The 489,345-nt window shown below is 40.4% G+C and overlaps 1 protein-coding gene and 5 long non-coding RNA genes across 10 annotated transcripts; 1 reads left to right on the top strand and 5 right to left on the bottom strand.

The window, feature by feature from the left end:
* Positions 1-36,954: 36,954 nt before the first annotated feature.
* On the bottom strand, positions 36,955-356,927 carry FRMD4B (FERM domain containing 4B). 5 transcript variants are annotated; one of them, XM_077858098.1, is made up of 24 exons: positions 356,790-356,927; positions 257,191-257,317; positions 156,030-156,095; positions 154,148-154,242; positions 146,051-146,143; positions 134,799-134,883; positions 102,817-102,873; positions 101,997-102,019; positions 77,496-77,579; positions 75,857-75,922; positions 73,360-73,417; positions 71,999-72,085; positions 61,043-61,119; positions 59,231-59,369; positions 58,612-58,753; positions 57,612-57,745; positions 57,396-57,515; positions 55,879-56,107; positions 53,290-53,346; positions 51,167-51,314; positions 48,447-48,566; positions 46,727-47,538; positions 43,167-43,299; positions 36,955-38,951 (listed from the first exon to the last, which is right to left on the bottom strand). In XM_077858098.1, exons 3-24 carry the CDS (start codon positions 156,093-156,095, stop codon positions 38,831-38,833), a joined length of 2,946 nt encoding a protein of 981 aa, XP_077714224.1. In that variant the 5' UTR covers positions 257,191-257,317; positions 356,790-356,927; the 3' UTR covers positions 36,955-38,830. The 5 variants fall into 5 exon arrangements, with proteins under 5 accessions (XP_077714224.1, XP_077714222.1, XP_077714223.1 ...); XM_077858096.1 differs by lacking the exons at positions 257,191-257,317; positions 356,790-356,927 and adding an exon at positions 209,242-209,498; XM_077858097.1 differs by lacking the exons at positions 257,191-257,317; positions 356,790-356,927 and adding an exon at positions 184,066-184,191.
* Positions 180,164-182,616, bottom strand: LOC144291213 (uncharacterized). The gene is made up of 3 exons (XR_013358538.1): positions 182,312-182,616; positions 182,094-182,148; positions 180,164-181,672 (listed from the first exon to the last, which is right to left on the bottom strand). It is a non-coding gene; the product is annotated as an uncharacterized LOC144291213 (long non-coding RNA).
* Positions 356,928-369,679: 12,752 nt separating the features above from the next.
* On the bottom strand, positions 369,680-403,349 carry LOC144291211 (uncharacterized). Its single transcript, XR_013358536.1, has 6 exons — positions 403,179-403,349; positions 393,178-393,292; positions 391,605-391,780; positions 381,310-381,437; positions 374,855-374,982; positions 369,680-370,094 (listed from the first exon to the last, which is right to left on the bottom strand). It is a non-coding gene; the product is annotated as an uncharacterized LOC144291211 (long non-coding RNA).
* LOC144291212 (uncharacterized) lies at positions 392,711-422,659 on the top strand. The gene is made up of 3 exons (XR_013358537.1): positions 392,711-392,758; positions 420,902-420,972; positions 422,408-422,659. It is a non-coding gene; the product is annotated as an uncharacterized LOC144291212 (long non-coding RNA).
* LOC144291210 (uncharacterized) lies at positions 403,994-410,310 on the bottom strand. The gene is made up of 3 exons (XR_013358535.1): positions 410,195-410,310; positions 405,346-405,407; positions 403,994-404,158 (listed from the first exon to the last, which is right to left on the bottom strand). It is a non-coding gene; the product is annotated as an uncharacterized LOC144291210 (long non-coding RNA).
* Positions 422,660-453,360: 30,701 nt separating the features above from the next.
* Positions 453,361-484,555, bottom strand: LOC144291209 (uncharacterized). Its single transcript, XR_013358534.1, has 3 exons — positions 484,315-484,555; positions 454,655-454,810; positions 453,361-453,741 (listed from the first exon to the last, which is right to left on the bottom strand). It is a non-coding gene; the product is annotated as an uncharacterized LOC144291209 (long non-coding RNA).
* Positions 484,556-489,345: the final 4,790 nt, after the last annotated feature.

Below are 489,345 nucleotides of genomic sequence, written 5' to 3'. Positions count from 1 at the left end.
CCCTCCCCTTGCTCTCTCTCTTTCTCAAATAAATAAATAAAATCTTTTAAAAAATTGTAGAGTCACACCACTAATATTTTTTGAGCGCTTAACATCACTAAGTCTGGGAGAAGTGCTTTATAGCTGATATGCCAATCTCTATACACAATGCTCTTAGAAGACGGATACTTTTATAAACTCATTTTACAAACAGGCATAGGCATTTGAGCTAAGGACGAATTGCCTCTAAAGTCAGGGCTCTCAAATGGTGTCCTGTTACTTCCTTCCAGTCCAGCAGGAAGGGCATCTCAAGTCCTTAGCGGACTTCAATTAGCACAGAAAGCAATTGCTCTGCTTGTTGGTACAAATAAAAAAATGGTGAACACCGGTAGACCGTAACTCATATAATTGTCCATAGCAGTAGTATCATCATCAAACGTGTATTCAGAATGTTGACTTTGTGAGGATTCCTGGATCAAATTGGTCTGGAGATGGCTGGAGAGCTAGAGAGATTTCTTTGTGCCAAAGTTGAGAACATCCCAATGAGAACAGTGAATTTCTTTTTTCTTAATTAGTATACTAGCATTTTAGTGAAAAGGAAAGCACCCAAGTGATTTGAGGAAACACGAGAATAATCCAATCTTAAATCACAGATCAGTGAGGTTGAGCCTCCTAGATTTTTGGTAAACGTTAAGGATAATTGTGAACATCTAAATTGAGAAAATAGTCCTTTTTTAAACTGAAGACCACAAAAACCTTTTGTTTTTGTAATGTTCCTGGGGCACCCGAGTGGCTCAGTCTGTTAAGCGACCAACTCTTGGTTTCAGCTCAGGTCATGATCTCAGGATCGTGAGATCGAGCCCCATGGTGGGCCCCATGCTCAGTACAGAGTTGGCTTGAGATCCTTCCTCTTCCTCTGCCCCTCCCCCATTCCCACATAAGCTAAGTAAATAAATAAAATCTTAAAAAAAAAAAAGCTGGAAAGAAATACACTAAAATGTTACAAGTTCAAGTGGAGGCCTTACTGATGCTTTTATTTTGTTTCATTTTTTGGGTCCAGCCTTCTCTACATTTCCAGAATAGCAAAGACATGCTGCTTTTACATTTTAAAACACAGAAAATAACTGCAGATAATCTTTAAGTTAATTTCAGAATAATTGCCTTAATCTTCTACTTTGGGCTATGAATATTCTGCTAAAACAGGTAGAAAATGAACGCAGGTCTGATCAGACACGCAGAACAAAATACTTTAACCCTTAAATCATCAGCATCTTTTAAAACAACCCATCCATATTTTTCTCTGGCATTTGTAAATGCAGCAGGCAACGTCAGGATTTTCTTTTTGGATACCTCATTACTCTGATGTTCCCCAATTACTTTGATACAAATTCACATTCTCGAAGGCAGAGATATTTTAAAGACTTAAAAACTGAGAGCAAGCCTAAGATTTCCTGATGACTGTCTACAACACACTTTGCCATAAGGAGATTTTCTTCAATCAAGCTGAGATTTGCACTCTTTCAAAACAAAGGGTGATCATACAACATTGTGACTATACTTAATGCCACTGAACTGTATACTTAAAATTGGCTAATCTGGTAAATTTTATGTTATGTACAATTTACCACAATAACAAAACAAAGGGTAGTGAAATTCAGAAAAACATAGTGATATAGGAAACATATTTTATTTTGAAAGATCCTTACAACTTTCAATACCTAAAGGTGTGTTCACAGAAGTGCCCGGGTGGCTCAGATGGTTGAGCCTCTGCCTTCAGCTCAGGTTATGATTTAGGTGTCCTGGGATTGAGTCCCATAACAAGCTCCCTGCTCAGCGGAGAGTCTGCTTCTCCCTCTCTCCCTTCCTTCCACCCATGCTATCTCTCTCAAATAAAATCTTAAAAAATAAATAAATAAATCTTTAAAAAAATAAGTGTGTTTACTGTGACCTGTAAACAACCTAAATACCCAACAGTGAGGGACTAATCAAATTATATCCTATTCCTACAATCTAATACCACAAAACTAGTCTAAAACTAGTATGCTAATTAAGAAAGGGGTGCCTGGGTGGTTCAGTCAGTTAAGCATCTGCCGTTGGCTCAGGTCATGATCTTGTCCTGGGATTGAGCTTCCCTTCTGCCCCTTCACCCTGCTTGAGCTCTCTCTCAATCTCTCTCTATATATATCAAATAAATAAATAAAATCTTTAAAAAAGTTAAAAATTAAAAAAAATTGACAGTTGTTTTATGATGGAATCTTATCTATATGGAGTGAAAAATGCCTATTATTTGATGGCATAATTTGTTAAATTAAAAAACTTATAAATGTAATCCACCTATATTTATTTTATATATAAACGGAAAAAGTCTAGTAGGATCTATATCAAATGAAACAGGTACCCTTGTTTTCTTCTTTAAACATTTCCAAATTATTTGAATGTTTTGCAAGTGTATATGCACTTTTATGATTAGAAAAAAGACTAAACCATATTTCATTTTATTTATTTATTTTTAATGTTTAAAAAATATTTTATTTATTCATGGGAGACACAGAGAGAGAGAGGCAGAGACACAGGCAGAGGGAGAAACAGGCTCCATGCAGGGAGCCCGATGCGGGACTTGATCCCAGGTTTCAGGATCACATCCTGGGCTGAAGGCAGCACTAAACCGCTGAGCCACCGGGCTGCCCTAAACCATATTTTAAGTGTGTATAGGTAATCTCCTTATTGGGGTCATTTTTTATCATTAAAATGTAGGCCATTCTGTATTGACATTATAAGGAGGGGTTAGCATCTCCCCTGTTTTACTATGTTTAAGTGAAAATTTAAGAATGGGTTATACCTGAAACTAAAATAATATTGTAGATTAATTATACTTAAATAAAAAATAAAATGAAAAAAAGAATGGGGATACTTTTTCTAAGGGAAAGACAAAACGTAAGGAGATAAATATGTGAGGGGGGGGAACCCAGCAAAATCAGTATTTTGAACATATGTTTACTGTAGATTACATTCATCTATAGATTTTGATAGAGTTTTAAAATAATCCTATTTAAGATGTTCAGAGAAATAAAATATAATTTGTCTTTCAACATAATTAGAAATTATCAAATAAGAAAATGAAAAAAATTAAAATCTTGGAAATCAATAATGTAGTTATGAGAATAAGCCATAAAATTAATAGGATAAACTCCAGTTGGACACAGAGTGCATTTCTGAAAGGGAACATAGAACTGTGATGTTCAGAATATGCCATGATTCTAGGGCTCCTATACATGCTTACCAGAAATTCCAGAATGAGAGTTGGGGAGAACAACGAAGAAGCAGAATGTGAAGAGAAATTACTGCTAATTTTCCAGAACTGAAGCAAGATTTATTTCCTCTAAGTGGAAGTGTTTTCTGAATACTGAGCAAGATAGGTTTTGAAGCATTTAAAACCATTTGCAATTTTAAAACATTTGCACTTGGCCATACTTAGACAACTTGTAGTAAAACTAAAGGAGTCCAAGGGCACCACAGTCTTGTATTGGGGTGCCTGGGTGGCTCAGTGGTTGAGCATCTGCCTTTGGCTCAGGTCATGATCCCAGGGTCGTGAGATCAAGTCCCACATCGGGCTCCCCGCAGGGATCCTGCTTTTCCCTCTGCCTGTGTCTCTGCCTCTCTCTGTGTGTCTCTCATAAATAAATAAATAAAATCTTTAAAAACAACAAGAACAACAACAAAAAACTAAAGGAGTCCAGAGAAACTACCAGGGACAAAAGACATTATCTGCAGAATAACAGAAACTCAGAGTGGCAGCAGACATCTCATTCATAGTAATGGGTGTAAACAGTCAATAGAGCAATATCAAAATATGCACTGGCAAGAGGAGCACCAAATTCAGGGAAGTGGCTCTCTCTGGGCAGAGAGAGAGAGAGAGGAGTGAAAGGAATGGGTAACCTAGGACCTCAACACTAATGATGATATTTGACTCACTCAAAAAATATTTGAAGCACTGTTGATGGGCATGTGAAATGCCATACTGTTTTCCAGGCATTCTGGAAAAACAGTATGGCAGTTTCCTAAAACATTAAAACTCTTAGATATATATCCAGAAGAATTGAAAGCAGTTTATGACAGCAGATTCACAATAGCTGAGAGGTGGCTCTTGAGCCAACCACACTGTCCATCAACAGATCAATGGATAAGCAAAATGTGGTATTTACACCTAATGGAAAATTATTCAGCCATAAGGCATAAGGAGATACTGTCACATACTGCAACATGGATAAAACTTCAGGACATTGTGCTAAGTGAAAAAAGCCAATCACAAAAAACCCAAATACTGATGCTGTCTGATTCCACTTTTATGAGACATCTACAGTAGTCATATTTATAGAGTCAGAAGTAAAATGGTCATTACCAGAAACTGGGAAAGCAGGAAATGGGGAGCTATTCGGTGGACACGGAGTTCCAGTTTTGTAAGGTGAGAAATTCTGGAGATGATTGCACAAGAGTGCTAATATACTTAACACTGTTGAATTACATACTTTGAATATGATAAAAAATGATTGAGATCATAAGTTTTATATTACAGGTTTATTAGTACAGTTTAAAAATATCTGAAAACATCTTGAATGAAAAACATTTAAAGCAAATAATTAGATGATCAAGATGTGCCCACTAATATTTATTTACTGATATTTGCAAATGATACATCTGATCATTGCAAATGATATAGTATCCAAAATATATAAAGAACTGATAAAATTCAACACCCCAGAAAACAAATAATTCAATTAAAAGGTGGGCAGATGACATGAATAGATATTTTTCCATAGATGGCCAACACACATATGAAAAGATGTTCAACATCACTGATCATCTAGGAAATGCAAGTCAAAACTACAATGAGATGTCACCTCACACCTGTCAGAGTGGCTAAAATCAACAACACAAGAAATAATAGGTGTTGGCAAGGATATGGGGAAGGGAAACCCTTTTGCACTATTGGTGGGAATGCAAACTGGTACAGCCACTCTGGAAAACAATATGCAGTTTCCTCAAAAAGTTAAAAATAGAACTACCCTATGATCCAGCAATTGCACTACTAGGTATTTACCAAAAGAATACAAAAATACTAATTCAAAGGGATACATGCACCCCAATGTTTATAATATCATCGTTTATAATAGCCAAATTATGGAAACAGCCCAAATGTCCATCAAATGATGAATGGAAAAAGAAGATGTGTATATATATATATATATAATGGAATATTACTTAGCCATAAAAAAGAATGAAATCTTGCCACTTGCAGTGAAAATTGTCACTTGTCAATAGAACTAGAGAGTATTATACTAAGTAAAATAAGTTAGAGGAAGACAAATACCATGTGATTTCATTCACAGGTGGAATTTAAGAAACAAACAAATGAGCAAAGATAAACAGAAGAGAAAGAGAGGCAAACCAAGAAACAGATTCTTGGTATAGAGAAAAAACTAATGGTTACCAGAGGGGACGTAGGTGGAGAGGGATGGGGGAAATAGGTGATGGGGATTAAGGAGGGCAATTGTGATGAACACTGGGTGTGGTGTGGAAGTGTGCAATCACTATATTGTACACCTGAAACTAATATACACTGTATGTTAATATTATATGTTAACTGGAATTATAACAATATTATATGTTAACTGGAATTTAAATAAAACTTAAAAAATGAAGTTCAGGGCAGCTCTGGTGGCGCAGCGGTTTAGTGCCGCCTGCAGCCCAGGGCATGATCCTGGAGACCCGGGATCGAGTCCCACGTCGGGCTCCCTGCATGGAGCCTGCTTCTCCCCCTGCCTGTGTCTCTGCCTCTCTCTCTCTCTTTCTCTCTCAGTCTGTGTCTCTGTGAATGGATAAATAAAATCTTTTTAAAAAAATGAATGAAGTTCAGTTGGCATCTCAAATAAACATATCCAATACAGGAAAAAATATGATCCTATTCATTTTTTTCTGAACTATCTTACAAAATAAAAAGCCACTTTCTTAAAAAAGTTGAGGGTATTATGTCTACCAACAGAAGAATGGATAAACAAATTGTAGTGTAGGGAAGACCACATAACAATAAAAATGAACTGCCGATATACACAGCAGATTGACCAAATTGCAAGAGCCTTAGGTGAGTGAAAGAAGCCAGACACCAAAGAATACATGAGTTAGATTCCATTTGTAAAAAGATCAAAAACAAGTAAAGCAAAACCTTGGAGATAGCAATCATAAGAGCCGTGGCTGATGAAGAGTGGGGATTGACTGGAAAGCTGGCACTAAGGGAACTTGTGGGGAAACAGCTCTATCTTGATTGGAGTGTTGGTTACATGAGGGAATCCATTTGTCACCATCATCTATTTGTACATCTAAGATCTAGGCATTTTACTTAATGTTTATTTCACCTCAATATAGAAATAAAAATTTAAACAAAAGATGGGGCTAAAAAAAAATAGGTCATGCACATGTGGCAAAAAAGAACCACAATATTGGTGGCACCAAATGCCTGAGGATATGAGGTAAAGGGCACTTCAGTTGATTGAAATGCAAGGAGAAATTTAGATATCACAGTTCAGTTACTCAAGAAGCACTCATGACATTGGAGAAAAGGCCAGAGCTTCAAGAAACTGTAGAAGCATAACCTGAAACCACATTCAGTGTCTCAAGAATTTTATCAAATCTTACTAAGTATAAACAAGCCTCCTCTTTGGTGTCTTTCCAAAGAACTAAAAAATATGGTTAGCGGAAATAAGTTAATTTTTTTCTTTACATTCACTTGATTTTAATTATATAAATCATACAAGTTTATTATAGCAAAAAATGGAACTATAGATCAGCGGAAATTAAAAAATGAAATGACTAGTTAACAGATAACAGCTCAACATGTGGTATGTGTGTGTTTGAAATGCTGTAATGCTTCTTTTAAGATTAAGATCTTTTTGGTCATTAGGTGAGATTCTGCAAATCTCACTTTGCAAAAACCTGTAGCTGTCTATTGAGGAGGATCCAACAGATCAAGTAATTTATCATATTTGTCCCTGTAACTCACTGTGTGATCTTTTTTTTTTTTTAATTTTTATTTATTTATGATAGTCACACAGAGAGAGAGAGAGAGGCAGAGACACAGGCAGAGGGAGAAGCAGGCTCCATGCACCGGGAGCCCGACGTGGGATTCGATCCTGGGTCTCCAGGATCCCGCCCTGGGCCAAAGGCAGGCGCCAAACCTCTGCGCCACCCAGGGACCCCTCACTGTGTGATCTTAAAATGTTTTCCTCAGTTTCTCTCTTTTAAAAGATGAGTCTAGGGACAACTGGGTGGCTCAGGGGTTAAGCATCTGCCTTCAGCCCAGGGCGTGATCCTGGAGATCCGGGATTGAGTCCCACATCAGGCTCCTTGCATGGAGTCTGCTTCTGCCTGTGTCTCTGCCTCTCTCTCTTTCTCTCTCTCTCTCTCTCTGCCTCTCATGAATAAATAAATAAAATCTTAAATAAATTAAAAAAAAATAAAAGATGGGTCTAGGGAAGCCTGGGTGGTTCAGTAGTTGAGCATCTGCTTTCGGCTTGGGTCGTGATTCCAGGATCCTGGGATTGAGTCCCACATTGGGCTCCCCACAGGAAGTCTGCTTCTCTCTCTGCCTATGTCTCTGCCTTTCTCTGTGTGTCTCTCATGAATAAATAAATAAAATCTTTAAAGAAATAAAGATAGATCTATTGTCATCTAAAAGAAATTAAGTTTGTCTTTCCAATGTTACCATTAATGACTTGGAATGTATGCTATTCTTTTAAGGTAGTAGTATTTTCCATGATTTCTTCTTGCAAATATAAAAGTGCCATTACCTACACTTGTGTATGGAGTATGACTACAAATGGCTATGAAACATGATTTTAAAAAGGAACACACTTGAGTTTACAAATCCAAATGAGCATTTTCCTATGGGTAGTCTTTTTGGTAGGATGTATACTTATTTAAATGGTTCTGCCATTGATTAAAGCACTTCTGCAGCATCTCTTTGAGAGCAACCATTAGCCTACGGTGGCCTTTGTTAAATATTCTCAATCGACTATTTTCTTTTTTTTTTTTTAAGATTTTATTTATTTGCTCATGAGAGACACAGAGAGAGACAGAGACAGAGACACAGGCAGAGGGAGAAGCAGGCTCCATGCAAGGAGCCCGATGTGGGACTCGATCCTGGATCTCCAGGATCATACCCCAGGCTGCAGGCGGCGCTAAACCGCTGCGCCACCGGGGCTGCCCATCAATCGACTATTTTCTATTAGAATACAAGCAATGTAGGGGCACCCGGGTGGCTAAGTTAGTTAAGCATATGACCCTTGATTTTGACTTAGGTCATAGTCTCAGGGTCTGGGATGGAGCCCCACATTGGGCTCCATGCTCAACAGGGAGTCTGTTTGAGATTCTCTCTCTCCCTCTGCCTCTGCCCCTCTCTTACCCCCTGCTCTTGCTCTCTCCAAAATACATAGATAAATCTTAAAAAAAAAAAAAAAAAAGGACACAAGCCCTGTAAAATCAGGGACTGTGTCTATCTCCTCTGTTTTGTTGTCCCCACTGCCTAGAAGACATAAACAGGGCCTCAAAACTGATGTGTTGAACGAATGGGTAACAAATTTCCACTGACTGGGAGTCATTTGATTGCTGAAATAATTTATAGTCTCCTAAGATGACTCTTTGCCTCCTCCTCTCTCTTTTTCCAGGGTGGTTGGAGGTCAATGAGTAAGGTTACAAGTGATAGGAAGTGGGTCTGGGGAGGTAGGCAGGGGTCAGATAGCATCTAGATGGTGAGGGGTTCACATGTTATTCTCAACGCAATTGGAAGCCACTGCAAGAAAATTGCAAAGGAATAAGATGATTTGTGTCTTTAAAAGTTTCCTCTGAATACACAAGGGGAGTAGATTTCATCGGGGGCAAAAGTAGAAGTGAGGGGATGCTGAAGAAGCTGCTGTAGAAATCCAGAAGGGACAAGATGGCAGTGTGAGCCAGAGAGGTCCTGCTGTCGGTGGTGATAAGTGCATTGTTTCTGAATGTATGTTGGTAGTAGAACAGACAGGGTTGTAGGCATCCAGTGAGCAGGAATAAGCAGCAGTGTCTTTCACATGCCTTATGGAGATGAATACATCCCTACTATCCATTCAGCCTTCAGATTTCTCAGTTTAAGATGAAAATTCCAGAGAATGGGCACGTGATTATCTTAGCTTTGATGCCCTAGGGAGGGTAGGGCACCTTGACTTGGCAGTCCACAAATATTCCTATCCAGTAAGGAAAAGGATGGTGTCCCAAGAATTGCTGCAGTGCTATTATTTGAAGAAATAGGAATAGTCACTGGATTAGCAAAAATACAATAGATATCCCCTACATGTTGTGCTAACTTTATAACCACGTTGATTCTTTACTGAAAAAAAGTCATAGCATATTATTGAACACGTTAATGCTAGTTAATAAAGGAAGTATTACTGTAAGACACAAGTAAAACAGCACTGTAAAAGAATTATGATATTGATCCCTAATGCTTTGTCCCACACAGACGCTGCTTCCAAAATCAAGTTTAAATTGGCAAGATTTTGGGCAGCCTGGGTGGCTCAGCAGTTTAGTGCCTGCCTTTGGCCCACGGCCTGATCCTGGAGACCTGGGATTGAGTCCCACGTCAGGCTCCATGCATGGAGCCTGCTTCTCCCTCTGCCTGTGTCTCCACCTCTCTCTCTCTCTCTCTCTGTGTCTCTCATAAATAAATAAAATATTTTTAAAAAAATAAATTGGCAAGATTTTGCTGATTTTTTTAAAATTTTGAGTGACTTCTGTTGCATTTAAAAGAATTCTACTAGGCTTTCCAGAAGTCGGATGAAAACTCCAGGTTCAGTGATAAAATCATGTTTTCTTTACAGCACACCAGGAGCTCCTTCTCCACCTCATTCATTTTCTTCACTACTCACATGGCCAGCATAATACGTGGCGCTTTGTATTATGCCAGCTAACACAAAATAGAGACAGCTGTAAAGTAGTAGAAAAACCACTTCAGGGCAGCCCGGGTGGCTCAGCAATTCAGCGCCGCCTTCAGCCCAGGGCGTGATCCTGGAGACCCAGGATCGAGTCCCACATCAGGCTTCCTGCGTGTAGCCTGCTTTTCCCTTTGCCTACGTCTCTGCCTCTCTCTCTCTCTGTGTATTCTCATGAATAATAAATAAATAACATCTTAAAAAAAAAAAAAAGAAAAACCACTTCATTGGGCTGCAGAAGGCCGGAGCCTGTCTCTGACAAGCTATTTCCCACGGGCAAATCCCTGACCTTCTCCAAGTAAAGTTTCTTTATCTGTGAAATGTTATCAAATGTGTACAACTAACAGGTAGCAGGTGGAATTGACCTAGAATGTCTGTGAAGGCATTTAGAAAACTGTGAAGAACTATACAAATGGGAATTAATGCACACTATTTCAAAATCAGGAATCCTGGTGTCTTTGTATATCCTATCAAGTTCTCTGTCTCATTTGCCCTTGTTTGTCCATTTGACGTGTAATATCTTCTTTGCCCTATTTTCTAGCTGCCCCCAATCTAAAATTCAAGAACAAACAAACCAACAAAACACCAAACAAAACCAGCTTAAATATCACCTCTTCCAAGAGCCTGATCTGTTTTTCCTGTCTGTGTAGGACTCATCCTCTTCGGATCCTCAGCCACATGTGTTACCTCTCCTAGAACACATATCACACTGTACTGTTTCAGGGATGCAAGGCTCTCTATTCTTAATTCCACTTCCCTGTGCATTAATTCTTCCATTTCATGACTTTGTCTTCCTCTCATGTTAGTTGTCTCATCTGTTTGGTGTTTTGTGTGTGTGGGTGCCCTCATCTTTATCTTTGAGATACCCTGTTACCTCTCATGAATGCTAGTCTCTGCCATTGCAGCCTGACTACACTGATTATGAATAAGGGCTGGGCATGCTGCTGGACAGGATATGCCAGTAGTTAGTTCTCCAAATGGTAATGTTTTCAACTAACATATTTTCACCCTTTCTTTACCACGTACAAGGGAGGAGAAATGACATTCTCCTATTAGATAAAAATATAACAGATAAAAGATAACTATTAATAAAATGATATAAAATTTACTTGGTTAATGTAACAATTTTGTATAGTGATAGAGGGTAACTAGACCTCTCAAGGTGATCATTTCATGTTGTTTAAAAATATCAAATCACTACGTTGTACCCATGAAACCAATATAATACGGCATGCCAATTATAATTCAATTTATTATTTTTTTCAATTTATTTTTCTAAAGATTTTATTTATTTATTCATGAGAGACATAGAGAGAGAGAGATAGAGGCAGAGACACAGGCAGAGGGAGAAGCAGGTTCCAGGCAGGGAGCCCAATGTGGGACTCGATCCCAGGTCTCCAGGATCAGGCCCTGGCCTGAAGGCAGCGCTAAACCGCTGAGCCACCCAGGCTGCCCCTATAATTCAATTTAAAAAGGCAAAAATAATCAAGTTTGGTTATTCTTTGCACTCTTTATAACAAAAGATATGCCAATGGCCCATGTATCAGAAAGCTTTGGTAAATGCTCTTAAGTCTTCTCATGGTTAGTACACCCAAAAAGCTACCAAGTATTCTGGTTGAGTGAATGAATGAGCCATGTAGGTAGTTGGGGAGAAAAGGAAGAGATGTGTGGTACTTATCAAAAGTGCTTATCAAAAACAACTTGTAAATTTACAAGGTCAATGGATACACAAAGAAAGCCACAACTCATATGTCCCTTTCTGCCTTGCCATTTGGATCGGGCCTTTCCTTCAGAGTCTCTGGTGTGCAACAAAGCTTACACAAGGGAATTTTGCCTCCCACACTATCAGGACACAGATATCATCACCTTGCAATTGTATGCAGCCTGGAGAGCAATAAGAGTGTCAGCTTGCAAAGCGAGACTGTTGGAGGTTGTGTGACAACTTTTAAAACACTTGAACCAAAAATAACATATCATAGTCCAAAATAGCCAACTATACTGTACCTGGTCTTCAAGTTGTAACTGAAAGTCACAATCGATTCTCCGTGTGAGCTCTTATTATTCTAGATAAAAGCGTGGAATTAGAGGTGAGTGTGTCATTGTTTCTCCAGTTTTTAAGGCACAGCCAATATGCAGACTTATTTCAGAGCTTTCTGGTTTCACTGGTTCATATTACATTGCTCAGTAAACCACTTCACTGGGCCATGAAATCTTGTTAGCAATACAGTTTTTACTATCTTCAGAATTCAATGTTTGAAAACACATGTTTTCTTCCAAGAGTTCGGAAATGCAACCCATCCACGAAGGAGAAACAACCACAAAAATATTAGGAGAATTAGAACGACATGGATTTGTGGTCTCCCCACCATCACCATTGTTTTTATTCACAGTGAGGTTGTCTCACTAATCCTACAGCCCACAGGGTTCCTTATGTACTTCCCATACTTCCTGGGATCTATTTTTAAATTAATGATAGTGTCCCATGCTAAATGCTTTAAAACAAATTTCACATGATTGGCTTCAATTTTTCCCCTGATAAACAACACAATGATTGATTTAACCACTGCTCACTGTCCTTGGTTGCCAGGCATTCCCTGACTTTGCCCAGCAAATGTTTCCATGTAACACAAACTAGCATCACTTTAGAAAATACTTGTAGGTATGATGGAGGCTTCTAAAATTGAAAAAAAATATTTGTCTGCCTCTGCCCAACTGCAATCCACTGAAATGCAATCTGGGGATTATAGAGGGTCAGATGGTGCCTTTACAATAACAACCACCCAGCAACTAGAGGAATAGAAGTACAAGGTTCTGGGACATAGGCAAGGCTATGAGGACATGGTATTTGAATGTTTAATGTTAATGTTGGCATTAATTTGGGGGGAACAACCATCCTGCTGCAGTTTTCACTAAAATAATTTTGAGGCTTTTTATATGTCAGGGCATGTATAATTTCTATTAACATGATTTTTCCTTTTTTCAAAATAAATGTTTCAAGCAGAAGAGAAATAATATTCTCAAGTTTCATGAAAAAATAAGACTAAAGTAATCACCAGCATTTTTTGATCTAAAGTAAATTTATTTCTTGTATTTTTCCAAATAGATTTTTCACCTTTCTTGGCATCAGACTATATTTTAAAAGCTTAAACACCTCGTGAGACCTCAATTATGTGTACATAATATGCTCGTTAATCAGTTACTTAAATTACAAGTTTAATTAGCGCAAAGTTAGTTTAGTAAACAGTGAAACTCCCCAACTGCTACCGAGACATCTGGATAGCCTGCCAAGGCCATGTCAGGGCATGACCCAGCAGAAAATGACAACTACTACCACTGGCTGAGGCTTATATTACAGATCAGGATGACGAATACATGGCACTTGTATTGCCACTCCCCTGTCGTGTCCAGGGTGGACATTGCTAACTGATCATGACACAGTCTCCAAGCCCAGAAGCAACCTCGGAGACCTTCACAGCCCCACACCAGGCGGCCACTATCAATCAGCTTCATATGTGAGATGAAATTGCTATTCAGCCCCTAATTAAAACCATTTATTGAGCAAGATAGCTGAATAAGGTGTCCCTTATTTGTGTCCCCACTTGAACAGGAATATTTTGTCATCCATCCATGAATGAAAATGTTTTTGTAGAAACTTTGGGATCCAGGTAAGAGATCCTGAGCTCCCCCAAACACGCATGCGCATACACCAAAGCAAGTTCCCATCTGGCTGACTCTCAGACCATGCTCTCAGCTAGAGACTCAGAAATAGCTCCATAACCCTGAGAACTTAGCCACAATCCCATTTGGCTGTTGTTGGCTGCCACCATATGCCAAGGGACCCAGAAGAATTAATGCCCACCTGTATATCAAATAATAGGCATACAAACCTTGGTCCCAAGTGTGGACTCTGAAATAAGCCATGAACTGGCTCTATCCTTTTTCAGCCCCTGGAGGGCTGGGAGCCCCTGGAGGTAAGCCTACCAAACTCACTTAGACTGTAGATTCTGAAAAGGCCCTGAAAGTGGGCTCCAGCCTGTCCCACCTGTCTCATTTGTCCCAGCCACAGTCCATAAGCAGGCCTGCTGGCACAGGGACCCAGCAGGAGACGCTCCTTTCTGTGCCACTAGAGGTCTTGAAAGGGCCCTCCACTTGGCTCCAGCCTCCTCACAGCCACAGTTTGCCAACAAAGTGAATTATAAGAGGGGCACCTGAGTGGTTCAGTCGATTAAGTATCTGACTCTTGATCTCAGCTCAGGTCTTGATCTCTCAGATCATCCAGTATGGAACCTATTTAAAAAAAAAAAAGAATTATAAACAAAGACAGGTGACAAATGAGGTGACTATAGTGATAAAGGCATTGATTGATTAAGAGGATATAACAATTGCAAATTGGAGCACCTAAGTATTTAAAGCAAATATTAAGAGAAATGAAGGAAGAGGGGGTGCCTGGGTGGCTCAATCAGTTAAGCGTCTGCCTTTGGCTTCAGTCATGATCCCAGGGTCCTGGGGTTGAGCCCTGTATTAGGTTCTCTGCTCTGCAGGGAGCCTGTTTCTCCCTCTCTCTGCCACTCTCCTTGCTTGTGCTTGTACTCTGTCAAATGAATAAATAAAATCTTTTTTAAAAATGAAGGGAAAAATAGACAGCAATACAATGATAGCAGAGGATTTCAATGCCCCACTTTCAATATTGGAAAGATCATCCAAAGAGTAAATTAATAAGGAAATGGCAAACTTCAGGAACACTATATACCAAATGGATCAAATAGACATGTATAGAACATGCAACAACACCAGAATACATATTTTTCTCAAGTACCCATGGAACATTCTACAGGACATATCATATGTTGGGTTGCAAAGCAAGTCTTAACAAATTTAAGAAAATTGAAATCATATCAAATATCTTTTCTGACCACAATGGTGTGAAATCAGAAATTAGTAACACAAGGGAAAACTGAAAAATTCACAGATACATATAAATTACACAACACAATCCAGAATAACCAATGGGTAGAAAGAGAAATCAAAGAGAAATCAGAAATTATCTTGAGACAAATGAAAATGAAAACACGGGATGGAGCGCCTGGCTGGTTCAGTCAGAAGAGCATGTGACACCTGATCTCAAGGTCATAAGTTCAAGCCCCATGATGGGTGTAAAGCTTACCTGAAGGAAGGAAAAGAGAAAAAAAGAAAAAAGAAAAGCACAATATATAAAAACTTATGGGATGCAGCAAAATCAGTCCTAAGAGGAAAATTGATAACAATAAATGTCCACATTAAGGAAAAGGGAAGCCGTCAAACAACTTTACATCTCATCCAATTAGAAAGAGAACACACTAAGCCCAAAGTTTGCAGAAGGATGGAAATTATAAAGATAAGAGCAGAAATAAATGAAATAGAGACTAGAAAGACAAAAAAAAAAAAAAAGAAACTAAGAATTCGATTTTTTTGAAAGGTAAACAATGTTGACAAATCTTTAGTAAGTCTAACCACGAAAAAAAAAGACGACTCAAATAAATGAAATTATAAATAAAAAAGGAAAGGTAACAATTGATACCACAGAAATACAAAGTATCCTAAGAGACTATTATGAATAATTATAAGCCAAAAAATTGGATAACACTCCAGAAATGGATACATCCCTAGAAGCAAACAAACTGCCAAGACTGAATCATGAAGAAATAGAAAATCTGAACAGATCAAAAAGGACTAGAGATATTGAAGCAGTAATCAAAAACTTCCAAACAAAGAAAAGTCCAAGATCAGAAGTTTCCAGTGGTGAATTCCACCAAATATTTTAGGTATTCTAATCCTTCTCAAACTCTCTCAAAAAATAAAAATAAATAAAAAAAACAAAGGAAAAGAAGGAACTCCCAAACTTATTCTGTGAGGCCTGTGTTACCCTGATACCAAAATCAAATAAGGGCACTGTAAGAAGACTATAGGACACTGAATCACTATGTTGCATACCTGAAACTAATGTATAGTGTGTCAACTATACTCAAATTTTAAAAAATTAAAAAAAAAAAAACTATGGGCCAGTATCCCTGAAGAATATGGATGCCAAAATTCTCAACCAAATTTTAGCAAACTTAATTTAAAAGCACATTAAAAGGATTAAATGGGATTTACATGATTAAATGGGATTACCCCTAGGATGCAAGAATGGTTCATCATACACAAATTGATAAATGTGGTATATCATATTAATAGAACAAAGGATAAAAATCCTATGATCTTTTCAATTGATGCAGAAAATGGGCCAAAATTCAACACCCTTTCACAATAAAAGCTCTCAACAAATTGCACAAAGAAGGATCAACATAATAAAGGCTCAACATAATAAAGGCTATATCTATAACAAACCACAGCTTACTCAGTGGTGAAAAGCTCAAAGCTTTTCGTCTAAAATCAGTAACAAGACAAGGGTGCCTACTCTCACCACTCCTCTTCAACATAGTATTGAAAAGCCTAGCCAGAAAAAAAAAATTACAAAAACAGAAAGTCCTAGCCAGAACAGTTAGGCAAGAAAAAGAAATAAAAGGCATATAAATTGAAAAAGAAGTAAAATTATCTGACTGCAGATGGTCTAATCTTATATATAGAAAATCCTAAAAATTCCATCAAAATAGTCACATAAAATTAACATATATAAATCAGTTATGTTTCTATACACAAACAACGAAATAGCTGAAAAAAAGAAAATTTCATTTATGTACAGCATATAAAACAATAAAATTCTTAGAAATAAACTTAACCAAGGAAGTAAAAAATCTAGTCACTGATAGCTGTAATGCACTGACAAAAGAAATTGAAAAACGTAAATAGAAAGATACCTCTTGTCTGTGGATCAGAAAAATACTGTTAAAATGTTCATACCATCCAAAGCTATTGATAGGTTCAATGCAATCCCTATCAAAATCCCAAAGACATTTTTTACAGATACAGAAAAAGATAATCCTGAAATTCATATGGAACTCTAGGAGACCTTGAATAGGCAAAGCCATCTTGAGAAAGAAAAAAGCTAGAGTTAACATAATTCTTAATTTCAAACTATATAGAATGGTAATCGAAACAGTTTTTACTGGCATAAAAATAAACACATAGGAGGATGCCTGGGTGGCTCAGCTGGTTAAGTGACCAACTCTTGATTTCAGCTCAGTTCATAGTCTCAGGACTGTGAGATCGTGCCCTGCACTGGGCTCCGCTCAGTGCAGAGTCTTCTTGAGATTCTCTCTCTCCCTCTGTCCCTCCCCTATTCATGTTCTCTCTCTAAATGATTAAATGAAAAATCTTTAAAACACACACATAGACAAATCAGTATGTTACTGGCATGAAAATAAACACATAAACCAATGGAACAGAATTGACAGTCCAGAAAAAAAAAACCCATCCACATATGGTCAACTAATACTTGGAGATTAATGTTCAATGGGGGAAAAGATAGTCTCCTCAATAAATGGTGCAGGGAAAAATAGATATTCCCAAGAAAAGAATTAAAGTGGACTCCAATCTTACACCATTAAAAAAAAAATTAACTTGAAATGGATTGAAGAGAGTTAAATGTAAGTCCTGAAACTGTAAAGGTTCTAGAAGAAAATACAAAGGGGAAGCTCCTTGACATATGGTCTTGGTATCAATTTTTTGGATATGACACTAAAAGTATAAGTAACAAAAGTAAAAACAAAGAAGTAGGACTATGTCAAACTAAAAAGCCCCTACACAACAAAAGTAGTAACAAACAAAATAGAGAGACAAACTACAAAGTGGGAGAAAACATTTCCAACCTCTTACCAGGTAAAAGGTTGATATCCAAAATATGTAAGGAACACATACAACTCATTAGAAAGAAAACCACAAATAATCCAATAAAAAATGTGTGAAAGACCTAAATAAGCATTTTCCCAAAGAAGACATACATATGGCCAATAGGTACATGAAAAGATACTCGACATCACTGATTACCAGGGAAATGCAAATCAAAACCTCCTGTTAGGATGGCTATTACAAAAAAGTCAAGAGATAAAAAATACTGGCAAGAATGTGGTAAAAAGGAACCCCTGTGCACTGTTGATGGGAATGTAAACATTCCCATAAACATATGCAGAACAATATGGAGGTTCTTCAAAAAATTAAAAATAGGGGACAACTTGCTGGCTCAGTCGTTGGAGTGTGCAACTCTTCATCTCGGAGTTGTAGGTTTGAGCCCCATATTGATTATAGAGGTCACTTAAAATCTTTAAAAATATATTAAAATTAGAACTACTATATGATTCAGCCACCGCGCTTCTGGGTATATATCTAAAAGAATTTTAAGTATTTAAACCAGGACCTCAAAGAGATATTGTTACTCTCTGCATCATTATTTGCAATAGCCAAAACATGGAAACAACCTAAGTGACTCATTATGGATGAATAGACAAAGAAAATATGGTATATACATACAATGGAATATTATTCAGCCATAAAAAGAAGGAAATCCTGCCATTTGTGACAATATAGATGGACTTTGAGGACATTATGTTGTAAAGTCAAAGAAAGACAAATACCGTATGATCTCACTTATTTTTGAAACAAAGAAACAAGAGACAAACTCATAGAAACAGAGAGCAGGATGGTGGTTTCCAGGGGCAGGAGAAACAGGGAGATGTTGATCAAAGGGTACAAAATTCCAGTGATAAGATAAATAAATTCTGGGAATTGAACGTATAGCATGGTGACTATAGCTAACAGTACTGTATCATACACCTGAAAACTACTGACAGTAGATCTTAAATGTTCTCCCTTGAACCAAAAAAAAAAGATAATTATGTGAAGTGACGGATGTCTTAACTAACCTTATTGTGGCAATTGTCTCACAATATCTATGTGTATTAAATTATCACACTGTACACCTTCAATTTATAAAATGTCACATTTCAATTATATTCCAATAAAGCTTAAAAAAACTCCATTTCTGCAAAAGTTAGATTTTGTTCCTTGCCAACTTCTGTTAGGAATTTGAGGTACTATTTACTCATTTTCCCTTTCAATGTTCTGATCCATGGAGTATATACCTATCAACTTCAAAAAGAAAAGTACAAGATTGTACAGTGCTTGCTAAGAGTACCACACTCTAAAGCAAAGCCCTGGACCTAGCTCAGGTTCAAGGATGAAGTGAAACTCCTTCTTTTTCTCTCACAGAATTTTGGGACCTGCATATTTGGGACCTATCTAAAGTGTGAGGGTGTAGGAAAGAGGGGAAGAGGAGTGTCAAAGAGAAGAAAAGAAAGAAAAGAGCAGATCAAGCTCTGAGGGGCCCTGAATATACCAAAGACATTTTTATTTTTAGTAAATGGGACATGCTTTTATTTATTTTTATTTTTTTATTTTTAAGTATTTTTAATTTATTTATTCATGAGAGACAGAGAGAGAAAGAGAGAGAGGGGCAGACGGAGAGGGAGAAGCAGGCTCCATGCAGGGAGCCTGACGTGGGACTCGATCCCGGGTCTCCAGAATCACGCCCTGGGCTGAAGGCAGGTGCTAAACCACTGAGCCACCGGGGCTGCCCTGGGACATGGTTTTACAAGAAAAATCTGTCATTTACCTAAAATTAAAATCCAACTGAACATCCTATATTTTTATTTGCCAGATCTAACAATCCTAACTTGGACACATTGCAGCCCAGACAAAACTGTGGGTTTTAGTATAGAAGAAGGGCAACACAAATATTGAACATGGGAGGAGCTGCATCTGCCACGGATAAGTATTATCATTATGTTCGTTTTACAGATCAGAAGCTGAGGCTTAGAGAAAGGAAGGAATAAAGTTAAATACCCAGTGAGTGCCAAAGCTGGATTTGATTCCAGTGTCTGCGAACCCAGTTTCATTTAGCCATCACATTATTGGCTTCTGTGACTTAAGAAGCTTCGGAAAGCAAGAGAGAGGTCAGGTGAAGAGCTGTTGAACAGTGATCACCCCACCAGTGAAATGTGGCCCAATGGAGGTAACACTGTCACCAATCAGATTAGCAACTCCTCCTCTTAGAGCAGTGCTTCTCTAGGAGGGATTGTGTCTCTGCAAAGGACATTTGGCAATGTTTAGAGACATTTTTGGTGGCTACACTGGGGAGGAGATGCTACTGGCTTCTAGAGTGTAGAAGAGAGCAATATTGCTGAATGTTCTATATTGTACAGGACAGCCCCTGCACCCCTGCAACAGAAGTATCTGGCCCAAGAAGTCAACAGTGCAAGGGCTAGCAAATTCTGTTCTAGAAGAAAGGGGGAGTAGAGAAGTGTGAGAACACCTGCTAACACATGCCCCCTAAATACACAGAAGGAATTTGGACTAAGACCCTAGTGTGAGAGACATCCCCTAACATCTGGGTCTTAGAGTAGAACCAATAACATGCTGTTTTTCTTCCTAGATTTGCACATTTAACTTCTTCTACAACACAGAGTAAAAGTGAAGAACATGCCAGGAGGAGATGTCCTATAACCAGAGAGAACAGGGTCCTACAAAGGAATTTTAGAATTTAGAGATTAGGAGAACCATTATTGGCACCATTACAGTACAATTTGTTTAAAACAAATTGCAGTATGTACCCAAGCAACTTAACATCATTTGATTCTTTACTTAAGCCAAGTATAAGTAGAAATAAATCTGCTACTTAAAATCATATTAATAAAACCAAATACTCTATTTAGGTTCTTTGTTTTTTGTGTTATTTTAAAAAATTTACTGATTCATTTGAAAGAGAGAGAGCACAGGAGACAGAGTGTAGGTTGGGGGAGAGGCAGATTCCCCTGTTAGCAGGGAGCCTGATTCAGGCTTGGATCCCTACACTGTGGGATAATGACCTGAGCTGAAGGCAGGTGCTTAATTGACTGAGCCACCCATGAGCCCCTGCTTTTTGTTTTTTTAAAAACATATTTTATTTATTTATTTGAGAGAGAGAGAGAGAGCATGAGCAGTGGGGAGGGTCAGTGGAAGAGGGACAAGCAGACTCCTCCCTGAGTGTGCAACGGGAATGTCACTTGGGCCTCAAAGGAGGGCCTGGGCTTCATGAGAGGCTCCATCCCAGGACCCCAAAATCATGACCTGAGCCAAAGTGAGATGCTTAACTGATTGAGCCACCCAGGAGTCCCTCTATTTAGGTTCTTTGGATCCCCTGTACTATTGCTGTCTTCTATACAGGGACTAAATAGAGAGGATTAGGGTGCACACAAATTTGATCTCCCCAGACTGGCTTTTTGATTTAAGTACAGCCTATGTCAAGGAATGGTTACTGATGTGTTGATTCATAAATTGCTCTACATCAATATATGTACCCTTTTCAGGATTATCTTCAAAGAAGGCTTACAGTTGCCTTATTGATGTAGCTAATGGATACTGAGAGTAGAGAGTGGATTTGGACTACTTTTCTACTTGTTAAAAATATATAGTCGATCAGAATCTAGGCAGTGTGAGTTTGGAACTACTTTCTTTTTCTTTTAGGGTTTATCTGATAACCTAGCTAGTCCTATAGCATGGTAACTTTTGATACTGCCCTAACAGAGACACCAGGCTAAGAAGGTCTATATCCCTTGAGGTTCTTGGTAGATTTCCAGCCCAAATCTTCTTGCTCTATTGAGATCTTGCCAGATCTACAGTATCTATCAAGCCAACAGCCTTTGAAGGCTAGATCAGACCTTCATTGTTAGTCTAGCATTATTTATGCATCAGATCTACACATTACTGTTTGATTATGGAAGTGCTTATGCTAGCCGGAGCCAGAATTTTAAACTTTATTAAAGACATGAGTGAAATAAGTCAATTGGAGAAAGACAATTATCATGTGGTTTCATTCATATGTGAAATATAAGAAATAGTGAAAGGGACCATAAGGGAAGGGGGAAACTGAGTGGGGAAAAATTAGAGAGGAAGACAAACCATGAGAGACTTCTAAGTCTGGGAAACAAAGTTTTGCAGGAGAGGTGAGTGGGGGGATGGGGTAACTGGGTGATGGGCATTAAGGCACATGAGATGAGCATTGGGTGTTACGCTATATGTTGGCAAATTGAATTTAAATAAAATTTATAAAACAAACTTATTAAAGACTTGAATTCCAAGAGTCTTTCCCAAATGGAATTCTAGCCAGAGGGTATTGGTTTCTCAAGTAACCAAAGGGGATGGTTATAGAGAGAGCTCATTTCTAAAGTGGTCCAATGGCATTAATCCCAGGGAGGTTGGGCATGTAACCTAGTAAAGCATCAGCTTGTTTATCTGTAAAATAGGGGTAATGGTAGTACTCACCTCGAGGGTGTATTGGATTGAGAATTGAACCTATTTGATAAGAGTGTAACTATTGTTAGGTCTTATTATTATTTCTACTAACAAGATCCATGTGGGAAAGTGACTCCACTTTTTTTTTTTCCTTCCCACCATGCCACCTGACCTCCAAATAATAGGAGTCAAAATTTTTTCATTTATTTACATGCAATCTCAGGGAGGGCTCAGATGGGCCATACACATTGGCCTTTCCCTATATCCCAAGTTTAAGTTATTTAATTTCTTGGACACTCCTCACCCCAACCCTGAGACTTCAAAAAAGAAGGGAAAAATCCATGGGCCAAGTAAGTTGTGCATGCTATTCCCTTGTTGTAAGGTATTCTTTTCTTCAGATTTTTAGAATATCATGATGATTTTAATCTGCCATACTTGGATTCCAGCATGACAAAGCACCCATTATAGTTAGGATGCTTCTGTAGATACAATTCTTGGACAAGAACCCATTAACTGGCGGATGTCCTGCAATGATAATACCAAACTGTATGCTGCTGACTCTGTTCTAGGATGGCTACTCCCAGTAGTATTGCCTGATGTCGATTATTACAAAGGCGATATGCCTCCTTTAAAACAAATTAACAAGATAACAACAATCCTGTGCATGTGCACATGCACACCCACACAGAGTCAGAGGACACTTCCTCCAGGAAGCTTTTCTTGACTCCACCCTACCCCTCATTATGTTGGTTGCCCACACCCAGTTTCCTAGGGGTCCCTGATCATATCACATTGTACTATATTACAATTATGTATGAACTTGACTGACGCCCTGGTTAGACTGCAAACTTCCAGGGGATGGAGCCCATGTCTGAGACTCTGGTATTTCTATTGCCTGGCACATTATAGGTAGTAATTTGATAAATTAATACTTCATAAGTAATTAATTTAATAAATACACGAAGAGCACATGAAAAACCAAGGAAATGAGAATGCACACAGAGTGTGTTTGATACTGGAGAGAATGAGGAGAGTTTTGAATGGAGTGGATGGTGGTCCTTGGATTTACTAAGCAGTAAGGCTAGCTAGAAGAATATGGGACCTTAGGTATGCAGACCTCATGATGTGGACAGTAGCAACCATTTTTCCCCATTTCTTTTACTATTTAGAATATATATTACATAAAATTTGCATTAAGTACATACAATTCAGCGGCATTAATTGCATTTACCACCACGTGTTTCCAAAACTTTTCATCAACCCAAATAGACACTCTGTAACCATTAAGCAAGAAGTCCTCATTCTCCTCTTCCTGCAACCCCTGGTAATCTCTCATCTACTACCTGTCCCTGTGAAGTTGCTAATTCTAGGCATTTCCGATAAGTGGAATCATACAGTATTTGTCTTTTTGTGTCTGGCTTATTTTACTTAGCAAAATATGCTCCAGGTTTATTCACATTGTAGCATGAGGACCATTTTTAAGCAGAAGAGTGGATGACAGACAGCAGTACATTGTGAAGATGGTGTTAATAGGTGCCTATTAGGGAGGTGCGGGCTTGTTTGTTATCGTGCAGAGTCCTTAATACTTTTAAGTGGCTAGAAAAGGAAACCTTTCACGAGTGAGCCATCAAATCTTGATCACTATAGAGAATTTGTATTTGCTAGGAGTGAGGGCACACACAATTTACAGTGAAACCTGTCAGACAAGGCCACCTGTTCTGATGGCGTGGACAGTGTGGAATACAACAGGGGGAAAGGACAGGAGTAGTGGACATCCTCTAGGAAAGCAAGCAAAGGCTGTGTTAACGGTGGATGCTCTGGAAGGCAAGCACCACTGAGCCACAGGAGTGGTCACAGGGTTATTATTGCTGGCCTGTTTACTATCTAGAATAGCCTTTAAGACTTCCTAGTGGCTGCCCAGAAGGCTAGAATTGGGGAGTGTGCAATGTCTACAAAGATGTGTGATCTGACATACTGAGAGTCATAACAGGATTCCATTTAATGTGTGAAAAATCAACTCTACACACCAGAGAGAGAGCAGGGAAAACATTTAAATTGTGTAAGTGATTCTGATTGCCATTTCACTCAACAAACTTATGCCCCAGAATGGACGTGAGCTGGGAAATACGCCTCTATTTTATCAGTTTCCATAGAATAATCTTCCTGTTGTGATTGTGAGTTTGGGATTTACTTTTTTTTTTTTTTTTTTTTTTTGAGAAAGAGATTGAGAGTGTGTGCATGCGCATGGGTGAGTGCAGGACAGGGCTGGGCTGTGGAGAGAGAGAGAATCTTAAGTAGGCTCCACACCTAGCACAGAGCTCAATGTGGGGCTGGATCTCACAACCCTAAGATCATGAAATAGAGCCAGAAACTTAACAGACTGAGCCATCTAGGCACCTTGGTCTGGGGTTTAAAAATAAGTACTTTCATACAATGTAATCATGAAAGAGAAGCTACTACTTCCTCTGTAATTCAAGTGAAGAAGTATCAGTGTGTTCCCAAATCAGCTGTGTTGGCTTTACTGCAGGATGGTGTATTGCTTTTTAATGTGGGACATCTCTACTACATTTTCTAGCATGTTGTGACCAGACACAGTTTCTACCTTATGGGTTGATTTTAGAACCTAACCTCTCTTCCACTTCTAGATTTGTCTTCATTATAGGATATGGTGGAAAAACTCTAAGTGAATATAGTCTGCGATGCTGTTGAGATTTGGGGGTTGCAAGTAGCAGGAATGAACTAGAGCTAGCTCCGGCTTAAAAAACAGATAAGGCATCAGTTGAGAGTATTTTTATAAACATCTGCATTTGTATATGTAGGTATGAACATGCAAAGGTCACAAAAATGCCTAAGAAAGTAATAAACTTCCCTTAAGCGTGTCTCAGGCTGTTATATGCACCTTATGAAAAATGCATTCTTATTCAGTAGGTCTGGGCTGGAGCCCGAGATCCTGTATCAAGTAACAAGCTCCCAGGTGAGGCTCATGCTGCTGGTCCTCTGACAGCTATTTTAGGAGAAAGATTCAAATGTCAAATTTTGACACCATCCAGTCTCTGATGTTTGCACTTCCCAATTTCAAATTCCTATGATGGGGTGTGATTGCCCTAGCTGTGTCAAGCACACACCCCTGGATTCATCAACTGCATGTTAGGAGGCCAGGTCACGAAATAGCAAAATCACCACCATCACGAGCAGACAATGAGCGTTTACTCTCAGCCTGTCAATGCACTATTCATTTTATACGTATCATCTTTTTTTTAAAAAGATTTTTTTATTTATTTGACAGAGAAAGCACAGAGGAATGGGAGAGGGAGAAGCAGGCTTCCCGTTGAGCAAGGAGCCCAATGTGGGGCTTGATCCCAGGACCCTGGGATCATGACCTGAGCTGAAGGCAGACACTTAACGGACTAAGCCACCCAGGAGCCCTGTACATATCATCGTTAATCTGCACATCAACCCTTGGAAGGGAGGAGAGAAGAGAGATTCTTAGAGAAGCCCAATGACTTTTTCAAGGTCATAGGGCTAGCAGGTGTCTGAGCTGGGTCTTGTAGTCACACTGCCTAAGTAAAGCCCCTGTGCTTTATCAACTTTAAGGTTTAGCAGAAGAGGGGCATGTGGGTGGCTCAGTCGGTTAAGGGGCTGCTTTCCGCTCCGTTCCTGATCCCAGAGTCCTGGGATCGAGCCCCTTGCCAGGCTCCCCACTCAGGGGAGGAGTTTCCTTCTTCCTCTCTCCCCTGCTCCTGCTCTCTCTCAAATAAATAAATAAAATCCCCCAAAAGAAAAAAAGAATTAGCAGAGAAGCTGGGAACTCTTGTGTTAATGGGGCAGGTAGAAATCTGTTCTCAACTGTCAATATCCTGATTTCGTTGAATTATCTTTACTTCAAGATCGTTATTCAGGGCAATTTTGAAAGAGAATTCCTCCCAAACCCTTCTCTCAAAAATCTGCTGAGTAGAGATTGTTAAAACACCTAGAGCCCGTCAGTCTTTAATTTTGTCTTATTTGCATCTCAAAAGCACATCCTTCAGATTCAGGTGATTTTTCTTCTTCATTTTTTAAAAAAGATTTTATTAATTTATTCATGAGAGACACACAGAGAGAAGCAGAGACAGAGGCAGAGGGAGAAGCAGGCTCCCTGTGGGTAGCCTAATGTGGGACTTGATCTCAGGACCCGTGTCTACAAGTGACAAAACACCAAGATTGATGCAACTTCCAGATGCCAGTGAGAGGCATGAAACAGATCCCCCTCACAGCCTCCGCAGGAACCAACTCTGCCACCACCCTGTCTTGGACTCTAGAAATGGGATGCAATACGTTTCTGTTGTTTAAATCACACAGTTTGTGTTCTTTGTTTATGCAGCCTTAGGAAACTAATCCGGTGTGTATACACCAAGCAATTCCACAAGCACTTGCTAGACAAAAAATTGGCTTTAGATTCTGAATGGAACTCATATTTAAGAAAGACATGTTCCCTGATCTCTAAGAGCTCACAGACTAAACAGGATGGAGGGGGAATCCCTGGGTGGCTCAGCGGTTTGGCGCCTGCCTTAGGCCCAGGGCCTGATCCTGGAGTCCCGGGATCGAGTCCTACGTCGGGCTCCCTGCATGGAGCCTGCTTCTCCCTCTGCCTGTGTCTCCCTCACTCTCTCCCTCTCATGAATAAATAAATAAAATCTTTAAAAAAATAAAATAAAGGGGATGGAGGGTAAGCACACACACACACACACACACACACACACACACACCAGTATCTGGGAGGGATCTAGGAGTGATCTGGAAAATATAGGAAGGCTCTAAGAAATTTTCACTGGCTAGGTAGGGTGTGAATTAGAAACTAAAATGGTTGTTCAATCCATTGACAGGTTTTAATGATTCACTCTTCTATAATTAAAAACCTAATAATTCAAATAGCGTTTAAAGTTCAGGTTAGCCTTGAAATATTTCTCTCCTTCTTCATCTGCATGCAATAACATTATTAGAAGAAATAGTTTCTGACAATAGATTCTATTTACTGAGCTCTAAGGGGCTGATGGTTCAGCTCCAGGTGGGCAACAGGATTACCAGGTTTTTTTTTTTAAAGAACAAATTTCATTCGTTCTCAATCATCTTCGTTGCACTGTGAACAGAAGCAAATCATTAGGGTTCAGAATATTATTCTGCAAAGGAAATAATTTATGTTGCCTGGAGCCAGCGATCTGAAAATAACAACATTTGCAGGACACGCAGTGCAAAATGCCTAAAGCATTTTCTTTATTTTATTTCAACTCAGGCTTGTAATTTCTTATCCTAGAACATCTCAGTAAAGACCAAAAGGAGGGCTTTGTAAGGTCAGATAAGGCTCAAACTTGTCCCTTTGCCTTTAAGCAAGATACTAAGCCAGTTTTCTATTTTATTTGGGGGGTAGAGCTTGTAACTCTATCAAAGCCGTTTACCATTCCTGATCTGTGCTCAGTACAGAAATGGCAGGATTAATCCAGCAGATTTATTCCTTTTTGAAATTGTGAGCTCTATTTATTAAAATGTCTGGTCTCCTTGGTGATAGGGTGAAGAGGAGGGCTGCCAGATAAAATAAAGGATATGCATGGGATATACACATACTAAAAATCATTTGTGGTCTATCTCAACTTCAAATATAACTGGGCACCCTTTTATTTGCTAAATCTGGCAACTCTAAACTAGTGCAAGTGAAATGACACTGTGGGGCAGAGAATCTTGAGCCTGTATCACTTCATGAATGGAAAAGTATGGACAAGATAGAAAGGGGGCAGGAGTGAGCTTTGGAATCATTCAAATCTGGGGAGATTGCTGGCTCTATAGTTGATTATGTGGCTCTGGGCAGTGTGTCTGAGCAGTTCCTCTGGATTTCAATTTCCTTATCTGTAAAATGGGTATATAGAACACTTGCCTCCTCTGCTTGTTAGGTTTAAGTCCTAGTACAGTGCAGTGTAATGCTGAGCCATAACGGAGCCAGAGGAAAAAGGAATAACCAGTAATACTGATCTTGCCCTTTATTTAAAATTTTAAGGTTTTGTTCATCATGGATTTTCTCAGCCTAAGTTTTGATTTTTAAAAAAGACTGCATTAAAATATTATTTATTAAAAAAATAAAATAAAATATTATTTATTTATTTTACTCATTTTTTAAAAAAAATATTATTTATCTAGGGGTTTTCTGATGCGCCTTTACATCATTTTGCACCTGAGCAAGAAGCTCAATCACGTCACTCGAGTCCTGGCCCTGGCATTCAATGAGTCTTAAATATTGATATTTACCCTTTTCATTGTATTAACACTTAAATTTATTAATAACATTAAATATTATGAATAACAACTCTCTTACATTACACTGCCTTGTAGGGTCACATTAAAAGCAGTAATGGCAAGAAACACTTATAAGAACTTTCTGTATCCCTGGCAGGGTGCTAACTTCCTTAAGTGCACAGTTTCATTGAATTCTTACAAAACTGTGAGATTCCTAAAGTCACTATTTTCTATTTTATAGAAAAGTGAAGTTTTCAAAAATTCAAACAATTTCCCCAAGAAGATACAGCTAACAAATCAAGGTGTCAGATACTCAAAATTGTTTTTTTTTCCCCTGCAGGGTTACTGAAACATGTTTGCACACATTTTTTCTTTTTTTAATTTATTGTATTTTTTATTATTTTTTATTTTTTAATTTTTTTGTACACACAGCACTTTAATTCAGTTATCACCAGGCGGCCCACCAGAAACCTCCTGCCTGTGATAATCTAGACAGGCCTCTAGGTGTCCTCGTCGACCAATTTTGTAAGAGCCAGAATTCTAGGCCAGAGGAAAAGTCTGTTTTAGGAAAGGTTTTTCTCGGGCTTGCTCTTCAGAAGAACTTCGCACATTCTGTGCATGTTTTCAGACAAAACCGGGCCTGATCTCGATGGTTCCTGATCTGAAGAAAGACTCTGGCTTCAGGAGGGCAAACCTCTTAATGGACCCAGGTGTGACACTTTTCTAGAAAACCAACTACAAGAGCTTCTGAAGTATCCATTCATTACTGTCCCTCCTGACAATGGGTAGTGGACTGGCAAATGGCATTGCCAAGTGTCCCGTATCTATGGTGCATGTTCTTTTTTTTTTTTAAGATTTTATTTATTTATTTCTGAGAATACACCGAGAGGAGAGAGAGAAGCAGAGACACAGGCAGAGGGAGAAGCAGGCGCCATGCAAGGAGCCTGACTTGGGACTCGATCCTGGGTCTCCAGGATCAGGCCCTGAGCCGAAGGCGGCGCTAAGCCACTTGAGCCACCCGGGGTGCCCTATGGTGCATGTTCTGAATTTAATGATTTTGTTTGGTGTTCCTTGGTGATTTTTTTCCAGAGTGCCCTAAATGTCCTTATCTTACTTTTTTCTTTTCTTCTCTTTTAGTAATGGCAAAAATTTGGCAGTTAGAGCTATTTTTAAATTTTAACCTAGCATCATAGGGGCACCTGGGTGGCTCAGTAAGTTGAGCATCTGCCTTTGGCTCAGGTTATGATCCTGGAGTCCTGGAACCGAGCTGGGTTGGGCTCCTGCTCAGCGGAAAGTTGGCTTCTCCCTCTGCCCCTCCCCTTACTCGTGCTCTCTCGCTTGCTCACTCACTCATACTCTTTCTCTCAAATAAATAAAATCTTTAAAAAATAAATAAATTTAACCTAGCCTCTTGATTTTCATTTGCTGAATCTGGCCACTGGGCTGGCTCTTTTGCATTCTTCTGCACACAAAAAGGCAGGTGCAGTCCTTGAGTCAGCAGCAGGGCCAAGCCCGGGGGAAGCAAGTCAGGCAGCTGGACACCCAGGTTAAGTAGGCAATCGGTCCCAGGCTCTTGCAAGTTCTCTAGACCTTGCAGGAGAGCTGAAAAGTCTGGAAAACACCTTACTTGGCTTGACTGCGTGCATTAAACCTTGGTGCATCTTCCATCTCCAAACTCCAGAGTGACACAGATCCATACTTTACTTTGTAAAGCAGAATTTGCATTTGCACAAATTATGCATTTGTGAATTGCAATCCAGGCCTGAGTATCTTCTAGATATATTACTTGGGCCAAGCACTTAACCTCCCCGAGCTTTTGTTTGGGATTAATAATTACAAACTTGAGGTAAAGATTAAAAAAGGAAAAAATATTCCAATATTCCACTATGCTCATGACAGGGCCAGAAATATAATCAGCTCTTGACAATGATTAGTAATTTCAAGAGTGTTGTCTGGGCAGCCCGGGTGGCTCAGCGGTTCAGCAAGCACTGCCTTCAGCCCAGGGTATGATCCTGGAGACCTGGGATCGAGTCCCACATTGGACTCCCCACAGGGAGCTTGCTTCTCCCTCTGCCTGTGTCTCTGCCTCTCTCTCTGTGTCTCTCATGAATAAAAAAATAAAATTTTAAAAAAAGTGTTGTCATTTCAGTGACAAAACTAAGGCGGTGCCAATCCTCAGAACCCCAACTTTCTACATCTCATTTAATATCCAACCATCATTTTTCACCTTTTTTCCCCCAGGAAATAACTGATCTCATGAAGCACCTGCTAGAGACTAGCTGTGCCTCGTTGTTACATGCATTATCTTGTTCGGCCCACAAACCCCCTTGTGTGATGGGTGATAGTGGGGAGACTGGGACCTTGGGAGGTTAGAAAGCTTACCCTAGTTCATCCAATGAACAAGTGCTAAGGCAGGGATTGATTTCAAGCCCGGCAGCCTGTCTCCAGGTCTGCCTGACTTCAAAGCCCACTCATTTAACCACTGCTTTATAAAGATGGTGATGTCTATGCAGACACCCACTATCTTCTGATAATTGAAGGGCTGAGGAGACTGTCCTTCCCAGTCTTGGGTTGCTAGTTTGCCTGATGAGATCTTTCGCACTCCGGCTTCCCAATCTTTGATCTCCTTAGGGAGCTTTCAATTTCTTTTGAAAATGAGGAGAGGACAACATAGAGTGATTTTCCAGGGAATGTGAAGTGTTGCTTTGCAAGTGAGCAGGGGCGGGAGGCTGTGATGCTAGTTTAGTTCACTATTCACGACCCACCTTCAAGGACATTCCCCAAATGCCTTTGCTCTTTCCTCCACCCTTTTTGCAAAGATAATTCTCCCCCAGCTGGCCCTTCATCAGGAACATCTCCAAGCAACACCACCACAATCAGAAGTGTCTGAAGTGTGTATCTTGAAAATCCACACACTACAGCCTGCTGGATTGTCTTTTTCCCCATTTTCACCTTGCTGATCAGATTTCCAACCGGCCAATTGACTTCCTTCCTTCTTTCTCCCAGGGCAGCTCTTTTGTTTGCTCCTTCTTTTCTCTTTTCATTTTCTTTGGCTTTCGTTCAAGAGAGATGCTTGGTGAACAACTGCTTTTCTATAATGTCGTGGTCAATAAAGAGCATGAGGTTTGGAGTCAGACAAACATAATTTTGAATTTTAGCTTTACAACTTGATGTGTGGTCATGTACTGAGGCTGTGGTAATCCTTCGGAGCATCTCTCTCTATCCTTTCTCAGGCTAAGATCACCTTTGTCACACAGTTGTAGGAAGGATTAAATCAAATGAGAGCACTTAGCCCATTGTTGAGACTATAGTTAGAACTCAAAAATGGAAACTTTTTTTTTTTTTTTTTTAAAGATTTTATTTAGGGCAGCCCGGGTGGCTCAGGGGTTTAGCACCACCTTCAGCCCAGGGGCGTGATCCTGGAGATCCGGGATCCACATCGGGCTCCCTGCATGGAGCCTGCTTCTCCCTCTGCCTGTGTCTCTGCCTCTCTCTCTCTCTGCATCTCTCTGTGTCTCTCATGGATAAATAAATAAAATCTTTAAAAAAAAAGATTTTATTTATTTATTTGAGAGAAAGAGAGAGAGAGAGAGAGCAGGCGTGAGTAGGGGGAGGGGCAGAGAGAGAGGGACAAGCAGACTCCACACTGAGCAAGGAGCCCAGCATGGGGCTCATTCCCAGGACCCTGAGATCATGATCTTAGCCAAAACCAAGAGTCAGACCCTTAACCGACTGAGCCACCCAGGCACCCAGCCAGGTAGCTTTCTTTCTGATTACCTGTATTTCTTCAATCTCAGAATAATATGTCTTCCTATCTTTTAGTTTCTGAAACTGGCTAAACTCCATTAGCTTTAGGGCTTTGGTGAATGCCACGGTAACATTCTCTCTCTCTCTCTCCTTTTTTTTTTTTTTTTTTTTTGAGGCGGGGAAGGGCAGAGGGAGAGAGAGAGAGAGAGAGAAAGAAGGAGAATCATAATCAGGTTCCATGCCCAGTGCAGATTCCATGTGGGGCTTGATCTCAGGACCCTGAGATCATGACCTAAGCCTAAATCAAGAGTCGGACCTGATCTGATTGAGCTACCCATTGCCCCCTTTGTGACCTTCTCTTAACCCCGGGAGAGCTTCTTTTCCTTCTTGATTAACTGAATTTTCTTTTACCAACCCCCAAGCCTGGGCACAGCCCCAAAAGGCCCCATTGTGTCCCACCAACCTAGGGTATTATCTACATCCTTTCTTTTTTCTCACAACACTTGGCTTTCATAAGACTAATGATGATTCTAAGTTATTCACATTAGTCACTTCTGTTTTTCCCTCATTGATTGGATGGGCAGCTACAGGAAAACATTCTATCCTCACTGCCTGGAACAGAGACTGACTCATAGTTGGTGTTCTCGTATTTGTTGGATGTGTGCCTTTTCAAATCACATACAACCTCTCCCCCATCCTCAGGAAACAATCATCTCCTTTACTTTCCCCCTTCCTTCCCCTCAAAATTGAGGAATCTCTGCTTTAAACACTGGAATGCAGTACCCATAGAAGTAGATTTAACACATTTTCCCCGGTAAGTTGAAAAGGGTTTCTCAGTGGGGTCACTTTAGGCAGTTTGGATAGAACAACTATTTGTTGTGTGGGACCATCCCTTGCCTTGTAGCTATTTACAGTCCCTGGTCCCTAAATGCCAGTAGTATTTCCAAATCACTGGGGGATTCTAATATACAGCAACACATTTCCAAATGCCCCATAACAGGTGGTACAACTCTGGTTGAAAATCATGGAACTTTTAAAACCTGGGACACTCCTTAAGTGTAACAAGCATTTAAGATGATATAATTATCCAAAAACTCGGCAGTTAGATCCACTCCCACCCCCATTTCCTTCGGTCCTGATACACCATGCTTGTCAAGACTGCTAATAAATGCAAAAGAAAAGAGAGAAAACATGTTTGTGTGTATGTTAACATTAAGAACCAGCTAAGCAGGGGAAGAGAGGGAAAAATAAAACAATACAAAATCAGAGAGGGAGACACAGGAAACAGGGTGGCTAGAGGGGAGATGGGTGGGGGATGTGCTAACTGGGTGATGGGCATTAAGGAGGACACGTGATGGAATGAGCACTGGATGTTATATAAGGCTGATGAATCACTGAACTTTAGCTCTGAAACTAATAATTATATGGTAACTAATTGAATTTAAATTAAAAAATCAAAAAAAGAAAAAAAAAGTCTAATTTACAAATGAAGTACTGGAAAAAAAAAAAGAATCAGCTAAGTATTGCCAAAACAAATCTTGGTGCATATTTCCTATTTTCTTTTGTAGGGGAGATAGTGAAGCATCAAAAGTAGAAGAGGGGATCCCTGGGTGGAGCAGCGGTTTAGCGCCTGCCTTTGGCCCAGGGCATGATCCTGGAGACCTGGGATCGAATCCCACATTGGGCTCCCGGTGCGTGGAGCCTGCTTCTCCCTCTGCCTATGTCTCTGCCTCTCTCTCTCTCTCTCTCTGTGACTATCATAAATAAATAAAAAAATTAAAAAAAAAAGTAGAAGAGGTTGGAAATATTAGAAGGATTTTTTGGCACTGGGCTCAAATTCTATCTAATAGGAGGTAACTCCCAGGTTCATTCTTTCCAAAGAGACTCAAGAGTGAAAGTCCACAGGCACATACATCTGATAGACGTCAATTCTGAGAGGACTCCTCAGGGTCATGATAGAAGAGCATATAGCTTCACATTATCATACCGCCCTGAACCATCAGAAATGGAGTAAGATCGATAGGTATTTTCAGTGCTATTGATCAATATTTAGCTCATTACAGTTATCTCTGATTGTAACAAGTATATTCACCGGTGTAAGACATTTTATTGATTTGAAAAGAATTTAACAAATGTACTTGGCCCACTGATGAGCTCACATAGCAATAAATAATGCAGGCTGCCTACCAGGCTGCAAGGTTAGATAGTAAACAGAGAAGGGTTATCTTCACCTATATTCAGACTGACGGCTGCCTCTGCCTTTTTTGCCTCTTTTTGCCAAAAAAGCAAGAACAGCTGAGCTTAGCATGTATTCACTCAATTTTCATATATATTTTATGTGAATATTTTACATAAATTTTATGTGTTTATTTTAAATACATACACACATATATTTTATAAATTTATTTATTTGTGAGAGAGAGCCAGTGAAGGGGGAGTGGTAGAGGGAGAGAGAGTCCCAAGCAGACCCCACACTAAGCAGGGAGCCTGACGTGGGGTCCCATTCCAGGACCCTAAGATCATGACCTGAGCTGAAACCAAGAGTCAGTCACTTAACTGACTGAACCACCCAGGCGCCCCTAGTAAATTTTTTAAAAATCTTGTTCGCCATCCTGACTGTAGAGAAATTGTTCTTGGAACAAGGCTGCAGTAGTGTAGGACTTGGTGTTGGACAAATCAAAGTCTATTTCCTGCTTTTCTCTCACAAGCTGCTTGACTTTTGACAAATTACCTGACCTTCCCAATTCTCAGATTCAGTAACGTGGAGATAATATCAAGTCCCTGGGCTGCTGTAGAGGTTAAAGTAGCACGTATACATACGGCACTTCAGCACGCCAGCCCGGCACACACTGAACTCAAATTCTAGGAATGCCAACTCATTTTTGCAGCAGGACATGCTTTTCTTTTTTGCTGTTCCAGGGGTGGCACAAGGATGGGGGTAGAGAGAAGGCAGAGAAGTCCTATGAGGATCCAGAGGAGGGGATTGGACTTGGGTGGGAAACATGAGGAATAGGAGAGATAATGGGGCTTGAGTCAGAAGTTAGAGCAGAAAGATGAGTTAAGTTTTACATCACATTCTGGGCTCTGTGTATGCGTTACAAGGCTTTTCTCTTTGGAAATGAATTACATCTCCATGCCTTATGGGGTAACAGGGGACCAGGAGTGACTTGCCTTATCACCATGCAATGGATAGGAACCTCCTGTGACAGAAGTCCAAGTTAGTGGTGCTCAAAGGGTAGTCCAGATGCTCCTATGATGGCGAACAATGAGTCATGCAGAGAATCAATATATTGTACACCCTAAACTAACAACACTGTATGTTAACTATACTTCAAAGAAAAACATGGGGAGTTAAGAGACTGTTACTGGAAAGTAAATCGGGGTAAGTACAGAAAGTGAGAGTGTGTTTAGAATCTGTGATTGCAACTTTCAATCTGTGATTGCTTATAGCAGTTTGTGCCCAACGAATCTTAATAATGAGCAGAAATGTCTATTTCTGTATTTATTTGTTTTTTTCCACTTCTCTACAAATTCATTTTTTAAATTACCTTGTTTTGCTTAGTAATCCATTTTTATTTCTCTTCACAAAACTAGAGGTTGAAATAGTTGAAAATTTAAAAAATTTGTCTTTCACCACCGGTCCTTTGAAAAGAACGACTCTGGAAAATAACCCAAACTTTTCTACCGTCCTGAAGAAAGTCATTATTCCACTTCTGAATGCTCTGAAGGACTAGTATTTGAGGAAACTCTTTACTCTGAACCTTTGTTCCTAAGAACAGGCCAAACTAATAGTTTGAAACAGTTCTGGAATCTTTATTGCTTGTAACATTAAGCTTTTAGGAGTACAAGAAAGAATTCTGTAGAATTTTCTCAAATATAGAAAAAATATGAACAGCAAGGAAGGTGAGGCAATTTAAAAAATCCACCTTGTAAAATAGACATTTTTATGAGGTAGATCAATATATATTGATACAGAGAGGCCCAAGATATGTAAAAAAAAACCCCTAGGTGTAAACTACTTGTAATATGATGCTGAATTAAAAAAAAAATTACTGTGTGCATAGAAGAAAATGTGAACTAATAGAAAATAAATGAATAAATCTTACATCTGCTTACATTATGCTCCCAGGGCACAGTTATGTTCTTAAGTTATCTATTTGTTTTATGTTTGAATTTGAATTTTGTTTGAATTTAAAATTTTTATCAGGAAGATATGACATCTTACAGTAGGAAACAGATCAATGGGTTATGTTGAACAATTTGCCCCTGTCACGTTTTGGTTATTAATAAACATACCAAAAATGTGGTTGAAAGCAGTTTTCCTAAAAAGATATGGGGAAAAAATTATACAGCAGGCACTGTGCTTCCATTTCTGTACCTTCTTAAACCATTTGGGAGCCAGGTTCCATATCTTCTCTCAAGGTGCACTTGTCATTCTGAGCATTACCTTTCTTGAACAGGAGAAGGTTATTTCCATCTAAGACACTTGCACGGAAATATTAAGTTCTTCCTATATTTCATTTCCCATTCCCTTCTCCCCATTGGGCAGGATAAAGAGATGTCAGATGAAACATTCTCTTGAATTTAAAAGACCTGTTTGCCAGTCTGCAAAACTAGGATGAATGACTCGTTACAAATAAACAACATTCGTAAGATTAGGAAGCCTAAAAATTCACATCTGTCATCCTCCATGAGGCAATAAACTACCGTATTTCATCAGTTCTAAGACAACTTTATTGTAAGACACAGCATTATTTTATGCAGCACTAAGAAAGAAAAAAAAAACACTGCCAATTCATTTAGAGCATGCCATCAATCAAAAGATGCATCCCGATTTCAAAGATGTAAATATGAAAAAAAATGTGCATCTTGGCATCTGTAAACTATGGTAATACTATGACTAAAAACCTGCAATCTTGTCCGACATGATCACTTGAAGTAGAGCACTTTTAACAGCTTCGTATGAACCCTGAATGTAATGGAAGAACACGTAAACATTTTCAGTAGCACACCTTCGGTTTATTGACCTATGTAAAAAAATAATAGGTCTTAAAAAGTCAGAACAGTAAAAGAATATGCAAAAGGGTATTTCTGTTTCTAGAAGGCTATACAAATATGCAAAAAGGAATAAGTTACTTTTTTTGCATGTCTTCTTTTTTGTTCCAAATTTTCCCTCAAACTTCATATTTAATGATACAAATGACTAAGGACCAGTTTAACAAATCATCTTTATGCATATATTACATGCTTTGGAATATAGATAGAAAATGTTCCAAAAAAGTTGTTCAGAAACTTCTCTATTCACAATATGAACACGAAACCTGTATAAAAGGGAGGGGGGAGGGAGCACCTTTTATGGAATATTGAAGCAGAGTGAAGATGACACAAAAGAACAATCTGGAATATGGAAATATTTGTTTGTTTGTTTTTAAAAAAAAAAACACTATAATAAACCATAGCTAATTAGTTCTTCCAAGTAAAGTATGAGGTAGTTTTAGCCTCATAATTAAATCTACTGCAGCTTGGAGTTTTTTTGCTTTCGTCTCTTTAATGACTAATCTTGTTTTTGTCATTTGGTGACTTAGAACCCCCTGTGGAATCTGGACAATTTGCTTCCTTTTCTAATGTTCACCATTTTAAGGCACGCAATTCATCTAAAATGATGTGGCTTTTGTTTTTTCATTTCATTTTGTTTTGGGTTCTTTCTGTATTACCTTAAAATACTTTTTCAAACTCTCAATTATAAAAACTTTCCATATCAGGTCTGCCATTTCAAACGGCAGCCAAATTGGAGAGTTACCAGCCCGAATAATAACCCATCAGGCCACTGGTGTACAAAGGAAAAAGGAGCCCAGTAATATTGTACCTTAGAAAATTCTCCAAGCAGAGTTTGTCAATTATTCAGTGGGCTGCTTCATGTTCCCCAATCTGCTACCATAAAGTTATATTACAGGATGCTACGGCACTAAGTCTTTCCAGAACCCATTTTACGGTGCTTATGAAAACCATCACTCTTTATAATCTGCTAAAATCCTTTACACTCATCCAGAACTTCATGAAAATCCAGCCTCTCTTCAAGTAATTTTCCAATACTGTCTCAATTGTCCACGGCCACGTAGAAATAGCATGTTATTCTTCGCTGGCTCACAAATTCAAACTTTCTGAAGGTGAACAATGTCTAAGGAGCTCCTGGTTTCCATTTTCTCTTCATTCCGAATTGTGCTCTGAAATTTCCTGTCCTTCTTCCCTACTGGAGACCCTGAACGCACTTGTCACAGTTTTGTGGTTTGCCTTCAAAACTTTTAGTCCCTTAAAAAAAGTGCTTGCTGTTGATACAGGCTGAGTCCTTTCTCGGCCACGGTTCTACCTTGCTCTGTTGGGTTAGTGCCCGGAGTTTGAAAGGCAAGTCGTTCAGGGACTCTGCACAGCCTCAGCGTGTGATTCACTTCCAGGGCAACTGAGTCCTCTCTTCGACCTTCGATGCCTTTAGCTTTCTACAGCCGAACAGCTTTCTGGGAAGACGAGCACATTCTGCAAGGCACACTAGTGTGAGAACGCAGTGCTTGGTCGAGAGATCCAACTGCAGTTCAGACTAATGTTCCAGGCTTTGAATCTTCATGCCAAAAGAGCCTCTGCTCCCTGCTCTCCAGGCTTTCTTCCAACCGGCTTCCATCTGTACTGTCCAGTTGACTGATCTCTGTGTACTGTCTATTAAAGGAAACCAGAGAAGTTATTATTTGTGGTCATTTTTACTACCGGAGTACAAAGATTACTCAAAGAATTGGTAGAAAGCACTGTCAAGTCAAAGGATAATGGTGTGTGTGTGTTCTTTCATTGTCCTGCTGGCGCACTGTCAAAAAGGTCCATGCAAGGTGCCCTGGATTCTCTAGAGAGACAGTCCTTTGTCTCACTCACATTTATCATTGATCAGGACCCAGACTGTGGTTAGTTACATGTTAACTTGAAGGTTTTTTTTATGTCTGGAAGAAATACAAATAACTTCTCTCTAGTATAAAAAGATCATGGTTATAGCTTTATTGCCCCATAGGCCATTAACTGGTTTTTAAATTTAATTTAGTAATCTCATGCCAGCATTTTATCTTTCAGTGTGTTGAATTTCGTCTTTTGAATTCTCTTGGAAGCAGCTTTACCATTCTGTTAGTTCTCTCATTGATGAGTTAAATAAGGCTTTGACACAGGCCTATTTTCTCTTTGGGTGGGAGTCATATTTTGAACTTAAAAAAAAAGTCTACTTTTGACAGCCGCATTTTAAGTATTCTTCAAATTAAGGGAATATACTAGATGCTTTCCTAAGGGACAAAGGAATATAGTTAGAGGAAGGCAGGGGCACTCAGGGACACATGTTACATCCCTGGGGTATATGGGTTGATTGTAAATTGGAAACAACACCACATACAACAATCATAGGCATATTTGGAGGGGAGAGCCAGAGGAAAGCATTCTATTACACAAGCCATTCTAAGAAGCAAAACCTCGTTCCTGCGAGAGTCATTTAGAATAGGTTAGATAGTTAGTAGGTTTCTTTTTATTTCAAATTTCTTTAGTAAAGATGATTAAAAAGTCACTGGAAGGAGAGCTTTGGAAATAAATAGTATACAAAACCAGGTATTTAGTGTTTTCATCTAATATAAACACAAAGTCAGATTTCCATAGCTTCACACATCAGCCAGAGCAAGCAAAGTTGCTGCTACTACACAAGATGCAACACCCAGATCTGAAGGGCTATACTTACTACCGCTGGCTACACTTAGCAAAAGAGCACTTAAAACTGATCTCATTTCTGGAGATGCAACCATTCTCCGGGACAGAAGCCCTCGGTTTTGCCTAGTGTAGGTCGAGTTAGATGGGGAAGAGGATGGGAAACGGAAAACAGGAAACGAAAAAAAAAAATTACTTGAAAAAAGTTTGCATCGCAGAGCCAAGAATCTGAGCATATTATATACCAAGCAGCATAAGAGACTTTGGCATTTATAATTTTAGAAAGTTTATGCCACTGACGATTATACCGCACCACACTTGGAAACAAATTTTTATTGGTAAAAACGTGCAGGTTTCTGTAAATGTTAAGAGCCAGACCCTCTGGGGAAAAGGGTCTTGAAATAATGGGGACTTCATTTGTTTAAAAAAAATACTCAAATCTTTAACTTCAGGGCAGATCTAAATTTTTTTTTTTTTTTTTTTTTTTTATCTATTCATGAGAGACACACAGAGAGAGAGTCAGAGACACAGGCAGAGGGAGAAACAGCTCCATGTAGGGAGCCCTATGTGGGACTTGATCCTAGGACTCCAGGATCACGACGGGCCAAAGGCAGGTGCTAAACCTCTGAGCCACCCAGGGATCCCTAAAATTTTTCTTTTTATCTTTATCTTGAAACCTAATCTCTCTCTTATTTTGAAAATTATGTTTCCATCAAAAATAACACAATTTCATAGCAAATTTCTAAAACTTGATGGATGGCTGTTATTATACTTGCTTTGTTAGTAGGTCAAGTTAAATTGATCACTCTGAGGTATAATAAAAGAAAAAAATCCTTAATAGACTAATAGATGGGAATAAGCACACCCGTACCTTGCTGGGAGGGTCAATTGGCAAATCTTTCTGGAAAGCAAGGGCTTAAAAAATACACTTTTCAATTTAATCCATTAATTCTACTTATTGGAATGTAACCTAAGGCAATAATCTGGAATTCAGACAAACGTTTTGCACAAAGAGGTCAACAGCAGCATTACAATAAAAAAGGAGAAAATCTAAAAACCATTCAAATTCAAAATAATGGGAACTGTTGAATAAAGTATGGTATATTTATTGAGTGGAATATCATGTTGATCACATAAAATAAGGCTTAAGGTATTTTTAAAAATATGGGAGCATGTCTAGTGTTGCAATATTAAGTAAAAAAAAAAACTGGGATGCAAAAGTTCCTAGACAATGAAAGATGTAAAATTGCACATAAGGTTATCATTACAACCAAGTTAAAAATGGATTTGGGAAAATGGGGGGATGTGTCAAAATGCTAATAGCTTCCATCCCTAGGTGGTGGGATTATGGGTAAATGATTTCCTACTTATTTATCCCTTTATCATTTTCCTAATTTTCCACAATGAGCTCATATTATGTGCATGTGAGCATACACAATAGGGATCTTTAAATAGTTTCTAATTTCCTGTGGATTATCCCCCTCTGACATCAGACTCCATGTCAAGCCGTCTTGGGCTGGCTGAAATAGATAGGCACACTCGGTAAAAACAGATTTTCTTTAAAAATGTTTAGTACTTCCTGAGTCCAGTGAAAGTGGTGTCAAGGATCTTCAAACTGTCTTACGTGCTGGGCTTCTTCTATCATTTCTAACGCAGTCAACGAAAAAGAAAGTAAAGGTATACAAACTGGAAAACTATTTGCAAGTGAATTCTACAAAATGATGAGACCCGAATTGAAAAAGTGCAGCTCTAGTTTTGGGCCAAAGGCACTTTTGTTCTCGCTCCTAACTCATTTGCAAGCATTATTTACAGAAATCCAAGCTATTTGAAATCCCCTGAGGTATATTTTTGCTTAAATTCTATTTTGAGCACACCCTTTGTTGAGCTGAGACAATTGGCCTAATAGTTCAAGCCAAGAAAAACTCTTCTTGCACAGGGAGAAGAAAAATAAGACTTTGGGGGTTGACTACCTCCAATTCGCTTGTTACAGAGTACTTTATTAGGAAATTACAATTTCACTCATATGTGGAACTTAAGAAACAAAGTGGATAAACATAGGGGAAGGGAAAAAGAGAGAGAGAGAGAAATGCAAACCATAAGAAATTCTTAATTGTAGAGAACAAACTGAGGAATGATGGAGGAAGGTGGGGGGGATGGGCTAGTAGGTGATGGGGATTTAGGAGGGTACTTGTGAAGAGCACTGGGTGTTGTATATAAGTGATGGATCACTGGTTTCTACTCCTGAAACCAATCTTACTGTATACACTGACTAACTAGAATTGAAATAAAAAATTGAAGTAAAAAAGAAAAGAAATTAACCTCTCAAATTCATCAGGATAGACACTTTTATAAGTTATGGTCTGTGGCAGTCTCCCTATGGCCAAAGCGAGTTGACCTAGAGCAAAATTAAATAAAAACAAACAGAAAATGTTCTATTTCTTAGCACGATGGGTGTGAATTATATTCTGTGCAAAGTGATAGGGAGAAATGACCTCTTCAAACTTAATTCCTCCTACATATACAAACAAGTGAAAAATGTGAAATGTGGAGTTAGCAATCTTTTTTTAAAATCGCATTTTAACAAATTGTTCTTACGTATTTCCTCCAAATGTTTACAGAGGACCACGATTACAAACAGGACAGCTGGCTGTGTCTGTAGCTTCTTAGTGAACACAGGGTCAGACACAAAAAGGCAGCAAATGTTTGAAATCAAGCCCACCAACTGTTTATGAGGAATTTTGGTGCGAACAGCCTTTTCTGGAGTAGAGATATTTTTCCTCCAAGGTTCCAGAAGAGTCTTAAATGGATATATCAGCAATACAGTTTAGAGTACTGCAATTAAAAAACCCTTCAGGTACAGAATTTAATGTACAGAAGACAAGGAACAGAATCAAGTTGGAACCATCTAGATTAAGAGTCAAGAAACCTTTTCTTAAAAGGCCAGATACTTTTGGCTTTGTTGGCCACTCAGGCTCTGTCACTAACTCCACTCTGCCTCACAGTGCAAAAACAGCCAGAGGTAGTATGTACATGAATGAATGCGGCCGTTTTCCAATAAAACTTTATTTACAAAAACCAGTGGCAGCTGGTTTTGGCCTGTAGGCTATAGTCTGATGATCCTTGGGCATTATAAAGTAAAACAGAATTCCTCAATTCTTCTGACCAGGAACAGGTTACCAGAATTTTGGAGCATTGGTTTCTCACCTGCCTGGGGAGGGCAAAGGATTATAGATGTTGCCATAGCAGCTGGTGTAGGAAGAATGTGCCGGGGTCTCGTATTCAGATAGCCCTATAGCTATCTGGGTCCTCCAGTTCCCAGAAGCATTTGTAGAAGATACTAGAAATAAAAATGGAAAGAGACAAAATTAGTGGGACTATTCAAAATGAAGACTGTTCAGGCCATTTAGATATATATTATAATCATCTACGTGCAGAGATCAAGAGCCAATGTTTATAATCAACAGAGTTCCTATTTCAATTTAGTCACTTATTGGCCGTGTCTCTAGGCAAATAGTTTATTCTCTTTAAGTCCCGGTTTCTTCACCTGTACAGTGGGGGTAATCATGCAAATATATCCTGTATAGGGATGATACCATGATTAAATCAAGTTATATGTGAGAATGTTTAGCACTGTGCCTGGTATAGAATATGTACCCCCCCAAAAATGAGAATTAATGATATTATTAATGAGAATAAAGTTAATTGAAAGGCATGCTATGGGACGCCTGGGTGGCTCAGCGGTTGGGTGGCTGCCTTTGGCTCAGGTCGTGATCCCAGGATCTGGGATTGAGTCCCGCATCTGGCTCCTGTGAAGAGCCTGCTTCTCCCTCTGCCTATGTCTCTGCCTCTCTCTCTCTCTCTCTCTCTGTCTCTCATGAATAAATAAATAAATCTTAAAAAAAAAAAAAGAAACGCATGCTATAAGAAATAACCTCAAAGACAAGGAGGAAAAAAATTCTTCTACATGGAGAGGATCTCTCCATTCTCGCTATGGTGGCTGGATAGATAAGGCTTTATTTGTAAAGATAAGATGACCAGTTTGAGTTTCCTGGAGGCTTTTGGAGGAAAAGCACTCCACAAGTTGATCTGTTGGGACATGACTTGTTCCTTGACCCAAGGCAATACCAGCTTTTAGCAGGATCAATGCATACTTTTCACCTTAAACAAAAGTGTGCAGGTGAAGGTGTAGGGAGAGTAATTAGGACAGAAGGACATTAGTTCTACTGAACTGGAACAAGACAAGGGTATGATCTGGAGCAAAGCCCAGTGAATGTCTCACTCCAGGGCGTTGCTGTCCTCTCTAAAACCAGTCTTGCTTCATGCCGAGGATATGCAAGGTGACCACCATGTCAAACTGATGGTCCAACACCAGCACCGCTCATGGAGCCTCCCAGCTCTGCTCCATTTCCTGCTCCTGGCAGCCACCTTCCTCCTCTTCTTTCTCAGACCCACAAAGCCCTTGTGACCAGCGTACTACAGATGCAAAACTCATCCGTAGCCCTGGATGCTGTGAGGTTTTGACTCAAAGGTGTGATCCTCTCCCTTTGAGTTTCCAAGAATGTTTCATAACTCTGAGTCAGGGGGCTATGAGGCTTGGTGGTTGTGGTCAGAGCTGGGAGAGAATTCTCACTTGAGCACTTACCAGGTTTGGGGCTTTGGGCGGGGTCATTTCAACTCTCTAAACCAGAATTGCCTCCACAGCAAGATGGGGATAATAAGAACATACGTGACAACAGCACTCACTATATAGAACTGTTGCGTGCATTAAATGGGAGAGTGAGCATGACGCACTGAGCATGTGGTGTGGCCCAGGGTAAGCTGCCAGGAGATGGTGGCTGTCATTACTACTAAAACTGAGTCATTGGGGTGCCTGGGTGGCTCAGTGGTTGAGCATCTGCCTTCAGTTCAGGTCGTGATCCCGGGGTCCTGGGATCGAGTCCCACATAGGGCTCCCTGCAGGGAGCCTGCTTCTCTCTCTGCCTATGTCTCTGCCTCTCTCTCTGTGTCTCTCATGAATAAATAAATAAAATATTTAAAAATAAATAAATAAAACTGAGTCACCAAGAGAGTCTTTAGATGGCTGGAAGGGACTACAAAACCTGACTACTTTGGCATATAACAGGAAACTTTCCATGATGCATGCCTGTTGTAATATATTTCTTGTAGCTATAAAATGTAGACAGGAATGAGGAAGATTCCAAAAGGGAATTTTCTTGAGGAACTCTAATTCCAACCCTTTAGTTCTTTAAAATGTAATGCTTTTTGGTCTGGGGGGCCAAATCCTACAGCTCCCAGGCAGGCTCCTACCTGTAAGCATTAACTCCATTCTTAACTTTGCTCCAGACACTGAGCCACCCTCCAGTAATGCCATGGTTTCTGAGGTACACCTGCTGCTCTCCAGCCTCACTGTTTAAAAAGGCAGGTGCTTTGATGACCATCCATCCATATGCATCTCAGCCCTCCTTGTTTGGTTCTTTCTTTCTAATGTTCTCCCCATGTTTTTCTGAGAGATTTTTGTGCAACTCCCTGAACCTTAGGGGAAGGAAGGCATTCTCTAGATCTGAGCCATAAATAACAAGGAATAATGACAGGAGCCTTGTTGTATGTTCGGTGTGGTAATAAATGGGAAAGCCCTAGCGGAAGTCCAAAGTCCTACACAGAGAGAAGAGACCTTAAACCCAAACAGAAATCTCCATGGAAATGCCTCTGGTCAACAAGCTTAGGAAACTTTTAAAGGCACAGTTTTCACAGACTACTGTGGAGTGATTCAGGAACCCGGTGCTATGTCTTACTAAGGGGTTATTCTGAGAGAGGGGGCAAGAACATGTGACCTCAGGTTGCCACACAGTTCAAGAACACATTCAGTTCCAAGCTCTAAAATTGCTGAATTTGTATACATTCCTCTAGACTGAGCTCTTCAAGGCCAGAAGCTGGTTAACACTAGCTCCTCAGCACCCAGGATATGCCTGCTTGCTTGCTGAATAAATGCAACCAGAGGCAGATACTCCTCTTTCCCTTCACTTCTCTACTTAGAGTAGGTCACACAGCTAGGGGCAGGCAGTAAGTCCTCCATGGATTTTAGTGGACTGAGGGGCAAAAGTCACTGCATGAGGCAACATCTCTAGCCAAAATTATCTTTGAAAATCCCGGAAATCAACCCTAAGGTGAAGTATATATGATTACTGAGTTGAGTCAAGGCATGCGAAGCACTTAGAACAGTGCCAGGAACAGGGCTTACTAAATACTGCCTCCTAAAAGAACTATTAGGAGCCTCCCATTGCTACCTGCACATTCAAAACAAATTGCCTTTAGATGATCAAGTTCCTGGTGGTGAACAGGGTGTATTAGGATGTTAGGATGTATAATCCTAATGTTTTCCGCTTGCCTGGCAGATTTATTCTATTTTTTTAATACATCAAACATCAGTGACTCAAACACTTTTATGAAATGTGGAGAACACACAATATTTGAAAGCCCCTCATACAGGGCAGCATACAGTAGGTACTCCATGAATGTTTGTTTGATTTGAATCTACAACTTGCTCCACTGGACTCCTGTAAACTGTGTTCTTTGGAAAGCTGAAAAGAAAGAGCTGTTTTTAAGTTGGAAATTCTTACTGTGTAGGCCCTACCGAATGGCTACTAGTGTCATGACTTTGGGTACTGGTCCCATAATCCCTGAGGGGAGTGGTTGGGGGGGAAGGTGGGCTGGGGGACATGAGGTAAATTTGATCTGAGAATCAGGTGCTTTCACAGTATTCTTACCTGAAGAGTAGGAGGATGTTCGACTGCTGGGAGAGCAGGGTACTTGCAGCCCAGCAAACCCCAGGCATCTCTGCGATCCCCTGTCTGAGTCAAAGCTAGTCTGTGGGCTGTGCCCCTGATCCTTTTGCCCAGAGGCCCGCTGGTACCAGCCACGCAGGTGCTCCGCAACTAAGGCCTTGTGGATGTTTTTGGTGATGTGCTCCGACTTGGCAGCAGCCTTCCGGGGCAGCCGGAGAGTTGCATATGGGTTATGGGGCACCCGGTCGACCTCATCTTCATGAAAGGACCTGCTATAGTCCCTTTGGCGCTCGTATCCATAGTGTGCTGAGGCCCGATAGGAAGGATTGACACTGTACTGTCCCTCAGTGTCATTCTCATAGACGTAGCCGCCACTGTAATACAGATCACACTCTGCATAGGGCGTGTATCCAGCAATATAGTAACTAGAAGAAGGTTGCTCCTGACTCTTTGTGTAGACGCCATTCCTCATACTATCCTTTTGTGCTAGGTTGGGCATGCTTCCTGAATTTGAAGTCGAAACGTTCTGTTTCTTGGACCTTCTCCGGCCCCTGGCACGAGTGTCCAGAGTCTGGGTGGTGTAATAGGGGCCGGCAACGGGCGTCACGCAGTAATACTCTGTGCTTGATTGGCTGGTGTAGGAAGACCCGTCATCCAGGATTTCTGTACTACTGCTTCTTTGGGATTTGGAGAGGGAGAAAAATGGCTTATCATTGTCCATCTCAGACAGCAGGTGGGACTGAGACTCAAGGCTTCCACTCCGCTGGCGGCAGTGTTGGGCTGAAGATTCAGGTCTGCAGGAGGAGCAAGGCAAATTTGTAACGGAGGAAGAAGGAAAGAAAGACCAAAATTTTACAAATGAAGGATTTAATCACCCTTGGCCTGCCATAAAACTCAAGGTATCCAAAGCTGACTGTACAAGAGAATCCATTTTTCACATAATCTATTGGTTCCCATACCGGTTTCACTGTCACGGGCCAAACGAGAAAAGAACCAGGTTCTAACAACTGTGCAATCCATAGCCTTACTCGAGAGTAGGGAAAATACACTGATGATGCACAAGTTGCATCAAAGCCTTCAAAAAAAAAAAAAAAAAAAAAAAAGCCCAACTCATCTTTGGAGGTTCCTCTCTCCCAACAGGAGAGCAGGAGAGCAGGAGACAGACTAGGTGATGGCAGCATCACATGCAGGAGAGCCTGGCTCTGACCCCCGATATACTCGGGTTGAGTCATGGCTCTGCCGTCCCCCAGCTATGCAAGCTTGGGTAAGACATTTAACTTCAGTCTTGCTTCCTCCTCTGTAAGGTGAGGAGGTAAAACAGGATCTGGGATCTACAGTTAGGCTCGTTGTGCAGACTGAATCATATCAGGTATAAAAAAAGAGCTAGCAAAACCCTCCCCAAACACTTCAAAATGTTGCTAGTGTCATTATCTTCACCCTCACCACCAAATAACAAATGGTGATGTCTGGTTGGGAAAATTAAGGCACACAACACCAAAAATCTCATATCTACCCAGCAAAGTATATTTTTAGGCATGTTTTCATTGCCAATGCAGTTGAACCATTAAGTAGAAAACACAGATTCGTAACGTAGTCCTGTTGGGTAAGGACCCTTAAAATGATTAAAACACACAACAAAGTAGAGTGAAACCTTGAAGCAAAAATCAACAGAGTTGAAGTAACTGGAAGGAAGCGCTCTTACTCCAAATGGCTGCTGCTGTAGGCGTTGCGGGTAAGAACTGGAGTGGTGGGCATGCTCCGTCCGCCCTGGGGCCGCCGATCCAGGGTTTTGTAAGGGCTGCTATGTGTCGACAGCATTTCCCTGTGAGGGCAAAAAGAAGAATTTAGGAGGTGATGAGCCTCCCAGCATCTCTGGCAAACTTGTCATAAGCTGATTTGAAACTTACTGGAAACCAAAGGAAAAGACATAGGAGAAAACTGGGAAGGGTGTCTTTGTGGTTAAGTATCCTCATATGACCTACATGAGTTTTAGGGGAAACACAAGTGATCTTGCTGAATCATAAATATGAAGGAAAAAATTAAAAAAAAAAATTAAAAAGAGTATACTGAATAAAAGAGATTGAAAGCAACTAGAGCAGAGTTGGTAAAGCCTTTTTCTATAGAGTTTAATAGTAAATATTTTTGGCTTTGCCGGCCAGATGGCCCTATCTTGACTGCTCTACTCTATCCCTAAAGTACAAAAGCAGTGTAGACAACATGTAAGTGAATGGGGGTGGCTGTGTACCAATAAAGCTTGACTGTGGCTATGAAAGTAAAATATCATATAATTTTTCACATCACAAAATATTATTGCTTCTGATTTCACCTCCAACTATTTAAAAACATAAAACCCATTCTTAGCTCATGGGCCATAGGAAAATAAGTTGCACAATGGATTTGGCCAGTGGGCTACTGTTTGCAGGCCTGTGAGTTCTGCAAATCACTTTGTTGGCTACCCAGCACTTACCCAGTGAGTGAGAACACAGTTTGAAGTTAATTTTTTAATTAAATGTGATTCTGATTACATTTTTACTTATTACAGAAGCATGTCAAGTCCCCTGCAGAAAATTTCAGAAGTGCAGATAAAAAAGAAAAAATTTAAAGTCTATAATCTGAAACTTCAGATACAAGCGGTCAACACTGAGTATTTTCAGATGTTTTTACTAAGCATATTTACTTATAAGCATTTATAGTTTTTAACAACAAAAGAATAAGATCTTACCCTATATTCTCTTTCAAAACTCATATTTAAAAAACTATACCTAATGTTTTGTGTTGGTTAATACTCATCTACAATGTTATTTTAATGACAGCATAGCATTTCATTATAAGGACTTATGATTTATTTAAGCAATCCACTAGTTGAGCATTTGGGTTATTTTCATTTTGTCACTATTGTAAACAATGCTATGATGAGCATCCTGTAGTTAATTAATTCAATAGGAAAAAGTCCTCTAAGTGAAATTGTTGGATCAAAGAGCAAACCCATCTTTAGCTATTAAGGAAGTAGGTATAATAATTTTTAAGATAATGATTTCCAGTTATAATTTTTCCTTCTGCTGCAATAGTTTTATTTTCTCAAATATAATAAATATACTTGTCCAGGGCTGTCCAATGATGGAAATGTGCTATATCTGTGCCAATATTACAGCCATTAGCCCACATGTGCCCATTAGCACTTGAAATGTGGCTAACATGATTGAGGAAGTGAATTTTTAATTTTATTTACTTTTAGTTGACCTGGCTGGCACAGCTCTGGACACTTGGATTGGTATTGTTTAAGGCAACAGTTCTAAATCCTAATCTAACAACTGAAGCTGATATGTAATAAAAGTTGTCATTGGTCTTTGACAAACGAGGAATATAACAAAGTGCTAGTTGTATTTTTTGTAAGTGAAGAATTATTTAATCTAAATAATCTTCCTTTATTTTAAGGCTAATTTTTACCTCTGCTGAGATGAAATATGACATATTGGTAAAAATCACAATATAGGCTTTGGAGTCTGGCTATGTAGGTTCAAATCCCGATTCTAACATTCATATGAACCTAACAGGTTATTCAAGCTTTCTGGCCCTCAGTGTACTTATCTGTAAATGGTAATGACAGACTCCTAGGATTGTGGTACAGATTAAAATTTGTAGTTATCAGACTCCTAGGATTGTGGTACAGATTAAATTTGTCAATACATATTAAAGCACTTTGAATAGCATCTGACATATAATTAGCATTCAATAAATGTTAACTTCATTTTATTATTATGACAAGGACTGTATTTTTCATATTTACATGTCATTTTTTTCATGAAATCATGGTATTGTTTATTTGAGCATTCTGATTACATAGAGCAAACATTTGGCAATCCTATCTTGGGTCCTTTTTTTTTTTTTTTTAAGTAGTATTGATCCATGCAGCCAAATTCTGAGAATCACTGGTCTGTCATCTTTTTAAGATCTGGTGTTATTGCTTGGATAACATTTACCTGAGACATTTGAGAAAAAAAGTCATATTATCTATTTTACAGATTGAAACTGAGTTGAAGTCTCATTTGAAAGATCAGAAGTCATTTCTGTCACTTGCACTGACAGAGTTGTTTTAAGAACAGTTTTCTGAGAGCATGGGTTATGAAATTGAACTTTGGGCATCATATCCAAATCCAGATTATAAATAATGCTCCTAGAACCTAACATAAATCCAACAGACTTTAAAATATAGGAAGCTGCTGAATGCTTTGAAAAGATCTCTTAGAAACACTTGCACTTGTCATCAACTACAAATAACAAGGGTTAGTTTCTATGCTTCGGTTTTACAAGATAACTCCTTCTGAAAGGAAAAATAGGATAATGCCCCAAAAAGTCAACCATTTTGGAGGAAAGATCTCATGGCTGGGAGGCATCTGCCTTATTGATGATGTGACTTCTCACCTGGACTGCCTGGTATCCACAAACTGTTCATTGACGGATGACTTTCTGAAATGGATTCGTTCAATACCGAGAGACTTAGGGGGAAGAATTCTTGGAGAATGAGGTACTGAACTTGGTCGCTGCCCAGCAAGAGTGAAGGTGTCATTGGCTATAAAAAGTAAATGAATGAATGAATAAGTAGGTAGGTAAATAAATAAGTTAACAAATACTCTGCCAGCACTCCAAAAAACAAATCAAAAGAGCTGGTGAACAAAGTGCTTTACCAGAGATGATATTTTTAGAGGTTTATTACTTTCAAGAAATTTATTTTTATGTTTTATAGACTTAGAAAACACAAATTACTGGATACAGTTGACCCTTGAACAACACAGGTTTGAACTGTGTGGGTCCACTTATATACGAATTTTTTTTTTTTACGAATTTTTAAAAATATAAATATAGTACACTAAATGCATTTTCTCCTCCTTATGATTTTTTTAAAAGACTTTATTTATTTTTTATTTGAGAGAGAGAGACCACATAAGGGGGGCATGAGAGGGGAAGAGGGAGAGGTAGAAGCAGAATGTCTGCTGAGCAGGGAGCTCTGTGTGGGGCTGGATCCCAGGACCCTGGGATCATGACCTGAGCCAAAGGCAGACACTTAACTGATTGAGCCACTCAGGCACCCCTTCCTTATGATTTTCTAATAACATTTTCTTTTCTATAGCTTACTTGACAGTAAGAATACAGTATATAATACATTTAACATGCAAATATGTATTAATTGATTATTTAAGTTAAGGCTTCTGCCAGTAGTATGCTATTAGTAGTTTAGTTCTGGGGGAATCAAAAGTTATACTCAGATTTGACTCTGGGAGATGTGGCCACCCCTAACTCCCACAATGTTTAAGGATGTGGGGCCTGAGCCAATTTTTTCCAGTTTAGTAGGTACCACTCTGAGCAAATAAGCTATAAATCACTCAGGTGGAATGGGTGCTACTATAGGTTTTCTAGAGTCACATTAAAAGAAAAGCCCCAGTGTGTAAAAGGCCAAAAGGAAGCTGGCCTGTAAAGTTGGCATGGATCACTTTTGTTCACCTTTCAAGTTGTCAGGCCTCTTTAGGTGACCAGACACTCATCTTGTCACTGAACATGATATAACTGATTTATGCTCAGTCATTAGAGACTTGTTATGTCTCCTGCTGACATTTGCATTTTCAAAGAGGAAAGGTAAGCATGACCCAACTTCAGCTCAAAGGAAGAATTTTGGAATGGTGGAGTTTCATGCACCATAAAACATGGGGTGGGGTGGGGATGAGGGAGATAAAGCAGTATGGGTTAGAGGCTTCCCGGAATTCCTTAAATCATATTAGACAGATAGCTACTCTTCTGCTTAAGGACAAGGGATTACAAGGAAGTACTCTACCACGCAATATGAAATCCATTCCATCATGAAATGTGTTGAACAAACAAAGGCCATCACAACAGATAAGGTCTTCCTCTATGAAACCATTACAATGACATGTAACCCAATTTCTTCCTGAGGAAAACAAACCCCTAGCCATCCAGGGATAATCAAAGTCTACACTGTGTTTCCTGGTTTGAGATTAGACTCCAAATATGTAAGATGTCACCATTGGGAAAAGCTGAGTGAAAAACTCGTATTATTTATGCAACTCCCTGTGAATGTGTAATCACTTCAAGATAAAATGTTAAAAAAATCCTCCAGAGGGGCGCCTGGCTGGCTCAGTCAGGAGAGCATGCAACTGTTGATCTTAGGATCATGAGTTCAAGCCCCACTTTGAGTGTGGAGCTTACTTAAAACTAAAAAATAAATAAGTAAGTAAAAAAAATGCCATTAAAAAAATTCTACAGAGCCTCACAAACCCTTACTGAGAGGCTGCTCAGTCATGTAATAGTATTCTGATTTCCTGAGGTCACGTGATTTGTATGGCACTGTATTTGATGATGAGTTAACTTGGATGGAAGTTAATCATAATCTCCTTTCCCCAACCATTCTGCATAAGGGTAACTTAGTTCATTCTACTTTTCCCAAAAGAATAACACATAGGCATTACTTAAGGAAATTGTCTTAATATTTCAGAATATATAACATTTTGAAATGAAAAAGAAGAGCTACTTACAATCATCATAGGTGGTAGTGTCAGACAAGGAGCTGCTCTCTGAGGGGATTATGTCTTCTGTGAATAAAAATACGTGCCTTTAGAATAATGGGACATTTATACACCTACAGTGAGTTTAATACAGCAATTCTCAATGGAGTGCATCTTTATTTTTATTTAGTAAGTATTAACTAATTACAGTGCATTAAGAATTATTAATGATTGTAACAATGGAATCATTTACTAGTAAAGATATAAACAAATAAACAAATAAAATCTTTTAAAAATGGAAGAGATTTCAAGGAAATTTTTGTTTTCAACTAGTTTTCAATCTAGCTTCTACATAGGATGAAAACTTTACCTTATACATTGAGGGCGCACAACCAATAAACAGGAAAGAAAAATCATGCCACTCATGTCATAAATGCTAAATGTTAAAATACACTTGAACCCTCATTTGAAAATCTACTGTTAGTTTAAGTTATTTTTTGGCCCCTCCCTGAAGAAAAGGGACTTTCTTAATAGATGAACACTTTGTGGTGGACAAGCTTTTCAATTAGACCTGGGTTTCTCACATGGTACTACTGACGTTTTGGATTGGATAATTATTCACTGGGGAGAGCCGTCCTTTGAATTGTAGGATCTCCAGCCTCCACCTAACAGCAGCAGTTTTGACAACCAAAAATGTCTGTAGATGTTGCCAAATGTTCCCTGGGGTGCAAAATTGCTCCTGGTTGAGAACCACTGAATTAGACAGACCTGGATTCATATCTTGGTTCTGTCACTTACTAGCTGTAAGATCTTGGGCAAATGACTTAACCACTCTTAGCATCACTTGGCTCAACTACAATGGGAATAAGAGTAGTAAGTAGTATGCAGTGCTAAGGTGAGCAGTAATTAAAATAATGAATGTAAAGCTCTTAGCCCAGTTCCTTGTACAGGACAGATGCTCAATAAAAATTAGCTATACTTATTGCTTTCATTACCTAGACACAGCATTCTGTTGGTTGGAAATACCCATAATATTCCTAAGTATTACTGTTGCCCATCAAATGTTAAAAAATGTATTTAGTAATAGGAGTCATCTCAGATGTGTTGATTTACCTTGGTCAATCATTCCATACACAGGGTCAAGTCCTGGCAAGGTTATAGGCAAATATAGCACCTTAGTGTAGGTTTCAATGCCATCATGAAGGAAATCTCTCCCATCTGATCTCAAATGTTAATCTCCATCAGAGCTGGGCAGACTATCTCTTAATTGGACACACAGTAGAGTTTGAAGGCAAGGTGCCAGTGTAGTCAGCTGTCAGGCACACTTAAAAAAAATCTACCCAATATATGCTCAACCATTGGCACCATCTGCTGCCCAAATGTCACTCATTGTAAGGGAGATCGCTCAAATCTTGCAGTTTGGGGATGAATGGGCCACAACAAATGGTTATGAAAGTTAAGTACACTGCTAATCACCCATTTCTGCAGGTCCAGAATGTAACCACCTCCAAGGCCAACTGGATTTCTCATTCGGAGTCAAAGCCATCCTAAATTCTCCAGCTGTAGCTGATGAACACTTGTGTGTTGATGTCTGTGCATTCACTTTCCAAAAGCCATATCTCTGCTATATAAACCATACCGCCCTAAATCCGAGTAGACTCTAAACCTAGTCACCACATTTTATCCAATCTGACATATATAATTGTTTTATGTCTCAATGAAAAAAGAAAAAGTATTGCCAATTGTAACTGTAATACACCATCTAGTTTAAGAATTATTCAAATTTCACAGATGTTTAAATGTGAAAAAAAAAACAGTCTTGGAATCAAAGAAATATAATCATATTTCAACCAATGATGAAAGCTGAAAACCATGCTGATAAAGTAAGGCCAACTGGACTTGAAATCTACCTAAATGAGATTTTCAGTGTACTTTTTCCTGAATATGAAAGTCTTAGGTATATAATGTTGAGAATTTTAAAAATATAGAGAAGTATTAAAAGAAAAATAGGTTACTTGAAATTCCACAATTGTGTTTTGAAATATTTCCCAACCAGTTGTTGTATGTGGATATTTATATGATGTCAGGATTATGTTGTGGTTACAACATAATGTCCTGCTTTGTTCATTTCATATTCTATCACAAACATTTGTCCACAGCTTTAAATAGCCTCCACAAATGACAGGAATTGTGAGAGCTCTTTTCACAAATGTTAGGTAGGTCCTTAAAAAAATGTACGGTCCCTGCATTAAAAACCTTTGAGGAGTGACTGGGTAGGCCCAGCTCCCATACTACCCTGTGCTGTCAACTATGTTTCTTGTGATGATATCAAGCCAGTTAAAGGTGGAATTGTCTTATCATGAATTAATATTGCTACGAATGCTCTTTCATCCTAAAAATGAAGGCAAAGCAATAGTATAGTATAAAAATAATGAGAATGTCACTGAAAACCAAATTTACACACTTGCAAGACTGACATTCCAAATCATTTTTCCCCTAAGGAACTTACCTTTAAATCTGTTTTTTCTTTTATCTCTCACGAAATGAACTGATTTGGAAATGCTACATATCATCAAGAAAATTGACTGTGTTACTTGAAAAACCTTACTTATTACGAACCTGGTAAAATAACTGTTGCTTTCTGGCTGGGTTTCTTTCCACATCTGATTCGGTATTCATTTATCGAGTTTTCAATCTCCTGAAGCTTTTTCACTGCATCTGTGTAATCTTGCTTTCGTTTTTTCTTCACGGTTTTACAAAGGTCTGGCTCATTGGCAAGCTTCTTTGCAGCTTCAACCAGCTTTTGCTGTATTAGGAAATTGCTCTCCAGTTCTTGCAAAGCAGGATCCTGCATTTATACAATGATACTGTTTCTTGTACATTCTCAAATCAGATGGTCTTTGAGAATAAAACCTTCTTAAGTTTACTGCATAGATATCTTCAAACACTTTTCTAGAAAATAAGACCTCTCTCATCCATTTATTTAAACTTTCTCACTAATCCAACTTTTTTCCTTTTAAAGAAGGCAATGGCCTTTCATTCATGTAGTTGGTTAGGTGAAGATTATATCTTTCAAGGAGAGATTCTTAACCCCAAATTCATAGACACAGAAGGTTATATTCACATACATAGCTTTAGTGACAAATACACTTGGGTTTGATTTCTCTTTCTGGTGGTTTCTGCTTCATGACCCTGGAAACACTGTTTAATTTTTTAATGCTGCAGGTTTTTTTCATTTTGCATCTCCATTTCAAATGGAGAGAGAACATCTACCTTGGAAAAATATGGCAAAGATTAAATGAGATAATATATGTCATTGCTTAGCTCAGGACTGGGTATACTCAATAAATTTCAAAGCTCAGGGGTGCCTGTATGGCTCAATCAGTTGAGGTACGACTCTTGATTTAGGCTCAGGTCATGGTCTCAGGGTTGTGGGATCAAGCCCTGTGTCTGGCTCCATGCTCAGTGGGGAGTCTGCTTGAGATTCTCTCCCTCTCTTTCTGCCCCCACTCCTGAGTGTGTGCTCTCTCTCTAAAATAAATAAACAAATCTTTAAAAAAATTGTGAACCTCACTCTATTATGGATGGAAATTGCTATGGTTTTCTACAGCCAAGATGGATAAATTTGGGCAATAAACATGACTAGGGCCCTACTATGTGATGACAGGCAAATGACAAAGTACACTCTATATTAGGACTTTATTATACCTGAATGCTGCACATGTATTATATCATTTACTACTTGTGTCCCCTAGCAGGAAAAATGAGGATTATCTTCATGGATAGGGGAACTGGGACCGAGAAATGACCCATCAGAAAGGGCAATCTTATTTGTCAAAGCTTCTTTGTTTTACGTGGAAGTGTCTAATACTGGAGTTAATTCTTATGGTAATGTTTCTCAATTTACAAACATTTGGGATTTGTTTAATGCTCTCTATATTTGGAGGAGTAAAGTAGTGAGAAATAACTCAACTGTAATTGGGCTGTGCCTGGAAGAAAGAATTGTTTGGACTATTATAGCACTCTTAAGTGGTGAGACAGAAATGTACAACAGGACTCAAAAACCAAAGGGACAAGTCAGCCACATTCAGCTGACAGCTTTTCTGTCCTGTTAATCGAAATGCTGGTGCTCATACCTCTTCACTGGGCAGTAGGTTGTCATCCAGTTTGAATGCGGTGCCTACACGCCTTCTGACCTGAGGTGGTTTCTCACCTACGTTCAGCGGATATTCCTTTGGCATTTTGCCTGTGAGCTCCTGTAAAACAGGACAGAATCAAGAAGGGGGATAACTGACACTGGCAGAGGTTGTCAAACACAATTTGAAGAGTCCCCAAAAGCAGAAGACACTCACAGCCTCCCGCAAACAGATCTTCTTAAGCTCCTCGACTTTTTTCAGGAGTTTTTCTTGCAAGAGCTTTTCCTTCTTCTTGAGCTCTAGGATTTTCTCTCTCTTTTGCTCCTCACTAACTTCTGAGTCTTGAGAACCTAAAGGGATTGGACGGGAGGGTAGGGAAGGTTTATACAATGCATGTTTCCTTCCTTTTTAAAGGACAAAGGATTTCTAAACCAAATCTGCTATTAAATAATAATTTATTTTTCTCCTTGTTTCTGAACATAATAAAAGGAAACTGGAGAACATTTTCTCATGCTTCTGGGCATCCAACAGAGTCTGGTAATTATATATACCTTCTGTATTTTGACTCAGTCATTTTAGAAGCAATGATAAAATGCTTAATGAAGGATTTCATTTTTCTGAGCAGGAGAGAAGGTAAGATGTTTCTTGCGATGGTTATTTAGAATGTCCTTGTAGAAAGCAAGGAAGCAAGGCAAAAGGAATGTTCTGTGCCTCAGATTAAGTTGACAATAGGACTTAGATGGGAAAATTCATTTGAGTTAAGTTACATATACTTGGTGATAAAGAGATTCCAGAATTTCTATAGAGGAAGGGTTTGGGGCAGTAATCACACAGGGAGGTAAGGTTGGGGTGAGGTTTGAAGCTTGTAATCATGTTTAACTATATATTAAATAGGGAATTAGACAACTGTCTGAATCAAAAACTAAATATTGGGAGAAGAAATTGATGGAATAGATGGGGAGAAAGTGTCCTTTCAAGTTACCCTGAGGAGTTTTACTGTCTTTGTACTGTTGTTTATACAAACTATTTATAATTTAACTTTCTTTTTACCTTTTAAAATATTGGTTTTTGTTACATGCTGCTGGTTTTGATAGGCTTATTTATTCCCAAATTAATGGGCTTAAATGTATTTAAAAGTGGTTAATGACCCCCCAAAAAGTAGGTTAGGACAAAAAAGAAGTGAAATAAAGATCACTTGTACGTCCCAAAACGTTACCTGAAGAGATTAAACTGCCATTGCTCGCCATGATGAACTGACTTTTTGCCTCCAGTGTCACCATTTTGGAGACCCTTGGTGTTCCTGTCTCAGTCAAATCCATCGCGATGTCATCTAAACTCCTGGCTGAAGGAATTTTTGCCTAAGAGGTACGACAGCGAAACAGAATTCACTCAACTACACCTATTTCAAATTAATAAAGCAATTAAGTTACTATGGAGTAAGTCTGTCAACACGGAGGACAAGTTAGAATTTTTACATGCTCAAGTGACACTTCAGAAGGAAATAAAGTAAGACTTAAGTTTTCTATGGAAAATGTTTAAATACGCATGAATCTCCCTCCTGGTATAGTTCAACTATTAACTTCAAAATGTCACCTGTGAATATGTACACACATGCCAAAAAGTTGGCATGTCTTATAACTTTTAAATCAGGTTATATTATACTGCTCCCCTTTTAAGAGTAAGAAAAATTAAAACAGCAGTCGGAAAGTTTAAAAACCCAAAACTCAAAGAACAAAACCCATGTGCTTGTATCTTTTCTGAGAAAATTTAACTTCTGAACAGAAAGCAAATGAGGGAGGGAAGTCTGTTCCTATAGAAGTGCTCTTGTTACTTACTTTGCTTTGCTTCCGGTCCAAGTAAAACTGATGCTGACTAATTGCCATTACCCAGATGGACTTGATGAGAGAAGGGTTTGCATACCACGTTTGCACAAAGAGGCCACTTTGCCCAAAGGTTCTTCTTGACACAGAAATCCTGAAAGATTAAGGAAAGCTTTTGATGTATTCATCTCTAGTCCCAGCACAACACACAACATATCCAGTGAGGACTGTTATCACGAAGTATCTTCCTAATTGTTTCTCTGCTGCCACACTCTGATGCCGACAGGGGCCAAGCTTCTTATTTTCTCCTTTTTTTTTTTTTTTAAGATTTTATTTATTTACTCATGAGAGACACAGAGATGGAGGCAGAGACATAGGCAGAGGGAGAAGCAGGCTCCCTGTAGGCAGCCTGATGGAGGACTCGATCCCAGGACCTCGGGATCATGACCTGAGCCAAAGGCAGATGCTCGACCACTGAGCCACCCAGGTGCCCCTCATCTCCTCCTTTTATGAAAAAACCAGTTGCACCTGGATAATCTCTTTTTTTTTGTAAAACTAGCATGTTCTAAAAAGGCACACACATAAAAGCGATAAGAGCTCCTCAAATTAGGGGTGGTAGTAAAAACATTTACTCAAAAACCACAGGACATGTGACCATCACAATAGATCTGGAATCAATGTGATAATATTTCAAAGAGAAAACAACCAAAAGGGCAGGATCACCACCTTCCTGAAGGTAAAAGAGCATCTCAGATCTAGGTAGACTTGTGCAGCTCTGACAGTATCAGAGGATGAACATGATAGTGTCTACAGATAATGCAAGTCTGAAGGCAGTCCAGTGTACTTCTTATGCACCAGATAAAAAGAGGGGAGCAGGTCAGAAGAAGAGAGGGTAAATGGAGAAGGAAGTGGGGGCGAGCAGGCAGACGCTGTGGGGAAGGAAGGAGAAGAGTACGAATGTTCTTTGTAGGAATTTGGCTTATCTCTTGGCCATCTCTTTGTTACAGCTGTTTCCCTCATCCCTCTGATCTCCAAACATCCATAAATGTACCTGAAAGGCAAACACTAAGGACTGATAATGAATTCCTCTGAATAGCTCGGAGAGCCTACAATCCTGACTTCAGTCCGTGTTGATAACATGGCAACTGTTGTTTTAAAAGTGACCAGGGGGGCCCCTGGGTGGCTCAGTCAGCTAAGCATCTGCCTTCAGCTCAGGTCATGATCCTCAAGGGTGGGAGCCCCGCATCGGGCTCCCTGCGGAGTGGGGAGTCTGCTTCTCCCTCTCCCCCTGCCCCACCCCCCCAACTCATGCACTTCTTTCTCTCTCTCTCAAATAAATAAAATCCTAAAAAAAAAAAAATAATGTGACCAGGAATACCAAATTAAAATATGAGCAAAGGATTTGAACAGATATTTCTCTAGAGAAAATATGCAAGTGGCCAAGGAGCACATGAAAAGATGCTTAGCCATCATTAGTCATGAGGGAAATGCAAGTCAAAACCAAAAATGGGCTATCGTGTACACCAGGATGGCTATTTAAAAAGCAACCAAAACACAACTAAAAATAACAAGTGTTAGGAAAGAGGTGGAGAAAATGGAACCAAACACATTGCTCGTGGGAATGCAAAATGGTGGAGCTAAGGGGAAAAACTGTGACAGTACCTCAAAAGGTTAAAGCGTTAACATTGGACCTGGCAATTCTCCTCCCAGGTACATCCAGGAGAAATGAAAATGTGTCTGCACAAAGACTTGCACATGAATGTTCCTAGCAGCAATGTTATGCGGATAGTCTCCAGGACCATACACAGAAAAGGCCGTTATCCTCACCTCCGTGGATCGTGAACTTCAACAGCGAATTTTTTCTCACGGAAGTATAAGTTCTCCAGCTGTTTCCATTGGAATAACTAAGAAATTAAGAAAACAGAAAAGACGCACAGCTTTAATCAATGCTAATTTTTGTGAAATCTAGAACTCTGCTCAATCATCAAATAATCAAGAAGGTATACTCTGAAGCAAAGCACGAATATGTGATGCAGTCTTTTTATGAATCGACAACCTGAAACCATTCCAGTCCTTTCTCTGACAGTAACCTTCACCTCACTAGTAACTCTTCCCTGAACGATAAAACCAGGCAAGTGTGGGGAACATGCACACTATTTTTCCTCTGACTCAACTAAATAAATAGTGAGGAAATCCTCACAGATTCCAGTAAGCACATGCTTTCTGATCAAAGATGTTGACTTCACATTTAAGTGGAAAGATATTCAAAGGGATGTTTCAGTAGAACCACAGATGAAATTTCAAAAGAATGCAAAGTGAAAGTAAAATGGAACCCCAAGCAGGAGTGATTCTCTGTGATGCCAGTTTCCCGCCTACAGGAGTTCCCTGAAACGCGACAGAACCCAAGCGCCAGGAGTTGGAGCAGAGGTGGGGGTGCAGGTAAATGTAGGGTTGCCCTCTTGGTTTCTGAGCTAGGGCCTCCCGTTTTTGTAAATAGAGCCCCCTTCTCTATTCTTGCTGCTGACATTCTAATGCTGCACTCGGTGTCATTTGCCGATGGGTTGGGAGAAAGGGAACTTATAAGCAACATTTGAAAATCAAAGAATTTGTGAAAGGTGCCCCATTCATGAGAAGGAGTGCCCTGCTGTATTTTCTGGGCTCACTCCCAGCCCCCTTGCACCGGCCTGAGCCTCAGCTTTTCCTCTCAACTTGGACTTTCCCAGTGCAACCTGTCCCACTACTGATGATTATTAGACTTTGGCTGGAGTTTGAAATTATGCTCAGAGAATCTTAGGGGAGGATTTTGCCTAACTGCAAAGCACCAGCAGCAGAACCATCTCCTAAAGCACAGGCACCAAGACTTTTCACGACCACGGGAACCTCATGTAAAGGAACAGCATGAACTTCAAGTTCCTATGCACACGTCACTAGGAGACAAAAGCATTCAGGCTGGACCCCCAATCCCAAACACAGTAAGAGAACACGCAGCCAGTGCAGCTACAACGATCACCCGGTTGGAGAGAGTTATTAGTGAGGCTGAAAGCTACATACCCATTTCCTAAAATGTCCGAAGGCTGGACGTTTTCATTTCTTTTAATCCAGGAGTTCCAAAAGTGGGACAGAAATGTGAGGGAAAACCCCAAGGTTGGCTCTACCTCCCTGCTCCCAGACAGTAGCTCCGGTGAGTTCTGAGCGGAGTTTCATGAGACATCTAGGTGTAACTCAATTTCACAAACAGAGCCTCCCACGGCTGACACGCTACTGACATCAGCAACTCCAGCGAGTGACACCTCCCCAGTTCCACTCCTTCCTCTGATCGGGGACATAGAGGGCAAAGTGCTCACTGGCCGATCTTCCCAGAAGGGAGACACATTCTTTTAACTGGGGTGTAGCGTGGATCCCGATGATACCTCCTGGGGAGTAAGCTGCTTTGAATCCAGGCACAAATTTCTCGGGAGGCTGTCTCAGGGAGATATTTCCACTCCGGGTTTACTCACCCTGGGCATGAACAGGTTCTACAGGAAGAGCCACAATGCAGCTCAGCTGTGTTTTTCTTTGCGTCCATTCCCACACACATAAAAACCAGGGCTGGACTTGAAACATGATCTCTGAAAGCCACCACCTCCCCCTCTTATCACTTACAAATGTGAAATACTAGCGCTTTTGCCTCCATTCAGCGAGTCCCTGCATTGAGAACAAACATGCTCCCTGCAAGCGAAAACCCTACTTAAAGGGTGAAGGGCTTCAGTTGATTTAAAGAATTTGAAATAATTAGATAGCAACTGGTTTGCATAAGAAGTTAATGATATGAGACCGAGTCTTCAAGTCTAAAAGGCAAAAAGCCGTTTCTCTACCTGCAATCTTAAAAGTTTATGGAAAATGTGATTTCATATGTGTGCCTATAATAGCATAAGTGAACTGGAATGACACAGACTTACTTCGTGGTGGCCGTTGCCACTAGAGTGGGGATGGGGGAGTGTACCAGGGGTTTGCATTCCTGTTGTATCAACTGTCTTTTTTGGGGGGTGGGGGTAAGTTGCTTAATTTTTCTGAGTCTCAGTTTTCTCATCTGTAAAAAAGGAGCAATGCCTGCTTCCGAGGGTTTTGGGAAGGGTTCAGTGAGGTTACGTTTATGAAGCACTTAGCCCAGTGTCTGAATTAGAATAAACATTCAGTAAGTGATAAAGCTAGTTGTAACTGTTATGAAGGCCTCTTAGTCCAATTCCCTAATTTTATCATGTCTTTGTGAGGATGGAAGACAGCCACTGAATAGCAGAAACAGAAGAAGAAACAGCTGCCTGGATCCCACATCTGTCTTTCCACTGATGAGACCCAGAAACTTGAGTTTTTCTGTTGACACATCAGGTTTCTGATTCTATGAGTTTCAGCTTCTGTAAAAACTGCTGTATTTCTGTTGATTTCATCGGTGGTTTCCTGATACACCCTCTGGCTAGGAAATCTGTTCACTGTTCCTGTATCGTGGAGGTCACAGAGGAGGAGGGAGGGGCGGGTCAAGGGCACGCCCACAGAAAGACGCAGGGCAGCAAGCTCCCTCCTGCCTGGGGTACCCAGAAAAGGAACGTGCCCTGGCATGTGCAAAAATGCTGAGGAGTATGCACCTGCCACAGGCAAGGGGAGACCTCCCAGGGGAAAAAGAGAATAAGGGAAAGCCTTGGACAGAAAGAATCAAACTGCCTTTTGAATCTTAACAATTCAAAATTAGATGTCACCCAAAAGTATAATACCAGGCAAGGATGGGAAAAGCATGATCAGAAGCTCTTTTTTTTTTTTAATAGCACTGTAATATAGGTTAATCATTTAACTGCAAGTTCACCTGGAAATGACTAAATTTGGGATAGTCTCCGCTGTAGTGTATGACTGTACATCAAACAATGACTCATATTGGGTGATCCCCTGCTGTAACTTGAAGCAAAACCAAATCACTATATTACTGATCTATTTCTTTTTCCATTTTTTAAAAAAGTTATACTTGATGAATATACTGTTAGTATGCATGATTAAGCTGGGGATATGTTTTGCCTTCTGGAGTCCCACAAAGACAGAATTCTGCAGGCTTGTGGGCTTTTAGAAAGCCAAACTGACCATCTTCTATCCAGCCATCCTTCTATCCACCAAATGCTTATGTGCCTGAAAGTCTGCCCAACGACCCTACGGGGAGTTACTACTTAGAGCCTCATTTTGTAAGACAGACAACTGAGGCTCAGAGAGATTTACAAAAATTGTCCAAGGTCACAAACCTAAATGGGGGGAGATCTGTTAGTCACATTCAGGCATAACCAGGCTCCCAAAACCCCAGTGCCTAAGCAAAACACACCATCCTGCCTCTACTATCTGGGAAGAGAACTCACTGGACATTGGTTATGTTAACAAAAACGGAGTAATTCTCAGATCAACCTCATGGGGAAAAAAAAATAACCCAGAATTATGACAGCCATTGGCAGAAGAGGGCTCAGGGACCCTCAAATGTCACTCACACTAGTGGTTCTCAACCAGTGATGATTTCCTCCGTACTCTCATCCACAACCCTTGGGCCATTTGGTGATATCTGGAGACATTTGTGGGTATCACACTGCAGGGATGGGTGCTACAAGCATCTGCTGGGTAGAAGCCAGGGACACTGCTGAATATCATGCCATACTCAGGACAAAATTATCTGGCTCCAAATGTCAACAGTGCAGAGACTGACAAAGCCTGACTCAGAGGATAATTTTTGGTGATACACCTATGCTTTGATAGGTAGAGTGTGTTGATGTAGAAGATGAAATGTTTCCTCTAAAATAACGAACACTGGGGTCCTATTTTTCTCAGTTAGGTAACCCCTTTAGGAAGAAATGGCTGTTCAGATTTTCTAAATGCAACTGTTATCCACTAGAGGCCATGCTAATAGTGTCAGGTGTGCTGGACAAAAATTTTATAACATACCCAAATGGGACACACCCAGGTAGCAAAAATTACATTTTGAGGTGTGATAGCATAACCTTCCAACAAGGAGTACAACATTCTGAGTATTTTAGAAAAAGTTTAGATAAAGAAGCTTTGGGCATCAGGAAATGCCTAGTATAAAATTCTGATTGTCCAACAGGATTGCAATCTCCCCAGATTCCTGTGGCCGAATCTCTAACCTCCCAGGGCTGACCTAATGACTTCCCATCAATATGGGCAATAGAGTGCTCACCCAATGTGTATGATGTAACCCCACTGCTCAGGGGCACCTGCATGGCCCTTTTGGACATTACAACTGGCATCTTTTCTCATAGCTTGGTAACTAAGCCCAGTTATTAAATATTTCAATAAAACCCTAACTTTGGATATAATTCTGTCTTTCCAGATGGGTGGTCAGATCCTTAAGGGCAGGGACTTGGTTTTTTTCCTTAAACAGAATAATGAATTTAAAGTACTAGCTCAGGGTCCTTGTAAACAGCATGGGCTCAATACATTTTTTTGTTGTTGCTGTTAAAATAACCCCCAAACTGGGTACACTGTACTCTCTACTCTCTTGTTCGAAATTTATTCCCTAAGGATGAGTGCATTAAAATCAAACCAATCTTTAGTCATAAGTACAAAGCAAAGAACCTTTTACTGTTTTTTTTTTTTTGCACCTTCCTAGAACATTTTTTTCACAATGCAAAAACCAATTTATTAGTTGGTTTTCTCAGCATTTGGATGAGTCAATCCTTTAAAAGTGCTATCTTTCATTTCTCTGTGCCAACAATTCAGCCATTTGGTAAATGCCTAGAAATAAAAACTAACAGATTAAATAATGAAATTGAATGGTTTTGCCTGTACAGCAGCCACTTCCTCTTCTTCAAACATCATCTTCTGTTTCTATAGAGAAAACCCTCAGCCTTTAAGCTCTAGCTACAATGATCCCCTCTCAGTTTTATGATGAGCCTACCTCCGTCCCATCAGCATATGCTCTTCTCCGACGAGAAGGTGCCAACCCATTCTGCATGGCCAGATTCCTTCTCACCCTTCAGGATCCAGCTTAAATGTCACCTTTCTCAATGGCCTTCCATGAACCCACTGAGTGTTCCACACTCATCACATTATTGCTCCTCCATTTTGTTTCCATCAGAAGCTATTCAAAATTTGTCATCATGTTTTATTTCTCTGCTCACTCATTAGTTTCTCACTAACCATCCCCCTGAAAGACTTCAGAGGAAATAAACACAATGTGGCAGAAACTACTTATCACCCTCAGGATCTTTTTTCCCTCCTTCTTTTAGTAACAGAACACTCTGAGTTATGGCTTTGCCCATGGCCACCCACCTAAAGACTACCCTTCCCAGCCTCCCTTGCAATTAGATTTTATGACTAATCAGGCTGTTTGCCTTGAATTCTTTCCATCTGCTTGCCAGTTGTGAAATGGAAATGGAGACTCACCAATGCCCAACCGATTCTTTGAGAGCTCCCTATCTTAGAAGAACTGCTTAAAATCCTGTGATTAGCTTACAGGAAGGGAAGAAAAACAAATCTATGGTGTTCTATAGATTAGAATAAGATGTGAAGGAAAAAAAAATATCTACTCGGTAAAAGAATTCACTAACCCACTGGATCCTCACAATGATCTTTGAGGTAGATAAGGCAGACAGAATTGTTGGAATTTGAAAGTTGAGGAAATAAAGACCCAGAAACACTGAGTGACAGCTCCAGGTCAGCCAACCGGTAAGTAGGAGTGCAGGACTGGTTCTTATTTCAAACCCATGCTGTAGGATTTGAGCTCTCCTCCCAGCGACTCTGCAGAAGGCTTTAACAATCAGATTGATTATTGGTGTGGCTGGAGCTTAATTATACACTTTACAAACAGGATGGACCGGTCTCTAGTTGACATTCTGTAACTCCATTCTTTTGTTTCACACCATACTTTATTATGTACTGACGTAGAAAGTGTGACTGGACAGCAAATGTTCCTTCTTCTCCTGCAGCTAAGTGCATCCAGAATTTAAGCAGTGTTAGAAGGAGCATCCCTATCCAGCTCCCTGGTAATGTGGCAGCAGGGGGGAAAAACTGGAGTGGTGAGAAATGTCAAGATGGCTGGCTTAGAAAAGTAAGCAAGCAGCTGAGTTTAAATGAAATGGACCCCTTATTTTTAGGACAAAGAAACAGGAAGACTTTTGTCCTTGTGACTTAATTCATTTGGCTCTAGGCATTTGGGAATTCCAAGAAAAATCAGTTAACAGAAGTTAAGAACCCTTTCCCCACCCTGAAATGCCCCCAGGTGATGATGCAAATCACAAGACTTTGTTAGCAGTTATAATGCACAAAGATACTAATCTTGAAGGATATTTTATCCCACTAAGGTCTGAGGATGACACTTTGGCTGGCATGCCTTTTTTATTTCGCTCATCTGACAGAGTCTGGTTTTCCCAGGTCAAATAATTTGCTGGGGGGGAGGTACAAATCAGTCATGACATATATCAATACTTCACTTAGCCAATGACCCACCCTACCTCTTTGTGAAGAAATGTCATTTTTCCTTGAAATACTGAACAAACAACAAAAACCTATTAGGAACACAAGCTTGCTTTTTTTTTTTAATGTAAAATTTCACTGTTTTTAAGTTCCATTGTCCTACAATTTGAAATTAAGTTGAGTTCTGGTATGTTTTCACATTCCATAAGAGTTTGCAATGACACATTTTATGCATAAAGGGAGAATTAAAAAGAAAAAAAACCTTCCTGTGATCTCAATTTTTAATACTCTGAATTTTTGTGGTTTGTTACTCAGAATTTTAAATTTCTTTTAATTTGCATCATGCCTTAGGGCATCATGGTTAATAAACTGGCACAGAGTGCTTATAAGAGTCTATGAAAACATGATATCTGAGTGTCAACTCTTAGACTGCTAAGGCTACGAGTCTAGCAATGTTGGGCTCTTCTCTAACCCTGAGGATTTCTCATACCTTTTTAAATTGTCTTTATCTGTCACTACCAATGAACAACAACCAGTTGCGGAGTGATAACTGTGTAACAGGCACGGTGGTGAATATAATCTCATGTAATTCTTGCAAATACCCTGCGCCATTGGTGGCATTACCATGGTGCAGATAAATAAACTGAGTTTAAAGAGAGATGAAACAACATGCCCAAGGTCACACAGCAAATGGACACCAAGGACAGGCTTTGGGTTGCTTCCCGAATTCTTGCTCTCCATCATTATACTACATAGCCTGGAAACAACTCGGCAAAAGCCTTATGGCCAAAATACACGAAGAGCACTTGCTGGATGCTATGGCAGGTACAACCAACACAGTTCCTCACATTCATAGGCTCCAACTAATAGACAGTACATGGAAAGGACCGAAAGCTCCAACTTGTGGGTCTCGGACCAACCTTTTTTCAAAATAGCCTTTGGTATTAGTCTCTCTTATTATTGGCAAATCTTCCTCTTCTGGCCTGTTTTTAAGCCACATAATTATAACCCAGTAAGCAGTTCAAGAGGCTCAGCATCTCCAAGGCCTCCCATTCCAGCCTTTGTTTCAGAGTTTGCCAATCTGACCTTCAATCCTGCTCGGCCACTGGTAACTTGTTGAGTACATAAACCATGCAAACAGCTGAAGCATGATTCTCCTTTTTACAAGTTAATGCTCACAGCCCTTTAAATTATGGCTTCTTTCATTTGTACCAACTGGGCCAGGGCAGTGACTTGTAGAACATCCTCCCTCCAATTAAACCCGTAGGTTGTTTGGCCATGGAAAAATAAACAATGGAAGCAAAATCCATTGTTGTATTTTAAAGAAGGAGGAGGAAGTAAACAGTGGTACAGCGTGAACACCTGCAAAAATAAGCAAGAAAGAGAAGACAAGGCAGGGATAACACAAGATGGCCTGTTTTATGGTCCTATTTGAATTGAATAAGGCACGTCTTGAAAATGAAAGGGAAAACTCTGTCAATCAAAAAAAAGAGTGTCTTCTGATCCTTGTCTAAACTCTGGGATGAACAAGCAAGCCTGATTGTGATCAGTGTCAAACAATATTGACCAATTCCTATGAAACTGTGAATGTAAAGAAAGGGCTGTGAGTCATGAGCAATGGCGAGGAAATTAGTTGCAGTATATACTGCGCAGATTCTGATTCACCATTATTTTGGGAGAAAGCCTGGTCGTTTTTAGCAAGTACATTTATATTCTGCAGGATTCTCAATTTCATGAAGCCATGATAGCTAAGAGATGACTTGTGAGTCGATTTAAGTTATTACATGTGAGATTCAGCAAAACCAGTGAGACTCCTAAATGTTATTTCTTAAAGTAAAATGTGGGGGAGAAATAAATTACCAAAAATATTAATATAAGTTGAGGTCTACCTCAAGAAAACATGATAAGCAGCAATTTTGTTTTATTAAATAGATAAACTAGAGAATAGTTATATGCCTTGACTGGGATTCATTATGTTCCTTCCCCCTGCCATGGACCCCCATTATGGTTAACAACCATAATGTCATCTAAGCGAATCAGTTAAATGAATTCTGTGTTTCCACATAATGGATACTGGGCAGCTAGAGTGAAAAGAGATGTGTTTATAAAGTAATCTGGAGAAATAGGATATGGTATGATATAGTGCACACAGAAAGATTTCTCTCTCTGAAAAGCCTAGGATAGACACTGACAAAGATTCAATGAACCAGTATCATTCTCTTGACAGTGATTATCGAGGGGAAGGGATGGGGATTGCAGAAGGACTTCCTGCCCTAACTGATATGTTTCTGTTTCTTTGTTTTTACATTGGCTATGTATAACTTTTGGTTAAAAAAAAACTATAAAGAAAAAGGATTTTGAAAAAAAATTGTATGCCCATCATTTCTAACATTATTTACTAGAAATTAGGCAAATTTTCAAGTATGAACAACATTATTCATATTCCTCCTGGAAATTAAGTAAGTAGACCTTACTTCAAATGATTTTGGTCACAGGGCTTAGAAAGACACAATATTATTATATGATTACTACATGTGGTCTTACTGTCTCACACACAGATGGATATTAGTTGTGAAATGATGTTTCATCATTCTTAATAATAATTTCCAGGGGAATCTGGTGCCTTAGCTGGGTAAGCATCTGCCTTTGGCTTAGGTCATGGTCCAGGGGTCCTTGGTTTGAGCCCTGCATGGGGCTCCCTGCTCAGTGGAGAGCCTGCTTCTCCCTCTCCCTTGGCTCCTCCCCCCACTTGTGCTCTCTCTCACTTTCTCGTTCACTCTGTCTCAAATAAATAAATAAATAAAATCTTAAAAAGAAATAATTTCCAATAAGAAGCCTCAATGCCCAGCTAGCCTGTCTCTAGGACGATAGGATTGCCATTGGAAGAGGGCGAGCGCTGGGCCACCCCTTTGTGTTGCCTGTGTCAGCTTCACAATCATAAAATGAGGAGAAAAGATGAACTTAATTATTTTAACTCAAAGAAAGATTGTGAGCATTGATAGAAGCTGGGAAAAACACACAGAAGATGAAGAACACTGTGGTATGATTACAAGGGCCACTTTATGATGAATATGGCTATTTTTCTAATAGACATTAAAGCATAAGACAGATGGAAATGATAGGAGTTATTCAAGGCTGCGATGTCGGGGTGTGATAACACATGGTCTGCTATTATAGGTCATTGTTTCACTGCCATGACTCCCGGCGATGGCAGCAGAGCACAGGGAGGGTGGCAAAAACCAACCAGGGCAGCCTGCATAAGCCATTGTGTCATTATAAGACACAGCAGGCCAGTGCAGGCGGGCGGCTATGTGGACTCATCCATTCTCATATGGGTGAAAATGTATTGTATGTCTGTGTTTGGATCAAGAGAAAGAGCTTCACAGCCAAAGTTCAAATTGAAAATAACGTAATTTATTAGCTCTGGAAAACCCAAACCTGATAGAGTGTGACCTTTAACAAACAGCCCATAACTTATTCTTCTCTTGAAAAAGCAGACATGTTTAGTGTGGAAAATTGTGAACCAAAGATAAGTGAAAACAGCAGCAATAGTAAAAAGGTCAGTCATAACTGTATTACTGAGACGGAACAGGCACCAAAGATCCTGGTTTATGTCTTCACAATTCATCCACCTGTGTATCCATCCAGTGTCAGTAAGCATATGTTTGCAAATGTATGTATGTATATATGCAATTTATATATAAATATATTTTAACATTATACATAATTATGTATATAAATAAATATTTCATGCCTATATAACATATATAAAATTTGGAAAACAAATGTCATCATCTTTTTCATATGATGTTAAAATAGAAATATAATTGTATGCATTTATTTTATTTTTTATTTTTTAAAAATATTGTTATTTATTTATTTGACACACAGAGAGAGAGAGAGAGAGCGAGAGCGCACAAGTAGGCAGAGCAGCAGGGAGAGGGAGAGAGAGAAGCAGGGGCTCCACTGAGCAGAGAGCCCAACATGGGGCTGGATCCCAGGACCCTGGGATCATGACCTGAGGTGAAGGCAGACACTTAACTGACTGAGCCACCCAGGTGCCCCAAATTGTATGCATCTATAAATGAAGTTAGGATCCACATCCTTAGAGTTAAATCTTTGTGCAAAACTTTATTTCCTTAGAATAAATGATCAGATGTGGAATTGCTGTGTAAAGGGTACATAAATTATTTGTAAAAAGTATTTTTCACTTGACCTGAGCCTTCTCCGAACCTATGGCTTCACCAGTCAAAGTTACTTGTCTGAGACTATTTGGTGCCCATTAAAGTAATGTTGCCAAATCCAGAATACCTCAAGTTCTCCAAAGTGTCTAAAATGATTCACACTTACTTTCCGAGGTTTTACTTTATCTTGCAAATCATACTGGCCGATTCCTTTATAGCTGATTCCAAGCCACCAAGGAAGTCCTTGTTTATCCTGGAAGACAGAAAGCATGAGAACCAAGTCCTGTTTAACAAATATCAGCAAGTGAAAATAAAGCTATCTTGGTAAACAAAACATTACTTAAAAACCTAACTTGTTATTAAAATGCCTTCAAATAAGATCTGAAAGTTAAAAAACAGACCAATACCATTAATGCCATAAAAAAGAACGAACCATTACTGCCTTTTTTTTTTTTTTAACCATTACTGTCTTGACTAAACAGTTGGAGAGAAGAAGTAAAAAGTAAAATTAATCCCCAGTATAAAGCCAGTTATCCATTGGGGGAAAAAAAAAGAAAGAAAGAGGAAAAAAACTCTCTATTCTTTTGATTAATAACCAGCTATAATAGAGAAGTTTCCAAAGAATTACAAAGATGAGAAAAGTGACTCCAAATCTGACGTTTATAATCCATTTAACAATGAACATGGGAATACTGAAAAGCTCTTTTAGAGAACTGTATGATTCAATGGCAGGATGTTTGAATCATCACTTTGAGGTACATATTTAGGCTTAAACATATGCAAATAAACTAAGAATCATGAAAAGCTAAAGTTGAATTGGTACATACTTTCAATACAAGGTGTCCTTATTATGTAAGTATTTATTATTTAGCCCCCCCATTCTGAATTGTAAATACTATCATAACTTGAAAAGTCACTCCAGATTAATCAATGGTAACATTATTCCTTTCAAACAAGACTCCCTTCTTAATGGTGCTTTATCCTTTACTATCTCAAAATATTTCTTAATCAATCTCTCTCTGCTTGAAAATACTTCACAAATATGGAGCATACCAATTGAAAATTGGTATTGTAAATCCTGCAAAAATTTGAGAATTTTATGAAGCTCTTAAAATGACAGTGGCAAGTGTATGATTCTCATATAAAGGCACTATCAAGTGAGTACTTCGTAGCATTAGACAGGTGAACAATTGGGGAAGAGAAATAGCAAAAACAAGTAAAAGGAACAGATGTACCAAAAGAGAGTAATTTGTGTATGTTAGGATTAATAGCTGTTTTGGGAAAACATCTGAATGTAACAAGTATTTTTCAAAAATAACAAACTTGCTAATTTGCTACAAATAACAAGATATAATCAGGCCTTTATTTTTTTTTTAAGAAAATCAATCATATTTTAAATGTTGAAAATTATAGAGACAATTCGCATACATATAATATTAATTTATGTAATTTCAGAAGTTGCTGCCACTCACTAACTCATAAACTAAGATGGGCATTATGAAAGTTTTGTTATGCAAAAGTATTTACCTTTACAGCATAATAATGGACTCCATACGTGGGTAGAGCTTCTACTATTTTCATATACCTATGAAAAATGAATATATATTACAATCTCTTAATAAATTAGAGGACCGTTTTGGGAAAAGTGAGGTATAGAAACATAATTTGTGGGGTACCTGGGTAGTTCAGTTAAGTGTCTGATTCTTGATTTCAGCTTAGGTCATGATCTCAGGATCCTGAGATCCAGCCTGTATAGGGCTCTGTGCTCAGCAGGGAGTCTGCCTAAGATTCTCTCTCCCTCTCCCTTTGCCCTTCCACCCCACTCATGCACTCTTTCTCTCAAATAAATAAATAAATAAATAAATAAATCTTAAAAAAAAAAAAAAAAAAGAAGAGAAATGCAATTTGTATCTACTTTTCTCATTACTACATGGCTAATGTCTTTGACTAGAGTAGAAATAGAATACTCCATTCTTACCCAAATGTTAGGAAGTTGCTAACAAAACTTCAATTTCAGAAAGCTACAAGAAACGTCTTTTCCTACACATTAAGATTTCTATGGCTTAAAAACATACTGTACTGTATCATCAACCCAAATTAGAAGTATTTTTTTTTTTAAACTAAACACTTAATGATACAAAGTAATGAGAATCAACTTTGGGTCATGCTCATAACAAGTAAAAAATCAAGCAATTGTGGAGCGGCTGGCTGGCTCAGTCAGTAGAGCACATAGTTCTTGATCTTGAGTTGTGAGCTGGAACTCCATGTTGGGTGTAGAAATTACATATATACATATGTACATAAATAGTTAAAAAAAATAAAGTGGTTCCATTACTGATTGTGGTAAATTCTTTGAAACGTATACTTAACTCTTAAGTCTAAATTCTAAGAAACAGGTACCAAAAAAGGATGAATTTTATTTATATCAATCTCATTTTAAAATATATGCCCCTCAAAATAAAAATTAAGACAATGATTTCTCCATCTACTCCATTTACTAATTCTAAGTCAACAAGTATTTATTGTGTATTTCTAAGGTTTTATGGTGTGAAATAGTGTATAACTTCCCCTCTGCTCACAAAGAATTGAGATTCCTCTTTAGCATGAGTGAACTTTTTAATGACATTTTGAATATCAGTTGCTCTGGGTTTTGTAATCAATAATTTGATGCTTTTTAAAAAAGCAAATGACCTATATGTAGATGAATATAAGAGGTTAGGTAAATGTCCCAACAGCAAGCAGCAAGTACCCTGCACCACCAAGGTTCTAACAAAGTGAGTTGGATTCCCTAGTCTAGAGTCTTAACCAGAAAGTTAGTCTCTTATTTGGAACCACAACAGTAATAATCAAGGGAAGTAAAAGGCCTCTGCATCTAAACAAGGATACTTCATAACATGCTCATTAGCCTTACCTAACATCCTTCAGGGATGTTACCACCCACTACCCTCCCAAAAAATAGTCAGTTAAAACGTCAAGGATTTAACTTCAGAATTGCCCATTTTTTATTTCTGCCTTAAAGACCACAGAAGGTGTGTTGTGATAAAAAGGAGATTAGTGCAAGATGTAGAGGTGTGAGGGAAATCTATACACTAACCAGGGGAAAGGCCATGTCTAAGTCCTTATTTCAGTTCTCACATGCTTTAAGCTATACTCAGCAGGTATTTAAGAAGAACATCTTTGGCCATAAGAGTCATTCTACAATTACTAAAGCAATGATGCTATATTAGTTTTTATAATTTTAAAATTACAAAATTATAAATGTAGTTCTTATAATTTTAAAAATTTAATGTAGCTTGTGAACTACTGTTAATAAATAGATGGTGGGGGGCCTGGGTGGCTCAGTTGGTTAAGCCTGTGACTCTTGGTTTCAGCTCAGGACATGATTTCAGGGCCCTGGGATTGAGTCCCACATCAGGGCTCCTCGCTAATTTTAATAAATCTTAAAAAAATATATAAATAAATGGATGGTAACTCTGTAAGTCTAAAATGCAGAAATATATCGCTCTGGTCTGTTCTTGGCAGCAAGAAGACACAGATTATTTAACACCAACACTGTATGCTCCACTCAAAGTAGAGGCACAAACCAGGCAACCAAAGATGACCTCCAGATAGGTTTTGTTTGGCTTGCATTGTAACAACATTTTCTTAAAATTACTTTGCAGTGCTTAAAATTGGATTTTAAAAATCAGAATTTCCAGCTTTTCTTAGAAAATATCAGATCTTACAGCTTTAGGCTTGATTTCTGAAGCAGAATCACCTTGCCTCTACCCAGGGCAATAGATCTCCAGTTTACCTCAGTCCCCATCATTCCCTATTGCCCTATACCTGGCCTAGATTTCTCAGTTTTGCAACCTGCCTAGCACTGGCAGGTATCTGAATTGATGACATCAACTATGGAATGACCCAAGGCATTTTATAATTCATAGCAAGGCAATTCTAACCAAATGAGAGATGATATATACACAAACCACACAACAGAAGACATTAAAATTCTATGTAAGCAAAAGAAAAGACAGATACTTACTGAACCACAGCTTGACCTCGAGTCAGACCTTTGATTTTCAAATAATGCTCAATTACCCTGTCCTCACTGTAAAACAAGGAAATGAGAAATATGGCAGTGTACAATTAAATGAGGTACAGACTCAATTTCAAGATGCTCAGGTGGCTTGTTGAGAAACTTGAGAAAAAAGGCCTTTACCAACTTGTTTGAAAGACAGAAGCTTGGCCGACTTTCTTTTCTGTAGGACATGGATTCCTGAACCTCAGATATTTGACTCCCTCATCATGATTTGCTATTTGTATTTTATATGATATATGACATATATTGATATTTTTAAAAGATTTATTGGAAATGGAGAAATAATATCAGTTTGTCAAATGAAAAACAAGTATTTTGTTTTCTGTAACTGAATGAGATATAATAGGTGCTAAATAGTGTTATCAAATGTTAATTAGTGAGCCTTGCTAGAGAAATTAAAAGGCTTAAAAAAAGAGATCAGCAAGTGTTCGGTATTAAAGACATTTTCCTTAAACTATCCACAAGTCTGAGTCTGGTGTATAATCCAAAATGCTGTTCTTTTGTCACTTGCTACCTGGGGACACACTGCTTTCGGAGAAAACCCTTCATACTGGCCCAGCATAAAACTTGTTAACTGGAGGGGCACCTGGCTGGCTCAGTTGGTAGAACATGCGATGCTTGATTTTGGGGTTGTGAGTTAGAGCCCCAAGTTTGGGGTAGAGATTCCTCAGTAAAAAGTTAAAAGAACTTGTTGACTAGAAAGGCAACTCACTCAGCGACTGTACCCTACTTTCAGACAGCTGTTGTATCTCAAGTATAACCCAGAAGGGTAAATGTTTTTATCTCTACACAACCAGTAATCAGTGGTAAATGGTCTTTGTTTGTTTTTTCTTAAGAAACTATCACTTAGCAATAATTTGTTTAGAAGATTCCAGACTCAGGAAGAAATGCAGTCTCAGGACTCACTTTCACTCTTTCTGCACATTTCATCTTCCCTATAAAACTATTCATGTTGGATATTTACTTTGTAATCTGTTTTTCAGTGGAAAGGAAAACTACCTTCAGGATTCAGAGCCATAAATCAAGGAAGCTATGTAACTAAGTCAAAGGGAGAAAAATACTTTTCTAGGAAAAATACTGTATGGAAAATGGGTACTATGGATTCATTAAAATATAAACAAATAGAAGGACTTAAAATATACAACAATTTTTGGCTATGGAAGAAACCAATGATCAGTCAGGTCATTTCTGGCCATTAACAAAACCTCTATCCAAGGAAGTCTGTATTTTATAGCATGTATACTGCACTCCACTAGATTAAAGCCACATTCCACAGTGGCAGTACATGTATTGAGCATTATGTTCACTTAAAAGCACACTCTACAGACCTTTTACATATGTGAATGAGAAGGCACGCAGCCACTCTTCACAAATGACTACAGTCTTAGTACGATGATCTCCAGTAAGCTTTGACAAGACCCTTTCGTGGAAAGGACCAAGGTCTACTTAACAGTCGCTCTGACGCATGTGATGGGCAATTTGATATTATCTTCACTTATATTTCTTTTAATTTCTTGAAAAGCATGCACTTCTCAATGGAGGCTATGATAACAGGGTTATCTGTTGTCTTGCTTTGGCTTACCAGTAAGCAAGGGATGGATGCTCCTGGAGCGTTTTGGTTGGAAAGGCTGGTAGAGTCTTTAAATCTTTTCTGGCATTTTCATCACTGAAAAGAAGAGTAATACAGTAATGTCAGCCACCATTACCTAAAATATCATGCAAGCCAATCACAAGAGGAAATCTGATAAATAACTACAGTACACTGGGCTCTATCAAAATGTTGTCAGGACACACATATGGCTATGGATTCAATTAGAGATAGCTGCCAACTGAACCCCTCGAAGTCATTTGATATTTTGAAGTTTTTAGAAATATTTACATAATTAAAATAACAGTATTCAGTTACCATAATCCCATTTTCCTTACCCTCCTGCTAAACTTGCAGCCATTTTCATCGGATATTTCCTATGTGTATATATATTCTATTACATAATTATGGATACTCCATTTTCACACAGCATTCTTCAAATTTTGTTATAAACCTTCTCTATGCTCCTTTAGCATCCTCATAATGACCTTTAGCAGCTATATAATATTGTTGGAATATTGGTTATCATAAAACCACTTGTAGTATCACCAATTTTTCATAATAGATATCAATTCAATAAAAAAGTTTATAAAGGGGTGCCTGGGTGGCTCAGTTGGTTAAGCCTCTGCCTTCAGCTCAGGTCATGATCCCAGGGTCCTAAGATTAAGCCCCATGTGAGGCTCCCTGCTCAGCCAAGAGTCTGCTTCTTTCTCTCCCTCCGCCTCTCCCTGATGCTTGTGTGCATGCACATTCTCTCTCTTAAAAAAATAAGATATTTTTTAAAAAAAATATTTTATTTATTTATTCATGAGAGACACAGAGAGGCATAGGGAGAGGGAGAAGCAGGATCCCCACAGGGAACCTGATGCGGGACTTGATCCCGGATCCCAGAATCACGCCCTGAGCCCAAGGCAGATGCTCAGCTGCTGAGCCACCCAGGCATCCCAAAAATAAAATCTTTTTAAAAAAGTGTATATACATAGACCTTTCTATGACTTCTTTCTTATTTCCTTACTACTCTCTGAAATAAAACAGATCAATTTGGCCATCTGTAAAAATCACTTGAATAGAAGATGTCTGAAAACGTGTTTCTAATGAAACCCAAGTTATTGTTCAAATAGCATTAAGTAAACTAAAAATGTACCTTGTGTAAGGTTGGCTATTATCACATTATAAAATGGTAAAATCCTAGTTATCAAAAGAGAACGGTATGGGGGCTCCTGGCTGGCTCAGTCAGTAGAATATATGACTCTTGATCTTGGGATTGTGAGTTTGATCCCCACATTGGGTGTATAGAGGTTACTTAAGGAAAATTTTAAAAAGAAAAGAGAGGGGTGTAACAGAACTTAACAGAAGGAAGAACAGGTAATATGACCCAGTCACAGCTTCCTACATAGTATGAGAGAAAATAGTCTCAAAAACTGCCCCCAGTATTTAAGGAGGTAGTCTATGAGAAAACAGACATGACTTTCTGGTCCATTAGAGCCTAGGATAAGTATATAAAGAGCTACTCAAAATCCTGACCAAACCGGTGTCCATCAAACTTTCTATTGCTTCATATCTTTACCTGACCTATCCTTTGTTGAGTGTCAGGCACCATGCGACATACTTTATTTTTTAAAGATTTATTTATTTATTTGGGAGAGAGAGAGAGCATGGGGCAGAGGGAGGGACAGAGAGAAAGGGAAAGAGAGAATCTCAAGCAGACTCCATGCTGAGCATGAAGCCTGACTTGAGGCTCCATCTCATGACCCTGAGATCATGACCTGAGCTGAAATCAAGAGTTGGACACTTAACCAACTGAGCCACTCAGGAGCCCCCATGCAACACACTTTTTAGGTATTATTTACCTGATATAAGTCTCATCACAACTCTTTCCATGTGGAAGGTACTATTATTACATATGCTTTATAGGCAAGAGAGGTTTCCAGAGGCTAAGACACTTGCTCAAAGTCTCACAGCCACTATGTAGTGAAGCTAAAAGGCAAACCCAGTCTGCTTGGCTTTAAAGGATAAGACCATAACCTGATTCCCAACAGACTCTCAGAGCAATGTCCCAAAGAGCCAACATGCACATTCTCATCTTTGGCAAGGCAGAGCTCCCCTTCATCCTTACCTGCTAGTTACAAATGAAAACACTGAACCAATTAGTTTCAAGAGCCGTCATTTATGCATTTTCACATTAGCTTTCCTGGGGTTTACCCCAGTGTTCACATTGAAAGAGATGAACCCTCCAACTGCAGAACCAAACACTCAATCTAAGGTGAATATCCTCCCAAAACATTCATTCAGCACTCACAGATCAATTGTTACAGATTAATCTGGGAAACCAAGCATGGCCTGTAGACAGGTTTTATCTGACCCACATCGTATTGCGTGTATTAGAAGCTGCTCACTCCTGTCACCAGATCAGGGTTGGTGTAAGTGGTTCTCCTTTAACATTTACAGCGGTTTATTTAGTATTTGGTTTTACCATCATGTTTCCTGACCATGCTACAGGGCAACCAAGTGAACCCACTGAGCAAACTGTACATATACTTATGGTCTTTCAGTAAGAACAGAGAGAGTTGAGTGTCACCTAGCTTAGAGACACTATGATTTGTACCTGTCAACATTACATTTCAGAATGAAGGTTGTGGCCCTTTCTAAAGGGGAAAGACCCAGCTTTAAAAATTACTACAGGAAATAAAAAGTCACTTGGCTCATGTTCTTACATAAGGATAAATCTCTCTATTCATTTGAAATCTAAGCAGTATGGCTTAACCACATTGACAATCTTGGAAAACAGGTTTGGGCTTCCTGAAAACCAAAATACACCACAATCCAATTTATTCATATTAAAGGTCATCTGTCAACTCCCAGTAATGATATTTATTTTTCTTAAATAATTTCTTTCATGCTCTGTCCTTCAAATCTCATTTCCTTTTCAAAGATGTTGGCTTGTGAGTTTTTTATGAAGGGCAAATACATGTACATATTCTAAAATGAGAGGCTAAGGACAACACTTTTTGTTATTAATCATCACCACCAATTACATATGGATTGTCATCTTCTGGGTCCATGTGAACTATAGGCTATGTTCCAAGAACTCAGCCCAGCACTCAGTTACCTCTTTGGATTGTAGTTAATTTTGTGGTGTTCTTTTAGCAAGTATGTATTAGTATATACTGCACACCTAGTATGTAAAAAAGAGAGAGGGAAGGGAGAGAAGTAAGAGAGGGATTTTATCTACCACTCTATTCAATAAACTTGTGGCTGAGAATAAATGGGAAGTTATTACGGCCCTTTAAGAAGGTTTTAGGTCCTGTGACCTCAAAGCACCAGCTTCTCACAACACTGAAATTTTTCTAGCATTTAAGCATTCGATACATGTTTGCTAAACCCCAGCAACTTACATGTAGTGCCTCACTAAAGAAACAGCTATGAAAAAAAAAGAAAAGAAAAAAAAAAAAAAAAGAAACAGCTATGTGTTTCAGCAGAAGAAAAAATACTCCCTGTGCGGAATTTATTGAAAAATAAACCCTGGTCTTTGATATGTCATCTTTTCAAGGAATTTCTTTTCTTTTCTTTTTTTTTTTTTAAGATTTATTAATTTATCTTAGCGAAGTGGGGAGGGGCAGAGGCAGAGGGAGAAAGTATTTCAGGCAGATTCCCTGTGAGCTCAGAGCCTGACATGGGGCTCAATCCCAGGACCCTGAGATCATGATCTGAGCTGAAATCAACAGCTGGCCACCCACCCACCGAGCCACCCAGGCACCCTTCAAAGAACTGTCAAGAGTAATTTTAACTATACAATGTTCCCCCCTTATCCAGGGAGATATGTTCCCAGACCCCCAGTGGATATCTGAAACCATAGATAGTACCAAATCCTATACACTATGTTTTTTTCCTATATAAAAATACCCATGATAAAATTTAATTTATAAATTAGGCATAATAAGAGACTAAAAGCAATAATAATAAAATAGAACAAATAAAAAATGCACTGTAATAAAGGTTATGTAAAATTTTAAAATATTGCCTCCACCAAGAAACAAACAAAACAAAAATAAAAACGGAAACACTGTGCAAGCCATATAAAACATACCGGAGACCATCACTATCACTTTGCAATTTGTGATATAAGCTATTAGTACAGAATGGATAGGGAGATGCCTTCTGAGCTCCTCAATTTGGTTTCCAGTTTTTTTTTTTTTTTTTTTTTTTATTTATTTATGATAGTCACAGAGAGAGACAGAGAGAGAGAGAGGCAGAGACATAGGCAGAGGGAGAAGCAGGCTCCATGCAGGGAGCCTGACGTGGGATTTGATCCTGGGTCTCCAGGATCGCGCCCTGGGCCAAAGGCAGGCGCTAAACCGCTGCGCCACCCAGGGATCCCCGGTTTCCAGTTTTAAAAAAATGTATTAACAGAGCAAATTATCACTAGAGCAAAAATAAAAGAGATACATAAGTGATTCTGACAAACGTAGAATCTGGACCATCCCAAGTGATTATACTCTCAGGAAAGAACAAAGCCTTATTTCTTTGTATTAGTAAAGGTTCCTGTTGTCCTTTCACATTTAGTCATTTGTGCTGTTGCAAAAATGTCTTTTCTTTGTGAATATAACATCACTTTCCCGTAAAAACCCATTTAATAGTCCATTTCTAACAAGCCACCACAGATATTGAGATAATTGAGCTGTGGACATTAGCTATAAACATTAAAAGAGAGAGTCCCAGAAGGACCCGAAGATGGCTGAGACAGGCAACCTAGCAGAAAAATGGGTTAAACTTTTCAATAAACAGTGCACAGAAGTAGAAATCTGATGACTGACAGAATCAAGTGTTCAGCTTCACAAGGACTCAGGGAAACACAAATTAAACCCTCAGGGAACCACCACTACGTATCAGACTGCCAAACTTAAAACTCTGACAATACCTAGTCTACTTTAGGATGTAGGGCAGCAGATACTCCCATCCATTGCTAGGGGGAATGTTAATTGGTATGATCATTTTGGAAATTTGCATACCCTATACACAGAAATCCTTTCTTAGGTATGTCCCTAGAGACATTTACACAAAAGAGTAAGTTTTATAGCAGCATTGTTCACAAGAAACAAATAAGACAGGGTTGGAATGGGGGGCGGGTACAATTAAATGGTTTGATGTGTATTAAGGAGGGCATTTTTTTAAAAAAGATTATTTATTTGAGACAGAGAGAGAGAGAGAAACAGGCAGAGGGAGAAGCAGGCTCCATGCAGGGAGCCTGACGTGGGACTCGATCCCGGGTCTCCAGGATCACGCCCCGGGCGGAAGGCAGCGCTAAACCGCTAGGCCACTGGGGCTGCCCTAAGGAGGGCACTTGTGATGAGCATTGGGTATTATATGTAAGTGATGAATCACTAAATTTTCCTCCTAAAATCAATATTACGTTATATGTTAACCAACTAGAATTTAAATAAAAATTTGAAACAAATAAAGCCCAAGACAAATAAAGGATACAACCCAAATATCTCCTAACAATAGGAATGATAGAATTGCAGTGTATTCAAACAATGGAATATCACACAGCAAAGAAAATAAACTATAGCTTCACACAATATGATGAAATTCGCAAATAGTAAGCAAAGAAGCAAGACCCAAAATAATGTATACCTCACAATCTTATGTTCCTTTTTTTTTTTTTTTTTCAATCTTATGTTCTAAAATAAGCAAAATAGGGGCACCCGGGTGGCTCAGTAGGTTTAGTGTCTGCCTTTGGCTTGGCTCATGATCTCTGGGTCCTGGGATTAAGCCCCACACTGGGTTCCCTGCTCAGTGAGGAGTCTGCTTCCCTTATGCCCCTCCTCCCCGTTTGGGGTGCTCTCTCTCTCAAATAAATAAAATCTTAAAAAATAAAATAAGCAAAATGAAACTAGAGATTCATATTTAGGTGATAAAAGTAGAAAGCAAAACAAGGAAATATAGTACCATAGAGTCAGAGTACCTTCGGGGAAAGAGGATTTTACTGAAGGGGGGGAAGAGCACAGTCCACAGCAGGGTGGGGTGGGGTCCTGCCTGGCGACATTCCTCCGTGGGTGTAGGTATGTAGCTGTGCATTCTCTGATTTGTTCTTTAAACCAAACATATATGTTTTATGCATTCTTCTGTGTGATATACTCCCCATCAGAAATGAAATCAAATGTGGCTAGTGGGTGGAAGTAAGGTGTGTAGAGGAAGGCTGCTCATTGCGCTTTAGAGGGGAAGAGCTGCATCTCTAAAGCAAGAGGTTATAACTTACTAACCAAAAAAGTGAACGCACGACGGTGTTACAAACACTGGTGCATTATTCTAAGGTTAATCCTGATCATTTTCAGAGTTTAGGACCAAGGATTTCACGTCTGAGTGGATTGACAGTAGATGAGTGCTTCTTTGTTCACCCTCTGAAGAACTTAGCCCGGGAATTTGCCGGGGAGCCTGAGGCCACGAGGATCCCCTGAGCTTGCAGAGGCAGCCAGGTCTGGCTTCAGCACAGATGGGCCCCTCCCAGCCAGCAGGCAGGCAGGCAGGCAGACAGGCAGACAGACAGGCAGACAGCGCAGGGCAGGAGGCTGGGTGTATATGAATCAGGAGCAACCTCAGAATCCAGAGGGAGGTGAGCAGTCCTGGATGGAGACGTCTCTGCCTTTCCCCAGCACTAAATGCACTCACCCTGATGCATTTAGTGCTGACCCTAATGGCAATGGAAGTGTTATTTTAAAGATGCACTTGACCAGAATTGCCAAGAGGGGCAGATTTCTCCAGCTTCTGGCTAGAGTGAATACCCATAAATCTACAAGACTTGCTACATCTTGGTAACTAAATCAGGAACTAACTTTTCTTCATCTCTCAGCAGGAAATCATCTGTCACATTGAAGAACATGCTTGTGCTTCACCTGATGATCTGGGGAGAACCCCTCCATTAGGTATTCCAGATTCCTATTCTGACAGCTTTTTAAAAGGATGCAACCCATGACCCACCATTTTGCCCCTGCAACTACTTTCCAGGCGATGATTCCCTCTGGCATTCTCAGGCCCCCTTTTTTGGGCTGTTGTTTTTCTTCACTGACCTCAGAAGCCCTGGAGGAATGTGCCAACCTCACTCATTTTTGAGAAAGCCACATGGTTGGCAAAACGGAGGCCACCCTTTGTGTGTGCGGGAGCACTTGTGTGGAAACAGCCACCCCCAGCAAATGTGTGCACCTGTTTGTGGCTAATTGGGAACATGCTCACAGTGACAACCAGCCACCTGCCATTCTGAGGCTGGAGCACAGGCAATTAGCAAACTGTGGGTGCCAGTGCTTCCCAGAGCAGACCAATCACTGAGGTCCCTTGATGATGGTAGCTGCGTATGCCTGGTGTGGGGGCATCCCTAGGTTTCTAGGACACTTTGAAAAAAAAGCCCAACCCCAAACTTCCCTTTTCTTTTCGAGGCTAAAGCTCTTTCTTACCTGAAATCCAAAGCAAAAGTGCCTAAAAGGCACATGTTAAAAGTAATGACCCAATAGAAATGTTTGTGGAAACCTTATTACACAAAGAAATAAACTAAGCTATTTAAAAAGTAACTTAGGACTGCTAGGGTCTTTTTACCCATATATAACTCAGAACCCATTTTCTTTCTTTTTTTTTCTTTAAGATTTTATTTATTTAATCATGAGAGACACAGAAAGAGAGACAGAGAGGCAGAGGCACAGTCAGAGGGAGAAGCAGGCTCCATGCAGGGAGCCTGACATGGGACTTGATCCCGGGTCTCCAGGATCATGCCCTGGACTGAAGGCGGCGCTAAACCGCTGAGCCACTGGGGCTGCCCAAAACCCATTTTCATAAAAATGTATACACAGGGAAGCCTGGCTGGTTTAGTTGGCAGAGCATGTGACTCTTGATCTTGAGGTCTTGAGCCCCATATTGGGCATAGAAATTACTTAAAAAAATACATACATACATACATACTTATTGAGTAGGTACAATATATTGCTTAAAAATATATATGTAAATGTAAAAATGCTATAGTTAATGCCTGTTTGAACACTCAAGATAAAGTCTACCATAGCCCAAATATAATCAGAAATTAAATAAAGGGGAGAAAAAAGAAATTAAATAAAAGGGTATGAAAAGGGACATCCAGGGACTTGGGCAAGTTGTCAGCGCTGGGAGCTCTATCTAATGCTGTGCTCCATGCAAACTAAAGATTTGCAGTTATTAGGAATTGTGCTAATTAGAAACATTTGCCAGTCTCCTGGCATGGCCCTGTAGAGAGACCCTGGTGATAAGCCACTTCCTTATCTAAGTTTGCTAGAAAAATCCACTCCACTGAAGGACTGGGACATGGTAATGATCATACTAGTTTACAGAAAGTATATTTAATGTCTGTTAAATGGTGCAGGTGCCAACTCACCTACTAAAACATTCGTGTTGGATCCAGTATTTAAGGATGACAGCTTGCTTCACCATGTCATTATTAAAAGGATCTTGCTTACTGTATATAAAGATGAATTTCCTTGACCAATCTACTGATGGCTTAACACTCCATGATTACCAGTTTACTCAGAGTGGTTTTTTCACGGGCTGGAAATCAAATCACCCTGTTTTTTCACTGGCTGGCTTCAAATCACCCTGTTTCAATTTTTAAAAAATCACATTTTCTCTCAGTTATCTGGGAACTTGGGTTTCCATGATTAGAGTCTAGTTTATTAGCTCCTTGACTTAATAACCAGAGAGTTGTAACCATAAATTTCTTTCTACTAATTCCTAGATGAGGAGATAGGAAAGGTGACAAGCGTAAAATTATCACATCACAGTCCCCTGCCCTGCAGAATCAGAATTATCTCAGAACTTGTTAGAAATGCAAATTCGTGGGGCCTACCCAGGACCTACTGAATCAGAAAAGGGCTCAAAGGGGGACCCAGGAATCTGTCTCACAAACGACTTTGAGAAGCACTGCAATGTAATAATAGAATACACACATCATGCAAAACCAGGAGATTTCCAAAAAAGAGGCAGTAATCAACCATTTAAAATTGAAAAGAAGGTCCAGGAGGCTGAGGACAGTCTAGGGGGTTAGTTTCAGGAAACCCTAGGGGACTGACCCAACACTGATGCCAAGTGAACCTGTCATTCTGCCCCGCAAAAGGAATGCTTCCAGTAACAGCATTATTAGGTGGCAGGGCTTGGGAGAAAGCCTCTCTCTATAGGTGTACTATGCTATTATCACCAGCTCCCCCATTTCACAGATGGGAAAACTGAAATTTAAGAGAGATTAATTTAAACTCACACAGTAAGAAAGTAGCAGATGTGACTCCAAACCTGTGCTTTACCCACTTTGCCTAACTCCTCCAGATTCTGACAAGCGGGGGAAGGGGAGAAAGAGGAGAAAGAGGAGACTCAGCTTAATTTGGGGCTTCAGAAGTTATAAACATGGTGGCCATGGACTGGTTCTATGACAGTAGTAGTTGCTTGGGTGAAGACAGGTAGCTTTTTAAAACTAGATTAATCTGGATTTGCCAAAAACTGAATTAAACCGCATCTGAGATCTGAACACAGATTAACAAAACTGAGTATCTGCCACCACTCCGTGTTTCTTGAGCCAAACCAAAGCAACTATAGTCCATGCTTGTCCCCTAATAGAAAAGATCGAATTTTGTTAAAAAGTATATTTTTTTTAAGAGCTAAAAAATCAGACCTCGTTTTCAGCAGCATTTTAAACCAGGGCATCCAAACTCACCTGAACCTCACTTCAGGTGAGAAGCCTGACATCTCAACAAGGCTCCCTCACTCCCACAAAATATTCCTGATACCCCCTTTTTTTTATACTGACTTAATATTTCTTAGGAAGCTCCCCGCTCCTGCCGGGTAATCTGTGTTGCAGGAGCCCCAGTCCTGGAAGGAGATGGAGGGAGTAGGACACGTGCTGTCACTTTCATTGTCAATTGTATGCAAGGGCAGAAAGCTAGAGCTCCAGGTCCCTCAATGTCTAACCCCCAGACGGAGGTGATTTCCTAGAAGCTAAGATGAAGTGCCCTCCTTGCCCCCCACCCCTCCAGCGGGTTGGGCGAGCTGAATTCCTCTGGTCCACACCCGGAGGTCCCTGGAAGGGGACCCGGCCCACCGCGGCCTGGAGACTTACCAAAGGCTCCGCAGTGAGGTGGCGCTTGGTCTAGAACAGCTGCAGCTGGTTGGCTGGTTCCCCGGGCTCCGGGTCGGAGCCTCAGAAGGGGAAGAAGAGGAGGAGGAGCAGGAGGGAGCTGGAAGGCTGGAGTGGAAGTGGGGAGGAGCCGGCAAAGCCGGGCTGGCTGGGCCGGACCTCCAGGACTCCCCTCCCATGTCACATTCTTGGAGTTTCTTCCCCGCCCCATTCAAACATTTCTCCATCACACCTCCAGCCAGGTCACTGGAAGAATTACCTAAGCCATCTTCCTGGCCTCCCGCAGAAGCTCTGGAGCCCCCACTGCTTCCAGGAAAGGGGTGCCCCCCCTTCATCTTCAGCTCTTTCATTTGGGTTCAGGTGTGAACATACATTTCCTGGCAGTCCCTGATCTCCAGCTCCCTCGGACCCCTCAGTTCCTTAGCAGAATAAAACAAACCGGCTTTAAAGGGGACTGTCTTGGGTGTATGCTGTGTGGCAGACAGGTGCTCGGCATTTTACCTCTAGGAACTCACTTAATCTCCATAGCAAACCTACACGTAGGCACTATTTCCAATTTACAGATAAGGGAACTGAGGTTTAGAAAAGTCACCTCGCTGCGCCCTGTCTCCCAGAGTTTGTAGATGGGCAGCCAGGACTTGGATGCAAAGCTTCCACTTAGAAACAAATCAACAGACCAACCAATCAGCTAGTCAGCCCTTCTCCGATGTGCAGTAAGAAGGTTTGGAATGAGAACTGAATTCAGTCCCAAGTTTCCGTCTTGGTAGGATTTTTGTGGCCCTAGATAAACTAACCTTTGTGAGCCTTGACTTCCTCATTATAAAACTAGGGAGAGTGACCTGTCTTATAGGGTTCTTAGGAAGACGGCAAAGCATACTGTGAAGGCACCTGCCTACATTGAGTAAATGTGTTCTTTCTTTTCTAACAGCAGCACGTGAAACCAAAGAGCTTGCCAAACCCTTTATTGCCCCCACTCTCAGACCAGGCTGGGGATGGATGATTACCACCAAGAAGAATCCTCAGTGGGTCATCCAGGTTAGAGTAGCCAGATTAAATATCCAGGACACACCTATACTAAAAAAAATCATTCACTGTTGAATCACTATATAGTGCACCTGAAACTAATATAACACTGTGTGTTAAGCACAGGAATTAAAAAAAAATTCATTATTTATCTGAAATTCAAATTTAAGTGGGTATCCTGTACTTTCATTTGCTAAATCTGCCAAGGGTTGGTAATAAATGACACAGGGAAAGAACTCTAAAGCACTGGGCCAAGTCCAAAACTGTAAGCAGTTTTAGGATTGGTTCAACAGAACCCACTGTAACTGGTTCAAGTTCAGCCTTGAATCTTGCTCCTCCAACATCATGACCAGTCCATGGAATCTGTCTTGCCCCTTCCTTATCTCAGCACTGTACCAAAGATGCAAAGAATCTGCTTGTGTTCTTGGTGGGAAACACAGTGTTCTCTCAGCTTGGATTCTTTTGCCATTGTTTCTGTCCGTGGCCTGACTTATAACAGAGGACAAATTACTCTGTCCATCTGCACGGTTGATAGTGATCAACTGTCCACCTATTTTTTAAGCCTAAAGAATTTCTAGTAATAATGAAAATGTGATGAGAGGTTTTTCTAAACATTAGCCAGCTTGCTGAAGATTCTGATCTTGTGTACTTGGAATCACCGACTCTTTCAGAAGAAGGAAAATTTCTAAGAATGACAAGCTGAGAAGCAAGTTGACATGAAATTCTGTAAAAATATTTTACAAATTCATAAGGACAGAAAGTAGAATGGTGGTTGCCCGGAGCTGGGGCAGGGGTGAGGGGGAGTGTTTAACAGGCACAGCATTTCAGTTTTGCAAAATGAAGAGTTCTGGAGATTGGTTGTGTAACAATAAGAATATATTTAACACTTCTGAATTACGTATCTAAAAATGGTTAAAGTGGTGAATTTTATGTATATTTTGCTCTAACTTAAAACATGATCTTGAGTTAGAAAAAAAAAAGGGCAAATAGAAGAAAAATTTTTATAGATTGTGTTTTCCTATAGAAGAATGAAAAGTTAAAGAAATCTGTTCCTCTCCTGGGACATTGCCTACTAGATAAGTGAAAATTATTTATGGCCAACTTGAAGCCCCAAAGCTGTATCCCTTCTTCCTGCATGTGTGACTCAGTGTGTCCTTCCTGGTCACACAAAAACTGGATTAACCACATCAGCCATTTGAACACAAATGATAAAACTGAATATGTGCTATATTGTAACTTAGTGTTTCTTGAACCAAACCGAAAGGCACTGAAACACGAGGGATCCTGGAGGTCTTTTATTTTTGTTTGCTTGCATCAAATCTTTAAATTGTGAAACGCAAAGTGTTCTGAAATGCAAAATACTTAAAAGCCATGAAACGCAGAGGCCTGGATTCCTAGCCTGCTTCTGCCCTTAACTGGTGGATCCAGGCCTTCCCTTTCTGTAAAATAGAGTGGAGCCCCTTCACATGGTTATTTTATTTATTTATTTATTTATTTATTTATTTATTTATTTATTTATTTATTTTTCACAGGGTTATTTTTATTTATTTATTTTTTTTATTTATTTATGATAGTCACAGAGAGAGAGAGAGAGAGAGAGGCAGAGACACAGGTAGAGGGAGAACCAGGCTCCATGCACCGGGAGCCCGACGTGGGATTCGATCCCGGGTCTCCAGGATCGCGCCCTGGGCCAAAGGCAGGCGCCAAACCGCTGCGCCACCCAGGGATCCCCACAGGGTTATTTTAAAGTCCACACAAGACTATACCAGCATTTAAAAACAGATTAAAAACAAATGAAGTCCAAACAAGAGAATAGTCTGAGCATGAGTTCTGTGAACTGCTAAGAACTATCAAAAAAAATAAAAGTATTTGCTTCTATTCAAACACAGGCAATACCTTTCTTTTCTAAAAGTTGGAGCAAAACAGCTTTTACAGTTTGAAATACTTATAACGTGCTAGGAACTCAACTGAGCATGTAAACAGAATCCACGCAAGAATCCTCTTCTACAAACAGGATTACTACCTCCACTTTATGGATGGAAAAACTGAGAAATAAAGAGGTGCAACTTGTAGAAGCCCACACAGCTGCTCAGGATGGAGCTGGGACAGGGACCCAGCATGACTCCAGGGCCTGAGCTATGTAGAGGACATGACATTGTTGCCATAAACAAGCTATGCAGAGTCATCTGCCCTGTGATCCAGGAGTACCCCATGATGGTCTAAGTGCATTTCATTATCAGCCCTGTGCAGCAGATCCCACTAAACATCCTCTAACTTCACTTTTGAGGAATTATCCAAAGAAAAGGCAGAGTGGATATTCAGAGAAGGAGGGTTCAGATCCATATTCCATATGTGGAAGATGTGGGACCTTGGTTGCCAGTCTCAGTCCCCACATCTGCAAAATGAGCATCTCAATTTGAGGCAAAACGATATAAAGAATGTAAGGGTGCCCGGAAGCTAGCAGAGAATGGTAAAAGTAGTGTGCATAATGGTGAAGTGAGAGCATGAGCTCTGCTGTCAGATGGCCTGGACTCAAATCCCAGCTCCACAGCTTACCAGCTATGTGACTTGGGCAAGTCACTCAATTTTTCTGGGCCTCAGTTTCCTCAGCTGTAAAATGGGGAAATAATCATACCTCACTCTTGGAATTGATACAAGGACTAAGGTTATGAAAATTTGGGAAGCTTTTAGAAATGAGTATTCCAGGCACCAGGCGCTGCTCTAATCCCTTTACATGCATTATCTCTGTACATTTTCACAGAAGCCCTATGAGGTAGAGGTCATGTTACTCATGCAAAATGGAATCAGAAAGGGCTAAGACATTCCAGACATCCACCAAAAAGCTGGCTTGTAGAATTCCATGTGGTTTCACCCTCCTCAGTGGAGCACTTGTTCAGACACCTCTTCTTTTAACAGTTCACTCAACACCCAGGTCTTCTCTGTGCCTTACAATTTTCAACAGCCAGAACAATCAGCATAATTTGCAAGGCCCAGTGACAAATGAAAATGTGGGGCCCTTGGTCAAAAAATCATTAGCAATTTCAAAATGGTGACAGAAGAGCATCAACCAAGCATGGGGCCCTTCTGAGCACAGGGCCCCTTGTGATTGCACGGGTCACACACTCTTTCCCTGGTAGGTTTCCATTGTCTTAATTACTTCCTTTCTGCCTGCCCAGCCTTGGGTGCCTGTGCCCAAACTAAATGAGTCCACTGACAAAGGCCCACAGGCCTTGGGCACCAGCGGGTTCTGGCCAGGGCCCCCCACGTGCTGTGTGGAGTCATGAGCTCCCTGCTCTGGGTGGCAGGGAAAAGCTTAAGTCTTGGTTTGGGAAGTTTCCGTTGGGCAAAGCGGGTAATATTCCACAAGTCTTCCATTCATGTTAAACGAGGATGCAGTGCAGGACATGTGTAAGTCACTGTGTTAAGCTTTTTTAAAAATACAAAATAACCTCTAAAAAAATTCTGACAAAAGCACTTTTTTGATGTCAATGAACGAAAACACAGTGCCAGGTCAAGAAGGAAAACTGTAAACATTTCTCCGCCCACCATCCTGAGACAATTGTAAGTCATGACAACCATAATAATAGCTTAATTTTTTCTTACCTACCTGAAACAAGGCAGTGCACAAAACGCTGTAGTACCGTACTGTAGAGATGAAAGTTACTAAGAGAGATCCTAAATGTCCTCATCTCAAGAGCAAAGAAAGCTCATAACTACATATGGTGACGGGTGTTAACAAGACTCATTGTGGTGATCACTGCACGCTCCATAAAATTATCTGACCGTTATGGTGATTGCTGCAACTGAAACTAATGTTACATGTCAATCATACCTCAAAAAAATGTTTTTAAGAGAACTGCAATTATCCTTATACAGATAAGGAAACTGAGTTTTAGAGACATTTGCTAACTTAGCTAAGATTGTTCACCAGTAAGAAGTGGAATCTGGAACTAATCGGAGCTCTGCTGAACTTCAGAATCCACTCTCTTATGGTGTCTCACTTACGGTGGAAAAGTATGTGGCCATACAGAAAAAAAAAAAAAATAGAACTTCCAATAATATTTATTTGTTTCTGTTTCTTTGAACGCATTACTCTCATTCCTTTCCACATGTTATTCTTTTGTAAATATTTTATTCTTTTTTTAAGTTATTTATTTATTTAAGAGAGAGCACATGCATGAATAGGGGGAGGGGCAGAAGGAGAAAAAGAGGAAGAATCTCTCAAGCTGACTCTGTTGAGCTCAGAGAGCCCAGATCAGGGCTAGATCCCTGACCCTGATATTGTGAACTGAGTGGAAACCAAGAGCTGGACACTCAATAGACTGAGCTACTCAGGGGCCCTTTAAATATTTTATTCTGAACAGGATGCTGGTATGGTTGTACATGTATATAACTGATACAAATAAATAAATAAAACACATATATTGGAAATGAAAGTGCTGTATGAGCAAAAGAATTTTTTTTAAAATTTATTTATTTATTTATGATAGTCACACAGAGAGAGAGAGAGAGAGTGCACCGGGAGCCCGATGTGGGACTCGATCCCGGGTCTCCAGGATCGCGCCCTGGGTCAAAGGCAGGCGCCAAACCGCTGCGTCACCCAGGGGTCCCCTGAGCAAAAGAATTCAAAGGACACTGCACTCTGCCATAACTTACATACCAGTTTGCATGCATGTATCATGTGTTTGAATATACTGGTACATATGTTTTTTAAAAAAATGGATAATATATCTATTTGTATTTTTTTCAACTTTGTATATTGTAAGCATCTTTCCATGTCAATAAACATTCATCCACAACAATATTTTTAAAATGAATACTAGATTCTTTAAGCATTAATTTTGATAGGTAAGATTTGATGATTTAGAATAAGAATCTGAGGTCTGGGGCATCTGGGTGGCTCAGCGGTTTAGTGCCACCTTCGTCCCAGGGCCTGATCCTAGAGACCCGGGATCGAGTCGCACGTCGGGCTCCCGGCACGGAGCCTGCTTCTCCCTCTGCCTGCCTGTGTCTCTGCCTCTCTCTCTGTGTCTCTCATTAATAAATAAATAAAATCTTAAAAAAAAATACTTAAAAAAAAAAGAATCTGAGATCCGTCTTACATTCCTAGGTCTTCACCCCACCCTATCCCAATGAATGGTGGGATATAATTAAGTACCTAGAAGCCAGGGATTCTTCTTAATAAATGCATCTCTTTTCCCAGAAAAATTGAAATCAGGGTCTCAAAGAGAGATCTGCCTACCCATATTAATAGCAGCATTACTCTTAAGAACAAAAAAGAGGAAGTAACCAAAGTATCCATCCATGGATGAGCAGATAAACAAAATGTAGTCTATACATACAAAGGAATATTATTGTACCTTAAAATAAAAGAAAGTCTGACGCATGGTACAACACAGATGAACAATGAGGACATTATGCTAAGTAAAATCAGCCAGTCGCAAAAGGACAAATATCTCGTGATTTCACTTATATGAGATGTCCAAAATAGGCAACTTTACAGATAGGAAGCGGGATGGTGGTTGCCAGAGGCCGGGGGACTGGCAGAGATATGTTAGTGCTCAATGGGTATGGAGCTTCAGTTTTGCAAGATGAAAAGCTTTGGAGGTGGATGGTGGTGATGGTTGCACAACAGTGTGAACATGTTAAGTAGAACTAAACTACACATTTAATAATTGCTAAGATGGTAAGGGAGAAAAAACCCAACAAAACCCATGTCTCACTATAATAGATAGGACTCAGTGGAAAGTGGAAACCAACTCCCAAGGACTATGACATCTCCACTCTGTACCAGGCACCCTGAAAGGGTTAAGGTTAAGGGTTACCTTATCTCATTTTATTCCTCAAAACAAACCTATTAAAGAAAAGGGACCTTCAGTTTAGATGTCTTAAAACAAGCTGAAGGTCAAGCAACTGGCAGATTAGGAGGGCTTGTCTCAAACTCACACCACCCTCTCTGAATTCAGAGCCCATGCCTTTCACCAGTGTCTCTGAAAAGGAGACTGGAAATGCAGTCTTGCCTCCATCATGGCTCTTATTTGGTTAAGTGCCTCCCACACTATAGGTATTTAATCTACACAAAGGAACAAGGGTTGAACAATGAGAAAAAGGTAAGGCATCTAAGGGCACTGATGATCATTTCCTGCCTTCTCACTCTTCAACTATCTTCTCAAGTGACTAATATTAGACTCTGGGCCACTGTACTGATAACACCACTTACCAAGGTAGAGTCCACTGCCTGCTGTCCCTCACTGCCTTCTAGCAGGGACAGCAGGGATCCACACAGGCCTGCTTACACAGGTGTAAGTTAAAATGGCAAATCTGAGATAGGTGGGGTACACAGATTGCCAGTCTGGGCTTGCCTACCTGAATTGTCATGGATATGTCACTCCTTAGTTCATCAGCTATAAAACGAGGGTTCAAATGCATGATTCAGACTAGCTCTAACAGTCTATGCTCAGAACAGATGAAAAAGTGCCCATTGTTATGGATGGATGATTTTTTTTCCAAACTCAGAGCTCTTCAGAAAAATCAAGTGCAGAACCTGATGAATGTTTACCCTGCCTGGGAGTTAATGGAATTAAAATCTAGGGGAGTAATGAATCTGGCAGGGATTACAAAGAACAGATTTCCCCAAACTGCTTATCTTTTAAAAAGGCATTTGAGGGCAGCCCCGGTGGTGCAGCGGTTTAGTGCCGCCTGCGGCCCAGGGTGTGATCCTGGAGACCTGGGATCGAGTCCCACATCAGGCTCCTTGCATGGAGCCTGCTTCTCCCTCTGCCTGTGTCTCTGCCTCTCTCTCTCTCTCTCTGTGTTTCTCATGAATAAATAAATTAATAAATCTTAGGAAAAAAACAAAAAGGCATTTGAACACTCAGCTTTCAGCGAATAAATAAACCCACACTTTACAAAGTGAAGTCCAGAGGACATTGTCAGGCAAGAAGCTCACACATCAGGAACAAACAAGTGTAGGAAATATTGTTTCCATGTCTTCTTCTAAGAGGTTCGTAAGGTACATGACAGATTGGAAACCTACTGAGAAGAACTTGAATTTTGTTGAACTCTTAACCAGGTATTTCCCCACACTTAATTGTCCACGGTTCCCTCTGTGTTGTTAACCTTGTTTTTTTATTCAGCATTACTCTTGACATCGGGCCAAGTCATTGGGAAATGTTAAGCCATAATATGGTAATATCAATATAATGCCACACAAGTTTCTTAATCTCGCCTCTAGTGCAGAGATAATATTATATCAAGTTCATAAGGTGACAATGATGATCAATGAATTAAATGTTTGTAAAATACGTAAAAACCACCCTAATGCTTAGACGTTTTTACCAATCATTAAAAATAAAGTATTAATGCACTGAACGGATATACAAAAAAAACTTGTTTCTATCTTTAGGTCAAAGCTTAAAATAGAATCATGTCACAAGGAGAGAGAAAAGCCGCTTCTTAAGCTTTTCTTCACAAAGGCCTTTTGCTGATTCATTAAAGCCCTTGCTTGAAATGAGACAGAAACGTTCAGTTTCTGTCCAGTCTTCTTTATTCAGCTAGCAAGAAAGGTAATGATTCTTACAATTTGTGCTAGAATATGAAATAGGAGACTCCTGACAACAGTAAAGAGCTTGAGGCTTGGAGTCCTGATTCTGCCACTTTCTAGCTATGTGACTTTTTAAAAAAATGTATTTATTTGTTCATTTATTTGAGAGAGAGCAGAAGAGCACTAAAGTGAGGTGAGCAGGAGAGGGAGAAGCAGACTCCCTGCTAAGCAGGGAGCCCAACGTGGGACTCAGTCCTGGGATCATGACCTGTGCCAAAGGCAGACGCCCAACTGACTGAGCCACCCAGGTGCCCCTAGCTATGTGACTTAGACAGTAGGCCACTTGTTCACCCTGAAACTCAGTTTCCCTATCTGTAAGATGGGGATACTAATAGCGCCTATTGTCACAGGGTTGATGCGACAGTGATGCATTTCAGGAACAATAACACTACCATGGAATAGTTCCTGAGACCCAGAAACTGGGCTCCAGAGAGGTTAGTTAGCCAGAGTTATACAGCAAGCATCTGGGTCTGGATTTGAACCCAAGCAGTTACGTTTTAGAGCTCCTGTCTTCGCTACTGCCTCCCCATTGAGGTGAGTAAGGACTCCACGTAGCACCAAGCCCATGGGAGCTGCTATTTTTATAACTGTAACTGATTTTACAGGCTCTGGAAATGGAAGGACATTTTAGAGCTTTAAGTACTCTAGAGATGTAAGAATGAGGTGGGAAAGTCTTTAAAGTCTTTGATTCTCCCCTCCCCCCTACTCCCTTCATTAACTACTCCTAGGGCAGCCACACAAGGTCCTTTCCCATGGGAAATGACTGCATTTTGTAGCACAGCTGTAAGTTGTGAATTATTCCTTCCCATTTGAAGCTGGGTGACAATATGTGTTCATTCTGACCCAGCACAGAATTGTAAATTGTCACTCGCTTTTTCTTAGAAGCAGAAGTGCCCTAATCACATGGTTATTTGGTAACTTCCACCTTTCAGGATCTTAAGAAAAATGAAAAAAAAAAAAACAAAAAACAGCTTTGCTTTTACAAACTCATTTGCACTGGCTGGCTCGGTGATAAAGCCTTCCTTCCTCGCCGTGTCAGCTTTCAGGAATTCTCCGCGTTGTCTGTGTTGTGTAACCCAAGCAGCTTGTTATCTTTGCAGCTTAAAGGCTGACTTGGAAATTCAGACTGTCAACTATTTAAAGAGAATGAAAGTCCCCACTCTACTATTATAATTAACTTCCAGAGAGCAAGGTTTCCTACTGGTTATGATAATGTTCACTTAAAATACTCTTAAGGAAACATGGCAGGAAGCTAAATAAGAAGGGGAGGATTGTTGTTTTTAAAGCATTCCAGGAAGAAGAGTTTGAGCAAAGCCGCAAAGGGAAAATGCTACAGGTACCTGAAGAAATGAAGAGAGGCCTGAACAGATATTAAGACGTATAAACAGTAAAGTATGGGAAATTAAAATACACAGTACAGATTAAGTAGTGCTGTGATGCTAGGTAGGGTGTTGGAAGGTGGGCATTTGGGCAATGAGAAACTGTAAAGAGATTCTTGCAGGTGAACAACACCAATCACATTTATGTCTTGGGAAGATAGATAACTAGGGTTCTGTGCAGGTGGCTGTGGGTGATGGCATCAGAAAAGATCTGGAAGCTTACTGGTTGTGTGACATTGTTTCGGACCTGATTTTTCATCTAGTAATTTGTTAAATGGCAGTGATAACATTTGTGGTGGGGATTGAGTGGAATCACGCATGGACTTGGAAAATAATGTTGAAGGCATTCACACAAACTATACACACTCAGAGCTAGTCGGCTTGTGTGGAGGAGAATGAGGACTGAGAGAGCAAGCCTACTGATAAAGAGAAGGAAACAAGGAAGTTGACCCATGGATGGAGGAGACGGGTGGGAGGGAGAAGGGGAAATCCTCAGAGGTGATTCAAGAGAAAAAAAGGTGATGTCATGCAAGGGGAGACAGGGAAGAGGAGTTGCTCTGAGGGCTGGGATGCTGGTGGGTTCAGCTTTGGAAATGCTAAATTTGAGAAAAAGGGAGATATTCACAAGGAGTGGGTGGACCAGAACAGCCATAAGAAGTAGCTGTTGGGGTGCCTGGGTGACTTAGTTAAGCATCTGCCTTAGGCTCAGATAATGATCCCAGGGCCCTGGGATCAAGCCCCATGTCAGGCTCCTTGCTCAGTGGGGAGTCTGCTTCTCCCTCTCCTGTTCCCCCTGCTTGCGGGCTCTCTCTCTGTCAAATAAATAAATAAATAAATAAATAAATAAATAAATAAATAAATAAATTCTTAAAAAAAAAGAATTACGTGTTAGTCACTGTTTTAATTGAGAGAGCCACATTGCTCTGGTCTTGGAAGGTACTCGGGGACATTTTTTAAAGGTTAAAATGTTTAAACCTCACTGAGTAAACTCAGTGAAGTTCTAAAAGCCAAGAGCTGTGGCCACCAACATGCAAACCAACAGAAAAGCAGGATTTGTAATGGCCACTGTGGTAATTCTTGATAGAAAGCCAAGTTCCCTGGAAGGAGATGCCCTAGCCCATGTTTCTCAGCATCCTCAGTGCCTAGACTGGGGCTGACACATTTTAGGCATTTAGTAAATGTTACTGGATAAAGCTACAAAGTTTGTATAGGTTTAATGTGGTGGTATCAAGAATGTGTAAGCTCCATTTCAGCACTTTGTACTTTGCCTTTTTAAGGAACTTCCCTCTGCTTGTTTCCACCTGAGAAACATCAGGTCAGAAAATAAACACAGATAACCACAATCCCAATGGCACCAAGATGTTCATCACAGAATTATTTATATACCAGCCAAAAAAAGGGTAAACAATTCATATTTGAAATAATGGGGATGGTGGTGGTGGTAAATCATTCCATTAGTAGGATGAAATAATACGGGCATCTGAGTGACTCAGTCAGTTAAGCGTCTGCCTTCAGCTCAGCTCATGATCTCAGGGTCTTAAGATCAAGTCCCACATTGGACTCCCTGCTCAGTGGAGAGCGTGCTTCTCCCTCTGCCTATGCTCCTCCTCTGCCCTCCAGCTCATGCTCTCTCTCTCTTTTAGATAAATATATATATATATATATATTTTTTAAATATGATGAATACTAAAGTGGGGACTGTAGGTACTGTTCTACGCACTTTGCAATTAATTCATTTAATGTTCATAGCAATATTATGGGTGTATACTATTAACATAAGTTCCATTCTACAGATGAGGAAGTGGAGGGCTTGGACAGTTTAAATAATCTGTTCAGAATTATTGAACAGGTAAATAAGTGGCAGACCAGGGATCTGAGCAAGACTGACTGATTCTAGTGTCTTTGTTCTAACCAATATACAATGTTGCCTCACGGTACTTTATTTTGCTGGATTTTTCTTTTTTTTTTTTTTTTAAAGATTTTATTTATTTGTTCATGAGAGACAGAGAGAGAGAGAGAGAGCGAGAGAGAGCGCAGAGACTCAGGCAGAGGGAGAGGCAGGCTCCATGCAGGGAGCTCAATGTGGGACACTATCCCAGGACTCCAGGATCACTCCCTGGGCCAAAGGCAGGGGCTAAACCACTGAGCCATCCAGGTATCCCATTTCGCTGGATTTTTCTAAAACTAGTTTTGTAATAAAATTTTGGAGGAAAAATATATTCTCCCCATTTGTAGGAGGAAGTGATCACATCACAGGGAGGGCGTAGGTGGTAGCAAGGAATCAAAATTCTGCTTCATCATAAACCCAATGGCAAAAGTTCACAGTTCCTTATTCTTTTCTTCACCCTCCTCCGCGATAACAAACGTTCACTGGCAAAACAATCCGTATCATATCACATCATACATCTCCTCAAAACTATCTTGCCAAGTTGCTATTTTCATGAATCCCAATTTACAGACAAGGAAGCTGAGGTCCAGAAAGGGCAATGCTCACTTAGGGTCACACTGCTTGTTTCCTGATGCCCAGTCTCACATTGCTTCTATGACTCAGGGTGGTTTAGACAATTTCAAAACAGTGTCCTCCATCTAGTTAGACTACTAATCACTCAGGAAACCACCAGGCACAAGGCAAAGTTAAAGAAGAGGATTGGTTTGGGCTTGGCTAGACTAATTTGCCAAGTTTGAAGTCTTAGGGCTAAAAGGTCTGGACTACGCAAGGACCGTCTATTCTGAGCCTTTGGTCATTGGCAAGAGATCTTCCCTAAGGAAGCTTTGTGATATCAATGTTTCCTTTATACACTATTCAACTTCTTCGGACCACCTTACTCCCAAAAGTCTTTTCAGAGGCTGCCAAGAGACAGGAGAGGATGATGATAATGAGGAGGGCAATAATGATACTAGAATAATTGATAATAATAGCCAAAGTGTACAGAGAGCTTGCTACAAGTGCCAGAAACTGCCCTGGGCAATGTTTACATACATTTGATCTCCCAATCTACACCCATTAATCTAGGGGTAAGGGCCATTATCCTAATGAGCAAATGAGGTTTCCAGAGTGTCCATCACATGGCTGGTGGGGAGAAAATGGGGAGGAAGGGTTAGCAGTTCACAGACTGCAGAGGGTCAGGTTGGGCCTGAAAGCCCTCGTTTATAAATCAACTTCAGACACCACCCTCCATGATGACATTCCTTGCATATCTGATCTTCCTAGGAAATAGGGCTCCTCCAGGAAAGCCAAGAGCGGAGAACACACCAGCATGATGTCAAGGATCTAGAAACTACTGTATCTTCCTTTTATCCCAACACTTTCTTTTAATTAAAAAAAGATGGTGTTTATAGATTTTCCTGATTCCTTCAAAGCATATTTCCTAACTTAAATGCACATTTTTAAAAAATAGCATGGCACAAGAACAAAGCTAATGAATGATGCTCACGAGGTGGATTGTGGTGTGCGAAGTGGACTCTGCAGTCATTTTACCAAACTGAACAGGCAGGTGAGAGGATCTGGAGTTTCTGAGGTGAAGTAGTGAGCCCTGACTGGACGTTTGCAAGCTTGGAAGGCATTATTCGCTTATCAGTCTGTTAAGGGGCATACTATTCAAGACCTTGGCTGGGAATGAGTACTAGGTCGTCTGTAAATAATCTACGGGTAAAGTTTACCAGGAGTGGAACATTAACATGGTCGAGGTGAGGCCTGCAATGGGTCATTGGCCTGTGGGCTGCTTCTAATTGGGGGCCTTGCCTCCACCTTGAACCGTTTCGATTCCTCCAACTACAACTGCTGCATTAAAAGGGCAGAAAGGTGCAGGTAGAGCATGAATTCAAATATAAACATTCTGATGAGGTGGCCAGTTAGGCAGTTAGAACCAGTAAGTGTCCCAGTGGCAACAATACAACTGTTAGGTCAAGTGTCTGAAGAGGGAGGCCCCTTTAGGGCAGCTGCAAAAAGAAAGCCCCTATTAATCCCTTAACTAAGCATCTGATGGAGTTTATCTTTTTGTGCATATGTTATAACTCTTCCAACGCAGGATTGTTTATAAATTTTAAAAAGTCAGCACGGCTACCAAAGCTTTTTAGAGATTTCTTCATCTTGCTAACAGATAACAGAGCCTTGGAGGGCTTCTGTTTACAATTCACTGTCACTCTGGCTTGAAAAATTCTAAGAAAGCGTCCTTGCTGGATTCATTCATAAAAAGAATGGGTCCCTATTTGAAGAGGGAAGAGATCTCAGTCTCCCGCCTTGAGATCTACTTTCTTTTGAGTTTGCATCCATTGTTATTTAAAGCAACGGCATTCAGCTAGGGCTCAGCTTGGATTATTTTGCATAGTAATATCAGAAAAGGAACCATTACCTGCTATAATCCCCTTTGGCTTCCTGAAATAAAAAAAGAAAGATAGATGATCAATATGTATTTATGTTAATTAAGCGAATGAATTTCATTCTTGGTCACGTTTCCCTCTTAAAGTGCCTGAGTTTTGTTTGGAAGAATGTCCACTGAGGAACACTTTCTCTAGGGCCCCGGAGAAGAATGTGGCATTGGTGAGAACACATTAGTACCCACGAAATACTTCTTAACAGAGGAGACAAATATATCTGAAAAAGCAGAGATGATTATGTCTTCCTTTAGGTCTCTATGATTATGTGATAAATGCTTGTCTATTCGAGCAGCACTTTTTAGTCCGGACACAGACCTTTTAAACCAGACAGAGGTAAATCAACGCATGCCACTTGTTTTCTCTTTTTAAATAAGCACAGAACACACTTGGTTTTGCAGCTACTAGCATCTTTAAGAATTAAGGGGCTCTTGCACTTGACTTCAAGAAAATGTATACAAAAGTTACTTAACTTAAATGAAAATTACAGCCGCTGTAACAACTGCTGTTTCCCAAATCCAACTATTCGAGAGCTCCTTTCCTGAAGTACGGTCTAAATTCTTTTCCCCCAGAGGAGTCTAAATTTCATTTTCCTTTGCGACCTATAATATCATACTGTAACTCATGCAAGTTATGCTAAAGCAGAAAACCACGGCTCACGTTTTTCCTTGGCAAACAACCAGCTGGCTTAAAAATCTACCAGCCACTGGCTCATGAGAAAGTTTCAGAGTTGCAGGCAGCTCACAAAAACCGACAAACAAAAAAGGCGCAGGCAAGAAGCAGTTGGTTGATTCTTACCTGTAACACAAGCGCTGCTAACTTGAAGATGGTTTCGCTGTCGGCTTCGATTTGCCCCTGTCGGGGGGAAAGAAAAGCATCACTGAACACAGGCTGCCCTAGGTTGTAGCAAATGGCTGTGGAGTTGGGGAAGCTGTCACAGCTTGGCACCTCCAGTTTACAATCAAACGCAGATCATACCATTACAGGGGAAAGGAAGGGGGGGCGTGGAGGGACGCATCCAGGGTTCAGGGAAAGCCACAGTGTGTGTGTGTGTGTGTGTGTGTGTGTGTGTGTGTGTGTGCCCGCGGGTGTACTTCAATTAGCCGGGGGGATTTTGTTCAGAGAGCAGTATTCTGGAAGAAACACAAATGACTTGGAGGCTGAAAATTCAGACAGCTTCTCAAGTGAATCATTTTCATCCCGACAGGTTCATTTTTAAGCTCTGAAGATGTACTTAGATTTATTTATTGGGTGTTTTCCTGAGATTTTTTTTTTTTCTGTGTCACCACATGGTTTTGTTTTGTTTTGTTTTGGTATTCACACAATGCAACTATTATTAAAAATATAAATTCACTTCTGCATCAATGATACATTGTTGAATTAATATTTATACAATTAGTGATAAAATGTAAAGCCTTAGGAATCAGTTATAGTAGATACTTAGAGAAGACCAAAATTCTGTTCCTTCTTACTGAAGTTTGGTGAACTCTGATTTACATTTTACCCATTATTTTATTTTTGCATCCTTTAAGATCCCCCCACCCCCCAAATAGGAATTCTGGGCTTTGGAAAACAGGAATGCTTTTTCAGTAGCCTGTAAAGATGCATAAGTATGTGGGGAGGGAGTATTGCCTCTAGCAATAATACTCACACATGCCCTCATTTATTTTGTCAAGTATGATCATATATGTTAATGCCATTGCCACATCATGTAATATAGTACAACAGTGAGTCAATGAGTGTATAGAGGGTTCTTTATTTTTTAAAAATTTGTAAAAAAAATTTGGTGATATGCTGCCTTGTAAGCATTAACACACACGAAAACAATTCCATATAACCTTGCCTACGTGTTGTATAATTAGTACTTGAGGGGATCCCTGGGTGGCACAGCGGTTTAGCACCTGCCTTTGGCCCAGGGCGCAATCCTGGAGACCCGGGATCGAATCCCGTGTCGGGCTCCCGGTGCATGGAGCCTGTTTCTCCCTCTGCCTGTGTCTCTGCCTCTCTCTCTCTCTCTCTCCTCTCTCTCTCTCTCTCTCTCTCTCTCTCTGTGTGACTATCATAAATAAATAAAAATTAAAAAAAAATTAGTACTTGAAAGCACAGAGTGTGTGAGACCATGGAACTCATGAGCCTAGAAATTGCACTGAATTCTTTATTTCTCCCTTCTACCTGTTGAATTCAGGCTAAAGAGTTTTTCTAGTTACACCAAGTGTATCAATGGTAAGTATGAAGTAGTTTTTAAGTAAATGCACACGAGGTAGGTTGACAGAGGCAGTTTACCTCACTGAGGATTTCTGAAAGTATTATACTTTTCTCTCACCTTTCCAAGTGATTTGGCTAGGGTTCTCAAAAACAAACCAAAATGCACTAATAACAATAATTCCTCTAAAAGCCATAAAATAAAATAAACAAACCAAAAAACCCAAGGGCATTACAATGTCAGCTGTGATCACTATCTGCATTTCCCTTATATTACAAAATGAAAACAAAGGAATTTCATCCTGTGACAATCAAAGTTTCCCTTCTGAAACCCAAGGCAACGGGTCTGCTCCAGTTTTTTGCTTTAAAAGCTGACAGGCCCAGAGCTTGGAATTCCAAGCTTGCTTCTAATCTCTAGAAACAGATTATAAAATCAAAGAGAAGCCAGGTTGATTTTAAGAATCAATTGGCCTCTGTCTTTCAGGCAAGAGACAGTGGTTTCCTAATTTGGTGAAAAATATTGAAGCAGTTAATCCGGCAGGTGAGATGGGTGTTAATCAAGGCTAAATTTTACAAAGGTTAAATTTTTATGCTCAAAGGAAAAAAACAAACAAACAAAAAATCATGCAGAGGGAGGCAGGAAACAGGGAGGAACACTCAAAAACATCTTTGAGTTTGAAATTATGTCCAAACTTAAAGTCCAGTTTGTCTAAAAATCTTACAAAAGAGGAAAAAAATGGATTGCCTTGGATATTAAAATAACTACAGAGAAATTAAATATATTGAAAATGACTGCCAACTCTTCTGGCCCCCCTATGACCCCCTTTGCCTCATCAGAACCTGAGGTGAGTCATCCAAACAATAATTTTGAGACACCAACTTTGCAATTTAGCAAATGGAAATCCAGTAGATAAAAAGGCCTCAGACAGAAACTCTTAAGAACGTTGCCAAATAATTCTCTACCTTAGAAGGGTCATTAAATATTAAAAATGCTGAAATGAGGAGCTGAAGCATGAAAAATGCCAGGCTCAGACAGCTCCATAGGGTGGGGAGGCAAATCTACAACCCACCTATGGGTTTTTTTTTCACCTGTGCAAGTTGCCCCAAAGCAATACTGGTGGAGGAGGGTGATGGTGGGGTGGTGGGGTGGTGGGGTGGAGGGGTGGGGCTGACCGAACTCTTGTTCCATGGAGACAAGAGAATGCATGGTTTGGCCAAGTCTTACATTCTTTTATATACCTCAGCCCCTACCTCACCTTCCTCTTAACCTCTGTTCTGGAAATCCAAGGCAACATATTTTGAATTCTAATACTGATTGCCAAGGTTACTTGACTTGCACACGAAGCTCACCAAACAAAGGATCAAGCAAAAATAATACTATTTGCCTGGTTCTCAGCAATTTCGTATGGTGAAATTTAATTAAGACATATACAGAACTCCAGAATTTCATGCCCAAAGTGAAAAAGTTCTTTAGAAATTGCTGTCTATCCTAGGATGGAAGATTTCTTTTACTTATTACCATGGCAACAGAGGTAACCTTATAGGTACCGGGCAAGCTAACACTTGAGAGAAGGATCTAGTCAGAGAGGGAGGTAACAGGATCCTTCATGGGTTTCCATGACGGTCAGGGATAAACAAAGGGAGCAGAGAAGTGAGTCGGATGATGTGGCCCAATGCACAAGGGTGATATGAAACAGTATCAAGTCAAGTATCAAGGTGCTCTAGCCTCATGGCTAATTTAGCTTCTTTATAGATTCAGTCCCTAGGTCACTAGGTTCAGGCTCTGTGTCAGACATCTTATTTTTGCCCTTGGCTTGTTAGCTCAGTTGACCAAGACATCTTGCTAATGAGGTACACTCTAGGTTTTGAGTCATAAGTAGAAGAGAATAAAAGAAAGTTTTAGAGTTTGAAAGGGAATTTAGTGGGGCAGCCTGGGTGACTCAGCGGTTTAGCGCCACCTTCAGCCCAGGGTGTGATCCTGGAGACCTGGGATCAAGTCCCACGTCAGGCTCCCTGCATAGAGCCTGCTTCTCCCTCTGCCTGTGTCTCTGCCCCTCTCCGTGTCTTTCATGAATAAATAAATAAAATCTTTTTTTAAAAAAAGAAAGGGAATTTAGTGAAAATACGGCTCCTATTATTTTAAAGATGATGGCATCAAGAATTGGGGACATGAAGTGTACTACCCAATTCCACAGCGGACTGTGACTTGGTGCTTCTTGTCCAGTGCTCTTTCCATTCCACTGTGTACTAGTTAGTTTTCTGGCTCCAGTGTAAATCTCTCACCAGGAATCTTCCAAAAGTATGCTCTTGATAAAAGCTAGAATCAGATAAGACTGAAAAATGACTCCAAATGCCACCTTTCCTGTTGACGGGATGGGTAAGTTATTATCACACATAAACACTTAGAATGGAAAAATTATTTTTTAAAAAAGATCTTATTTATTTATTCATGAGAGGCACAGAGAGAGAGAGAGAGAGAGAGATTGAGGCAGAGACACAGGCAGAGGGAGAAGCAGGCTCCATACAGGGAGCCTGATGTGGGACTCTATCCCGGGTCTCCAGGATCACGCCCTGGGCCGAAAGCAGCACTAAACCACTGAGCCACCCAGGCGTCCCAGGGGAAAATTATTTCTGAAGATCCATCTGCTTTTTCTGTATTGATGTAGTACTTCTTGGAAACTCATTCTGCACAACAATGGACATGAATTACTTGCTCACAAACACTTAGGATTGGAACTACCTGACAAACTGTTGGGGGAAGTTGATTTGTTTCCAAGTGTATAACTAATTATCTAGCTATTCTAGGGTTAAGTCTATTAAAAAAGGTAGCTTATAGAAAACCAACAAATAAATGTATAAGACATGAGAGGAAGAGAAAATTATCATTTATAATTATCATAGTACTAATTATCCAGGTAATAGTTTTCAATAAATAAAATCTATTGTGTGAGAGCTTGGTGAGAAACGGGACAGGGTATTTATATAATTACGAAGTATCTCTTTATAGAGGAAGTTTAATGATAAGGGGGAAGTGGTAATTTTTCAACAGAGAAATCTGACATACAATCTTTTTTTTTTTTTAAAGATTTATTTATTTATTTGAGAGAGAAAAAGAGAGCATGCATAGAGTGGGGAGGGCAGAGGGAGAAAGAAACCCAAGAGGACTCTGCACCAAGCACTGAGCCCAATATGAGGGTCCCATGACCCGGAGATCATGACCTAAGCCAAAACCAAGAGTCTGTCACCCAAATGACTGCACCATCCAGGTGCCCCTTACAGATACAATCTTAATCAAGTGATGAGATATCACCAATAACTGGACAGACCAGCATCATGTGCCTCCTCAGAGTATTCACTGAGGAGGACACAACTTCACTCATCTACATGGCTGTGTTGGTAAATGTAAATGTTTCACAATCAAAATGCTGAGGGCGGGGGTGGGGGGGTGGGGGAGGATGATCCCTCGTTTGTAGCATTTGTTGATATTCATGGTCCACATACTCTCCCTACAGCTGATTTCAAACTATCAATATGACATCACAGAACATGCTGCTGGGAAGAGATGTGAGAACTGGCTCTCACCACTGGTACTAGCTGGCTCCAGCACACCACTGGGTAGTATTCCTGCCAAAAATACATCCTTAGATCTAATCATGAGGAAGCATGAGGCAAACCGAAATGGGGGGGACATTCTATAAAATATCTGGCCCATACTTTTCAAAAATGTTGACAGGATGAATGCCAAAGAAAGGCTGAAGAACTGTTTCTAAGGAAAGGAGATTAAGCAGTCATAACAACTAAATGTAGTGTGTCATCCTGTGTCAAGAGGAAAAGTTGTTGTAAACGGCATTAATGGGACAACTGGACAGTACATTATGCAACAGTAGAGGTTCAATGTTAAATGTTCTAAATGTGATCATTGTAATATGGTTATAAGGGATAACTTTGATCTTAGGAGATATCCGATCAATTATTTAAGGATAAACAGTGTAACTTTATTCTTAAATCATTCAGAAAAAAATTACACATACGCAGGCAGGGGGGAGGGAGTGCAAATGTGATAAAATGTTGACTGATAATTTGGTCTGATGGAGACCTACTGCCACTTTTTGTGCCATTCTTAAAACTCTTCCATAAGTTTGAAATAATTTCAAAATAAAAAGTCTGGAAAAAGTTGACACATTTTCCCAGAGTGCTGGATATCTGTTTGTCTTGGCTGCTTAGTACCTGTCCTTTTACTCAGTAGAATATCCCACTCTTTTCAGAACTGCTTCTTTCCCTACTGGCCTGTGTGCAAACACAATCATCATGCCGTGGACAAGTGATGGAAGCTGGTCCAAAGACACTCCCAGGGATTTTCCAAATTAGAACTAAGAGAAGAAAGCTCTCTCTCTTGCTGTGTCTCGGGGCAAAGTTGGGAAGATGTGAACCATAGAGAATCACTGCCCACAGACGGAGAGAAAGGGACTTCCCGACATTGGTAGTCAACTGCATCCATTGCTCAGCCAGGCCAGACTTCAAAGTCTGGTTAAAACTAAAAAATTGGCAAGAACAGTGACTTAGATGCTGCTTGGATGCTCTCATTTTGGCTTACCACTAAGCCAGCAAACAAAGAGTGTAAAGAACAGAATGTGATAAGCACACAAATGAGGGAATGGATGTAGCTCTCCGGAGACTCAATTCCTCCTATGGACCCGTCTACATGGAGGAGGAATCTGCCAAATCAGAGAATTCCAGAGATATGGACTCACTAGTTTCATACAATTAGTATGGTGGGGGTTGGGGGGGCATCAACACTCAAAGACCTACCCATTATCTTACAAGGCAGTTCTTGCTAGCATACTTCCCCGTGCTAGTCCTGTCTTCTAGGGATTATTGTGCCATAATTACCACATCTGCACACCCCCCCCCCATTCCCCTTGTATAAATGGACCAATACTTCGTCCTTTTTTGTCCAAGCTAGTTGCGACAGGTAATGTTTCTGCAGGATGTGGTCTCGATGATATATATTTTTCATTTGTCCTTCTGGACCAGAGTTTTGCCACCTTGGCATAGTTGACATTTTCGGTTAGATAACTGCTTTTTGTGTGGGCTGCCCTGTGCATTGCAGAGTGCTAAGCAGCACCCCTAGCCTCTATCTGTTGATTCTAGCCCCAGCTTCCCCGCCACCTCCCCATTGTGACAACCAAAAATGTCTCCAAACATTTCTAAATGTCTTCTGGGTGGCAAAGTTTCCCCAGTTGAGAACCACTGACCTAGATTCTCAGTTTTATTCCTGTAAGCTAAAAGCATCAAAAACTTAACAAAACTGAACCATAAGGCCTGTCCCAAGGTACAACTGCTTTTGTGTAACAATGTTTTGGCATCACTCCACTGGCTTCTATTGAGAAACTATATAGGAAGCAACCCTCAGAACCTCATTATCTTAATAACTCTAGGTGTGTTGTTGAGGACATAGTTAATGACTTCATGTGATAGGCCTTCATATGGACCCCTGGGAGAAGTTTCTGATTTTTAAGACCAGTAGTGACTATGCTCCTCAGAGCAGCTGCTTTGTTTTTACATTAATGACCACTGTGAATTATGCAAGTGATCATAACTCCCTCTTTGCTGTGGTTCTTAAGAGAAGTTGAATTTCATATTTGTGAGTTCAATGCTTTATACTAGCCATGCTACATGTTTGAAACCAACCTTAACCTTGGCAGCATCTAATTATTTCTACTTTTATTTTCTCACAAGTAACTCTGATTTTGCCACTCATCATATTTTAAAGTGCTTTTTTTTTCTTTTTTATTGAGGTATATACAGTGATATGCACAAATCTTAGTGCACAGGTTGGTGAATTTTGGCATGTGTATACACTTATGCAACCAACCACCACCCAGATAAAGATATCAAACATTCTTACTACTTTTTCCATCTTAGGGAAATGTATGTATTATAGGCCTCATCAAATAAATATTATTTTTGCTAATTAAAAAGGTATCAAATAATACTGCAAAATTGTTGCAAATTGCAATTCTTTGATTACTAATCCATTTGAGTCTCTCCCTTGCAATTGCATATTATTTGCTATTGCCTATGTGTGAAATGACCCTTTGTTCACTTATCTGTTTGAGAACTTACGTTCTGTTTGAGCTACCAATGTTAGTTAACCCTTTGTGTTGTCTACTGGTTACAAACTGTATCCTTCAATCTATTCTCCTTCCCCTGGCCTATGAAATCAGATGGCCCTGGGGCCCATCTCCCTCACTGGAAGAATCTTTGGGGTACTGAGCAAGCTATTTTTCTGAAACTTAGTTCTTCATCTGCAAAATGGGGAATGATAATATTGAATTTAGTGGGTTGTTCACAGTATTAATGAAGGACAAATATAAAGCATTTATCATAAAGCTTAGGCTCAAAGATTCTTTCAGTGTTATTTTCTCTGCACTCTGCACTATGTTGCTTCTTACACTGTGACATATTAGTGTATCTATAATAATCTATTTGATCTGGGACACTGTTCAATTTTTGTGCTGTTCTGTAACATTCTGTCAATATTACATGATAATATATCTCAATATCTAAGTGCTTTAATTTTCCATAATAATCTTTAACATTCTCTTTCACATATTTAAAAAAATTTAAATAATCTTGTCAAGTTTAAAAAATATACATATGTAATAATTTGCCTTCCTCCTTGGAGCCATATATGTCTATTGAAATGTTTTTTTTTTTTTTTTTGAAATGGCTTTATAAGAACAAAAAAAGAAATGGCTTTATAATGACCATAAAGTTTTATGATATACTATAAAGATCACACACATCCAACATTAGGGTTAATACTCAGTATTTTATGTTTTCCTTTATAAATGATCCACCATTTTCATTATATTACCTGGTTAGCATTATGTAGGATTATTATTTTTGGTGTATTTGACTACCATTAAATTTCTTCACCAGAGCCTATGATGCTAATAAGTCTTAGCTCCTTTATTTCCATTTTGTAGGCACATAGTGAAATCATTTTCAAATATTTTGGTGTGCTTCTTTGCAATGTACTCGGTATATCTTTTTTTTTTTTTTTTTTAATTTTTATTTGTTTATGATAGTCACACAGAGAGAGAGAGAGAGGCAGAGACACAGGCAGAGGGAGAAGCAGGCTCCAAGCACCGGGAGCCCGACGTGGGATTCGATCCTGGATCTCCAGGATCGCGCCCTGGGCCAAAGGCAGGCACCAAACCGCTGCGCCACCCAGGGATCCCATACTCGGTATATCTGATTGTACTGCATGAAGTAGACATTTTACTTAACACATCAAAACTACATTCTTCTCATACACTGCTGGTGGAATATAACTTAGTTCTGGATGAACTTTTTGGTGAGGTCTACCAAATTCTCTCTCTCTCTTTTTTTAATTTAAATATTTTATTTATTCATTCATGAGAGACAGAGAGAGAGAGAGAGACAGAGACACAGGCAGAGGGAGACGCAGGCTCCATGCAGGGAGCCTGATGTGGGACTCGATCCCGGGACTCCAGGATCACATCCTGGGCCAAAGGCAGGCGCTCAACCGCTGCACCACCCAGGGATCCCGAAGTCTACCGAATCTTAACACACACACACACAATGGCCCAGCAATTCTGCTCCTAGATGAATACCTAACATACATGTTTACATTTGTCCACTAAACGATGGACACTAGGATCTTCTTGGCAGTGGTGTTTGTAATAACTAAATACTGCAAACTACCCAAATGCCCGTTAGTGAGCAAATGAATTGTGGTATATTCATACTATGTGCTACAGTTCAGTAGTGAAAGTGAACAAGCTAGCCTAAACTACATACGGTATGAATGAATCTCAAAAACATAATTTGAGCAAAATAGGCTAAACATTAAAGAGCCTTTGTTGTATGGCTCCAGTTATATGAAATATAAAGTTAGCCAAAACTAATAAATGCTATTAAAAGTCATGGAGTGGGGAGGGCGTTAATGACTGGAAGAGAACATGTGTAGGGTTTCTCAGGTGGTAATATTCTGTTTACTTGTTATCGATGTTAGTTGCACAGATGTGCTCAATTTGTGAAGGTTTGTTGCTGCACATTTACATTACATGCACTTTTCTATGTGTATATTATACTTCAATTTACAGCTAAATAGCAAACAAACAACTCCTGATCTTTCCTGAGGCCTTTCTCATCGTACTTAGTGGCAGTTCCATCTACAGTTGCTTAGATCCAAAATCTCATGGCACCTTCGAACATGGAGTTGAGTGGTGAGTACCTTGTACAATTGTACTTGGTGATCCTATTTGCACCTTCTAATACATTACACAACTTATCTACTTTCTTTGTTTTTTATTTTCCCACCCACTATCACACCTGTCTCACAGACAAGATCCTTAAGGGCATGGGTTTTTATCTAGCTATAGCTCCAAGACCTAGAACACTGCTGAACACAGAGCAGGTGCTCAATAATATTTGTAGAACAACTATAAGAGTAGTGAGGTAAAAAGTTGATGGAAGTATTTTTATTTTTCTTTTAAAAAATTTTTATTTATTTATTTGAAAGAGAGAGAGAGTGTGTGTGCATGAGCAGGGGGAGGGGCAGAGGGAGAGGAAGGAGCAGATTCCCCGCTGAGCAGGGAGCCTTAGAACAAGGGGCTCTATCTCAGGACCCTTGAGCTGAAGGCAGATGCTTAACCGACTGAGCCACCCGGGGGGCCTTTATCTTTCTTTTTAAAAAAGGGAATGTTCCTTGTATTTCTTGATTCCTATACAGCTGATTTGCCTTGATTTTCAACTCAGAAGGAATTTCTGAACTGGGAGAACACAGCCCAGGCCTCACCAGCTATGAGAACTGTACGCTAAGTACTAGGTTGTCAAGGACTAGATATGCAAACTTAATGCACCAAACACAAATTGGTGTTAGATGTCAGAAAGTCTTTTGCTCCTCTGTCTTCACTTCCTAAGAACACAAAAGGAAAACCATAATACCTGTCTCACATGTTTCATGGAGTTTGAGGACAAAAAGAAAAACAAGACATAAAAAAGCTTTGAAGAAGGAAAAAGCAGGGATGCCTGAGTGGTTCGGCGGTTGAGCATCTGCCTTCCGCCCAGGGTGTGATTCTGGAGTCTCCGGATCGAGTCCCACATTGGGCTTCCTGCAAGGAGCCTGCTTCTCCCTCTGCCTGTGTCTCTGCCTCTGTGTGTCTCTTATGAATAAATAAATAAAAATCTTAAAAAAAAAAAGAAAGAAAAGGGAAAAAGCATTACCAGGAAAGCCAACAAGTACAGGTGTTTCTGTGGGCGTGTATCACAGTTTCAAAGACATAAGCCTTATGACCAAAGCATCTGGGCAGACCGCTTCTCAGAAACTTGATCACAAGGAAGATAGGAGCAAAGAGAAAGCGAGAGTAAGTTCGGCAGCCTGTGAATTAGTGTTCGTTTGTGGGAGGATAATCAAAGGAATATACGGATATGGAAATGAGAAAGAAGGGAAACTAGGCAGGCACTTTCCCAAGGACCAGCCCAGGTATGGTTCGTGCAGTGCCTTTTATTTTTAGTTGGACAACTAAATAAATGAAAATCCAACTAAAATAAATGAAATAAATGATGTTAAATGAAAATTAGGTGTGGTTATAGATTAATGAATTAATCTATACTTCTTTTTTCCTTTGGGATGAAGTTCCAACTAGTTTAAATAGAAATCGGATCTTGATTTCTAAACATCGCTCTCCACGGAAAGGAAAAACGGCTGATTCCAAGGCCATAGCGATAGCATTTTGCTCATCAAAACAAACGGCAGAATGGATGATAATACACTGAATAAAAAGGAATCCATGAGTCTGTGCTGATATTGAAAAATGTCATTAAAAGCTGGAGATGGAGGAGAGGAAAAATTATTCTTTACAGATGAATGCTGACTAGGAAATGTCAAAGTGTCAGCTCCATACAAGTTACAAAGGGGAAGGGGAAGAGAAAACTGCAGATACTACCTTAGTCAGAAACAACTGGGGCGCTTGGGTGGTGTAGTTGGTTAGACATCTGACTCTTGGTTTGGGCTCAGGTCTTGATCTCAGGGTCGTGGGACTGACCCCCAGCGGTGTCTGCTTGGGATTCTCTCGCTCCCTCTGCCCCTCCCACTCATGCTCTCTTTCTCTCTCTCAAATAAATAAATAAATCATTTAAATACAAAAACCCCCCAAAGTATACTGTTGTCAGCCTCCTTGCAAGATACACCGAGAACACACATCACTTGTGTGGCATTCCTGCCACAAGAAAATTATGTTAGATTCATGGCCCCCAAACTTTGGTGTGTAGCAGAACTGCCTGGAGAGCTAAGGAAGAGTACAGAGACCCAGGCTCACTGAAGTAAGATAGGATAGAATAGGAGACGTTGTGGGTCTCCGTATTTTTACCAAGTTCCTAGAGGGTTCTGACATCCAACATCATGCATGTTTCGAACCACTGAATTAGACAAATTCCTGTATCACAGATGGAGAGACATTCTGCAAGGCATTTGGCTTGATATTCTTCAAAAGTGCCAGTGTGGGGTGCCTGGGTGGTTCAGTGGGTTAAACTTCTGCCTTCTGCTCAGGTCATGATCTCGGGGTTCTGGGCTGGAGCCCCATCTCAGGCTCCTGGCTCAGTGGGGAGTCTGTTTCTCCCTCTGCCCCTCACCCCACTTGTGCTCTCTCTCTCAAATAAATAAGTAAAATCTTAAAAAAAAAAAAAAGTGCCAGTGTAAGAAAAACAGAAGAAAGACTGGCCACCTGTTTCCAATTGTGGAGACTACGGAAGCATAACAACTAACTGCAATGTGTGATCCTAGATTGGACTTTGGATCAGAACAGGAAAAAAACCCAAAAGCTATACAGAATCTGAGACAATTAGAAAAAAAAATTGAATAGGAGCTGGAGTTTGGATAGACACAACTTGTGAAATACAGTATGCATTGCACAAAACTCCAAACTCTACACAGGCAGAGATCTGGTTGGTTGGTTGGTTGTATACCCAGCATCTGTATAGTGACTACCACATAGTGGACAACCAAAAAATATTTTTAATGAATTAATCTATACTTAAGAAAAAAAAAAAACCTAAACCTTTTGATGGTACTGTTCTACCAGATAACGCTACAAAAAATATCAGGACTCTGGGTCTTCCTCCTCCTAATTCTCATTTTTATTCCATCCCTCCCATCCCTATTCTGAGATCTTGAGGCTCTGTTTTATTCTTATTAAGCCCAGAAAGAATGAGTTTGTCACGTGGAAAGTATAAGAGATTCTGGCTCCACCATTCTGCAATATCTGAATCCTTTTTATAAAGTCTTGAACCAACATAGTTTCAAAGCAAGGTAGTGAATGTTTATGAGACTGCCCTGAAAATTAGGTGTGGTGATCTACAACCAAATTGTTAGGTGATGCAAGAAAGGCAGGGAGCTTCAGTAGGTCACACTCTGCTAATAAGCATGGAGGTTCCAAGGCACCCACATCTGATAAATATGAGGGGAGACAAACTGGAAAACAGATGAATAGCCATCATTAAGTAAACACTTAAAACCAAGCTCTCGACTTCTGTACTTACCCTTATGCGTTATAAGATGACATACACAGCAGACCTTAATTACAACATTCTAGTTGCTTAAATGCACCCTGGCACCAATTTATGATTACAATTTGAATTTGTAGTAGTGGAGTATTCAGCTGAAAAACTAGTCATATTTTTAAAAAACAGTGCAAAGTGCTTACAAGGTAATGAGGGATCACTAGAGAGAGAAAAAGATGAATAAGGGGAAAGTTATGATCATGACGTTAAAATTAAGTCCTTGAATAAAGAAGCTCTGCTAAAGTTAGTATGCTATATAGACTTTTTTTTTTCATGAGTCAATATGCAATGATACTTTTATTTTCAGTACTATCGTTCATCCATCTGATTGGATTACTTGTTTTTTTATTATTTATTATTATTTTTTCCAATAGGTTATACCATGCTTAAAATATCTTCACCAACATTCTCCTTTTATACCATAATTGTGGGTTTTTTTTTTAAGATTTATTTATTCATTCATGATAGAGAGAGAGAAGCAGAGACACAGGCAGAGGGAGAAGCAGGCTCCATGCCGGGAGCCCGACGCAGGACTCGATCCCGGGACTCCAGGATCGTGCCCTGGGCCAAAGGCAGGCGTGAAACCGCTGAGCCACCCAGGGATCCCTATAATTGTGGTTTTTTTAATGCTCAAGTACTTTTTATAAATGAGAACATCTTGTGACAGAATTTTGGAATAATATTGTCTATAACAACAACAAAAACAAGAAACACTGAAGTGCTAATTATCTGCTCCAAGAGATTGACAAATATTAATTCACTGAGTCTTCAGGACAGCCCTGTGAGGAGGTAATGTGGGGAGATGGAACCTTAGGAAGATAATGAGATTGTTGCTCAAGGCCACCCAAACTGTGAGTGGTGGAGCCAGGATTCACAGTGAAGCAGTTGGGACCCCCTGTCCTCAGTGGCCCCCACTTCCCCATGTCAAGCATTGGGTCATACTTTGGACAGTCTCTCCAAGGAGCGAACAGTCTTGGTTAGTGGCCAGCACTCATGAACTACGGTGTTTAGCTGAGAAGTCAATCACAGTCTTCCAGTATACTTTACATGTGTAACTATTGTGGCCAATTCAACAGGTCTAACTGAAATGGGTATCTTAGCCTGTTTCCTAATGAAGCCACATTGCAAGACATCATAGGCCTACTTAATTATGAAATGGAAATCTTCTGTTCAATTTCTTCTGTTTGAAATATCTAAAAATAGCCCTTCAAATCTCCTCCTGAGGCCTCCTGAGCATGTGTCACACTGCCGAAAGGCAAAATACATCTGGCTCTAGGACAGGTAAAAAAAAAAAAAAAGATGACAGATAGATGATAGGCAGGTAAAAATATGGCAATAGAGAGAGATCTGGTATGGGTAAATTTGTTTTGGGAAGTTTCTTTGCCATATCCCTTTTGAAATCCAAGATGTGTCTTCAAGGATGTCAAGCTAAGCTTTTTCAAAAGCAGGAAACATATAAAAGAGTTTGATTTCTAGAATAAATTGGGAAAACATCTTACAGAGTTTTTTCATTCATTCCTACATTTAAGATACTGTTATTTTCAGCTAAATGGACCATCAACCTCCTCTTGCTTCTGTCCAAGCATTTATCATACTTTTTGCGACTATTTTGAGCCACATTTAGCTATAATGCTCTTCTTATGGCTCATTTCTGAGATGATGTTTTACCAAAAGTATAAATACTGAGTTTAAATGTTTTAAGACAATTCCTGCTAAATGGCATTACTATGAAATACAGGCTTTTTAATTGCATTTTTAGTAGTTCTTCTCAATGTATTCAACAAATATTTGAGTGCCTACTTGTGCTGGCGATTTATCAGTGAACAAAAAATTCATTCTTAGTAAATTTACCCTGGCTAGTGCCACCTGGAAGGCATTTTACTTGTTATTTACTCTGTGATGAGGTTCTTTTATTTCTGTGGGCTTTTATTTCAATGCTTTCAACTGAGGACCAAACATCTTCCCCTCTACCATCTCAGGGAGGTGATAAAGGCAAATGATATAGCACATATGGCAAGTCCCTGAGTATTCAAACTGGCATGTGTTATAAGCTATTATTATGAAAACTTTGATTCTCACAAATGCACAAGGTAGCATATATCCGAATGTTCATGGTTTAAGATACACATAATTTCAATGTTAGGAAAACAGAGGGAAAACCACATGAAACAGAAAAAGGTGAAATATTTATTATAAAGCTTGCAATAGCCCTTTAAAATATGATATTAGATTTCTTTGTTCCTTGCGGACTGGCCAGCCTTCAAACCAACTCTGATGTTTAGTTTAGTGACTTCACTTGGTAAATACTAATGGCTGGTTATTATGAGGAGGCACGCTTGCCTCTGTGTAGACAGAACTTAGAGCCTGCAAAATTCAATTTCTGTTACTGATCCTTTAAATTATTTCAGCATCTTGAAAAGAGCTTGAGGATTAAAACACACACATATGCACGCATGTGTATACACACACACACACGCACGCACACACATATTCACTTTTCAAGTCCCAAATGCTAAAACTGCAAGGTTAGCAGGTGTACTGAATATAGTTTAGTTCTCGATGACTACTCAAATTGTTTGGTGAACTATATGCAGTAATTCTGGGGCAAGAACCATTAATGTGATGGTGACGTATTGCCTTGGTTATACAGGAGTATGCTTTATGTTCTGTTAGGTTACATGGAACTGAGACCATTGGTTTCTCTTAGGACATTAGAAATAAGGATAGTAATAGACCTTTCCATGAATGTGTACTTAAAGGAAACATCTCTTTGCCATGAATGGGCAGCTAGAATAGTACTGAATTGTCAAAATACCTTTCTAGGTTGTAGGGAATGTTTCCCTCTCAAGAAACAGTCATGTATTGATTATTCAGGGCCTCATGTATTAACTTTGGGAAGGATTCATTTCTCCAGTGTTTCTCCCATCCCTGCTTTTTTGCTGCTTCTATGGTGACTTTGGCTCTAGTAAGAAGGAAAAAGAAAAGTCAGTGATATCCAGGGTAGTATGGATACTACCTATCCAGTTAGGATTCACTGGATTCCCTCTGCATATACTCTTAATGCTCCTCTGTCCCAGAGGCGATCAAAAGTTGGTGACTTATTTCCTTGGAATTCCAAGAGAAGATGTTTGAATTGAAGAGCAGAGATGTGTGTCTACCTAGACTTATAGCTGATTTTACAGCAATTCTCCTGAATGTTTCCATAAGGTACTTAGAGTGAACATAGCAACAAAGGTTACCATACATATGCTGAGATACCAGTGCTTTAAAAATCCCATCACACGATGTCCAAATTGTATTCCAATAAGTTCACTATATTAAATTTCAAGGTTACGAGTGCAGCATCAACTCTGGAAAATTGAATTTAGGAGCAGTAACTCCACCTTAAGTAGTGAAAACAAAGTAAGATTGAAAGCTGAAAAAGTCTAATTTTATGGTTGTTACTCAGAACTGATTTTCAATTTAACTTGATCTTTTTACAAGGCCGTTTTGAAAAATTGATCGATGTAGTTGTTAGTGTAAACCCCCATTTACTTTGCTCACTTGACCAATATTTACAGAGGGCCTCTAGCATAGGCCAGGCTCTGTGCCAGGGGTAAGGCCATAAACATGAATAAGAGCTGACCTGGTCCCAAGGAGTTAGGTTGTGGGTGGCGGATATATGAACCAACAATTCAACACAATGGGAGGAGAGTTAGGAGACACATTTAAAGGGTGTTCTGGAGGCTGGAAGAACTGACCCCCTTGTATGACACTGGTGATGGTGTATAAGGGGAAAAAAAGCCTTGCTTAATGGGCAGATACTGGAGCTGAGTTCTGAAGGATGAGTGGAATATTTGTCAGAGGGACAGGAAAGGAGAAAGGCAGTCAGTAGGGAAATGAGAACATAAAAGAGAAAAAGACATTCAGCAGGCTAAGCATGTAAAAAAAAGGCACAGAAGCTTGGCAAAGGCCGGGATAGTCAGGAAGCAAGGAGTTATTTCAGTTTGACCACAGGGGGAGTGTGGGAAGAGGCTCCAGTAATAAGCCAGGGCTTGCAGGTCCTTATAAGGTGCTGATATGGAACAGCAGTAGTAAGTAATAAAAGCAAAAATATTAACAGCAAAACAGTGTGCCGGACACTGTTCTATACACTTTGCATAGATTAACCTATCCACTGAGGCAGGTACTATTACTGCCCCCACATTAACAGTTGATAAAACTGAGGCTTAAAAAATGCAAGTACTATGCCCAGGTGAGAGCCAAGGCCATGAGCCAAAGGTGCCTGGTAGCAGCAGTGGGGGCTGCTAAGTGTTTTTTTTTTTTATTTTTAAAGATTTTATTTATTTATTCATGGTAGACAGAGAGAGAGAGAGAGAGAGAGAGAGAGAGAGAGAGAGAGGCAGACAAGGCAGAGACAAGGCAGAGGGAGAAGCAGGCTCCATGCAGGGAGCCCAATGCAGGACTGGATCCCAAGACTCCAGGATCACATCCTGGGCCAAAGGCAGGCACTAAACTGCTGAGCCACCCAGGGATCCCCTGGGGAAGTGCTAAGTCTTGTCGATTTCACTTTCTAAAATGCCTCAACCCTGCCATCCAATTGTTCATTCTTTAATCATTCACCCGCTCACTTATTTGTCCATTTAACAACCTTTTATGTAAGATAGAGGTTCTAGAGATTCCGATATAAAGAAAACCTGGCCACTATCCCTGATGTGTGAATTTATATTTAATGAAATAAAAATGTGTAATGACAAAATATCTCTGGACTCCTTCCCCATGCTGCACACTTACTCTCCAAACATAAGAACATGAAGAAAATAGGAAGAAAAGTGGACCGGATAAGGTTAAAGCAGCCTAAACATACATAAAATGTTGAAAGTCTAAAAAATGTAAAATATAGGCAGCTAGTGATCTCAACCAAGGAAAATCTATGCTCAAAAGAAAGAAATATTGCAAAACAATACAATGAATGGTCCAGGGTTGGGCATATGAATCAATTGTTTGGTTTTTTTTTGTATTTTTCTGCATTTTCTAAATTTTCTACAACAGGCAAGTATTATATTTACAATTGGAAGAAAACCCATTCTGGCAGTTGTCTTTAAGAGTAGAGCTTTTGCATTTCTAGATAAAGCAATTAGGAATTTTCAACTTCCATTAGATTTGCCCAGTGAAAAGATGACTGAGTGTTTTTCTAATGGAGGGAAAGCGATGAGCAAAATATTTTTATTCTCTTCACACAGCTTTAAAGAGGTAAAGTTCAGTGAATACACTGATTGCTTTTATCTTTATTTTTGTGATTTAAAATAATTCGAGCGTCTTGTTAAAAACATTATAAAAGCATTACTTAGGAAGCAAAAGTTCCATAATCTCAGAGATAATAGAAATTTAGGCTATGACATATTTTTTCCATTTTCTCCTATGAGTTCATTTTATATACATAAAAGTAAATAATAAAGTTAACAATCACAGTATATTTATGGTTCTATAACTTGATTCTTTTTAAACGTGACAATGTAGTTTGGGCACATTTCCATGTCAGTCCAGCAGGGCTATTCTACTCTTTTTTTTCTTTAATATTTTATTTATTTATTCATGAGAGACACAGAGAGACAGAGAGGCAGAGACACAGGCAGAGGGAGAAGCAGGCTCCATGCAGGGAGCTCGAAGTGAGACTCGATCCCAGGACTCCAGGATCACAACCTGACCTGAAGGTAGATGCTCAACCACTGAGCTACCCAGGTACCCAGGCTATTCTACTCTTGATGGCCACACAGTATCCTATCACATGAATGATTTGTCCTTTATTTAACTAATCCCTGTTAATTTAGGCAGTTTCCAGTTTCCTACTACTAGAAACAATTATTTAAGATCTTTTTGTATTTATCTTTTCATATTTCAGTAACATCTTCCATGGGATAATTCCTAAAGTTGGTGGACAGCTGGGTGAAAAGATATGTTCTTACTTTTAATGGACATGGCTAGACTGCCTTCAAAAACCACATGGGCTATTAAGAGAGCTCTGGCGCCTCCAGATTCACACACTTAAATGCAAACGGCATTAAGATTCTAAGACCATTATGCAATATGCTCTATCACTCTAAGTGGGTTAAGAATGTGTTTTAGGGATGCTAAGCTGAGGCTCTTGTCAAGTCTGCTAATGAAAGGGCACATCTAATAAGGTCTCAGTCAAGAAATGGGGTAAGAGGGAGGATAAGAATAAACATGACTGGATAGTCTTGCAATAACTAATTTTTAATAGGATTACTAATGGTTGGCTCTTTTGTGTTTCTACATTTATTCGAGGTACAAAGAGATGAGAGCTTTTTAGAAAAGAAAAAGTTGCACTGTGAAATCTGTTCAAGGCATTACTGAGCCAATTCCTGTTCCTTTTTGGTATGGTATCTACTCCTGCTCAGCCTGGAGAAGAGGAAGTATTAACTGGCTTACTACCCAAGTCAACATTTCTTGACTGACTCCAGAGATGTTTTGTTTAAAGAATCAGAATAGACCAGGATAAAATCTGGATTTTATCCTGTGGTCAGATCTAACGTAGGCTAATCCCGGGAAGCTTACAGTTGTCACTTTCTGCTTTATTACTTAATGGTATAGTATATATCCACAATGGCATTTTCACAAGTGTGGTCAGCAGTCCATTCATAAATATTGCTTGAAAGAAAAATTTCATAGGCAAGTAAGTTTGGACAATATTGGGTTAAACAAAATCACAAGTTTATGTATTGAAGAACTTCTTGAAGTCTTGAACATGTTTGAAGAATGTGGTGAATTTCCACTGAAGTGGTCTAATATTCAAAGTTTCTTAAACTCTTTTTGGTAAGAAAATAGCTTATGATCATGAGATAGATTCTTGAGCTGTAGATTTCTTTCCTTTTTTTTTAAGATTCATTTATATATTTGAGGGAGAGAGAATATGTGTGTGGGGAGAGGCAGAGAGAGTCTTAAGCAGACTCTATGTTGAGCACGGAGCCGAATACAGGGCTTGATTTCACCACTGAGATCACCACCTGAGCTGAAACCAAGAGTCCGATGTTTAACTGATGTACCACCCAGGCACTGGGAGCTGTAGATTTCAAGTACAGTATTTGTGTGTGTGTGCATGAGATTACAAACTCCTGATTCTCTTTGTGAGATTTCTTGAGTTGCAGAGTTAGGAAAATGTCTCACATTGCTTTTTATATTATTATGAATGAGTAATAAGATGCATCAAGGAATTCTGGGTATGTTCAGTCTTACCATAGTTCCTGGCATCTTTCAGAAATATTATGTCCTAGAAAGTATCATCATATATATTGCCTTTAAAGTAAACCAACACACATCTACACACAAATGTACAGATGAAAGGATCCTTTAGGACAGGCCATGGGAAGGTTCTAGTGCTAGAATACTGATAATGCAGCACTCATCAGAAATGCTGGCCCTTGGAGCATGTGGGTGGCTCAGCTGGTTAAGCATCTGCCTTTGGTTCAGTTCATGATCTCAGGGTCATGGATGGGATGGAGCCCCGTGTCAGGCTCCCTGCTCAGCGAGAAGTCTGCTTCTCCTTCTCCCTCTGTGTTCTCAATCTCTCTCAAACAAATAAAATCTTAACAAACAGAAAGAAAGAAAGAAAGAAAGAAAGAAAGAAAGAAAGAAAGAAAGAAAGAAGAAAATAAAAAATAAAAAAATAAAAAATAAAATACTGGCCCTTAATAGGAATGCAATAAATTTTTACTGACTAAATGAATGAAGGAAGGAATGAAAGGCAAATACTATGGTTTCTGGAGCTAGGCTGCCTAGTGATTACTCCGCTGCTAATGAGCAATTTAATTATGGGCAAATTATTTAACTTACTTATGTTTCCATATCCTCATTTGTCAAAGCAATAAATAACAGTATCAGTTGTTGAGAAGATTAAATGCACTCCTAAATGAAAAAAATCAATGCCTGCTGCTTGGGGAACTCTCAGGGAAGTCGAGCTGCCATCCTTGTCCTCACCCCAGTGCATGATCTCCACTGCAGAGCACCTTCTCAACCCCACTTGCTTTGCCTTTTCCTGCCTGTCCTTCATCATAAAAATTTTACACATAGCAAGAGACAAGGTGGCCAATACTCTTAATTTTCTAAGCAGGTCTTCAAATCACTGATTTTAAAAAAGGGGTCCTGGTGATAAATGTGGATTGATTATATGAAAGTCAGATGTGGTCCAAAAGGCCACACACATCTACAGTCCCGTTTCTTGCACTGAGGCTTCTACTAGCAGGCCACAGGCTGCCCAAGGTGGACCACTGCCCACACATTGAGCGCTGCTGCCAGGCTTCCCCAGTATCAGTTTCGGCATTTCCACATCATCGCCACCTGGCACAGGTGCTTGTTTTTGCAAAGGCAAGGTGTGCCCCTCTGCATTCTCACCAAGGAAGCCAAACAGGTTCAAGAGCCCTCACCTGATGGACAACTCAGACAACAGCACTCTCCTGGGGAACACTTGACCCACATGGGGGCTGTTTGTCACTTTCTGGTAGGTTCTGTTCCTACATGAGTGCTCAGGTGCTTCAGAAAGGATAAGGGTGGGCAGCCTGGGTGGCCCAGCGGTTTAGTGCCGCCTTCAGCCCAGGGCGTGATCCTGGGGACCTGGATCAAGTCCCACGTCAGGCTCCCTGCATGGAGCCTGCTTCTCCCTCTGCCAGTGTTTCTGCTTGTCTCTCTGTGTGTCATGAATAAATAAAATCTTAAAAAAAAAAAAAAAAAAAAAGAAAGGATAAGGGTGTTTTGTCCCCCAGCCCAACTTGTGGAAGCCACTTGGCTCCTGGTATCTGGAGGTGCCTATACCACCATGGGCTAAGAGCATTAGCATGTACAACACAGTTTGGAATAAGAGAAAGGAGCTTCAACTTCAGATGACACTGATACGCCTCCGCCATGGGGAGAGGATAGACAACCCTCACCCAACCAGCAGCAGTAATATGTAGCTGTTAAAGTCCTAGATTCTGGCATCACACTGTTTGGGATGAATGTTAGCTCCTCTACTTATTAGCTATGTGACCCTCTGTAGGTTAGTTTACCTCTCTACCTCAGTAGTCCCACCTATAAAATGGGGGCAATAACAGAACTTAGATAAGGTCTGGAGTGAGAACTAAATGAATGAATATACACGGTAAGCACCTAGAAAATTATATGTATTCAATACTTATTATGGGCGGTGACCTGCCCTCCCTGTAACAATAGCCCCCAACCTCTAAGTTATGGAGGACACTTTTATTTCCCTGGAGCCATGATCAAACAAAAGCTAAGACAAACGAGAGGGGCTTTAATGGACCATAATGTCTTGTTGGGATAATTTTCCTAGGATACTTTTCCCACCTACTCACTCTGTGATGTTAAGCAAATGACTAAACCTGCCTGTACCTCTGCTCTTTTATTTTATTTATTTATTTTTTGCTCTTTTATTTCCAAAGATTTTATTTATTTATTTGACAGAGAGAGAGACAGACAGACAGAGAGAGAGCACACAAACAGGGGGAAGGGTAGAGGCAGAGGCAGAAGCAGATCACCCTTGAACAGGGAGCCCGACTTGGGGCTCTATCTCAGGACCCTGGGATCATGACCTGAGCCGAAGGCAGACACTTAGTCGACTGAGCACTGAGGTGCCCCTATTCTTTTATTTCTAAAAGAAGATCACACATTTTCTTCTTCGTGGGCTATAGTGAGAATCAAATGCAGGGAAATGTGTACCACTTAGCCTAGTACTGGCACACACACACAAATGTGCAGAAAAGGCTCTGCAGATGTTTCTTTCACTCCTATAGTCTCAGAGCAGGAAAACAATTTCATACCTTCCTCTCCTCTCTTATTCTTAAGGTGAAATGGCTTTTCTGCTTTAACTGCTAGGAAAAAAGAGGAGAAATGAAACAGTGGTCTCTGGACCTTGATTCGTATGTTTCAAAGCCAGGTTCAACTCATATTTAAACATTCTGCATTGCTTAACACACAGAAAACCCAGCAGTTCTTCAACTAAAGTGCTCGGGAAAATCACCAAAGAACCTTGGTGAAAAGGTTGATTTCCATCTCTCTTTTCAATTCTGATTCCGTGGTCTGGAGAGGGGCAAAAAGGCAAGAGCTTGTTCATTAAAATGCTCATTAAAAATGAGCATTTGTTGTAAATCTGATAAAAGTAGTCAAAGGTCAGTCACACAATAAGAAATGCTGCCCAGATCATTTTAGAATGGAAAAAAAATGGCTCAGCAACTCAAGGAAAAAAATCACAAACTCCTCAGAGCATTTCCAGTTACAAACAGCCTCAAACGGTGCTGGCAGGGAGCAGGACACAAGAAGTAACTGCTAAATAAATATTCTCTTATGTACTTAGTTCTAGCCATGGTTGACTTTGGCCTATATACCAATGGCTTCATAATTGAAGTCTACCAGAACTAGTTTTCTGTAAGATTAATATTGGTATTTAATTGATACTAAAATAAAGAGAGCAAAGTCCAATAGGTTTTAACTTTTTAAAATAAAATATTAGATTATACATTAAATTTTCTCCCTTATGGAATCATTTTTACTCATTTTTTGCTGAAAATTATCATTAGAGTTACCATAGCACTGCTAAGTGATATTCAGTAATACTTGGAAAATGAAATTTTTTAGCATTTTGGATGTTTAATTTCTCAGTAAGTTTTATAAACATTTCATAGTTAATGCTAGTCAAATGATACAACAGACAGCTGTTTGTTTATCTCTTGACTTCTTGGGATTCAAGCTTTCATCATCGACAACATCCATTCATTTATTGACTTAGTCTACAACAATTCATTGAATGCCCAATCATTACCACACTGTGTACCTGGGGTTTTGCTTTGAAATAAAAATGAAAAATTTCTGTCCTTTTTTTCAGAATCTCCCAGGATATCCAAACTCAAAAGTGAGGCCCAATATTTCTTTCAACACAAAGCTACCAATGGCTTCTTCACTATACAATATGGACAATGATATTTACAAAACGACTGGGAACCACCCAGTGCTTCAAATGACATACTCACAGAGGTGATTTTTTTAATAAAGATTTTATTTATTTATTTATTTATTTATTTATTTATTCATTCATTCATTCATTAATTCATTTATTCATGACAGAGAGAGAGGCAGAGACACAGGCAGAGGGAGAGGGAGAGAAGCAGGCTCCATGCAGGGAGCCCGACATGGAACTCGATCCCCAGTCTCCAGGATCACACCCTGGGCCCAAGGCGGTGCCAAACTGCTGGGCCACTAGGGCTGCCCCAGAGGTGATTTTTTAAAATATAAATCCACATTTACATAGCTATGCAGAGCTTCAGTGACCGTATGAAACTTTATCACAAGTCCTATTTCTTACTAACCAAGCATGCAAAGAGATACTGTGGCTTTGTCAGTATTTACAAATAAGAGCTCCCTTTTCCTTGCCGGTATGTTTCTGTCCTCAGTGGAAGGAAGGAGCCGGCAGACGGGGACAACTGTTTGGTGGGGAGAAAGAAGTGTGGGTAGTTGATAATTAGAGGTGCTGGACATATCACTGGTGGGAAGAATGTCCTCGGCATGATATGGAAGGAAGCCCCGTTCACTCTCATATCCAGCGTTGAGCCCTGAATTAACAGCAGCTATCATCACAGCAGTGACTGACTTGTGCCAATCAGTAACCCACCTACGTGTGTTCTATAGACGAGACTATGTTCTCATAAAACTTATTTACTCCTGTGTCTGTGATTCAGATGATATTTCTTATGTGCGATGTTCTTAAATTATATGTCTTAAGAAGTTACTTGAAAGCTGCTTTACCACACGGCTACTTGATCCTGTTATCTTATCATTTCCCAGATACTATAACATCTCTTGGGATTGTTACTAGCCATCTGCGTACTGCTTAGACAGAAAATATTCAACTCTAAATTCTTACAACTGAATTTTAAAAAATTATTGAAATAATATTCTTAGGTCATAGTGCCTAACTCCTATATTTTTGTAAAAGTTCTGAATTCTTTGACAAGTCATGAAACACTCCTACTTAGAGAAGATATCTCAAGAACTGACATTCATAAGATGGAGTAGAAGTTAAAAGAACTCTACTTTTCAGTACTTCCTCAAGACCAACAGAATTTAGCCTACAAAGCTACTAGAGAAATATGAGTTAAAATTTGCATTTTATCTTTCTTTACATAACAACCGAGCAAAGAAACAATCAAGGAAACTGTTTCATTGGACCATGGCCAGCTAGGTAGTAGAAAATATAACAAAGGGTAATTGTATTTCTCCACATAGGAGATGACCAACGGTGGTTTATGAAATATTTTCTCCTGACTCAGTAAATGCTACATTTGCTATATAGGTATCTACTTATCAGTCAACTCTTGGAGTTCTTAAGGAAGCTTAAGTCTCAATAAAGAGAGGCTATAATAAAGTCTTTGGTGCTGAAGACTTTCACTTTTCCCATAGAATTAACCAAAAACTCTGATTTGAATACTTCTGCTTCTAGCCAAGATGGATTAACAGGGACTGGATTTACCTTCTCATCTGAAAAAAACCTGAGAAATGAGCCAATCAATATGAAACAAAGTTTTCAAAACACTGAATAAAAAAAAATACTGAATAAAAGGCAACAAAGGCAACAAAGGGCAGTAAACCCTATGACTGTACCTCCTTACTGCCATGAGAATGTTTCTAGGTTGTGAAGGTGTTACACAGATGAAGCACATTGGACTTTCTGAGTTGAGGAGACATAGCTGAGAGGCTGGGGAGACCAAAATGGATAGAGTTTTCAGAACAGAGTGCCAGAGAAAGGAGAGCTGCACAGAGAGAATCCTGAGATATGTAAAATACTGATTATTGCATGCATGGAAGGAGACTGCCCAAGCCTGGGGAAAGAACTATCCAAGAAGATGAAAGGAAAGAGTACCTGGTCTTCACACAGAGCTGGTTCTCACAGAAATAACTCATAATTCATGAGGCATTGAGTAGAGTACTTAGGAAGGTCTTGCCTCAGTAACAGGGAATAATTTGTTCTAGAGTGAGCACTGCACTAGGCCAGCCTAACAAATAATAAAACTAAGACTTAAGAAAAGTCAAAATGCATCTAAGTAATTAAATTTTATTCCAAAACAAGTGTCAAGAATATTTATAGGAATATAAAAATATACAGCAGGCAAAAAAGTTAAATTAAACAATGTTCAGCATTTATTCAAATATTATCAGGCATGCAAAACAGACAGGAAAACATGACCTATAATAAGGAGAAAAATGAATCAGTTAACACCTATCAGAACTGACATAGATATTAGAATAAGTAGAGAAAGGCTTTGAAAAAATTGTTGTAACTGTTTGAATTGTATGTTCAAAAAATTAAGTAGCCACATACAAGATATAAAAAAGATCCAAATCAAACTTGTAAAGATAAAATATCAATATACTCGATGAGACCAATGGCAGATTAGATTGCAAAAGAAAAGATATAAATTGAATACAGAGTAATAGAAACTATCCAAAATAAAGCATACACACAAAAGTAACTAAATAAGAGCATCATTGGGCTGTGGGATAATTTGAGATTGCTCAGTATATGTGTAATTAGAGTTTGGAAAGGAGGCATGGGTGGGAACAGGAAAAAATATTTGAAGAAAAAATGGCTGAGCTATTTCCAAAATTGATGAAAACTAAAAGCTCACAAACTCAAGATGCTCAATAAACACCAAAAACAAGAACCATGAAGAAAAACTATACCATAATACCTCATAATAAAAAGGGCTGATAAAAAGAAAATCTTAAAAAGCAGACAGAAGTATCAAATGTTTATACAAAACCAACAATGTCATGTGCATCTATAACATATCAAAAAGTGAAATGTATGGAACTGATAGCATAAAGGCTGATGGGGGGGGAGAGGTAAATATATTATTGTAAGATTCTTGTGTTACATGTGAAATTATCTTATGTCACTTGAAGGTAGATGTAATAAGTTAAAGATGTATGCTTTATGGGTGCCTGGGTGACTCAGTCAGTTAAGCTTCAGACTCTTGATTTCAGCTCAGGTCATGATTTCAGGGTCGTGGGACCAAGCACCTTGTTGGGCTCTGCCCTCAGCAAGGAGTCTGCTCGAGATTCTTTCTTCCCCTCTGCCTTTGCCCTTCCCCCCCCGACTCACTTTCTCTCTCAAATAATAAATAAATAAATCTTTAAAAAAAAGATGTATACTATAAACCCTAAAGCAACAATGAAAATAACAAAACAGAGAGTTATAGCAAATAATCCAACAAAAGGGTAAAATGGAATCATACAATACACAATAAACCCAAAAGCAGGCAGGGAAAGGAAAAAAATAACAGATGGGACAAACAGAAAACAAATAGGAAGATGACAGACTTAAACTTAACCATGTCAAAAATCATACTACATGTAAATAGTATATATAACCAGTTAAGATACAGAGATCGCCAAAATGCATTAAAAAATCAAGATGACAACATAGTGTTGTCTACAAAAAATGCACTTCAAATATACAGATACAAGTAGTTTAAAAGGATGAGAAAAGATTTACCATGATAACACAAATAATAGAAGAAACCCGAAGTGATTACATTAATATCAAACAAAGCAGACTTCAGAAAAGAGAATATTACCAGGATAAAGAGGATCATTTTATAATGATAATCAAGAGGGCATAGCAATTTTAAATGTTTATGCCCTAATAACAGAACTTTGAAATGCATGAAACAAAACTGATATGTTAATTAGGTGAACTTGCAAAAAGAAACAGAAACATCCATAGTAATAGCCACAGATTTCAATACTCCTCTGTCAATAACTGATATAAGAAGTAGAGAGACAATAAGCAAAATACAGTAGACTTCAACAACATTACCAACCAAGTCAACCTAATTAAAACTATGGTATATTCTGGGTCATGAAACAAGTCTCAATAAATTAAAAAGGATTTAATTCATACAAAGTGTGTTCTCTGACTACAGTGGGATGTCTGCTTTTCTCTCTCTCTCCCCCCCAAACCCTGCTTTGCTCTCTCTCTCTCTCTAAGAAATAAATAAAATCTTTAAAAAAAATGGCTAAGATGGAATGCCTGGGTGGCTCAGTAGTTGAGCATCTGCCTTTGGCTCAGGTCCTGATCCCGGGGTCCTGGGATCGAGTCCCACAACTGGCTCCCCATAGGAAGCATGTTTCTCCCTCTGCCTGTGTTTCTGCCTCTCTCTGTGTTATCTCTCATGAATAAATATTTTTTCTAAAGATTTTATTTATTTGTGAGAGACACACACACAGAGAGGCAGAGACACAGGCAGAGGGAGAAACAGGCTCCATGCAAGGAGCCTGACGCAGGACCTGATCCCGGGCCCCCAGGATCAAGCCCTGGGCTGAAGGCGGCACTAAGCCACTGAGCCATCCGGGCTGCCCTCTCATGAATAAATAAATAAAATCTTTAAAACAAAGCAGAAATCTTGATTCCTTCTAAAAAAAATGGCTAAGATATTTCCAAACTGATTAAACTATAAGCTCAAAGTCCAAGATCCTCAATAAACATTAATCACAAGAACCATAAAGAAAGTTAAACTAATATACCTCATAATCAAAAGCAATGATAAAATTCACAGAACACTCTACCCAGTGACAGCAGAATACACATTCTTCTCAAGTGTACACGGATCATTTGTCAAGATGGGACATATTCTGGGTCATAAAACAAGTCTCAATAAATTTAAAAAGATTTAACTCCTCTGACCACAGTGGGGTTATATTAGAAATAAATAACAGAAAGATCTCTAAAAATCCCCAAATATTTGGAAACCAAACTGCACTATTCTAAAGGACAATCACTGAATTGATTCACTGAAGATATATAAAAGAGGAATTTGGAAATATTTTGAAGTAAATAAAAATGAAAACACAACATATCAGAATTTGTGGGATACTACAACATATCAGAATTTGTGGGATACTATAACAAATAGATAACAATTTCTTAGGGAGAAACTGTATATACTAAATGCCTGTATTTGAAAAGAGCATCCTTAAACAGTGATCTTAGTTTCTATCTTAAGGAACTAGAATAAGAAGAACCAATGAAACCCAAAGAAAAGGGAAAAAAGTAAATAATAAAGATAAAAGATAAAGATAATAAAGATCATAGCAGAAGTCAGTGAAGTAGAAACCAGAAAAACAACAAAGTCACTGAAACCAAAAACTGGTTCTTTAGAAGCTCAAGAGTGATCAACTTCTAAGCAGACTGATTAGAAAAAAAAGAGAAAGCCACCAAATATTAATATCAGGATCAAAAGAGGTAACAGCTCTATAGACTACATTAGGAGGGTGGTGAGGAAATATTTTAAACAACTACATCTATAAATTTGACAACTAATAAAAAAGCAGGCAGACTAGAAAGGAAGTAAAACTATCTTTATTAGTGGATGCCACGAACACCCATAAAAAAAACCTGATGGAATCTACAAAAAAAGCTACCAAAAATGATAAGTGAGTTTAGGAATGTTGCAGGATTCAAGAGCAATATACAAAAATCAATCGTATTACTATATACTAGAATTAAACGCTCAGAAATTGAAATAAAGATTCCATTCATAAAGATACCATTTACAATTGTATCAAATAATATAAATATGGAAGAGTTAGGGACAAATCTGACAAAAGACCTGTATGCTAAAATCTATAAACTGCTGAGAAAAACAAAAACGAAAACAAAAACAAAAACAAAAAAACACTGCTGAGAGAAATTAAAGATGACCGAAGTAAATGGAGATGTATACCCTGTGTCATGGGTCTGCCAACTCCGTATTGCTAGGTTGTCAATTCTACATTGGCCTATAGAATCAGTGCAATCCTAATGAAAATCTCATCAGGTTTTTTTTGTTGTTGTTGTTGCTCTGTTTCTTTTTTTTTAATTGACAAGTTGATTCTAAAATTTATATGGAAATGCAAAAAACAAAATAATTACAAAACGTTGAAAAAGAAAAATGCTACAGTTTGTTCTGATTTCAAGACACATTCTAAACCTATAGTAATCAAAACAGTATGTTATTGAGAAAAGGTTGACAAATAGATCAATGAAACAAAATACAGTGTCCAGAAATAAACTCATGCATATATGGACAACTGATTTTTGAAAACCACTTTGGAAAACAGTGTAACAGTACCTTAAAAAGTTAAGCTACCATAAGATCTGGCCATTCTGCTCCTACGTATTTACCCAAGAAAAAAGAGAGTATGTGTATATGCAATGACTTGTACATGAATGTTCATTGTGTTTTTACTTGTAAAAGTCCGCAAATTGGCACAACCCAAATGTCCGTTAACAAGTGAATGGATCATTTTGTAACATACATGTGTATCAGATCATCCTATTATACTCCTTAAATTTACAGAGTGTAATATGTTAATTGTATCTCAGTAAAGCTAGGAAAAAAACCCACGGGAGAATTGAAAAACAATTTAAGGTACATCCATACAATGGAATATTTCAGCAATAAAAAGGAATGGGCCATTGATACACATAACAACACAGATGAATCTCAAAATAATCATACTCATTGAAAGAAGACAAAATGATGGGGCTCTTGAGTGGCTCAGTTGGTTAAGCATCTGCCTTCAGCTCAGGTCATGATTTCAGGGGTCCTGGGACTGAACCCCACATCTGGCTCCCTACTTATGAGGGAGTCTGTTTTCCCTCTCCCGTTGCCCCTTCCCCCGCCACTTGCTCTCTCTCTCTCTCAAATAAATAAATAAAATCTTAAAAAAAAAAAAAAAAGAAAGAAGACACATTATCTATTGTATGATTCCATCTATATACAACTCTAGAAAATGTGAATTGCTCCTTTGTGAGAAAAAGCAGATGTGTAGTTGCTGGGCATATTCACTACCTTGATTTTGGCGATCATTTCATGGGTACCTTGATTTTGGTGATCACTTCATGGCTAAGATATGTTAAAACTTATAAGACTGTACACTTCAAATATGTATAGTCACTTATTTCTCAATATAGTTGTTTTTTAAAAAATCCAACAAAAACTCTGCTCCGTCTGAGTCTTCTATCAATTAAAACTGTGGGTGTGTGCAGTAAGCCACCCTTAACATTTTGGGGGCCTAGGGGAAATGTACCCGTGTAGGCTCCCTAACCCATATAGAGCCTGTCCCCTTGTCTTTCTAGGCCAGGCACCCTGGTCACCTCTCAGATTTAGGGTGATGTATCTGGACAGCAAGGGATCCCATTGGCCTTGGAAGTGGGCATGGGCTCTGCGATCCTGAATGCTGAGACTGTAACCTAGAATGGAGAAGTTTGGTCTAGATGTGCATATTTGGGTTCACAGACTCCCTGTTCTGGCCAAGGGTGTGGTTTGAGGAGGTCAGAGTGGGGGCCTTGAAAGCAATCATTGTCTGCAAGGAGGTAAGATCAAAATTGAGAATGCTTTATTGCAATTTGACATCCAGGCATGGGATCATTTTTCTGGCAATTCATGTTAACTGAATTTTACAAAAGCAATGTGTCCTTCATAGATTGGATACAAATAAAAAACAATAAAACAAAAAACTAGTCCCTCACCACAGATAACTGAGACATGGCTTTAAAACACATGGCTCCGAGCAGAGACCCCTAAATAAGATTGGTTTTGAATTATGGAAATCTTACTTAATAGAGTATGCAAAATTTCCAGCATGACTTTTCTGAGGTTTCAATCACAATCTGATGGATCCATCTTTGTGTATTTCTGGATTATTCTGTGTGGAGTATTAGGGGCATTTAAGGTAGTGGTAATTGTCTCTGAGCATGAGTCCCCTGCAGATGGCTGTCTTTCACAGTCAGAATTTGAGAAGAGCTGCCTTTTGTGTAAATTTTAATTTTTTTTTTAATGGCAGGGTAGGAAATATCAGTAGAAAAGATTATGGCTATTTTCTTTGAACACGAAAATATAGGCAACACCATTTCTCTATTCTGGAATCATTCACTGAACATAACAAGTGGGGTACATTACCTTGTGTACACAGGACTTTGCATTCAGGAAAAACAGCTCCACGGTGGTTTTATCCTTTAAAAACGATATGCTCTCAATGTAAAACCTGAAAAATAATACAGAAGTTTGTTTCTTCAGATTTCTTTCCCTCACTCAGCATGATGTCATGTCCTCATCTAGCGTCCCCAAAAGCAGAGGGGATTTTGAGGAACTAGGAAATGGTTGTGCTTTTTTTGCGTTTTATAACAAATAGATAACACATAGGTATGGCTACAGGTATGTACATATATGTGCCTATGGACATAGGCGTATATGCGGATAAAATCTCTTAACAGACAGTATTTGTGTGTTGGATGGTGAATTCAACAGAAATCCAAAATGGTACCCAACTGCAAACCCAGCTTTATCTGTGTTGATCATTCTTTGACACATGTTCTGGGAGCTCGTCATACCTCGGACAGCTTCAAAACAAAGCCCAGGTGAGCTTTGAGGGTTGAAAGTAGAAGTCGCCTGAGTAAGAACTACATAATGGAACCCTGAGGTCTGCTCTGGTTTTCCAAGTTGAAGTGGGTTGTGAGGTCCCCAAGCCCACCTTGCCCCTCTCTACCAGGCAAATTTCAATCGCACACTGCTCCTTCCCTGGCATCCTTCCAAGCCAGGATTTTCTCTTGGCTGGAAGCCAAGCCCTTAGGAGCACTTAACCTTGGACTTTTTTTCATGTAAATCAGAGTATTTGAGGCCTCCCTCCACTTCCTTTTCTGGGCTTTTGCTCTTTCTGTTTGTGAGGCCACCGATGGCAGGTTCCTGCTCTAAGGAGAGTTCTGACAGCCCCATGTAAGGAGGGGAGGAGAGTCCTTCACAACTGTCTGTTTTTGAACCCCTGTAATGATGAGGCTGGCCTGTGAACGCTGGGCTCCGGGTGGGTGAGTGGGCCAGCCCACGCACAGAAGTTTTTCTTAAGTGTTAGAGCCTTCCTTGATGAATAATGCATGAAGAGACCTAATGCCCCAAGACAGCACACAGCTCAGCTCAGGTCCTGGAAGAGAAACCTGCTCTCTGATTGGTGAGAGTTAAGATCAACCAGGGCTCATGTGGCTGGGGAGCCTGACCTTAGCTCTGCACCATTATGACAGGCGTTGGGCGTTTGTTCTCCCTTCCCCCCCAACGACGACAGAAAGTTGGATAAATAAAAGAAACTGAAAAGGGCTGCGGATAATTTTATCACAGAGATGGCAAAGCCATTTGAAGAATTCCACCTCTAATGTTGAATCATCAAGGGGAGTTCCAGAAAGAGATGGAGTCCTCTATATATTTCCTTACAAGGGTTTATTTCAGAAGTGAGATTCATGAAGATCGATGATGATGATGATCTACTTTATGACAAAGGAAAGTAAAGGACTCACACAGGGAGGGAAATGTGGGGCTGGCAGGGAACAGGCTCTAGAATCAGAAAGATGGAGATAGGGAGTCCCCTCCTCCATCACTTATTAGCTGTGTGGCCTTGGGCAAGTTCATCGGCTTTGTGCCTCTTCTAAAATGAGTGTCATGACTGCACTTATCTCAAGGTTTGGGGGGATTGTGAAAGGACGAAAGGAGATAATATGTGGAAAGCACTCACGAAATATTAAGCTGTTAATAAAAACCCATTCTCTGGAATGTAATGCTGTGTGGCCCAGGGCAAGCAGCTACAGCTTGTGTCTCAGATCTCAACCCTCCAGCAGCAGTGGCAGCTGGCCCAGGGGCGTCCTTGCTTTGTGGTCCTCAGTGCAGTGACTCGTTGGCTTCTGCCCTGCCAGCTCCTACTGCTGGCTTGCCCTTCTTCTTCTGACTGGTGGCTTCTGTTTAGGGCCTCCATCTGCCTCGACTGTGTCTCACTCCCTCCGAGGGGTCATACGTGCTTTGTCCACTCCTTAGCTCATATAAGGAGTCTCTCTGGGTTGAGCACTCTTCCTTCCAGGCCAGCTAACTCAATGGCTGCATCCTGAAGGACCTTCTAGTTAACTAGGTGGTGGTGGTGGCATTTGCCTGCTTTCTTTGCTCCTACAAGTGCTTTTATCCCTGTCAACTGAGGTAACAGGAGCAGGTTTCTGGCTGGCAGCCTGAAAAGAGCAGCAATAGTCTGCCAGCTACAATCTCCTGAGCTCCTGCTTATGGTTAGCCAGGCGCTGAGTGCTTTTCATGCATTGTCTCATTTCGCTCTCAACAATCATTTCATTTAATCTTCAGCATAACCAGATGCCACAGGTAGTGAATTATGAACCCATTTAACAGATGAGGAAATAGAGAGATGGAGATGTCAAGTCATCTTCTCCAAGCCATACAGGTAGGAAGTGGTTGGAACCATGATTCGAACTAAGGCCTCAAAGTTCATATTCCAAACCAAAGCGATAGAATGCCTTCCTATAATAATGATCGCGATGAAATGTAACATGCACACAATGCCATGTGGCCAAGAGGGAGGGGTGCAATGAGCTCAGCTTATGAAACAAGAGGGAGAAGGCTGCCAAGCTGGAATCCGTAGCACTGAGTGTCACAGGACACGAAATGTCTGTCCCCTTGGACAATTGAGCTGAGTTTTAAAGAATGCATGAGTTCACCAGGTAGAGAAGGAAGGAAAGCTATTCTAGGGAGAGGGCATATTAGCCAGACCAGTCCTCTTGCTAATCCTCGAGAATTTCAGAAATCGACATGCGGGGAGCTGGGTGGCTTGGCACCAAATCAGCCTGTGGCTTGTCCAACTCTGAACAGGTAGCTTTGTATCAGAAACTGGGCTCACCTTGTTTCTGAAGCCCAAGACCCTGACTATACCTTAGTTCCAGTAAACAGGTCCCTATCTTGTTTCCCACTACTTTCTGGCGACCTGCCCTGTTGCCTTCTCCCTTTCTTCCTAGGCATCTGATTACCTGCTCTCTCAATCCAGAATCCTATCTCTCCCTCAAGGGGACCATTGTAATGACTTCATATTTATGGAGTGTATGAAAAGTGCATATCATCCTTTGGGAGAATGGCTCCCCAGGCGCACACCTATCAACATGTATCACGAAGTGAAAGCAAAATCTAGGGCTTCTTGTGAAATAAAATGAACTCTCTCAGACTCCTAAAATAAAGACCTTTTGTTTCAGCCCCTTCTTGGCACAAGGATACTGTTTCCTTTCTGCACACTTACTGTGAATGATTTCACCAAGATTTTGTGAAGTTGAAGCCCACGGCTCAGTTTTCACCCTTGAAATGAGTTCAGGCTCTTTGACTAGGTAGGTATATGTTTCAGAGACAAACCTCCTACATCTTCATCAGTGCAACTTCTTGAGGAGAGAATTTGCTCCGAGAGGTTTCATCTCTAATCCGTGTGCTCTTCCCATTAGCTGTCTTTGTCCTTTCTTGATGGGACAGGTGTTCACCTAACCATTTAGCAACGCTAACAAAACATGACACTTGAGTCATGTGACAAAGATGGCTTGGGGAGGAGGTAGGCATGTTGGCCTGATGACAATGTGTGTGTGTCAAAAAGCTGAACCTGGGAGTTGTTTGGAATGGGCCGTCCTTCGACACTCACTTACATGTAGGTGACCGACATTTTCTTCTTGGGGCATTTACTCATTGTCATCAAAGATCAACACTATGAAGTTGGGGAGAGACTAGTTTGAGTCTTGTCCTGGGGCCCTGAGCTGACTGTTGGGCCTCTCAGTGCTCCCCCTCTTCATCTGCCCCACATCCCAGATAGGCAAGATATTTTAAATGTGTTCAGCATAGTGCATGGGTGGCATGTCGTTTAGCAGCCAATGAGTGGTGGGTGTTATTACTATGTTCTTCTTCTTCTTCTTCTCCTACTGGTGAGACATAAATAATAAAAGGCAATGACCGAACTGCAAAGCTTTTGAAAACTTTAGCAGGTGTCTTTCCTAAGTTCTTTCAAGGACACAAAATGCTCTGCAAGTGTCCATTTTGGCCCAGAATGGGAAAATGCTGTGAAACAAAAACCCTTCTGACCAGTTACAACTTGTTCTTTGCAACTGAGCACATTTCATTTTCCAGGCCTTTCTTATGTCTCAGTGATATCCTCAAAGACGGTGACTCAAGCAAGAATCGCTCCTTGCCTTTGCATTGCGAACAATGCTGAGCTTGTGACTGGCAGCCAGTGAGGGCCTCCTTCTGGGTGTTGGTCAGTCATTGTGGGTAATTTCTGGCACTCACTGTAGCTGCGGGCTCAGGGAGATTCCTATCAGATCCCAATCCCCATTCTGAGCAGGGAGATCTCTGCTTATTGCTTGTAATGACCCTGCAACATCATAGTCTCACGTTAAAATGCACGCTGAAGACGGCTGTGTAATTGAAGTGTACTGCACTTTCTCCAAGCTATTATGCAGGGCTTGTGGGAATCCCAGATGCTCCTTTCATCTCTGGGAGTGGTGCAGTCTGGGAGAACTCACCAAGGAACGCACTATTTACTTCCACAATGTGCTCCCTTGCCAGAAAGACGCTCCCTCACTTCGGAATTTCCAGGCATCTCCAGGAGAACGGGTGAGGGCCCTCCAGGTAAGCCTGTAGGAACCTGCCCTGCTACTCCACTGCCATGGTGCTGCTCTTTCTGAGTTCCCCAGGGAAGGGTTGGAGGCCCAGGAGGGTAAGGGCCTTCCTTTGACCTGTCCAAAAGGGGAGGAAGTCTTCTGCCCCAGGCAACAAGAAGTATCCAAGTGTTGATTCTTCCCATTGCAATTGCAAAAGAGCCTGCTCTTGTCCTCCATGAGCAAAGTAGGGACACAGGTTTTGAGGAGGAGGCAAGAGGGGGAAGAAAGGTGGGGTGGGGATGGTTAGGCACCATGAATGACAGAGACAAATGATGAGATCTTCCACCCAGGGCAAAAGTGAATGGGTCTGATTGAAGCCAGACAGTCCCAAACCTTCCACATTTGAAGACCATATATCACGTTATGGAGTTTTTTTTTTTCCTTCCACATTCGAAGACCATATATTACATTATGGAATTTTTTTTCCCATTCAACATGTGATTAAGGCAGACTCTGTCATTTATATCACAAAGATTGTTAACATTTACATTATACATCTTTATAGGCCGAATCCTCCAACAACAAGGTCCATTTTACGTGAGGAAAATAGGCCCACAGAGGGTGCCAAAAACCACAGAGCTAATAAATGGAAGAGCTGGGATTCGAACCGAGGAGCGATGCTATGTACTGGTTTTCAGTGGGCGGAGTGTGGCACATTTGGCAATGTTGAAGATGGTTTTTGATCACCCCGGCTTGGAGGGTGTACTGGCATCTGGGCAGCCAAAGCTTGGGGTTCTGCAACTACACCCCAGCATAGCTTCTCACGACGAAAAATTATCTGCTCCAAATGTCAGTAGTGCCACTATTAAAAAACTGTGCTAAATGCCAAGCTTTAACTTCTGCACCCTACAGTTTTTTGCACTCATCACATTACTCATTCTTTGCTTCTACCCTTTAGATGTCACTCCAAGGACAGATTACGGAGGAGAGTGAACCGGTTCCCACAAACAATGTCTGATATTTGATCAGAAAGCACACTAAGAAATATAATCCTGTAAGAAACTGGAATCAGGATTTACCACGAGTTTTAAAGGATTCTGTGTCTTTCCAGAGCTTTCATATGAATTAGGATGTTGGATGCTCCCATATGGAGGCCTCTAGCCAAGGGCCTGGAAGTTCAAGAATGGGTTATGCCACTTAGGAGGTCACAGTCAACATTAAGGCAACCAACGGTCACATTCTCTGGGTTCTGGAATATCACCCACTCAGATAGGAGTGTGGTGGGTGGCCCAGAGCTCCAGCTGACCTCACATATCTGCCTCAAAGAGCCTCTGCCCAAGGTAGGAGGAATCAGTTATTCCTCTGGGCTTCTGATCACATTCCTCCTCGAAGAGATAAACTTTCTGGTCCTCTACTTATTGTGTAAGTTACCTACTCTTTGATAATTTTAAAATAACTCATAGTTAGCCACTCACAAACATTCTAACTTCTCTCCCTTTTTTTAATCAATCCTTGCATTAAAAAAAAAAAAGCTTAAGTACTGTGTTCATTGTAGGAAAATATATGTAGAGAGATTAACAAAAAGACAAAAACAAATCATTCCCGGAATCATCCTACCCAGAGATTTAACTACTGTTAACTTTTAAACTTTTTCCCTACTCATGTGTTTTACATAAGTGCAGTCATCTTGCACATGTTGTTTTGTGGTCTGCTTGAACACTGGGGGCATCTTTCTGCATTAACAAATCTCTTTTTTCACCAGTCTTTGTTTGTTTTTACCTGTTGTGTTGTATTCCATATATTTGGCTTTCTTAAAAAAAAAAAAAAAATCAGGTGGAATGATGGGGATCCACAGATTACAGTCATTTTTTTTTTTTTTTTTTTCACAGATTACAGTCATGATACTTCCTTAACTCTTTTTAAAGGCTGAGTGTTCCAGGACCAGGCCAGAGGGTGCTGAAAGCACTTTCAAAGTTCATCAAAGGCTCCATGTTTGCAGCAACTTTGGCAGAAAGGTAGCAGTTTCCTTCCACCCTTCATATTTCTATAGAACTCTCCAAGTAATGCAGGGAGTCCTCAGCCCTGAGTGTCACAGACAATGCTTTAGGGGGACCTCTGAGTGGTCCCTTACCTAGGGACCACTAGGTCTCGGGCATAGCAGAGGGGATCTGGAAAAAGGGGTAGGAAAAGGGGCAGGAGAGGGAAGACCAGAATGGATGGGGGAGTGGGAAGCAAAAAGTAGTTAGAAGAATAAGGGAGTAAAAGACCCCGAGAATGCTGCTTTGTGTGGAGCTGGGTGGTACCAGCCTGAGCCACCTCCGCCTGCCCTCCCCCGAGGGAATGGGAGCTTTTCCAATGAGGTCACGCCAAGGCCCTGCTCTCTGATTTAAATGCTTGCGTGTTCACTCACTATCAAGCTTTTCCAATGCTCACATCTGGGCTGCATTACCAAAGAGGCCCATGTGTTTGCAGAAGATAATTTACAGCAGCAAATAACAACCCCCCCGGCCTGGAGAAGTCCCCCAGCAACCTGGGGGAGTTTGGACTCACATGGAAATGGAGAATTGGTTCAATGAATTATGGTGCTTAAATAAATTATGGGGCATCTATCCACTCAGGTGTCACAAGCATATTTAGCATGTATCACTGAGCTTTTGTAACTGAAGAAAAGACAAAGGTTTAATCCTGAAGTTCATAAAGGGAACACTAAGTGCCCTTCACCTTTAGTGTTTTCTTTCTTCCATGCAGAAGTGGTGTGTGTTTCTGAGCTGCTCCCTGCACCCTGGGAGGAATTAACCAAGAGAAAGTCATCCCCCCACCCAGATCTGCACCCCGGTGTTTAGCTCAGGACTCCGTGAGACAATGGGCATCAAATATTTAGCCCAGTGCCTGCCACAGGGTTAATGTACATATCAGTAGAGAGAAAACTTGAAAGCAAAACTATATGGTTTTTTACTTTTTCATAAACACTACAACTTGAAAAAAATTGATATTTTCTTATATTTTTATAGCATTTTGCAAGATCACTTTCTATCCTGATGTCTGTTTATTTGTCACAACCAACTTCAACAAGACTGCATTTACCATCTCTAGTGCATTGTATCAGACTCCGGGCGCCAGGAATGTGGGGGATTTGGGGTTTGGAAGGGTATGATTGTATAGTTTGAAAAATTCCTAGGATGATTCAGATATGCACCCCCTCTCCCTGTGAGGAAACACTGAAATGCAATGTACTAAAAGAAAAAAATCTAATCTCTTTTATTAAAGTGACCAATTGTTCACTGTAAGAACACCATAACTTACTGAACCTAATCTTCATTGTTGGCATTTGGATATTTTTAACCTTTTGCAGTGAAAATAGCCATGATGCACATCCCTGTAATGTGCTACCACTGTAGGGAATCTTTTGTCATTGTACATTAACTACTTTGTGACTGTATCTTGGTGACTCCTTTCAATTGGAATGGGTAAGTCGCAGGGATGAAAGGTACAACATAGACATATAGTCAATGGTAATGGCATTTTATGGTGACAAAGGGTAGCTACATTTGTGGTGAGTACAAGATAATGTACAGGGTCCTCAAATCACTATGTTGTATACGTGCAACTAATGTAACATTGTGTGTCAACTATACTTAAAAAAAGAAAAAGAGGTCCTGGACATTTCCAGAGGCTCCTGTAGTGACCAATATCCAAAAGGAATCAAAAGCTATCTTTAAAAAAAACTTTGAAAGGGGGTGTGTGCTTCTGGGTAGCTCAGTTAAGCATCTGCCTTCAGCTTACGTCATGATCCCAGAGTCTTGGGATTGAACCCTACATCAGGCTCCCTGCTCGGTGGGCAGTCTCCCTCTCCCTCTCCCTCTGCCTCCCTCTCCCCTGTCACGCTTTCTCTCACACACAATCTCTCTCAAATAAATAAATAAAATCTTTTTTTTTTTTTTTAAAGCTATCTTTGGTTCTACTCTTCAATGACTAAAAGTATAGCCAACACAGGTAACTTCAAGGGTTGTTGGTGGTGTCTATTGGGATGTAAGTCTCACCAATGGTTCTTTTCTCTCAAAAGAAGAGGCTAGAAGCCCTCTGAGAGACACCAGACTTCACAGGGGCACATATAACCCCCTTCTTTCATAAGGCCTCCAAAGAATGACATTCCACTGAGTGACCTCCATCAGTTCACTTAATTCTTTGTGTGCTTTTGCTTTATCATCTCTTTAATTAAGTTGGAGTTAACAACAAGTACTTAATTGGAATAATAACAAAGACTATTATGATCTCACTATACTGTTGGGAAGAAAAATTAAGTGAATAATTAAGAGCTCGATAAGGGTTTTAAACATACAAGAAGTTAAGGGAAAGTCATGCCATGTGATTACGGGACACTCTCGAGATAACACTCAAGTAAGTGCTGAAACTCATGGAACAAGTAGCAGGCTACTTGGGCATCTCAGGAACCTGCTTCCAGAAGATAGGGCTGCCTTATGAATGACTGAATAGAAGGGAAGACAGGTTTTCTTCCCTGGTATTTTGAGACCAAAACTAGACTAGATATCAGGTGTCAGAGAACAAGTTCACAGAGAACTAAATAAATGGTATCTGTTAAATTCTCCAAAGACAGAGGATTTTGCTGACTAGTTACTAAGCTGCATAAATACTGCACGTGAGTGCAAAGACAAAAATGCAAGGATCTTAACCACAGCCTACATTAAAATATACATAATTGGAAACAGCCTAAATGCTTCATAGTAAACCAGACCTCTAAATTATGAAAGTGTAAAAAAATAAAGTGGATTTTTAAAAAAAATATACACAAGGAGAAATCTCCAGGATAAAAACAAAGTAAGTCACCAAGCAATGTGTCATCCTTATTTTTCTGTAAGAAGGGAAGGTGTTGGGGGATGGAAGGGAGGGAGGAAGGCTGGAGGAAAGTAAGTTTATATAATATGAAATGTTTACAGTGAAAATATATTTTTTTGTGAAAAAAAAACATTGATATATGTTGAGCCTTTTTTTTCACACACAAGATTAAAATTTCTCTATGCTCTGATCCCTGCTTAGTTACTAATACACACTTTTTCCTACTGGTTGTTAGTTTGCGTTTGCCTTTTTCTCCCCTTTCTACAAACACAAGCACTTACATCATACTCTTTCCAGGAAAACTCCTGTTTTTCTTTAGGATTTCCACACATTTCTTCATATCAGCTATGCTCCTGGACAAATCACCATTTATGCTACCTCCTTTCTGGGTTTCAAAAACATGTTTTCTAGTGGTATGAAAGAAATTCTAAGCAAGCTATCAGAACAAAAAGCAAAAAAAAAAAAAAAAAAAGAAAAAAGAAAAAAAAAGAAAAAAAATTGAGGATTGTCAATACTTTATTTCCTGCGTGAGGAGCAGTTATTGACAATCATAACTCATAAAAAAGATTCTTAAAAAAAGGGTAGGATCTCTTACTCCATACTTTTGGATTTCATGGAGCAGACTGAAGTTTAAAAAAATGTGTAAATCAACATGATTTTGCCAGTTAATCACAGTAAAAAAAATTCCAAAAAAGAAAAATAAGAAGCTTCTACAACTATGTCATAAAACAAAGCTTGCTCTTCCTTCCTTCCTTCCTTCCTTCCTTCCTTCCTTCCTTCCTTCCTTCCTTCCTTCCTTCCTTTCTCTTTTTAAGTAAGCTATCAAAATTATAAAAGCATCTGCCTCTGAACTAGACTTCCCAACATGGGTCTTGAACTTATAACCTAGGGATCAAGAGTTGCACTCTGTACCTGCTGAGCTAGCCAGGAACCTCACACAAAGCATATTTCAATATCCAAAGACAACACAAGCTCAGAATACAGAAACATTCTTTAGGTTGATCTAGCTTGATGAAAACTTATTTAGATTCCTGGGAAATCTACTACCTTAGCTTATTTTATCATATTTGGCTTCAGACAAGGAAAATAACTTATCATGAAATTTATCATCAAATTCAGGTAGCGAGGAAAGCTGCTAGTGCACAGAAAGGGGCTTTCGGCAAAATTGGTCATGTTTTATTTCTTAAGCTAGCTACAGGGACACAAGATTACTTTTTATAGCATTTTATTTATTTTGCAGGGTGAATATTTCATGTGGAAAACTATTCCCATCTTCGGCTGGCTTTAAGAAATCACTGATTGAGTTGAATGCATCCATTTCTGGAGAAAATATGTATGGAGGCCTACAGGTGTGGGTAAGTGGCTTGCCCAAGCAGAGCCAGAGAACAAGTCAAGGACTCCTTACATCCTTCTCAGCAATTGCTCTGCCTGCAAGCTGAATTCAGATTTCTGCACTGTTAAGATAATTCTTTCCATGAGCGTTTGTTTGCATTTTATCTTCAATTCAAGCTAAGGCGTGAAATTGTATAAAATTCAGTTCTTGCCACAGTCTCTAGGAAACCTTCATACATAACATGTAACAGTAAATGTTTGCCATATTTCAAATTATAAAAATCCTAAAAGTATACTGAGTTGAAAACAGCCTTATGTATTAAAACAAACTACCTATGCTTTTCAGCTTTAAATTGATCCAAGGACTTTGAGGAATAAAGGAAGATGGTTCTATCCTTCATCTTCAAAGAAAACAGTTCTACACAGTATCTATAGCAACTTAGTCTCCAGACTAAGACAGTAGAGAATCTTTTTCATGTAATAATGTTTTGATAGGTCTATTCTTTTTTTATTCTCTATCTGATCACCAGAATTTTTTTTTAAAGGGAGGTGGGAATGCTGGATGTTTCTATGGATACATACCTTACAGCAAAGTGCAAGATGGTGGCACCTGGTTTCTTGGGCAGATCATGGTCAAGAACTCGGTGATCTAACTGTAGCCAGTTCTGCTGACCTCTATGAGGGCAAAGCAAAGAAAAAGGATTAAACAGGAGGTCAAGGCAAGCTTCAATAACACACAGTGTTGGCAAGACTGTGGCGAAACAGTTACTGTCATACATGAATGGTAGGCATATAACCTGTTACAACTAGTAATGAGGCCAATTTAACAATTACTACCAAAGTTATAAAAGCATCTGCCTCTGAAGCAGACTGTCCACTTCCAAAAATTTACCAAGGTAAACTTGACATGCGAAAAATGGCCTATATATAAAGTCCCATACTGTAGCATTGGTTGTTAATAGCAAAAAGGCTCAAAACTACCTATAAGTGTCCAACATGGTGTTGCTTAAAAAGTTAATTTAAACTGAGCAGCCGGCCATACAAAAGATGGAGGGTATCTTTACAAACTTGTTTTGAACAACTTCTAAGACATGATGTTAAATGGAAAAACAAGGTGCCTAAAAGTGAGTACAGTATATTAAAATTTAAAAATATACACCCACACATAAATAAAATATCTCTGAGAGGATAAACAAGAAAGTGAGAACACTGGGTGCCTCTGGAGGTAAAAACAAAACAAAACAAAACAAAAAAGAAACTAGGTGAAACTTAACATCTTAATCTTTAAATTCTTTGAAAATATGATATCTGAAATATTTTACATAGTCAAGAAGGGAGAAACCCCTGGTTTTATGAAATCAGACAGACACAGATAACAATAATACAGCTTTCTCAAAAGTACAGGGTCACTATTCTCTGAGTGCTGTTTCTATACCATATATTATGGACTTCCTAATATTTGAGCATGTATTTGTTTATTTACTCAAGAGCCCCAGCAAATTCATGACTATAAGCAGTTCTCCTTAAATTTTGACCTCTGAGGGGTCCAAAGGATTGATGATGCTATGACTTGGGATTGTTTTCAGGACCTTTCTAAGGGTGTCCAACCAGTTGGTCTGTTTTATTTTCACTATTATTATTTTTAGATTATTTTTTTATTTACTCATGAGAGATACAGAGAGAAGCAGAGACATAGGCAGAGGGGGAAGCAGGCTCCCTGCAGAGAGCCCAATGCAGGACTCGATACCAGAACCCTAGGATCACAACCTGAGCCAAAGGCAGGTGCTCAACCATTGAGCCACCCAGGTGCCCCCAGTCGGTCCATTTTATTTTATTTTTTTTTATTTTTAAAGATTTTATTTATTTATTCATGAGAGACACAGAGAAAGAGAGAGGCAGAGACACAGGCAGAGGGAGAAGCAGGCTCCATGCAAGGAGCCCGTTGTGGGACTTGATCCCAGGACTCCAGGATCACTCCCTGGGCCGAAGGCAGGTGCTAAACTGCTGAACCACCCAGGTGTCCGCAGTTGGTCCATTTTAAATTGTATATTCCTGGAAGGCATACAGTCTATTTTGCTTGTTTATGGAAAGCTTAAAAACATGCCAAAAGTAGTTGAGTATCATGTTATAATAAACCTATAATGAGAAGATATTTTCTAATCTTTTTTTTAAAAAGATTTTATTTATTTATTCAAGAGAGACACACAGAAAGACAGACAGAGACACAGGCAGAGGGAGAAGCAGGCTTCCTGCAGGGATCCTGATGTGGGACTCGATCCTGGGATTTCAGGATCACGCCCTGGGCCAAAGGCTGATGCTAAACCACTGAGCCACCCAGGGATCCCCTCCATCTTTTTTCGTCTCTAAATAGATAATTAAAAAAAAAAAAAAAACTCAGAAAACTCTAAACAGTATTCATTATAAGTAGATAGGAAAAGTGGACATAAATAATAATAATAGTAACAACAATAATAATAGCAGCTACTCTCTGCCAACTGAGCCGAAACTTTTTATGTATTAAGGCTGTATTTTATAATAAGGTTGCAAAAAAAGTGGCAGAGCCAAGATTTGAGCCCAGACCTGGACTATAGGATTTTGTATACAGGAGACTAGAGGGTTGAATCAGCTTTTATAACTTTTGGCTGAATCTATCCCTTACTAGTCTCAACACTGGAAAAAGTGTGTCTTTGTTTCTGCAGTTATAAGATGAGGCTTCCAATACCTGTCCCTAGCTTTCCTAGGAGGAATATTATAAAGATACATAAACTGATACAAATGATCTAAGGGGTAAGTTCTTAGAAATACTGTTTGTTTAAAATATATATATTATATTCCAGTATTAGAAATACTATGATACTGTAAATACTGTATTATAAACAGTATTAGAAATACTGTTTGTTTAAAATATATGTATTAAATAATATAAATAAATATATATATTATATATATTTTAAACAAACAGTATTGGGGGCTAGAAGGTAAGAGATTCTCCAGCCGTATTTCATCCAGTTTAGAATTGCTGATTAAAAGACATATGCCAATTTCAGACATGTTCAAATATGTGTCTTAAAGTCCATAAAATAGTACAAAGAAAGTTTTCTTAGGGAATATGAGACTAATTTGGAATCACTCTTCTCGCTTTTATGTAAGAAAGATATGGCATTATAAGAGCACAATGTATATTTACATGAACTTGCATGAATAATGTCCAAGAATGAACAAAACAAGTACTATAATAACAGATATGGCATCAATCAATTATATTAGCCAAAGAAGCACACTAAAACACTATTATACATGGATGAAATTCTTATCGTTCTGGAGGGGTACAGAGCTAATTGCAACATTTGGAGTAGGAAGGTAATCAAAAGGGATTGGCTTACATTATAATACTATTTTTTTTTTTTTGTAAAAAGACATTCATGTATTTGTACCATAAAATTAATTTTTAAAAGGATAAATTAGAAATTAGATTTAAAAAATCCATCCAGAGTGACACCTGGATGGCTCAGCGGTTGAGCATCTGCCTTTGGCTCAGGTCATGATCCCAGGTCTGGGGATGGAGTCCCGCATGGGGCTCCCTGCAAGGAGCCTGCTTCTCCCTCTGCCTATGTCTCTGCCTCTCTCTCTCTGTCTCTCATGAATAAATAAATAAATTCTTAAAAAAAAAAAAAAGCTAAAAATCCATCCAGAGGTGCCTAGCTGGCTCAGTTGGAAGAGCACCAGTCCTTGATCTTGCAGTCATGAGTTCGAGCCCCACATTGGGTGCAGAGATTATTAAAATAATAATAATAATAATAATAATAATAATAATAATAATAATAAACCTTAAAATAAAACAAAAAACTCATCCATAATCTCACCAAGACAAAATTAGAAGAACGAAAAATTGAAAATTACCCATAACTCTATCACTGAGATATAAAGTTAACGTGTTCTTTTATATAGTCTTTGAGACAGATTAAAAAAAAAAAAAAAACAATGCTTATAACCTGCTTTTCTCAAGTTTTTCCATCAGCAAATATAGTAGATCTAATCAATATCTCAAAAAGACAGTTGCTTCTCCACATTCACTTCTATCAAGCTGTGCAGGTCAACCCTAAAGCACGCTTTTTTTTTTTTTGGACTAGAATGTATCAGTCAAGAAGCCCATCATCTTACACCCATCAAATGGGATAAGGATCAAAAGTCACAATTGTATTGTGAAATCTACTTTTTTTTTTTTGTAAACAAAGCTTATTCAGCAAAGCCTTTCAAAACAAGGAAATTTTTAAAAAATGAAGTGGATTGTAGGGGATGGAAATCATTTTGGTGAACTTCAGGGCTGCTGCCTCAGGAGGGCGAGACTGCCCTCTAGAGGTGAAATACTGCCTCTGCACGCAGACCACCAGGAGGTACTTCCAAGTGTAATCTCAAGGAACTCTACCCTTCCATCCAATAGGACCGTGGATTTATTTTTGTTGGTCACCACCACTACTTTTCTTATGTAACTGCACAATTCTATTTTTCCATTTCTCTTCTTGGCCTGTGGCATGGGGCATAGACAGTAGCTAGCCAGTTTCATTGACAAAATGCCCCCTTCAGCTTTGCTTTACTCTGTTGGGAGAAGTTCACCAAAGGCAGACGGCTGATGTGGCATCTAAGTTGGAAATTCAATTCAGACAGCATCCTGGGAGGGATCTGACTCAGTGGTTTTACTGGGGGCGGGGGAAAGGGAGTGCTGAAAGAAAATACTTTCCAAAAATATTTACCAGACAAAGAAAAAAGAGCTAGGCTTGTGACCAAGACATTCCAAGGAGACACCCTTAGACAGAAGCAATTTTCCAGACCTGTTCCCCAGAAAGGTGGAAATGGCCAAGTCTTCCCTCCCCCCTCCCAAAGCCCAGCTCCTACTTCTTCTGAAAATAAACACAGCTACAGCCAGAAGACACCTTCCAAACTGGTCATAATTCAAAAATAGACTCTGCTGTCACTTTGCAGGGGAGTACACCAAAGACAGTTTGGAGTCAGGCTTCTTGGAAAGACTATAACCATCAGCCACTGTCGCCAAAAGAGAGAGCCGGAGGAGATGTTTGACTGAGATATTCTTTTCCCAGTAGGGGATTTAGAAAGAAATCCCAGAGCAAAGGAGGGGGAGGTGGCCCAAGGCATTAAAGGAAGTCATTCATATTATTCCTTTTCTATCTGAAGAGAAGGTCTTACAGCTAAAGGACTGATTTATGCACTGTTTGGTTATGCTCACCTGATCTGAGAGTTTTCCCAGAAGCCATCCACGTGGCCAGGACCCCCCTTTCCAGCCCATCACGAACCTTGTAGCCTGGGGAACTTACAACACCAGCCATAAATCATGTAATTCCTGTGCATAACATCCTACTGTGGCCTAGGTGCTCCCCCATCTACATGACACACAGGGCTCACCTATGATCTTGTCCCTCTCATATCTTGCCTCACCATCAGGCCGGGCTCCTCACCACTGGACACATGCACCATATTCATCTCCATGCTTCATGCACTGGGCCACAATATGAGTCTTCCCTGGAATGTCATCTCCCATTCCTCTCCCCTCCACCTCAAGTCTACCTGCCCTTCTCTGTCCATCTGTAGTTACCGGCTTGTGCAAATTCCACTCTAGCCTTCTGTTAGCCCCCCTTCTGGACACTGGACTCACTGCTGGTGTCCAGCTTCCTTTTAGCCTGTCTAAAAGGTGTAGCTTCCTTTTAGCATGTACCTGTGCTATACCCACCCTAACTTAACAGTAAATACTACTGGCACCCTATTACGTGTGTCTTACGTAGTCTTCATTGTACAGAGGTACAATTATTATGCACAATGTACCGATGAGAACACTGGTGTATCAGAGACACTCCACAATCCTATAATAGCCACTCTCTGCCTCCCTCTCAACCCTTAACATGTACCACTTTCCTTCTTACTCTCTATATTCTAGTCATATCGGATTTTTACTAAAAGACACAAAATAGAAAAAACCCCAAAGCCAAGCTCAGTCTCACTTCAAGGCTTTTGCACTGGCTTTTGCCTGGAAAGCCTCCCTATACTTTTGCCGAACTGGTTGTTCCCTTTTATTACACATCACCTTCTAGAAGCCTTCCTTGTCCATCCTATCTTTTTTTTTTTTTAAAGATTTTATTTATTTATTCATGATAGTTACACAGAGAGAGACAGAGAGGCAGAGACACAGGTAGAGGGAGAAGCAGGCTCCATGCAGGGAGCCCGACGTGGGATTCGATCCTGGGTCTCCAGGATCGTGCCCCAGGCCAAAGGCAGGCGCCAAACCGCTGCGCCACCCAGGGATCCCCTGTCCATCCTATCTAAAACTGCCCCCCCGCCCCGCTTTTCTTCATCATGTTCTTTTTTTTTTTTTTAAAGATTTATTTATTTATTCATGAGAGACACACACTGAGAGGGAGAGAGACAGAGACACAGGCAGAGGGAGAAGCAGGCTCCCTGCAGGGAGCCCGATGTGGGACTCAATCCCGGATCCTGGGATCACAACCTGAGCCGAAGGCAGATGCTCAACCGCTGAGCCACCCAGGTGTTCCTCATCATGTTCTTCTAAGTGCTTATCATTTCAAATAATTTCTTGTTTATCTATTTGCTTGTTCTGCTACACCATACCACTGCAACATAAGCTCCATGAGAACAAGAGCCTTGTCTCTGTTCTACACAGCTAAATCTCTAGGACCTAGAACAATACCTGGCATTTGGGGAGCACTCAAGAAATATTTTTTTAGTGAATAAATAACTCTGATATTCATGTTTTTAGCCTCTATCCTATGTGATCTCTCTAAATTACAGTGTTTATAGCACTTAGAGTTCAACCATATAGCTTAGCCATTATGTATTTTAGGTTTTAAAACTTAAACCTTAAACATAAAACTTATACTGTTTGCAACTGTTGCGTTCACAGTTACTTTCAACCCTGTGTGTGTGTGTGTGTGTGTGCGCGCGTGTGTTTCATCACTGATTTACTTGAAATAGCCTTGTCTTTCCAGCTAAGAGCACGTGGGCAATGGATGCCTGCGTTTCCTATTTCATCCAGCAGAGGACTGATCAGACAGGGTCTCAAATAGTTGTTGGGTGAACTGATAACTTTGTGATTCAGAGTGAAGTGGGTGATGTCTGGTGTACTTTTTTTTTTTTTTCCTGGTTTGTCACATCCTATTCAAGAAGCATCCTGGGTCTGGGATCAAAGTTTTCAGGTTTTTCTGTCTCCTGACAAGTGACTGCCTCCTTTTGCCCAGCCCTTATCCCAGCCCATGGACATTTCCCCTGGGGAATCCTATGCTTGTGGCTCACTCAAGCTAGAAATAATCAGAAGTAAGGTGTTAAAAAAAAAAAAAAATTTAACCCTTTGTTGAGATTGTTTCCTGTGGGGTTAAACTAAAGAACTGAAAAAACATTTACACTGGGAGAGTTACAGAAAGAATGCTGGGTAATAAGCCAATGTATTTTGTGTCTGGAATGCATTTTCTTGAATTTAAATATTGGAAGAACTCTTTGGATATTATCCCCACAAAGAGGAAAAATTCCTCTGATAATCTATCAAGCTGCAAATAATGTAGACAAATTGGACTATCATAACACACACACACACACACACACACACACACACAGGAAAGAACTGGTAAGACCAAACACATTTTTTTCACATGGAGTTTTAAATTCTTATGATTTTATTGTTATATACATGTCTCATTTCACTAAGCATTTAAATCCCTGATAAACTCATATAATGTCCAAGCTGGCATAAAAAATGTAAGCAGAAGAAAAAAAAAAGATGTAAAGAGGTAACATAAAATGGGCCTAGGTGGAAGTGGAAAAGTTCTTTCTGGATTAAAACTATAAATATATTTTTCAAGTGGGCCACAGATTTGCCTTTATTTTTTAATATATTTTTTATTTTTAAAGATTTAATTTATTTATTCATGAGAGGCACAGAGAGAGGCAGAGACACAGGCAGAGGGAGAGGCAGGCTCCCTGCAGGGAGTCCGGTGGGGGGCTTGATCCTAGCACCCCAGGATCACGCCCTGAGCCAAAGGCAGACGCTCACCCACTGAGCCACCCAGGTGCCCCTATTTTTTTTAAAGAATACATTTGCCTCTAAACTTTTTGCTACTAATACCTAAAATATGAATTTTCTTTTCAAAACACAAGTGGATGACAATCTAGTATTTCTATCACTGATACATAACTATGGTACAAAAAATGTGCAGATAGGCTACTAAGACTGATGACCTCATTACAATAGATTTCTAAAACATTAAGACAATATTTATGTTTAAAGAGATCAGTGGGGGATCCCTGGGTGGTTCAGCGGTTTAGCGCCTGCCTTTTGCCCAGGGCGTGATCCTGGAGTCCCGGGATCGAGTCCCGCGTCCGGCTCCGGCATGGAGCCTGTTTCTCCCTCCTCCTGTGTCTCTGCTTCTCTCTCTTTCTCTATCATCAATCAATCAATCAATCAATCTAAAAAAAAAGTGATCAGTTTTCCCTTTCTTCTCCCTTTGCAATAATCCCAGGAGAGAAATCTTGTATTAAGTAGTCTTTAGGCAGGAAATGTTCTAATTCTTGGAGCATTCCCCCTTGGTGCTGATTGTGAATGATTAGTAAGCAGGTAGTCCACACGAAAGGTAAACAAGTAAAGATTATTAAAACACTCACGTGTCATCAGCAAATGTTATTCCAAAGTACTCCTTTTCTTTCAGGTTGAAATGTGAGGCCACAAGGTCCAGCAATTCTCTTGATAAAAGTTTGGGCTGTTAAAATAAAATGTGATCAGAAGCAATTTGGCTGCCTTACTCTCTTATTGCTACCACCCTTCTCTGCCCCAAGTAGTTCAGAGCAGCTTTTGTTTGTTTGTTTTTAAATATATCCGCCCCCTTTTGCTGCTTAGGTTAATCGACTATGCATGTTCCAAGAGATTGGAAAGAGGAAGAAATCTTAACAGGAACATCAATGAGATCATCATTTTCATGTATTTGCAATCAGTCCAGTATCTTATTTTTTCCCCTAGGGGAATAGGGACGATATTTTGGAAAAAAACTCTTTTATATGTAGTATGGTGCTAGTGACCAAGACAAAGAATATCAAACATGTCACCACCTGGATTGTAGGAATAACTGCTTGGTGGGGGCCAGCTGAAAAGGCTGAAGACCTAAGGCTCTGGGGTCACAGGTAAAACTACTACTCTACTCCTGGTTACCACTTACTGTGCTGAACTCCTTCTATATATTGTCCCATTTTGTCCTTATCATGAGCCTATGAGATAGGGGTTCTTATTGCCATTTTAGAGATGAGGGGGCCAAAGTCAAAGAAAAACTAGATCCTTGGCTTGATGTTACAGTTAATAAGAGCAGGGAATTGAACCTGGTTCCGTCTGATTCCAAAGCTGAAGCTTTTCATTTCTCTCTAGAGATGGAGTAATTTTACCCATTGTATAGATGATTGTCACCAGTGTTTACTAAGCACTGAGTTAGAAGAAGGATCTAATCTATGAGCTTTTGAGAAGCACTGGGCCTGGTGGCAAGAAGCCTGGATTGGAATCAGGGGGAGCATCCAGAGTGAGAGTGGATGCCTGACTTGCAGACGCAGGAAGGAAAGGGGGATACCTAAGAGGGCATTTACTTGGACTCTTTCTGAACTTAGAGTCAAACAGCTTAGGGCTCATTATGGTGCTTTGAGAGCTGGATGTTTGCTATTGGGGAAGAAAGAATGGTCATAATTTTTTTAAAAAAAGAAGAAGAAAAAAGAAACAAACAGGCAGACATCTAGACTAAGAGGTCTACTCTGGTGAAACACTGTTGACTCTGCTATTTTCATTCTAATTGAGGCCTTTGCAGAGTGGGTGAGAACTGAGCCTCAGAAGGGAGAATTTAGATTTTGGTTAAGGGAAAGAGTTTGAGCTGTAGCTACTGTTGTGGCTATCAGATGGAATTTCCCCAATTTTTTTAAGGTCCTTGGTCCACAGTGTTGGGTAAATAAAGAGAGAAGGATCAACAATTAAAATACCACCAATCAAAAAAAAAAAAAAAAAAGAAAAGAAAACCCCAAAACCCCCATTCATATACTCCCATTTATTCTACAGAAAGATTTCATTCGCAAATATAATCTAGCTTGATTCCAGCCATAATTCTATGAGGAAAACTAAGCATTCTCAATCCCAGTTCACAGCTAATGAAGTTGGGTATTTAACATGGACAATGTCATGTAGCAGAAAAGTGGCAGGATGCAGATTTGCAGCTCCCATTAGCCCTTTAAGGAAAACATGGTGCCTGGTTTACCAACAAGAGGTTCAGAGACGTCAAATCACTTCCTGGGGGTTCACACAGCTACTGAGTGTCGGAGCTGAGATTGGATCCCAAGGGTCTAAAACCCATGTCACCAGGCTATAACTACTCTTACATGTAGATCAAGTTTTCTGACTTAGAAGCTGTTCTTTGGCCCCTTAAACAATCCCAAGTCATTGACACAGATAAGTGAGTAACCTGAAAACAGGCTCATGGAGGGAATCAGTATAGGCTATCCCTGTGTGGGCAACACTTACCTGAACCAGAAGCTCCAGTCTCCTATCATCCAGGAGGTGTACCTGGCAGTGCCTGCCTTCTGTCATCTGTGGGGACAACACAAGAGTGGCATCAGGGCTGGGGCTGGGCTGGCAAGCAAACCCTTGAACTCAATTTATAGTTTATTTCACATATGATATAGTCAAGAGTAAAAATGGCTTCAGTTGGGTTAATCGATAGCCTTGATCATAAACAGACTTACTACATGGAATTAGCTCTTGAATTAACCAATCAATTAGTTAATTTGCTCGTGGATTTAAAAGAAGAAAAGAAAGAAAAGCAAAGACAACTCAATATATTGAAAAAATAATGTCTATATAGTGCACACAAGATTATACTACAAAAAGCTAGTTTCCTTCCCAGAGGAAACTACTATATTTTTCATTGAGTCAATATTTAATTTTTTCAAATAAAAATGCCTAGACTCATTGATGTATTTTAATAAACACAAACCATGCATAATTATAAAGGAAAACATATAACATTAGAATTAAAATTGAAAGTCTTCATCTTTGAAATTTCTGTCCCTTTTATAGTATATCACTACTGTAATTAAGAACAGTTAAGATACACAGTTAAGGGGCAGCCCTGGTGGCTCAGCAGTTTAGCGCTGCCTTCAGCCCAGGGCCTGATTCTGAAGACCCGGGATCGAGTCCCATGTCAGGCTCCCTGCATGGAGCCTGCTTGTTCCTCTGCCTGTGCCTCTGCCTCACTCTCTCTCTCTCTCTCTCTCTCTCTCATGAATAAATAAACAAAATCTTTAAAATAAATAAAGAAGAAATGCTTAAAAAAAGATACATAAAGAACGGTAAACATCAGTATATATTTCCAATCATATTCACTTTTTTATCACTTATAATACTGGGAAATATTCTTTGTAAAATATTTATTTATTTACTTATTTTTTATTTTATTTTTTAAGTAGGTTCCACACCCAGCATGAGGCTTGAACCCATGACCCCGAGATCAAGAGTCATATGCTCTACAACAGAACCAGCCAGGGCCCCCTGTAAAATATTTAAACAATGCACAGAATACAAAGAGCTCCCTTAGCTAACTCATGCTCCAAATCATTTTATCTGCAGAAATCACCATTCAGTCAATTTGAGGAGAATCCATGCAGACTGCTTTTACATGTATGTTCAGATATAAACGTGTACATATTTTCAAAATTTTCATATTAAATAGTTTGCTTTGCAATGTTATTATATTGGACATATTGTTTTGCAAATGAAACAAGTATTCTTAATATTTGTGTGTGTGTTTGTGTGTATATAACCATCCAGAAATTTCATATATGACTGTGTGTATAGAGTCTGTGTATGTGATTCTGTCTATTTATAAACACACATACATGTTATGTATATATATATATCTATATATGCATTTTCTTTTTCAACTCAAATGGAACTAGGCTATATCTTGGTGATCTTTCCATTGTCAGCACATATAGACCATCTGCATTCTTTTCAAAGGTTCTATAGTATCAAGTAATTGTGTAGACATATAATAATTTAATAGTCTCCTGCTGAGAAACACTTAGATTGCCTCCAGTCCTTCATTCTAAGCAACGTCACAGTGAACTATGCATACCCAACTTTGCCCACAGATGAGGACCTTCTGGGTCACTTTTAAAAAGCATAAGCAGCATTTTATCTCTCAGCTATTGTACCAGACTATAAGACCTGGAAACTCAGATACATATAAACAATTCAAAAACAAGATCACTCCATTACTAAGCACCAGCTATAGACTTAGTATTGTTCCAGGTATTTTATAGATACCATCTCTGAGCCGCACGGTCACCCTGTGGGATTGTGGTTACTATCTCCAATTTAACAGATGGGGAAATTGAGGCTCACAGAGGGATAAGATGTTTTCAGTGTGAAAAATACTAACAATTACATTTACATTTTTTATTAAACTTGGCTCTAAAGTTTAATAAAAAGTGTAAATGGTGAGATCATGGTTTATGGAGATGTGGCTCATAGAAACCACTGAAGTACCGTAAGAGGTGAGCGGGCAAGCTTTACTTTGTCCCACAGCCCCTGATTACATCCTTAACTCTGCAAAGCTGAGGTCAAATACACACTTCTGGTGACGAGGAGAAAAGGAACAAATATTAGTTTGTTCCTGGTACTAAGCTGGGTACTTTATGTACATTATTTCATTAAAGCTCCACAAAATCCATGATATGACAACATCCCTATTCTACAAAGAGACCGAGGTACAGAATTTATTTATCCAGAGTTATCTGAGCAAGAAAAAAGCCAAGTCACAATTTAAATTAACGTTTAGCTGAACAACACAAAAGTCATTTTTTCCCTAGAAAGAAATAAATGTGTCAGTTCAAATAACTTCACTTCTCTTGTAAAACCCACACAAACAACCCCCCAAATACATGTACTATGGAAAGAGAAAATAAAATAACAATCAAAAGATCAACTGACACAACATGCATCAAAGAAATATGGCAAAACTCATAAAATATTTCAAGTTATTGCATTGTTGCATGAGTTGCAAATAAATGAATTTATTTCCTAATTTTCAAAAAGCCTCTCCCCCCCCCCCCCCCCCCCCCGTTACACCGTGCTTTGCTCAGATTCGTGGATTCTCCTTTTGTCAACACCCGATTCCAACCTAGAGAATTAAATAGTAAATGTTTTTCTGCGGGGTCTGCAGGAGGCTCGACAAACACGGGGTGGGGGGGGGTGGGGTGGCGGCCAAGTTGGTACCACTTGCTCCTCCCCCATCAGCTTCAGGCGTCGCTGATTGGACCAGAGCAGAGACACCTGCCTCAGGCTGGGCCAATCATATCCTCAGTCCCGGGAATCTGGCCTTGAGGATGAGAGGATGAGAAGGCGGTTGCCGCAGGGGCGCGCTCACCTCTGCTGTGTGTGCAAAAAGGAAAACCATCTGCAGAGAGAGTGAAGGACGCAAGGAGCCCTAGAGGGGGTAGAGAAATCGCAACCTGAAAGGGCAAGCTTGAGAGAGTTGCTGTCAGGGTGTCTTTCTTTCTTTTTTCCTTTTTTTAAAAAAAGATGTTATTTATTTATTCATGAGACACACACACACACACACAGATAGAGACACAGGCAGAGGGAGAAGCAGGCTCCATGCAGGAGCCCGACGTGGGACTCGATCTTGGGTCTCCAGGATCATGCCCTGGACTGAAGGTGGTGCTAAAGCACTGAGCCACCCGGGCTGCCCGCTGTCAGGGTTCCTTTCCTTCCTTCCTTCCTTCCTTCCTTCCTTCCTTCCTTCCTTCCTTCCTTCCTTCCTTCCTTCCTTCCTTCCTTCCTTTCTTCCTTCTTCTTCTTCTCTTTCTTTTCTTTTCTTTTCTTTTCTTTCTTTCTTTCTTTCTTTCTTTCTTTCTTTCTTTCTTTCTTTCTTTCTTCTTTCTTTCTTTCTTTTTCTTTTTTTTCTCTTCTTTTCTCTTCTTTTCTTTTTTTTTTTTTTTCTGCTGTCAGGCTTTTTAATGTCATTCTAGTCACTTGCAGAGTCACTTGCACTGGTTTGGGTGAATTCTTGCTCTTACCTCCATGAAATACCCCTGTGTTCCTTTGGTAAATCCACTTTTTTTCCCCCCTTTCTGAAACTAACTTGAGTTAGATTCTGCTTCTTCCAACTAAAAGCATCTTCCTAAGATACCACAGGTATCTTTTAAGGATTTTTAAGGGGGGAGGGGCAGAGGGAGGGAATCTCAAGCAGACTTTATGCTGGGTGTAGAGCCTAACTGCGGGGCTCTATCCTAGGACCCCGAGATCATGACCTGAGCTGAAATCAAGAGTCAGACGCCTAATTGACTGAGCCACCCAGGCGCCCCAGATACCTAAATCAGAGAGGAAGTTTCCAAAGGATGGTCTCCCCAGCTGATGTTATTAATATGGTAAAGTCATCTATTCATAATCACTGAGGCATCACCAACAAATACAACAGCCAGGAGAAAGGCTGACATTTGGTAAGGGAGAACTGAACAAACATCTCAGTATGTAACATGGTAAGATACCACACAGGACAAGCTAGAGATGGGCAGTGCAGATGAACTTGAGGGGAAAAAAAATGCTATAGTTTGATGCCCACACTTGCACATCCATGCTCTGTATTCACTGAGCCCTTTTCTCGTGGGAAGATGGCTTCTCTGGGAGGCCAGTGTACTGATTTGATCATTGCTAGCAATTGCAAAGTCTGCCCTTGTCACTTATTTAAATCAGAGGTTGAAAGGTGGTGGGTGTATGAATAAATTCTTGCTAATGATATCAGAAATCAGAAGATGCCATTTAAGAAAAATTTAGATGGTATGATTTGGAAACACTGGGCTGGATTTCCTCCATGGCAACATTTGGCTAGCTTGGGGCACAGCAGCCCCTTCTTTAGATGGGGTTTGTGGTCTCTGCTTCGCCCAAATTTATTATCTGCCAGGTTCCTGGGAGTCACGCCATGAGAATAAGCAAACTTCTATTTAACTTCACATAGTACCAGGGAAGAGACAAAACCAACGTCAAAGAAGGGACGCCTGTGCATCAGGCCAAGTGCTTGACACTTGACCTTCATTAACATATAGTATTTCAGTTTCTATGTAAGCCTCTGAAAGGGGCGTCCTCATTTTGTGGTTTTTATTATTATTTTTTTCATTTTGGAAGGTCTTCCTCAATTCCTCAATTTAAGCAATAGGAAACCAGGGCCTGAGAAATGATGGCATTTACACAAGAGTTCTAAGCCAGACTTGGGCTCGAAATGATATTTTATCTTTTTTCTAGCTGTGTTACCTTGGAGAAGGTACGTAACCTTCCTGAGCCTCAGAAGCAATGTCCTGGTAGCTTTCAATCTGACACCCTGAGACTAAATAAACCACTTCCACAAAGCAGTCATTATACTCCTTATTTGCTTGAAGCTTAACAAACAGCTAATAAACCTTCCTATAATCCATTTATTCTCCCGTGAAAAAGAAACAAATAGAGAAAGATTACTAACCGATTTTGAAGAAGATAAGTGACAGGTAGAGTTAACAAGCCAGTTGAAAAGGACATAGCAGAAAAATTCTCCAGAGCTAATGGGAAATACATTTAAAAAAAAGAGAGAGAGGGGACTAAGAGTTCCTGCGTGCCTGGCATCCAGTTTGGCATTTTATTGTTTTTTATTTTTATTTTTAAAAAAGATTTTACATATTTATTTGAGAGAGAGAGAGAGAGAGCATGTACATAAGAGTGTGGAGGAAGGGCAGAGGGAGAAGCAGGCTCCCACTGAGCAGGGAGCCTAATGTGTGGCTCTATCCTAGGACCCAGGGATCATGACCCGAGCTGAAGGCAGACACTTAACTGACGGAGCCACCAAGGCGTCCCCCAGTTCAGCATTTTAATAACAACACCAATAATACCACTAATAGGTCCTCTCCGTATTCCAGGCATCGCACTCAGCACTTTCCATGTATTCACATATCCCACCCTGGTGATACCCACATGAGGTAGGCAGTCTCGTCTCCTGATACTACAGGTGAACGAGGCTAGAGAGATCTTGTAAATGACAAGATTTATAAATGGCAGAACTGGACTCAAACCCAAAGCCCAAGCTCTTAATCACTTAGCTGTACCCTTGCTATTCCTTATGCTCTATGGTGACAAATTGTGGGAGAGCCTGCCTACGCAGCCCATTTTCAATGGACTGGATGAGTGGGTATCAAAAGCAAAAACAAAACATCCTAAAGCAAGCATGAAAAATCATGTCAGCTGACTAGCTGTTAGAATTTAGAACTTGCAAATAGAAAGAGTCTTAGAAAGCACTTAATAACTGCTGCTCACTTAGGATATGGGGACATGAAGAAAGGGATGTGTGTAAAGTCACACAAGTAATTGCTACAAGAGAATAAAATTCAGAGTTCTGACTTCCAGGCCAGAGCATAAGTGCTGAGCACAAGGTTACTGGGCTAGGAGATACCATCTTATTCAAATGCTGTTGTTTGCAACAGGTGGATTTTTTTTTAATTTAAAAAAAATACTGTAACAACCACCACCACCACAACAATAAAACCCAGGCATTTTAAATTTATTTTAAAACAGGACTCCCACCAATGCTTTCTCTTCTAATTTCAACAACAGGAGCTACAGTTGAAGGGAACCATTCAAGAATCACAATGACTGAATCTTTAAATACAGAGTCACTTTAAAATATAACAACAAATTTTATTGAGCATATTTGATGTATTGAAGATATAGCAACTCATTTAGCACCATGAGGTAAATAGCTCTATCATCATCACTTTACGTTGAGGAAACCAAAACACAGAGTAATTTGGCCCAAGGTCACACAGTTAGTAAGAGACAGAGCTGGGATTCCAACTTAGGCAGACTAGATCCTGAGTCTGTGTTCTTCACTACCACATTTTATTTTAAATTTATTATTTTTAAAATTTATTATTATTTCTAATTGACATATAGTTGGCACACAATGTCACATTAGTTTCAGGGGGTACAACACAGTGATTCAACAGCTCTATACTTTATATGCTATGCTCACCACATGTCTCACTAATCCATTTTAAAATGTAATTATTACCCATGGAAGAAATTAAATATATTGTCTTTGCATTTCACATTCTATTTGATTATCCTGACAATTTGCTTTCTTTACAAAAATTGGGATGCTTAAATTCCACTTTAGGAGAAAAGTAAATAAGCTCTTCTCATTACAAATTGCCTTTTTCTCTTTCATTTTTTTTTCTTTGATTAACAAATTGTTTTAAGATTTAAGAGTCTGTATTTTCCTATGAGCTCTTTAATCCCCTCATGCCAGACAGAAACTAATTTGCCAAGTCAGGCCACAACACTTCATTTAAGAAGTCCCAAAGGAAAACCACATTTCTTTTCATCAGCAGCCATGAGAATCATGGGCCATACTCTTTCTCCAGTCAGTGTGTGAAAGAATGTCACACAGAATCACTTTTGAACCCCACAGAGACCACCTGAACAGTCTCAGGTATGACCCTTCCCCAGTGGCAGCAATGCCTCACGTGGAACAGAAAACACATTAAAAAAAAAAATCATCTCATTGGAAAGTTTCACTTAACCCCCACCCAGACTTGATACCCCTCCTGCCACCTCCTCCTCCATTCAACCCCAGGGACACAGAGGTTAAAGTCGGGCAGGTTGGATTAAAAGTCCCACCTTGGTCTGTGGCTGCCCTGTGTTTGCTCCCCAGCTGGTAGAGTGGGTCCTCAGACACTAAACACTGGGTGTTGGTAGAAGGATGTTGTCCATCTGGTCACTCGTCTCATGAGGAAGAGCAGAGGGAAGTGAGAATTGGCCACAGGCCAGACCCGTGGCTTCATGGAACGTCCTGATGTGTAACCCATAGTGGGGTTCAAGTCTGTGTGGACACACCACACCCTGCCCCAGACGCCCAAACCCACTACCTGATTTAGGAGAGGACAGAGGAGGCAGCCTTGGTCAGAAACCCAAAGGCAAGTCCAGATAGGGCAGTGTAGGACCATTCCTAATGACCAGGGTCAGCTTAAAAGGCAACAGGAAATAACAACTACAGAAAAAGACCAGAACCTCAGCCTACTCTGGTTTCGCTTTAGTAGTTCTTTGGAACAAGGAAATATGAAAGCTTGGTAAAGGAAGCAGCAAACTGCTTTTCCCCCTCCCTTTCTTTTTCTTTTGTTCCCTTTTGACCTTTTCTGAAATCCTAGCATGAGGGGGCCTGCCTCATAAAAATAACTCCTCAGGATTTTTTGTGGGATGACCCATTCAGAGTCTGATTCCCCATTGTGCCTTGTCTGTGTTTGTGTGAAATCAGCTATCTAACCAGGCTCTATGCTTTTGAGTACCCTGAGGGTCCAATCTCCACATGATCATGCACGCAGTAGCTCTAAAATACAGATGAAATCCCTTCACTTTCCTGCTTAAAATTGCCAAATGGTTTCTTACGCAAACTTGGGGAAATCTAACTTCTTCCCTTGCCATTGATCACCCTCTCTAATTTTAATTCCAACCCAACTGCCTTTGCCTTAACACATCAGGCACACTGGCCCTCCTTTTATTAATTTAATTTTATTTTTAAAAAATATTTTACTTATTTATGGATTTATTTGACACATAGAGAGGGAGAGAGAGAGAGAGCACAAGCAGGGGGAGCGGCAGAAGGATAGGGAGAAGCAGACTCCCCACCGAGCAGGGAGCCCAATTTGGGGCTCAATCCCAGAACCCTGGGATCATGACCTGAACCAACGGCAAACGCTTAACCAACTGAGTTACCCAGGTATCCCGGTCCTCCTTTTCTTCCTCAAAATAAAAGCTTGTTCCTCCTCTGGAATCTTGCATATGCTATTCCCTCTGGAATGCCCTTTCCCCAGGTCACTGCATGATCGGATGCTTTCACATCTTTTTTTTTTTTTTTAAGATTATTTATTTATTTATTCATGAGAGAGACAGAGACAGAGACAGAGACATAGGCCGAGGGAGAAGCAGGCTCCTTGCAGAGGGTCTGATGTGAGACTCGATCCCAGGACCCCAGGATCACGCCCTAAGCTGAAGGCAGATGCTCAACCACTGCGCCACCCAGGTGCCCCATATCTTTCAGATCTGAAATAAAATGTCACTGTTTCCAAGATCCCTGTCTTCAAAATACAGTGGAGGGATCCCTGAGTGGCGCAGCGGTTTGGTGCCTGCCTTTGGCCCAGGGCGCGATCCTGGAGACCTGGGATCGAATCCCACATCGGGCTCCCGGTGCATGGAGCCTGCTTCTCCCTCTGCCTATGTCTCTGCCTCTCTCTCTCTCTCTCTCTCTCTGTGACTATCATAAATAAATAAAAATTTTAAAAAAACTTAAAAAAAAAACAAAAACAAAATACAGTGGAAACTGTATACTCTCTCTTATGTTGCTTTATTTGCTTCGTAATTTATATTTTTTGTTTGTTTTGTTTTTATCTGTCTCTCTCTTTCACTAGCAGAATGCAAATTTCATAACAGAGACCTTGATTGATTTGTTCACCACTGTATCTCCAGGGCCTAGGAACAGTGCCTGGTATAGGGTAAGAATGTGGTAAATAAACTGCTCAGAACCTAGACACAGATACGAATGAAATAAAGTCACAAATGATTTCAATTTACATAGAATAACATAAAGGGAGGATGTTCCAAAACACCTCCTAAGCCTAGGCCCAGACAGGCTCGTATGTAACAAACAAGCTTTCCACCCTGAGAACAAGGTGTGCTATCAGACTCCTCATCAGATGAGATATTCTGGAGGAATTGGAGAGAGGTAGAAGGGCGGATCTGGGACGTTCTTACTTTGGGAACTATTGACTGGATGGAGTTTTATATTTCACCCAAATGATGTCAACCCCAGCTGAACAGGGCTCCTTTATATCATCTCTGGGTGTTGACTGAATATGAGCTATTGACACTCCCGTTCAGAGAATGCCCTAGACTGACACAGATGTCTCCACACCAAGTCAGCTGTGATTTTCCCTCCAGTTGTTTCAAGATGGTGCCGACCCTCCCAATGTGCAATCATTGGAAACCTCTTTTTCCCCGTATCAATGAATGATTCTCCTAGCTTCTATAACCACTTACTGTATGTCACAGAAGTGCATGGGCAGTATCTTCTTTCATACTACTGACATCCCTATGAGGTAAGAAGTTTTATTAGTTAGATTTTGTAGATGACAAAACTGAAGTGCCAAGATATTAGGTCACTTGTCTTGGGTCGTGTTGCTATGACCTGGGCGAGGGTGGGGGGTGGGGGGACTCTCAGGTTCCATGAGCTACACAAAAGTAGGTCTCTTGTGTGTCTCTCATAGGTTCTCTGGGAGTGGAGGATCCAAAAGAGATAGTGAGACAGAGAGGCGGGTGGCATAAAAGTGCACAGAAAGAAAGGAAAATGAGGTGATGTAGGGAGAATGATAAGGAATGAGAGAATTCAGTTTCCCAACAACAAAATTGAGTGACTTTAGTAATTTGACTTGGGAAAAAAATGTTAACAATAATTAATGGCCAGTGACCATGTGGCTGGCACTATTCCAAGCCCTTTCTTTCTTTCTTTTTTTTTTTTTTTTTAATGGGCTGTTTAAATTCATTTTCAATTTATTTTATTATTATTATTTTTTAGTAAGCTCTACTCCTAATGTGGGGCTCAAACTTATGACCAGAGATCACGAGTCTTATGCTCCACTGAGTGAGCCGGCCAGGCTCCCTTAAATTCATTTTCATAACAAGCCTGTGAGGCAGATTCCAAGACTAGTTTCATTCTATGGATGAGAAGTCGAGGCTCAGAGAAAGTAAAAGGCTGACTCTATCCCGCAAGGTCACAGAGTGAGGAGGAAGCCCAGAGGTAGAAACACGGGCACTGTGACTTCAGAGTCTGTGCCTTTAACTGCTATATTGTACTACTTCTGTTTAAGGTATTTCCCATCTAAGGGGTCTAATATATTCAAACACCCAGCTTAGGCATTTCACATATTAGCTTGACCTCCAGGCAAGACACTGTTCTGGAAAAGCCTCATCTAGAGTCACCAAACCTGAGTTTGTGGGTTCAGGTCACCGTGTGGCAGCAAGGCCAGAGGAGGAGCAAGGTTTTTACAATTTCTGTTCCTTGGCTACCTCCTGGTCCTGCACTGAAGAAAAATGGGCAGCTGCTAAAAACAGTGTCTATGTTTGCTATTGATTTTCACTGAACATCAGGATGGATTAAATCCCCCTAAATTAGCCCCATCTCTTGGGCTGGGGGCTCTCATGCTTATGTGGACACTCTGGGTGCAGGATGACATTTATCAGTTATGTGGCCTCCCGGGTCTGACTCCACAATACTCTGGGGTTAATATGCATTCTAGAACCTAAGGCAATGAACACAGTGTGGGAAAGCTCTGAAACATGTATTCGTTTATTGCTCAACCAGGATTCACTAAGCACTTTCCAAGTGCAAGCACTGCTCTGGGGAGTAATATACAGCAGCAAGGCTTGCTCCAGAGCAGGGTATCTCAGCTTTGGCACTATTATTTGTGGCCAGATAATTCTTTGCTGTGAGGCTGTCCTGTGCACTGTGGGATGTTTAGCAGCCTTCTTGGCCTCTACCCACCAAAGGCCAGGAACACCTCCAACCTCCTTGTGACAACCAAACAGGTCTTCAGACATTGCTCAAAGTCTCTTGGACAAAAATCGTCCCTGGATGAGAACAATTGCTCTGAGGTAAGGAGAAGAAAAGAAATTATGAACAATTAAACAAATCTTCTTAGACAATAATAAAGGTTCCAAAATGGCTCAACTGGCAATGGAGTTCAGTTCTGAGCCTCTGCAAACTCATGTCTCACCCAGGAGGCGTGAGAAACTAGGAAACTAATAGAGAAAACTTATATTGGACCCTTGCTCTGGACAAGGGGTTCCCAGGAGAGATGGGAGGGATAATCCTGTTTTCTGGACATTAGCATTCAAGTGCAAGCTCCTTTCTGGCAGAGGCTGGAGAAAAGCAAATAAGAAAGACTGGATAGTCATTTCTGCAGCTCCAGCAACAACCTGGCAAGGAATTTCGGTCAGTGTTGGCAGATACTCCCTCGGGAGGGCATTCTCATAAAAGACAATCCTTATCAGATTAGAGCCTAATCTCGTAAGGCTGGTGAAAAGAAAGGCCAGGTTCCAAAGAAGAACGAAAAGAAGAAAAGAAGCAAAAGTACTTAGTAAGCCTGGCCCTGACCAGCCTGGTGTCAGCGAGGAATGCCAGGATTTAGAATCAGGAAACCTAGGGGGGCGCCTGGGTGGCTCAGTGGGTTAATTGTCCGACTCTCAGTTTCGGCTCAGGTCACCAATCTCAGGGTTGTGAGACGGAGCCCTGTGTTGGGCTCCACAGTCGGCACAGAGACACTTAAAGATACTATTTCCTTCTTCCTCCACCCCTCCTCTTGCTTGCACTCACTTTCTCTCTCTCTCTAAAATAAATAAATAAAATCTTAAAAAAGAAAAAGAATCGAGAGGCCTGGGTTGTGTTCAGCTCTGTCACTTAACTATAAGAGTATAGCTTCAATATCATGGTAACTCTCTAAATTTCAGTTTCTGTCCCTGTGAAATGAGAATGTTTAGAATCAATCTTATTTAGCTTTGTTTGTCTCTTGTATTAATAAGGATTGAACCTAAGATCTACCTCAAAAGTGCAGATGATAATCATATCACACTCTATTTATTAGTTATAGATTAGGTGTTCGAGTCTGTGCTAAGCACTTGGCATGCATTATCAGCTTTACTCTTACCCTCGTGCACTGAGTACCATGATTAGTGGAAATGATTTGTAAGCTGTTGAGTGCTATTATATTAACTGTAAGTGGTTATTTGAAGTTTGTTGGATGATTGTTTTTCTCAAGAAAAAAATTCTCCTGGGTTAAGAGGACAAGCTGTCAAATTTGAGTTGAAAATCAACCTACCTGTCAAATCCTGGAGAAAGTGGTCAACCCAATAGCTGGGGACTAATGCCATTCATGATCATTGATTTCTCAGTGATCATCAACAGACTAACTCAAAACTGCCATTTTTAGCTGCCCTGGTACCCAAAGCTGAGGAAATACTTATAAACTCTTACTCCTTATCTGACTGTGACCAGGTTGTGTCTTGGGCTGGCTACTTTGGTTCTCACCAACATGAAGTGGAATTGAACGTGCTGACTTCTATGTCTGTGTCATGTGCTTTGACATACATCTTATTCACTGAATTCTTTTTTTTTTTAAGGATTTTTTAAACATTTATTTATTTGAGAGAGAGAGAGCACAAACAGGGGGAAGGGCAGAAGGAGAGGGAGAAGCAGGTTCCCTGCTCCGTAGGGAGCCTGATGCAGGGCTCCATCCCAGGACTCCAGACCATGACCAGAGTTGAAGGCAGATGTTCAACCAAATGAGCCACCCAGGTGCTCCATCCCCTGAATTCTTACAACAGCCCTGTGAAGCAGGTGTTTTTGGCCCTCTGTTCTACACTGAAGAAGCAGAGACCCCAAGAAGTTGAAAATAGCTTACCCAAGCTTCCTAGTGAATAAAGGCCTTAGCCAAACTCAACCAAGAGCTCACCCAATGACAAGTGTGGAAACAGGTGACATATTTCATGGGAGAAGCTTCTGTGAAAAGTGGAATTGTCTTTATAAATACTCTGTGCTTTTCCAGTTAGAAACTCAGATTAGGCACTGATGAGTTTGTCAAATGTTTATTTTCAGAAAACGGTGCAGGATATATCTGTCGCTCCTTTCCAGAAAGAAACATCCTCTTTACTTAAAACTAGTTGTTAGACTGTATTTTTAGACGTCATGGTACAGTATTGAGTCGAAAAAGAAAAGAAAAATTGGGAGGACACAGATATTGTAAACAGGAAAAGTCACAAAGTGTAACCAAGAAAAGCCAAGAGCACAGCCCATGGGCTGTGGGGGATTTCAGTTCTATGCAGTTCAGGTTGACCAGAAATGAAGTTCTTCCATCAACTTGTAGAAAATGGAAATTTTGGCTTTGGTGATTATGCAAGTAGCAGACACCCTGTGGTTTGGAAACTTTTTGCTTTGCCAACTGTCAGTTTTCTCTTCTCCTATGAAAAACAGTCTGTAGGAATGAGCAAAAGTATTGCGTCTTTCAAAAACTTAAAAGTTAAGACAAGCATAGCTTGGGTGAAGGGATTTTAAAAATAAACTGCAGTACTTGTAGTTGAAAGATATTCAAAGTACTGTTGATTACTGTATAGCACATTTGGAAATCTGGGCTGAATGTAAGCCGTCCACAGAGCCCGTAAATCACATATATTGCCCTGGAAACCTAAAACTGAACTAAAATTAATTAGAAAACCAAAATCAACTTTACATTTGTTTTGGGGTACACACTCATTGTCAGAGTTTTCACGTTTCCATTTTTTCATCAACCCTTGTTAGAATGTCTCGGATTTATGCTTTTCAAAGTCTCTTTGTTCTTTGTGGCCTATGTACAAGTAGGGGCTGAAATCAGTCCTTTGAGAGTTTATAAATAATACAAACGGGTTGTATTAGGTCCAGAGCACTAGCTGGGTTGGTAGAAATGTCACATTTGGGTATGGAATTTAGAAAAGCATTACCAAACTGTGAAAACAGAAAAGTCAAGCACATGTAGGACAATATAGAAAACTTCTTAATCATACTGTCCAGGACTCATTTTACTGTCACAGAAGAAACACTCCCTTCTCAACCTACAGGTTTTTAAAATTTGGCGAAGAAACTTCTTGGTCACTTAATGCAGGTTTCATTTATCAAATGGGATGAAATCCTTTTTTTTGAGGCTAACGCAGGCTTCATAGATTAAAACGAAACAAAACAAAAAAAACTGGAAGGCCACAGGTCAAGGAGACAAAGGAAGTATGAAAAAGGAGCCAAAAACAATTTTTGGGCCAGAACCAGGAAACACAACAAGGGGGAAAGAATCCTTTGAGAGAGAGAGTGATGAGTCTCATAGCAACTCACAAGAGTCTACTGCCCCATTTTCAAGCTGGTTGTGAAGCATGATCCAATATTAAAAATTACAGCATATAAACTTACAGTGAAATCTATTACATTAAAAATATAGGTAATAAAGGGTGCCTGGGTGGCTCAGTCAGTTGAGTGTCTGCCTTCGTCTCAGGTTGTGATCCTGGGGTCCTGGGATTGAGCCTCCCTGCTCAGTGGAGAGTCTGCTTCTCTCTCCCTCTGCTTGCTGCTCCCCCTGGTCGTGTGCTCTGTCAAATAAATAAAATCTTAAAAAAAATATACCCTCCCCCAATAAGACCATTTAAGTGTGTCTTAACTACAGAATACTAACTAAAAATTTTGGCCAAGACCAAACCCCCCCCCCCCCCAAAAAAAAAACAAACCAGGTTAAGGGGTGCTGAGTGGCTCATTTGGTAGAGCATGTGACTCTTGATCTTGGGGTCATGAGTTCAAGCCCCATGTTGGGCCTAGAGCTTACTCAAAAAAAAAAAAAAAGAAAGAAATACTGACAATAAATGCTCAAAATTCATCATTTCCAGTTCTTTTACTACATTTTACTATTATCTTTGCTCTTGAGGTTATTTATGTCTAGTGAGTCAGTGTGACAGCAATGCTATCTAATGGCGGCATGCTATACTGCTCATCTGTCCCCAGTCAGTGAGGTTACCGTGGTAACATGAGGTTGGCCAAGGTGAGGGTCTTCACACCACAGAAATTGGCAAATGCTACACATCAGCACCCTTTTCCCCAGAGAGCCAGTTGTTAAACACACACCAGCATACCCCTGGAGAAGTTCAGTGGGAGCAGGAGGTCTCAGTGAAAGGATGGGGTTCAGAGCACCATGTCAGGATGTTGAGGCCACTGAGAGACCAGGTGATGAAGATGAAGTAACAGAGCCTTTGGATTCAGACAGAACTGCATTCAAAGCTCAGCCAACTTAACTTGCCTAAGACTTACTTATCACATCCGGACAATGGGACCAACGATAGCCATCAACAGACACAGAGCTTGGCAGGCAGGGTCTGACATAAATTAAGTATTCTACTTTCTTTTTTTAAATTTTTTTAAAAAAGATTTTCTTTATTTATTCTTGAAAGACAGAGAGAGAGAGAGAGAGGCAGAGACACAGGCAGAGGGAGAAGCAGGCTCCATGCAGGGAGCCCGGTGCGGGACTCGATCCAGAGACTCTAGGATCATGCCCTGGGCCGAAGGCAGGTGCTAAACCGCTGAGCCACCCGGGCTGCCCTACTTTCTTTTTTTTTTTTTTTTTAATATTTTATTTATTTATTCATGAGAGACACACAGAGAGAAGTGGAGACACAGACAGAGGGAGAAGCAGGCTCCATGCAGGGAGCCCAACGTGGGACTCAATCCCAGGACCCCGGGATCATGCACTTAGCCGAAGGCAGACGCTCAACTGCTGAGCCACCCAGTCACCCCTGTTCTACTTTCTTATTGTAGTTCCCCAAATCCCCGGTGACAGAGCTCACCCCCAGGGTCTGCCGACCAAGGATTGAGTGCTCCTGTCACAAGTTCAATGTCATTTGCTTTTCCTGGTTCCTTGGCCACTGGAACGCAAGCTTCATTTACTGCTGCTCTCCTAGCTTCTCGAACAGTGCCGAGCCCATGGCGGGGCTCGCTAACTATGTGTGGAATGAATGAATTTCCCTTTATTTCCATCTGCCGCCCCACTTCTGAGTTTCCTCCCTCTCCCTGTCAAGGTCTCCCTGGCAAGTGAGGGACTCCTCCTGCCTCTTCATTGCCAGATCCCAACCAGCTGTGTTGCTATCCTTCTGGAATCTTTCAAACCATTGGAACTCTTCTCCCTGCAGAATGAGGCCACCGTGACCTTAAAGCATAGGTGAAAGATGTTTCCAGCTTTTTCATTCACAAGCAGAACTGAGCATGTGTCATTGTGCTCTGTTGGCAAGTTTCTCCCCACTTCTGCGGTGGCCGTTTTAATCTCGGTTCTGCTCTGCCTCCAGCAGAAGGGACAAGTCTTGTGAGAGGAGATCTCACCCAACAACACACAGCTGTATCCAGGGAACCAAATATTTTCCCCTGAGGCCCTGCCTCAGCATTGCTTCTTGGCCTTGCTGTTCTGGAATAGCCTCTCTGGAGGTAGAGAGGGGCTGGGTCACTTAAACAAAAACAAAAACAAAAAACGTGGGTGCTTCTGGCAAGAGTGGCCTGGATGGTGGCTTCTGCAAACTCATTGGGAAATCATTACATTCCGGAATTCCTAGAGCCTTTTTGATCATATGTGCTTTAGTTGGGGTGGGGGTGTATGGGGTGATAACACAGGGTGGAGCTCGCCCACTCGGCGACTTGGTGCAGGACGGTGGTTTGGGAATCACCGCTCAGAAGTCAGATGGATATGAGGTCTCAGCCTGGCTCTAACTACCTGGCCACTTCAGGCAGGACACTTGCACCCTCTGAGCAGCTGCTGTGCAATGGGAATATTTTTGCCTCATGCTCTGTAAGCATTCCATAAGGAGCAGCTAGTGTTACTTTTTTCAAACGTAGTGTATTATTCCAGACGTGTGAAAGTCAAGAGTATAGGCTTCGGAGTCAGACAGACTCAGGTTTAAGCCCCAGCCCTGCTCTTCAGTTCCTGTGTGGCCTAGTCCGGGTTACTTCACTTCTCTTGAGCCTGGTTTTCCTCCATCTGAAAATGGGAATAATGGGCAGCCCGGGTGGCCCAGCGGTTTAGCACCGCCTTCAGCCCAGGGTGTGACCCTGGAGACCTGGGATCGAGTCCCATGTCGGGCTCCTTGCATGGAGCCTGCTTCTCCCTCTGCCTGTGTCTCTGCCTCTCTCTCTTTCTGTGCCTCTCATGAACAAATAAATAAAATCTTTAAAAAAATGGGGATAATAAGCACCCATTTCCCTGGCTTGGGAGGTTCACATGAGATAATATACATAAAAGTGCTTAGCAGAGGGCATGCAGTTTTTAGTAGTAGTATATTACATCTTTCATTAATAAAGACCAAGCGATTGCCACACACTCCTTCAGAGCAGCTGTCTTCAAAGGCCACGTTCCAGTGCGAGCAGGTCCTACTCTGCCTTCGAACTCTACTGCACAGAAAGGAACAAGTAGCTCGGGCCGTGTCAGACTTGGTCTGAACATTCTAATTAGTAATAATATCACCTTACCTGTCTAGAGAGCTTCAAAGTTTCAAAGTGCCTTCACTTCTATTTATTCTTTTAAACTTTACACGTTTTAATGTGCCAGAAGTGTCATAATCCGATTTTATGGATGAGGCCACTGAGGTCCAAAGAAGGGATGTGACTTCTCCGTGGTCACACAGCTAGACAGAGCTGAGACTCCCGACTGGAGTTCCTGCTTTCTACTGCCCCAATCCCCTGACCCTTATGAAATATTCACCAAGAAGTAAAGTTAGAAAAAAAAAAAACCCACTAAAATACAAGGCAGCTCCTGCATGCAAAGCTTCCTCTTGTGTGTTTTATAGTGGGAAGGCTTCCATTAACATTAAATTAGAACTGCAAAGAGAATGTAGCTCTCCCGACCCAGGGGTGCTTTGGGGAACCTGCAGTGCTCCATCAGCACGGTTCAGGCTGCCTCCCTTCCTCCCATGTGCTCACTCTGCCAGTCCCCAAAGCCTTTTAGTAGTCTGAAGTCCATGAAAAGAAATGCACTCTTAAAAAATGGGAGCATTTTTTAACAGCCCTAGAGATCAAAGTCTGGGTTTTTCAGGCATGGGAACTATTACTCTAACTACTGACACCTTTTGAGTCCTAGAGGGTTTAAGGCACTGGAGCAGAGTTTTATCAAGAGAGGTGATTTATTTAAACAAGAAAAGTGGATCCTGTAGTGCTGGCGGGGACTGAAGGTGGAGAGCCTACAGAGGTCACCCCCAGACCTCCATGAATTTTGTGGTTGGAAATTAGGAGTATTTGTAGAACTTTTGTTTTGTTCCATTACAATGCCATTCCTTTTGTTTTACAGCCAGTTGGTGTTCTGCTGAGTTCCTACTGAAATTCATGTGTCTCCTGCCTCTGCAACCACAGTGGTTAAGCAGTTAATAAAAACTACATTGGGACACCTGGATGGCCCAGTTGGTTAAGTATCTGACTCTTGATTCAGCTCAGGTTGTGATCTCAGGGTTCCGGGGGCGCATCCCACGTGGGGCTCTGCAGTCAGTGTGGAGCCTGCTTGAGATTCTCTCTCTTCCTCTCCCTCTGCTCATGCTATCTCTCTAAATAAATAAATAAATAAAATCTTAAAAAAAAAGTTTAAAAACTGCATTGAAGGCAATCAGGGTTATTATTTATTTATTTATTTTTTGCAATTGAGAATATTCTATTTTATCGTTTCTTCCCTCTGATTATATAATGCCAAATTCCCACCAAATTGTGAACACTCTCCATTTTGCTGGTTTCATTCATTGGTTTATTTTGCTTGCTTTATGGCGAATGAGTATTCTTGGAGCACCTACTCTGTGTCAGGCTCCCAGAGATAAAATAATAATTGCCCATTTTTGTTTGGTGGGAGGGGAATCAGACAAATGAATATAATGCCATAATGGAAGTGACCAGAAATTATTTTTCTTTGATGTACAGATAATGAAATATGTCATTTTAAGTGACCTTCTGGCTTTCCTAATCAAGATAGAACAGAGGTGAAAAGGGCCAGTCTTTCGCATCAGGGGCCAGTAGAACTCCCTGAGATGCAAGCAATGCTCTGGTGCACGAGGGCTGTTTGGTATGGCTGACACTTGATGGAGCTATGATCGGGAGTGTCAGCTTTGAGGAGAGGTCCCAGAGGAGGAGAAAGAAAATGGTGGGCTTTACAGCCTCTTCAATTCCTGGCTCTGGGGCCTTGGGCATTTGGTGAAATGTTTTTTGAGCCACACCTTTGCATTGATCCCCTTATCTCAAATTAATGGGGTTTTCCTCCCCCTTTATTCCTGCTTGTGATAACCATGGGAGAAATTTAAGTGGTAGGACTGGAACTAAACAATTGGAAAAAATTTTTGGAATAATTTGCTCCTTTCTTCTGCCTGTTAGATGATGCAGGTTGAGTGGGGTAATCTGCTGGACTCCATAAATTGTGACCGCACCATGCCTACGAGGGGCCTTCGCTCAATGACCCTTGGGCTTCAGGAGTGCTTATGCAGGAGGTCTGAAGCCTGAATGCCTGGCTTCACATCTCAGCATGACTGCTTTATCAACTATGTGATTACCATCCATTCATGCATTCACAAATATTTATCAAGCTCTAGTTGGGTGCCAGAATTTATCACAGGCTCTCGATATTCAGCAGGGACACAGCCAAGGAGCTCCCTTCTTACAGGGCTCACTAGTAGAGGAAACAGCCAACAACCAAGGAAGCTAACCAATACACGGGATGAGTTCAGATCATACTGAGTACTGTGAAAACAAGAAAATAGAATGTGATACAGGAAAGTTATTACTTTAGAGTAGTCAGGAAGGGGCTATTTGAGGAAATGATACTTAATCTGAGATGGGAATGATAAGGAGTCAGCCTTGGGAATACCTGGAAAAAGAACATTCCAGACACAGGGCCAAATAAGTGCTAATGGCCTGTGGTAGGAATGTGCTTTAAGATATGCTGTATAACTTTTTTTCATTATTGCACTCTTAAGGAGCCTCTCTAGACCTAGAGCCCCCAACCCTAACACCCTCCTCCTCCATGAAATTTTAACACCATGAACACATTATATTCCTCTTGGGTGAAGGTGAACTTTGGAGGGCCACAAACTATTCTAATATCTAAGGGTTTTTGTTTTTGTTTTTGGGTTTTTTTTGCCCAAGAACCAAGATTTGCTTCCTTGGAAGTGAAATCTCACCACTGAGAGTCAATAGTTTAAGAAAAAAAATGGCAGCAAGTGTGCCTGGAGCTTAGTCTCCCAAAGGAAAATGACAGGAGACAAGGGCACAGAGTTAAAAAGGGGTTCATCAGTGGCACTCCAAGTGTGTTCCCCACCAACCAGGGCTTGCTAGAAATGCAGAGTGGTGCTCAGGCCATCTGTTTTAGCAAGCCCTCTGGGTCACTCTGATACATACTAAAGTCTGGAAAACACTAGGCTGTGTCATTTCCTTAACTGTGGGCCATAGTAAGGATCATGGACTTTATTTTAACTGTAGGGGAAGGCTCTCAGAGGCTTCCAGGGATGGGGGAGACGTGATCTAGGGACACTCACAAAAGAAAAATCTGGTTACTATGGGATGAGGGCAAGGAGAGACAGAAATGGAAGAAAGAGAAACAAGTCTTCTGGTTCATGTCTATGAAATGGAGATATGGCTGAGACCAATTTCATAAGGTTGTAGTGAGCATCAAGTGAGCGAATACATGTAAAGAACTTGGCACAGTGCTTGGCAGATTGAAAGCACCCAATAATTAATACAACTATTCTGTTTTGCCCCTTATTTCTCTCTTTCAAACACCCACGGGTTAGTATCCAAATACAGATTCGCCACCCCTTTTAGGTCTCTATTTTTGCCAGTGTTAACCAACTTCAGCAGCTGGTGGGCTAGTAAAGTATCTCTGTGGGCCAGTAAATCTGTAATGTGTTTACAAGGCTGCTTCAGGTCATGGTGAGAGTCCATGGTGTTCTATTCAGTTCCCTTTCTTGTTCTTTTTTACTGTGAGATTTAGCTGCTGGCCTAGAAAATGAAAGTTCATGTAAAACACAAGTTTTAGAATCAGTTCTATCATTAACTTTGGATGGTTTTCACATCTGTCAAATAGGAAGTGCCCTGGGCAGGGAGGCAGGACAGTGTTGTGTTCAGCACGCTTGGACTTTGACACGAGGCAACCCTGGATGCAAGACGTGACTCTGCTGGTGGGACGCTGGGCAGTGAGCCCCTGTAAATCTGTTTCTTTGTCTGGAAAATGTGGATATTAATAGCACCTGCTTACCCCATGGAATTGAGGCTGAAATACCAGAATGCATGGAAAGCATGATGGCCACAAAGTGTGAGCCATGATGATAATGATGATGATGATGAGTGAACCTGCCACAGGTACAACAGGACTATGTGAACCATTATGGAACACGTAGTTCTTTTCTGCCGGGAAAGGCAGAAAACAACTTTTGGCTTAGAAAGGATGTCACTGGGATGGGTTGATGACACACATAAGACATTCTCAAGCAGTTAGTTTTCTATACATATTAGTAGGTTGATCTGAAATAATCCAGCCAGCTCAGGAGAACACTACTCAGTGTCTTTATACGACAGGCATGGAAGGTTCCTGACAGGGTCTTGATGGAGGCATTTACTTTCAGAACTGACCTAATTCAATCAGAAGAAAGCTCCTATCCCTAACACTGCGCACCCACCCCTGCCTGCCTGCTTTCTGCCTAGCCTTCTCCTCCTTCTCTGGGCTCCAGCTACCCGGTCCTCTTCCAGTTTTTCCTCTGTGTCATCTCCTTACCACCTCAAAGCACAAGACAGTAGGGAAAGCGCACTCTAACCCAATTTATCCTTAAAAATATATGCTAAAAATCATTTTACTATCAAAGCCACAACTCGTGTAGTTGCTATGTTTGAAGACTGGAGAATCACATTGCCTGGGGCTCAAATTCGGATTCAGCTAATTTGCTAGCAGCACAACCAGGGGCAAAGGACCTCATCCCTTTGTTACTTAGTTTTTTGATCTGCATAATGGACACAATAGCGGTGCCTGGGACAGTGTACATAGAGTGTCTGGAATAGCTCTGAGCTACATAACTGTTATTTATTTATTTAATTAATAATTTAATTAACTGCTATTTATTTATTTAATTAATAATTTAATTGTTATTTATATAAAAAGTATTACTTTTTCTTTTAGCTCTTTGTACTTTTCTTTGCCATACTTTTTACAATTGTAATTAAATAACGATGTGCTTCGTTTACAGTATCTTCCTCCAGGGACCCTATCTGTCTCTTAATCCCTCTTCCCCAGCTTGTAGCACACACCCTGAAGAAGCTGCTGCTCAGTAAACAGCTGTCGAATGAAAAACATTGAGTTGCTTAATTCATTTTTTTAAAATTGAGGAAGCAATATAGTCTTTTTTTCATATAAAATATTGAAAAGTATTACTGGTTATTTTAAAAAGAGGGAAAAAAGGACAATGAATGCAAAGCAAGATTCGTGGGTGCACTGGACCTCAGTACTTGCTCTAATAAAGAGGGGTGCTTGCACCATGGGATGGGAGCTTGGGGGTGTGCATGGTTACCGCAAACAATGGCCTATTGCTCCAGCTCAAATGCAGTGGTTACTGCAAAATCTCTGAAGGTTTTCAGATGGATCCCTGAAGCTAGATGGCTGCTCTAATGGTGAGTGGAGCAATTACCTTCAGGTCCCACTAGAGTGAACTGACTCTCAACTCAAGGCCAAGTACCAAGAGGGAGCCTCCTTCCTCCACACCCTGTTCGTTGCCAAAGGTATGACTCCTGTTCCCAGAGGAACAGTATAAATAGCTGTAGAGGATGAGGTGGCAGGACTTGCTCTGCTCTTAGATCCTAAATACCTTTTCTGCAGCCCATGTCAATTCCAGGACACCACACATCTAGGGGCTAAAATAAGGTTAGGTCCTCAAAAGTTCCAGAGAAACTTGTTTCTTGGGGATCATAAAGAGGCCAACTAGTTTCTCACCATTTCTCTGAAAGATACTGTTATTCCAGTTCTTTAACTAGGATACATAGACCTTTCACGGGTCTACTGAGGTGAGAAGGGTTTGAAAACATCACCTCCTCCCCCAATATAAGCAAAATGTGCTGGTGAGACTCTTGCCAGGAAGAGTCTCTATAACTTTGATCAGATTTTTATTGAGTCCATATCCTTCAAGTGATTTAGAACCAGGTCCTTAAAAAGATGGACAGTTGACCTCAAGCCCAAGCTCGAAGGCTGCAATGGACACGTTGTGATCAGTTATTTGTGGATCTGCACCCAGTGAAATCCAGACAAATGGCTATGGGCTCAGGTAACCCCATGTGGCCAAAACGATGGAAGGCTGGCAAGTATTCTTACAGTGGCAAGATGTGCAGAGATCCAAATGTGGAGTGATGAATAACTGGTTCTTACTTATGTCATCGTGAACACGAAGGGCCCTGAGAAAAAATGACCTATTCATTACTGCTTTCTCAATCTGCTGGTGGTATCTACCTGTTTTACTGACACTTCATTTCCTGGACTTGGGCTAGAGGAATAATAATAATAATAATATTAAATAATGTGAACTGTCTTTTATTAGGTATGGCTTGAGTGCCAGAGGCAGGCTCTAATGCCCTCAACAACCTTATAAGGTCACTTTAACCAGCCCTATCAGAAGGTCAGAGGCGGTCACTCAGTTCCTAAGTGGCAAGCAGAGTTTACACGTAAGATGCAGGACACTGCACTCTTACCACTTCCTCTCTTTCTGGTTTCATTTCGACAGGGCCTATCAAAAACAGAACTCTTACTGATTGGCCCCTGAATGCATTAGTGCCATTGTTTTTTTAATTTTATTTATTTATTTATTTATTTATTTATTTATTTATTTATTTATTTATTTATGATAGTCACACAGAGAGAGAGAGAGAGGCAGAGACACAGGCAGAGGGAGAAGCAGGCTCCATGCACCGGGAGCCCGATGTGGGATTCGATCCCGGGTCTCCAGGATCGTGCCCTGGGCCAAAGGCAGGCGCCACACTGCTGCGCCACCCAGGGATCCCAGTGCCATTGTTGTAGTCAACACTGTTGGATTTCTACCTAAGTACACCCCTGTTGGTTTAATCCTTTTATTCAAAATCAGGTTAATTAAATTCTACTATGCACGGCCATTTCCCACCAAGAACTTGTGAACTCCCCAAGAGTGAATGGCTAACAGACTACAAGTCAAGCTTGTAAGAGCTACAGGGAGTCCGTTTGCACTCTCCTGCTGGTGGAGGCTTCAGAACTGCAGCGGATGCATGGCATTCACCCTTGGGAGCCTCTGCCTGGACCATCACGGAGGCAGTGCACCCACCGGAGAAAGAGGTGTTGAGTTTGCAAGAATTTGGAATCCACGGAGCCGTGTTACATTTCAGCATAAGAGCTGCATCCAGTATTTACAAGGTCCTGACTTCTTCCTAGAGAGCATCCCAGCATCTGATTCCAGTTTGCAGGTTCAGTAATTCAGCAGTACTTAGTCTGCTCCCACTCCTCTCCTGCCACTGGTTCTACAGGTGCCTGGGTCATTGGAGCCCAGGCCCTCTACTCCTTCCACAGTGAAAAGGAAAATATCAGTGGAGGGGAAGGAAGGAGGGAGAGAAGGATGGGAAAGAGAGGACTAAGAGAGAGGGAGATGGGGGTAAGCAGAGAGATAGAGCTGCCATTTTTCCGGGTGACAGGGAGGTCAATACAGATAGTTAGAGGTACAAATAATTCAGGGCTGGAAAGGAGCCCTAGCATGAGACTAATTCACCCCACAAATATGGACTTGAAAGCCTAGATGGGAAGAATTAGCTGCTCTAAGGCTACAGAGTTTATCAGGAAATGGCAGAGTTAGACCTACAATCCATCACCTCTCTGTCCACTGAGCCGTTTGGCAACATCCCACTGCTTTACCAGATAAAGATTCTCTCTTATGGAAGGTCAGTTTCTGGCCTAATTCCATTCCTGGTTGGGAAACCGGAACCTGAACACATCAAGTTGAAAAAGTGATATTAAGTAAAATCTTGAAAATAAATATGAGTTCTGCTGACTTGTTTATTCTAAGTTCCAAGGATAGAAGAAAAACAAAACCAAAAGAGAGAATAAAGCAATATAAGAAAACAGAAGTGAACATATCTTTACACCCCCATCTACAAAGGCTTCCTTTAGGGGGAAAAACACCCCTCTAAAATAAGCAGAAGGTGTCCAATATCTTCCTTTTCTTTACTTACTTTTATTGGAATGATAAACTGCTTGCCTATCCTTGCCACATTATGTAATATATGTTCATGTATATTTGAGCCTATCTTCAGCTTTATCTTTCTGGTTTAAAAAAGTCTTTCATTTACAAATTTTTGCAGTTTTGGGGATCCCTGGGTGGCTCAGTGGTTTAGCACCTGCCTTCAGCCCAGGGTGTGATCAGAGTCCTCTCTCCAATCCAGAATCACAGGATCGAGTCTCGCGTTGGGCTCCCTGCATGGAGCCTGCTTCTCCCTCTGCCTCTCTCTCTCTCCATCTCTCTCCTCTCTGTCTCTGTCTCATGAATAAATAAATAAAATCTTAAAAAAAATTTTTTTTTGCAGTTTTCCAATATCAAGCAAAAAAAAACCCCAAAAAAGTCTTTATTGGAGTTTCATGAAATCCATCTCAAGGACAAACAAAAGTCTCCTACTTGAACTATGATCTTGAGACAGGTCTTTACTAAGAACTCACCAATATTTTTCAGTTCCTACAATATTTTCCAAGCTATGAGAAAGTGATTGAGTACATTTTTATCCAGTACTACAGCTTGTGGTGAAAGAGACAAGGCAACTGGTTCCTTTTCTTGGGGTCTTTCTCGTACTTGTCTGTTGGTTTTTGCCAAAAGTTGTAAGCAGTGCATAATAAGAAGCAAACTTCATTTGAGATGAGTTACCACATTTTTAGTCCAAGATAGACATAAATGAGAAATAACCTGATTTCCATGTAATTTGGAGATGCTGGAAATTAGACAAAGCAATCAGCTGGTCCTAGAAACAACACAGTGGTGGACAGGGTATAGAATCAGGACTCTGGAGATTCTAGGCTGTGCCTTGTCCTTAATGGGATATGAGATCTTAGAAACATTTCCCCACTACTCTGGATTTTAATTCTGTCAGTAATAGAATGAAGGGACCAGACAAAGCGACTTACAAGGTTTCTTTGGGCTCAAATATTCCATGGCATAAACATACTTTACAATTCTACTCAACCAGTGGTCTTTGTCTACCACCCATCCCCCTCTCTCCCAATAGTTTCTGAGCACCTGCTGGGGGGCATGGTATCTGGTGGTGAGAGCCTCCATTCTCTCACCATTTTCCTGTGTGTTCCAAATGGAAGGCCAAATAAATGATGCATAGAACACACAGAATATGCTCTGGACTGGAATTTGGAATGTCTGTGACTATCTTAGAACTTCTGCTAAGAAGTGTAGTTTCTGGTTCCTGAGGAGGCTGCATTGCAAGAGAGTCTCACTTCTAGAGAGGTTCTATGGCCTGAATCTAAAGAATAGGATCATTGAATGTGAGGTGCTGGGTCACCGTAATGCGGGTCTGAGAACCAAGTGAAAGGAACACATTTTGGTTAAGATTATATTCCTTTCTACTCCTTCAGATCATTTGATAACTTTAGATAGAATTAATTTAGAGAGCACCAATTCATTTCTCAGGTTACGCTGTGGTATTATATTATGGCAAGGGGGTATTATCCCAGTCCCTATTGTGATGTATTTATTTCCTTGATGTTTCTCTTCTGTACCCAATCCTACCCACTTCCTCCACAGACTTCCTTCTATACCCAAGGGTTTTACAGTCTCCTGGATGAGACAATTTCCTTTGTTTTCTGAAGTCAACCCAGATTTTCCTCCCCTCCTCCATCTCCAACATCTACCTATCAGAGAAAAAAATGGACATGTGGAGTTAAATTTGATGAGTTTACCAACACCACACTATAAGGGAGGAAAGAAAAAAAAAAAAAGCTTCCCTTAAATTAGGATGTAGAACTTCCTCTGACAAATCATACAAGTTTTATGAATTAATTAAAAGCCATCCCCCAAAATGATATTCCCAAGGTCACTGCCTTGAGCTGCTGAATTCTGATCACATAGTCTTCACCATAATCTTGACTCCGGGACAGAATTCACTTTCCTGCTGCTTTTTTCAAGCAAGACAGGGACAAATATTCATAGGTCCTTTTAGAAAGGCAACTAATGAGTTCTAGATCCCCACAGAATCTTTGCTGCCAAGTGCCCACAAAGATAGAGAAGTGCTCACCACACACATTGTACTGAGGACATGATTAACAACTGGAAACCCAAAAGTATTTTCATGCTGCTCACTGACACAGTTCCTGCCCTCTCCCTGTCCCTTCCATATCCATAAAGGAGCTTGAGCCTTTAAAATTAACGACCACCAAAAAGCAAAAAAACAAAAACAAAAAAAAAGAAAGAAAGAAAAGAGAAAGTAAGAAAGAAAAGAAAAAGGGTGTGTGTGGGAGGGGAGCGGTAAGGTAGAGGGATATACTTCAACAACAATTGTTAAGTTCCAAAGTAAAAACAAAAAATCAGCCTTTTAGGACCTTTAAGGGAGCAGAGGTAGCATTAAAAACAATGACAGGAAAACGCTCCAAAAGATGGGTGTTAAGGACCATCTTCATTTCGGTATCAAACTGGACCAGAGCCAACTGTTTTTTGGAAAGAGTAATTTTTTGAAAAGAGCAGAGACAAACTTTTTTTGAAGTTTCCTTTCCTGAATGTTAAATTCTGGAATATTCTGGAGTACTTCGAGGACTCCACCCCAGTATAATATTATAAAATCTGACCAAGATTTTGCTAAGAAACGCCAGTAAGAGCTCACAAAGCCCCGTGACACCGTCTGTAGTCAGAATATTATAAGAGAAATTGTTCTTACCTCCGAACCATGATCTCGGCTCATTTAAAGGGACTGGAGAGAGCGTACAGGACAAAGGACACATGTATTAAGCACTTGTGATGTGTGTGTGTGTGTGTGTGTGTGTGTTTTCTCCAAATCAAAGCTGGTGGAAGTAGGGATCTGAAAACCCTGACGCCTTCCGCTGCCATATAATCGCAAGGAAATGACCTTACCGTTTGTTGCTTTGATTAGAAACAAAAGCCTTTCAACATGAGTCAGGAGAGCAATGGGGAAAAAAAAAAAAAACCTAAAACTTCTGCTATTTCTTTTGGCTACCTAAGGTTTCTCTTCATTACATCTTTAAAACACACGATGAAATGTTTAATGTTTACTGTTCTACAAACTTCACTGATGATGCATGATGTGGGAAGGATCATTATTTTGTGATGTGCTAGGCGACTGAAGAACCCAACCTTTAATTTCAGCAGTTCAGTCTGTGTGTATTCTGCACAAGGCAGGAGACTGAATGCATATAAACAGAAAGATATTGAACTCAACTGTGTGCCCACACCCATTTCATGCCACTAGCTTTTATACTCATAAAGAAAGTCAGAATTCCATGAGACAGCCTCAGTACTATCAATTAATAGCAGAGATGCCAGTCACAGACAAAAAATCTTGGCAGGATGACTGTGGTCTCAAAAACAGATCTATTTCATCATTTGCATTGTACAGAAGCATTACTATTGGAATTACTCAATGAATAGGGAATAACTGTAGTACATTATGCTCCAAGGTGGGGCAGAAAGAAAAATATACGGAATCCAGGAAAAATAATAAATCTATGGGTTATTTTTAGAACAGTTAAGTAAGAGCTTATGACATGGTACCATGCTTCTCCAATCTAAAAAAAAAAAAAAAAAAAAACCTTCTGAAATTTTGTGCAAGTGTGTGGTATGGTTAAGGATGTGAATTCTAGAGTCAAACCTAGGTTTCTGTGGTTGTTTGTCCTTGGGAGAGTTACTTGACCTTTCTGACAACCGTTTACTCTTTAGTAAAATGGAAATAAAAATCCCTATCTTGTCAGGGGTGTTGGAGGAATTAAATGAGATGATTGCATACATAACATAAAGAATTTGCCAGATAGATGGGTACATAGGACATGTATTTAATGAGGAAGACTCCCCCCTTCCCTCTACTAAAAAAACTATCTTACCCTCAAACAGTGATGGAGTGGCTTTACCTTGAAGTCCTTTCAAAAACTGATTACTTTGAACCACAATGTGCAGTCTGGGAAGACACAATAGCCTGAAACAATCTCAAATAATGCCAAGCTTGGATGCTTATTTGGGTCACTTGATAAAATCAGTGGAAAAGGTGGCAAAGAATTCAATACAGACTTATTAATTACTGGTGGGCCTGTGTCCTCACAATTGGATGGGCTGGATATTAGAATAAACTAGTTACCTGTTCATCATCTTAAAAGGCCATGCAAGGGCATATGGGTGCCTCCGTTGGTTATGCATCCAACTCTTGATTTCGGCTCAGGTCATGATGTCAGGGTCATGGGATTGAGCCCAGTGTGGGGCTCCCTGCTCAGCAGAGTGTCTGCTGGAGATTCTCTCTCCCTCTGTTCCTCTCCCTGCTCACCCAAGCTCTCTCTCTAAAATAAATAAATAAATCTTTAAAAAAATAAATAAAAGGTCATGCAGCAGGTGGTTATGCTGGAAGACCATGCATATGCACCTCGAGGATGGATGGGAGAAGGAAAAAAGTCATGTAATCATTTTCCCACTGAAATGCCACATACGGAGATTGAAAAAAGTGCTGTAGCTCATATGTCTCAGGCACCAGTGAAGATGTGATTGGGATAGCTAAGAGGATGACTGAAAGATGGGCTTCTGTCTCAAGGTTAATACACAGATGCAAAGAAAGAGGCTGAACAAACCACAGCACAAAGAGGGAGATTGCCAGGCAACAAGCACTCAGATTTTCAATCTATAGAATAAATAAGCTGAAATACTAGGAGTAGATATTCCACTATGTAATCTTCATTCCTAAATTTGTATATATTTAAGTTGACCCCAAACATGTGTTTTGAATCTTTTTACTAGGAAAATGGAGAATTACTTTATATTTTTGTGCAAACTTCTATTTATTTACATATAAATAAATAGAAAACCCTGTAAGTGGCAACTTTTCTCATTGGGTTGGAGAGTCTCTTGAGAAAATTAATGGGACATTTCCAACTGTATGGGAAGAAGTTTCTCCTGTTGAAGGACAATCAGAGTTTTGATAACCAGTTTCAAAATTCAGGCAACTGGATGGGCTAAAACCAGGAAGCCCGGCCAACTTGTAGGGTCAGGTAAATACAGGGGTGGGGCAAAGCCAGGTTACAGCCATGAGAGCACACAGGAGGCTTAAAACAAGAGACTGTCACAGTGCCTGTTGGTTTTGCCTGTTCAGAGTCTGACTCACCTCTTCCTAATCACAGATCCCTGCTTTTCTGTGAGGGTATCATCACAGGGTACAAGATTAGGGTGAGAATAACCTCATGTGCTGCACCTCCCTCCCATCATGGGATGAACATATGATTCAGGAATAATGAAAAAAAAAAAAAAAAAAACCCTACCCCATACTCCTCAGTCACAAGGATCAGAGAAGTATATTTGGTTTTGTTCTGGAATTACAAGGCTGCTGCGATGAGTCTGGGGCTACCAGTGTACCACCTCATGCTGGGCAGAAGAGTGGAAGATAGACTCTGAAGACTGTCTGAATCACTACAACTCCCACTTGTGCTCAAGTTGGTTCTAATTTTTTAAAGACGAATTCACTAGCAAACAAAACACATCCATTTGTGGGAGAACGGGTAGCAACAGTTAGATATCATCAGGTAGGTGACCAATGCTGCTCTACAACGGGGTTACTTATCAACCTAGAATTGGGGAGCTTGGCAGGGAGGCTCTGGGTGCAAATCACAAAGCAGTCTAGGTGCCAGGGGTTACGTCTTAGGGAAAGGGATAGCTCCTGTAGTACTCAGGTATCAGATAGAAGGTCTATGATCAGTGAATCAGTTAGGAACTGGTCCTAGAAAACTGGCATTCCAAGTCCCAAATAGGTATAGCAGCAAAACTCACCCTACAACTAATTTGAAACAACAACTCTTTCAAATGGCTCCTGCCAGGCAGCCAGACAGGGGGCAAGGATGAATCTGGATCTAGGGACGTAGATTTTAGGGAGTCCCAGTGGAAAAGAATTTACTCTGGAATAAGTCCAAATGAAATATGAACATATGTGAAATTATGCCTACAAAATGCAATCTGTGACACCATCACATGACCAACAAACTGGTGAGCCTGGACAAGCATACCAATGACTCTGTGGGGACTTCCACCATTGCTGGAAGTGGGAAAAGAAAAATACGCCCACCAATTTAGGAAAAAATACATGGTCATGGTCGTGTAGTCTCGATTTTTAAGGGTATATACAGTCCTAGTAATCTCTGTGAAGAGCTTTGCATTTATCCCAAAAGGATCACAGAACATGATCACAGATATACCTAATGAATGCCAGATACACCAAAACATCCTATCATAGGCGATGTACTGATTTTCTATGACAGCTGAGCTGTCTCTGAACCATTTGTCATAAACCGAGAGGATGTCCTTGAAGGCTGGATCATCTCCTAAATTTAGTGAAATTTGCCCTAAACAGAGGTATATTTCCTTCATTACTCCTCATCTTGCTCTCCTTCCACCTCTAGAACCAATTTTGTTCACTGAACACCACGAACGCGCAGGGCCCTGCGGGGGAAGTCAAGATGAAAACACTTGGGTCCAGGCTCTCAAGGGATTTACAGCTTAGATTGGTGTTTCGCAAGGAGAGTAGAGTGATCATCTTATTTTTCGCCTCACTGCCAGCCCCGTGGTTGAGAAGTTATGCATCCCTGTCATACACATGCTGGCTTCTGTTCTTAATTTCTTATCAATTTGTACGTCAGAGCTCTTTGAATACCTGGTTTTTCTTAGATTTGGATTCACTCCAATAACTATTTTTGGGGTGTCTATTAGGTGCTAGGCCTCATAACAAGAAGCATGCAAGCAGCGTTGTCCCCCACGATCCCATGCTCAGAAATGGCCCATACTTGATGTAATGCTCTGCTGTCTCATAATTCTTAATACTTTTTGAATTGGGGCCCTCACAATTTCTTTTTGCACTGGGCCCTACAAATCATAGCCTGGTTCTAGAGCTGGTTCGCTGGATCCTGGGCTAGGTGGTGGGGGCGCAGTGGTGAAAAGGAGAGACATCCATGGGGCACAAGAAATAAAAAATATAAATATACATGAATAAATAAAGGGAGTTTCAGAGGAAGGAGAGACTCATGAAGAAAGCAGGAGGATGTGATAGAGAGCACTGGGTGGTGAGGGTGAGCTTCTGGCCTGGAAGGGATGAAGAAGCCAGCCATGTGGCTCCTTTCTTGACTTGTTTGAGCCTATATTACACATGGCACAGGTAAGCTCTAACCTAATACCACGAATGAATAGAATTTCTGTTTTAAAAGGAAGAGCACCAAATACAGAAAACAACTTCATAATTTATTCGAAGCTGGGATGGCATCACCGACCGATAAGGAACATCTGAGTTTACATAAGGTCTCCTTTAGGATCACATGTTTTAGCAGTTGGAGGGGGGACAACGTGTCCAGGAAAAACAACCCCGATGGAAAAGTGTATTACTCATGCTCCCCTCCAGGAAGAAAAAGAGGGAGGTTTCTTGTTCTAGCCAGATTCTCTTGCTTTCTTAACCATAAATGAAAAAACAGAGGTGAAAAAGAAGTAGGGAGAAAGGTAAGCCACCTGAGGGTTCCCCCTCTGTCTGCTTCACAGGGCGGGTGCAGTGACTTCTGATTGGGTGTGCATGCAGTTTTTCAGGTGACGGACAGAAAGATGGTAAAATCTGATCTCATCCCCGCGTTTGGAAAAAAGGAACCAAAAAAGGCCTTGAATTTCAGGAGTTATCCAAAATGCTCCAACATCCATTGAAAAGTGCACGTGTTCACTTTTGTCTAATGTCTAATTTTAAATACTACGTTCAATGAAATAATAGCTAAAAGCCCACATTTACTGAGGGCTAACTGTTACCAGGAACTAGGACCCATGCTTGACACAGATTATCTTCTTTATTCCCCACAACGACCCTCTGAAGTGGATACTAGTTCATCTCCATCTTATAAATGAGAAACTGAGCCCTAGAAAATTTGGCAACAAGGGTCCCCCCAGTTGATTATAGAACAGGATTCGAACCTGGGGCTTATGTTCTTAAATATGGCCCTTCCGCTTGGTTGCTGCGGACAATGAGAAATGCATCCAGGGGTTAGTGTTCAGGCATGCTGCTAGGTTTCCTTCCTGTATTTCTGCACGATCTGGTGTTTTGTTTTTGTTTTCCCCTTTCCCGTTCCCTTTGCATTTCTTTAAAAACAAACAAAACGAAACTTTTTATGATGGAAAATTTCAAGCACTTACAAAAAGGGACAGACTGGTGTAATGAACCCGCATGCACCCCGCATCCAGTTTCAACAGCTATGAACACACGGCTCATCTTGTTTCCTCACCCACTTTCTGTCCTTTTGTCCTTTTACTTTTAAGTAAATCTAAGCATTCAAATAATTTCATCTGTAAATATTTCAATATGACAGATAAGGACTCTTTTTAAAAGCATAACCCCAATTACCTAATATATATTTGTATATTGTATATCTATATATATGTATATATGTTATATATATATTGTTTTATATATATTGTTATATGTATATATATATATATAACAATATTGCTTAATATCATCAGATTTCCAGTTAGTGCTCAAATTTCCAATCGTCTTGTTAATGTGGTTTTTTTTCAAGTTTGAATGTTGATGTGGAAAATGTCCACACTTTGCCATTTGTTGATTTTTCTCTTGTGTCTCTGTTAATCTACAGGTTCTCCTACTCATCTTACTCATTTTCTCTCTTCTTTCTCATTGCAATTTATTTATTGAAGAAATTGGATTGCTTATCTTGTACATTTCACCATCTAAGTTTTGCTGATTACACCTCTAATGGTGTGATTAAACATGGTCCTCTGTCCATTTTATTTCTCACAAATTGGTTGAATCTGAAAGCTTGATCAGAGTCCAGTTGGATCTTCTTTGGTTATCACCTGTGTTCTTTTATTAGGAGAGCCTTCTCTTTTGTGATGCTGGTTCAATAGCTAGATCATTTAATGGATTTAAGTGTTGCAATATGGTGACTTTCTAGTTCTATCATCCTTTATTTATTACCTAGACTATTTCTGTAATGAGACATTTCCTCTCATCCACTAACAGCTTACCCAGTGATATAATTCATAATAGGAGACACAGAGCAAATGCTTGATTCTTTATTTACCAGTTTTCTTTTTCTTCTATCCATCTTACTTTGAACTTAAGCGTTTTCTTTTCACCAATATATCTCCAGTTCTTTTCCCATTCTTTCCTCAAAAGTTTCTTATTTTGAGAACTTTTTTGGTTGGACAAGTCTTCTATAAGTCCTGATCTTAAGTCCCGGACAGATACTATATCAGAAAGCTTTTTTCAGTAAGTAACAAACAAAAAGTGAAAATAACTTTCATAATATGAACCCATGGGGTGCCTGGGTGGCTCTTTTGGTTGAGCATCTGATTCTTGGTTTTGGCTCAAGTCATGATTGCAGGGTTATGAGATCAAGCCCCATCTACAGCTCTGCGAGCAGTGGGGAGTCTGCTTGACATTCTTTCTCTCCACCCCTCCCCTTGCTCATACTCTCTCTTTCTCTCTCAGATAAATAAATAAATTTAAAAAATTAATATGGATTCATTATGTCAATATCTAAAGATAGGACTGTTCCAAGGTTGGTGAGGTCTACATATTAGAAATGCCATCAAAGTCCCAGGTCCCAGGACGCCTGGGTGACTCAGGGGTTGAGCATCTGCCTTTGGCTCAGGGCATGGTCCCAGGGTGCGGGATCAAGTCCTGTGTCAGGCTCCGTGCGAGGAGCCTGCTTCTCTCTCTGCCTATGCTCTGCCTCTCTCTGTATGTCTCTCATGAATAAATAAATAAAACCTTTTTTAAAAAAAGTCCCAGGTCCCTTCTATTTTTCCACTCAGCATGTTCTCCTCAAGCTAACATTCCTCCATGGTTGCAATATCACTGCCACTCCTCCAGGCATCACACATGCCTACTCCAAAAGGAGGACCATGTCTTTCTTCTATGTCTCTTTTTAAGAGTAAAGAGAGCTTTTCAAGAAATGCATCAGCAACCTGTCCCCCTTCCACCACCCATTGGCCAGAGTCATATGGCTCTGGGTCATATGTTTATGCTAACCTGATCACTGGCCAGAGGAAAAGGTCATCATAGTTCCTTTTGGCCACATCTTCATAGCCAATCTGTAATAGAGTGAGCAAGAACTATCCTAAACTACTGTTCCTCTCAGCCCTCACAGCAGCCTGAGACCCTGCCTTGGTGACCTCAGACCTTGAGCAGCTTCATAAACCTTACCCTGGGGCCACAGCAACATTATCATCTTATATGTACTCTATGATATGAAAAGAAGTTGGGAAGCACTGGCTGAGGGACCAGCCAGGATATTCCCAAGTTTCATGGAGGGTGATATTGATTCCTGACCAAATCAGGCCTCTCAGGATAGAAGAAGGAAAAAAAAATGACTCTTGGAAGCAGGTTTGGAAAATGAATAGGAAACAAGAGAACTCAACAGTGGCAAACACAGCCAGTATCATGTCATGCCATCATCTTGTCTGTGTCGTACCCCACTGCTACCTTGATGGTTCTGACTTTCAAACGTTCTGTTTTCCAGCTCACCACACCACTACTCATTTTGAATGCAAGAGCGTGTAGGTATCTGGGAGTCAGAAAGAGGCCTTGGGCCTGTCCCCTCATTGAACCCCAGTGCAGACAGAGGAGGAGCTAGCCCTCTTGGCTGCTATGGTAGGAAGTCTACACTGGGACCTGCCTTTTTGCCTTTGCCAGGCAGACAGCTCCAGAAGGGAGATGGGGTATAGCAGATGCTGATGGTGAGAGCTGGATAGCTAAAACGTGACAAGAGACCTCTTTGAAGGGCTTCCTGTGGCAATTCCAACTTACCCCTGAGTTCGGCTGACCCTGGTGTAATGCTATACACAAACAAATCTGTGGGTCAGGTGCTTCTTGGATAACCACTGGCATTAATGGGACCAGCAGTTTCCATCATCTACATAATCAGTTCTAGTGGCTCCCAGAATGGGACAAAAGACAGTTTCGTGGTTGCTTGTGGCTATGAAATCTCACTGAGACAATTCAACTATGACAAAATTATATTTAAGTTAATAAATATGGATTTGAGAGGGCCCAATAAGCTTCCAGGCCTCGGGCATCTAAGATGAAAAAGAGAAAATAGATGGTGCATTGTTTTGCTCTCCTGCCCCAAGCTTTATCCCTTGTTACAAAATAAATAAATAAAAGCCTCAGTGAGCCTTTCCAGCTTCTCTAAATGAAGTATAGAACATTTACAGAAGAGACAAAACAAAATTGCTGAAATTCACTCAATAGTGAATGGGGAAACCATAGTATGACCTAAACAGTAGAGTAAATGTAAAAGGCAAGAACTATTCTGGCTATATTGAAATCTTGACATCGAAATATATTGAAATGCATGACAGAGGGGCTGAATGATAATTTATCTTTATGATACTTGGATTTATGCAGTGCTCTACTTAAACTTATTTTAAGTATACAAGAAAATTCCATACCACTCTGAGATGATAAACATTTTATAAGAGACCAAAATTTGCTCTCAAGTCTGGCTCTGAAAACGTGCAAACCACTTGATACTGTGATAAAACATAGAATATGTTTTTTCCCGATGTTCTCAGGCAAGAACAATCCCAGTGTTTTGAGCATTATGGCCTGTAAGAAAGTTATGAAAATCAGACAGCTCCACTAATAAATGAAATAAAATGAAAAAAAGATATAAGAAATAAATTTCTGGCTAAGAGAGCAGCATAAATCAAAAGTTATTGGCTAGGGTATGGAAAAGCAACACTCTTGTTCATTCAACAGTAGTATAAATTGGTACAACCTTTTTGGAAATCCAAATTCCTTCCAAACAAGGTGTTTTTATCTTACAGAAAATTTCCCACAAATGTACTGCATACAAAGATGTTCACCGTAGCACTGTCTTAGTGAATATTGTAAACAATCTAAATGCCTATTATAGGGGATTGATGGAAGTAATTACGGTACAATCATATCACTGAATATACAACAGTTACAGAAAATAATGAGAGGCCAGTATCTAAACATGTGTATAAATAAATACATTTCAAAATAAGATGCATATGATGATTTCACCTTTGTAAAAAATTTATATTAATGTAATATGCATGCCACTATACATTTTTTAAAAATCTGGTGAATATATACCATGGATAGGCATTTCGGGGCACACCTGGGTGGCTCAGTCAGTTGAATGTGTCTGACTCTTGGTTTTGGCTCAGGTCATAATCTCGAGGTTGTGATCTCAGGGTCATGAGCTTGGGTTCTGTGCTCAGCGCAGAGTCTGCTTGATATTCTCCCCCACCCCCACTCTTCCCACTCTGCTCTTCCCCCTGCTTGCACTCTCTCTCTCAAATAAATAAATAAATAAATAAATAAATAAATAAATAAATAAAATCTTAAATAAAAAAGCCATGCATTTCTATAACAATTATACTGATGGACTTATGTTATTATAATGATAAAAAGCTCTATGGTATGCAAATGAGCACAAGTATTACTGTATTCAACAGTAATCACATCAATAATGATTAGTAATCATTATTAAATGGACATACAAGACAAACACTTGGGGGAATGGACTACATGCTGGGTGCAGTGACACAGGGTTAACTGGGACAGATCCCCAGTTCTGCAGGAACACTTTCACAATAGGCAGGATCAATTGTTTTAAGTAGGAAATTTTACAGAATTACAAAAAATTACATAAATCCTTGCTATAAAAAAATTTAAACTCAGAATTATGAAAATAAAAGAAGTGGAAAACTCTCCCTTCATCCACTGACATTGCCCAGGGGTAAACATCATTAATGGTTTGGTGTATATATTTCCAGCCTGGTTCTCCCAAGCAAAGGAATACATACACATATTTCTTGCATAATATCTGTATCTGTTTATCTCTCTACACACACACACATACACACACACACACACACTCATCCTGTATATTATTCTGTCTTGTGTGTTTGTTTTCACTCAAAATTATATCACTGACAATTTGGGGAAGCTGTCCTCTACTTCATTCTTCCTCTTGATCTCATGGAATGGCATGGTACAGAGGTATTACCATTTTATCATGCTTTCTCTTATTTATTCACGTATCTAATGGTTTGCTATCTCAACTAATAGTGCAATGAAAATCTTCCACATGTACCATTATGTAAGAATATTATCAAATGACTTCCTAAAGTGGAGATGTTCAGTCAGAGAGGTCACATATCTCACATTTTGGATACCACTAACCTTTCCTCCAAAAGATTGTACCAATTTACCAGATCAATTATCATTTAATTCTCCTGCTTCAAAATATCCATCTCCTCCCTTATTCTTTTTTTTTTTAAGATTTTATTTATTTATTCATGAAAGACACAGAGAGAGAGAGAGAGAGAAAGAGAGAGAGGCAGAGACACAGGCAGAGGGAGAAGCAGGCTCCATGAAGGGAGCTTGACATGGGACTCGATCCTGGGTCTCCAGGATCATGCCCTAGGCTGAAGGCAGGCACTAAACCGCTGAGCCACCGGGGCTGCCCTGCTCCCTTATTCTTATTTTAGGTAAGCTCACCTAGATGAGAGAGGAAAAGAGGATCCCATTTCTAGGATGCTTGTCCTTGTCTTTTCTGCCTATTTTAGTAGTCAGGGCCTTTTCCATAAACTATAATTTATTAAGTTCTCGTCACAATGGGGTGAGGTACTGGAGTGAGTAGTCCCAGGGCATTCTCCCACTTAAACCTGCCAACAATATTATGAGATATTATGTCCCCATTTTACAGATGACAAGACTCATCATGCTATGGGCTGCACTGCCTTTTACCCACAGGATCAGGGCTCACATCCATCTGACTCCAACGTCCCCAGCTCCCAAAGGATATGTATAAATCACTCAAAGGAAATAGATAAAGCCTTTCATCTCATTACAAGGTCTATTAAAATGGACAGATGTCATTAAATATCTCTAAATAATGAATGAAGCAGCTTTGGTTTAGGAAGGCATGACACTGTTGTTGCCCACTTGGTCTGTGTTTTTCTTCAGACGTTCCTCAAGCCTGCAATGACTCACCTGGTCTTGCACAGGATGAGTGGTTGCTGGGGAAGGAGAGCGGGCAAGTACCACATTGTGAGTGACTCGCTCTACTGCTCCCTACTTAAATACTCAATCCCCCCATGTGGCAGCCACAGCATGGCCCCATTTCACAGGCAGGAGGGCTGAGCTGAGCTGGGACATGACACGGGAGCTTCGGCACATAACCACCTCTCTGGTTCTCTAGTTTCTTCTCTTTAAACCAATGGAAACAAATGAAGTTGTTCACTAATTTTCATTCACTGAACTTCATCAAAATTGATAGCAACTTCCCATACCTTAAACTTAAACTTGATAGCAACTTCCTAAAAAATACGATCTATGATGGAACTTCACCATATTATTGGTACTGAGCAGTTATTTCAGGGTCATAACATAACTTTAAACGTGATGTTGAAGGGGGGGGGGAAGTAAAAGTTATGTTTGATAAATATATTGGTTCATGGTTCTCCTTTCTGGAAAAACTTTAGATATAGTCATATATTTATATACACACACACACATATATATATACACATATGTATATATACATTTATTTGTATATTTGTACTCACACACATACATTTATATATATAAATTATTCATATCCTTAAACATGACCTAGTTAGCTCCAAGAAAATATACAGAAAAAAAAAGTCAGGAGGAAAAAGAAAAGGACAGAAAGACCATAATTAAATTTTATTTACTTAAAACACACAATATATAGCATAAAGGTACGGCAAATTTTTGCCGTATCTGTCACCTAATGTAGCGTAGGAGCCTGAAAAGAAAAAAAATTAAACTGATCCAGTTTGGTTGTGAATAAAGGGCACTGTTTAGACTCTGGTAAGGTCTCAAAAAAATTTTTTTTTTTTTAAACTCAGAGTTGGCTTCTGAAGTTTATTAAAGGAAAAACACATTCACTAAAAAAAATACCATTTCCAAAAGGTATTTGAGAGCAAAATCTTATGAGCTTGGCTAGAACTATATCTGGCATCAAGACCTAGAAATATTAATATATAAAAACCTTAAGGAAGAAAGAACTGCAATAAATTTAAATATGAGTTGAGAGTTAAGATTCTTTATATCCTGACCGAATTGTTCCAAACTTAACCAATAAGTTCATTTAAAAACTGATATTAGATTATTTATTAAAAGTACATGTACTCTGCGTTCAGGAATTATTTGGGAAATTCTTAGTATTACTTTTTGTGCTGGGGATTATGATTCTGTCATTATTTAAGGTTGATAATTAGACACAATAACCATCTCTTGTAACTCAAAGGGTCAAATTCTCTTTATATTGACTGTGCTTGCAGAATTTTAAAAATCCTAGACATAGCCAAAGACCTAGGGAAAGCAAGCTTTTAATTAAACACTAATGAAGACCTGGGGAAAAAAAAAAAAGGTTTTTTTTTTTGTTTTTTTTTTTTTTTCTTTTCTTTTCTTTTCTCCCAAGAATCCAGGGAAATCCAAAGGGTCCCTCTATCCTTAACTCCAGTGGATGGGAATGACAGGAGACAGGGTCAGAATGATAAGCAATGTCCATAGGATGCCAAAAAAAAAAAAAAGAAAAGAAAAGAAAGAAAAAGGAAAGCAAAATGTCAGAAGTGTCTGTCAGCACTGGTCAGGCAAAACAGGGCACCTTCCAGAACCTAACCACAGGGCTGGGCACAGGAAACAGCAATCACTTGACAGTCAGAGCTGACGAGAAACTGTAGAAGCTGCCAAGCTCCCCACCCTGAGCTGGGCGCAGATGGGGACTTGAAGCCGGCTGTGCACAAGACCTAGGGTCCTGGGGTGAGCCCGTTTTCAGGGGCCCTGCCGGAAATAACCTACTCTGCTATCCAGAAACTGCTTTTCAAGACATCAGAGAACCCAAACAAATTTATTCTCAGTCAGCAGTACTTAGGTTGGCTTGGGGCTATTTTCAATAACAAAAAACAAACAAACAAAAAAAAAACAATAAATATACACATACAAAGACATTTCAGCCTGCATGGCTTTTTCCCCGTATGAAATTTCCAGAACTTTATAGACCTCGAGCTTCCCCTTTGGACAGAGGTCCCCTAATGCTACGTTTTCCTCCAGACTCTTAGTGTCCCCCTACACCACATGCCGCCACCATCCTGCCCAGGTCCCCACCGCGTCTCACAGGACATCAGAAAACAGTGCCCTAATTGTCTTCCCCTTCCTTAGCTGTACCCGGCAGGTTGGCTAGAGTGAGCTTCTTAAAATGTAAAGCAGATTCCTTCATTCACTTAGTCAATAAGTATTTCCAAAGGATATCTTAGGTTCCAGGCACTGAAGCTACTACAGCGGATAAAGCCAAGGCCCTGCACGTCTTCCACTAACATTCTGCTTGGGCAGACACCGAGGAGAATCTGAACAAAGTTCTAACGTCAAATGGCAATGGGGTTAGGAAGAAAAATAATGCAGGATGCGGTAAGGGTCAGGGGTGGCCTGGAGGGTTGGGTGACATCTGAAGAAAGACCTGCAGGTAGTGGAGGGGGAGGTGGAGACATGTGTGGACTTCTAGGTGACGGGGTTCCTGGCAGAGAACACCCCAATGGTAAAAGGTCTGAGGTTGGAATGCACTTGGGTAGGTTTAGGAAAGAGAGGGAAGGCCAGTGTCACTGGAGAAGCGTTAGGGGATGGGTGTGAGGAGTTACCACCAGAGGCTGAGTGTGTGTTTGCTGGCAGTGGGGGTGAAGACAACCCAGAGAAAGGAGGTGCTGATCACCCGGGGCCTTGTGGGTATGGTGAGGCTGGCTTTTTCTGAGTTGGGACATCACCTGAGGGATTCAAATATGAGAATGGAAAACGAACAAACAAAAACAAGTAAGAGAATGGCATGATCTGAATTACTTCCGGAGCCTGGATTGAGAATATATATCATTTAGTCTCAACTAGTTCACTGATTCCTGCTATGGCTATGGGATTTGGTAGAGGGAGAGGCAAAGACTGGGGAAGTCCTAAGGCATCAGGTGGGTAAACAGAGCAAAGGAAGGGGCTGAACGGTTTGGTTTTCTTTTGTTTTTTCGTTTGTTTGTTTTTTTTTTTTTGGCTGAACGGTTTGTAAACTAAGCCTCTTGCATGTGATGGCTGAGTGCATGGGATTTGTCTTTGGACAGAACTGAGCTCCAACCTTTGCTCTTGGACAAGTTACTCAGTAGCTCTACATATTTCCCACATTAGCCAAGGGGTTCGATAATACCTGTTACATGGCTCTGTTAGGAGAACTGAATGAAATGGTGACTATAAAGTGCTTAGCACTATATATGACATATAGAAAATGTAGAAAAAAAACCCATAGTTAACACTTTTTAAAGGCCTACCATGAGCCAGGCACCCTACTGAAATCTTTATTTATCTGTGTTGCTCCCTCAACAACCCTGGAAGATTGGTCCTATTATCGTCTTCATCTCCTACACAAGAAGATGAGGCACAGAGAGGTCACGTAATTTGCTCATGTCACATGGCTAGGAAAGGACCCTGTTTGGAGTTCTATCCTGGTCACACATTGCACTCATAACTCCTAGCATGATTACTTTGGGCTTAGGATCAAGTTTGTGCAAGGGGTTCAAATTTTTGCAACCAAAAAGCTACTATTTCTCAACCCATGTTATTTTTAACCTTCACACCATACCATGCAAATGTAAGTAGTATTTTATCTTTTGCATTGGTAAAGAAATAGACCCAGAGCAATTAAGCAACTTGGCTCAAGGTCACACAGCTGGTAAGTCATGAAGCCTTGATTTTAAACCAGGTCCAGCTGACTACAGCTCATTCTATTTCCCTATTTTATCAAGGCCCTTTTCTCTCTCAGATAATAAGCATCTAATCACATTTTAATGAGACAAACTTATTTCTGTAAAAATATTTGCTGGCTACATTACCCAAGGGTAGCATGACGCTTATAATAACTGGATCTCCTTAGCAGTTGCAAATCTCAGGGTCATATGAGAAGAGAGCTCATCCAGATGAGAGAGACAGCATTCAGTGGGGTCCCATAGCCTTCATGCATGAGAGTCTAGGGTTCAGAGTTGAGACGAAGAAAGTTTAATAGCTTCGGTTGCAAAGAAAGAAAGAAACCAACCAAATAGTTGTGAGCATCTTTGCTGTCATGCCAGAATCAGAAGATGTCAGAATCCCAGGATAAAAAGCTGTGCCACGCAACCATGTGGGCAGTGTCTCTCTGCAGTGCTCAGTGGGTCCCTGTCCTGCTCGCTACAGTAGCCTATAGTTCTTAATCTGGGGTGAAGAGAGAAAGGAGGAGCCAAGGATTCTGCAGACTGTAGGATTTCGATGGTTACTCACATACATAAGACATTGAGAAGACTGCACATATAAAGATAACCATTTTCCAGGCACTAATCCCTCCATCCATCCATCCATCCATCCACACTTATATCTAACACGGGTTACTGAAAGTATCAATACATTGAATTTCTAGAACAATCATGGGAGAGAAACACTTTAAATGAGATATTATAATTATATTTTACAGCAGAAGAAAAATTTAGTCTCAGAGAACTCACATACTAATAAAAGGGGAGTCAGGATTTGAACTCAGGCAAACTGAGTGTATAGACTTCATTTTTAAGGGTCAGCCTATGTTTCCACTCAATGTTGGCTGAGTGAATGAATAAGTGAATAAACTGATAAGATTCTATCTCCACATGTTGTTTACCTTTTAATAAATAAAGCAGCAAGTCAGTGGCAGGAGGCTGAGCACTGGAGTCAGCCAGAGCACTATTCAAATTCCAGCACTGTGACTTATTAGTTAATAAGTATATAAAACCAATAAAGTGAGGTTCAAGATATCATCTCGTAGAGCTGTTACAAGGACAAAGATAAGGCACGACATCTCATAAAGCTAAAGATTTTCTGTATATCCCCTGGAGAAGTTCTTGCTCATAAGCACAAGGAGACAAACACAAAAACAATCACTGTAGTATTTTGAGACACTGAAAAATTGGAAACGGCCTAAGTGTCCACCAACAAAAGATTGGTTATATTCATACAATGGAATACAGGGATTAAAATGAATTTAGAGACAAATCCCAAAAGCTTGTTGAGAGATTAATAAAGTAGCAGAATGATACATCCTTATACACATTTGACAAACACAGTGGTAATATATATTGTTTATATATATATATATATGGAACACATACAAACATATGTGGCAATATTATAAAAACATGCCCAGGAATGAGAAACATGAACTTCGTGATAGGACTTTAGGGAGAAAAGAGAAGTACCGGTTTCAATCGATTTTATACAATTGTATTATATTTCAAAAAAGTAAACATGGCAAAATATTAAGATGTCTTAAAAATGGGAGGTAGGTGCATGGACTTTTACTCAATATTATCTTTTATATTTTTGTATATTGAAAAAAAGAACTCTAAGGGTTTTGTGTTTTAAGATAACACATGCCAAATGCCAAACACAAGGCCTGGCACACAGCAGCTGCTAAATAATTAGTAGCTATTAGTCAAGTCAAGGCAATGAGATTATATACAAGCACTAGTTAAAGAAAAATAGTGATTTAAGCAACGAGCTTTGCCCAAACACAAAATTCAAGAGACTAAAGATGATTAGGACATGAGGGGAAAATGGCACAATATAATTTATCACGTTTGTCAGCCTCTTTCATGCTAAGTTTATTTCAAGGATGCCAGGATTTGCATTTGTTATATATGAACACTTCTAGGCACACATATATGTAATTACATGGCAACTTTGATTTTTTTCATGAGAGTTTAATTTCTGCTTCCTTTCCATGCTTTATGTCATATTGTCTTGTCTACAAAACTTAGAGCTACCTATCTTATTTTTCCACTCGAATCATTCACACTTTTCTACAACCACCAAGCTGGACAACACAAATTTCATGTTCATGATAAGCAGTACACGATAAACAGAAGTTATATTGCGCTGCAGCTCTACCAAGACAAGATGGTATAAGGAGAAACAAACACCCATTGGAAAAGGCAGGAGAGTCTATTCTTAACTTGGTGTTTTTCAAGCTGTGCAACAAAGAGTCTGCAATTGCCTTTCGAATATAACTGAGACCGATCTTGTTGATTTTAAATAACACAGTCTTTTAGAAATGTATTTATGTGAAGTGATGGGCTAGAGCATTAAGGTAGTTTTCCTTCTGAGTTTTGGGTATCTTAGCATGTCAGTTCCTTGCCATAAAACCCTAGTCTTTGGCTACCAGAAAAGATGGAAGACAAATTTTCTCAGTGATAAGGAGACTCGTATTTCACCTATCGGCCAAGTTTTCTCTCCTTTCTGTGTGTATTACTGCTATTAACTGACTCCATGGCCACCCGATCCCTTCACTAAGGTAGGATCCAATCCGGAGACAGTCAGGCCATGTTCTAAAATAAAGCCAGATTCTACATCCTTCATGTCAACGCAATCCCTACTCCCCGCTTCCTTCCCGTGGGCCCTTCCTCAGTTCAGGCTTTGATCCCAGCACCTGTTGGGCAGGCATTTGTAGAAGATGCTGTGATGTGCTGCCTAGACTTAGTCCCTCAGTTGTCGGAGGCATTCTGAACTGACAGCCCACAGCCCCCCTGGGCATCACCCTCCCTTAAAGAGCTGCCTACGTCAAGGTCACTCCACATTCTTTCTCAAGGGCAGCCCACGCCCAACGATGGGTTGATGTAAGTTGGCGGGGAGAACAGCCCTCTTATTCCCGATGGGGACAACTCTCAGTTCCAGAACTACCCAGGAGGGCAGCTGAAGCCATTTCTCCTCTGCTCATCCTGCTTTTTTCTATTCCCTTCTAGAAAGGGATGTTGCCATTGTAGTTGTTCATGGAAGAGAAGGACCTGTGCACGAGGACATCTCCAGGTCCTCCAGGTTCTTTTCACTCACCCCCTGTGGTTGGGGAACCACAGGCCTCCTGGATGCTCTGTCATTCCCCAGGCCACCCAGCATGCGCTGAGCACCATCTATGTCCTACGCAGAGACACTCTGTCAGCAGCCTGCAGTCCAGTGCGAGGTGGGTGCCCACACAAGCGAGGAGACACAGGTGAAAAGGCAGGGAGGGTCGTGTGCCTGGGAGGGAAGGACGGTTTCCCAGGCCTGGATCCAGCTGGGGGGATCTCAAGCTGAGGAAACAGCAGGAGCAAAGGCAGAGGGTGGCGGGAAGCCCCTCGAGGCTGCAGAACAACCAGCCATTACGATGGATTCCCACATCCACCTCTCGATCTAGCTGGTATAACGTCTCCTGGAGGTCACTTCAAGCAAAACTCACCCCCCACCTACATTTCCCTCCACCACCACCCCCTTCAAAAAAGGAGTCACTCCAGGGTGCTCTCTAGTAAACATCCTGCTTGTAGATTTGTTTCAGGAATCAAATCTGCATCAGCATTCATGCGGTACCATGATAAGATCTCTTTTCCTAGTCCCTGTGGTCGAGTGGGTTACGGGATCAACTCCGATCAACGACCTGTGAGAAGTCACATGAGCCACATAGAGGCCGAGCACCTAATTGCCAGTGCAAAACCTCTAAGGGCTCTTCACTCTCCATCCTGGTAACTGGCAACATGCAGGAACATTCTGTGAGCCTCCGTGACAGTGATGAGCAGAGCTTACAGACAACCAGTGACTGGGCAGGTAGCGTGAACCAAAAACAAACCTTTGTTTCTTCAAGCTATCAGGATGCTGGGGCTGTTTGCTGCCAGAGTGAAACCTATCCTCTCCTGACTAACATACCTGGATACCTGGATCGCTGCCACAGCCTCCCAGCTGCCCTTCCCGCCTCTACCCTGCCACCCTCTCCCAAATCTGTCTAAAGGCCTAAAACAACCTCTCCCCTGCCCCCAAAGATCTGAGGAAAAACATCAAAATCCTAAAGTAAATCGCTCAAATTCAGACGCTATTCTCAATCAAAATCTCTGTCTCTGACTCCAGCTCTCTTTTTCTCTTTCTCTCACCCCACCCTCTCTCCTCATCGGCCTTAATAAACTTAGGATTCCCCCAAAGCCACGTTTTCCTAGGCCCGAAATGCCCTTCTGCCTTTATCTCCAAGTTCTAGCCATCCCTCGAACCTCAGCTTGAGAATGACCTCCTCCAGGAAGCCCCCTTGGCTCCCTTCTCCTCTTTCTTTTTCTGCTTTAGTCCAGTCTGATTTATTTTATTTTATTTTTTTTTCCAGTCTGATTTAGATTCCCTCCACTGTGCACGTAGCGTTTCATTTCCGAAACTGTCTCCCGTCTTTGACAATAGATTCCTCGAGGGCAGAAAAAAATGCCTATTTTGACTTTGTGTTGCTGATACCTTGGCACAGTAGCAGGGCCGGGCCGAGCACTTTGATCATTATTTAAGGTACAAATAAACGAACCACAGAATGAATCAATCTGTAACCTCAATCATGTTCTACCATAAAGGACCTGGTAAAAGTAAACTGAACACTCGTCTTGAATATTTGTTCACTAATTTCCTGGTGACTAGGTATTTGGTGAGAAAATTCTTTCATATTCCTTCAAGTTCTATTTTTTTCTATGATTGAATTTTGGACTTTTCCTCCTCTAGCATTCTCTATCCAATGTGTTGCTTTATTCCTAGTATGGGAACTGGCAAACATTATCTGTAAAGGACCTATCAGTAAATATTTTCATCTTTGTGGCCGATACAGTCTTTGTATCAACTACCTGGCTGTAAGTAGTTAAGTCATAACGACTCAGTTCTGCTGCTGTAGTGCAAAAGCAGCCACGGACAACATGTAAATGAATGAGCAGGGCTGTGTGCCAATAAAACTTTATTTACAGGGGATCCCTGGGTGGCTCAGCGGTTTAGCACCTGCCTTTGGCCCAGGGCCTGATCCTGGAGACCTGGGATCGAGTCCTGCGTCGGGCTCCCTGCATGGGACCTGCTTCTCCCTCTGCCTGTGTCTCTTCTCTGCCTCTTTCTCTCTCTCTATGTCTCTCATGAATAAATAAAATCTTAAAAAAAACCTTTATTTACAAAAACAGGAAGCTCTGTGTCAATAAAACATTACTTACGATGAGAGGCGGGACAGTTTTCTCCTGCGGGTCACAGTTTGCAAGCCCCTCTTCTAGTCTGTGTAATTCAGAGAGTGAAGGCTGGGGATAGTCAAAATACACATGGTTTGAGATGCACACAGGCCACTGAATGCTCAATGGGGAGCTTGCCTTTTGGGGAAGTCGGTCTTGCCCAGCCAATGCGGTGGGATGCAAAGTTCATGTGTTACCAGTTTATGGATTATCAGAGTCTTGGATTTAGAGAAATTATTTCCTTTGAGACCCTATTGGGTCTGTGATCTCCTAGATTTTTTTGTATTGGCTTAAACAAAATACAGGCCTACTGTGTGAATACGAGGGCAAATACACAAGGCTCACCCTACACCCACTGTGGGAAGCCACAGTCTCTCTTACTTAACATCCTTGACTGCAAAGATGGGAATTTAGTTTCCGGAGAACTAGTATCACTTAGAAAAACAATGGTAATACCCCCAGCTACCCTTGATCAAGGACCTTCTATGGGTCTGGTGGTAAGGGCTATGCATACCCAAGAGCTAACATGTATTGAACAATTTGCATGTACCAGGCAGGGCGTTCAGGGTTGAAGATTTTATCTCATGAATTTTTCATCCTGCCCATAATGCAGGTACTACAGTTCTCCTCTTTTATCCAGGAGGCCCAAAGAGGGAAAACAATTTGGTCAAGGTCAAATTTGCTGAACTTGGAGCCTACAGCCTCTGCCTGTTTTGCACTGTGTGCTACCCCTCAGTGCCAACTGCTTGCCTCAGGGAAGCTGACCCAGCCTCTTAAGGTCACTTAAGTATCTCAAATTCTGTCCAAGTTACCTCCTGGGGGAGGCAATGACTCTATTCAGGGTTTGCAAGAAATTCTACCTTTGAGGTGTTGGAGATGAGGGGAAAACTTAATCCCAAGTAACAAACTGAGGGCTTTGTTAGAACATGTCACACTGAATAAGAAGCAAAGGGTGTTGATTTTTTTCAACCACATTCTCCCATCATTTTCCACCTCAGTTGTTTGTTAAACCTAATTAATTGCTATAACAGAATCTATCCAGGCAAAATATCAGCAGGATAGATAAATGGCTGATGAATCAGCTTTTAATATTTAATCCCAAATTGAAGATAAATGTCCCAGCCTACTACTTCAACCAAATTCAAACTTTTACTTATGAAGTAAGTCTTTGTTCAAAGCAGCCCCAGTATAGCTTTGGCCTGCTCTTTATTTAGTCGTGTTATTACAGAACTGCCTTATAGCTAGTACCTTAATTATTCATGGTTTTTGGCAAATTAAGCCTCGTGGCTCTCCAGTATCTAGACATAGAGGAAGTGTCCAATTCCAGAGAAATTATGCCTTCTCAGCTGTGCCAGCCAGGCAATAATGTTGTTGCCAAATTCTGCATGAATAGGTGGGAGATCTTATTTCACTTACAGTATATGAATAAACAAAACATCCCCCCAGGGACTGCCAGGTATTTCATGTAACTAATATCTCCAGCACCACCCTTATATTTCTCTCTGGAGTGACTGAACCCTGGATTTCCTTACAAACAAAACTATTTAGACTACAAGCAAGAAACATGACACCTTTTTATTATCAAGATAAAAAATCGGGTTCAATAAATCTGTAACCCTATGGTGTTTCCTGTTCATATGCCAGTAAACTGGGCAGTACCACTGAACATTCCCCTTCATGATTTAGAATTTGTAATTACTGGATAGCAATAAGGGTATTCTAATGATGAGCCCCGCACCCTGTTAACTCAAATTACTGCGGCAAAATACTTGGAAATGTGTTTGTCATTAATCTTTGTACTTACCTTGAAAAAGAACTATTTTTTAGGGAGCTCTAGCTTTGAGATTCTAATAAGGCAGGTGCAGTGGACATTACGGATCTCACCCCAACTGAGCTCTGACCCTCCCCCACAGTTTGGCAGCTATGTGGTCTGCCTGGGACGAACCTCACTCCCAGCTACCAGCTACGGGAATGGGTCTGCTCCCCCACTGGCCTTAGCCCATCAATGTAATTAGTGTTTCTCAATAGTTATATTCATTATCATCGTTCAATAGTTATATTCATTATCATCGTCTTAAGGAGCCTTGTAGATAGTATTTTTTGTTTGTTAGTCACCCCCTCCCCCTACAAATTCTAATGCCAAAAGTATACTGTGTATCTGTTATGTATGCATATCTGTGCTTTATACACAAAAAGAGGAAGATTTTTTGCGCCCCCTTCCCACTCCCAAGAAATAATTTTTGCCTCTTGGTGGTCCTATCACTCCCATTGAGAATGCCTGAATCATAATCCCATTCCCTGTGCCATACAGTGCATGGCACTGAGGGTGGGTAGACCCTAAATTAACCTATCAGAGTGCAAACTCGGAATTTTTTTCTTAATAGCCTTTAGAGATGAGAAATTTTCTTTCTTTCTGGATGGGTTGATAGGTGGATCTAAGCTCTGGAACCACTGCAACTCTCTGCAATCATCAGGAAAGAAACCAGTAAAGAAATAGCCAACACATGAACAAGAGAAGGCTAAAAGAATAATGAGCAACAGGCATTGGGCCATGATCAAACCATACCTGCAGTTCATTCAACTGCTCGACTTTCTGGTTTGTCAAAAGTCCCTTCTTTTTATTTTGTAGATTAGAGTTGGGTTTTCCATTATTATAAATTCCAAATGACAGAGCAGATAACATTTATTGAACGCTTCTTAAACTCTAGGCACTGAACTAAATATCTTATGTGTCAAGTAATTCGTTTATCAACCTCTGTGATTAGTACTATTATATTTCCCATTTTATGAATGATGAAACTGAAGCAGGGTAAGATTAAGTAACTTAATCAAACATAGGCAGAGGTTGGATTTATTCCTATGTCTCTCTAACTTGGAGCCTAAGGTATCAATCACTTTATTTTCCTGCCTTACAGTTCTAAACAATTTAAGTCACTGCTTTCTTGCTCAACATTTAAAAGGCATTAGTGAAAATGGTATTTCTTTGCTAGCAATTAACTTGCGTTTGTGCAATGAAAAAATCTATGATTCTCCTAAGCCTTAAAATATTTTAAGAATTCTTACTTCTCACAAAGCATAGGAAACTTTAAACTTGGAGATCATTTCCTACTTGACCATACTCATAAAAATGGCCATCATGATTTTAGATGTCCTTTCTTATTATCCTGAGTGGGTATTGGCTCAGTCACCATCCATTTTACAGAAGAGAAAGCTTACAGTTTGGCAGGACAGTCCTTCAAGTGGCTGTTCTGCTTAAAAATAATTATTGATACAACTTATAAAAGTTTCTCCAACATTAAAAAGCAAAAACAAAACTCTATGGGGGTCACATGTCCTACAGACCAATGCAACAACGATTGTCCCAAAGACAGAAAGGCAGAGAGGCACACACTTCAAGAAGCCAGGTGATCCGTCTACAGTGGCCAGATGGGCTCTATCCACAGCTCTGTAATACTCTCAAACCCCCACATGCCACCCGGCGTCTCAGCCTGGCCTTTGCATTCTCACAAAATACAAGACAACACGGACATGTTTTCTAAAGCAAGAGTCATGAAAGCATGAATCAAATGTTGCTCACATTATAATGAAGATGTTACAGATGTCAGCGATGTCAAGGGAATGCTGATTTTTTTACATTGCCCCAGTTTAACCTGAGGGGCTATTCTTTTAATTTTGCTTTATGGATGTCAGAACCAGAGGCTTGATGGCACATAGGACTCATTACAATGAGATGCAAATTCTAGCCAGAGTGGGCCTGGGGTCAGGGGAGGGGGAATCTAGGATCTGCAACAAAGCTACTTCCACATCGGGAAGAAAACAGGATGATGTTTTCGTGATGATAGTAAACACCAGGCATAATCTTCCTAAATACAACGTAGATTGAAAAAAAAAAACAAAAACAAAACCTCAATGATATTAACAACTCAAGCAGAGGACTTTTAAATCCACAAATGACTGTCCAAAAAAATAAAAATAAAAAATCCAGAGAAGCTGCAGTCCCAGAGAAGATGAATGGTCTCCTAGTTGAACAAAGTTGCTGCATTTTTTGCCTGCAGGATGGGACCTAGCAGAGAAATAAAGAGGCTGTGTTGTGCGAGGGGAGTAAACCCCAACGTAAGCATTCCAACCATCTGCCAGGCCAGCCCTCCCTCTCCCTACCCTAGCCACCATCCTTCTGCGAAGGGTTCACAATTTGCTGTCCTTCCTCCGCAGGCCAGTAGACACAGAATCAGCTTTTCCTGGCTCTGCCTTGCAAGTTGGGGCTGCCTGATGGAAAACTGAAATAAAATCAAAGGAAAGAATGCAAACCCAGCAAGGCCCCTCTGATGGTAAACTGGTGTGAAATCGCCGGTCCCCGAAATGCTCACCCCCCCATCCACCCCAATAAAATGGAAAGGAAGGAATCATCTGAATGTCAAAGTGTGGCTTCTTGCAGCCAGACCCCGCAGCTGCTGCTCCTGCTGCTGCTGCTGCTGCTGCTGCTGCTGCTGCTGCTGCAAAGCCACCGCTCTCTCCGAGCCAAGTGCCAGGCAGCGGACACCATCACTGTGTAACAGATGTCTCTGCAAGTGCAGGTCCTAACTCGCAAGTGCCCCCGCGCCCAGTGGGCAAAATCCACAAGCTCTGTCAGGCAACAGTCACCCACACACGCTGAACATTTGACCCCAGAGTCAAGCAGCCCTCTAGGAGTCGAAAAGAGCGAGGGAAGGGCGGAGGGGGAGAGGGAGAAGAAAATCCTACAGGTGGAACGGGCTTCCCAAGAGCGCCTGGCATCGCGCGGCGCCCGGCTCACCTGGTACACGTCGCGCAGCCCGCACCACGTCCGCAGCACCTGGTGGCACGCCCGCAGCCTCTCCGTGTACCATCTCCGCAGCGTGGACACGGTCAGGTTCCACACGAAGCGGCTGCCGCTGAACAGCAGGTCCTCCACTCCGCACATGAACACCGAGGCCATGCCGCCTGCTTCCCTGCGCCCCCGGGGTGGGGTGGGGGCGCGCCCCGGCTCCCGCAGCTGCAGCCCAGCAAGCCCGCCGCGGCGGCGCGAGCGCCTGGGCTCCGGGGCGCCGGCCTCTGCGGGCAGCCCGGGGGCGGGGGCGGGGGCGGGGGGGTCAAGCCTTCCCCGAACTCGGCTTTCACCGGGCGCCCCGGCCGGCCTCCCGCGGCATGCTCGGGGTTGGGCGCCCGCCAGCCCACGGCCGCGGCTGGCACACACAAGCCCAGCGCCCGCCCCGGCCGCCCCGCGCGCTGGCAGCGCCGAGCGAGCTGCGCTAAGCTCCGCCAGGCGAGCCCTCTGCGCTCCCGGGGCGCGGGAAGCCCAGGCCGGCGGGGACTCCCCCCCGCGCGCCCCGAGCGCGCAGGGCAGGGGCGGGAGCGGAGCGGCTCGGGGCAGGCAAAGACCAGGGCTGCATTTCAGCCTCCCGCTTGCACGTACGTTCTGCGCACACACACACACACACACACACACACACACACACACACACACACACGCAGCAGCTGGAGCCTCCTAAACCGCCTTGGGGAGCATCTCACTGCACACTACAGGGTCTTTGCTCTGTGCACACTGATAAATACCTCCGGGCAGCCACAGAGGCAGGAGGGGAAAAGAAAAAAAAAAAAAATCCTCCGAAGCATCCCTCTGGACCCCACTTCCCTGGGGGGCGGAGGGAGACAGCCCTGAGCGTTTCCTTGGTTGTGCTGGAGGCAGGAGATGAAGACACCAGTCTCAGAGCAACAGTGTCTGTGTCTGGCGTTGGCTGCACAACCTGGTCTTTGCTCCCCATTTGAGGGTCTCCAAGAACATGACAGCCTGCCTGCTGCTGCCCCGGCCACAGGGCAGGTTCCCGCAGGTTCCCTCAGCTTCCCGCCGCGCTAATTCCAATGCAGCAGGCAGTTCAGGAGAATTACAAAGAGTGTGTTCTTGGTCTCCAGCAAATAGCTCCCAGTTACTGTTTGCTGGAAAATAGAAGCTCACAAGAGAATCCTTGGTTCGGTTCTGGAAAATGCAGCCTCTGGATATGTCTGGCAGCAGCTAGTTGCCAGCACAGAATGGCACAGGTAGTTTATTCTCGACTCAAAACTGAAGGAAACTGTTGGACCACTCATGAAGTCACCAGATAATTAATGTGTGTGTTTTTTTTTTTAAAGTTCTCCCCCTGGAATTGATATTGCCTAAGGCATTTGGGAAAAGGAGCCCAAGGAGCCCCACATACCACCAGTCTCTGTTTAGAATATGTGTAGATTTCAGTTCCATATAACAGTATAACATTTCTTACAGCAAAAGCACTGCAGCAAATTTCAGGATGTCGGTTTGTTTTTGTTTTGTTTTTTTTTTTTTTTTTTTTTTTGCTTTTCTTTTTCTTTTTTTTTCTGAATCCATCTGTAGGACAATTGTCAATTTTATTGGTGGTTTCACACCTGGGCTGTTATCTTGGCTATTGAGTGGCAGGGAGGTAAGGCGCCAAAGCCTTTCTCCTGAACTAGCTCAGAAGGCTTCAGAACAGATTATCGACAAGTAAATCAGCTTTATTTCAGGTTTCAAATGTGCCTTTGGAATCTTAATTCAGGTGAAACTCAATCAGTCAGAACACAAAACTGTGTTCTCAAAGTGCCTATTGTTTTGGAAATGCCCATGATCGGGAAACTTTTAAATGACGTTTCTCCTACTATTTTTACTTCTTTTTATTACTAATAAAATCACCTAGGAGTTTCTGTTGAATTAGTTCACTGGACACAACACCTGATCCGAGATCTGGAAACAATTCCTCACGGTAAATCTACTCTATGCGCCCATGAGTATGAGCATTCTGATGATGTTTCCCAACATAATGGTCACAGTGTTTCCACAAAATAAACTAGGTCCTACAGAATCAAAAGAAACTGAACTAAGTATGGTTCGAAAATGAAATGTCATTCTTCTAATGGAAAACTACTGATCTTCAAAAATGGAGTGTCAGTATGAGTGAATGGAGGTGGTACATTTATTTAACGATGCAGTGTGACTGTATTCTCGGAAATACCGGGCAGCAAAGGGAATACCAGAATAAAACCTCCAGCAGGTCAATTATCTCTGTCTCATGACACCAAGCTCTCAGAAGAGATGCTCTAGAAACCAGGGCTATTATCCCTCTGTGCACAGGTCTAAAGTCACTGCTCAAGTCCAACCTCAGTCATTTTCATTGCAGATTTCCAAAGTTGGGGCTTATACTACTTTCTGGAAAGTGGGATGTGGTGTCAGGGTTCTTTCTCCAAGTGCCGGGCCTGATCCAGCAGCATCAACACCATTGGGGGAACCTTGTGAGGGATGCAAGTTCTCAGCCCACTCCAGAATCAGAAACCAGGGGGTGAGGTCAGCAATCCCAGCACTCACGCATCCTCCGGGAGATTCACACTAAAGGGAGAAAAGCACTGTTGTGGGGCATGGTTGGCAGAAGCCATGTCTCCTATGAGAAACACACGTGACTTAAATTCCTGTTCCTAGAGACCTGTACAAGCTCCTTAAACCCACAAAGCCTCAATGTCCTCATCTATAAAATTGGTATAATATCAGAATCCACCATCTAGGGTTTTGGGGGAAAATTAAGTAAAATATTGCATAGAAAGTGTTTACTGTAGGGGCACCTGGGTGTCTCAGTGGTTGAGCATCTGCCTTGGGCTCAGGTTGTGAACCCGGGGTCCTTGGGATGAGTCCGCATCAGGCTCCCTGCAGGGAGCCTGCTTCTACCTCTGCCTATATCTCTGCCTCTCTCTGTGTCTCCCAGGAATAAATAAACAAAATAAAATAAAACAAAAAGAAAGTGTTTACTGTAGCAGCTGGCAAAGCGTAAGCACCCAAAGAAAACTACCACCACCCCTCAAATCATGAATCGTTTCCATTTTTTGTATGCAGATAAAACAGAAGTAAGGTGGTTTTGGTATTGTTTTTAATTTCAACTAATCATCCACATCTATTTTCCTACACCTTTCTATGGGTTGGAGGTTATAGTTGGTGGTGATTCGCTTGCAGGGAGCAATTCTGTTGCTTTCATTCAAGTTCCCAGAAAGCTTTTTGAATCTCCATCTTCCCTGGCACAGCCAACCTTTGCTGGGGGACTTGGAGAGGCGGTAGGCGCTCAAAGATGGATGCAAGACAAATAAAGACACCAACATCCACTCCGATGCTGCTTCTTACCCAAACAGCTTCCCTCTTCTGTGGAAGAAGAAGTTTGAAGCTCCAGGACAGGGAAGGAAAGGCAAGTTCCTCCTCACCAGAGACCAACAGGGGGTGGGGGTGTTGGCAACTGAACCCAGATGTGCAGCAGTGGAGAAAAGAGTGACCCAAGTGTGGCATCATTCTTAAAATGGACTAACCACACGGGACAAACCAAATCCCAGGCACACACCCTTGGTCTAAAATTTCCACTGGAAAGGGAGCTAAATCAAGCTGGCTTCAAAATTATCTTGTTCATAATTTATTTTTCTTTCTTCAATCTTTCTTTCTTTCTTTCTTTCTTTCTTTCTTTCTTTCTTTCTTTCTTTCTTCCTTCCTTCCTTCCTTTCTTTCCTTCCTTCCTTCTTTCTTATTTAGGAAGAGGACTTTCTTTCCTATTCAGCATCACAGTTCCCTGCAATACGCTGTAATTTCCTGCAGCTCTCTCTGGGGACTTAAAAAGATGCTTCAGGTGACAGCATTACTCATACACCTGGGAGTTCTGCTACGGAGGTAAAAGAGAAATTGTCATTATCCCTGAAGCTCCTGTCGGTTTTCCTTTGAGCAATCAGCAGGAAGAAGAGCACAATGCTGGGAAGGCAGCACAAAATGCCAACTCCAGTCTCTAGAAAGAGCTAGCCGGTTGGTAACATAGCAGCTTCCAATGGTCCCCTCTGCGCCTCAAAAAAGACAGGGTTCACTGCCTGTGGATTTTTGTTTTTTTAAGACAGAGAGAGCACAAGTGGGGAGGGGAAAGGAGGAGCAGAGAGAGAGGCAGAGAGAATCTTAAACAGGCTCCATGCCTAGTGGGAGTCCAACAAGGGGCTCGATCTCACAACCCTGAGATCATGACCTGAGCTGAAATCAAGAGTTGGATGCTTACTGACTAAGACACCCAGGCGCCCCGTCAATGAACATTTTAAAACTTTACTCTCTCTACACACCTGAAAAGCCAATGGCTAAATTCTGATAGACCCTGAATGTTTGACATAGGGCTTGAGGGTGATGAAAACAAGATTTTAGTTCAATGGCTCTCAATCAGGAGCAATGTTGTATACCTCCCTCTGGGACATTTGCCAATGTGTGGAGACATTTTTGGTTGTCATAACTGGTGAGGGGGGTGGGTGCTAATGGTGTCTAGTGGTAGAGGTCAGGGATGCTGTTCAACATCCTACAATCCTCAGGACAGCCTCCACAAAAAAAGAACTCTCCTGCCTAAAACGTCGGTCATGCAGGGATTGATGAACCCTTCTAGTTAAATGCTACACTCTGCTCTTCCTCTCAGATCATTTTCATTGGGAGAAACAGTCTTCCTTCTTGGTATTTTCTCCCCAAAAGGCAGATTGGGGAAGGATGCAGCAATCATTCTATGATGGTTTTCATGTCCTTAAAAAGCACCATAACAAACTTAAAGCCCTTTGAGAAAGAACTGGAATGTCATTTTCTCTAATCTTCACTCAATCTTTTTGTGATTTTTCATAAAAATGAGGAATAGTAATTCTCATCATAAACTACTTATATTTTTGATCCTTTAATTTTTGGTTCTATCATTTCATTTAAATTAGAGACTCCTTAGCTGGACCAAAGCTTTTCTTTGGCATGTTAAAAAAATTCCCTCCATAATGACCCCAAAGTGCAATACTGATGCCTCCCTTGGGCCACACACTGTTACAAAGTCTCTCATGTGGCAGGCTATTTCCTCTTCCTCCTTTTTTCTCTGTTAGACTGTAAGCTCTAGCAGGAACCCCTGTGGGTGAGGTGGGGGGTGGGGTGGCTGGATGGTCCCACCCTGTTGAGGAGTACCCCTTGCACTGGAAAATGTTTTGTGACCCTGGGCGCTGCCAGGAGTGTCCCAGGCCCTATGACATCAACAGCAAAAGCACCTCTACACATTTCTAATGCCCCCAGGTATGGTGGCAGCTGCCCCCATTCAGAAACCACTGGCAGAAGCAGGGAAAGGGTCTTACTCATATTTGTTTCCCGGGGGGCTGGCACAAAGCAGGCAATCAATACATGTCTATGGAACTGACAAATGAATGACTATTTGTCTCAACAGTGAATACAGAAAGAAGTTCATCCATCCCCAAAATACATACCGTGGTTCATTAAAAAAAAGTAATGTATTGAGTTTGCATTACGTGTCAGGCAGGGAACGAAGTACTTAGAATGCACTGTAACAAAACAGAGATGATCTGTCTAAGTGAGTCTTAGTAGAGTGAGAAAGGCAGACCACTGAACAAGTAATAAGAGGAAGCAGGCACTGTCACAAGGGTTATAAGGGAGGGTTGTAATATAGGATTGGCGGGGTGTGTGTGTCAGGGAACGCATCACGTGAGACTGCAGCTGAGACAGAGGAGTGAGTAGGAAAGAGCTAGCTAGGTGACACACAAATAATGCTCTGAGGCAGAAGGGCAGTAGGAACGAAGGCTCTGTGAAAAGACAGAGCCCAGATTTGTGGAGCTTAGAAAAACCAACAGTAGGGGATGGTTGAACAGTAGGGGGGCCAGGGAAGCCCATCTGGGCAGCAGCTGCAGAGTTCCATGGGTGAAAAGAAAAGGCTTAAGGTAGGCTGGTGGGAATGTCTACAATAACTAAGCCAAAAAAGTCAACATGTCTCTCATGCCCCTGGAGAACCCCAGGGCGTTATCCTCCAGAACAGAGTGAGGACATGGTGGGTGAAGGTGCCCCCTTAAAAGCAGCTGTGCAGAGGTAGGCTTCTCTTTCAGGGGGTCTGTTTGCCCCTCTCCCTTCTCCATCTTGCCCCAAGGAAAAGGCAGGGGGTTTGGCAGACAGAGAAATTCTGCTTCAATCCCAACTTGAGCTAGAGGCTAGGTGGTCTTGTTCTTCCCTTCACTCCTGCTTTAATTCCTGCTTCCCTTTGGCTGAGAGAGCAAGGAGTGTCCTCCAGTCTTGGACTCAAGCAGGAGTTGGAAGGGAGTGTGCAGAAGTCGTAGAATCCTGAAGGGGAAGGAACCAGTCATTATGGCCCATCGTCTAGGGAAGGAACCAGTCATTATGGCCCATCATCCAGGGCTGACCAGTAGGCTGATTAAATTCTGCAGCTGTCTTCCCAACTTTGAATGGCTTTTTGGCATCATAAAGATCTAAAAACATTATAAACTAAATAATATCCAGCACTAAGGCACCTATCCAGCATCTATCCTTTGGCAAACTCATTCCACTCCTACAAGAAAAAACAAGAAGAAAGAAAGAAAGAAAGAAGAAAGAAGAAAGAAAGAAAGAAAGAAAGAAAGAAAGAAAGAAAGAAAGAAAGAAAGAAAGAAAGAAAAAACCAAACCTTCTCATCTTCCTCAAACATCTCATGTGTTATTTCATTTAACCAAATTCTAGCTCAAAGGAAAAAGGAGGGATGCTATCTTTATTGTATGAGGTACAAAAAAGGGAGCAATGTGCTAGATCCACGTTGTATCCATTTTTACTAGTTAATCCATTGAACAGATATTGGAAGCTCCTGCCAAGTCATCTATGTAGATGTGAAAGCACTTGAAGGGGATGTTGCTTCCAAAGAAGCCCTCATAGGTCAGTGGGAAAGAGTTGACCTTCTTCTTGAAAGAAGAAATAGTATCAATGTTGTGATTTACCTCCCACCCCCATAATTTGTCACCTTTTATTTACACTTCATTTACATGCACACCAAAAAGGACAAAATTAAAATAGTAATAAATTGGTGATATAGCACCCTTAAAAAAAAGGGTTTATTTATTTGAGAGAGAAAGAAAAGAGGGGAGGGGCAGAGGGAGAGGGAGAGAAAGTCCCAAGATGACTCGGAGCTGAGTGCGGAGCCCAGTGGAGGGCTCGAGCTCAGGACCCTGAGATCACGACCTGAACCAAAACCAAGAGTCAGTTGCTTAACCAACAGTGCCACCCAGGTACCCCTGTAGTACCCTTTTCTCTAATTAAATACAGTCATCTCCAGATGTAGCATCAGTTGATTTACACAGTATTCTCCCAAGGTCAAATGCAGGAAGGCTTTGCTGGCCCCATTTCATGGATAAACAAACTGAGGCAAACAGAACCCGAGTAATTGGCTGAAGATCAGTAGGAAAAACATTTAGAAGCATCTTAAATAATAGGGCTGTTAATTTTTCAGTCCTAATTTGAGAGACAAAAGGTCAATTTCTTTTGTATCGGTAAGTTATTTTCTTTGGTCTCCTACTATAATTTATAGGTTATGAATGGCTCTGGAACTTATTTATTTCTCCAGGAGGTGAGTTTGGCAAAATTCTCACCCTTTGGACTTACCCCATTTAAGTAAGAATGAAACAGTGATAAGAAGAAAAAGAAAATGAAAAGTTATAGAACTTTTTTTATGGAAGTTAAGAGCAGTTACTTGAAACCCAATGGACCCTCGCTTCTATACAATAAATGAAAGAAGAAAACCAAAAGATACATAAAAAATCTTGACTTTCCAAAGATCAATCGTACTGCGAATGTGCCAATAACTAGTAAAGCAAAAAACAGAAATCAGCCAAGATCGATGGCTTGCAAAGTAGTAAGAGCTCTCAGGACCAGGTATATCCTGCCCATCAAATAAAGAAGTTATAAAAAATAGGTCATTCTCCTGTTATTACTAAAAAATACAGAATGATTTGGTAGGATTATTGCTAGGAATTTCGACTATTTGGCCTTGAGCAGCAAGAACAAAATAAAAGCAAAGTTTGGCATGTAAAACCATAAAAAAAGACAAAAAGTTATAAAGGTATTTATTTTATCTTGCTACCCTAAAATTAACTTAAAGTTGATATTAATGACATATCCTTCTCAACTACAAATGGATTGGCAACAAGAGAAAGCAGCTGAAAACAGCAGGCTATAGGCCTAAGGCCTATGGATATTTCATACAGTTGAGAAAACAGTTGTATATTCTTCAGATCAAGAGTTCAGAAAGCTCTAGGCAGTATTTGAGAAGAATGAGGAAAAGAATTTCATGATCTGGTCTTGAATCAATAACAAACGAAGAAAACAGGAGTTTCACTCCTGAAGGAGCTGGCACTAAAGATATTTAAGATAGATCTCCTCACTCTAAAAAGATTCCATCATAATGTCAATCCGGTGGGCTTGCAAATAATTTTGGTTTATTCCTTGTATGTTTATATATTTTGGCAGATGGTGTCGAATGTATATTCATTAATCATTTACCCCCTCTTTTCAGAGCTCTCATTTTCCATACCTCTGAAATGAACTATGATTGATCTAAGGGAATGCATGACACCCCATCTGTCAAAAGATGTAAAGTTTTCTAAAGAGTTCTCTCTTTTTTAAAGATTTTATTGATTTATTTGAAAGAGAGAGGGTGTGTGCGCATGCATGAGGTGGGGGCAGAGGGAGAGGGAGAAGCAGGCTCCCCACTGAGCAGAGAGCTCCATGCAAGGTTCTGTTCCAGGACCCTGGAAACATGACCTGAGACAAAGGCAGACACTTAACTTACTGAGCTACCCAGATGCCCTACTAAAGAGTTCTGGAAAAGATTTCCCTCTGAAAAAAAGACATACCACAAGAATTTTGTCAGCATATTCCTTGATTCCTGCTTACAGCATTGTTGGATGAAGACACAATGCTTTGAGCCACAGCAGCTATTTTGTGACCAAGAGGACATAGGTTGACAGCAAAGAGAGGAAAAAAAGAATGGTAAAAGCTTGCGTTTTGATGACTTTGTTTAAATGTCAAAGCAACCTGGGAGCAGTGCACTTTCAGATGACTTGCAATGTGACTTAAACAATAAAGGGTCTTACAGAGTTTAAGCTGCTTGTAGTTGGATGTTTTGTTACCTTCAACAGATCACATTTCAAAACTTGCCACAAAGCCATAGTAATCAAGACAGACTAGCACTGGAAGAAGGGCAGATACAGAATAGATCAAGGGAGTAGAGTCAAGAGTGCAGAAATCAATCCTCTCATTTATGGTCAACTGATTTTTGAGTGCCAACACCATTCAATGGGAAAGCACAGTCTTTGCAGCAAATGGTGGTAGGATCGCTGGATACTAACATCAAAAAAATGAACTCCTACCTCACATCATATACAAAAATTAACTCAATATAGATCAAAGTACTAAAATTAAGAGTGAAATTCACAAAACTCTTAGAAGAAAACATAATTGTATACCTTTGTGACACTGGATTACACAGAGGTTTCTTAGATATGCTATAAAGAGCATAAGTAACAAAAGAAAATAAATAAATAATTTAGCCTTTATCAAAATTAAAAACTTTTGTCTTTCAAAGAATACCATAAAGTGGAAAGAAAAAAAACCTGGCCACTGATTAGAATAAAATATTTGTAAATCTTTTGTCTGATAAGGAACTTCTATCCAGAATATGTAAAGAGCTACAACTCAACCAGAAAAAGACAAATAACCCAATTTAAAAGTTGGCAAGGGATTTGCATAAACATTTCTTTAAAGCAGATATATGAATGTCTACTAAGCATATACAAAGATGCTCAACATCATTAATCCTTAGGGAATGTGAATCAAAACCACAATGGTATACTACTTCACATCCACTAGAACAGCTATAATCAAAAAGAAGAAATATAACAAGTGTCAGCAAGGATGTGGACAAATTGGAACCTCACACATTGCTGATATGAATGTAAAATAGTGCAGCCACTGTAGAAAAGATTGGCAATCTATCAAAAGGTTAAACATAGAATTACCATATGGCCCAGCAATTCCATTCCTAGGTATATACCCTAAAGAAGTAAAAACTTGTTTAAAAAAACCAACTTGTATATGAATACTCATAGCAACACTGTTCATAATAACCCAGTGGTGGAAGCAACCCACACATCTATCAGCTGATGAACAGACTAAAAATAAAGTGGTATAAGTGGTATATACACATAATATAATATGATTTAGCAATAAAGAGGAATGAGGTATATTCCCAAGAAAACTGAAAATGCACACAAGTATAGCAGAATTACTGATAAGAGTCAAAAAGTGGAAACAACTCAAATGGCACTTGATAGTGGACACACACCATATGGTGCAGCTATATAGTGGAATATTATTCAGCCATAAGAAGGGATGAAGTAATGACATGTGCTACGACATAGATGAATCTTGAAAACATTATACTAAGTAAAAGAAACCGGACCAAAAAAGTCATATATATATATATATATATATATATATATATATATATATATATATATATATTTAAAAGATTTTACCCATTTATTCATGAGAGAGAGACACAGAGAGAGAGGTAGAGGCACAGGCAGAGAGAGAAGCAGGCTCCATGCAGGGAGCCCAATGCAGGACTCGATCCCAGGACTCCGGGATCACACACTGAGCTGAAGGCAGACACTCAACCACTGAGCCACCCAGGCATCCCAAAAGCCATATATTCATAGAGGCTGGTCATAGGTTACTGGTCCCCCAGGATTTTGCGGGGATGGAATGGAAAGAGATTGTCTATGGGTATGGAGGTTCTTTTTTTGTAATTTATTTTATTTTATTTATTTTTAATTTTTAAAATTTATTTTATTTAAATTTTTTTGTTTTTATTTAGAGAGAGAAGTAGGGGGCAGAGGGAGAGACAGAATCTTAAGCATGTTCCCTGCTGGGAATGTGGGGCTCGATCTCACAACCTGAGATCATGACCTGAGCTGAAGTCAAGAGTCAGATGCCTAACTGACTGAACCAGCCAGGCATCCCTGGAGTTTCTTTCACTGTAATGAAAATAATCTAGAATCACATTATGGTGATAGTTGTCCAGCCTTGTGAATGTACTAAAAACGGCTGGATCATGCACTTTAAAAGGGTGAATTTTGTGATTTGTGACTATAATAGAATAAATGAATCAAGAATTAATAATCAAGCAATCATAAAAAATAAGTATTGACAAGAAAGGAAAAAGCCAAAATGGATGAATCTCAAAAAAACTATGCTAAGTGAAATAAAAGATCACATATTTTATTATTCTATTTACATAAAATGTCCAGATTAGGCAAGTCTATAGGTATAGAAAGTAGATTAGTGGTTGCCTAGGGCTAAGAAGGGTCTGGAGGGAGAGCAGGGAAAATGGGGAATGACTGCTAATGGTACAGAGTTTCTTTTTAAGAAAATGAAAATGTCCTAAAGTTAGATTATAGTGATGGTTGCACAACTCTGCAAATATACTAAAAGCCATTGAGTTGTATACTTTAAACAGGTGAACTTTATAACTTTATACGTGAACTCTATCTCAATAAAGTCGTTACCAACAAACAAATAAATAAAATAGAACACTTTTTAAAAAGATTTTATTTATTTATTCGTGAAAGACACACACACAGAGGCAGAGACCTAGGCAGAGGGAGAAGCAGGCTCCCTGCAGGGAGCCCGATACAGGACACATGGGATCACCACCTGAGCCAAAGGTGAATCTCAGTCACTGAGCCACCCAGGTGCCCCGATAGAACACATCTTAACCCTTTATCTATATTTCCTGAATATTCTACAATGAACCTGTATACTATTTCTTCAGGAAAAGGTGTTCGAATTTCTTGATTGGAAAAAAAAATGTCTATTATACAAAACAAAGTAAAAAAAAAGCCAAGAAATCAGTACTGCACATGAATTCCACTGTGCAACTCGGTGAATGCAGGCAGAAACAAACAAACAAACAAAAAACTAAAGGAAAATACATCAAATTATTGATAGTGATTTTGAGTTAGGTTCACTAGATGATTTTTACTATTATTATTTTTTGGAGGGCCTTCTTTTCCTTCTTTTCTATATCTGCACATGTTACTTTTTGATTTCTAATTCTGAAAGGCACATGAAATCATACAAAAGGCTATTATCCAGTGAATGAAATGTTAAGTTTCTCTCCCATCCTGGTTCCCTCACTCCTCATTTCCAGGACTGCCATGTAAGATCATCCAAGTTGTTTACTGCACAATGGCATGTGGCTGAGGAAGTGAGCAGAAGTTATAATCGAGCTTGGGTTCTGCTGGATAAGCCACAACTCATGGCTCTGAGGAAACCATCTTTTTCATCTAAACCACATGAAAATACTATGTAAGGAAGTGCCAGCCTTACCCTTCTCCCCTCCACAAAGGCTACCACTATGTCTAGTGTTTTGTATGCCCCTCCAGACATAGTCTATGTTATCGAAACAGATATATCACGCTGTATGGATGAAACAGTTATTTAAAAAGAATAAAGAAATACCAGGAAAAGCAAAAAGCAATACAAGATAATCAGAATCCAAATGCTTCTAGAGGAGTCATTCAAGGTAAAATAGGATTAAAAGGAGGAGGGGGAAAAAAAGCCTATTTGTAACAAACAAGTCTTAAGGGAAGAATCCTAAGTGCAAGGATTGTTGGATTGTTTTCCAACCGAGCAGTCTCCAATTCAAGTATGCTGTTTAAGCAGCAAATGAAATTGATTAAAATGCAATTGCCAAGTGGGTTGATATTTGGTACTTATTCACCACGCTTCCCACAGCTTAGAAGAGTATGGTGGTATGTGCGTGGTCCAGCTTCCACCATAGGATTTTCATCTGCTGAGAAACCTAGAAATGAGTGTCCCACATGAAGCCTGGTACTTCCATTTCCTTCACTCTAGTGTCCTCGAAAACAAAGAGAATTGCTTACACGGAAACCTAGAGCACTCTGTTAATCTATAGTCTAACATTTCTGTATTTATCCAACTTGGGCTAAAATTTCTATTTAGGGAAAATGATAGTTAAATAAGTAAATAATTCAAATTATGAGATCTGATTGCAAGGATTGTTCTATCACTCTGAGTAACCTTTTAGGCCTTTGCCTATGTTTCTGTTCCATGCTTTGCCTCATCACAGAAGGCAACACTGGTCTTCTTTTGGGTTCCAACTTCTTTGCCCCACGCTGTTCATCAGCTGTTCCTTCAGCTCTGAACACTTCTCTACCCCAAAATTTCATCCAGTGAACTCCTGTTTATCTTTCCAGATTTAGCCTGGATGTTTTCTAAAAATATTGTTTAAAGATTTTTTAAAAATTTATTCATGAGAGACGCAGAGAGAGAGAGGCAGACACACAGGTAGAGGGAGAAGCAGGCTCCTTGCAGGGAGCCCAATGTGGGATTAGATCCTTGGACCCCGGGATCATGCTCTGAGCCAAAGGCAGACACTCAACTGCTGAGCCACCCACACATCCCCAGACTTAGCTTGAATGTCGATCCCTCAAAGCAGGTGAGTGTCCCATCACAGCAGCTTGATCTCCCCCCCAGACCATATGCTCCATGAGTGCCTGCTTTGTCACCACTGCACTGCCATTGCTTAGCACCCGGCTCATAGTAGTTATTCAATAAACCTGACAAGTGAGTCGATGGAAATGCAAAAGCTACCCATGATCCTAGGAGAGCCTCACTCATTTAAACAAATTGAGTGACATGTAAAAGAAAGCTTAGGGGGCACTTGGGTGGCTCAATCGGTTAAGTGTCTGCCTTTGGCTCAGGTCATGATCCCGGGGTCCTGGAATTGAGCCCCACATTGGGCTCCCTGCTCCACGAGGAGCCCGCTTCTCCCTCTTCCTCTGCTGTTCCCCCTGCTTGTGCTCTCTGGCTCTCTCTTTCTCTCACTCTCTCTGTGTCGAATAAATAAATAAAATCCTTTTAAAAAAATAAAAGAAAGCTTAGAATTAATAGAGAGCCAAGAATGATAAGGCTTGGAACCTACTCCTTAGGACTAGAAGTGTCGTCCAAGGAAGAAATGGGGAGAAAATGAAGCTGGTACTGGATTAGGGCAATTGTCAGATGAAAAACAAGACTGGGAAAAAATGGTTGGGACCTAGGAAGGTGATCAGATGACTTAAGCATGAGATATTCCTACCAGAGCAGAGGACACTGTGTGCTAAGAAGGTGATATGTTGAACCATCTTAATTTTAATTTGACCTGATTCAAATAGGTCTTGACAGTAGCAATGGGATTATCCAAGACATATTTGTCCTCCTAAGTGGCTTATTCTTTAAAGCCTCTTTCAAGAGTGCTTTGGGAAGTTCAGAAACTAGTTCTGTTTTGATTACTTCAAGTTATGCTAGGAGCAGGATAAGAAGACTTGAACACATTTGCCTTGTGGATTTGTCCTCTGTTTCTATTTCTAAAACAGAATACCTAAGTCTGTTAAATGATTAACTACAAGAGTGCTGAGAATGTCAACAGTTACCGGCATTCGTTTTGAATGTCATTTTCCATAAATGCCACGATATAGTTTCAGAGATGATGAAGAATTGAAGTAAGTAATTTACTTACTTACAAGTAATTTATTTATTTATTTAGAAATAAATGAAATGCAAACATTATATTTACATGATAAAGCACAACTACCAAAAACACTGGATTATGTTCAAGCTGGAGAAGAACTTTTCCAAGGCCCACAATCATTGAAATATAGTTGTGTAGAAAGGAAAGCATCCAGATCAATTTAATTTCTTTTTACAACAGTGAAAATGTATGCAGACTGGCTCTCTTCAACTATTCCATTCAAGTAAATTACAGGGCAAAGGGAAGGGAATATGAAGCTTCAGGGCCAGGGTGGTCCCAAAGCAATTTTAGCAATGAGGAATTGAATTCACCGATTTTATCTTAAAGATTCAGGTGGATTTTGTATTTTTTTCCATAATATATCTTTGATTTTCCTTCTAAAAATACACTAAGTAAAACTGATGGTACAGGAAGATGCACCATGTTTATTTTTGGTTTCCCATAATCTCTTAGGGCACCTCCTAATACCCTGATGAGGAGAGGGCATTAGCCCAGTGTAAGAAGTACAGAGGTAGACATTAGGGGAAATAATCATATAATCTATGCAAACTTCAGAAAAGCTCGTAACTTGTTAAAAAAAAAAAAGCTTTTTTTTCCATCAACAAATGATTAAACATGGTAATCTGGAACACCTGGGTGGCACAGTTGGTTAAATGCCTGACTCTAGATTTCAGCTCAGGTCATGATCTCCGAGTCCTGAGATCGAGCTCTGCCTAGGGCTCTGTGCTTGGCTTAAGAGTCTGCTTGAGCTTGAGTTTCTCTCTCCTTCTTCCTCTGCCCCTACCTGCCATATTCTCTTTCTCTCTAAAATAGACAAATCCTTAACAAAAAAATAAATATGGTAATCTACGTGTAGACAGTTCTTCTGGAATCTCAGAGATTCCTATCATAGCACATACCACACTAGAGTGTGGTATTTCTCATTTCTTATGCCTATCCAACTGCTGTGGTCCTTGGGCAATTACCCAACATCCATTCTACCAAAAATAAAGAGCTTAAACTAATTATGGTAATCCCATCCTCTTTCCCATGTGATTAGTTTAGGAAGGGCATCCAATACAGTCTTGGTCATTAAAACCCAAGGGGAAGTCTCCTTATGGGGCTTCTGGGAAACGTTTTATAGAACTGGTTGAGCCACTTTTCCACTAGCTGATGATGAAGCCAGACAGAGACTCCATTTAAGCAAGACAATTACCAACTAGGCAAACTGGAGTCTTCAAGCATTGTGTGGGATGCCCATTTCTGTGAGATAATATTGTTTCCTGATTAATTAAGCCAATTAATGTGTGACTTCTCTTTTACTCAAGGAGACCTTTAACAGTATACTTTACATTAGACTGGAACTTTGTCAAGGGCAGGGTGTATGATTGATTGGTTTATTTTTTATTTTATTTTATTTAAATTCAATTAATTAACATTTGGTATATTATTAGTTTCAGAGGTAGAGTGCAGTGATTCATCAGTTGCATATAACACCCAGTGCTCATTATATCACCTGAGGATTTATGATTGATTATCTTTGTATTCCAGAGTCTAACACAGCATCCTATAGATAGTAAGGGTCTAATTAATATATGTAGAACTAAATTGAACCAATTATCAAACTCAAGATGTACTAAATTAAATTCCTAGTCAACTCTTGGCCTCCTAGACCTCTAACATCCAGATGAGCATCTCAGATTATAGACACTATGACGTGAAGGGAAATAGGGTTGTTGGCCTCAGAAGATAGTACTACAATTGACCTCAATATATCATTTTTAATATGTATGAAAAACAGAAATTGAAAGGGATAAGGAACTCTGGCTAAGGAACTAGTGAGAAAGATCCAGAGTTTTTTGGTTTAAAGGAAGCACACACACACACACACACACACACAATAAATAAATAAAAAATAAAGGAAGCACACAACCTTGCAATGTCTGGATTATGGTACTATTCATTCAAATACAGAATGCAGGAGAGGAACAGCGCTTGTGTATTTGTAGAACATCCAGGAGGACATGCCAGTAGTAGTAGGGGGATGCGTAGATAATACTGGTGATACCATGCGTGTGTATCTACATTAGTGAAACACAAAGGCTAGGTAAGATCCCCACTATCTCATTAGTATGAACTGCTTGGATTGTAGAGGTAATTTGAGGTTTACTATGGATTGGGGGGCCTTAAATAGGCACATAGATATTCCTTAGAAAAGGAAGATCTACTCCTTTCTGATATTCCTTAGAAAAGAACCTACATGTCAGGCATTGATTTAGGGATTTGTACACACATCAACCAATCCTAGTGTCCTTGAAAACTCTGAGGTATTATCACGATCCTCCTTTTCAAACTGCCCTACCTGGTCAGTTTCTTCCTTTAAACAAGGAAGAACAAATATACCAAAGAATGCCATGATGCCATGTAATGTAGCATTCTCCAAGAGATTTTCTAGAAAGGAAAGGGTTCAGTGATGGGGCAATTTCAACAAGGAAGGAGGGAACCCTTCCCCATCAGGTAAGTGGAGAAGCAGACCTCATTCCTGCCATTACTGCTTACCCCTGAGACTATGAAATATCGGGCGCTATTCAAATACAGTCACATGATCCTTCACAGGGAGAAGAAACAGGCTGGACAGGTTCTGAAGTGTAGAAACCTTAAATATGAATCAAATGCAATCAGCTTAAAAATAAAAGAGGTTTAAGGACGTGGTCAGATCTAGTTATGAAATACAGTATAGCATTCTCTCTTACTATTCCACACATGTGTGCATGTATGCAGATGCACACACATACACACATAGTGGTCTCTCCTTGCACATTTAAAACTACTTAAAATCAGAGACGAGTCTATTCCTAAGGATATTTTCTTCTGGGTTCTCTTAAAGAAAAAAAAAATTAAAAATCCATGCAAAAAACCCCCATGCAAATGCATTTCTTTCCCCTGAGATTTCAGTCCAATAATAGGACTCTGGAAAATTAAAAATTTATAGGCTTTCTAATCTAATCATTTTCATCATATCATTTTAATACTAAGGATGAAAACATGTGACTCTACATTTAAATTTGTTTGTCAGAGGTAGAAGTATCAGATATAACTTTGGCTACAATATATTGATTTCTTGTTATAAAGAATTCATTAAGCCTTTAATTCTCACCACGGTCTATGAAATAAGTATTATTAATACCTCAACTTTATAGATAGTGAAACTGAAGCATAGAGCAGTGAAGAAGTGACAGGTTAGATTCAGAAGATTGGAGACAGACACTAGAGTACCCAGAGCCCAAAAGTCAAGGTAGAGCAGTGAATTTAGCACTTGGTATTGGGCGGAGTTTGTTACAATCAAAGTAGGTCAAGAAAGATAAAAAATCAAATTCATGTGAGCAGGTGGGAATGAGGACACCAAAAAAGGAGGACAAGGCATGGAAAAAAGTGAGTTGGTTGGTTTAGAACCCCAAATTCTATAGGCATGGTAAGAGGGTGCAAGTGGTCTTGTTATATCCATGTGTGTGTACCACAGGGCAGGGACCAGTGCTATCCCAGTGTTGGCACATTAACAGTCACTCAGAGAAAGCGTGTTGGAGCAGAAAGGGATCAAAGAGATTAGAAACATGGTCAGCCTAGGAGAGAAATGTGGGGTGCCAGTGCCAGCTACACAGAGCCTATATCAGTCTATTTGCCAGAGCACTTTGCTTGCAAATGACAGAAACATAATTCTAACTCATTTAAGCAAAACAGGAACTGTATTGCCTGGGTGTCTGGGGTATTCTAATGTCTACTTCTCTTCCAGTCTCTGAATATAACCTGTCACTCTCTTAACTTCCCCAAATGGGGGACAAGTAGGGTCAAATGGGACTTGAGGATGCCAAGAACTTTCTCTTTCTTTCTTCTTGCCTTTGTCACTGCTTCCTTCGCATGGTCCATTCATTCTCTCAGGTGCACAATCCTAACAGGGTATAAAAAAAATAACCAAAGCCAGCTCCAGGTATGTGTCCTTCTAGCCTACTAATGAGCCAGCTCTTCCCTGCCAGCTCTAGTAGGTTAAATCATGGGATAGTATGCTGATTAACTATTATAGGCACTGTGGTTAGTGTGGATGGGATGGTGGTGTGAGTAGTGATTGGCTCAGTCAGAAGCAGGAGCCATGCCAGGGTCGAGGAGGATGGGGTAACATGACTGGCAGCCCCCTACTGAACAATTTGGTGAGAGTTTGGAAAGAATGTTTCCCCCAGCGAAGGAAGTTCCTGTTACTAGAAGAAGGAGGTAAAGGGACTCTGGGTAGCAGAAACAGCTGATGTTCTCTAGGAGGCCTCTTGCCTTTGAGGTAAACCAACATCCAAGCTAACGTGGAACCAGTGCTAAACCATAATGTCCTTGCTCTGGAATACCACAGTATCCAGCTTACTGCAGTACCATATTTTCTAGCCCCTTCTTTATTTGTGCCAGAGATTAAATAATCCATGGTGACGTGTTTTCTGGTCTGTAGAAAGGCCTTCTAATTCATTCCATGGCAGCCCATCCACCGGAAATTTAAATTTAACTAGGTCCCTCCCAATAAAATAGGATATATACCATATTAATAGTAACAGTCTTTATATTAATGTGATTTCAAATAATATTCATTTGCACTTTCAGTGATTTGGTTATAGGGCACCTTGGATACAACACATATTAAATTCTTACATCTGTTCCAGGAATGGATGGATTGCTTTTTATTGTTTTCACCCACAGAATATCAGTAACACCACATTCTTAATTTTATTGGGATCCCATAAATCTAAAAGCTTAAAATGTTATTAAAAAGGCCGTCACCACTGCCATCTGGGAGGGCACTTCTTATTCTCTTTCCATAACTTCCACACAAAGAAGACACAGGTGCCAAATGCTAAAACCTTTTTGCCAAGGTTGGCTTAAGGTTTTTAAATGGCTAAAGGCATGCTCAGCCAGTCACTCACTTAAAACTTTTAAAGCTTCGGTTTTCAATGAACAATTGCTCTTGGAAAAACCTGCACTGGATTCCAGCCGGCACTCCATAGCAGTGCCTACAACTTTGTTGTCAAGATGCCAACTGTGCAAGGCTCAAACCAAAGTGTCCCACTGTGTCTGGATCCTTCCGGTCAATAGTTATCATCTCTGCAAGGCTCAAATGCTCCCCAGCCAGGAAGGTGCATCTTTCTCTTGCCAACTGCTCCTTTAAATAGGCTTGCATTGTTTCCTTTGTAAAATATCCACTTTCCTTTCTGTCCTGTTCTCCAACTTCTGGAGGCAAAAAGAAGCAAGAAACTGCAAAGTGACACCATCTCCTCATTTGCAACTTGCCTATCACCTCCTCCTCAGAAGCCAGTTCAGTCTCTTTTGTGGCAGCAACTATAGTCTTTGGGGCAGGTCACCATAGCTGTCAATTGATATCTATCTTTAGTCAATTCTTAACTATCACCTTTAACATCAGTTTGTTGAGAAGGTAACTGCACCAGCATTGGAAAAGAGTGTTCATTGGGGCTTCCGGAAATCTGAATCAACCAGAACACGGGAGGAGTGAGGCTTGCTTTAAGGAAGTTGTGGTAATCTAGATGCTTCCACTCCAGCCCCTGGCAATACTGTACATGAATTCAACAATAGGAGAGACAGCAAGGCTTAGCTATGAGTAAGAAAAAACATAAACACTCCCAGTGACTCCACCTATGAAGCCACTCAATGAGGGTGATATTGGTATAGGACTCTAGAACATTCTCAGTGGACCTCAGTTCCTGGTGCCTCTCACTGAGCATTGCACGGTGTCATAAATCTCCTCTTTAAAAGGAGGTAGAGGTATTTTTCATATAGCATGGTCCTTAATCATGAGCCAATGACTTCAAAAAAGAAATGGAAACAGTGGATTAATTTCCAACTCTAGACTTATAAGAGATGCTATGGCTGGCTCTGACATGGCAAACGAAAGGATATTCAAGAATTATTTTTTAAACGTGATTTTTGTCTTAAGTGATTCTCTGACCTGATGATGGCCACTGGACTAGAGATAGAAAATAGTTTTCCACTCAAAAGCCAACTCCAGTTGACTGGTAGTGGCTCTGGAGCTTTGCTTAGAAGAAGGAATCTGAGGCTCTGTGGAAAAAGTGCAATGGTTGATTAGCAATGTCTGCCAGGGGCCCAGAAATAGGGAGTGGCTACAGAAGTGTCACTCACTTGCTTTTTTTCAGACTGGACCAAGGCTGAGTTTGTGTTTTTGATTTCTAAACATCAGACATTTGATTTTTTTTTTTTCTTGATGGAGCCCAGGCCATGTGAGGTTTTTATTCCTGGCCATGTGAGGGAGAGGGGAGTTGAGGGGCTTGGGAGGAATAATATGGAAGTTAGATCAAGGTCAGCACTTTTTTTGGTAAAGAACCAGAGAGTAAATAGTTTAGCCTTAGTGATACACATGGGTTTCAGTTATGACAATGTAACTCTGCCGCTTAGTGGAAGAGTGCCAGAGACAACATAGACACAAATGGGCATGGCTGTGTGCCAATAAAACTTTATCTACAAAAACAGGTCGTGGCCTACTGACCTATGATCTAGACTATGGATAGGAGATAATGCACAGATGAAATGGGAGGGTGCAATCTGGAGGACATTTGCTTCTGAACAGGAATTCAGGGGCAAACCTGACCTGAACAGCTCCCCTTGAAGTAATGGAGAAGTCTGCATTTCTGAGACATGAGACATTCCTTTCAATTAATAGTAATGCAAACATGGGCACCCCCACACGAAAGCAAAACGTGGCTGCCCCTACCACTGTGGTTTAAGAGCCAAATGCTCGCGTAGGCACCATTTTGGTAATCTAAAGTTTCCAGCTAGTGAGCAAGACACTTTCTCCAGAAGGCCCTTGGAAAGTAAACCTGTCTCCATGGAACACTTAATAAAACAACCCACCAGCTTTGGGGAACATATTAGCTAATAGACAGCGGGGCTGTGATGGAGGCAGACATGGGGCACGCACATTTTGAATGGAAAATGCTGTAAAATAAGGAAATAAAATCAGAAAAGCATCATGGCTCACTGCACTGGATGGGCAGGGTAGGTTTGAATATGGCAGAAAACAAGACAGCCTCTCCTGAAATGGAGGCCACCAGCACTTGGGAGATACTGTGTGGATTTCGACAAAGGGACAAGGCACTCTCAGAGTGGGGGTGGCTGTGGCTGGGGAGAATTTCAAACAGGGAAGAGAAGAAGCCTGGGGCACTCGCTCCCAAGTTCAACGTGAGAAGGACGCTTAAAGTGTGTTTATGCAGAAAACAGGCAGGTAAAAAGCTCAGGGTTTCAAGTCAGATTGTACCCAACCTGGGGTAAAAATCCCAGCTTTGCTCTAACTGCTCTTAGCCTTTGGAGGAATCCTGAGCTACTGCTAAGGGGTTAGCCTGGTGGTACAGTGGCCACTAGCATCCATCCTTTTTCTTGGTGTGGTAATCCCAATTTTATACATTATCCATCCTCATACGACCCATGTGTTGACCCCAGGCCTCCTTCAGGGGCAAACCTAATTGGCATAAACTGGCATAAACTGATTAGCATGGGACATAACCAGTCTCAGGACTACGGCTTGGAATTCTGGGATAAAGTTACCCTCTCTTCTTGGTACATGTAAAGCACAGACGTGAGGGTTAAACTGCCACAGCCAGTCTTACCACAGTAAAGGAAAAATGTGACAATAAAGCACCCACGTGGAAAGGGCAGAAAGAGAGAATTCAAGGAACTGTGTCAGCCTCTTGATCAAACCTCACCTGAAATTAGAAATGTTGGATTTCTCAGTCACATGAGCCAATAAACATCCTTTACTGTTTAAGACAGTCCGAACTGGAGTTTCCGTTGCTCATATGGACTCTTCTTGCTCCAAGATCCCTACACCTTCCAGCAACGCCAACAAAACTCCACCCTTCCCTCAAATATACCAGATTTCCTGACAACGAATGCGATTTCCTAGTACACAGAGCAGACCCTGGCTTGCTGCCCTCAGGCTGTGTAGCAAAAGGACAAAGGAATAAGGCTGAACTTGGACGGCTTCCCACCTTCCCCTCTGAGCCCATCTCATGTTCGTGACTGTTCCCTCTGTCCTGACATTCCTTTTGGGATGATTTGCCATCCACCAAGTCTAGTCGACTTCAGAGTTCAAAGCCAATATCAGCTCTGACACGCTCATAAATCTGTGCGTCCTACTGGCATTCTTGCGCAAAGGAGTGAATGTGTGAGTGTCTGAGTGAGTGTGCACGTGTGTTTGTGAGTGAGCACAAGCGTGCGGGAGCATATGTGGTGTGTGTACAAGCGATTCTGGATAAGTACTCCCCCTCAGGGTAAACTGTCAAACTGATGTCTTGTGATGACAGAAAGTAGTTATGACCTAGGACTGGCCACAGAGAAGAAAAAAAAATAGCATCACAGTTTACCCAGAGGCCACAGCAGTCTATTTAATAAGAGTGAATAAGAGAACAGCCATGGAAGAAAGAAAAGAGGCAATGAGAGTTTTATTGCAACAGAAAACGCTATCATCTAATGTCTGAAAATCTGTACGTGGCCTATGGAACAGGAGCTGCAAACCCAAGAAGGTCAGCCCAGTGAAACCTGAGTTCCGAGGGCCATGAGATGGCAGGCCCGATGCAAGGGGGGCACTGCGTGTTGACAAGTGGTAATGGTGTTGACAAGTGGTAATGGTGTTGACAAGTGGTAATGGTGGCCCCATGGTGCCGGAGAATTCTGAATGCTCAACAGAGTACACCAGTCAAGTTATCCAGGTTTCTACAGAGACCATCCCAACTTTCTAGATGGTGGCTACTAATCCACATTGTAATTCCAATTGCCACCTCTGCTCGCATACTCAGTTGCTTCTTTAGATTTGAAAAGATTTAACTTAGGACCCCTTTAAAGTCCTGTTACATATATGACTCAACTCACAAAAAGTACAAATGGCCGCCCCAACTTAGTCTGAAGCCAGGTATGCTTGGGTGATGATAAATGTGCCTGAGCAACACCTAGGATAGAGAGGGAGGGGCTGACAGCACTGGATTTCTGGAATCTATTTCTCATCCCACAGGATATGAATCACTCAGTGCCCCGTCCCCCTGTGGGATAAATATATTTGTCACAAGCATGAAGAATTAGAAACTGTTCTGTCTCGTTGACTTCATAAAAATATTTGCCTGAACAGTTTCCAGTTCCAAAGCTGACCTTCCCACTCCGTTCTAGGGGGACTTTGAAGAAGTCTATCAGAACTACAGGAGTGAGTAGCTTATAAAATCCCGGACAACTCTCTGGGGATGTGGCTGTCATACAATTCACACTGAAATTTCAATTCGTGATAGACTAGCTTCAATTCCTAGTTTCAACATCCACTTCTCAGAGTGGAAGATTTCCAAGGATCATGCTTTTGAGCAATCATCTAGATCAAATCCAAATAAATCCCTGACTGAGTGATTTTTAAAGTTGTCTTCAAGCCGAGTTGCAGAAACAAGTGGCTGAGTGCTCAGAAATATAGCAGGAATATTTCCCTGCTTGCTGATCTAGCTAGAAATCTCACTTCTCTGTGCATGACAATGAAACGGGTAACATTTATTGTGTGCTTACTACGTGCCAAGCACTACTTTAGGCACTTTTCATCTGTGAACTCCTTCATGCGCCCACCAACCCTATGAAGCAGGTCCTATATATTCATTATTACTCTCCCCATTTTTTCAGATGAGGCAGAGGAGGGTTAAGACAATTACACCAGGTTTTCCGGCCAGTGGGTGGTGGAGCCAGGTTTCAAAGGCTTGCAAGGCTTAACTGCCTCACTGGGTTAAAAAGCAGATTCAAAAGACCTTTTGGATTATGACAATGGCAAGATAAACTGAGGCCACTTAAGTCACAGGAAAAGGACACCTGGAATGTAGAAGAGCTTGTCTTTGGAATCAGACTATATGGCAGACTGGCCAATCTTCAGAAGGCTGATTTTATTTTGACTCCTTTCTTTCTTTCTTTCTTTCTTTCTTTCTTTCTTTCTTTCTTTCTTTCTTTCTTTCTCTTTCTTTCTTTCTTTCTTTTTCTTTCTTTCTCTTTCTTTCTTTCTTTCTTTCTTTCTTTCTTTCTTTCTTTCTTTCTTTCTTTCTTCTTCTCCTTCCTTCCTTCCTTCCTTCCTTCCCTCCCTCCCTCCCTCCCTCCCTCCCTCCTTCCTTCCTCCCTCCCTCCCTCCTTCCTTCCTTCCTTCCTCTCCTTCTTTCCTCTTTCCTTTCTTTCTTTTTAGATGTACTTGATTTACCTATTTATTTGAGAGAGAGAAAGAACATGCAGGTGTGCACATGCACAAGACTGGGGGGAGGGGCAGAGGGAGAGAATCTCCAGCAGATTCCTGGCTGATCATGGAGCCTCAGGTTGATCCCAATCATGACTTGAGCAGAAACCAAGAGTTGAATGCTTGACTGACTGAGCCACTCAGGTGCCCCTTTCTTCCTTCCTTCTTCCCTCTTCTTTTCTCTTCTTTTCTTTCTCTTTCCCTCTCCTCTCCTCTCCTTTCCTTTCCTAACCCAAAAGAGCACAGGGGAGTGAACACAGGCAGATGTGGGAGGGGAAGAGATGAAGGTGGAATGGGAAATCCATGTGGCTGAGTTTCAGTCTAAAGCACAAATGGCTGTCATGTGAGCTTATCAGGTATTCCTACCTTCCCAATCATGAATTTACTCAAGTTGCTTGAGATTTAGAACTTGAAATGAGTCTTTCTAATCATCTAAGTTTAACTGCTGGAAAGTATTAATTTGTGTCAAATGCTCAAGTTGGGACCTTGAACAGCAGAGACTTGGATGAGAGTCCTGAGGCATGCATGGAAGGCAGTCAGAGGGTACTTGAGAGAATGCCAACAACAAACTCCATATTCTTCTCAGACCCTCCAGGTTCAGCGGGAAACTTCATACCTTCTGGGCACTAGAACCCTCTTGTAGTTCCCTATCGTACAGATTGGTACAGTAATCACATCTCTTCTCTGGATCTGCTATGGTAGCCAGCCTACTCATAGCTCTATCACAGTAATTCCTATGGCCTATGATAATGTTTATTACATTCTCTTTTTAAAAATTTTATTTATTCATTCATGAGAGACACAGAGAGAGGCAGAGACATAGGCAGAGAGAGAAACAGGCTCCCCCCGGGGAGCCTGATGCGGGACTGGATCCCAGGACCCTGGGGTCACAACCTCAGCCAAAAGCAGATGCTCAACCACTGAGCCACCCAGGTGTCCTTGTTCATTACATTCTTGACACCTAGCTCAGTCCCTGGGCATATACTGGGCACAAAAGTCATATTTATTGAATGAGTTAAAGATACTCAGCTAAATCAACAAATGAAACTGGTCAATAATATCAATAAAGAAAATAGCTAGGGATGCCTGGGTGGCTCAGTGGTTGAGCGTCTACTTTTGGCTCCGGATGTGAGTCCCGCATCAGGCTCCTTGTGGGAAGCCTGTTTTTCCCTCTGCCTATGTCTCTGCCTCTCTCTCTGTGTCTCCCATGAATAAATAAATAAAATCCTTTAAAAAATAGCTAACATTTTTTGGACACTAAGGAGCTAAGTACTTACATGAACAATAATTTCATTTAATCTCCCAACTGCTCTGTAATGGAGACATTACCCTGATTATCTCCATTTTATAGTTAAGGAAACTGAGGCACAGAGAAGTGAAGTGATATATTCAAGGTCACTCAGCTAGTCTGGACTCAGCCAGGAGGCACCTGGATTTGACTCGTGGTGATCTGATGTTAGAATCAGATCTCTTAGCCCCACCTTGTATCTGCCCCCTGAAGGCAGTTAGCATCTCATATTCTCTCACCAATTCTTCTTGGATACTTTCCCATCATCTTGTCTGCTCAAAGCTTACCCACACATAGTCGCAAATCACAGTAACCCCCGCTTCATATTCAGGCTTCCCCAAATGTCTTCTAATCCTAACAGTGGCTTTCAGACAGAGACAGATATGCAAGATGCTCAGAATATCAAGATTTCCCCTCCTCTTCTCTTTCACTAGCTTTAGAGTTTGCCTTGATTGCCTCAGTAATCTCAAGGGAATGTGATGACTTCACCATGCATCCCAAAGACAGGCAGCATTTTGAGAAGCAGCAGAAAAAAGACAATAAAACCCTGCATCTCATCTGCTGTGAATTGCACAGTTAAGGACAACAGGAAGAAAATAGTACCAACTGCACTTAGTTATTTCTCAGAGATGTAAAGGGGGGGAAAAGTGGAGAACAAGTTCTGTTTGCTTAATTTCTCCTGTTTATACTAATGCCATCCTCCTTCCTTGGGAAATTGGAAGCCTTCTGGAATTTCTGGACCCTGCCTATTTTGTTGGGATTTTCATTACACTGAATTTGTTTCTTTTCTATAAGGTTGATGTTGGCCTGGGGAGAGGTATACATATGGAATAGTTTCAACTGTTTCTCATGACATGGATGCTCCTACATCCACAGGGAGACAAGAAATTATCCCGCAGCAATATTTCATTCACATAGAGAGGGGATCTAAAAGAGAAAGGTGGTTCCAGGTAATAGATGCATATCTGAATAGAACCAGGAGTTCTTCTTGTATAAAATACATAATACTCTCCTCAAAAGACCTCAGTCAGAAGGAAATCATGCACTGCTTTAACAATAGAGAGACAAACCCTAGAATAAAACTGCCCATGGGTGGGATCCCTGGGTGGCTCAGCGGTTTTGCGCCTGCCTTCAGCCCAGGGCCTGATCCTGGAGACCCGGGATCGAGTCCTGCGTTGGGTTCCCTGCATGGAGCCTGCTTCTCCCTCTGCCTGTGTCTCTACCTCTCGCTCTCTGTATCTCTCAAGAATGAATGAATAAAATCTTAAAAAAAAAAACTGCCCATGGGGCAGATGGGTAGCACAAAGAATGTCCCCTCCCCTCTAAGGAATTTATATTATGTGGCAGGGAACCATGTATCTTAGAAAATAGATGATTCTGCCTTTAGCAAGGAAAAATATGTTTCCTTTTTAATTAGAAGGTGTTACTTCATTGAAAGTCCAGTGGTCCGTGGGCAGAAAAAGTCAATGGTAATCTTAGGTCTCCAACAGGGTTGAATCAATAGACATTGTTTGTTGCTGCAGGTTGGCACTGCCATTAAAGTGGGTTTGATGTGCAGCACATTTCACGGGACTGCATTTCAACATCATCACAGGTGTTCGCTGGCCTTCTGCAGGCAGCTGTGTTGTCCTCCAAGGATGTGCACGGGGCTCTCTCTAATCTTCACTATTACTGAGGCTGAGATCCACAGCTCCCAGCCTCTTAAGGCCTTGACTACTGCCCAGTGAGAAGAAAGAAATATGAGACATGTCTATTTTGTGAACAGACAATGCTATGAGTAAATCACTCAAGTGAATGTAGAGAAAGCCCCATACTAGTTTCTTGAGGCTGGGCCACTGCTTCCAAACAGAAGCAGGGTCACAGGATGTAGTAGATTGGGGAGATTTATGTCCCCCATTGTTTTCATTTCAGCTGTATGTGCTCGGCCTTCCTTCGAGAGTCTTCTGTGACCATGGTCAGACCCTGCTCCCCTCTTCAGTCCTACCTCGCTCAACTTCCCCACTTCCCTCTCAGCCTTCAAATGCCCCGTACCTCCTGGTCCCATGGCTGTTGTACGTTGTTGCCTCCATAAGGAACCTTGGCCTCTTCCCCTTCTCCTGGTTGAAATCTACTCACTTTTAGCTCCTAATTGAAAAGTCACATCCAGGAGAAATTCATCCATGATTCTCCCAGACGAGGCACAATTCTTATGCTAAATAACCTCCTCAAAACAAGTATCTTGGCAGCCCGGGTGGCTCAGCAGTTTAGCACCGCCTTTGGCCCAGGGCGTGATCCATGGAGCCTGCTTCTCCCTCTGCCTGTGTCTCTGCCTCTCTCTCTCTGTGTGTGTCTCTCATGAATAAATAAATAAAATCTTTAAAAAAAAAAACATGTATATTTTCTTCAGACTTACCGAAGTCTGCAATTACACATTTATTCGTGGGACTATTTAATTTTTGTCTTTTCATGGAGCTGTGTTTTTTGAGAGCAGGAAACACTGTGTGTTTTTGGTTGTTATTATGTCTCCATCCCTCATGGCATATGTCAGGGACACAAGAACTATTTGCTGAATGAAAAAATACTCAAGGAATCTGGTTGACACAGTAAAGACCAGATAAAAGATGGCAGTGCCTGTGGACTTAATCACCTACCCAAGGGAAAATTTAGACTCTTGCTGAATAAAGTAAGAAAGAAAGATTAGAAAGATCAAATATGAAAAGTTTTAGGTTGAGAGACCACTTTTTGCTTTGGCCATCAAGTAGTACCAAGTGGCTTGAGGCCAAACCTGTGGTCTTGCCCTTAATAATTGGCCCTGTTGAGCAGGTGGTTCTGAGTAACCCATTTCTAAATAAGAATCTCTAAAGATTGCAAAGCCGTTGCTCTAACGACCTTGCTGGGAAAAACATTACTTCCAAAATTAGGCTGAAATTTGGCCAAATTGTCTATAGGCTCCAAAACTTCAACTAAAACCTGACTCTTAATCAGTCACTATGGCCATTATATTCATCTCCTGTGGCTGTAGTAGCACATTACCATAGAACACACAGCTTAACACAGCAGAGATTTCTTCTCTCACAGTTCAGGAAGTCAGAAGTTCAAATTTAGTTTGTCTGACCTCAAATTAAGGTGTCAGCAGGGCCACACTCTCTGCAGAGGCTCTAGGATAGAATCCACTCTTGCATCTTCCAGCTTCTGGTGCTTGCCATTTTTTCTTGACTTGTGGCCACGTTGCTCCAGTGTCCACCTCTGTCTTCACATTGTTCTCTCTCTTCTGCGTCTCTCTCATCTCCCTCTGCCTCTCTCTAAGGACACCTGTGATGGCATGTAGGGCCCACCCAGAGGATCTAGGATAATCCCCCTATCTCAAGAACCTCAACTTAATCACATCTCCCCAGTGTTTGCCATATAAGATAACATTTACAGATTCTAGAGACTAGGATCTGATATTTTTGAGGGGCATTACTCAGCCTACTGAAGCTATCTTTTTCAGTCCTAAAATGCACACACCCACATGTTGTGCACACACACATTATACCTAATAACACTTATTTACTAAAAATCTACATGTATGCAGAACAAATTGACTCATCAATGTATGTTACTGCTCTGAACTGGGTTTAGATCTTTTGGTGGGAGGTAAAGTTGGGGTGGTAGATAAAATTCTAATGTGGTCCCCATGATTTCCATACCCTGGTGTTATGCCCTATGTAATCTCCTTCCATTAAGTGTAGCTAAGGCCTGTAAACTTGCTTTCAGCTGGGAGAATATGGAAAAGGTGATGGGCTGTCACTCCTTTCATTAGATTACTTTATATGCCAAAGGTGACAGATTGTCACTGGCTATTATTACTCTACCTTATTAGCAAATTGGCGAGAAAGATGATTTTCTGGTATCTTTGAAGACACAAACTGCCATGTTGGTAGTGGGTGGGGCACATAGCAAGGAACTGCAGGTGTCCTCCAGGAGCTGAGGGCCTCACTCCTCCAACTCTAATGAGCTGAATTCTGCCCACAGTCAGTGATCCTGGAAGAGAGCCTGAATCTCAGATGAGATCACAGTCCCAGCCAACACCTTAGTATCAGCCTGGGGAGACCCTGAGCAGAGGACCCACTGAAGTTGTGCCGAGACTCCTGATCCACAGAGACTGTGAGATAATATATGTATGTGTTGTTGAAGGCACCAACTTTGTGGTAATTCATCATGTAGCAAGAGAAAACTAATACATTTGATTCCAAGTATGCCCAGATAGCAAAGTACACTGGGAGAAAATGCATGCAGCAGACATGAGGTCATTCAGAGCCAGCAAATGGATTTATAGTAACTGGAAATATACTGGGAGACAGATTTGGGGTGAAATTTAGAAAGGGCAGAGTTTAAGCAGAACTCTTTTAGTTACAGAGATTGAATTCCAATTCAAACCAATCAAAGCAAACATGGATAAATAAGTCCAATAAAGGTGAATGTGGAGGAGTTTATTGGCTCACACATCGGCAAAGCTCAAGGGTATCCACCTTCAGGCACTAATGCTCTGGACTCTGTCCCTTTTGGCCTCTCAGTTTTCTCTCTTCAGTGTTGATCTCCCTCTTGTTTCCCAGGGAAGCCAGAGTTGGCCACTAGCAGGATCAAGCTTACATCTAGCTGGTTTAGCAACTCCTGTGGAAAAAGAGATTTTGTTTCCTAATAATTCCACCAGGAGTCATTCAGTTCTCTTCTCTAGCTCTGATTGGCTAGACCTAAGTCACATGTCCAAACTTCATACCAGAAAAGGTTGGGGGAGGAGCCTTACCTAAGCCTAAAGGCTAATTGGGTGGGGTTCTCTTCTGAGAAGAAAAGAAACTGAATCCTGGGCAGGCAAGAATCACAGGTGCCCATTCCCCACCATGCAAGATGGCAGAAGTACATGAATGCTGGTTCCACACTTGGAAAAAGGAGGAAAGAGGGCTTTTTAGGTCAAGGACCAAGTAGTAAATGGAAGTTTCCATGCAGAGTACACAGAGCAGAACCTGGAGAATGCACTGTAGGAAGAGATGTTTGGGGTTAAAATGGGTCAATGTAAAAAAAAAAAAAAAAAAATTGGGTCAATGTAGTTGATCTGTTGAGTTAATAAACAAGGTAACCCCAGGGAAGGATTTCAGAATGGGTGTGGCCTGATAGACCTGGAAGATCCCTCTCAAAAGAAAGAATGTGAGATGCATAGAGAGACATGGTAGAAACGAATGCTCCATCCTTCCTATCTATGGAGCACTCATTATTGTCGCAGGTGCCATGATTTTTACTTTACATTCATTATCAGACTTATTCCTCATCCACAGCCTATGAAGTAGATACTTCGACATTTGAGGAAATTCTGGCCCAGAAGATTAAGGGATTTTTCCCCAAGGTCATTGATCTGGCAACTGGCAGAGCAACTACTCAAATCTAGGTGAATATGTTCTCAAAGTCACTAAGCTAAACCTCCTCTTTCTGACTAAACCTTGACCTGAACAGGACGAGAGAAGACAGAAATGCCCAAAACTTAACTCTCATTCTGTGAAAGACTATTTCAAAAGCTTTCTTTGTGCATTTCAGTAAGTATTTTGTCCCAAGATTTAACTGACTAGGGCTGCAGAGGTAAGTCAAAAGGCCTTTGGAACAAGAAAGGTGGACACAAATAAGCAGAGGAACTGCAGAGATACAAGGGAGGATAAACAGCCAACAGTGGATTCTCAGATGTGCCACCATTGACAACTTTGGAAATGTCAATGGTAAACAATGAGACAGGAAGTCAGAGAGGGAAACAGCCAGGGAAAGTTCAGGTCAATATCCCTTCCACGCCCTCACTGCCCATTGTGACTCTCACTGAGTCAGCCCAGATGGGAGGAAAGCAGAGACCTTGTTCACCCAATGTCCAACCTTTCCATGGCCTGGAAGTAGGAAAGAATAAGGCTTATGAGTGCAAGACACACCCAGGTACTGGGCGGTACCACCTCTCCCACTGCCCATACACACCCAGGGATTTCAGTCAGGGCCCTGGAGAAGAGAAAGTGCTGGCCAGGGACCTGGATTCTTGTGTGTGCTAGTTGGGCTGTTAATTAATTACCAGGCAACTTTGAGTAAGGCACTTACTATCTCTGGGCTTTAGTTTCCCATATGAAAATTTGGGGATTGAATTAGATTAGCAATTGCACATTCAAATGCTAATAGAGACTAAGGAGGCAATGAAAAGGATGCAGCATGCTGAGTATAAGACAATAGGGAGCAGTGGGGACTGGAGAGCCCATATCTCGTCCAGAAGGGGCATCTGTGGTATCTCCAGATATATCAATTTCCCATAAGAAGCCCGAATTTGGGACTTTACATAAAATCTCCCAATCTTTAAATGTTGGCAACAAATCCAAACTCCTTAAAAACTCTATTCAAGGCAAACTTAAGACAAACCTATTGACTAGTCTGTCATTTTGACTCTAAATACAACCTAACTCCATAAGGTACATAATAGTTTTGCGTGTGGCTACTTTGACTGAATTACAACTGAACAAAAATTAAAAATTCAGCTCCTTAGTCCTACCAGCTCCATTTCAAATGCTCAACAGTCACATGTATTAGTGGCTACCATGCTGGCTAACACAGATTGAGGACATGCCCAACCATGCAGAAAATTCTCTAGGATAGTCTTGGTCTAATGATCTCTAAGGCAACTTTCAGCTATTAAAACTGAAAATAAAATAAAATAAATAAATAAAATGAACTTTACCTTTTTTTTTTTTTTTTTAAAGAGAGAGAGTGGGGGGGAAGGGGAGGTGGGGGGAGAGAGGGATAAGCAGACTTCCTTGCTGAACGCAGAGTCTGATGCAGGGCTGGATCCCAACCCCGAGATCATGACCTGAGCAGAAATCAAGAGTCAGACACTGAAGTGACTGAGCCACCTGGGCACCCCTATACTTTCTCAATTGATAAGGAACAAAACTTCTGGAATTTTATTCCATAATCCCAACACAAAAAGGTTGGTGTCTTCATTTTTTCTTCACCTTGATGAATTTCCTCCAGTTGCATTTAAATTGGTTTCAACAGATTTGTTAACCGAATCAAACTGATAATTTCTAATCTGCTTCAATGTGTGAATAAATTCTTGAATTACTTAATTAATAGAATTCGAAACCTAACCTTGTCTGAAAAGGAGGAGGTGGGGTTGAGGAAGGGAAAGCCCTATTTTCTGTTGCCTAAAACTTACCTCTTTCCCTGCTAGCTAAAGTTTAACTGTCACACAGAGCTTTTCTTTCTTCCTTTTACTTTTTAAAGATTTTATTTATTTGTAAGAGAGAGAAACAACAGGAGGGGCAGGAAGAGGCAGAGGCAGAGGGAGAGGGAGAAGCAGATTCCTCACTGAATGGGGAGCCTGATACAGGGCTTGATCCCAGGACCCAGAGATCATAACCTGAGCCCAAGGTAGATAGATAACCAGCTGAGCCACCCAGGCTCCCCCACACGACCTTTTAATCGCCTGTGCAAGACCCTACATTATGACCACTAGCAATGGTTTAGACCACAGGTCATTAAACCTATTCTATAAAGGACCAGATAGTAAACATTTTTAGCTTTGTGGACTCCATCGTTTCCATGGCAACTGTGCTTCTCCGCCCCATTACATGAAAGCAATCACTGACAGTGCATAAACAAACAGGCATGGGCTGTGTCCAACAGAACTTCACCCTTGGACACCAACATTTAAATTTCATAAAATTTTCAAGGGTCATGAAATAGTCTTCCTTTGATTCCCTCCCTCCCCAATCCATTTATATGAGAGAAAAAAACCCTTTCTTAGCTCAGGGCCATACCAAAACAGGCAGCATGAGAGATTTGGTCCCCAGGCTGGGGTTTGCTGACCGCTCACCAAGTTCGGCCAGCCCTCTGGTGGAGAGATCGGTGGGCTTCAAGCCAGCGAGGGTTGTGCTCTGGCACATGTATATGATTCACTGGGCATTTATCCAATGTAAGTTCTATACTTAGCTAAACCTATTTAGGAATGGAGGGAAAGACCACCTAGGTTCTTTTTTTGTTCTTTTTCTTATTTATAAATTGATCCCCATTGTTCATGGATTCCATATTTGCAAATTCATCTACGTGCTAAAATGTACTTGTTAGCCCAAAATCAAACTTGTATTGTAATTACAGTCATTCTCAGGCACAGAGGGGTAAAAACTTTGAGTCAATCCTTGAGCAAGGCCCTAGCTAAGGTCAAAAAGGATGACATCCTGCCTTCTTATTTCAGTGCACATACCATCCTTTTCATGGTCTCTTTAGCACAATGTATTTTCCCTATTTTGCTTTTTATTGGTGACTTTGCTATTTAAAATGGTCTCATGGGCACCTGGGTGGCTCAGTGGGTTGAGTGTCTGCCTTCAGCTCAGGTCATGATCCCAGAGTCCTGGGATCGAGCCCTGCATTGGGCTCCCCACTTAGCAGGGAGCCTGCTTCTCCCCCTCCTGCTGCTCCCTGCTTGTACTCTCTCTTTGTGTCAAATGAATAAATAAAATCTATAAAATAAAATAAAATGGTCCCAAAATATAGCACTGAAATGCGGTTAGTGTCCCTAAGAATAAGAAAAATGCAATGATGTGCCTTATAGAGAAAATGGGTGTGCTGGATAAATTTCATTCAGGCATGAGTTACAGTTCTGTTGGCCATGAGTTCAATGTTAAAAGACCCACAATATACAGTCAACGAAGTGTCTTTAAACAGAAACACACATAAGCCAAGGTTATATATTAATTGGTTAATTAGAATGTTGTGACCAGAGATTCAAAAGAACCTAACCTGTATCTCCCCTGGGAGCTGGTTCAGCATTTGCTAATTCAGTGCTCATGGCAACTTTATACAACATAACTACCACCAAAAAATGAGAACTGACTGTCTATATTTTTACTGACATTAAAAAGAAGTTGCTGTGATATCCCATATGTTCTCTTTCCTTATAAATTGCCTGTAAGGTTTACTGAGGAAGGTTGAAATGAATTTAAATAAAGATTTTAGGTTTCCATGATTCCCTAGTTTCTCGTTCTCCAGATAAATGGGCTGTTGCCTGGTATATGGCAGAGAAACTTATTTTCAATAAATTCTTCACTTGTAGATGATTTGAAAGCTCACAAACTGTGCTCCCACTAATAAAACACCCCAGGACTAAGACCCCAGACGGATTCTGTTGGAAACTTGGCAGGTGAACATTTTGCCATGTTGTAAATATTCAACAGTTTTGTAGATTCTCTGAATGATATTAAATATCAGTCATAATTAATAACCTCAAACTAAGTATTCATGGTTAAGTCAATCAGGTTTTATAGGAGACCTGGCTCCTTTATGATGGGTGTGATTTTCATTTGCAAACGTTGCACAAAAGGCTCTGGCTTTGTCCCCTGGAAACACATCATGTGAGGTGGTCCAGCAGGGGAAGTTATTTGGAAAAGGAAGAGGATGTTGGGAGTTGATACATTTGAGAGGTGAGATCCAGGCAGAGCCAAAAAAAAAAAAAAAAAAGTTTCAAATTCATTTAGAAGAATAGTATGTTGACGTGTCTTACAGACACATAAACACATTTATTTTTTGTTAATGACTATCCTGACCAGTCTTTCTGTGATTGCTGATACCATCACTGGCATTGACTGAGCTCTTCATCATGACCTTGGCTTCTTTCCCAAGCATTTCTAAATATTAGATGACATTAGAGTACTTACTATATGCCAGGCACTATTCTAATAGTCAACTTTAAATGTATTAACCCATTTAATCCTCAAATAATCATATGAGGTAGGCACCATCTCCATTTTAAGATGATAAAACTGAGAAAAAGATGTCCTGTGACTTGCCCCAGGTCACAGCAAATAACTGGCAGAGCCAGGATTTAAACTTGGGGAGACTTGCTCCAGAGTCCTTTTCCCTGACCACTACTACTATAACGACTCTCCAGAAAGCAGTGGGTAATAATTGTGGAAGAAACTCAGCCCCAATAGAAAAGGAATTTTTACAAGGTCTGCTTCTGTTAGCAGCAATATGCAACTCATAACTCATCTTTCTTTCCATTTCTGTCTTCCTTTCTTCCTCCCTCCCTTTTTTCAGTTCCAATTTTCATACATGAAATTCCTCATTTTTGAGTAATTTAACCACCATCACAATCAAAATTCAACAGTTATATCACTTCAAAAAATTCCTCCGTGCCCCTTTGTAGTCAGCACTGCCCCCACCAGCCAGAGACCAAAGGACTTCCATCAGGGGTTTCTGACTCCTAGAGGACACTTGTATGGACTTCAAGGATGGAACATGCATGAGTGTAAAAAATTACATCTTTAAATTTTTTTTTTCACTAACTTATAAAAAAAATTAGCATTCCTTTAGTTATGAATATAAGGAACAAACTACAGAAATACTAGCAGAACAGGTCACTCAGTCTCAATAGAAATCACAGATATTCTTCTATCATATTCCTGTAATTGCCTAGATCTCAAAATATTTGTTCACACTCCTGACTGGTTTGAAATTATTATATACCAGATCATGCTATTTACTGCATTAATAAATAAGCACCTTTGTTATTATACCATAGTTTTTATATCACAAAACTCATCTCTGTAAAAGGACTCAACACCTTGAATGATATTTTGGCAGATGGAGTCACCAACATCCCAATCAAAGTTTGCCCAGAGTGCAAGATACAGAAATGAATACAATTCAATCACTGCCCAGGCTGATGGAGGAATTATGCATCTTCCCTTCTTAGGTTGAGCCTTGCTCCTTCACAGACAAATGTCCCTGCTGCCTTCTCTTGAGGACTGTCAAGCAGCACCCCCACCTCTTCTACTGGCTCTGCATGGACAGCAGAGATTCTCTCTCCCAGCACTCTGCCACCTGTCACAGGGCTCACAGAGACCATCCACCCTTCACAGAGAGGAACCAGCCATCTCTGAGCTTCAGACTGACTCCAAGAGGGAGACGGCAAGACACAACACCTAACTATAAAGATTAGGCAGGGTCTGAGAATTCAGTTTCTCCAATTGTTTGGAATGGCTTTGTGATCGAGACTGTATTACTAAGATCCATTGCATGCACTTTGGTCTGTCATCCCTGAATCGCTGATTTCCTTCTTAATCTACTAATGTAATAAACAAATCGATAGAAAAAGACTAGGGATAGGCAATTTTCCTAAGATATATAAATGGCCAATAAAGAGAAGAAAAATCCTCGACTTCACCCATAATCCAGAATAAACAGTAAACAAACGAGATGTGATATTTCTCTCATCAAAAGGTCAGAGACGTAAGACATTGAATTGAAATATTTTCATAAGACAAATGAAATAGGACATACGTTGACTACCTTGAATCCTAATATGGATTCATATTTGGAATAAGAACAGTTCTTTTGGCTTTGTGCAGAGGCAGGATGGTAGCCAGCGAGGTTTATCCGACGCGTGATTATTGCTAAATGGAATAAAATATTGCTAAATTAGCAATAAAATGGAATAAAACCAGCTCTTTTGAGAACCCAAAGATGAATCTGAAATTTGCTCAGGTGGACTGGGTCAATTTCTGAAGGTGAGTTCCAGAGGCAAGGCCAAAAAGAATGAACGTGAGGTTCGAAATCACAAACCAAACAAAAGCAATATAAAAAAGTCATAGATGCTGCCCATAGTGAGTGCACCTTGTGGTCACTAGAACTTGGCTGCCGAGGCCGGACTGTGACTTCCAGCAGTAGGCAGGGGCAGATGCGCTAATGCTTTCCAAGATTCCCTTGTCTTCAGGTTATCCGCAGTGGTATTGCCCCTCTCCAGCAGGTAGCTTCTCGTTTACACTATTCCCCTAGTGCTTTCTTAACAATTACCCAATGCATCTGTGTCACTTCCTCCTCATGCTTCCCCAAGCACATGGCTTTCATTGCAAAAGCTTATTGGTCAGTGAGGACGTCTCCTACAGGTGAATCAATTCTGCTGTCATTACATTGTGGTTGGAGTTAAATTCAACAGGAAACAGAAGCTAGAGGATTCAGAGTTGAACTTGCCACTGACCCTTTTGATCCCCACTCTCCCTAGGGGAAGCATCACCCTGTTCCCGAAACCAGCGGTTGGCAGTACTGCAGTTACTCTGTTCACACAGCACACCCCACTGGCCACTGGGGGAAGTTCGCCCCGCGGCCACACTTTAAAAATTAAATACTGACTCTGCTGGTCCACCACCTAAACTGCAGGTCCAATCCATTTCAAATTCAAGAGCCATGGTCTCCTTTTGCCCCCACCTTTCATGAGGGCTTCAGCCTTCAGGACTTTAAAAGAGGAATGACAATAATATCGTTTTGGTGATAGGTGAGTTAGTTACGGGTCTCATTCCATTACATCCACTCCCTGTTGCTGGTACTTGGTACAAACTAGATGCACAATAACATTTAGTTTATAAATGAATCACAACACGATAGGTATTGTTATTTCCCTTATGGTTCAGGAGGCTTGGAGGGGTTAAGTGGTAACTCACCAAATGCTCTAAAGAAATTTAGTGTGCAGCCAACAGTGGAACCCCATCTAACCCCAGAGTTCAAGCTTAGTGACTACACTGTACTGTTCCTTTTGTTTGTTTGTTTTTGTTTTTGTTTTTTTAAGATTTTATTCATTTGAGACACAGGAGAGAGGAGACAGAGACAGAGTATGAGCTGGGGGGAGTGGCAGGGGGAATGGGACAAGCAGACTCCCCTCAGATCAGGGGGTCCGATGCGCAGCTCAGTCCCAGGACCCTGGGAACATGACCTCAGCTGAAGACAGACACGTAACTGACTGAGCCGCCCAGGTGCCCCTGTACTGCTCCTCTTATTCATGAATGCTAAAATAAGCTTTCAGCATTATGAGAAAAGAAAAAAAAAAACTGTCACATGGCAATTAGCTTCAAAGCCTACCGTAACAGGTTAGGCCTTTTTATGACACTTGCTGAAGTTCGGCAAAGAACACAGGCTGTTCCCTGTGCAGCTCCTACAAAGGCAGTTAACTCCAAGGACATGCTAATCAAAATGGGGCATAAAAGCACATGATATCAATACCACTCAGAAGTTAAACAACAGAATGGGCCAAGTTTGGAGCCTCTGGCACATGCTGGGATATAACAACCCTCTTCTTCTAGTAAGGTGTGGTGTTTGCACAGTGCTCTATAGATAAGGTATGGATTAGGCTCAGACGGGCTTATTTATAATAGACACGTTCATTATTGTGGACCTAAAACAGAGTTTTAAAAACCTGTGTGTGGGATCGCTGGGTGGCGCAGCGGTTTGGCGCCTGCCTTTGGCCCGGGGCACGATCCTGGAGACCCGGGATCGAATCCCACGTCGGGCTCCCGGTGCATGGAGCCTGCTTCTCCCTTTGCCTGTGTCTCTGCCTCTCTGTCTCTCTCTGTGTGACTACCATGAATAAATAAATAAAATCTTAAAAAAAAAAAAAAACCTGTGTGTATGTGTTGGGTAGAGATTACTGGAGATTACATTCATCTGAGAGAGTCACCACAGGAGGTTCCAGAGGTGGGTGGACTTTATATCCTAGACTTAAATGAGAGAATTTTCCTACTCAAATTGATAGCAACCCATTGGTAATAATGCCTTCCCAGAGCCCAGTGTCAAGAAGGGCTATGAGACTGGTTCTGAGTTCTACAAAGAAAATATGCTTTGCTGATGAATAATCTCTGCCTTGGCAAGGGACTTGAGGGTGATCCATTTACTGCACATTTAGTCATGACTAGAACGTTCATAGAACTGCCATATCTGTCCATCACCACGGAAGTACCTCAGAACTGCCAACCAGGACTGAGAGGAAAGGTCACAGTGCAGACCAGGGACATTTAAATCAGAAAATAATTTGAGCTGTGAAAACACAAGGGTCTATGAGATTTATCCTCAGTTGTGAGAAGATAAGCCCATAGATGCTTTTGTGGGGTGAAAATGACAGAAAAGTCAAGTGGGTGAGAAACAGGAGGGAGAAGGGGCAAGCAATACGCCTGAGAACTTGTATTCCATATTGGCCCAGGAGAGTTGGGCAGATTTGCTATTTCTTTGGGAATCGCTATTTCTGAGTTTCTTATTTTTCTTATTTCTATTCTTCAACCCTTGAAAGTTTTTAGCAAAGTCTGCTTGGAAAATGTCAGCCTGTCTCATGTGTGATGAGGGAAAATAAGTTTTAAGGTTTGTCAGAATATAAATGGGGGGGAACTGCCCCCTGGTGGTAAATTTGGAAAATCCCTAGTCCAAGATGCCGGAAAAGTGTTCCAGGAAGCACTCACTGCTCATGATTTTCCATGGGAGAAGTAGTGGTAAAAGAACCCTGGGAAACAGCTGTATATTATATAATAAGTACTCATATATTATTTAATATGTTATACCTATCATTTTCCTTTCTTGGCAATTCACAATACTTATTAGTATGTTAAGTCCATAAGAAGTCCTGCAGTAAAGAAATTCTAACTCCTTTTAATTTAGCATTTCCTAAATTTATTTGAACACAGACATGATTATGTTTACAATTAACCTAACATTTTGGGAGACATGAACCTTGGGGGAAGGAAAGAATATAAGCTCATGTCTTCTTCCAATATGGAGATTTCCCTTCCAGAGCTTTTCTCTGGAAAGCATTTTTATGGAAAGCATTGTCTTACATTTCCTTCATGATTGGCATTAGTAAAAAGCTGGGTAAATGTTAAAGGATAATTTCCAGTGGGAGATAAATTATTTACATATTTCAAGTCACAAGCTTTTGCTGAGGAAAAGTGAAGAGTATCAATGCTCTCAAGCTTTTCAGGTATAACTATCCAGTAGAAATTCTAGAAATGGTCACACAGTATACAGACAGCTGTCCTGATATCCAGCTCTTTATAGTTTAGTAGATGGGAAAACGTAGTGGCTCAGAGCACTGTGGGCTTTGGAGCCCTATTTCTGGTGTTTGACAATCAGCTCTGCCTCTCACCCGCTGTGTAACTCTGGGCATGTTACATAACCTCTCTGTTCTCAATGTCCTTCCTCATCTCTGAAATGGAAATAACCATCTGTTCTAATTCCATTGAAGGTTAAATGAGTTAATGCATGTAAAGTCTTAAAAGAATGCCTGGTAGTTGGCTAGTAATTTGTGTTTCTGAATTTCCACTACTAAAGTCAGAAGTATGAAGCATCATTTCAAAGGCAAATAATTTCTTCCTCCTCTAGAAATATTGTTCTTTTGTTTGGGCCACAAGACCATTAAGAAACTTGGGCTGACTATCACTAAAATTATTAGGGTGATGTTTTAGCTATTATCTTTTTTTAATTTTGAAATACCTGGAAAATTTTTTTCTTAACGTTTCGAAAGTTGGAGTAAAACATACAACGATAAAACTTATTGTTCTAACCATTTGTCAGTGCACAGTTCTGTGGCATTAAGGCACGTTTATGTTGTTGGGCAATCATCACCACTATCCATCTCCAGAACATTTTCATCATCACAAAATGACACTCTGTATCCACTAAGCAGTGACTCCTCATTTCCCCTTCCTTCCAGCCCCTGAGAACCATCATCAGGCAATAGTTTTGAAATAAAGAAACGATTCTAAAAATAAGAAAAAATTTAAAAATAAGAGCAATCAATTTGTGAGACTTCAGAGCCCAGAGCAGGTCTGTTTGTTTTAATCACGCTTCAGTATGAAATTCAAGTACCAGTAGAAACACATCAAATTTCTCAATGTCTAGTGTTCTGAATGTCAGCCAGCATCCAGGTATTGATTTAAAACCTGGTTACTCACACCTAATGATTGTCTATTACATGCTTGAGAAGATGCTTAAATTATTTGCGTTTTCTTTTTATTAATTATTATATTTTCCTTAAATGTAATTTACCCAGATTGTTTTATCCAAAGCTTAGAAGCTACACATTCTCCAGGCATCTAGAAAAATTATTCTAGAGCTAAAAAATAAGCACACAAACTTACTGGCTTCTAAATATGAAAAAAAAAACGTATCCATAATACTACAACATGGATGAATCTCAAAGTAATTATGCAGAGTGAAAGATGCCAGACAAAAGGATTTGTAGTGTAGGATTTCATTCATATCAAATTGTAGGAAACACAAATTAATATACACTGATAGAAACAAGATCAGTGGCTTCCTGGGGCAAGAGAGGGGGTTGGTAGGTAGGAAGGAGGGATTATAAAAGTACATAAGGAGACTTGGGAATGATGGATGTTTTCATTAACTCGATTATGGTGATGGCTTCATGAGTATATACATGTGTCAAAACTTATCAAACTGTCCATTTTATTTCTTAATTTTTTATTTTTTGTCTTCTCCATTCTAAGCTGCTGCTTTATTTTATTGACAAAACAGTGCTGAACATGCAATAGAAAACAAGACACAGTTCTCAGAGGATGCTCTGTCTTAACTATATTTGAAAAAGAATTTTTTTAAATTTTTTTAAAATTTATTTATGATAGTCACAGAGAGAGAGAGAGAGGCAGAGACACAGGCAGAGGGAGAAGCAGGCTCCATGCACCGGGAGCCTGACGTGGGATTCGATCCCAGGTCTCCAGGATCGCGCCCTGGGCCAAAGGCAGGCGCCAAACCGCTGCGCCACCCAGGGATCCCTATTTGAAAAAATTTTGTTAGGTTCATCATTCTCCCACCTCTCCCTTTGTCTTTTTTTTTCTTTTTTGTTTGTTTCAAATATTTATGCAAATTCTAGTTAGCATATTCGTGATATTGGTTTCAGGAGTAGATTTTAGTGATTCATCACTTACATGTAACACCTAGTGCTTATCATATCAAGTGCCCTCCTTAATCCCCATCACCCATCTAGTCCATCCCCGTACCTACCTATCTCCAAACCTTCAGTTTGTTCTCTATAGTTAAGAGTTTCCTATGGTTTGCCTCCCTCTCTTTTTTTTTCCTCTCCCTATGTTCATCTGTTTTGTTTCTTAAATTCCATATATGAGTGAAATCATATGGTATTTATCTTTCTTTGACCGATTTTTTTCACCTAGCATAATACACTCTAGCTCCAGCCATGTCATTGTAAATGGCAGGATTTCATTCTTTTTTGATGGCTGAGTATTATTCCATTGTATATATGTACTTTTTTTTGGTTTTCTTGAGACATAATTGACACAAAGCTCTGTATAAGTTTAAGATGTACAGCATAGTGATTTGACATAAACATATTGTAAAAGTATCACCACAATAAATCTAGTTAACATCTCTCTCCTCATATAGTTACAACATCTTCTCTCAAGTTTTGCACTTTATTTTTTAAAGTAAACTCTACACTCAACCTGGAGCTCCAACTCACGACTCCAAGATCAAGAGTTGCATGCTCCACCAAATGAGCCACCAAGCACTTCTGAAATTTTACAACTTTGAATATGTACAGTTTATTGCTGGTCAGTTGTATCTTCAGGAAGTTATTAAGAAAAGCCCTTAGTTGTAACAATTAAACAATGCACAGGTATATAAAGAATCTCCTCTCATCTGACACCATCCTGTGAGATTCTCTTCTTGAGACTACCAACATGAATAGCTTGAGGTACACAACCTTTCAAACATTCTCTCTAGTTATATAAACTTATGATCAGGTTACAGGGTCTAAACATTTTGCAAAATGGGTGACCAAATAAGATGCTATTTTTGCAGAATTTTATTAGGGTTTTAAAAAATCTCTGCTTATGCATAAAAATTTCTAGGTGTTCTGATATTGAGGCTCACTTTCTATAGTTAACACACCTTAGATCCTTTACCAGCCAAGGGGATATAAAACTACAAATGCATCTTGCTTTGCAGGAAATTACTAGATAGAGGAGTCTTCACTGAGGGAGGGATAAGTTCAAATTCTTTCTATATCAAGATGCTGTTTTCTACAAGATGTAATTTCATCTAGAAAAGGAAAAGGATTTTGCGTTTTAACCTGTAATTAAATTTGCACTCTAGGTTAAACACTGCACAGGGATGTTAGATGTGAGCACATTCAATTGTAAACAGACCTTTCAGGATTGTTTTGATTGCAAACTAGAAAACTGTACCAATTCCCGGGTTTTACTACAGGTCAGGATGACTTTTAAAAAACCCTTCAATTTAAAAAAAATATTAAAATATGCGCTGACTGCAAAGAATGCAAAACATGCACAAGTATATAGGACAAAATTCTTCTCTCTCCTGCTCTGTCCCTCATTTCATTTTTTGGACAATCACTGACAACAATCTGCAGGCATTTTTCCAGACTATATGGTGCCCGTGGGCACACATGTGTATGTGTGCTTGCTTTTATTTTTGGTTTGTTCATTTGCTTTTTCTTTCAAGTTTTAGAAAATTCTGATAAAACAAACGTGACATAAATCTGCCATTTTCATCATTTTGGGTGCCAGTTTCATCATCTTTAAATGTACAATTCATTGGCATTAATTATATTCATAATGTTGTGCAACCAATCACCACCATTTCCAAAACATTTTCGGCACCACAAACAGTAGCATTAATCACCAACCCCCCTTTTCTTCCTCGTCCCAGCTCTTGAAAATCTCTACTTGCTCTATGAATTTGCCTATTCCAGATAACTCATATAAGTTGAATCACAGAATGTTTGTCCTTTTGTGTCACTTAGCGTAATGCTTTCAAGGTTCATCCATGTGGCATGTATCAGAAATTCATTCATTTTTATGGCTGAAGAATACTGCATTGAAGACCTAACTTTGCTTATCCATTCATCTGCTGATGGACACTTGGGTTGTGTTCATTTGCTTTTAACAAACATGATCCTAATATACATAATTTCGGCAGGATTTCCCCTTTCACCTCACACATTTCAGGGGCCACACTGTTCTATTGGATGAAAATGCCATCACTTATTTCCTACTCTTCTATTAATAGACATATAAACTGCTCCTGTATTTTTGCTATTAAAAAATGCTAGAGTGATTGTACTTGTGCCTACAGCATTTTATATTCGTGCCAGTTTGTCTGGAAGATAAAGTTCTATTATCTGGTTAACAGAAATGTGCATTTAACATTTTGATAAATACTGCCAAGTTAGCTTCCAAAAATATTGCTCCTACTGACAGTCTCATCAACAGTGACTATGAGAACCTTTTTGTCCATGTCTTTCCCACAAGGTGTATTTAGAATTCTTTTGTCCTTGCCAGTGTGACAGGTGCACTTGCTTATTTAAACAAAATATACTATCATCGGGGCTCATATTCAGTAGCAATGCATTTATGCAGCTGCACTCCATATTAAAATACTACAATTTTCTCCATAGTGGTTGGTAAGTGATCACTGCTCTGAAACCTACCTTCAAACCCTGCCCACCTCCACACAATCCAGCACCTGCAGGGTAAACTCCCTGCCCAGCATCACTGTCTATACTCGTTCAAGTTAGCCCTTATTTGTGTTGACCAGTTAGCATTTAGAATCGTGCTCCTGTCTCCATGAGGCTAATTTCGTGTGAGACCCATTAATTATCTCCTGGCTCTAATTCTGAACCTCTAGTCCTATCAAGCAATCATCTGTCTCAACGACAAGAACTGTGCTTCCGAGATCAGGGACCCTGTCTCTCTCATTCATTCTTTGATTCCCAGAATGTTTTCCAAGTACATCATATAGCAGTTGCTGACCAGGATCCCAGAATATTCCCATGAATACACCATCCTGGGCTTTGCAGAACTTACAGACGGAAGGTAGGAAACATAACTGAAGAACCAAATAAAGAAAATCACTTCCACGAAGAATGGGTGCCATATAGGAAAGGCTCTGACAGTGAATGAATGAATGGTTAACTGCTACCTTCATTGCCAATCTGTGCATCCTCTCTTCTACTTCTTTTTTTTTTAAAGATTTTATTTATTTATTCATGAGAGACACACAGAGATAGGCAGAGATATAGGCAGAGGGAGAAGCAGGCTCCCCTTAGGGAGCCTCATGTGGGACTTGATCTCACGACTCTGGAATCACAACCTGAGCTAAAGGTAGACACTCAACCACTGAGCCACCCAGGCGCCCCCCTTCTATCTACTTTAAACAGCCAAGCTCATCACTTGGCAGACTGGCAAGGACGAAAAGAATTTTGGATGCTCCTTGTTGCAAGAATATGGACAAAAACGTCTCTCAGTTACTGTTGACAAGAATGTCAGTAGGGGTGATATTTTTGTGAGATGATGTCACGAGGTAGGGGTTCTCTTTAGTAGATAGGTCTGAGACAGACGGAAAGGAACATGCAAATGGGTCAAGTGTAGGGAAGGAGGGCATGCAGGCTGCTCGGGCGGGTGGTGGGTGCAAAGGCTCACGGGTAGCATGTCATGCAGACAGTGTGTGCAAAAGAGCTGATGTGATTTAGAGGGACAGGAAGAAGGTATGAGTGAGAACACTAACCAGGAGAGGGTAGAGATTAATGGCCAGAGCCAGATCACACTGTGCCTTACAGATTACAGCCAAGAATCTGAGATGACCTGATTGGTAATTTATGATCCTACATCACTTAAGTTCATATTCTCCAATTCTTCTCAAAGTACCTAATGACTATGAGTTTGGGAGATGCACTGAGATCCAGGTAGCTTCCTTTGGTAGTGGTATAGGGCTCACGGGTTCCTGTGGTAGTGGTATGGACAGTGCCTATATGCCCAGGTTTAAACATATTCCCCTCCAACCCTCCTCTATCTTTTAGGCTCCTCTACGTGTCTACTCCACAAAAAACAAACAACGGAAATTTCCATCCCTGAAGGATACTTTACTCAATGTTAAAATCAGCTACTAATTATTGAGCACTTTTATGTGCTCGCCATTCTTCCAAGTGCTTTGTATCTAGTAACTCATTTTATCTACTCATCCTCATCTACTCAAGAAAACTGAGGCAAAGGAAGATTAATCATTTTGAACACAGCACAGAAGTGGTCAGTGGAAGAGCAAGAATCTTGAGTCCATGTCCTTGGCTTCTAGATGCCAGTCCTCCCCAGCAGGGGATGGCATGCAGACATAGCAATCCAATGGTTTATTTCACTCATGGAAGCATTTTGAGAGACTGTGTAAATGCTGTCCCTAGCTGTTGTACATTCTACTTGTGCGCGACTCATACTTTTGCATCAAAATCCTTCAAATCACCTTTGTGTGTCAACTATGGACTTGTGAGATCAGCTAACGAAGAAACCTCCTGAGACAGTGTACAGTAGCACTGCCTACATGCCTGGAAGTTTGGTTTCCATAGCATTGCTGTAATGAAATATTTCATTTCCCTCTTATTATATTATGAAAAGTAGTAGAAAAAGGGACAGAACCCTCCAAAGTATTAATACTAAAGGTACAAAGCCCAGCTGCCTGAAAATAATCAACCACTAGCTTGCTTAATTGCCCACTGGGCTTAGCTGGTCAAATGTTCAACTGTGAACAAAAAGATAGTAATTTTACAACTGAGTGTATAAAATATTAGAAATATACTGTAGGAAATGTGTTAACGGCACAGCATAGTTAGCACAGTACTTATTTTTGTTTCTGTTTGTTCTGCTGTCTGAGAAGAGAACCCCTTTATTAAAAGGTAAGTCTATTATTCAACTTTTGGGCAGTTGGCTTTTATTTGAGAGTAGGGAGCTAACTGCATGTATTTTCTTCCTCACTGCTAGAACACAAATATTTTGATGTTAGATCATATCATGTATCTTATCCTATCCTATCCTCTCTCCATTTGACAGGTCAATGTACACTCACACACCGACATGTAGAAACTCACTTTCCTGTTCTAACCCACCATGTACAGGGATGTCCACTTACCTTTACTAGTAAGTGTTCTCTTGACCTCCGTTTGTTTTTATTGTAATAATCTTTGGATTTATTTTGCCATGCACAGATGTCATCTTTTTCTTTCACACATTCTTTCTTCTGGATTTCTCATCCAAGCCTGTAATACAGAAAAGAGAAGCTCCTTAATTTCTGTATGCACACAAGAAAGAATTAGAGATCTCAAGTCAGTAACACTTCTAATTTATTTCTAATTTTCCCTTGGGTGGCTACAGTTTAATCACAGTTTTAGAAATTTACCTAATGAGATTTAAAATAGAGCTATCTCCAAATACACATGAAATTGAGGCTATTCTCAGCAACTAAAGATCTGGTACTGATTTGGGCTCTTGCATAATGCATTTCATTGAATAGGTGGTGTCACTGTCTCTGTAGGGGAGACTGCAGTGCTAAAACTTATCTACAGTCAGTCATAAAATCAGGGCTGTGAAAGTGGGAGAAACCAATAAAACCCCACCTTAGAATCCATGTTCCAGAATTACTAGAACCAGGATAGCTCTCCCAAATCTCATTTTTAACAGCTGTCAGTTGTGGAGAGGAGGAAATGCATGTCATGAATACTGATGAAATTTTGTGTGTGTGTTGCGCCATAAGATGCTCATTTATATGTATTTGTGTCATTTTTCCAATAAAAGAAAAGGAAACAGCTATGCCTCAGAAGCTCTCCTGAAGTCAAGAAGTGTGCTTCTCCTTGTCAACTATGGGTCAAACTGTTTCACACACACCAGTGTGTAAAAACTGGACAAGAGGGCAGAAGCAGCAGGTGTGGCACTCACTGTTTTGCCATGTGGGTAAATAAAAATCAACTGTTGGACCATCCCCATGGCACCTCCTCACTCCACCTGCCCCTCAGCTCTCCCTGGACAAGGATGTAGGTGTGAAGTGGAAGATGGCAGCAGGAAGCAGAAAGAACTCGTACAATTTGTGCATCAGCACCTTTGCCTCTGTCTCCTTACTGATGCCATATGACACATCCATCTTTTCTAACAGGAACTAGATGTTCAAAGAGCTCAAAGGCAATGACAGCATGGTATAGGTTGGGAGTTTCCTGCAGGCAATATTTTCAGTATCCTTTTTGGACAAAAATAGATTTGTCTTAGGAAACAAAAGAGTTAACTTATTTTTGAATCTTAAAGCTAACAAGATGATGGGATGCCTGGGTGGCTCAGTGGTTGAGTGTCTGCCTTTGGCTCAGGGTGGGATCTTGGAGTCCTGGGATGGAGTCCCACATCGGGATCCCCGCAGGGAGCTTGCTTCTCCCTCTGCCTATGTCTCATGAATAAATAAATAAAATCTTTAAAAAATAAAAATAAAAAATAAAGCTAATAAGATGCTAATTTATGTAAGGTGTTTTAAATTAAACATTAAAATGCTACCAAAATTAAACTTAAATAGTGGGATCTAATGTTGATAGAGTATAGCTATGGGACTAGCGGGATGGTTTGGGTATACCAAACAGAATGAAGACCTCTCACATCCAGTCATCTCCTTAGTCAACCTGGCTTCCAAATAAAAATTGGGTATTCCAAATATACTAGAGGTATGGTATAGTCCCAGCTTTTACTTTACAGATAAGATAAATGAGGTTCAGAGAGAGAGGCGGTGACTTGCAGAAGGATACACAAGGAGAACTGGCACTGCAATGACTCCATATATTTTCTGCTTTATCAAAACATCTTTCTACAACTTTCATGTGTCCACCAAGTGACACAAGTTCCTTGAGGGGTTAAGCCTTATAATTAATGATATAACAAGCAGTATCTCGCATCACGTATACGGAAACTAGTTAATTCTCTTCTTTAGTTTTAACAAAGACTACACAGCTGATGGAAGCTCAGATCACAGGTGCAGAAAAAAGAGGGGCGCCTGGGTGATTCAGTCAGTTAGGTGGCTGACTCATGATTTTGGCTCAGGTCATGATCTCAGAGTCATGAGATCAAGCTCTGATTGGGCTCCACACTTAGCAGGGAGTCTGCTTGAAGGTTCTCTCCCTCTGCCCCTGCCCCCACTTGCACTTGTTCTAAAATAAATAAATCTTAAAAAACAACAACAACAAGGGCAGAAAAGAGAAATAGACATTTCCTGATTGCCTAGAAAGGCAACTATTTATTGAGTGCCTGCCATAAGCCATACAGTGTGGGAGGCACATCATTTATATTGTAGCTGATGCTTCTAGGAACTCTGAAGATCATATAGGTATTATTATATGATGAAGATGAGGAATCTGAGTTGGGGAAATATGATACCTTGCCTGAGGTGATACATAGCTAGTGACTTATTTGTTTTTTTGTTTTTTCTTTTTTAAATTTTAATTCCTGTATGGTTCATATACAGGTAATACTAGTTTCAGGTGTACAATATAGTGTCCACACTTCCATATGTCACCCGGTGCTCATCACAACAACTGCACGCCTTCATCCCCACCACCTACTTCCCCTTTACCCCCACCCACTTCCCCTGTGGTAACCAGCAATTTGTTCTCTATCATTAAGAGTCTATTTCTTGATTTGACTTTCTCTCTTTTTTGCCTTTGTTCATTTGTTTTGTTTCTTAAATTCCCCATATGAGTGAGATCATATGGTATTTGTCTTTCTCTGAATGACTTATTTCACTTAGCATGATACTCTCTGGCTCCATACATGCCCTTGTAAATGGCAAGATTTTATTCTTTTTTATGGCTGAATAATATTCCATTACACACACACCACATCTTTAACCATTCCTCTATCAATGGACCCTTGGAGCACAAATTGGTATAGTCACTGTGGAAAACAATATGGAGTTTCTTCAAGAAGTTAAAAATAGGGTGGCTAGGTGGCTCAGTTGTTGAGTGTCTGCCTTTGGCTCAAGTTGTGATCCTGAGGTCCTGGGATAGAGTTCCACATCAGGCTCCCTATGGAGCCTCTGCCTATGTCTCTGCCTCTCTGTGTTTCTGATGAATAAATAAATAAACTCTTAAAAAAAAAAGAAGTTAAAAATAGTACTACTCTATGATCCAGCAATCACACTACTGGGTATTTATCCAAAAATATAAAAACACTAATTCAAAGGGAACATGCACCCCTATGTTTATAGCAGCATTTTCTAAACTAGCTAGTAAGTTCTTTGATTCCATGTCCTGATACACACTGACTTCCTGCCTGTGATGAATAGCAACTATAAACCCAGGAAATATGCATCTATTTGAAAAGTCCAGAGCCCAGGAACTGAAACAGAATGGATAGTATTTAAAAGGAGACTCAAGAAAAGAAGGGAAGGAAACTAATATAAAAGCATTATGGGAATATATTCAATAATAACTGGTAACAGTTATAAAGAATATGTCTTTACGATCTTTGAACATATGCAAATATGCAAATGTAATTAGAGCGTATCATGCAACTTCTCCATAAAATTCGGTGAAGGATACTTGTGATAATACTTGTGATATTAAGTACTTGAGGGTGAGCAAAGCAGTTCAAGGTCTCAGCAAGTTAGGGCAGATGAGATAGGATCACCTCTGTACCAGTTTGTTTAGACTGTCATAACAAATGCCATATGCTGGGTGGCTTGAACAGCCTTCACAGTTCTGGAGGCTAGAAGTCCAAGATGAAGGTAGCAGCAAGGGTGGTTTGTCCTGAGAACTCTCTCCTTCACTTAGAGGTGGCTGACCTCTTGTGCATCTTCACATGTCTTTTCTCTGTGTGTACATCCCTGGCATCTCTTATTGTGTCTAGATGTCCTCTTCTCATAAGGACACCAGTCAGATTGGATTAGGGCCACCCTAACAGCCTAAAAGCCTCATTTCATTTTTTTTTAAAACTCACATATAATTAACATACTGTATTACATGGGTTTCATGTACACTATAGTGTGATTCAACAATTCTATACTATACTATACTGCTACTCAGTGCTGATCATTACAGGTGTACTCTTAATCCTCTTTATCTCTGTCACACATACACACACACACTCAACTGCCCTCTGGGAACTATCATGATTACCTAAAAAGGCAACTATTTAGAGTTGGATTTTTAGGTTCATCTCTTTTTTCTTTGTTAATTTGTTTTGTTTCTTAAATTCCACATATGAGTGAAATTATATGGTACTTGACTTCTTTCACTTAGCATTATAACCTCTAGATCCATCCATGTTGTTGCAAATGGCGAAATGTCATTTTTTTATGGCTGAGTGATATTCTATTGTATATACCACACACACACACATCTTTTTTATCCATTCATCTATTGATGGGCACTTGAGTTGCTTCCATACCTTGGCTATTATAAATAATGCTGCAATAAATATAAGGGTGTGTGTATCTTTTTGAATTAGTGTTTTTGTTTTCTTTGGATATATACTCAGGAATGGAATTACTGGATCGTATGGTAATTCTATTTTTAATTGTTTGTGGGACTCCATACTGGTTTTCACAGTGGCTGTACCAGCTTGCATTCCCATCAACAGTGCACAAGGGTTCCTTTTTCTCCATATCCTCATCAGCTCTTGTTATTTCTCATGTAGTTGATTTTAGCCATTCTGACAGGCGTAAGGTGATATCTCATTGTGGTTTTGCTTTGCATTTTCCTGATGATTCATGATGTTGAGTATCTTCTTATGTGTTTGTTGGCCATCTGTATATTATCCTTGGAAAAATGTTTATGTATGTCTTCTGCCCATTTTAAAATTGGATTATTTGGTTTTTGGGTGTTGAGTTGTATAAATTCTTTATGTAATTTGGATATTAACTCCTTATTGGATACATCATGTGCAAACATCTCCCATTCAGTAAGGTTGCCTTTTTGTTTTGTTGCAGTTTCCTTAATTGTGCAAAAGCTTTTTATTTTGGGGTAGTCCCAAATAGTTTAATTTACTTTTGTTTCCCTTGCCAAAAAAGACATCTAGAAAAATGTGTCTATGGCTGGTGTCAAAGAGGTTACTGTCTATGTTTTCTTCTAGGAATTTTATGGTTTCAGGTCTCACATGTAGTCTTTAGCCCATTTTATTGTGTGTGGTGTAAGAAAGTGGCCCGGTTTCATTCTTTTGCATGTAGCTCTCCAATTTTCCTAACACCACTTGTTGTAGAGATGGTCTTTTTCCTATTGGATATTCTTGCCTCCCTTGTCATAGATTAATTGACCATATAACCATGGGTTTATTTTTGGGCTCTCTATTCTGTTCCATTGATCTATGTGTCTATTTTTGTGCCAGTGCCATCCTGTTTTGATTACTACAGCTTTGTAGTACATCTTGACATAGGGGATTGGATACCTCTAGTTTAGTTATTCTTTTTCAAGATTGCTCTAAAAGCTTGATTGCTCTTCAAAGGCTTTATCTACAAATATAGTGACATTCTGAAGTGTTAGGGGGTCAGAGCTTGAACATATGAATCTTAGAACACAGTTTAGCCCATACCACCCACTAAGTAACTACTTCTGGTGCTACAGCAATGCAAACCCAGGTACCCCAAAAGTGACAAACCTGCTACATGCTATCAACCTCCAGTGTCATTAGAAAGATTTAAAACTCTCTAATATTTGAATTCAGGAATCTAAGGGCTACTACGGTTTTTTAATTTAAAAAAATAAAGGAGAGAAAGGTCACGATTCAACAAACTTCTGTCATGATGGTCTAAATAAGCCAGGGGTCAGAAAACTATTGTCTGTGAATTAAATCCAGTCTGCTGTCTGTTTTTTCAAGTAAAGTCTTTTTTAGCACACAGAAACATCCAGTCATTTAAAAATTGTGTATGGTTGTGTATGTATGGAGCTACAATTGCACAGCTGAATAGCTGCACCAGAGACACGAGACCAAAAGTATGTACTATCTGGCCCTTCACAGAGATAGATTGCCAACTCCTACTTGAAACTCTGTTAGTCAGGTCTCTTTATTGTAGGACTTCTAAGGGTCTGGAAAATATGTATTTCAAACTTCAAGATACACAGTAAAATTGCATCTTGCATAGTAAGTGATTTTCTATAGTCAGCTCAAACTGAAAACTGTGTATGGTCACAATTAACACTGGGCATTAACTAAGGAAAGTGCCACAACATAGAGTCTACCATTGCACATTGTCATCGATGTGGCCAGTTTTACCTCCAAAGTTGCAATAGATGAAATTGTTTTTTGAGCACCACATGAAAGAGTTGGCTTTCTTTATGGGCCACTTGTATACAAAGATGGCTACATTTAAAAAACAGAATCACTCTCAGCATGGTGAGATACTTGAAAGAACTAATAGCTATCAAGCAATGGGAATTCAGGATACTGATTCACATTTATGTCTTGAATTTGCAGTTATGTACTTGATCTGACTTTGCTGGAGGTTTTTGGGCTTTTTTTAAGCTCTGAGTTTGTTTGTTTGTTTGCATTATTTCTCAGTTTAACCTCTCCCATCTCATGTTCCCTGAACCCCTAGTGTCAGAAGCTTGTAATAGGACCTGTGTTCCATAGAATGCACTCAGGGAAATGCAGAAATACTCAAACCATGGGTATCATGGATCGATCAATTGGACAGAAGACATGTATGATGCTTTCTTAACACTAATTGCAAAAGAAGTGCATGACAAAGCCACAATAAGATGCCACTTCATATCCATTAAGTGGGCTACTTTCAAAAATCAAAAATAACCAGTGTTGGTGAAAATGTGGAAAAGTTGACACCCTTGCACATTATAGATGGGAATGTGTTGTGGAAAGTTCTGGTTAGGAAGTTCCTTAAAAAATTAAACATAGAATTACCATGAGATCCAGCAATTCCACTTCTGGGTATATATACCAAGGAATTGAAAGAGGGACTCGAGTAGACAGTCATACACATGTACATGGCTGCATTATAGGTTATAATTGTTCACAGTAGCCCAAAGACAGAACTAACCCACATGTCCACTGACAGAGAAGTGGATAAAGAAAATGTGGTATATACATATAACAGACACAGTATTCTTTTTAAAGAAAATGGAATCCTGAAACACAGTACATTGTGGGTGAATCTCAAAAACACTCTGTGCTAAGTGGAATAAGCCAGATGCAAAAGGACAAATATTGTATGATGTCGCTTGTATGGGGTGCCTAGAGTAGTCAAATTCATAGACGCACAGAGTAGAATAGAGGTTATCAGAGGACAAAGGGACTGAGGAAAGGAAGTTATTGTTTAATGGGCACAGAGTTTCAGTTTGGAATGGTGAAAAAGTTCATCACTGGAGATGGAAAGTTGATGATGGTTGCACTACGCTGTGAATGTACTTAATGCTGCATTGCACATTTAAAAATAGAATGGTGGGGTGGGGCGCCTGGGTAGCTCAGTCAGTTAGGCATTCAACTCTTGGTTTCAGTTCCTGTCATGATCTTGGAGTCGTGGGATCCAGCTCTGCATTGGACCCCATGGTCAGCATGGAGTCTGCTTGAAATTCTCTCTCATCTCCTTCTTCCTCTGCCTCTCCCCATGCTTTCATGCGCTTTCTTTCTCTCTCTAAAATAAAATAAATAAAATCTTAAAAAATGAAAATAGTTAGAATGGGTGGTGGGTGGCATTTGGGTGGGTTAGGCAGTTAAGAGTCTGCCTTTGGCTTAGGTCATGATCCCAGGATCCTGGGATCCAGCCCCACATCAGGCTCCCCGATCAGCAGGAAGCCTGCTTTTTCCTCTCCCTCTGCCTGCCATTCCCTTGCTTGTGCTCTGTGTGTGTGTGTCAAATAAAGTATTTAAAAAAATAGTTAGAATGGTAAATTTTACTTTATGTATACTTTACCACAATAAAAAATGCCCAGGAAAATAATTAAAGGAAGAGTAGGAGCATAATTGTAGGGATGGGGTGGAGAGGGCTTGAAATGTATATTACAGAATGTCTCATTCTGCTAAAAAATACGAGCAGCCGACAAATCCTTGGCTTGCTTAGGTGACAATATCATAGATGGAAGACAGAGGACATAACAAGGAAAAGTGTTATTCCAGGAAGAATTTTTGTGTGACAGAGAAATGAAGCAGAAAAGTGGTCACAACCCCTTGGGAGTTCAAATTTTTACATTTCCATTCAGTTTTAGAATGCTGTTGGGATGCTGGGATCTTCCCTTGACTCCTCCAGTGCCCGTCTCCACTTCCAGCACAGCCTCCCCGCCCCCACCCCCATGCTCGCCTTTCCATTCACCCCATCCACTATCCACTCAGAAACTTGAGTGAGGGCGACAATACAGCATTATTGCAAAGGATACTACGACAAACTCCTATCCATGTGTCCATCACTCAAAATGAACTAATGTTCTTCACACTCATTTACTCTTTTAAGAAACAGAACCACACAGAAGCTAGCCTCTAGTTCACACATGGGTATGCCTGTGTGCATTTGTGGGTTATGTGTATCCAAAACAATATATCCTACAGTCTTGTGGTTTTTACACTTTTTATAAAGTTTTTTTTTTTTTACACATGATGCTTTTTATCATGCTGTTTATTACACTGCACTCAATGTTGTTTTTGAGATATTTTCACTTTGCTCCATACAGATCTAGGTCATTAATTGTTGTATAGCACACTATCATAATTTAATTTTCCTTTTCTGGACTGATAGTTATTTGGACAATGTCCAGTTTTGGGTCATAAGTCTCTCGGTTCAGTGGCAGAGGTTGTCCTGGCACATTAGTATTGTGGCATCACCATGTACCTGCAGGAGTTTCTCCTGGTAAGTCCAAATCTCTTGGGTGCATTGGGAAATGGGGGAAAGTTCTTTTGTGAGTTGGCAGTGGAGCAGAGCAGGGATGCTAAATTTTCTATGGTGCAGGAAAGTCCTGAGTGACAAAGACTCATCCCTCACACAAAACCAAGATCCCCTTCTTGGAGAAATACCATTGATTGCTTACTGTCTGCAGTAGAATCAGTTGTAGAATATGTGTATTTTCATGTCTAACTAGAGAACGACAACTTACTCCCCCAAGTGCCTGCTTATCTCAATTCCTTGCCAAGCTTTACTTGTCTAACTCAACCTTTTGAATTTCTGCTACTTCGATAGGCATAAAATGCTATCCTGGGATTTTAAACTTGCATTTCTTGCTTTTATCATTGGTGTGGAAAGACTTTTCACATTTTTATTGCTCATTCATGTCTCCCCCTCAGGAAAGTGCCTGTTAATAAGCAGCCCATTTTCCACTGGGTAGTTTGAGTTTTCCTTATCAATTTATAGGAGTTCACTAGAGATTCTAGAAATACAGCTTTTGTTAATTATTTCGGGCTGCACATATCTTCCATTGGCTTATCACTTGCCTTTTCATTTTATGATGTTATTTTTTGCAGAAGTTATACATTTTGATATAATGAAATCCATCAAGTTCATCATTCTTAAATGTGATTTCTGCATCTCTAACTTATAAAATCTACTTTATCCTAAGAGTATAAAGATACCTTATTTTTTTCCTCCCTAAAGGCTTTGAATTTTTACATTTTATATTTAAGTTTTCAATTTCTCAATTTAATTCTGTACAAAATGTAAATTAGGAAGCTTCTGATACTCATGTACTTCTTCTGATAGTTTATGCTTTCCACTCTGAATTTCACAGCCTCCTGTGTCATATAGAAGGGTCCGTGTATGTTCAGTCCATCACTGGGCTCTCTACTCTGTCCCACTGATCTATTTCTTCATACCCCTTCACTGATAATACAGGGTCTTAATTACTATGGCTTTAAACAAATTTTGATAATTAGGGGAAGTCTTCATTCCTTTATCTTCTTTTGCAAACCTCCCTTATTAAATTCTTGAATTTTTATATTTCCATTCACTTTTAGAAGGCTGTTGGGGTTTTGTTTAGAACTGCAATGAATTGGGGCATCCCGATGGCTCAGTGGTTTAGCGTGGCCTGCACCCCAGGGTGTGATCCTGGAGACCCCGGATCGAGTCCCACATCGGGCTCCCTGTATGGAGCCTGCTTCTCCCTCTGCCTGTGTCTCTGCCTCTCTCTCTGTCTCTCATTAATAAATAAATAGTCTTTAAAAAAAAGAGAACTACAATGAATTTAGAAATTCTTTTTGATAAAAATCAGCATTTTAAATATTGATCTTCTTTCTTCATGTATATGGTATATTTTACCATTTCTTTGGTTCATCTTTTATGGTTTCCAATGACTGCTTTTGAAGTAGTTGCACATCTTTTTAAAACTTGACTCAAAGTCTCTACATGATTGTGAGTGTTCAAGTGATTTTTTTCTAAAAACCCAAATCTGCAGATATCAACTTTCTCTCCCCGAATGTGGGTCTCCTGAGGCTTTCTATTACATTTAAAATAGAATCCAAACTGCTTCCTGTGGCATGAGTATGGTATGTGGCTTGGCCCTGTCTTTCTCTTGAACTTTATTTTGAATCTTGTGTTAGTCATAAAGCTTTAGCCATGCCAGTTTTCTTTATACACCCTAAACGTATCAAGCTAACTCCACCTCAGGACCCTGTCCTTGCATCTTTCTTTTTATGGAAGCTTGTTCCTCAGATATGTACATGGCTGGTTTCTTCTTGCCACTAAGCAGTCAGGTCAGATGTCATCTCTCACACTGTCCCTGCTCACCAGAGAATGACTCTTCAATCACTCATAATGCATATAGCCTTCATTCCTTCACAGTGCTTGTCACCATTTGAAATTATCTTGTCCGGGGATCCCTGGGTAGCTCAGCGGTTTGCGCCGGCCTTTGGCCCAAGGGGCGATCCTGGAGTCCCAGGATCGAGTCCCGGGATCGAGTCCCACGTCAGGTTCCCGGCATGGAGCCTGCTTCTCCCTCCTCCTGTGTCTTTGCCTCTCTCTCTCTCTCTCTCTCTATGTCTATCATAAAGAAATAAATCAATCTTTAAAAAAAAAAGAAATTATCTTGTCCAATTCTATTGGCATTTCCCCATAGCAGACCATAAGCTCTACACAATTGGGGTGCCTGTTCTCTTGTTCTCTCCTGTGTCCCCAGCACCTCAACCAGTGCCTGGCACACTCCAGGTATTCAAAGTACAGGTGTTGAACAAATGAATCAGTGAATAAATGAACTGACTTGAATCTCACCTCATCTCCTGGTTGATCTTTCTATGTCCTCTTATATCAACAAAAAGTGTTCCCTTTCCCCGCTGGCCATACATGTCACTCAAGCAAATAAAAAATATTCTGTAGACATTTCTAGTCTCTCAAAGAAATAGCTTGGCTGCAGGAATATATGAATTCCAAAGGTTGTGTGCTGCAGCGCACAAATCTAGGTTTTAAGTTATATAGGACAGTGAAGGCTCCATTCTCTCATTCACCCTATTTCTACTCCCAAGAGATAACTATTAACAATTTCTTTGTATGGAGTCACCAACTTTTTATCCATTTACTTAGTGTATCTCTCTCTCTCTCTCTTTCTTTCTCTCTCACTCTCTCTCTCATTCTCTATCTACCCACCTATCTATATCATCTATTTATCACAGATTAGAGAACCAATTATTTAATATGGTAAGTTTTATTCTTATTGATAAATCATTATTTTTCAAAGGATAGGTGAGTTTGTTAAGAAAGCAGATTCCCACCCCCTCCTCTAGAGGTTAATTTCTCAAACCAGTGACAGGTCCCAGAAATCTTCATTTTCAACAAGGACGCCCGATGACTCTGATGCAGGTGGCCCAAAAACCACCCTTTGGGAAATGCTCATCTAGGTCAAGCCATTTTTTTAAAAAGATTTTATTTATTTATTCACGAGAGACTCAGAGAGAAAGAGAGGCAGAGACACAGGCAGAGGGAGAAGCAGGCTCCATGCAAGAAGCCCAATGTGGGACTCGATCCCAGAACTCTGGGATCACACCCTGAGCCAAAGGCAGATGCTCAACCACTGAGCCACCCATGTCCTAAGGTCAAGGCAATCTAACACTATCCTTATTTAAGACCATGTATCCTCCCAAACACCAGGGGGCAGAGGGACCCACCTATATTCCCACTGTTAAGATGTCACACTCCCTTTGCTCAAAAAGAGGGTGCGGTAGATTCTGTGCCTCCATCAGGTCCTCAAGAATCTAAGTGCTTATGAAGCCACATAAACAACCAGAGAAACAGCTCAAAAGTGGCAGCAAGGACATATGAGCTCTAGACTCCACACTACCCTGCACCTCCAGTTTCTTCACAAGCAAAATGAGAAGTTGGAACAGATAATTCAACAAGCCCCTTCCCACCCTAGCATTTTATGAGAAACCTCAACATCTCATGGATTTGTCAGTGATTGGGCTATAGCTGAATTTTTCCCCGGTACCTTCCAAACTGCCTAGGGTAGGCTTATATTACTTTCACAAGGCAAAAAGAATCCAAAGCATTTTAAAAGATTTTTCACATTGTTACTCCAGCAGGATTTTCACAAGCTGGGATGCTTCTGTTTCAGTGCTCATGTTCACTACTCTCCATGAATACAAAGAAATAACAAAATCTCAACATACCTCGGTCAAGGCAATTTAATGCCATCCTTGCTTGTTCGAAATAAATTTAAAATTTGTTTAAATAGGCAAAATTGAATCTGTGACTCTATACCAGATGATAAACATGGAAACTAAACAGTCCAAATGATCCAGTCTCGGCCAAAATCTCACACCACATGGAGAAATGAGCAATACTTAAATATTTAATAATATGCTGTAATTTTTTACACTTTGGAGCTTCAAAATTTCTGACAAAGTAATCCCCAAGCTATAATTAACAAAAAGAGGCAAGCTTCCAAAAAGTCTTCCAGAGCAAAAGTAAACTCCTCAAAGCATCTCCCCTGCCGTGAGTGTGCTGGGAACACTGACATACCAGCAGTAAACAACAGCAGCCAGAAAGAGTTTGGCTATTGCCCTGAACTGATGTGTGCTGAAAATGGCTTTAGGAAAAGAAGGCTGTGATTAGAAAATCATGACATTTTCAGCACCCACTTATTAGCATGTCTGGACTATCACAGAAGAGAAATGACAAGGTCTTTACAATCAGAGTTCCCCTCACAGGATATTTACAAATACTTAACTGCTATTCCTACCTTCAGAGTAATTTGGTCACTGTCCTAATGGTGGACCAAGGATGTAGACACCCTAGCCTATCGCTCCAGATGGTCTCCTAAGAAAGACTTCCATTGCTCAGACATTAAACGATGTATTCTTTCCCCCTACTTCCCATTCCTCAAACCCTAGCAGCACTACCTCTAGGATACATTACTCAATTTGTTAATATCTCCTTATTTCCAATGCCACTAGTCCAGTCTGAGCCACGATTATCTTAACCTTAGACTAGACTATTTCAACAGTTTTCTTATTAATTTCCCCACTTGACTCGAGACAATCCCTTCTTCACATAGTGGCCAGATTTATGTATCAGATAATTTCTTTCCCCTGCTCTAAACTCCTTAGTGTCTTCTTATTTTCAGGGAATAAAACTTAAACTCTATCCCCTCTCCACTTCTGAAGCCTCATTTCATGATGGTCTTCCCTTCACTCTTGATACTTCCACATTGGCTTCCTTTTCCTTCCTTACATTGCCAAGCCCGTTCTCACTTGCTGTCCCCACTGCTCAGATCACTGTCTCTCTAGATTGTCACATAACAGGTTCCATCTCTCACCATCCTAACTCAACATGCATGATCTTCCCCGACCACCATATCCTAAATAGTATCCACCTGCATTGGTGTTATTCTCTACCCCTGAATATTTCCCATATGATCCTGAAATTACATTGTTTACTTGATTGCTACTTGCCCGCTCCACAAGAGTGTAAGATCCCGAGGAGGGAGACCTTGCTTGTCCCATTCATTGCCAGATCCCCAGCACCAGAACAATGCACATAGTACTCAGTGATTTTTTTGTCAAATGAATGCACGTTGTTTTAGATTAAATCAGGACCCAACTTTTCAGTCCTTCCCATCTCAGAATTGAAACCCAATTTCTTGCCCCAGATGCAAGTTGTTAATTTGCAAATAGACATATGCCTCTCTGTGAATATCTGCAGTTACCCAAAACGAGGCTAGATTCTCTGACATAGAGATCACTGCTCTGAAAGCAGAGGATTCTTTGGAGATGTCAAATGAAATTTAAACCTCGTTGACAAGCTAAAATGACTCGTACAGTGTGTCTTGACTTGGAGGAACGATTGTGTAGGTTGTCATTGCTGGCAGTGAAGGGCTTATAGTCTGAGTGGGTTGATCAGTATGTCACAGGGACTGAGGCAGGTAGATATTTTTATAATGCTAAGGAAATTTGCTAGGATATTCTGTGCTCTATCCAGGCATTCAATGGGGGAGAGTTCATTTTGGGTCCAGATAAGAGGCTCAGTTAATTTTAAATATGCCCAAATCAAGGTAATTTCATTCTGACTTACAGAGTGAACCATATAATGGTAGTGACAGTCAATTTTCTGCACAGTATCATGACTTATAAATCATTTTTACAAATTCATCATCTCTTTTGTTTCTTAGGCAGTTCCAAAGGTTGGCCAAATGTAGTTATTATATCTACTTTATGTTGTGTATATGAGATTCACAATTTAACCATGAGGAAATATTGAACCTTAATTTGGAGTCTAGATCTTGGAAGATCAGTTTCTAGAGGTACTAATGAACCAACAAAAGATATTGCAAAATGCATTTTAAAAAATCAACTTTATTGAGGTATAATTTACATATAATAAAATACTCTCACTTCAAGTGTTCAGTCCATCAGATGTTGACATATGTATTTCTATACCTATCACCACAATCAAGATATAGAATCTTTCTATCCCCTGAAATGTTCCTTCATGTTCCCATGTACTATATCCTCCCTATTACTTCCTACCTCTGCCCCAGGCAACCACTGCTTTGCTTTCTGTCACTACATATTAGTGTGCTTTTTCTAGAATTTCATAGGAATTGAATCATATAGTCTGAACTTCGTGTGTCTGACTCCTGCTCAGGATAATGTCTTTGAGAACATCCATGTCCCACACATATTAGTAGTTTGTTCTTTTTTAAATTGTTTCATTTTATTTTACAGTATTCTATTGTATGGCTACACCCTAAATGGTTTAGTCATTCCTCTCCTGATGGATATTTGGATTGCTCCTGGTTTGGAGTTATAAATGCAGCTGTATGAACACTCCAGTACAAATCTTTATATGGATTTGGACATTTGTTCATTTCTTTTCTGTAAATACCTTGGAGTAGAACGGCTAGGTCTTATAATAAAGGTATTTTTAATTTTATAAAAACTAAAAACTGTGTTCTAAAATGGTTTTACCATTTTATATTCCTGCCAGCAGTATATGAGAGTTCCAGTTGCTCTATGTCCTCATCTACACTTAGTATTATCAATCTTTTAATTTTAGCCATTTTAATAGGTATTTGCTCATATCTCATTATGGTTTGAATTTGCATTTCCTTGATGCTAATAATACTGAGCATCCTTTTACATGCTTATTGCCCACTTGTATAATTTATGCAAAGTGCATTTTTAGAGAAAGGAAGTGTAAGAAATTTTATCTCTTATGTGCAAGACTTTGCTTTATTTTAGAAGCAATTTTGAAAAATTTAACCCATGGGATGCCTGGGTGGCTCAGTGGTTGAGTGTCTGCTTTCAGCTCAGGACATGATCCCGGGGTCTGGGATCGAGTCCTGCATCGGGCTCCCTGACAGGAGCCTGCTTCTCCCTCTGCCTGTATCTCTCTCTCTGCCTTTCTCTCTCTCTCTCTGCATCTCTCATGAATAAATAAATAAAATCTTTTAAAAACTGTAACTCAAGAATATAGAAAATATTCAAACTATAAAATAAAATATATTGAGGCTACACTAAAAATAATGAAAACAATAATATGGTCCACATTTTATTAGCACTGTATCCTGTACTATGCGTTCATCTAATGCTCTAAGAAACCAGGGGGCCTGTGTTTGCAGAAAGGGGCTGAGATTGAATTAACTTGATCTCAGCAAAGAAGTAAAAGGCTGAGCTTTCTTCACTTCCAATTATTCTCTCTCCCCTAGACTTCATTTTATAGACCATAGGCTCAATTATTCACAGTATCTTTTTATATCTAGTCTCGTAAAACTGTAAGGTGAATCATTACAAAATTAATATTCAACAGGCTTTATATAACTCTGCTTAATGCAATGCATAACTCAGATTTTTATCACCCCAAAGCCTCTCAAGATCTATAAATGAAATGAACTTAATAAAACACTATGTATTTTAACTCTAATATTACCTGCACAACCTCAACACCACAAAACCACTTAACTTAGACTGGACAATCAGACAGACATCGATGACAGAAATGGACTGTACATAAAAGACCAAGCTGCGTATGAAGACTCTTATGATGACAACCAAAGTTGTGCTCTAACACATTTGCTTAGAGGGTCTCATGGTTCTAGTGAAAAGGAGATTATTTTTTTTCCAGAGCATTCGCACAGGAATCACTATACATTTTTTACACCATGCGACTCTTAAAAAAGTTTCTTACTCCTAAGTAATCATCACCTAATGGGAGGAAAAAACTCTAGTTAATGCATCTACCAAATTCCACCCCCTAATCCCCATCCAAATAAATGTATATTATTTACAACCTAGAAGGGATCTTAAAGATCATTTAATCCAAAGATCACATTTTACAGAAAAGGAAATCAAGGCTCAGAGAAGTGAAATTACCAGTTTCAGGTCAGACAACAGTTGAGAAGAGCTGGGTGTTAAAATCAGATCCTTGACTCAGACCTCAGAGTCTTGGTCTTGTGTTTTTTCTTTCCAAGACTTTTTTTTTCCCCTCCTGTTTTCAATAGTTAATATAGGGTAGATGTAGACATTACTGTCCTCTCTGATCTATTTTAATGTCCTCAATTTAATAGATATGAAAACTAAGGTTCACAACAATGAGGAAATATGGTTCATCCAAGGCTAGGGAGAAAGCAAGTGGCAAAGCTGAGACCAGTGACTACTCCCTATGGTTTATAGCTCAGTCCTCCTCTCTTCATGCCTGGCTGCCTTCCTTCTCTGGTGGGCAGAATGGCTTCCTGTCTTATAACCATTAAGTGATGTTGGCATGTTACAATCCATTCAGACACTTCCATAATGAATAAGTTATGCCAAGATCATTTTAAAAGCCCACCAGTCCAAGTTTTGTACCAAGGCTCTGGCAACCACTAGCACAAAGCTGTTATGAGGATGCACGTTCTTTTTTTTTTTTTTGCATGTTCTATTTTGACAAAAGACAGGTGCCTGGTTTTTGTCATTTGGTCTAAGATAACGTCATGTGCAGAAAGAGACTGGCAGGCAAAGAGAGATTTCTTCCCCAGACTCTCACATAAATGGGATTCTTTCTTTGCATAATGGAGCTCTAAATAAATAAAACACAAAATGAATACTTACATTATTACAGTTGTTAAGAAAATGGCTACAGAGTTTTATTCCTACTTGTATCCTCTCCAGGAAAATGGAATTCAATGTGAATTTTATAATGGTGAGAAGAAGAAGGGACCATCACTTATTCAAATACTTCATACATTCAGCGGAAAGTTTCCATGTGTTTACTGGGTGTCAGGCATGTGCAAGGCATCAGGGATGCAACAGTGCTCAGAAGAGAAATGGTTTCTGTCCTCTCATGAAGTCTATTGGGAAAGATGGACTTTTAACAATATGTAATAGGTATGTATATACCGATAAGAGGACAGGGTTTAGGTAGCAAGTGGGCTGAGCTGAAGAATCCTCGACAGTATGAACATGCTGAAGTGGAAAGGGGACATGATTTGGAGCAGATCCAAAAGTGTTGGAATTCTGTTTCCTGCACAGTAGGTGATCTCGAGCAAGTCACTTAAACTTTCTACTCCAATTGCCTTATCTGAAACAAAGCTAATAATTCCTACCCTGTAGGGACTATGCCAGGTATTGAGTTAAAGTTTATTAAGTTCCCAGGGGAGCCTGGTCTAGAGTATGGGCTCAACACATATTTGTCAAAGAAATGAAAGAATCGTTTATCGAACATGCACTGGATCTCTAATAGCAAAAGGGGCACCTGGGCAGAGAGTGATGAAACACAGAGTAAAGAGACATTAATCCTGTCTCCTACCTAGAGAGACCGAGAATATATATTCTATTATACATATATACACATATGTGTGCATGTGTGCCTGCGTGTGTGAATGTATGTAACAAATACATAGCAAAAGTCATAAGGGGGCACATTTGATGTGGCTGAGTCAGGGAGTGTCGTACAATAGGATGTTCTAATAGAAATGCACCATGAGCCATAAAGGAGAGGCACATAGATAATTTTCAAATTTTAGTAGCTACATTAATAAAAGTAAAAAGAACCATATAGAATAAATTTTAATAAAAATTTGACCCAGAGGCCTCTGGGTAGTTCAGTTTGTTAAGTGTTCAATTCTTGATTTTGGCTTGGGTCATAATCTCAGGGTTGTGGGATGGAGCCCCGAGTCAGGCTCCTTGTTCAGTAGGGACCCTGCTTGAGATTCTCTCTAAACCTCTCCCTCTGTGTCTGCTCCCACTTGTGTTCTCTCTCTCTCAAATAAATAAATCTTTAAAAAAATAACATATTTGACCCAAGATAGCCAAAATATTATCATTTCAACATATAAACATTATGAGTTTATTGATGTGATAGCTTGCATTCTATTTTTTTAAAGATTTTATTTATTTATTAGAGAGAGAGAGAGAGAGCACAAGCAGTGGGGAGGGGCAGAGGGAGAAGCAGACATCCTGCTGAGCAGGGAGGCCAAAGCAGGGCTCTATCCCAGGACCCTGGAGTCATGACCTGAGCCAAAGGTAGATGCCTAACTGAGCCATCCAGGTGCCTTTTTTTTTTTTTTTTTTTTTTTTTACTATACCGACAAACCTTCTGTATACTTTACACTCATACTACCTCTCAATTCAGCTTAGCCACATTCCAGGTGCTCAGTAGCCACATGAGGTGAATGGCTTCTGTACTGGACAGCACAGTTCAGAAGTCTGGAGATGAGAGAGTTTGCTGAAGACAGAGGCTATCAGGTGGGCTCATGGAAAGAGCGAGGCAGGAACAAGACAGGCAGAAATAGGAAGATTTCGTGTTTTTAAGAGCTCTCCCCTGGCACAGAGGCTTTGGTGCAGCTCCTTGCAGAAGCCTTCTTCACCTGGCTCATTTGGCCTCAGGGAGTCCCTAAATCTGCTTCCTGCTGGTGTCTGGGCCACTCTCGGATGAGCCCTTCAGGCTCTCAGGTTGTCCTTTCCTTCCCGGCATCCCCTCACCTAGCACACTGCCTGGGGTATGGGAAGTGTGAATATATGAGAGCAATTTCTTCTTTGCACAATATGGCTCTAAATACATAAATACCAGGGAAAGACTTGCAATAGTCCAGCACTGGCTCCCAGAGCCACTAGGCCTGTGGGAACCCCAGTCTGCTCTCTAGCCACAGAGCGTTACGACAAGCTACGCAAATGTCTGAACCATTCCCAGCAGAAAACCAATCCGTGCACGACTCCAAGCAGCGGCCGTGGGTAGTGACATTGGGCAGAGAGATGTATTAGGAAAGGAAAGGAGACAATGGTCTGACCCTCTGTGTGCATGTCACAGCCAAGTCCATTCTCTAAGGGGAGATAAAGTAGGTCTCCCTACAAGTGTATGGTGACATGTCCTAGAAGAGAATTTGGAGGATGAACAGAGTCACACGCTGACCCACCCACCTGTCAGTACGTGAGGATGGGACCCCAGTGTGCCTAGATCTTGTAAACTCTGCAGTTTTAAGTAGGGACATTTTCTACTTCTAAAATGTTTAGAACCATGTCATTAAAGTTTTAAACATTTAGTACTGGGTCACTGCGTAAGCCAAAGAAAACTGACCATGGGGCTGCCAGCTTGAGATTCCTCCTGTAGTTCAAAGAGACACGGTCATGGTCCTGCTCCACCATCGGGTGTTTGTAGCTTCTCAGCTCCATTTTGTTCTGAGGCTTAATTCAGATCAGACACATGAAGGGCTTAGCATACTTTCTGGCATATAGTGAAGACAGTTAATAACTGATGTCAGCTAGCTCTAAAGAACTTCTGAGATTTATTTCTAACCATTATGTAGGGATCAAATCACAGGATGTCCCCAGAGACAAAACATCTGAAAGAGGGCTCCTCTCCCACAAACGATTCCCTACCTCGTCATTTCTATTTCATGGCTTAGATTTGTCACTTTCATTTTACTTTGTCGATTCAAGAAACTCAATTTGGTTGCACAAAGGAAGTAAGGAAAAAAAAAAAAAAAAGGTCAGCCCAGGTGAAAGTCTAAGTTGGTGTAAGTTTTCTAGAAAGTAGTTTGGCAATGCCCAGCAAATAAAAGACTGAAAAAAATTGTATGTCTTTGGACTCAAAGATTCCATTTTAAGGAACTCAGCCTAAGTAAAAAATGACAGTTTTTCACATAAAGACTTAATCCCAAGAACTCTTATGACAGTGTAGTCTACAACAGAAGCAATTAAGGAAATTAAATACTGGGCAGCCCGGGTGGCTCAGCGGTTTACCACCGCCTTCAGCCCAGGGCGTGATCCTGGAGACCCGGGATCAAGTCCCATATCAGGGTCCCTGCGTGGAGCCTGCTTCTCCCTCTGTCTGTGTCTCTGCCTCTCTCTCTCTCTATGTGTGTGTGTGTCTCTCATGAATAAATAAATAGAATCCTTAAAAAAAAATAAAAAAGGAAATTAAATACCCATGAATTGGGAATTGGTTGAAAAAGCTATGATATGTGAAAATGTGTATCACACCCCCCGGCTTTCAGAGCACTTACTGGGTTCACTGCAGTAAATGCCATGAGAGCAGAGTCCTGGTCAGTCTTACTCACCACTGCACGCATCACTGTACAAGAGCTGGCACATAACAGACACTCATAAATACTTCACTACATACAAAATAGCCTATGTAGTATGATTCTATTTTGGTAAAAAAAATAGACATTACTTTCTGGAAATATGTTATTACTGCTTTTTTCCTAGATCAGGCCTCAGCAAACTATGGTCCCTGGACCACATTTACAAGTTTTTGTAAATAAAGTTTTCTTGGAACACAGCCACACTCATTCTTTTACACTTTTTCTATGGCTACTATTGCTCTAGAATGCAGGTTGAGTTGATGCAATAGAGACAGCATGGCCTAAAAAGTTGAAAACATTGATTATCTAATCTTTTAAAGATAAAGTTTGCTGACTCCTGCTCCGATGGTAGAAGTGAGATGGTAGAAGTTCTTTCTGAGTGATCTAACACAACTCTATGTATGTGTGTATCTATATGTGTATGTATATGTATTTATATATACATTTTTAATAACAAACATGAATTATTTTTGTAACCAAACAATAATTGGAATTATTTTTACAAAAGTAAGGAAAGATTGCAAGAAGGGAGAAGGAGAGTGTGAATAGGAGAGGGAAGGAGCAAGGGAAAGAGGAAGGGAATTGCTTATCCATTTTTATCAATACAGAAAAATGTCCACAATAAGTGAAAATTTTAAATATGGTATGAAGTACAGTTATATCTTTGTAATGACTGGATAAATCGCTGAAGGGAAATATAATAATAGCTTTGGTTTCCTACTTTGGTCTTTGTTGTATTTTCTAAACTTTCCTGAATAAACATGCTTTACTTTCATAATAAGAAAAAGAGAAAATAAGTGATGTTGAAAAGAAAGACAGTGAAAATAAAGTACCCAGTCACAGAGATGGGAGGACTGTGTCTCCCAGTGTTTGCCAGGCAAGGGGAACTCTTCAGGTTCACAGAATGTACCCCTTTCAGCACAGTGCCTGTCATTATTGAGTTCCAGTAAAATGAAAACATGGCCAAGATGGAGAATGTAGTACCCAGAGCCACCTTTCTTCAAAAAGTATTAATGTTGGCCCCAATCTGACCTGGGTGATTTCTCTTTATATTACAAAACTTTTAAAAAATAATCCACTTAACTCTTTCCAAAGCACAGATTACCATCACTATCTAGATGACAAAATGTGTTTGGAAAAGATATTTTCTGGCTTAATGGTCAGATACTTGAATGCCCCTACCCCACCTCAGTCACATTGCCCTGATTTTACTCTTGGCCAAGGTGGACAGTTTTGGCAATGCTGACAGCTCTCACTTCATGCATCAATTATATAACTCTCTGCTTTTCTGCCTACATGGCAGATAACATAAGGTAACACCCCTGGGGGCAACCTTCAAAAACGAGGGAGCCATGGATGCTCTGGTTTCTGGGCCTCAAGATTGCAGCAGAGATGAACATCAGTTGTCCATAGAGACCATCTTTCTTGTTTTTTTTTTTTTTCCCTTTCCTTTCTTCCCCTTCCCGTCTCTCTTGCTTCCTGGAAATCTCCCAAATTAGCTCCCTGCACCAAAAATCTTGACTCAGATTCTGCTTCAGAGGAACTCAAGCTAAGAGAGCTCATAAGTGAATATCAAACCAATAGCAAGAATTACAGCATAGAGCCCCAGGAAGCTCTCAAAGAGGGTGTGAATTAGGTTCAAACATTTCTAGGATACATTCCTTCATTGTACATCTATTTAGTAGGCTTCCCATGGGGCCACACACATGCTGGGTGTGCAAAATGAACTAGAAAAACACAGTCTAGTCTATACTCGTGGAAGACTTAAGACATTCAACAGTGACCACGCAAACTGTACTATGAAAGTAGAGGAAAATATAGGAAAGATTAATGTCGGGGAGGAAATACAATTTGCCTCTGTTTTTCTGAGTTTTTAGCAGAGACTCCTGTAACGAAAGATTAATAGGAGAAAATCAAGCAGAATCTATTAACATATGTACCTCATTTATACATAGGAGATACCCAGATAAAAATGAGTCACTCAAAGAAGTGGCTTAGAACTCAGGCTTAAATACCATATTAATAGGGAAAGGGTGGGGCATGTAGGCCCCTCCAGGGACTGTAAATAATTTTTAGGAGAGATGAATGGGCCCTTTAAACGTATGAGGTGGTGTCATGAGAAGGTGTGATAGTTTGTGACAAAGTTTGGCTGGGTGTGTTGTTGACTGCTAGTCTCTGCAGTGGTTAAGACACAATCTTCCCTGGTTGGAGACACTCCCAGGGAGGTGATCTAATGCCCATTGAACTTTTTCCAGGCAGGTAAGGGCAGTTCATAGAAAGCCTCTTCCTATATCTGCTGCCTTTCAAGGACCTAGAGCGCAAAATAATATACCAAAGCAGCATATTTTAGGGTGGCATATTCACTGGCCTTCACTAACCCAGTCTGAGATGATTCAGCATGAGGTTGTTGTTGTTGTTTTCTTTAGAGAAGGAGGGGAATGGGGAAGAAGCAGAGGGAGAGGGAGAGGGAATATCAAGCACTCCATGCCCAGTGTGGAGCCCACCTCGGGGTTCAGTCTCATAACCCTCAGATCATGACTTGATCCAAAATCAAGAATCAGACACCTAATGGACTGAGGCACCCAGGAATCCCCAGCATGAGATTTTTAAGAAGACAACACGTAAATGAGTCCCTAGGGGTGAGTTAGACAAAGAGAAGGAAAGGCTTTGATACTTCCTCTGTTTGGGAAGGCAGAGCAGGAAGGTGGAGAAGTGATGGGCTGGCAAAGCATGCTAAAGGTTTGTGGATTTCAAAAAATACATGGTCAGCAAACATTCTCCCCTTTCATCTCACGAGTTATATAGCCCGAGAACTGAGCAGGTGCTCGGACACCTTCAGGGTGTTAATCGGCGAGAGGACCAGAGTTGGCCCTAAAGATTTAAACATGGCCCAAGAAGCAGCCTTGTTGTCAGAGGGTGTGCCTGGTGAATTCTGTTCCTGTTAACCAGGGAGAATGCGGCTCTTCCACCAGGTGGCAAAAAGCACTGTACCTTGTTTCAAAGACCCACAGCTTTGGGTTCACAAAGATGTCACTTAAAATTGCTTTCAAGAGTGCCTGCCTGCTGATTCCCCCCAAGTAGCCTAGGAGAATCTGAACCTTACAAACCTCTGGGGGCATGCACACTCCCTGAGAATCTGAATCAGCTCGATTCCTCTCAAACATGTGCACCTTTGCACAATGCTTTGTATGCTGAGAAAATGCAATAAATACATCTTCAGTGCTTCTGTGTTTACGATCGATTGCCTTTTTTCTTGTAGCGGTCTTGTAAGTTTGACTTCTTATTTTTATTATTCTCACTGCATACTAATACTTCAAACATTTTAGTAAATTATGGTTCTCTGGTTCCTACTTCAGAATCATTTAACTGATTTAATGAGCTCTATCTAATTATTGCATTTCACCTTTCATATGAGAGTGCAGGAGTGTTTGGGCTGAAATAGTTGGTAATATCTCAAACACTAGGAAGGGAAGGAAATGAGCACAGGAAATGCTGGCCTCACAACAGTTCATTTGAGGCCAGACATAATTCTTTTTTTTTTTTTTTTAGATTTTATTTATTTATTCATGAGAAACACACAGAGAGAGGCAGAGACATAGGCAGAGAGAGAAGCAAGCTCCCTGCAAGGAGCCCGATGTGGGACTTGATCCCAGACTTCTGGATCATGACCTGAGCCGAAGGCAGATGCTCAACCATTGAGCCACCCATGTGCCACAGGCCAGACATAATTCTTGAGAATATACATATATATATGTATGTAGATATTTGAAAACCCTCATTAATTAATTCATTCATACATTTACTATCCATGTGCCAGTATTGCCAAAGGCACGAGTCAACTTGAACAGCTCTTTCTTAGGTGTGCATCCCTCTCTACTGGGGGCATAAAACACAGTACTGAGGGACTCTTAAGCTAGACTGTGTATATATTTACCTCCTGGCTTCATCATTTCTTAGCCCTGGGACTTTGGACAAGCCAATTCACCATTGTGTGCCTTGGCTTCCCCATTTGTAAAATGAGGGTTATTATAGCAGCTACTACCACAGGACTTTTGCAAACGTGAAAGGAGTCAGTACATACAAACCAAGTAGGAGTACCTGGAACTAAACTAGCACTTTGAAATTACTATTGTAATTTGTCTTTTTTTTGTTACTATTGTATTGTGTCTTGCCTATAATACTCATGGCAATTGCATTGCCAGTCTCTACTTACCTATCTATTTATTTAATTAGTTATCTATTATTGTTAGTTTGTTTGCCTCCTTCATCAAATTATAGGATCCATGAAGACTGACACTAAATCCCCTGTGCCAGGCACTGGGACCAGTAAATGCTTGTTGAACAAATGAAAAAAAATGAACAAATGACTCCCTTCCGGGACACATGACCCTCTCACTCTCGACAAGCCTTTCACTTCAGAGATTTCCATGGCACATGTCTGTCAAACGCCATTTGTTGGAAATTCCACATAATTTTCTATCCAGATGGTGCTGGTGACAAAGGGAAGGCATTCTGGCATGCAGGAAAGTTACGCTGCCAGATGACAAGCCAATTCACTGTATTATTCATCATCAAATGTTGTCAGCCAGGAAACTGATTGTTGTCAGCTGAGCTCCACAGTGGTCAAGTGAAGCGGCTGATTTTTAACAGAAGCTAGGATCATCCTTGGAGAAAGAGGGTGCTGTGGTAGGAAGTGAGAAGTGAGAAGTCTTGGCTTTGCAACCTTGGGCAAGTCACTTCACCTCTCTGGGCCTTTCAGCTTACTGTTTTTATAAATGAAGGACACAACTTGTCATCAGTAACACCCAACCCTGGTTGTGCGCCAGAATCTTCTGGAAAGCTTTTTAAAATAGAGATCCCTCCAGGCCAGCAGTCAATAAGCTTTTTCTATTAAGGGCAGTTGAATAAATATTTTAGCCTGTGTCGGTTATACAATCTCTGTTGCAGCTGATTCTATTCAGGTCTCCCACTGTCGAGTCAAAGCAGCCATATACAATACGTATGCGAAGAGCATGGCTGGACGTGGCCAGGTTGCCTGGGGGCCCTGGTTTGCTGACCTCTGCTCTAGACCACGTGTGGCCTCCACAGGGTGAGAACCAATTCTCTGCATATTTACAAAAGCTCTTCCAGATGATCCATAAGGGAACCACCACACTGGATGCTATAAGTCTCCTTCCAGCTCTTATGGGAAGCTCTGATGCTACCTTTCTTCAGTGAGACGTGACTCTTTTCCATCAACACTAGTTAGACAGTAATTTAATATTCCTTCAAATGCATCCCATTTGGGTATTAGCTTTCTACATATGAAGTTTTTACTCTCTCAAAATTCAATTCTCTTCCAGGAGAAGTTTGAACAGTTCTTTTCATTGTGTTTAGATCTAAGGCACTTCTTCCTGTGCGTGACATCCCTTGTCAGTTCTTTGTAAGTGACAATTTTATTGCTAACTTGAAAATGAGAAATTTAATATTATCCCTTTTGGGCACTAAAGTGATACAATACAGATGAGCCTTCTCTTTAAGAAAGGACAATACAGGGGCAACCTGGGTGGCTCAGCAGTTTAGAGCTGCCTTCAGCCCAGGGAGTGATCCTGGAGACCTGGGATCGAGTCCCACATTGGGCTCCCTGCATGGAGCCTGCTTCTCCCTCTGCCTGTGTCTCTGCCTCTCTCTATCTCTGTGTCTCTGTGTCTCTCATGAATAAATAATAAATCTTTAAAAAACAAAAAGAAAGGACAATACATAAAAATGTGAAATTATGAAACAGTTCAGTGTTATAGTGTTTGGGTTATAATTCCTTTGTATAGAGAATTCCTTTTCCAATGATATCATGACTGTTGCCTGGCAATACCTCCTGGTTTTCTAGGGATACTGTCAGTTTTCACCTATTGTGTCTTAAATTCACATAGCACCCATTTCCATTCTCAAACATATCCAAATTGGATGATAAATTGCATGGTCATCCTTGGTGGTGACCTCGAAGGAAAATAGTCAAAATTATTATTCCATTTATTTTATACTTACTAAGAAGCAGGCGCTGCTCTGAGGGCTTTATCTATATTATCCCAATTGATCATCACAATATTTTGCTAATCGTTGATGTCCTTAGGTTGAGTTTTTTTTTCAAAAGCAGACAAGGACTTAAGGACAAGTAGTTTTTTGGGGAAAATGGTTCCAGAAGCACAGAGAGGGAATTGAGGGAGGGAGATAGAAAAAGGAAGAAAATCAATACACAGTGCATTTTGAGTTGGTTATAGCTGTGAATAGCCAGGGCTCAGTCTCTCTGGAAATCTTATAAGAGGTTGTGTGAGCATGCCTCAGAATTTTCCCATGATGGGACAAGGAAGCTGCAGTTTTATTTCACGGCTCCAGTCCCTCGTTGGTTGAGGATCATTCCTGGAGATATTAACTCTCCCTCCTGCATATCTGGCCTGTCCACAGTTCAAGGAGCTCACCTCTAGCCAGAGAATGAATACCCTCAGGTAAAAGACACGGAGAACTCTGTCACTGTGTGTGAGAAGTATCCACAGACAACCTCCAGAGTAGGCCCAGGAGTACCAATAGTGTCTACTATCAGGACACTGATGCCGGTAAAGAAGTGAAGTCACTTGTCCAAAGCCACCTACCTGATAGGTGGCAGGGACAGGATCTTGAGCCACACAATCTGGCTCTGGAGAGTCTACCCTGAACCATAGTGAATGATTTTTGTGTGTTGATTCCTGAGTGAATTTTTAAAATATTTTATTTATTTATTCATGAGAGACACAGAGAGAGGCAGAAACACAGGCAGAGGGAGAAGCAGGCTCCATGCAGAGAGCCTGACATGGGACTTGATCCAGGGACTCCAGGATCACACCCTGGGCTGAAGGCAGATGCTCAATCACTGAGCCACCCAGGTGTCCTGATTCCTGAGCATTCCACAGCCCCCAGCATCTACACAGTGGCCTTGTTTCTGATCTGAAAGGCCCTTGCAATGACTTGCAAAGTTCTGCAGCTATAGGAGCAGGCATTATTGCCTCTCTCACAGCCACAGACCGAGGTACTCATGACCACAGAGCACCCCTTGGCTTCTCAGGGGACTGTCAGGAAAATTATTCTTTCTCCTTCCACCTGTACTATCCTGAGGCATGGTGATTTCTTCTCTGAGGACATCCCTGTGAGATCAAGTAATCAGCTTGTCCCAAAGCCATGGCCAGCTTCCTAGTATACGACATACTTCCTTGTATTTGCCCTCTCTCTTTCCCTGCCTCACCCCTTTCTGACCTCACCCCTGGTCCCTGGAGTTGCACTCCGCATTAAAGTGTCAGAACCTGAGTTTTTATTTTGTAATTCAGCATAATCTACCTACAGTGAGTTTTGACAAATGCAAATACCTAGGTAAGCCACACCAGCTTCCAGATCTAGAACATGTCCATCAGCCCAGAAAATTCCTTGGGCCCTTTCCTGGTCAATTCATTCTTCTCACCCCTCTGCAATCACTATTCTGCTGTCATTCAACATTACAGAGTGATCTCTCAATACCATGGGGTTCCTGAGGGAAGAGCACAGCATCTACTAATTCTTCTTGAAAAAGCAAAATTGAGGGGAGCCTGGCTGGCTCAGTTGGTGGAGCAGGTGACTCTCAATCTCAGGGTGGTAAGTTCCAGCACCATGTTGGGGTGTAGAGCTTACTTAAAAATAAGTACTTTTTAAAAAAAATTTTTTTAAGATTTTTTAAAATCTTAAAAAAAAGAAAAACAAAATTTAGCCAGAATCTGATCAAACTCCCATATTTAACTACCAGTGACTAATTAACAGAACACAGTGAATTGAACCATGGTGATGAAATCAGCAAAATCCAGACCATGAGCAACTCTATAGATCAAATGACTCAGTTTCTTCAATAATTAAAAATTGCAAGGGGAAAACAGAAGAGACGAAGGGGAAACTGATAGATTAAAGGAGGCCTAAAAGACTTAACAAGTTTCAATGGATTGGTGTTACTTAGATCTGGATTCAAACAATCTGCAAAAAATGATAATCATCCATGAGACAAATGGAAAGGTAAACACTAAACACTGACGGGATGTATGATACCATTAAGATATTATTGTTAAACTTAAAGATATGACACTGGCATTTTGGAAAAACAGACCTTACCCTCTGGAGATACACTGAAATATTTACAAAAGAAATGATATGCCTTCTGAGATTTGCTTTAAAATGATAAGGAGGGGAAAATGGGGATATTGACACAGCACTGCTGGTCATGAGCTAAAATTGGTGGAGCTGAGTGATGAGTATAGAGGTGATCATCACATATTTTGTCTTTCATATATGGATTTTGTTTTTGGATATGGATGTGAATATATATTTTTGTATTCGGACTTTTCCATAATTCAAAGTTAAAACAAATTAACAGAAAGGCAGAGAGAACTCTTTTAAAAAACAAAACCTGATGTGGGATTCCAACCTTTAAAAGAGGTTTTTAAACTGCTACTTCTCAGGCAAAGTGAGTCAGGGACACAGAACATGCCTTACTTGCTTCCATGCCTTGCAGCCCTGGATGCAGTCTAAATCACACTGGTGGGGCAGAAAGAACTCAGGCTTCCGAGCCAGCAGGACAGGGACTAGACCACTAGCTCTACATCTTGACAAGTCAGTTAGGTTCTCTGACTTCAAATTTCCCATCTCTGGAATGAGGCTAATACTACCTTGGGCACTGATTAAGAAAGCCAGCAACTTACTGGTAAGCATTGTAGTTTGGACCCAAATCCACCTAACTCCAAAACCGATGGTGGAACCACTATGCTGCACCACCTTCAATAATGAAATCTCACTGTTTGGAATTGACCATAGAGAATCATAGCCAGTCACTCACTGTAGATAGTAGGACATGTAGTCTCCCAAATCAGCTTCAATTGTTTGAATCCTAGTTTTATCATTACCAGCTATGTGACTGTGGGCAAGTCACTTGACCTCTGAAGCCTTGGGTTTTTCATCTGTACAATGGAGTAATAACAGTAGTGCCTAGGGTTTGTAGTAGGAATAAATACAATAATATAAGCACAATGGCCATCTGCTCCTTTTGCCTGCCCAGTAAACACACTGTCTTCCCTTTGCACCATCGCCCCCAAATGTGGAAGAAAGTACAAGCAAAAGATGCACTCACCTAGGCCTGAAGCTACTTCTGCAAGTTCCAGTCCCACCAGTAAGTAAATTCTCCTGTTGGCCTAAGCCACTCTAAACTGATTAATAGAGCTCCTGGCAGAGAGCAAACACTTAATAAATGTTAGATAACATTACAGCTAACAGGAAAACAGATCAAATTTCATGTGCTACTTTTTTTTGTTTTGCTTGGATTATTTAAGGGTTTTTTTTTAATTACAGATAATTTCAAATAGATGCAAAAGCAGGGAACAAAGTATAATGAACCCCCATGAAATCCAACAATTATTAATTCATGGATGGCCTTGTCTTTATACTCCACCCACATCCCTTTTCCCATATTATTTTGAAGCAAATCTCCAATATAAACCTTTTCATTCATATTTTCTCCCAGATTCTTTTATGTTTCCTTTTGTAGTAGACACTGTTGGTGGCCCACCCATCATCCACTTCCTCAATTATTACATCCAATGTATGTTCATTTTTTCTCAACCCCTCCCCTACACAGCCAGAGATACAGACATTACTCATGCCCCTGTGGTAGACCTGTTTGGCTTAGGAGGTAATTTCATTTTCCTTGTCAGTGACAGGGTCAGGAATGTGAGGAAAATTGGCCACTGAAACATGAATGGAACACTGCTGGGGAAGCAAAGATATCTCTGGGAAGTTTTCTGCCTAAAGCAGCCACAGATGAAGTGGTTTCTTTCTTTCTTATGAAATATTGTTCTGTCTGGACATGATGCTCAGACCTGGAACACCCATATTTGCTACTGGCTTGAAGCTGAGGCTCACATCAAGGATGGCAAAGGACAGGAAGAAGGAAACTGAGGCCTATGATATTATTGAGCTGCTCAATCTGCAGCACGGAAAGCCTGACCTACCTCTGAACTTGATGTTCTGAGAGTTGCAAATCTATGTCACTTTTTAAGCTCCTGTGTGTCTAGGTATCTATTATTTGCTGCTGGAAGCACTCAATTTCGCCATCAGTATAGACCTATGACCTCTGTAGAAGGAACCAGTTCAGGATGGTGTAGCAAGATTTTTTTTTAAGAGAGAGAAAGCGAGCACATGTGCATGCATGGATGGGGGTGGAGAGAGGGGAAGAGGGAGAGAGAGAGAAAATCTTAAGCAGCCTCCAGACCCGGCGGGGAGCCCACATAGAGTTCAATCTCACCCTGATATCATGACCTGAGCCAAAATCAAGAGCTGGACACTTTAACTGACTAATCAGTTAGTTGATATCTTGATTTTCTGGATTTCAAGAATCCAATTGATTTCTTCCTTGATTTCTTCTTCATAGGTGAGTTTGCACAGGTGATGCCGGTTAAGGTGGCTCTACAATCATCAGAACCAAATTTCTCCTGCCATCCCTAGCTCACAGCTACTGGGAAGAAGACAGAGATGATGCAGACACTCAAACCTTTAAGACACACAACCCCCAGATTAATCCCTCATATCATATCTCATTGGCCAGAACATAGTCACATGGCAACAACCCACTGTGCATAAGGCTGAGAAATGTAGATATGATTCTGAGTGGCCGCGTGCCCAGTTCTATTCTTACTAGAAAAATGGGAAAATAATTACTGGGGCACAGCTAGCAGCCTCCGCTACAGAAGAAGCAGGGAGGGTTAACTGATTTGGTTCAACTGACAATTTTTAATTAAAACAACTTCAGAATGTAAACAAGATTTAAAAGAAATGTTCTTGAGCACTGCACCAAATTAGCCTGTTTACTTCATCCCTTTCATTTCTTCTTTTTAGGTGGATCTCAGAAGGATTCCAACAATCAGTAATCCCATGCTAGCCCAGTTTAATACCTTGTATTCATGAAATTAATAACTGAACATCGCCAACTTCCTTTAATTCCAAATGTCTTTTCCTCAATTAGACGGCATGACTGTGGTTTAATTATATTCCACTTGGTAGTCACCAGAATCCCATAACAAGCTCTTATTTCACAATCCTATTATTAATCAGAGTAATCCAATTTATGGAAAAGTAAAGACAAACAAATAGAACAAAATGACAGGGCTGGCAAGGAGCATCATATTCTGTAGCGCAGCTGAAATGGCTGTCAATACAGGCTTCATATAGTTAAGATATAAGTAAGACTGATTCAGTGGCAGCAGTTTTTAAATGATGCATGAGAAGCCACCAAAACAAATCCCTTTCTCCATGGTCCCCTCAGGGTCAAGTACCATGTTTCAATTATAATTTCACCAAATTGCTGTGTGATGCAGCAAGTGTTTCAGATTAATGGCAGTACCGTACAGCTCTCTGTGGGACAGAATCAGAAAATCTAGTTCAGAGGTTTGTTGAAATATACCCCAAGACATTCAGCTGCAAAACACATTAAAGACTCCAAGATGATGGCAATATTTCTGATCTGTATTCCCGAAAGAGGTTACTTTTGCAGAAAAGAAGTTTATCATTTATGGTAGCAAATAAAATTTCTCAGCACGGTCAAGGAGGCTTCTTGCAATTACATCAGGAAGACAGCACCATGTGGTTTATTATGGAAATCATATTTACATTAATAGGGAAGGCTATTGTTTTGCCAAGATGGGTCTCTTTCCCAAGCATGCTCATGAGGAGCTTGCAGGAGATACTAAATCTTTTGGTTGGCTTTTCATTTCAAATGACTCTATTCTTTGGACAAAGATTTTGTATAGAAAGACATTACTTTGAAAGTTCTACCTCAAATTACCAGTCAAAGATGTTGTCTAACAGGAGCTTGCAATGGGTCAGATGGTCCTGGCATTGCCATATTGGACATATCAAGAATAGAGAGCTCCAAAGGACAGTAAGTTTTGTCCATATTGGTATCTGTATTTGTATTTTCTAGCCTTGAAGTGAGTCTTTGGGAAATTGTATATTTGGCTAATGCCCTTTGCATATAGTATCTTAAAGACGTAAGAGCATTTTTTTTAAAGATTTTATTTATTATTTATTCATGACAGAGAGAGAGAGAGGCAGAGACACAGGCAGAAGGAGAAGCAGGCTCCATGCAGGGAGCCCGACGTGGGACTCGATCCTAGGACTCCAGGATTGCGCCCTGGGCCAAAGGCAGGCGCCAAACCACTGAGCCACCCAGGGATCCCCCATAAGAGCAATTTGGGTTCTAACTTCTTCAGTGGTTCTCACTAACTCCATTGTTTATGCTTCCAAGTAGAGGACAAAGGTTGTTCCCTAAAAGACATGAAGGCTGGAGGATGAACCTGTGAACTGTCTCCAGGAGTGATTCATCTGGTAAGAATGGAAGAAGACCAATTATTAATATACAGCCTCTGCTTTCCTTGACTTTTTCCCCTCCTAAATTGCATACCTACAGAAAGTGTGCATGTTTTGCCTGCCCTGCTCTTGGGCTTGATAGAGGTGTTGCAATCTTCTATGGACTAGTGGGTAAAGGTCCACTATATCACCTCAACTCTTCCCAAGTTTGGGCTCCAAAGTCCAGATATGGCAATGGAATATAATGAAGACCATTATGGTTCAAGGCTACAATGTGGCTTCATCATCAGTAAAGCTCATATCTTGATCCCCACCTCATCTGTGTGGGGATCCTCCTTCTGAACTTGGAGAGAATGGAAATATAATTATCTCTTGCACATTCCACACCTAGTATGGCCTTCATAGAGTCATCTTATATTTGACCTAATTTGCTTCTCCAGCCATATTTGTCTTCTTCTCTAAAGTCATCTGAGTACATATATTTCCATTTCTACAGCATCCTTATGGTTTTATGTCTGTTGGAAACTCAAATAATGGTTTATAACCAGCTGCAGGGGTATGTGGAGTATTTTTTTAATGAGTTTGATAAAACTTGTTAAATAAAAATTAAAAATAAAAAGCAGATGAGCTCTAAGCAAGAGACTTGAAGGAGTGATCCAACAGTGTTTAGTCAAAAGGGAGAAAACCTATCCAATTCAGTGAGAGAAGGCTGTTCCTTCCATTGTCACCCCCAGTGAAAAATTGTCAGTCTTTCAAGCCTTAGCTCTCAGGCCACCTTCTCTCCCTAGGCTTCTCTCATTCTGCCATATAACATCCTTTCTTCTTTGTTTCCAATATTTCCTGCATGATTCAAAAATTAGAGGTTCACTTTGGTCATCTCAGTCTTCTTCCAAAATACAAACGCTAAAGACCATCAGAAAAGTATACAATGGTCTGAATTACTTGCTCTCCTCCTGCTTTCTCATCTTTAGCTTTGTCTTAGCTCATGGATCTGCCAGGGACCACTGTGTACACGATAGAAACCTCTTGTATCAAACTGAGGTTAGTAGGTAAGGAAGAAAGAAACATGGTTCCTGGTAATTCATCTATGAGCATCTTTTACCCTAAAGCTATAAATTTAAATGCTACACAGATGATTACAACAGCAAATGTTCAACACAGCAAAAACCAAAGAATTACAATCAGAAGATATGGTCCAATGCCATATCACCCAGTTGCCTTAAAAACCAGAACACTGCTGAAGACCCCAATGTTCTTTTATTCACTCATTTATTTGCCATGTAGGCATATTAAGCATATGCCACCCATGAGGCCATAATAAACAAGACACACAGGACTTCTGCCTTCACAGAGGCTACTCTCTGGGGCAGATGGGCTGTTTAACAGGCACATAAGCAGGAATAAAATACTATGAATGGAGAAAGAGAGGGTAGTAGGAAGCCCTGTAGCAGAAGCAATTCAGCTATTCTAAGGACCAGAAAGGTATTGTAGAGGAAGTGGCTTTGTTTTTTGTTTTTGTTTTTTAAAGATTTTATTTATTTATTCATGAGAGACACAGAGAGAGGCAGAGACATAGGCAGAGGGAGAAGCAGGCTCCTCACAGGGAGCCTGAGGCGGGACTCCATCCCAGGACCCCAGGATCGCAGCCTGAGCAGAAGGCAGACATTCAACCGCTGAGCCACCCAGGTGTCCCAAGGAAGTGGTTTTTAAGCTTAAAACAAAAGAATTTGTTTGAATGCAAAAGCAAACATCTTGGTGCTAGAAGATAAACTCAAGTTACAGGACTGCCTTATAATAGCAAGGTGACCTCGGGCACATATCCTTGCCTCTTAGGCTCTAGCTCCTGATCTGTAAAATGAGTTAGGGTCTAGAGAACTTAATCTGGATGGTTCCCTTCCATCTGTATAAACCTTGGAAGGGATTGCCAGTCCATTCAGTCCATCTTTAGTCCATCCTTTACAACAAAACGTAACTAACACAAATAAGAAAAACGTAACTAACACAAATAAGAAAATTGAAGAAATGTCAGTTAGGGAGGCTACAATGGTGAAATTGGGAAAACAAGGTTTGAAGTTGGACCATCACAGATTCAAATCCTGGTTCTGCCCTTTACTAGCTTGGTAATTCTGAGAATATTTCCTAACTTCTTGGGGCCTCAGGCTCTAATCTGTAATATGGGGAAAGACTAATTATACTTGAGTCTTGAATAACACAGGGGCAGGGGTACCAATCTTAGCCCACATAGTCAAAAATCCACAGATAACATCTGACTTCCCAAAGCTTAACTATTAATAGCCTACTGTTGACCAGAAGCCTTATTGATAACATAAATAATTAAATAACACATATTTTCTATGATATATGTATTATATACTATATTCTTATAAGGGAGTAAGCAACAGAAAATAAACTTATTAAGGAAACAGTATGAAAGAAAAATACAATTACAGGGCTATACTGTATCAAAAAACACAACAGCTCCCAAGCTTTACCTTTTATAACTTCAGTCCCTGGAAAGAGAAAACCTCAACTTTCAGGGTTCCAAGTTCAAGGATCCCAGGAAGAGCTCCAGTTGGTCTCCTAGAGTTTGGTGCCTGTCCCAGGACAAACCAAAAGTCGAAAGAGAACAGGGTCCTGTGGTATAAAATGGCTGCTCCGTTTAATGCAATCCCTACCAAAATACCATGGACTTTCTTCAGAGAGTTAGAACAAATTATTTTAAGATTTGTGTGGAATCAGAAAAGACCCCGAATAGCCAGAGGAATTTTAAAAAAGAAAACCATAGCTGGGGGCATCACAATGCCAGATTTCAGGTTGTACTACAAAGCTGTGGTCATCAAGTCAGTGTGGTACTGGCACAAAAACAGACACATAGATCAGTGGAACAGAATAGAGAATCCAGAAGTGGACCCTGAACTTTATGGTCAACTAATATTTGATAAAGGAGGAAAGACTATCCATTGGAAGAAAGACAGTCTCTTCAATAAATGGTGCTGGGAAAATTGGACATCCACATGCAGAAGAATGAAACTAGACCACTCTCTTTCACCATACACAAAGATAAACTCAAAATGGATGAAAGATCTAAATGTGAGACAAAATTCCATCAAAATCCTAGAGGAGAACACAGGCAACACCCTTTTTGAACTCAGCCACAGTAACTTCTTGCAAGATACATCCACGAAGGCAAAAGAAACAAAAGCAAAAATGAACTACTGGGACTTCATCAAGATAAGAAGCTTTTACACAGCAAAGGATACAGTCAACAAAACTAAAAGACAACCTACAGAATGGGAGAAGATATTTGCAAATGACGTATCAGATAAAGGGCTAGTTTCCAAGATCTATAAAAAACTTATTAAACTCAACACCAAAGAAACAAACAATCCAATCATGAAATGGGCAAAAGACATGAACAGAAATCTCACAGAGGAAGACACAGACATGGCCAACATGCACATGAGAAAATGCTCTGCATCACTTGCCATCAGGGAAATACAAATCAAAACCACAATGAGATACCACCTCACACCAGTGAGAATGGGGCAAATTAACAAGGCAGGAAACCACAAATGTTGGAGAGGATGCGGAGAAAAGGGAACCCTCTTACACTGTTGGTGGGAATGTGAACTGGTGCAGCCACTCTGGAAAACTGTGTGGAGGTTCCTCAAAGAGTTAAAAATAGACCTGCCCTATGACCCAGCAATTGCACTGTTGGGGATTTACCCCAAAGATTCAGATGCAATGAAACGCCGGGACACCTGCACCCCGATGTTTCTAGCAGCAATGTCCACAATAGCCAAACTGTGGAAGGAGCCTCGGTGTCCATCGAAAGATGAGTGGATAAAGAAGATGTGGTTTATGTATACAATGGAATATTCCTCAGCCATTAGAAACGACAAATACCCACCATTTGCTTCAATGTGGATGGAACTGGAGGGTATTATGCTGAGTGAAGTAAGTCAATCGGAGAAGGACAAACATTATATGTTCTCATTCATTTGGGAATATAAATAATAGGGAAAGGGAATATAAGGGAAGGGAGAAGAAATGTGTGGGAAGTATCAGAAAGGGAGACAGAACATAGAGACTCCTAACTCTGGGAAACGAACTAGGGGTGGTGGAAGGGGAGGAGGGTGGAGGGTGGGGGTGAATGGGTGACGGGCACTGAGGGGGGCACTTGACGGGATGAGCACTGGGTGTTATTCTGTATGTTGGCAAATTGAACACCAATAAAAAATAAATTTATTATTAAAAAAATAAATAAATAAAATGGCTGCTCCTACAGCAACTAGAAAAACAGAGCTTGGCTGGGCAATTCCCAAAAGAAGGAGACTGAAGTAGGGCTGAATAAAAAATTCAACAAATGTTGACTAGGTTTTCTCTGCAACCTGCTTCTCTAATGCCAAAGACACAACTAAATGAAACAAATTCTTTTAAAAGCTAAAATTCAATTTTGGGGAAAAATCATCACCTGCGCTTCAGAAATCACTGAGCATGCATGCATTGGCTTTGCTCATGCCAACACAGCCTCGTGAACCTGTAGTTCAATGCCCAAGTTCAATTTCCTTAGACTTTAGTTTGCTTTCTTAGAAGATGGGGAGGTGGGTAAAAGCTGCAGTGAGACACAGCACTTTAAAAATACCCTAAATAAGCATCGTTGCTGAGAGCTCTTCTGAAGCCCTAAGAATATCACAGAACTAGGTAAACTGGGAATTACAGGTCATACCCCGGGGACATCTGAAGTGTGTCTGCTCTTGCACTTAATGATCAGAAACACACTCCCACAGGTGCATGTCCTGTGAAGATGACTAATAAGGAGTGGGAAGAAGGAGGAGAAGCAGGACAAAGGAGAAAGGGTGGGGGACAAAGAAAGAAGAGAGGGTAATGGGAAGGAAGGACGAAGGGAAAAACTGAAGGGGGGAGACTGAAAAGTTAAACCAGTCTGATCTGGGCCACTGCTGTAAATACCTTTCTTTAAGAGCAAATTTCATGCAGGCATTCATGGTGTTGATTTTTTTTCTGGAAGCCCATTTATACCAATTTCCTTCTAACTTAAGAATGAAAGCTTTCACCAAGATTTTCTGAAGCACACGTGGGGTGGCAGGAATTGTCAATCGGTCCGGGGATTGCTAAAGGGCGGGTCTCATGTCACTGCTTGATATGGCATCATGGGAGTCCCCAGAGAGGTCCCTAAGTACATTGCATCCCAGAGTAAAAAGTGATCAGTTCTGGTCCTCTTTTAATCCTTCTGAATGGCCCTCAGGCAGTCTCAGTTTGCTATTATATGTGTAGCCCTTCTCTAAAACCAATTCTTATCCCCTGTGGTATAAGAGAGAAAACAGAGCCTCTGTAGGCAAGAGGACCTGGATAGAATTGAATAATACTGGTGTGCTTTCACTGTAGTTAGTATTCCAATAACGTTCAGTGTTAGCCTATGAAGATTGGTATTCCTTTTATCATAGTCATGTAAAGTAACCTTAGAAATTTTTTTGAATTTAAAAAAGACAGCAAATTTAAAGAAAAATCTCAAGAGCAGTAGTACTAGGTGTAACAAAGATTCAGGAAGTGTTCTTTTAGTCATGAAACATGTACGATTCTGAGGCTCATAGGTCAAAGGAGACCTCATGTTCTAAATCCATGTCAGTGTAACAAATACTCTGGGTGGGAAAGAGCACCATTGTCTTCTGAGACCCTTATCAGAGCTTCGAGCATGAGAGCTGCTTCTGCAGGGCAACATTTTCCCTTACGAGGTGCTTACGTTGATGACAGTCATGACTCTAACAATTTAGAGTCCTAAATAGATTTCCCCTTAAAAATCTTTAGTCTAAGAGGATATTGTTGAGTCCATAATAGAAGGAAAGTAGGCCAGGTATCCATATGTGACTAATGGAAAGCTTCAAATAGATTGTAGAACTGCCTCACCTCATATTAATGACAAAATACTGAAAAATAGGGGGCTGTCTTGGGAACTGGTCACCAATGGGACATTGCCCTGCACTTCATGCTGGGAAACTTCATGAAAAAGAGAAGACACAGAAAACCTGGAAACTGCTGGTGGAAAAATAGAGACAGATCCCTTTGCCAACTCCTAAAAATAAAAGCAATAAATGTTAACCAACTGTGGACCCATAGAGTTATTTTTAAAATCAACTAAAATAAAATGGAAGACTTAATTTCCATTATGATGACCTTATTGAAAGCCCTGAATTGATTATTTCATTTGAAAGAAAATGTCATTTAAAAATAAAAGCCAATTACATACAACCAATACAAAATGAAGCCAGAACACTGGTCAGTGAGCTTTCCATGGGTTCAGCTTGCAGATTTGGTTTTCCTTGAAATAAAATATATTTTATCCTTTTTTTCTCTTTGTACATCAAATCATGACAATCATGTTTATTGCATTTCTCTTTGTTTTTTTGGCCCTGGTTTTTTATTTGAATTCCTCTTCTATACCCTCTGGGTACAGGTCTTTCAAAAATACTACCTTAAATCCATGTAAGCAAAAGGTAGATATTCTTTTTTTCTTTTTTAAGTAGGTTCCATGCCCATTGCAGAGCCTAATATGGGGCTTCAATTCAGGACCTTGAGATCAACACCTGAGTTAAGATCAAGAGTTGGACCCTTTACCAACTGAGCCAACCAGGTACCCCAAAGGGTGGGATATTCTGAGCAAGGAATGTGAGGTTAAAAATCACTTTAGAGCACTTATTTAGTATCTTACATATACAAGATCTCACTGTAGGTACTATGCTATGAACATTTCAATTTAATGGGGGATCCAAGACAAACACACAGTGAAGAGCAATGGAAGAATGATTTAACAATTCATGACAACAAAGAAGAATCATGAGAGCTTATAGGACTAACTGCCAAGTCAAATTCCCACAGGGGCTGGATGGGGAATGTACATAAGTGAAGGGTACCAGACAGAGGACACTGGTGCTGTACAAACACACACACATCTTGGCTAAATGGGACGGCACAACTCTAATGTTCATGGTCAACTGACTTTCTACAAAGGGGCCAACACAGTTCAATAGAGAAAGCATAGTCTTTTCAACAGATCATATTGGGAGTAGTCATAGCTACATGAGAAATAATAAAGTTGGCTACCTAACTCCTAGCATAAACAAAAAAATAACTAAAAGTATATCACAGACCTAAAGTTAAGAGCAAAGAAAAAAAAACTCTATAAAACTCTTAGAAGAAAACATAGTAGTAAATCACAGTGCCCTTGAGGTTTCTTAGATATGACACCAAAAGCAAAAGCAAAAAAAGAGATCAATAAATTAGATTACACTAGAATTAAAAATTTCTGTGCCTCAAAGGACACCATCAAGAAAGCAAAAAGATAACCTGGTGTCTTGGGAGAAATATTTGTAAGTCATATATCTAATAAAGAACTTACCTCCAGAATGTAAAAAGAAACCCTATAACTCAATATTAAAAAAAAAAAACCCAGCCCCATTAAAATATAGGAAAAGGATTTGGATAGGCATTTCTTCAAAGAAAATACACAAATAGCTAATAGGCACATGAAAAAAATGTTCAGTATTATTGATCATTAGAGAAATGAAAATCAAAGGCATGAGATAGCACTTCACACTCACCAGAATGGCTATAATCAAAAAGAGACAGAGTAATAATGTTACTAAGGATATGGAGAAATGCTAACCTTCACACATTGCTGGTGTAAATGTAAAACAACATGGCCAGTGTGAAAAACAACGTGATAGTTCCTCAAAATTTTAAACACAGAGTTTCCACTTCACCTAGAAATTCTACTGCCAGGTATTTAACCCAAGAGAAATGAAAATATATGTCCACATAAAAACTTGTACACAATATCCATAGCAGCGTTATTCATAATAGCCAAAAATTGGAAAAAGTCCAAATGTCCGTTAACTGAAGAATGGATATATTAAAAATGTGGTATATCCATATAATGGCATATTATTTGGCAATAAGAAGGCCAAAATACTGTGCTACAACACAGAAAAACCTCAAAAACATCATTCTAGGGAAGTCAGAAAAGACCACAGATTTTATGATTCTATGTCCAGAATAAGCAAACATGCAGAGATAGAAAGCTCATTAGTGGTTGCCTTGCTCTAGAGTTGGGGTTTGGAGCATAGAAAGTGACTACTAATGGATACTGTGTTTCTTCTAGGGATGATGAAAATGTTCTAAAGTAAGATTATGGCAATGGCTGCCCAACTCTGTACACATACTAAATGCCACTGAACTGTACATTTTAAATTGGTAACATTTCAAATGCATAAACATTTTTCATGGGATGTTGGTATGTAAATTACACTTCACTAAAGCTCTTTAAAAAATATATCTGCACCATATAGTGCTGCCAGCCAGAGAGTGCTTGCTATTCTTTGTTGTTTTTTTTTTAAGATTTAATTTATTTATTCATGAGAGACAGAGAGGCAGAGACATAGGCAGAAGGAGAAGCAGGCTCCACAAGAAGCCTGATGGGGGACTCAATCCCAGGACCCCTGGATCAGACCCTGAGCCAAAGGTGGACACTCAATCACCGAGTCACCCACATACCCTGCTCGCTATTCTTTTTAGTCTTCTTCCTTTAGGTTCTTGAACCAGCCCTTCTCTTTGTCGGTAATACCTTCATTCTGTACACTACAAACTGGCTCCTCTTATTTTTCAGAACAGCTTCCATGTTCCTGTCTTTCAAACACATCGGGCTTGTTCTTGTCTCAGGCACTTGCAATGGAACTTCCTTCTTGGAAAGGTCTTCTCCCAGATATCTTCAAGGCTGCCCCTTTCTCACCATTTTAGTTCAATGCAAAAGCAAAGACTTCAGTTTCTTTAGCTCAAACAGCCCACAGTCACCACCTTCCACTCATTGTTTTGCTTCATGGCATGCATCTGTATGTGATGCTGGCTTCTGTGTTCATTTCCACATTCACATTTCTGTTTGTTTGCCTGCTTATGGAAATACTATCCATCTTCCTCACTAGACCTTATGCTCTCTGAGGGTAGTAGGAGCTGGGCCCTAGCTGACCCCACCACATGAGGCCTGTAATCAAGAGCTGGCTACCCAACTTTTAAGATGAATGGAGCACCATTAAGATGCTTGGTTCTGCAGGGCACCCAGGTGGCTCAGTCGGTTAAGCATCTGCCTTGGGCTCATGTCATGATCTCAGGGTCTTGGGATCAAGCCCCGGCATCCGGCTCTCTGCTCAGTGGGGATCTGCTTCTCCCTCTCCTTCTTGCCCCTCTCCCTGCTCGCTCTCCATCTCTCAAATAAATAAATAAAATCTTAAAAAAAAAAAAAAAAAGATGCTTGATTCTGCTCTTGTAATTGTGTTAGAGTAGGCTGTTCATTTCGATTCTTACAGGACACCTGGAGGCCAGCAATAAGGAAGTCATGGCCAGCTATCAGGAAATCAGAAGCCTGTCCTGGCACATTCCACAAGAAGGCCCAAGATGGCAGATGCCATGATGGGGAAACCTACAACCAAATTAGGAAGAAAAAGCAGGAAACTCTGCTTCCAAGAAATACTTGCCCCAAGTAATGAATATTCCAGCCCCTAGTTAACAACCCTCAGTAAAAGATAGAAACCCAACCCCCAGGGCATGCAGCTCACTCTCTTTCTGGAGCTCTCCTGCTCTCACATCTAGGGAGTGTACCTTTGTTTTAATAGACCTTCCCACTTCTGTCGCTCATTCATTGCACTGTGTCTGTGCTTGAATTCTTTCCCATGGTGAGACCAAGAGCCTTTGGTGACATCTTTGGGACAGGCTGAGTTGAAGCTCCAGAGCCTGGGGTCTCCTCAGTTCACCCGGCAACAACAACAACAACAACAACAACAACAACAACAACAACCATCACCAAGCAAAGCCTTATTGCTCTCCAAATCTCTACCCTCATTCACCACAGCTTACCCCAAAAAGCAGCCAGAATTTTCCTCCACAACGTCTTACACTGAAAACCTCTCTCCGAAAGACCAATTTCAGGAAAATAGATTCCTCTTCACCTGACTGGCTTGATGAAATTTATGTTTCAGTAAAACTACGGTCTCAAGCAAAATCAATGAGAGGAGAGAAAAGCAAATGATAGAGCCTAGCTCACACTTGGAAGAAAGGGAAAATCAAAGCGGGCTCAAACAATAGGTATCAGGAAACCCCTCAGCCTTGTGCTGTGTTCCTCCTTTCTTTTTTTTTTTTTTTTTTTTTTTTTTAATGTGTTCCTCCTTTCAATGAGGAGTCGTCCGGTAGGCGATTACCCTGACAAAATGACGATCACTCGGGGAAACGAAGAGCAGAATGAAGCATGGCGCATTGTGGAGTTTCTCAAATTTATAGCTGCCTTTGTGCGGCTAACCACAAAGCATCGAGCCCTTCAATCTTTGAAAATAGAAAGAGAGGTGGTGGCAGGGTGGGGGGAGGGAGAGAAAGAAAGAAAGGGAAAGAAGAAAAAGAAAAAGAATTGTAAAAGCAAGAGTAGATCCTTACCTAACATTCTTCCAGGTAATAAGAAAATCAAAAGAAAAGAAATACCTATTAGGGATGAAAGAAATGTTATACAAAAGCAACATAACTATTGTTTTCTTTTCTGCAAAAAAGAAAGAAACCAGAGTTTAAGTTACAGAAACAAAGCCATTCGGCTGGTGCTTAACAAGGAATCGTTACCTTTGGACAGTGTTGGTGAACAGCATCTCAAGAGAGAAAGCACTGGCAGCCTGTTTCGCACAGGTACCTGTTACATCATGAGAGACATCACATCCAAATGACATCACATCCTAAATAACTCAAGCCAGCATCCCAAGAAGAGATGAAGACCGAGTTCAGATACGGCAAAACTATCCATGCTACTGCAACCATGTCTCCAGGTTATGAGCATTTTGAAAACCTAAATTACATCTGAGAGACCACTGAGTATCTAGGACCATCATTCAGGAAATGTTTGCAGGCTTAAGCAAGAGGAGGGCAGCGGTTATGAAGGGATCCTTGCACCTCAGCCTCTTCCTCCCCATCTCCTGCCCTAACCCCAACGCATCCCAGATGTTCTGCAAAGAGCAAGTTTAGTGTCCGCTTATCATAGGCCCTAGACTTAGCCCTGCAATTACATCCTGCTTTGGCAGGAAACTGAACCTGGCAATCAAGACTCCCTCTTGTCTCTGGTTTCTGCATCTTGCTTGTTTGTGGAGGCAAGAGAGCATGTGGAAGGACTGCATACGGAAGCAAGGGTTTGCAAGCCCTGCATCTGAGTCCTGGTTTGGGCATTTCACTGTTTGAGTTTGGGCAGCTGGCAGTTTGTCACGGGTGAAATGGTGCCAGCAATCCCTTTTTATAGGGAGATGGAGCATCTAACGGTTCCTGGCTCTCAATAGGTGTTAGTTCCCTTTGTATATAGTTTTTGAGATTTTTCCAGCAGTAGATGGGTTTATAGTGCTCAAAGGACAAATGCAAATGACCAGATGCCCACAGCACAGCAGTGGTTAAGAGCACAGGATTAGAATCAAATTAGACTCGTGTTTTGGGGAATCCTTTGGTCAAATTCTTCTTTACGACCTGAAAACACCTTAATACTCAGGATTTATATAATGACTCTCCATCAGCCCCTTGACACAAAGGGGAGATGTGAAAACTTATTGTCATACTGGGTTCTACGCATTCCGACCATTTCTACACATTAAAACACGGGAAGGGAACAGCGAATATTTGTAAAAATTCTTGAGGGAAATTTTTGGCTATGCTTTCTTTTTTTTTTTAAGATTTTATTTATTTATTCATGAGAGACAGAGAGAGAGAGAGAGAGAGAGAGAGAGGCAGAGACACAAGCAGGCTCCATGTAGGAAGCCCGATGTGGGACTCGATCCTGGGTCTCCAGGATCACACCCCAGGCTGAAGGTGGCGCCAAACCTCTGAGCCACCTGGGCTGCCCGTGATGCTTTCTATTAGAACATGGTGAGGGACTTGCCCATCTGACACACAATTATGATCAGACATCACTGTAGCTGATGACTTCTGTCCCAGGGGAATTAACAAAAGAGTCAAAGCATCTCCTTCCTTGAAAGAATCACCTGTATCATTGAGCTTGCTCTACCTCCTGCCTAGAGATCGGTGCCAACTCTGAAGCCAAGGACCGCTTAGATGTAGGAGAAGAGAGTGTCCCACTGCAGAGGGCTGTGAACACTGGGGCCCATCCACACACTCCTTGGTATAACTAGACTGCAGCAGTGATAACACCTCTTCTCTTACTGTTGATTACATGTGTTCAGGCTTCTAAGAATCCAAATGTGACCTGAAGAATCAGGCCATCTCTAATTTGGGCAAGACTTTAGAAGAATGGGTTCAAATTCTAGCTCGAGAACTTCCTGGCTGAGTGGTCTAGAGGGAGTTACTTGATTGTCCTGTACTTTGCTTTCTTTATGTATAAACTGGGGATAATAACAGTACCCACCTATTAATACAGGACCGTATGATACCGAACATATTGTATAAATGACCAGATATCACACGCAGAGTGCCTAGCCTACAGCGATGGCACTTTATGATGAGTGGTGGCTACAGCATACCACTTGGCACTCTCCAAAGGAGGCCCAGCCAATGTAACATGCACTGAAATGACCTGATCTCCTGATGGTAATTTGGCTACAAGGAAATTTTCCCCGTGTGTGCTAAGATTGAACCCCACTGATCAAATTGATTAAAATAATATGGAAGACATGATCAATAAAGCCGTTTAGCAAAATATGGGAGGATTTCTATCACATTCTATAGCAGACTTTCACTAGACATCAACATCATTTTAAAAAAGAAATATTATATTTCTTGTTACGTGAAGAGTTACTCTCTGTGGTATTCTTTTTTTTTTTTTCTATTCAGTACACAAAAAAGAAAAGGGAGAAATACATTCAAGAGAAAAAACAAGGCTTAAAGACTGAGCGTCAGTTAAATGCTATTTGGCAGAAATGAAAAGCAGTTAGAGATTGTGAGGAAGTGAAACCATTACTTCTGAACCAGGGTGAATAAAGCAGGCTGCTTTAAGGTTTGAATCAAAAATCAAAGGTTATGCATGTAAGAAATCCCTGCTCTTAGAGGTCTGATGCTGCAAGTTTCATTTTGCCATGAGCAGGAATACACATAGAATTATTAACTCCAAACTTCTTTATTTTCTCAGAGAAACAGAATTTTTTTAAAATCTTAATTTTTCTTCTCTCAAAAAATAATCTATATTTTGTTTCTTCTATTTTAAACAATTTAAGGCATTATTTTTTTCAAGGATTTGGATCTATAGGTCTCCAGAACTCTAAATATCTCTGGATCAAGCCAGATCATCAGTCACTTATTATTATTATTATTATTATTATTATTATTATTATTATTATTCCCGCAGCTTTTATCAAAGGCTGATACAAGGAGCACCATGGTGACAAAGGCAAATGTACAAGGGCACCCTCTGTAGCACTCTTCCTGGTAGGAAAAATTAGAAATACTATGTTCTACACGTCCACCTGTCAGGTACTGGTTAAATGGATTAGGGCACAACCATAAAATAGAATACGATGTGGATATTAAAATAAATGACACAGCATTTTATGGAGTGACTTCTAATATATATTAAATTGAAAAGGTACAGAAAAAATGTATATAGCGTGCTCAAAATGGAAACATACACACTCACACATATATGCACATACATACATACCAACATGGTTGCACGCACATAGAATACATCAGATCTTGAAATCAATGTTTGTCTCTCAAGGAATCTCAGAGGGAAAAGTTAAAGGGAGACACACTTTTTCACTAAATACCTCTGTGTACTCTGGACCTATTAAAAAAATTAAGCCCATAAAGAATGGCCATTAAGAAGTTCATTTTGACCATGTGTGTGTCACAAAAACCAGCTCTTTAAATGTTAACTGATGTCCCACCAAAAAAGTACGTTCTAAGGTTTCACAATGTACATCCTATATTAGAGTCTCTGAGAAGGTCTGTAATCAAGAATCTTATGTAATTTAATCTAACCCAACAGTTCCCAAATTTCTTGGTCATAGAACCTCCCTACTTTTTTGGGGGGGGGGGGGGCATCGTCTCTGAACACTGCATCTTGGAGAATACAACATGGCAGCATTTATTTTAAAAGGCTTTGGCCACAGTCTCTAACTGATAGGAAAGAATTGAGCAAGAAGGTTACTTTTATTTACACTTAGAAATAAATGTACTTCCTATGCTGAAATCCTAAGAAGTTTGTATTTAATTAGAATTTTCACATGTTGGCAGCTAAGAGGCACAGAGTAGATGTGCCTCACCTTTCATATTTTAACAATGGCCACAACAGCACCTACTTCGTGGCGAGTTGTGAGGTTGATATTGGATGGCCTGTATAAAAAAGCCTCTTGTAAGTGATACGTAGGAGACGTCCAACACTTACTAGTCTTGCTAGACTTTTCTTCTCTTCTAGGTCATCAGTTTCATAAATGCATGGAGTTGTTCCCAAGAAGTAGTGAAGTAAAGATGGCATCAGCACCACTGACCACAATATTGGGGAGCCTTGAGACGTGCAGTCTTTGTACAAAGAACAAAGTATTTTAATCACCTTTGATGCTTGTGACCTGAAAGGTCAATGGAGAAAGAGGCTCTGGGGGTGAAGGTGAGGGCATAATAAGCTGTTCTATTCACCATGATTCGAGGCCTGTGTTTCTGGCTTTGGAAAGATTAAATGCTTTCTATAATAAGCTATAAATGGGGTGGCTCTGTTATCTGCAGCTAGTTGGTTGCTGCAGAGACCATTCTATTTGTAAACAATATCCAGGATTCACACCGAGTAAGACTTAAGCTTGGTGTTTATCCACCAGCTGCCTTCCCTGCAGGATCCTCTCATATAATAAAGGAAAAGTGTGAGTAGATTTTACCCAGGTGGCCACCCAAGAGTTTAACAGCTATGTTGGATTAAAAACCCCAGCATGGAGAAAACAAATTTTCACTTATCTTCCAATTCTTAAAGGCAGGGAAAAGTCAGTTTATCTATATAACATATTTTAAATAAATAAAATGATGCACTTAAGGATATCAGCTGTCTGTGTGCTGTGAAACCGTGGCTCAGAACCCTTTCAAGAGGTTGATAGTCAGAAAAATGTACTTAAAAGGGCAAAGTCAGACAATTTCAAGAGACCATCTGCCACTGACAAGTCTCTGTTGATTTTCATTAATGCCAGACTGACTACAGGGCGTTTCTAGTTGAAAATGATACAGATTGATATAAGTAAATACAGTTAGTTCTCTTTAGGAATATCACTGCCCACCAGAGTTTCAGGCACTCAAAACAGGATCAAATCACAAGAGATAGTTCAGTAGAAGATTAGCAGTTGCAAATATCTCCAGGTGTCACAGGAACACAAAAGAAAAGTTTTGTAGTTCTAATGATGAAGAGCAATGACCCTTCAAATGACAAAAGAAGTAATTAATGTGTTCAAATGAGAGGCTGCATCAGAAGTGTTTGCTAATTAAAAGTTTAGAAATTATATGCATCATCTCTGACCCAGCATTTTTATGGTTAGACGTGTATTCAAAGGAAATAATTAAGATCTGTACACAGATTAATTTTTAAGATCATCAATCACAAAAATAGCCCAAATATCCATCACTGATGAATGGAAAAATAAAATGTGTCCATACTATGGGATATTCAGCAATAAAAAGAAATGATGTACTGGCAGTACTACAAAATGGACGAACCTCAAAATCATTATCCGAAGTGACTAAAGCCAGTTTCGAAACATGACATATTGCAAGATCCAATTTATACAGAACATCCAGAATTTAGACAAATCTAGAGAGACAGGAAGTAGATTAATTCTAGGAGGGGTGGAGATGGAGATGAAAATGATGGGTACAAGTTTACTTTTGGAGTGACAAAAATATTAGATTCTAGTTTGGTACACAACTCTGAATACACTAAAAACCATTAAATTGCACACTTTGCAAGGATAAATTTTATGGTATATAAGTTACTATTGACCCTTGAAAAACCCAGGCGTCGGTGGTGCCCACCCTCTTTGGCAGTTGAAAATCCAAGTACAACTTTTCACTCCCTTAAAACTTAGCTACTAAGAACCTACTTTTGACCAGAAGGAAGTCTTACTAATAACATAAACAATTAACACATATTTTGTAAGTTATATGTATTATACCCTATATTCTTACAATAAAATAAGCTAGAGAAAAGAAAATGTCATTAAGAAAATCATAAGGAGGGATGCCTGGGTGGCTCAATTGGTTAAGCATCTGCTTTCTGCTCAGGTCATGATCCTGGGGTCCTGAAATTGAGCCCCGCATCGGGCTCCCTGCTCAGAGGGAAATCTGCTTCTCCCTCTCCCGCTGACCCTCCCCCTGCTTGTGCTCTTGCACTCCCCCTCTCTCTCTTAAATAAATAAATAAAATCTTTAAAAAAGGAAATCATAAGGAAAAGAAAATACATTTATAGTACAGTAGTGTAAAAAATCTACGTACAAGCAGACCCGCACAGTTCAAACCCATGTTGTTCAAGGGTCAACTGTATAATCCCAATAAAGTTGTTAAAAAAAATATTTATCACAGTGTTGTTTAAAATTGAAAAAATAATAACCAACAACGGGGTTGGGTGACTAAACTATTCTAAATCTATAAGATGTTATATTTCATAAGCCACTACAAAAACAGATCTACAATGGAATGTACAGTGATTCTAATTAGGCAACATATGTATGTGTGTATATGGAATCTTTAGGAAAAAGTCTAAAAACATGCCAGTATATTTTTTATTGTGATCCTGTATGGTTCTGACGATTGTGGATTTTTTTCTCTTTGATCATTTAAATACTATGACCACTACTTTTGTAGCAATAAGCACATGTAATATTTTACTGAGTACTGGTGTGCCAAGGCCCGGGGTTGTGTTTGACTGGATGTAATGCATTTAGTTCACTAGAAGCCCTATAAAATAGGCACTATTAACTGCTGTTATTTTACAGATAAGGCCAGTGAGGCTGTGGGGAGGTGAATTTACTCAAGATAGCACAGTCTGCCAGGTAGCAAATACTAAGTCGTAACTGCTGGTCTCAAATTGGAGAGAGCGTACACCCCTGAGGAAGTGTGCTAGGTAGGTACTATATATAAACAGACAAATGTATATATAAATACACACAGAAGTTTATATATATAAGTATATATATATGCATATATTTTAAGATTTATTTATTTATCTTAGAGAAAGAGAGAAAGAGAGACCCCATGCAAGCAGGGGGAGGGGGAGAGGAAGAGGGAGAGAATCCCAAGCAGGCTCCTCACTGAGGGCACAGCTGGACCCAGGGCTCAAATCCAAGACCCTGAGATCATGACCTGAGCCAAACCAAAAGTTGGATGCTCAACCTACTAAGCCACACAGGTACCCCAAACCTTCTGTTTACATATTTTTATCTCACTCTTAAAAACTTGTGTTTAGGACATGTTTTATACTGCAACATAACCCACATTCTGCTTACTTCCCATCTAGCACAATTCTAAGGATTTTGTAGATGCTCACGTAAGACTCATAGCAACATTACAAAGAAACTGAGCTACAGAACCGGGCTCTTACCTACGGTGCTACACTGCGCACAATATATTAGCATGGTAATATGCATATACTACATGCAATTGATAGATAAATAAATAAATAAATGCAAATTTTGGTTTGCTGGAAGTTTTTTTTAATGATAATATACCTAACCAAAAATATAATTGGGTCTTATACATCCACAACACTACTTCCCAAGTAATAATAAAACATACAAGGTTGAATTTCCTTTGTGGGAGGAGGTGTGCCTACCTGATGCGTGCACATGCGTGTGTGTGTGTGTGTGTGTGCGTATGAGTGTGTATTTAAAGACAATGCCAACCCTATGATTTGGAGTGAAGAATGACATTTCCTCTTATGCTGGTGGGTCTTTGTTTGCTTCTCCTGATGCAGCTGCCTCCATTTCCTCCCTCCTCTCTCCTGGCAGACAGACAGGAGATGACAGGAGAGAGGACAGGGGTAATCCTGTCTTATTCTCTCCCACCTCAGGCTACTTGTCTTGGCAGGACTGCTACCGATGGGACTCTATCCCCTGCTGGGGGCTCCTCCTCTATGGTTCTTGGTCTCATCTGGCTCAGGTTAGCACCGTTCTGCCCATTGTCCCCTTTCGCCCTGGGGTTGGTGACAGCTTACCCTGCCACTAGCCTCTGGATGGCACCTCAATCCTGTTTGTTCCCTTAGCACCACCCACGCACATGTGAGTAATTCCTTCATTAATTCTCTTCCATTTGAACCATCCGAGGTGAATCTTGTTTCCTGCCAGGATCCTGACTTATTGACACTCTCCTCTAGGCCCAAATAAGAGACTACACAGTCTTTTAAGGGGTAAGAATGACCCACTTGGTGTCAGAGTTCATCCATCCATAGTAAGACTATATCCAAAGGACCCTCTGTGTATCTCCAACAAAGAGATGGTCGTTGTTAAGCGTCGATGAAGTTATAAAAAATACTTTCATAAATCCTGATGTGATTTCTGCCAGAAACACATGTGTAGTTTCGACCACATGCCGGACCTTAGTCTCTTGTCTAAAGCCAACTCCGAAGCAGCCTGGGGACAACTTGCCCCACCCTGTTCTCCGTCCAAACCACAGTGGTGACCCAGCTCCACCGCAGCATTGAGTTCTGGGGACTGGCCCCTCTGACAGTAGAAAGCAAGGAGACAGAGGGGCCAGACTCCCTCTGGCCTCTAGGGACCATCAGACGCCCTGAACACAGTCCAGATCTCCTTCTGGAAACCAATCTGTCAACACATGCTAGCAAACATGTTTACAAAGTCTTCTTGGGCAAGTCATGACACCAGATCCAGGAAGTAGACGGCAAACAAAAGCCAGCACAGAACCAAGTACATTTTCTAAGCTAGAAGGTCAGTCGGGCCAACATTGTCAACCTCTTTGTCTTCTTTTAGATCTAAGGGACTGGACCCTAAGACAGGCACCAGGAGTGGCAGAGCCAGAGCTGTGGAGCTATTAGTAACCTAGTCAGAAGGCTTGGAGCAGACATCTGGGGCAGGCAAACCTGAATTTAAATGCACCCTATAAATATCAATCTCTCTTTCTCCCTGCTTCCTGTAGATAGAATAATAAGATAACACTTCAAAAGGAAGAATTCCTCACCAGAACAGGCAATTAGATACTTGCCTTTCAAAAGAGATTGCTGGAATGTTAAGGAAATCTGGGTTGAATCCTCAGTATAGGGCTTCATGATTTAATCACTTTGATCAAAAACCCAGAAGTTGCCCTTGTTTCTGTTTTTTTATCTCCTGTATCTAGTTGGCCAGCAAGCTCTCTCAGTTCACATCCAAAAGACATTGAAAATTCATCTACTTTTCTGTTACTTCTCTTCCAAAGTGATGGTCCAAAGCACCAAACTTTCTTCTTATACTCTGGTATACCTACCTACTTTGTTCATTGGCCACACAGGAACTAAATGATCTTAATTCCTCCTTGGATCATGTGACTTTTCTGCTGTAAAACCTTCCAGTGACTTCCCACTGCACTTAGAAAATATCCAAGCTCTTCACTGTGGTCCTAAAGAGCCTCTATTCTCTTGGCCTCCAAAGATACTCCTCTTTCCTGGGCTCAGATGTTCCAGCCACATGGCTTTCTCTTTCCTGTTGTAAAATGCATCAATCCTTTTCCTGCCTCAGGGCATTTGCACTTGCTGTGTCCCCAACCAAAATGCTTTCTGTCCCCCAAATTCTTTCTCATCAATCCTATCTCAGCTCAAATATCTTCCCTTCACAAAGGACTTCTTGAACCAAGTACATTTTCTAATGTACTTCACCACATTCCTTATACTGTTATATTCTTCATGGTATAAATATGTATGTATACTATATTATTATTATATATATATATATTTTTTGCTTAGTATTCTTCCCCCAAAGAGCATAAGCTTTGTGAGAACAAGAAATTTATTATATTATATTGTGTATTTGGAAACATTCCTAGCATACAGTAAATACTCAATAAATATTTGTCAAAGGAACAAGTCCCGGGTATAAATATAAGCATTGAACAATAATGAGTCCCCATGAGTCCATAAGCAAGTTAGTTAATATTTATAAGTCTCCGTTTTCTCATTTGTAAGTGATACTAACAAGCTCCCAGTAAATGTTTATTCTTATAACTGCTACAAGAGTTACAAGTCATATATTGTAGAGTTATAAGTTCTATAACTTATGTAAGTCTAAGTGTATGCTTTTATAACTAAGCCTTAACCTTAGTATAGTCTGAGAAATTATAAACACTGAGCACAGCTGAAGTCATAAAAGTTGCTCTTCATTAAATTGCAAAGCTAATTCCTTGAAGAGCATGCTGTTGCGTGACATCCCTCAGGCTTTGCAAACAGCTCTGACAAGTAAAGAGCACAGAGCATTTGGGGGTGGGGGGAGGTGATGGAGAATATTATAGGACCACACAAGAGCGTGACTTTACAGTTGGGCCCAGAGCTGGAATATTCAAATTGTGTCCTCAAGTGGTACATTATACTCTGGCTACTTGTGTTGACTTTGGCTATGGACCATGCAACAAATACATTATACTCTCATCTTCAGACACTGGGCTCGCAGGCATTTCAGCTCAAGGAGCAGCAATAGGGCATTTTATCACGTCCCAATGATCTCTGCAAAAATTTTGCTTAACCTGAGGCATACATTTCATATTATTTTTTCATGGTGCATTTGTGAGGTCCTAGAGGCCAGTGAGGGAGATGTAAACCTCAGATGTCATTCTTGACCCCAATTCCCTCTTCTGTCTCATGCAATCCTTCATCAAGGTCAATAGAGTTGACCATTGAAGATTTCTGATACTGGTCCACTTCTGCCTCCATGATCACCAACCTGGTCTGGGCCAACCACATTTCCTGCTGGGGACCTCTGTGCTAGCTCCCTTAACTGGTCTTAATATTGCACCTCCTTTCAACACTGAAACCAGCCTAATCTCTTCAGATACAAATCTGACCATATCACATCTCCGACACAACCAGACAGGGTGACATCCCTTATGTAAACATCCCTACTGGGGTCCCTATATCCCAGTTCTTATTACTTTCCGTCCTTGCAATTATCCTCACCTGATTTCATATTTATTTACATGATGATTTAACCACCTCTGTGCTTAGACTTTAAGTTCCATGAGGGTAACAGACAATGCCTGATGTCACTCGCTATTGTATTCCCAAGTGTCTAGCACAGCACCTGGCACGTTGCAGGTACTCCATAAACATTCGCTGAATAAGTAACAGAATGAACAAGTCTCTATATCCTTAGTCCCTGACAATACCTGAACACAAATTCCCAATAATGTTTCTAAGCCCAGTTTCTTCTTTCCCCCAATATTCTCATGTACTGGGCCTTTCTTTCTATGTCTCTCTCTCTCTCTCAAACACACACACACACACACACACACACACACACACACACTTCAATCTAAATCACTCAAAAGACTTATTCTTCATCACCCAGAGATATTTGTCCAAAGAAATATTCCTTTCATAAAATTCCTTATCCTCTTTTCCAAGAACATTAAATAAGTTAGACCAATGTAACCTCTAGCAAAACGAATTTGCCACATGCCACTTGTAAATGAAGAAGAATGTTCAAGGGCACCAATAACTAACATTCTGACGTCCTTCTCAGTTCTGATTTAAGGATCAACTCTGCAGGTATCATTCTCTTTTCATTTAAACGCAGAGCACAAAGATATTCAGGGGATAAATGGCTACCCTACTTCTCTGTATATTCCCTCAACTCCCATCCAACTTTCTCTAACACACTCTCCCCTCTTATGGTTTCCTGGAATGGCATGTATGCAAATTTTAAAGTAATGTCTTGGGAACCTCCCCAGAATGCCATCTGCTAGGGAGTTGTGTTTAATAATGGTTAATAAGTTTACCTTGGGCCCCACCCAAGGGAGTTGTTACTGAAAGCAACAAAAAGAGTTTATCGGAGGGGGCGCCTGGGTGGCTCAGTCGGTTAAACATCTGCCTTCAGCTCAGGTCATGATCCCAGGGTCCTGGGATCAGGTCTCCTGTTCGGGCTCCCTGCTCAGTGGGAAGCTGCTATTCCCTCTGCCTGCCCTGCTTGTGTTCCCTCTCTCTCTCTGTCTCTGATGAATAAATAAATAAAATCTTATTTTAAAAAAGAGTTCATCAGGGCACTTTCTTCTACAATGATGAAAATAAAAGTTACTCTTTACTCAGTGCTTTACTATGTGCTTTGCACCGTGTTTAACTATGTATGTGCAAAAATCCTAAGAGAAAGTATTAGTATTTTAAGGACATTTAAACTCAGAAAAGTTCAGGAGCTTACCAGTCATTAAACCACAAGGACAAAGCCCATGATCTAGATCACCACTTCATATAATAGGGCTTGAACACCAAAAAGAGAGAGAGACAGAGAGAGAAGCAACCAGTCATCCCAAATTCATTTCTGGTAATTTGCAGGATATGAATGACAAGCAACATTATAGGTACTCTAGATTTGTATTCAATTATAAGCTTTGGCAAGCATTAAAAAAAATAACAAGTATTATTAGTCAGCTTTTGTTAGGTTATGATTCATTAACAACAACCCCAAAATATCAGTGATTGGGAATAAAATAAATGTATTTCTTTTTCATGTGACTTGTCAGTCGTAGGTCAGCTGAGGCTCTGTTACCAATATCTTCTCCATTCAAGGATTCATCATGGGGTTTGATGGCCACTTGGCAAAGAAAAAAAGGGAAAATGACAGACCCAACTGATAGCCCTTAAGCATTCTGCATGGACATATGTCATTTCTTTCCACGTGCTATTGACCAAAGCCAGTGACATGGCCAGACTTGACAACAGTGAGTTAGAGAAGTATTCTCCTTCCACAGGATAGGCAGCCCCAGTCTCATGGAATGATTGAGGATGCAAGTTTATTACTGGGAAAGGAGCACATAACCAGTAGTGATAATATAATCTACCATAACAAATAGAGATGTAAGCCTCTGCAGATAAGGCATAATCAACATATCTCACCCAAGTTACTCGTAAGTAGACAGAAATAAGCAACAAATAATTCAGCCCAAACTGGCTTAAGCAAAAAGGGGGACTCACGAGCTCAAGTTAATAAACACTCCATGGAACCATAGGTCTGACTTGATAACTTGACCCAGACACTCAAATGAAATACTATCATTAAAACCCAATCTCTCTCTCTCCCTTCCTCCCTCCCTCCCTCCCTCCCTCCCCCCTTTCTCTTCATCTTTCATATATGCTTTTCTTTATGCTGGCTTCACCCTTAACTAAGAAGGCTATCCACAGCTCATGGCTGATAGCCTTATAGGTCCAAACCAACAAAAAGAAACATGTCTCGCCTCATCGACCCTGAGCAAGATTGGCTCTAATTGGACCAACTTGGGTACCTAGGCAATCTCTAAATCAATCAATATGGCCAGAAGGTTCAGTATTTTATTATCCAACCCTGGGCCACTCCCAGAGCAGGGGGTGGACCCTCCTGAACCCCACACACCAACACTATTGCCTCCTTTTCTCTAAAATTCCTGAAATAACAAAATCCCTAAAGAGTTACAATACTAACCAAGTTCACAACATTCACAGTGACTAGCATAGAAAACAGATTCAAGAGTCTGGCATTTTTACAATATTTACTAAAGCTACCATCTGTAACAGTTTTTCTTCTCTTACTTCACAAATCCAACTTGCCTACATTACAAACAATAGCTAATAAGATGATGTAAAAGATTACCTTAACATTTACTGACCAAAACAGAAGAAATACTAAATAAAACAAATTTTGAGTTGAAACCTAACCTAACCTACTTATAAAGGTCAGACCCAAATATTTTCCATCAGGGATACAAAGCAAAGATTCATATTCTATTCCCATGCCACAAAATCACTGCATACTAATTTGGGAGATTTTAATTAGGGAAATCTGTGCTGTGAATTATTGGTAAATTTTAAAGAAAACAGTGGTCCACAGTTTAATATTGATACCTAGGCAGATAGTAGTAAAATATCTAATATGTCCATTTCATAAGTTAAATAATTATAATGTCTTTAGCACATTTCTTTTCTTGTGTTACTTAAGGTAGCACTAGCTACTGTCCCAAACAGATCCCAGATTTCAATGGTTTAACACAAGAGAGATCTATTTCTCATTAAGGTAACTGTCCATGGTGAAGGTTCCAGACTGACAGGCAGCTTTCCTCACTGCAGTCATTCTGGCATTCTGGCCTCTTCCATCTCTTAGCCTGTGGCTCTCCACCTTCTAGGACATGGTTTTTTAACCTTGACAAAATTTGGATGAGGCAATTCTTTGTTGGGAGAGGATGTCTGGTGTACGGTAGAATGTTTAGCAGCATCCCTGGCCTCTACTTATTAGATTCCAGGAACTCCTCGACCTAAGTTGTGACAACCAAAAATGTCCTCAGGCTGCCAAACGCCCACTTGTGGGGTGGGAGGACAAAAACGCTCCCTGGTTAGGAACTACTGGTATAGTACTAGGCCTGGGGGGTGCCTGGGTGGCTCAGTTTGTTAACCATCTGACTCTTTACTTTGGCTCAGGTCATGATCTCAGGGTGATGAGATCCACCACCATGTGTGGCTCTGTGCTCAGCGGGGGAATCTACTTGAGGATTCTCTCTTCCTCTCCCTTTTCCCCTTCACCCACTCATGCTCTCTCCCTCCCTCTAAACAAAGAAATAAAATCTTCTAAAAAATAAAAATAAAAATAGGCCTGTTATTAGTTTTGTTAAGATTACCAGGTGATTCCAATGTGTAATGAGGATTGAGAACCGTTGTCCTCATCATGAACTACATCCTAAAGAAATCATGGAGAAACACAAGCACTTCTTAAAAGCCCTGGCTTGGGATTATCACACATCCCCTCCACTTACCCGACATGAGCAAGAACCAGTCATGTGTACAACCTACCTCCCCAGCCCCATGCAGTGGGGACAAGTGCTGGGAAATGCAGCCAGTTCCTGGGCAGCCACTTCCCAGCAACAGCTCTTCCCCTCTCAGAAGGGGAGAGCAAATTTTGGTGGATAGAGGCATCTCTGCCTCATCTCTCAATTTTCACCCTTTTGATAGAAGATCCCTCCCTTCATATGGACAGTACCTTTGTCACAGGCTGAACTAATGACCAGCCTTCCTAGTGATGTTTCCTTTAAGTAGAATTGGCAGACTGAATCATTCTCTGCCTTCTGGCATCAAAGCTGTTGAGTTAGGAGCCAGAGTCCTGATCACTATATCATGTGATAGCGTTAACCCACATAGGTTCTCCAGTTCTGGAATTAAACATTCCAGGATCATGCTCACTCAGGACAAAGAGTGAGCTCTTCTCCCTTGAGTCAAGGGTACTGATCTTAGCCTCTCAGTTACTGGCAATATGGTGTCCTTAGTGGGGGTGAGTTTGTTTGGGAACTCAATACTAACGAACACTAATGCTGGTGTTCTGAGCTTCTGGGCTGCTCTGGGCTTCTGAGATTATTCTGCATGATGCTGAGGCCAAGTCTACACCTTACAATCATTTCTGGAATTTTAAAATCTTAAATCCACATTAAATGCCTACATGGTTTCTTGGTGCTTTATGCCCAGTTGGGCCTTCCTCTAATCCTTCTTCTTACTACCATGTGAACTCAACCTTCAGCTACTATGGATTTAGTTCTATCATCAGTCGTCTTACTTGTGGGTGAGACTGCAAACCTGTATCTGGGAACAATGACCATTCCTAGATTTCTTATTTTTATCCATCATCAGACATCCTGAATTCCAACAGCTTGCTCGGATTACGATTCATGCCTTATTAGTGTCCATAATTTAAAACTTGCAATTTTCTGTCTTACTGAATTTCCTTGCAGAGCTGGATCTAGTACTCACGCATCCTCAGCCTAGTGACCACATCTATTTCTAAACCTTGGCCCCACCAAATGTAAACCACCTCACTGTGGTTAACCATCTGCGGTGAACCATGATCACCAACAATTTTATTCAACAAATACTTCTTGCATCAGTATTATGGCACTAAGTGCCAGAGGTACTAAGATGAATAAGATATATCACATGATGATAAGATGTATCACCCTCTTTGCTTTATTCCCTCAATAATTTTTATGAGGACCAATTATGTGCCTGTCCCTGGCTAGTGCCAGTAACTACAAACACGAGCAAGATAACACAGTCCCTGCCTTCATGAAGCTTAGAAGTTGAGAGAGATGGAGAGAGAAAGAGGGAGAGAGATTATAAACAGAAACACATAACAAAGGAAGTTATTTACAGAGATTATGAAAAGTGCCACAAAAGAGAATAAAGAGACTACTGAAAAATAGGATAAAAGGAGGGGGAGATCTACTTGGATAACAGTGGTCAAACTTCTAAGGCCTTAAAATGTTTCCTTGTCTCGTACCACTCTTCCATTCCATGCTTTTAGCATGTTTCGTTTGGCCATCATAATATTTTTTAAAAAGTGGGCATGGTTCTCCAGTTTGCTCCAGGCCCCATCTCCCTCATGGCTTCTATCGAGCCTGGATTATACACTTATGCAATCTGCCTGTTTGGCCCTTACCAGCATTTCAAGTTTGTAATTCTTGATTCAATTTTTAAAAGACTTCAGGCAATAGATTAGACCCTTTCCCCTTAATATGATAAATACACAAGTTTATTTGGCCAATACTCCTAGTCTTCTTAATGTTAAATTGGAAACTAAGCTAAGGATCATGTGTGTGAATATGAGTTTGTGCTCTTGAGTGTGTATAAAAGAAAGCACATTGTTGGCTGCATGCAAGGTAGAGGAATCTAAGTCTGCCAGCTCTTCAAGTAACAGCTCTCTTACCTCAATAATGAGTTCAGCCAGTCACTCAAGAATCCTAATGGAGCATCTGAGATTGGAGATATAGAGATAGCTGCTCAGAAATATCTCTCATCCTTGAAGCACTCATACATGAAACATAGAATTTATGTCCCATTTAGAAGGCCAAGAGCACTAAAACGTATCTGGGAATATTTACCAGCCATAAAGTGCTGAAGGTCTACTTGGAAAGCTTGTGAGTGACTAAGCAGACATATGGGACATTGCAGACATGCTAGATTAGGTCTCCAAGCATCAGAATTTGAAAAAAAAAATCATGACTGCTTAAAAATGGCACATTCAAAGTAATTACAGTTGAGCCTTTGCTTTATGAAACTCTGAAATTATAAGCCTGATAAATTAGGAGAGCGATTCCTGGACAAATGGTTTATTCCAGGGTCCCGGAAAGGCAGACCATATATTTATTCACATAGAAAGGTCCCTGGGTCCCTTCAAATATCTATGTTTGTATGGGATTTATCTCAAGTTTTATTCCAGAAGGATTTACAAATAGCTCATAATAATCCATAAAATAAATACAGTCAGATGATGTAACATAAAGGACTTCTTTCCTCCCAAACTGGGGAGGATTTGTCCAGGCTAGAATGTTGGGATTTTTTTCTTAGCCAATATTTATACCTCTCAGCATCTCCATTTCTTATTATATAAGAAGAGTAGATTAATCTTGCCTACTTGAAGAGGTGGTTGTGGGATTAAATTATACAATCCCCATAAAACATGAAGCACATGGACTATCATAATAGCTATTTTTGTTATTAGATTAGAACTCTTAAAAAAATTACATGGATGATAAGATCATAACATAAAATGACAATGTCAGAAGCCATGGCCAAATGAGGATCAGAGATGACGTCAGTCCAGACACCTCTACACAGAATGTTAAGCAGTTTCTTTCATGGTAGTGGAATTAAAGGTATCTTATTTTAGTCTCCCCCTGATCCTGAATTGCTTTAATATTACTGTTATCATCAGATAAAACAATAAAGCAGTGTCCGTTTGGGGTGAAGAAAGTTAGAGGAAGTTCAGGTGTATTTGAAATTATAAGTCAAGGGTAAAACTGGATTCTACTTTCAAACACTTGATTTCCTATGCTGTCTGAGGATAGAAGCCCAGCACCATGAGGACACTCGTAAATTAAGGATCGAATTTACACATCCAGGGCTACTGAGTTCAAAGCTGCAACAAGAGAGCCAAGGGTGTTGATGACCACAGCAGGTAGGCTCACACATGGTAATTCCACTGCCCCCTAAAATCCTGTACATTACACTATAAGTAAAGCACTTTTGAGACCACCCACATTTACACTAACAGTCAACATACCAGGGAAGTCAAGAATTTTGATGCAGTACTGTCATGGTGCCCAGATTTCATGCCTGCCCTTTGCTGACATTTCCTCTTTGCCGAACTTCAAAGCAGTGAGCATGGGAGAATCATCTCCATTTTTTTTCATCTACATTTTTATAGTTGACCAATAAATCTGACCCATTTTTCCCCGTGTAGACCAATAAAGCATTTATTTACATGTGGAATCATTTATAAATAGAGTACTTTATTAAACTCATAAAGATATCTCAGAACAAACACCATCTTTCCAAGCACAGTGAATAAATTCTTAGGTTTAAGATTTGCTTGGAGTTAGCTGTTTTTACCACTTGACCTGATCAACTGCCATAAAGACATTTATTTCATTAAATTTCATTTAATAGAGATTTTTCAAGTTAATGCTCTCCGAGTTCTACAACTATCATTACAGATTACATTTATTTTGAACTTCATTTTTTTTCCTAGGGCACATTCCTCTTTAAACCAGGTTGACCAAAATTTTGAGACTAAATTAAAATCTTTTTAAAATTCTAAGTAATTTTAAATTAATTTTTAAAGGCGTTCCAGTTGCTTTTGTTTTTAAAATGTGCCACATGCCATGCAAGCCCTTGGGGACACCATGTGAAACATACACAGTCCTTTCCCTCATGGAGTATAGAGTACAGAGAGGGAAGTGGCTGTATAGTTACACAAGCCTGTATAATCACAGGCACGGGGCTCAGAGAACATATGTGGTGGCCATGACAATGCACCATTTGTATCTCCTACTGCAGGGAGCACAATTCATGACAGTCCCAGCTGCTGCTGCTCCAGATCCTTTGGCCAATGGCTGGGCATACTCTACCTCTAATGGGTGGCTTAGGCTTGACGACACTCTATCGACCTCACTGAAATGTTCTTGGAGCTGTGCATAGTTTGAGACTTCCCACTTCTTCCTCGTCTTCATCTTTCACAGGGGCCAGACTGCACCACGGTCTGAAGGCTCTCCCCATCTATCCCTGCTTCTCCAGTTCCTGCCTTGAAATGGCACATGCATTTCCCCTAACAGATTCCTTGCACATCTAATCCCTTTTTGACATCTGATCCTCAGAGGATCTGAATTAACACAGCATATAAAACACGAACATGCCTAGTTTTAGGAATCAGGGAAGACTTCAGCAGGGAGGTACTAACTGAAATACGAGTGTAAGTAGAATGTAATGAAGTCAAGAGGAAGAGAAGAGCACTCCAGATACATATTAGCAGTGTGCAAAGATCCTCCAGTCACAGGAGTGTGTCCAGATGGAGAGAAAAGAAGAGAGCTTTAGTTGCTTTGCCTAGAATAGAAAGCAGAGAGAGAGAGACAAAAAGCAAGAAGAAGGTGCAGAAGTAGGCAAGGACCAGATAAAGAGACAAACATAAAAAATGTCCACCCGTTCTCACCACAGTGAGATGTAGTATGCTGCTGGAGTTAAGAAGAAATATCCTATGTGTGTCAGGGTCCCATTCAACTTTTCCTAAGAATTTACTTACTCATTTAGTTTTAATGTCTTACTAAGAAAGGCCAACAAAGAACAAAGCCAACTCTGCATAATTCCTCAGTTTATCATAACAACTTTAGGTAGTGTTAAAGTACTAACATGGTACAGGCTAAACTGTTATCACAAAAGACTAAAAATATAATGGTTTAATTAAGATAGACATGTATTTCTCTTTTACATAATGGTCCAAAAAGAAGCAGATAGGCTATGGCAGGTAAAGATCTGTGATCTGTTGGACCACACTGGAATCCATGAGGGTAGGTTGGCTCTGCCATCTTTCACAATGGCTTTCAATGTGGCTGCTATAAATGTTGCAATTTTTCCAATTCTTACCAGTGAGAATGGGGGAAGGAGAGAAGAGAGCATCTTATCAATCAATATTTAGAGAAATGGGTATAAGCTGCCTGCAAAGTAGGCTGGGGAAAGTAGTCTTCAGTTGGGAACCCATATACTCAGATAAAACTTGGAGGAAGGTTCTATTATTAAAAGAACAAAAGGTAAACAAGCAATGGCTCAAAAAAGAAATCAAAAGGGAAATTAAGAAAATACCTTCGGACATACGAAAACAAAAATGCAATATGCCAAAACTTATGGGATGCATTAAGGGCAGTGCTAAGAAGAGAGTCTGTATTTATAAAGACATATTTTAAAAAGAAGAAAGATCTCAAATCAATACCTAATTTTATACCTCAAGGAATAAAAAAACAACAAATTAAACCCAAAATTAATGGGAAGAAGGGGAAAAAGATTAGAGCAGAGATAAATGAAATAGAAAACAAAAGAAAAAGTCAATAACACTAAGCTGGTTTTGTGAAAGATCAACAAAATTGTCATACTTTTAGCTGCACTAAGAAAAAAAGGAGTAAGACTAAACTAAACTTGGAAATGGAAGAGACAACCAATGCCACAGAAATAGAAAGGACTATGAGACTACCATGAATAATTATGTGCCAACAAACTGGATGACCTAGAAGAAATAGATGAATTCCTGGAAATAGACAAACTACCAAGACTAAATCACGAAGAAATAGAAAATCTGGACAGACTAATAATAATAAGGAGATTGAATCAGTAATCAAAAATCTCCCAACAAAGTGCCCAGGACCAGATGGCTTCACTGTAGAGAAGTCTGTCAAACATTTAAATAACAATTAACACCAATCCTCCCCCAAACTCTTCCAAAAAACTGAAGAGGAAGGAACACTTCCAAATTCATTCAGTGAGGCCACCATTAGCCTAACACAAAAGGCAGACAAATATGTTACAGGAAAAGAAAACTAAGGACCAATATCCCTAATGAATACTGATGCAAAAATCTCAATAAAATACTAGTAAACCAAACTCAATAGCACGTGAAAAAGATTACCCCACCATGAACAAGTAGGATTTATTTCTGGAATGCAAGGATTGTTCAACATATGAAAATCAATCAAAATAATACATCACATTAACATAGTGAAGGACAGAAACTACTTGCTCATCTCAATCAATGCAAAAGAATCATTTGACAATGCAACACCTGATTTCATGATAAAAACATTCAACAAACCAGGAACAGGAGGAATTTATCTCAACATAATAAAACCATCTATGAAAAGCCTACAGTTAACATCATGCTCAATGATAAAAGACAAAACATTTTGTCTAAGATCAAGAACAAAACAAAAGGATGCTTGCTCTTGTCACTTCAATTTAACATAATACTGGAAGTCCTAGTCAAAGCATTTAGGCAAAAGAAAAAAGAAGAAAGAAAGAGAAAGAAAGAAGGAAAGAAGGAAAGAAGGAAAGAAGGAAAGAAAGAAAGAAAGAAAGAAAGAAAGAAAGAAAGAAAGAAAGAAAGAAAGGGAGAGAATCTAAATTGAAAAAGATGAAGTAAAATTATCTTTGTTCACAAATGACATGATCTTGTATGTTACAAAAAACCCTAAAGATTATACACACACACACACACACACACACACACACACACACCAAACTGTTAAAACTAATAAATAAATTTAGTAAACTTGTAGGATACAAAAAAAAAAAAAAATCAACACACAGAAATCTAGGGCATTTATTTTTTAAAAAAAGACTGTATTTATTTGAGAGAGAAAGAGTACACATTCACAGGAGAGTGCAGAGGGGAGAGGGAGAAGTAGATTCCCTGCTGAGTAGGGAGCCTTAACACTGAGCTCAATCCCAGGACTCTGGGATCATGACCTGACCCAAAGGCATACACTTAACTGAGAATCACTCAGGCACACCCAGTTGCATTTCTCTACACTAACAATGAATAATCCAAGAAAAGAAATTAAGAAAACAATTATATTTATGATAGCATAAAAAAACACAATAAATTTAACCAGGATGTGAAAGACTTACACATTAAAAACTACAAAACAGGGGTGCCTGGGTGGCTCAGTTGGTTAAGCGTCCAACTCTTGATTTTGGCTCAGGTCACGATCTCAGGGTCATGAAATTAAGTCCTGCATCGGGCTCTATGCTGAGCATGGAGCCTACTTGAGATTATCTCTCTCCCTCTCCTTTGCCCTCCCCCCCCCCCCCCGCTTGTGCTCTGTCATGCTTTCTCTCTCTCTCTCTAAAAACAACAACAACAACAACAGCAACAAACAAACAAAACTACAAAATGCTGCTGGAAGAAAGTAAAGAAAACACAACTTAATGGAAAGACATTCTGTGTTCATGGATCAGGAGACTTAATATCATTAGGATGACAATATTATCCAAGGCAAATGCAATCCATATCAAATCCCAACAAAATTTTTAGAAAAAATTTTTAAAACCCATCCTAAAAGTCCTATAAAATCCGAAATAGCCAAAACAATTTTGAAAAAGTAGAACAAAGTTGGAGAATGATCTTTCCTAATTTCAAGGCATATTATAAAGCTACAGCAACCAAAATGCTATGATACTGGAATAAAGACAAATATATAAACCAATGGAAAGCTCAGAAATAACCTTTGCATATATGGTCAAATAATTTTTAACAAGGGTGACAAGAACACTAGATGGAGAAAAGATAGCCTTGTGAAAAAATGGTGTTGGGTAAACTGGATATCCATATGAAAAAGAATGAAGTTAGATCATTATCTTACATCACACACAACAGAAAAAGGGAAAAAAACTCAAATTGGTTAAAGACCTAAATACAGGACCCTAAACTATGATGCTTCTTCTAAAAAACATATGTGAAAAGCTTCATGACATTGGACCTGACAATGATTTCTTGAATATGACACCAAAAGCACAGGCAACAAAAGAAAACAATAGGCAGATGGGACTACTTAAAACTTAAAAACTTCTACCCATTAAAGGACACAATCAACAGAGTAAAAAAGGGAACCTATGGAATGGGAAAAAATGTTTATAAATCATGTAACTTATAAGAGGCTAATATCTATAACACACAAAGAATTCACACAACTCAATGACAAAAAAATCAAATAACCTCATTTAAAAGTAGGCAAAGGAAAAAAAAATTTAAAAAAAAGTAGGCAAAGGACTTGAACAGACATTTCTCCAAAAATAGTATGTAAATAGCCAACGAACATGAAAAGATACTTATTAACATTATTAATCGTCAGAGTAATGCAAATCAAAACCACAATGAAGTATCACTTCATACCCATTAGAATTACTACTATAAAAACAAACAGAAAATAATAGTGTTGATGAGGATGTAGAAAAATTGGAACCATTTAATAGTGGTTAAGATGGTAAATTTTATGTTATGTGTCTTTTACCACAATTTTTAAAACTATAAAATGAGGGGAGCAAATAATAGTATGATATCACAGCTAGAATACTAACATTAATTTTACCCAATGATTTATTGACCAATCTCTTTCAAGATTCCCCCATTTTATTTGTAGTCATGTGGGGGTGGAGTATGTGTGTGGATATGTATAAAATTAAAGTTTTAATGGTTTAACTTAAAAAAATGAACAAAAGGGAGAGCAGATACAAGGGGACAATTAGGAGGTATAGTGACACTCTCTTCATTCATTCTGTATTTATTCATTGTATGCCCATTCCAAGTTAACCATGGTGCCAGACTATATAAGGATACAACAGGGAACATCACATGGTCTTCTGGAGTGTACACTTTATTGTGGAGACAGATCATTACACTTCAGTGTAATAATGGCACTGGGAATCAAACAAGTTTCACTCATCCCAGGCATGGGAAAGGGGAATAGTCAGGGAATGTTTTTTGGAAGAAGAGCTGCCTAAACTATGACATGAGAGAAAAGTAGGGTTTGCCAGGCAAAGGCATCTCAGGCAAATGTCTGGAAGCAAGAAAGTACATGACACCTTTTGTAGAACCTGAAACAGTTCAACTTGGCAAGAGTTTAGAGTAAGAGGTCGGGCTGTGAAATATCACTGCAGAGGGTCCAATCACAAAAGGACTCTCACTATGCTAAGGAGCTTATCTATTCCTAGGAACAGTGTGATGTGTCCATGGTAAGAAGGGACTGCCCTTAACTGTACACCAAGAAGCATGCTATGAACCTGACATTCATTATCACATTTTATCCTCCTCACTACAATGCACTGAGGTAACTACCTTCATTTTAGAGATGAGAAAACTGAAGGAATATATTTATGTAGACTTCCCAAGCTCATACAACAGCTCAGGAGTTGTATGACAAACCCAAAATTTTCTGATTCCAAATCCCATAGTATTTAAAAATTAAATATATAACAGAAATAATAGGACAAGCTTCAGGCTTAGCAGCTCTTGAATCAGGCAGCTAGAGTTTGAATCCTGACTCCAAGACTTATTAGCTGTGTGACCTTGGGCAAGTGGCTCTTTGGCTCTTATTTTTTTAGTAAAATAAGTACAGTTCAGGGAAACACAGGGGCTGTGGGATCTCAATTTTTCAAACGATTTGTAAGAATGAGGGTAATAATAAAAATAATAATTGCAAATACATAAAAGGAATATAAAATTATTAGCTATTATTATAAGTATTTTATACTTCTTCCCAATCTAAATACCATCTCTAAGAGAAGCTGCTAGAAAGAAAGAGACAAAAGAGGATGAGTATACATTATTAGGTAGGTTCTATAAAAACCGAATGCTGGTGGTCTTAGTTCTATCAGTTACTTGCTGAGTAATTGCTCAGGATCTATGTTTAATCTCTCATAAATGGGATAACCAATGTCACAGCAACTGAAACCACAGAGTTACGGTGAGGAGTAAGAGGGATTGAGAATATCAAAATACTGTAAAAGCGTAAAGGTGATATATTTGCCTCATTATTATTAAAAGGTCACATGGATTCAGCTTTTTGATACATTTTCATAAAATTTCTGCTATATTCTTGGCACTGAGCTAAGGCTGTGAAGGCTCTTAAATTGTAGGTGAAATATTACATACTTATTCATGTTTGTGGTTTTCTTGGAACTGGCACTATAACTTCGAGCAGATCCTCCAAAAGATGTATGACCCCAAATAGACTAAGAGATACTCTGTTAACTACTATGGCCAAAAAAAAAAAAAAAAAGGAAAGCAATCCCCATTAAGATCAGAAACAAGACAAGAAGGTCTGCTCTGATCCTTTCTAGTCAATGTTGTGTTGGAGGTTCTAACCAAGCAAGGAAACTAAGCAAGAATGAAAAAGTATCCAGATTGAAAAGGGAAACGTAAAACTATCTCTATTTGTAAATGACATGATCTTGTATATAAAAAATCCTTAGGAATAAAAAAAAAACACCTATTAGAGCTAAAAAAATAAACTTTAGAGAGATTGCAGGCTACAAGAAAGATCAACATATAAAAACCACACATTTCTTTACTAACAATGAATAATTCAAAAAATTGAGTTAAGAAAATAATTTCATTTATAACAGCATCATAAACAATAAAATACTTAGGGAATGAATTTAGCAAAGTGCAAGATTTGTACTCTGAAAACTACAAAATATTGTTGAGAACAATTAAAGAAGATCCATATAAATGGAATGGCACCCCATGTTCATGGATTGGGAGACAATATTGTTAAGATGGCAAAACTCTCTAAACTCATCTACAGATTCAGTACAATCCCTATCAGAATCACAGCTTCCCTTTTTACAGAAACTAAAGCTAATCTTAACATTGATTTGGAATGGCAAGGGACACAGAATAAGCAAAACAGTCTTGAAAAAGAACAAATTTAAAGGACTCACACTTCCAATTTCAAAACTTACTTCCAAGCTACAGTAATCAAAACTATGTGGTATTAGCATGAGGATACACATATAGATCAATGGAATTGAAATAAACTCATGTATCTATAGTCAATTGATCTTTAAACAAGGGATCTCCAGTGGAGAAAGAATAGTCTTTTCCACAAATGACTCCAAGAAAGTTGGATGTTAGCATGCCCCCCAAAAATAAATTTGCACCATTAGCTCATGCTAAATATAAAAATTAACTCAAAATGGATCAAAGATCTAAAGGTAAGAACTAAAATTATGAAACTTGATAGTATATATTTATGACCTTGAATTGAACCATTGTTGCTTAGATATGACATTTAAGCCCAGCAACCAAAGAAAAAATGGATTTCATCCAAATTAAAAACTTAAATTCTTTTTTAAATTTTAATTCCAGTATAGCTAACATACAGTGTTATGTTACTTTCAGGTGTACAATATAGTGATTCAACAATTCTATACATTACTCAGGGCTCATGACAAGTGTACTCTTAATCTTCTTCAACTATTTCACCCATCCCCCACCCATCTTCCTTCTAGTAATCATCAGTTTGTTCTCTGAGTCTGTTCTAGGAGTCTGTTTTTTGGTATGTCTCTTTTTTTCTTTGTTCGTGTTCGTTTGTTTTATTTCTTAAATTCCACATATAAGTGAAACCACATGGCATTTATGTTTGTTTGACTGACTTATTTCACTTATCATTATACTGTCTAGATCCATCCATGTTGCAAATGGCAAGATTTCATTCTTTCATACAGCTGAATAATAGTCCACTGTATATATATCACATCTTCTTTATCCATTCATCCATCGATGGACACTTGATCTGTTTCCATAATTTGGCTATTGTAAATAGTTCTACAATTTACATAGGGATGCATATAGCTTTTTGAATTAGTGTTTTTGTATTCTTTGGGTAAATACTCAATAGTAGAATTATTGGATCATACGATAATTCTATTTTTAAATTTTTGAGGAAACTCCATACTGTTTCTCTCCTAGTTCTCCATCCAGAACACCACTTTCCGTTTAGTTTTCATGTCTCATGAGGCTCCTCTTGGCAATTTCTCAGACTTTCCTTCTCTTTGATGATCTTGACAGTTTTGAGGAGTATTGGTCAGGCATTTTGTACAATGTCCCTCACTTGTGGTTTGTCTCACTGTTTTCTCATGATTAGATTAGGGTTATGTGTTCTGGAAGGAAGACCAAACACATAGAGTATCATTACCATCTCCTCACACCAAGGGTACATACTTAAAAAACACTACTATTGATGTTGGCCTTGATCACCTAGCTGAGGTAGTGCTGCCATGTTGCTTTATGTAGTTACACTCTTCCTCTCCTTTCCATGCTGTACTCTTGGGAAGGAAGTCACTACATGCAGCCAACACTTCAAGCACTGGGAAGTTATGCTCCCCTCCCTTGAGGATAGAGTATCTACATGAATTATTTGTAATTCCTTTGCAAAGGATATTTGTCCTTTCTGCCCCATTTATTTATTTAGTCATTTAAGGCTATCAGTATAGACTCATGGGTATTTTTTCTAGCTTTATTGAGATATAATTGACATGTTACACCATGTGAGTTTAAGGTGTACAATATAATGATTTGGCATTTATACATTGTGAAATAATAGCCACAATAGGGTTATTAACATCTCCATAAATTCATATAATTACAATTTATTTTTTGTGGTTAAAAATCTAAGATTTACTCTATTAACAACTTTCATGTATATAATACAGTATTGCTAACTATAACCATCATGCTCTATGTTATATCCTCAGAACTTACTTAGCTCATCATTGGAAGTTTGTACCCTTTGACCATCTTATAATTAGAAATTTGTATCTTTAACAAACATCATCCCACTTCCACCACCCCTCAGACCCGGGCAACCACCACTGTACTCTGTTTCCATAATTCTGGCTTTTTTAGATGCTACATATATCATGTAGTATTTGCCTTTCTGTGTCTGACTTATTTCACCCACCACAGTGCCCTCAAGGGCTGTGCTTATTGTCAGAAGTGGCAGGATTTTCTTCTTTCTCATAACTGAATAATATTCCATTGTACATTTACAATACATCTTTTTTATCCATTCACCTGCTGTTAGACACTTGGGTTGTTTCCATACCTTCACTTTTATGAATAATCCTGCAATGAATACAGAGTGCAATAATCTGTTCAAAATCTTGCTTTCAAAAAAAAAATCTTGCTTTCATTTCCTTTGGATTTATACCTAGAAGTGGGGTTATTGGATCATATGGTAGTTCTATTTTTACTTTTCTGAGGAACTTCCATACTGTTTTCCATAGTACCTGTACCAATTCGCATTCCTACCCAACAACACACAAAGATTCCCTTTCTTCACATCTTCACTAACACTCCTTATCTTGTCTCTTTGATAACAGGCATTATAATAAGTGTAAGTTGATGTCTCATTGTACCTTTGATTTGTATTTCTCTGATGATTAGTGACATTAGGCATCTTTTCATTTGTCTGTATGTCTTTTCACAGTCATCTGTGTGTCTTCTTTGGAAAAATGTCCTTTCAGGTTCTCTGACATTTTTTAATTGGATCAGTGTAGTTTTGTTTTGTTTTTGTTTTCTCATTTGTTTTGCTAAGTTGTAAGAGTTCCTTACATATTTTGGATATTAAACCATTATCAAATATAAGATTTGCAAATATTTTTTCTCATTCTATATATTGCCATTGTATTTTGTTGTTTCTTGTGCTGTTCAGTAGCTTTTGTGTTTGATGCAAACCCACTTATTTATTTTTGCTTTCATCACTTGTATTTTTGATACCACATCCAAAAAATACTGTGAAGACAAATGTCGAAGAGTTTTTTTCTGTTTGCTTTCTTCTAAGAGTTTTATGGTTTTAGGTCTTATTAAATTTTTGTTAGTGATATAAAATAGAGGTCCAGTTTCATTCTTCCACATGTGATAATCTAGTTTTATCATTTATTAAAGAAACTATTCTTTCTTCATCGAATATTCTTCACTTCTCGTCAAATATTAGTTGACGATATAAGTGATGGGTCATTTCTTGGCTCTTGCTTCTGTTCCATTGTTTTTTTTGTTTGTCGTTTTTATGAGAGTATCATACTATTTTGATTACTATAGCTTTGTAATATCATTAGAAATCAATAATTGAAATATCTCCAGCTTTGTTTTTTCTCAAGCTTACTTTGGAAATTTGAACTTTGAATATGAATTTTAGGATATTTTTTCTAATTCTGTGAAAAATGCCATTGGAACTTTGAAACAGACCACAGTGAATCCTGCATTGAGTAGATGACTTTGGGTATTCTGGACATTTTAGCAATATTCATTCTTCCAATCCTATAACACAGATATCTTTCCATTTATCTATGCCTTTAAATTTTTCAGTCAAAATTCTATAGTTTTCAACACCTTGGTTAAATTTATTCTACAGTATTTTATTAGTTTTGATGCTATTGTGAATGGGATTATCTTTATTTTTTAGCTATTTTGTTGTTAGTGTATAGAAATGTAACTGACTTCTGTACGTTAATTTTGTATTCTGCAATTTACTGAAATTGCTAATTAGTTTTAACTGCTATTTGGTGGAGTCTTTAAGATTTTCTATATATAAGATCATATCATCTGCATATAATGTTAGTTGTGGGCTTGTCATATATAGCCTTTATGATGTTGAGGTATCTATTCTTCTAGATCCAATTTATTCAGAGTTTTTATCATAAAAGAATGCTGTGTTTTGTCAAATGCTTTTGCTGCATCTTCTGAGATAATCTTGTGATTTTTATCTTTTATTCTATTAGTTTAGTTTATCACATTTATTGATTTGTGTATAAGCCATCCTTGTATACCAGGGATAAATCCCATTGATCATGGTGCATTGATCCTTTCAATGTGCTGTTGAATTCAGTTTGCTGATATTTTGTTGAGAATTTTTGCACCTATATTCACAGAGATATTGGCTTATAGTTTTCTTTTCTTGTGTTGCCCTTATTTGGCTTTGGTATCAGGGTAATGCTGGCCTTGTAAAATGAGTTTGGGAGTGTTCCCTCATCCTTGATTTTTTGGAAGAGTTTAAGAAGGATTGGCATTAATTCCTCTTTAAATGTTTGGAAGAATTCACCAGAGACACCATCTGGTTCTGGGCTTCTCTTTGTTGGGAGGTTTTTGATTACTAACCCACTCTCCTTCTTCATTATTGGTCTGTTCAGACTTTCTACTTCATGATTCTAGGAATTTATCCATTTCGTTTAGGTTATACAAGTTGTTGGCATATAGTTGTTTGTACTTATCCCTTACAATCTTTATATTTTGTGGTATCGGTTGTAAAGTCCTCTTTCATGTTTTATTTTAGTTATTTCACTCTTATCTCATTTTTCCTTTGTCCTCACATTCGTATATATCAGTCATCTCCTCCAGTCTTTACTAACTGACTTTGGAAGATGGAGACCTTCCATCGGTCCTGCTAGGGGGTCTGAGGCTTCTATGGATACACCTCTTCCACACTTCTTGCTCCCTCTTGTTGGCAGAATTCTTAAGCTTGTATGCCTTCTCTTGGTCTGGCAGTGCTCCAGGATGCCTGCTGACATATTCCGTTTTGCTTTCTCAAGGGCAGAGTTAAAGCTTAAATTGGTGGTCTCTTCCTGGCGCACAGATTGAGGCCAGCCTTCTGCAGAAGCTCATTAGCCATCTATCAAAACTCACTCTCCTCACTGTCAGGAGTGCACACAGAGAGGTGGCTACCATGGGAATGTGTGTGGATAAGGTATGCAGTATGACTGTGTGTGGGCAAGGTATGAAGGTGCTGGGTCAGTTTGGGGACTGTAAGAGAGGTGTCCCCAGAGCTTGTGGGTGGATTTCTTAATGGAATCCATGACACAGTTAGCAGGATTCATATTCCTTTAGTGTACTCCAACAGTCCTGTCTGCTGCTTTCTGTCCTCTTCCCACCCCCCAGTTATGCAGCTCATGAGTCAGTACACTGGAAAGTGGGAGAGGAATGGGCCTCTTCAGTAACACCTGGCACAGCTGTGGAAATGGTGGTCACTGACACTCGCTCACTTCCACAGAGGGAGAAATCATAGGCTGAGAAGGTCTTGTTTGGCACTGAGCTATGCTGCCTTGGGGCACAGTGCTGCAGGTTAAAACAAACTGTCCATCGAACCCTTTCCAGAGTGTCATATTTTTTGCTGCAGTGGTGTGCTAGCAGCTTTCTACAGGAAACCTGGACTTCCACAAAGGCTCTTTTCTCTGTGGGTGACCGTCTAACACTGTGTCTTCCAGGGACTGCTGGACACATCCAAGAGAAGCTGGAGCCTATTCACAGATTCCTGTAGGATCCACAGCTGGGACTGAGGTCTATCTATGACCGGGCACATGGGTGGGCAAGACTCCTTCCCAGGTCACCTGGTACATGGTACTATTTCCTACAGCTCCCTCAAAGCATTTTTGTCTATGGATGAATTCTAAATTGCTATTGTTGAAAGAAGGATACCAGCAAGGGGTATCTTATTCAGCCATGTTGTTATCCCACTGCCTTATAGATATTTTACACTTTGGGTAAAATATATTATATTATATTATATTATATTATATTATATTATATTATATATTATAAAATATATTATAATCCAATACTATTTTATTTATTTTGTTGCTCAAATTGTCCCAGCTTTGGACATTGGTAGTTCTTTCAATTGGCTCTTGTGTCCTTTTGATATATTCCCATCATTGTGGTGAAGTATAATTTTCCAAATCTATATTAAACCTTTTTGGGGTTAACTTCTGTCATGAACAAAATCACTTGCATCTCTGTGGTTAGCAGATAACAGCCCCTAAAAGATGTCCGTGTCCTAATCCCTAGGTCCATGTGAATATGTTACCTTTCATGGCAAAAGGAGCTTTGCAGATGTGACTAAGTTAAGGACATTGCAATGGAGAGAGTATCCAGGACTGTCCAGGTGGGCTCAATGTAATGATGGAGGTTCTTATAACGGAAAGAGGAAGGCATGAGGATCAGAGTCAGAGAGAGATTGGAAGATGCTAAACTGCTGGCTTTGAAGATGGAGAAAGATATTGAGAGCCAACAAATGTAGGCAGCTTCTAGAAGCTGGAAAATACAAGGGCATGGAGTCGTCCCTAGAAACTCAAAAAAGACATTACCTGGCCAACATCTTGATTTTGGCCCAGTGAAACCCATTTAAGACTCCTGACCCCCAGAATGTTAAGATAATAAATTTGTGTTGTGTTATGGCCATAAATGTGTGGTAATTTGTTAGCAGCAAAAGGAAATTGATATAATTTCTCCTAGAAGGAACACATTTGGATCTTATCAGTTTCCTGCAAGTTAGCATTTAACTTTACAGAATTTGGTCTCTCATCAATAGTTAAACATGAGTCAAATTTCCTCCCTCAGAGAGCTGGATGACCCCTGGATGGGCTTGACTCAACAGTGCTCTAGTATCATGCTGAAAGACAAATAGTAATCTTTCTGCTTTATTGTCAAGGTTTGAATAACCTTTCCTAACATCTGTTTGCTCTACCTATATTTCTTTTTTCATTTTTTAGAGAGAGAGGGGAAGAAAGCGTGAGCAGGGAAGGACAGAGAGAAACCTTAAGCAGATTCCACACAGCGCAGAAACCAACACGGGGCTGGATCTCACGACCCTGAGATCACCACCGGAGTTGAAACTAAGATTCGGTGGTTTAATCAACTAAGCCACCCAGGTGCCCCGTCTATATTTCTCTCTGAAGCACTTACATACTTCCATTCTTCCCCTCCCTCAAAAATCTCTTCAGCAACCAAGTGTGAATATCAGACAGCATCATTCCTAAAGCTACAGTTCCTAGGTGCATATTTCTTGTTTTTTTTAAAGTAGCATATAGTATACACAACACAGTCTCTTCATTCTACTTTCCCTCTATCACGACTGGCCTGACTACTGTTGGGTTGATTTGTTCACAACCTTGTGGAAAAAAGAGTATAAAGTCACGCACATAAATTTTTAAAATGAACACCATAAAGGCAGAGGAAGAGTTGAACAAAAGAAATAAAATTTTAAATAAAAGTAGCATTAGGATCAGAGATTTGACCTGAATCTTTCCAAGTAGGAGAAAAACTGCCCAACTACCAAATCACATCATAAAGTAATGTCATTTCAAAGGCCTCATTGCATAAGGAGTCCAAAGCTATCAAAGGCCCCAAGTAACAGGGTGATGTGTTCCTACACATTTGCAGTGGTACCGGGATCTTCCAGAGCTGTGCTGCAAAAAGAGCTGGTGCTCCTGACTCTGACCATCTGCTTCCAAATCCATCCTACAGGCAGGCCCCACACAATGATGGGCACATGTTAGGGCCTCCTTTGATCCCAGTTGTAGCCCCTCTGGTGCTATCATGCATCTGGCTCCCCGCAGCTGCCTATTTTTAAGAAACCCCAAATGCCTAGTGCAATGGTTTTCCTACTTAAGCATTCAACAACATCACCTGGAGGGCTCATTAAAAACAGATTCTGGGCCCCACCCAGAGCTTCTGATTTTGTGGATTGGGGTAGAGCCCACGAATGTGCATTTCCATTTTTTTTAAAGATTTTATTTATTTATTTAAGAGAGAGAGAGAGCAAGCGAGAGCTAGAGAGAGCACACACGGGGGTGGGGTAGGTGGCAGGGAGAGGGAGAAGCAGATTCCCTGCTGAGCAGGGAGCCCGATGCAGGGCTCGATTCCAGGATCCTGGGATCCCGACCTGAGCTGAAGGCAGCCATTTACCTCACTGAGCCACCCAGACGCCCCAAGAATGTGCATTTCTAACAAGGTCCCAGGAGACGCTTTTTGCTATTTTTCTCCACCTGTCTTGGGGAAGAACCACCAGAGACTGAACATGGACTACTCCTTTCCTAAGCAAATTTAGAAGAATTAAAACATAGCCCCTTGTGAGAGGGGACTTTGGGGTAATGGAAATGTGCCGTATCTTCCCTGGCACATGGTTAAACTGGTGCCTACATTTGTCAAATGCATTGAAATGTCCACTTAAAACAAGTGAGTTTTATTATGTGTAAATGATGCTTTAATAAAATTGACTTAAAGCTTTAAAAAATGAATGGAATCATGTGCTCTTATATATTTGCACTGACGCACCTGGTCAATCATCATTTGTTCTTTACTGAGTCCCTTCTTGATGATATGCATTCTGGTGAACTCTGGGAATATAAAGACATATAAGATGGTCTCATCCTGAAATTTCTCCCAGCTTAATGGTGGATGCCAAGAAGTTTACTGCCAATTACAATATTATATAGTGAACGGTAGAATAGGAGAAAATCAAAGCCTCATAGGACATTGTACTAGAAAGGACACCTTCTCTCAGCCACCATTCTTTTTCTTAAAAAGCTACCTGGTCCACAGCCACGGTAGAGAAGGTGACATCAGAGCAGGTGCCATCTACCTTCCATCCCCTGGGCCACAGCTAGTTGGAGAGGGTGACCCCTGACCCAACCTGGATCAACCCAGGGGTTTGGAATGGGGATTTGGAGGCTGAGCCAGTTGGCTGTGGGAATCATAGCATTTAGGACTGAGGGAGCCCTGAGGAAGCAAAGGTGGGTAAGTAAGGAGACCAGATGGGAAAAAAGAGAGCAAGTTCCTGTACACCTAGGCAGATGTCTGCCACGGTTGTGGTTCCTCTGAGGCCTGGCTGTATGTACTCTCTCCACAGACCACTGGGAGAGTCTTAAATGTGATTCTCAAATGTCAATGTGCATCAGGGCAGCTTGTTCATGGGCCAGGCCTTCAAGCTCCTGGTACAGCGGGTAGGCATGGCGCAGGGAGGGATACACCCTGGTGGTCCTGATGTGAGTAGTCTGTGGATCGCGTTCTGAGAAACACTACCCTACATCTGTCTGTTTTTAACTTAAGCCTTTGGGGAAGGGGGGCGGGTCTGGTTCTTAGAACCAAAAAGATCTAATTAAGACAGTACACACTGCCAAATGTGGGAAATTAAGGAAAGCCATGAGACAAAGTGGGATGTGAGTCTTCAGTGACAAGGGTGAATCAACTAAGCCAAGTGGATGCGAGGAGTGGGGTAAGGGACTGTGGAAGGGACCTAAGTCAAGAGAGTCTAGCATATTTGGGGATCCAAAGTCTTCCCATGTGGCTAGCGCAGTGTATGTGTGTGTGTGTGTGTGTGAGAGAGAGAGAGAGAGAGAGAGAGAGAGGTTGGGGGGCACTGCCTAACAATTAGGAAACCCTCTACTGAAAAACAGTTCCCTCTTATTTCTTCCCACAGGCAGCAGTCTATCCCTCCTCCTGCCTCAGGAATCTCACTGGCTTTTGACAGCCATTTTATATTTTTCTCTATTTAAACCCTTTTTCTCTCTGGCTAGCTTCTCTGACATTTCTAGAATCCAAACCCAGCATTTTAAAAGAGTATTTAATGCAAAAGCCTACTGAGGAAAGGGTTTTGGGCTTTTCACCCTGGGGCTGGGCACAGGATGGCTGCCAGGAGCCACCCCATGGTGGGGCATTAGCAAGCCTGGGAGTGTGGGGGTGCTGACGCTCACCAGGCTGCCTGATCCAAAGGGGGACCAGAGCCCAGGGACAACCACTCCCCTTCCTTTCCCCCTGGGTAGAAAATTCTAAGGTGCATTTCATATAACATCTGAAAGCATCCCCAGTGCGATAGAGAACTGGTGGCCCCAGGTGCCGGTCTGCATCCTTCTCTCTCCCCTGTTTACACAATCCCCACTCAGACTCCTTGAAATTTCTTCCCTACCTCAACCACCGGCACCGGCACCCTTGTCTTCAGCTCTGCCTTAGGGGAAGCTCATGCTGAGACAGGCCAACAGCAATCATGAGGAAAGAGAAGAATTCAAGTCAGGAAAAAAAACTATTAGAAAGGTTTGTTATCCCTCCTGGTCTTACCTGGAATGTAGATGGGGCTTGTTGGGGCTGGGGGGGTGGGCAGTACTCTCACTTTTTCCACTTTGTTCTAATATTCCCAAGAGGAGGCCCCTAATACTGTCTGGAGTGAGTGCCTATTTCATCCTGGGGATCAGCCCTTCCAGTCCTGCCTGGGCTCAAAGTCGGATTAAGTTTCTCTGAGTGTCGCTTGATAGAGAAGACTGAAGGGGCTGCCGGCTGTGTGGGAAGGCCTGCCTCCCTACCTACACCGGGCCTGAATCCTCTCAGGGCCTGGGCACCACCCAGGGGCCCTGCCCCACCCTCCCTCACAACCCATGCTCACCCACTCTCGGGGGCTGGCCAGGCCCTAATGCTGAGGAAGACCCTTTGATTTCTGCCTTAGAGACCCTAAGTGGACTTCACGACACGGTGAAATTCCTGGCAGATAAACTTCCTGGTAGTCTCCTCTGTCAGTCCGTGGGTTGGTTTCTTTGGCCCCCAAAGCCCTGGCCCTCTGCCCTCCCTCTGTATCTCTCACAGTGGGTTTGCCTGAAGAACCTTCTTCCTAGTTCGAGCCCCCAGCACCGCTGGCCTGAAGCATGGCTATACCCTTCTAGCTAACAAGCTGCTTTTTATGGATGTTCTCACCTAGTAAATATCTCATGCGACTTTTGAAAAAATTGTGAGTTGGATCATGTCACCTCTCTGCTTATAAAAATCCAATGGCTTTCCACTGTATTTAGAAAACAAAACAAAACAAAACAAAACAAAACAAAACCAACCCTCAACAGCAGTCTACAAGGCCTTCCATGATTTATTCTTGCCTCTCCATGCTCTCCCCTGCTCACGGTGTTCCAGCTACCCGGCCCATTCTCTACTCCTAATACCCTCTAAGCATGTACCTACTTCGTTGCCTGGCTCTAGCCATACCCATACCCGTTGCCTGGCTCTAGCCATACCCTCCGCTCTAGCCATACCCTCTGCCAATGCTCTCCCACTAGAGGCTCACATGACTGGTTCCTTCTAGGCCTTCTGGCTCAGCTGAAAGACAAACTCCAAAAACAGACTTTCCTTTACAGCTAATCCAAAGTAACACTCCCTCTCCAGATTACACTCTCTCAATCACCTTTTTAATGATCCCCATGGTCACTCACACAGTTGTGTAGACAAAAAATGTTTCCTGAATGAATAAATGATTGAATGAACAATGTAGCAGGCTGTGAAGTTTGCACACATTTGGGGCACTTTAGTTACTTCCCTTACTGTTCTAAGCCACTTTCTAGCTTAGATGCTTGGATGCAAGAGGAGTTTGTAAATATGGGACTGGGGTTGGTCTTCCCACTCGAACACACACTTCCCGACCGAAGCTCCACTGATGTTTGCTGCTATTGGAGCAATGCACACCTGAGCTGAAAGCAGAAGTAAATCCCTTCCCCATCCTCCTGCATCCCCATCTCCAGCCACCAGCTCCCCCTGACAGAGCCTAATGAGAAGCCAGCTAAAAGGGAGTGTGACCAATGTAACTTGTAGACTTCTACCCTCCATCACAGTTCAGAGGAGAGGGAGGGAGATGGGCCTGGAGATGAGAATCAAGAGAAGAAGAACCAGCAGTGTGTCGAGTTTATTGATTCAACAGAGATGACCAAGAAGCCGCAAACCTTAGGTTACCTCCCAGGGTTACTCTTCTAAGGCCCTTTCCAAGATCCCTCCTCTGCAGTAATAATCCTCAGGAATCCCTCCACATATTCAGAAAATAAGAAGGGTTATTGTATTTGAAAAAAACAAACAAACAAAAAATAAACTCTGACCACCAGCAAAGGCCATAAAATAACAAATGAAAAAGTTAGAGAATAGTTCAGGACCAAAATGTTCAGTAGTCCTAAGTACAAAGGACAGAATGATAGCATCTGTGATTATTCTGTGGGGAAGCAGCACTCCAGGCATTTACTTGCAAGAAGGATGATTAAATTAACCCAGCCCCACACTGGATGGGAAAGTAGCTTAGTAGTCCTTTAGCATGGTGCTTTGAACCTTCAAAGTACTGAAATGCTTAATATAAAACAAGGCCAAGGCCAATAAACACACATTAAGCCAAAAGGGTGAGGAGGGGTGACAGCGAGGGAGGAGCTTTGAGTGGCACTCAAGTACTCATGTGCAGTGGCCATTTTCAGCAGAAAGCACATCCCTCTACCTTCTCTACTCCACTATCCTGAGCCCACGGTTTCTGCTCTCCAATTCACAAAATGGTTGTTGAAGCTCCAGCTGCCATGCCAGTGTTCTAGAAAGCAGAAGGAGGAAGATGGAAAGGCAAAAAAGAGCATGCCTCCCACCTGAGTCAGCTAACAATGGGACCCTTCCCAGAAGCTCCCCAAAACATTTGCTTTTGCTTTATGGGCTAGCACTTGGTCCCACTGCCATATTTACTACTGTGGGAGGAAGGGGAATGTAGTCTTTCAGCAAAGCATATTCCCACCGCAAATAAAATTGGGGGTGTGTTTCTAAGAATGGAGGGAGCGGCTATCGTGTAAGCCACTAGCAGTTGTCACAGACACTAATGACGTGGCTTCCCAGGTTAGCCAGGGAACAGTATTGGCAATGAAGTTACTCATTTAGTTCTCCTCTGACTAGTAGGTTTCCCCACCTGTACCTGCCACCCTCGCATGCCTACCCAGGGTTGTGAGGGATCAAAAGGCACCACCCCAGGAGGTCTGTCCATGTCATCATCAGATACATCCTCTGCACCATTAATATCCTTTACCTGAGGTTAGAAAGCACGTGCTACCCACAGAGGTCTGAGGGAACATAGGGTTTCTGCTGACCTGACCTGCTAATTTACCATGGATCACCCAAATCTTTGAGAAATTTGCAAAATTAATTCCAGAGCTCAGAGCCAGCAGGTATAAAGTTACTAATACTGTCTTACTGCCTGAGTGGTCAGCAACAATGCAGCATTGTGAATAATTAATAATATGAATAATAACATCAATAGCCATCTTTCATTGATTGTTGACTATGTTGTTGACTATGTGCCAAGCATTGTGCCGGGCACGTTGCCCCAAGAGACTTGCTTAGGAGTATTGAATGTGGTAGTGTCTGCCACAGGCCCAGAAGATGTTGCGATTAATCTCTTATTTGACAGCATCCAGTTAGCAAGTGGCAGAGCTAGGATTCAACCCAGGTCTTCCTGGCACCAACTCCCCTGATTCTTTTTTAGTAACCACCATTGGCTGAGGCTATGTCATGTATTAAGCCTTAATATCAGTTAAAATATAGGTTCTTGGTTTTAACAAAGACCAAGTAAGAATCGTTTAGGTAAGTTCTGTTTCCCATCCAAGTTCAAGTAGAGGGGGGTCTGGAAGGGGGCAGGGGCTGGTAGTACAGCTCTGTTCCACACAGAGATAGAAAAATCCAGACCTCTTTCACCTTCATGCTCTGTCATCTCCTGGTGTTGGAAGTCATAGGGAGGATGTGATGGCTGGTTGATGATAAGTTGCACTCAGGCAATCAGTGGCTCCTTAATGACCCTCCACCCCCTGACCACTGTCCTTGGATTATATGTTCTGCCCAGCATTCCCTCAGTAGCAGCCATTTCAAGGACTCGGCCTTCCAACGGTACAGTGGTCTACCTCTTTCTTCAACTTCCTCTTGCCCTCCATTTAAAAGGATCAGTTTCAGATTTCACCTAGGGAAGCACCAAAGTTGCAAAACAGAGACTGGATTATTGCCCTCACCTCCACTGTTGAAGACATGGAGACTGTTCATCACCACTCACCACTTCCTTGTTCCAGAGTTCAAGGCAAGGAGGGAAGAACAAGCAAGTGTCTTCTTTCAATGGGAACAACTAGAACCTACACACCCCACTTCCTATCCATTCCTGGAGGTGGATGATGCAGAACTTGGTCACATAGCCACACCAGATACAAGGGAGGCTGGGAAATGTAGTCCCTACCACAGTAGCCACATGCCCAGAGAAAACGCAGAGTGTGGGTTATTACCAACAGGGGAAGGGAACAGGATATGAGGGACAAAATCTCTGCCATCTTCTTGGATGAAAAGAGGGACGATCTGGTCTTCTGGTTCAGAGGGAGAGATGGACACTACCCCATCAAGACCACACAAAATGGGGGACTCCCCTAATGGGCAGGGGGGAGGATGAAAGTGAGACAACCAAAACTATAACTGCTATAGTGCTCAGTTATTACACTCTGATAGAAAAAAAAAAAAAAGAGCCTTAATCGGTGGCAGGAAAACAAGCCGTTGTCATCATAAGAAAAACAAGTTCTTGCCAGTCATGTTACCTAAGCTACAATTATCCTTTCCTGCTTTTGGCTTATACTCCTTTGTCAAACTCCCTTCCTCAGAGTACACAGGGTGGGTAAACTTTGGGTTTTCAAATGGAGGAAGAGGTGTCTGGCTCTGTGGGGAAGCAACTACTCTGGCTCCTCCCTCTGGACCCAGACCCAGGCCAGGGGTAGCAGATAATCTTGATGGACCTCAGATGGATGGAATCACCAATCCATTGTGGAGAGCTGGTCAGGCCTGGCATTTATCCCAAGTTCATGATCAACACATGCAGGCTGACCTCCCTTAGACCTTTATATAGGTGCCTGGGGCAATTCTTTGTCAACTAAGGATTCACAAGACCTACTCAAAAGTCATCTCACTTTAATTATTTCCACAATCATAGTATATCCTCCACAAATGGTGGCCCTAGTCCTGCTTCTGTACCTATGGTCTCTGATTCTAACATCCACCGTAGTAGGTGCTGTCAGCGTTCCTTCCTCACTCCCTTCTATTCACTGCTTCTGGACACACTGTCCTGCTCCAAACCACCACACCTGCATTTCTCTGCCAAGGGTTTTCTTGGGCTGGTAGTCCCACTTTGCCAAGCACAGGATACAAGAGGAGCACCTAGGAATTATCACTCCACCTCTCAGAAACAGCCTTCAATTGGTGACTCTTGGGAACTGGTATATAAACACCCCAGCTCCCTCGCCCCTTGGACGAGATCACTGCACTGTGCTGCATTATGCTGCATTATGCTGCATGTACTCACTGCTGGTTTCCAAGTTTCCCCGCTGGGATGGAGCTGGATTGATAACACACTTCTTGTCTGTCTTCCTTTCCTTATCTCATTTCCTGACTTCACCGCTGCTGTTTCTTATACTTCCCAAATAAACTACTTGCAATCTATCTCAGGATATGCTTCTGGATGGACCCAAGAAAGATCCGCACTGTGAGAAGTAAGCTATGGCAGGCTGGCACAGGCTCTGGAGTCTGGACTTGAAGTCTGGTTTCATCACTTACTAGCTGAGCGATGCTGGGAAAATTATTTGACTTGCTGGTGCCTCGATTTCCTCATCTGTAAAATGTGGCAATTATATCATCCTTGAAATACTGTAAAATTTTAAATGAAACTATTCCTCCAAGGTTCCTAGCACTGATGAGAGGATACAGCAGACACTCACGAGTTGGCTTCTGTTCCTTCTCACGTCTGTTTGATGAATGAGGATGCTGAGGCTCAGGAAGGTTTCCTGACTTGTGCCAAGTTATAAATGGAGTTAAATGATGGATCTTGGGTTCAAATACAAATGCATTTCTGGTTCCAAACCTACTTATAACTTTTCCATTGAGTTTGACATATTTATTCCAGGGTCTTAATTACCTGATTTGATACCCCAAATCATGCTAACCTTCAAATTCCCAGGTCTTCCTTCCCCATTGTGCTATGCAGACAACACATCTGGTTTCTGATTCTCCGAGATTCCCACATCCTGGTGCCATTCACGCCCTTTGCTATTTATGTCTCCTGTCTGGGGGCATGGCTCTCTCTCTCCCTCATCCAGCTGTGACACTCTCCTAATTTAGGCATAAGGATTTTCACAAGTTCATTTCTGATTAAAACACGATGTCACTAAAAATAGATAAATAGGCAGTCAAAGAAAGATGACAGATCACTTAGGGCAGAGCAAATGTACAGGTAAGCGTTTTACCCTCAAACACACCAGTCTCCCCATTTACCTTTGAGGAGAGTTGCTCAGAGTTTCAAGTGAGGGGTGAGACCCTGCAGAGCCCCTGCTTGAGTGACAGTAGAGGCTGTGAAAGGGAAGAGGTACTGAACATCTCTGAATCCACTCCTTTTCCTCACAGTATTGTGTTACCCCACAGACAGCCAAGTCCAAATAGCAGCAAAGCAGAGACACAGATGAAAAGACAAACAAACAACAATAACAAAAAAACCTGAAATTGTGCTGCTAAACTTACTTTAGATTTTTATGACTAGAAAGACAGAAAACAGTTATTTTATTTCAACATACTTTGAAGTTTGGAGTCATTTAAAAATATAATTTTATTAAAAAATAGATAATCATACAGACATACACATACATACATAGGAAGGACATAACCTTTCAGGGGTTGGACTCTGATGGGTCCTAGGTGTGATCTGCTTCTAGAGTAGGTGACCAGCTTATTCTGGTCTGCCTGGGATTTTTCCACTTTTCTTATGTCCCAGGAAAATTCTCAGCTCTGAGCTAATCAGAATGATTGGTTACCCTATTAGAAAACAAGCTTGATTCTTCGGGCGCCTGGGTGGATTGGTCGGTTAAGCACTTGCCTTTGGCTCAGGTCCTGATCCCAGGGTTCTGGGATCAAGCTCTGCTGAGCAGGGAGCCTGTTTCTCCCTTTCCCTCTGCCCTTCTCCCTGTACTATCTTTCAAATGAATAAATAAAATCTTTTTTTCAAAAGAAAGAACAAAAAACAAGCTTGATTCTCAAATCTCCTTTTTTAAAATGCAAATCTCTTCAGGCAGTTTATTTTTTATTTTTAAAGATTTTGTTTATTTATTCATGAGAGACACAGAGAGAGACAGAGACATTGGCAGAGGGAGAAGCAGGTTCCTGGTGGGGAGCCTGATGTGGGTCTCGATCCCAGGACCCAGGGATCACGACCTGAGCCAAAGGCAGATGCTCAACCACTGAGCCACCCAGGTACCCCTCTTCAGGCAGTTTAAAGCCATCTGCCAATCACATTTTAGGGTTCTGCTTCTTACAGAATACCCCAAAAATAGCCCCCACTTTAAGATTCCATAAGGAGGGGATCCCTGGGTGGCTCAGCGGTTTAGCACCTGCCTTTAGCCCAGGGCGTGATCCTGGAGTCCCGGGATCGAGTCCCACGTTGGGCTCCCGGCATGGAGCCTGCTTCTCCCTCCTCCTCTGTCTCTACCTCTCTCTCTCTCTATGTCTATCATAAATAAATAAATAAATAAATAAATAAATAAATAAATAAATAAATCTTTATTAAAAAAGAAAAGATTCCATAAAGATTTATCTCAACATGAATGGAACTGGAAGGTATTATGCTGAGTGAAACAAGTCAATTGGAGAAAGACAATTACCATAAGGCTTCACTCACATGTGTAATATAAGAAATAGTGAAAGGGACCATAAGGGAAAGGAGGGAAACTGAGTGGGTAAAAATTAGAGAGGAAGACTAAATCATGAAAGACTCCTAACTCTGGGAAACAAACAAAGGGTTGCAGAAGGGGAGGCAGGTAGGGGATGGGGTAACTGGGTGACAGGCATTAAGGAGCCACATGACAAGATGAGCACTGGGTGTTATACTATATGTTGGCAAATTGAATTTAAATAAAATATATTTAAAAAACAGAATCCATAAGGCTTTTGTATTGAAAGGATGAGAAATTCAGACACCTATACTGCAAGATTTCAGTGAGTGACCAACATCATCTGCACAAAAGCTTCCCATCTATTCCTACTTACACAAGGAAATATACTCACATTCTTCTAGAAACCTACAGCCCGTTCAGTCTTCAGCCTTCCTCCCTCCGACAGACATAGGATGGACAACTATTTCTCCACCCAAGCAAAACTGCCCAAGCATGAAAACAAAAGCAATTGATGAAAAACAAAAGCAATTCCTATTTGGCCTCAGGGGTCGGGACTATCGTTTTCTTAGTGTGATTTCCTCCAGAAACTTGGACAAGGATTCAACTTTAAGGTATTTATCTGAGAGGTCATCCCAGGGAATACCAGTAGGAGAGTGGGGGGAAATGAGGAAAGGAAGGACAGGCCACCAAAAAAGGAGTGTCCTATTAAGTCAACTGTCACTAGGTGACTGGAGATTAACCCCATGGCAGACTGTAAAAATTGGTGTAGAATAACACCTTGGTCATCTCACCAGATGGGCAAGGGAGTTCGGGTGTCTGCACCCTGAATCCTTCATCAACTCCCTGGCACTCACCCCCAGCACTTCGACAGTCAGAGAGAGTCCTCCGACAGACGACGGCGGCTGCTGGCAGCGGGAAGTCAAGCGGCCTGCTCCGGCGTTGAAGGGCAGCGACGGGCTGGGCACCAGCAGCAGCTGCTACGGCCAAGATAGAAGCCGTGGCCGCCATGACTGAGCGCGGCCAACCGCTGCCACGAGGGGACGCAGCCAGTGCTGTCAGAGCTTCTGAACGTTTCAAAGAAACCTGGAATCCAGAATTCTTGCAGAACCTCCCGATCCGTAACTGCTGATGATGAATTCAAAAAAGATTTTAAAAACGCTCTCGGTGCTAACCGAGCTCTCTGGAGGCGGAAGTCAACCTGTGGGCAAGCAGGTCACATCCACCAGCCTAGGTGAAACCCCTTATTTCATAGATGGGGAAAGCAGGGCCCTAGAGAGAAGTGACTTAAAGACTGTTCCCCGTAACCCCCAGGCCAGGGTCCCGACCCTGACCCACTGTACTGCCCGCGCTAGCAAACCTCCCTCCTCCCTCTACACACCCATCCGCACCAGGCGGCAGCCTGACGGCCACCCTCCCCTCCGCTCAGAACGCAGGAAGTCTTGCTCTGCCCAACAACTCGTTACAATACTTCGGATCCCTAGAAATTGGATTCCTTAGGATTCTTAATTTCACAAGACTTTACACAGAACTTTTAAAGTCCTGGGTCCCCTCCTGGGTACTTTATGTAGAATTCCCTTAATTCTCAAAGCAACCCTCGGATGTAAGGACTGTTAGTTTCCTCATCTTAAAGACAGAAAACCAGGCACAGAGATATTAAGATACTTGCCTACATTAGAGTAGTTAGTGGCAGAGCTAGGGGACAAATCCAGGCAGTTGGCTCCAGAGTCCACGGGCCACTCACTGCCTCTGAACTAAGTACCTAGTCAGGCTTTTTAGATATCCTAATTGGTCCTTTCCCCCATTACATCAGGAGTTAGCAAACTATAGGCCCATAAGCCAACTCCTACCCACTGCTTGTTTTTCTAAATAAAGTTTTATTATCAGGGGCACCTGGGTGTCTTGGTTGGTTTAAGTGTCTGATTCTTGGTTTCGGCCCAGATCATGTTCTCAGGGTCATGAGATGGAGCCCTCCCTCCCCCCGTTGGGCTCAGGGCTCAGTGGGGAGTGTGCTTGAGATTCCCTCTGCTCCTCCTCTCCTCCTCATGTGCGCGTGTGCACACTCTCAAATAAATAAAAATTTTAAAAACAAAAAAACAGCATTTTATTAGAACTTCATCCATTATTCTGTGACTATTCTTGCCCTACACAAACAGAGTTAAGTAGGTGAACACAGACCATATGGCTCACAAAGCCTGATATATTTAGTCCCTGGCCCTTCACAGAAAGTTTGCTGACCCCTGCATTCTGGACTTGCCAAGCATTCTCAATTGCAGATTTCTTGATTATGTTGCTTAATCATAATGCAGAAAATCCTATAATCCCCCCAAAGCCTTTAGCATATGCAGTGATGAATTCACAGCTAATATTCCAGAAATTGCCACTGTGCAGAACATGTCTGGGAACCTAGGAATCAGTGAAAGTACCCCAGAACCCCAATTAAGGAAAGAGATGCCAAAAAATGACCCGTAAAAGAGGCAGACACCTAATCTTGCGTCCTGACCTGGGAGACAGTCTTTAAAGCAAGGGGACAGGCAGAAATTCCCAAATAGAGGCAGAAAGGAGAAACAGAAGGCAACTCTCATGGTATGCTATCAACAAGCATGCTGCACTGAGAGACGGGGGTCAAATCCCAGCTCTACTGCTTACTCCTAATTTCTTAAACTTCAATTTTCTCAACCATAAAATGGGATGAGTAATCTCATTTCTTGGGGGGGGGGGGGCGGCAGTTAGGCAGATTAGCCAAGGTTATAATGTACATGAAGTCCTCAGCACCCCAGGTGAAATTTGCTAACAAGTTAGAGGAGTCCTATGATTAGGAATGCCAGTAATTGTAAAATCGAAATCGGTGATTATTTATACAGAGACACTCAGCCCCACAATTCAGCTGTCAAAGAGTAACAGGATGAGATGGCAAGGAACAAAAAGCAGTATTTGTCATGAGAAGCCCAAATCCAGGAATGATCTAACTGCCTTTATATACTCCATGTAAAAAAGTAAAGAAGTATGTGCTATGTTTTCATCAAAAATAGTTCAAGCAAAAAAATAATGTGGGCAGGCAGGGGTAAGCTTTAATCACCTGGAAAAATCACTTTAGTGAAACAGATTATTTTTTCCTTGACAAGGCCAGATAAATGAAACTGTATAAGAAGTGGGAAGAGAAAGTTTGCATTGTATGCTCTGAAAGAAGACAAAGTTGCATTGTCCCCTCTTATTCTTATAGTGAAAGTATTTACGGAAGAGTATGAACACTTGCTGACAATCTGTCAATTTTTAAATATCCTTTAACTTTACCATTTTTACTACTTTTCTCTGAGATCTAAAAAAGACCAATGATAGTTTTCTGATATGCTTTTTCCACGTATAATTAAGTTTACTGCTAGAAAGTACAAGAACCACTCATGATTGGAACTGCTTAAAGCAGCTGAATCATTGCAAAAAGGATTTCTTACTCTTAATTAGTTTGAATCAAACTTCTGACCTCTAAAAAACTGGACACTCCCATTTTTTTAGGCAGTGAAAATGCAGCTACGTTGAGAACCTGAAGGTATATAACACAGTACATTTTTTTCCTCTTCAAAATACATTGGATTAATTTAACACAGTTGGAGCAAATTACCATGCTATGTCCTCAATTTATGTGTTATGGCCCCACTGGGCTAAGGCTCTATGTTCCCAGTCTAGGAGCACATGGTTTTCATTACTTAATCAGGATCCTGCAATTTCAACTTGCCCATTTAAATGGATGCAATTAGTTCATTTGTGATGGCCTCAAATACCCTTATCTTTCCCAATTTATCAAAGAAGCTATGCTACCCTAATGTTTTGAGCTTTGCCTCAATAATGAAAGGTTATTTGATGACAGGTTATGCCAAATATTATTTTGGCATAACCCAGCAAATACTTTCACAGAGTCATTCCACCAACATACTGCTGATAAGGAAGCTTTTATACATGCATTTATTTTAAGCACATTTATTTATCTGGGACTTAAAAAAATAAAAGGGGAATAGTGTAACAGGTGCAGGTAAGGTACAGTGCACACACATCTGATTGTTCATAGCATAAGGGATTAGAGATGGAGGGAACCTCAAGTGTCACCACCCATTTGACAAACCCAGAGAGCTAATTAACACAGCTCAGGCCAGTTAGGCCACTGAGATGGGATTAGAACTCAGCCTTCCTGATTCTCCCACCTCTTTTCCTTCACAGCTCCTCCTTCGTCTGGCAGAGACTTACCAGACTATTATAGTTGGCTGAACCAGGGCCAGGGCTGGCTCTGTGAGCCTTGCGCCTCCCATTCAGGTCACATATGGTCCCCTTGCTCTTTTGCAATGACTGAATTGATGGGATGGGCTCAGTCAGGTGCAACAAGGGAGGCCTGGAAACAATCCTCAGGCCGTATCCGTTGCGGGTTCCCTACCGATGCTGTCGGCTGTTATAAGCACCAGCTGGAAGATGGATGCTGGTATTCCAGAAAGACCTTTTGAATCAGGCGGGGCTGTGAGTGGCCCCATGCTGTGACGGAGGCATAATTATTTCCAATAACTGTCTGCCTAGGCTACTTGGTGATTTCCAAAGGAAAGTGGCTCCTCCTGGCAACAAAACATTCAGCGCTTATTTGGGTTGGGGGATGCTGTCTTGAACTTATTTCTTATGCAAGGACACAGTGCCCCAAACTCCTGTCTGTTCCTAACTTATCCAGCAGGGCAGAAAGGAATACAGTCTTTTATAAATCGTGATAAAAGATAAGCTACTTGACAACTTTGGATGTTTGCTCAGGATCTGTTTCAGAGGGCAATATTCTCATTTGAGAATAAGATGAACCATCCGAGGTTCCTGGAAGGGTATGCTCTCTGGAGAGGAAGCTAGACCTCTCAGGCTGAGACTGTCAGGGATAACGAAGAGCAGAGTCTCTTGCAGGGTGGGGTCAAAGAGCCCAGACTCCCTTCTGAGTTCAGATTCCAGATCTGTCACCTACCAGCTGTGTGCATGTTGAACAAGTCACATAGCCCCACCAAGCCTTGCTTTCTACCTTTGTTTTGTTTTTTTTTTTTTTTAAGATTTTATTTATTCATTAGAAACAGAGAGAGAGAAGCAGGGGGAGAATCGGGGAGAAGCAAGCTCCATGCAGGGTGCTCCATGTGGGGCCCGATCCTGGGTCTCCAGGATCATGCCCTGGGCTGAAGGCAGTGCTATACCACTGAGCCACCCGGGCTGCTGCTTTCTACCTTTGTAAGGTGTGAAGGTGTGGGCTACTGTGGGTCACTGTGGAGACAGGCATCACATACTGTTTGGAACGCACTTGGCAAATGCCTGGCACTTACAGGGACTCAATAAACAGCAACTATTATTTCTAGGCAGCAGCCTGTTCTTTGAAGAGGCAGGTTATTCTAACTGAATGTTCTGGGCTAATTCTCTGCAGTGATCAGATTATGGTTGAAAAATCCACTTTGTGGGTACAGGCATTTCCTAGAGGGTTCCCTCTTACTTGTAGCCATCCTCCAGCTCTGCAAGCCTGTCTTGGTTGCCACACATCTTTCAGGCCAAAGGGACGCCTCACCCCACCCATCCCCTAATGCCATCCCGCTGCAGCAGCTCTGGGCAGACCTGTACCTGTATCTCTATGCAGGTAGAGGTGCTGTGCTTTCTCTGCAAACCTCCCACATTCATTCACATCTCCTCTCCCCAACTAGATTAAGCTCCTGGGGGACAAGAGGTCACCTTACATTTCTTTGACTCCTCCCCAGCATCCAGCACATGTCCACACATTTTCTAGGTTCTCTGATCCCTTGCTAGGCACAGCGTGGTCCACAGATGAGCATCAGCAGCTTCACCTGGGAGCTCATCAGAATCTCAGGCTCCATCTCAGATCCTCTGAATCAGAATCCCAGGTGATTCAAGTGCAGGTGCTGGAGAAACACTGCTCGAGCCTATTTCCCAGACTTCACTCATTCACAGCTTCCTTTCAAAGACCTAGTCATTTTTCAGTACCATCCACACTCTCTGTTACTAATATATATATTTTAAATGATTTTACATTGACATTATGTCTTGCTTAGCTTACCCTAAGCAGTGATATCCAGTCTGTCAATAGTTTATTCAGCAAGGCAGAAAGAAATATATCCTTTAATAAGATTTGAAGGTCCAAGTGAAAAAAAATCTGTTGGTGTACATTAAAATAAGTAAATAGCCATCAAAGTAAAATGGTTCTCCACCTATCATCTAAAATTAACTTATATTGGGATGTTGGGGTGGCTCAGTCAGTTGAGCATCTGGCTCTTGATTTTGACTCAGGCCATGATTGAGGTCCTGGGATGGGGCCTTGCTTTGGGCTCCCTGAACAGTGGGGAGTCTGCTTCTGCCTCCCTCTACCTCTCCCTCTGTCTCTCCCCACTCACCCTGCTTGCACTGTCTCCCTCTCAAATAAATAAATAAATAAATCTTAAACAAAAATAAAATTAACTCATACACCACCAAGTGTACACCTAGCCCACTTTAGCAAACACAGCTCTAGGCTTTTTGCAGCTGAATCAGAAGACATCTTCCCAATTCCTGCTCCTGTGTTCCTGGTCCGGGCCTGTTCCCACCTACCATGGCTGCCTTATGAGGCTGATGCATTTGCCTGCAAACATAGGTGGTTGTAGGGGACGATAGGAGGCAGAAAATCTAGATACTGGACCTGCACCACCCCTTCAAAACTTGCCAAATCACAGCCCTCTTGGGGGCTCATTTTTGCAATCACCAGGTTCTCCTCATATCTAACAATATGACAGCAGAAGCTCCAGAGTCAGAATGATTTGGGGTTGAAATTAAGTCTCCCTTGCTTGCTAATTTCATTAAGTCTGTTTTCCTCATTCATAAAATGGGAGCAATAAATGGACATAACACCCACACAAGAGGATTTTTGCAAGGATATTTTCAGGATAGCTGAATAATGCTGAGACTGAGTTCCACCATACAGTCAGTGTTCAACAAAAAATAGAGCTATTAATATTTTTTCTTGGCCTCCAAAATAATAATAGCTAATATTTATGGGGTATTTAATGTGAGGTAGGCACTACATGATCACTTTACACTCTCATTTTATCCTCACAATAACCCAGGGAGGTATGAACTCTTATTCACCCATTTCACAGATGAGGAAACCGAGGCACAAAGTGTGAGCTGCTTGCTCAAAGTCATACATTTCATAAGTAGTGTAACTGAACTTGCGGGCAAGTCATCTGACTTGAGAGCCAGTGTTCATAACCTCAACTCATCCTGCCTTTCTGTAAAATACTGGTCAACCCATAGACTTTGCCAGTTCAAAAAATATTATGGGATCTTGGCAAAGTAATTCCTGGCACAGGTGAACACTTGCTGAACATGAGCCGGTCTAGCTACCACTAGCTCTACTATTATTTAGTGAGCCTTCACGTCTGAACAAGATTTTATGAGGCATTGGGAGGTCCATCATATCCTTCAGTTATGGTGAGGACCTCTTTACTTTTTTCTTGAATGCTTTTTTTATTCTTAAATATAACCTACATTAAGAAAATGAACAGGGGCACCTGAGTGGCTCAGTTGGTTAAGCATCCCACTTCTAGGTTCAGCTCAGGTCGTGATCCCAGGGTCATGACATTGAGCCCCACATAGGGTTCCATGCTGAGGGTGGAATCTACTTAAGACTCTCCCTCCACCTATGCCCTTCTTCTCCTCTCAAAAAACAAAATGAACAAAATATAAATATGCAGCTCAATAATCAGCTCCAAGTAAACAGCCACATCACTCTGTTGCCCCAGAAGCTCCTAGATACTTTCTCTCCCCCCTCCTCAAATATAACTATTGTACTGGGGTTTTTCCCCCAATACTACATACATTTGGGGCTGGGTGATTCTTTGCTGTGGGGGTTGTCCTGCACATGTGGGATGTTTAGCAGCCTCTCTGGCCTCCACAAGTTACATGCCAATAGCACCTTTCCCAAAAGGCAAGAAGAAATGGCAACAATTTCTCTAGACATGAACAAGTGTCCCCCGGAGGGCAAAATTATTCCTGGTTAAGAACCACTGCACCATCATGACCCTTTTGGTAACCACTTTCTTGCTTTCTTTTTCACTCTAACCACACAAGCATGCATCCTTAAATATTATCATTTAATCTTGCCTCATGAAAGGAATTCTTTAAACTTTAATCCATTAAAAAGGCCTCTAATCATGGCCCCCTAAAATAACCTAGGTGGGGTGACCATATAATTTATCATCCAAACCGAAGTCACAGACATTAACCAGGGTTGACCCAGGCAAGCCAGCATGATCACACTACTTCTAGGGAACTTCTGCTGTGAAGCAACATTATTCTCACAGCCGCACACAATTAGGGCCCCCTTACCCACTGGATAATTGTATGTGAAGTGGCAAAGGATAATTAAATGCAGCACATCCCCAAGGGCAAAGTAACATAGACCCAGATAAATATCTCAAAGCTGAAGAGCTGTGGAGCAGAAAACTCTTTGGCCTTGGCCCTTATGGGGGTGTATTCTTCATATAATTTGATGAAAGACACCACTTAAATAACTACTTTCACCACATTAGCGCAACAAAGTGATTAAATTAAATGCCTTCCAAGATTCACACATAAGTGCAAAAAGGATCCAGATCACCCCTTGTAAGAGGTTTAGGGTCTGTAGTGGATTTTTAATCCATATATCTGCCTTTTTTCCCTCGGTGTCATTGGAAAGTAGAGCAACCACTAACAACTTGACCTGTTCTGCATAGTGATCTCGTTAAGTCCTGACACTGACCATGTTAAAAGTGACCACTAAGGCTTCCTTACGCACACGAGAAATCGTATTGATGACCTATTTGCCTGAATATAATTCAGCTCATCTTCCATTCTTTGGAGCATCAAAGAGAACAGAAATCGGCTTTCAATGACTTAAGACACTCGTACATTTCAGCAAATGTTTGACTTCCTCAGCTTCCGTTTCCCCTTTTTCCAGCAAATGTATTCATCTGGAGGTCCAGCTCACAGTTCGTGTGGTCTAGTTGAGAGTCTATCACAAGGCAAAGCCCTTAACCTCCACAGAAGTCATTTGGCACCAGGGCTTTCCTACAAACCATGCCTACTAGGCCAACTGGAACTGGTTTGGAGGCTTTTTGTTCAACAACTGGGCAAAAGAGATTTATTTATTTTTGTTGGATTTGAACCTGAAATTGTGTAAAGCAGCAACTGCTACAGTCAGCTAATCAGCCAACAAGGTGCCTCATACACAGAGGAAAGAAGAGAAAGAGGTGAAGATGAAAAGAAAGAAGTCAGATTCTGAAGTCATTGTTCAGCCCTGAGCAAGATGCTCTTGAGGCCAGTTCTAGGTATGTATCTTGCAATAACTTGAAGTTGTATGTATTAATATATATATATATATATATATATATATATATAATACATATGCCTATCTCCTAGTTTCATTTAAATTGGGTGTTTGTCACTTACTAGGAAAATATGCCCTGTGGCAGTAGCTTTCCAATTTTTTACAGAGCAACTCACAGTAAGAATTACATTTTATACTGCAACCCAGAATGTGCATGCAGCCCGAGTGAGAGAACGGACTCAAAGTTTCATAAAGCAACAGAACTCACAAACATAGGATAAGGCTGATATTTTCTGTCCTGTTATACTTTAAAAAAAATACTGGTTGCAGCCCACTAAATTGATTTCATGACCTTAGCTTTAAAAAAAAAACACTGCCTTGTGAGATTAGGCTAAAAATTGATTTCACCAGAAAAAGTGAGATAAGAAACATCATGATAATTTCAATCAGATTATTGAAGAAAATAGGACGTTTGGGTTTAGCAATAATAAACTCAAGGGTTTACCAACAGAAAATTGTTACCATTTCTCTTTAATCTATCCAGGACATGTTTACCAGAAAAGGAAAAAAAAAATCTTAATGACCTAGAAGTAAATGAATTACAAACAAAAAACAAAAACACCAAACATTTTCTAAAAACACATTAAAAACCATGTCTAAAAAGAGATAGGTGAGAACTACATTAAGGAAAAACACTTAAGTCCTGCTGCTGAGCTGAGTTACATGATTTATTTATCTATAGGCTGAAGACAGTAATTTCAGTGAACCTCAGCAGTTACTGAGTATGTAAAAATAGTGTCTCCATGATAAGATCAGATCTCTGGGGCATATGCAGAGGGAAGTAGGGAGATAGGAAGAGAGAAAGGAAGGGAGGGAGGGGGAGAAAGAGAGAGAGGTCACTTACAGTATAAACCTCAAGCCTTCACTTATGTGTGTATTGTGTGTAAAATAACTATGAAGAGTTCCTGAAATTTTAGGCAATTACTGCAGGCTGGATAAGACAGGGTATTTTTAACCGCTTTCCATGTATACCTTATTTGTATTGTCAGTTAGCCAAAACGTCCTTTTTGTCTGCTCAGAAGCACTGCAGAGTCTTGATTAAATCTGTGGAATCAAATGGAGAAGTCAGATTCTCATGCTTGCTAGAAACAGAGGCCAGTGTCTGTAAACAACCCTGAGAAAACTTAGCTGCTTTTACACTCTTGAATGGCTATAGCTTTAACTCCTCCCCAAGTTATTCTCGATTATTAGGGTCAAATGCAGCTGCCTGACCTGTTTGAGAAGCCATGAACGGTCGTGCCACCAAGATGATAATCTGTTCATTTCAAAGCAGAGTGAAGTTTAAGACAATTGCTCTCACCCCCCAGAGAAGGGACTTCTGAGAATTTTCCCAGGGATAATGAATATCAAACCTCACTATAATGGTATTTTAGGTAGATTTCTTCATCTTCCATCATTATATTTTTCAAATACATTCCACCCGCATTACCGAATCAAAACAAACAAAATGTTTGATTAATATTTGCGGATGTCATGAAGAAGCGAGTAACCTCTCCTGTGTAAGAAGTCCTTGGAATTGCCTGAATTCTTCTGGCTCTCTTTTAGGAAATGTAGGCAGCCCGGGTGGCTCAGTGGTTTAGCACCGCCTTCATCCTAGGGCCTGATCCTGGGGACCTGGGATCGAGTCTTTTAGGAAATGTAAGCAGTGTTCAAAGGTATGTGTTCGTGCTTTACTATTTATTACAAAATTCCTGGATATTAAAAAAAAAAAAGAATCATAGGCTTATCAATATAACCATCACCTAGTTTGTGACATTTAATTCGGAGACCAAAATAGGGACGCCTGAGTAACTCAGTGGTTAAGCATCTGCCTTTGGCCCAGGGAGTGATCCTGGAGTCCTGGGATCGAGTCCCACATTGTGACATTTAATTCGGAGACCAAAATAGGGACGCCTGAGTAGCTCAGGGGTTAAGTGTCTGCCTTTGGCTCAGGGCGTGATCCTGGAGTCCTGGGATTGAGTCCCACGTCTGGCTTCCTACATGGTGCCTGCTTCTCCTTCTCTATGTCTCTGCCTCTCTCTCTCTCTCTCATTCTGTGTGTGTGTGTGTGTGTGTGTGTGTCTCATGAGTAAATAAATAAAATCTTAAGAAAAAAAAGAAAAGGAGAGAGACCAAAATATATACTGTTTGCTTCGGGTCAGTCACCGTCATGTTATATAATGGAATGAAAAATACATGTGAGGTGCTTCTTGTCACTACTACTATTTCCCTCATCATCATTGATGCCATTACAGCACATCCCCGTTAGAGGCACTGTCGCGGTTAACAGACTGGCATCTGGAATCGGACCTCAGGTCAACTCCAAATTACCAACGTGACTCATGGCAAGTCCCTTATTCTCCCTCGGGGCTCCACTTACCACTCCACGGACCATTCATGATGCCCCCAAAGCGCCTACGGGGACGCCTGAGACACCATACGCTCCCCACCACCATGCTCAACAGCATGTGTATGGCAGATGAAAGTGCAGCCCGAGGAGGTTAAGTAAGGCGAAGCTGTTTTCCTTCTCCAGATATTTGATTTGGAAGTTCCACAGATGCATTCTCTTTAGTACAGGAAGCAGCATGTCCGGGATTGCGCGAAAATCCCGTACACATCCTCCAACTGGGTTTAGTGAATTTCTGGGGCAAACCCTAGCTAGGCGTGCACGCCCACCCCGCTTCCCCGAGAGCCTGCCGCTGCCAGCCCTCGCCGTCCTTCCGAAGGGGCCACCTTGCACACGCCGCCGTCTGGGTACCAGCAAGCGCACCAAGTTGGTTCGCAAAGTTCAGAGGAGTTGGCTCGGGTATGTTTACAAGTCCTAGCAGATCGCAGGAATGTTCAGGGATAATTATGATCCCACCCAGGAGCGCCCAGCCCAACCCTCTCACATCTGGAAGGAAGCGGCCACACAAAGGAGAGCAAGGAGACCTCCTCCTGCGGCTGCTTTCCCGGCTCGGGAAGACTTCCCCGACCAGCTCCCACCCCCTTTGTCAACAGCACCAGCCGCTGCTCTGCAGCACCGTTCAGAGCACAAGGTGTTCGGGGCACAGGAAGAGTTTATCTTCCAGTCCACCCCGAATGGCATCTCTCAAAATAGCATCTTTGTCCCCTCCCCCCTGACCCAGACACGCGCGCACACACTCGCGCGCGCGCGTGCACTCACACAGGCACACACGCGAAGGTGAAAGGTGAAACGGTCCAGAAAAATGGACAGCGATCCACACACGCACGCTGCCTTTCCAGCCCAAGGAGCGGTCCGAGTCGGACACACCTCGTTGAAAAAGGGCAGGCACACCGAAGCCCGGGCCCGCGCCGCGGACCCCGGGGATTCCCCTCCAAGTCCCGGCCCCGCCTTTGCAAAGTATCTGGGATTCATCAGCGTTTCTCCCACCTCCCACGGACGCGCAACCGCCGGAGCACATGGTCCCCGGCGGCGCGTTTGCAAACCCCACCAGCGCCAACGCCTCAAACCCGCTAAACTTCCTGTCTCCGCACCAGCCCAGCGCCCCCAGCGCCGCGCCAAGTGCCCCCGAGGCGCGCGCGGAGACAGCTGCGGCCCCGGGGCCGTGGGCGGGGTTTCCTGCCCGCCCCCACCAGCCCCGAGCGCCCGAGCCCGCGCCTCCGCTGGGGGTCTCCGGCCGTGCGCTCTGCGCCCCGGGCGCACGCGGAGCTGCCGCGCCCCCGCCGCGCGCTGCCCGCCCTCCCCCCGGCCGGCGCCCGCCTACCTGCCGCGCCGCCGCCTCCCTCGGGCGCTCGGGGGCTGCCGACCGCTACTTTATTGTCTCGGCGGCTCACCGCGCGGGACGCGGGGGCCCGGCTCTGCGCCAGCCCTGCCAGCAACTCCGCGGGGCGCCGCGCCCTCCTCTGCCTCCGGCTCCCGGCCCGAGCTCCTGCCCCGCACGGGAGGCGCGCAGCCCGACCCCCGGGCTCGCTGGGCGGCCGGCGCCAGCCGCATCCCCGGCCCGGGGCCGCGCGTCCCCGCTTCGGTCCACACTGAGCGCTGCGCCCGGCCGCCCGCCTGCCTCGCTGTCAGCCCGGGCGCCCGGCTCGGCTCTCCGCAGCCGCCCCCGCCCGCCGCCGCCGCCGCCTCTCCGGGGGCCGGGGCGGCCGCTGCCAATGAGACTCGGCTGATGCGCTGTTCCGGCCCAGTCATTGTATCGGGCGGGGAGGAAGGGGAGGGGAGCGGGAGGAGGGAGGGGGCGCCCTCGGCCCCCGCCGCGCGGCTGCCGGCTGGGCTCGCCTACCCCGACCGAGAAAAGGCGCTGGTGCCAAGGGGCGCGGAGCGGCTGGCGCGGCCGGGAGTGGGGGGGGGGGGTGCAGGGGGCACGAGCCCGCGCCCCTCCATCCCTCGCCCCGAGCCCTCCCCTGCCTGCAGGCGCGCGGACGGCTCGGTTGGCCTCCCAGGCTTCAGCATCCCAAGCCCCGACTGCCCTTAGAATAAAGGGGCGGAGGCGCGGCGGGGATCCGGCCCCGAACCGGAGCGGGTCCGGCCACCGACTTGATCGGAGATGCCCGCGAACCTGGTGGCTCCTCTTGAAAGAAAAGACAGAGAGAGAAAGGGGGGGGGGGGTGGCGGTGGGAAGAAGGGAAGGAGGGAGAGAGAGTGGTAGGTAAGAGAGAAGGAAGGAGAGAGAGGAAAGAGAGAGAGTGAAAAGAGAGGGAGGAAGAGCCTACCCCATGCCTGGCTCTTTCCCTCCAGGACAGTCCTGTGACTCAGTTGCGTCTCCTTACGCTCTCTTTACTGGTGAGGAAACTCCAGAGGTTGACGCAAAGAGCTGGTAAGTGACAAGACAGAGACTGCAGCTTGATCTGATGCAGCAAATGCGTGAAGAGTGGAGGAAGACGGGAGGACCATGAGGGGAGGACCCGCTCTTGGGACTCTGACCTCATCTCCAAATGAGTGGACCAGTAGAACACCAGAGGTGCCTGGCGGGACCCAGAGGGAGTATTTCCAAAACAGCTTTGAACGTGGGTCCCATTGACGGACCCACTTCTCTATATACTGTGACTTAATTCATTTTTTAAAGATTTTTATTTATTTATTCATGAGAGACACATAGAGGGAGGCAGAGACAGGCAGAGGGAGAAGCAGGCTCCGAGTAGGGAGCCCCATGCAGGACTCGATCCCGGGACCCTGGGATCTGCAAGCAGACAGACACTCAACTACTGAGCCACCCAGGTGCCCAAATTAAATTATCTTTATTTTTTAATTTTTATTTTTTTTCATTGTTAATAAAAACATTTATTTTGTATTTTATACAGAACAACCTGAAGCCTGGATCGTGACTTGACAGTGACCCAGGGGTTTACAGACAATGTGTCCATCTCAGCGCGGCTCTGGGGATTAGGGAATCCACACAGACACAGGCAGGGGTTTGCAAGGGTGGAAGGGGGCACAGTAGGAGTGTAAATTAAATTATTTTTAAGACTAAATCAATTTTTTAAAAAAAATAATTGTTCTGAGACTCCGCAATTATAGATACCTCTGCGTTTTGTGGGAAGTTTAGTTGATTAGTCAATGTCCATGTTTGAAAGAGATCACAGTGTCAGTAACCCTGGTTTGGGCACTTCTCCTCCTCTTTCCTTCTTTCTCTTCTTCTTTTGACGGATCGCCAGCCTGCAGAGAAGGATGAAGTGGGGGAGGAAGGCCTGGCTTGATTTCCCAGGTCTGGCACAGCTGCTATGGACATGAAGTGGAAAACAAGATCTGAAGCACTAAAGCCTTGAGATGGCTTTTAGATGGAGTGATGTATCATATTACCTCTGTGTGGTGTGAAGTTTAATTAAATTTTCTTCTGGTGTCGAATGGACTACTTGCTTCTAATTAAATAGAATATATTGAATGAATAGCTGACATTTGTTGAGCAGCTATTGCGTGCCCCCCAGACCTGAGCAAAGGGAGCACTTCACTTGGAATTATGTCATTTAGTTCTGGGAGAAAAGGGATACCTAGAAGCCCCATAAGTACCTGGTCACACAGCAGTGGCTCATTCAAGGTCAGTTAACGGACTTCTGTTTTGCAGAGGGGAAAAACCTAAGGGTCAGAGAGGTTAATTGACCCATCCAAGAATAGGAAACTGGAACACAGTTGTACCTGTCTTTGAATTCAGATCTGAAGACCCCCTAACCACTGCACATTACTGTCTGTTCACTGTGAGCTGCAGCATAAGGGCCCCCAGTAAGGCGGCAGTGCAAAGAGTAATGGCTTACTCTCCCCCTCATAAGTGCACGTAATTTCTCGGGGAAGAGAAAGTCAATACATACGGCATGGGCTCCAGAGAATATTCCAGGGAGTGTACAGCAAAGTGGAGCAACGCAGGGGAAATGAATAGCACCAGGCTGGCCCTCCAAAAAGTGCTTGCTGTATGTTTTGGGGCGGGGGCACCAGATGCAGACTTTACATGAAAAATGCAATGTAGGTGATGTCAGTAAGGTTGATGTGGTCAGCCAGAGTATTCTAGAGAGTTTTCTGGAAGATGCAGGATATTTACTGGATTTTCTGGAAGCAAAGAGGCCCTGGCTTGCCAATGGGAACTCCAAGGCTGTTATATCTGGGTTTGAAGCTCAACTTTTCCAATTACTCAACCTAAAATAGGGATAATGATAATGCCAACCTTATAGGATTGTTGTAAGGATTGAATTAGCACATAAAAAGTATTTGGAATCATGTCTGGCCCGTGATGAATGCTTAATAAATATTAGTGGTTATTATTAAAGGAGAGGGGACAGCTCTCTTTCCAACTTCAACCTTCTGGTAAATATTTATAAAATACCCAAAATAGTAAAATAAAAAACAAAATGCAGCAGAACAAAGAAACAAAACTTGTTTTCTTTATTCTTACTGTAGTATAGAATTACCAATTCTGGCTGCATATTAGAAGGGAGGGTTTATCTTTGTTTTTAATAGTTGAGGCATTTATATCAGAATCTCTGGGGTTAGGGTTGATAAAACCTCACATTCCTGGACTCCAGCTCCAGAAGTTTCAGGGACCGGAAATCTGCATATTTAACAAGCTTTTCGGGGGGCTACTTGAGAAATACTGCGTTGCTCTCCCCTCCACACCCCTCGATGCCCACCCCATCTTATTGACCTAGGGATTCTTTTTTCCCACCCTACATTATTAAACTCTTGAGTTAAATACTGTGTGTGTATTCCTATTTAATTCAATGTACATTTAGTAAGCACCAATTTTGTACAAATGACTACAAATCGGTACAAAGATGAGTAACATCATTCATGGTAGCAACGAGTTTATGATCTAGAAGAAAAAAATGGGTACATGAAAAGATATAATAGTAAGATTGAGGTGTTTTGAGAGCTTACAATGTATGGGGCCCTGTGACAAGCACTTAACCTGTAGACAAGATGGACAGAGAGACGTTGAAAAGATGCATCTGGAAGAAGGAATCCAGAAGGGACTTCATGATGAATTCTGCATGTCCAAGCAGCTTCCCTGAAAGAAATTGCTCCAGTTACAGAAGAGTATGGTCAAAAGCCTGAACAGAATATAGGCCAAGCAGTGAAGGCCCAGAGATTTGTAAGTTTGAGAAACCAAGCAGAGAACTCAGAAGTAACGAAGTCAGGGACCAGATCAATAACATTAGCTAGTAAACTAGAACAGAGGTGAAGCAATCAGGAATAGTGAAGACTGTGGCAAAACGGAGAACATATTGTCCCCTTCTAAAGGAGACAGCCACTGTCATTCTCAGCACACTGTGCCATGTGGGAGTGTTGATCTGATCGACCTGATGTTTTGATTTTTCAAGAACAGCTGGAAACCTGGGTTTTGGTATGAAATCTCTCAGTGTTTTAAAAAATCTTGGCAAGCAACTAAAATTTTTTTAAATATTCTATACTCGAAAAATGTTTTGCAGGTCAAATCCACCCATGGACTGCCCATTTATAATCGCTACTATGGCCGGAGGAACATACTCAGATTAAAAAATAACTAACAATTCCTGTACTTTGGGGATGACTACTAAATGCCTAATGCTAGCCTGGGCACTGGGCAGAAATTGTGCAACACATTAGATAAAAGAGATGGATCTCACCGTTCAGAAACACAGAGTAATTGGTGAGATGAGATAAATACATATGAACAACAACAACAAACAAAAGCAATAAGCAGCAAGGGGAAACAATTCTGTCCTGAAATATAGAGTTTCCGGGTGACAAATGAGGGCCTCACCAATCATTCTGTACATAATGGAATGTTGGAGGTTGAGATCTTTGATTCCAGATGTGCGGGAAAGTCCTCGGACCACCACTTACAAGCTCGTTATCTCAGTTCTGTACAGTATAAAGGAATATGTTTTGGTATATGCATCATGAGATTCAGCTCCTGAATTAATAAGAACATGCTTCATAAATATTTTATTTCCAAATTAAAAAAAGATTTATGTATTGGCTTCTGTACGTATTTATATTTATGTACTTATTTATTTGTACAGATATATACTCATTAGACAAGTTTTTGACAATACAAAAAGTAAGTAAAATAGAAATTGAAAATCACCAATAAGTTCACCACCCTGAATGAGTACCTTTAACATATATGCGTCTAGATTTTTAAAAATATACGTGCAAACACACATTCAGATCATCTGCTATATTGATGTAGCATAATGCATATGCCCAATTCCCTACTGATGTACTGGCGTACAATTGGGTCTCTTTGATTTTTTGTTTTCTGTACTATTTTAAATAGAGATCTAAAGAGAAGTCACAGCAACCCTGCAGCATCCTGGTCCTCTTAGCTGCAAGGAGTTTGTGCTTTCTAAAGATTTCTTGATGAAATCAGGTTTGGAGTAAGAACATGAATACTGCTTGCATGTTTTGTAGCTAAAGGCTTGTGAGTGAGCAAATATCTGTGAGTTTTGTAATAAGAACACATGTGAGAGGATCCCTGGGTGGCTCAGCAGTTTAGCGCCTGCCTTTGGCCCAGGGCATGATCCTGGAGTCCTGGGATCGAGTCCCGCATCAGGCTTCCCTACGTGGAGCCTGCTTCTCCCTCTGCCTCTGTCTCTGCCTCTCTCTCTCTGTGTCTCTCATGAATAAAAAAATAAAATCTTAAGAAAAATAGAACACATGTACATGTTTGTTAAACACATTCTATAAGAGGTCTCATTTCGTCAGTCACTTTTTGAAGGAAAGCACTCTTGTTCTCTCCATTCTACGTGTGAGAAAACCAAGGCCCAGAGAGGGGAAATGACTTGCTTCAGGTTACACAACAGATAAGTCAGGAGCTAAGATTGGATCCCAGAACTTTCTGACGCTGGAAATGGAGGTCTCATGTATCACGAAAGGAGGCCCAGCCTTTTTTGGTACTTTTGTTACTAATGTAATGGTTTAGGTAGATCACACTGATTTCTGGGTTCTTTTTTTTTTTTTTCTTTTTCCTATTTAGATTTAATTTATTTGAGGGAGAGAGAAAAGGGGCGCAAATGGAGAAAGGGGCAGAGAGAGAGGGAGAAGGAGAAGCTGACTCCCTGCTGAATGTGGAGCCCAATGAGGGGCTCTGATCTCAGGACCCTGAGATCATGACCTGAGCTGAAGGCAGATACTTATTAACCCACTGAGCAACCCAGGCACCCCTCTGGGATGCTTAATAGGGACTTAAAAATTAAATCACAGTAATATTAGATACATTAACCATAGATGTAGCTACTTAGCTGTCCAATGTCAGTCATTGTGTTTTCTTTCTAAAGCACATTTTAGATGACCAAGAAGTGTTCATGAGAATAACAGCCATGTATAGACACACTCCAAGTTTCTTTGCCCATACCTAAAGGGTACTACTGCATCCTGTACTTCTGTGTAAGCCCTAGACACACACCTCTGACTCTGAAACTTCTTACTACACAAAGAACAGCGAGTGACCTGTGACTTCATGCTTCCATGGGGAGTGTTGATTATAACCGAAGCCTTTTCATTTCACCGCATGGCCTTTGCATACACATTGAGATAAATTAAAATCTCTTCTTTCATTAGCAGAAGTATTAAGCCATTACCTTCAATCTTTGCCTACGTCACATGACGTAAACATAAATAAGTGTTTTATTGTCAGCGTACTAGTTTTGATGTTCCGAAATTAGAAAAATTTTAAAAAGCCCAGGTTGATATTAAGTTAAATAATAGGAATAAATAAATAATAGGAAATAGCCGTTGGGGTTTAAAGGTGAAATATTGGCAATTTCATAGGGTTCAACCTAAAATGAAGTGGTCGCTAATGATTAACTGTGAACATGAACTTGTGTCACTAGGCTAACTGCTTGCTTCCAGATGACGGAAGTAATGCGATAGAAGAGGAACCTCATAATAATGTATGCATAACTGTCTTTTGAGGGTACATCACTAAGCCTTTTTATATGTGAAAATGCTTTTTAATAATGTTCTTTTGGCATTTCACAGACTGAAACACCTTGGAAAGTGGCCAGCATTGCGGTCTAGCTCCTTAGTGAATAGTGTGAGTCCAGTGGAATCTTAAATCTGAGTGTTCAGAGAGTATCGTCTTTCCTTCCAAAGGGCAAGGACACTCCATGGGAAATAAAACACATGTTTTGTAGCTATTTTGTAGCCATGTTACCTAATCACAAAGATCCCAGTCTTGTTAGAATAGATAATGTGGTAGTGACTTTGGGAAGGACGCTTTTTCACTGGAGAGTTTACAAACTGGCATGTGTTTTGGCCTGTGTGGTGTTTCTCAGTTGCTGGTGGTTAAAACTTGGATATGTTAGCACAAACATCTGGATGCGTGTGTGGGTGTACCTGAGTGTATTTGGAGGAAGATTCAAAATCCAGTCTCTATAATATGATATTATTCCGTCATTTCTAAAAGACTATTTTTAAATGTTATTCTAGATGTACTGATTTTCCAAAGACTGGCTACTCTAATAATTATACTTCCTTTTCATGCTTCTAGGATTATTTAATTAAAAATTCATGATTTTATTATTTCTTTTAAAAATGTATAAAACAAAGAAACAGAAGTTCCATTAGCTCAACGTAGAGCTCTCCATTCCCGAAATAAATAGAAGCTCTTCCAGTTTCATTTTTCCATGTGTCTATAACATTTGGATACCTTGTTAACTCGCTATCACTCCCCCCTCTTTTTTTTTTTTCTTAGCATTAAGAAATCATAAAACTTGAAGGAATTTGGAGAATTTCTGGTTCAGGAGTTACAAACTGAAATGCCTAGAGGGGGCCAGGCAAGATAATAAAGGGGTATAACAGCTCAAGTGTACAAGAGGGAGTAGTGGAGACTGTGGCAAATTAGAAAGTATACACCCTGTCTCTAGTAACCTCCACTATTTGGTAACAATGTTGCAGGAATAGTGTTGCCATATTTGCTAAGAGAATCCAGAATCCTGGATTTTTATTAAAACCTCTTGATTATTAAATATTGACAACGGATTTGGAACCATCTTAACCACTTAGCCAAACAAAGCATATCTGCAAGCCTGATATGACTCAAGGGCCCCCACTTTGAGACCCCTGATCCATTTCAGCCTTTTCACTTTGCAGATCAGGAAAGTGAGGCTCAGACAGTCAAGGTGACTTGCCCAAGAGCACATGACTATTTAACAATGGAAGAGGAAGTGGGATCTTGGCAGCTTGGCTTCTAGCCTAGGGCTTTTCCAATACAAACATCTGCTTCTATTTTCTTGCTAACATTTAAATGATGTTCCTAATTACATGATTTCAAATGCTGTACATTATTAACAAAAATGATGATGATATTCACTGTCTTTGGAGCACATAATTTGTGCTCCAACAGTGGCTTTTTTTTGTCATATGATCACATAATCTAAATTGGTTCTAACATTTATAAGATCAGTATAACTCTATTTCCATTCATGTACTAAGGGAAAGTTTCTGCATTCCTACTTCTCTATATTTCTCTCCCTGCATCTCTTTACTAACTGGCCAAATACAGAAAAAAGTAAAAAAATTTTAAGAGGAACCACATTGACTTGCCTACCATGAATAAGAACTAGGTGGGCAGGAAAAGCAAAATACACTTGTGAATCAGTGACTATAAAAACTAAACCATGCATACAAAGCATCTCGGGGCAGTTTGCTTGTTTTGCCAAAGAAAACAAAATGCACAGTAAACCTATGAGAACCTGGGTATACTTTGGAGAATGAGTAGAGATAATTTTTCTAAGCATCTCAGTAACTGAAAGCCTCCACTGTATATCTGATTTTTCCCCCTTTTTCAGAAATGTTTTCAAAATACAGACCAGTGCAGAATGTAATATAACATACATCCCTGCAGCTGCCAGTCAGGATTGAAAATTTTAGCAGGTTTGCTTATTGTCCTTTGTTTTTAATCAGAAGAAATTTAATACTTTACAGAAAAGTGAAGTTACTTTTGCTTCCTATTCCTTGGGTTGCTTTTTCAGTAAACTCTGCACCCAACATGGGGTTCAAATTCACAACCCCGATTTCAGGAGTCACATGATTCACTGAACTGAGCCAGCCGGGTACCCTAAACTCAACTCCAGGCTTTTTCTTACCTCCAACTCCAAGAGCAACTATTATCATGAATTTTGCATGAAGTCTTCCAAATTTCCATATAGGTATGTGTGCATGTTACATATTATTGTTTTACCTGTGTTCTAAAACTTGCATGTAGGCTGTCTTACCACATGAGTGTTTTATTAAGTATCCAGTCTTTTTTAAAAAGTCTATCCAAATTGATTTATAGATCCAGTTTTACTTGTTCATTTCATACTGTCTAGACCATTTCCATATTTGAATCGTTTTTAAACATTTATTTTTTAATTTTTAAAATATTTTATTTATTTATTCATGGGACATACAGAGAGAGAGAGGCAGAGACACAGGTAGAGGGAGAAGCAGGCCCCATGCAGGGAGCCCGATGTGGGACTCGATCCCAGGACTCCAGGATCATGCCCTGAGCCAAAGGCAGATGCTCAACTACCGAGCCACCCAGGTGTCCCTTATTTTAAAACATTTAAAGGAGGAACCAATTTTCCTGAAAAAAAAAAAAATGACAGCTGGTATTGAACCAGTGGTTCACTATACTCTCCATAGGGTGAGGAGAGTGAAAAAAACATTCTATACTATTTTCTAGACTCAGAACTTCTGATTCTTCGACTACGTTAGAGAGTGCATTGGCCCTTTTGTACGGAAAATTTGTTATGGATAGTATTCTTATAAGGAAAGCATCCATAATTCTTGTGAGATTCTCAAAGACATCTGTGATCCCAAAAGGATGAACTGTCAAATGTTTCCTAATGGGGCACCTTGGTGGCTCAGTTGGTTAAGTATCTGCCTTGTGCTGGGGTCATGATCCCAGGGTCCTGGGATGGAGCCCCACATCGGGCTCTCTGCTCAGCAGGGAGTCTGCTTCTCCCTCTCCCTCTGCCTGCTGCTTTGCCTACTGGTGCGCTTGCTCTCGTTCTCTCTCTCTCTCTCTCTATATATATATATATATATCTGTCAAATAAATCAATAAAATCTTTTTTTAAAAAAAGACTCCTACTTACTATGGGAAGTAATCATTGGTTTATGCAATTCTTCTGCCTCTCACCACCACTTTTTGAAGGAATTGCTGTCTTTCATCGTGGCTTAAATTATTCAACAGTTAAGCATTGAGAATGCATTGAATGCCAGCAGCGCAGACAAGTTGCTGGTAGCAGGGACAAGAACAAGTCAGGAAAAGCCCAGATCTCACTGACCTGAACGTTTACTGAAGAAAGGCAATGCCCAAAGCCCAGAGCAATGCTGCTCAAAGGCAGCACTGTTGATGTCCTGGTTAGAGAATTCTGTGCTGTGGGAGCTTTCCTGTACATTATAGGATGTTTAGGAGCATCCTTGGCTTCTACCCACTAGAAGCTCATTGACTCTTCCCCATAGGCTGTGATAACTTAAGTGTCTCCAGACATTGCTAAATGTCCCATGGAGGGCAAAAATCTACCCTTGGTTTATTTATTTTTTTAATATTTATTCGAGAGAGAGAGAGAGAGAGAGAGAGGCAGAGACACAGGCAGAGGGAGAAGCAGGCCCCATGCAGGGAGCCTGATGTGGGACTTGATCTGGAAACTCCAGGTTCATGCCCTGAGCCAAAGGCAGACGCTCAACCACTGAGCCACCCAGGTGTCCCTACCCTTGGTTTAATGTGATGAGCAGCACTAAAGGGAAGCCTGGATTTCAGTTCATAAGACACTTCCTTTAATGAGCAATTTATGCAAAATAAAGGCATTGGTTCACGCAGGGCAAGAAACATGGATTGGGATACTTAGAGAAGGATGTTCTTGTCTTGGCAATGTTACCAATTATTTTATGACCTTGGGCAAGTCATTCAGCTCATCGGAACCTCAGTTACTTTTTTTGTAAAATGGGATGGTTAGATACTTTTGGCTCTAAAATTCAATAGTCTCCTTTGGGAATCTAAATCCTTAGGAAACTATCAGGATGAAGGTGGCGAATTAGCATTTGGAACCTGCCGCTATTTTGGGAAAAATAAACACGAGGAAAGTGCTCTGCTAAATATTGTATGTCATGGCAAGAACCTTTTTATTAGAAAACATACCCTCTGGATGGGCTTGCCACATTACTTCTTTTTAAATGATCTTGTCAATTGCCTTCCTCATTATAAAGCAATCTTGTAGACTCTATTAACAGGAATTGCAGGCTGTTTATCTCTCTTGTAAATTTTGTCTTCGGGAAAGGGGGTTAGATTTATAGCCAACGACATTTTAAGAGCTCTTTCTCTTAGCCACAGGACAGATACAGCCCATGAAAGCTCCTCTTGACCACTCAGACAATATGATCTTGGACGAACTGTTCTGAAAAATAGAGCAATGCCAGTTCTGCTAACAGTGGATCTTTGATTTCTACTGTGCCAATGGTAATACGGTCTATTTGTATCTAAAAGAACACCAGAAATAGGTATCATTAAAACAACTGCTTAGCCATTAAATAGCTCTGGGTTTCAGTTTCTTAATCTTAGGGTCAGGATTCCAAATGGACAGAAAGGAGATTTGGGACTAGACATTCTCAAACTATCCCCTTATGGTCACTAGGTGCATGTTTTTATCCCTGCCTGGAGTTCATTTTCCCCAGGTGTGTGTTTGGCTGGCTTCTTCTCATTATTCAGGGACTGGCAAAAAGGATCACCTCTTAAGAAAGTATTTCCCTGCCCACTCTAGTTGAAATAGTCCTCTACACACTCTTCTGTTTTACCTGATTATTAACTGTCCTCCCTTTCTACAAGGGAAATTCTATAGGCATAGAACTTATTTTGACTTACTTATTGCTATATACCAGCACCTAGAACAGAACTGACACATAGTAGGCATTCATGAAGTTCTTCTTCTCCTTCTCCTTCTCTTCCTTCTTTCTCTTCGTCTTCTTCTCCTCCTTCCGTTACCATACATTTAGTGTAATCTTTACGATCTCCTTTCCAACTCCAGGTCATAGATATTTGACTCTGTTTTCTTTTAAATGTTTTATAGTTATTCATTTCATTAGATCTATGATACATTTTGAGTTAATTTTTTAAAGATTTATTTACTTATTTATTTATGTGTGTGAGAGAAAAGCTAGCACACAGAGCGAGAGGGAAAAGCAGACTCCCCATTGAGGAGCCGATATAGGGCTCCATCCTGGGACCCCGACATCATGACCTAAGCTGAAGGCAGATGCTTAAGTAACTGAGCCACCCAGACAACCTGTTTTGAGTGAATTTTTGCATAAAGTGTGAGGGTAGGTAAGAGGTTAATTTTTTAAAAAACATATGCATATCTAATTGTTCCAATTCCACTTACTGAAAAGGCTAGCATTTCTCAGTTGGGTTGTCTTAGTCCTTTGTAAAAACCCCACAGGCCATTTCTGTGTGAGTATTTCTGGACTCTCCTGGTTCTACCGACCTATGTGTGTATCCCTTAGCCAGTACCACCCTATCTTGATTGCTATAGCTTTACAGTAAATCTTAAAACCAAGGAGTGGTTTTTTAAGACTAAGTAACTCTTGGATGAATGAATGAATTAATGGATGAATGAATGAATGAATGAATGAATGAATGAAATGCTTTCCTTACCCGCTTTGCCTTTGTTAATTTCTATTAACCACTGGGATCTTAGCTCTGACACCCCTAACCTCAGAGAAATCTTTACAGGTAGTCCAGGCTGTGTTACATCACTGACTGTATACTCTGGATAATACCATGAACCTCTCTGTCTTCTTGGTACCTCTTGGCTCTCATTTAGGGGTGCTGTGTCCCTCAGAGAATATTTGGCAAAGTCTGGAGACATTTTTGGAGATCACAATTTGAGGGGAGAGGTGTAGAATTTCCCTGGTCTATAGAGGCCAGAGATGCTACTATACACCCTGCAATACACAGGTCAGCCCCTCACCAAGGAATTATACAGTCCAAAATGTCAAGAGCGCCAAGGTTGAAAAACACTGCTTTAAACAAATTGGTAATTTGACGTTTATTTTTGTAATTCCTTGCTTAAGGTCTGACTCTCCTACTAGAACGCAAAATAATTACTAGAACTTGGGATTTGAAACCCATGAAACCTTATCCAGCCACTTTAAAATTTGGACCACCAGGCAGCTCACTCAGCTGTTGACTTTGCCAGTTCCTAGATGGTGTCGATAATGAGTTATATTAGAAACAAGCCAAACATTAGTTCTTTTTAGTAGAAATGCAGCAGAGTAGATATTTAACCATTTAACTGTGTGTGTCAGACCCTGAGAAAAACACCCCGAATTGCAAAGAGCCAAACACTGAAGAGTATTCAAGTGTTGATATACTAAACGGTCAACCACAGGAACATATGCAAGTATTGTGTGGTGGCTTTATTATAAGTAAGACATGTCCTATCTTTGGCTTTGGGTATTGATGAGGGGATAAGCAAATTGACTCCAGCAGGACCTAAGCATAAGATATGTAAAAACAGCCTCCTCTTCATTTGGGAGAGTAAACTTAGTCATCTCTTCCATTTGACGCACGAATAGAGGTTAGCAAAGAGGAAGAATGAGTCCCCACAACCACCTACAATGAAGAAAATACAGAATGGTTATGTATTGGTCAAAAGAAAGCCTGCATTGGTCAGAAACTGGTAGCTCTTTAATACCTGTAATAATGGGTAAAAGCTTCCTCCTCTTTAACTATTTCAATGAGTCCAAAGAGGATGACCCACTTTATTTGTTATGGCATCAAGTAGGTCAAAATAAAGTTAGGAAAATTCGTGTGTCCTTCAGAAATTCTTTCTAAAATTTTTAAGAAGCATCCAAAATATCCAAGGATTAAGTTTTTGGTTCGACACTTTTCACTAACAGATTCTAAGTTGATGGAAGCTTGATGTACCATAGACGGTTTGGCAGCCAATGGACTTCACTCTAATATATACATCACCAAGAGACTGGAAATACATGCTTTGAATTAGATTTACAACAAACAAACAAAAGAAAGCTTTAGTGTAATCCTCACTGCCTTTAAAGTTATCCGCAAAGGCCTCCTTACTGGCATACTTTGGGATTCAAAAGACTTAGAATGTCTGTCCTTCTCTACGACCACAATAATTTAAAGTTAGAGGCCGTTAGGAAGCAGATGGTAAAATAAACTTTGTTTATTTTCTTCTTATTTTTGATTTTAATCTTTTCAAGTTTCCAAGGACTCAAAACAGATGTTTGTGACCTGCTTTTTTTTAAGCAGTAAAGAGAAGCTGACCCAAAAGTGTTAGGGACAAATCTGTTTAATCAGTGGTTAGATTTGGTCTCTTGAGTTCCCGGATAGTCTTTTAATCATCAGGACAAATCATAACACACATTTTTAAAGAATCTTCTTTACTATGTGGACCTCTTCTCTAAAGAAGGACACTGTGTAAAAACGTCTGCATTGGTCTTGAAGCAGACCTCAACTATTCACTCTGGTGCCAATTTATAGAGAGGGTTCTATTTGTAATCTCCAGAATCCAGATGACATCTTTTATCTTTCACAATCACACTTAAAGGAATAGAAATGAGTTCTCTTTTGACACCCACTCTCATACCCTTGAGCCTCCAACCTCTGGAATTTACCACTTCGGATCAGTGGTCCTCACACAGGGACAGTTTTATCCCTAGAAAACATTTGACAATGCCTGAAATATTTTTGGTTGTCACCACTGGCTGGGGTGGGAATGGAGATGTGCTTCTGGCATTTAGTGGGTCGAAGCCAGGGGTGGGTGCTGCTAAATATCCCACAATGCACAAGCATTCCCCATAACAAAGAATTATCTAGCCCCAAATGTCAATAATGCCAAGGTTGAGAAACCCTGATCTATGATTTTTATCACTAGCATTAATGGAATCAAATGTGTGTGTGCCTGAGAGATGTTTTTTAGTAGAGTATTTTTAAAACAAGATTAGCCTTTACTTTATCTTTCAAGCAGGTTAAAATATTAATGGGGCAATCAATGATTTCCTCAATTAGGACTCCAAACATCAAGATTCCATTACTGACCTTTCAAAATAACTCCTCTATTTTGGTATCTGGGAAAACCATGTGATTATAGCTGGTGCAAGTTCCACCGGAAGAATCATCCAAGGAAATCCAGAGTTGGCACCTTCTCTAAGACTTCAGAGAGAAGGCTATTGATTCTCTAGCACCCTTCATTTTTTTTTAATGGGCTACCCATTGTTGTGGTAAGTTTTTATTCTAAAAATGCCAAAATAACTAAGTGCTGGCTCAAATGGTATCATTGAGGGTTCAGTATTTTTAGAACTGCACTATCCCTAAAGATGCAGGCCAAAGGTAATGAAGCACACACATCAATCTACTTCCTGGTGTTACTCGATAATTGTGTTCTATCTATAGGAGGTGCTTGATAAATGCTCACTGGCCAATTTGTCCTAGAATGGGTTCTCCCAGAGACAGACCCTGAGCCAAGAGTTGGGTTCTCCCATTAGACACAGTTGAAGGATGGGGGTAAAGGAGAGGAAAGGGAACAAGGTTGAGATCTCAGGTCCAGCCCCAGCCTGGGCATGATAATGGTGCAGAAACTATACCTCAGACCTTATCCCACCTGGAGGAAAAGGAGTTGGGCTTGTTATACCTCTACCAGTCATGGGCTTCTCTGGGAGAAGGGAAGAAACTCTTTGGTCCTTTGACTTTCTAGGGAGGGAGTTGCAATTTCCAAAGGCAATCCTTTGGAGAAAGTCCCGTTTGGGAAGTGTTAAGAGTCAGGCAGGAGATGCTGGTGGTAATAGAGACCTAAAGGGACCTGTGACTTGCACCGCTTCACAGTCTTGGTGCGTGATAGATCATGCAGTTTATGGAATCTGAAATCTTCCTTCATTTATGCAATGACAACTTTTTGAATTTCCACTGTGTGCCACGAGCTTTGCTGTCAGCTGGTGATAAATGGTGCACGTGAAGTGTGTACAGCAAACGGGCTAGGGCAACATTGTGCTGGAATGGGGGGGCAGTGAAAGCAACACCAAACAGCCCAGGAGAAATGATCCTGGAGGAGGCAGTGTTGAGTTTGAGACTTGAAAGATAAGAGTAAGTTAGCTTGGTGAGATGTCTAGAGTCCAGGGCCAGTCCTAGGCACAGGGTTCAAGGTGGGTGACATCCCGTTTGACACTTTGGAAATTAAACATAGTGGAGGAATAGGAAGCAAAATAGAAGCATGTGTTTCACCCGTGACTCTTTAAGCAAATAGTAGTGGGCTCTTTCCTCCCTGAAGCTGCAATTATTCCTGGGGACATCATCTTCCAGGGAGGAGTTTATATGTTTCCCAACATTTGTCCCAGTGAGGACCAGGAAGCTCTTGGGAGCTGTTAGGTTGGAGGGTTGAGACCAGTTGGGATATCATGGATTTCATCATCAATGTAGATATTGCCAGAGGTGAGATGTCTTAAAGAGGCAGAAATAAGGACAAACCTAGGCCAAGGAAACTGCTACTCCCAACTCACTAAATGAACCATGTCTCTGGGCACCTTAGCACCATTGTAGAGTCCTGAAAGCCCTTTGCTGGGGTTGGCATTAATCCCTCGGTCATTGGATTTCAGGAGAGGGGCTGCAGTGGTTGTGGGAAACAGAGGACACAGAACAGTTAGGGACAGTGGTTTCTTATCAATTAGTATAAAGGTACTTCACTTATTTGAAAAACTAGTCATGCCCCCTATGTGTGTATCAAATGAATATGTGAATGCAGACAGATATAAGATTTTTAGAAGTCTTAAGTCACATAGTCCTTTCTATTCCTTGCTTTAGGTAGAAACGTGGGTACAGGGAACATTTTATTTTTCTATTTACTATAAGAAAAGTCATAATATAGTGGAACATGCATAAGACAAGTATAGCGAATCAAAAATAGTGAGGACTTAAAATGCTGGCAAACTGGAGAAGTGTACCCAATCTAATGGGAGTGACTGCCACTCAGCTGGAACCATGGTAATGCAGGCCCAGTACTGTCCAAACTTTGGAGTTTTCAAGGGAAACCAGAAACTACAAAATTTAAGAGATACCTCCTGATTTTTAAATATTGGTAGCTAACCTGAAAAACTTTTTTAAACTGTGTGGACCAAACAAAAAAGATCCGTGGGCTGGATTTGACCTATGAGCCACCAGATTTTAAGGCTCTAGCTCTCTAAAGTGCCTGGGTCCATGTTGGTCTTATTGGCATTCCACTTCTTTCTCACCACTCTGTTCCTTCCTAGAATCCCGGGGTGGGGGTGCTGATGGAGCAGAGTGTCCAGTTCCCTATTACTAAGACCATCCATTGTTTCTTACGATGGTAGTCACAGCTGACACAGGTGCCAAGGAGACATTTTAGATATGTCATTCAAGTGGTGAAGATAATTAAGTCTGTTCGTGATGACATTTCTGAGAGGGAAATGGCCAGGGCTGGTGGAGATTTCACAGTTGAATTTATGACAAGAACAACTAATCATGGTTAATGGTTACTTCACGAAACTGGAAAATCTGTCATCCGAAATTCTTAGGAATGGTAACAAAATACTCAAGTGACCTATAAATGGCAATGCAGTTCCCTATCTACCTTGATTTATCAACCTTGTCTATGAGATACTTTACTCCCATATGAGCCAACTCTGCTCCATGTGTGGAGACTCTAGCTTGCTTCAAAGTTGGCATTCAAAGAAACACGAGTTATAAAACAGGGAATCATATCACACAAGTGACCAAGTTACTCAAATTTAACTATGTGAGCTTGGGCAAAAGAAAAACATCCTTTCATTTACACCTTCTCCCTTCTACCCTACACACTAGACTCTGGCCTCCAATGCTTCAGGAAGAGAGAAGCCACAGTCAAAATGCAAAAGAAACAGAAGGAAATCAATTCTTGGTGTTTGATCTTCCTAGACTCTCAGCTGTGTTGATTTAAGGGCAATTAATGGATCTTCAAGGGATATTTTGAATCTAAATGATTTTCTTTGGCTTATTTCCTGACGGTCAAAGCTGAACACTACATGAGATGAAACTTCTTAAAAATGACCATGATCATGACAATCACAATAATAATACTTATCACTTACTGAGTACCTTCTCTGTGTTAAACACTGAGCTAAACACATTACAACGTAGAACTCATATGCACTAGCTTATTGGACAGTCCCAGCAACTCTAAACTGCCAGGTGCTATAATTATTGCCATTTTACAGATGAGAAAACAGAAGCTTATAAACATATATAGTAATTAGTCTCGTATCACACAGTTTTAAGTGACAGAGCCAAAAGTGAAACTCATTCCTCTTACTCAAAAGCATACACTCTTCGGAGGGAATATTTATAGTTTATCCCCTTACCAGTAAAGATTCATTATTTCTTCAGTAATAGTAACAATCATGATAACAAGCTCTTGCTAAGAGCTACATTCCTGGCAGGGAACTAGGTGGTAAAGCACAGTGTTGCAACCCTGAAGTCTTCAGGCTGGCTGGAAAAAAAAAAAAAAGTGAATAAATGGCTAATGCACAAGATGAGAGCTCTAATAGAAGTCTCCCCAGAATAATAACTTCTTGGGCTTCTTTTCTTTGTGTTCTGTCATCAGTCCTAGCCCTTAGCTGTGAGACAGTTAGAAACTCCTAGGTAACTCGTCAGATCTCTGGGTAAAGAATCTTCATTGGCAAGTTATACCTCTGAGCGAGCCAGGTAGCATCTACTCACCCCTCTTAATTAGTTTTCCTGAGCTTGTTAATAACCATGGAGTCTGAAACTTTTAATATCTAATTGTTCTGACATCATCTGCAGCGATTTCCTCCTGGGGCATGATTTCCTAACGTCCTCACAGTTAAATTTAAACTTTCATTACTGAGAAGGCTGCCAAGCATTAGGCTTTGGTGAGGCCACTAAGAGGTTACAATATAGTGGTACTTCTTTCTCTCTGGAGTCTGGCTAATAACCCAACCCCGCGGAGCAGGCCTGGAAGGAATGCACCATCAAAGCTGTTGCAAAGCATGAAGCCAAGCCCAGGAACCCTGTCTTGCATAGCAGGGCTTTGGGGGCTTAGATTTCATCAGCTGAAAAAGATAAAGATTCACCTTTGGCTGCAAAACAAATGAGAATTTGTTACTGACCAGAGATAAGTTTAAGTAAAGATGATTTTTCTGTTTGACATATTTGCTGAGGCTATTTTTTCCCTTGAATTTTACAAATACACAGAATATTGCAAAGGAGAGTACTGTTGCCAATATTCTTTAGAGAATATGGTTTCCTGGGAAGTGATATCTCCAGAGGGATTGATATAGAGTTTCTGATGTCTTGTAAAATGGCCTTCATAAAGCTCTGGGAACAAGGCAATAAAGCATAGAAGGTAGATATGCCTCTGGACATCTCATGATGCTCAGTTTTCCCAAAGAAATATCCTGTTAAATCTCCAGTTATCTTATTAACATGTATTATGAAAGCCATGATTCATCGTGCATCTATGCTGTTTCAGACATTGAATAATAAGATTTCTATCCATTATCTCTAATTCCAAAGTGAGGCAAAAAATATCAGAACTCAATCTGTGTTGTGGGTCTTTCTAAAACATGCCTTCTCACTGGGACTATCATTCCCAAAGAGATGAATATTGGATTGGGGGTGAGGGAACTTAACTCTTTTGATGTTGTTCTGTTTTATCTTTCTCGCTTTACTGAAACATAATCGACACATAACGTGTTAGTTTGAAGTGTACAACACAATGATTTGATATTCATATATGTGGCAAAATGATCACCGCAGTAAGTTTGGTTAAGACACACATCACCTCACGTAGTTATCATTTTTCTGTATGTGGTGAGAATTTTTAAGATCTACTCTCTTAGCAAGGTTCACGTATACAATATGGGATTGTTATCCATACTCACTGTACTGTGCATTAGAGGCTCAGAATTTATTCCTCTTCTAACTGGACATTTGTATCCTTTTTCTCAACCCCGCCAACTCCTGGTAACCACTAATCAAATCTGTTTCTATGAGTTTGGGTTTTTTTAGATGTCACATGTAAGAGAGATCATGTAGTATTTGTCTTTGTGTGACTACTCAACTTACCATAATGCCCGCTAGGCCCACCCTTGTTGTCACAAATGGCAGGATTACCTTCTTTTTAAGGCTGAATAATATATTCAATTATATAGATGCACAAATACACATATATGTTGTTTCCACATCTTGGCTGTTGAAATAATGGCACAATAAATGTGGGGGTACAGATATCTCTTCAAGATGGTGATTTCATTTCTTTTGGGTATATACTCAGAATAGGGGTTGGTGGATCATATGGTAGTTCTATTTTTCATTTTTTGAGGAAGTTCCATACTGTTTTCCAGAGTGGTTGAACCAATCTGCATTCCCACCAGCAGTGCACAAGGGTTCCTTTTTGTCCACATCCTTGCCAACACTTGTTACTTCTTGTCTTTTTGGTACTAGCCATTCTAACAGGAATGAGGTGATACCTCATTTTTGTTTTGGTCTGGATTCCCCTGATGAAGAGCGATATGGAGCACTGCTTTATGTAGCTGTCTGCTTTCTATATGTCCTCATTGGAAAAAAATGTCTCTTCAGGTTCTTTGCCCATTTTTACATTGGATTATTTAGTTTTTTTGCTATTGAGCTATAGGAGCTCTTTATTTATTTTGGATACTAGCCCCTTATCAGATACATGATTTGCCATTATTTCCTTCCATTCCATGCATTGCCTTTTCATTTTGTTGACTCTTGCTTTGCAGTAAAAAGGGGGAAAAAAACTTTTTAGTGTGATGTAGTCTCATTTATTTGTTTTTGCTTTTGTTGCTTGTACTTTTGGTGTTATAGCCAAAAAAATCATTGCCAAACCCAATGTCAAGGAGCTTTTTCTTTATGCTTTCTTCTAGGAATTTTAGTTTTCGGTCTTAAATCTTTAATCCATTTTGAGTTAATTTTTGTATGTGGTATAAGTTAGGGGACCAGTTTCATTCCTATGCAAATGGATATCCAGTTTTCCCACCATCATTTATTGAAAAGCTGATCTTTTCTCCATTGAAATCTCTTGGCTTCCCTGCCAAATATGGGTTGATTGTATATGGGTGGGTTTATTTCTGGGATCTTGGTTCCATTCCATTGGTTTTTGTGTCTGCTTTTATGACAGTACCCTGCTATTTTGATTATGATAGCTTTGTAGTATAGTTTGAAATTGGGATGTTGGGATACCTCTGGCTTTGTTTTTTCTCAAGATAGTTTTGGCTATTCGGGGTCTCTTATGGTTCCACATGAATTTTAGGATTTTTTTTTTAATTTCTGTTTTAAAAAAATGCCATTGGTGTTCTGATTGGAATTGCATTACATGTATATATAGACGGCTTTGGGAAGTATGGACATTTTACCAATATTAATTATTCTGATCCACTAAGATACTTACTCTTTTTGTGTACGAAGCACAGGCACACATACAATACATAAACAGATGTGCAGTGTACCTGTTGTATTAAATTTTTATGGAGAGTGGTCATTAGGAACAATAAAATGTCTAGAATGGTTCCTTGGTGGGAGTGATAATGAAGAAGAAATTGAGAAACACCACTCTAAGAGATAGCTAACTTCTAGTTTGGTTTTGTTGGGATGGAGAGAGGGGTAAATTTTGTTTTTACATTCTAATGTGACACAATGTGAGCTATTTTATCATTATGTGGTAAATCATGACTCAAAATTTTCCACTAGCATATCTTATTTCATATATTCTTATGTTAAAGATTTTTCATATTTTTAAGTTTTGGAAGAGTATTTCTTTCCTTGGATTCACAGTCCTTTTCCATGGATCAAAGGGAGGAAGGTGTTAGTATTCTCCTGCTGCAGATAAAGCAAATGTTTTGAGCATTTTTTTAAAGATTTTATTTATTTACTGATGAGAAACAGAGAGAGAGAGAGAGAGAGAGAGGCAGAGACATAGGCAGAGGGAGAAGCAGGCTCCATGCAGGGAGCCTGATAGAGGACCCGATCGATCCTGGGACCCCAGGATCACGCCCTGGGCTGAAGGCATGCGCCAAACAGCTGAGCCACCCAGGCTCCCATGAACATTTAAGTCATTCATTTCCCTATAATCCTCACAGCTGGTTTGTGGTGGATGGGATTCAAACCAGTTCTGGGGGATGCCTGGGTGGCTCAGCAGTTGAGCATCTGCCTTAGCTCAGGGCGTGATCCCGGGATCCGGGATCGAGTCCCACATCAAGCTCCTTGTGGGGAGCCTGCTTCTCTCTCTGCCTGTGTCTCTGCCTCCCTCTCTGTGTGTGTCTCTCATGAAAAAATAAATAAAATCTTAAAAAAAAAAAACCAGTTCTGGAAGGGAACAATGCCTATACATACGGATCCATACCCCAGAATTCTCAAAGTGGTAGCCCATGGGTTATCCAGCTCACAAACATGTTTTGTGGCTAATTTGGTATTCTTAAAATATTTGATTTTGTTTTCAGCATATAAATTGGGAGACCTTTACATGAAAAATATCTGCATTTCTAACTTCTCTTTAAAAGACTAGAGGCTGTGGGCTTATATCCAACATGGCAACATTACTGATACTAAGTGGTGAATACTTTTTAAAATATGGTATTCATATCCATTTTGTTAAGTTTCCTGCTCTCCCTTTTATCTTATACACAAACCCCTTCATTCAAAGGCTCTGTAGACATTTGACCTCATGACCCCTGATGAGTGGTGCCTCTGATCCCTTTGAGTCCCAGTGTTTTCTAACAGCCTTGTGTGTTTCTTCAGAACCTTCCCTTTTCACTCATTCATATGATCATTTTAAAGAGTAATTTATGAATCTCGTTTAATTTACTCCCTTATTTTTCCTTATTTTCTTGATCTTTCTAGCAGACTAACTTACTCACTTTCAATAAAAATGAAACCAATTTTCTTTTCCTTCTTCCAATAACTATGTCATATTTCAACCAAAAAATCCTTTTAATTCATTGCTTATTTCCTTAGGGTCTCCATTTCTGAAATTCATATGCTGCTAAGCCTTAAAATATTCGTTCAGTCTCTCCCAAACTGTAGTTTTGAGCTACACTGCCAGGGCATATCAATTATACTTCACAGTTCAGAGTTTTGATTAGTGATTATGTGAAAACTTTTCCCCTCCCTCTGACCTTTTATGGGTTAAACTGAGCTAAGAGATCTATATAAAGCTCTTTCCTTCTTGAATTCTTTCCTTCCAAGTATCTTTATTTTGACTTACAGTACTTGGTGGATTAAGTGTTTGAAAAAGAAGTGGTCTGCATGCCAATTGTAAATGAAACTCAAAAACTCAAGAACCTTATCTAGGAGAAGAAGGAAATGCTCACAGAGTATAATTGGTGGGGGTGTTCCAGTCTGTCAACAGCTCCATCCCTATGAAGGCATGAGAATCCAAGAAGTAAATGCAAAGCAACACCAGCAGCAGATAAGAGGAGGCATTTTCATCCTGGAATCAAATGTCTGTGCCCTTGCACAGCAGTTTTCTACAGTTCCATGTGTTGTTGTAGTAATGCACTTTTCACCGACAACAACTGGTTTGCCAACAATGATCTAACTAACTGAAGAAAGCACAAACACTACCAGAAAACAAGCGGCTATCTCTTGATACAGCCACCATAACTCTTTCTTTTGTGCAGCTGCTTTAAGCATTCTACTTGTGTGTCAATCTACTTTTAAAATATAAATCAGAGCACCTAATTTTACGTTTTTGCCTCGATTGATTATGAAAGTACTACATTCATTGTAGGATTCTCTTACTTGCTCATTTGTTCGTTCATTCACGCATTCATTCTACAAACATTTCGTGAGCTTTTTATGTTTCCCTGTAGAGCTCTTAAAAATAGAGATGCCAGGCTCAGAGATTCTGATTCAGCTGGTGCATAGTGGGACCCTGGCATTGGTATTCCTAAAAAGACCCCCAGGTATTTCTAATGGTTCAGAATCAGTGTTTAAAGGACTCTTTTGACATAGAGCTTTTTCCAACAGAGGTGATTATTTGAAGCACTGCCATGAAAAATTTTTTAGGTTAAGGGTGGAAACAAATAGTAATGTGCCTTGGAATAAATAATAGTAATGTGCCTTAATAACTAATAGTGATGACAAATTAGTATTTGGTGAATGCCATAGGTACTAGGCTAGCTAATGCATATCAGGGGACAGTTTTTTTAATTTCTACATTTGCCCAGTAAGCTAGATATTATTATCCTTGTTCTGTGTTGAAGAAAAGATACTCGGAGAGCATGCCCAAGTTCCCACAGTTAGAGGTGAATTAACTGTTGGGATTTGGACTCCATATATCTGACTCCAAAGCTATTTGGAGTCTTTCTACTCCTTGCATTCATTCAGAACTTGTGTTTTGCACACACTGATTCAAATAACTGATTTTTTTTCACACAGCATTTTCAGGTACGTGATCTCATTCAATAGTGTTGATTGCATGGAGAGCTTAAGCATGGAAGAATAGAGGCTCTAGGGCTCCAAGAAGGGGAATGAACGACTGAAAACCACTCAGCCAGCTCTGCCTAGAACTTGAGTTACATATCTTGGGCTTTTCCCACTGTGCCACTGTGCTTCTTCATGTCTTTTTCATTTTCTGACTTTGTAGGTTTAGGAGGTAATAACTGCATTGCCCTTTGGGCAACAGAGCCAGTAACACCACCATTTTGTCAGAGCTGATTGGATCAAAGGTGAACATATGCTAGATTAGGCTAATCAAATTCATTCTCCATCCTTCTATTTCCCCTTTCCCCTCTCAATGTTCAGAACTGGTACTTGAAAAAATTGGGTCAGTTACCTGCAGGTGTTGAATTCTGTATGTACATCAGTAACGAATGAAGTCCCATTAGGATGGTTTCTTAGGGACCAGGTAAACTGAGAACAGTAACAGGTGTTTATGGAGACATCGGACATATCCCCTGAATCCTGAAAGAGAGGGAAGAGTGAATAGCTCTCTTAACTTCTAAGGACTTTCTAGAGATCATTTATTCTCCATTGTGATAACTGACCTTAATTCCTGCTGTTGGGTTTTGTGAGTGACCCTTAACTTGATACAATGAACTCCTCTTCATTTGAGCAAATTAACTGTTTCCCCTGCCTTAAACAAAAAACAAAACAAAAAACAAAAACAAAAACAAAAAAAAACCCTTGACTAAGTTAATGGCCATATTTTGAAGCACATATAAAAGTTAAATTTTGGGGCTACCTTAGACAAGTTGCATTCCATACCCAAATATCCCTAGCTAGGTTTAACAATCTGGACTATTTTTACTTCAGACTGTATAAACTAAAATCAAACCAGCTTAAGGGTAAAAGGGAAATTTTTTTGGTGGTTGTAATTGAAACGTCCAGGCCTTGCTTCTGGCACGGCTGGATCTGGTGACCTAAATGATGTTGTGGGGAAAGTGCCTCTCTCCCTTTCTTAACTCTACTTTCCTCTCTGGAAACTTTACTCTCAGTCATCAGTGGCTCCTTACGTGCCAACTATTGGTTTTGCAATCTCAAAGCAAAAGTAATGGTTCTTTGCAGCCTATGGCAGGGATGCACCCATGGCTGATTGTCATTGGCTAATGCTAGGCAGGAGCGCTCATCTCCGTAGTAATCCCTGGCATGGGAAAGGAGAGTTCTCATTGGCCAGAAGTTGGGCATGACTTTACCTAGAGCTGCCAATGGGACCTGTTTGACTTGAACCACAGAGAGTGAAAGAAAGGTGGCTCCCTAGTAGGAAGGTTTCAGATTTATATCTGGAGGGGATTCTGGGCCAGCTAAAGAAAGATTGCTCATAAACTCACCTAGTTGTTAATATTCCAACATCTTTTTTTTACTAATACTTTGCTTTCTTAATTTTTTTTAAACATTCATCATTGCATTCTTAATTTTGGTTGTTTTCTTGTTCTCTAGGGATTTACAGCTGGTAGCTGGCAAGTTCATTATTAGCCTTCTTGTTTAACTTCTTTAATTTTAAACATGTGTGTTTTTGTGTGTGTTAATTATTTTTTTGGGCAAGTCATAGTATCTTTGTATGAGGCATCTGTTACATCTACTGGGACAATAACTTTAACACTAATTCAAACATAATGATTCAAGCTCTTGATCCACTCAGTTCAGTTTATTTTAATACCCTTTATGGTGCTCTTTGAACATTTCTTAAAAATGACAATGAACAAATCCCATGACTCTATAAACCTCAAGATCAACAAGTAACTTCGGAATCTAGACAGAAATTATGTGGGAAAATTGCATCCAATCTTGGGCAGCCCGGGTAGCTCAGAGGTTTAGCGCCACCTTCAGCCCAGGGCCTGATCCCAGAGACCAGGGATCGAGTCCCAGGTCAGGCTCCCTGCATGGAGCCTGCTTCTCCCTCTGCCTGTGTCTTTGCCTCTCTCTGTGTGTGTCTCTCATGAATAAATAAATAAAATCTTTAAAATTAAAAAAAAAAGAAAACCCAATCTCCCCTATGGAAAGTTCTGTAACTTTACCAAATCATCCCAATCACCAAATCCAAAGGACATCTGTTCAGTCCTTGGTACTTTGGAAGTCTTTGTTGCTTTGGAAATATTTGTTGATCCACCTTTACTTTTTGAAATTCCTTACTTCTTTGGCTTCCATGATAATATGTGCCTTGTTCTCCTTTCACCTCTTTGCCCACTCCCTCTTTCCTTCTTTGTGATTTCATCATCCATCTCTAGCACTTTAAATATGGTGCTCCCCAAGATTCTGCCCATGGCCCTCTGACCTCCTCACTTAACTGACATACTTAATCCAGATGATCTCATCCACTTACATATTTCCATTCTCCACATATTTGCTGATGCCTCTTAAGACTAGAGCTGCTCAGCCCTGACCTCTCCTCAGAGCATTTCAGATTCATATATGCAACAGCTGGCAGACTTATTCAGATACACATCCCCAGGCACTTCTAGGGTAACACATCCAAAACTGAACTCAGGATCCTTCTCAGAAATCCACTTCTACTTTCTCTTCACCATTGCCATAATGAAGACATGTCTCATCTTTCACCCCAACAGCCTTCCCGCTATCCTTCAGACTCAGTCCTGTTTTTCAAGCTCATTCCCAAGCTCATGTTCCAACCCATAGTTTCCTATCACTTTCAGGGTACATTCTAGTCCAGGAGACTTTTTCTTAAAGACCAGCTAGTGAATCTTTTAGGCTTGGCAGACTTACACAAAATTGAGGACATTATGTAGGCACTTATATAAATAAAAAGATAGTTATTTAAGAAAGTGCAAACCATTTTCAGGGGGATCCCTGGGTGGTTCAGTGGTTTAGCGCCTGCCTTCGGCCCAGGGCATGATGCTGGAGTCCTGGGATCGAATCCCACATCGGGCTCCCTGTGTGGAGCCTGCTTCTCTCTCTCTCTCTCTCTCTCTCTCTCTCTCTCTCTCTCATGAATAAGTAAATAAAATCTTAAAAAAAAAAAAACATTTTCAACTCATGGGTTGTTAAAAAAAAACAGTGACAGCCCAAATATGACTAGCAGGCCCTAGTTTGCCTTCCCTTAGTCTAGTCTGTTCTCACAGGATGCAATAGGGTCCTGCTTGATCCGGCCCCACTTTTCCTCTCTATTCTCATTTCTCACTGCTGTCTCCCTCCACTTTGCACTTCAGCAAAGCTACATGGCTTATAGGGTCTTGCATCATGCTGTTTCCTGCCTCTGGACTTTGCTCATGCTGTTTTCTCTGCCTGGTGTGCTCCTTGTCTCTACCAGACCAATTTCTATGCATTTGGTACTACTCAGCTCAAGGGTCTTTTCTTCTAGGGAGAATTCTCATAGTCTTCCCCATCTCTTGGTTAATTTAGAGGTTCCCACAATGCCCTGGGCCTATTCCCATCATCACTCTCATCACATGGCAGCACAATGATTTTTTTCCTTATGTCTGTATCAAGTAATAGATTGTGAGTTCCTTGATGAGTATAACTGGATCTTTTTCACTCTATATCTTCAGTGCTTAGCACAAGGCTTGGTGTGAAGCATACATCCAATAAATGCCTAGTGCCACTTAATTCTGGCATGTAGTAGAGGAAGAGTACTGTAACACAGAGTTTCTTGAAACTTTCTTGAGTTGCCATCTAACCACCTGCAGTGTCAATGGCCTATTTCTAGGTCAGGGAGACCCATTCAATTTTAATACTGTAGAACTCATTTATGGATGGCTAGTTCCCTTGGGTGGTGCATGGCCCTCATAACACCAAGGCCAGGGATTCAATTGCTATTTAGTTGAGGGTACTTTGCCTTATTGGGTGACCACGGGCTGTATCTCCAACTCAGCTGGCTGTTTCTCAGGAATCTGGAAACAGATTTGTCATTTCATTTGTCACATGAAACCATAGATTCCAGACATAGAAATTCATCACCCATGGCTGGGGAAGACTCTTCAAAGCTCATACCTTGGGCTAGAAAACAGAACATGCTCCTTGTAGGAAGTGAACTGCATATAAAAAGAATATTTAATATATAGACTAGAATAGAAAAAGAATAAACATCAATAAGTTGAAAAATGATTCAGCTATAATTCCTCAACAGGAGTCAAGCACCGTCAAAATGTGGACACAGATCTTCCTCAATAATATTTACCATTGCTCTAATTCTCTCTGTACTGTTTTGTTTCTGATCTTTTTTCTTTTCTTTTCTTTTATTTATTTATGATAGTCACAGAGAGAGAGAGAGAGGCAGAGACACAGGCGGAGGGAGAAGCAGGCTCCATGCACCGGGAGCCCGATGTGGGATTCGATCCCGGGTCTCCGGGATCGCGCCCTGGGCCAAATGCAGGCGCCAAACCGCTGCACCACCCAGGGATCCCTGATCTTTTTTCTTTACTTACCATTATTTAGAGAGCATTCTCTCAGACCCCTAAAGCTCTTTGCAAGTGTCACTTTTAATTACTGCTTAATACCCTGTTGTATAAGCTACACTATGATCGGTTCCATCATTGGTCTTTTGTTGGAAATTTCTATTACATCTAAAATAAAAGAATGTTACATAAAAGTCTCTCTTCATTCTAACTCTCCAATTCAGGTTTAAATGTTAGTGAAATCCTTTTTTTTTTTCCCTACCTAAGAAAGCAAAGTATAGCCAGCATACAGAACGGGCATTAGGGCTGCAACAAACGAGGAGATGATTTCATTCTCCCTCTTGTTTTGTAGATTAAAAAAAAAAATAGAGGTGCAGACAATGTATGATTTATCCTAGGGACCACCACCAGGGCAAGAATTCCACTGTAAACAATCCAGGGTTTGTTCCAAGAAATGTGGTTCAGGATCATGGTGGTTCAGAGAGAAATGAAGGAACCGACGTGCGTGACTATCTTTTCTTTTCAGTGTATCAGTGCCAGGTATGTGCCATGTATGCCTCTAATTGTGGAAGGTGATCACCTTGGGTTCAATGGCATCTTCTGCTCTCTTATCTCTGTGATCTGCTGCACTCTCCCAATTCCCATCATTTAAAAAATTGTATTCCTTGCATGAAAGGGTGAAAATAAATATGAGTGTGTGATATAAATCATTTTATATGTTCCACTTATTTATTGGAACAGAAATAACTGTTAAATCCAGTTCCTTAGTAGATAGATTTGGTCCTCATTTGCCAGCAACTGAAACACAGATATGCATTCCATAACCTTTTCTGTGAAGAATCTTAAAGGAGAAAATGCCGTGAATGAGAAATAATGAGAAATAAGAGAGAATACTCACCTGAATTTGGCACTCATGAGCAAAAACACAGGCTTGCAGAATTCATATTCTATCTGAGAATCATAAGCATGGCAAGAATGGAAACTAGCAGCCCTCATATATTACTTGCAGACATAAGGTTCACGTTTATTTGCCTTGGCCATCAGGTTTTTCTGAGTGGGAACGTGACCATACGTTTTCTTTTCTAGGAGCACAACCATTGCTAGTCAATATGCTGGCTAGGGAGCAAAGGATGGCCTTACAGCATATTTAATTCCATCCTTCACTTTGAAATGAAAATTGATGTCAGTTCCCCCCACCCCATCAAGCCATTTTCCAAATGCTAAACTCCTCTGTCTTTCATCAAACTTCTTCCCATCTCATTTGTCAATGTCCTTTTACTTACACAAATATTTTCTACTGAACTAAAATGAGCTCCATTCTATCTTACCCACTGCCCCATAGTAATGCTGCCTTAGTTCTTAAGAAGCCTAGGAATAGAAGGCCTCAGAAGAATTTCCAAGGAAGACAGTGTCAACCCTATTGTCCTAGGGACACTCCATGGAAAGAGAGAGAGAAATGTCCCACTTACCCCCCATCAGCATCTCCCCAGGAAGGGACAATATATGTTATTGACCGAAAGGACAGAAAACACTTTGACACTTCAAGTTCAAAAGCCTACTTTCTATGACCTCTCATGTAATTTCCTTGTAATGTTGCCAGAGAGAAGATGAAGCAGGAGTGAAGTATTCAAGAATCAAGGTAGAATAAAGTGAAGCCAACAATCCTAATTTACTGAGCACTTACTGTATGCTACTTATTGGCTAAATTCTTCACTTGCATTATCTAGTTGGATCTCCACAAAAATCCTGGAGTTATCAGTAATGTCCTCTTTTGGATAAGAAGACTAAAGCTTAGAGAATTTAAAACATTTCTCTAAGCTCACATGGAGAGTAAGTGGCACAGCTGGGATCAAATCCGGATTTCATTTGATCTCAGAGCCCTTGCTTTTAACTACTAAGTAATGTGTCTTTTTGGTAAAGTGTCCATGGAAGAGGCTGAGCTAAGAAGTGGCAACCAGTAGAAGGATAAAAGGTAGGAACTTGAGGCAAGAAAAAATTGCAGATATTACCTGGGAAGAGTGGACAGTGGTGGCCTCACTTTGGGTGTGTGGAGAAGGTTTGGAAACATATGCCCAACAGAATTCTGCTGACAGGAGGCCAGTCCCAATGGTCCTACCCCTTTAGCTTCAACTTTGCTCAGAAGACACCAGGGAGGAAGTGGTGGTAATGAGGAATGGGAGCGACAAGGGAAGATCTCTCTGAGGAGGTGACATTTGAGCTGATTCCTGAATAAAAACAAGTCAGTGATGGGAAAATCTTAGAGCAAGGAATCTGGGAATGAAGAGAACAAGTACAGAGATTCCAAGATGTGAATAAACTGGAGTAGTTGAAAAAAAAGGAGACCCAAGTGGCTGGAACAGAGTATTCAATGATAATTTCCCAAAAAGGATAAAAGCATGACTATACAGGTATAAAATAAACATTTGGTAGAGATTTTATTTAATTTACTAATCAGTGAGGGAACCTGACAGACATTATTGATGGTTCAAAGAAGTCACAACACCAAGTATTTATGTGGAGCAAAGGAATATTGAAATGAATGTGAAAAGGGAGGCAAAAACTAGCTTCTTCCACAGGTGGGGAAGGAAGGCAGTTGAACTTCTACCGGACAGAACAGATTTGCATGTCTAGAGACAAGAATTATTTTGCATTGTCAAAATACGGAGTTGTGAAAATAGCTTAATCAGAATCAGAATCAAATATCCTGGAGGAATGTTCTTTAAAGTCTAGATAACATAAAGCTTTCCTTTTTTTTTTTTTTTTTTAGCTTTCCTTTTTTTTAACATATAGCTTTCCATGGAAGTATGAAGCTTCTCCTATAGTCAGACTGAGAGGAATCATAATAGGAGATGAAATAGAAGTAGTCAGAACTCAGATCCTGCATCGCCCGTGGACCAAGTAGTGAGTTTAGACTTTATTTTAAGAGGAACAGGAGACTATGAAAGGGTTTTAAAGCCAAGGAGGGGCATGCTCTGTTTATCCACTTGATAAAGACCATTTTGGCTGCTGGGTGAAGAACAAACTTTTATGGAGTATAGAAATATCTAAGTAGCTGGAATGTAGTATAAAAATAATTTTAAAAAAATAAAATAATTTTTTTCAAAAAAGTTAAAATTGTGATTCTCACACAGATATAAAATAAACCCTTATTAACAATTTTATTTAATTCATTAATCAATGATGCAACCTAGCAGGTGATCTAATGAGAGATGATAGTGGCTTGGACCAGGAAGTGGTGGCAGTGAAGATGGAAAGACGTGAATGGATTCAGAATGAAAGAACTGGCTCTTGTTTTTACCTAGTTTTTTGGTTTTTGGTTTTTGGTTTTTACCTAGAGTCTTATTGCTAACTGATAGTCTGAGGCAAAAAAGTCTTGGCCTCTTGGCCTCTAGGGCTGGAAAAGGAGGATAAGAAAAAGAAGACCATACATAGCCTTAGGCAGAAGTTTGGATGAATCAGCAAAGAAAAACAGGGCTGAAAGCTGCAGGCATCCACTTTTTTTCCAATGGCGGTGAGGCAAAAGCTAAACATCACCAGGATGTGAAACCTTTACCTGCACCACATGAGATGGTGATTGATAATTATCCTTATCCATACTGCACTGCTAGCTGGAAAATTCCTTCACACTTACCAAAATAATGGTGAATTCGGCTCTGCGGGGGAAATGGGACAAGAAGATACCCCCTTGAAAGAGAAAAGGGGCCAAGGTTACAATCCTTAAGTGTTCATCTGTAGAGTAGAAATCCACTCCTGACCCATTCCTCATCACTACCTGGCCCTGTGATCTAAAAACTTCCCCAGTACAAGTGTCAGCAGGAGGCCAATTACAGGAGTCTTGTTTGGGCACTGCCTGGGGGTACTGATTCCATGACAATTATCATGCCCCTGATTGACAGATGGGAAAACCAAGTCTCCGAAAGGCTAAAAGACCTGCCTAATGCCACAAAGGGGTGGGGCTGTCAGTGGAAACTGGCCCTAAGCCCTCACTAGTCCTCCCCTCGCTGTGCCAGCAGCCATCTCTCTACAATGCTGATTAGTTCAAAACAACATCAAGCTCCATTCTCTGTATCAGCACTGTGCAAATGCATTTTCTGCAATGATGGAAATGTTCTATAACCATGCTTTCCAATACATTAGCCACTAGCCACACGTGGCAATGGACAACTTGAAATGTATCCGTGAGGTGGAGGAACTGAATTTTTCATTTCACTTAAATTGAATGTAAATAGTCACACGTGGCTAGTGGTTTCCTGCGTTAAACCACGCAGTTCTATACCACAGCAAGCTGTGCATTTCTTAATAGAACTTTGTTTTGCATATTTGTTTATTGCTTTTTGTCATCCCTAACATTTGAACATTTTTCCTGTGTTTGAGGAACAGTCAGTCTACTTTCCGAGTTTGCATCTCCCTCAAGTAGAAGCTGGGAATACACTTTCCCAGCCTTCCTTGTATCTAGATGCAGGCTATGATGTAGGCTTTGCCAATCAGATGAAAGCACCTGGGAGACTCTATTCTGGTGCGGTGGTTGCAGACACTTCCAGCTGCCAACGCAGGAATGGTAGAGGGTCAAGTGAAAGGGTTTCAGTTAAGGGTCAAACACAGGCAGTGCACACGATAAAGCCGATGGCCAAACACATCAGCTGTGTTGTCTCTGTTGAAGCTGGCATATAAAATCGTCCAGTTATTGTTCTTGGCTAAGTAGACCCAGCTTTATGACGGGCCACCCATACATGTAGTGAACCATCTAAAATTATTCAGTAAACTACAGCTCAGCTTAAACTAACTAGAGATATTTCTGATGTTTACAACTAAGAACTCTAACTGTAAATAGGAAAAAAAGAAACAAGAAAACAAAAACAGAAAACCTACCCAGAAAGTTTTAGCCAAGAGGGAAGGTATGTGTATCAGTCAGGGAAGATAGGTGTAGCTGGAGTAACAAATAATCCAAAACCTCACTGACTTCAAAGTTGATTTCTCATTCATGCTACACATCAGAGCTATTGTTGATTGGCTGTGTGTGTTCCATGTTTGTCTTCACTCCAAGATTCAGACTCTTGGAACAGCTTCTATCTGACACATTGTTGTTGCAGGAGAGACAAAAGAAAAAAATCAGGAGCTGGCTCTTAATGTGTCTTCTTGGAAGCCATAGTTCTATCCATGATTCATGGGCAGAAACAAGTCATTTGGCCACTCTTGAGTTCAACAGGTTCGAGATACATAAATTTCTCTCGGAAGATAGACAGGTTATTCTGGACAATAATATATTCTACAATACCTACGAATGGCTAACATTTATTGTATGACTATTTTACATCAGCCAGTAGGCTAAGCCCTTTATATACAGAATCTTAATTTTTGCGAATTAAAAAAAAAATTGTTTTGTTTTGTTATCCTTCCATTTTACAGGTAAGACAACAGAGGCTTGATAAGATTGAGTGTGTTGCTCTGAGTCACACAGTTGATAAACGGGGCAGGTGGGATTTCAACGTCATTCTCTTTGACTCCAAAGAGAGTCAAAATGGAATATATATATAATATATTTTATATATTATATCTACATGGAATATTTCTGGGAGAGGTGGGGAAAATAAACTAGATTTCTAGAAAAACATGCTTTTCTTTTTCTTTAAGTCCACATTTTAATACTCTAAGATTTTTCTGAAAACTATGAAATCTAAATCAATTTTCTCTACAATGCCTTTGCTGCCAAAATGTTTTAGGACTCTAAGTGTAACAACAGCGTTTTACAATAATAAAATTCTTCAGCTAATTTTTATCAATGTTTGTCCCTAATTTATTTTTTTAAATTTGGTCTAGTACAACAAATACAAGCATCTCCTCCCCTCCCCTAATATCAATTGCTTCTCCCAAAGGAAACACCAGAATAGCTGGGGTGTTATCCTCCAGACATTTGATCTAATCATAAACATAGGTACACTCTATATAAAGTATTAAATAACTTGCTTTTATAAAAATGGGATTATATTATGCCTGTTACTGTGGCTTTTGTTTTCTCTTTTACCAGACCATAGATATCCTTCCATGGTGGTATATAAAAATCTATCTCTTTCTTTTTAACAATCCACTGGATTTTATAAAGCAGAGTCTAAACTGTGATTACAATAGATCATGTTCTCTTTGTACCCATGCCGATCTAGCAATCATACCATGCTCATAAGAAGAATGCTGTTCTGAAGTTCTTTAAAGTGAGCACCAGTCTATTGCCCCTCCTGGTGTAACTCCAGCGGAAGTCATTATTCTCTTGCATATATTTTATTACCTGGAGTGCTTCATTTCTTCCTGCCTGGAGCTGGTCTTCAGTGTGAAGGAAGCTTCGTTGCTATCAATTGTTCTGTTCAGGAAAAGCGGGATCCCAGATTCACAGAGCAGCAATGTCTCCCAATAATCTCTTACCAAATGACCATCTATGCAACCATCTTTGTCCAGATGAGTATTCTAGGAGGAACGGGTAATTTAATATGAGCCCGGGCATACCCACCTCACAATTTTGTGTGTGTAGGAGACTGTAATGAACAAGCAGATTAGTATTTAATGCACTAATCTGTATAGTGCTCTCCTCAATAAAGCTTTAATTATTTAGATGATCGTGAAGGCAGCCAACACGCTTAATACACTGCACGGCGCAATGTGCAAATCACCGGAGCAAGGGAAATTGCAAGTCAAAGGAAAATGAATGGTCAGCTCACAGTCAGAGAAGACCACGTCCTCCGCAATGCCATTTGATCTGAGGCTGAATAATTTCACTGGGCAGCAACACTGAAGCTTTTAGCTTGGATGTATGTGCAGGGGGCTTTTAAAAATCATGTACATCTTGAGCATTTAATTTTAAAGGTCCCCATGGGGGGTGGCCTCTGTGAGCTGAAATGTTCTGGTTCAAGAAGGGAGAGAGACACGGGGGAGGGGTCATAAACCCAACTCCTAGAAAGCTCCTGGGGTTATGTCTTTAGGGACCAAAGCGGCTGAGGTTTTTTTGTCATGGTTCCAGAATGAATAACTCATACAACTAATTAAGAGTAGTCTCGAATAATTAACATCTGTGCAACCAGACAGTTTTGCCTCAGGACCATTAAGAAGCAAATCTAAAAGTGAATGGTACACAATGAGTGATGGGTGCCTCTGGAGAAACATGTCCCCCTTTTGTTCCCCTTGGCAGACGGTTTTGAGATGCATTTCATAAGGCTGCTTGGGAGGTCCCAGAGGACCCTGCGTGGTCACACGGAGCGGTGGCTTTCCATCCTCTGCCCCACCTTCTCTGTGGCACTCCTCATCTGTCTCTCACGCCTGCTCCCTGGGGTCACTTCCCACAGAGGCCACTTGGGCACACGCTGCGCACACGCACGCACACACATTCGTGCTCGCACACCCACAGAGGAATCGGCAGGGTTTGGAAGCACAAAAGATGCCTGGAAGGAGGTAAGGGAGAAGATGGAAAAGGTCTCTTTAATTGGTATCATCAGAGTTGAAATTAAGTTGGGATATTTCAAAATAGAATGAATGCAAGCTAAGAGATCCGCTGTGATATAAATCCTGTACTAATCAGACTAGACTAATTAGAATGATTTACAATTCAATACATAAATGAACTTAAAGTCATTCCTGCTTTACCTCGTTTCAAAATCAACCTTTTTCTATGTTTGCATGGAAATATACATGCATAAAATATAATATAAATCTACATTAAACATGAAAATAATAGCTTACAGTATATATATTATATGCATATGTATTAATTTATATATGATATAGAAATATACTTTAAGCTATTATATTTCTTATATTTATATATACACATATTTATACACCTATAAATCTAGCTGGTAATAGTGGCTTACTTTGAGATCGAGGTCTGAAAGTGAAGTGCATCCCCTATAGACAGAGTTCAGAGAGGCTTGTTTCTTAGTACACACCCTTCGGTATCTTCAATTTTCTATCACATGTATATATTACCTAAGGAAAAATTTAATTTTAAAAACATTCTTTTTGGAACAACTGTTTAGAAACATATAATATTAGAAGATGGTCAAACATTCTTCTTTTCCAGGCTTCCCCAGCAGTAAACACTGCCAGTGGTTCAGTGTATATCCTTGTGGAACAATGATTCCTAACCTAGCTGTGTATTGGGAAAAATACACACACACACACACACACACACACACACACACACATATAATAGCTTAATAAGTATTTGCAAACTGTTTCACTGGTCATCTAATTTGGCTTTTTGACTTCTTTTAGTTACATAATAATAGGTAATAGATTTTATGTTTGACTCTTGCTGTGTTACTATTGCTGGTTCTGAATTTGCTTTCCCAGAGTAATATGTAACAGGAATATTTCTCTATTTACATCTGTAAATCTGTATCCATATATCTACATAGATATCATACAGAATTATGATAATATATGTATAATTGATATCATATACATATATGATAATCTATGTATAATTACATATATTATATAGTAAGGCTATATATTGGTAGTAAATATAAAGCTATATTGGTAATATATAATTAAAAGATTTAAAAATACTTCACCAGTAAATTTTTGCTAGCTGGTAGTAATTAAAATATGCTTCAGGGCAGCCCTGGTGGTGCAGCGGTTTAGTGCTGTCTGCAGCCCAGGGTGTGATCCTGGAGACCTGGGATCGAGTCCCACATCAGGCTCCCTGCGTGGAGTTTCTCCCTCTACCTGTGTCTCTGCCTCTCTCTCTGTGTGTGTCTCTGAATAAATAAAATTTAAAATCTTAAAAAAATATGCTTCAAACTAATATAAACCAAGAAAAGGTATTTTATATGAAAATATTAAGATGTCTCATGGAAATTAAAGTTAGCTGCTAAAAACATTAAATCTTCAATGATCTAACAAAGTAAAAGTTTGTTTTTCACTCATTTTACAGATCAGTTTGGTCTTCATTAGATGGCCTTCCACAAATTGATTCAGGGACTTGGGCTCCTTCTGGCTAAAAGCTCCACAAGGTGTCACATCCTCTGCTGAATTCTGATCACTGGCCAGTCAATGAGCAACGAAAGAGAAGGCCTGGAAGAGTCCACTAGAGAATTAGGGAGGCACATCTGGAAGCAGGCCTCCATTCTGTCTGTATTCCATTGGCTGGGACTTGATCACATGGCATGACTTAAGAGCAAGGGAGGCTGAGAAACCCAGGTTCACTGGTGCCCAGGAGTAAGAGGAGAATATAGGTACTGGTAAGCAGCAGCAGTCTCTGTCATAAGCAGGAAATGTAGGTTGGGCTACCCAAAATTTGGTAAATGTGTAGGATCCCTAGCAGCCCTGCTTTCTTCCTTTTCTCTCTGAGGCCCATCATCTGTGTTTGCTCCCCCCTGCAAACAATATCATACTTTTCTTCCTTTTTTCCCCCCTCTATGTGTCTCTTTCCCTTTCTTTCTCTTCCTCTCCAGGTAGAGTTGAGAAGACATCTTCTCTTTTGTCTGTCAGACAAAGTACCTGCTCTCAAAAGAAATCTCTAATTCTACTCACAAGTGCTACCAAGTAAGAGTTTAGGTTGCAATGAAAGTCTATGTTAGGGCTTCTGACTTAGCTGGGGAGGGCGTCTCTGAGGAAGTAACCCTTCACTTAAGATCTGAGGAAACAGTAGGGATAACAGGAGGCAGGAAGGGGAACCGGAGAGCTCTTCAGGCAGAGGAAACAGCATTTTTTACACAGATTATCAGGGAGAGGCAAATGGTGCTACCCAGCCTGGTCTAGTGTAAATACATACTTCTAGACCATAAGAATTTTGGATTATTTTCCTTATAATATGGAAAGTTAATCCCTCTCTTTAAATATTTATTCCTTAGAATAAGGCCCACTCTAACTCTTAGGCCTTTCTCTTCAAAAATTTGCAAGAGAAGCATAATTGATGGGGCACAGTGATCTTGGCCATATGTTTGACTGTAACCATAGGAGTGGAAAACCCAGCCATGACCAAGCTATGTGTTAATGTACACTAACCACACAGTCCTCTCTTCTTCCAATTAGATAATCTGTGCTGTCAAGAATGTGAAACAAAGTCATGAAGAGTTAAAGTCCTGGAGTTAAAGTCTTGGGAATGATTTTTTTATAATGTATAATTGCCAAAAAATTAATATATGTAGCAATTATCAGGCAAAGAGTGAGCTGAGACAAGCCTATTCCATTTATACTAAGATTTTGTTTATAGTGTTTTATATAGTAGTCCCTGGTTGAAATATTAGCAACATTGATTCTCTGTACAGTACTCACCACAACACATATTTCCTTGTCCTAGATGGAAAGTCAATGGGCAAAAATGTGCTATTAATGATGTGTTGGCATGGCATTTCCTATATTACAAAATGCAGTCTGCAATATTAAAATATCCTCTTATCAAGTGCAAAGTTAAACAAAATTGTTTGACTAAGTGAGTATAAATTACTCAATGCTGGTAGTAACAGTACAGATGTATTAAGGGGAAATGCACCCATGACTATATAAATACTGACTAATTTTATATCATTTTTCAAATATTCAGTGAGAAAAAGAAACAAATCTATCAATATTTTTACAGAGTAAGGACTGAATTACATGTAAAGGTTACCAAAGAAAGAGTTTTAAATTATCATGAAAATTATACTGTAAGAAAATTATATTGTAAGCTTTTAGTTCTTTAACAATCATTTCCTATGCAATCTTCAGCTCTAGTATTTACTAAGTATATGACCTTAGGCAATTCATTTAATCTCTCTAAGCCTCAGCTTTCTCACCTGTAAAATGGTTATCTTAATTAGATCCTATTCTAATAATTTATTAGGAAAACTGAGGTGCTCTAAATCACTAGTACAATTCCTGGTACTGAATAAAAGTCAGCATTCAATTAAAGATAGTTCTTACCTGTAACAAAATTTCATAACGACTCTTCAGGATCAAAGCTTCCATGTGTTCACTCAATAAAATCTAGTTTTGAGATGTTACTGGGTATTTGGAGGTAGATATACAAAGAAATACCGATTTCATTTTCCCTACCTTTGAAGAATTTATAGTACTTTTGTCGGAACTATCACAAGGTGAGGTTCAAATCCCTACCAGGAAATACTATGATTAAGCAATAAATTGAGATTGTAGACTTATGTTTCTTGAAACTTAAGATCTTTGTTAAAAAAAAAAAAAAAAAAAAAAAAAGTGTTCTCTCAGACTCCCAGGGTTGACTTGCTCCATGCTGGATGTGGAGCATACTTAAAAGGAAAAGCAAATAAGTAAAATCAAAAAGCTATAAAATCAATAAAACTCAAGTAAACAGTATGTGATGTATTCAATAGTGTTGCTGAAATCAAATGGTATTTTACACGTTTTTTATTTGAGTCAGTAGGGAGGCAGGGAAGGCTTTCTGGTAAACAGACAGGGTTTGAGAGAGCAAAGAAGGTGAAGAGGAACAATATAAGCAAGATCTCTTCAGAGAGAAGACAGCTGCCTGAGAACCCAGATGGATGGTTTAAGAGAGATTTTTGATGAATGCAAGGAAAAAAAATAAGATGAGAAGCGAAGATTACAAAGTTAGGAAAATTCTCTTTCAAGCGAGGGGATATCTGTGCTCATTTGAAGGCAGATAGAAATAACCAACTGAAAGAGAGACACTAATGACCAGATAAACAAATGGTCGACAGTTGAGGAAAAGTCAGGAGGGAAGAGTTTATCAGTATCACTGTGGTTCTACTCTATTTTTTTAACTTTTATTATTGAAATATAGTGGATATACAATGTTATATAAGCTTCAGGTGCCTAACATAGCAATTCAACAATTCTGTATATTGTGCAACACTCACCATAATAAGTGTAATTACTATATGTCATCACATGATGTTATTTTAATATCATTGACTCTATGCCATACTTTTCATCCACATGACTTATTTATAACTAGGAGTTTGTACCTCTTAATCCTTTCTGTTTTACCCATCCCTCCACTTTCCTCCTCTCGCGCAACCACCAGTTTGTTCTCTGTTTTTAGAATCTGTATCTGTTTTTGTTTGTTCATTTGTTTTGTGTTTTAGATTCCACATATAAGTGGAATTATATGGAATGTGTCTTTCTCTGCCTGGCTTATTTCACTTAGCACAATACTCTCTAGGTCCATTCCTACTGTAGTACTACTCTCATCTATCCTGCTCCCGTTTCTTCCAGTCAGATCCCAATCTCACCTCACTCCACTGTGATTGGTTCACGGAGGGGGCCTCTGAAACAATCTAACCAATCAGATTACACCTTCTGAGTTTTTGAAACTTGAGCAGAGACTTCTTTTTGAAAGGAGTTTGGTACTATCATTTTATGGCACCATCCCACAGGAAAGAACCACATGCTCTACTACCAACATCCTTACTAGGTCTTGACTTGGTTTTTTTGTTTGTTTGTTTTAGCTTTCTTGGATGAATCAATCTTTGCCTAAACTATGTGGAGGTACAGTAAGTTAAATGAAACCAAAATGACATTAACCAGTACTTCAGTGGGGACTCTAAACATTGATGTAGAGACCTACTCTCCTTCCTTTGGGACCCAAAGGAAGTATAAGGAAGAGGTGTTAGTCACAAGCTGACAGGTAGATGAAAGAGTTCAAGTCAAATGACCTTGAGCTCCTAAACAAAGTAAGAAGTTGGACTATCTCCCAAGTGTAAGGTTGTAGAATATGATTATAAAAAGAGCTTAATATTTGAAGACATTTTTATCTCCTGATCTTGTGATACAAAATATCTCTAGAGAGATCCAATAGTAATTAAAAGATGCTTGGATGAAACAAATTGCAAGCCCTTGGAATCTAGGGTTAGAATTTGAGTCCAGTTTTCACAAGGAAAAGGGAAGCTAGTCTGCACAATTACAAGGAGGAAATTGGATCTGGTGTATGTTGGGGATGGATAGAGAGAACCTTGAGAAGAGTAGTAACAGACCTCAGCACTATTTAGAGTCAAGGTGAGGACAGAATGTCCCTCTGAATCTCCAAAAATAGGAATTTGATGAGAATAGAAATGACTAGTGAAAGAGGATTCACTATGGTTTTTTGCTGAGTGGTGTGTGATTTAAAATATATATATATCTTCCATATAATCTTGCCTAAGAAGCTCCCATCAATGTTCTATCATTCTTTTCTGTATTGGAGATAGCAGACTTTTGCTTGTGCAGGGGAAGGAAGAAAGGGCTGGAGAAGATGCAGATCTCATATGGGTTATACAACACTCACTTGAGAATCAACAAGAAATAATAAGATGTTTTCAAGTAAGAATCTGACTAAGCAAAAAAAAAATCTGCCCTAGAAATCACTGTTTGTGACTTAGAACTTGCTCCGACAATGCTATACTTAGAGTAGCCTGGAAGCAAAAAACAGAACACATATGGAGATGGAGGTGGTGTAGATTCTGGCTCTGAGAGGGTAAGGGGGTTGATAAATCCTCTTTCAAAAACAACAACAAAAGAAACTATGAAACGAGATGAAATTGTCAAAAACAGTCATTTCAGGGTTCTGGAAATAGACCAAAAGGAAACAACAAATTGAAAAGCACATATTCATGAAAAACTGCTGATCTTTGGGTAAGAACAGTAGGAGTCTGTGGCTTTCTTGCCTGTGGCTACTCCCACACCCCACCCCAAATTGGTCAGCACACCAGTTCTATCAGATGGGACTGACCACGAAAACTAGCAGCCTTGTTGCAGGAGGAGGAGGCTAACTTGATTTAGAGCAGAGAATGAAAAATTTGCAACTGGGGTGAATGGGAAAGGGCTACAGCTCTCTGAGCCTGAGATTTTAGTCCCTACGGGGGGGAGTGACAGACTGAAGAACTATCAAGAACTTTAATAGGCACATAAGCTAGTCATTGGAAGGCTTAATAACCATTCCACAGATCCCTGGCTGTCTGGGAGCCTACACTCATACACAATGGAGAATTGAGAGAGTTCATGGAAAGTAAATGCTAGGGAAGAATTGAAAACTGCTTAAATTTTGAATGCATTCCTCAAACCAAACATAGATCCACCAGCAGAAGGTGGAGGCTCCTGAGCTGAAGATTTATGCACAACCATTGACAAATCATTGGTTGACCAGTAGGCTATGTAGACATAGCTAAAAAATGAAAATAAAGAAAAAAGCAGAGGCTGCATACTGCAGGGTGACAATCTAATTCTATAGATTAAGTATAGGTAAGTTACTTAAAATAGCAACAAACAAACAGAAACAAATAAAAACCACCGTCACAAAAAAAGGGAAATTATAATCTAGTGTTTCTATAATGAATTATCTAAAATATCCAGTTGTTAACTAAAAATTAGGAGAGCTAGGAAAACAGGAGAGGATGACTCATATTCAAGAGGAAAAAATAGTCAATAGAAACTGTCTCTTTATGGGTCTAGGTATTGCTTTAACAGAAATGATCTATTAAAAGTATATTCAAATAATTGATAAAAGCCATGTTTAAAGAACAAAGGAAAATGTGATGACCATGGCTCAACAATAGGGAATATCAGCAAAGGAACATAATCTATTGAAAAGAAACAAGTGGAGGGGTGCCTGGCTGGCTCTGTTGAGTAGAGAATGTGACTCTTGATCTCCGGGTCCTGAGTTTGAGTCCCACTTTGGGTGTAAAGTCTACTTGGAAACAAACAAACAAAAGAAACAAGTGGATATTTTAAAGTTGAAAAATACAATAATCCACAGGCAATCCAGGTGGCTCAGCAGTTTAGCACTGCCTTTGGCCCAGAGTGTGATCCTGGAGACCCAGGATCAAGTCCCATGTCCCAGGTCGGGCTCCCTGCATGGAGCCTACTTCTCCCTCTGCCTGTGTCTCTGCCTCTGTCTCTCATGAATAAATAAATAAAATCTTTAAAAAAAATACAATAATCCTAATGAAAAACTTACCAGATGAACACACTAGCAGAACTGAGATGGCAGAAGAAAGAATAGTGAACTTGCATATAAATCAAGAGTACAGATTAAATCTGGAAGACAGAGAGTAAAAAGACTGAAGAAAATGAAAGCCTCAGGGGCTTATGCAACAACATCAAATGGATTAACACATGTAAAATGGGCACCTCAGTATGAGGAGAAGGAAAAAGGAGCAGAAAAAAAACATTTGAAGAAATAATGGCTTAAAACTTTCCAGATTTGGTGAATAGTATTCATCTACAGATCCAAGAGTTTCAATAACTCTAAGTAGATAAACATGAGAATTCTCTTCTAGACACACCATTAGCAAATTATTAAAAGACAAAGAAAAGGTTTTTTTTTTAAGATTTTATTTATTTATTAATGAGAGACATAGAGAGAGAGGCAGAGACACAGGCAGAGGGAGAAGCAGGCTCTCTGTGGGGACCCCAATGTGGGACTCTATCCCAGGACTCCAGAATCATGCCCTGAGCTGAAGGCCGACAATCAACTGCTGAGCCACCCAGGCGTCCCCAAAGAAAAGGTTTTGAAAGCAACGTAAAAGGACTCATTTCATAGAGTCAAACAATCCAACTAACTGTTAACTACTTATCATGAATGATGGAGGCCAGAAGGCCTCAAATTGCTAAAAGGAAATGATTATCAGCTAAGAATTTTACATCCACCAAAATTATTCTGGAAGGCAAAACAGAAACAAACTCAGGGACACCAAGGCAGAGAAAATTCATTGCCAAAGGCATGCCTTACAAGACATGCTAAAGGCAGTACTCTAGGCTGCATGGAAATGTCTTCAGGCAGTAACTTAGATCCTTGAGAAGGAAAAAAGAGCACAAGAAATGGTAAATATAATAGACTATCTGGATGTACTTTTCCTTTTTCTACTCTTAATTTCTTAATATAGAATTGAATATAGCAATAATTGTAACACTGAATGCAAATAGTAACCATAAGAGAGCTGGAGTGACAAGATTAATATCAGACAAAATAGACTTTAAGACAAGAAATATTGCTAGAGATAAAAAGAGAGATTTAATAATGATAAAACAGTCAATATATCATGAAGGTATTACAATTATAAATGTATATGTACCTGACAGGAGACCCAAAATATGTGAAGCAAAAACTGACAGAATTGAAAGGAGAAACCAAAAATTCGAAAATTATAGTTGGAGATTTCAATATGCCACTGTACATAATTAATAGAATAAGAAAGAAGATCTTGTTAGCAGGAATACTGAAGATCTGAACACTTTCAAGCACTTGACCTAACTGACATTTACAGAATACTCCACCCAGTGACAATAAAATACACATTCTTTTCGAGTGCACAGGAAATATTCTCTAGTATAGATCATATGCTAAGTACCAAGATAGTCTCAATAAATTTTAAATGTTAGAAATCATTCAAAGTATATTCTCTGACTACAAAACAAATACATTAGAACTCAACGATTGAAAGAAATTTGAGTAATCTCCAAATATTTAAAAATTAAACAATATATTTCTAAATAACCCATGAGAAAGTAGAAAATCTTTTTTGCTGAATGAAAATAAAAGTACAAAATATCAAATATTGTGTACAGATAAAGCAAAACTTACAAATTTATAGCATCAAATATTTATAATAGAGCAGATAAGTAAGTGTTGAATCAATAATAGAAGCTTCCATCTTAAGAAACTAAAAAGAAAATAATTAAATGAAACCAAAGTTTTGGATTTTAGAAAGATCAACAAAATTGGTAAGCCTTTAGTTACTAACCAAGTGAACTGTTAGAAAGATACAGGTGATCATAACTGACGTGAGAAGAAATAGAAAACCTGAATAGACCTATATAAAGAAATCAAATTAGTGAATTAAAATTTTATGTAGAAAAGCCTAGGTCAGAAGGCTTCACTGTTATCTTCTGTAAAATAGTTAAGGAAAAAAACTACCAATTATCCAAAACCTTGTTTCAAAAATTAAAGAGTGTGAAAATAGAAAGTCTCAGGTCTTTGTACCAAAAACATGGAGGCAGCAGAGACCATGCTTTGGCTTGTGTCTAATGCAAAAGAGAGAATTCTTTACCAAACAGGCTATTGAACTTGTATGATTCCGAGTTCTTTAGAAACACAGAGCAAATAGGATCCGCAGGTATAGAGAAGATGAGGTGTATTATAGCAATAGTCTCATGCAATTATGGAGGCCAAGAAGTCCCTTTGCAAGCCAAAGAACCAGAAAAGCCAGTGGTATAATTCAGCCAAAGTCTCATTGGGTGGGAACCAGGAGCACCATTGTGCCAGTCCAAGAGACGATGGATGTCTTAGCTCTGGAAGAGAGAATTCACCATTTCTGAATATTTTTGTTCTGCACTTTTTTGTTCCATTTGGGCCCTCAACAGTTTGGATGATACCCACTCACATTTGGGAGGGCCATCTTGACTCCGTACAATTATTCAAATGTTAATTTCTCCCTGAGCCACCCTTACAAACACACCCAGAAATAATGTTTTACCAGCTGTCTGGGCATCCCTCACCCTATTCAAGTTGACACCTAAAATTAATCATCACAGAACTGTTAGGCAAATAATGGTTATGCTCTTTGACAATACAGAATAAAATGGAGTAAGCATTGCTAAGAGGGTTATTTTAAATGGACTCAGGAAGATACTGTGGAGGTGAAGTTTATGCCCATGTTCTGCCTCAAATTCTCGGAATTTTTTCTGAACCCAGCTAAAAGCCAAGACATCTACTATCAGTGAGAATGAACATAAATGAACTTTCTATCCAACCCTAGCAATCAACCACTTAACTGTAGCAAAACCAGTACCAGTCACAATTCGTTCAAAATAACTTATATGAATTTCTTCTTTCCTCTTTAAAATCTCTAACCTCCTTTTGTTTCCCCAGAGCACACTTTTGATTTCAGAGGAATCTGTGCCTCCTGTATTGCCATACCTAAGACCCCAAATAAACACACGTATTTTATTTTGCAGCTTGCAATGTTGTCTTTCGTTGGTTGAAGTCTTCAAAAAGTCAGAGGCTTTCTCTTCTTCATCCTGTTCCTCAACTCAACTCCTGCCTTCAGGGGAAGGCTGAACACTTCTGTAAAATAGCAATTCACCTACAAATTTCTCTGGCCACAAAGACAATTTGAAGAAATTATTAATAAATATATATGTTACTTCTTCAGGGCCAATTTTGTATTAAAATATTTCCCCATAAACTACTACAGACATTCATATTTCCTGCTAAGAGATATCTGATGTTAAATTCCATTTTTGTTGCCTATACATGGCTCTCCCCATCCCAACTCCCATCTTGCCACACTATCTTCATAGGCCCTCTGAGGATGTGTATATTTATTCTTGCAAAGCAAAAAGCCTTCTGGGATATGATAAATTTTCACTGATTAATTTACAGTGGTTTAAACCCCTTTCAGAGCTGTTTACATGGGGTTTAGTATTGGTTGTTTTGTTTCAGCTATAGATTAATTAAATTAATTCAGGATTGCTTTTTTAAAAAATGTTTTTAAGAGAGGGAGAGAGTGGGTCAGGGTAAGGGGGGTACAGAAGGAAAGGGAGAGTGATAATTTTAAGTTGGCTCTAGGCCCAGCACAGACCCCAACTCAGGGTTCGATCTCATGATTCTGAGATCATTACCTGAGCCTAAACCGAGAGTCGGACCCTCAACTGACTGAGCCACCCAGGCATCCCTATTCAGGATTGCTTCTGTTCAAAATAGTCTGGCTCTTTCCTCAGAAGTACCTGCTAATGATTAAGTATAATCCCCATTCCAGACCGACTGGATTGTCTTACCGTCTTTGTTCTTTGCTTCTGAGAATGGAAAAGTATCTTTCCTCCATCTTCCACCACACTGATTTAATTTTCCACAGTGACTATCTGTCTCCATTTTGATCCTCACTGAAGTTTTTCATCCTGCCATTGCAATTTTGATTTTCTCATTATCCCTTCTTAGCCCATTCATCTCATTTTTCATTGTATTCCATTTTATTTTCATTTCAGTATGACTTCCTTGTGGCAGCCTTTCCTATGGTTCAATTAAGGACATTGATGTTCTCATTTTTTCACCCTGTTTTTGTGGTAAGTCATTTTCAGAGGCTAGTTCTTCTGAATTTTCATGTTAACAGTGCCTTTCCCTTTTCTGACATATTTTTCATAAATGTCTAGGGTTTGTTTTGTTTTTGTCTAGAAAAATGACAGAGTCCGTCTGATTTTGGTAATCCTTAGGGTGTAAGGATTGCTACTGAATCATATTTGTCCTCCTAGTTGTAAATGCTATAAACATGAGTGTCTTTTTTTTTTTAAGATTTTACTTTTAAGTAAGCTCTACACCCAATGTGGGGCTTGAACTCTGAGATCAAGAGTCATTTGCTCTCCCCACTGAGCCAGCAAGGTGCCCCAACATATGAGTGTCTTAATAGAGGCTCTTATTTTGTCCAAACAGCTTTGATAAAGGACAAAGATACAACCTGGGAAAATAAATTCATGTGTACACCTTCCAGCTCCATTCTCAATGTCTGTATCAAATTCATCTCCGGTGGCCTGATTTGATTTTAGCCTAATATCACTATCAAGTGTTTCATGAAATAAATGAAAAGCTACAATTCTCAGCTAGTACAAGGGGGGGCATTTCCTATGTCTTCTCTTGTCATTCCTCTCAGCTTCCTGTCCATTCCATTTCTGGGAGCTTTGGTCTCTTATTCAATCTGAAAAAGAGAGACCTTGCTGGGGTAGAGAGGGAGCTGAATGAATGGAAGAAATACTACGAATATGTCTGCTTCCAAAAAGAACACCTGTAGGGTAGAGCAAGGGGACATAGCTTAGTTCACTAAAAAGTCTGGTCTGGTATTTTGGAGAGGTCTGACAGATAAAAGTCTTTCACAGACTATTAACAAGGCATTACTAAGTAAGTGGGGATTTATATAAGGTATTGGCTTAGATTGACCATCAACATTAGTTTGGGTTATGCTCTAATTTTTCACCTTGCACCACATCTTCACATATATTCAAATGAGAAGTTGTGTGAATGTGAATCCAAGTCTGCTGATCAGATGTTATTCTAAATATGAAGCCACAAGGGAAAACTTTAACTGAGCACTTACCCAAATGATGATGAATGTCATGTTAGTAGAGACTGAAATGCAAAGATGAAAGCAGAAAAATCCTTTAAAAAAAATAAACAAGAGTCACAGTTTCACTACATTTGTTGTTTTCCTTTTGTTGGGAAAAAATAAAATTCTGTCTATAATGGATCCAATAGTACCTTTAAAGTGAAAGAAACCTCATTCTTGTTTTGTATTTTATCGCACTGCAGCCCTTCTATAAAATTAGAAATGATCATGACACTGTGAGAATTTATTGACATCATAAAATGGTAAGATTATTTTATAATAGTGTTACTCATTCCTCTTCTCTAAATGCTTATCTTCTGTATTTCTCATTCTCTAGAGGAGACAAAGGATGACTCTAGCACCTCACATTTTAAAGAATTTATTGGTATGTAGTTAAAGAAAAATGGTCAACATTTCTTTCTTCTCCCCATGATGTTCTATAATAAACTCATGGACTATTCTTATTCACAGACTTTTTCTATTGGTGAACGCTGTATTTGACAAAGTCCAGTTTTATTTGAACATTTCAGGATTATAATGAAAACACCATTTTTAAGTGCTTATTTGGAAAATCGGGAGCAAACAGAGCCTGTGACAGGCAAAGCAGGATTTTGCTGGGATTGTACAAAAGCTGATCGGATTGCACATGCTACTAACATATGAGCTTGGTAGAGGAGGCTTTTTAAATGTAACAAGCAGTCTCAAAAAAGTATTCAGTTCCATTGTTAGAATAACAGCATTTACACTTGTCAAGGGGAATAAAGAAGCATCAGGCTGCTGTTTTTCAAATTATGCAGCATTGATTTAGTACAGACTGCCATGGAACATTCTCCATACACTTGCTATGTAAAAATGTAAATTCCTAATTCAATAATTTCTCTCCAGGCTCCTCCCACCCTCAATTTGTCTTCATTTCTCCAATTCTTTGTAGGAAATTAGGGAACTTATTATTCATGAGTTGGGAAGAATTCAATGAATCACGGAGCAAAGGTAATTTATGAAGGCAAGTCACTCTCTCATCTTCGATGTGCATAAATAATAATAATTTATTGTCATGATACAATGACCTGTTTTCTATTTATAGCTTTGGCCCTGCAAAAAATTAAGTGCAACATAATTTCCATGTAAATAGATGAATTTGTGAGCCACTTGTCTGTCAGAGGCAAGCCTCCTTTGGAAGCAATTGAGTATGCCAGTGAATTGTATTGTTTCTTTTTTTCGGAAACAATACAAGCTCAAAGTTATGACATCTACTCCTGCCCTTTGACAAAGAAAATGATTTCAAGAGTGAACACTAAATTATTTCATAGCAGAGTTCTCTTTGGCCACTATATCTTGATTTGACTCTGTATGTTCCTAAAAATGTTCCTAGGTATGTATGTTCCTAAAAATGTTCCTAGGTATGTATGTGTGTGTGCTAAACATACATACGCATCTAATGAGAGGATCATATGGTTCTTGGTTTTTCTCTTGCTGATATGATGAATCACATTGACTGTTTTACAAGTGTTGAACCAGCCTTGTGTCCCGGGGATAAACCCTACTTGGTCATGGTGAATAATTTTCTTAATGTACTGTTGGATCCTATTGGCTAGTATCTTGTTGAGAATTTTTGCATCCATGTTCATCAGGGATATTGGTCTGTAATTCTCCTTTTTGGTTGGGTCTTTGTCTGGTTTTGGAATTAAGGTGATGCTGGCCTCATAGAACGAATTTGGAAGTACTCCATCTCTTTCTATCTTTCCAAACAGCTTTAGGAGAACAGGTATGGTTTCTTCTTTAAACGTTTGATAGAATTCTCCTGGGAAGCCGTCTGGCCCTGGACTTTTGTGTCTTGGGAGGTTTTTGATGACTTCTTCAATTTCCTCCCTGGTTATTGGCCTGTTAAGGTTTTCTATTTCTTCCTGTTCCAGTTTTGGTAGTTTGTGGCTTTCCAGGAATGCGTCCATTTCTTCTAGATTGCCTAATTTATTGGTGTATAGCTGTTCATAATATGTTTTTAAAATCGTTTGTATTTCCTTAGTGTTGGTAGTGATCTCTCCTTTCTCATTCATGATTTTATTAATTTGAGTCTTCTCTCTCTTCTTTTTAATAAGGCTGGCTAATGGTTTATCTATCTTATTAATTCTTTCAATGAACCAACTCCTGGTTCTGTTGATCTGTTCCACAGTTCTTCTGGTCTCGATTTCGTTGAGTTCTGCTCGAATCTTAATTAACTCTCTTCTTCTGCTGGGTGTAGGATCTATTTGCTGTTTTTTCTGTAGCTCCTTTATGTGTAAGGTTAGCTTTTGTATTTGAGTTCTTTCCAGTTTTTGAATGTTGGAGAGGATGTGGAGAAAAGGGAACCCTCTTACACTGTTGGTGGGGATGTGAACTGGTGCAGCCACTCTGGAAAACTGTGTGGAGGTTCCTCAAAGATTTAAAAATAGACCTGCCCTACGACCCAGCAATTGCACTGTTGGGGATTTGCCCCAAAGATACAGATGCAATGAAACGCCGGGACACCTGCACCCCAATGTTTCTAGCAGCAATGTCCACAATAGCCAAACTGTGGAAGGAGCCTTGGTGTCCATCAAAAGATTAATGGATAAAGAAGATGTGGTTTATGTATACAATGGAATATTCCTCAGCCATTAGAAACGACAAATACCCACCATTTGCTTCAATGTGGATGGAACTGGAGGGTATTATGCTGAGTGAAGTAAGTCAATCGGAGAAGGACAAACATTGTATGTTCTCATTCATTTGGGGAATATAAATAATAGTGAAAGGGAATATAAGGGAAGGGAGAAGAAATGTGTGGGAAATATCAGAAAGGGAGACAGAACATAAAGACTCCTAACTCTGGGAAATGAACTAGGGGTGGTGGAAGGGGAGGAGGGTGGGGGGTGGGGGTGAATGGGTGACGGGCACTGAGGGGGGCACTTGACGGGATGAGCACTGGGTGTTATTCTGTATGTTGGTAAATTGAAAACCAATAAAAAATAAATTTATTAAAAAAAGAAAAAATATATGCAAAAGAAAATATACATACGTATACATGTGTATCTATATCATCACACACATACATATATGGTATATATACACATAAGGTGTGTATGTATGTGTGCATGTGAATTTATATTTTTCCCAAAGTATATCTAAATTATGTCATGTATATACTGACACCCTCCTACCAGAGATCCAGATGATGACATGTTTTTTTGTTGAAGTTTGATAAAGCAATTTGCATCTTGGTACTATTGGAAGCTACAGCATCAATTCAGTTCTGGCACCATTTTTGGTCAGATTTTCTTTCTCAACTTAGCTAAAGGTTTTGGTTTTTTTGTTTATTAATTGAGGTATAATATATGTGCAGTGGTATGTGCAAATTTTAAGTGTACAGCTTGATGAATATTTATATATGCCTACACCTATGTAAGCACTCTCCAGATCAAGATAAGGAGCATTTCCACACCTGTAGAGGATTCTCTTGTGCCTTTCCCAAGATCTTTTTTCTTTAATTTTTTTTTTTTTTTTTTTTTATGATAGTCACACAGAGAGAGAGAGAGAGAGAGAGGCAGAGACACAGGCAGAGGGAGAAGCAGGCTCCATGCACCGGGAGCCCGACGTGGGACTCGATCCCGGGTCTCCAGGATCGCGCCCTGGGCCAGAGGCAGGCGCCAAACCGCTGCGCCACCCAGGGATCCCGCCTTTCCCAAGATCTAACCACACTTTTAACTCTTTCACTGTGTAGTAGTCCTTCCTGGTTTTGAACTCCTCATAAACAGAATCAACAGCATGAACTCCTATGTTAGCTTCGCCAAAGGAGTCAATGTAATACTGGCTTCTTTTCATTCAGTTGTCTTTTGACTTAATAGGACCAAATCACTAATTTCCCTGATTTTCTTTTTAGGGATTATTTTTGAAGATAATATAATGTTTCTCTTTCTCATAAGGTTTTGGGTGGAGTTTTATACTCTTTAAAGAGTGGATCATCTATTCGTTCATTTTTTTTGTTTGTTTACTCCCCAAATAAGTATTAAGCAGCTACTATGTTCTAGGGGCAGTGCTGGTAGATCTGGGAGGCTGAAGAATTTTTTTTTAAGGTTTTATTTATTTATTCATAGAGACACAGAGAGAGAGGCAGAGACACAGGCAGAGGGAGAAGCAGGCATCATACAGAGAGCCTGACGTGGGACTCGATCTAGGGTCTCCAGCATCACGCCCTGGGCTGCAGGCGGTGCTAAACCGCTGCTCCACGGGGGCTGCCCGGGAGGCTGAAGAATTAAATGGACATCTTATAGGAATGTATCGTCCAATGGAGAGATAAACAAAAATCAAGCACAAGTACAAATGGTGGTAGGTGCTATGAGATAAAAATAGCAGAGATAATGAAATGAGGGTATCATACTTCAGAGGGGTTGGTCAGAGAGGGCCTCTGGGAAGTGCTACTTTTTAAAAATGATTTAGAGAACACAACTGGTGGGAGGGGCAGAGGATGAGGGAAAGAGAGAATCTCAAGCAGACTCCCCACTGAGCACAGAGCTCTGAGCATATGGGGCTCTATCTCATGATGCCGAGATCGTGACCTGAACCAAAATCAAGAGTCAGATGCTTAACCAACTGAGCCACCCAGGCGCCCATAAGGAAATGCTATTTAAACTGATGCCTGGAGGAAGAGAAGCAGCTAGCCAGGAGGAGAGTCAGGGGTGAAGACCTGAGGTAGGAGAGCACAATGCATGGAGAAACAGAGAAGGACAGTGTGTTCCCAATGTACTAAGGGAGGGAGAAGTGGATCTGACTTGAGACTGGAGAGGAGGTAAAGGCAAAACACTAAAGCATTCTCTAGAACTTGTACCTGTATACTTGGCATCCATTTCAATTCTGAATATCTTGTGATCTGGAGTTCCCACTGAAGTTTGGGCTACAGTGAGTCAGCTCGTCAAGGGTGTCTTAAGGCCCCTTGAGGAGGGTAGGCCTGTAAGGAACAAAGAATGTCTTCTGTCTAAATGTGAAGACAGAAATGCTATGAAATACTGAGTATTATTGCCATTATTTTGAGTTACCTAAGGGAAGAACTGAAGGAAGTGATTTTATATCCAGGTCGGGGGATCATGGTGGGATGGAATCAACAGTTCCAATACTACTTCAAACTCTAGGATACCAGTTCAGGTGTAGATATTTTTTATTTTAAACAAGTGGTCAGAGAAGTATTGTATCACTGATGTTTAGCATCATCAGAGCATGGTCCTAATAAAAAGTAGACATATTTTTCACTGATTTTATTATTGTTTTAAAATCTCTACATAAAAAAATGCCTATACCAAGGCTTAATGTACCCACTTTGATGCACCTCCATTTTGAAGCACTGAAATTTTTATTGCAACCATGACAGTAGTTTAAAATTAGAGCCTAAGAAGTTCAGAAAGGGCTTCTATTCTCCAAAACTAAAAAGTTCTGGAATTTCATAGGAAAAATAATTATACACCAAGGAAAATGGTAAAATCTCACTAAAATCTAATGGAAGACTTCTTCCACTTCTCATGAGATGGTAATGAGGTGACATGTGTTTTATACAAAATATTTGTAAATGCTTTCTATGTTAGATGAAAAATGTTTTTAAGAATGCTGAGTATTTTGAACCATACAGTGTGGCTTAGAGCACTGGTACTCAAACTTTTTAGTCTCAAGACTCCTTTACATTCTGATAATGAGAACTCCTAGAGCTTGCCTTAGAAAATTCCAGAAAACACTAGAACACAAAAGCACATATTCCATTAGCCATCAGAGAAATGATGCTATCACAAGTCAAGATGCCTCTGGAAAACTCCACTGTACTCTTCACAAGAGAATGAGAGTAGAAAAGATAAATATTATCTTAGTATTATTATGAAAATAGTTTTGACTTTTCAGATACCTAGAAAGAGTCTTGGGGATGTTGCTCAGGGGATCCTAAGCCGTATTTTAAGAAATCCTGACACAGAGATTGACAATATGGGCTTTAAGCCACCTAAGTTCATCCTCCAGCTGCTTTATCACTGAGACTCCTTCTCTGAGAATTGATGTCTTCAGCACTAAAATGAGTACAATAATGCTGAATAAGCTTATGGTGAGAGAAATATGGTAAATTAGAGATAGTACATTAGCTCTTAATCTTGGATTAGAAACAACAGGAAACTCAATTCAACTTCGCTGAAGAAAAATAGACACATTTAATGGCTCACTTATCTTAAAACATCCAGAGCTCCAGCTACTGTGTGATCCAGAATCGGTGAAGTTGTGAGGGATCTACCTGTGTGTCTCAGCCCTCCTCTGTGTGTTGGCCTTGTTCCCAGAACGGCTTACACCTCATATTTCAACAATAGCTGCAGAAGTTCCAGGCCATATACCCTCATACTTTATTCTCCGGCCAAAAGAAAGTTCTCTCCTCTGGTGGCTTCCATGGAAGAAGGAGACAACTTCTCCCAGTACGTGGGGTGGAATCGGTGTGCTTTATTTACATGCTCCTTCTCAAATCAATAACTATAGTAAGAGGAAAGCAATACATTTATTGGAAAGCTATGGGAGCCCATCCCCAGGAGGATGAACTCAATCATCCCTAAACTTCATGGCTGCAAGTATGGAGCACTGGTTCTCCAAAGGGAAACTGGATACTTTGGGTGGGACAAAGGAGAGATAGTCGCAGGAAGGAAACAGACAAATGGCCACAATAGTTAAAAATCCAGCTTATAGTAGCCGGTTGAAATATCAATACCTTTCTCTATTATGAGAAATTCTTTCATGAGCTTCATTTCTGGGATCACCACACTGGTGAACAGCATGAAGGCTCTCTCTGACCAAATAATTGCATGGGGTGACTGTCATGGGAGAGATACTTGTCTCAGTCAAACCAGCATGAAAGCCTGCTTCCCATAGACTGTCAATCTCAATAAACATCATTTTATGCTTTGAGGCATTTTGTAGTCTAATAGTGCTCAGATGGCCAAAGAGAATGTCTCCCGAGGGAAATGAAAACTGTACTAAAGAACAAATAGCCTGTCGGGGGGTAAAATGTGAGTTCAGATATTTTTATATGCCAGGCTGGTTCTGACAATCAGATGCTAAAGATGAAAATGCTAGCCTTCAACTTCCATAAATAAGCTGTGGCTCCAGGGAAGATCTGGGTACCTGGATCAAAGGAAGCCATATTTTCCAATCGGTATTGGTCTCACATAAAAATTCCTCACTGAGTTGTTTTCCTATCAAGTGGCATCCATTTTGGTGCAAAGATTTGAACACTTAAAAGGCACACATCAGTAAACGGCACTCTTTTGAGCATGTTGACTGATTCCATGTGCAACAGAATAGAGTTTTGACAAGTCCCAAGAAGCTGAATACCAGCATGAGTTATAAAAACATTAGAGAGATTATGGTTGATACGATGTCTCTAAATATCTTTATCAACAACCACAAAGAGGAGCCTTTTACCTGGCACATTTTTTCTTTTCAAGTTTTCATTGTAGGATTTTATGCTATTTTATTAGCAACCGCTAATGTTTTCTTCTTGCCAGCAGTTTTATAGTCCAGCCTATCCAATGTCACTTCTTCTTGAAAGATATCAGACCTAAAAAAAAAAAAAGAAAAAAAGAAAAGAAGAAAAGAAAAGAAAAGAAAAGAAAGAAAAGAAAAGAAAAGAAAAGAAAAGAAAAGAAAAGAAAAGAAAAGAAAAGAAAAGAAAAGTATTAGATCATTGACACTCAAGATCTGGCTCAGTGGAACCTCTGCCTTCTCCTTGGCTACTGCTCCCATCCCCCTTTATAATATGTACAAAAGACAGCTGCAAACAAGTATTAACACGGGGAATCTAAAAAAATAAATAAATAACAACAAACAAACAAACAAAAAACCCACCTTAATCCAGCCAGCCATCAAATAGGTCAACAAACTTACAACTTTTTTGGACAGATTGTGTAAGTATTGCATCCTCATTATAAGAAACTTAAAATATAGCAAGTGTCATTTAAATAAGAACTACCCACAATCCCACAAAGCAGAGAAAACTAAAGGTCTTATTAAATATAGTTTTGTCCTGTTGCACTCACTCTACATTATACTGTGAGCATTTTCTCATGTCAATAGAAAACTCTTCAAAAAATTACTGACAATTCAATTAATTGGCCACTTATAAATTAAAGATTTATCCTGTTTCCTGTATAAACTCTATTTCAGGGCACCAAATAGTCATGATTAATATGTGAAAGTTGCTGTTTATAGAAGCCTTCTAGCTAAAAATGTGGAGAGAATGAGAATTTTCTAAGTTATCATCTTGTACTCTCCAAAGAAGTAATTGATTCAAAGACCTTCAGTTGATGAATTAATTGATGAATGGTTGGAAATGTCAGGATTTTGTCACCTGAACTTGCTCTATCTTTAGTCTATTAAGAATGGAACAACAAGACATCACGGGCCAAGATATAAAGTAGTATGTCAAACATAACACCACCCATAAAATATTCTTCCTTTGAAACAAAAAATCCACAACCAGTAGATTGGCTAAAAATTAAAAGACTGACAATACAACGTGTTGGTGAAGATGCAGAACAACTTCAACTCCCATTTTTTTGCTGGTAGAAATGTAAATTAGTCGAATATTATGGAAAACAATTTGACTACCACCACCACCACCCCATGAAACATGTGTTCACACAAGGATCTGTTCAAGAATATTATAACAGGCTTTATTTGTAATAACCCCAAACTGTAAACAACCCAATGTCCATCAATAGAAATGGATAAATAATTTGTAGCATGTTCATACAATGGAATATTACTTCACAAGCAAAAGAAAGGATTTCTGATATATACAATAACTTGGGTGAATGTCAAAAGCATTAAGCTAGGGCAACCCGGGTGGCTCAGCGGTTTAGCATTGCCTTTGGCCCAGGGTGTGATCCTGGAGTCCCGGGATGGAGTCCCAGGTCGAGCTCCCTGCATGGAGCCTGCTTCTCCCTCTGCGTGTGTCTCAGCCTCTCTCTCTCTCTCTCTCTCTCTTTCTGTCTCTCATGAATAAATAAATAAAATCTTTTTTTTAAAAAAGCATTAAACTAGTGGAAGAATCCAGATATAAAATAGAATATATGGTTGCATTAAAAGAAATTCTAGGGACGCCTGGGTGGCTCAGCGGTTGAGCGTCTGCCTTTGGCTCAGGGCGTGATCCCGGAATTTCGGGATCGAGTCCCACATCGGGCTCCCTTCGAGGAGCCTGTTACTCCCTCTGCCTATGACTCTGCCTCTCTCTGTATCTCTCATGAATAAACAAATAAAATCTTTAAAATGAAAAAAAAAAAAAAAGAAATTCTAGAATTTCTAGAAAATTCGCAACAATTTGCGCAGCAATTAGCAATGTTGACAGCCCTGTCTCAGTATACCCACTTCAGCACTGAGGCTTACCAGTTTCTAAAAGCTAGTTTATTTATTAGGTAAAAATGGCTTCTCCTTGTTTTAGTTCACATTTCCTTGTTTCCTAATAAAATCAAATCATTTTCATTTTCATGGTGTTTTTGTAGTATTTGTGGCAAGTAATTTTTCTCATTTTGCTTTTAAGTTTACTTATATTTTAAAGAACAGAGCCTTCTTCTGTTATAATAGCCAAATTCATTGCTCTCTTCCTTTGAGATATATTCCATACATTTAAGTCCACAGGAGACAAATATATTTGTCTAAATTTTCCTGTAACTTAGTATAATTTAATTTTTAAACAATAATTTACATTCATCTGGGTTGGCTTTGGTATTTAGTGTTAGATATGAACCCTCTTTATCCTTTTTGTATACACAGACAATTCTGAATCACTTTTTATAATTCTTTTTTTATATCATTTATCCTATGTCCTCCATATATTAAGAACTTATATATAGTAGGGTCTATTATGGACTAGTTAATTACTACACAGAACTATGTATCTATGACTAAGTGAGTACCATGCAGTTTAGACACCTATTGCTATATATTTTAATATTGACTAGGGCTTATATTTCTACCTACTTATTTTGAGAAGTTCCTTAGTTTTATTAATTATTTTATTCTCCAAACACTTGTTGATTATATTCTGTTTGCCAGATACTGTGCTAAAAAGTGGAGATAAGTTTTGAGTTTTCATATTGAACTGTATAAGTGCCATAATAGCAGTAAATAACTAAAATAGCTAATGCTTAGTACTTCCCATGGGCAAGGCAGTATTTCAGTGTAACTGACAGAATTAATCACCCAATCATATGAGGTAGATATGATTCTACTCTTCTTTATTTATGATAAATTGGGCCAGAAAGTAACTTGCCCAAAGCTGCACAGTTAGTAAGCTATTCCAAACTGGGCAGTTCTAGAAATTAGAACCTCTTACATTGAAGATGGGAATGTAAAATGGTGCAACTACTGTGAAAAACAGTTCAATGGTTCTTCAGAAGGTTAAATATACAATTACCATGTGATCCAGGGGTGCCTGGGTGGCTCAATGAGGATCTGATTGTTGATCTCAGCTCAGTTCTTGATCTCAGGATCATGAGTTCAAGCCCCTTACTGGGGCCTAAAACAAAAAATTACCATGTAACCCAAAAACCCCCCTCCTAGGTAGATACTAAAAAGTATTGAAAATAGGTTTCCAAAAGATATTTGTATATGAGTGTTCATAGCAGCCCTTGTCACAATAGCCAAAAGGTAGACATAACCCAAATGTCTATCAACTGATATACACATATACAAAATACAGTATACCCATATAAGGGAATATTTTTCAGTCATAAAAATGGAGTACTAACATGCTACAACATTGAGAAACCTGGAGAACATGCCAAGAGAAAGAAGTGAGACATAAACACCAGTCACATATTGGTATAGTTCCATTTATATGAAATACCCAAGATAAATAAACTCATAGAAAGCAGATAGTGGTTTCTAGGAGCTGGGAAGGGAGGAGGGAATGGGGGATTGTTTAACAGGTACAGGGTTTCTTTTTAGGGTGTTGAAAATGTTTTGCAACTAGATAGAGGCCATGGTTATATAACATTGTGCTAATTCCATTGAATTGTGCATTTTAAGATGGACTAATTACTTTTGTCATATCAACTTGTGTCTAATCAATAAAAAGGGAGGGCAGTTTGTTTTTCAAGCTCTTGTTTTTGACCATCCACTGCCATGTAAAATGTAGAGTAGCAACCCTAAGCTTATCTGATCCTGAGGGTCAGAGGTAGCTTTGCAGAGGAGCTGATGCTGGACCAGGGTATGGAGGAATGAGTCGGGGTTCACCAAACAGACTGTGTTTGGGGCGGGGAGGGAAGAGGGGAGGATAGAAGCATCCTAGAAAGTTAGAAGAGTTTGTGAAAATGTACAGGCAGAGGAAGTGAAGGTAGTTTGGTGACAAAATAAAAGGCTTTAGTGGGAAAGAGGGAAATGTCAGAGAGAAGGTTGACAGATGATATTAATTCAACACATATTTACTAACTGCACATTTTCAAAGGTCAAAGATTGAACATTTCAAGAGCAACCTGTGGAGAGCAATATAAACTCATGTTGGTTCAGGGCACTTATTATTACAGTGGTGTCCAAACATATTTAGCTGCTGAAGCCCCGTATATAATGATGTGTTGCTTATGCACACTTGTGGAGTTTGAGCCAACTCTCAACAGACTTGAATACATTTTCTACAAGGGTACTCACTTACCACTCAGGGTTCTACACACACACCAATTAATTTTTACTTACCTGTAACAGATGTTGTCAGTGTCCTTCACACATTCCTTTAGCCACAGACCATTTTCAGACCAGTTGGCCTGACTTCCACACGCCATCCATGAATCTCCATGCCTGTGGTCTTCCTTTGCCACAAGAATGTACACTTGCCATTTTTACTGCAGGCCCAAAATGTTAAGGAATACACCCCTCAGAAGCAGCCTTCAACAAATGGCCATTGGGGGTTGTTGGATACACACCCTAAAACCCTCTCCCCTTAAATAAATCTGAGGGACTTTTCTTTTAAAGATTTTATTTATTTGACAGAGAGAGAGCACACAAACAGGGGGAGCAGCAGGCAGAGGGAGAGGGAGAGGGAGAAGCAGATTGCCCACAGAGCAAAAAGCCTGAGGTGGGGCTCGATCCCAGGATCCTGAGATCATAATCTGAGCCAAAGGCAGAGGCTTCACTGACTGAGCCACCCATGTACCCCCTGATGGGTCTTTTCAACACAGTCTTTCAGAGTCCCAGGGAGAATTCAGCTCCAGTGGCAGTTTGCTTGATAATACATCCTTTGATCACTTCCTTCTGCCTGTTGTCTTATTTCTCAGCTCCCCTACTTTCCTTCAAATCTTTGTCTCAAGGTTTTGTCTGCTTGGGGAGAAAGTCAATGTGAGACATCCACAGATTTCAATTCTAATGTACTTCCTCAGTACGTCATTTAGAGTTCAGTCAGGAAAAGAGAATCCATACTAGGTAGTTCAAATATGAGGGACTTAATACAAGAAATTGATTACCACGAGAGAAGGGGTGAACCCCAGATACCAGAAACTACTCTTCCTTCTGACTTAAAACCAGTATCCTACACTGGAGAACAGACATGTAACACTCAGGGCCATCTTCTCTGATCCCCATATGAGGCAACAACCTCTTATTATCTTTTATTAACTTTTATTTCTGTGAATATTTGATTCATGTCTCTCTTCCTCAGTAGATGACAAATTTAAGAGAGTAGGAACACCTGTATTTTACTCACAATTGTACTCCCAGAGCCTAGTGCCACACCTGGCACCTCAACAGAGCTCGCAAAATATGTGGTTGAAGAGGGACTCAACCAGTGTTGCACTGACACTGGCCTGTGCCAGCCTGTGAAAAGCCAATTGGACGATTCTCTGCCTAACTCCACATTCAGGAATGTCAGGTTGACAATTAAAAAAAAAAAAGATTTTATTTACTTATTCTGAGAGACACAGAGAGAAAGAGAGAGGCAGAGACACAGGCAGAGGGAGAAGCAGGCTCCATGCAGAGAACCAGTTGCAGGATTTGATCCCAGGACCCCGGGATCACAACCTGAGCCAAAGGCAGACACTCAGTCACTGAGCCACCCAGGTGCCCCAGGTTGACAGTTTAAAACTAACCCTCTGGGAACATTTATACCATAGACATTGGCAAGCACAAATAATGGCTGTTTTGTTTATTTCATTATTATTTTTTAAATTTTTACTGTTTCTCTTGTATAGCCACTAGAAGGCTAGATAACATCTGTGGCTCTTGTTACCTTACTGGACAGCGTGCTTAGAAAGGGGGACTGGAGCCCTGGGTACTTCACAGAAGCCACCCTACCCCCTATGGTGGCTGAACTCTTTGTAAGCATTCCCCAAGTGAAGTGGCCCCGCACACTAACTCTTCTCTACTCCAGGAATACATTTGTGACAGGTGACAGTAAAACTAGTTTTTAAAAGAGGTTTCATCTTCCTAAGGGACATCTTACAACACATGTTGCTAATGGGTTACTGACATGCCATCCAAAATTACTTTGAGCTGCATCTTCGTGGGCCGTGGGCTCTAGCTGTCTGCTTCCTGCCTGCTTCCTGCTGCCTTATGAGCACTTACACAGTTAACTGGAGCGAAGCCGTATTTTTAGGGCAGTTAACAACAGTGCATGAAATGTGTACTGTCCATCTAAAAAGAGGAAAGGTACCATTCCTTCCAGGGTTAGTGTAAGACTCTGGAAAGGAAAGCATCACCACCTGGACCCCAAGCTGGATCCAGCCATCCAGGGGTAGATACGACCTCCTCTGACGAGCCATGGGCATGATGGTGCCAGTTATCACAAGCAAGATTTCCTGGTTGAGGCAGCCCCGGTGGCTCAGCGGTTTAGTGTGGCCTTCAGCCCAGGGCGTGATCCTGGGGACCCAGGATCGAGTCCCACGTCAGGCTCCCTGCATGGAGCCTGCTTCTCCCTCTGCCTGTGTCTCTGCCTCTCTCTCTCTCTCTCTCTGTGTGTGTGTGTCTCTCATGAATAAATACATAAAATCTTAAAAAAAAAAATAAAGACTTCCTGGTTCACTTTGGGAAAGCAGCATTCTCCCACTAACACAAAGGCTGTACATGCCTGTAGACACCCTTCCCACCTGCTGTAAAGTTCAGAATGATTGAGTGAAGCACCGGAGTCCACTGAGGCATTTTATTTGCACGTATGCCTTACACCCCTAGAAAAAGAACCGCAGGATTCCCCTTACTGTGTGTTTTCATCTGGCTTCTTCATGGTCCATGATGCCAGCTGATGTTGTCAAGAAAATGAAGCCAAACTGGCCGGTTTGGGGAGCCGGTTAGTCTGCCGTTTTTCTCGATCTTTCAAGTTGTACATCAAGTGTGGGGCTCGTCACTCCACGCGTGTTTAGCCTGCCTGTGAGGTTCACAACAATGTTCCCAGCACTGTCAACTGTCATCATCCGTGATTTCAAATTTGCCAACGTACCCATGCTCCGTCATCGCAGCGAGAAACCAGAAGATGACTTTGGAGCAGGGCCTGATCAGAATTCAGCATCGTGCATGCTCTGGAAAGCATCTGCCAGGACGTTCATGTGCACCCCTGTGGCTGCCCAGAAAGATGATGGGAAGGTGTGTCTTTCATTGTTAAACATTTGCCAGCGTAGCCCTAAGTGGGTCCCGTCTAGCAATGGAACACATGCAATGCATCCACTTCCCTGGCCTACTTAGGACTTTCACCGAAGGCCTTAGCATCCAGCTGTATTTGTGCAAGGAACGAAAGAGATTTTCATGCAGTTTTTCTCCCAGGCATGACTGGCTCTGTGTAGCTTCAAGGACATCTGCTACAGATCGTTACTGTTCCATTATTTAACAAGTAACAAGAACCAGAGATTGCAAGTTGGGTTGGCACCATGCTCACAGCTTCCGGCATTCAGGGACAGGTGTAGTTGAGGCCTCACAGCCCACTCAGCCGCACAGTGGGGCTGAGAGGGGTCTGCAAGCCAAGCTGTCTTTCAAACCTCTCCAAGTCCAGGCGTGTGCTGAGGTGACTGTAATCTTTCCCTAGATTCAATATTGGAATGTGCATGTATTTTTGAGCATAGGGAAGTAAAGGCTTTCCGTGAGATGCTCAGGCTCAAGCACCAAGATATACTGCAGAGAAACCAGTCCCTTCCTTCCACTACAAAAAGTCTGAAATGACTTTTATGGAAGAAGGAGGTTTGTAAGCATTAGAACATCTCCCAAGGCTGCTCTCTGAACCAATCCTGCAGTTAGGTTCTGGAAGAGTACTTTAGAATGGGAGGAAATGGTTGAATATATATTAAATTTTAAAACAGGTTATCTGTTTTCATTTCCAATCCACGGAAAAACTGGAAAACTACTAAAAACATTTTTCTCTTGCAATTTCTGTGTATGGTAACATTTCAGTTTGTTTTCATGTTTCCTCTCTTCTTTATTGGTATTATCTAATATACGTAGATTTGTAATTAAAGATATTGTGAATTAAATTCAGTAGTCTCTTCTTTAGCATTGACTTTTACTCCATGAATGTAGTCACCAGTGTGGTCTATTTTCTTCCTACTTTCAGAGATGAGCACATATTAAAGTCTGGGCCAATCAGAGAACCACATCCTCCCAACCTCAGTAATTCATCCAGGGGTAAGCGTGTGAGCCTTGGAAAGTCACTTCCATGTGATTTATGTCTCTCTCTTTTGAATTATAAATGGTATGGGTATAAATTTCAGCTGCTGGAAGTTTTCTTTCTTACTTGTAGAAGGAATCTTTCTAGAAATGAAAGGGGTGGTGGAAGGGGACGAGGGCGGGGGGTGGGGGTGCCTGGGTGGCGGGCACTAAGGGGGGCACTTGACGGGATGAGCACTGGGTGTTATTCTGTATGTTGGCAAATTGAACACCAATAAAAAATAAATTTATTATTAAAAAAAAAAGAAATGAAGCCAAAATACCCCAACAAGAGAAATGAGACCTGACCAGTGGTAGTATCTGGCCAATATTGTTGGATCTCTTGGATGCACCTGTTCCTGAAGCCAAACCCATCACTAGACTTATATAAGCCAGTGAACTAACTTGTGATGTGGGTTAGTTTCAGCTAGATTCTCTTATTGATGATTGAAATCATTTTTACTAAAAACAAAAACAGAAAGAATGTATGCTATAGCCAAAGATTAAACTAGGGGGAACTCTTAGGTTCTCTCTAAATATATGGTCATATTAACTGATGCTTGATTTTAATGAATGTACAAAAGCAATTCCTTACCTCTAAATCCTGAATCCAACACAATAAATCATTTATGAGTATCAATTTGCTCTAGTTAGCATGCTGGGATACACACAAATGAATATGAAGATTTCTATCTTGGTGGGACTTATAATTAAGTTGAATGGTAGGACAAGAAGATGACGAGAGAGAGAGAGACAAAGAGAGAGACAGAGAAGGTACTCTATAGCAGAGGAAGCTGGGGTTTTTAGATGCTAATTCTACCTTTAGAACCAGTTTAGATAAGCACATTTTTTTGTCTGTCTCTTTTTCCATCTCTAAGATATAAAGGAGTTTTGAAGTCCTCAAAGTCTAGGGACCTCTAGGTTTTCCATCAGCCTTTCAGGGGGTCTCAGAGGTCAAAACCATATTTTTCATAGTAATTTTAAAACACATTTGTCTTTTATAGTCATTACCTCACAAATAGTTCTCCAAACTACAGGATGAGTGATGACATCACCCATTTAGTAGGGAATGGAAAATATGCTTGAAAATTCTTGTGCTGCTGTTTGCACTCTTCAAAGGTAGTAGGTTGAAAGGCATAAGTACATATCTTTTCAGAGATGAACTCAGATTATTGTCAATACTCATACTGTGCTGTCACTATCATAAATTCATCGACATCCATCAAATTTTGAAATCCCTGCATTTTCCTTGTATACACACAAAGATGCAACTAAAAGGGAGTATACCCTGTTGTCTTATCTGGCAGTAATATCACACATTTTTTCAAAAGCTCAATTTAAAGTTTTGTCACAATTATTTCAGAATTTACCTTTTATTCTAAAATGAAAAAATATTTACTTTCTTTATCTACAGATGGATCACTGGCTTACAAAAGGGAGATGAAAAGACTTGCTTTCTGAACCCACAACCACACCATGTACAGCTAAAGATGTTGAGAAAAAATGAAAGTGATATCTCAGAGAATTTTGTCTCCTGGAAGGGAAGAATATATTGCAAAAACACAAAACAAGCAAAGGTGTAAATAACAAAAATACAACATGAACCATCTTTACAGATGTTAACAATGACCTCACTGTGGCTTGTACAATAAAAGATTTTGAGGTATTATTGTGTGCAAAATTGCGGTGCCACCTGAGACATCACTTTGAGATCAATCATCAAAAGTTTAAAGAAAAAAAACCGTATCTTAACGGCAGATGTGGTAAACACTTTAAAAGTCAACAGTTGTTTGATTCAGATTTTCAAACTAGAAACAAAGCAGCTACTGAAGCATTTCCCAGGATAAGCATTTCATTGGTTTGAGAAGCACATATAACACCTGATAAACTAATAAATCCTGTACAGTTGACAGTGCTGAATGCCCACTGCATGAAAAGTCGGTAAAAAGAACAGCAACAGTGCCATTTTCCAGGGATACCATAACTCAATGATTTAAAAATTTAGCTGCAAACATAAAGAATGCATTAATATCTCCTTTGCAAAATTGTATTTACATTTTACAAAAAGGCGAATCTGAAGATGAGCTGGGCTTGCTGGTTTGCTTGCAAACCTCCAGTAGCATTGATTCATCATCACATAGTATCTTTTTCTGTGAATGCTCAGCCACAGACACAGAAAAGTGCTGAAATATTCAAAATTTTTATTTATTTTTTAAACTTTTATTTATTTATTCCCGAGAGACACACACACACACAGAGGCAGAAATATAGGCAGAGGGAGAAGCAGGCTCCCTGCAGGAAGCCTCATGTGGAACTTGTTCCCAGGACACCAGGATCATGACCTGAGCCAGAAGCAGATGCTCAACCACTGAGCCTCCCAGGTGTCCCTGAAATATTCAAATTTTGAGTAATGCTTCCAACTTCATGATATAGTCCGGGAACCATGGTTTTGACACTTGCATGTCTAGTGCAAAAGCAATGACGGGCCAGACTACTAGGCAGTAAGATGGATCTGAGCAGTGGCACCAAACTTCTAGCAGTCGTTACATTTTTCCTCTGATAGACACTCAGAGGAACAAATAATAATTTAAAAATAAAAATAAATGCCAGTTTCATTAAGAATGCTCTTGATGAATCAAATTTTTAATTTTTCTAAAGACCAACCCTGAGTATTCTGTGTCACAAAATGGAAAGTATACAGGAATCATTTTTTGCTGAATTTTGAAGTATTATGGTTGTCTTGAGGAAAAGTGCTTGTGGGCAATTGTTTGAGTTAAGAGCTGAACTAACTGCTTTCTTCTACAGAGCAGGATCTTTGAAAAACTACTGACAGACAGACTATGGTTGTTCAGACTTGGATATTTGGCAGACAGTTTCTTCCAAATGAACAAAGTGAGATTGTCACTTTGAGGAAAACAACCGACAATATGTGTTGCCAACTGTAAAATTTGAAGTTTCAAGTGCAAATGGGAATTTTGGAAAATTTTATAAGTACCACTGTGAGCTTGACATCATGTGTTTTTCTAATAAGACTGGTGGCAATATTTATGTATGTGATTTTTGATATTTTAATGAAATGTGCAGTTTTTGGAAGATCTGCATAACTCAGTGAGCCAGTATTTTCCAAATGCTTGACCCATGATGTTATGAAATTACCCATGGCTAAAAGATCTGTTCAAACTTCAAGTTAGACCAATAATTTTAATGAAATAGAATATAAAAAAGTTAGGTTCCAGATTCCACATTGAATGCAATCTTTAAGAAACTACCCCTTGTCTTCCTATTGTGATAGCAAAGACAGAGTGCAAGCTCAGTAGCCCAAGATCATTTCAAACTTTTTCTGCATCATTCCTGCTAAAATCCCATTGGAAAAACTAATCACACATGAGAGCCCAGAGTCAGAGTGGAGGAAGAGAAGAAGGGAGAGAATAACAAAGTCACACAACCATCAGTGTGGCTGTAAGATGCGGTGGTGCATCAAGGCCATTTTTGCAATCAGCTGAGCTCTAAGGATCGTGGAGTCTGACACTCTGTGCTAAGTGGTCTGCATAAATTAGATCAAATCCTATAACGTAGGTATTTGTGTAAATAAGGATCCTGGACAAGGGAATCTTCACACAAACTACTTCAAACAAAGGTGTATTTATTCAGTCACTTACCTGGGAAGTGAACCAGTTAGGGTTATCTAACATGTCAGAGCTATGGCATGGCTGGATCTAGGAGACCACCAGAGGTCTTTGATGCTCAGTCTATAGCACTCAGTTTGGGTTTCCTCGGTATGTTGAATCCATTCTGCAGATGCCTTCTCCGAAGCCAAAAGAGTTTCTCACAGCCACTTTGGTTCACATGATCCCTTGAGTTCACAATCCTGGAGGAAGACAGGGTATCTCTCCCAATCGATGTGTTCCCAATGTCCCTAGGAGGTTCTCACTGGCCTGAAATAGATTGTTTTTGCCTGAAAAGGAGTCCCAAAGCCAAGAGGGTTCAGCCAAGATGGCTGAACAGGATCATTGCTAAGGTCCCTTCAATCCTAAATTTCTAAAATTATTCTTAAAAAAAAAAAAAATAAAATAAAATAAAATAAAATAATTCTTGTATTATTTCCTGTCTCCTGTTTGTATTATAGTAGACTACACATTTAGAAATACTAGGATCTGATCATTACAGTGCATTTATTGTATCCCACAATATGCCCCACCCACAATGAGCCGGAACACCCACACCTTAAGTACCCAGGACCACTTGTTTGCTGGCTGCGGGAGGAAGCTGGATGGACCAAGCAGACCCCACAGTTCTAACCTTGTCCTGTTCCTAAAATGAAACAATAAAACTAGATTTATCTTGTAAGAGAACTGGTTTACCAGTAGAATTACATTTTGAGTAGGAAATCTAAATTCACCAGTTGGTTTTATTATGTCCACCTAGATAATCTCTCATTTTTCTATCCCAAAAGGAAATCCCAGCTTAAGGAGGGTCAGTAGGTTCCTCTATTATGCCATATCCAGCCAACTGGTGGAAGCTACCATGGTCAGGCTGTGAAGGGAGAAATTGGTGCTGACAGAAATGTTTGTCATGGATACCGAAGAGAGGAATGGCAGATATATGTCATTCCTAACTCAGCCTGGCTTTGCCTTCCGGATCCAGCTAAAAACCCAGACATCTTTATATAAGAAACATCACTGGAAGAGGCATAAGCCTTGTGTGAGTTACCTAGAGGCTACTGCACAAAACAAGATTTAGTAATTTAAGCAGAAATAAGCAGTACCTACTGAACTAATTTTATAAACTCAAACCAAACGTTCACGAAGGTCTCATTCATTCATTAGTTCTATAAACATTGATTAAAAGCCTACCTTAGTCATGCACTGTGCCAGGTCCTAGGGAAAACAAGAGGCCTCAAATCTTCTCCATGTCCCCAGACATCAAGCAGTCTAAGCCAAAAAGCCTAAAACTATGTTTTCTGTAAAAGGAATAGCCCTGACCTTAGGTAAGTTCTGAAGGGCATGTTTTATGTTATTACTGCTAAACAATGAAGTTGGCCCAATAGAATTAATATTATGGCATTATCTAACCCAAAGGCAACCTTTTAACACCCAAAATAGCTTTTTATTCTTAGACTCTACATACTTTTGGCAGAGGCCCTGAAGGAAATTATATGCACACATTCAATTACCTGTATAGGTACAAATTATCCACTGCTGCCTTCTCTAATGAGAACAGGGCTTAGAACGTTTACTTGCCTGAAATGAGACCCACGATACCCTCTGGCAGACATGTGCCTGGATAGGTTCACATCAGCTCCTAAGTTCCGATGGCTTTTATTCTTCTGTTTTGACATCTCATGATTGCACATTACAAACAGAAGGAATAACCGTGGTAGTCTTCACATGCTTGTGTAGTATGTGGTGGGTGATTTCTGCACTGTAATTATTATTTTGGATCCTCGCTCATTGATTTGGCAACGAAAAAGCAGTAGTCCATGTTGGACAGTTGTAATCGTGCCCGGCCAAGCTAATTACATTGAAAGGGAACACTTGTTCTCCAAAGTTCCTGCTGGTAACATAGGTCACGATAAAGTTTTAACCTGCCCAGCCATGGTTGTTAACACGGCATGTGTGATCCCACCTTTGCAGGGGTCTTGAAGAAAACCATGGAAAATAGTGAACACACACAATAAAACGCTTCCAGGATGTTTTCAACTGAGCCAGCTGTGCTTATCTGCAGACTACTGTTTAGCAACCACAGGGACAGGAATATAAATAAATAGTAGGAAAGAGGACGATCCATTACAAGAAAAAAATCACCTGACTCTTGAATTGTACGTTCTGTTAAAATTTCCCTAAAGGTCTTTGTGTGTGGGAGGCTGCACACCTACAGGAAAGATCAGAGGATTTCAGTCAAGTAGACATGGATTCAAATTCTAGTTTCCTATTTACAAGCTGTGTGCTCTTAGGAGTTTTACCTGGTGTGCTCATAATTTCACCTCTGTACCACTCGGATAGTGATGATTACCTCACAGGATTGTTGTAAAGGTTAAATAAATAGTAGATAGAAGGTGACAGGCACCAAGCCGGTGCTCAAAGGCTATTTTTCTCCTTCCTCCTGGGTCTCTATCACTTCATAGCACTTTCACATTAAGGGGTATTTTTGTTCACTCACCAACTTGTTATAGTTTTTCAATGCCTTTGTTAACTATATGCTGGTTGGTGGGTTGTTTGTTTGTTTGTTTGTTTTTTAAACAAGTACCGGGTAAAACAATGAAGTGGAATGGTTAAGTGTGTTGCTGTATTATTTTTAACATTCTATCCATGACAATTATTCTGCCTCTCTCTTACCACTCTCTGTTCTTTTCAGTAGACAAACACTCAAGCCAGAGCTATTTATCTTCACCTTTGCTGCTGGTGGGGTGATTTGCTCTGTGCACAGTCGGGACTGATAAGAACAATGACCTGTCACTTCTCCCACCCAGCCCAGCAGGCTCATCTGTCTTCTGGCCGCTGACACCAGCTGCTCTTCACAATTCATGGCTGGGCAGAGCAGAAGAACCCACAGAGGACATGAAGGCTGTTTGTTCTTTTATTCTAGTTCTTACACAGAGCCCTGGCCATTTTTACTCTAGCAAACTCAGCATGGTTGGGATGAACCATGTGGTGTTTCCCCAGCGCTGCCAGACTCTGTGGTGCACACACCACCAACTGTTGGCTCTGGCCAACGCTCATCTCTCAGAAGGGCCAGAGTTATTTTAGGTAAGGACCGGAGAGTCCTATTTTCTCTTGGTCTAAGCAACAGAACTCTCTGTCCTCCTCCTCTGTGCTTCTCAAATAGGGATGATCCAAATTATCTCAAGACTCAAAAGGGATAGATTGTAGCTGAATGTGGCCAATGGCTACTGGGGGCGGGGGGTGGGGGGGGGACACGGTTGGGGATGTTGTTTCCAAAGTGTCAGGAGCCAGTGGAACTTCAATGTGGCATAAATGTGTCTAATGGCAGTTCTTACCCATCTGCCTCAGTGGTTATGGGCGGGGGGAGGATTTTTCTGGTATCTCTGCACAAACTGGAAAACAACCTGAAAACCTTTTAATTTGTCCAACCAGTTGTTCATGGTCCAGCAAAAAGAATTTTTAAGTTGTCCAATTAATTGTTCGTGTTTTGGCAGAAAAATTCTTGGAGAGTAATTTTCCACCAGTGGCCTTTGTCTCTGTAATTTTTCCCCTGTGAGTTGCAAACTAGGGTACTTACAGTTTCTCACTATTTTAATAAGTATAGTTTTGCTTTTTAAGGACAACATTAGGCTTTCAGAAAATCTGTATTGTGACTGCTTTAGGCAAGCAGCCCCGGGGACGTGGAAAGAGTACAGACTTTAAAGCCAGAAGAGAGATTGTGGTTCTCAACTTGGCTTGGTTTCTCTTTTTGATAATGTGACCATGGAAAGTCACTCAACGTTTCAGAGACTCTATTTTTCAGAGATTCTATTTCTTGGTCTATAAAATGGGAACAATGATATTTAAGTGAATTTCATTGTCTATCCTGGATCCTTTCCTTTGGGTATCTATCTCTTCCACCTACTTTTTATAAGATTCAGAGTCAACCCCACAATAGGTTGGAAAATGGCCTAATCTTGTCTAGAGGCCCCACCTTCTTGGAGAAGGTGTCTATGTTACCAGACATAGATCTCTCATATGTCTATTCCTCATCATTAGTTCAGGAATAGACATATGATCCAGGCCCAGCTAATGAAGGATCACCAAGGCACTTTTCTACAAGATCCATGGGGAAGATGCCCTCTCTACCTCTGGAATTGCAGGTAGAATGGTAATTCAAAAGTATTACCTCAAGGCTTGCTCTGGTTTAGCACTGAAGGCCCCATATCCCAGGAAACCTCTCAATCCTAGACATACCAGCGTGGTTGGTCACCCAAGTTGCATGCTTTTGTGAGGATGATTTAAACCTGGAATTGCTACAAGGAACTTCATGGGGAAAATGGTCTCTATAATTAATCCAACACACAGAGGAATGGAAAGAGAACATCAAAGATCACGTTTGGGCCTCCATCTCCAACCTTCCCACAATTCAGACATGTTAAGTAACCTTGATGCTTTGCTTCCCAGTTAAATTGACTTTTTGTTTGAAATTGTTCATATGGGCATTCTGTCACTTGCAATCAAGAATCCTCGTTACTATAATCATGGATTATTCTCAGGATGTATACAGATTAGCCAGATTTATACAAAGCACCAAGCCAACAGAGAGAGATAGACTCTCGGATCATCATCACAGCTCTGGTTAATGGCAAAAAAGGACCATGACTTATCCATTCCTATCTATCCATGCCTTTTATGATATAACTATAGTGACCTCCCACTCTGACTTGTCATTTCTTTTAGCCAGTGAATGTTACCAGACATGATGTCTGGGGGACTGAACTTGCTTTGATTCTCACTCTCTTTCAGCACCATGACAAGGACATGCCTGAACTCTTCTATCAGAGGAAGAGACCCATGAAGCAGAGCCAACTAGGCAATAGCCAGCTAAACTCCACAGATCCCAAACCCCATTAGATTATGAGCTAAACAAACTTGCCTTACAGTTTGGGGCTGATTTATGATAGCACTACTATGGCCACAGATAATTGACAGAGGGGCCAACACTTATGGGTTGCTTACTATGTGCTGGGGACTGATCTAGGAGCTTTTATATGTAGTACATCATTTAATTATTTATATAGTATATAAATATGTATTGTATTAGATAATTTAATCATCACAATGACTTCCTGAGATATCGACTTCACATTTCAGACAAGAAAACTGAGACACAGTAAGGAAACTTGCTTGTATACCGCAGAGCCAGGGCTCGGATATTAGGCAGTCTGTGGAGCACTTTTAACCACAGTGCCTTAATCTTGGTCTTCACCGCTCTGCTCATCATATATACACAATAAATCCGTATTTGAGAAAGTGGGCCATGATGTGCTAGTGAGTCATGAAATCGGTTGATTGGGTCATACTCAATATCATATCTAAGCATTTAGATATCAGAATATTGTTTCATGAAACATCAGTTGGTTTTATGTACGTTCATATTTATGTTCATACTTCCTGAGAAATGCCTTTCTTACAAGAACCGCAGGCCAAAACCTTGAAAGCCACTACAATAAATGTTAACTATCACTACTATTATTTCTAAACACTATTAATTAGCCAAATATTGTTTAAATCATGTTTTCATTCCACTTTCCACCCACCCACCACCGGTTCTCACTCTGGAAAATAAAGAGCAGTTTCCTGACCTCCCTAAGAACAGAGGAGGCAGTGTTCTCATAGTCCCTTTAGAGTTGCCATATTTCAGATGTCACCATCTAAACCTGCTTTCTCTCTCCTAAGGAGACAGGAAATTCTATCATTCCATGAGCCCACAAGATTCCTTTGTGCTGAATGAATATTCTTCAATCAGCCCAGTTGGGTCCCCAACCATAAAACTGAGGCAGGGTAACTCCACCCCAAGAAAACTGTGTACTGGCTGGGGATATAGGCTTTTAAACTGAATGGAAGTTTTTAGGTTCCCTTTTTCCCTCAAGAGGCCTCTTGTGGCTTCAGTGTTTTAATCAGTCTGGGAGCTCTGAAACTGAAATTTATATCAAGTCATCCCCACACTCTTAGGAGTCATTAAAATCAATGTTGTAATTGATAGGTAGTGAATGGCCATTTTGGACACATAATTTCACCCGTCTTCTCTCTATTAAATAGTGCCAAGCAGGCAGAAGAGATAGGAAGAAATGGGAAAGGTAAAAAATTATGACATAAATCATTCTTCTCCACAATCTTGGAGTCTGCTCTTCTCTGGACTCAAAGGGCTACAGCCAGCACTTTTTGTCCTCATTGATACTGACTCCTCTCACGTAGATGGGCATGTTTGACAATTCTAATCTGAAGTTCCATTTATACCAGTATAATGAGTATATGACAAAGAATGTAGACTACTACCAGGGTAATGTCTACATATTGTGTCTTCATGTGGAAATCAATCAGGGAGCAAAATCAAAGGAAACTGACTTTGCTTCCCATGGGAGGGGGTTGACATCTACATTGACAGCTACATGATGAAATGCTGGGGGTTTTGGTGATCAAGGTGTAACCCCACACTGTAGTCCTGTCTTCTGTTCAAGCACAAATTCTCCACAGGTTTCTCAACTTTCACAAAAGGATGCTAAAAGGACCCCACCTCTAGCTGGGTTTCCAGAGCCATGTGGTTCTGAGTTCATCCAGAAATACGACAGTTACTTTGTAGGCCAAAGTAGCTCTCTGTCTGGGCTGTAGTACGTGGCATCATATATTATTCAGGGGTTAAAAAATTGTGTAAAGTCAAAATCTCCTTGGAAAAAAACCCTGAAGTTACCATAAGGTACAGTGTGATTCTATCCATTAGGGCCAACAGTCAGTTTTTCTTCCAGCCCCGGAACAGATGGCTGGTTCTGTGGTTCACACCAGATGAAGTAGTTGGCTTGCACTGAGAAGACATGTTGTTTGAAAAATACATCACTTTACACACTGGATCAGACCTCAGGACAAGAAGATGCTCTCTCGACAAGGAGCAACCAGGACATGAAATCAGCTGAAAGACACAGATTCGTGTCCACCGAAGTTTTATCGTGGAATGCATGTCCATTTCATGAATTGCTCACTGTTCAGTTATTTTCACTCTCATCTTCCTCAAGTCCAGTGGAGCTGGGAGACTTTTGCTGGCATGGAAATTTTGGCAGCCTAGTGAAAGGGAATCAGAAGGCTCAAAATGGCACTAAAGTCATGAACAATTACAACACTGTCAATGCAACAGTGCAACCCTATCTTCAAGTGGTGAGAACCGTCTTCAATTAGCAAGCTATTCACTTGACCTTCCTTGTGCTTCACTGCAATGTGAATAGAACCATCATCAGCTCTAATCATGCTCTTATATACTGAATAAGCACATTTCTCCCTAGCCTTTATCCAGTCTGGGCTTCACTCAAAGCTACTTCCAGTGGGGTACTGGTAAACCAGCTAGCTCTTTGAGGGGGAAAAGAGAACCCTTATTTGTAGTATTTGATTTCCATAGTGTAAATACTCCCACCCAGGCTGCTTTTAAGCTAAGAACATGAAGTCATTGAGCATGACCTTGGAAAGACATGAGCATAATCCATTTTCTGGAGCAGGTTCCAGCAGCCACTGGCTCCTCTCTCCTTTAGACTTGGAGTAAGTTGTTCCTCCCTCTACACAGTGTCCTATGACCCACTCGTCTCAGTGTTCAATTGCTATAACCACAGCTAATATTCCAGATATTGGACACAATTTCACAGCACATCTATGAAAGCTTTTCAGCACAAGAGTGTGTATGATACACTGGCTGAGTCATGGCTGTAGGTAGTTGCCAGGGAATGGAATTATTTGCTCTTCCAGATATTCTAAATCTACTTTGCATCTGGCCAGAACAGCAGACACCTGGTTACCTGCTGTGGGCTAACAGCGATTCTCTGTGAAGCCATCAGTGTATGTGTGGGAGAGATCGCAGAAACAGCTTCATGAAACATGACTACACATACCTTATGGAGGATGTTTTGGTGATTGCTGCCAGCATCCGGTGCTATCCTCCGTATGGAGATTTTCATCACTTCTTAATACCAGGAATGTTTTATTTCTTCTGAGCAATATGTCCTGATTTGCTTAATTCATTAGGTCCTCTGGTTCTTCTGTTTTGTTTTTTGCTTTTTTTGTTATTGGCAGCCAAGAAATACTGTCTTGAATTTTCACTCTACTCACAGTAAATGTGTCAGTTGATTGCAACATCTTTTTATCTTATCTTTATTTCCATATCCTCTTTTTTTCTTTTTTATAAGATTTTATTTATTCATTTGACAGAGAAAACACAAGTAAGGGGAGCCGCAGACAGAGGGAGAGGGAGAAGCAGGCTCTTGGCTGAGCAGAGCTCGATGCAGGGTTCTATCTCAGGACCCTGGGATCATGACCTGAGCCAAAGCCAGACACTTAACTGACTGAGCCACCCAGGTGTCGCAGTCTGCATCCTCTTTCATTCATGCATTCATTCAACAAATATTCAAGTGCCCACATGTCAGATACTGTGCTAGAGGCTGGAGATACTCTTCAAAAAAAAAAAAAAAAAAAGATTCCTTATCCCCTATGCTTTTGAACAGGGAGTCAGGCATTAAACAAATGGTCATTCAAGTAAATATGGACTTCTGAATGGTGCTTAGTCCCTGAATTTTAAAAACGCAGGATGCTAGCTTAGGGGTTAGTACATTGTGCCACCATCTTTATTTTTCCCCCCTTTCATCTCAATTTTTAAATATCCCATCATGGGTTTCATATATCCTTAAGAATGAGTAGCTTTAAGGTTTTTTAAATTTTTAATTTTTTAAAAAGATTGTTTATTTATTCATGATAGACACACAGAGAGAGAGAAAGAGAGAGAGAGAGGCAGAGAGAGAAGCAGGCTCCATGCAGGAAACCTAATGTGGGACTCAATCCCAGGACTCTGGGATCATGTGCTGAGCCAAAGGCAAATGCTCAACCAGCTGAGCCACCTAGCCGAAGGGTTTTTTTAAATAAATGAATGAATAACTAGAGAACCCATCTAAGTGTTTCCACTCAGACTGTAATAGCAGTTGTCATCCAAGAGCAAAGCATGCTCTTGGAAGTTCAACATGCATTGAGTAAATTATAATAAAAATAAATAATAATAAAATCACGTGCCAGACATTGTTTTAAACTGTCGTATATTTCTGGTGTGCTGTGTTGACCCGACCCATCCTCTAGGACTGTTACTGTCCGACAGTCTTCACTAGGAATTTCCCTTGCTTGGAGAAACTTGCACTGCCTCAGGTAAAGCCCCTTTACAGGGACAGCCTGTTTCCAAAGACTGGTAGATGTGAAACGATAAAGTGGTGGCATCCCACTACAACGTGGGACACTTTTAAAGGGCCATCTTTTCAAGCAGAGGTCTTCCAGTGATTGCATCCCAGCCTGATTTCTCCTTGGCCCATTTTTGTTGTGCACATTCCCTGGTACAGCTGATCCTGAGCACACTCCCAGATAAATCCTCCTGCCTCTGATCTTTCTGAAATCTGTTTCCCCAGGCACCTAAACTGCAATGCATAATTACATGTAAACTTCAAATAATTACCCCACTTCACAGATGAAGAAATTGAGGCCTTTATGAAGCAGGATGTGGAATCAATTGCACTCAAGCAACATGGCTGTTACACCTGCCAGACACCCAACAAATACAGTGCAGTAGTGATTTAATTCCACCTGTCACCTTTGGCAACAATCTTTTGCATTTGCTTTTGAGTATTTCAAGGACAAGCAACTCACTATTAAAACAGTCCATTTCATCATTGCTCAAATCTGATGATTAGAACTATTTTGCTATAGAAAGCCAAAATCTGTCTTAGCTTTTGCCCATTGGTCTAACTTCTGCTTTTTTTCATGATGCAACATTTTACAAATATTTGAGGAAAATCACCATGACTCATTTATTCTTTGCTTCAGTGTGAGAGGTACTCTGAGTCTGGTCCCTGGATCAGCAGCGGAAGCATCACCTGGGAGCTTGCTGGAAACGAAAGTTCTTGGGTCCACACAAGACCTACAGCATCAGAATGTCCTGGGGTGGGGTCTGGAGCACAGTGACTGTGTAAGCCCTCCAGGTGATTCTGATGCTTGCCATCAGAAGCAGGTTTGAGAAGACTTCTCAGTCACGCAGTTCCCAAACCTATATATGAGGTACTTGGAATTCTCAAAAACATTCAGGAGTCAACTATCTTACATCTGGGGAAAATCATAGCCAAATATTAATAAACTGCCCATTTTTTAGTCTGTTCACACATGCCTTTTGAGTGACTTAGATCCTCCCAAATTCAAATCAAATGAGCCATCCCCTGTGTTTTGACTCTAAAGACCATGAAATGATACTGGGAGATGCCTGCTAATCACTCACTTGTGTAAACAGATGGCAGTGGATTGGACCTAACAAAATTGATGGTTCTTTCATAATCCTACTGCTACACCTGTTTAGCCAATCCTAGAAATACCTGCTGATGGGGCTCTCAATCCTACTCTAATAAATTGTTTGTGATAGGCCACTTTGTTAGACTCGGTTCATCTTTGGGCTAGTTCTCTATTTTTGTAAGATTTATTTATTCATGAGAAACACAGAGAGAGGCAGAGACATGGGCAGAGGGAGAAGCAGACTCCTTGTGGGGAGCCCCATGGGGGACTCGATCCCAACACCCCAGGATTGCAACCTGAGTCAAAGGCAGATATCCAACCACTGAGCCACCCAGGCATCCCATCTTTTGGGCTAGTTCTTATCAAGAAAGCCAGTGTTTAAGCTCTTACTAGGTGACTGACCCTGTGCTCACTTTACAGGTCCTATCTCATCGAACACTCTCAATGACAAATGAGGAATTTGAAGCTTAAAGAGATTTTGCTGTTGTCTGAGGTCACAAGGCTGAGAAGGGAGCAGACCTCGGAGTTTGTTACCTATTTCAGGGTAACAAACTACTACAATTCAGCAGCTTAAAACAATACATGGTTCTCTTACAGTTTCTGAGTCAGGAATCTGGGTACAGTTGGCTTCCCTGGGATGTCTGCTCCCAAGTTTCAGCAGGTTGCAATCCAGGAGTCAAATGGGGCTTCATTCTAATCTGCCACCTTGCCTAGAGCTTCTTCCAAGCTCCTGCAGGTTGTTTGCAGAAATCCTCTCCTAGCCACTGAAGGACTGAAATAGTAATGGTTGTCTGGTTGGCTGTTGGCTGCCAGCCACCCACAGGTCTAGAGACCACCTGATGTCCTTCCTATGTAGCTCTCCCACACACAAGTTTCTCCCTCCTGTTAAAAATGGAGACTTACAAAATGTGATGTAATTGTGGGCATGATATCCCATCATCTTTACCCTATTCGATTGGGTAGAAGTCACAGTTCTCGCCAGCACTCAAAGGGAGGACATTACACAAAGATGTGGCCACCACAGGGCAGAATATCATTGGGGGCACCTGTCTGTCCCTACTGGTGTGCATAAAACATATTTATAATGATTGTTTAAAATCCAGATTTCTACACCTCAACCCTAGAGAGTCTGAGTCATAAATTCTATGGTGAAGCCCAAGAACCGACATATCGAATAAATACCCAAGGTTGATTGGGAACCCTGGGGACATGAGCCCACAATTAGAGAAACAAGTCTATAAACTTGCCCCAAATCACACCTGCAACAATCACCCAAATTGTTTACCTACTCCTTAAGGTTGTTTCAAAGCAGCTGATTACCATTTATTAAAAACTATCCTATTAAATATTTCTTCTATGTCTTTCTTGGGAAATAAGCCTTGCTTTCAAGTTTGACCACTGGCACTTAGCAGCTATCTACTGGATTCATTGCTCTGTTGGTAGCTCTCTAGGTTCATTTTGCCTGAGGCATGTGCTCCAATTATTTGGTAGTGCTCTTTGCTCTGGGAAAGAGTTTAAAGAGGACAACCCTTCCTGGACCAGTTCTCTGAAACTGACAGAGAAACTGAATTAGGGTGACCAACCAACCCTGTTTGCCTAGAACTAGGAGACTGCCTGGAATGCGGGACTAAAACTCAAGAAGTCCCAGGTAAACTGAGACAGGTGGTCACCCCACCTTTGTTCCTAACACCAAGAGTTTAAAAGGCAAACAGATAAATGCAAGTTTGTTTGGGACTCCGGGAATTCTTGGAGCATAAGACTTCTCGTGCTCAAACCAGGATAATCCTTGATCACTATAGTAAGGTAACAAGTGGTGTCTTCACCCCCAAATATCTACATCCCAATCCCTGGAACCTATTTGTAAAAAGGCACTTGCCAATATATTAAAGAACTAGAGATGAGGATCTTGTTCTGGATCATGCTGGTGGACCCTAGCAAGTGTCCTAACAAGAATGAGGCAAGAAACTGACACAGAAGGGGACATGGGGTAGTGCTGCCATGGTGACAGAGATTCAACTGATGCAGCCACAAGGCACAGAGTGCCTGTGGCCACTGGAAGCTGGAAGAAGCCAAGAACAGTTTCTCCCCTAGAGCCTCCCAAAGGATCATGACCCAGTTGAAATATTTATTTTATTTATTTGAAACAGAGAGAGAGGGGATCCCTGGGTGGCTCAGCGGTTTGGCACCTGCCTTCAGCCCAGGGCGTGATCCTGGAGTCCCAGGATCGAGTCCCACATCGGGCTCCCTGCATGGAGCCTGCTTCTCCCTCTGCCTGTGTGTATGTCTGCCTCTCTGCCTCTGTGTGTGTGTATGTCTCTCAGGAATAAATGAATAAAATCTTTTTAAAAAAATGAAACAGAGAGAGAGAGAAGAGTGCAATTGGGGGAGGGACGGGGCAGAGGGAGAGAGAGAAGCAGACTTCCTGTTGAACAGGGAGCCTGATACGGGGCTTGAACCCAGGACCCTGAGATCACAACCAGAGCTGAAGTCAGATATTTAACCAACTGAGCCACCCAGGTGCCCTCTGACCCTACTGAAATCTTGATTTCATCCCAGTGACATTAATCTTGGACTTCTAACCTCCAGAACAGCGCAGGGATAAATTTCTTATTTTAAGCCACCACATCTGTGGCAATTTGTTGCAGCAGTCACAGGAAACAAATACAATCACTCTACCAAAGTTCCCTTACTCCCCAAATATCGGTTGGGCTCTTTGGTCTAACTCTGGCTAAATTGAGCAAAACAAACCACTTATTAAACAAGCAGGTAAGTAAAATGGAAAGATAGGGGGTGATTTTGGAGGAAATGCTGAAGGATGGGTCTTGGGGAAGGAACCAGGGCAGAACCTCACAGGTAATCCCTGTGGGAGGTGGGGCAGGTTGAATAAAATCAGCTGCTTTCAGATTGATTCCAGAATGAGCCAGCATATCTGATTAGCCTCTTTGGGGTAAAGAGAGGATGAGAATCTCGATGGACGGTTCCCCCATGACTGTATCCAATGGTGTGAAAGGAGTTCACAGAAGCCAAAACCCAGAGGCTGTAACTGGAAGACTATGCAGGAAAAAAGCCCACAGTCCTTGCTTCTCAAGTGTGGTTTCCACAACCGGCAACATCATTATCACCTGGGAGCTCATTAGAAATGTAGATCTGGGGGGGCCCAGGCCAGATCCACAAAATCAGAAACTCTAAGGTCGGGCCCCAGAATCCATGTTAACAAGCCAGCCTGGTGATTGTGAGGCAGACTCAATTTTGAGAGATATCGACTCCCCTAAATAGTAGCTTTGACAAAATCTCATTGTTGTTCTTCTGCCAGCATAGCTAAAGGTGAGACTTCTGTCCCTCTTGCCGAATGACCTCAGTAGGGTTCTAGTTGGTTGGTCTACTCACTCTCAAGCCACATAAATTCATCTCCCATTCAGGGTTAGGAAGAAACTACATAATACATATATATGATCATGTTATTCCTCTGATCTTTTTAAGTGGGAAGTTTTGTCTAATGTCTCTGTCTCTATTCCTGTTTCTCTCTCCCAGCCTATTTGCAGGTGCAACAATATGGCAACCTTTGTTCTTCTAGCCCAGACCCCAGTTGTGTTGTATCTCAGTGGTTCTTGTCCCTCAGAGATGAGTGGTGGGTATCCCACATTGATCTCCAACCCCCGGCAGGTCCTGGCTCTAGGACTGAGGCCACTTCCTTCCGCCTCCTGGTTCTTTTTAAAAATTATTTATTTATTTATGAGAGACAGAGAGAGGCAGAGACACAGGCAGAGGGAGAAGCAAACTCCCCATGGAAGCCTCATGTGGAACTCGATCCCAGGACCTCGGGATCACAACCTGAGCCAAAGGAAGATACTCAACCACTGAGCCACCCAGGTGCCCCTGCCTCCTGATTCTGACCTTTGTATAAGCTGGAGATGGAGGCCTGTCATCCTTTTCCCCCATGAAACCTTCCAGACTTGACAGACCAGCTTAAGGACTCCTCCTCTGTGCCCCCACAGTGCATTATATTGTTCTTGGCCACATCATTCTGAAAATTGTTTATGTGACTTGTCTCCCCTATTAGTAAATTTCTTGAGGCTGAAGGCTGCAGTTTACTCCTATGTTCCCTGGATATCTTGCACAAATGAACCAATCGACATATGCTTGGTGGAGTAAAAAAATATACAAAGAAATATGATTCTTACTGTTCTGTGAATATACGCGATGACGAGCATATTCAGCAGCTACAATGTGGCTCGAATCTTACAAAATGTCAACCCCCCACTCTCTTATCATTTTGTAATGTTATCTAGTGTCAGATTTAGAATATGCAATCATTCTTTAGTTTTGCAACATGTTACAAAGTGAGTTGGTGTTAGCTTTTTCATTGCTTCATGAGATTTCTGGATTTCCTGGGGCCAGAATATTGGCAGTTAGTTAAATGTTGCCAATGGAATAAAGTCCAAAGAGAAGTTTAATTTTGTAAAAATAGCATATTAATAGTGGAGAACAGCTCCTAGGCTCTTTTGGGACTTTGAGAGTAGGACCCCACTCCAAGATTTCCTTGAATTTCATTTAAATAGCAGAGAAAACACTATTTTCTAGCCAAACTTGCCATAACTGGCAGGAGCTATAGGATTTTCAAATGTTTTTGGCAATGTTTCCAAAAACACATGTGCTTAAATCTCTCCAGGACCAACGCATCTGAGTAAAATCATAGCCAAATTTGAAAATGTCAGACATGAGCTTTCTACACCAAAGGATTCTAAGCACGGAATGCCTTCACTAGTTTGTCATTCCTTTAAATGAAGCCCCAAATGACTTTTCTATCATCAGAACAAACATTATTAGTTAATAACAGAATTAAATATGAGGGTCGTTTTGCGATTTATTTATTTACATGCTGTACTTTTTACTTAAGAATTAGACATTTAACAACAAAGGGTGCCTGACCAAGAGTTTAGGGAAAAGAGAAAAAGATGAAAGAAATTCAAGAAAACAATCTCGCAAATTCAGAATGTGGAGCCTTCAACAAAGTAGCTTGCTTCGTCTCTTGAAAAAGTCAGCGTAGTTAAAAAAAAAATTAGTGGAAAAAAATTGGCCTAGAATAAAAAGACATAACAACACCTATAAAGTATGAAACTTGATTTGCGTTTGAGAAATATAGCCATAGGGTACTTGGGTGGGTGGCTCAGTGGTGGAGCATCTCCCTTGGGGATCCCAGGATCCTGGGGTCCTGGGATGAGTCTTGAATCAGGTTCTCCACAGGGAGCCTGCTTCTCCTTCTGCCTATGTCTCTGCCTCTCTCTGTGTGTCTCTCGTGAATAAATAAATGAAATCCTTAAAAAAAAAAAAAGGAAAAGAAAAATAAATAGCCATAAAAAGCATTTGGGAGATAATTCAGGAAATGTCACTATAAATTGAGTATAAGATAATACTAGGAAATTATTGATAGTTATCTAGGTTTGATAATAGTATTGTGTTTGTGTAAAAATATATCCTTATTTATTCTTAGGAGTTATAAGCTGCAGTATTTGTAGGTAAACTGTATGCTGCCTATTATTTATTTTCAAACTTTCCAGCTAGAGAGAGGAGGAAGGGAGGGAGGGAAATGAAGAAAAGAATGTTCAAAGTCTTAAATCTATCCTGGAGCCTCCTTGGAATCATGGCTAAGAAAGAAAGAAAGAAGGAAAGAAGGGAGGGAGGAAGGAAGGAAGCAAGGAAAACTATTAAATCTGTATTATGTGATGAGTGAATGAGTATTCACTGATTTTCAAGTTTTGTGTATGTTTGAAAATGAATAGTAAATTTGAGGAAAAAAGAGAAGGCACTTTGGTTTGTTTTTTGTTTTGTTTTGTTTTGTTTTGTTTTGTTTGTTTTGTTTGTTTGTTTGTTTTAAGTAAGTTCCACACCCAATGTGGAGCCTAACATGGAGCCCAGCTTGGGGCTTGAACTCACAACCCTGAGATAAAAACCTGAGCTGAGATCAAGGTCACTTAATCGATGAGCCATCCAGGTGTCCCAAGGCACTTTAGAGTTAAGCCTGCCTTCCTACACTACCACTTATTAGCTGGACAAGTCAGTACACTTCTCTGTACTTTGCTCTTCTCATCTATAAAGAGAGGTTAATAATAGTTCTAATCCATAGAATTGTTATAAAAAGAACATGAGATGAACACATGTAAAACGTGTATTTTGCATGTGTAGTTTACACTTACCTATTACTATCATTGTAATAATTACAAAGGTAATAATTAATACCTACTACTAGAAAGTTAATGTCTATAAGCATTAGTAATACCTATTACTATTATCAGTTTTTAAGGTGCAATTTAGGCTTTTCTTTTTTTTTTTTTTTGAAAGAGAGGGGAGGGGAGGGGCAGAGGGAGAGGGGGAGAGAGAATCCCACGCAGATTCCACGCCCACCGTGGTCTCAATGTGGGGCTTGATCTCATGACCCTAAGATCATGATCTGAGCCAACCAACTGAGCCATTCAGGTGCCCCAAATTTAGGCTTTTCAAAGCACTTTCATAATATCTTCTTTGAAACGTACACTAAGCCTGTGACACAAACAAAATTGGGAAAATATTTAGCACATCATTTACTATTAAATATTATCCCAAATTTTCCATATGTTACATTTATTATATTAGGATTATTGAAAATAAATATATACCAGAATGAAATAAAAACTACTACAGTGTTACTTTTACAAAATACCCAATCTTTAAAAGAAAAATACCCCCAAAATAGGATATATATATATTTTTTTAAACAATATTTTAAGCATTTAAATATTTTAGTGTTAATCTTTGTAAACCACTCACTTAAGAGAGACAACAGTTCTACTCTCTTTTCTTCAAAACAGCTTGAATTAGATGGTGACTATGGCTTCTCAGGGGATGAATCATTCCATTGTATTCTGTTTATAACAAGACTGGAACATCAGATGTAGGATATGCTTATAAATCAGGATAATGTGCTTACAAGAGTAGGTCCTATTGATTTTCAGCATCTTTCTAAAAGATGCATGAAAAGGCTGGCTGGGGAAAAAGTTAGAGGCTCTTGAGAGTCAACTAGTGGCCTTGGCCTTGTTAAGGCCACTGGCCATGGTAATAAAAACAGTACCAATAATATTAACACCTGTTGATTTGTACTTAGTAAAGCTGGGCATTGTCTAAGCTGCATTTCTCATGTGACTTGGGTGAGTATGGCTGGGCTTAAATTTTCTTTTCTGATAAAACTGAACTATTTTTTAAAAGATTTTATTTATTTATTTGAAAGAGAGAGCACGAGCAGGGAGAGGAGCAGAGGGAGAGAATCTCAAGCAGATTAGCCCTGAGCACGGCGCCTGATGCGGTGTTCGATCTCGCCACCCTGAGATCATGACCTGAGTAGAAACCAAAAGTTGGTTGCTTAACTGACTGAGCCACCCAGGTGCCCCCAAACTGAGCTATTAATAACCCCCTATACCTTCCCTCTCCTGTGTGAGAGTCAAATAAGACAACAGATGAGGATGTGCTTTTATAAAACTGTGAAGTTTTCCACTAATGCACTGGCATTAGTTTCCCTTGGAATATGAAGCTGAGGGGAAGCAAAGAGACGGATGTCTCCACTCTTCCTTGGGAGCCTTTGCTGGGGCACCCTGTGAACTCAGAAGTGCTGGAAAAACTATATTTGGAAGACAAAAAGCATTTCTCTGGTGAAATTGGAAGGGACAGGTTGCTTATTGCTTCTGAACCTCCCAGAATCTGAATTTTCTTCACCTTTCTTCTTTTCACTGCATGCCCATAATTTGCAATCTTACAGAAACTCATTGTGTTTCTCCTGAGAGTGTCAAGGAAGAAGAATATATACCATCTAGGACTAGGTTAGAAGTGGAAATTTGTAAACAAGAAAAATGCTATCTTTATATTTCAAATAAGGCATTTATTCATTTTTTTCTACATAAAAATTTACTGGCTTGTTATATGGTGCCAAACTACTGAATTAATCTCTTAGGAAAGCACACTTTTTAAAGATTAACATTTTTCTGCTCTTCTGCTTTTGGAACATTTCAAAAGCCATTGATATTCTACTCATGCCTAGACACCAAAGGGTGAATGTAATTAAAATGCAATGAGGCAGTAGATGTCAAATAAAAAATGTTCTTCACCCACATGTCCCCAGTATATCTGTGCTGTGTGTCACCCCAGAATGGAGAATCATTGAGAATTTCCCTTATTATACAGTGATCCTGAGTTAATAAAGCAAGAAAGACTTTCAAGTAATAGTTGATTCATTCTAAAATTTAAGGCATCAGTGAAGCCATGGGATGTGGTGTTTTTACCCTGTTTATAATATGGCAATAATCCTGCGTGTATACTGGAGCTGGATTTCCAACAAGGTCCATGGAGAATTTATTTCTATCCCAGATGTCACAGTGAACAGTCTGCGAATAACAGACTGGTTCTTTCTAGAAACAAAGATGGCATTACAAACACATAAGACACCTTATAGTAGCAACCTGGAATTTTTTTTTTTTTTTTTTTTAGTTTTAAATGTCATCAGTCAGCAGGTGTAGTTTCTTCCTGGATTCCAATGAGATTCTTCGATTGTATTATCCTGCGATCCCATAGGAATCTCTCTGCAGGTGCCAGAAACAGTATTTCAAAGTCAGGCTATTGAGTTAACCCAAACTGCAAACTCTTACTCCCTTAGGAGCCATAAACTGGGAGACTAGTGGGAGAAATAGGCCCTAAAGCTTCAGGCCTGCTGGAATTTGTACCCTCTGACTTTGTTTAGCCAGGAAAACTATGTTAACAGTGCTTCACAGCTGTGTTAACTCTTGCTGTTTACCACAAGCCAGGAAGAATCAGAAGCTCTCTCGTACATTGTCTTTGGGAAAACCAATTATGCAGGTATTCATTCATTTAAAATGCCAAATGTGTAGATCCTTTGATTTAGCCATTCCACTGCTAGGGGTTTACCCTAAGGAGGTCATCAGAGGAGAGTACGCAAAGGATTATATCAAAGAGGTTCACCCAATTTTTTATGATATTACCAAAAAAGATAGCATAATGTTCATCAGTAGGGGATTGGTTAGATGCATTTTGGTTCACTGAACTTTGCAGATATCAAAAACAATGAAATAGGTTCATGTGGATTTTAATTATTAATTAGTATCAACATGAATATTCATAAGTTAATATTGTTGAGTGAAAAGCACATTAGAGAACCGTAGGATTCCATGTCAGTAAAGTGTGTGTGTGTGTGTGTGTGTGTGTGTGTGTGTAACTACACAACAGGGCTAATCACCAAAACGTTATCAGCATCTCTGAACTACCGAGATGTGATTTTTGTTTTCTTCTGTATGCTTCTCCATTTTATTAGGCATTTTACAGGCATCATGTGTCATTTTTATTATTGAAAGTCATTGTTATTCAGAAAAATCATTCCCTCTACAAAACTCACATTATTTCTTAATTATTTGCTAACATGGGAATGTGAGTTCCTCCGCTTGGTAAAGGATTTATTGATTTATGAAAGAGGAAGTGCTGAAACTCAACAGTGTGTGAGCTGTCAAAAACATCCCAGGTCTTGGAGCCATGAGACAAGGGTGAGCCACAACTTCATCGTTACCATGTTGGGCATGTCTGTTTTCTCATCTACAAAATAAAGGTCATCACCATAGACTTATTCATGTCAGGAGATGTTAATAATGCCCTCAGAGTTATACATTTTCAGAGCATTTCCCTTTCCCTCTGGCCTACAATGCTCCCCAGAATATGGTAACATCCACCTTTCACACATGAAGAATTAGCATCTCTGCTTCTTCATCTGTGAAATGGGAATAAATACCACGCCTACTCCAAAGTGTTCAGAGAAATGTAAGTAAATTAACATATGTAAAATGCTTGAAACAGGGGTTGGCAGGTAATGAGTTCTCAATCATATTAGCTGTTTTTTTCTGTTCTCATCAATATCGTCATCATTATTAAGCAGCTTAAATAGTTCTGCAGAGAGCAGATGATTATGATCTTTTCAAGGCATCTGTTGAAACTCTCTTTGAAATGGCAAAGCTGTACCCACTTTTAACTGTGAAGCTGAGAGCCCTGTGGCAGTGTCAGCAGAGGTGAAATAATTTATTTAAAGGTCATTTGATAATTAGGATAGTAAAACTCCTTGAGAGTTATTTAAAAAATCACTTCCTTTATATTGAATCTATACTGATTTACGGAGAAAAATGATCTAGCAAAAAAATAGTTTCTGCTATCTGATCTATTTGAAATGAAAAGAAAACAAAGCCTTATGTTAGGTACATATGGCTAAGCACTTAGCTGCCTTAGTAACATTTCTTCTTGCTTACTAAGGAAAAGCAATGTGACTAAGAAGCCATGAAATCATATTGCTAATTACACTATCTGTACAATGGTTTCTGTGCCACCACTCAATCTCCTGTTTGGGAAGACTTATTGATATGAGAACATTTACACAGTGTATTTACAATTAATCATTGGAAGGCTACAGGGAAGTGTATAATTACAATAAAATAATAAGAGGAATAAATAATAATAGTATCTGTTGAGCATTGCCCCTGTGATAGGCAATGGGCTGAGCACGTGTATACACTTTCTTATTCAATCCCCAAAACAACCCTAGGATCTGTTGTATTAGTCTTGTTTTACAGCTGAGCAAAGTGAAGCATAAATAACTCATTCAGGATCCAGCTGGGATTAGATCCAGGTGCGTTTGAAAGTCCAGGCTTTTATCCACTATGGGGTGTGAGTGTGTGTGCTGACAAAAGGTGAAAGAATGAGGAGGAAAGAGTTGAGGGGCAGGGGAGGAGAAGGAGAAAAGAAGACAGAGGAAGATGACCATGTATTTTCAAGGACGTGTTGATCTTTCCGAGGGTGACAAGTCTCTTAGTGGCCTGACCTGCTCTGACATTTGCAATGGTAGGAATGAGGCTAAAAAGTAAAAACACATTTCTTTAAGATCCTTCAAAGTCAACTTCTGGTCACTGCTGAGCCCAGATTTACACAAAACAGGCCATTGAGGTCAACCTCCTGGGTTTCAGAAAAAGATATTCTACGGTGAAATTGGAGTGACATCTCCCATGGGCTCTCCTGGCAGCGGAGGCCTCCCCCATGGCTGACCAGCGGAAATCCACCAGCCCCCATCGGGCAGTGAGTGGGTAGACTTCAGCCACCTGTCACCACGACAGCTGGAGGGCCTGGGAAGGGGATGGCTCCAGAGGGTGACATAAGCCTTTAAATGGAAACATTTGTATTGACCGACTATTATCTGGAACCCCAGTATCAAGTGTGCAAAATTTTCTACTTTACCTGGCATGCTGCTCTCTATGAATATCTCTACACCAGGCCCCAGGTAGCAATAGTTTTCAGGTACTGTCTCCAGGACACGTGACAAATGTTGTTCACGTACAGGGCTCACTCCAATGCATTTACCTAGATTTTGACTGAATCCCAAAATACTTTGAAGAGAAATAAAGGCCTGCAGTAGTCTCTGATCTCCATGCTTACTATTAACCATTCATAGTTCCAGTAAATTCCTAATTACACTCTAAGGCAGTTATGAACAATGTAAATTGCCTGTGTGTTTCCCCATTCTGGATGTGCTAACTTTTACCACTTGGGACAGCATATCAGGATATAGGACAGTTAGATTATGGTGGGGACAACCTGGAAGCCTTTCTAATTTATTTGGGGTTTCTGGGTGGCTCAGTTGGTTGAGCACCACACTTTTAATTTCAGTTCAGTTCATGATCTCAGGGTCAAGAGATTGGGCTGAGCATGGAACCTGCTTAAGATTCTCTCCCTCTCCCTCTGTCCCTCCCTACCTCCTACACACGTGTGTACACTTACAAGCAGTCTTTCATAAATAAATAAATAAATAAATAAATAAATAAATAAATAAATAAATAAAATCACATTTATTCACCAAATTTGATGTTATAAATGTTATAGTGGCATTCACTACATACATGCATTTAACTTATGCAAATTTTAATATACATCAGTACAGCAAACCTACTGCAAAATTAACTTTTAATATGTAGCCTTTTAGAAACCTTATTGTGTACAGATTATTTATAAATAATAGCCCCAGCTCTCTACTGTGTGTATACTGTGCTTCATGAACAATTTAAGAAGTTTCCAAGGGTGATTTTGTCTATAATCACTTTTTGCTTTAGGCAACATCTCCCCTCTACCTCATACCACCAGCACCACCATCTTAAGCTAAAATTCCACTGCGTTTATAACAAATTACTTTTGACACTTTTCAATGGTGGCCCCAGAATCCACCAAGTGCTATGAGCTAGTGTTTAACTCTAAATATTATTCATGACTAGTTCAAGGTAGCAGCTGTTTTGTCTTGGTTCAAATTTGTGAAGCCCCGGTCATCATCTGTTAATATTGTGTGTCCATCCCCGCTGAGTACCAGCACTGAATTTACTCTAAAAATATATTTCCTTTTCCACTGAGCTTTTTGAGAAAATTGATTCAGCTGAATGCTTTTATTTTTGTGTGGCACTAGCAATGGAAAATTGAGTATGACAACAGTTTCACTAGCACCAGGGAGGCTTGGGTTTGTTTTTCCTACACAGATCATAGAATAATCTTTGTAAAACATAAACCTGCTTTTGTCCCTCTTCCATTCTTAAAATCCTTCATGGGTTCCCCATTACCCACAGGATGAAGTCCAAACTTCATTGTAAGTGGAACTCACAAAATCTGTGTGCTTCCTCTCAACATTTCTCTCCTTTATACATTCCAGCATTCTGGTCAACCAAACTCTTAGTACTGCTTGGTAATGCCAGGCTTTCTCACCACTCTGAGCCTTTGCTCCTGCTGTTCTATCTGTCCAGGGTGACATCATTGCCCTTGCCCTCTGATTGGGTTTACACATCTTGAACACTGTGCCCAAATATCACTTCCCCAATAATGCCTTTCTGGGGGGGCACCTGGGTGGCTCAGTCCATTGAGCATCCAACTCTTGATTTCAGCTCAGGTCATGATCTCAGGGTCATGAGATCAAGCCCCGAGTTGCATTCCATGCTGCGGATGGAGCCTGATTGGGATTCTCTCTCTGCCCCTCCCTGCTGTTCATGCATGTTTTCTCTCTCTCTCTCTGTCAAAATAATAATAACAATAATAATAATAAGTAAATAAAAACAAAAATACCAATGCCTTCCTTGACTTCCTGAGCCACACTCAGTCACTCTTTCTCTTACATACCCTCAGTATATTTTTTATACTTCGATAGAGACAGTTGTCACACATTGTCACTCTGTATCAGGTTGTGAATGCATCAAAAGTGGAGGCAATGCTTTATTTACCTTTGTAATTCCAGAATCTTGTGTGGTACTTGCAACACAGTGGTCCTGGAAATCTTGAATGAATCAGTAAATGAATGCATCGAGAGATACAATCTTAGGAATCAACCCATAGAAGTGTTTTTGACCAGAAGTACACAGAAAAGCTGCAAAGGATCAATGAATTTCCCCTAAAATCAATGTTGCCTTGTGATTGGATTTGTGTGCTGATATTTGTGCACACATTTATCTGAGTAGCTGGTCCATAGCATTCATCATATTCCCAAAGGAAGTCCGATATAATAATAGAGGTACAAATTACTGGTATAATTCAATCTCTTCAGAAAACTCGGGTCCATCTTTTCTCTGCTGCAGGATAAAAACAAAATACAAAGCCAAGGGAAAGAGTAGCTTCTGGGAAAAATATGTGTGGTCCTGAGTGTCCCTGAAGAACCAAGTCACCAGGATTGTCTTGTTTCAGTGTTAAGTGTAGGAGATGCTCAAAACTTCAGTGCTTGGGAGAATTTGGACCTAAGGAACTTGCACTACAAGTTTAGAGTTTAGTCGGTTCACTTTCTTGTTCATCGTGAGATTATTGAATGTCAGGGGTGTGGGTGGTGACAAGTGAGGTGGATTCTTCTTCCTTCCTGTCGAATCATGCCCCCACACAATCTCCATATAGTGTAGAGTGCCAAGGGAAGCCACATTCATTTGTGGATTCTTTGCTATTTGAAATCTGTAGCTAAATTACAACGCCACTTAATGTGGCTTTCTTTCTTTCTTTCTTTCTTTCTTTCTTTCTTTCTTTCTTTCTTTCTTTTCTTTCTTTCTTTCTTTCTTTCTTCATAAATGTCCCTTACATTCTCAACGGGGTGAGTTATTTGCCATTTGCTTTTATAATCTGGTGTTTGTGCAGTGTCATTGGCAAAAGTTAATATGTGCTTCTTGCCACCCCCAGGGATTCCTACAGCTCCATAATGATGGAATTAATCTATAAATGTGGTCTCTAAAAGCACCTCCGGGCCTGGTTTTTTGAATGAAAGGCAGAGTGGATTGGAGACGATCTGTTGGCATCATCATCATTATCTAAATGGATGCAAATGCAGCAGATTGAAAATACTCATCCTTACCAGAAATGATAAAAATCAAAGGCCTGCTATTTGCATATTTAATTGTAATGGTGCATTGAGACCTAATTACTGAGTGGGGGTTATGAGCACTTCACAGAAGGTAATCGGCTCCCACATTTATTTTTGCCATCTTGATGAGCATTTGAAGATGGCCAGGTTTTCTAAACACTTGTGCACTTCCAACCTGGGAGGTACTTTGGCACATCAAGAAAACACAGCATGAGTTCAAATAAGTGAGTTCATTAGCCTCCTTTCTGGTTAACTCAGGTCAAATGGCTGCCTTGTCTATGTAGTGCATAGTAGCTAACTTTATTTAATTTTTTTAAAGATTTATTTATTTGAGAGAGAAAGCATGTGTGGTGGGAGGGGCAGAAGGAGAGAATCTTTAAGCAGACCCCTACTGAGCAAAGAACCCTATCCAGGGCTTTATCCCATGATCCATGAGATCACCACCTGAGCTGAAACCAAGAGTCATTCTCTCAACCAACTGCACCACCCAGGCACCCCAGTAGCCAACTTTTATTGAGCACAGACTATGTTTCAGGCACAGTGCTAAGCTCTTTACATGCATTATCTCATTTGACTCTCACATCCCCACGAAGCAGATTCTGTTATTTCCAGTTTACAAATATGAGACAGAGAGGAATAAGTAACTCAGCTAAATGCACATAGTAAATGGTGAGTCAGGATATAAGACATATTTGTCTTGACTCCAAAGCCAGAGTTGTTGATCTGGGAATAATTTCTTCTTCTATCACCAAAGCATTTTCTTACTATCAACTCACTGACTCCTACAACAAATATCAACTGAACACCCACTGTGTGCTAGTTGCTAAGTACAAAGCACAAAATAAAAGCAAACCACTGCTTCTGCCTTCAGTGACTCGCAGGCTCTAGTGAACATGCTGGAAATACCAGATATGAAATTCCATTATTGTCTTTTATGTAATATCAGCAGCATAAACAGTCTTCCTTATCATCATCATCACCATATTGATTATTTACTGAGCCCTTATTATGTGCCAGGTGATAGACTGGGCTCCATCTGCTTTCAAAAGCCCTTTAAGCCACAATATGACTCAGGAGACTACAGTTCACAGAGCGTATGTGACTTTGCCCACATAACCCATTAGGAAGTGGCAGAGCCAGCATGTAGACCGAGGACTGTCTCATTCTCCTATTTTAATATCCGTATCACCTGAGGAGGATTCTGAGGTCACTCTAAACAAGCATATCACCTGAGTTATGTTTACAGGCTGCTGTGAAATCAATTTCATGAATCATGAAAGTTACTGTGCCCCAAGTGCCCACTCTCCGCTGTGTGAGGCACTTTCCATCTATGCTCTCCCGAAAGTGTCTCAATATCCTGCTTGTTAGTGCTACCTTTCCATTTTTCAGATGAGAAAACTGAGAGCCAGGTAGATGAAGTAACTTGCCCAAGGTCCACATGCGATAGGAGGGGATATTGAAGACCAGATGTGTTTGGCTCCAAAGCTCTATATTTTACCTACTAGCATCACTCAGGCATTCCTGGGGAAATGCTGACTTTCAGAAAGAATCCAGATAAAACTTCCCCACAAGCAATCCCTGGAGGATACAGACTGCTGGCCAAGGCTCCATCTCAAACAAGGACCTCCACACTCCAAGATCCATGTAACATCATTTTTCCTCTATTTAAATTAAAAAAAAAATACCCTTTGTTTTCCCTTCTTATCTGGTAGGAGGATGGTGTGTATGTTTGGGGAATGGAGCAATAAAAAAGGGAGAAGCATGCCCAGAGATGAACGGATTGTAGAGAACTCAGGAAATCCAAGTCTATGAGCTCTGGGGCCTGGCCTTCGGCAATCTCCCTTTACCTGCTGCTGACAGCTCACCACTGGAGGGCCAAGGCGGGGAGAAGACAGTCATTTTTAAGGATGAGGAGAGCTTCTAAGTTTAGTGGAGCCTGTTCATCTTATGTAGTAAAGGGCATACATCCTTGCCTCTCACTGGCTTCCCTGCAGCAATGTTGGGTTTCAAATTCTATTTCCGCTACAGAAGGTTGGGATTCACAGGGAGCGTTAGAAGGTTTAGCTTGATAAGAACAAGATCATTTATTAAGTGCCTATTTTCTGAATGCTTTGCATTCATTATCTCATTTAACCTTTTGCCTGTCCTGCAGAGGAAGAATTTTTATGCCCTTTTTACAGACTACAAGGTTGCAGTGAGAGGCACACAACTTTCTGCAAGGGTGTACAGGTAATATGAGATTGACCTGGGATTCAAATCCAAGATTAGATTTTAAAAGTATAACTTACATCTCTTTTCCAGATACCAGCATTAGGACCTTCTGGTTAAACATGGCTGCTGTCCAAGATCTTTCTCTAGGGCAGTGACCCATGAGTTTTCTCTTTCCTTAGTTCTCAACCTCTCTGTTCCTTGGGCCCCTTTCTCATTGCCAATCTGCATTGGGCTCACGGGACAGGATGTCTGCCTTGCTATCTTTCCCTTCTAGAGCATCCTTCCCCTAAGGTATTCTTTACACATAAGTTCAAAATCAAATCATGACCAGATAATCTCAATGATAGACTGGAGATGGGCAGTACACCCTAAGAAGAGCCAACCCATAGACTGGCTAGTAGCCTGTGAGGTAAGCGTTGTAAGTTACCTTCAGACAGGCAGGATGGTTACTCATAAGTTCCACGTCTCTCTCTTTCCACCCCACCCCCACCCTCAGAGTTCAAGTACTAAGATTCAGGGACAGTTGATAGCAAATTTTAGGAGCAGAAGCTGCAAAGATATCCAGAGAAAGGCCCTAAAAAATCTGAAGTTCTGGGAGAAGCAAAGATAGGAGTTAGTAGAGTGGTGGAAATAGAAGAGAGCTCCCCAAGAGCAAAGTATCCATGAGTTTTCTTTGCTGATGGTACAACTCACTTCTGTAAATCCTAAGCTAGTGTTCTGTGAGGCCTAGGAGATCTCCCACCTTTGGAATTCCTACCTCCTTTGATACTTATTTTTATGTCCATTTAAACCCAACTATTTGGAGTAACATGTTGAGTCTCTGGAGCTTGCATTCAAAGACCAGACAGACATGAAACTTCAAGAAGAAATCCAATGCAAAAGGAAGGTAATTTCCAACTTGAAAAAGAAATTGGATTTTTTTCCATTCAGCTCTATAAAAATGCTAAGTATAAATATAAATCTGGGTGGGAAAGCACAACATTAAGTCAAATAGACGTCTGAAATTGGCAGAGAACTTAACTTCCAGCCAATCAAACTTTACCCATGATTCCCATATAATAACACCCCACTGAAAGCCTTCTCTATTTAAATACTCTCACCGGTGGGAATCTCACTATCTGCTGTAATTGCCAAGCTTGAATACCTAAAATTTTTGTAAACCAAGTGACTAAGATAAAAACATAATGTGAAACAGAGTAACCTATTCCTAGTACTTATATTCTAATTATCAACATTTATTCTTTGTGTTTGGCATGGGAGCGAACAAGACAAGTGGGATCCCAGCCTCTGTGGAGTTGACATTCTTTCCTTAAATTTTTATTATAGAAAACTTCAAAAATATGAAATGTTAGATAGAGTAGTACAATGAATGCCTATGTCCCATTACCCAGTTCAACAATTGAAAACATACAATCCTTTGACTTTAGTGTTTATTCTTTACCCCCAAATCTCCCTACCACTCTGCTGGATTATTTTAAAATAAATTTCAGATGTCATATCATTCTCTCTTTTTTATCTCACATAACCACAATGTCATTATTCACACCTAAAATCATAATGATTTCTTAATATCATCTAATTTTCAGTCAGTTGCTTTTCTTCAAATTTTTGTTTGTAATATAAATGTCTTTTTACAGTCGATTTATTTGGACTTTTACATTCTAATAGGATATACTCTTAGAGCATAAACTTGCTCTAAGAGCAAGTTTAAGAATCTTGGTATTACTAAATATATATAAAGATAAGCCACACAGAAGGGAATTAATTCCTTAAAATGTATGGATTTAATAAAATTACTCATTATTTTTATTTTTTATTTTCCTTTGCCTTTTTTTATTTCCTTTAGAAATTTATCTTCTAAGAATTTTATACACATGAGATTAGACAACTCTTCTGTTTTCACCAAAATGGTTTCCTTTTTTTTTTTTTTTTCCACACTGTTTCCTTAGTTAATAAAGCACAGGTCAGGTTCACAATGTGATAGTAGTGCTCTTTGGAAAGCTTGTTATTGTGAAGGCCTGTCATCCTCAGAAAATACTTATTGAAAGTCCACAAGAAAAAAATAGAATGGTAGAGCTGTTGGTTCAGCAATACTACTTCTGGGACCTAATACAAAAGAAAATATAAGAGCAGAATTAATTAACGTATATTATATTTATATACTATCTAATGGTATAAGTTGCTAAAATTTTTTAGTTACAAAGAACAATGAGATAAACATTACTGTATATATTATTATCATAATATATGTCAAACAAAATTATTAGACACAAACAGTGATATGTTATACGTAACAATATCCATCTCACTGGTAATTATAACACTGAAATTTTTAACATCCATTGATTGGGATTGCTGAAGAAATTAAGGTCCATTGTATGCAATGACATACAAGTCAATTTGAAGTTATTCTGTGGAAATATATATGTTTATATGGAATTATAAACATGAAATATTTCAGATGAAAAGTAAGCTATGTACAATATATACTATTGTTATGTAAAATATCCAAGATGTATTAACTTTTAAAAGATGCCAAAGACCTAAAACTATATAGATTTGTATAACTTATATACACATACATACATAATTTATACATATAATATATATATAAACATATAATCAATGTAATTTTATATGTATGTATATATATATGCATATATGAAAGTAATGTGAAACATCTTATGGTTCCATTTGTGATTACTTATGCCCCAATACCCAAAATATGGGTATACACATTTAGAATAGAATTAATAGAATAGTCCAGATAGCTCTATGCCAAAATGTTAACAGTGACTCTCTCAAGGCTTACTTGAATATATATTTGTTAAGCTTGTCTATGCTTTCTGAATTTTTAAATAATATACATTATTTTTATACTATAGAACCTATTTTTAATGAATGTTAGAGCTAGAAAATCCATCCAAATTATCAGATTCAAATTCTTCATTTCATAGAAAGGAAAAGTGACTCACTTAAGGCTACAGATAGTTAATTTCAAGTCAAGACTCAAACTTACTTTTAAAAACCATGTTACTGGGGCACCTGGGTGGCTCAGTGGTTGAGCATCTGCCTGTGGCTCAGATCATGATCCTAGGGTCCTGGGATTGAGTCCCACATCGGGCTCTCTGCAGGGAGCCTGCTTCTCCCTCTACCTATATCTCTGTCTCTTTCTCTGTGTCATGAAAAAATAAATCTTTAAAAATAAAATAAAATAAAATAAAAATAAAAATAAAAATAAAATAAAAACCATGTTACTTGTTCCCTCTCCACATGGGGCAAGTTGAGATTTCTCAGTCATTCATATAAATAAGTTTCTGGTAGGCCTATTCTACAAAATCTCCAAAGTTTGACCCAACACACCCGAATCACAGACTTGGACTGAGCTGAGATTAAAGTAGGATTAAAGTTAAACACAAATATAAGATAATTTATACCTGCTTGGGCAGTGGTGCTGTAGTACGTGAAGTATGGGAACAGATTATTACCTAGAGTCAGGTGGTCTAGGAAGGGTTCATGAAGAAGCAAGATGAAAAGAGCACACGCACATACATATGGACACACACTAACAGGCAATACACACTAAGCAAGCATCAAAGGCATTGAAAGGAAAGGATAATGATCAATGTCAAGGCCACTGTGTACATCTGTGCAGGTTGTATTCTGCATATCTGTTGGGGTTTGGGGCAACCCTTTACATTGGAGGCTCATAAGAGTTTATATAAATAATGCTTCCTGAAGATGGACAGGGCCCAATCTGTACAACTGTACATGAGGGACATTGGTTCAATTAGGGTCGGGGATCAGGAACACTTCATGGAGAGAGTGGCCTCGAGATCATTTCAGGACAAATGTGTTTCTTAGTGATTTACTAGCATTGCTATGCTAATATTGCAATAAATTTTGATAATACCTGCAGTGAACATGTATAAGAGAATATTTAAAAAGACAATTCAAGATATTCATGCTCCTCTGTCAAATAAAAGAATCTCTCTTTATTAAAAAAAAATTCAATGAATCCTTAGTGTATTCTTGGGCATATCAGGTTTATTTCTGTTGAAATTAATCAGATTTTCTCAAAGTATTTCCTGGGAAATATGAAACTGATTATACATACACTGATGAAAATGTCCTTCCCACACTGGCTGACATGAGTCAATTTTTTCCTTTGCTTCATTGCTTAAGATAATTATTTGTGTTTGTGAAGAGCGCCTCTCTCACTTCGAAATTTTCAAGGCACAATTCTAAATTGGATATGATAGAATTACCTTCAAGTTTCATGCAGAACTTTAGGACTTGTTAAGTTTGAATTTAAGAAGACAGAGCTCAATATTTATTTTTAAGTAAAAAGGGGGCATTTCTTCTCTTCCTATTTTCCTTTCCTTGTCCTCTTTTTTGTCTTTCCTTTGTCTTCCCTCTCCATCTAAAGTTTAGCATGGAGGCTGAGCAAATAAGTAAATAAGAGTATTTGGGGTAATGGGAACCAAAAATCTCACCTCCAAACCAGAAGAGAAGGCTAGAAAGAATGCAGTGGTGTGGAATTAGAATTTAAGATGGCCATAATACTGCATGGTTTTGTAACATGTATATACACAGAAGGACACAAATATTCATAAATGTAATATGTGTATATACATATATAATATATGTATTTTTTCTAGTTCTATTGACAGCCAAGAAACAATGACACTCCAGTAGCAGTGAGCACAATGGACATTCAAATATTTGTTTCTAAATACCATCCTTTCTAAAATGAGCCAGGGCTTCTTGGAGAAATGGCTGATTCCAGGATTTGGGGGACAAGGAAAGTTTAATATGAACCTGTAAAGTCTTATTGTGCTTGAAGATAAGGAAATGTTCAACAACTAATGGGTTAAAGGGTGTAAGAACCAGCTGAAGGTTGGTGACAGATTATAATCCATTGACTAAAATGGGAATCCGCGACTTAATGCTGACATAAATAAATAAATAAATAAATAAATAAATAAATAAATAAAATAGGAGTGATAGATTCAGGTGGGAGTCATTTGTGGATGATAACAGTGAATAAAGATTTGATAAGAAATAGGATCTGGGTGTACTATTCACACCCTACTCCCCACCAAAATACTAATTAATTACAAAGAAAATTTAGTGAATTTAAGGTGTAAAAACCATAGACACCACCTTGACCAGGTGATCAAGGTAAACATCATCAGTGAGGGGACAAATCAACATCATGCACCTCCTTTTGTGTTGCCCACAATAAAGCACAACATCATTTCTGGAGTATTCTTGCCAACAACGTATGGCAAGAGTGTGATCATGAGGAAATACTGAGTGGACACAGATTGAAGGTCATTCTACAGAATGCAAAGCCTCCAACCCTTAAAAGTATAAAGGACATAAACTACAAGGAAAGCCTGAAGGACTGTTCCAAACTTGAGGAGTGTGAAGTGACATCTAAAAGATAACTAAATGCAAAATAGATCTCTTAGCCAGAAAGAAGGAGACATCAGGGTGAAGCTGGGAAATTTGAAAGGGATCTGTGCATCAGATCTGCTTGTGCTGACTGGGAGGTTTAGATGCTGATTTTGCAGAGAATGTCCTCGTTTTTGGAAACACACTGGAGTTTTTAGGGATGATGGAATATCATGTCTATCATTTGCCTGACTAATGATAATAGGAATGTGTATAGACAGCCTGGGCGGTGGAGTAAATCTAAAACATTAACAATTAGAGAATCCAAGAAAAGGAAATTCAGGACATTTTTGTACTAATCAAGCAACTTTTACTTAAGGTTACAATCATCTTTTTATTTACTTTATTTTATTTTTTAAAGATTTTATTTATTTATTCATGAGAGACACATAGAGAGAGGCAGAGACATAGGCAGAAGGGGAAGCAGGCTCCCTGCAGGGAGCCCGATGTGGGACTCGATCCCAGAACTCCAAGATCGTAAGCTGAGTCAAAGGCAGACGTTCAACCACTGAGCCACCCAGGCATCCTTAAATCATCTTTTTAGAGTTACTTTTTAAACATTTAAGCAAATAAATAAATGAGGGGAACATATTTTACATATTATAAAAAATAACAAACTAAATAATAATAATATCTTTCGCTTACTAAGTATCAAGTACTATATGTACCTTATCTGTTATCCTAGAAGAATTACATCTAGGGATATATTATTGTCTTCTCTTTATACAGGAGATAACAGAGGCAGAGAGAGATCAAGTTACTTGCCTAAGGCTGGTCACACTACTAGTTGAAGACCAGATCCAAACCCAGGCAGCCTGATTCCTAAGCCCCCATGCCCTGCCGCCTCTCTGTGGAATATTCACTACCATTGCTGGCATGATTACTCAGCACTTCTTAAGGGCTAGACGCTGTGCTCAGAGCTCTTACATGCATCCTGACATCGAAGCTCTCAACTTTCGATCGGTTTTATATTTGACTCGGTGAGGACAAGTTGTTTCATACAGCTGGAAAGATGTGAGCTGGTGTCTGGAACCCAGTCCTATCTGGTTTCAAAGCTCCTGCTCATTACATAAAGAAAAGAGAAGCTTCTTGCTGAATGGTGATAGTGGGAAAGGCTTAGAGGGGGATTGGCTTCAGGGTTTAGGTCCCAGGCTTTACACCTGTGCTGATTCTAAAATGCCTTTATTAGTATTTAATCAGTATGCAGAGCAGACTTATTGATTAGGCACAGTGAGTGTAGTATCAACAGTCTATGATACATTTCAGGGCCCACAAAGACGTGGTCTATTTTATTTTAATTTTTTTAAAGATTTTATTTATTTATTCATGAGAGACACAAAAAGAGGCAGAGACATAAGCAGAGGGAAAAACAGGGTTCCTGCAGGGAGCCCAATGCAGGACTCAATCCCAGAACCCTGGGATCACCACCTGAGCCGAAGGCAAACACTCAACCACTGAGCCACCCAGGCGTCCCAAAATGTTGTCTATTTTAATATTAGATTAAAAAATGAATCTAATCCAGCTTGGATTATATTTTTCTTAATACCATTAGAGTGATAACATAGATTTTTAAATATTTTTTATTCAAGAAGTGGCTCATGAAGGAAAAAGTGTATAGGGTCCATGAAAATCACATCGTGGCCCACCAAGTGAATTTTTTTTTAATATTTTTAATTTTTATTTATTTATTTATGATAGTCAAACAAGAGAGAGAGAGAGGCAGAGACACAGGCAGAGGGAGAAGCAGGCTACAAGCACCGGGAGCCCGACGTGGGATTCGATCCCGGGTCTCCAGGATTGCGCCCCGGGCCAAAGGCAGGCGCTAAACTGCTGCGCCACCCAGGGATCCCCCACCAAGTGAATTTTTGAAAAACAAGTGAAAATAAAAATGTGCTTTGGTCAGGATGCATACAAGCCACAGTTAGCAAACGAACAACTCTGAATTACAAATGGGTTCATTCAGGGCAGATTGCATTAAGATTTACAGCAAAGGGCAAATTGTATTGTATTGACTTCATGAAGTTGGAAGTGATTAGCCACATAGTGAAAAAAAATCCAGTCCATGGGGAGAAGATATTAAAGTCATATTTCAGTGCAGCAACAAGATAAAGACAATAATGGACTTGCGCTTTGGCAGATGTCCTTTGATTGTGTTTTTGGTGTCAGGAGCTATTCTACAGATCTTTCAGTCTTTCTGTGCAACAATATCATGTCAATGTTAAAATTTTACTTATGATTCTATCAGCCAGTAATCCAAAGACTGTTTGCCACATGAAAGGAGTGAATGAGGATTTTTTTTTAATTGTGCAGTTTTCTCTGTCAATTAGAGTATATTTTATTTTTTAGTGAACAACAACAAAAATCAACGAAACTGTTTTAAGCCAAAAGGGAAGTTATTGAATCCTATATTTCAAAAGACAAAGGCTAGTATGTCTGCAGGTATGGCTTGTTCAGGGCTTAAACAAAGGATCTAATTCCTCTTCATTTCTCAGGTTGGCTTCACTGTCCTGGTGTGACTTTTTTCCTCAGGCTGCATGAGATGGGCAAGATGACAACAACAACTCCAAATGCAGGGAAAAGAAAGATTTTTCCAATATTCCTAAAAACTCTAAGGATTCATTGTCAGGAACATGTTGGGGGCCATGCCTATCCTCGATCACTGTGTTTGGTGATCCTTAGCTGAGGCCTGGATTATAAATTCTGCCCACAGGAGATTGAGGGAGAACTGGATCCCTCAGTGAGGGGTAAGTAAAATTTATCAACAACAACAACAACTAAGGAACAAAACAGAAAACCAAAAGTCTGTAAATGTCCCCAGAGCTTTGACTTCAGCCTCTAGTGATATTATTGCAGGTCATATATAAAAGGTGGTCTGGCTTATGTTAGGGACCCAAGCCCTAAAGTCAGCGTGTCCAGGTAACTCCGTCACCTGTAGTCCAAGTGATGTCACCATTCTACTGCTTAGTTTGCTCATCTGTGAAATGAGAGTGATAACAGCTTTTATCTCACACTGCTTTATGTGAGTCCAGATAAGTACCTGATACATAATCAACATTCAATAAAAAGTGAATTGGATTGCTGCTATTTTTAAGCCTGAAGCACAGCATGGAATTTGCAAGCTGCCACAATAATTATTAAAATATGTGAAAATGTTCTCTAATCATAAAAAAATTAAAAATTATTTTCACTACCCTCAAAGTCAAAAGAGAAGTAATTCTTTAGTAAACAAATTGTGAGGGGGAAAAAGATGTTAAGTTTTAAAACTTAGACATGCTAATATTAATATTTTACAACTTAAATATATTAATCAATCTTAACAGATAGGTTGCATTTGGATCCTGATTCGAATTTTTTTTTAATTACTGTTATAAGACCATTGGAAAGTGCAACACTGGCTAGATATTGTGATATTAAGGAATTATTATTAATTTTGTTTTGGAGATAATGAGGTTGACATTGTGTATTTAGAAATTCTTACACCCTAAAAAACAAATAATCCAGTTAAGAAATGGTCAGAAGACACGAATAAACACTTTTCCAAAGAAGACATCCAGGTGGCTAACAGACACATGAAAAGATGCTCAATATCACTCATCATCAGGGAAATACAAATCAAAACCATGATGAGGTACCACCTCACACCTGTCAGAATGGCTAAAATTAACAACATAGGAAACAAGTCTTGGCGAGGCTGTGGAGGAAGGAGAACCCTCTTGCACTGTTAGTGGAAATACAAAGTGCAGTCACTCTGGAAAACTATATGGAGGTTCCTCAAAAAGTTATAAATGGAACTTACTATGATCTAGCAGTGCACTACTAGGTATTTATCCAAAGGATATAAAAATACAGATTCAAAAGAGTACGTGCACCCTGATATTTATAGCAGCATTATCAAAAATTGTCCAACTGTAGAGAGAACCCAAATGTCCATTGACTTATGATGAAGATGTGGTATATATATATATATAATGGAATATTACTCAGCCATCAAAAAGAATGAAATATTGCCACTTGCAATGATGTGGATGGAGCTAGAGTATATTATGCTAAGCGAAAAAGGTCAAACAAAGACAAATACCATATAATTTCACTCATATATGGAATTTAAGAAACAAAACAGATGAACAAACACATGAGAGAGGGGGGAAAAGGAAAGAGGGAAACAAACCATAAGAGACTGTTAAGAATAGAGAACAAACTGAGGGTTGATGGAGGGAGGTGGATGGGAGATGGGCTAGACGAGTGATGAGTATTAAGGAGAGCATTTGTTTTGATGAGCCCTGGGTGTTGTATGTAAGTGATGAACCACTGAATTCTCCTGAAACCAATATTGCACTGTATGTTAACTAATGACAATTTAAATAAAAATTTGAAAATAAAAATTCAGGTATAAACTTTTAAAATTCTTATTATTTAAATATATATATTGCACTATTTATGGGGTAATGTGATATGGTATGTGGGATTTGCTTTAAACTTATAATAGACCCAACTTCTCTAGACCTTAATCTGTCTCTAGTCACCTTAATATTAATCTTCAGCACCTTACTCTCTGCATAATGTGACCAGTACAAGAGGCCAGTCAGGGAGTGAAGAATTTTTGGGAAAAAAAAAAGAATTTTTGGGAATAAGACACTGGTTTGTGGGGAATTCCAGTTTTTTCCAAGAGACCCAAGACTCTCAAACATGCACTCAGTGTCTTCACTTTTAAAATGAAGGTGTAATGGTGGATCCATTTCCCAAACTTTATGAAATGTAATAGAAAATATTTGTTTTTGAATAAACTGTTCCCCAGATGTCTGATATCTGGAACAGATGTAAACAGAGCTGTGTGGTTTGAAACGGAAGATTGAAAGAAAGCAGTGACCTGTCCCCACTAGAGAGGTGTGCAGGATGGGAGGGTAATCATGCACTCTATTGTCTACGAGATGTTTTCTCATGATCACTAGAGTCCCTAGTAACCCAGGATAAAAGCCACTGAACTGCATGATGATGATGATGATGATGATGATGGTATTAAAAATAATTTAGAGGGGCACCTGGGAGTCTTAGTGGTTGAGTGTCTGTCTTTGGCTCAGGTCGTGATCCCAGGGTCCTGGGCTTGAGTCCCACATCAGGTTCCCAAAAGGGAGCCTGCTTCTCCCTCTGCCCATGTCTCTGCCTCTTTCTGTGTGTCTCTCATGAATGAATAAAAACTTTTAAAAATATAAAAAATGATTTATGGAATGTAAAGACTGCTAACTCTGGGAAACGAACTAGGGGTGGTAGAAGGGGAGGAGGGCGGGGGGTGGGAGTGAATGGGTGATGGGCACTGGGGGTTATTCTGTATGTTAGTAAATTGAACACCAATAAAAAATAAATTAAAAAAATGATTTATGGAATGCTTAACATTAGTAGGCACTCTTAGGCACATCATACACATCTTAATATTATTTGCTCTTCATGGGGCACCTGGGTGGCTCAGTGGGCTGAGCTTCTGACTTCTGATTTCAACTCAAGCCATGATCTCAGGGTTGTGAGATTAAGCCCCTGGGTGTGAAGAGCCTACTTAAGATTCTCTCTCTGTGTCTCTCTGTCTCTCTCTCTCTGTCTCTCTCTCTCTCTCTCCCTCTGCCTCACCTTCCCACTATATATATATATGTATATATATTACTTACACCTCATAATAACCCTAGGAAGGAAATGTAATTTTTATATCCATGTTATAAATGAGCAAACTGGGACACCTGGATGGCTCAGCAGTTGAGCTCAGGCCATGATCCCATGGTCCAGTATCAAGTCCCAATCAGGCTCCTTGTAGGGAGCCTGCTTCTCCCTCTGTCTATGTCTCTGCCTCTCTTTCTGTGTGTCTCTAAATAAATCTGTGTCTCTGTGAATAAATAAATAAAATATTTTTAAAAAAATTTTTTTAAATAATCAAACTGAACCCCAGAAAGATTCTGTGTCCAGTACCACACAGCCTGTGTGCAGCAGAGCCATGGAGTTAAATGCAGCTCACCTACCACCTGGACTCAGAGGTTCTTCTTGCCAACCCCTCCCACTGTGCCCCACCCAGCCTTCAGCATTTGCATACTCACTTCTTCTGGTTTATTTACTAGGTGGTTTATTTCAGGAAAACAAAAAATAACAGGATGTTGGGAATATGGTATCAACTCTATCCCCAATTAAAAAATAGATTAAACCAAGCCCCTCCCCCCGCCCGAGTTCAGATTCCTCCTTGCAGAGGATCCAACTGATCGAGACAACAGAATCCAGTATTTCTTCCTCCTCTTTTCATTAGACTATCACTCTGATGAGATGAAGCAAATTAATTAAATAAACTCTGGCAGCTGTCTGACAGAAACCAGGAAACATCAAAGCCTCTTATGAATGTTGCTAAGTAGGTCCAAGACGTCACCTTATGCCAATGTCATTCCATTATTTCCCAGATGTCATTGTTATAGAGTGTGGATGCAGGAATATTGAATTAACTCAAAAACAAAACAAAACATTCTACATATTACATATACTGACAATTTTTTGAAACCCATCTTGCCAAATGAAAGTCTTCTCAATGACCCTTTCTTGGGAATAAGCTGGTGGCTCAAGCTGACTTCAGGTCATTTGTCTTTTTTCCTGGGATGCAAAGAAATGACCACCATTGCTGCTTACTGCAAGGGTCAGTCATCAGCAACTGGTTTGCCCCAGTCTCTTCTCCCTAATGTTTGTACAGATGTATCCACTCACATCTTGGCAGACTTTTTCATTCACTCAGGATTTCGAAGCTGAAATCTGAAAATAGCTCCATGTCCATCCAGCGAATTTTATCCAGAGAGCGACAAGATGTGAATATAGACCTTGGCTAATCTTTACTGCCTCTTTCTTTTTGCAGACCTCACTTTTCTCTCAAAATATCTTTTTTTTTCCCTCTGAATGTTCTCTCCTGGGAACTAATTAGATACTCACTTGAACACCCATCCTCTTTTCTTTTTTTAAAATAGATAACTTTATGTAGAGGTTTTTAAAATTCAAATTTGCTCTATCCTTCCACTTTAAAACTTATATTTCACCTGGTTAATGTTCACCCTCTCTGTAGAGGCAAAAAGCTTCATGAGGATGACCTCTCATCTAGCTCCATCCCAGAGCCCAAATAAATATGTTTTCTTTTTAGGCACTCAATCAATATTTGATCAGTTTCTCATCAGAGTCAGTAAGGAGTTAAAAACACAGACTGAAAATTCCTCAAGGAGTCATTACATCTCTATTTTATATCTATATTTGGTTACTACTCTCACACAAGTTTTAGTATGAGAATTCAAAAGTTACATATAAAACTGATATCTGACGATAATCAAGTTACATGTGAAAGGCATTGTTGTACTTCTATGCACTAAAGCTCCCTTTTCTGGGATGGGTGTTAAAATTTTAAAGGAAATTGGAGGAAAGTCAACACATGAAGTAGAATTGTAAAGCATTACCAATTATTCTTCTCCATTACACTAACCCATATGTATTTACTGAGAACCTTTGTGTATCTGGCATGCCTTTAGACATCCTGTGGGAAAGACTGGAAGAAGAGAAGAGCAATTTCTATTTGCAAAGATTTGATAATATTGTTAAGGAAATCTTAAACAAACAAGGGCTTGTTCTTATTATAGAAAACCCATAGAGCCTTTCTGCCCATCAGCATCAGCCTGGATCCGTGATTCCCAGATGTTGGTTTGCTTGGACCAATTATGCCACTTTCCATGTTTGAGGGCTGATGCAAGGCTGTCAAGTGAACATATTAAACACATGTCCATGCTATTTATCATGACCATCATTTCATAAAAGTAAGGACATCTTAGTATTTATTTATTTGGACATCTTAGTATTTAAAATAAAGAGATAAAGCACTACGCTTTCAATGGATTGCATTTTGATTTATGGAAAACTCATCGTGTGTGTGTGGCGGGGGTGGGGTGGGGTTCTTTCCCAATTCTCTGGGAAGTGGGAGAAATTCTGCTGCCAGTCCCTGCCTGGAAACCACTGGTGCGCCTTTGTGAGGGCTCTCGGGGCGCGAAGTGCTTATTTGTGTTCTGTCTGAGGGAGACAGTGACTGACTTGGCAGCTGTATGGGATGCTAATCAAGATGTAGCGCTCCCGGGAGCTTTGTGTCTGCTCCCCAGAGCTGGTTTCACAGCAAACATCAGGGCTATTTGCCTCGCTCCTGGGAAGCGAGGACACATTGCAGGAAAGAGATGAGGTTGGCTGTCACCCGCCCGTTGGCACTGTAGGAAGTTTGTTGGGTGTGGAGAGGAAACGGTGTGAATTGCAGGAAAATATAAATCGTGATAATGCCCTAGGGCAGGGTAACAAGCTCTGGACTTCCCCACACTGTGACACAGCCTTCCTTCACTTGTACTTCTGGGCGGGGGCATCAGCCAGAAAGACGCAGGAAGGCCCCAGATGCTACCCAATTATAAGCTAACATTCCGCATCTCACTCAAGTGTTGCCCAGTCTGGCAGAGATACTGAGCTGGAAGGATTGATTCTGGTGTGATAGGGCCTATGTTTGGAACCCAGGATACCACAAAGCTTTCAATCAGTTTGATAGACCTTTTGGATGATTCCAGATCCAGAGTGTTCTCACACATATGCTACATACTGCACTCAAGGTCAAGATTTGCCAAGACAACACAAGCAGATTTCAGATCGGGAAATGGGATGATTCTTTCCACATTATTTTTGACTGCTGAGCAAGAACCGACGGGAAGACCCAGAACTGAATGTGCCATGAATGGTCATGAGAGAGTACATCAGGGCACAAAGCAATGAGCTGGCTGTCCAACAGAAATAGAATGTGAACTGTATATGTCATTGCGAATGTTCTAGTAGCCGTGCTAAGCAAAGTAAAGGGAAACATGGTAAAAGTAATATTAGCAATGTGTGAATAATATATGATTATATGTTATTTAACCCAGAAAAAGAGTGAGACTCATTTTAGTGGTATTTGACCCAATTTATCAAAGCTATTATCATTTATGTAATTCACATAAAAATATTCAAGAGCTATTTTACATTCTTTTTTGTAGCAAGTTTTTAAAATCCAGAGTGTATGTGACACAGTAATATATTTCAGTTCAGACTAGCCACCTGTCAAGCACTCCTTAGTCACGCGAGGTTAGTGGCTCTCAATCTGGACAATTGCAAGTCTAGGAGTTCAAAGCATCTTATCTTTTGTTTCAAAAAAATTCATTTTTCCTTAGTATCAAGGAAGAAAGACATTCAAAATATATTAAGTTTTGAAAAATTGGTTACAGGGGTGCCTGGGTGGTTCAGTTGGTTGAATGTCTGACTTCAGCTCAGGTCATGATTCCAGGGTCCTGGCATCGAACCTTGCATGGAGCTCCCTGCCCCTCCCAGAGAATCTGCTTGTGCCTCTCTCTCTCCCTCTCTCTGCCCCTTCCCCCTGCTTGTGCTGTCTCTGTCTCTCTCTCAAAATGAAAAAATAGAATCTTTAAAAAATACAGGTTACAAAGCAGTACTGCATTTTTCGCATTTCTTTTAAATGTGTGAATATACACATAGAGAAGTTGGGAAAGGTACATGCCCAGATAAACACACAGGTTACTCATGAGAAGGATGATTAAAAGTAGATTTTTTGTTTTAATTTTTCTTCCTGATTTCTTTTTTTTTTTTTGTCTATAATGAACATGCAATATTTGTATAATGGAAATGTCATGGTTATATTACTCATCAAAGAATCTGAAGCAACTATGACAAAGAGATGACGTTAGTTAGTTCTGAATGATGACCAGACTAGGTGTTTGGTGCAGTGTTCACTGTATATGCACCATTTTAAATTTTTTCTCTAAAGCAAAAATTAGGATGTTTCAAAAATCAGTATGTTATTGAAGACAATTTAGAAAACGTAAGTACATAAAAGACAGCAAAAGAGTTAATGCCTCGGAGATAAATATACATATATATGTATTTACACACACACATATATTACATATATCTTTATTTTTAAATAAAAGCCAAATCACAAAGAATTTCATCCTAATTTTTTTTTTCACTTTATTCTTTCACAGTTCTTGGCCCTTTCTACAGATACAGCATCATCTTAATGGCTCCATAAGAGCCAACAGCACAGCAAAGGCAGCCTGAGAAAGGAGTTTCAGGGCTAGATTTTATAGGTATAAAGCTGCACTACACAGCTTCCAACCCCAGCTTTGCCCCTTTCTGGCTATATATGGACCTGAGTTAGTGTGTTGTTGCTGGTCTTTGATAGAGAGGATGGAGAAAATAATAGTAGCCACCTACTATTTTAATGTTTATAAAGTATTTTGAATGGAGTGGACACACAGTAAGCTTTGTGTGTCTGATACATAAAAAATTAGTTCTCTATGGAGCCGAACATACCTTACATCAACTTATTTTCATAATCCTAAATAGATCGTTACTCAACTATATGATTTTGGGGGGAAAGTAATTCCAGCACATTTCATATTATACATATCATTCAGTTTATAGGGATGTTTGTTTCTAACTAAATATTATGAAACCCTCTTCCCTTGCTCTTGCTACCAACATTTCTATGTGTAAGCAAGTAGGCCATACCCATGGTAAAGAGGACGTGGGGGAGGTTTTACGTTTGAAATTCTTGATTAAACAAATGTAATGAGGTATATTTTGTGCAGGCTTTTAATATGTTAATATGCACTGGAAATCTTTACTCGGGACTTTGGAGACTTGGGCTCTACCCAGCATGCTTTGTTATTCTATACTTTGAACAATTTCCATTGCATAATGCTTGAAAAAAAAAAAGGAGGGCTCATGTTATTTGAAGTCCTGATGAGTTCAGGCTTAAGCAGAAAAGCTTTTGATTCATTTGTTTCCATATTTGTTTTTGGAAAATCTTTTCCAATGGTGCCACTCTCCTTCCTAGAATACATGTGAATTTTCTCTTTGTTAGGTGACACCTGGGCCTTTCTCCCTGAGGATTGTGGGGTCATATTCAAGTAGTAAGAAATGCAAACAAAGCTGGGTTGAAACTGCAAGAATCCTAGGACATTTCCTCAACATTGGTTCATGTATTAGTTTTCTATCCTCTGTACTAGATTACCACAATTTAAGTGAATTAAAACAACATGCTTTTTTTTTTTCTTTTTTTTTAGATCTTACTTATTAATTTGCGAGAAAGAGAGAGCGTGGGGAAGGGCAGAGAGAGAGGAAGAAGAGAATCTCAAGCCGATCCCGATATGGGGCTCAATCCCACAACACTGATATCATGACCTGAACCAAAATCAAAAGTCAGACACTTAACTGATTGAGCCATCTAGGCACTTCTTAAACAATATCCTCTTATCTCAACCTTTCCGTGTGTCAAAACTCAGGGCACGGCTTAACTGGATTCTCTGCTTTAGTGCAATTCAGTGCTTGACTGAGGCCGAGGTCTCATTAAGGCTCAAGTGAGGAAGAATTCACTTTGAAGATGATTCAGATTGTTAGCAGAATTCATTTCTTTGCAGCTGTAGGAATCATGGCAGCCGTTTCTTCAAGGCCAGAGACTCTTATACACTGAAATGTGATCACGGAAGTGACGTCTTATCACCCTTACCATATCCTATTGGTTAGAAGAAAGCCACTGGTGCTGCCTTGCTCAGGGAGAGGGGACCACACCAGGCTCTATCACTGGGGATTACCTTAGGGTGTGATAGAGTACATTTCTAAAATCCTGACTGGGCCTTTGTTTTCTTTGGCGGAGCCCAAACCTGATTAACTGATGGCTCTATCCTGGCTCTAATCCAGTTCTTTCTTTGTCATTTGTATCCACTGATATATACAATTTTTATTCAAATGGGGCCCTCTTCCTGAATCTCCCTTATTCTTCAATTCGATTTTTAAAACTAAAGGCAAGGACAGCATCCCGTGGTGCAACAGCTCTTGGTGCAGACCTCATAGTAGACTTTCCAGCAATGCTTGGTGCATACGTGAATGAGGCTCTTGGTCACATTAGGTCATTCCTTCCTAGCTGGGTGATCTTTAGCAAGTTGTTTAATCATCCTAAACCTCAATTTCTTTACCTATGAAGTGGGGATAATAAGACTTCATGGAGAAGTCTTGTAAAAGAGTAGCTCAAACCCTATCAACTCCCCCCACTTCAAACCTTCAATGGCTCCTCATGTACTTAGAATTATATTCAAATTCCTTGGCCTTGGTCTCCAGGACTACTTGATCTAGCCTGGGACCTTCTCTAATGTTTCCTGGATCCCCTGGGCCTGATTGCAATTGCTTTTTCACACCCACGTCTTTCCTGCCTCCAAGCCCCTGCATTTGCTGGCCTGCCGCATGGAATGCTCTTCCCCCAAATCATATCACTAGTTTCTCCTTCTCAGCATTCAGGACTCAACTCAAAAGTCAACAGCTCTAAGAAACGCTGCCAGACCCCTTTCGTTTAGCCCTGTGCATTTCCTTACCTGGCTTAACTTGCTTTGTACCAATGATCGCTTCAGAAACTCCTTTATTATCTGTATACAAGTTTATTGTTTGCCTCTGCTCACCAGAATGCAGGCTTCGTGGAGGAAAGAATTTGTCTGGTTTATTTACCACTGCATCCTCAATTCCTAGCACAGTACCTGACTTATTTATTGAATAAGATTGTGTGCATGTGTGTGCGCGTGTGTGTCTATGTGTGTTATATAAACTCAGAGCATAGTTCCTGACATACAGGTTAAAACAAGCACACATACAATATAGTATGAAAACAAAAAAGGAGTAATGATAAAATGTCATTTTCAGGTTAATTAAAATTGGGGTTCTGGGGCATGTGGGTGGCTCAGTCGGTTAAGCGTCTGCCTTCAGCTCAGGTACTGGGATCAAGCCCCACATCGGGTTCCCTGTTCAGCAGGGAGTCTGTTTTTCCCTTGCCCTCTGCCCTTCCTCCCTGCTGGTGCTCTCACTCTCTCTCTTTCAAATGAATTAAAAAAAAAAAAAAAAAAAAAGCTTAACAAAAAAATAAAATAAAATTGGGGTTCTAACCAGAACTGGCAGGCTCGAAATTCTAAATTCCTTCCTCCTAACCTTTGATTATTATCTTTCTGTTTATTATTTCTTGGTGCCTACAGGAAGGGGAGATGTCTGGCAGATTGATTGTAGTTTAGTGCCTGGCACACGTTAATGGCAAATTGAATTGAAAAACCAGCAAAACCTAATGACATTGTTATTGGAAATTCATAAGGAAAAAAATAAATTATGGAACATCCCTATTAAATCAGTATTTAAAAAAATAATTCTCATTGAGTCAAATGTATTTGTATTACCATAAATTAATCTCCTAATTATGGTTTTGATTTACTGAAATAGGATATTTAGAGAAAGGATTCAAAATAATTATTTTATTTTACTTTTCCAAAGGATGGGAACAATTAGTTTCAGTTGCAGTGTGCACCTGTAAGGCTTGAGTATTGCCTATATTTTTGCAACTCTTCGTCATAGCTTTTGAAAAAAACTTTAGCGAGATGGGGAGGGGGGTGTGGAAAGGACGATCAAAACTCTTTGTCAGACACTGCCATCTGGTGGTAAATTTCCAAAATGCAACCCTGGACTTCATTCTCTGCAAAAATATAAATTCAGTGCTCCTGACTCCTCTGTTATTCAAATTTGTGCAAAACCTGAGATCCCAATTAGGGTTACATTTGAATTTTAATGTGGCATAAATAAAATTTCAAGCTATCAAAACGACTGAGTGAATGGTTTCTTCATAATGGAGAAGAAATGCCCATCTCAGATTTTGAAAACATTTCTCATTAAAAAAATGATCATCATTACCATTTAAGCTTTTTCATGGGGTCAAGTCATCAAATTAAAGAGCTCAGAGCCCTCGCCTCTCTGCAGTTTACTAGATTAGAGCTAAATTGGTTTAATTTTCTTGATCAAGTGCCCATCACAGCACACCCTCTTCATTTCATGTGGAGGTAATAAAAACTGACAAGTCTAAAGTAACAGACTCATCTTTGCTCAGCCTACTCCGGAGCCCATTGGTAACAATAGCCTTGAGTGGGTCCTATTCTGTGTCTTGCTCAGCAGCTCAGCACTAAGCTGATGCTCAGGCTGTGAGGAATTGAGTGAATCCGGGCAACGGGAGCTGGCTGTTCCTGGCCACCGTCCACAGTCTGACCAGGCAAAGCCAGGACATGCCCGATGGCCAAGTGGACTGTCCTTCTGTGGATGTGCCCCAGCCAAATGGGCTCCCATTGCCAGATCTTTCCTGGGTGGGCAGGCAAGTGCACTTTCCACAAGGTTAATGGAGTTTATTAACCGTTGTGATGATCTTTCTTAAAGTTACCATTCTGCAGTCTTGACACTGGCAGACTTTCTAGTTCAGTCTAAATGTGCTTGAGTTTGAATTGGAACGACATTTCTCGAGAAACTGCATGGTGTTGGCTTTGAAGCAGGCTCTGGGGTTAGATAGTTGTGAGTCCCAACATACTTCAGCCCCTTAATCATTAGGGTACCTCAAGCAAGTTACTGCTGCTGGTGGCTCTCAGAGTCTTAGTATCCTACTCAGGATTTCTTAACCCAAATTCATATATAACTTCATGTTTTGACTTAAGGGGGTTTACAAACACCCCTTGAAAGTATATGTGTTGCTCGTGCATGCATGTGTGTGTGTGTGTGTGTGTGTGTGTTGTGACTATACACACTTTGTTTTCAAAACATCCCTAAGCTTTCATCAGATTTTCAGAGAAGCCTATAACTTCTCCCCACCCATAGACAGTTAAGACTCCCTGTGGTTCTGCTGTTACGTGAGGATTTTAATGGTACATATTCACGAGACTGTTGTGGGGATAGGTTAAGATAGGTGAAAATCCCGGGCACAGTGCCTGGTGCATGTGAATGTTACTTTGGATGAAGAGATCAGAATAGAGATCAAAACCATTACCAAAAATAAGAGCAAATGTAATTTGGATTAGTGAGCTTGTTTTGAATCACAAAATGACTGCCAGCATTCTCCTTATCTGGCCGCACTGTACCTCCTGTAAGTGGCTCAATGATGCTATTGCCATTATCAGAACTAGGACTGATTTGTCCCAAGGCAACCGAGCTGTGATCTTTGATGAGGTCAATTTTTATTTACCAGCAATCCTAGGTTATCAGCAGGGAAAAAAAAAATGCTTCTATGTCAAATCAAGGGCTTCCAGATTACACTCTAAGGGTTTAGAGAGTACATCTTCCATTATGTGACTATGAGGAAACTGAACAATGCTGAGGTAGATGCTTAATAAACAGTAGCTTCCATCCACTATTTAATCTAGGAAAAACAGACTTTAATAAAAAGAATTCAGCCCCAGTGAATTAATCAGTGGTTTTACTGGATGGTCAGTGTTGTCCGAAGTCTTGTTTCATTATTCAGGAAAAGCATGTGTAATAGTGTGAAAAGGGCATCAATTTGGGAATTGGAAAGGATTGATTTTAAATTTCACTTCTTGGGGCGGCCTGGGTGGCTCAGTGGTTTAAGCACCTCCCTTCAGCCCACGGCGTGATCCTGAGGTCCTGGGATCGAGTCCCCCGTCGGGCTCCCTGCATGGAGCCTACTTCTCCCTCTGCCTCTCTCTCTCTCTTTCTCTCTCTCTCTCTGTCTATCATGAATAACTAAATAAAATCTTTAAAAAAATTTTTTCACTTCTTGGAGAGGATCTTGTGGTACGATGTTGAGGATTTAACAAACTGTCTAGGACTCTAACTCTTCATCTATAAAATGGGAATTTAAAAAAAATCGATCTTTGGATTTCATATTTAAAGGAAATTAATTTAATAGCAATAGCATCCGTTTTCTACTTTTCTCTGTACTCTTTTGATAAAGATTAGGACCAGGTGTAATTACTGACAACTTGCCTTGAAATTCTAATTTATTTTTTCAGAATAAAGTATAGTAGATAGCACTTTTCAGATATTGAAGAATAGCAAAGGTTAAATCAAATAGAGATGACTTCTCATAAAATGGGAATTTGAACGCCCGAGTTATGAAGAGTCATGGAAACAACCAACGTACACAAGAGTCATTCAGTGGAGAATGACTGGGTATGTGAAGTCAGAAAAAGTTCCTGCTTTCTCAGCGTGGACGTTCCTGTGGGAAGAGACACAGGTATATAAAATACCTGCCAGATGTCCACCTGAGGGCTGTGGAATGTGTATCAGCTGGCTCCAGACTCCAGGAGTGTTGACTCCTCACACTTTGGGTCTATGCTTAGACACTGGCTGAGGGGCAGCCCAGACACTCAGAGGCGGCCCTGAAGCAGAAGGAGGAAGGAGAGACTGGAGCTCGGGGCCAGATGCTGCAAGAAGGAGGTAAATCCGAGCTCACAGACAGGTCCTCTGCAGCCGAGGCTGAACAGCGACGTAGGCCAGGGGATGGGAAGCAGAGTGTGGTGGGTTTCTACTACCTGAGGACAGGAGTATTTTAGAGTGGCCAGAGGTCATTTCCTGGAGGAGGAAATATTTAAAGATGATGAGTAAGGACCACGTGAAATCTCAGGGAAAGAGCTCAAGGCAGAGAGAACATCAAAAGGGCATGAGGCCCAGAAATAAATTTCACGTTTAGGGTGTAGTGGGAAAGGAGCAGGGGTAGTCCTGGCACTTCACACCTGCTCTTCCCTCTCTCTGGAAAGCTCTTCCCTCAGATCTCCATGGCTGCTCCTTGTGCTCACTGGGGTCTTGTCCTGAGTGCCTTACCTAGAACTGCCCACCTTGCAATGACCCCCATCACTCTCTGCTTCCTTACCCTGTATGGTGGATTCAATGATGTCCCCACAAAAGATGTTCACATCCTAACCCCAGGAACTTGTGAAAGTGACTTATTTTGGAGAAAACATTTTTTTTAAAGTTTTATCTATTGGGGTGCCTGGGTGGCTTGGTTAGTAAGCACCTGCCTTCGGCTCAGGTCATGATCCCAGAGTCCTGGGATCGAGCCCTGCATCGGGCTCCCTGCTCAGTGGGGAGCCTGTTTTTTCCCTCAAACTCTGCCTCTCTCCTGGTTTGTGCTCTCTCTCTCTCCCTCAAATAAATAAATAAATAAATTTTTAAAAGATTTATGTATTTATTTGATAGAGACAGAGAGCACGAGTTGCGGGGGGCAGGCAGAAAGGGAGACAAATCTCCAGCAGACTGCTGAATGCAGAGCCCCAGGCATGGCTCAATCTCAGGACCTGGAGAAGAAGACTAGAGCCGATACCAAGAGTTGGTGGCTTAACCAATTGAGCCACCCAGTTGCCCCAGAGAAAACATTTTTATAAACATAATTAAGGTAAGGATCTTGAGATGCAACCATCCTAGATTATTCAGGTGGGTTCTAACTCCAATGACGAGTATTCTTACAAGACAAGACGCATGGAAAGGATAAGGTGATATGAAGATGGGAGTAGGGATTGGAGTTAAGTGACCACAGGCAGAGGAACAACTGGCACCACCAGAAACGGGAAGAGGCAAGGAAGGATCCTCCCGCAGAGCCTTCATAGGGGTATGGTCACACCAAGAAGTCCCTTGATTGTGGACTTCTGACCTCCCGAATTTAAGAGAGTTCCTTTCTGTTGTTGTAAGCCACCCAGCTTATGGTACTTTGTCACAGCAACCCTAGGAAACTAATATGCCCTGCCAACTGTGTGACTTGTGTTTATTCATTTACTATCTAGCTCCTCCCACTAGACCACGAGCTCCATGGGGTCAGGGACTTGGTCTTGTTCACTTCTCTGTCCTCAGACATGTTGCTATTTTGCACAGATTCTGTCTTCTGAAGTCACCCTCCTAAATGAGGAAGACTCCTCACACGGCCTTGTCCTTGCCTTGGTCCACGGGAAGCATGCCTGTGCTTATACACTGTGAATGAAGCTGGACTCCATAGCATGTGTCAGGCAGGAAAAGAGACAACACACGAGGTGTTTCAGCAGAGGAGATTTAGTAGAGGGTATTGGTGCACCGATGTTGGAGGGTTTCAAGAACAAGACAGCATAGGAGGAGCTCTGCGGAGCTCTGAGGAGGGGCACAGCCCAGCTCCTGTCGACTGCTCTGGAGAGCACGAGGAGGCTGGGCCTGGGAACACCAGAAGGAACAGGAGGTGGGGACCAGCTGCCGCTCTGGGCTGAAGGGTACTGCTGGGGCAACTTTTACAGGGACTTGAGGCAAATAGAGAGAAAGAAGCCCCTTCTCCAGAACCTGCTCCTTTCTTCTCACTTCCTCTCACCTTCTGAGTTCCCTCTCTCCTTTCCCTTAACAGGACTCCACAGGAAGCCACAAGGCAAAGGCATCTGGGAAATGTAGTTTGTGCACAACCAGAAGACAGACCATAGAGAGGTGGATTAGGAGTTCGGGGATAATAGTTTGTTAACAAGCAGAAGCGGTGATCATGTGCTTTTTGACCTGGCATCAAAATGCACAATAAGGATGAAACCTCTGCAGCTCCATGCATATGTGTAATTACTTAATTAATCACTTGTGTAATTTTTTTTTTGCTAATGTCTGTCTTCCTTACTAGACTTGAAGCTCTGTGAAGGAGCCTATTGTCTCTTTTCTGCCTATGGTAACCCCAGGGTTTAGAACAATGACCATCATGGAGCTGGCATTTCTAAAGAGTTGTTAACTGCCTGACTGCTTTTCTGGGTTTTTATCTCACTTGATTTAATGTTTTTAAAGGAGCAGTCTATCCTTTCTGTTATAATGAAAAGTCTTCTCTCCTTGTGTAAATATGACATAGCTCGTATTCGTTAGTGCTAATATCCTAGAGGCAGGGCAGTGAATGAAGCACAAAGTTGGCAGGGGGCCGCTCTAGAGTCAAAATTACCTCACTGAGCTGTCTGCACCAGACCAATTATTGTCAAATCTCCAATATCTGCTTCACCTTGTTTCATGTCGACATAATCATGGACTCCTTCAAGCAGGCTTTGTTTGGGAAATTCCTTTAGAGTCAGTCTGTCTTTATGAAAACTCAAAACTGATCATTTTCCCTCTGAATAATGGAAGTATGGTCTAGTACATGGTTCTTAACCAGGGATGGTTTCTCTCCTCCAGGGAAGTTTGGCAATGTCTGGAAACATTTCGGGTTCTCATAACTGAGGGATGATACTAGTATCTAGTAGGTGGAGCCTAGAGACGCTGCTAGACATCCTAAATGCACAGGGAAGCCCTCACAAGAAAGAATTATTTAGTCCCAAATGTCAATATCACCAATCAAGCAATCCTGGTCTACTTTAAAATATATTTCTCTGGGACGCCTGGGTGGCTCAGTGACTGAGCGTCTGCCTTGGGCTCAGGGCATGATCCCAGGGTCCTGGGATCGAGTCCCACATCAGGCTCTTCACGGGGAGCCTGCTTCTCCCTCTTCCTATGTCTCTGCCTCTCTCTGTGTCTCTCATGAATAAATAAATTAAAATCTAAAATAAAATAAAATAAAATAAAATAAAATAAAATAAAATATATTTTATTGTTCATGATTCCATGAAAGAAAGTATAATGTATAGAAAATCATTGGGTTGGGGGGCTTCTGTGTAGTACAGTTGGTTGAGTGACTGACTCTTGGTTTCAGCTCAGGTAGTGGGTTCAGGGCTGTGGGTTCAAGCCCCATGTTGGGCTCTGAGTCTGCTTAGGATTCTCTCTCCCTCTCCCTCTGCCCCCCCCCCCACTCATGTGCTCTCGCTCTCTCTCTCTCAAATAAGTAAATAAATGTTTTTTTAAAAAGAATAAAAGAATAAACATGGGCTTGGGAATCTAAAAGATCTGACTTTAAATCTCACTTCCTTGTAGGAGCTGTGTAATAGGGAATTAACACATTGCTGGAGATGTCAATTTCTTATCTAGGTAACAGGGGAATTAAATCCTGGCTTGTTGCATTATTATGAGGGTTGCCATGAATTAACCAATGTACAGTGCCTGGCACAAAGGAATACCTCGATAGGAGCTGGATATGTGAAGAAAGCGTATATATTCAAATACACTTATCCTACTAGCCCAAAAAGTTCTTCTTTGACTTCTTAATTGCTTTCCCCCCTCAAGGAATAGAAATCTGAGAAAATACATAAAACGCACATTTCCCAAAGCAAATTTTTCACTGATGGTGTTTATTTTAACAAAATCTTGGTCTATACTGTTTAACTTATTCTAACAGTTTTAATTGGAGTCACCATATTCTTCAAAACAATAATCTCATAAGAATTAGAAGAGGTCAAAATATGAATATATGGGGATAGTAAAAACAAATGTTTGAAATTGAAACATATCAATGCCATTGGTGGGAGACACTTTCAAGGAGCTTAATTGCATAACAGTTAGATTTAGGTTGACCAAAACAAGCAAGGATAACTTAAAACCTTCACCCTTACTTGTGAAAGATCATGATATTAAAAGTATCTGTTTAGCTATGCCACAAATTAATTGGATGTTTGCTTTCTCTAGCTTGATTAAGAGAAAAGGCTTGTAAGAGTGTATTATTCTAACTGGTAAAGCCATTCATGCTCATTTTAGGAAAACTCAGAAATGAGGCTCAAAAAAAGAGACTGATAAGAATGACACATAATCCAATAACTGGAGAAAGACACTGAACATTTTAGCATATTTCCTTTCCGTTAGACACTAAATGAATATTCTTGGAGGCTGGGGCTACTACTCCAGATCCGTACTAACGGGCTAAGTGCATCAGGATCTGTTTTGTTAGCACTTTGCAACATACTTAGCACATATTTGGGACATCTCTCCCCCCAAAAAACACTTGTTGGCTGGTTGAATGGGTCCTCAATTAAGTATATGTACTAGGCTATAAGACTTTATGGAACTAGCATTCCACTGATAGCTTAAAATCACAAATTACCTTTTATAACTGCTTATGTATTAGGTTGTATCATAAGAAATGTTCTATCTATATCAATCTTTGACCTAAAAGTTGTAAATTTATTTACAACATGTATTATATCATGAGCCTTTTGAGGACTGAAAGTGAATATTCTTCTTCTTTTATGCTACCTGCAAAGTTGGGTGAGAGATTTGTGGAAAGACGTTTAAACGTTAAACACAGCATCGTGCATATGTGTGTGCACTGTGAGGACCCCTGAAGCCTTTACATGAGGCCAGTAATTGTGGAATTGTCTATTTCATTCTTTTCCCATACATTTAAATAATGACCATTTTTCCCCATTGTGGTAGGAACCTAAAATAGTTTAGGCACTGTGGAAAACAGTTTGACAATTGTTCAATAAGTTAAACATAGAATTACCATATAACCCAGCAATTCACTCTTGGCACATTCTCAAGAGAACTGAAAAGAGATGTTCAGACAAAAGCTTGTACATGAATGTTCATAGCGCTATTCCTGATAGCTAAAAGGCAGAAACAACCCAATCATGCATCAGCTGATGCATGGATAAATAAAATGTGGTATATCCATATAGTGGAATATTATTCAGGCCTAAAAAAGAATGACGTAGTAATACAAGCTATAGAGTCTTGAAAACACTATGCTAAGTGGAAAAACCAACTACAAACACCACATCTTATATGATTTCATTTATATGAAATACCCAGAATAGGCAAATTCATTACAGATAAAGCTCATTGGTGATTGCCAGAGACTGGGAAGAGGGAGGAATGGAAATTTATTGTTTCATGCATACAGAGTTTCCTTTCATTCCATATGAAAATGTTTTGGAACTAAATAGTGTGATGGTTGCGCAGCACTGTGAGTGTACTTCATGTCACCAATGGTAAATGTTATGTTAAATGTATTTTTCCACAACAGAAAAGCGAAATCCATTTTTATAACTGAATAAATCAGGGTCTTTTGGTTTGCAAGGGACTGAATCAAATCAAACTGTTTTTAAGGAGGAGAATTGTGGGGAAGAAGGGAAGAAATTCTTTACCCTGGGAAGCCCAAGGTTAAAGAACTCAGACATCGTCATCAAGATTCATTCTCTCTTTTGCCTTCTCCTTGGTCTCTCATTTCTTCCTTCCCTCTTGTACCTTTGCTGTCTTCTGAGTGTTGGCCTGCTACACAGGTGGCCTTCCACTGTGTGGCAGAAGAAGGCAGCACATAGCCTCACAGAGATTCACGCATCCATCATCAGCTGAAGGACCCCAGGTGAAAAAGGGAGTCTCTTAAACTGGCCAAATAGTATTGAGCAGTGGTAAGAAGAAAGAGCTCCTAGCACTCTCACTTTATCAGCTGTGTGAACTTGAGCAAGCTACTGAATCTCTTCAACCTTTAGTTCCTCATCTGCAAAATGAGGATAACCATAGTAATCCTCTCCTTGGGTTGTCATGAAGATTAAATGAGTCAATATATGTGAAGTGCTTAGAACTGGGTCTGGCACATAACAAGTGCTCTTTAGGACTGACTGTTGTAATCATCACTGTCATCATTATTATCAAAGCCTCCATTTGTCCAATCCAGGGGAGGAACTTGATTGGCTATGCATGGGCCAATGAATTCCCTGGGGGCTGGAGCGGGTAGGTCCACCAGAGGCAGTCCCTTAAAAAGAATAAGATCCTTACCAGACAAAAAGAGTCCAAGGGAGGTGGACCATCCTAAACACTGACGTCTACCCCGTTGCCTACCACTGCTGCAGAGAGCTTAAAAATCCCCTCTTTCTGTCGTATATACATACACATATACAGGGGAAGCCTGCGCTTTTGTGTTCACTATGTGCCTAGTCCAGGTTTAAGCCATTTATGTTTATTACATCATTTATTACTTACAAAGTCCCTGTGAGATAAGCTATCACTGTCATTACCACACAATAGAAAGGTGATAGATCTTGCCTAATGTTTTCAGGTCAAGGTATGATTTCAGACAGTCGGTGGCCAAAGTCTGAATTCTCAGCCTTTCAGCTCTATTGCTCTCTGCTTAGCAGCAGTTACAAATAAGTTAATGGAAAGATAAGAAAAAAAAAATGGTGAAAATTACACAGGTGGCGTTAATGTGGGCTAAAAAAAAGAAAAACTTGTTTTTAAAAGCAGAAGTATGTATGTAATAGATTGTGCCTTTAACACAACATATGAAGGACTAACAAACTCATGAAATGAAGTTCTGTTGGCAATCCCATTGTGAAGAGTAAATATTTGTTAGCTTAAATAAATAACTAAACTTCCCTAAATTTATATCCCTCCTTCCACTGTAAACTAAAAGATTTGGAGGCAGGAATCTTTGAGGAAACCCCAACATATCAATTCTCACATATTTGTGATCTTCCAATACGCATCTCTTGCTGAGGCTTAACCCAAGGACCTCCGGTCAAGCAAACAGGTCTTTTCCCTGACAATGGAAAGACAAACATGACCCCGAGGCATGAATGAGTTAGTTGTCTTCCATTGTGGGTCTTGCTCAAAGCACCTCTGGGTGAGAAACAGTTTTTAGGACAAAGAAAGTGCCTCAGCCGGCAATTAAATAAAGTGACATTTGCTTGCTTTGGCCAAGCATCCCATACCTTTGGTAAAGAAGGAAACAGTGTTTATATAAGCAAATAAGAAGAATGTGGAGGACTGGACCCATTCCTGCATGTGACAAAAGAGAGGCTCTGCTTTATATTTTGAGCATTGAGATAGAACGAAGTCAAACATATTTATTTAATAACAGAGTAAAAAAAGAACAGCTGTGGAAAATATTTAGAAGATGATACATAGAGAATCACACACACAGAGATATAGTTACAGCATAGACAAAAGAATGGTGTCAGGATATCAGAGGTTTTTATTTTTCTTTTTTTTAAGTCTATTTCCCTGAAATTTAAAAAAAAAAAAAAAAACCCGCACACACAACAGTAATTTAAATAATGTAATTAGGCAGCCCGGGTGGCTCAGCGGTTTAGCGCCGCCTTCAGCCCAGGGCGTGATCCTGGGGTCCCGGAATCGAGTCCCACATTGGGCTCCCTGCATGGAACCTGCATCTCCCTCTGCCTCTCTCTCTGTGGGTCTCTCATGAATAAATAAAATCTTTTAAAAAATAATAATAATGTAATTAATAAATATCAGATAGAAATGATTCAAACAGTGTGGATATGTGATAACGCCTAGCACTTTTGAGCATCTGCTATACACCAAAAATCCTTCCAAACATATTCATTTATTCAGTCCTCTGATTTCTGTGGAGGTGGTTATTATTACTAACCCAGTTTTAGCAGATGGGGCAACGGATCCCCTGAATTGGGAATTGCCTTGAGTAAGATCACCCAGCATCTAAGCTATCGTGTAACACAGGCAGTTGGATTCAAGCAATGTGTACAACTACCAGAATTCCCGGGGGTTTGCAGGGGTTGTTTAAGGAAAAGAACAAGAGGCCACAGTTCTGTATCTGTCACCCCTCACCCACCCACCGCCAGTGCCATCACTGCCCAGAGGCAAGGTCCTTACTTGCCTGAGACTTTCCCAATTTTTTAAAGAAGATTTTATATTAAAAAAAAGATTTTATTTTATTATTCATGAGAGACACACAGAGAGACACAGAGGGAGAAGAAGGCTCCCTGTGGGGAGCCCAATGCGGGACTCAATCCCAGGACCCCGGGGATCATGATCTGAGCCAACAGCAGATGCTTAACCACTGAGCCCCAGGCGTCTGAGACTTTCCCAATTTTTAAAACCACAAGTCTTGTTTCCCAGGAACTGGCAAACTGATATGGTTGTTCACCCTACCCACAGGGCACTTCGCAGGTAATAGTTGGTTTTATATCTTTAGCATGAATATATACATGTGTTTCCATAACTTCATTTACACAGATACAAGGTGCTCCTCTGTGACCTGTTCTTCTCACATCTCAGTGTATTAAGAAACCTCTTCCCTTCTCGCTCCTTTTAATAACTGGATATGCCTTCACTATAAAGTTGTACAGTTGCTCCTCTGCTGTGTTAAAATGAGAAAAAAAGTATAATCAAGGAACAAGAATAATGGTCACATTTGAGGAAGAAGCCAACACTTAAGGACAAAAAAATAAAGGATGAATGGAATGAATAAGAAAGAAAATCTCCAAGAAGCAGAAACAAAAAGAAAAGGTGAATGGGGGAAAATAAGTGGGCATGATTTTACTTCCAGAGGAAGGAAGTTCTCAGTAGATGAATGTCAGGAAGTCAGGAATCCAGCTCGGGTTCTACTCCTAGAGAACTGCGTGCCCAGGGATGAAATGCTCTGCCTCAGTTTCCACATAGGGAAAGTGAGAAGGGTCAGCCGTGCCCAGCCAAGTAGAGAGAATACCTGTGAGGACTGAGTGAGTATAAAGCACTTGAGCTAATTGTGCAAATGTAAAGCATTAGATGGCATCCTGGTTAAAGAACCAGCCAACAGGTGTTACTGTGATCACTGAAGTATATGGCTCAAAGGAAGAGATTACAGGGTGATGAAAGATTCTAAGCTGGCGATTCTTGTATGTAGAAGATTCACCCAGGGAGGTTGTTAAAAAGTGGAAATCCAGAGCCCCACCCCAGAATTACTGAATTTTTCTCTGGAAGTGGAACCTGTGCATTATGTCATTTTAGTGATTTCACCCAGCAAATCCTGATGCAAACCATCCAAACTGGTGAACTGAGGGCCAGCGTACTGCACAACAGTTGGCATCATTCACTTCTGTGGCAAGCCTGGGAACGTCTGGCCCTGTGACAGTCGGGCCCCCCTGAAAACTATCAGAGATGTCCCTTGATCCTTTACTAACAACAGAGAAAGGGCCATGAGCACCTGCTGTGCACTAGAATTTTTCACATACATTTTTTAAAATTTATTTTTGTATTTGGTTGGAATGGACATAACATAAAACTGTCTTAGTTCAGTGGTATTTAGTACATTCGCAGTGTTGTACAACCACCTCCTTTATCTAGTTTCATACATACGTTATCTCATTTAATCCTCCTGACATTCTGAAAGATCAAATACCTGTTATCTGCACAAGTGGCAGAAAGAAGGCTAGAACAGCTTTAGTGATTTGTCCAAGATTGGACCATCGATGCAGAATGAGGTGGGGATGCAAATCCACGCCAACCATCCAAAGCCCTTTCAAATACATGGGTAGAAGGAGAGACCCTGGGATTTCCTATTTTCTTTCTTTCTTTTCAAGATTTATTTACTTATTTTAGTGAGAGAGAGAACACACAAGCAGGCAGAAAGGGAGAAGCGAAGACTGTCAAGCAGCCTTCATGCTGAGCATAAGCCCGACACGGGGCTCCATCTCACGACCCTGAGATCATGACCTGTGCCGAGATCAAGAAACAGATGCTTAACCAGCTGAGCTACCTGGGATTTCCTCTTTTCATGGAAAACACTGAAACAGAGCTTTGGACATTGGAGCGTTCATGTCATAACATTAATCTAAATAAATCAATAGGTATGATGCTTTAGCTCTCTCTACAGTTTCCCACTTCCTACCTGCAGTCAGTGACTATTCCTTTTTAAGGACATGTTCTGCGTAGATGTTCAATCACAGGTTTCAGTTTAAACACAAGGTAAATTAACAACTTTTCCCTGATAGGAAAGAAAGGGAACTTTCCCAAAGTGTAGGTTAGCCCACAGAGAGTAACAAATGATTGGATGTGTCTTCTGCCTCAGGATCAAAAGGACACAAGTATTCCCAAGCCTGGTCAGCTGACGAAAGTGGGACAAACACACTTTTAGATAGGACAGCCGTATAATTCATCGCCCCACTGGAGCCAGGACATTTGCAGAAGGATGCTTGTGCTGAGTGCCATAACAGCAGGCCAAATCAGGGCTGTCCAAGACAAATGAGGACACATGGTCACTTAACTTGTAGGACCTCTTATCAGGGTCTGAAAAGCCATCACTCTTCAGCAGTGTCCAAAAGCAGGAGTAGAGCAAACAAAGCATATTGAGAAATAAATGAGAAATAAACGCTCAGAGAACAATAAAACCCAGCAAGGAAAAACCAAGCCAAGTGAAGTATCCACGGAGGTTTAAAGTCAGTTGATTGCAAAACAATAGCGAGGAGAGAAGTCAAAAGTAAGAGAGTCTGCAAGAAAATATGGACCAAGCCAAGCCAAATGAATCTCAAAAATCCAGCACCCATAAAACAAGCAGAAACATAAAAGTTCAGTGAGGGCCTGTAGCAGCCCAATTAAGTCCAAACTAATATGGCTGTAAAAGAAAATGCCTCTTGAGGTTGGAGCAGAAGCTAAATAGAAATCAGATGACTTAGAAGAAAAGCCAGCAGATGACTCATAAAAATATCCCTTGAAAAGGAAAGTTAACAGAAAAACAGAGAAACATCCAAGGAAAACGAATCCTACCAGTTCAGGGGCTGGTCCAGCACGAGGCTTCTGGTGGCCCACCAAGTCACAGACGCAGAGAGACTGGAAAATTCTGCTTCTCTTGCAGCTCACGCCACTGGATTGCAAAGCTGAGCAGACGGCTGGGGTGTGTGTGGTGTGTGTGTGTGTGTGTGTGTGTGTGTGTGCATGTGTGTGTGCACGCAGAGCCGAGCGAGATAAATGTGGAGCTGCCCAAGGCTTAGCACAAGAGTTACCCAACTCCCAGCCTCCCCGACCTCCAGTTCTCAGGAAGGGCGGGCAGGATTTACTGAGCACAGCAACAGGCCTTTAACCATTCTGCGAGGACTTTCGCTTGCCAGGGTTCTGCAAGCGGTCTTGCCCTTTATTGTTGGGCTGGGGTTGTTTTCCCCATTTTGTCCTGTGTGATGGAGAAGCCAAGATTTGGGAATTTTAAGGCCTGGACTTAAAGCTCAATATTTTCACTGGTAGCTGAGGGACCTTGGGCATATACCTTTTGCTCTCTTGGTCTTAGCCCTCCTGTCTTTTGACAGGGAAAAAGTATTACTTCCTTTGATACTTGTGAAGACGGGGATCATCCTTAAGAGTTCCCGAGGCGAGTTGTCTGGCAACACTATGTGCTCACAAGGAGGGTGTCTCCCTCCTCTTTCCCATAGTAGAGAAGAAATGGTTAAAGGCACAGAAGACTCAAGTTCTTACTCGAAGTCAAGCAATATTTAGGAGCCACGTCAGGACCAAGATTCAGTGCTTCTGTTTCCCCTCAGCACAGACGCTGTTCTCAGTCTGCTCCACCTCCGTGCAGCAGGGGGTAGATGGTCTCCAGTGTGCCACAGCTCCCAATTCAAGCACCAGAAAGGCTCTGCTCTCTACCTTAGGACCTTCTCCAACACCATGGAAGTGACTCCTCTTCCAACAAGACAAACCTGGAACTGCAGGGGTGGGAGGGGGGGTAATATACCCCAAAAGTCAACCCCAACCAACCAAGGTCAGGAGTTTTTGGGAAAATGGCCCCAGTCTCCCTGTTCTGGTTCCTGCGAGGTTCCCCAGTATGATTGATCCCTTTGTCCACAGCAGTAACCTGAAGGTATGGATTCAATACTCCTTATTAGCTTTTCTCCTTTTCCATTCTCACTGTCTCTGCTCCCTAATTCCCCCAAGAAACTCCCTGCATCCAAGCCCTCATCTCAGGTCCTGCTTTGGGGAAACCCAACTAAGACACCGTCTCTTTTCCCTGTCTCAAGTGAGGACCCTGTGTGGCTTTGCTTTCTTCCCTCCTCTCTTAGAATTCCAAAAGTGTCACCTGGAGAAGAGCATCATGATAAGGGCTCCTGTTTACTGACCATGCACTATGTGCTGGGCAATGTACAGAGGGAAAAAAAGTTAGGATGACAGGTTGGATATAACAACAAAAAACATTTCTTCTAATGATACTGGAGTGAGTTACATCAGTGTGGGGACAAATATTTCTACCTCCTCCTTCCTCATATAGAGAGCAAAGGGAAGAGTAAGCCAGACCTGAGATTATTTAAAATCATGTTAAAGAAAGGGTGTATGTCATAGATTCTGTGGCTTTGCCATGCCGAAGGGTGAAAGTCTTCTGTGAGATGACTACTCCTAGAAGACTCTTAATGAGCTTTTGGTAATGTAGAAGTAGTTGTGATGTTAATTTCAGGTGGGAGCTGAAGAGCTAAAAAGACAAAAATTTAGGAAGAGATTATAGGTACCTACAAGAAAGAAAGAGTGGGTGAGGCCTAGGAGTGTGGCGAGGGGGGAAGTGTCCAGCAGTAGCACATCTAGGGACAGATGCCCACAAGGGAATGCTTAATAAAACTTTAAGAACAGTTGAGTAAACCCTGGGAGATAAGCCCCCTCTGTTGCTCCCAACTTTTATTAGGAATGGGCCACAACAACTGTCCATATTAACAGATTCCTGGTGGGGAGGATAATGAAATACTACACATTTCTTTTGACATGGGACAGAGAAAGAAAAGTAGCAGCAAAAGACAAGTCATGACTCAGAGGAAACAGGCAATCAGAGTAAGAAGTTACTAGGTGAAAAGTCATCCTCTACCAGGACACTACCTAAGGAATTCCTGAATTCACAGTGTAGATATGGAGAAGGACTTGACCTGAGATTTTTTGCAAAGGAAAGTGACTCAAAGAGCTGAATTTGGGGGCTTGGGGGGGATACCAAAGAGTTGAATTATAAATTCACTATCTCTCTTAATTCCCAAATGGTGATACCTGTTTGATGGATGAGGATTTTGAGGCTCAGTGGGGTTAAAGTGAAGTTTTGAGGTGGGGGAGGATTTGAACACAGCCCTGAGTTTGAAGACTTGCATTATACATATCCTGGACCTGGCTTGTATTATGCTAGAAAAGGCCTCAGGTCTTACTCAGATTTGCCCATCCCATTTTGTGTTGTGCTTTTAAAAATCTGGGTTTACAATGTTTTTCACATTGACTAAAAGTATAAGATCAAAGTCTTGAAGATTCATCAAATTCAGTTTTCCGTCTTTTTATCCTCTAATCATCAGAAAGGGAACTAGTTCTTCCTTCCACAGGTGTTGCATTTTCAAAATCTCATGTTGGTTACACTCATACCCATGCGTGAGCACGCATGCACACATGCACACACACACAGAGAGAGAGCACACGCAGCACAGTCTGCTTAGGATAGTGCAGATTGAAGTTGCATAGGTGCCACTGCATTTCTATTGTCAATAGAGTATTGGATGTGTTTGCTTGGGTTTTCTGGACAGGATTTAGAGATCATGTTCCTGAAATGATTCCTGTTACAGAGTCTGAATTGAATTAGGAGAGCAACATTTGGCAGCATGGACAGTGGTCCTCCAAGCTTTTATGCATGCAGTTCAGAAACAACAACAGCACCAAACCCAGTATCTTCAAGCTTCCCAACAATTTCATGTCATGTTACAGGAGAAAGTATTCATTCACTCATTCATTCAAAAAATACCGAGTTCCCTCTGTGCATCAGGCAGTGTCTTAGGTACTTGGAACCAAATTAGACCCAGACAAAGCCTACCAAGAAATGCCTGCCTTGTGAAGTAAAGGGAAAAGACGTAAAATAAATTGCGAGTGTGAGAACGAGAATAAATAAGGTATACTAGGAAGTGATAGATGCAATGAAAAAGGGAAACAGAGCAATGTGGAAGGAATTGGGGACAAGTGAGCTGTGAGTTGCCCTGTAATAGAGTAGGACTCTATAGGACTCATTGAGAAGGTGATAGCTGCATAAAGACTTGAAAATTAATGATTCATGAACAAATCATTTAGGAAACCCAGGATATCTTTCTGAGATTGGCTTGGCAATGATATTCTGGCCTGGAAGCTTTGCCTGTCTCATGACTGTGTCTGTGAAATTCCACAGGGAGGCAGCAGATCCTAGTGATGGCTGCAGCCTTGGGGAATTTGGCCAAGGAATGCCTTGTGCTTCCCAATTACAGAGGGTCTCAAGGATTCCTTGTCCTGAGTGCTGTGGAGGCATTTCTCCCTCTCCTTATTCAAGATGTTGGTTGGTTGGCTTCATGGGTCTTTGTAACAAAAGCATTAGCAATATAGCTTTCCCATATTGAGACTTTTCTATGTGCCATGCACTAGATGCATTATTGCATTTATAACCTCTGAGCTAGATCTTATTGCTGTTCTCATTTCTCAGGCAAGGATGCTGATGCTCAGAATCTCATGACAAGTGAGAGGGGAAATCATGAATTGCCATAAAGTCTTTGGAAAATCTTTGGACCCTGAGCTGATTGAAAGAAGGAATCTTTCTAGATTGATTTGTGAAATATGCTTGTTTTAGGTGGGATGTGATGTAGTGAATTCAATACTAGAAACTTGAAGATCGTCAATCTCAGGATGATAGTAATGATGTGTTTATTGAACAGTGCCAAACACTATACTCAATGCTTTATGTACACCCTAACTACTGGGCTCAGCTGCTTCAGGTGAGGGAAAGAAGTCACCGACAGTATGCTCAGGCATTGTGTGTCTTAATATATCAGTTTCCCTCCCCAAATACTTTATTCGTGTCACACATGACCCACAAAAACATTATGACAACCCCAAGGTATATAATGTGAAACAAGACAAGACCAAGCTCTTTTTTCCCATATCAACCAACGCGAGAGCCCATATATATTCTTCCACAATTAAAAAGTAATTATATCTGATGCTGTCCATAGTATTTGAACACTGTAAATTTTTACTAAACTGTGTAAAATAACATAATATGAAAATGGTGTCTCTTCTACTCTCAACCATGTTGTAGGAATTGCCAATTACATATTTGAAGGGTTTGTTTCTGGCAGTTACCATTATCCCTTTAGATAATACATTTATGCTACTAGTTCCTGATGAAGCAACTCCAGAGCAATGGTTTTGCCTCTTGCTAGCTCATTATTACCCAAGAAACTACAGATTTTTGTTAAGTACTTTTTCAGTTCTTCTCTACTGGTTAAGTCTGGTGATTTGAATGATATGTTTTTATTTTTATTTTAAAGATTTTATTTATTTATTTATTCATGAGACACACACACAGAGAGGCAGAGACACAGGCAGAGGGAGAAGCAGGCTCCATGCAGGGAGCCTGAGGTGGGACTCAATCCGGGGTCTCCAGGATCACACCCTCAGCCGAAGGCTGCACTAAACAGCTGAGCCACCCAGGCTGCCCTGTTTGTATTTTTAATACATAAAACTTAAAACATGACTGTTAACTTTTTTTACTGAACCCCCCCCCCCTGAAAATTGGTGAACTTCTATTTATTCCATGTCTGGTGGGCTAAGCTTTCTCCTGGCACTCACCACTCACGGGTCAAAAGTTTGCCCTGTGGGAATAAATTCGCCCAATGTTAGCAATATTACCCCCGCTCTGGGGGAAGCCAGAACATTTACCATTTTGGGGAGTGGTGGCAAGAGCCAGAAATAGGAGGAGTAACTGGTTGGCCTCTGTTCCTGTTATGTTAGGGGGGCTGAGGCTCAAGACACCACTGTATGTCTGTGACATTGGTG

This window comes from Canis aureus, chromosome 19 (assembly GCF_053574225.1).
Source record: "Canis aureus isolate CA01 chromosome 19, VMU_Caureus_v.1.0, whole genome shotgun sequence".
Taxonomy (NCBI): domain Eukaryota; kingdom Metazoa; phylum Chordata; class Mammalia; order Carnivora; family Canidae; genus Canis; species Canis aureus.
The sequence above is the reverse complement of the archived record's forward strand: the minus strand, read 5'-3'. Positions and strand labels throughout refer to the sequence as shown.

What these genes read in the sequence shown, in the direction of transcription:
- FRMD4B (XM_077858096.1), bottom strand. Translation starts at nt 209,403, where the DNA reads ATGGCCTCGGTGTTCATGTGCGGAGTGGAGGACCTGCTGTTCAGCGGC. An exon ending in GAAGTTCACGATCCACGGAG is followed by an intron (nt 59,370 to 61,042) that starts GTGAGGATAACG and finishes TTAATCTTTCAG; the next exon opens with GATTTCTGTGTCAAGAAGAA. An exon ending in CACTACCACCTATGATGATT is followed by an intron (nt 51,315 to 53,289) that starts GTAAGTAGCTCT and finishes TACTTTTTATAG; the next exon opens with CCAATGACACCTTCACTCTT.